The 576716-nt window shown below is 42.6% G+C and overlaps 4 protein-coding genes, 1 long non-coding RNA gene and 3 other non-coding genes across 12 annotated transcripts; 6 read left to right on the top strand and 2 right to left on the bottom strand.

The window, feature by feature from the left end:
* Positions 1–5783: 5783 nt before the first annotated feature.
* SMURF1 (SMAD specific E3 ubiquitin protein ligase 1) lies at positions 5784–109397 on the top strand. Of its 3 annotated transcripts, none has more exons than XM_036014454.1 (18): positions 5784–6141; positions 79113–79151; positions 80242–80350; positions 81962–82095; positions 82243–82308; positions 83568–83643; positions 84987–85228; positions 85966–86050; positions 87556–87702; positions 88776–88974; positions 90728–90831; positions 97145–97259; positions 98509–98687; positions 99763–99900; positions 100700–100820; positions 101087–101288; positions 104746–104821; positions 106278–109397. In XM_036014454.1, exons 1-18 carry the CDS (start codon positions 6087–6089, stop codon positions 106375–106377), a joined length of 2187 nt encoding a protein of 728 aa, XP_035870347.1. In that variant the 5' UTR covers positions 5784–6086; the 3' UTR covers positions 106378–109397. The 3 variants fall into 3 exon arrangements, with proteins under 3 accessions (XP_035870347.1, XP_035870346.1, XP_035870348.1); XM_036014453.1 differs by having other exon boundaries at positions 104737–104821; XM_036014455.1 differs by lacking the exon at positions 82243–82308 and having other exon boundaries at positions 104737–104821.
* Positions 109398–115561: 6164 nt separating this feature from the next.
* Positions 115562–118579, top strand: LOC118497924. The gene is made up of 2 exons (XR_004900439.1): positions 115562–116232; positions 117431–118579. It is a non-coding gene; the product is annotated as an uncharacterized LOC118497924 (long non-coding RNA).
* Positions 118580–119827: 1248 nt separating this feature from the next.
* LOC114510533 lies at positions 119828–119932 on the top strand. Its single transcript, XR_003685693.1, has one exon. It is a non-coding gene; the product is annotated as a U6 spliceosomal RNA (small nuclear RNA).
* Positions 119933–175426: 55494 nt separating this feature from the next.
* Positions 175427–179659, top strand: LOC114510369 (endogenous retrovirus group V member 2 Env polyprotein-like). The gene is made up of 2 exons (XM_036014176.1): positions 175427–175900; positions 177305–179659. The coding sequence occupies exon 2, from the start codon at positions 177602–177604 to the stop codon at positions 179057–179059; it is 1458 nt and encodes a 485-aa protein (XP_035870069.1). The 5' UTR covers positions 175427–175900; positions 177305–177601; the 3' UTR covers positions 179060–179659.
* A 49250-nt stretch (positions 179660–228909) lies between these two features.
* Positions 228910–230745, top strand: LOC114510370 (serine/threonine-protein kinase MARK2-like). Its single transcript, XM_028528987.1, has one exon. The coding sequence runs from the start codon at positions 228910–228912 to the stop codon at positions 230743–230745; it is 1836 nt and encodes a 611-aa protein (XP_028384788.1).
* A 15687-nt stretch (positions 230746–246432) lies between these two features.
* LOC114510476 lies at positions 246433–246595 on the bottom strand. The gene has a single exon (XR_003685655.1). It is a non-coding gene; the product is annotated as a U1 spliceosomal RNA (small nuclear RNA).
* Positions 246596–320872: 74277 nt separating this feature from the next.
* LOC114510479 lies at positions 320873–321010 on the bottom strand. Its single transcript, XR_003685657.1, has one exon. It is a non-coding gene; the product is annotated as a small nucleolar RNA SNORA7 (small nucleolar RNA).
* A 5719-nt stretch (positions 321011–326729) lies between these two features.
* On the top strand, positions 326730–570904 carry ADAMTS19 (ADAM metallopeptidase with thrombospondin type 1 motif 19). 3 transcript variants are annotated; one of them, XM_036014922.1, is made up of 23 exons: positions 326730–326886; positions 327461–328116; positions 392066–392231; positions 397086–397258; positions 398871–398954; positions 399622–399779; positions 411281–411324; positions 452022–452127; positions 467804–467944; positions 469389–469539; positions 484734–484819; positions 489963–490111; positions 491485–491580; positions 499179–499306; positions 503346–503466; positions 509465–509545; positions 521367–521524; positions 526811–526964; positions 540797–540932; positions 545149–545353; positions 547782–547934; positions 567215–567392; positions 569621–570904. In XM_036014922.1, the coding sequence occupies exons 1-23, from the start codon at positions 326793–326795 to the stop codon at positions 569770–569772; spliced, it is 3570 nt and encodes a 1189-aa protein (XP_035870815.1). In that variant the 5' UTR covers positions 326730–326792; the 3' UTR covers positions 569773–570904. The 3 variants fall into 3 exon arrangements, with proteins under 3 accessions (XP_035870815.1, XP_035870816.1, XP_028384559.1); XM_036014923.1 differs by having other exon boundaries at positions 326731–326886; positions 489981–490111; XM_028528758.2 differs by having other exon boundaries at positions 326734–326886; positions 484718–484819; positions 489981–490111; positions 491408–491580.
* The last annotated feature ends 5812 nt before the right edge of the window (positions 570905–576716 follow it).

The raw sequence follows: 576716 nt of genomic DNA, 5'->3' as shown, positions 1-576716 counted from the left end.
GACATGAACTAAGGGGAGGGACTGCTGGTGGGAGGTGGGGTACAGGGCTGAGTGGAATAAAGGGTAGAAAAAAATGGGACAACTGTAATAGTATAATCAATACAATATACTTTAAAAAAAGAAAAAAACTAGCAATGATTCTATGACCCCCTGAAATTCTTCTAGCATATCCCATTTGTGCTTCAGTTATCTAGATTTGTTTTTAACATTCTGGACAAAATATCTTTGCTTTGGATTTTGTACATCACTGTTCTTTTCCTTTAGGAAGGACAATAGTTAGGTAACTGTATGCTTTCCACTGTGGTTCTGGAACACAAGCCTGCATGAGAATTGCCTGGAAAGCGTGTTCAGCACAGGTGCAGGGGTACCTCCTGAGTTGCGGGTGCACTAAGGCTGGATGGTAACTGAGAATCTGCATTTCTAAGCAGGTGACAAAGCTGCTCTGTGATCACACTTTTAAGAGCCATTGGCCTGGCATATAATAGAGTTTCCTCCAATGCTGTCCCAAAACCACCAAAAATATTTAGCCAATAAACAATAATTGGCGTCTTACTTGGAGTTTCCTTTGATTTGTTGAATTCCCTGATTATTGTTACTTATATATTATAGATGAGACATATGGATTTGGAGAATTTTAATGTCATTTTTTCTGAACCAGTAAAAATAGTGAAAAATCCTGGAGCAGTAGACCAGAAGCCTGAGTATCTCCTTTGTTTATTTATTTTTCATTTATTGATTTTAGAAAAGAGGACGGAAGAGAGAAAGAGAGACATCAATTTGTTGTTCCACTTATTTATACATTCATTAGTTGATGTTTATGCCCTGACCGGGGATCAAACTTGCAAACCTTGGTGTATTGGGATGACACTCTAACCAACTGGGCTACCCAGACAGGGCTTTCCTTTGTTTATTTACAATAACATGGTCATGCATGTCTTAATTTTTTAAATTTGGCTTATGATATTAATTGTGTCTTAATTATTTTATTAGAATAATAAGTATAATTGTTTAAAACACTGCCCATCTAAGTGGAAAGTGTTCTCTAAACAAAATTACATTTTTAATAAATATTAGTTCAATAATTTTCTCATTTTCTCTGATGACCTTAGCTGTTTCTGAACTGTGGGATTCAACTAGGATCTTTAAAGGAAGACTTTTTAAAAGGAAAGAAGGAAGGAAGGGAGGGAGGCTATTTTTCCAGAGTTGTCCCTAATTACCTGGCTGCATATATTTGAGGAAATAATCTATACCTCAAATAATTCCACAGCCATAAAATACAGGAACTACCCACCTATCAGGATGGTGAAGAGGAGTAACAGACAACACTGAACACTGGCAAGGATGATGAGAAACATTGCTGTGGGAAAGTAGAACGCTATAGCCACTCTAGAAAGGAGTTTGGCAGTTTCTTATAAAACTAAACATGTAATTTCCAACGTGACTCAGCAATTGCACCCTTGGGCATTTATCCCAGAGAAAGGGAAAACTTATATTCACACAAAAACCTACACATGAACATTCGTAGTAGTTTATTTTTAATAGCCCCAAAACTGCAGACGGCCCATGTATCCGTCAAAGGGTCAATAGTTGAGTAAGCTGTGGTACATCCGCACTATGGAATACTGGTCAGTAATAAAAAGGAACTAACGATTGATACAGGTAACAACTTATATGACTCTCCAGGGAATTATGCCACTTCCCCAAAGATTACATTCTATATGATTCCATATATATGCAACATTTTTGAACTGACAACATTTTAGAAATGGAGAACAGATTAGTGGTTGCCAGGTATTGGGGGTGGGGCAAAAGATACGGTTATAAAGATGAGGGATTCAAGTGGCGTTAGGACTGTCCTGAACCTGCGCAGGTGTTAAAACTTAAACACACACACATCAGTACCACCAAAAGTGGGAAAGTCTGAATTTCATTGGATTGTGTCAGTGGCAGTATCCTGGCTGTGATATTATACTATGGTGTTACAGATTGTTACCCCTGGGGGCAACTGGGCAAAGTGTACAGGGGTCGCTCAGTATTATTTCTTAAAACTGCATGTGAACCTACAAGTACCTCAATACAATTTTCAATTAATAGAACTCAAACCCAAGTAATAAGCCCTGCCAATGATAATACTATAGTAAGACTTGCATATTGGTGATATTAAGTTTAGATGGTAATGTAGAGGGAGATCCTAAAGGCTCTGGGCACAAAAGAATAAATAAACATGCTAGTGAATCACAATTTTGTACATCCAATTGTCTAAAAACCTGGTTGTGCAGGTGAAAAGGCAAAGAAGCCAGATCCTAGACCTAGAAAAACACCTTAAGCCCTGGCTGGCATAGCTCAGAGGATTGAGCGCGGGCTGGGAACCAAAGTGTCCCAGGTTCGATTCCCAGCCAGGGTGCATTCCTGGGTTGCAGGCCATAACCCCCAGCAACCGCACATTGATGTTTCTCTCTCTCTCTCTCTCTCCCTTCCCTCTCTAAAAATAAATAAATAAAATATTAAAAAAAAAAAGAAAAACACCTTAAAAGCATAGATCCTAGAGCTGATCACAGAGGTACCAGCTCAGGTACAGCAATGTGCTCCCAGAGGCATTAGTTACACCCATCCACTCCCACCAGGGACCATCTGCACAACATCCCAGATTCCCCTAGAGCCGTAGCACTAGCGGGTTTCAGAGCAAACACTGGCACACGCATTTTATGTGCACTAACAAGAACTACCATTTACAGAGTGCCTGACATCACGGACAGTTGCTAAGTCTACATCTGGGGCTTAATTTATACCCATGATTTCAGTTAAATGAAGAATTTAAATTAAATCCATGATTTATTTTTAACTCTGGGTGAGAGGCATCATCATCTCCATTTTACAAATGAACAAAGTGAGGCAGGGAGAATTTAATTAACTTGCTCTAGTGCCCTGGTCGTGTACGCAGTGGAGCCAGGGTAGAGTGTGTGTCCAAGGGGGTCAGAGCTGCTCTATTTCCAGCATGCCCACTGCCGACGAAGGGGGCTACTTTGGTGCTGCCTCCTAAACAGACAGATGTGGGGCATACCCAATGTGATTTTCTCGATCATTTCCTTTAGATTAGGAATTCTTAATCTAGGAGCTATGAGACCTTACAAGAGCCAACGTATGGTTTTAGGAGATCATGTACGGAAATCAGATACAAAATATCTGGTATGTAGTTGCACATACAAGTTTTTCTTAGGAAAGTGTCCATTGTTTCCGTCAGATGCTCCAAAACAGGTTTGGGAGTCAACAAACAGGTAAAGAACTCTACAGTCAGATCCAAAGAGAGATCTTTTTTCACTGGCTCAGGGAAGTGATACATCTGGGGAAAATAAAATCGACTGGCAAATCCTACAGAGAAAGTAGGGTCAAAACTGCCCTTTGTAAAGTCATTGCAAAGATGCTTGCAGAGACTCACTGAATTTCATCTCTGTCTCAGCAGAATTGTTTGATATTTCCCAACTATTCGTTCCACATATCTTTAAAAGGTAGTATTTTTGAAAAATCTGATATATGATGAAAGGATATCAGGGTACACCTTAAGTTCAGTGTAAGGGCTGGCCCACAGCTTTAGCACACCATTGTACTGGTTGATTCTCATTGAGTATCTTTTATCACCTTCATCAAAGTTTAACGGAATTAAGGGTTATGGAGGGAAGATGCAGCGCTACATGACTACAATTCCACCAAAACACGTTCATTTTCTTGCCTTTGTAGTGTTTACAGTGCACTTCCCCACTCTTGGCCCAACAAACTTGAACTCTGCCTTTAAGTCTTAGACCAGGTCTTCTGTGATTCTTCTGAGATCTCCCCGTCTCTCTGTTCCCAGGCAGAACTGTCCTGTAATCCATATTCTAGCCCTCTGTACACATCTCCATCAATGTGTCATTGTCAGTTGTTCATGTCTGTTTCAACGAGTCAACTGAGCCTCTGAAATGCTACAGCTGTGACTTATTTGTGTTCCTTCCCGCTAGTCACATAGGAGGTGGCCCATGTTTGTTGATGAATAAAACATAAACCCCCAAATAGAAAGGTCCTACTGGCCCAGGCTGTGTTGAAAGATACCGTTAGATGTACTTAAGACACCTAGTTAAATGACAACAGCAATTACTTAATGAGTAAACTGAAAGGCCTTTCAGTAACTTCCACAAATGACTTCCTGATTCAGGTGTTCAGGAAACAGTCAAGCAAAGGAAGGTCCAGATGTCTAGGCAGGTAAGAAAACAGGCTAATAAACAAAAGGTTTTTAGGTCAGGAAAACAGCAGGGTATCAGAAGAGGGGCCAGAGAGAGAGAGTCTGGTTTAGAGAGAAGAGACTTCTTGACTATGGGAACAAAGAAGAGGGGGAAATACTACCCGGACTGAAAGGAGATGAGGGTTTCTTAGGGGGCCTCAGAAACTCCAAAAGGACTTTTTCAGACCCTGGGATTCACACTTAGAGAATCAGAGCTGGATTTTGGATGTACTGCTCTGTTGCTTACACATAACTTATAGTTTTTAGTATTTCATTAGAATCATTGAAAGTCTGAGTTGCAAGGGGCCAGAGAAATGACACAGGCTGGTCCTTTGTTTGATGGATTGAAGCTCAGAGAAGCCTTGAATCCAGTGTAGGAAAGATTGCTTCCACAGGGCTCGGCTGAGGCAGGCAGGCATGCCAAGGTGCTCTAGGCAGAGGGCTCCATTTCTTCTGGACTGTGACCTCAGAGAAGGCCCACTGCTGCAGGGGGTGGCAGCAATGGCTCAGAACCTGGTTTCCTTCGGATGCAAGCCAAATAAAAGCATTCAAAGAATTAGGTAGCTGGTCAAAAACAAGTTTGATAATCACACTCAGCTCTTTCCTCTTTTTAGCATATTATTTCTTTTCTCCTAACAGGTAAAGAGAGGAGTGGTTTGATGGAGAATGCATCACGAGCTTTTAGTTCTACCCTACAACTCCAGCAGGAAGGGAACTATGAGTAGAAGGCAAGGAAACACTGGCTGTAAACTGCTTTTATATTTGGTTAAATTTTACGCTACTGGATAATAACAGACATCTACCTTTCCACATGATGCTTCTCTACAATCTTGCTCACCTTAGTATGTGGCACTTCCTGTGTGATTCTGGCAACTTTGTTAAGGCTCAATAGAGAGCTCTAGCTGCAGAGAACGCACCTAAATGAAAGACTTTTATCTCTTAGAGAAGTCAGTCCCTTCAAATTGCATTATCTCACTGCTCTCTACTAAAAAAATAAAAAAGAAGTATAGCCTATTTATGCAAGGTGCTTGGTGTAGTAACTAACAGGCCACGGGTTCATGTAACCTGCTCTTCAATAACTATCAGGAGCCCAGAGCCTTGAATCAAAGACCAGGAAAATCAACTCGGTTGTCGGAACCTCAACGTCCGCATCAGTAAATAAGTCCCCTGGGAGAATGTGGCGAAGATCCGGGGCGATCGTGCGCCGGCCGCTGCGTCCCGCCCACCTCGGTCACTGCTGGTGTTGGCGGTCCGCTGCATTGGCCTCGGAGCGCGGAGTTGCGGGGAGTGCTCTGGCCCGGAGCCGATCCCCCTCTTCCCGAACCGGGAGGAAGCGGGAACCCAGCCCACAACTGACACACCCCACGCGCTCGAGCCTGAGAGGGCAACGCTGCCGCGCGGCGCGGCGCGCCCCGCCCCGACGTGCTCCGCGGGGGCGCGCGCGCACGAAGGCGGGGAGTCGCACAGCCCGGGCGCGCGCGGGGCCGGGCCGGCACGGCAGCGAGGGCGCGCGCGACTCCGGGAGGAGGCGGCGACGGCGGCGGAAGCAGCGAGGGCGGCGGGCGTCCGGATCTGAGGTGGTGAAGGCAGCGGCAGCGGCGGCTCCGGACTGGGCTGTGAGCGAGCGAGGGTCGGTGGCGCGGGGTCGAGCGCTGAGCCCTCGGTTCGAGCATCAGCCCGCCTCCCGGACGCCTGGGCCGCGGAGTTTGTGTCCCGGCTCGACCCCGGTGCCCAGCCCGGAGCCGTAACCTTGAGGCGGCGGCGGCGGGGCCGGGCCGGGTCGGGCCGGGGGGCGGCGGCGCTGGATCCTCGGCTGCCCGATCGTTGGCGGGAGATGTCGAACCCCGGGACGCGCAGGAACGGCTCTAGCATCAAGATCCGTCTGACAGGTATGGCCGGTGGGAGGCCCAGACCGCTCCCCTAGCGCCCACTCGCGCCCCGTGCGGGCCCCTCGGCAGCCCCGGAATTTCCCGCAGGGCGCCCTGCTGAAGTGGCCCTCCCCCACGCCGGCCGGCGTCCCAAGACCGCGTCCCCCCTGGACTAGCGCCCCTCGCTTCTCTCTCCGGCCCCGCCCCCTCGCGTCTCCCCGGCCCCGCCCCCTGCTCGCCGTCCGCCCTCCGGTTTCCATCCTCATTCCCCCACCTGCCCCTTCTCTTCTCCCCTTCTGGCGCCCCGTTTCAGCCCCTCCGTCCTTTCTGCTCGTTCTCTTCCTTTTCCTCCCCGGTGTCCCGTCGCTTTTTCCCTCCTGACCCCGCCTCCCCTTCCCCCTCCGCCCCTCGCTTCCCTCTCCCCTCGCTTCCCTCTCCCCTCACCTACCCCTCGCTGTTCGCGCCCACCCGGCCCCTCCCCGCCCTTCTCCCACCTTCCAGTTCTCTGCTTCCCGGCCTCTCCCGACCCGCCGGGCCGCTCCTCCTCCTGCCCGCCCCCGCCCCGCCCCGCCCCGCCCCGCCCCGCCCCGCACCGCACCGCCTACCCCGGTTCACTTTCGGGCTGCTCGGGGTCGGCCCCCTCTGCCCCTCGCTCTTCCCTTCGGGCCCCGCCCCTTTCTTCCCCCCTAGTTTCGCCCCCTCACTTTCTCTCCTAAACTCCGCCCCTCATTTTCTACTTAGCCCCGCCCCCGCTTATCAACCCTACCCGCCTCGGTGCTTGGTGGGCCTGGCGGCCTCCACCCTTTCCTTCAGCCTCGAATTCCTCGGTCCTGCCCTGGAGCTTCTCCCCGGCCCGTCCTCCTCGCCTCCCCTCGGTCGAGACCTCTTCGGTCTAGTCCACTTCCTCTCTCTTAGGCCTGGCTGCCGTCTGCCCTTGACTGTGCTGCTTCCATTCTTTTCTGCATTGTCTGCATTGCACTTTACCATCGCGCCGCCCCCACCAACCCTTGAGCCGGGATTAGGCGTTGACCCCCGCCCCACACACAGGCACGGGAGGCAGCAGCACAGCTGCACGACTGCAGGCTCCTTGATTCACTCGTATGTAGTCTTCAATGAAATGCCTGTGTCTCCTAGGTGGCTCTGTAGTGCCACCTTCGAGGGTGAGCGTGAAGCTCTGCTCTGGGCCTGCGACGTGGTGGGTGGTGTGGAGGTGTGCGGATGCGAACGGTGTCTGCTGGGGTGCCCTCGCCAGCGGGCTCCAGGGGTCCTGGGCTAGTCTGTGTCCTCTGTACCGCTTCTCCCTCGTCACCCCTGAGGGGCTGCTGCCCGCCTCCCCTTTTAACTTCATAGCTGAGGCCGGATTGTAGTGTTGCAAATACCGTTCTGTTGGGGGACTTTCCAAACTCAAATATTGCCAGCTCTGAAAAGAAAATAAAAAGTTTAGGCTAATCCCTGTAAGGGGTTTTCCCCTGGATTTTTCTGTTCAGTGGCCCATCTGATGAGGACTCCAAAGTCAGAGTCCCTTTCAGAGAGACCGTGAGCATTTTGGACACTTTGTGGCAGATGCATAGCCTTAAATCATTGATAAATCTGTGAAAACAGCAATGGGTGATTGTTTCAAACTAAAATATCCTTTGAAAGTCCCAGTTGTTGCATGATCCATTTCTTTTTGTTTCAAGAAGAATGTTGTGAATTTTTTAGGTATGAAGAGATCCGGTTATGATCAGATAATATAACCAGATCAGATGATGATTTGGACCCAAATCCAGACTCTGGTTTTGTAAAGTAGCAGGCATATTCCAGGGGCCTTTGCTCCTGGAGAAACATGATCCTGTAATGCGCGGCTGGACGGAAACACTTTTTATTCTGTAGATTCAGTATATACATTGTTATTTTTATGGTTACATAAATGTCACTTTTTGACTTTGTAATGCTTGTAAAACTTTACTGACAAGTTTAATTTGGTTTTCATTTACAAAGTAATCTATAATTGACATCAGAATGGTTTCAGTTTTTCTGTTAAAAGCAAAAGTAACTGATTTTGTGAGTTTTGGTAGAAATGCCATTAATGTTTTAGAAGTAATAGGTTTTAATTGCAATGTTTGTGTCAGGTGTATAAGTATTGATCGTAATAGGCAGGTCTGGGTGTGGGTCTTTTCCTTGTGGAAGAGAGGGCTTGGTTCGTCTTCCCAAATTGCTTTTGATTCAGGAATTTAGAGGTTATAGATGTAGAAACATTTCAAAAATGCTTCAAGAGTTTTAATATCATTTAGTATTGAAGGATCAGGTGGTGACTTTTTTCCAGAAAACCTTTCCCCTTTTCCCCTGTTGGTGTTACTAATGATACAACAGAGGGCGGCTGTCCCTGGAACAGGGGTGAGGGTTTGGGAGGGTTGCGGACACCTGAGACGCCAGCTGTCTGTCGGATGTTAGCTCAGGTGAGAACGTTGGAACTGGGCGTCCTGTTGAAGGCAGGCTGGGTTTTGGCCCCATGATTGTTGGGGAAGTTTGAAATATCTTCACTTCTGGCAGGTTGGCTCGCCATCCTTCAAAAGTGTGTACTTTGTTACAGGTTTCAAAGTTTATTTCCACATGTGATACTAGAAAAAATGATTTTTAGAAATGAGAGCTGTTCTAACCAGTGAATACCACACAGAGCGTAATTCACTGCAAAATATGAAGACATGGGCGTTATAAAAGCATTTAGAACTTTGGGGTCCACAACTATTGTTGTGTTTGGTGGTGAGTAGAACATTGGATTTAGAATTAAGAGACTTGATTTTGTCAGATCTACCGTAAATTACACAATGTGGAACAAATTATGTAACCTTTCTGGGCCTCAGTTTCCTCATAGATAAAATGAGATTTCAACTCCATGTAAAACATTCTTTGATTCTCCTTCTTACAGGACTTATTCATTTGGCTTATTCCAAATTACCATTGTGTGCTTATGTTTTCTGTTAGGTCTCAGTGGTGATATTTAGAAATTTGTGTTCGGTTTATGACAAGCATTACTTTTGTGTATTGATTACATTTATGATTTCTTTATTTTTTTTTCCTGTGGAATGCTTTTTGTTTTTGAGAACTATTGGGTAGTTGAACTGCTTTGGAAATTTGGCCTAACCAGTAGAAGAATGAGTATTTTATTTTATTTATTTCTTTAGAGTGGGGGAAGGGAGGGAGAAAGTTAGAGAAACGTCTATGTGTGAGAGATACATGGATGGGTTGGTTGCCTCTTGCCTGCCCCTGACTGGGGACCTGGCCCACAACCCAGGCCTGTGCCCTGGCTGGGAGTGGGACCGGCAACCCTTTGGTTCGCAGGCTGGCACTCACTCCACTGAGCCCTACCAGCCAGGGCAAGTGTTTGAGTATTTATATTTAAAAGAGTATAATCGTAATGAATGTCTTTGTGGTAATTTAGCAGGATAAAAGTTTTTAAAGGTATCAGTAGGTTTGGAGCAAGATATTTTCAAAATAGAGCAATCTTTGTTAAAGAGCATTATCTTACAGACATTTTAGAGTTTGCTGGCAGATCAAACACTTGGGAAACATTTTTATTTTTAATTCAAACAGGATTTGCAAAAACTTTGTTCTTACGTGGTACACAGATGAATCCCAGATACGTTATTTAGGCCACTTTGGGTAAAAGAATGGAATTTTGAGCTTTAAGGGTTCCACAGTGCTCTTCAAACAAATTAAATTTTATTATAATATTAACCAGTTAGTTCGAAATACCAAATGTCTGAACGTTTTTTTTAATGCCTTGAAGTCCTCTGACCTTCTTGTGTTTTGTTTATCTTTTGGATCGTGACTGCACGTTGTGAAGAGAGTAAAAATCCAACTCCAAGTAGAGGGAGGAGGGAGACCTTCCTTGATAGCATATGGGAATAGAGGCTATTTTTAACGTTGTAACACATGTGATGTGAGGCTGGCTTGCGTTTTGGCATCCAGATGATGCAACTTGGAAAGAAATAGTTGTTAATAACTTTAATCAATAACAGTTAGGTGACCTGATTGATTCAAAATAGTTATGTCTCTCTTAAGAAAGATAAAGCTGTTAAGAGTGTGGTCTTTGTCAGTTTGTGCCAGCAAAAAACTCCCCTTCTTCCAGGCAGGCAAAACTTTTCACAATTTGCAACTTGGGTAAGATGTAATTTCTAACCAGCAGTGTTTAGCCTTGCATTGCACCTGAGATTGTATATTTTTCTCAGGGTCAGCCTCAAGTTTATGAGGGACACTCAAGGCACTTTTCTGAGCTGAATTCTTTAAGGATGTGGTGTGGGTTCAATCAAATTCTATTGCAAAACTTAAACTGCAATTATACTTTAAAATGAGTCACATTCTGCCAAATGCAGCACAATTATTGGTTTTATTTGTGATTTGATCACATTCGTATTGTCTTAGAAAAACCTTTTTTTAATTCATTTTTTTCTTTTTAGTTTTCTTGGCCCAACTAGCAGACTTGAGAAGTGAAATATTTCATGTACTTTATTTCTCTCTGCACTGATATGGTAGTTGTGACCCACCAGAGCAGAACTCGTGACTTCAGGTTTATTTGTGAGAGACCAGAACTTCTCTTTTGCACCCATGACAGCGGTGTCTGGACTTGGGGCTCTTCCCTCTCTTCTGCACATTTTCATTCTCTCTGTTTGACCACGCTGTCAGGCTCTAGTGTGGGACATTGTGTGAACCAGGGAGGTGCTGGGGGGCTGAGTCACTGGCGAAGGAGTGTTTCATCACAAATTTAAGAAAGGAAGAAAGGCTGACCCATGGTATTTCAACATCAGCTTGATGAGCCAGTCACCTGGACTGGCTGTTGTGTAACACGTCTGCGGGCACTGGGTAAAAGTTAAACAGCTGAATCGTGCATTTGAGCGAGTGTCAGACTGAGAGGGACGTTCAAAAAGCCTTCTGAAATGGATACAATAATTTCATATTTTCTAGTTGAGAAATCCTAACTTTTAGGATTCTTATTTGGATCAAGTTTTTGTAATTTCAAAACCATTTTAACAAATAGAGAATTAAAAATATGTGGATTGTTTTGGTCACTGAACAAATGAAATTACTAGTTGACTTGTGCATTTTATTGAGAGAAAGCCCTGAACTTAAAGTGGCCTGCTGTCCACGGCACTCTGACTCTAGCTGGCTGGTCCCTAAGGCCAGTGTAGTCAGAGGAGAGCTGCAGAGGTATGTTAGAAAAAAACAAAAGCTCCTACCCGTGTGGATCAGGCAAATCTTTTTAAAGTGTTGGAATTACTGTTGTGTCTACAGATGCAATTTAACTGAATTTAGATATTTAAGCTAAGTGGAACATTGTTTCCATATTTCTGGATTAAAGGAGGAAAATCCTTTTATTGTTTTAAAACAAGGCTTAAATAATGGACAATCAGTACGCTGGAGTTGCACCCCAGTCTGCAATTCCAGCTGTGTTCACCTCCATTGCAGCTGAAAGGAATTCTAATTGGCTGAGAAGTGTCGGCAACATCATGTATCACTGAGTACGAATCTATTGTGCTGGCTGCTGGATGATGCATTTCAGATGTTTGAAGCTCCTGAGTCCAACTTGGAGATCGCTTTCAGGAGCCTGGAAGAGAATGTTGTGAAGCTGAGGGTTGTAGTTGGCAGCCTGCTTTCTTCTTCGTATGTTGGGCATCTGCTAAATTCTCTAAAGGCTGCAGTGCTTTCTTGTGGCGTAAACACTGGATTGGGAATCTGAAGGTCTATATACTTCGAACTCATAAAAGTACCACAATGAAGAGAGGGGGTGAGTGGAATTATAATCTTTTCATGGCTCAGTTTTTCTGTCATGCAAGATATCTGCCTTTTTATATTGTACAAGGGCTTGATATTAATTAGTTTTGATGAGTTATGAATTATTTATAGAGTGATACAATGTGAATACAGAGTCCTAGATTCCTGTTACTTCCTATTCTTAAACCATCATGCAAATGCTAAAGGTAATGATGTACATTGACACTGAAGAAAAGCCATGGAACCTGTTGACAAACATGGAAAAATGATACTCCAGAACAAGTTGTTACATTCTCTGTGCATTCAGAAAGTCCCTTAGAGGGATTGTGTTACAAGCCAAAGCCAGCATCATCTTCGAGTATGAGATCTCGGAAGCCTTTCCATTCAAATCAGGAACAATACAGGGGAGTAAACGATTACAGTCCTTATTAACTAGAGGAAGACATCAGAAAGCAGGAAGCAACATTGCTGTTATTTGCAGGAGATACAGTTTTATTTCTTGAATCCAAAAGAATCAGCTGAAAAACAATTATAAGCAAAAGAGAGAGAGAAAAACCTTTCATCAAGTGTTTGGATAGAAAATTTCTCCATGGAAAAATAAAATGGATAAAAATCGATATGCAAAAGCAAACTAGGAAAAACAACTTGCAATCTGTATGAAAATGAAAGTCTAGCTTCCTTAATATTCATAAAGAGCTTTCAAAGTCAGTAAAAGGCCCTGGCCTGTGTGGCTCAGTGGATTGAGTGCAGGCCTGCAAAGCAAAGGGTCGCTGGTTCAATTCTCAGTCAGGGCGCATGCCTCGGTTGTGGATCAGGTCCCCAGTAGGGTGGGGTGTGAGAGGCAACCACACACTGATGTTTCTTTCCCTCTCTTTCTCTTCCTCTCTCTCAAAAAATAAATAAAATCTTAAAAAAAAAGAAGAAACAAAATCATAAAAGACCAGTAATCTATTTGGCAAAGAATATGGACAATTCACAGAAAAGAATGAAAATAGATTTCAAATATATGAAAAGACTGAGCCCTATTCATACTGAACAAAGTACAAATTAAAACTAAAGGTGAAACAGTTCTCATTTAGCTGATTGGCAGAGACCAAAGAGTTCGAAAATATGTCATTATGGCAAAGCTGTAGAAAAGCAGAAACTTTCTTACATGGGTGTTTGAGATGTAAATTGATACAATAGAATATGGACATCAGATGACAAATGTCCGTACCTTGTGATTTAACTGTCCTGCCTCTAGGAGTTTTTCTTACAGATATATTCACGCGTATGTGCAGTTTTATGTGCAGTATTATTGCGGCGTTGTTTGAAATTATAAAAGACTAAACACAACCTACATGTGCATAAATAGGGTACTAGTTAAATAAATTACGGGATATCCCCAGGGATGTGCAGTTGTTAAAAGAATAAAATAGTGCTTTATATTCTGATATGGAACATTCTCCAAGATATGTTATTGAGTGGAGGAAAACATGATTCAGAAGAGTAGATATTGTATATGCTGTTTGAATAATAAAACAAAACAAAAATGAAAGTGGATTTATAGGTGCATTTGTACCACTGCAAGGATACTCTTGAAAATATTGATTGTGATTTCCTTCGGAGCCTGGGCATCCAGGTGAGAGAGTCTTTTCCCCGTGTTCCTTTTGTACTGTTTAACCTCTCTTTTTCCCCTTCTTGAACATATATTTCTTTTCAACAATTAAAAATGTTAACAAAGAAGGACTCTACAGCTCTTAAGAGTTTTTAGAACAACTAGTGGATTTGTAGCCACTAGTAATTGTTTTCAACAGCAGGTGCTCTGAAAATTCAAAATAATTGTGCCAATGTACTTCTCAGATCTAAAATACTTTCTAAGGGCACCCAGTACCCATGTGCTTATGCATATTTCCTTACCAGGAAGATTGCTGGGTTCTAGAGAATAAAATACTTTGCATACTCTGTAGGTCTGAACAAACTTATTTTCTTAGAGCATATGTTCATTCTAATACTGAAATTCCCCTACCCCAACTCCAAAAAAAAAAAAATTGTTCCAGCATGGTATTAAAGTAAGCCTAAATGATTCTTTTCAGATTCAGAAATCTGGTCTTCCTTGGATCTGCTCTCTATGGTGAGGCCTTTGAAAAACTGGGGTCTTAATTCTGAATAATAGTGCTGATTTGTATCTTTTATTTGGAATGTCATTTGGCGTTATCTCTTGCTTTTTCTATAAAAGAAAAAGTAACTAGGTAATTTATTGCCTTTTTTTCCGTACTAGATCATGGGATAAATTTTACTGGATTGTATTTCTACATGTTATTACCTACAAATTATAGATTTGAGAATTGCTTGTTGCCTGTTTATACAGGTCAGTATTATTAACACCTGAAATCTTATATTGTTTCATAGTTCCCAAAGAGTTCTCCTATACAGTTCATCATTTGAGCCAAAATCTCAAGCCAAGATCTAAAAAGTTTTGGGTTTTTTTCCCATGTGTTTTTATTTCTAGGTTAAAAAAAAAGTATGTTAGCATGCAGTTTTCTTATTTAAGAACACATTTTACAGGAGAGAAAAGGATAGTTTCTCTTGTCCTAAATGGGTAACCATTTCATGTTCGGATTTTTAAAAAAATGCTCAGAAGTACACTTAACCCAGCTCTAATAAATTCATATGCTTTACAAGAAATTGACAGTCACGGGCAGGAGAAGGCTCATGCTTACTCAAGGGACTTTGGTAGGCTTTAGTGAGGCTAGTTCACACTCATTAAATTAGGTGAGCTTTTCTGAGACAAGGTCGCTTCTCCCCTCCATAATCACACAGGGTTGGAAAGGTGACATTGCTGTCCTCCCCTAAACATGCCTAGTAGGCACCTTAAACTTCACATGTCCAAGACAGTCTTCTTGATTCCACTCCCCAGAAATCTCCCTCGTCTTCCGCATTTCATCAGGTCTACCCAGTTGCTCAACTAAAATCAAGACTCATTGTCATTCATATCTAATTTGTTCTCAAGTCCTGTCATTTCTGCCACCACAGTTTATCAGGGCTGTGTCTTCTCTTCTTGTCCACTACCCCCATTCTAGTTCAGCTGTAATCATCTCTTGCTTGGACAGATGCTTCTTGCCCTTTTTTCTTTAAATGCTACTTGCAACCCAAACCATTTCGCTACAGTATTATTTATTTCTTATTTCAGAGATGTAAAAGGATTGATTATAAAAGTCCTCCTTTTGGTGGACCCTACAGCAGGGATAGAAGGTGACTTGCTAACGTTGCTCTTGCCCCTGGCTGGTGCGGCTCCTCTGCCCTGCTTCTGTGCCCGCATGGCCTGGAGCTCCGTGACCGGGGCGGTGCTGAGGGTGGCCAGTTGTCCTGTCAGGGCAGCACAGAGCACCTCATGATCTGACGATTTAGGGGTGGCCAGTGACAAGTGTACTTGCGTACAGTGGTGGAGAGAGGTCAGAGGACCACATTAAAAAAATACTATTTGAAAGAGTTGAGAATGGGAAGTAGATTGTAGTCTTTATAAGTCCGGAGGACATGTTCCATTCTCCTGTAAGGAACAGCACATCTGTTGCCTCAGGATAACTCATGATTTTATTGTCTCCCATAACCATCCCCCACGATGCTCTTAGTAAGTGATGTCATCAGCCAGTCATTTGCTCAGACAAGGAACTTGGGTTCCTCCTTGGTTCTCTTCTCTCTTGCTCTCTAGCGGTTGTCAGCTCTTACCTCATATCCTGAATCTTTTTACTTCTCTCGTCTCCACCACTGTCACCCTGGTCCTAGGCAGCGTCACCTCTCACTTGGGTGCCTGCAACAGTTGTCTCCTGAACGGTTTTCTGCTTCTGTGTATTGAAATATCCATCCATACAGATAAGAGCGGTACACAGTTTGCCGGTGACATTTTATAAACTGAATGTACCTGTGTAACTGTAACTTACGTCAGTGGCTCTCACCTGGGAGCAATTTCGACTCCCAAGGGATATTTGGCAACACGTGGAGACATTTTTCATCATTACAACTTTGTGGGTGCTACTGGCACCTAGTGGGTAGAAACCAGGGGTGCTGCTAAACATCCTGCAGCCATAGAACAGACCCCACAACAGAGAGTTGTCCAGTCCAAGATGTCAGTAGTGCTGGAAAAGCCCATCTGTATCAAGAAATGGAATGTTACTAGTTCCCAAAATACCCTACAAGCTCCCTTCCCAGTTTCTACTCCCCACCCCCACAGGTAGTCACTGTGCTGACTTATGACAGCCTGTTTTTGAATTTCATGTTAGTGGAGTCATACAGTATGCATTCTTTTGTGAACTGGCTTCCTTTGCTCAACATTATATTCATGAGATTGACCCATATCATTGTGTTTGGTTGTATATCATTCATCCATTTTACAAAATAGTATTCTATTACATGAATACACCATAATTTATCCCTTTACTGGGTCATGGGCAATTGGGTAATTTCTGGTTCGAGCTATTATGACCATTATTGCTGTAAACATTCACGTGTGTCTTTTGGTGAGGCTGTGTATGCATTTCCGTTGGGTGTGTACCTAGGAATGGAAGTGCTGGGGCCTCCTAGGTGTTCAACTTTAACAAAGCCGTCAAACGCTTTACCAAAGAGGCTGTGCCTATGTACAACTTTCACTTTTCTCCAAGCCATACCTTAAATGGCAGCCTTAGACATCTTTTATTTTTAACTTAAAAAAATTTTAAAATTGATTTTAGAGAGTGTGGAAGGGGGGGGGAGAGAGAGAGAGAGAGAGAAATATCAGTTTGTTGTTCTACTTGTTGATGCATTCATTGGTTGATTCTTGTATGTGCCCTGACCTGGGATTGAACCTGCAACCTTGGTGTATTGGGATGACACTCTAACCAACTGAGCTACTTGGATGGTGCAACTTTTTTTTTCTTTTTTAAGTAGGGTATAGCTTTGGTGTAAACAGTAAATACCTAAGGTTTTTTCTCTCCCAAGACACCATTTCACACCCATGCAGGTGATACTGATTGCCCTGTTGACAAGAATGACCTGCCCTGGCGTGTGTCTGGCGTGTGGCAGAGTCACCCAGCAGGCTTGTTGAAATTCAGCTTGCCAGCAACCCCCCACCTCCCAGCCACTAGCATGTATGTTTATATATTTACGAATCTAGTCTGCATGTGGATGTAATGTATGGTTAAAAAAGAATTTTAGTCAAAACTCAAATAACTTGTTTTGGTGAATAGTTTCTAATCTATTACTTGTGTAATAGTTTATCTATATACTAGGTTTTTTCCTGAGATCTCCTGTGTAGATTCAGACTGGTTTTCTTTTCAAATAACTAGTACTGGACTAAAATGATATGAACAGAGAGTTATATAGACTACTGTATTATAAACCTAAATTCAATATATCTGGTCCAAAAAGAATTAGATACATATTTTTCACACAATCACCATGTGAGTTTTACCTATTTAATCTTTTATTATTGTAATTAGTTATTAGTTATGCTTTTAGTTTTAAAAATTTATTTTAAAACTTGAGGAATAATGGACATATAATATATATTAGTTTCAGATGTACAACATAATTCGGTATTTGTAACCACTGTGAAATGATCACCACAATAAGTGTAGTTAACACCAATCACCTTACAGTTACAGGACATTTGTTTTTCTTGTGATGAGAACTTTTAAGATGTAGTTCAGCAACTTTCAAATACGCAATATGTTTTTAACTTTCAATTTTGAAGTAATCGTAGATTCACAGGAAGTTGCGAAGACATGTGCAGGGAGGCCCTTTCGTTGCCCTTCACTTAGCCTCCCTCACGCTGACATCCTGCGTGACTACAGGTTCACATCCAGACCAGGGACTTGACTGTCCACATCCGTGAAATTCACAGTGCTTACCCAGATTTCACGAGTTGCACATGCTCTCACGTGTATATGTCTGTGTGGTGAGTGCTGTGTGGTTTTATCACATATGTAGATTTGTGTAACCACCACAATCAACAACTGTACTGCTACCACAAAGCTCCTTTGTGCTCTCCCTTTATAGCCACACCCACCCCTCCCCCATCCTTGGGACCCCTGGCAATGACTAATCTGTTGGCATCTCAAAATCTTTTCAAAGCATAAGTCAGATCACTTCATTCCCTTTTTCAAGTCCTCCAGTGGCTTCCTACTCAGCATCAAACCAAATTGCCTCTGTAATCCTGTCCCCTTTGCCTCTGGCCTCTTGTGTGTTGCCCTCTCCCTTGTCCCAATGGAGGGTTCCCCTCCTGAAGGCAGCATTGTTTTAGGAGGCCACTCTTTTTTTGGCTGCATTGGGAGTTAGGTCTGGGGACTGGGTAATCACAGGCTGTCACCAGACTTGGGGTCTCTTTGACACCCCAAAACCTAGTCTCCTTGGCTTCTGGGCAATCCAGGGGCTTGAACCAAAGCCCAAGAAGTTCCTAAGTCTAGAATTTGGCCCATGTTCACAGCCTTTGGTTGGCAGTTGCATCTTGAATGACCTTTCCCATGCTTAGGATAAGAATACCTAACCAAGAGTATTTGACCTCCAGATGCCTGGGGGTCAGGAGTCTTTTGCCTACCCTACCCCACAGTCTTACCCCTGCCCAGGCTACCTACCACCTCCCTTCCTCTTGTATAATCAGCCAGTTCTCTCTCTGCACATCTCTTTCAATTGCAGTTTGTAGCCGAAAGCGGCCTCTTTCAGCAAAGGCGTATTTTCTCCCCCTTTCTCCCCTTACAAGTCCTCACTAAATACTGTGAGAAGTAGCCAGAACCTTTCCTTACCTTGAATCTTCCCTAAAAGTCCCTTTAGTGTTCCTTGTAGTCTTGGTGGAAACACCAGGCCTCAATCGGATGGCCTCTTTCTTCATCACTGCGTGACCAGCTGGGTCAGTAGGGCGGTCATTGAATACTGCCCTACCCTGTTCTTCAGAAGATTTCACGTTCCCTTCCATGTTGTGTTTACAGCACCACATTTCCCAGTACAGACTTTTTTATTAGTTTTTTTAAAACAGGACGCTTTTGGGTGTAATTACCAGAATACCTAGCTTAAATTGGCTCAATAAAAAGAATTGTATTCAATAAATTAACTGAAAACCCAAAAGTAGTTTCAGTGGCGTGGCCAAGAACTGGATGTCCCTTCATCTTGCAGAGCTGTGACCGCAGAGCTGTTCTGGCTCTTTCCCTTGTGTTCAAAAGGTCGCCAGCAAGCAGCTCCCATGGCTGTTTGCATCCAGCTTTAACCAGCTCATTCCTGCAGTAGAAGTCCTGGAGTTGGAGCTTCTGACTGACCTAACTTGGGTCACTCGTGCATCTCTGAACCAGCCACTGTGACTAGGGTGATGGGATGTGCTAGGTGGACAGTTAGGGTCCATCTCAGGATCTAGCATGGTGTCAGGCCCACCCAACACATGGGATTGGGGCCTTTGTGGGGGCAGGAAACATGGGTGCTAGGAAGGCAACTACCAAGTAGGTAGACAATACTGTTTGATTTTTTTAAAGTATAATGATAGCTCTGTGTGTGCTGAGTGTTAGGATGGTAAAGCTGCCATTTAACGAACTGAAAAGGAAGTATGCCTTCTTTACAGTAGTGTGAAGCAAAAGATGTATTTTTTGTAAGAGTGCCAAACATTTTTGCCAAAAGTTAGGAATGGTAGTTTTATATGTAAACTCACCCCAACAAATTGCACTGTCAATCTGTATTATAGAATGCCTGGGCTGTTGTAGAGTATTGTTTTATTTGGGGTTATTTCAATACTGAGATTTAAATAAGAATTCAGATTGTAGGAATGCATTGTTATATCATTTCTCTAGAGACAATAGGGTATTTTAAGAAAGAAAACTGCATGTTACATGTTTGTGAGTTGAATTCAGGTTGTACAGAAGAAAAGTTTGGATTTAAGCAAGAGTATAATTGTTTATTAGATAGATGATTACCAACTCTTCCCCTTAATAAAGATTTTAAATTATATCTGTTCTTGATATTTGGAGCTCTGTATTTCCACTCCTATATGTATAAAAATGTGCTTAGAGAATGCTTGGCTGAGCTTCAAACCCATGCTTCAAGAAACGATTGGCTGTCTCAGACCCCAAAGCTCTTCCTTCCCTGGAGTCCGCGAGGTGGGGTGGTAAGCACTGGGCTGGAGCCAGACTGGGCCTTTAGACAAGTGGCCTCATCCCTCAGTCTTCTTGACTATAAAATCGGGAATAGAGTCACTTCAGAGTGACTTCAGAGTCACTTCAGAGTGTTATGGGTATTAAATGAAATAACCCACATGTAGTGTTGGGCACCATCAGTGTCTACTCCTTGTTAGCTGATGTTAACATTGTTGTATTTCAGGGACTCTAAGTCGACTTCAATCGAAAGCCACACCATTGTTTTATGTACCGCTAAAAAGAAACACCAGTAATTACGGTATAACGTATGATTCAAATGAAGATTTCAGAGATGTTAAAATTTTTTTATAAAGTGTCTTAGAATCAGTGATGTATGGTATTATGGCTGTCTGTGACTTGAAAGTCCTGAAAATGGTTTGCATACCCACAAATTAATGCCATCTGTCTTCAGTTTACACATAACACGATGTAAAGTTTCTTTTCATTTTTGTTTTTTTCCTAAACTCACATTGGATTTAGTCTCATGTGTTGCAATATTGACAATGTAATAATTAATGATTCATCATATATTGGGTTGGACAAAAAGTTTGTTTGTTCTCTACAATGGCTCTAATAGTTGTCTTTAACTTCATTCAAAACAATTTTGTTAGACTGTATTGTGACAGCTGTCATATCAGTATGCATTTTTAAAAAAATATCAAAATTGGTGAATTTATGTGTAGCCATTTTAATATTGAAGATGGAAGAAGATAGGCAACATTTTCAGTGTATTATGCTTTATTATTTCAAGAAAGGTAGAAACACAACTGAAACACACAAAAAAGATTCGTGCAGTGTATGGAGAAGGTGCTGTGACTGATCAAACATTTCAGAAATGGTTTGAGGAGTTTCTTGGTACTATTGGCATTTCAGCCAAATAACCCTTTGCTGTGGGGCTGTCTTACACACTGGAAGATGTTTAGCAGCACCCTTGGCCTCTACCCACTAGAAGCCAATAGTGCGGGATAGCTGACATACTCAGAATATCCAAATCAATAAAGTAATTGGTGAAAATGAAAAAAACATGTCTTTTATTTTACAGAAAACAGCTAAACGGAGTTTTTGGCCGCCTGATAGGTTTAATAATGGGTTATACAGGACCCCCATGGGCTCGGCAACTTCCGTTATTTGTTTTACTGCAGTGATGGATGGGAAAGATTGAGGTACATTTTTGGAAATGATTAATATTGGTTGAATAAACTCATTTGGAAGCTAAAGACAGGTTAAATGATAGTGCCTGTAACCTTTCAGAAGAGCCTAAGTTGTTGGCAGAAAGCCTGATAAAGAAAACGCTTTCATACACCCAAACACATTGAGTTTAGAAAGCATAATGCTGATATTTGAAAGCAATGCATGGTAGTTGATTTTCCACTAAAATATAAATGTGGACAGTATATTGTGCTTGAGACATAGTCATAGGCTATTTATGTACCAACTTGGTGTAGTAAACCTATGTAATATGCTTAGCATAAGTTTAGAAATAAAACCTATAAGGATATCACATAACCTTGATAAAATGCTATTTCTCTTGGAGCCTGGTATTTAGAATGTTGTGAATGGGTTGGTATGAGCCTGGGTTTTCTTTTTTTAGTCCTGTTTTTTTATGTAAAAATTGAAATGAATCATGGAACTCTTTTTAGAGACTTGGCTTGTTTACTTATTGCATAATTTATGGCTTACTTTGTAAGCTGAATGTCAGTGGGATTCTGCTGTTGTTTGAGACAGCCGCACGAATGGAGCATATATGCAGCTGGGTGATCTCGCCAGGAGCCCCAAAGTCTGTCCCCAGCACATCTGGCACACGAAGTATTTCGCTGTTATTTGAGGGTGTTGATTATGATTTTGGAAAAGACCATTTCTCAGTGCATTCCATATTTTAATGCATTTGGAAACAGCGGTATTGTGTTTCTTTTTGAAAACCTAGGAGGGTTTGTTTGCTGAGATTTGTATAGGGTTCAGCTTAATGCAAAAAATACACTTTTAAGAAAGGAGTTTTACTTTAGAAAATGGTTGCTAAATTGAAATAAAAGGAAAATAATTTCCAAAAGGAGTCAGTTTCTCAACTTAAGTACTTTTCTCATTACTTGCTTAGTAGTGATGTTTCTATTTAGAATAGACAGAAGCCAGTTCAGGGTCTCTCAGCGGGGTTTACAAAAGGATGTGATTATGTCACTGTTACACCAGGTGTTTAATTTCAGTCAGGATGAGTCAAGGATTTGGTGTTTCTTTTATTAGAATAGATAGAATTGTATTTAAAAAACCCAATTCATTCATTTGAAATATGTATATCACAGTCTAAAAATTATTTTAGAGTTTAAAAATAGATAATGCATGCATGTGATGTGAAAGGATACCCATTAAAAATAAGTGGTCCCCCCCGCCTCCGGGTCCCTTGTCAGCCAGCCTGCTTCCAGAGACTTTCTGGTGCTTTTCCCCCTTCTCTTGCACAGGTGATAGCATGGTGTATGCCCTGTTGTGCACTTGACATTTTCACACAATCAGGGGTTGCTCCATTTTTGTATCTGCAGAGCTACCTTTGTGGCAGAAACATCACTGCTCAGTGACAGTGTCCCATTTCCCAGCTGCCCTCGAGTTAGGTGGGACTATGTGCCTGGTTCTGGCTAGTGAACTGTGAGAGGAAGTGATTCGTCCCATTCTGGGGCGGAAGCAGTAAGAGCTTGCAGCTCTGCTGCGGGACCCCCTGAACTGGGTGGCAGAGGATGGCGCCCCTCCCAGCCGAATCCCTGAACAATTAAGTGGACCAGAGGGTCCCCCCCCCCGCCCCCGACCCAACTTAGGTGGGATATGTCTCGAGAGCAAGGAATAAACCTCTGGTACTTCATTTGTTTTCCCGTCATATCAGCCTCTCCTGATTGACGTAGCCTATTTCTTATTAACATGTGAAATGCATGATGCTTCAAATGAGTTCAGTTCAGATAATCTGATAGCTTGTTAAATAAAAAGGCGCCCAATTAGAGAATAATGATTTTTAAATAAACAAATACCAGAGAAATACATTTTACTCCAGTGTTACTCTATAAATGAGCATATCTATCTAGTTTCTTTTAAAGAAATATATAACTATTGAAAAATATAAAGAAGAAATAAGCATATTATTATTTTAACTGGGCTTGATTCTTTATAGTTCATACTTTTTGCATCTGAATTTGCTATTAGTTTTCTAGTCAGATTATTTCCAAAGGAGGATAAGTGCAGAAGCCATGTACAGTAGCTCCACCCAGTATTGACTGAAGAGCAGGCATAAAGATGAGAGGAGTATTGCAGAAACACAGCTGTCTCTCCTGGGAAATTAACAGTGCAAGGGGAGGGAAGCATTCATTAAGAAAAGTGCTGGACCGAAAAGGGTACTCCTTGTGGCCGGAGAGGTCTCCGGGGAGGCCTAATTTGAAGTGGCTCTGGAAGATCAGGTGGGGAGAGTGATCATGGGGTAACGATATAAAGACAGAGTGGAACGAGAGCGTGGCCTTTTTGAAAGTCAGACAGAAGTAAGAGATGCCACACAGGCGGAGGGACTACAGGGTACAGGCTTCCATGGGAGGCTGGGGTCTGTGTGGGTAGCTGTGCTGAGATGTCAGTTAGACTCTGTCAGGAAGGGGGATGATGATACATCCTCATCTTCCAGGCCTGCTGTGGAGAAGGTTTCTTTTGTACTCGGAGGGCAGCAGCAGAGGAGCCAGCGGATGGAGCACGGCAGTGGCTCAGTGCCTGGGCTCAGGAGGCCTGGGTTCCAGTCCTGGCTTTGCCAGTTTCTAGCCGTGGCAAGTGCTGGGAAGGGTATTCAGGCTGAGTGCTTAGAGAAGTTAGTTGCGGTGTCTACTGCTGCTGCTACTTGGAAAGGAGCTCGGTAACAGTGAAAACCCTCTAATAAGGGAATAAATTAGGCCCCTTCACAAAATGGTAAGTGTTGTGTTGCTGTGCTTATGCAAATAATGAATGGTAGCCTTTCTAGGGTGCTTTACAAGGAATCCTTTATTGGGGCCAAGTTTAGACTAAACGGTCTACAAAGTTTCTTTTAACAAACATTTATTGAATAACTACTAAGTGTGGGTTGTCTGGAAAGTAGCATATATCACGAAATTGGTAAAGACCAGAGGAACGAAATATTTAAATATTTATGGTTTACTCTGTCTCTGCATTGTTACAAAGTTAACATCAGATTCCCTACTTGACCCTTGAAAAACCATTCCAACTGGAGGAAATAAGTGTCTATAAAGCAAGTTAAGTGTTTTGAGTACTAAATGAGGTTGGACATCCCAAGAAAAAGCATCAGGGCAGGGGAAGTACTGACTTTAGTGTCTTGCTGGTTGATTGCAATGTGCTGTCTTCAGACCTTCTTAGAAGTTCTAGTTGGAGCCCAGCTGCGGCTCCTCCAGTCTTGTTGGTTCGTTGGTGTTTGTGCAGTGATTTTTTTTGTTTGTTTAGTTTTGACACTGGGCCCATTTACAATCCGGGACTGTGTGAAATCTTTTTGTGGGCAAAGTAGGTCAGCCATAAAGCACACAGGAGGCAATTGCCCGGGGTGGGGAGGCACGTCCTGAAGGAAGGTCCTGTGCCACTTCTCTTCCTGTGGCTCTGCCCTGGAGCACTTGAGAAGGCTGTGCAGCCTTCACACCCAGCGTTTGGAGTCTTTGCAGAAACATTTTAGAATGACAGTCTGCTAACTGCTAGCTTTAAAGCTTCAGTGTTGGGACATGATTCTTCGGAGTGTCCCTTCTGTCCTTCAGCCTTTGTGAATGGGAACTAGGTCAGGTATGCACACTCCACAATGCGGGTAAACACTGTGGTAGGACTGTGAATTTCAGAGCACAACCGACCTGGGTTTCAGTTCCAGTTCGGCTGCCCGGGAGCTTGGTGACTTCAGGCAGTAATAATAAAGATATTTGTCAATTCCTGGAGCTTTTACTACTTGTCAAGCAGGGACTATATGAAGGGAGATCCAAAGAAACCCAGAATTATCTTCTGGAGGGCACGCCTCTTGTACAGGCTTCCCCTGCTGGGTGGGTGTTCTAGGAACCCACCTGTATCAGTGCACCAGCTGGTGTTGCTGTGAGAGGCTGTGTTTGGCTTCAGTGACTTTTTCTTAAGATTCTTTCAATGTATTTGCCCATTTCATCATGGGTGATTTATAGCACAACTGCCCACACCATGCTGAGTGTTCAGCAGTTTTTGACCAAAACATGTGATCCCCACGCCCTACCCTGCCTATTCACCCCATTTCACTTTCCCACATGAAAAGGGTCCTCAAAGAGAAATGTTTTGCTGATGTGGAAGAGGGGAAACAAAAAACGGCAGAAGCACTAAAAGACATCAAAACTGACCAGTTCAAAAACTGTTTTGAGCAGTAGAAAAAACGTCTTTATAGGTGTAATGCATCAAATGGAGAGTACCCTGAAGGTGACTGAAGTGCAATCATGTAAGAATAAATACACAATTTTTAATAAATAAATTCTAGTTTTGGGGGGATCCTCCCTAGGACAAAGCACTTTTTATGAGTTATCATATTTCCTTTTGTCAATCAATTTAGGAGGCCAGGACTATTCTTGTTCCCATTTTGGGGACAGTGGAGTCCGTGGACCCAGTTCCACCACATACCAGTGGCCTTGGGCAGATTGCGTGTTTCATCTTTAAGCCTCAGACAGTACCTGTGTAATAAGGTTGTTGCAAGGAGTAAATGAAGTAACTTAGCAACCCAGCTGTTGGCCAACATCTGGGAAGGCACTAGCTTGCTTGAGGCTTCACAGAGTACTTTGTAAGTGGAATAAAGTTTAACTGATTTGTGATGTTACTTTGCTTCTTATTTTAAGTTGGTGTAAATATTGTTCCTGAATCTTCTTTTTTTTTGTCTCCAGATTAAGGTCTTCATTAAACATCATTCAGTTAGAAGCTCTTATGTCTAATCAGCCATCCCAGAAAGCAGTCACTTCAAAGACTGTTTATGAGCCCTGGCTGGTGTGGCTCAGTGGATTGAGTGTGCGCTTCGAACCAAAGAGTCGCCAGTTTGATTCTCAGTCAGGGCACATGCTTGGGTTTCAGGCCAGATCCCCAGTGGAGGCCATGTGAGAGGCAACCAAACACTGATGTTTCTATCCCTCTCTTTCTCCCTCCTTTCCTCTCTCTCTAAAAGTAAATAAATAAAATATATTTTTTAAAAAGACTGTTTATGGAGGAGGGGAAATAGCACTGGCATGGGACATGGATGAATAAAAACATAAAAAGGAAAGAGTATTTGTTCTCTCCAAATGTCCACACTTCTTACCAACCTATTTACTTGTGTTGCTGTTCTCCACTTGATCTACACCCGTCCTGATTATTTTTTAAAGATCAGAATAAACTGTGCCCTATTATTATTTATTACATGTATATTACTGGAATGTTACTCAGTAATTACGATTCCACTTAAAAAATTAAATAATTTTGATGACTTCCACAAGCTTAAAAATTTTTTGTTGTTTTTGTTTGGTTTGGTCTAGAGGCCTCAACACCACCCCTTCTCTGTGGAAGAACTTGACATTGTATTTAGTGTCATGAAGCTGGTTGTCGCTTTCGAAATGGAGCATTTCGTGGTGTTCCTTATACAGCCTCTGAACTCATGAATCAAATTCTGAGGAGAATTTGCTGGCACAGACAATTGTTGGGGCCTGGGGACATCCTGAGCAGAACCCAAATGCAGCGCCCGTGGTTGTTCAAAAGACACAGAGAAACAATGTGAAATTATATTAAAAAAGTATGATTGATGTCTCTCTTCTCATTGGTGTTGGGACAAGGGCACTAACACTTCAAAAATGCTAAAACCAGGCCATTCTATAGTAGTTGCCATTGTGTCCTAACAGCAGCAAACAGCTACCACTGTGGGTGACACTGTGAAGGGAGCCTGCACAGGGCACTGGTAGTGGAGACTGCGCCCTCCTGCTCCCGGATTCTCACGGGAGCGAGTACTACGGGGCGTTCACTTGAACAATAGTTTTCCCCTGAAGTCTGAGGGAGTTGGCCTTGGGTGTGGCGTTTCCCTGCACCACTTGTGTAGTTTGCAGCCTGCTATGATTTTATCTCTCAGAAATGTTCTAGGAGGTTTTAGGGAAAATGTAAAACTGCCAAACTGCCTATCAAACTGAGTTTGAAAAAGACCTCTTAGGAAAGGACAAACTAAGTATTCTAAGTGGTCTACGATCCAAAGCATTTCCTGGGCTGAGTGTTTATCAAGGGCGGCCTTACTTCCAAACTGAGCTCGGAAAGAATCTGGGCCTGCTTCCCAGCTGACTGGGGGTGGGGAGAAGAGGAGGAAGCGAGTTTGGGAGAAGGGAGAAAAATCTCACTCTCTTTTTATCTTTTACACATCTATCTGATGAAATCTGTCTATAGATATGGCTTGCAAAACAACCGTTTTTGCAGAATGAAGTGGTACAGGCTGTTAAATATTCTTAAAATTTATATATAATACTTTAATTATATTTTGGGAATGAAACATTGAGTCAGATTAACTTTTCAATAGACCAGTCTTATTCTTCAGTGCAGAGAAAAGAACATTATCTCCCTGTGAATTGTCATTAATTTGACATCACAACAGAATTTCAGATTGGTGACTGATCTCAGAGTTCAAAGTCTGAATTGACACATCTGGGAAGAGTGAGGTGTTGAGGAGGTAGTAGTGGCAAGTAAGTAGATGGTTTTTCATTCCTGTATGACTCTGTTAGTGAACTCTTTTTAGACAGAATGTTGATTTCAGTTCCTCGACACCGGATTGGACCACTGCAAACACCCTGGTACAGAGAACAGCTTCTTGCTCTGTTAGTAATCTTAGAAAGAGAACTTAAGTCCCTTATTTCACTGTTTCTTTCCCTAAAAGCTTTTGTAGCCAGCCCAGACTGATGTGGCTCAGTAGACTGAGTGCCAGCTGATGAACTGGAGGTTCCCTGGTTCAATTCCCAGTCAGAGCATATGCCTGGGTTGCAGGCCCAGTCCCCAGTTGAGGGTGTGCGAGGGGCAAGATGTATCTTGCACCTTGATGTTTCTCTCTCTCTCTCTGTCTCTCTCTCTCTCCCCCCCTTTCCCCTCTCTCTAAAAGTAGATAAATAAAATATTTTTTAAAAAGTTTTCATAGTCACCACTCCTTTGAGAATTAAGATGGTGGTGGTACCAGAAGAAAATTTCTTTGGCCTCGAATAGTGCCAGCCTCACCTCCCTCAGTGATGACACATTTATATATATATATTTCAAAGTTGTTCTCCCTGCCCGACACACACATGCTGCACTGCTCTGAGTGTGGGTTCCTTAGCAGAGGAGGCTGGCATTGATGGTGAAATACTTCAGTCTAAATTTATATCCTTGTCTGAGGTTGCATAGCCCACTTCCTTAAATTAAGGCACAGACTGCAAACACTGCAGTTGCATGGGGCTTCCCAGGTTTGTTACTTTTCTGCTCTAGAAATAAAGACGACAGGGCGGGAAGGACTGGCACTGACTCCCAGCTGCTTCCGAAGGGTCTGCCCTTATAGCCAGAATCTCCAGTAGCTTCTGTAATGAATTTGAAGACCAGGGGAGGAAATCTGGTGGGGATCTGACAGAAACAGCGAACCATCATCAGTCCGAGGGAGTGTGGGTTGTGTTGTAAGTTGAAGGTAGTCATGGATAAAGATAAAACTTCTTTTCGTCTGACACTTCTAAATGCACATGGAGGCTAGTGAGCCAGGAGTTAAACAGGTGCATTTAATGTTTAAGGACAGAAGTATGGTTGGAAGACCTGAGTCGAGAAAGAGTTGAAACGGGCTGTTGGACTATAATCATGTGTGCCTTATATAATCTCCCTCTCTCTCCTTGAGTCATTACAAAGGCTTCTTAAGGATTCTGCAATCTGGAACAATCGATCGGCACCTGTTGGTGCGGAAAGGCCCAGGTGGGCATGTGCAGTGCAGTGAGCAGGGTTGGGGGCTTGAGGGCCACCCACTGGTTAGCGTTTGTCCTTGGCCCTGCCTGTCATCATGTTCCTCGCCTTTCAGTTTCTGTTATATAAGCAGCGTGCTGCTTATCCAAGCTTCTGTTTGGGAGATGCGTAGTTACATTCTTGAAAAAGTATTCCGATATCCCTTATAGTTAGAGAAACACGTGCCGACTCCCATTCCCCGTGTTACCCGCCAGCACAGGACGGATCAGCAGCCTTCCCAGGAGCATCTTCTCATTCTGCAACTACTTCATTTAAATATTCACTCTTTTTAAAGGTTAATTTGTTTTTGTGGGGAAAGGCAGTACATGGTACAGCATGTAAACCGTACAAGATGACTTATTTTGGAAAAGAATTCCCTTCACACCTACCTGTCCTTTGGCCTCAAGTTCTCTTTCCCAGAGACAGTGCACTGGTAACAATTTCTTGTATATGTTTGTGAACGTATGTTAGGTGAAAGTGCTTTTATATTCTCCCTCTAACCCCCCTTTTTAAAGGGGGAGCATATTATATATAGTTCTATTTCTTGTTTTTTTTCACTCAATAATATATCTTGGAGAGCTTCCATGTATATGGAGCTGCCTCGTTCTTTGTTTTTAATTGAGATAAAAATTCATCATGTGTAATTGAGTGGCTTCTAGTACATTTCTAGTGATGTACAGTCATCCCCACCCTATAACTCCAGAGCATTTTCATCGCTCCAAAAAGAAGCCCAATATCCAGCAAGAGGTCATTCTCCATTCCCCTAACTCCATCCCTGGCAACCAGTAATCTGCTTTCTGTGTCTATGAATTTGCCTATTCTGGGCATTTCATAAAAATGCAATCATGTAATACAGCATGTGGCCTTTCACGTCTGACTTCTTTTACTTGGCATAAGTCTTTTCAAGGTCCATTCATGCTGCAGCATGTATCAATAAGTCTCTCCTTTTTGTGGTGGAATAATGTTTCGCTGTGTGAATAGGCCACATTGTGTTTATCCATTCATCAGCTGGTGGACATTTGGGTTGTCACTTTTTGGCTGTTACGAATGATGCTGCTGTGACGTTCATGTGCAGGTTTTTGTATGAACTTATGTCTTCAGTGCTCTTGGGTGGCGTATACCTAGGAGTAGAAATGCTGGGTCATGTTGATTTCTCTGTTTAAGTTTCAAAGAACTTCTGAACCATTTACACAGCGGCTGCTTCATTTTACCATCGTACTAGCAATGTGTGAGGGTTTCAGCTTCTCCACATCCCAATCAACACCTTGTTATCCTTCCTCCTCTGCCTTTTTTTTTTTAATGTTACTATTATAGCCATCCTAGTGGGTATGAGGTGGTATCATCCCTATTGTGGTTTTGATTTGCATTTCCCTAGTGACTAATGACACTGAAGATCTTTTCATGTGCTTACTAGCCAGTTGTATATGTTCTTTAGAACAGACATTTAGAGAAATGTGTGTTAATTGGGTTGTTTTACTGTTGCTGAGTTGTAAGAGTTCTTTGTATATTCTGGATACTAGACCTTTATCAGATGTATGGTTTCCAATTCTGCAGGTTGTCCTTCCACTTTCTCGATAGTGTCCTTTCATACACAGAAGGTTTTAATTTCGGGAAGTCTTTTATCTATTTTTAAACTTTGTTGTTCTTACTTTTGGTGTCATATTTAAGAAACTATTGTCTAATCCAAACAATGAGGAATTTGTCCCTGTGTTTCCTCCTAAGAGTTTTACTGGTTCAGCTCTTATATGTATGTCTTTGACCTGTTTTAAATTAAATTTCGTATGTGTTGTGAGGTAGGGGTCCAAATGTATCCTTTCCAAGTGGATATCCAGTTCTCCCAAACTGTGTGTTTGAAAGACTGCTCTTTGAAAAACGCTTTCCTCCATTGAATGGACTTGGCACCTTGTTGGAAATCGGTTGACTGCAAGTGTATTGCTTCATTTCTGGACGCTCAGTAGTGTTGTTGCCCTGTGATGGCTGTCCTTACGCCAGACCCACACTGTTCTGATAACTATTGCTTTGCAGTCATAGGAAGTGTGAGTCTTTGTTCTTTTTCAAGATTGTTTTATTATTTAGGTCCCTTGCAACTCCCTATGAATTTTAAGATGAACTTGTCCATTTCTGTAAAAAGAAGCAGTTGGGTCTTGATAGAAATTGCTTCGTATCTGTAGATTGATTTGAAAATTATTTCTGTCTTATCATGAACATGAGATGGATTGCCATCTTCACAGTTCATGACCATGGAATATCAATTTACGTCTTTTAAAATTTTTCTTATAACAATTATTGCAGTTTTCAGTATATGTCTTGTTCTTCTTTGGTTAAATTTATTGCCAAGTATTTTATTCTTTTTGATGCTGATGTAAGTGGAATTATCTTTATGTTTTGGGTTGTTCATTGTATGTGTGTAGAAGTACAACCAATTTTAGTGTGTTGGTCTTATATTCTATAATTTTGTGGCACTAATTTATTAGCTCTGACGTTTTTTATGTGGCTTCTTTAGGGTTTTCTGTATATAAGATTATGCCATTTTTGAGCAGAGATAGTTTTACTTCTTCCTTTCCAATCAGGATGACTTTTACTTGGCAAGAAGAGACATCCTAGTCCTACTCCAGTTATCCGGGAAATGAATCTTTTGTCGCTAAGTATGATGTGATAGCTGTGAGTTTTTCATAGAGGCCCTTTATCTGGTTGAGGGAGTTCCCTTCTGTTCCTACTTTGTGTGTGTGTTTTAATCATGAAAGGGTATTAGAATTTGTCATATGCTTTTTTCCTGCATCCATCCAGATGTTATGACATTTTTTCCATTATTCTATTACATGGTATATTATATTGATTGATACTTGATTGTTGAACCACCTCTGCATATCTGGGACGAAGCCCACTTGGTCGTGGTGTGTAATCCGTTTGAGGCACTGCTGTATTCGACTTGCTGGTGTTTCACTGAGGACTGCTTGCCCCTGCAGTCAGGAGGAACACTGGTCTGTGATGTCTTTGACTCTGTTATCAGGCTGATACGGGCCTCACAGAATGAGTTAGGAAAGGTTTCTTCCTCTTCTGTTTTTGGGAGCATTTATGAAGGGTGGTGTTAATTTTAATGTTTATAGAACTCAACGGTAAAGCCGTCTCTGGTCCTGAGGTTTTTGGTTTAGAAATTTTTAATTACTCAATCTCTTTACTTGTTATAAGTCTATTCAGATTTCCGTTTCTTAAATCCATTTTGGTGGTTTATGTGTTTTTAAGAATTTGTCCATTTCACCTAGGATCTGATTTATTGGCATACAATTGCTCATAGTATTTTCTTATAATTCTTTTTATTTCTATAAGATTGGTAGGAATGGCCTCCTTTTTGTTCCTTATTTTAGTGCTTTTGAAATCTTTTTTGGGGTCAGTCAAGCTAAAGATTTATCAGTTTTGTTGATCTTTTCAAATAACCAACTTTTGGTTTTGTTGATTCTGTTTTATTCTCTATATCACTTACATTTGCTCTAAACCTTATTATCTTCTTCTGCCTATCTTGGATTTAACTTGTTCTTGTTCATCTAGTTTCTTCTTCAGATGAAAGGTTAGGTTATTAATTTAAATCTTTTTCAGTGTATACATTAACAACTATAAATTCCCTCTTTGCATTGCTTTTGTTGCATTTCATACATTTTGATGCATTGTTTTTATTTTCATTCATCTCTAAATATTTTCTAATTTACCTTGTAATTTTTTCTTTACCCATTGGGTTTTTTTTTAAGCATGTTGTTTAATTTCAACAGATTTGTGAAATCCAGATTTCCTTTTGCTGTTGATTTCCGGTTCCATTCCACTATGGTCAGAGAAGATACTTTGAGTGATTTCGGTTTTTTAAAATTCAATTGAGACTTGTTTTATGGCCTGATACTGGGTCGGGCAAAAGTAGGTTTACAGTTATGAATACATAATATAGTTTATTCTTGTATTATTATTTATTAGTAATTGTATTATTTTCCATAAAACAACTGTAAACCTACTTTGTCCCACCCTGTATATGATCTGTTCTTCAATATTCCACTTGCACTTGAGAAAAATGTGTTTTTTGCTGTCATTGAATGGAATGTTCTGAATATATGTTAGGTTAAGTTGGTATAGTGTTAACTTTTGTTTCCTTGTTGATAATTCTGTCCAGTCATTCTATCCATTATTGAAAGGAGGCACTGATCAGCTGTTATTGTAGAATTTTCCATTTTTTTCCTCAATTCCATTAGTTTTTGCTTCATATTGTTGGATGTGTATACATATCCATAATTGTTATGTCTTCTTGATGAATTGACTCTTTTTATCATTCTATAAGGTTTTCCTTTGTCCCATGTAATTTTCTGTCTTGAAATGTCTTTTGTTTGATGTCAGCGTAGCCAGTACAGCTGTCCTTGGTTACTGTTAGTGTGTCATATCTGTTCTGACCCTTTCACTTTCAATTTATTTGTGTATTTATTTGGATCTAAAATGAGCGTCTTATAGACATCATGTGGTTGCATCATGTGTTGTTATCCATTCTGTCCATCTCTGCCTTTAATTGAAAAGTTTAACATATTTACATTTGCATACTTGCTGATGAAGACATCTGCCAGTTGCCGTTTGGTTTCCGTGTGACCGTGTCCTTGATTTGTTACTCTACCCCTCCATCACTGCCTTGTTTGTGTTAAATCAGCTGACCCTCTCTGATGGGCACGTGGGGTGGCACCAGTCCCCATTTGTACCTATGATGCTGCAGCGAATACTTTTTAACATGTGTTATTATACACATCTGCAAGCATATCTGTGGGTAAGTGTGTGTAACTGGAAATCCAGCTGCTGCTGGAGTGATGCTGACAGAAATAGGAAAACAGGAAGGAAGCCCCTTTTCTCTCTTCTCCTCTCCTCTTTCAGCCTCTCGAGGACTTCCCATTTGCAGAAGCAAACAGGGAGCCACTCAGCATGGGGTCTGGGACATGTAGAGTGCCAGCCTCAGCCTCACAGATTAGAGCAGAGCGGAGTTGGAGAAGAGAAAACGTGGGCAAATAAATGCATATAAGAAATCATTATTTCGCCCTGGCTGGTGTGGCTCAGTGGATTTAGCACCAGCCTGCAAACCACAGGGTCTCCTCTTTGATTCCCAGTCAGGACACATGCCTGGGTTGTGGGCCAGGTCTCCATCAGGGGATGTGTGAGAGGCAACCACACACTGATGTTTCTCTCCCTCTCTTTCTCCCTCCCTTCCTCTCTAAAAATAAATAAAGTCTTGAAAAAAATCATTATATTCACTTATCCTCTTATTTTCAAATGTACAGACTGATTTTCAGCTTCTTAAAATTTACTTATTAATACTATATTAGAAGAAATCTGTGTCTTCTAAATTACAGGTCACATCAGAAATTTGTTGATCTTGTAGATTTTGATTCCCATCAAAGGTTCTTACTAACTTTCTCCCTGGATTTAAGGCATGCAGAGTACATTAGGCTAGCAGCTGTGTCTTTAGTGACTGAATTGGAAACTGGCTTTGGAAAGCACGGCCTGTCTGCTAGACAGCGCTTCCGTGTCCTTTCAGCCCTTGGGCGCGTGAGAGTGCCATCAGTTCCTGCATTTGTTTATTGGACAAACAGTGTATTCTGTGTCTTTCAGGTCTTAGCCCTAGTTCCTGTTATCCTGCCATGATCAGAAATAGCATACCCAAAAGGAGTTGACTTACTGCATATTTTGGCCTCCCAAGAACAGTACAAATGTCTCTTGGAACTGAAAAAAAAAATTATCTGGTAGGCATTTTCAAGAGTGGCCATCTTTTCTGCTTCTTCCTGGAACAAATCTGTTTTAACTCTGTTGTCCTGTCATAATTAATAACAGTACACTTTTCTTTTTCTAAAAAGTGCCCTGGTTTGGTTAATATGGCCACTTGATAGAAAACTTACCTATCTAATTGTTCAAGCCATTTTCTCTGGTATAGTTCTGTTCTTGGAAATTCTGAAACTTAACCTCTTGGCTGTTCAGCAGTGTCATAGGTCACCATTCGAGGAAGTCATACAGAGAGAGGCCGAAGCCTGGAGCTGGGCTTGACAGAGGGGCTGGAGACTGAAGGCATGTGCACATATACAGACGTGCATAGCACACGCAGGGTCCTCAACATACCTTTCACAGGACGTGTATATTCATATATCCAAACACATGCGCACCTCCAAAGATTTTGTCTAGCATAGGTATTATTTTCTGTATTAAATGAATGATTCTTTTCAAGATGAGAGATCCTGTCACTCTTTTGAAAATCAGAAGTCTTGAGTGCAGAGGGGTGACAGGGAGTGCCTGGTGTGGAGCCGTCACCGAGACCCCGCACAACGACAATGGCCGAGTGTTCTCCAGGCTGTGAGCAGGGTGTGAGCTCCGTTGTGGTTGGATCAGGTCTGTTCCGTCTGAGCCTTTCACATTCTTTCAAGGGATTTGCTTAAACTTCCAAGTGAGTTTGGAGATGCCTGTTATGAATGATTTTTTTAAGACGAATGACTTGTTTTTAAGATTTTATTTATTTATTTTTTAGAGAGGGAAGGGAGGGAGAAAGAGAGAGAGAGAGAGAGAGAGAGAAACATCAGTGTGCAGTTGCTGGGGGTCATGGCCTGCAACCCAGGCATGTACCCTGACTGGGAATTGAACCTGTGACACTTTGGTTCGCAGCCCGCGCTCAGTCCACTGAACTACGCCAGCCAGGGCTGAGATGAATGACTTTTGAAAGTGTTCTCACACAGGCAAATTAGGTTAACAACCACACTCTTCATCCTTTTCATGCTTTGGGGATATTTGTCACATATTTTTTGGGTCAGGTATGGATGAATGCAAACAAGCCTCCGGTTGAAGTGAACAGTAAAATGTCTCACTGCACTAGTGTTGTTATGCAGAAGAACAAGTGAGATTTTGCTACAGGTAACAGCCTCTTTTCTCTGGGAATCCTGTTTGATGTGGGGAAGCTGAGTCCAGCTTAATATTTCCTGCCTCCTAAAACCGTACACTATTTGGCATAAAGCAGCCCTGCATATAGGACCTGAAGATCATTTCCAGTGAGTGGAGACTGTTGGAGATCATTCCCCATCTACCTGCCTCTGTGCCTGAGAATAGTTGTTTTCCTGTTGTTAGTTGTGTTAGGAGCACGGGATTTCTAGGAACAGCTCATGAGCTGGGATCGTAAGGAGTCAGCTGAGCCCAATCAGAGGATCGCTGTGTAGGTTTTACAGTTTTGAAAGTGAGGCTTTAGTTTTCTGAAAAGAACATGTTTTTTGAGTTGTTCCCCATCTTGAAGGTTCCTAATGGTGGCCGAGGAGTGAATGTGTCAGTGGTAAGGGCAGGTTTCATTTCTACCCCTCTTCCTGCAGATGGCACGGGAGAGCTCCTCTGTGTTTGATCTGCAGGTAATGTGGACTGTGAGTTTCTTTGGTTAAATCTCACCTCTTTTGGTGACACAGGAATGTGTCTTTACCAAACCCTTGTCAGAGAATCTACAGTATAATATTTCCATTTGGTTAATAATTATAATACATTTGGATTCCTCCCTACCATTTCCACATTTACTTATCTAATATGGAAAAAAATATAAAAGGACTATTTCATCTTCACTGCAGGGATAGAGGTAACTCAAAAGTGCAAAGAGCCTCTTAGCTTTGATTTAATTCATAAATCACTTGAAGAAAACCGTCTGAAGGAAGAAAAGAGATCACAGCCTTCTGGTCAAGGTGGCAGCAGAGGTAAACACGGCTTGCCTCCTTGCACACCACATAAAATTACAACAAAAATATAGAGTAACCATCACTCAGAACTGTTAGAAATCGAGTTGAATAGAACTCTGACAATTATAGAATTAAAGAAGTCACATCCATCCAGACTGGTAGGAGGGGTAGAGATACAAAATGGGCTGGTCCCACACCCACGAGTGGTGGATAAAAATTTGGGAGGGATATCTCAGGAGCCCTGGAGGGATATCACAGGAATCCCAGTCCTACACCAGGACCCTCAGCCCAGGGTTCCAGTGCAGGGAAGACAAGTCCCTATAACTCCCGGCTGCATAAACCAGAGCAGATGGAGTCAGTGGAAGAAACCTCTGGAGTCCCATGCAGTTCCTCTTAAAGAACCAACACACGGACTTGCTCAGACTCACTCCCTCTGAGCTCTGGCACCAGGGTAGCAGTCTGAAAGGCACCATGGCATACAGGGAGGAACTGAAGTGTCAGCAATCAAGGTGGGAGATAGGAGACGGCTTTCTCCCAGACAGAAAGGCAGGCAGAGGTCACTGTCCCTTTCCTGCACCCTCCCCCCACAGAGCTGGCAGGTGGGTGGCATAGCTGAGACTCTATGACCCTGGCTAACACTGTTTGCTGTACTGTTTGCTGTACCCTGGAGAACCCCTGAGGCCCTATGCCACCCAAGCTGTTAACAGTGGCTTTTCCATATGAATGGCTGGTCTTGGCTCATGCCTCACAATTTCCTAAATTCTCTCAAACAAGCAACAGCTTGCCTCAGTGAGGCCCCAGGCACTGTACCTCTTGCTAAGTGGCCTGAGGTCTTGAACTAGCAGCAGGCAGCCTAGGTTCACAGCTTGGCTTTGCTTGGGAACCTCCAAACCCAGCACTAGTAGCAGCCATCTCAGACTGGCTTACAGGTCAGGCACGGCTGTAAGCCAATCTGCCCCAGGCAGAACACAGGTATGGGATGACCTTGACCTGTACCACCCAGAAAACCCCAGAGCCTGTGCACCCAGTGGACAGCTACAGACCATGTTGGAGCACCACCACCCTGCCCCCGCACAGCTGATCCTCCACAGAGGACAGAGGTTGGTGGTCAGTGGCCACAGCCAGTCCTTGAAGCTGACTGGCCTGGGTTAATTCCTCCCACTGACATGCCAACAGCATTCGAGGCTCAACTACAAGAGGAGGGAGTGCTCAGCCCACACAAAGGGTGCACCTTAAATACGCAGCTTGGGTGATTGGGGGGGCTGTGCCACTGGATCCTACAGGACGCCTACTACTTTAGGCCATGCCACCAAGACAGGGAGTTACAGCAGCTCTACCTAATGCAGAGGAGCAAACACAGGGAGGCTACCAAAGTAAAGAGACAAAGAAACATGGCAAATGAAAGAACTGATCAAAACTCCAGAAAAAGAACTAAACAAAATGGAGATAAGCAATCTATGAGATCCAGAATTCAAAACACTGTTATAAGGACACTCATGGAACTTAGTAAGGACCTCAACAGCATAAAAAAGATCTAGCCAGAAGCAAAGGATACACTAATTGAAATAAAGAACAGTTTACAGGGAAACAACAATAGAGTGAATGAAGCCAAGGATCAAATCTGTGATTGGAACACTAGGAAGCAAAAAAACCACCAGTCAGAACAAGAAGAAAAAAGAATCCAAGAAACTGAGTATAGTGTAAGCAGCTCTGGGACAACTTTAAGTGTTCCAACATTCACATCATCATAGGGGTGCCAGAGGAGGAAGAGAAAGAGCAAGAAATTAGAACTCTATTTGAAAAAATAATGAAAGAAAACTTCCCTAATTTAGTGAAGGAATCAGACATGCAAGTCCAGGAAGCACAGAGAGTCCCAAACAAGATGGATGCAATGAGCCCTCTGCAAGATACATCATAATTAAAATGCCAAAGGTTAAAGATGAAAAAGATAATCTAAAAGCAGCAAGACAAAAGCAGTTAGTTAACTACAGGGGAGCTCCTGTAAGACTGTCGACTGATTTCTCAAAAGAAACTGTGCCGGCTAGAAGGCATTGGCAAGAAACATTCAAAATCATGAAAAGCAGGAACTACAGCCAAGATTGCTCCACCCAGCAAAGCTATCATTTAGAATTGAAGGGCAGAGAGAGTGCTGCCCAGACAAGAAAAACCTAAAGGAGTTCATCATCACCAAACCATTACCTTATGAAATGTTAAATGGACTTACTTAAGAAGATGAAAGCTATGAACAATAAAATAAAATGGCAATACATACATACTTACCACCAACTGAATTTAAAAAACAAACTAAGCAAACAAGAACAGAGACCAAATCATGGATATGGAGAGTGCTTTCATGGTTGCCCAATGGGAGGTGGGTATAGGGTCATGGATGAAGAGGTGAGGGGATTAAGAAGCACAAATAGGTAGTCACAAAATAGCTCTGGGGATGTAAAGTACAGTACTGGAAATGGAGCAGCCAAAGAACTTACACACATGACCCATGGACATGAACAATGGTATGCATATAGCCTGAGGGAGTGGGGCATGCTGGGTGAAGGGGGGCAAGGGGAGAAAATTGGGACCACTGTAATAGCATAATCAATAAAATACAATAAGTAAATAAAGGAAAAAATAAAAATTAAAAGAGATCACAGAAGGATACTTTCAGAAGGATTCTGAAGTGAGAGCTGGCCACCCGTCAAGAGTTGCCACAAGTTATTAGCCTCACTGCTCACTCTAGTGGCAGCCAGTTTAGGCTTCTTCCTTTGTGGTTCATGTGACCTTGTGTTCCTAGTATTTACCAAATATTTTGAATAGTTTTAAAAAGTTTCCTTCATTTCCCACAGTGCATGCACATTCAGGCCATAAAAGGACCTATTGAGATAAATGTTAAAATTCCACAAATGATAGTGTCTTTTAATGATAGGCTTTTAGATTACAGGAGTTTAGAGTAGTTTAATGATAAGCTAATATTTTAAAATCTTTGATATTTTCCAGTTCACTCCCTTGGGATTGTACATTTTGATAGTGGTCAACTCCTCGATATCCATTCTAACTTCAATAGACATTAATTGAGCAACTACTTCTTGCAGTAACTTTTTCTCTACAGTGGAGAATTCTAAATAAAAGAAGGGATGTTATCAGATGTAGACATGGTTTTCTGGATTCTTATGTTGGGAAGGGAGTGACGGGGAAGAATATTAGCAGTTTGCAATACATGTTCTGCTGGAGGTAAACAGAATCATATGAATATAGAGGGGCAGGCAGATTCATTCCTTTTGGGTAGGTTTGAGGAAGGTTTATGGAAGATGTGGCTTTTGAACTTGGCATCACCATATTGAATGGAAATAGGCATATGGCTAATGGGTTGGGAGGACATTTTATTTGTATATTTTTAAAGATTTTATTTATTTTAGAGAAAATTTATTATTTTTTAAAAAAAGATTGTATTTATTTAGTTTTAGAGAGGGAAGGGAAGGAGATAGAGAGAGAGAGAGAGAGAAACATCAATGTGTGGTTACTGGGGGTCATGGCCTGCAACCCAGGAATGTACCCTGACTGGGAATTGAACCTGCGACACTTCAGTTCGCAGCCCGAGCTCAATCCACTGAGCTACGCCAGCCGGGGCTAATTTATTACTTTTTAAAGATTTTATTATTTGTTTACATTTATTTACTTATTTTTAAAGATTTTATTTATTTATTTTTTTGGAGAAAAAAGTTAATGTAGGAAAGAAACCCCAATAGGTTGCTTCCTGTAAGTGCTTCAACCAGAGACTGACCCTGCAACCTGGGCACGGACCCTGACTGGGAATTGGCACTGGTGACCTTTCACTGTGTGGGACGGCTTGGAGTGGAATGGCACTTGGCATTTGCTGGGGAAGGGGGCTTCTGATTTGTTCTGTATCCTGGGACCATAGTCCTAGTGGGAGGAGCTATAGTAGAAGATGAGGTGTTCATTGGAGTCTGTCTGTGTAGTAGGTATTCTCTTACCACTTGGGCACCAACTATGATACACAAAAACAAAAATTTAATAATATGAACAGAAATAAAAAATCTGTCACTATAAGACAAAAACCAAGCAGCAAATGTGGTGGTTAAGAACACAGATTTGAAGTTGATTGCGTGGATTTAAATCCTGAATAGCTGTGTAACCTTAGGGTAAATTACTCAATCTCACAGATGCCCCAGTTTCCTCACATACAGCATGGAGATAAGATACTGAGCTACAGGCTGACTGTGAGGATCAGTGCATAAGGCAGTTACAGTAGTGCTTGCTGTACAGGAAAGTGGTGTGTATATATAAACATCAGTAATTAGTAGTAGTATTTGGGTGTAATATGCAATTCCATTTTCTTTCTCTGAGAAAGATTAGTCTTCAGTAGATTGTATAGACTGTGTAATGTTGCAGGAATGAAATTGTAGCAACTGAGGCCTGACTGTTCATGAAAAACATCGTAGCAGAATTTTCTTTGGAATAAAAATACCTTTATTTTTGAGAGCCTTTGTGCTTTGCAGTGCTGCTGTCTGGTTTTACTGCTGCTTCCTAGGACATAGCAGAATGCAAAGGTTGGTTGGTTGTGTAGCTTATATGTGTGTGTGTGCGCGCACACACCTGTGCATGTATCAGAGGTTTTCAGTGAGTCAGTTTTGAAATTAATGGATATTATGGAAGAGAATAGTATCTTGTACATCAGTAAAGTGTTTGGAGTATAAGAAACAGAAACTGACTTTGGCTAATTGCAGCATAAGAGAATTTATTGGAAGATAGTTTTAGAATGCATTTTTTTCCAATTGAATTGTTGGGTTCAGACATTTCCACTGCAAATTTCTTTTCATATATAACAAGAAGTTCCAATAATTAACTTTATTAGTATACAAATTTCCTCTTTGAACTTGTATGTGTCACAGTGTGTTTTTACCATTAATGGGACAAATGATTACCATCATCAAAACCAGAAAATGTCATTAAAATTTTAAACCCTGTGTTGCTGCGTTTTCAGGATTACATCAAAGCTTTGATAACATAGTTTGTGTTTTAAATGGAAGATTTAAATCTGTGGAGTTTTTTAAGATTTGTGTTTGTCACATTTTGGCAGAGTTTCTCGTTTGTAAAGTCTGGTTATATAACAAGACTTTGGTTTCCATATGTATGTTTAAAATACTCTGAGTCATGAGCTTGAATGAGTAACAGACATCATACCTATCTTCTATTTCTGCTCTGTCATGCCTTAACGTGAAGGCAGTGCATTTGGTTTAGTCCCTGCACTAGCAAACACATTGAACTGGCAAAATAGCTTTTCAGTTCTCTTCCATTGTGTTTTTTACTACTTTCTAGAAATGACTTTTTTGGACTGAAAACTTGTGTTTGGCCTGACAGGAAGTTAGGAAAAGGGCCTGCATGCGTATACATATGTATATGCCTATGTATATAGTGCTGCTGAGTGATGTATATGTTGGTGTTTGGAAATGAAAAACTCCACATCTCCATTTCCTCCTCCTTTTTATGAAGCGTCAATTCAAATCCCAAATCCCACTGATTTGTTAAGATGGGCCGTTAGATGGACACTAAGGGAAATGCTGTGGATTAAGTGATCACAAACCTCCAGGTTGGCACAGTGGTTAGAAGACAGCTGGCAGCTGTAGCTCTGACTTGCGTGGCCATCCGCCACAAATTCCACTAGTAAGTGGCACAGCTGCACCATGGACAGGCCGGAAGCAGTCTCTGCCCCACGACTGAGTTTCTGTCAGGCCTTTCTCTCCCTTTCCTTGGATTTCTTGAGCCAGTGAATCTTGGCAAATACAGCACCCCATCATTATAGCATGCCTTCATACAGTATCGATATAACTATTGAGAAAATCAATTCTCTTTCAGAATTCTTTAGAGACAGACGTATAGGATGTCAGTAATGTGTACAAAGAACAGAAAAATATCGAGATGACTCCATTAAAATGTTAGAGATTTTAGAATAAGATATGAACAATTTAAGTTAGTTTATGGATCATATTTTGTCTATGCTTGTGCAGAACATAGATGTAAATGGGATCAAAATCAGAGTCCCGAATCCTAGTATGTGCCTATGGAAGGATAGGTCACTTACAATGCCTTGCCTTTTTAAATTTCAAATGCATCCATAGTATCATATCTTTTACCCCTCCCTGCAGTAATATCATATTAAAATAATCTTTGACCTTGCCTGGGCATGAATATGCCAAATAAGAATAACTATGGTATATTATTGATGCCTTTGTATGTATCAATTGTCTGCCTTCAGTGTAAGATTAAACTGTCTTGACCTTCAGATGTGGAATTCTCATTGGTTTACAAAAATTGATTGCATATCCTACTACAAATTAAATATATGTATTGTGTTTCAGTTTGAAATTTAATTGTGCATGTCTCCTGTAGTGTATTATTTGCATGTCTGAACCTCCCTGCCAAATATGAGCCAGGGACACTGTATCTAAGTTTTTGAATTAGTGGAAGCTATGTGTTACATTCTTAAGACTACGCCCTCCCCCTACCCCCTCCCAGATTTCTTCAGGACACAACAATAGCATTGCTTCTTATCAAGAGTAGCATTCATTGGTAACTTTCAGAAAATTGAATTGAGTTCTAAAATGAAAACAGATGGCTAAAACATTTATTGTGTGGTTAAAAATCGGTTATCTCTTCCTGTAATTAATTATTAAAGTAAATAACTGGAGTAATTACTATGTAAAGAGTTCTTTTTCTTGCCAGGTTTATCTCTGCTTATCGTTTCTTAGATTTGGGTTTAAATTTTGGTGAGAATTATCGTGTATCTCTTTTTGACTCTAAGTGTTCTTGTTGCTTCACTTGGGTATGTCTAAATTTCATCTTCACATCATGAAATCCCCCTATTTCAGTCTCAGTTTGATGGTTCATAGAGAGATTTTTAGTATCACCTTATAAACTGTGACTAGATATATATTTCTATACTGTGGGGCCCAGGACATGCAACTGCATTCTTAAATTGAAGTGCTGGTTGCTCTCTTTCTCTTTTTTCTGGATAAAATGCAACATCTTTCCAGCACCATACTCATAGATTTCTTGCCATCTGGCCTATAACTAACCTCAGTGTACTTACGGGAATGTTTGAGTATATATTAATAATGATCCTGGACTAATTGTTTAAAATAGAAAGCAGAATCCCCTTTAGTCGCAAGCATAATCTGCCTCAGACCCTCTAAACACAGGAAGCGATTGCCCGTGCTTCTGTCCCAGCCGGTGAGGTCACTGCAGCACCACGTGCTCTTTCCTTTTGGGGCCCTTCAGCGCCCAGGCCTGAATTGCTCTGGGCTTTGTAGAAACAGGGACTGCTGGTCAAACTGTAGAGATTGACTTGAATCAGTTTTTAAATGTATCTTATCCTGTGTATTTAGAGAGAGTACTACCTGTTGGCATTATTGTAAAGTTAAAAATCTTTTAGAAGAGTCATACCTCTGTGCCGTTCACCCCACCTTTGTGATGATTTTCTGGTTCAGTATTTTTCCAAATAATTTTTAAGCTGATTGTTTATGGGAAAAATAATTGGACCAGTGCATCCCACATCTCCACCCCTCCTACCAGTCTCCATGTGGCTTCTTTAACTCCCTAGTTGTAGGACGTGCATTCACCTAGATTTCAGGCGGTTCCGAATGATGGTTGTTCTATAGTTTAGTTGTAATTCTGATGTGGTTGTAGGAGGAGGTGAGAACCGTGTTTACCTGCACTGCTGTCTTGACTGGGAGGCCTTGAATTTCTTTATCTTATCAAAGAATAAGGAAATTATGTATTATATTTTAAATTGTAGGATCAGTTTAACTCCTTAATATCAGGGAAAGAGAGCAGATTATTTTCTTTATTCTTTTAGTAAATTTAGTTTTATTGTATAATTGATAAAACTTTCACTGATTAGGAATGCCTTTGTTTTTTGTTTTATGTACATTTTAAATAAAAGCACATTGTGATGATAACAATTAAAATTTTACTGGTAGTTAATTCAGGTTTTGTTTGTTTGAAGTGATCTTTATTTCATCTTGATTCTTGAAAGCAATTTTTGCTTGGTAGAGAATTCTATATTAGCAGTTACTTTCTTAAAGATACTCCCCAGTCTCCAAGACTTTCATTGTTGCTTTTGAGAAGTCTGCCATCAGTACTTGGGGAGTAATCTTCCCTTTTTCTATGGCTACTTATAGAAGATTTTTTTTTCTTTCATTTTCCACAGTTTCATCGTGATATAGTCAGACATGTGTTTCTCTTTATTTATTCTGCTTAGGCTTTTTGAATTTATGAATTGATGTTTGTCGTCACTTCCTGAAGATTCTCAGCCAGGATCTTTTGCATCGTTTCCTTTTCCCACTCTCTCTCTCTCTTTCAAGGACTACAGCTCACCTCAAATTGGAGTGTCTCACTGTAACAGTCTATTGTGTTCTTTTTCTAATTTCTTAAGGTATATATATAGTTCTTTTCATTCACAGCTTTTCTAATAAAATTTTTTCTTATGTAACATTTTGTGGATAACTATGTTGGACTCTGATTATTTAATATGTTTTAAGAGATGTGAATTAGTTGACTTGTATATTTTATCAAAATAAGCTAGATAATTGAGAATTTTCTTCAGAATTCCTTTGCCATCTTTTTCTATCACTTTTATTCTATTAATTTTATTTAGTTTAATTGGAGACATAACCTATTAAACAGCTTGAGTTGAAAATTTTAAGCCGGTGGTTAGGACCCTCTTGGACACGGAGGCACACACAGACACATTAAATACCCTGTCACAGCTTTCCTCGGTGACTTTGGTGTATTACTGATTCCTGACAAATTGTAGAAGTGTAGTTTAAATTACAGTTAGTGGTTATTGATTTTTAGTCTTAGTGTGGTTCCCTTCTGGTGGGTTGCAGCCCAGTGTTACAGAACTGGGTATCAACTGCCAGAGAGTGATTCAAGTTTAGTTTTCAGATATGTCTCCACTGTGCCCTTTACATTAGAAAAATAGAGAAAAAAATTATACATTTTCCTGTAAGTACTGCTTTAGCTGAATTTCACAAATTTTGATGTGTTAATTTTAAATTGTTCTTTCAGTTCAAAATATTATTTAATTTCCCTTAAGAACTTCCCTTTTACCCATGGATTATGTAAAAATGTGGTGTGTACTCTCCATGTGTTTGGAGATTTTCCTGTATCTTTTCGTATTACTTTCTAATTAAATTCTGTTATGATCCAAGAGCATATATTGTACAATTTCAGTTAAGTTTGTTAAAATGTGATTAGTGAATGTTCCACACATACTGAAAGCAGGTGCACATGGCAGTGGTCGTGCGGAGTGTTCCGTGAATGTCGGTGCGACACGGGTGGTTGGTGGCACTGGGTCCTTCTGTCCTGTTGCTGACTTTCTGCCTGCTGGCTCTGCGGGTTGCTGAGAGGGGCGTTGAAGACTCCAGCTGCAGTTTTGGGTTTTCCTACTTCTCTTTTCAGTTCTGTCAGTTTTTTGCTCCATGTGTTTTAAAGCTCTTTTCTTAGGTGTCTTCTTGGAAAATTAACTTCTATCAGTTATATCATGTCCTTTGTCCCCTGTAATTTTCTTTGTTCTGAGGTCTATTTTGTCTTATATTAATACAATCACTCCAGCTTTCTTAGGGGTATTGTTTGTTTGTCATTTTATCCATGCGAGTTGCAGTTTTTCTGGTTCTCTCTGTTCTTAGTAACTTGGTATTATATCCAGGACGTTTTCAGTGTTACGTCATGGGACTCTGTGGCTCTGTGGTTTAAGCCCTGTGCTTAATGTTGATGTACAGGGTGGGGCAAAACTAGGTTTACAGTTGTTCATATGGAAAATAATACAATAATTAATCAATAATAATACAAGAATAAGCTGTTTCCCATGCTCACAGCTGTAACCCTACTTTTGCTGCACCCTGGGTCTGTTGTAGCAGGCCCTGACTTACTGGGGTTCAGGGCACATGCTATACCCATCCTCCTGTCAGTCGTGGTTCCCATGTCAGTTCTGTGTTTATAATGTGTGCTGTGTCATTTGTATCTGACCTGTGTGCCACTAGTGACCATCTGGAACTTGGTTGGTAGTTTACCCTGAGTTCAGGTGTGCTGATCTCTGTACCTGAAAGTTAATGCATAGTAGTCCAGGACAAGGGCTTGAGCTTTCCTTGCCCACTCAGCTGACACAAAGCTGGGGCTGCTGTCTGAGCTGCCGCTCAGTAGCGTGCTGCCTTTTGAGAGCTAGCCCACCCGTGCGAGAGTTCACCAGGACCCATCTTTGGCAGTGAACAGATTCCAGCCCACATCCTGCAAACCCTAAAAGGACCCCTCCCTGCAAATGACTGCAGAGCAAAGCTGCTGGACTTCCAGGTTCTTGCTGGGCACAAGCGCTGATTGGGTCTGGGCCCAGTGCCCCTCACTGAGCCCAGTGAGGGTATTTGGTGCTCTTAGGAAGGTAACTTTTGTATTTCCTTCAGCTTTTGTCATTTTCAGCAGACTGGCTTACCTCTCATCTGCCATTATCAGGAGTTGGAAGTAATGGTAATTTTTAATGTTTTTCAGTTTATGAATTAGAGGTTGTTATGGGTTGCATTGTGTCCCTCCAAGATTCCTACATTGAAGTCCTGATACCCAGTACCTTAGAACACAGTCCATTGGGAAATAGGGCCATTGCAGATGGACTCAGTTATGATGAAGTCATGTGGAGTAGAACGGGCCTCCACTCCAATCTGACTGATATCCTTACCAAATGGGGATGTTCGGTCATAGCACACACGAAGTGGGAATGTGATGGGAACACACGGGTAGAGATGGGGTGTTGTGTCAGTCAGCTAAGGCACCCCAGGGACTGCCAGCATGCCAGCGGACGCTGGGAGAGACGCTTCTCTTTGCAGCCCTGAGGAAGAACCAACCTTGCTGTCACCTGGATCTCAGACTTCTGGTTTCCAGAACTGCAAGACGATAAGTTTTCTGTTGTTGAAGCCACCCACATCTGACACTCTATTATGGCAGTCCTAGTAAGCTGATAAAGAGGTGTTTGTTTCTCCAAGTTGAGATCTTTAGGAAAACCTGCTCTTTCAGGTCCTGAATATACCTTTGAGTGCCTGGCCCATTGACTGTATGTAGTGGAAGTGCAGTGGTAGGTAGGCAGTTGGTCATTATTTGTAGCTCTTTTTGCTCTGACGAAACATTTATGTTCCTGAAAAACCTTGCATCCTGCAAGTTGTGCACTAAAAAAATAGCATCTTATGAAAAAAATAAGATTGTAACGTCTCTCCAAATATGTGCAACTTGATAACTATTAGCAAAACCAATAATTGTATGTCAGGTTACTTGGACCTCCTAGGTAGACATCTCAGTGTGGATGAATGTTCCTACGCTAAACACACAAAAAATACAAAACCATTAAAGTGGAAATTCTGGCAGTGCTTGAATTGGTACGTGGAGGGTAGGCGTTGAGACAACGCAAATGGAAGTGAAGTTCTGACACTACGGGGCTGGAGCTGATGGCAGGGGCCGGTGCAGCAGTCAGGCCGATGAGCCCTCTCCTGCCGCCAGGCTGTAGGCGCTCTATGAGGCAGTGAGACTCAGGCGCAGGCTCTCCTGCACAGCTTTCCTAAAGCACAGTTTCTGCCACCTTGGCAGGTGAGGACTTTTTCTTTTCTTGCCTAAGATTTCAAATACTTCCATTTCCTCCACTTCTTCACTTTGGAAACTTACAAATGGATCAACAACACTGGCAGGCTCTTGTGATGCCTTTTGCACTGAACAGTGTGATGGCAGCTCACCCGGGTTAGAGAAATCGCAGCAGGAGCACTGCTGTGTGGATCGACTCACATTCTCTTTTAGGCTCTTGCAGGTCCCCTGTTAGTCCGTCTCCTGCATAGTGGCTCATGTTAGAGTTAAGGGACTTAAAAGACATTGATTTAGTCAGAGTTGTGTTTTAAAAAGTACTTGTGGAGTTATTTAAAAATTAAGTTGCTAATATTGTCCTGAACGTGTTCAGTTTTAACATTTTCAATAAAAAGGAAATATTCTCTTTATCATATTTAAAACTATTTGTGGTTTTTCTTTATTTCCTTTTATACAAAAGGGATTATTTATGAATTTTTAGTTTGATCCTGTTTGAATTTCTAGTGTTTTTAGTTTGCTGTCCTGGAATATTTCAGGTTACTTTTGGGTAACAGTTATTACATCTTATTTTATTTTTTAAATTATATTTTATTGATTATGCTATTAACGTTTGTCCCAATTTTTTCTACTTTGCCCACCTCCACCCACCACCCCCCACTCCCTCAGAAATTACCCACACCATTGTTCGTGTCTGTGGATCGTGCGTGTAAGTTCTTTGGCTACTTCATTTCCTATACTGTCCTTTATATCCCCAGGTCTGTTCTGTGACTACCTATTTGTGCTTCTTAATTCCCTTACCTCTTCACCCATTGCCCCACGCCTCCCCCCCCATCTGGCAACCATCAAAACACTTTCTGTATCCATGACTCTGTCACTGTTCTTCTTGTTTGCTTAGTTTGTTTTTTAAATTCAGTTGGTGATAGGTATGTATTTATTGCCATTTTATTTTATTGTTCATAGTTTTGATCTTAAATTCATTTAACATTTCATATGGTAATGGTTTGGTGATGATGAACTCCTTTAGGTTTTTTTTGTCTGGGCAGCACTCTCTCTGCCCTTCAATTCTAAATGATAGCTTTGCTGGGTGGAGTAATCTTGGCTGTAGTTCCTGCTTTTCATGATTTTGAATGTTTCTTGCCAATGCCTTCTAGCCGGCACAGTTTCTTTTGAGAAATCAGTCGACAGTCTTACAGGAGCTCCCCTGTAGTTAACTAACTGCTTTTGTCTTGCTGCTTTTAGATTATCTTTTTCATCTTTAACCTTTGGCATTTTAATTATGATGTATCTTGCAGAGGGCTCATTGCATCCATCTTGTTTGGGACTCTCTGTGCTTCCTGGACTTGCATGTCTGATTCCTTCACTAAATTAGGGAAGTTTTCTTTCATTATTTTTTCAAATAGAGTTCTAATTTCTTGCTCTTTCTCTTCCTCCTCTGGCACCCCTATGATGATGTGAATGTTGGAACACTTAAAGTTGTCCCAGAGCTGCTTACACTATACTCAGTTTCTTGGATTCTTTTTTCTTCTTGTTCTGACTGGTGGTTTTTTTGCTTCCTAGTGTTCCAATCACAGATTTGATCCTTGGCTTCATTCACTCTATTGTTGTTTCCCTGTAAACTGTTCTTTATTTCAATTAGTGTATCCTTTGCTTCTGGCTAGATCTTTTTTATGCTGTTGAGGTCCTTACTAAGTTCCATGAGTGTCCTTATAACAGTGTTTTGAATTCTGGATCTCATAGATTGCTTATCTCCATTTTGTTTAGTTCTTTTTCTGGAGTTTTGATCAGTTCTTTCATTTGCCATGTTTCTTTGTCTCTTTACTTTGGTAGCCTCCCTGTGTTTGCTCCTCTGCATTAGGTAGAGCTGCTGTAACTCCCTGTCTTGGTGGCATGGCCTAAAGTAGTAGGCGTCCTGTAGGATCCAGTGGCACAGCCCCCCCAATCACCCAAGCTGCGTATTTAAGGTGCACCCTTTGTGTGGGCTGAGCACTCCCTCCTCTTGTAGTTGAGCCTCGAATGCTGTTGGCATGTCAGTGGGAGGAATTAACCCAGGCCAGTCAGCTTCAAGGACTGGCTGTGGCCACTGACCACCAACCTCTGTCCTCTGTGGAGGATCAGCTGTGCGGGGGCAGGGTGGTGGTGCTCCAACATGGTCTGTAGCTGTCCACTGGGTGCACAGGCTCTGGGGTTTTCTGGGTGGTACAGGTCAAGGTCATCCCATACCTGTGTTCTGCCTGGGGCAGATTGGCTTACAGCCGTGCCTGACCTGTAAGCCAGTCTGAGATGGCTGCTACTAGTGCTGGGTTTGGAGGTTCCCAAGCAAAGCCAAGCTGTGAACCTAGGCTGCCTGCTGCTAGTTCAAGACCTCAGGCCACTTAGCAAGAGGTACAGTGCCTGGGGCCTCACTGAGGCAAGCTGTTGCTTGTTTGAGAGAATTTAGGAAATTGTGAGGCATGAGCCAAGACCAGCCATTCATATGGAAAAGCCACTGTTAACAGCTTGGGTGGCATAGGGCCTCAGGGGTTCTCCAGGGTACAGCAAACAGTACAGCAAACAGTGTTAGCCAGGGTCATAGAGTCTCAGCTATGCCACCCACCTGCCAGCTCTGTGGGGGGAGGGTGCAGGAAAGGGACAGTGACCTCTGCCTGCCTTTCTGTCTGGGAGAAAGCCGTCTCCTATCTCCCACCTTGATTGCTGACACTTCAGTTCCTCCCTGTATGCCATGGTGCCTTTCAGACTGCTACCCTGGTGCCAGAGCTCAGAGGGAGTGAGTCTGAGCAAGTCCGTGTGTTGGTTCTTTAAGAGGAACTGCATGGGACTCCAGAGGTTTCTTCCACTGACTCCATCTGCTCTGGTTTATGTAGCCGGGAGTTATAGGGACTTGTCTTCCCTGCACTGGAACCCTGGGCTGAGGGTCCTGGTGTAGGACTGGGATTCCTGTGATATCCCTCCAGGGCTCCTGAGATATCCCTCCCAAATTTTTATCCACCACATGTGGGTGTCCGACTAGCCCATTTTGTGTCTGCACCCCTTCTTCCAGTCTGGATGGATATGGTGTCTTTAATTCTGTAGTTGTCACACTTACATTCCAATCGATTTGTGATGGTTCTGAGTGATGGTGGTTCTCTAGTTGTCATTTTGATGTGGTTGTGTGAGGGGGTGAGCTATGTTTATCTATGCCTCCATCTTGACCATAAGTCCCAAAAATTTAGGTGATACAGATGTCTTCTGTGGTCCTTTCAGCCTCTAGTGTGGCTGAGGCCTTGGCATTGAGAGGTTGTCAGTCCTCCCCTCCTCTCCATGCTGGGCCTCCCATCCTAACAGCTGTTAGATTTCAATTTTGTAATAGTTCATATATGGTTCCAAATAACTTCTATCTTTTAGGTATTTTTAATCTTGTGCATAAAGTTTAATGAGCTATTAGTGAAACTTACAATTGGACTTTTGTTTTCTGTCATTTTTGAAAATCAAATTAATGAATTACAGCACAGAAAATATGTTTATCAGAACTTTAATATTTGGACTGCAAAGCTTTTAGTTCAGCAAATTATTTGTAATCAGTTCATAATTAAAAATTGGTTTATCTCAGTTTAACTTGGAGATATATACTTGGCTCTTTTTAAAAATTGAGGTATACGTACAGAAGGGTGTATATGTAGGACAATACACTTTGGAGTAGATTAATTTTTCTAAATAAAGAAAATGTCTTAAAGAGTAACTATGTGAAGAGAGATGAAATCATAAGCTACATTTAGGTTCACTTAACATGATTTTTGCATGAGAATTTTAGGAATGAAACTGCAAAAAATCAGGATTTAGGTAGCATTTCTCTAGGATCCTGGCAATTTAATTAACTTAATGTCAGTATAGGGTTGTTATGTTGCACTTTACTGAATTCTGGCCAGTAAATACCAGGTGAATTTTTGTTTACCAGGACATGACACCATAAATCTTTGTGGTACTAAGATTGTCTATATCCTCAGCTACTGCCTAGGGCTAGAGCTCAGACTAGTTGGAGAGGGGCTTTGAAACGAGAGAAAAGGAAACCTGACAGTCTTCATGAGTCCAGGCTGAGGCAGCTTTGAATTTGATTCATTAATTTGTAATTCATTTTTTGGAATGTTTTCTAGTCTAAAAATTTCAGAGATCACCAAAGATTTTTATAATTCTGGAAGTAGGAAGGAGCAGAGAGTTTTCAGTGCAGAGCTCTCATTTGCTCTTCTTTTTTGAGCTGCCGTGTGTAAGATCATGGGAACACCACATTTGCTGCATCTTTTCTTCATTCTGCTCTTGTCCCTTCTCCTCTGTCTGATGGGTACTGTGCGGTGGGCTATGGGAATGTAAAGGTTCGGGTGAGTCTGTGCGTAGTACCTGAGGGATGGATAGTACCAGACCCGCCTGTGAGCAGAAAGACGGCTCTGCACTGGATTCTTGTTATTCAGAGCAGCTGTGTTCTATAAAGTCCTCACAAACACTGAATCAGTGAATTCTGAACCATTGCTTCCAGTGAATACAGGGTTTGGTTCCTGTGAGCCTCTGGCCGCATTTTCGTCTGCTGATCAATACATAAGCTTGTTTCATGTGTGCTTCTGTTTAAAGACATCCCATTTAATAGATATTGTTGGTTCATTAACATCTAACTCACAGCCAACATACTGTAAGTCATGTCTGAACAAACCATATCTAACACATGTATTTTTTTTGTAAGGCACATCAAAGCGTTCTTGAGTTTAGGAAGAGTAGATTGCACTTCAACTCTATACTTTGGGGCTGTTTCAATAGCAATAGCACCAGCAAAGAACCAAAATTGAAAAAGGTGGCTCTAAGGAGACCTCAGAAAGCACATGTGTTTGTAATATGAGATTTGAAACAATGAGGCAGAATGTCACCTTGTTGGACCATAGCCGAAAATGTGCACAGTGGGTGATTTGTTTCTTGATACTCTTCACGTGTTTGTAAATGACCAGGGAAAAGTGCCACCAAGTATTGATTTTGGGGTTACAAGTAAATTTTAACAAGTAGGCAAACTCATCAATATGGAGTCCACGAATAATGAGGATCAGCTGTACCTGAATGACTAGGATTGGAGACCTGAACCCACCACTAAATAGTCATGTTATCTTAAGCAAATTACTTATCCTCTCTATATCTGTACCCATATTTGTAAAATGAGGGTACATATTACATACAGAAGTCTGTGAATTTAAATGAGTAAAGTGGCTGTCACATTGCCAGACATTCTTGATGAGTGATAGTGGTATTAGTAGTCATTATCCAGATAAGTTAATCACAACGACTGCCTTTCCTGAGCACCTATTTTGATGCTCATGATAGCCCTGGAAGCTAAGGAGCACTGCCTCTGTGGTACAGATGAGAAAAGGGAGGCCCAGAGAGAGTGAGTCAATTGCTCCATTACCTGTCTAGTAGCTGAGCTGGAGTTTGGACCCAGGACTCTGTAATTTCAAAATCTTTTGGCCTGGTGTAGTGAAGAAAGATTGTATATGGTCTCTGGTCCCCAACAATCCAGCTGAGATCTAGACCTCCAGGGGAAGACATAAGGTGGTTAGGCAAAGAGAAATATGTTGTGAAGGACAGAGGTTGTACTTGCTGCCTGGAGTGGGAGAAATCAGGTCAGAGGTCGAGCCCAGAGTGATCCAAGTGACAAGCCTTGAAATGCAAAGTCATAAATATTTATAATTTAGGTTTCAGTAGAAGCCAGGGTGGCTAGAAAGAATAGAGGCCATAGTCAGGGTTTAGCTGGAGCAGGACCTTGGCCAGGAACACTTGTATTTGAGCGAGGGGATGGATTTGAGACTCTTTGGGATCAGACCAACTTCTGCTGGACGTCTTCCCAGCTCCCCAAAACTGGACTGGTAAAGAATGGCACTTACAGTTGCTTTCCTGTATGTATTTCGGACCCTCATAAATCCTTACAACTACAGGAAAGTTAGCATTTTGTGAAAACTCTTTGTTTCTCAGGTACTCCAAATGGCTTAACTTAGGAGTATTATTTGTTTCAGTCTTCTTCTGAAGGTGGGTCCTTTGGGTGGCGTTGGAGAAGGGCTTTGCACGCTCACACAGCTAGAGTTTGTCAGTGGGGTGAACTGGGAGCCATCCCAGGTCTCGAGAGCATTTGGTCACAAAGGCCTTTGTGGCCAGAGGCACTTTCCCCTCTCCCCTCCCAGTGATGGCATCGGGATGTTTCTGAGTCAGGGGTGAGCAGTGTTGTGAAGGCCCTAACCCTCGGGTAGGCACATGGAAGTTTTCTATCATTTTCTGCTTGTAGTCTGCAAATATTTTTCAGTAGACAACAACATAGCAATTTGATCGGAATGCTGCACGTGTTTCTTTCTGTGGAATGACTAGTTTTCACATCTGGTTCAAGTTTGGTGAGGATGCATTGCATGGATTTCACTAAATCGTGTTTGTATTAACATCCATATAAATAAATGATACAGTGGTCGAAAGCCAGGATGGTGTTGGGGGGATATGTTTTTCGTACTTCATGAGTCCCTAAGAAGTTTGTCCGCTGAGGCTATTGTGTGTATATAGTCTCGGAGCAGGGAGGAATTTATATTTCATTTTGTAAGTGGTGCTGAGCTCAGAGGTTTATGTGGAGGGGAGTTACAAAATGAAGAGTTTCATTCATTGGTCCAACAAGTAATTATTTCATAAGTAAAATGAATTAGAAAGGAGATTCCCGAGCCCATTGTAGGAACTCAGACATGACACAGAGCCCCTGATGTTGAGCAATGTCAGCGGGTCTGGCGACGCTGCACGACGTGCCCGGAGGGGGTGCTGAGTGTGGTCTGAGTGTGGTCAGCAGGAGTGATCTGCTTGGCACTGCCGTTTGGTTTCCTCGTGGACACATTTTGTTTGTCGAATTAAACTATAAACTCTTTGGGATAGGCACTACATTTTCTGCTCCTTTTGTAGTAGATGCCCATTATTTTCTTTTTTCTGTTTAAAGAATATATTTAACACGTTTTATTCCAAACAGCATGACATTTTAAACAATGACCTGTAATTCACTAAGAAGAAAGGGTTTGTATTATGAAAAGCAAACGCCACTCATATTAGTCTTCAAATCACTGTTGCACTTTATTTTTTGCTTCAGATGTAAGTATTAAACCATAAACTTTACCCATGAAAATGTGCAGTTCAGTGTTGTTAGTCTACTCACAGAGTTGTATAACTATCACCATCTGATTTCAGGGTATTTTCATCACTCTCAGAATAAACCCCACATCTGTTGGCAGTCACTCCTATTCCCTGCATCCCCAGTCTAAACTAACCTAACCTCCTGTCCCCAGTCTATTTTCTGTCTCAGTAGATGTCTTATGGATTTGTTTGGGCCACTACAGCAAAATGCCACAGACTGAGTGCATTCTAAACAACAGACACTTAACTTCTCATGGTGGCGAGGGCTGGGAGTCAAAGGTCTAGGTGCTGGCTCAGTTAAGTGTCTGGTGAGGGCTTGCTTCTCCATTCTTAGATGGTGCTCTTCTCACTGTGTCCTCACACTGCTGAAGGAGCCAGCAAGCTTTCTGGGGTCCCTTTTTAACAAGGCACTAGTAATTCATCAAGGTTCCAGCCATGACCAGATCACCTCCCAAAGGCCTCACTTCTATGTACCATCACACTAGGTGTTAGGGTTTAACATACGAATTTTGAGGGGTACAAACATTCAGTCCATAGCCACAGACTCGTCTGTTCTGGAGATTTCCTGTAAATAGAATCACACGCAGCCTGTACTCTTTGTGTTTGGCTTCTTTCATTTAGCATGTTACGTTCTGGGTGCATTCCTGCTGTAGCCTGTATCATTGGTGTGCAGGGTTTTCTTTTCAGCTCTCTTGAGTACACCTGCGAGTGGAATTGCTGGTTCATATGGCAATTCTATGCTTAACATTTGAGGGCCTGCTAACCTGTTTTCCAAAGTGACTGCACCATTTTACACATTCCCCACGTCCTTGCCAACACTTACATTTGTCCGTCTTTTTCATTTTAGCTATCCCAGTGGGTGAGAAGTGGTATCTCCTTGTAGTTCTTATTTGCGTCTCTCTGATAGCTAATGATGTTGAGCATTACTTAGAGACATGTTGGCCATTTCTGTATCTTCTTTGGAGAAATATCTGTTGAGATTCCTTGTCCATTTTTTAACTAGGTTATTTGTCTTCCTAGTGTTAGTTTGCAAGTGTTCTTTATAAAGTCTGGATACAAGTCCTTTATCAGATTTTGCAGGTATTTGATTTACAGATATCTTGTCCCATTCTGTAGTTTATCTTTTTCACTTCCTTTTTTTAGAAGATTTTATTTATTTAATTTTAGAGAGAGAGGAAGGGAGGGAAAGAAACATCAGTACACGAGATAAACATTAATTGGTTGCCTCTTACACACCCCCAACCAGGGACCTGGCCTATGACCCAGGCATGTGGCCCGACTGGGAATTGAACCTGTGACATTCCAGTTTGTTTCAAGACAACATCCAACCCACCAGGCCACACCATTCAGAGCTGTCTTTTCACTTTCTTGATAGTATCTTTTGAAACAGAAAAGCTTGTAATTTTGGTGAAGTCCAATTTATCTATTTTTTTTCTTTTGTTACTTATACTTTTGATGCTGCATCTAAGAAACCGCTGCCCACGTCCCAGACTGTTCTGTCAGTCTGGCAGCTCAATAACCTGTTGTTTTTACTCCAGGTGGGAGTGTGGGCAATGTGTGCTGCCAGTTTTTCCTAAGAGAAAGAAGCGAAAAGCCACAAGATTTCAGGAAGCAGAGCAGGGAGCGGAATAATAGAATAGAAGCCTTTCCGGCCTCTGTGAAAATTGTTTTGTTTGTGAATTAACTGTTGAAAATTCATCCTCAGGACAGTCTCCAAAGCTTTATATTTTTATGGTGTTCCTGACTTTAGTGCTGTCCTTTCCCCATTTGCTTCTATCTCCCCTAATATCTTTTTTCCAAGCTTTTTAAAAAAGATTTTATTTATTTTTAGAGAGGGGGAGGGAGGGAGAAAGAGACAGAGGGAAACATCAGTGTGCAGTTGCCTCTTATGTGGCCCCCCCCCCCCCCTGTGGACCTGGCCCACAACCCAGGCATGTGCCCTGACTGGGAATCGAGCAGGTGACACTTTGGTTTGCAGGGTGGCACTGAATCCACTGAACCACACTAGCCAGGACCTCCCCTATCATCTTTGTGTACCAGCTTGGGAAAGGCCCTTGGTTTACAGCCCTTTGAAATCACGGCGCATTAATAATCAGAGTGAAGAGTGGAGGGTGGCAGTCGCCGCAGTGCCCGTGCTGAGAGTGGTAGGAAGAGCCCTTGATGTCGGTACAGGCGTTGATGTTGTCACTGGTTGTTAGCTTTAAAGATTTCATTTTTCCTTATGTACTGTGTTTATGTACTCATTTTTTGCAGAAAGTTTAGAGTGCAGCCTAACAAAAAGAAGAATACATATTATCATTCACACAGCATGACCAAAAAGGAGTGATACTGTATGTGACCTGTTTTTGTTCAGTATTTTTATTTGAAGCCTTTATCTTAGAAGTTTTAGATTTACAGTGCTGTGTGAGGACGGCTCTGAGTCCCACATCACCCACCTGCACACAAACATACCCCGTCCCCCGTCTCCCCAGTTACAGTGATCCCACACCGTTGTGGCCCATTCGTGACCGTTCATGCACTGGTGTGAACATGTCGTGTTAACTGTGTACACTGTCATGAAGGTGTCCTTCGTTTTTCCTGAGGGCTTTTTCTGTTCCAGGTCCCATTTGAGATAGGACGTCACATTTACTTGTCATGGCTCCTTAGGCTGTTCTTGGCTGCAACAGTTTCTTAGACTCTTTGCATTTTCAATTACTTGGACAGTTTTGAGGAGTACTCTTTGGGTATTGTAGAATGTCCATCACTTGGAATTGTATGGTGTTTATCTCGTGGTTAGGTTGGGATTAGGCATTTGGGGGAGGATGATCACAGGTAAATGGCATTTTTATTACATCGTATCAAAGTACATGCTGTCAACATGATTTCTGATGACTGTTGACCTTGGTCACCTGGCTGAGGCACATTTGTCAGGTTTCTCCACTGTGAGGCCCCCTTCCTCCCCCTTTCCACACTCCACTCCCCAGGAGAAAGTCACTGTGCACAGCCCGCACTGAAGGAGCGGGGTTTGTACTGCCCTTCCTTAGCAGGGTGCACCTACATGGTTTATTTGGAGTTTTCAGCACATTAGATTTGCCTCTTTTCCCCTGTGATTAATTTACGCAGTCATTTGTTAATGTCAGCAGGGACTCGAGGATATTAATGTTGCACTTGGGGCTGTAATCCAGTACCACTTACTCTGTCACGCAGAGTGTTCCCACTTTGGCCACATTAAGCGCCAGTTGGCTCCTGTGCCCCTTTGTCGTTTCCCCAGTAGTGCGGTGGGGTTTTTTGTCTTAGTACTTCCTTACTTCCTGTGACTGTTTTGTGCTCATCTTGTGTATTGCCTGTCTCAGTTCTAGAATCTTCCATTTCTCCATGAAGCCCTTTTTTCTTTTAATGGATGATGATAGAGAAATATAACCTTTTCCAATTAAATGTATCAATTTTCCATATTATTATATATTCTTGTACAGCACTATGACTATTTTTACTTTAAAAAAAGATTTATTGAAACATAATTTACCTATAATTAAATGTACTCATGGCTCTGGCTGGGTAGCTCAGTTGGTTAGAGCATCATCTGGATACACCAAAGTTGTGGGTTCTATCCCCAGTCAGGGCACATACAAGAATCAATCAGTGAATGCACAGATAAGTGAAACAATAAATTGATGTTTTGCTCTCTCCTTCCTTCTGTCCTTTTCTATGTCTCTCTAAAGTCAACAAATGTAAGGAAAAATTTTAAATAAAAATAAAGTGCACTCATTTTAAGTGTATAGTTCAGTGAGTTGTAACAAATGTATGATACTCATGTTCCTACCACCCCAGTTAAGATGTAAAACATTTCCATCACTCCAAAAAGCTGCTGGTGGCCTTTTGCAGTCAGTCTCCCCACATAGCTCCTGGACTCTGTCAGGCAGTGATTGGCTTTTATAATGATGAATTTCGCCTGAAGTTTCGTATACATGCTATCACATAGTAAGTGCTCTTAAGTGTTTCTTATATTTCTGAGGTTTACCCATGTTTTTGCATGTATCAATAGCTCATTCTTTTTTTTATTACTGTCATGTATTCATTGTGGGAATACACCACCATTTTTTTGGTTCATTTACTTGTTGATGTTCATTTTTGGCTATTGTGAAGAAATCTGTCAATTTTCATGAACACATCTTTTTTTGTGTGAATACATGTTTTCTTTGAATGAAAACCTAGAATTACTAGGCCATAGGCTAGATGTCTCCTAAATAATTCTCCAAAGTGGCTATCCCATTTTATACTTTGACCAGCGATGTGTGAGAGTTGTAGTTCCTTCACATCTTCACCCACACTCTGTATTGTCCGTCTTTTTCAGTCGAGCTACTCTGGTGGGTGTGCAGTGATACCTTTTGTGGCTTTCATTGCATTTCACTGGTGATTAGTGGTGTTAAGCATGTTTTCATTTGCTTACTGGCCATTTGATGTCTTCAAATGGGCACAAAGACATGTCAGAGTCTGTGTCCATTTAAAATGTTTAGTAATTTAATTTATATAATTAAAATATAATTTTATAGTATAGTTCTGTAATCAATATATAATTTTATAGTATGATTTAAATCTTTATATATTCTGCATGAGTCATATGTCAAGTATATATATAATGTATAGGATTTTTCTCCTGTGGGAATTTTCTCTTGCCATTTCATTTTCTTAATGAAGCTTATGTGTGTTTGTGCACTGTTTCAAGTCAGTTTTTGTGTATGTTGTAAGGTGAGAGTTAAGGTCTCCCCCCCCCAATATATCTCATTATTTAAACTAGATATTTTATTTTACAGTCTTAAAAAAACTGTTTTTTTTCTCATTGAATTATTCTGGGGCCTTTGATGAAAATCAGTTGATCTCATACTTTGGATCTGTATTTGTATTTCTATTCTGTTCTGTTGATTTTTATGATTTAAAAATATTTGAGTGCATAACTCACTGAATTCTTGCAGTCTGACAGCACCAATCAAGAATCAGAGCCTCGCCAGTTCCCCAGACCTTCCGCATGCTCTCCTCCAGTCGTGACCTTGTCCTGCGGAAGGGCAGTCGTGCCCGAACTGAACAGCATCATTCGAGTTGTTTTTGTGCTTTACATCAATGCCGTAATGCAACATACGGTGTGTCTTTCATCGAATACCATGTTTGTGAGATTCATTCATAATACTGTGTGTAGTTGTAGTTTGTTTTTCTCATTGCTGTATAATATTCCATTCTGTGAGCACCACAGCTTCATTATTGTGCTGTTGACAGGCATCTCAGTGGTTCTTGGTCTTTGGCTGTTCCTAACAGTGTCGCTGTAACCACTCAGCTGTGTGGTTAACACGCATATGTGTGCGTTTCTGTTGATTACATACCTAAGGGTGGACTTTCTGGGTTATGTTTGATTTTCTTTTTAATTTAAACAATTTTGTGAATCCAGTGTTGGGCACGTTGGTTTGAAATTTTTAATGTTTTACAAACTTTCATTTTGACAGTTGTCTTAATACAGGACATAATTCAGTGAGCTCTGTGGTGTTCGTGTCAGGTTCTTGTCTCCCATCTCAACTCCACTGGGTCACCTCGGGCAAGCTTTTCAACTTCCTGAGCTTCTGCTTTTCTCAACTAAATTGAGCGTAGTGATTTTACTCTGACTTACACCATGATTAGCTAAGTAATTACAAAAGAGTTTATGATAAGATCATGCAAAATAATACCTTTAAATATTTCGGTTCTATAGAACCTAGCACTATAATTTGATAAATAGGAAAGAAATATAAGGGACTTTTCTAGAACAGTGACTTTCAGCCTTTTTCATCTCATGGCACACATAAACTAATTACTAAAATTCTGTGCCATACCAAAAAATACATTTTTGTCCATCTGCCCCCCAAAATAGATACAATTTTGATTCGTTCACACTGAACAGCTATTGTTGTGTTGGCTGTTGTCATTCATTTATTTGACAATCTAAGGGAAAAGAGGTCAGTGTTCCTGACTAAATAGTCAGGTATTGCATGTTTTAAAAAGTATTGCAGCACACCAGTTGAAAATTGTGTATTATGAAATTGTGTAATATGGGGTTTTAATAATCATGCATGTGTATATTTACAGTGTGTTACTGTTACCATAGGTAGTTAGCTACTTATTACTAAAGGAAGGGAGCAAAGGGAATTGAACATTGTTGAACATAATCAACCAAGGAGCAGAAGCCTGCTTGCTTCACCAGGAAGTTACAGATTTTACAGATTCATTCACCACCCAAGGGAACTGCCACCAGGAGACTTAATCCTGGGAGCAGACAGGGAATCTTCCCAGGAGCACTGACTACCCTCTGGTACCAGATTATTGGACTGGGGGAAGGGGGAGGAAGGAGAGGTACAGTACGCACATGCACAGAAGAAGTCAAAATGGCTACAAGGGGAGGTGCTTAACCAGAGAGGCCTGTCAGTCTAACCTGGGGAAGGGATCAATTGGCTAGTGGATAGAGCCATCGGAAACCCACTAAAGCTTGGGAAGTTGATTGGTTATTAGGAAGACCACCTGGTCCATCCCAAGGCCAAGATAATATAACCCAATTTAATAAAGGAGTGTGCTAGTGCTTGCTCACACCCTCCCCCTCTGCCACCTCCTATCCCTGCACCCTCCTGCCAGGAACCTGTGCTTGCCCCATTCATTCACACATTCTCCCCATAACCATGTGGCCCTAGAAGCCACCGGGACTCCAAATGCAGGCTCCAGGCGGGGCCTGGCTAGAGCAGTCACAGTCAGGAATAGCACTAAGCTACCTGGATGAGGACTGAGACAGCCTAGCTGCTGCCTGGGCTCCAAAGGACTGAGCTTTACTGTGACACAAACTCCTGACAATGGCCTTTGTTTTGACCTTGCTGAAGACACAGTTGGACTTTTTCCATGGCAGGACGGATGGAGATGGGACACAGGGACAACCTTTCAATTCTACCCAAATAAATCTTGCCACACCACCATCTCCCATGCATTGATCCATGAAATGCTTTCCTTGGGATCCCATGAAAGAGCCTCAGTTCCACTGGCTACATTACCTTGCTAGATTTTGTCCTCTCCTTTGGGCTTTCTGTTGTGTTTTTGTAATGCATCAAATTAATAAAGCCTCGTTTGTCAGCTCAGTACCTGAAAGAAAATGTTGACAGAACTTTCTCTTATTATTTAGTATTACTTTTGTTGTAGAACAGACTCTGGGGCGGGTGAATGATATACTGTTACTGAATGGACCCCCTGTAGTAGGTTTGCCTTGCCTGTCATCAGGGAAAGGCTTCTCTCAATGCCAGCGATTGGTGAAAAGGAAAGGAATTGTTTATTCAAAGCGATATACAGACTTGGAGTAATGACTTAATGTCTTCATTAAAATACTAAAGTCCTTTAGAATACCCACAAATGCACACAGTCCTTCCTTATCCCTCTGCCCAGTCCGGGGTACTGTATCTCAGGAAAAGAAGTAGAAGTCCATGGCTCAGTCAGCCTCTCAGTTCTGGCACCATCAACTGTGTCATCGCCACGATCTCCAGTTAATCCAAAACCATGTGGCACCTTCTCATGGCCCACCAGCAAGAGTCCTTTCATCCCTTTTTTTCCAGGCGAGGTCATTCCTGCTTCCTAAGCCATGTGGCAAAAGGGAGCACCCCAAAGCTGTATGGTCCCAACCTGGCATGGCTGCCATGCCTGGATTTAAATCCCAGTACCAATTTTCCTCTGCAGCCCCATTTCCAACTCCTCCCACAATCAGTTATACCCGCTCGCATTCTTGCATTCTTCCAGCTTTTCTGGGCTGCCAGAGTAAGTTCAGGCAGGTGTAGCCCCATGGTGTGGAGCCAGTCATCTCCAAGCTCTCACACAGGTGCTGTAACCAGGGGGAGTTGCCTCCCAGTTACATCTTGGGTAGAAGTCATTCCCATCCCCCTCGATCAAAGCATGGCCACAGCTGTTTAACATATCCATGGAACCAGTTAAAGGTTATAGATATGTTAATGACCATGCCAGAGGTTAGCTGCAAAGCTGTTGCTATGCAAAACAGCTCTCAATGGCCCTGTTCCATGTGTCCCATCCCCCAGCTGAGACTGGTGGGGGTGAGGACATCATATATATTTTTTTTTCTAATATTTCCTGGACACCCTGAGTTCTGCACCCTGTTACACTTTTGGTCCTTGTCTCTTTGCTTTAGGTCTGGGCTGATTATCAGGTTGTAGACTCATTTGCTTCCTTCCCAGAGCCACCCGCCTCCCCATCTCCCCCTGGCCTTTCCCTTCTGCCCTCAGCAGTTGTCTCCTCATGGAAATGGCCTCCTCAGAGGAGCACAGCTTCATGTTCGGTGAATGGGCCTTCAGGAGTCAGGTAGGGAGGGTGTTTGGTCGGTCCTCCTCCCTGTAAACCCCAGATTATCTCCCCTAACGGAGTTCATTGAGTTTCCTTTTAGGGCAACAGTCAAATGCAGTTTGCTTAATGACAGGCTTCTGGTTAAAATTCATGTCTTTCCTGACAAAGTTGAGTTTTATCTTCTACCATATAACCTTAGGAAAATAGTCAAAGTTTGAAAAGTCAATTTAAAGCAAATGCTTAAAAATTTTTTTTTTCTAAAGGTGATCTTAGTTTGTTTTCCTTAAAAGTCAAACCCTCGGGCATAGGAAATATCTTAGGACAAGCAACTTTTTTTTTGCTGTTCTGGAATCCTCAGAGCTTGGAGTAGGATTTGGCCCATGGTGGGCAATCAGAAATGTTTAAATGGATAAATGGGTTCACTGCTAAGAAGCAGTGGCTTTTACTGACTCTGACTTTGGTTGGTCAAGTTCTATGATCTTTTAAAGCCTCGGCTTTTTCATCAGGAAAATGAACATATAGTAGTAACTATTTCATGGGATTGTGATATTGAATAAATGTAATTATTCATGTCAGATACTTAGCTTAGTGCCTAATTGATCACCTTGTACAAATATTTGGTAAATTTTAGAAGCTGTTATTAGTTATACTAAAGGGAAATAGGTTGTATTTTTAAAGTTTCCCGTCCTTCCAAACTGTGCACTGTGTTCTACCTATGGCTTTCATCAAATGTTTGGTCAGAGATCCTGGTCAGATGGTCGCCTGGGGGACAGCCTGCTTTCCAGGGTGCTTTTAGAAGCTCCAGTTGCAAACTGCTCCTTGGCCCCTGATTGTGAAATCACCACGTGCTCTTCAGGAGAAGAGACACTAGATAGACATCTGGGTTTGAAGGTCGGAGTTTATAAGCATTGTCTTTGTGTAAGCCATTTGAATAGGGCACTTGAACAGAAAAATAAACATGTTTGGGGAGAAAACATTGATAATTAACTGAGCTAGGAATGGGTTACTGTCGCAGGTGGGCACAGGTAACCAGGTTCTTAGTGATTGAGGACAAAGAATTGAACTGAACACCCAGAGTTTATAGCAGGGAACATGGGAGCAGGCCAACTCCAAGCAGAGATTGAACTCATGGGCTGGAGGGACTCTATTTTTATAGGGCAGATCCTTCCTGGCTAGTTTTGGTGGGCTTGAGTGCACATGTACAAATAATTGTATTACTTTAAAGCTACTGCACAAGTGTCTCCCGTGATTTTCCCTGATTGACCACCAGGGAAGAGGGTCCCACAATGCTACCGAATTGATCCCCATTTCTCCTGGGGTCCCCCTGTACTAGGTTCACCTTTCCGTTCACCAGAGAATTATAGCTCTCCATTTTAGAGATTGGTGAAAAGGAAAGGAGTTATTTATTCAAGTTATACAGACTTAAGGGTAATGACTTAATGTCTTCATCAAAATCCCGAAGTCCCTTAAAGCACCCACAAACACACACAGTCCTTCCTTCCCCCCTTTGCCCAGTTTGGGGTACCGTATCTCAGGAAAAGAAATAGAAGTCCGTGGCTCAGGCAGTTCCTGGTTCTTCCCAGGATTCCGTGTCAGCTGGGAGGCCTCCCTTGGTTCCCAGCACCATCAGTTGCGTTGCCGGGATCTCCAGCTGAAGCCGCCTGGTGGTTCTCTCATGGCTTCGGGGGGTGGGGGGCGGGTCCCCGCACTCTGGCCAAAAGTGCGTAGTTCTCCTTACATGGCTGCAGCTGCGTGGTCCTCTCCTCAATGGCTGCCAAGTCTGGGTTTAAATATCCTTCCAGCTTTACTGGGCTGCCATCTTGAGTCTGTGCAGGGGTGGCCCCATGTCATGGAGCCAATCATCTCCAAGCTCACACACAGGTGCTGTAACTAGGGGGAGTTGCTTCCAGTTACGTTTTGGGGGGAAGTTCCTTCCATCCCCCAGGCTCAGAGCATGGTCACAGCTATTTAACATATCTATGCAGCCAGTTAAAGGTTATAGATGTGCCAAATGACCACTCCCAAGGTTAGCTGCAAAGCTGTTGCTATGCAAAACAGCTCTCAATGGCCTTGCTCCATGTGTCCCTTCCCCCAACTCACACCTGTGGTGGAGGGTAAGGACATCCTATACATCTTTCTAATATTTCCTGGACACCTTGAGTTCTGGACCCTATTACAAATTCTTCTTTTGGGGACTCCCTGGCTACACCCTCCTACAAATCCCCTCTTTCAGATATACAACTTTATAATCATAAAGGGACAATGGGCAAAGGTCTCATCTTCTTGTAGCTACTTCCGGCTGGACATGGATGTCATCCTACTTACCCTCGGGTCAGGGGTTCCCTGAAAGAGTCGGGGGGTGCAGCATAGAGGGTGTCCCTGTGAGGGGAAGGACCTTACAGAATCCAGGTCATTGGGCTGACGCCAGGAACTTGCAGGCTCGATGTCCAAAGGCTGGCATTACTGGACAATTGGCAACCTCATCATATTCCAAAGGTGACACATTTGGCAAGAGAGTTGGAAGGCACAATTCAATCATGACCACTAAATAACAAAGGCAGGGACTTAGGTTAAAAAAAATGGCTTCTCTGGAGGAAGGTGTACAAGGCATGCTACACCTATCCAAAGCCCTTGTGGCCCACTATACTTAGCTCAGGCTGAGGGGAATATTTTAGGATTTCCCTCCTTTCAGATTTCTGGGCCCTTTCTATCCAAGCCATTAGGACAGAAAAGGGAAAATTAGTTCAAGGTGAAGCCCACACACTGCCCCAACCTTTCACCAGCCCAACCACTTGGTTTAGCCAAACCGTTGAGTCTCAAGGGGTGATGATGAAGATGGGCTCCTTAAGTGAGGTTTATATTGCAACCAACCACTCAGGTAATGAGGTCATAGGCATATGCCCTATGAAAACAGAAGGAAGAACACACATGTCAATTCACATAACAATCCCCAAGCCAGTCTCTGTGCCTGTGAGACTGTCTTTTGGGAAGACATCCAGTTGCAAGGCCTTTGCTGCAGTGACATCTAATAGTGGCAATTTGACAGGTCCTTCGTGCCTGTATATTGAACGTCTTTGGTGATATTACAAACCCAGTTTCAAATTCTAAATGAAAACAAACTTTCAAGTCAGTTAGCCGCACCATTCTGATATCCAATATTGAGCATTGTGATCTTTCTTGAACCATGATTTTTGTCCCTAAGGTCACCCTCATTGTCATTGAAGGGACTACATTGAATCCAGCTTTTAATTTTGCCTGTTTGTTTGCATAAACACACCAAGAGCAGCCTGGATCATCTATGATTTTTAAGTCTGCTTTGCTGGAACTCACATAGGGAATCTTTAGATTGACTTTTCAGTCCGCCCCTTGGGGCACAGAAGCAGAGCCACACATCTGTCATCTGGCTTTGCCTGTACCAGTTGTTTCACTCAAAGCCTTGAGGCTTCCATTGTGCCTACAGGTTCCTTTTTAGCCATCTTTCAGGAAAGCAATCTTCGTTCCTTCCCTGGAAAGACTGCCATGAACCGCACAACCAACCAAAATACCAGGCTTTTCTCATGGGCTTTTGCTAGCTTCACAAGTCAATCCCAGTTCTTCAGGGCTTTCTGGTAATGATCAGAATCCATACATGCCTCCTTCAGGTGTGACATCCCAGTCAAAGTCTTGGTTAACAAAACCACTATTAATGAATGGTCTTACTGGATTTATGCAAAGAAACCTTATGTCATCACTCATTCCTTCAGAATGCCAAATTCTGGAGGGATCAGGTAGGGGGAAAAATACAAAGCGTGAAGGAAAATCCTTTTCCTTCTGATATCCACCAAGATGCATCTCCATGCCTTATACTTTCCATTACTAATACCACATAACTTCTTTCCAAAACTTTCACATTTCCATTTAAGTATGTCCTGTGGGGCTGAGTTTCTCCTCAGCTGGTGGCTTTAGGTTGTCCAGAGCACAAGGTGGTGGAGAGGTCACTCCCTCTAAGGTAGGGGCAGAGACTTCAGAACTCTGGGGTTCCCTTAATCTCCCCTGAGAGACAGGTGAGGAACTAAGGAGGGTATCTTCTAATTGATCAACACTTGGGCCTGTAGGTTCTGTCTGGGTAGGGCTGGAGCAAAACGAGGGATCTTGGTACAGAGCCATAAATGCCTGCACAGAAAGAATTGCAGACCATTTGCCTTCCCTCCGGCAGAATAGATCTAGCTGTAGGATAGTATTATAATTTGTGCTCCCATTCTCGGGCCATATCTCTCCATCCCCTAATTTATATTGGGGCCAGACAGTGTTACAAAAGGAAACTAAACTCTTCCTTTCTTAAAATTTTTGGGTCAAATTTATCCCAGTTGCTAAGAATGTAACCCAAGGGTGATTTAGAAGGGATGGCAAGTGTGGTTCCCATCTCGACTGCAGTGATCCTAAAGAGAAAAAAAACAACAACAACACAAAGATACTCCTTTGCAGTCTAGAGGTGTCCCTCTTTGCTTGCCTCAGGAGGTTTCCTAGTGGGCCACAGGGCGTCCCCTGGGATCCCACCGAACTACCAGACGTCTCTGGTGAAAGAAATCCTGGTGAGTGTCGGCCGGCAGAAATCTAAAAGACTTGAGAGGATCACCACGGTCTACTTCTGTTTCTTTCTCTTTGTTTAATTCAGAGGTTTTAAGTTCCCTGGACACCATTTGCAGGATTCATGGTCCTATACTGAGTGTCCAGGCTGCAAAGAACTGTTGGGAAGGAACCATCCAGCATTCTTGAGCAATTAATTGCCTATAATCCTGACAATCCCAGACTCTACCCTTGTGGCCCGAGTACATTTCCATTTCTGTATTCTCCATCTATGGGGATCCTCATTTTCCTGTGAGCTTTCAGATCTGGGGCAAAGGAAGTGTCTTACTAGAAAAATAGTTTCTGGCCCTGTAAACCATAAAGAGGAGCACCAAGATGATCTTATTATAAAATGACTCTTCCAAATCACAAAGAAGACCCTCAAGTATTCTACCTAATTTTCCAGAGCTTTAAGAAATTGTACCTGAGTCTGGAATTTCCCAGAAAGGGCCTCAAGAGATGCCTAAACCACCACCCTTCATATTGGAGGTGGATCTCATAGAGGGACAATGGACTGAGAGGGGAAATTAAAATACCCTTATAAGGGGCAAGTAAACCACCTTAGAATTCCAAATTCAATTAATTAGGTAAGAGTGGCTCCACACGGCCATTCTAGTAACAAATGACCAGCAGGCACCTGTTGTGCGGTTCTGAGTGATGTTGCTGCTTACAATGATAGTATACACGTGCCAAAGATGGGAGTGGCTCATTCCTGCAACTGTACTTAGTGATGGGACTATCAATGACCCCAAGGTAGATATCTTGGTGCAAAGACAGCAGGAACCCTTCGTACACAAAAGGCAAGTGGGGTACGAGTGAAGGTATAAAGGCCTAAAGTCAGTTGGGGAGGACAAGCATAAAAGACTATCTGTGAGCCTGATCAGGAGACTGCAAAAGGAAGTCATAGTGCAGGCGAGGTGGTGACTGATATTCCGTATGGCAGGTCCGACTCTGCCTATTGAGGGAGCGGCCGTGGGGTGGGGCAGTGTCTTGTGGTTTTCACAGTGTGCCTGACCGTTGTGCGGACATTTTCTTGTACCTGGCGGGGACTAAGGCTAACCCTGTTCCCCACCCAAATTATCCTGTCACAGGTGTCTTCAAGCGGCGGGTGCCCTTATGGCTTTTAACTGCCCGACCTGTGCCCGCAATTTAGCGGCTGACCTTCCATCAGGGAACACCAGACTCACTGAAACAGAATGGGTGGCAACGGAAAAGGGCATACCGGGTGTCAGAGCAGCAAGGGGGCTTACTGCTCCGGTGTCTTCTCCAGGCTGGCTCGCCAAAATTACTTTTGGAATGCCACTTTAAACACTTAGATAAAACTTTCTCTGAAGGAAACGTGACTTTTCTGTGTCCTCAGGCGGGGAAAGGCGCTTCCTCCCACCTGCAGCACCAGCCAGCCTCCTGGTGCGCTTGTCCCTCTCACATGATGGCAGAGCGTCCCACTCGGTTTATTTAAGACAGAGACATGTTCTGGAGATAAAAGTTACTCAGAGACAGACTTGAAATGAGACACATTTCTTATCTTCCAGGGCAGAGGTATCTGGCCTCTACTACTTGGGAAGAAGTCAAATGACAGGAAGTCACTTTCTGTGAGGCCTTCTTTCTTCACCCTGGGAGAAAGAAATCGACCCTGCAGGTTCTGCAGGGCACACTCAGGGTGTCAAGAAAAGCAACATCTAAGATTAAAATATAAAAATTGGCCCTGGCCAGGTGGTTCAGTTGGTTGGAGTATCATTCCTGTACACTGAAAGGTTACCAGTTCAATCCCCGGTTGGGGTGCATATGAGAGGCAACCGATTGGTGTTTCTCTATCACATCGAAGTTTCTCTCTCTGTGTTTCTTCCTCTTTCTAAAGTCAATAAACATATTTTTTAATTACATATGTCCCTTAGTTATTCATTTTCTTGAAATGTAGTAGCCTAATCAGTCCTCAGAAACCATCCTCTAGATGTACAAACGACTGTTCATTAACAAGGGCTTTGTTCACAGAAGTCTCCAAACACCTGCTGGGCTTGACTTGCTTTTCTGACACAGACCATAGTTCACCCTCACTACACTGTCCAGTTTGGTTGAAGTCGCAGCAGGACATTTGTTTTCTTAGTGTCAGCCGAATGTCACTGACCCCACCACGAGGGGCAGCATAACTCCTTTGAAGAACAAGACCGGGAGGCGACTGAGTGCACGAAGCTGCAGGCCCCTGGCCCCCGGAGCGTGGGACCGCAGTCAGGCACGCCGTGTGGCAGGGGCTCTAGAAAACGATCTTGTTCCTTCATTCGAGCACTTCTTTATTTCTGCACATTCCTCCTGCACATTTCGTTCCTGTGCTCCATGCTGGGAACATAATCATTTGGAAGAACGGTCTCTGTCTTCTTGTTGCTTATGTTCTAGTGAGAAGTTAGTTAAGAAGGAAAAAAAGGTTCATACCCAGTTCATTTATTCAGAAAGTATTTTAAAAATAACCTCTGTGAGCACCATTCCCCCCCACCCGCCGGGATACAGCCAGGAACACAGAAGACACAGTCCTTGTGCTGGTGGACATTTTTGTAGGGGAGAGGCGACATGAAGCAGCATATAAATATTTCAAACCCTGATAACAGCTGTGACGCCGCTGTGACAGTGTAACGTGAGACGGGGGAGAAGGGGCGAGCAGCAGGGCTACTGAGTCTGGGTTGTAATAATTTCACCAACGAAGTGGGGGAAAGTGACGCCTGCCCTGTGTGTCCACTCGCCTCTTCAGGTCAGACTAGGTAAGGAAACGTGTGCAAAACCCTGACATTCTAAAGTCACAAGGATGGCGTTAGTGTTTGTGACTGGTGGGGACCCGGGGGGACAAGCAGGGGAGCAGGAGCCTCCTCTAGTCCTGGGAGCCAGCCCCTGCCTCCTGGGGGCCCTGCCTCATCCTCCAGAGTTTGGGCATATGAGCTGATCTCTGTCATACTGAGTTCAAAGGAAGTCAAACAGTTTTTTTGTTTATTTTTTAATTAATTCAATACATTTATAGAAAATGAAGCTGTAAGACTTATTTTAAGCAGTGACGTCTTTGGAAAACCTTTGTAAGGGTTGTCAGTTTACCAGAGTCCCTGCCCCCTGAGCCAGTGGGGGCAGCTGCCGGTTGCTAAAATGTGTTTTGCTAACATAGACAATTTTCCCTGCAGAGGAGAAACCGTTTTCTCACGTAATGGTGTTGGGAGAGTGAGCCGTGTGTGCCTTGTGTACAAACTTACTGAGGAGGGTTGGGAACAGTTACTGCGTTAAGCAAATATTGGAGGCGAGTCTATTCTGAATGGACGTAAAGATCTCGTGTCTGTTGCTGTCACTGAGATGGGATTCACTCTTCCCTCTTATGGCAACGCTGAGGGTTTCCTGCACTGGCCTGAGCACTGCCAGATTGGTGACCCGGTCCAGGGCCCAGAGGCCCATGTGCTAGCGAGACCACCGACCAGCACACCTGCCTCTGCCTTTAACAGGTTTCTCTTTTTACCCCTTTTGTAATGTAAAGAATTTTCGCCCAAGTAGATAGAAAGTTGTGTCTCAGATGTACAAGTTAGAGGAGGCGGGCTGCCAGCACCCTGCAGTCCGTGCGTTTGTATGTGGGCAGCCACCCGGGTATTCTGTTGTACTTTCTAATAAATGGACATTTTACTTAGATGTTTTAAATGATTGAGACAGCTTAATTTTCTTTGTTTTCATCACTGTTACTGTCTTGGGCGTGGTGTCTGGTTCATGAAGCCAAGTCTGAGGGGTGGAGGTGGGGCTGCCCCTTCAGGGCTGGGGGAGCAGAGCTGTCGTGCAGTGGGTCCTTCATCCTCAGCTGCAGGGCTCTGCAGGTCAGGAGTCAGGAGGGAACAGATCGCTCCTAGTGAAGAGTGGCAAGTCCTGGGCCAGTCAGAACCTTTCTGTGAATGTGACTATCGACATAAAATTGCACACCCTTGATTTTGCCAAGTCATTGTGGAAACTATGAATTTTTAAACTTCATTTTGTTAAAGAAATATTTTAACATGAAAAGAATAGAAAAGACTTAACACCAAAGCAAAAATGTTTAAAATTAATTAGTTCAGTTTCATGAAAAACCCACTACATTGTCCTTATTTTTTTAATTCTGGCACTAGTGGAAATGTTAGCCCAGAGCGGGGTTCGGGAAATATTGGCCTGCGTGAGGCTGCACTGAGGAAGCCTCACCTGGACCACGATGGAGAGAGACTAAAAAAGAAACAGGCTGTTAAGTGGATTGAGTAGGGAGAGGAATCGCCTAGAGGTTGGAGTGGTTGGGGCCCAGAGGAGGGGCTAATGAACTGAACTATACTTAGAAGAATGGAATGAGATAAAAGTGACACTAGAGAATGGGACAGTTTAAAACCAAGGAGAAACTTACATTTGTAGTAAATTACAATACAGAGCCATTGAAGTTTTTGAGCCTCAGAGCGTGAAATTGTCACGGCCAAAGATGGATCTGGTGGTTGACTGTTTGGTACAAGTTAGCGAGGGAGGGCACTGTTTCTCTTAGATTAGCCGTGAATGGGTGAGGCCAAGAATAGAATGGGCACAAAAGTTGGGGAAAGCACAAGGTCAAGAGCCTTTTAGAAGAAAGAAAAGATAGGACTTGGTGATACATATAAATACTAGAGGAGAGAGGAATAAAAATTACAGCCACAAATGGTTTTAGGGGGATCCATGCTTTTGTCAGGAACCTGGCAAGGAAGCCTGCCTTGCTAATGGAAGGCACAAGTTAGCAAAACACTGCCCTTCCTTGTATGTGGAGATGCTAAATGCACATTATATAATATGCTCTTACTTGATCCCCAACATTAGGAAACTCTGGCACGTGATTAGGAAATTATGGGATGTGAGAGGAATGACTCCAGAGTAGAGGGGCACTTCTGAGTGGAGTTGAAGCAGCCATGCAGTGGTCCACCCTGGAAACAGCTTCATTTTCTGTAAATGTCTCTTTTGTTCATTGTCGTATCCCCAGGACCTGATTCATAATTGGTGTATAACATATTTGTTTAAAAATGAGTGGTAGATTCAGTAGTGTGGGTGTTTATGCTGTGTAATACACTATCTTTTATTGCTGCATCTGTTAGAGTGGACAAAGAGAACTCTATCTCAATGTCACAAAACTGTCTAGCAGGAGAAATCATATGCCATTAATTAAACTAGAATCAATATGACCCTAAATGATCTTGACACAAAGTTTAGGCAAAATTCTCTTTGTGCTGACACTATTGAGGCTTTCTCTACCTTGTGATATAACCAAATTCCACTGGAATGAGCCTTAAATGAAAACATTGCCGGTCCCGTAAATATGAACAGAGATGAATCTTTTTGAGACATGATGAGAATTCTTGCCATCAGAAGCAGGCTGGTGGCAGTGCCTTCAAAAAACTGGGGCCTGGAGCTGGTGCGTAGTTGAGTCTGGAGAGTCTGGAATTTAGTGATGGGAAACCACTGTGGAATTTTTAAAAGGAACGAGGCACGGGGCTTACATTTTAAAAAGTACTTGCAATAGCTAATGTTGGGAGCTTGAATACGGGTGGAGATGGCAGAAAGCCAGCACATGTGAGAGGCTGAGAAGTATGAGCATGACACCGATTTCAGCTGTGTAGTCGGGGGTGCTGCTGATGCTTCTGAAGTGAAGGATCCTGGGGCAGGACCGGATTTTGAGGCTGAGTGGCAAGGTTTCAACTCAGTTTTGGACAGTTCGAGGTTGATAGGAGGGCCTCTAGGCATCCGAAGCTGTGGGAAAGGGAGGGAAGGGGAAGGGAACGACACTGCAGGTCTGTTTGAGGAGAGCTGAAAGAGATGGCCGAGTTACAATTAATGTGAGGAAAAGCTTTTCTTTATTCAAATGTAGGGACATTGCTGTTCACAATAGTAACACAGAACAAAACATTCCAGAGTAAGCCAGTTAGAGATGTGGAAAACTTTTATGAAATACTTCAAAACCTCACTCAAGGGCATTAATGAAAAATTTAATAAATGGATAAATGTACTACATTCAAGAACGGGAATGTACAATATTATAAAGAGGTAAATGCCCCTCAAATTTATGAAGTTTTTTTTGTTAACTTGCTCAGAGGTTCTAAAGTTCAGTGGGGAAAATGAGCAAGAGTGACTAGCCAGGGAAATGCTAGACAGAGAGTAGGGGTGAGGTTTTTGGGACGTGTGTTTCGTACTTACACGTTTCCCAGTTGTCATTTTTTGCAAGTCTGTTGTTAACTTTTCTAATTAGAGAAGCAAAATAAAACAGTATCAGAAGCTGTAACAAATTATGGTCTATCTACAAAAAAGACTGAAGAATGTGTGTATGTGTATGTGTATGTAGGTGTGTATGTGCACATATAGTGTGTTTACGTTGGAAAAGAAGTGTATAGACACTGCGATGAATAGGAAATGTTACTCTTGACTCTACAGAACTGAAAAGGATTATCACGGAATACTATACATAAACAACTGTATGCCAGCAAATTGATAACTTAGGTGAAATCAGCAGGTTTCTAGAAAGGCACAGATTACCAAAACTGATTCAAGAAGAAATGGGAAATCTTACAGACCTATAAAATAGTACAGAAATTCAATTAGTAATTGAAAAACACTCCCCACCCCCCTAAAAAAGACCAGGCCTAGATGACTTACTGGTAAATTCTGTAAAACATTAAACAAGACTGAATATCATTTCTTCACAAACTTTTCCCCCCGCCCTGACAGATAGATAGCTAGATAGCTAGATAAATAAAACCAGAAGGAATACTTACCAGCTCATTTTATGAAATCTGTATCATCCTGATACACAAAACCCCTACAGATGAATATCTCTTATACAGACAAACATATTCCTCAACAAAATATTAGCAAACTGAGTACAGCAGCATGTGAAGAGTTATGCACCATTACCAAGCGGAATTTATTGCAGACTACAGAGTTGGTTTAACATGTGAAAATAAATTAACAACTACATCAGTAAATAAAAGCCAAACATCAAATTATCATTTCAATAGATGCAGGAAAAAAGCATTTGACAAAAGCTAACACCCCTTTATGATAGAAACACTCAACAAACCAGAAACAGCCAAAAAAAGCTTCTACATCTGATAAGCAGCATCTGTGAAAAACCCACAGCTAACATCACGCTCAGTGGTTGAAAGACTAAAACACTTTGCCCCCACAACTGGGAGCAAGACGAGAACACCCACCCCTCTCTCTTCAGCATGGTTACTGGAGGTGCCGAGCAGTCAGGCGAGAAAGAGTATCCCAGATAGAGATACTTCTGTCTGTAAGCTGATGTGATCTTATATATAGAAAATTCAAAAGAACACAAAGAAAGTATTAGAGCCAATAAATAAGTTCAACAAAGTTGCAAGATACAAGTTGAATATACAAAAATCAGTTGTATTTTTGTGCACTAGAAGCAAACAATCTAAAAGTGAAATTTAGAAAAACAGTTTCATTTGCAGTAACATCAAAACGAATAAAATACTAAGGAATAAGTTTAATAAAGGAAGTATAATAAATGGGAAGACATTGCATGTTCATAGATTTGAAAATTTAGTATTGTTAAGGTGGCAATACTCCCCAAATTCACCTACAAATTCAGTAAAATTCTTATAAAAATCCAGCAACTTGAGCCTAAAATTCATGTGATAATTTAACAGATCCAGAATAGCCAAAACGGTCCTGAAAAAGAACAAAGTTAGAGGACTCATGCTTCCTACTTCAAAAACTTACTACAAAACTATGGTAACTGCTATGGTCTGAATGTTTGTGTGTTCCCCACCCCCCAGTTTGTATGTTGAAATCCTAGCCCCCAGAGGTGATGGTATTAGTAGGTAGGTGAGACTTTGGGGTGTACTTAAGTCCTGAGGGCAGAACCCTGATGCTCTATGAGAGAGACTTTGGGGCGATCCCTAGCCCGCCTGCTGTGTGAGTGCACAGCGAGCAGCCTGCAGTCTGGAAGAGACCCCCACCCGGCCATGCACCCTGATCTTGGACTCTCACCCTCCCCCACTAGGAGATAAATATGTGTTATTTGTAAGCCGCCCAGTCTACAGTATTTTGTTACAGCAGCCTGAACAGACTAGGACAGTAATCAGGACATTGTGGTCATGGCACAGGGAGAGACAGGGAGATAAGTAGGATAGACTCGAGAGTCAAACTCTCACATTTACAGTGAATTGTTTTTCAGCAAGCATGTCAGGTCAATGGGGAAAGAATAGCCTTTTCAACAAATGGTACTGGTACAATTGCATATCTGTTTACGTGCAAAGGAATGAATTTGGACCCCCTCTCACCTTACACACAAAAATGAACTCAAAATAGATCATAGACCTAAATAAATGTTTAAGAGTAATGTAACAGTAATTTAAGAGTAGTTTGAGTAGATGAAAGTATAAAAAAGCTAAAAGCATAAAATTCTAAGAAGAAAATATAGGACTAAATCTTTAAGACTTTTGATAAGGCAAAACCCTTTTTAGACATGACACCAAAGCACAAACAACTAAAGAAAATAGATAAATTGGACTTCAAAAAGAAAGTGAACAGACAGCTCACAGAATGGGAGGATATTTGTAAATCTAATAAGTATATTTTGTCTTTACAAAGGCAAATCAATTAAAATAGGCAAATCAATTAAAATAGGCAAAAACATCTAAATAGAAATTTTTTCAGAAACAGTATAAGCTCATGAAAAGATGCTCAGAGTCTTTGGAGAAATGCAAGTTAAAACCACAGACATAAAACCAGAGACAGATGTTATAATAACAAGTGTTGGTTGAGGATTTGGGGAAATCAGAACCCTCTGCGCTGCAGGTGGAGGCGCACATGGTGCAGAGGCTGCGGGACTCTGAGGGCCCCTCAGTGCTGAGGGGCTATCTTAGCATTGCTCCCCTGCTCTGCGCCTGGGTTTGCAAGTTTTGTAAGAGAGCAAACTGTCTGCACAACAGCTTGTACAACAGCATTGTGCACGGCATCCAAAGACAGCAACAACCCCAGTGCCCGCCCATTGGTAAATCGATAAAGAAAATGTGGTATATTCATACAGTGGAATGTTACTCAGTTATGAAAAGGCAGGAATTCATACTGTAACATGGATGAACTTTAAAAACATGCTAAGTGAAAGAAGGCAGTCACAAAATACCATATACTCTCTGGTTCCATTTGTTATATGTGAAAGGTTCAGAACAGGCAAGTCCACAGAGACCTGAAGTACAGTAGATCAGGGACTGCCTTGGACGGGCGGGATTGGAGGGGAAATGATTTTGGCTGCTAATGGGCATGGGATGATTTCTTTGGGGGGTGATGAAAAAGTTCTAAAATTGACTGTGGTGATGGTTGTTCAACCCTGTGAGTATACTAAAAACCATTGAATTATATGTATTAAGTAGATGAATTTTGTGTTATATGAATTATATCTTGATAAAGCTATTATTATATAAAAGTGTACTAAGTGAAAAAGTTGCAGAACAATATGTATTATGTGAATATATTTTCTAAATAACATATTTAAAAGTCATAACAAAACATGTTATTCTTTAAAAGTTAGCAAAATTTGTGAAGCAGTGTAAAAGAGATATTGGAGTATATTCCCTTGACTTAGTAGCTTTAATCATGTAACGGATTTGCTGACAGAATTTCTTAACAGGAATTGATACCACCCCATGAATAAGAGAATAATAATAGCATTTATTGCATCCTTTCTGTATGCCAACATTTTGCTAAATTCTCAGCATATGTGCTGTCATTTGTTTTTCACACCTGATAATGGCCCAACATACCAAAGCTTATTTTCATTTGTAAAATTGTATCATTTATTGGAATATGAAAAGTGCTAATTTCTTTTTTTGTTGTTGACAAAAGCTAAAAGGCCCTGGCTGGTGTGGCTACGTGGATTGAGTGCTGGCCTGTGAACTAAAGGGTCACCAGTTGAATTCCCAGTTAGGGCACATGCCTGGGTTGTGGGCCAGGTTCCCAGTAGGGGGCACATGAGAGGCAACCATACATTAATGTTTCTCTCCCTCTCTTTTCCTGTCCCTTCCCCTCTCTAAAAATAAATAAATATTTCAAAGAAAAACTGTAGCTAAAAAGGTAAATACTGTAGGACTTAATTTGAATTTGCATTTAAGCATTTATAAGAGCATATTAATAAATCTATCTGTACGTCTTTAAGTAAGATTTTAAGTTTGAACTAAAACATTTTGATTGCTATAGTTGATTCTTGGCTGGAGGAGAAAACACTTTTTAGTTACTTGATAATTTTTTGTTTAATGTAGTACTAAATTTAAAGGACAATCATTAACAAAGGTAATTTTTAGAATTTTTTTCCGTTGTAAATGTAGACTATTGTCTCGCTCAGCTTGGCAGCTATAACAAAATACCATAGACTAGATGGCTTAAACAATAAACATTCATTTATGTCTCACAGTTCTGGAGGCCGGAAAGCCTAAGATCAAGGAGCCAGCAGAGCTGGTTCTCGGTGAGGGGCCTCTCCCTGGCCTGCAGACGCCCTCCTTGCGGCGTCCCCTCACAGGGAGGGCTGAGTGAGAGCGAGCTCTGTGGTCTGGTCTTTTAAAGACCCACTCTCAGGACCTCATCGAAACCTACGCGCCTCCCAAAGCCCCCTACCTCCAAGTCCCATCACCCTGGATAGGGCTTCAACATGTGAACTGGGGGGAGGGGGACACAGTTTAGTCCATAGCAGCTAACTGTGGTGAAAATTTTGTCCATAAATGCTAACCCTGGCATTTTTGTTTGTTTTTAGTATTATGTGCCAAGAACCTTGCAAAGAAAGACTTCTTCAGTAAGTAAACACCTATTTTTGCTCTTACAATATTACTATTTTCACATGTTTCTGAACTTTAAGCTTGTCAAAAACAATAGGGTATGTTCTCCTAGACTCCTGCCTGTCACACTTTGTTCCCGGTGGACTACAGTTCCAGGCGAGAATGTGTAGCCCACACGGGAGAAACTGTCTCGCTCATCCCTGCTTCGGCCACGCTCTGTTTTCTCTGTCTGCCCATTAATACATGGCCATGTGCTGGATCCTGTTCTCAGCTCAAATACAGATGGGGCACTTCTATAAAATAGCTGGGCGTAATAAAATTGTTGGCCAAATTTTATGAATTAAATTGCATTTTTAAATAAGCCTGGTAATTAAAGGAATTGTAAAAAAAATAGAGGAATCATCCCTAAACTCAAGACTTTTCTTGAGAGAGGAATCATCCCTAAACTCAAGACTTGCACCTACTCTCAAGTGGGTGCAGCAGCTTGGAATTCTTCACCCTCGTCCCGATCCTCGCAGAGCACTGCCGAGTTCTTACTCGCACGTTAAAGATGAAGGGACCAAGGCTCCCAGGCTTCACTCAGGTAGCCAGGAGCTCTGCAGCCATGGCTCCCATCCAGGTCTGTCTCTGAAACCCTGTTTTGCCCTCTCTCTGACCTTATAAACCATCCGATTCATTTAAGAACTTAATTTAATACTTGCTTCCAGAGATAAAATAGACAAAGTCCATAAACAAGATTTCTAAGTAAGACTTTTTTAGAGAGTATAAACACAGTTAATTGTAGACACCTTGTCCTCCATTTAATCAGCCACACTTAGTGATGATCAGAAATGGGAATGGAATGTACGCCTATTTACATGGTTTTCTTTAAGCCCAGTTTTCTTTTCCAGCCTCTAAGACTCTGAGAGCGATGTCACACTGGGTTGCTTTTCTTAGAAAGCTAAATAGATCGAAATGTCCTTAAATTAGAAGGAAGAAATCTACCAGGATTATCTTCTTTACCAGCGTGGAGGGCGGTGAAGCCCCGTCCGCCTGCAAGACTGTACTCTGGCATCTCGTGGGCAGGTCTGTGGTGTCATGTGGGCATGGCTGTCCCCTCTTCTCCAGGACTCCCTGACCCCTTCGCGAAGGTTGTGGTGGACGGATCCGGGCAGTGCCACTCGACAGACACTGTGAAGAACACGCTGGACCCCAAGTGGAACCAGCACTACGATCTGTGAGTGGCACATTCTGTGAGCCATCAGGGGTGGCAGGGAAGCCGGTATCTGACTTTTAAGATAAGCATTTCCTTTTTTTAAAAAAGGATTTCCAAGTAAATACTACCTGCTTTTTAGAATTCATGTACTTGGAAGTTCTTGGGTTTGACACTTACAGATGGTTATGGTTTGCCTCTGTAATTGTGATCTTCTGCAACTTTCTGGTCTGCTGGCCATTCTGACAGGAAAAAGGGGCCATGGCTGGGTCTTCTGTATGCTGCCTTTTTTCTTTGTTTCAGTGAAGCTCTAAATCTGGGTTTGGATTTTTCACTTTAAAAATACATTATTATACCTATTTATTATGCAAATACATATCACACATATTTGTGTTGCTTTTTAAATTCTGTTTCCTAGTACAAATGTATTTTCTGTAAGAGACAATATACTTTGGTATGATTGAGTATATATAAATCTGTTACCATCAGGCAGTTTTCTTATATTTGTTCATAAAACTGATCATACTTTGAAAATCTCTATTTTATGTGCACCTGTGTTTTCATGTCCCTGCTAGGAAACTTTTGTCAAAGTAATACTGCACAATTATTGTTTTTTTTTTAAGATTTTATTTATTTATTTTTAGAGAGGGGAGGGAGGGAGAGGGAGAGAGAGAGAGAGAGAAACATCAATGTGTGGTTGCTGGGGGTTATGGCCTGCAACCCAGGAATGTACCCTGGCTGGGAATCGAACCTGGGACACTTTGGTTCCCAGCCCGCGCTAAATCTGGTTTTTTATTAACCAGATGGTACCGCATTTGGGTGGGATTTTTAGCAGTTGGATTCCAAAACTCACTTGCCAGTTACACTGCAGCACCGCGAGGGGCCTGGAGAGTGCCTGGCAGGTCTCGTCCAGAAGCTGCCCTCTGTGGTTGGCCCGCACTGAGAGGATGGGGGGCGGGGGTGGAGTTAATGTCTGAGCTCGTGCCCACTGGGGTTCTGTGGACGGATCTGGGGGTTCCTAGGCAGGCCTCTGTTGTGGACCCGTGTTCAGTGGTAAGCCTGCCCCGGCCCGGTGGCTCAGTTGGTTGGAGCGCCATCCCAGACACTGAAAGGGTTCAGTTGCTGGTTGGGGCACATAACTTGGTTGCAGATTCCACCCCTGGCTGGGGAGCATAGAGGGGTGGGAGGCAGCCAACTGATGTTTCTCTCTCTCCCCTCTCTTTCCAACCCTCTCTCCCCTCTTCCTCACTTTCTCTCTCTGCCTTCCTGTCTCTCTAAAATCAATACAATTCTCCTCAGGTGAGGTTTTAAAAAAAACTAGTAAGCCTAACATTGCTGGGAATTTATGAATCATGTCATCGCCCTTTGGATCTAATAAAATATAACAGATCTCTGTTACAAGATTATTACTTTATGTGGTTATCTGTGTTTGCTTCTTATGTAACTGGTTTTAGTTCTTTTCCCAGCCCGTTGAAGTCAGCAGATACACATTTATTGAGTGCCTGCTACACACGATATATAGAACCAGCGTTATTTTGAAAGGGTTCCTCTGTAGGAACGAGTCAATAGGTAAAATCTCAGTGGGCTGTCATAATTCAGAAGCACAATTAAAAGTGTGTTGCATGTTGTTTTTAGATATGTTGGGAAAAGCGATTCCATAACCATCAGCGTGTGGAACCACAAGAAGATCCACAAGAAGCAGGGGGCTGGCTTCCTGGGCTGTGTGCGGCTGCTGTCCAACGCCATCAGCAGACTCAAAGACACTGGGTGTAAGAACCAAACGCTTTCCTGCCTCTTAATGCAATTGAAGAAGGCTTATCAGGAGTCATTTTTTTCTTTTAATACTGAATGCAGAATTCTGCCCTCCTCCCTGGTTAACGTTCCCCTGGGTTAAGTTTTGAATTGTTTGTTTGCAGACCAGCGTTTGGATCTATGCAAACTAAACCCCTCAGATACTGACGCAGTTCGCGGCCAAATAGTGGGTAAGAGCTTTCTCATCTGTACAAAGAGATGCTTTGACAGAACCTAACACTCAGCTCCCATCACTGAGAAATCTTACACAAGCACTGACACGGTGACGTACTTTGAAGGACAAACCTCATGTGGGGGTCACCTCTTCAGCACTGAGAAGTTTGCTCTTGTGTGGTTTTTATTATTTTATCTAATTCTCTTCAACCTGTCACTCAGAGTTGAGTTAAAATGACTTAGGAACAACAGCATTTAGAGTTATAATTTTAAATGTCATTTTAATCATCACAGAATGGATAATTAACTTGTTGTCCATTGTATTATCCAGAGGTAGATGATAAGAATGGTGGCCATTTATGCAAGAACTGAGAAATGATTTCTTCAGGAAAACTCATCAGATATGTAAAAAGCAAAAGTGATTTCTGAAGACTTCTGTGTAATATGATTTTACAGAATTAGAGGACTGAATGATTTAGAATGGACAAATTAAATGTGCTAATGCTCCAGAGGGTTGCCTGGTGCTAACTTCTCAGAAGTGATTTATCTGTTGAGTAGCCCATCGTATCATCCACCCAGGTTTTAGTGCCATTTTAGGGCAACTCTGAAATGTTGTGTGCTGATTGTGTGCATTGCGAGGAGTCAAGGAGAATGCAGTGTCTCAGCAGCACACCAGAGTGACCCCGAGTCTCTGAGGTATTGTCTCATGCAGACTCGACCCAAGATAAATGAAGAGTGAGTGTGCACCCTAAAAATGATCATAATGAAAAACTTCTCACTGAGTGCTTCTCTGTTTGTGATTTCTTCTTTTCTTTGTGGAGGGAAAAATGAATAACTGGAAACAATTTTATAAATGTCTTTGTTGTTCATAGTAGTGGCCAAGAATAAAATGCTTGGAGTCCTCTAGACTTTGCAATAATGAAAGGGCTCGCTCTGTCCTTATTAAATGTAATGCAAAGTCTCCATAAAGAATAAGGTGACTCAGAGGAAGTGAATATTGTGTTCTGTCATATTATGGAGAGTGTGAAAAACATAGCACCTCATTCTGCTCCTCACGTACTGGGCATGTTCCAGGCAGTGTGTGGTGATTCGTAGCCACTGGAATAACATGCTTCCTGCTTGAGAGCTTAGGAATATGTGTGTGTATGTTTATGCACATGCCTCACTTTTAAAAAACAGTATTGTGCATCAGTTACGCATTCGCAATGGCTCACTGTAATGACAGCTGCATAAAATGCTCCTGGATTTTAATGCAAGGCATTCTTTTCTGTTTTAGTCAGTTTACAGACACGAGACAGAATAGGCACTGGCGGGTCTGTGGTAGACTGCAGAGGACTGTTAGAAAATGAAGGGTACGTATCCCCGTGGTGGCGCCCGCCCTGCTTTCAGTGCCGCGGGCTCCCGCGCTCCGTGCTTGCCCTTCCCGCCTCTTCCCGTGCTCAGTGCTTGAGATGCAGGAAAGGGCTTTGGGATGCAGGAAAGGGCTTTGGGATGAAACTCGCATCAGTTCCTTTGTTTGTAAAGGAAGCTGTGAAGATGGGTGGGGTTGTGCCCAGAAGACTGAGGATCCAATTTAAAGAGGTTCCCACTGGCCAAAGATGGACCAGTTTGAGCATCAGTAAGAATTATAACTAATGGATTGGTGCACATCAAATCTGTTAAAGATGAGTGTTGCGTGTCCATCGTGACACAGGGAGAGAAAAAAACCCTGAAACACTTAAAAAAACCTCTGAAAACTCTCATTGGTCACTGTCACAATTTTGTGATCCCCAATGAATGAACAAAGCTGGGTGATAATTATGGGTAATCGGACATTTCCTCTTGGAAATCCGGGGGACAGGAGAATGAGTTGCCTAATCTCAAGGGTATGCAACCAGCACCAACTGGAAGTTGGCCCTCAGTAGAGGGTAGAAGACAGCCCAGTGTCTTCTCGAATACGTGCTGGAAAAATAAGCAGCTCACGAAGAAGGAAGGGAACCCATGAGTTGATCATTAAAACTGTAAGCAGCAAAGCCACTGAATGCCAGGTGTGGGCCTCACTTGGATCCCGACTGAGGCAAATGACCAGGGACATTGAACACTGGCTAGTGTTCGATGATCTTTAAAAGATTGATGTGCATTTCTGAGGCATGATGATGGAAAAAGTCTTTATCTTCTAGAGGAATATGCTGGACTACTTCAGGGCTCGAGGGGAAACTGTTGGGGCTGGTTTCAGAAGCATTGCTTGTAAGGGAGAACAGCCTATTAGCGTAAATTGTCTTCACAGTTGCTCAGGGGGTGAAGAAGATTATATTTAAAGTCATTGCAATATTTTATGTAACCAGGAGTTTTATTAAAGAGGAAAATAAAAAGTAACATAGAGTATTTGACTTTGACTTTAAATAAGGAAAAATCAAATCTCATTTCACGAGCTCCTTAGAGTCCAAGGATGGTTTTTTTGCAGTCAGTGAGCTCTCTTTGTGGGTGAAATCCTGCAGGTGCTTCGAGGGCACTTTACCTGTGCCTCCCTTTGGTCACTGGTTCCCGTGAAAAAGTCTATGTAGATAGGGCGGGATGGATTTAAGAAGCTAAGCACTTGGGACACTGTAAATTACTGAAGAAAAGCAGAATAAATGGTTGGGAGAGCACTGTGCTGAAAGTCCAGGTCCTGTCCTCAGCTGGTGTGCTCACGTGTGCTGTGCTCTGCCCCTTTCAGAACCGTGTGTGAAGACTCGGGGCCCGGACGGCCACTCAGCTGCTTCATGGAAGAGCCTGCCCCCTACACAGACAGTACCGGTGCTGCTGCAGGGGGCGGGAACTGCAGGTTTGGGGAGTCCCCAAGTCAAGATCAAAGACTTCAGGCACAGCGACTTCGAAACCCTGAGATCCGCGGGTCCCTCCAGACGCCGCAGAACCGACCACACGGCCACCAGTCACCAGAACTGCCCGAGGGTTATGGTGAGAGAACTGGCCCTCTCTCCCGAGCATTCTGTACACCGTTTCAGAGAGCTTTAAGTTTTCAGACACTTTGTAGTGACCCCTGCAGGCCCTAACGGGTGTCTGCAGAGCTGTGTGTGCGATGGTTGTGTCGGTGTAAAGATGAGTGATGGGAAAAAAGATGATCAAAGTGGAAAAAGACAAATCTTGCTCGTCACGACTTTGTCAGCAATTGCACCAGTCTCCCAGTTTAGCAATTGTGCAGACATTTTAGGTGCGTGCATATCCAGGAAGATCAGGACAGTGAGTGGGCTGGATGAGGGGGTTTCTGGTGCTCTGTGGTTTGAATGTGGAGAGGACAGGATGGGGGAAGACTGGAAAGAAGAGCTCATTGGACAACCATAGAGGGAGAACCTAATGAAGGAGGAATGTGGTGTGGATGTGGCAGATCATACCAGAAGGGTGAGCATGTGCAGGTAATAGAGGTCAAGGGGAAGTCGGTGCCGAGGTGGTGGATGCACCAACCGCGGCCGTCCAGGGCTCTGGCTAACTGGAGCACTGCTGCCTGCATGTGAACTGGAGGAAGGAAGACAGGCCCAAGCGTGCTTGGGGTTTGCGACCCCACTGCCCTTCCCATCCCTTTTCTGGGTGATTTTAAACAATGTTGAAAGGAAGCTTAGACTCTGTGCTCCGAGGACTGAGGGAAAACTCTCCTTGAGATTGAATGTAACTAACTCAACCCCCACTTTCCTGTACAGAACAAAGAACAACAGTGCAGGGGCAAGTTTACTTTTTGCACACACAGACTGGAGTTAGCACGTGGCACGACCCCCGGATACCAAGGTAGGTTTCTCAAATGTGCACCTAGGCCAGTTTTCCAGCAGTTGCCTGCATCCCCGACTGGACCCCGTAGGGTGGAAGATGTAAGCCTGGATGGGAGGCAGCACAGAGAGCATGCCTGCCTGCCGTAGGGTCTGGCCTCGGGCTCTCCGGATGAGTCCCAGCTCTGCTGCCGCCTCCAGGCCCTCCTCCTGGTTGGGCGGCAGCTGCTGGAACACAAGTCCTTTAGAAAGCAGTCTTGAATCTGGAAACCAGACCACGCAACCCAAAAAGGCCTCCCCTCTTCAAGATGTGTTCTCAGTTTTTAAACTACAAATATTACTGGATGAAATGATATGGCATCTGGGATTTCCTTTGCTGGGGTTGGGGCAGTGAACAGAGGGGCATGTCTGAAACAGGTTGACGAGGACGTGATAATTGTTAAAGCTCATTATTCACTATGGTTTCTTTACCTTTTTATATGCTTAACTTTTCCGTAATAAAGCATTAGAAAGGAAATACAGAGCCTCTGTCACCCTTTCTTGTCTTCTACTGTCCTGTCCCTATTGTCTCAGCCCCTTGGGGCCCACTTCTGGGGGAGATGAAGCTCTTCTGTACAATTCCTTCTTCGAGGCCGTACATCTGAGCCCAGGCCGGAGAGCTCACCTCCACCCCAGGACCGAGTGCTGTTTCTTTTTTCTTTGCTTTGCTCTTCTTTAAAATTTTAAAAAAAAATTTAGAATAGCATTACTACCTAATACAATTTTTTAGTAGTGCTCATTTTCTTTTTATTCATAATTTGTTCATTAGAGAAAAAGCCTCCTGCCTTTGATTTTCCAGCCTGTGTTGAAGTTAAGATTCGGCATCTATAACTAGACTAGAACTATTATGTGCAGATGGATTAGGTTCTCTTCAGTTCCCACAGTCGAAAACGCCAGGCTTCTGTACTAATTAGACAAGCGTCTTGGTCACTAGTGCTATGCTCCCAGACGACTGTGGATCACATTGAAATAATTAATCAGGAGGCTGAAATTAGAAACAGTTACTTAACAAAGCCAACTAAAGAATGGGAATGCCTCTCCCCAGCGCAGCAGTTTAGAACCGTGAGACACCGAAGGTGGGCTCCTACTCCCCCGTCAGCTTTAGAGACCCTGCGCCGTCTGGGGCTTTTCACTCACCGAGCATGCCGCCTTTCTGGCCTGGGGAGCTCTGCAGCAGCGTTGTGCGCTCCCTCCGGGCCTGGCCCTCTGCAGTGTGAGAAGTGCTGTTCCCCGTGGAGACCACATTCCCTCTCGTGGTTACAGGGTCTGAGAGCTTTGTGTTCATCTGGTGGATTTTGCTGCCACTTGCAGCACAGACGCCTGGTTTCGGTGTGAGTTTGGTGTAAGTAGCATCGTGACTGTCCCTCTTAGCAGAACTGGGACGTGGCCCCATTGATAGGGACTCCCGTGGTTCCTTTTGCTGAAGTTTTTGGTCGTGCACCTCTGTACTCAGAGGAACAAACCTCCCTGTATCTTCCATTTTGGCAGAGACCTTAACAGTGTGAATTGTGATGAACTTGGACCACTGCCGCCAGGCTGGGAAGTCAGAAGTACAGTTTCTGGGAGGATTTATTTTGTAGACCACAATAACCGAACAACCCAGTTTACAGACCCAAGGTTACACCATATCATGAAGTAAGACTTTTTACACAATCTTTGTTGACTTCTTAAATTTATCATTTAATGTTTTCTACTAATATTTTTCTTAATTTATCCACTCTGTTGTTTGTTAGTGGGGAGTAAGCACGAGCCAATCATGGTGACTGTTCGGTGGCGGCTGCATGTTTACACCCCTGAGGTGGCTGCAGCAGCACTTGAGCCCTGTCTTGCTGCTGTTGCTGCTGTCTTTGTGCCCGCAGCCAGAGTGAAAGTCCCCGAGAGGCAGGGCCAGGCAGGCTCATCAGCGAAGCTTCCACTTGAAGCCCTGTGGTGAAATGCATGGCTCTCGAGTGAGGCGAGGAGAGTGAGGTTCCCTTAGTGCCCACTCGTCCCCGCCTAGAGAGGCTGCCGCGGTCAGTCCCTCTGCCCGTGCCTGTCGCTCCTGGCGCCTGGGACTTGGGCATCGTCTTGGCTCCCACGCTATGCTCCAGGTTTCTTGTGTTCTCAGAGCATAAGCGTCCCCATGGCTCTTCTCATTGACAGCTGACATTAGCAGCAAAATTCGGACAAGACAAATGCCATTTTGTCCATTGGCTGGTACTAGTCCTTTTCTTTTACTGAGATTTTTCTTTTAACGAGTGGGTTTAGCAATCTGTTGGTTCTGAAAATGAGGATGGGTTACCCTCAGATTTCACTGAGTCGTTGGCTCTTGTACATGGGCCCCTGTCCACTGCAGTCTGTTTTTAAAACGGTTCACGCCAACTCCATTTAATGCTGTCCATTGAGGCACGACCCCCAGCACGTTGGTCAGTCTCAGATGCAGACCAGATGGTGATGGACACCGGCTGCTGTCCCAGTGAGAGCAGCGACAGTGCGTGAGCTCAACTACTGCTTGGAAGTGGGGTAGCTCCTGTGCAGTACCCTAGACCTGTGTTTGGGCTGGTGGTGTTCACCAGCAGCTTTTACATGTCTGTGCATCAGAGAGAAAAATGCCTGCTCCTAGTTCTGTGCAACAAGCTCTCTTCTTGCCCCCCTTGGTGTGGGGGGCGTTGCTGGCAGCCCCTTGGCCACTGCTTTTGGAGTGACTTTGATGCTCTGTCCTTCTCAAGTCACCAGTGCCAACTCAAGGAGCCCAGCCAGCCTCTGCCGTTGCCCAGCGAGGGCTCCATGGAGGATGAGGAGCTTCCTGCTCAGAGATATGAGAGAGATCTGGTTCAGAAGCTGAAGGTCCTCAGGCACGAGCTGTCACTGCAGCAGCCTCAAGCTGGCCACTGCCGCATCGAAGTCTCCAGAGAGGAGATATTTGAGGTACGGGATGTAGTGCAACACACAGGCAGAGACTGAGTTCGTGTTCAATGAAGAGGTGGCGCGGCCCAAAGACTCTCCCCGGAGAGCCCTTGGTTTCTCAGGTGCTCAAAGCGGCCACTCTGTAAGCAGTTTCTGCATTTCAGCGAGTCTTTCGCTCTGTTTGCTGTTTCAGGTGTTGGGTTTATTGCTCTGTGAAATGCAGAGTTTTTTTAGGACCAGTGCCCGTGTAGCGAGGGAACTGTGTTTCCCCCGTGGTAAAAAATGTAAAAACTCAGATGGTGTCCGAGGTAGAAACCTGGAGATGTACACAGCAAATGCAACTAAGTCCTTTCTGTAAACTCCCTTATCCACGTCACGCTGATCGTCTGTCCCGGCAGTCTGCCGGTCCCTAGAGCCAGCTGTTCTTTCTGCCGCGGCCTCGCACAAAAGCTGATCGAGTGGCACTGCCTGCTCCAGCTCAGTGGCCAAGCCTCCCCCTCGTTGTCTCTGCCAGAAACAGGGAGATCAGATGGTTCCTGGCAGTGCTCTGCCCCTCATGCGGCCCCTGTGGGATCGGGTCCCTGATCAGGCAGGACCCTCTCACAGACAGGGCTTGTGTCTCAAGGACACGATGGTGAGGTAGAAGCCCCACTGTGTGGCTCACAGCCTCCCTTGGGGACTGTGAGCCACTGTGTGGGGCCGTAGCCGTCTGGCTCTGTGGAATCCCTGGCAGGTGTGACCCGTCCCTGGAGAAGGGGACCAGATGAGAACTGAGCACAGGCTCTCCCTGGCTCACAGTCCCCAAGGGAGGCTGGGGTGCCCAGCTCCTCCCTGCGCAGAGGCCGTGCATGGGCCCCATGTGCAGCCAAGGTTGGACGAGTGGCTCCCCCGACATGCCAGGTGGCCCGTTGAGCCGTCTTAGATGGTCCCCAGGGTTAGAAGAGAGCTGAATTATTGACATTTTGCTGCCAGATCATTTCTACTCCACCTCCTCGTTCCCTCTCAAGAGGGCAGAGTTGGAATTACATTAAATGTAGAGCAGGAAAAGATTCTGAAGTGCCCTATCAGTTGGAAACATCCACAAACACTTAGCTGGTTCTACTCAGAATGCTGCCTCTGAGGGAACACTGGGCCGACCACGTGTTTTCTGCATGTTGAGTACGCTGCTTTACGTCTCACACAGACCCTTTCTTGCTTTTGGGCTCAGTGGGAGTCGTGCGATTTTTCACTTCAGACGTAAAAACAGGCTCAGGAGCCTTTTAGCCGTCACTCCCTAGGGCTGTCTTCGTTTGGGCTGAAATGCACACAGTGCTCACAGGACACACTGAAGCTGCTTTGTGTGGGGGAAACCCGCTCTAGCAGGAGGCCGGGCCTGAAGTCATGGGTGCGTGTGTGCCAGCAGCACGCTCACACCACTTCCCACAGGCGCCGTGTGGCCTGGTGCACCTGTGTTTTGTTGTGGGTTGCTAGCCAGAAACCTGGGGGGAAGTTGATGAGTGTGGGGTGGGGCAAAGGTAGGTCTGCAGTTGTGAGGAAGCAGAACACAGCGTTTGTTCTCCCATTTTCATTTCTTAATTACTGTGTTTTCTGTATGACCCCCTGTAAACCTACTTTTGCCCCATGTAGTATAAACATTCTGAAAAGAAACCAGATAGACCTTGGCTTTGAATGAATGTTTATTTTGAATCAGGCTCCATTATCAGTACCCTTTCTTTTTTATTACATTAAGAATGAGAAAGGCTCTTCTCTCTAAAACTGTCACTTTGACATATAGGAGTCTTATCGCCAGATAATGAAGATGCGACCGAAAGACTTGAAAAAGCGACTAATGGTGAAGTTCCGAGGGGAAGAAGGTTTGGATTATGGTGGAGTGGCGAGGTGAGACGCTGATTTGTTCACCCGTTCCCTGCGTGGACTTCCGTGTAGCTGAGAGAAAGTGTGTACAGAGAGAAGGTGGTTACCACCTCCTTTCTGTGCTCGTCTTGGAACAGCCAGCGCTTCAGATGCCACCTTCAGCGGGCTCCCTAGACCAAGCGTGCCTGAGTGCGCCGGCATCCTGCCCTAACCCATCAGAATGCCCATGGCCCTCGCCGTTCGCCGCCTTATTATAAAATGAGGGTTGTGCTTCCACGCGCAACCCCTTCTTCCTCCGGAATGATGGACTCGGAACCACGAAGGGCCCACTCCTGCTGGTAACAGGGCGGGCGCCCCATCTCTCCCGCTCCGGGGCTCCTGGGCCTGGGAGAAGGCAGGAGTGTTGCATTTGTGTCAAAGGAATTTTTTTTTTTTAATGAAACTTTGGTCAAAATAATTTATGGAAATAACTTTTTAAAATGGGCTATATAATAATGAAAAGCTTCTATTTCCTGTTTTACCTCTTGGCACCTTTAAGATAATGCTTTTTTGCTCTCAACTGTTTATTTTAATAGCTATTTTTGTATCACCAAATTGATCAAATTCAGATATCTATTGATTTCATGACTTATGGTCACAGACACAGGTGAACTGGATGGACTGATTGTGGTAAGGATCTAATTTAACACTCCCACTTTCCTGGTTAGTAATATCAATATTTTTAGACCTTCTGTCGTTATCTTTATAACTTTGCATAATGTGTTTTTGCTATTATTTTTTGGTTCATCAACCGGAGGCATTATCTCTTGACCTCTTATTTTTCCTAAGAAAAGGATAGTAATACTCCTGACTTCCCCTTCAGCATACCTTCCACCATTTCTGTCTCGCATTCTGTCACCTGTGATATTACTTGTAAAATGTCAAGGTTCAGATTTATATTCTGGTCCTGGCTGGTGTGGCTCAGTGGACTGAGTGTCGGCCCGTGAACCAAAGGATCACCAGTTTGATTCCTAGTCAGGGCACATGCCTGGGTTGCAGGCCAGGTCCCCAGTAGGGGGTATGAGAGAGGTGACCACACATTGTATTTCTCTCTCTCCTTTTCCCTCTCTAAAAATAAATAAGTCTTAAAAAAAAGGATTTATATTCTGTTTTGTATCCAAAACTAAGTATCTCATGTTTGTCTACCTTTTATTTTTAAGAATTAAAAATCAATACACACTTCTGCACTGCTGGCCTTTCTGTACATCAATGGCTACAACCTCAGGGAGGTTTCAGTTCTCTTGTCACTCCTATTCTCTCTCTTTTTTCTTATAAATCCTCACCCAAGAATGTGTTCACTGACTTTAGAGAGTGAAGAAGGGAGAGAGACAGAGATGTTAATTGGCTGCCTCTTGTATGTGCCCCAACCTGGGATCGAACCCACAACCTTTTGGTGTACAGGATGGCACTCCAGCCAACTGAGCTGCCTGGCCTGGTCTCTTCTGCTCTTCTCTTTGTCAGTTCTCCAGCCTCACTTCCCCCAGCAGCACTCTGAGCTGCTGACTCTGCGTTTTTAACTGAGGAGTCTCTCAGCACCAGCAGACATCCTGTCAGCCCAGCTCTGCACCCGCCTCGGCAGGTTCCTGTTCCAGGGCTGCCGTCTGGCACAGTGCACCCCAGGCCCTTCGCTTCTACTCTCGGTTTGCATCTACCTCCTGTCTTCAAAACACCCCTTTCTCTTGGCCCAGTCTCATCCACATACGAATGTGCTGCAATGACTCCCTTCTTAAAAGAAGCAAACATACCCTCTATACCTTCCCTGGACACCATGTCCCCTTCCTGTCTGAGCTTTAAGGAGGCAATAAAGATGATAAAGCAAAGGCAGTTCAAAATTCCAGGACAAACAAAAATGTGTCCAAGAATGTGCAACTCGCCGTCACAGCCCTGTGTCACTGTTCTGTGTGCAACAAAACCCCTCAGCGGAGCTGTGTGCATCCCTGTTCCTGCCTCCACACCCTCAGTTTCCCCTGACCCTGTTCCACACAGAGCTTTCTGCCCTTTGCAGCTCTTTGGGTCAAGGTGCCCACGAGCACATCTCCCCAGACCCACTGGTGTCTCCCCTGTCTCTGCCTCACCTGGTCTGTCAGTGGCGCTCACTCGCTGCTTCTCCAAACAGTTTTGCACTTGGCCCCTCAAACATCACATCCTGATTTTCCCTGTTTCGCCCCCAGGCCTGTTTCCTGTGGCTGCCTTCCTTTCCTTCCCTCCCTTCCCTTGCCCCTCCGCTTGCCTCCCAGCTCAGTCCTGAGCGAGGGCCCCCTGTGCCCTGGGGTGCACCTGCTGAGTCCCGCAGTGTTCAGTGCTGTCTGTGTGCCAGTGATACGCCAGTGTATCTCTCCCCTCAGCCCCACCCCTTTTTACCCAACTGCCTCTTGTCTCTCCTTAAATATTTTTAAAGCATCTTAGACTTAACAGTCCAAAATTTCTAACTTCCCCTCTCATACCAGCTCCTCGCCAGTCTTTTCTCACCTACCTGAACGGCCCCACTTGGTTCCTCTGGTTCGGATTGTGGAGTCACCCTTAACTGTCCTGGGACTTAGCTCACCTCCCAGTGCCTGTCCCAGCCTTGTGGTCCCTCTGAAGAATCCTGCCCTCCCTGCCCCTGCACCTCTCCCCCCCGCCTCCCCCTCTGCCTCGCTCTTGGCTGCTGCTGTAGTCTCTTCGCTTACCTTCCTGCTGGCTCACTCTTCTCAACAGGCCACTTCCCAGCAGCAGCCAGAGTGATCTTTCTAAACATGCAGCCAAGTCATTCCCCTGAACCTGAGCCCCAAAGGCCTCCCATCCCACCGACTGCCCCACAGTGTCCGTGTCTGGTGGGCCAGGAGCCTCGCCACTCCGCTCCCTCCTGCTGTTCCCCGGGCCTCTGGGCTGTTGCCCTCAGTGTTCCCTCTGCCTGGAGCTCATCCCCAGGATGTCACGTCGTTTGTTCCTCCGTTTGCTCGGTTGCCCTCAGAGAGGCCTTCCCTGAAAGACGCGATAAACCCCCGGCGTGTGGTCCCGGGTGAGCTTCCTCCTCGTGTCTTGTCTCCAGCAGACACACGCCTGTGGCCGGGAGCTTGGTCTTGTTCCTGAAAGAGCACCTGACGCCCGGCGAGTACTCGGCTCCATAAATGTCTGCCCAGTGAACGAAGCTGACTGCTCTGTGATTCCATCCCCCCCCCCCCCCCCCATTTCCTTTCTTCAGTCTTTCTGAAATGCCTGCGACCCAGATTTTCGGTTCCCTGGATTGATCCTTTACGTCTGCCATTTTTTGGCTTTTCCATCCTTGTTTCCTCTCTACACACCCCGCCCACCCCCACTTCTGGGAGATTTCCTCAACTTCTCTTCCAGTGCTTCAGCATTTTTTTCTTGTTTTTTAAATCACCGTAGCTTACTTATTCATCTAATTTTATTGTGATAAACTATAAAACAAAAGAATGAAGTGATGTATCTATCGTGTGACTGAATCTTCTTGAAGGAGAATTCCCCTATAGTCTGTATGCCCTATAGTCATTATATTTATTCATTAACGTTTACGTTTGGAGTCTGCCGGGTACTAGGAAGACAGCTGTGAGCACAGTAACATGTCCTCTGCTCCCTGTCCCCTCTACACCCCCTGTGGAAGCGGTTGTCAGTCTGATGTGATTCAGGCAACAAAGAATCATACAAGCCCATATGAACTCCTGAGCCTGGTAGATGCAGCCAAGGAGGCCGCACGTTGTACATGGGCATGTCACAGTGACCCTGCCTCAGGGGTCAGGGTGCCCGAGCCGCGGACGTCACGGTTCAGGAAAGACAGGCCAACCCTTGGCCCTGCAGCAGCAACCCGAGCAAAATTATCTTCTGATGAGCAGTATAACAAGGTCTCATTCGGTTTCTGGGTAGAGATGAGATTTTTTTCTGCAGCCGGAAGAAAAGAATTGAGAAGAGAAGTCATGATGTGCCTTCTGGTGCCAGAACAGAACCACTCCTCTAACTCCTTCCCCTTTGCTGGCTCCCCTGTATCCCACCCTCCTGCTGCTCGGTCGTTCTGAGTGGTCCGGGATGAGGGTGTGGAAAAATGCCCGCATTTTCCTAACCCAGCCCACGTGGGTGCTGCCGTCTAAGGGAAGTATTTTTCCTTCCAAGACTGCCCCGAGTTTCTTCCTTGGTCTTCTCAGTCTCGATTCTGGAAGCCACCCTTCTCTTGGCAGACGTGACTCCCATTTGCCCGCGGTCGCACGTTCTGTTTCCTGGCACGGCTTGGGCGCTCAGTCCCCCTCCAGGTGCAGACCTTCACACTTGGTCATCCACGTTTGCCCTGACCACGCAGATCGGACCACTCCCACGCCCACGCGGTTTCCTTCACAGTCTCAGGATGTCTTAAGAGTTCAGTGTCTCAGACCATTTCAGTCTGCCTTTATTTCTTTGCATGGCTGGTATTTTATAGCCCTGAGCACACATGTGAATAGCTTGGTTTAGTTTGGAAGGAGTTCTGTTCTTCTGCATTTTCCATAGTTACTGAGTCGTGTACATGCCAATGGGCTGGGTGGCTTGCTCGAGTACCTTGGTGCCCCGGCAGTAGGAGCTATGGCCCCGGCTCTGCCTCCTCTGGTTGGACCTTGCGCTGCCGTGTCAGCCCTCGGGTTCCTCCTCAGGCCCAGTGGGAGCACGCCTGTCAGGACAGGAGGGAGAGGCCAAAGTTGCATGCACGCGCGCATCCTTTGCTCCCCGAGAGCCAGTCTGCACCCGTTTCCCAGAGTTTGGTTCTGAACCATTTCTGTTCTCTCTCCTGCCAGTGTAGCTCTTTCTTCCCTTCTCACCTCTAGAACATTCCTAGTATGCCTCTTTCCCTGGTCCATGGTTTTGTGAGAATGCTTGTGTGTATTTTAGTCACTTCCTGTCTAGACAGCTGCAGGTCCCTGTCTTCTCAAATCCAAACCCCCAAACTTGGGGGTGAATCAAAGGACTGTCACTGGGAGATTCTGCCTTTCTAGTCAAGAGACTTTATAATAGTTGGAGTCTCATCTGCTGGGCAGCGCCTTTTTCGTTCTTTGGAGTTTGATATATTAATTTGGTTCTGGCCCAATGGTTTTTTGTGAAATCTCTCTGTTTTCTTAGATTATTCGCATTTGTGCTTGTCCTTTGCTATCTTTCTCAAGTCTCCGTCTTTTCTATTGGAAAGAGTAAAGAAATCCAGAATAAAATTTGGGGCTGCTACCTTAATGAGATGCATCCCTTTGAAAAGAGCGTGAACGGAAAGAGTAAAAGGCTGCAGACTGAGCAGCCGCCCGTGTCTCGGTGGGTGAGGTTTCCACACCCAGGCTCCTTGCAGCCTGGCCACCGTGGTCAGAACGTGTGGCTTCTATTTAGAGTGCTTTTTAAATTTGTTTTTGATTTGGGCTTTTTTTTTAATCAATGTGTGGTTGCTGGGGGTTATAGCCTGCAACCCAGGCATGTACCCTGGCTGGGAATCGAACCTGTGATACTTTGGTTCACAGCCCATGCTCAATCCACTGAGCTATGCCAGCCAGGGCTAATTTGGGCTTTTTTTAAAATACAGAAATGATTCAAACATAAAGGAATTCAGAAAATAATTTTATTCTTATACACCCCATCCAGATTTTAAATTCTTACAATTAATATGTAAGTTTTAAACTGGGTTTTAATTATAAACATGGTAAGTGTTAATGGCAAAAAAAAAGAGTTTAGTAGGACAAAAACTTAAGGGGAAAGACACTCTTAAACAATCTCTGCCTCTCTAGACTGTGAAATATTTTCTCCTTATTTAAACATTATTATGTTACAATCGATCAGAAATTTGAAAACTAGAAAGCAAAAGAAAAAAGTGAAAATGCCTCAGTGCTAATTCTCAAGTTAGCTACTGTCAACATGTTAGTGTAAGTCCTTCCCATTTTTTGTGTGCTCTGCGTGTGTGTTTTTTGTGTGTGTGCCTGTATGCACACTTTCTAAGTAAAAGTAGGGTCATACTGCTTTGTATTGCACTTTCCTTGGTTATAACCACACCATTAATATCATCACCTGAGCTTCTGATCTTTTTGAAGTAGCTGAGAAAACCCCAACAAGTATAACTCTTGCCAACCACAGTTCTTTCTGAGTTCAGAGCTGTTGGCATTTTGGCCAGAAAAACCATTTCTGATACCCTCAGAATGAGTTTCCTCTTCTCTAGGCTTATATTCCCAAGCTGTACAAACTGTGTTCTCGCAGCCCGGGGTTTGTACCAGTGCTGGCCTCTACTGGCCCAGTCCTTTTGTTATGATATAAAACTAGAAATTCGAGCACATATAAAATGTTTTGTTTGTGGTTGTATTGTTCCTAGGGAGTGGCTTTATTTACTGTGCCACGAGATGCTGAACCCGTACTATGGACTCTTCCAGTACTCCACGGACAACATCTACACGCTACAGATCAACCCGGACTCGTCCATCAACCCTGTAAGTGTGAGTGAGTGAAGAGGTTGGGACTTCTTTCTAATGGGATTTCGGTTTCAGCCTCAGCTTTGGGTTTATTCACTGTGGACCGACTTGGGGTTTGCGGTACACAGAACACCGATTGGTAGAGCGAGCGCTGGGTTGAGATGACTTCCACCCATGTTCCTAGTGACGGGGGCCCCTGGGCTGCTGATGTGCTCAGCACTTCCCTGCCCTGCGAGGGGACTCTGAGGCGATGCTCGGTGGTCATTCTGAGAAGTGGCTCATGGTATCAAAGTCTGTCCTCCTCCCGGTCAAAGCTGAAATATTGCCATAGTGGCCTCTTTGGCTACAAAGTGGCCACTTGTAGCTGCTTGTCTTAGAGAAGAGTAAGTGGGTACAGGGGGGCGACCAAGCCAAGGCTGGCTCTCCTTCAGGGCCGTGTCCTGCGGTCACTGCGCCGTGCACGTTGCAGCCCAGCTCCCCCTCTGCAAGCCTTCAGGTGTGACTGATTATCTGGTTATGGTTCCAACCCGAAAGTAGAAATATGAGAGGCTCCCTCTTTAGTTAAAAACCAGACAGCTCTGGCTGTGGCCGGTGTGGCTCAGTTGATTGGGCTTCTTCCCACAAAGTAAAAGGTCACGGTTCGACTCCCAGTCAGGGCACATACCTGGGTTGCGGGTTGGGTCTGTACGAGAGGCAACTGATCGATGTTTCTCTCCCTCCCTTTCCCTTTCTCCCTCCCTTTCCCTTTCTCTACAAATAAAATCTTTTTTTAAAACAGAGAACTCTGGTTTTTAAGTGGTTCTTTTACTTGGATTGTTCATGCTTATTTTCCTCTCTGTTCTTTTTTCCCCTCCTTGACTTCCTTCTTTCCTGCAGGACTGTGGGGGGGGGGGTCGGGGAGGGGGGCAGAGGAAGAAGGGGAGTTGCCCTTTTCAGTTTATTTCTTCTTCATGTAAGGGAGTGGGGAGTGCCACCCTGCATGTGGGCACCAGCCCACTCAGGGGGCGGGGCTCAGTTTGATCTCTGCTGCTGCCATGTTAGAACTCTTAATAATTTTTGAATAAGGGATTCTGCATTTTGATTTTGCATTGGGTCCCCCAAATTATGTAGCAATTCTGAGGAAAAGGTGTTTGAACTAAGAACAAATAAAATGTTGTTCCTTAGACTTACTGAGTTGGACACTTCTTCCAAGAAGCCTGAGAGATCTTGCAGCTACCGCCTGGACCCTTTCTTTAAATGAATCTGTGTTCTCTGGTGCCCCCTACAGGACCATCTGTCTTACTTCCACTTTGTGGGGCGCATCATGGGCCTGGCTGTGTTCCACGGACACTACATAAATGGCGGTTTCACAGTTCCCTTCTACAAGCAGCTACTGGGGAAACCCATCCAGCTCTCCGACTTGGAATCGGTGGACCCTGAACTACACAAGAGCTTAGTGTGGATTCTGTAAGTACTGACTTGCCATTCAGTGACGGAGCACTCGTCCCAGCAGACACAGAAGACGTTTGTGCTCTGAGTGTGAGTGTGTGTGTGTGCATTTGAGGGGTGGATGTGAAATTGGAGAAGAGAAGTAAAGAAACTAGTGTTTTGTGATCGGAAATACAAAAGTAGGTTTAACGAAAAATACTTAACTTAATTGACTTGTTTTCCTCGTGATGTTTGTCCAGTTTCTTTTCGTGGACCAGTTCCTTTGTTATTTCTATGAATTATTAACATTTGTGTTAATCCTGAGGCCTGGCGGTTGGTTGGTTTTTGACACTGAAGTGTCACCAGTTAATCTCTAGAGGGAATGTGTCAAAAGCAAAACGAGCGTCGCAGTTAGTACCTTGTTTCAAGTGTTTTGATATGAGAAAGTATTTAAGCAAAATCAACATTCAGTCGCCTTATTTTAGAATCGTCCTGAACACTCAAAAGCAGGAGGCCCCGCTCCATGGAGAACTGGTGCCCCCGGGCCGGTCTCACGGGAGGGAGGGCGAGCTGATGAGTGGACAGGAGTCAGGCCTCTCGACTGCGCCCTGCGTGCGTCCCGGCTTGAAATGGGTCGTCGGCGGGGGCCTAGGGACTTCATCCTGTAGGGAGTCTTTCACTCCGTTTTAAGAAATACGGCAAATTAAGGAGCCAGTTTTCACTTCCAAGGGCTCCTTTGAACTCCTGACTTGACAAGGCTGCCTTAGAAGGGGACGGCGTTTCCTGGGTGTGTTTCCTGCAGGTGGACGTGCCTTTTCATGTCTCCCTTCTTTCTGCTTGTGGACTATTTTCAAAGCAGCCAGGTGCCTTGTAAAGTCATAGGTGGGTAGAGGTACTGTCCCCCCCCCCCCCCCGCCCCATGAAAGGGAAAACAGAGTCGGGGACACACGTGGAACTGGAGCTCTGTGCCCGCCTGAGGCGCGCCTCTCTGGGCCTGGCAGTCAGTAAACGCTGTTTCTCTCTGTCTTTCTACCGGATTGTTCCATCTGATGTTCCATTCACTGCTGGGCGGTGGCAAAGGTCTGACATCCGTCTTCTGTCCTAACTTCAACAGAGAGAACGATATCACCCCTGTCCTCGACCACACTTTCTGTGTGGAGCACAATGCTTTTGGGAGGATTCTTCAGCATGAACTGAAACCCAATGGTCGAAATGTTCCCGTCACAGAGGAGAACAAGAAAGAATATGTCCGGTAATGTTCTGGGGAGCCTTGGTGGTCACTGGTGGGGACACCCAGGTGCCTAGGGCTATTGTGAGTCACAGCTGGGTTCACGTTTGCTTGTGGGGACCCCTTTGCTGTGTGCGGTTTACCTGTCCCCACCAGCACTTGTGACCAGAGTCCCCTTACAGAAGAGACTTCCTGACACCGTCAGGTCAGCGGTAGGAGCTCTGTGTGGGGGGGCCCTGATGGGACCAGGGCTGACCTGGTGAAGGGAGAATAAGGACCGTGGAGCCCCAGTGGGGGGCAGACTTTCAGGTGACCCCCCTGGTTCTGTGTGTGACGGTACCAGAGCACAGGAGAGAGGAGGCAGCCTAGACTTTTCCTTGAGACCAAGGAAAAGGAGACCAAGGATGGTCTTGGAGACCATCTCCAAGATGTCTGCTCCCTTGTAGTCTGTTCTCCCACCTCAGACATGGCCAGTAGGGGGCTGGTTTCTTACAGTGGAGATTTGGAAACACGGGTACCTCTGAGCTTGGGCTCCCGGGGTCCTGTGTTTTGTTTTCAACCACATGGTACTTTCACATCTTGGCAGTTGCTGGGACAGGTCGCGTTAGATTCTGCTGCCATTTCTAGCCATGCATCAGAGTCCATAAGGCCCTGTGTGGTTTATTTTAGCCTGTACGTTAGGTCAGGCACTGCCATCTGGTGCGTTTCGAGGAGGCTGGGTGGGCAAGGAATTAGACTCAGCAGATGTCAGAACCTACTAATGGAGAAAAAGCTTTTTCACAAACCACTGGTATTGCTTCCAACGTGTGAATTTTTCTTCCAGGTTATATGTCAACTGGAGGTTTATGAGAGGAATTGAAGCCCAGTTCTTGGCTCTTCAGAAGGGGTTTAACGAACTCATTCCTCAGCACTTACTGAAGCCTTTTGACCAGAAGGAACTAGAGGTATGTGCTCAACTGGCTGAGCCCAGCGATGGCCAAGGGCCCCAGCGGGACGTGCGTTTTTGGTGTGCAGCCTGGCTGCACGGAGAGGCCTGCGCTGCTTCCCAGCAGGCCCGGGCGCTCGGCGGGTCTCCCAGGTGGACGTGGGCTGTGAGGGCGAGTTGGGGTGTGTGAGCCCTTGAGGATGAGGCCAGGTGTCTGCTGGACCCAGGTGGCGCCCTGATGCTGGTTCCTCCAGTCAGAAGTAACTCGCCTTCAACCCCTCCCAGCTGATAATAGGCGGCCTGGATAAAATAGACGTGAGCGACTGGAAGTCCAACACGAGGCTGAAGCACTGTGCTGCCGACAGCAGTGTCGTCAGGTGGTTCTGGCAGGCCGTGGAGGCCTTCGACGAGGAGCGGAGGGCCAGACTCCTGCAGTTCGTCACGGGGTCCACTCGCGTCCCACTCCAGGGCTTCAAGGCGTTGCAAGGTGACTGACGCGGCGGCGGGGCTTTTGGCGCCGCAAGTCGGCACTGGATACAAGGTGGGGGTGGCTTCCTGAGACGGCTGGGAGCAGCCGGACGGAGGTGCTGTGATCACCAGTGCTCGGTGCTGTGGCGGTGTTCACGTGACGGTGGGGGGCACTTCCTCCCAGGGGCCGAGGCTTCCCTCTGTAGCTCTGCAGCTCTGCTGGCCTCTTGGTTGCCATGGTCTCTGCCAGCTCTCAGCCCTCAAGGCTCTGCTCCCCTTTACCCACGCAGAAATGAAAGTATCTGTAAATATGTAGGAGGGGCTGCTCCTCCTCTCCAGCCCCCTTTCCCAGGATCTCAGCAAGCCAGTGACGCAGCAGGCGGGATGCCACCTGGGACCCAGGCCTTTGCAGCAGCAGTGGCGGTGGTGGCACGTGCTGGCCAGCTTGGTGCCCACTCAGGGCTGAGTGTGGCATGACCTGGGTGAGATGGGGCCCAGAGAGCCCAGCACCTCTCCTTCCTCTGCGGAATTGGTTGACAGAGGGAAGGGACAAAGAACAATAGGTTTAGGGAAAGAAATACAGTTTTTAAAGTGTACTGTGGACTCATCTGGAGGTCCAGGAGAGAGGGGCTGGGCCTGAGTATCGGCAGACCACGTGGGTCCTTGGCTCCTGGCGGCCTCCCTTGTGCTCAGCATCCTGGCCTGTACAGATGGGCTGCCTGGCAGGCTCACGTCTGGCTGGTGTCCGTGTACCCGCTTGTCCCCGCCGAGCCGACTGGCCCGCGCTCACTCGTCTGGAGTGGAGGAGGACAGTCTGTAGATGCCCCAGAGACTGTGCCTTGAGAGAGGTCGCAGGGCTCACAGCCACGAGCGGTGGGGAGGCCCCCGCAGGCTTCTTCCTGGCCCTGCAGTTTGCGGCATTTCAGATCTTTGTTGCTCGATAACCCTGGCAGAAGGAGTAAGGTGAAGAATATTAATATGTTAAAATTTAGTGAAGTGAACTTGGCATAATAATAGTGATAGCAGGTATATTTCATGTATAAAACATGGGGAGCCAGCCTGTGGCCCACGGGCCGCATGCACCTGGAATGGCTTAGAATGCACCCCAACACAAAGTCGTAAACTTAAAATACGATGACATTGTTTTGTGGTCACTGTATGTTGCAGTGTATTTAATGTGTGGCCCAGAGATGCTGAAAGGCTGGGCAACCCCTTAGACTTCCCCTCATTTTGAGGGTGTCTGAGTGAGAGGAGTTGCCTCTGCTCCGTTGGATGCTGTCCGCAGGCATCGGTGTCTCTTACTTTCCCATCGCGCCTCTGCCTGGAGAGTTTTTGTGCCTGTGGACCTGCTTCTGTTCCACCCTGGCCTCTTCTGCCTGCAAGACATTTCTGGTTTTTTTTTAATATATTTTATTGATTATGCTATTACAGTTGTCCCATTTCCCCCCTTCATTCCCCTCCACCCTGTGCACCCTCTCCCACCCACTTCCCCCCTAGTTCATGTCCATGTGTCATAAGTTCTTTAGCTTCTACATTTCTCATACTATTCTTATCCTCCCCCTGTTTATTTTCTACCTACCATCTATGCTACTTATTCTCCGTACCTTTTCCTCCTCTCTCCTCCTCCCACTCCCCTGTTGCTAACCCTCCATGTGATCTTCATTTCTGTGGTTCTGTTCCTGTTCTGGTTGTTTGCTTCGTTTCTTTTGGTTTTGCTTTAGGTGTGGTTGTTAATAATTGAGTTTGCCGTCCTTTTACTATACATGTTTTTTCTTTATCTTCTTTTCTTAGATAAGTCCCTTTAACATTTCATAAAATAAGGGCTTGGTGATGATGAACTCCTTGAACTTGACCTTATCTGAGAAGCACTTTATCTGCCCTTCCATTATAAATGAAAGCTTTGCTGGATAGAGTAATCTGGGATATAGGTCCTTGTCTTTCATGACTTGGAATACTTCTTTCCAGCCTCTTCTTGCCTGTAAGGTCTCTTTTGAGAAATCAGCTAACAGTCTGATGGCAACTCTTTTGTAGGTTACTGTCCCCTTATTTCTTGCTGCTTCTAGGATTCTCTCCTTCATTTTTTACCTTGGCTAATGTAATTATGATGTGCCTTGGTGTGTTTCTTCTTGGGTCCAACTTCTTTGGGACTCTCTGAGCTTCCTAGACTTCCTGGAAGTCCATTTCCTTTGCCAGAGTGGGGAAGTTCTCCTTTATTATTTGTTCAAATAACTTTCCCACTTGTTGCTCTTCCTCTTCTCCTTCTGGTACTCCTATAATCTGGATGTTGGAACGTTTAAAGATGTCCTGGAGGTTCCTAAGCTTCTCCTTGTTTGTTTTGAATTCTTATTTCTCCATTCTTTCCTGTTTGGTTGTTTCTTTCTTCCTTCTGGTCCACTCTATTGTTTTGAGTCCCAGTTTCCTTCCCATCACTATTGGTTCCCTGTGCATTTTCCTTCATTTCTTTTATGGTAACCTGCATTTTTTCATCTAATTTGCGACCAAAATCAACCAATTCTGTGAGCTTCCTGATCACCAGTGTTTTGAATTGTGCATCTGATAGGTTAACTATCTCTTGGTGGCTCAAAAGGATGAGTTCTGGGGCACTGATTTGTTCTCCTGTTTGAGATATCTCTCTCTCTCTCTCTCTTTTTTTTTTTTTTTTTTTTTTTGGGTCTGGTCGCTTCTGTTACGGTGAGGGGCGGAGCCTTAGGTGTTCACCAGGGCAGGGCACCCCAGTCGCTATGTTGTGATGTTGTATGTAGGGGCGGGGTCAAGAGGGAACAATGGCAGTAACTCCGTTCTCCGTGGGACCTCAGTCCCTTCCCTGGGATCCTGGGTTGCTCGCTCTGCCCTGCTCCACAATTGCCACCTCACCGGGTCTGCCAGCTGCCACTTGCGTACTCAGGGTCCACCCGCTGCGATCTTGCACTCCCCAGATGCCTTATGTACTCGCGGTTGCCTTATGTGCCCAACCCTCCCTTTTCTCCACTTCGCGACCCGAGCCCGGCTGCTCGTCTCCGCCCCTCCTACCGGTCTGGATGAATGGGTCTATTTCAACTTCTTGGCTGTCGGACTTCCGTTCAGATAAATTTTCTGTCAGTTCTGGGTGTTATTCTGCCTCTAAATTGTTGTTGTTCCAATCTTGGCTGTGTGTGGAGGTACGGTGTGTCCACCTATGCCTCCATCTTGCCTGGAAGTGCCGACATTTCTGTTTTTAAAAAAATCCCTGGTTATGGAGGGTTTCACCCTTCAAATGCCTACAATAGGGGAGGGCCATAGGTGGTCTCACCAGCCTTTGCTTCCCCCGCCCGTGACTGTCCAGATGTCTGGGGTTCCTCTTGAGGTGGCCAGGCAGGTGGCCAGGCGGTTGCTGCGGGACCTCCAGGACCCTGGGGCAGGGCTGAGGGTGGTCGGTGTGGGCCAGGCTCTGCCTCTGAAGCGCAGTAACTAGAATGCTGTCTTGTAAGGTTCTACAGGCGCTGCAGGGCCCCGGCTGTTCACCATCCACCTCATCGACGCGAACACGGACAACCTCCCAAAGGCCCACACCTGGTAAGGACGCCATGGGGCGTGCCCGTCCGTACGACTCTCTCACCTGCTTCTGACTGTAGCGCTGCGTCCCAGGTACAGCTGGCGGCCATGGCACCAGGGTCCACAGGGACAAGCATTTGGCAGCGTGTCATACCTGAAGGTTGTCAACAGTCTCTCCCGTGAAACCGGGTTCATCCCCGGCCGTGTGTGCACACGTCGGGAAAACTGTAGCCTCTGAGTGGGTCTTACTGGTCTTCCCTTTGTCTGACCTTCCTGGGCCCTGAGGTCCCTCTGGGCTTTGCCCACAGCAGATGGGCCTTGGCTGTTGACAAATGCATCCTCCCTAAGTTTCAAGCTAAATAATATTTGTGGTGGGTTGTTTCCTTTGTGGTTTAAAAATCAAAAGAACAGTTGCCTCTGGGTCCCGAGAACCAGCCCCACGTGTTGTCACCGCCTCGTTCCGTGTGGGAGGCCCCTGACCGGGCGCCGACTGGGCTTCCACACGTGGAGTCGGCTGTTGGCCCGGGACTGGGAAGACGCCAAGTGCCGCCCCGCGCAGGCGAGGTGGCCGGGTGCCGGGTGTGCGCACTACACTGCCCTCCGCTGCCCTCCACTCCCTCGGCATGGTAGTACACGCAGTGAAGTGGGGATGAGAAGCTCTTGAAAAAAGGCTGCGACACCGTTTTGCCCGACCTTGTTTTGACAAAAGCCATCCTTGCTTGCATACCCTTGAGAAATTTAGTAGGCCACTCTGTGTCCCCTGGGTCGTGATGGTTTTGTGTTTTTCAACTTGTTGAAATAATCACTCTTAGAGGTGTCTTTTTCTTTTCACAAGCATTGGGAATGGATTTCCCCATGGGAGCATCGAGTTGGAAGTTTAAGATTCATTTCACCTATCAGAGGCTTGACCTTTTTTATAGACTTGCAGGGAATTTTCCAGACTGCCCTGTTCTGGTCTCAGGTCAAGTCACACAGGAACAGACAGGTGCTCAGTGAAGTGTCCATGGTGACTGACTGCCCGCCGGTCTGGGTTGTGCTCATTTGCAAAGTCAGTGTTCCTGGTGCTCAGCCGTTTTTCCCAAAGACCAAAAGGGAGCAAAACAAATTAGAGCTTTGTCCTAACATCCCCAGTAAACAGTAATTTGGTTCTCAAGATCTCAAGATTTATTTTGCTGTGTGTTGATTTAAAAATCTTTGCATTAGAAGCAGAAAAGTACAGGGGTGGTGGGTGTCTACTCACCTCTCCCTACCTCTCACACCTCAGAAATAGAGTTGAGAGGATCCCCCTACCCTTCACCCCTCCCCCTGCGGGCACACTAGCACGGATGCACATGGGCACACACGCACACCGGCATGCACGTGCACACGGCTGGCTGGTGGCCAAGAATGCTCTGCTCCTGCCTGCCCTTGTCCTTGAAGCAGGTCCCAGGGCCGGACTGCCCCCAGCAGTGACTCTCACTCTTTGCTCCCATTCCAGCTTTAACCGGATCGACATTCCGCCCTATGAGTCTTACGAGAAGCTCTACGAGAAGCTGTTGGTAGCGGTGGAGGAGACCTGTGGGTTTGCTGTGGAGTGAAGAGCAACCAAAGGCAACAGATTCTAGCTCACGACCACCAGACCAAATGCCTGTCGCCTTCCGCGCACCTCCTGCGAAGCGGGCCAAGGCACTGGATTCTCTCTAACCTGAGGGAAAGGGTCGTCGCCCCCCTTTGTGTTTGGGGGAGTGAAGGGGGCGGGGGGTCTTTGGTTGGTGGCACCCACCCATACTTTTCCTCCGTTGCCACAGCACTCCCACGCCCTTCCATCACCCATCCAGTCAGACACCGCCAGGTTTAGAAGGGCCCGGCCACACAGGGTGTCCTGCCGCGGCTGTGCCACGCGGCTCCCAGCGGGCCTGCTGCCCTGCGGTCTCCACGGGGCCGGGACCTGGGCCGCCCACAGAGGGTTTGCAGCTGGTCGCCATGCCAGGTGTCCTGTCTCAACACAGACCTTGGGCCTCTGCTCCAGTTCCGCTCAGTTCTGGTTTCACACCCCAGCAGCCCGCCCTGGTCGCAGATTAGCCGCTCCTGAAAAGGAGCCGTATGGTGCGCCCATACTGGAAGCTGCTGCAGCGGGGAGTGGGTCCTTTTCAAAAGTGAGGGAATTGGGGCAGCTCTAGCTGGAGGCCCTGGGTACTTCTTTTTAGGGTATCCCGGTTGAAAATTTTGTTCCGCATAAAGAAGAATGACCTTTCTCTTTTAAGAGTCCCTTTTACCACTTTATCTCTCCAGTTAGAAGTATTTTTCCAGTGGAAACACCACACAGTGGAGCTCCCGATCTGTGGCCACTGCTGCACCTGTTTGCGGAGAGGGCAGCTGGCTCGCTCGTATTCTAACAAACTATTAATGCGGAAATTTGCTAAGAGCTAAACTAATAAAACAAAATTCTGTTATTGCAGCTGCTGGCTTGGTGCAAACTAGCTTAAAAGGGAGATGGGGAACAGGTAGCCTGGATGACCGAAATCCACCCTGAGTCACTGGTTTAGGAGAAGCAGGGTGTGGTGTGAGCCTGATAGCGGGAGGAGGACCGTCCCGCCCCACCTTTCGGGGTTCCCAGTGTCAGGTGACAATGCCGACAGCTGCTGCTCCGTCTGCTTGCCCCAGTGTCTCCCTCTGGTGAGCCAGGCCACGGCGAGCTGAGGCCCTCCGTCTCGCACGCCAGCGCCCAGTGCACACGCACGTTCCAGCACTGTTCTAACGAGTGGCTTGGTACTCCAGACAAGGGACCTTCAGGGAGAAACGGTGGCAGCCACAGATGTTCCTGTCCAGTTCTTTGTTTTTGTTTAGGGGCAAGTGCAGGGTCACTTATTAGCGAGACATACCACTGTTGAAATACCGCTGATGATGCTTCTGAGGTCGGTGCTGCTGGTCCCCGCTGTGGGTCTGAGCTGGGTCTGGAAGGAGCTTTTGGCCATCTGCGTCAGTGCCCTTGTTACTGCCAATGCCTGCAGACAGGCTGGGTGCAAGGCACACTTACCTTCTGCACCCCGCTGTTTCCTTGCCTTGCCCCCGAAGCTGTCCATAGTCTGACGTGGGGGGCACACAGACCCTCTCTCTGGAACCCCCTACGTGGAGGTGGGTCCTATTTGGCGGATTCCACAGTTGCCAGAGAGCTGAGCCTCCGGGTTACCTGCCGGGTTTTAGGCAGAAGGGATGTGATTTGATGCAGAAGGCAAACTTAGTCCATTCACACATCAAGCCAAACCGTGGGCTTTGTCTTTCCAGAGGTGTGCTATGTTGCAGTGGGGCGCATCCTGTGTCGTTTGCTGTGACACTTTCCGAGGGTGTTCTAGAAACTGGCCCCAAAGATCTGTCCAGCCCCCCCTCGGAGTCTCCTCCTCTGAGAGAGACATGAATAACACAGACCTCCTGCCAGCAGGTCTGCTCTCACGTGCCCCAGGGAGGGTCTGATGGTGGAAGAGTCTCAGAAGTAGGAATGTTGCAGGTGACTCCTTTAGAAGGACCTTCCTGCTAGTAGGAGGAGCCGAGATGGCCCCTCAGCCTCCACACCTGCCAGCCCTGTGTTGCTCCCGCATCAGATGTCCCCTCAGCAAGACGCACAGGGTCACGTCCTGGCTCCTCCAGGAGCTGCCTAGGACACGAGGCGCCTGTCCTTCTGTGAGGCCCGGGCCTCTGTTTTTTTACTTACACTTGCACATGGGCAGCTCAGCTGCTGTGTTACCAAGGAGCCTCAAAGAGGAGAACCTTCCAGCGCTCCCGTTTACTCTTGCCAAACAGGCCTCTGTCAGCGGCACTGTACATCTGGAACCTTAAATATTGCCGGTTGTTTGGGCCTTTTGAACTACCCCAAAGAATAGTGTAGCAAGTAGTTGGTAACTGCTTCCCCTGACCCCTCTGGGTCTGCGGGAACCCCATCGACTCGAGCTCCCCTCTGTGTTACCCTTCTCTCTCAGTAATCCCAGCCGGCCACCCTGTCCCCGCCCCGCTCTGCCCGGATGCTTCAGGCCCCACCCTTCAGGCTCGCCCCCACTGGCGGTCAGCAGCCGACCCTCAGGGATGACCACCGGTCTGCCAGCGCTGTAGGTAGGAGGAGCGGAGGGGCTGTGTGCGGGGCCAGTAACTGCCTGCCCGCCGGAACTGTGGCCCCTGAGCCCGCTCGGCCTCGCGGTCCAAATCCAGGTTGGCGGTCTCAAACCCGTGCCATCAGGAGGGGCCTGGTGCAGAGGGAAGGTCCGCCCACCCCGTCTGCAGCCAGGCACACACAGTGTGGATTTTTTAGATTTGTTTATTTTTGTTTCTCAACCACTTTATAATGTGTTTTTTAATTTATTTTGTAATGTCTTGTTTTTAAGTATTGCTGCTATCCTTGTTATTCTTCCCACTGTTTTTATTGCCGATTTATTTTGTGAAAGTTGTACACTAATGTTCTGTTTGATGTCAAAATCGAAAGTATTTAAAGAAATACTAGTTCTATTTAATGTGGCTGTGGAGCCGGCTGGAAATACAGAACCAGCGGCGATCGTGCGGCAGGCTGGGCCCAGAGGCCAGGTTCACTTTGTTACATATGCAATAAACTCACAACTTTACGTTTTCGGCATCTGTGGTTTTGCTGTGGAAATGAGATTCCAATTTCTCGACGGTGCCACGAGAAAGGAAATCAGTGGTGGGAGACACTGGCCAGGGCCTTGTAAGGAGACGGACGAACACAGGGACAGAACTGCAGGGGAAACTGAGGCAAGCAGGCCTCCCACGAACACTTCCCGGCCAGCAAACATGGGCCCGAGGGCGTTCCCGACCTGTCGGCTTCTCCTTCACACACCGGCCACAGCGCTTGGTTTGGGTTTTTACTTTTCTTTTTAGTGTATTTTATCACGATGAGTTATACACGCTGTCTGTCAGTTAAACCTGAAGTCAGTGCTCGTTATGTCCGGAGGCATTGGGTACACTTCACGGTGTCGCGTAGCCGTCACCACAGTCTGTTCCCTGTGTGTCTTCTGGAACTGCAACCTTGCCTATTAACCAGTGACTCCTGTCCCTCGCCTCCGCCCCCACCCCCCAGAACTCCCTGCCCAGGCTTTGGTGGCCTCTGTCCTGCTTTCTGGCCATGCCTTTGCCTGCTCTTCACATGGATCCTTCTGTGTCATTTCATGTGGCACAGTATTTCCAAGGTCCACTGTGTGGATCGTGTTCACCCCTTTGATGGCTGAGTAGCACTGCAGGAGCACGCCACGCCTTGTTCGTCCATCCATTTAGTGAACGCTCGGTGTGACAGTTAGTTGTATGTGACAGCTTGACTGGCCGAGGTACCCAGGAAAGATATGAAAGACTAGGATCTTAAGTCTCTGATTTCTGTCAGCAGTGACTTGTAGTTTTCAGTGTATTAAGTCCTTTGCCTCCTTGGCTAAGTGTATTCCTGAGAACTGTCTTTTTGGTGCTATTTTAAACAGCTGTTGTAATTTCCCTTTTGGATTGTTCGTTGTGAGTGTATAGAAATATGCTGTGGTTTGTCCAGTTTGTAGCCTTCAGCTCTGCTGATGTTGTTTACTGATTGTGAAGGAGTTGGTGTATTCTCTGGGGTTTTCTACCTGTCGACAGGTCGTGTTGTCCACAGACAGATCATTTTATTGCTTCCTCTCCGAACCGGGGGGTGCCTTCCGTTCTCTCTTGCCCGGCTGCCTGGCTTGGCCTTGAGCGCTGTGCTGAACAGAAGTAGCGAGGCGGGCATCTTCGTCTTGTTCCGGATCTTGAAGAAGCAGCTTTCAGTCTCTCACCATTGCAGTAGTTGCTGTGGGATTTTTCATATATGGCTGTTACTATATTTCTTCTGTTCCCAGCTTGTTGGGTGTTTCCTTTGGGAAAAAGCGTGAATTTTGTTGGATGGTTTTGTTGCCTCCATCGAGATGGTTGTGTGGTTTTTCCCTTCTTTGGTTGCATTACACCGACTGATTCTCTTTGTGCTGAGTGATCCTTGCATTCTGGGAACAAATGCTGCTTTGTCACAATATATAATCCTTTTCCTGGGCTGTTGGATTCAATTTGCTAATATTTTGTTGGAGATTTTGCATCAGTATTTGTGAGTGATATTAACCTGTAGTTTCCTTGCAGTGTCTTTGGCCTCACAGAATGAATTAGGAATCTTCCTTCTGCTTCACATTTTCGTAAGAGTTTGAGAAGGACGAGTGTTAATTCTTCTTTAAATGATTAGTGGGATTCACTTTGTTGGCAGGTTTCTGGTTCCTGGTTCAATCTCCGTACTAGTTACAGGTCTATTCAGATTTTCTGTTTCTTCATGATTCAGTCTTGGTAAGTTGGGTGTTTTAGAAGCTTGTCCTTTTGTTGGCATACAATTGTATCTGATTGTATAGTACAGTTGGCCCTCGAACAGCATAGGTCTGAGCTGCATGGGTCCACTTACTGAATGAAAACCCCGGATTTTATTTGATAAGTGTATTGGAAATTTTTTCGAGGTTCCCTGACTGCTGTGAAGCGGTTGTGTCGGTTAATCTCACAGGCCGCCCTGGAGCCGTCATATCACTGCTCGCTGTCGGTGCGTGGGTCAGCGTGCCTGCAGGTGAGTCTGAGTGGCTCTTCTCATATCACTTCTTCATCTCTGATGACTGATGCTGATAGTGCCTGCAGCACCTGCGGTGTTTCATAGGACAGTACTGACGTCATTACTGATCGTTCCTCTTGTGAGTGGACAGTCAGTTCACAGTACCAGTAAGTGCAGTGTAGTGCTGTAAATGAGTTTCCCTTCATAATTATCTTAACAACATTTTCTTTTATCTAGCTTAGTTGTTTCTTTTTAGGATGGTATTTATTTACTTTTAGAGAAAGGGGAAGGGAGGGAGAAAGACAGGGAGAGAAACACTGATGCGTGAGAACTACATAGATTGGTTGCCTCTCATACGCCCCCAACTGGGAACCTGGCCCACAACTCAGGCATGTGCCCCGACTGGGAATTGAACTGGTGATCTTTTGGTTTGCAGGCTGGCACTCACTCCACTGAGCCACACCAGCTAGGGCCTAGCTTATTTTTTTTATAAGAATACAATATATATAATACATATGCAAAGTATGTGTTAATTGGCCATTTGTGTTGTTGGTAAAACTTCCAGTCAAAAGTAGGCTATTAGTAGTTAAGTTTTTCAGGAGTCAAAAGTTATACATAGATTTTCAACTACATGGGACTTGGCACCCCTCACCTCTGCGTTGTTCGGGGTCAACTGTGCGCTCATAATCCTTTTTATTTCTGCAACACTTACAACACTGTCCCCTCTTTTCTGATTTTATCTTTTATTCTTTTTAGCTAAAGATCTGTCATTAAGTTGATGTTTTTAAAGAACCAACTCTTGGCCTCAATGGTTTCTCTATTATTTTTCTATTCTTTATTTATTTCTGCTATGATATTATTACTCTCCACTGCTAGCTCAGGGATTTAGTGTTTTCTTTTTTTTCTAGTTACTTAAGGTATAAAGTCGGTTTTCACTTTGAGACCTACCTTCTTTTTTTAATGTAAGCACTTACACTGTCATTTCCTTCTCGGTGCTGCTTTTGGTTTTGGTATGCTGCAGTTGCACTGCCATTTATCTCAAGAGATTTTCTAATTTCCTTTGTGTTGCTTAATTTCCAGTTAATATTTGTGAGTTGTCTTTTCATGACTGATGTCCAGTTTCCTTCCATCGTGATAAGAAAAATACTTTGTATGGTTTCAGTCTTTTAAAATTTGTCAAGACTTGTTTTACAGCTCAGCATGCCCCATCGGGAAGCTGGTCCTGTGCCCCCAAGGAGGACGCGGGTGACGCTGTGGCTGGAGGAGTGTTCCGTGTGCATGTGTGCGTGCGTGTGTGTGTGTGTGTGTGTGTGTGTTAGATCCCGTTGCTCTGCACGGCGCAAGTCCTCTCTTCCGTCCCATTCTGCCCCAGTGGTTCTGCCCCGCTGCCGGTGGGGTGCTGGGGTCTCCCCCTGGGGCCGTGAACCTGTTTTGCCTTTCAGTTTTCCAGTGGTTGCTGGGGGTCTCTTTGAATTGATTTTCATTGGATTGTGAGTTTCTTCAATTTGTATGTCCATTTTTTTTGTTTAGCATTCCTTGCAAGGCAGGCCTGTTGGTAATGAGCTCCCTCAGCTTTTCTGTATTGTTTCTCCCTCCTTTTCAAAGGACAGTTTTGCTAGATATAGAATTCCATATTCTTTCATTGATCTGAGTAGACCAGCCACTGCTTTCTGGCCTCCAAGGTGTCTGATGAAGAGGTTGCTGGTAATCTTCCTGAGGATTCCTCGTATGTGACAAGTCTGTCTTGCTGCTTTTCAAGAATCTCTCTGTTTTCCTTTTGACTGTCGGATTATAATGTGTCTTGGTGTGTCCATGGGCCTCTTCTACTTGCAGTTGGTTGAACTTTCTGGATTTGTAGTTTCGTGTCTTTTACAAAATTTGAGAAGTTTTCATTCATTATTTCTTCAGATACTCTTTCTGCCCATCTCTCTCCCGCCTCGCTTCCCCTCCTGGGAGTCCCACAATGCACATGTTTGCTGAGTGGGGTCCCCGGGGTCCCTGTGGTTCTGTTCACCCCTTCAGTCCTCTTCTCAGTGTTTCAGCTGCCTTTAAGTTCACTGTTTCTTTCTTCTGCCTGCTCACGCATGCTCTGGAACTCCTTTAAGGAGTTTCTGTGTTGGTTGTTGTACGAGGTGTTCTCTTCCTGTCCCTGCCGTGTCCTCCCTCAGTCCTCCGAGCAGCTCACCCAGCAAGCCTGCTGTCTGCACTTCCTCAGCGACCAGTTCTTGTGACTTTTTGTTGAAAAGTGAATACCCGAGTCTTATAATGTAGCTCTGGAAATCAGATTCTCCCCAGACGTTTTGTTTGTTCAATTGTTAAAAGTGTCTCTGCTCAACCCAAGGCAGAAGCCTGCGGCCTTCTCGGGTCTTCCCTGCACCTGTCTGTGTCCCTGGGCGCCAGAGTGGCTTCCCGCACCCGCCCCTGATGGGGGACTGCATGAACACACATACAACCTCCCGTTTCTCGAAGCTCGAGGCTCCGGCCCAGTTGCAGTTGGTGCTGTGCTCCAGGGCTGATGAGGTGCATCAGGTGCTGGCCAGACTGCGCTTTCCCAGGGCTGAACCAGGGAAGGAGCACCCCCACCCCCGAGTCCTTCAGTTGTTGGCAGGATTCGTTTTCTCGTGGGTTTGTGACCGAAGGTCCTGGCCTCCCAGGAGTTTTGGGCTGGAAGCCACCTTCTGTCCACAGAAGCTGTCTATGCAGTTGCTTTTGACTATCCCAATTCCTAAATGTTTGGTTCCCCAGAGGGGGAGAGCATAGGACAAGCTGAGGCTGTTCTTTCAGCCCTCTGTGGGCCTCTCCCGCTGGTGTGGTGGGCAGGGGTGGGGGGAGCAGCAGAGGCTGCCCAGCTGTGTCTGCACCTCCCGGGTCCAGAGCAGTGATCGGAATGCAGAACCTGATAGCTGGAGGACGGGGTCCTTCCTTTCTACCCTGGCTCCAGCAGGTCATGCCAGGGACACAGGCGCGGCAGCAGCCACAGGCCAGGCTGGGGCACGGGCAGCTGCTCTGCTCCGAAAGTGGGAATGGACCGAATCAGCCCATTCACCAGCCACGTTTCCCCTGAGAAGTTGCAAGCATTCGCACAGGCTCTGAAGTTCCAAAATAATTACATCGGGTTCTGCAACTCTGATTTCTGTTTAAGCAGAGACAGATTCTTGCTGCTTCCCATCCCTCGGTGGCCTTGCTGTCACTTTGGTCACCTCTGTCTCCATCCGGTCACAGCATGTCCTGGGCTCGGCTCGGTGCAGGGACACAGAGTTCCAGGTCGGGCTCCTTGGGGCTTTTCCACTACCAAAGCCACCGTCTTTCACATTTTCGAACAGGTCATACGCCTGCCCACATCCCCTCAGCTGACCTGCCTGCCATCTCGATGACTGTGTAAATGCCTGGTCTGTTGGAATGTTCTGGTTTGTTCCGTTGTCCTCTCCTCCACCGACGCGAACACGTGCTCCCTCAGGCAGCCGTGTCAGCGGCTCACTGGTCGCCCGCGTTCGCCCCGGTGGCCAGAGGCAGACGCGTGTGCACACTCAGGTGTCTCCTTGTCGGTGCCTGGGGGGTCTGGGCGGCCTCGCTGGGGTTGAGTCCTGGCTTGGTAATGTGAGCTCTCACATGCTGCCTCACCTGTGCCTCAGTTTCCTCGTTTGTAAAATGGGGGCAAGAGCACCTCTCTCCCCGGGCACTGTAGCACTTACACGTGTGCTTGTGTGAAGTGCTCAGAGCAGCGTGGACACGGGAGGGCCTTCGTCATGGCCATCCTGTCCTGGCTGTCCTGTCCTGGTGGCGCATCTGAGGGAAACAGTGCCCCTTCCCACGGGAGGGTCCAACCTTCTGCCCCTCACGCCCCTCGGGGCTCCTCTGCATAGAGTGGGGCCGCAGCAGCCTCCCCAGGGAAAAGCAGGAAACCCAGCCTGCCCGGCAGGGTGCTGGGCAGGTGCTTCTGGAACCAGAGTCTCCAAGGTCGTCATCTGGGGCTCTGTGCAGAGACGTGCCCCAGTCGTCCAATCATGACCTCCCTGCAGACGGGGCAGGATTAGGAGGTATTAAAACAGTCCTGAGTTCGAACCCAGCTCCAGTCTACAGCCCTGTGACCTTCGCAGGGAGGATTCCTTGACTCTTGAGTTTCCATTTCCTTATCTAAGAGAAGGTCATGGATGATTCTCAAAAACACTGGCAACAGAATCTGATGAGATGGTCTCGTGTTTTGAGGCCTGGTGGGCCGAGGGGGCCTGCTGGGCCCTGGGGGTGCATGGTCCTTGGTCTGGGTGGGGGTGAGTGAGGGGCCAGGCGAAGGGCCCACCCTCAGAGCCTCGGCCTGAGAGGAGAGCCCTCCTGAGGGATGTCTGCCCTCCCTCCCGGCTCCCTCACAGGGTTGGGGACCCTACTCCCAGCTTCCGACCGTCTCACACCCTAGACAGAGGGGCAGCATCTGCATCCCCATGTTGTCCATTAGTCTCCCCCGACCCAGTTCTTTGATAAAAGCTTTTCAGTTTTCTGTGCAGGACCACGTGAGCTCCCCAGCCACCGTGCCCCCTGCTCTTGTGAGCTGCCACCCCTGAGCCCTCCCTTCGGGGGAGCACCGACCCGGAGCCCCCACCATAGCCAGTGGGCCCGAGGTGCCCTTTGAGCAAGGGGCCGTCTGCATGGAGGGTGGGCCAGACTCAGGCCCACCATGTACCCACACTTCCCCCTGTCTGGGCTCCCTTGTCCCTCTGTGGCCCCCTCCAGCCCACTCCTCACGAAGCCACCATGTGGAGCTGGTGAAGATGTGAGGCCACCACAGGGCGCCCAAGGCCCGCAGCGGCACCACGGAGAAGACACAGGCAGTGGGAACTGGGACCTGCAGGGACAGCTTCTCTGGGAAGTGCAGAGCCCTCAGAAGGTGAGCTGGAGGGGTTTTCTAAAGAAACTGACAGGTGTGGCTGAGTTAGGTTTGGTATTTTGTGCATACAGTGCACACTTCTTGGCCCAAATTGTTGGAAAAATAAGGATGTGCGCTATACATGGGTAGTGCTCATTCTGTGTCTCCTCCTTGTCTGTGAGGAGAGACCGATCTGCGTCTTTTTCTCTGCCCTGCCCAGGAACTTTTCCAACCAGCTCCTCCTCTGTGGTCCTTGCACCGGGTGTTTCTGGACATAGCGGGTGGCCTGCCTTTGGCCTAGAGTTTCTGATAGCAGATGTGCATCCAGAGACTGAATTTCTACTCCAGAACTCTCTTCTTGCCCCCTCCTCCCTCTCCCCTCCCCTTCTGCCCCCACTTTCTCCTCTTTGCCCTCCGCCCTCCCTCTTGCCTCTTCCCCCCCTCCCCCACGCTCTTCCTTCTCCCCCTCCTTGAGATTTCTGTCCTTCGTTCTTTATTGTGATTCCACTGGAGCTTGGACATTCTTTGGCCTGACAGTGAAACCTGATGCACCTTTCCGACTCTGCTCAGTGGTGGTGGCCGGGGTGGCGGTTGTGTCGTCATCCAGGGGCATGCTGGAAACCTCGCATGAGGCTGTTCTACCAGCAGTCATTTCTAATGTAGGGCAGCTGTCCCCAACTTTTTTGGCACCAGGGACCAGTTTTGTGGAAAGCAATTTTTCCAGGACTGGGGACCCAGGGGGTTGGTTCTGGGATGATACAAGCACATTGCATTCAAGCCCACTTCCTGCTGTGCGGCCCATTTCCTGACAGGCTGGGACCAGTACCAGTCGGTGGCCCAGATGTTGGGGACCCCTGACTTAGGGGAAGGACACACATGTATATGTCAGCTGCTTGGAGACAGGAAAAAGGAATGTGAATCATTGTTTCCGCCAGTATCCTTCATCTCCCTTCTGTCCCTGGCCGTATGAGTCCTAATATTGGCTGCCTGCTTTCTTGACCTGTTTCTGGCCCATATTGCCAACACTGAGGGCAGCCGCGGTGGGCCTGTGGGGTGGCTCATCTGGAGTCTGTCCCCACCTCTGAATCGGGTGGTCTGGCTGGGGACCCTGGTTTCAAAGGAGAACACTAATTCTGTGCCCCAGCATACTGTTCGTTGTCTTAGTACAGTGTTCGTGCGCATGCTTCCTTCTTGATTTGTCTTTCCCATTTTTTTTAAGCGTCTTGCTCGAACCGGGATCACAGTGACTGCGAGGGAGGCTGTTCTGCTGCAGCTGGTGGCTGGAAAAGGCCACCCAGAACTCAGGGACACACGGGATCTGATTAAGGTGAGCGCTCCAGCGTCGGTCTGCTTTCCGCAGTGCAGGACGTCCGACGGACTGGTGGGCTGGCGTGCTGTCCAGCGTCTGGTGACTGGACTGTACCCAGACAAGCTCTTGTCCCGACTAGGATTAAAGTGTTAAGTCAAAATTGGGTCTTTCTTGGCACTTCTTAAAACTTAACCAGTTAGAACATTTGGGTTACAAATGTCAAAAGCTTCAGGTGCTGCTGTTTTTATTTTTGTTAATGTGCTTTTATTTATTAAAAAGGTTACAGCAGAGGTGCCTGTTTTGTCTATACTGTATGCATCACTCTGTCCAAAGTGCGTGCTTGTGACGTTTTCTTAAATCATGCGCCGTACGGAGGGAGATGGATCGAAGATGGTTTGACTTCTGCAGTATGTAAGGTGCACGCGAGTGTGGGTGCAGTGCTTTTCACTCTGCAGGATGATGGAAAAAGGGTTATGACATGAGAGTTTAAAAACAGCCCGGCCGGGTGGGGCTGGTCGGTTGAAAACAAGGCTCTGGTTCTTGTTGCTTCTCCCCTCCCAAGGCGGCCCCCTGGCGCACCGAGTGCGTCGAGGTGCTCTAGCCTGAGCAAATGACATTGAGTAATAACATCTCTTTCTTGATTATGCTAATTTCCATATTCTGGTTGCCATCACCAATTCTGTTAAAGTTCTCTTTTTCAGCTGACACTTTTACCTAGAAAGACTCATCGGGTCACTGCTTGTTTTCATTTTACACCAATGGGGTGATTTGCGACGCCACATAATTGCTGCAGGGTTGTTTCAAAACCTTTGAAGTATTATCGTAGCCCTCTATTGCTGTAGCACCTCTACAGCCGTCTTGACTATCTTCTAATATGCGCAAGATTTAGCAACAAGATAAAGGCTGGATAAAATGTACTTTCAAAACATATTTTTGTTTGATGCTTTCTCTACCCACCTTCCAATTATTGTTAATGCAAAAGACATTAGTGATGATTTGGTAGTATTAATTTTGTAGTCATGGCTACCTTGCACTAAATTTATTTTCATTAAACACTTATTAGGGGATTTTAGAGCAGCTTTTAAAATATTGTGTGAAATATGGAACGTTGCTGTCTTTTGCGTTAATGAGATAAAATGTATGACGGGAATGAAACCATCTTGTCCTGCACGTCACGGCTCTGAGTAGTGTTCCAGGATTCTAAGATTTGCTGGAAGGTGTGACATGTTTGACGTTTCTAATCTTTTAACTCGGAATTTTCGAAGAAGGGAAGTCCTTTGCGGTGGGGTAAATGGCTTCATTGAACCGCCTTCTTCGCCACGTAAGAGCCGTAGAAACGCGCATCCTGTTGTCCGTGGTAAGGGGCAGCAGCCTAGCATTCTCCTTGTGGATTTGGTTGCATGTCTTTCGCCAGCAAACTGGTGTGTCGAAGGAGAATCAGAGGTGGCTCCACATTTTAAAGTAGCTTTTAATTAATTTAACCTAGTGCTTCTCAAACTTGAATATGCGTGCTCATCACCTGGGGATCTTGTTAAAAGGCTGACTCTGTTCCGTGGGTCTGGGGTGGGCCTGGCGTTTTGTGTCTCTGAACCGAGGCCAGTTCCCACGAGTTCTTCCCAGAAGAGACCACACTGTGAGTAACGAGGACTTAACTAGCAACTGCTGTTCCCCTTCACCGCACCCGGGCCCTTCATTTCTCATGAACTAGCACCGCAGCGAATGAAGCCTTTTTTTTTTTTCACAGCCGGAACCCGACTCTGTAACCGTGAATTAATTTCCTATGGCTCTCATACAAACGAGCACAAACTTAGTGGCTTAAAACAAGGCAACTTTATTGCCTTACAGTTCTGCAGGCGGGAAGTCTGGCGTGGGTGCTCTGGGCTGAAATCCGTCTTTCCCACTGGACTGCAGGCTCCCTGAAAGCAGGACTGGGCATTTTCTCTGGTCATGCTGGGAATGTGCTTGAGAACCTACTAAGTGCTAAAATTGTGCTGTGTGTTGAGGATACAGAGATGCCCCTGGGAAACACACAGTCGGGTGGACATTCAGATACATCGGAACCTCTCGGCGAATGTCAGATCAGACCGTCACTTCCCCCAGCGGGCTCCAGAGTCTTCAGCTGTAAAAAATGAGACACCATCTTGTGTTATTTAGGAAAGAATATCATAATCTTTATAAAGTATTTAGCAGCGTGTCCACTCTCAACACTTCCCAAAACCTAATCCCACAGGGCAGGTTTCTGACAGTTCACTTTAGTCGTGTTTATCAAGGATTTTGTCTCCCTTTTAAAAAATTTTACCCAAACTAGTGCTCGCTTCGGCAGCACATGGACCGAAACTGGAACGATCCAGAGAAGATTAGCGCGGCCCCTGCACGAGGATGACATTCATTCGGGAAGCATTCCATATTTTTGTGACCAAACAACAATAAAATAATTTTAAAAAATGAAAAATATTTTTTACCTAAACTAAAGCAGTTAAAAAAATATGAACTAGTTGCATTCCTTTCAACCATATAAATAGAAAAATAACCATGTTCCCCTATGCAGATGACGTGGCTTACCATACAGGGTGAGAGTGCCCCCTAGAGGCTGAATAATACTCCCTAGTGTGAAAAATAATCCCCCGCCCCTGCTAGAACAAATGAAGCAATTCAACTGAACGTTGCGTTTGCGCAGCTTTGCGCGGGTGCTGGAATGCTAATTTGTGTGGATGAGCCTGCAGTCAGACACACTGTACAGTTCACACCAAGGTTCTTTGGTCACAGGGCCCAGTAGGTCACACACATGTTATTCAAGTTTAAGAGGCTAATTTATCTGAGCCGAGTGCTGCAGTTTGCAATCTTCCTATCAGAGCAGAACACAAAAAGAAAAGCTAACACCTCTGGGGTACTTTGGGGTAAACGGATACCACTTGTCCAGGAGAAACAATATGCGCAAATGCTCTGGCCAATCAGAGGGCGAGAAGGATCCATGCTGGCACACAGGGCAGGTAGTGTCAGAACCTGCACCCGGAACTCTGCGGCGCCCCCTTTGGGCACCCTGTGGGAATAATGCTTTCAACATGGCTTCATCCAGGGCGGCTCAGATCTGGTGTTTTCTTGTTTATCTTCCGTATACTCGTAAGTCTTCATTTACAGTAAAGTAAGGAAAATTCCTGTGTGGAGCAAGCAATAGAAAAGATGAGCACTCATTGCTTCTTGCTTACAAAAATGTAAATGTAGCCCTGGCTGGGCAGCTTGGTCGGTTGGGCGTAGTCCTGTACACCAAAAGGTTGGGGTTTGATCCCAGTCAGGACACATACCTAGGTTGCAAGTTTGATCCGTCAGCTCGCTTCGATGTTCTTCTCTCTCTCTCCCTTCCTCTCTCTAAAATCAATTAAACAACAACAACAATATCCTCTGGTGAGGGTTAAAAAAAAAGTAAACTAATAATGCTCCTAGACCTAGTGTGGTGATCACTCTGTAAGCTGTGTAAACATTTAGTCACTGTTGTACACCTTGAAACTAATATCACATTGTGTGTCAACTATAATTGAAAAATAAATGTAAAAAGTCACCAATGCAATATGTTGCGCTTTGATGCAAAATGCCGTGCAGGCTGTCCCAGCGTGGGGGCGGGTGTTCGTGCTGCAGCCGGGAGGCTGGGCTGTTCTGGTCTGGGCGCACACAGGCTGAGTGTTAAGAGGATTGTGTACCTGAGACGCAGTGTCAGGTGTTTCTATAAAGCATTAAAACTCTAAAGGCAGAGATCTTCATTCTTAGCTGTTTTTAAAATGTGTTTTTTGTGTGTGTGTGTTACAGTGTCAAATTAGCAACAAGAGAAATATTGCGACCTTCCCAAAATGTAAATTTATACATTAGGAAATTATTTTTGCATTAGCATGCTTCCAATTTTCAGCTGACAAGACCCATATGCTATTTGACATAAATTCGTGAGAGGATTTTCAACTCCTCACATGGGTTCTTTATTCAGGCATGGGCTGGCCCGTTCCTATTCCGCTCCTCCTCTGCACCCGCAAGCTGCGGAGCCCGGATGGGGAAGTCGCAGGGTGGGGGAGGAAGCGAGAGCCGCGGCCGTGCAGCCCCACTGCTCTGCTGGGAGTTCTGCTCTCGGACCTGCCCGCTGGTATCGGATTGTCTCCCTCCCTTTATTGTGGACACCCAGCCCGAAATCTGGAACTGGGCTGCCTAGGGCTAGTTTTTCTTTCTCCTGGCTGGGTTCTGTCTCCTGCCGTTCTTCTTTCTGCAGAGTCATTATTTCAGCATCGATTTTATGTGTGTATTTTTTACATGTTAGATGGATTCTGAGGATACGAAGGTATAATAGGGAATGGCCCTGCTGGAAGGACCTGCTTGAGGGAAATCCGACGCGTCACCCCCAGAGCAAAGTGCCCCGATTCCTGCTGGGAGTGAGCAGTGTCACGTGTGGTAAAGACTTAGTTTTTCACTCAGAGCAGAAACAAAATTCTTCATTTTAGGTGTTCAGAAATATGTTACAACTTTTAAAAAATGGAGTTAGAGACTGTATCGGTATAGGAAATGTGAGGAAACACCATACATTTAATCGGATCAGCACTTTTGGCAAAGCCAAAACTCAACAATGCATTTTTCTCCCTCCAGCGAATTCTAGTGTAGTTCTGTGAGTTCAGATTACTGAAAACAAAGAAACGTCCTCTTTCAACAAAACTTAGGAGTAATTTTTCTGAGCAAATTCTTTAAATTTTACAAAAGAATTAGTGCGTATACATTATTTCAGCTAAATATTAGAACGGAAGTGAATTTTCACTGTACTGGATTGGACTGACTTTTCAGGTCATTTGAAAAGGCAGATGGGTGGATTCTTTCTGCTCTTTAAAAATAAATTGCTGCTGAGTTCACTGCATTCTCATGCTGGCTAGTGTTACTGTCAACTTTAAGGACAGTCATCTATAACACCAGTTGTTTTATGTGAACTTTTTTATTTTGAATGAATTTTAGATTTACAGAAACACTGCGAAGATATAGTACTGTTTCCCCTATTAACTTCTTACACGACCACCAGACTTTTGTTGGAATAAGAAACCAGCCCTGCCAACTAATGCCCGACCTGACTCGCGAGGCCCCAGCTTCCGGCGGCCGTGCGGTCCCTGCGCCTGGTTCCAGTGCAGGTCGCCGCGGCTCTTCTCCTCGGCGCCTCCCTCCCCTGCTCTGGCAGCAGCGGTCTCTCAGTCTTTCCTTCTCATCGTCGTCAGTGACCATGGAAGTTTGGAGCACTGGTCGGGCGTTTTGGAGAACGTGCCGTGAGTTCCTCTTATGCTGGGATTTTGAGAAGTGGGGACACGCTACGGAAGTAAAGGGCACACAACCCAGAACGTTGGGGTCCGTGACGTCGGGGACATCCCTGATGGCGTCGACTTCCAGCACTGGTCCAGGCGTCTTTCCGGCTTTGCTCTGTCAAGCGACTGCTCTTCTCCAGTGCGTACGCAGTTCTTCGGAAACCTGTCCCTAAACCCAGCCCACACTCACTGTCCAGTAGGTGGTTGGTGGAGTTGTTAAAGGCCCGCCAGGGTCACCACCCCCGGGTGTATGTTCTCCGTCTAATCCTTTTCACTCGGGCTTGTGAATCTGCTGGGACGGTGACGGGTGGCGGGACAGCCACTGCTGTGTGTGGGCGGTGGGTATGACTCTGTGAGGCTCGGGGAGAGGCTCCCAGTGGAACTGAAAACGTGACCCCAGTGTCGTGAGAGGGCCCCGTGGCTCTGGCCCAAGAGTGGCCTCTTGGAACTGAGAGATTTTAGTTAATTTGTTTTACAGCCATAGAGAATGAATTCAAGAAATTATAGGAAGTAAACACAGATAATTAAGATAAGCAAACTTACATCCTTTGCTATCCACATTGTCTTTTATGCCTTATCTATAGATGAATTCTAAATGTAGGAAAACAGTAAATAAATCATTATGGTCATAAATATATTCTGCACAGTTTAAATGTGTGCCAGGAACCCACCCGAGTCGAACAAATTTTCCGTCTTTCTCCTGCTCCAGTGCCCAGAAACCATGGCACACTTCAGTTTGCTGTAGATTTAGTTTTTGATAAATAGCATTTTATTTTAAAAATCCTTCATTTATTTCTAGTAAAAAGAAGACAGGCCCGAGTCCCCTTGAACACTTATTTCTGCTTACTGAATGGAATCACTGCGTCCTTTATTTGGAGGCGGACTTTGTAGAGTCGGTTGATTTCTATGCCAGTTTGGGCAGTTCGAGGTCTCGGCCTGATGCACACGCACCAGCCTGGGGTGCAGCGCGGTCTAAGGCCTCTCTGGGGTGCTTATTAACTCTTTAAGAAGTCCTCTTTGTTCCTGAGTTTTTTGTTGACAATGGTCAGTTCCATCTGTTGGTCGTATTTTCTTTGCTGCTGGTTACCTTACATGGCCAATTGTCAGTGCTTGCTTTCTCACGTTGAAGAGTAAGGAGCTGTGTTGGTTATACCGAGGACTCCGTATGGGCCTCTGATGCTGTGTGTGCACTCACTCTCCGCCGAATGAGAAGGCTGTCGGAATCTCTTGCTCCTTTTATTTCTCTGAGTCTTCTTGACCATGTGGTCAGAGGCAGAGCGCTGCCTTGTAAGGTCGGAGGTCCCCCGAGTCCTGGAAGAGGCCTTCTTCTGGGGTGGTCACACCGCACAAGTATTGTCGCTGTCTCCGGGCAGCTCTTCACGCTGTTTTTAGAAGAGGTTAAGTGTGCTTTATGACGGGAAGAGGGAGGTAAGCACTGTGTGGAGGCTGTGTACAGGGTGTGTGTGTGGGGGGGGGGCATGAGCACGCACACGCGTAGGTGTATTTGCCAGTGTGTGTACTCTGCAGAGAGACATTAGATAGAAACTACTGTGTTCGCTCCCTTCTCTTCTGTGCTCTGTGCCCACCTGCACTGAGCCTGGTCCATCTGGGGTTGTACTGGGGAGGGGCTGGCCTTCTCCTGCAGCCGGACTCCCTCCTGGTCTTCTCGTGAGCAGATTTCCATGCCCACTCCTATGTCCTCAGTTCACGCCACCGATAGGCTCTCCAGCTTTAAGTGCAAGCTGGATAATGACACCATTTTACTCTAGGTTGATTAATGTCAGTGAGTTAAGTTCCTGCAGCATCTCTTTGGCATTATAGACAGTGAGTGAAAATGCCCGTATTCAAGGATCGGCTATACTCTCAGACTGCCAGAAAACGTAGTCTCTCCTTCCCAAATGACCAGCTACAAATCTCTTTGCTCTTGCAGGTATCTTCACGTCTCAGTTCCTTGTGTCCTGCGTTCCAGGAAAGAGGAAGGGGACAGGTGCAGGCGCACACCTTTGGAGGGGGGCTCAGGCGCTCCCTCTCTATCCTCGCTCTCCTCCGCTGGCCTGAGGCTCCCCGGTCCTTCTCCCGCTCCACCCGCCGGCAGCAGAGGCCTGCACAGCACACCTCAGGGGAGTGGTGGCAGGGGCAGATTCCAGGTTCCACACTTGGCTCTGGGCCTGTCTGATGGATCGCTTCCGGAGAGTTGTTGAACGTGTGCACCTCAGCCAGGACCCAGTCAAGAAGAGCACTGCTGTCCACTTCACAGAGCCATCTGAGAATGACTGTATTTTTCACGGCCACCGTGCTTCCAAAACTGTCTTCTGACTTCAAAGTAACCTCTGTCATAAAAACCATAAGCAGACGCAGAGAAATGCCAGCAGGCAGAGGGAAGTTGCATCTAGTCCAGTGTCCCATCAGCACATCTTGGAAGCTCTTCGTCATCCTCACTGGGGAGCGGTGCCCGACCTGCATGCAGGATGCTGGGCCCAGGGGCCGGCCAGGGAGGGGAGCAGCAACAGTAAAGTTCAGAGTCCCGCCCCTTGGGAGGGCTCATCCTCAGTGTCGATTTCACTGCGGTTTCCTTTTTTCACGATCCTCTGACTAAACGAGAACTTGATGAATCATTGCATAATTAAACACCCATGAAACAGCAGGGATGCACACTCCGGGCTCTAACAGGCGAGACGTGTTTCTGCTTTACTTGGTCGGTGGGGGAAGGCACCTCTGGGGGGAAGTGTTTTTTTCACACTACACACACAGGCAGAAATAAAGGACTCCACCACAAACATCACACACATTTTTAAACCTTAATAGACCATTAACCGAAGAAGAGGCGCACCCTTCAGAGGTTCTTTCCTGTCTTTCCAGGACGGGGACGAACTGAACGGACCATTTCCAGCCGGGTCTGGGCTCTGTCTGGCGGCCACGCTGAGGGATTCTCATGGGAGGACTTGGTGGTCGTCCTTGCTGTTCGTCTCAGAGAATCAGCTGAAGAGCCAAAGACTTGGGTTCCCTCGATATCTCATTGGGAATGTCAACACATACATGCACATCTAAATCTTTTGCAGTTTTAAGTTTTTCAACAGTTATTACTTTAGGGGAAAAGTCTGTAATCCTGTTACTGCTTATGAAATAGGTGAGGGTTTTTTTGTTTTTGTTTTTTCCCCCCCTTAAGCATTGTTTCAGGCACAGACCGGTGCCCGGTGACAGTTCCCATCCCTTTTCCTTCCAAGTGCGTCTCCTTCGTGACTTCCAGACCGAGGTTCTGTGTGGGGCTCAGGCGTCAGGAGCCATAGAAGTGAGCCCTGGGTTATGTATGATTCGCAATGGGCTCCGAAGTTGAAGTCCCTTCCCTCTAGATATTTATAGGCCTTAACTTGACCTTACCTAGAATTTTCCTGTCTGTCACCATGGCCTTCAGAGCACTTGCCTTGTTGCTTTGATGTTTCCGTGTCCTGAGATGTCTGCTATGGCCGTCTGCAAACTTAAGTAAGGCCAGCCCTGGCAGTGCGGCTCGTGGATTGGGCGCCGTCCCGGGAGCGGAAGGGTCACCACTTTGATTCCGGGTGGGGGCACACACCTGGGTTGCACGTTCGGTCCCCAGGTGGGGCGCATATGAGAGGGAGCCGACTGATGTTTCTCTTGCCCATGGATGTTTCTTTCCCTCCCTTTCTCTCCCCCCACCCTCTGAAAAACAAACAAGCAAGCAAATCTTTAAAAATAAAAATAAGACCATATCTGACACAGATCGTGAAGGAACCCTGCTCTTCACGCTGCCCCTCCTGGAGATTAGATGTGGCTGCCGGTCTTTTATTTTTTTAACTTAGGAAAAATTTCCATTTTTGTGCCACTACGTGTAAAACGTCTTCCCAGGTGACGTTGCAAGAGCTGCCGCAGGCAGGAACGTGCTGCTGATTTCTGAAAACCGACTGCCTCCGCTGCTTGCCCACATCGTAGCCGCACCCCCTCGCCCGGAGCCCCCGCAAAAGAGTCTACTTACCTAATTCACGAAATCACTCATTTTCCTGGTGGATTACATTGACCAAAACCATTAAAATTCTTCTTCCTTGGTTAATGAAAAGACAGGGCCAGAAACTGGCAAGATGAGGGTGGCAGTAGAAAACCTAGCAAAAGTATTTTAAGAAGAAAGTGCTCTCCTTCAAAAACTGCAAAGCCAGGAACCTCTGATTGTCTGTGGAGCCCCCTGCTGAGGCCGGGTGCAGCCCTGCTCCAGCGGCACCGGGGTGGGGGTGGGGGTTGGGGGGGCTGTGGCTGTGCCTGTGTTTACTGAAGCATTCAGTTCAGTGACTGGGGTTCCATTTACATAGAGTCCAAGTGCATGCATAATTTAATTTCTAATGGCTGTATTTTCAATCTGCCTTCCACTAAGTAACTGTGGTTAAACATAACACTTGTCTGTGGACCTTTTTAAGTCTAACTTTATGTGTAAGTATTAAAATTTTTTAAAGGTATATTTTATTTTCACGAGAGAGACAGAGACAGAAAGAGAGAAACATCGATGTGAGAGAGGAACACGGATTGGTTGCCTCTTACAGGCACCCCAGCTGAGGATCAAATCCGCAACCTGGTATGTGCCCTGACTAGGGATCAAACCGGTGACCTTTGGGTGTACAGGGTGATGCTCCAACCCACTGAGCACATGGGCCAAGGCTTTATGTGCAAATCTCTTGAAATGCGAATAGACTCTGAGCACACATTTGAGCAGAGCATCTTTACAATACGACGGGCGATCAAAGCACTTAGCATAAGCTGTGCAGACCACGACCTCAGGCCGAAAGTCTCATGTATTCCTTGGAGTTTTGTAGCATTTGAGTACGGCATGTTTGGTGTCTTATGATACTTAGGCAAGGTGCTGAAATTAGTTTTTACAATAAAACAACTAATATTTTGTCTAAGCCACAGAAGATTAGCATCAGCCTTTACAGGCAATAAGGGAACATTTGATAATTGAGGGACGGCTTGGGTTGGGGTCGTATAACCGAGCACTCTTTGTCACTTACTGTCCTTTGTTTGCAAAGCACTGAGCTGCTGGCAAGAGTTACAGAGACAATTTAACATCCTTGAGTTTACGCTGACCACGGCTTAGTGGAAGAAAAAAGAACTAACCAGGAGGTAAAGAGAAGGACTCTGCAGAGGCCCTGGTTTCCATGGAAACGGCGAGGGAGGCCCTGTCACTTCCGCCAGCGGTCTTCCCCAAAGCTGCAGGGAGTCCTCGCTCCAGCCAGACCCGTGCTCCTCGCTTGGTAGCCGTCTGGCGGTCCGTGAGGCAGACACAGGAGAGGACCTTTCTCTGGTCTTCTGTCCCCCACCCCACTCCCGGTCTCGTTTCCATCCCATTTCCTGCTCTGTACACTTAGTTCTAAAGAACTGATTTTGTGCCCTGGCTAGTGCAGCTCAGTGTTTTGGAGTGTCATCCAGTAAAACAAAATGTTACAGGTTCAGTTCCCAGTCAGGGCACATGCCTGGGTTGCGGGTTCGGTTCCCGATCAGGGCCCACGTGAGAGGCAAGCAATCGATGTCTCCCTCCCTCCCTCTAAAAAACAAAACAAAACAAAAGCCCTTAATTTGTACATCTGGAATTACTTGCTAAACTGGGGACAGGATGCAGCGGATTAGATGGATAGGTCATAAACTGTACTTTGTGGGTAAGACAACGAACACCTTTGCCAGTCGGCCAAGAGGGTGTCACATGTTTTTAAAGGAAGACTTGACATGAACGTGAAGATTATTAACATTCCTGATTTTGACATGAGCACTTAGGTTTCGAACTTGAGTTGACAAGTGAACCTCACGTCCACTTACTGAGAAGTTAAAGGGCCAGAGCAGTGACGAGCAGGGGGGTGTTCCTGCGACCGAGGTCTCAGAGTGACGTCGGTTTGCTCATCCCTCGGGAAGGCACACTCGCAGTTTGCTGGCCACCCCAACACTTCTGCTCTGTTACATGTCAGTGTCTTTTACTCCCCCGATTCCTGTCCTGCGAGGCCTCGTGGTCACACGTGGGGGTGTAAAAAAAGGCAAAATGAAAGCTCAGTAAACAGGCATGAAGACCAGGGAGGCGGTCGGGGTCAGGACAGCGGGAAGAGCCCTTCTTTCCAGCTGTTTGTGGAGATGCCAGCCTTCTGGCTGCTTCGTGCTCTGGGAGTCCTACCTAACATGTATCCTTTTGTTCTCCCACATGTTTCCATTGCTAAGTTTCAGGAATTTTAGTAAAAAGACTATATCGTCTTTTTACATGTTGTGCAAGTTCTTAGAAAAAATATTGTTGTCTCCTGTATGCACTTCCACCGGGGATTGAACCCACAACCTAGGGATGTGCCCAGACCAGGGGGGTTGGGGGTGAACTGCAGCCTTTTGGTGTTCGGGACAACACTCCAAGCAACTGAGCCACCTGGCCAGGCAGAACATTGTTTTCAAACCGCTGGTGCCCGAGCCCCCTTGAAGCCCCGAGCACGAGCACACCGGGCTGCGTGGAGCTGGGGATGCTGCGCCCGACTCACATTTCCTCCGCGCACTGTCCGCGGGTCGGGGCCCTCTGGCCCGAAGATCACGGTAGGAGTGTTCCACAAAATCGCTGCATTTAGTCACGACAGCAGCTTCTCAGAGATGATGGGCCTCTTCTTTGGTAACTGAAGCCGAGTTGGGACGGGCAGATTATCATTCCCAGGGGGCATTCACTGACACACACGTCTGTTCCTGACCGCTCTGGGCCGGCGAGCCGTCTCCGACTGGAGCGCAGGGGTAGCTGTGTCTGAGCCACTTCAGCGTCCACTCTGCTGCCGGGGGGGATAGGGGTGCGGGGCGGGTGCAGAGGGTAAAGGGGGCCAAATATACTGTGGCGGAAAGAGACTCGACTTCGGGTGGTGAGCAGACAGTGCAGTACGCAGATGATGTGCTATAGAACTGCCCACCTGAAACCTGTGTAACGTCGTTAACCGATGTCACCCTGATAGATGTAGTTAAAAAGAAAATTCCTGAGTGCTGGCATTAAGGTATTAAAGGTATTAAACTTCTATACCTATTGACCATTCTAAGTTTGCCAGAATTAACTAACGTGTCATGAGCTAAATCTTAATCATTAATCAGAATACGTACAAGTTACATGATTAGAAGTTACGTGATCACATTGTCCAGTCCAAGGCTACTCCTCTACTGTAAACTTACACTGAGTAACAATACCTCATAACTTTCTGGTTTCTCCAGCAAAGGAATAAATGGTGGTAAAGTTTTAGCTGAACTGTTTTACCTGAAAAAACGTTCAGAAGAAAATAAGTTTTGATGTCCTGTAGTTTTTGGATTGGACTGTTGTTCGGACTGCTTTATGCGATGTAGGGCGTGAAGAGACGAGTGGACTTTCACTCGGCTGGAATTCCGAAGGAGCGGCCACTCCAGAGGGACATTGTTCTGCACCTAACCTGGGTCGGAGGCACCTGTGGGTGCGGCCTTCTTAACACAGGGTGTTCTGCACTGTAACATGTTTCATTAACATGTTGGTGCGAGGAAAAAACACACGTACCCGATCGCCTGGGTGTGAGGGTCTCACACATGCGAGTGTGGCACTTTTGATCTCTTTTACTCTGGTAAATTCTCCCCCCCACCCAAGGCACGTATTAACTTATAACATGTTAGATAGTGACTAACAACATGTTTTTTCTTCATTTCTTTCTCTCCAGGGTGAAATATAAGCTCCACGCAGACAGAGATCTCTTTTTCCTTTTCTTTTTGTTTTAATTGATGAATCAAGTCCCAAGCATCTACAGCAGTGCCTGGAACATTCCAGGTGTTCAACAAATAAGTATTTGTTGGACGAATAAATAAGGGTAATAATGGTGTTTTCCCCATTAATTAAAAGGCATCATTGTTTTATCTGTGCCATAATTTTTATTTAAAATTATTTTAGACATAGATATTTGAAATACACTATGAGAATAGAGTTAAATATTTATTTAAATGTATACTTTGCTATTCTAGTATAAATATTTAAAAATATCCTGTGATTTTTTATGAGATAATCTTAGCTGCTTTTATTTCATACTCATCTTTTTAAGAAAAAAAGATTGATGACAAAGAATCGACAATTAATAGATTTTGTTTTTTACTCAACAGTTGCTATTTTTATTCGTACCAGTGAAGTGCTTTCTTTCTACTATAAAGCCCCCAGAGGGTCCCTCTCAGAGATAACCGATTGTGTTTCTCTGGAAATAAAAGGCTACACTTGCCAGGATCAAGAAGTTCATTGACCAAAGGGCATGCTGCTTTAGAGAAAATGAGAAATTTATTATAATATTCATGTAAAAATACACAAAACAAACTGTCTAGGCTCCCTCTTTCTTGTTTTCGTTGTTTTTGAGGCCCTGCTCTTCAGCCTGCGTGACCTTGGACACCTTTCACCTTCCTTAAAGAGGGTGGGGGCCGAAAGGTGAAAGCCAGGGTGTGATTATATGTATAATCTCTCTCTCTCTCTCTCTCTCACACACACACACACACACACACACACACCTGTGTGTCTGTTTTTATGCCAGTACCATGCTGTTTTGATTATTGTAACTTTGTAGTAGAGTTTGATAACCAGGGAGCATGATACCTCCCTCTTTGTTCTTTCTCAGGATTGCTTTGAGTTTTGGGAGTCTTTTGTGGTTCCGTAGAGATGTCAGGGTTGGTGGCTATAACCCTGCTGTCACTTTGGATGAAGCTCTCAGTAGAGTCCTTCGGGCGGCAGGAGGACCGCCAGGGTGTGACGCGGTCAGCCCTGGCTCTGCCGGTCTCTCACGGGTGAACTCCGGCCGGAGGGAAGGGCAGCTTTCACGCTGCACAGCAACAGCCGCAGACGTGCAACATGTGAGGGAGCAGCAGGGCAAGGGTTTTTTCAAGACCAGAAGAAGGCCTGCCTCCCAGGCAGAGGCTCTGGAGCCAGAGCTGGCAGAGCCGACTGCCGACCAGCGACCTCAGTCCCAAGCAGCCTGTTCCTGGACGATCTGCCCACTCACCGCGGGAAGGTTCAGCTGTCCCTGTGATGCTAAGTGCCGAGGGGCCTGGGGACACAGGAGGGGGTCCCGGGACTCACAGAGCTTCTGCGTTCTCGTCCTTTATTGGAACGAGTCACAGGTGGTTTCGCTCGCCGACAGGACCTGGCCTGTCCCCAATGCTGGTTTACAAGTTAATCACGGGATGGGGTCCTCGCAGCACCTGACGGCTCCACCCACCTCCCCCAGGCCAGTCTGTCCTTGGCCAGCCTCTGCCACCTTCTAGCTCCTGTGTTTGCGTGTCCAGCGCTCTCCAATTCGGGCCAGTTTCTCATGCATGCTCTCCCATGTGCGGGGCTTTGGGTCTCAGCGGTGGAGGCCGAGGGCCAACCCAGTCGCAGCCAGGAGTCCCCTCACAGTTTACAGTTTGTCCTGGCGGTCATCTCCACTCTGACATTATTTGGTCCAGTTCCGAGTGGGCAACGGGCTGTGGCAGAACCTCTAGCTCAGAAACCCTTTCTTGCATTCATACGCCCACCAACACTGGCAGTCTCTGTTCTCGTCTCCCTTTGTTTCTCGAGGTTCACAGCGCTTCGCCACCCTGTGGGGTTCCAGTGGGATAATTCATCGGAGACGCTACGGTGTTCTCAAATACGTCGTGATCTTCTCCCCATGTTCTCATTTGTGAAAGTTCAGTTGTCACTCGTGGGTTTGCCTTCTGTAGATTGATTTTATGGCTAGCCAAAAGGCTTTCTTTTGGAAGGAGGGTGTCCACAGTGGGAGTTTTTTTAGAGAATGTGCCGTGATGGGACTCTGCTGCCGTCTGTCCCCACGCGGCAGAACGGAGGCTGCGACAGGTGCTGTGACCCCATCGGACTCTCGGAGACGCCGCTGGGGAGAGCCGGGGTGCGCTGTCCGCCCAGGTCAGCTCTGCCGTCCGCTCTGCCCCTCTCCCCACTGTGGTAATCACTTGGGACGCTTGTTAAAAATAACAGCCCCCCCTGCCCCCCACACCAGAAATGACAGAATCAGAAAGTGCAGGAGAGCGCTTTCCAGACAAACAAAACCAATAGGATGTGCACAGGGGGTGGGGGGTGTGTGCAGACGTGGCCGCTTATTCTGAGAAGCTGGCCAGTGCGACCCCAGCAGCTGAGCAGCCAGTCCCGCAGCCGGCCAGCTGCTAGCCAGAGGCCCAGGAAGGCGGCGGTGTGGTTCAGCCCCAGTCGGGGCCGAGAACCCCAGCAGAGGGAGGCATGCGTCTTGGTCTTAGGGCCGGAGAAGGGGAGATAGGATGTCCCGGCTTGGCCTGCGAGGCAAGAAAGGGGGCCAGTTCCTCCCTCCTCTACCCTTCCTTCTCGACAGGCCCCGGAGGAACCGGACCGGGTGACGCGCAGCCCCGGCGGGGAGGGCGATCTGCTGTACAGGGTCCACTGACTCAAACGCTGATCACAATCGGAAACATCCCCACAGAGACTTCCTTCCAGAAACACTGCTCACGGTGGGCGCCTTGTGGCTCGCTCACGTTGATGTGCAAACTTAACTGTCAAAAGTCTGTCGCTTGTCAGCTTGGCACCCATGTGCGTCTCCTTAAACCAGACTTAATCTCCAGAGCAAGACGTAAAAAGTACTTCTGCCTGTGATGAGACAGCTAGGCTGTGCACAAGCGGATGTGAGCTAACTCCTTCCCGAGGAGGAGAGTCTCTGCGTGGCCCTGAGTGGTGTGTGATTCGCTCTCCTCCGTGGCATCCCTTGCTCCATGCTCTCCTTGTACCCTTAGACACCGGGCCATTAGCACCTTAGGTCTAATCAAATCAGGTTGCCAGTTCCGGAAGCCCAAGGCCCACTCAGAAAACTCAGCTTTAACATCCTGTTCTTCTAAAACCACTCTTGGTACCAAAATGTGTATCGATCAGGGTTCTCCAGGGAGACAACCGATGGGAGACATACAGATCGGTATCGATATGATCTCTCTGCATATGTCACCTCTCCTCTCTCATCCTGTACCATTTATGTGATATATGCCAATGTCGTACATCTCGTATCCTCTCTCATCGTATATCGTATATATGACATTACCAATATATTCCAATATACATACCGATATAGGATATGTATTTCACATAGAACATATACCTTACATATATGCTCTGATATCTCTCATGTGTCATATCTCTCATTCATATATATGTAGGAGACGGCAAAAGTCAGTTTACAGTTGTGAGTACCTAAAACAGGATTTATTCTTGTGTCATTAGTCATTAACTCTTATTTATTTGTAATACAACTGTACACCAGCTTTTCCCTACCACATCTATATCTCATGTATGTGATAGGATCTCCTCACAGGATTATGGAGGCTGTGGAGCCTCGGGGCCTGCAAACTGGAGACCCAGGCCAGCCAGAGACTTAACTGAGGTGGGGCTCCACCGCCTGAGAACTAGGGGGCGCCGGGTGTGCACTGCAGCCCCGAAGCAGGACCAGAGGAGATGAGAGGCAGCCCGCAGCTCAGTCGGCGAGGCCGGAGTGAAGGGAGGTGACCGCTCCTGCCTGGCCTCCTGTCCTGTTCCGGTCTTCGGTGGGTCAGTGACGTCCAGCCACCCTGGGAGGGCGGGCGACCGAGTCCTCTGATCCTGATGCCAGGCTCACCTGGAAACGACCTCACAGACACACCTCCACACAGGTTTCATCTGGCACCCCAGGGCCCACCTAAATGGACACAAGATTGACCTTCACACCTGGAGAAGAGCCTCCTCACCAGATGAGTTTCAGGTGCGTACAGAATCGGAGGTCACTCCTTTCCATTCTCAGTAGACACCGAATTGACAGCATATTGTATAAAAGTTCAGTGAAATGTTTTCCCAAACATGCACATTCTGGAAAGGAAAGAAAATGAATGTAATCCTAAATTCTTGAGAGAAGAAGTAAATGTTTAGACATTTGGTCTTGCAGGATTCATTTGGCTGTTGCAGAAAAGGGTGCCTGAGCAGGCACAGCAGGACAGTGGAGCCCACCATCAGAGGGTGCCGCAGACAGGTGCGGTTGTAGTTATGCGCAGGGTATTTTACCTCGTTGCCACTTTAGGGTTTGCTACAATGTGACTTTTTGGAAATCTCACCAGCAGGTGGCAGCATTGTCCAACAAATGGAACCCCGGGTCTCCCACGGGGCAGCGGGATGGATCTCGGCTGAAAGCGCAGGCACAGCTGTCAGGGCGTCGGATTGCGATCGAGAAAACTTGGCCCCAGTTCTATGACTCGTTGGTTTTGCAGAAACGACTTAATCTCACAGTATTTAAATGGCATTGTAAGTAGCATTGAGGTAGTGGCAATAATTATTTTCCGGTGTTTTTACCGGTGGGAACGGGGATCGGAAAACCCGACGGACAGGGCAGCGTGCTCTGCGAGCTCCAACATCACTTCTTGTTTCCGCTTTCGTTCCCTGTCCGGGTGTCTGCTTTAACATGCAGACTTCTCACTAGTAACACTAGTGGGCATTGTGTCAGGCCTGAAGTGTTAAATGGCTTCTAATTTTTCTCATGTTCAACTATTTCTCAGCCATGTTCAGTGATACTTCCTTCCCACCCTGGGGAAGATGCCCAGCCCCCACCTCTGCAGGACCCCCGGGGCGGGCGGGGGTGGGGGGGAGGCGCTCCAGAGTCTGGGTGCTTTTTCATACACAGCTTTTGCTGGCCTGATCTTTGCGCACCCGTGCATGAAAAGAGGACAAGTCCAAGAGAACCCGAATAACTTCAAGGATTCTTACAAAAGGAAACAGCCTCTATGTGCACTGGCCTGTTTAAAGCATGCGGTGCACAGGCAGCCGGCGGTTTCCCTTGGCTGAGCGTTCACTGCGTGCGTGCAGAGCAGGGTGCTAACCACTGCAAAGCTCCAGATACGGAACTCAGAGGCCCTTAAAAACAAAGAGCTTCCATTCTTTGTCTTTTCATTTTTTTGGACAGATATTTATGGTTCATGTTTAGGAAACTGGACACTTTACATGTGTAGTTCTCCAAGTTGCAATGTCTGTGGTGAATGGTGGCTGCCTATGATCAGAGCGGACAGATACACCTGGGCAGGACCTAGGCGAGACGCAGGAGCCGTGAGAGGCAATGAGCAGCTGGGCGAGTCCCCTAGAGGAGAGGTTCCAGGAGGAAGAGGTGCCCGTGAAGGCAGGCGCTTGGTGAGGTGGCGGTAGGTTGTAACGGTGAAGACCGAGAAAGCTTGCAGGCAGGACAATGTGCAATAAAGTCACGACTCTGCCGCCCACACACTGAGCGACCCGTGGCAAATTATTGTCATTCTTTTGATTCTTGGTTTCCTCATAGGGAACATGGAGATGACCATAGTATCTATTTTATGTTTATTTGTGAGAACCCTACGTGAAAATTAGTGCACAGGAAGCTCTGAGTGGGGAAAGCAAACAGAATTTTGTGAGACATGTAAGATGTACAGAAGAGAAGCTGATCCAAGGCACTGAATGCTGAAGTTCAGATTCATTACAGCAGCAACTGGGAAGTGCAGACTCGCGTACAGACAGAGGTTCCGTGAACAGGTACTCCGGCGTGCTGCAGCAGTGCGCGCAGCCGGTTTCCGCGCAGAGGGTGAATGCAGGCAGAGGGGAAAGGTCACCTCAGGAGGACGGGTGGGCGGTAACAGGAGCTTCGAAAAGCGGATGGCGTTTGGAAAGACTTGCTGATGAATTGGACGTGAAATCAAAGGGGAGAAAGGATTAAACAGCTATTCCAATAACATGAGCCTGGGGAACTGGGCGTGGGGGGGGTGGCTGTATCTTTGGTAAAAGTAAAAGGTATTTAAAAAATGTGTGTAAGAAAAGCAAATATATTTATTCTTATGGGAAAGAACAGTAAGAAGACACAAAACACCAGCCAGGAAGGGTGTAAGGTCAAAGCTGGACATCTCAGTTGGGAGTAATCTGCTGGCTTTCGAAGTTCACTGAAACCTGCTGCTCGAGGGTGGTTGGAGGCAGTGCACAGGAAGGAAAAGGAAAAATCACACAAATATATTTCAAAAAAGGATGGCCTTGGAGGAGAGAGAACTTTGGAGGAAGCGATAAACCCCCCAGCTCCACAGCCAGTCCGACTCTGCCTACATGACCTTGGGAGGGGGGCCGTCTCTGCCTGCGCAGCACTCCCCCCAACCCTGGGGGCCCCCCTGCTCTCCTCAACCACTGGCATGAGCTGAACTGAATTAAAATTCCTGAGAGTAATACATTATGATTAATTTAGTATTCAGCCCCGGGCCTGCATAGCCATGTCCAGTAGCAGGTACTTCATTCTATTAAATTCCTGTGTTCTTGGGGGGATCAAAGATGGTAGTGAGGTAGGTGGATGTTACACTCACCCCCACCCAGGACCACACTGGGATTACCATTAAATGTAGATAAATCGGCCTGAACAACCAATGGAAGTCTAGCTGAAGAGAAGTCTCATAACCAAAGATTTGCAGAAGAAGTCACGTGGAGGCTGGCAGAGACGCAAACAGGGCTGGCCCCGCTCCCGTGGGTGGCAGCTGAGACTCCAGAGGGATTTCTCAGCTGCAGAGGTTTCCTCTGACAAGCATGGGGGTCTCCACACTTAGCCGGGCTCCCCAGCCTGGGGACCAGAGCTGGGGAGAGGTGCCCACATAACATCTGCCTGTACAAAGCAGTGGGGGTTCTGTCCACCAAGGAGAGACTGGAGTCCGCTGGAAACACAGGAGCCCTGCTAAATGGCCAACACTCAAAATCTCTTTTGTGGCCATCACCCTGGCTCTGGGGGAGGGAGGGCAGCGTGGACGAGAGTCCTGTGAGGAGAGACCAGGGTCTGTGGCTCTGGGGAGAGAGCTGCAGGGATGGCTGCCAGGATCCCTGTGCTGAGTCCCTGTCCCACATCACAGACGCCGTCTTTCTTGGGTGGAGCACTCCCCTCCTTATGGCATCAGCCTGGGGGAAAGCAATAGCCTCACCCTCTGGACTCCCTGTCACCCCACCCTGCAGAGTTCACCCCCTGGTGAGGAGTCAGCAGCCTGGGCTGTGGTGTAGAGGTCTGGGCAGACTCAGGGTGTCAGTGACTGAGTCGTTTGGCTTTGGAGCGAGGCCACTCCATTCACCTCCCCCCAGCCTGACCAGTACCTCCCTCTCATTGGAGAGCCACTAGCCCCATCCTCCCAACCCTTGGCTGCCCCTGCGAGGTTGGGCTCCTTGCAGAATTTGGGACAGACTGAGCTGTGTGCAGGGCTTTAGTATGTGAGCCATTTTTCCCTCACGTGCCCAACCAGCGGTGAGCCTTCACTGCAAAACGCCAAATCTTGGCCTATTCGGCCCTGATAAACTCTGCTGGCCTCACCCTGATGGCTCCCTGAGACCCCGACCTACCGCAAAGGGGTGCAAGCACCCAGTGGGTGGCAGCTAGACTTAGCATACCCTGGGGCATTTGCTGAGTGGCCTCAGATCATCACTGGCACGAGTTTGAGCCTGTATCAGTCTGGTGAACATGACTCACCCCCACCTGGTGACTCACTGAGAACCCACCTCATGCTACTTGAATACCGCCAGAGGCTCCTTCAGTGACTGAGCTCACAGGCAGCGGCAGGCAGAGGCAGGCAGAGGCAGCATTCACGGTGCCTTGGGACTTCTGCTGACCTTCTCCCAGGCCAGGTGCTGGTAAAAGTCATCTTCAGTGCACAGTTTCATCCTCCCTGCGCACACCCAGGCCCAGCAGAGGCAGCTACAGACTGTGGATCACTCTGTAGCTCCAAACAGGTTGCCCACAGCCAGTCACAGGCAGCATCTGACATTGGCCTGCACCATAGTTCCTGCCAAGGGGGCCCCACAACCAACACACCAAGTGGCCAACTTCAGACAACATCAGAGCAGGGTCATCTACGGTAGCTTCACAAGTGGCGTATCCAAAGGGAGATTGCAGCAGGCGCCAGATCCTGCTGAGATCAATTCTGCTTCGTGTGGCCAGTATCTGCGTAGCAGCTCAGACATTGTGGTGAGGGTCGATTCTCGGTCAGCCCCCTAACGATTCATCCCATGCATAAATGGGCCAATAGAAATCAAGACTCAGTGACAATGAGGAACACTCCTGGAGCATCCAGCTCAAGTGGTCAAGAAGACTTCCCCACTGGGCTCCACGGGACACCTACCGTGTACGGCCACCCTGCCAAGGCTGGAAGTGACAGGAGCTCTACCTAATATGCAGAAACAGACACAAAAAGGCATCCCAAATGGGGAGACAGAGAAACATGCCCTAAATGAGAAAACAAGATAAACCTCTGGAAAAAAGAGCTAAATGAAATGGACGCAAGCAATTTACCAGATACAAAGATCAAAAAAAAAAATAATTATATGGATGCTTAAGGAACATAGAAGTTCAAGAAACTTTATAAGAACTGCAACAGTATGAAAAAGAACATACAAACCGTGAAAAAGAACCAGTAAGAAATGAAGAATATCATGTCTGAAATGAAGAACACCCCAGAAGGAATAAACAGGAGGTTGACAGAAGCGGAGGATCAAATCAGCGAGTTGGAAGACAAGGTGGCAGGACACACCCAGTCAGAGCAGCGAAAAGAAAATCAAATTTTAAAAAATAAGGGTGGTTCAAGGGATCTTTGGGACAACATGAGATGCAACAACATCTACACCACAGAGTCAGTAGAAGGAGAAGAGAGAGAGCAAGGGATTGAGAACCTGTTTCAAGAAATTATGGCTGAAAAATTCCCTGACCTGGTGAAGGAAAAAGGCACACAAGCCCAGGAAATACGGAGTCCCAAACATGATGGACCCAAAGAGGCCCACACCAAGACACGTCATAATTAAAACTGCAAAACTTAAAGTCAAAGAGAGAATATTAAAAGCAGCAAGAGGAAGGCAGACAGTTACCTACAGGAGCTCCCATAAGTCTGTCAGCTGATTTCTCAACAGAAACATTTTCAGTCGGAAGAGATTGGCATGACATATTCAAGGTGATAAAAAGCAAAGCCCTACAGCCAAGAATACTTTACCCATCAGGGCTGTCCTTTAAAATTGAAGAAGAAATAAAGGACTTCCCAGACAAGAAAAAGCTGAAGAAGTTCATTGTCACCAAACCAGTATTATAAGAAATGTCAAAGGCTCTTCTTGAAGAAAAAGGAGGAGGAGAAGGGGGAAGGGGAGAGAAACAAATGTTAGACTTGAATTCATAAAGCTCCTAGAAGAAAACATAGGCAGTAAAACCTCACACAATTTTCTGTAGCAATATTTTTTCTGACATATCTCCCTGGGCAAGGAAAACAAAAGAAAAAACAAACAATTAGGAGTACATCAAACTAAAGAGTTTTTGGAAAACAAAGGAAACCATCAACAAAATCAAAAGACAACTCAGCCCAGGCCAGGTGGCTCAGTTGTTGGAGTGTCACCCATACATCAAAAGGTTGTGGTTTTAATTCTGGGTCAGGGAACACGGCTAGGTTGGGGGTTTCATACCTGGTTGGGGTGCGTGCAGGAGGCAACTGATTGGTGTTTCTCTCTCACATTGCCTTCCTTTCTTTCACTTTATTTCTCTCCTTTTTCCCTTTCTTTTCTTTCCCTCTTTTTTCTCTTTTTCCCTCCCTCCCTCCCTCCCTCCCTCCCTCCCTCCCTCCCTCCCTTCCTTCTTCCCTTCCTTCTTTGTCTTTCTTCATCTGTCTCTCCCTTTCTTTCTCTAAAAAATCAATGAATATATACTCAGGTGAGGATTAAAAAAGACAACCCACTGAATGGAAAAATATATTTGTCAATGATACATCTTATAGGGGGTTAATATCCAAAATTTATAAAGAACTTATACAACTCAACACCCCCCCAAAAAAAATCCAACTGAAAAAATGGGCAAAGGACCTGAATAGACATTTCTTTAAAGAGGACATACAGATGGCCACTAGACATATGAAAAGATGTTCAATGTCACTAATTATTAGGGAAATGCAAATTAAAACCACAATGAGATATCACCTCACACCTGTCAGAGTGGTTCTCATCAGTAAATCAGAACACAGCAAGGGCTCGTGAGGATGTGGAGTAAAAGGGAACTCTTGTGCACTTGGTGGGAAGGCAGATTTTTGCAGCCACTGTGGAAAGCAGTGTGGAGATACCTCAAGAAATCAAACATGGATCTGCCTTTTCACCCAGCAATCCCACTTCTGGGTATATATCCAAAGAAACCTGCAACACCAATTCAAAAGAATACATGCACTGCTCTGTTCATGGCTGTGTTTGCAATAGCCGGGGTCTGGGAGCAACGCAAATGCCCATCAGTAGATGAGTGGATAAAAAAGTTCTTGTACATTCCTAGATAACCACAAACTCATTTTTATAGGTTTCCAAGATTTTTCCTATAAATCAAGACAAGGCAGTAGATACAGGCATGGAAAAAGACAGAAGGTTATCTAGGAGTATTATAGAAAATACTACTGTTATTTTATCATTTCACTTATATGTAGAATCTAATGAGCAAAATAAACGAACAAACAAAATAGAAACAGACTCATAGAGACAGAGAACAAACTGACAGCTGTCAGAGTGGAGGATGGTTGGGAAGCTGAGTGAAAAATGTATGGTGATTAAGGGAAAAAACCCCAATAACTCACAGACACAGACAACAGCATGGTGATCACCAGAGGGAAAGGGAGGTAGACAAGGGCAGAGGTGGGGGGGGGGGATAAATGGTGATGGAAGGAGGCTTGACTTGGGGCGGTGAACACACAGTGTAATATACAGATGACATGTCATAGAATTGTACACTGGAAACCGATATAATTTTACTCACCAATGTCACAGCAATAAATTCAATAAAAAATAAATTAAAATTATGACATAGTTTTTCCAGGTTTTTCAAGTAAAGAGCATGGAAGGTCTTTCTGGAGCAAGTGGACCACCCTTTAAACAGGTAAAGAGGTGGAACAGTAAAATCTCCTCCAGACACGGGGAAGACTCCCCGAGGCTGTGACCCCACGGCTGTGTTAGGCAACTATCCTCAGTGTTGGAATAATATGCCGATACTGGAATGATGTGCAATATATACCTTTTTTTGCCTGATTTCCTTCACTTAACATTATGCTTTTCAGAGTCATCTATGTTGTTGCATGTTTCAGTTTTGTCCTTTGTCTTGACTAAAGTTCTTAATGCCTTTTTCCAGGATCCACTCCAAAATACCACATTACATTCCGTCGGGATAGCCCAAGGGAGTCTAAAGAGGCTCAGCTCTTTCCCAAACATTTCTTGTCTCAGATGACTTCGGCGTTTTTAGGAGTCCTAGTTGGGTGTTTTACACAACCTCATTTTAGTTTGTCTTGCGGTTTTCTCCTGGTTGGAGCAGGTTTGAGGTGCTTAATCATGTTGTCAAAATTCTATTTCTAATTTGATGAGATTTCACAGTTTGGGGTAGAGGTTGGATATTGTCAAATACTTTTTTGCACATCGGTTGAGATGATATGTTTTTTGTCTTTTCAGTTTGCAAATGTAAAAATTACATTTGTTGACTTCTGAGTGTTAAATCAGCCTGATGTTCCTAAGAACACTCCATCCGCCTGGTCATGAGTGCTCCCCTGTTTTTATATGGCTTAATTTGCTGAAAAGTTTAGAATTTTCACGCTTATATTCACGAGGGATGTTGGTCTGTCATTTTCCTGAAATGTCTTTGTCTGGTTTGGATCAAGGCTTCAGAGAATATGCTGGAAAGTGCTCCCTATTCTTCAATTTTTAAAAAGAGTTTATACAGAATTGGTGTTAATTCTTCCTTAAATGTTTAGAAGAATTTACTATTAAAGCAACCTAGGTGTGAAATTTTCAAAGTAAGGTGGTTTTTAATTGCAAATTAAATTTCTTTAATATATATAAGGCTATTTAGGTTATCTATTTTATCATTAGTGAGCTCTGTGTGTATATTTCAAGGAGTTTGTCTATTTCATCTAAGTTTTGAATTTACTTTCATGAAATTTTTTTTTTATTTTAATCATTGTTCAAGTACAGTTTTCTCCCCCCTACTCCCATTCCAGCCCACCCACCCAACCCTCCCCCCTTCCCCCCATTATCCCCCACCCCTAGTTTTTGTCCATGTGTCCTCCAAATTTGTTCCTGTAATCCCTACCCATTCCCCCCTGAAATTCCCTCTTCTCTCCCCTCTGGCCACTGTCAGGCTATCCCCTATTTCAGTGTCTTTGGTTATATTTTGCTAGTTTTTTTTGTTTTGTTTTGTTGTTTAGATTCCTGTTAAAGGTGATATCATGTGGTATTTGTCTTTCACTGCCTGGCTTGTTTCACTTAGCATAATGCTTTCCAGTTCCATCCATGCTGTTGCAAAGGGTATGAGCTCCTTCTTTCTTTCTGCTGCATAGAATTCCATTGTGTAAATGTACCATAGTTTTTTGATCCATTCATTTACTGATGGGCATCTAGGTTGCTTCTAGCACCTAGCTATTGTAAATTGTGCTGCTATGAACATTGGGGTGCAAAGGTTCTTTTGTATTGGTGTTTTAGTGTTCTTAGGATAGAGTCCCAGCAATGGAATTGCTGGGTCAAAAGGCAGATCCATTTTTAGTTTTCTGAGGAAGTTCCAAACTGCTTTCCATAGTGGTTGTACCAGTCTGCAGTCCCACCAACAGTGCACTAGGGACCCCCTTTCTCCACATCCTCTCCAACACTTGTTGTTTGTTGCTTTGTTTATGATGGCCATTCTGACTGGTGTGAAGTGGTATCTCATTGTGGTTTTAATCTGCATCTCTCTGATGGCTAGCGATATTGAGCATCGCTTCATGTGTCTTTGGATTTTCTGTATGTCCTCCATGGAGAAGTGTCTGTTCAAGTCCTTTGCCCATTTTTTAATTGGGTTACTTGTCTTCTTAGAGTGGAGGTGTGTAAGTTCTTTATATATTTTGGAGATTAAACCCTTGCCTGAGGTATCATTGGCAAATATGTTTTCCCATACAGTTGGTTCTCTTTTTATTTTGATACTGTTTTCCTTAGCTGTGCAAAAGCTTTTAATTTTGATGAGGTCCCATTTGTTTATTCTTTCCTTTATGTCCCTTGCTCTAGGAGACAAATCAGTAAAAAAGTTTCTGCGTGAAATATCTGAGATTTTCCTACCTACGTTCTCTTCTAGGACTTTAATGGTGTCACGCTTTCTATTTAAGTCTTTTATCCACCTTGAATCTATTTTTGTATAAGGTGTAAGTTGGTGCTCGAGTTTCATTTTTTTGCACATAGCTGTCCAGTTCTCCCAACACCATTTGTTGAAGGGGCTATTTTTTTCCCATTTTATGTTGCTGCTTCCTTTGTCAAATATTAATTGACTGTAGAGGCTTGGGTTTATTTCTGGGCTCTCTGTTCTGTTCCATTGGTCTATATGCCTGTTTTTATGCCAGTACCAGGCTGTTTTGATTACAGTGGCCTTGTAGTATAATTTAGTGTCAGGTATTGTGATCCCTCCTACTTTACTCTTCTTTCTCAAAATTGCAGCAGCTATTTGGGGTCGTTTATGGTTCCATATAAATTGTTGAAGTGTTTGTTCTATGTCTGTGAAATATGCCATTGGTACTCTAATAGGTATTGCATTGAATGTGTAAATTGCTTTTGGTAGTATGGACATTTTAATGATATTAATTCTTCCAATCCATGAACACGGTATATGTTTCCATTTGTTTGTGTCTTCCTTGATTTCTCTCCTCAGTGTTATGTAGTTTTCTGAATACAGGTCTTTTACCTCTTTGGTTAGGTTTATTCCTAGGTATTTTATTTTTCTTTTTGCTATTTCAAATGGGATTTTTTTCTTGATTTCTGCTTCTGCTGTTTCATTGTTGGTGTACAGAAATGCCTTTGATTTCTGGATATTGACTTTGTATCCCGCTGTTTTACCAAATTCATTTATTAGGTCAAGCAGTTTATTGGTGGAGTCTATAGGATATTCTATGTACACTATCATGTCATCTGCAAACAGTGACAGTTTTGTTTCCTCCTTTCCGATTTGGATTCCTTTTATTTCTTTTTCTTGTCTGATTGCTGTGGCTAGAACTTCCAGTACTATATTGAATAGAAGTGGTAAAAGTGGACATCCTTGTCTTGTTCCTGTTCTTAGTGGAAAAGATTTTAATTTTTGCCCATTGAGTATAATGTTGGCTGTAGGTTTCTCATATATGACCTTTATTATGTTGAGGAATGCTCCCTCTATTCCCACTTTACTGAGTGTTTTTATCATAAATGGGTGCTGTACCTTATCAAATGCTTTTTCTGCATCTATTGATATGATCATGTGGTTTTTGTCTTTGCTTTTGTTTATGTGATGTATTACATTTACTGATTTGCGAATATTGTACCATCCTTGCATACCTGGAATGAATCCCACTTGGTCATGGTGTATGATCTTCTTAATGTACTGTTGGATGCGGTTTGCCAGTATCTTGTTGAGGATTTTAGCGTCAATGTTCATCAGCGATATTGGCCTGTAGTTTTCTTTCTTTGTTGTGTCTTTATCTGGTTTTGCAATTAAGATGATGTTGGCCTCATAAAAAGAGTTTGGGAGTCTTCCATCTTTTTGGATTTTTTGAAATAGTCTGTGAAGGATAGGTGTTAGTTCTTCCTTAAATGCTTTGTAGAATTCTCCTGTGAAACCATCTGGTCCAGGGCTTTTGTGTGTTGGGAGTTTTTTGATTACTGCTTCAATTTCTTTTGCTGTTATTGATTTGTTCAGGCTTTCTGCTTCCATTTTATTGAGTTTTGGAAGGTTATATTTTTCTAGAAATTTGTCCATTTCATCTAGGTTTTCAAATTTCTTGGCATACAGCTCTTTGTAGTAATTTGTTACAATCCTTTGTATTTCTGTGGTATCTGTTGTAATCTCTCCTCTTTCATTTCTGATTGTGTTTATTTGGGTTTTCTCTCTTTTTTTCTTGATGAGTCTGCTTAAAGGCTTGTCGATTTTGTTTATCTTTTCAAAGAACCAACTGTTGGATTCATTGATCTTTAGAATTGTGCTTTTAGTCTCTATGTCATTTAATTCTGCTCTGATCTTGGTCATTTCCTTCCTTCTGCTTGCTCTGGGCTGTCTTTGTTGTTGTTCCTCAAATTCTTGTAGACGTAGGGTTAGGTTGTTTGTTTGAAATGTTTCTAACTTTTTTAGGTGGGCCTGTATCGCTATCAACTTCCCTCTCAGGACTGCCTTGGCTGTGTCCCATAAGTTTTGGATTGTTGTGAGTTCGTTTTCATTTGTTTCCAAAAGCCATTTGATTTCTTCCCTAATATCATTCTTGACCTATTCATTGTTTAATAGCATGCTGTTTAATCTCCATGAATTTGAGTGTTTTGGGTTTTTTTCCTTGGGGTTGGTTTCTAGCTTCAGTCCCTTGTGATCCAAGAAATTGCTTGGTATGATTTCAATTTTTTTGAAATTGTTGAGGCTTGTTTTGTGTCCTATCATGTGGTCAATCTTTGAAAATATTCCATGTACATTTGAAAAGAATGTGTATTTAGCTTCTTTGGGATGGAGGGTTCTGTAAATATCAGTAAAGCCCAGTTCGTCTAGGGTATTGTTCAATGCCACAATATCTTTGTTGATATTTTGTTTGGAAGATCTGTCCATTTTTGATAGAGGGGTGTTAAAATCCCCCACAATAATTGTGTTGCTGTCCATATCTTTCTTGAAGTCCTCTAAGATTTTCTTTATGTATTTGGGTGCATATATATTTACAATATTTTCTTTATGTATGTTGGGTGCATATATAGTTACAATATTTATGTCTTCTTGGTGAATTCTTCCCTTGAGTATTATGAAATGACCTTCTGGGTCTCTCTTTATGGAGCTTCTTTGGAAGTCTATTTTGTCAGATATGAGTATTGTTACCCCGGCTTTTTTTTCCTGTCCATTTGCTTGGAAAATTTGTTTCCAGCCCTTCACTTTGAACCTGTGCAGATCTTTTATCCTGAGGTGGGTCTCTTGTAGACAGCATATGTGTGGGTCATGTTTTCTTATCCAATCAGCTATTCTATGTCTTTTGATTGGAGCGTTTAATCCATTTACGTTTAAGGTTATTATTGATAGGTACTTATTCATTGCCTTTTATATACGTGTGATCCTCTCTCACTCTCTCTTTTCCTTTCTTTCCTTAAAGCAGTCCCTTCAGCATCTCTTGCAGAGCTGGTTTAGTGGAGGTGTATTCTTTTAGACTTCTTTTGTCTGAGAAGCTTCTTATTTGGCCTTCTATCTTAATTGAGAGCCTTGCTGGGTAAAGTAGTCGTGGTTGCAGGCCTCTGGTTCTCATTACTTGGATTATTTCTTGCCATTCTCTTCTGGCTTGGAGTGTTTCCATTGAGAAGTCAGCTGTTAGCCTTATTGGGGCCCCCTAGTATGTTACTTCCTTTTTCTCCCTTGCTGCTTTTAAGATTCTCTCTTTGTCTTGAAATTTTGCCATTTTAATTATGATGTGTCTTGAGGTGGGCCTCTTTGGGTTCCTCTTAATTGGGACTCTCTGTGTTTCCTGTATTTGTGTGACTTTTTGTCTCATCAAATTAGGGAAGTTTTCCGTCATCACTTGTTCAACTAGGTTTTCTATCCCTTGTTCTTCTTCTTCTCCTTCTGGTATCCCTATTATACGGATATTGTTACGTTTCATATTGTCTTGCATTTCTCTTAATCCCTCTTCATTTTTTCTGAGCCTCTTTTCCTTTTCTTGCTCTTTCTGGGTGTTTTCTTCTATTTTGTCCTCTAGTTCGCTGATCCGATCTTCTGCTTCATCGATCCTGCTTTTCATTCCTTCTATTGTGTTCTTCAGTTCAGAAATTGTATTCTTCATTTCCTCTTGGCCCTTGTTGAGAGTTTCTATTTCCTTTTTTATGCTGATGTAGTTTTCATTGAGTTCATTGTAGCTTCCCTGTAGTTTCTCGTAGCTCATTGTGAGCTCATTGAGCTTCCTGACAATCACTGCTTTGAATTCAATATCTGATAGTTGAATTGCCTCTGTTTCATTTAGCATTCTTTTTGAGGCTTCCTCCTTTCCTTTCATTTGGGGATTATTTCTTTGTCTTCCCATTGTTTGTGAGACTCTTCTTGTTCGCCTCAGCTTCTTATATTGATCTGTTCTGGCTCCCTGGGTTTATGTTGTGAACTTCTTTAGTAGAATAGCAGTGAGTTTCAGTGGTGCTGTTTCCTTGACCCCCCAAGCTCGCTGGTCTTGGGCTGTCGTTTAAGTTGGCTTTGTGTTTGCCTTTGGGTTTTGATTGTTGTTGAGTCTTTCTTTGGTGGTTCCTTCCCGCCAGCTGGTTAAATGTGGGTCACTCTGTCCACCACCTTCTGTATTTTGTTGTGCTGGTGAGGGCAGGTTGTGTTGAAGCTGGTTCTTCTGTGTGTACAAGGTTTAAAGAAATCTTGTTCAGTTGTTTGTATTGGGTACTGTCTCTACTGTTTAGTTGTATTCCCAGATAAGTCCTGGATTGAGGTTTGTGTGGTTACTACTCCCTCCTTCACCTTCTTCTGCTGTTATCTGTTAGTGGTTCCTTTGTTGTTGGGTTTCCTCTTCCAGTGGGTATCCTGGTGTTCACCTCCTCCACCTATTCTTTTTTGTCATCAGTTGGAAGGGGAAGACAAAATGGTTTAAGACAGCAACAGAGAATTCTATGCTATTTACAGTAGTAGCAAGTAGGGAAGATATAGGAGATCCTTTCACTATGTATAGTGTTAACCGTGGTCTTCCACCCAGCTAGCTGATTTTTAGAAAGGATGGAAAGAAGATAAGACTCTTGTTGGGGGAGGAAGGATTGTGAGTTGGATCTATAAAGCAGAGAGGTTGTGGGCAGTCAGATTCTGGGGTAAGGTGAGAGTAAAGGATAGTAAATAGGTGTAGTGTGTGAGAGAATAGAGTTAACCACTACAGTAATAGAGTTCAGGAAACTTTGAAATGGGCTAAGATCTGGGGAGGGGGGTGTTGTGAAGTAATTACAATTGCATGGAACAGCAGTTATTTACAATAATATTATGGCAACATTCATATGGCAGAGTCTATGAGATCTAGGTAACAAGAATAGGGAGTACAGAACATCGAGTAGTATGCTGATGGGACACAGGTGAGTTAATGGACAGTAGATTAGTAATACAGTATAGAAAGAGATATCAGGGGAAAGCTGTCAGGTCATACAATAAATCCAGCCTAGCAAAGCAGGCTATACAAAAATAAGAGGGATATAAAAATACTGTTAAAAAAAAGATGTAGGAACACTGGAAAAATAATAATACAAATATGCAATAACTCACAGGTTCTCTGTAATAGTAGAGTGACATTTATCTCACCATCCCTGCTGTTGTGATGCTCCTTCTTTGGGTTCAACTTTGGTCTTTTCACCGATCCAGGATTTTGTCTCACTTGTAGGTATTTAGGAAAAAATTTTAAAAAGTAAAAAATAGAAAAGGCAGATGAAGGAAGGAAGAAGAGATAAAATTGGAGGACAGGAAGGAGGAAGGAATAAAACAAGAAATCAGGTAAGAGAGGAAAAAGAAATCAAAAGAGAATAAAAACAATAAAACTTAAAAAATTAAAAATTGTTAAAAAAAATAGAATCAAATTAAAAAGTCTCTTGATTTCAAAGTGGCCAAACCGGTTTTTCTGCTCTTGCTGTTTGAGGCAGGCTGAAGGATGACTTGTTTGGCTTTTCTTCCTTGGCCCGTGGGGTTCGCACTGGCTCCTCAGCTTTGGGCCCTGGGTGTGGGAATCAGGTCTTTCCCCAGGGATACTGCTGTGGGCTGGTGTGCGGGGATGCTCTCCTTGCAGGCGCGCTCCTGCGCCGGTGCTCCCGTGAGCGGGCGCGGCCCGTCTGCTGCGGGTGCGGCCCGTCCGCTGCAGGTGCGACCGCGCCTGCGCCCGCGCCTGCGCCCGTGCCTGCTTGCTCACAGCTGGGGAGCAGACAGGCTAGAGCCACTGATCACTTTAGGAGGATTCCCCAAACAGTGTCTGTGTCTATTCACTCCTTCCTCTTGAGAAATTCCTCCCGTTCGAGCCCGCCGCTCCCCACAGTGGCCTGGCTTCTCTCACCGCCAAAGCTCCAGCCAGACCGGTGACCGTGGGAGTCCGGGTCCGCTGCATGACTCGGCTCTGGTGTCCACCGCCTCCAAAGCTGCTCACCACCCCGGTGTGTTTGCCAGCACCTGGACTCCTCCCAGAGCCGCTCAGACCTTGCTTGGCTGGGGAGGGAGCAGTTGACCTGGCTCTCTCCCAAGAACCCTATGGTAAACCCAGCAGCGGCCCCCAGGCCTGGGGCTGCAGCCCCGGGACCACACGCTTGCCCTGGGACCCTACCTTGTTGCAGCACTCCCCTTAGGATCCCTTCTTTGTTCTTTCAGTTCTGCCACAATCCTTGGTCCTCTGTTTTCAAAAATGCTGAAATATGTTGGTTGCTTGCCTTTCTACTCCATAGATCGGTCAGGATTTTCTCCCCTGAGCAGAGGAAAGCCAAATCTGCTCCTTCCTACTCCGATGCCATCTTAGATCTCCACTTTCATGAAATTTTTTAGACTATTTCCTTATCATTAACTATTTGCAGAATATGTTGATATTATAGCTCTCATTTCTGATCTTAGTAAATGTCTTTTTTTTTTCTTGCTCAATCTGGCCAAGTGTCTATCAATTTTATTGAACTTTTCAAAGAACCAGCTTTTTTTTTTGGCTTAGGTGACATTTTTTATTCTTAATTTTCTATTTTATTAATTGTACCCCCCCACACACATTTATTCTTTTCTTTAGTCTTCCTCAGTTAGGTTTAATTGGCTCTTCTTATTCTAGTCTTTAGCTGGAAAACTGTCTGATTTTCTAATGGAGGCTCTTACTGCTGCAAAGTTTCCTTTAAGTAGGGCTTTAGCGACCATCACACATGTTGGCATGTTGTCATTTTATGTTCATTCAGAGAAAAGCACTTCCTAAATTTTTTTCATTTCTTCGCTAAACTATTGATTGTTTGGAAATGTTACATACCATACATACATGGCTTACCATAAAATTCTCACATTTTAAGTACAATTCAATGATTATTTTGTAAGTTTATACAGGTACACAACCATCACCACACTCTAGTTTGACAAGATTTCTATCACCTGTAACGCTTCCTGGTGTTCATGTGCAGTAAATACTGGTTCTCGCTCCTGGCTCCGAGCAACCACCAGTCTACGCTCTACCTCTATAGAGTTGCTTTTTCTGGGTATTTCATATTAAATGAAAATATAATGGGTTATTTAGAAGTATGTGGTTTAATTTCTAATATTCACGAGTCCCTGGATTTCCTTCTGTTGTTGATTTGTAATCATGTGCTTGGTATTGTTTTAATTCTTTTAAACTTGTGAAGGCATGTCTTGTGGCCTAGGCCATGGTTTATCCTGGAGAATGTTCCGTCAGGCCTTGAAAAGGATGCATGCACTGCTGTGTGGAGGATGAGGTGCCAGCGGTTGACGGTGTCGCCCAAGTCCCTACGTCTCTGCCGAGTCTCTGTCCGGTGGCGCTTCTCATCGTGAGAGCGCAGTGCTGAAACTGCGGCTTGCTGAAGTCTCTCTCCCTCCGGTTGTCATTTTTTTCCTTAATGTATTTTGGGGTTATATTTTTAGGTACATTTATGTTTATGTATTTTACATTTTCCTATTGAATGGATCAATATATCATTTTTGTGAGTTGAAAGTGTTCTGTTTTGTGCTGATATAGTCTTTCCAGCCCTCTTATGGCTGCTGTTTACCTAATACGGCTCTCTCAATGCTGTTGCTTTCAGCCTCTTTGTGTTGTTAAAACTAAAGTTTGTACCTTACGGATTCAGTATGGTAGTGCCATTTCACACACTCATAAATTTGCCAATCTCTATTTTTAGATCTTTAGATTGGGGTGTTTAATACATTTACATTTAGTGTAATTCTTGATATGATTGGATTTAAATCAGCCATTTTGCTATTAACTCTTCCTTCTTCCTCCTTTACTGCCTTTTTTTAGCTTTAACTAGATCTTTGTGAGGATATTACTTTAATTCCTTTTAAAATGTTTTTTTAATGGTTCCTTAGATATTGCAACATACGTCTTACTTTAAAATAATCTGTTTCAGGCTAACACTAATTTAATTCCAGTACAAATAAATTTTGCTCTGATAGGATTCTCTTTTCCTTTGTGCTATTATTGTCATATAGTACATCCTTAAATATTACATAATAGAAGTTATAAATAGTTTTATGTACTTTGCATCAGTCAAGAGAAGAAAAGAGAACAATATATTCAGACTTTCTTTTATATTTAAGTAATTCCCTGCATTGGTGCTTTTTATTTCTTTGTGTGGATTTAATTTTTGGTCTGATGTCATATCCTTTTTACCTGAAGGATTTCCTTTATTATTCTTGTAAGACAGGTTTGCTAGCAATGAATTGTCTCAGTCTTTGATTATTTGGAAATATCTTTATGTCTCCATTTTTGAAGAACAGTTTTAATAACAAGTCTTCATTGCCTTCTTTTCATATCATCTAGGCCTTAGTGTTGCTAGGAGGATCTGGTCTCCTTCTTATAAGTAGTCCTCAGTATTCTTCTCCTCTCGTAACAATTTCACAGAACGCCAGCATCCGAAGGTCACTCTGTTATCAGAATGGATCAAAAGAAACAAAACCACTCTGTAGTCGTTTAGTCGTGTTTGAACACAAGATAAAAAGAAAAAACTGCCCAAACCACAAGCATGCTCAGATACACTTCTCTCAGGATTAACAGGGTCAGTGTGAGTGACTGCTGCGTCACCAGCCGTCAGTTAGCCTGGCTCCATTCTTTGCATCTTACAGATAAAAATTTTAAAGGTAAAATCATACAATTGCCCCACTTGGTGACATCCAGCAATCCTTAGTGAAGCCCTCCTTTCCCGAGCCTGCTTCCAAACCACATAACACGAGGCAGACCCTGTCACCCCCTCTCACTGAGGCACACGGCGTGGTCCCTCATGGTGCGTGGTCCCCCCACGGGAACACGTTATCAACTCAACTTGCCCGACTTCCAGGATCCCCTGGTCTCTTTGGATGCAGGACACTGACAGCTGAATTAGACAGAGTCAAAGTTAGGGTGTGCAAAGCCATAGTCCGTTCAATGTAACCAAACTAAGTTATGGGTCATTATATTGATATCAAAGAGGTCTTCATGCAATGCAAATCATCAAATTCAGTTAATATAGGTAAACAGCAAAAAATAAATCTGTAATAAGAATCTAAATTGAAAGTCTGTAGGCACTGAAAATTAGCATAAAAATGAAAAAACAGATCTCCTGGGATCCTCGGGCTCTGGGTTGGAGGCCAGGAAGCTTTTCCTGTCAAGGGCCAAGGAATCCGTGTTTTCGACGTTGCAGACAGACCAGCTCTCTGCTGCACCGATGCAGCTTTGCAGCTGTCCTGCGAAAGCAGCCGCAGACAACACACAGACAGAGGGACATGACTGTGTTTTCAGAAAACTTGATTTAGAAACATTAAGATTGGAATTTTCATAGGGCACAAAATATTCTTTTGATTATTTTTAATAATTAAAAGGTGTAGAAACCATTCTTAGCTTAGGGGATGTACAAAAAGTGGGTGCTAGATCGGGGGCGGCCCACAAATTGCACCGCTTACACCTTCTCTAGATGATTGTGTGGCACCGCGTCTTGGCTGTGACGTCACCTTCTCCGTGGGGCCTTCCCGGTGACCTTCCGGTAGCAGCGCTCCCTCTTCGCTCTCTCTGTGCTCTGTCCTTCTGTTGGACCTGCACTGATTAAGTGAATGATCTTGTATTCCTTTGTTTGTTGTTTGGTTAGAATGCACCTCTGAAAGTCAGGGGCTTTGTTTACCACTTCAGCCCTGGGCCTACAGAAGGGTCTGCTGTGCTTTACGTGGTCGTTGGTAAGGCCTCTGCAGGGAATGAGCCCGCCCGGGTCTGTGGGGAGAACTGCACAGCAGCCGAAGACGGGGGCCACCTGGGTGAAGGGCTGGTCTTATCTCACTGTCTCCATTCACACACAGCCGACCCTTGACCTCCCAGTCATGACATGGCTTAGGAAACATCTTCGGGAAGTCAAGGACAAGTACACAAAAGCTTAAAGACCGAGCTTTTATTCAATAGTCTGAAATGCTGGAAGAGATTGTTCAAATTAGGGAATGCAGCCTACAAATCCAGTTTAGATTAAAATTCATCCCGCTCCCCTGAACACCTAGCTGGCGAAAGTTTATAGGGAGTATTATATCAGCTGCAGAGAGAAACTACAATTTTATTGCCTCTGAGTTGTTGAACCAGTAATTTCCTGGTCCTGCATTTCATTAAAAAAAGTTTTAAACAGGGCAGAAAGATTATGTGAGTGCTTGCCTCAAGGAGGAGTACTGGGGCTTTAACAGAGAGGAGAACTTACTTTTCCTTTGAGTGGTTGAAGTGCCGTTCAGCGGGAGGCTCTGGAGTTTCTGTGCGGGAGAGTCTCAGGGCGCTGATCCGTTCTGCAGGCGGGGAGGCAGGAGGCTTCCCTGGGATGTGTGCTTGAGGGAGAGCAGCTACAGCCTCGAGCTGCCCAGGGCGGTGTGACGGATGGCGCTGGCCGAAAGGCCCTGCGAGCTGCATTTGGGTCAGATATAACCATGTGTATGTTGTTTTCAGTTTCAGAAGATTAAAAAATCTTTTAAAAGAGTTAGATGTGTCAGATAGCCAGGGAAAGTGTTTTCCAATGACCCATGACCCGTATTTGTCGAACAAGCAGGAGTACGGTGTGTCAGTTTCTCGAGTGTTTTCCCGTTTGCTTGCAGGTCTAATAAACAAGCTTTGTTCTGAAGTTTTACTGCAGTGAAGTCAGTCAGTAGAAGACATTCCAAGCTCAAGCACTCCTGGAAATGGGGTGCCTGGGAAATGGGGGGCACTGAACCCTGAGGCTTGTCCCCCACTTCCTGTTTGAGAGGAACTACCACTGACTTTCTGACTCAGAACAAATAGAGCCAGGCTGGCAAATCAGACCCATCCAAAGAGCAGCCTGTTAGTGCCAACTCAGGGAGCCCTGCCCACTGCAGAACAGAGAGGACGGGGGAGAGGGTGGCAGTCTGAGGAGCAGCCACCACCTCAAAGAAGAAGCACAGTAACATCCAGGGCTGGTCAAAAGCCACCAAATATCAAAGAGCATTCAAAACATGGGCCAGGGCTCACCAAACTTCCGGTTCCTTAGGAGGAGATAGATTGTATATGAGTTCAATGAGTTCAATCCAAGTTTTATTATTTGTTTAACCCACAACCGTGGATATGTTTTTATTGATTTTAGAGAGGGGAAGGGAGAGAGAGGGGGAGAGAAGGGGGGGGGAGAGAGAGAGAGAGAGAGAGAGAGGGGGAGAGAGAGAGAGAGAGAGAGAGAGAGAGAGAGAGAGAGGGATCAGTCGGCTGCCTTTTGTACTCGCACACCAACCAGGGATCAGACCTGCAACCTTTTGGTGTACGGGGGATGCTCCCGCCAACTGAGCCTCCTGACCAGGGCTCAATCCGATTCTTAAATGTCAATCAATAGTAATTCAAGACATTTTTGGAGGTTGTGTAGGTCTAACAGTGTTGCACGGAATCTTCTGGCTTCCAGCTTGATGGGACCTCTGAAACGGATGACTGATGGCTGTTTGCTTTCACCTGGTTGGGGAGCGCCTGGGCAGTACGAAGTTTACAGTACCTGGCAGTACCTCTCCCATTCTGCTCATAGACAGTCATTGCAGAGAAAGAACAGGGAAGACGTGGCGTGGAGTGTGGACTTGCATATGTTCGTATTTCCGGAGTTTGAGTCGAGACTCTGAATATCTAGTGAATAGATAAAGGCCTAGGCACAGATAAAGGCAAATTCACTTCTTGTTCTTGGCAATGAGTCTATGAGCAGGGTAGGAAGACACTTTCAGACACTACGAACTTCATGTTGCAGCATACCTCTGCGTCCAGGTGAAAAAAAAATGAATATTCAAAAAAAGTCGAGTGGGAGATCACTGCCGTTAAAACAGTGCCACTGAAACCACACTTCCAGAACTAGACAGGCTAACAGACTTCTTCAAACTTACAAAGGGAATAATCTCATTCACAGTGCGGTTTCTATGAGAATTAATTCCAAGTACTAAACTATTTATATTCCAGGGAACATGTAAAATTTAGCCCTTTCAGTACACCAGAGCTTGCCTGCCTGTGGTCGCCTCTCCCAGAGAACAAGACTTGGATGCGAGGAACATTTTCACCATCCCTGAAGCTTAGCGCGGCTACGGAGCCAAGGTCCTTGTACAGGAAAGGCAGGAAACGCGAGCTGCATGCTACCTGGCACCTGCCAGACACAGGACTGCGCTGAATGTGAAAAGACTCTGAGGTTATTTTCTTTTCTCTCAACCTTCTGGTGAGAGACTTCCCTGTTCCTTTTAGGGGATATTTGATCAATAAGGGCCCCACAGGGCAGCTGAGTAAGTCTCATAGGCAGTTCACCCTCCTCTTCTTCTATTTCTGACGCATGATCTGCTGCCCTAACTGCCAGTTTCTGGGGGCTGGGAGGGGTTTCCAGTTTTCGGGATTTGTCTACTGTCCCTCGTCACGTGTGGGTCCTGGATTGCACATTTCCCCAATTCTAACTGGTGTGTAGTGGCTCTGTTTAATGTACACGTGGATGTGAAGATAAATTTCCACTCACTTTATGGGCACATCTCGCTTCTCGGGAAGTCAAGACCATATCTGAAAATTTTCAGCAGCACTTTAAAAGTTTTTTAATGTTTCTTCCTAATATTAAAGTGTTAAGTAAGCAATCATCTTTTAGCAAAAAAAAAAAAAGTGCTTATATTGTACCATTTGCTATGTAAAAATTATTGAAAGAATGGAAATACATGTCATTCTCGCTCCATTGCAGCCTGCAGGCTCCGTCAGCACCCTGATGGGCCCACCAGCTAAGAGGATGGAGGAGTGGACGCTCCAGGCTCGGACTGTGCCTGTGGTTCTAACGTGGTTTGAGATGCTCTTCTGGGTTGTGGTAGATTTTCAAAGGCTACCCTTCTACAGTCCTGGCACGAAGTGGAGGGAGGGAGATCTTGTGATCACAACCTGCTTTATCCCAGTCCTCTGTGCGTGCTGTCGCTTTAACAAGCAAGAAACATCCACTTTCAGGCTTCTGAGCATTACCTAATCTTTCCCTGTCTACACAAGAGGCCGTGCTCTTAGAGGAACGGTACCATTTTCAAAAGAACTCAGTTCCTTTCTCCCTCATATCCAACCCAAAGCTGCCTTCTCTATGAAACCATGTTTTCTAATCCCTCATTGGGGATTTTAAAAAACTAATTTGTTTTCCGGTTACTATTGACATATAATATATTGGTTTCAGGTGTACGGCAACAGAGCTTGGACATTTATATTCCTTATGAAGTGATCAACTTGAAAAATCTGGCGTCCATCTGACAGCACGCAGTTATTACAGCATTACTGACCATATCCTCTGTGCTCTGCTGCATCTCCCTGCCTAACTGCAACTGCCCGTCTGTACAGCTTAATCCCTTTCACCCTTTCCACCATGCCCCTCCATATGGCGACCATCAATTTGCTTCTGCATTGTCCAGTTATTTTGTTAATTAGACTTTGCTTGGAAGTAAAATTATATGGTATCTGTCTTTCTCTGTCTTACTTATCTCACTTAACACAATAACCTCCAGGCCCATCCATGTTGTCACCAACCGCAAGATTTCACTCTTTTTTAAGGCTGAGTAATATTCCACTGTATAGTATACTACATCTTCTTTATTCTCTTGTCTCTTATTGGACACTTGGGTGGCTTCCATGTCTCGCCTGCCATAAATAATGCTGCCATCAATGCACACAGGGGTGCATATATCTTTTCCCGTTAGGGTTTGGGATTTTTTAAAGTTTTAGTCTCAGGGAAGATTTTGCTCAGTGTCTGTTTGCATTCTGGGTTCAAGAACACTTACCTGAAAAAACCTGTTTATTTCAAGTGCCCTCCCATAACTTCCTCCTGCACATTCAAATTAGACACCTTCTCCACTGAGGGCTATGGGAAGAATGATTCTGTTACAGCTGTTCCTTCGAATACCCCAAGAACTCTCCTGTGAAGTACAGTCAGCCTTTTGTGTCCCCCCTTTCTTTAATGACAATTGAACACACACACAACATAAGTGCTTTAAAACTTGCCCAAAAATGCAAGCAGAAAAATTTGCCTGAGTGAAGTACACAGTAGGCAGACTCATGGACAACCCCCTACCCCCAAAACTCATATCCTAATCCTCAGAACCTACCTGTACATATATCACCTTATTTGGCAAAGTGGACTTTGCACACGTGCTGAAATTAAGGACCTGGAGACAGGAAGAGGACCCTCGGCTCCCCAGGGGGACCCGATGTAATCCTGAGAGCCCTCCTGGGTAAAGAGGGAGGTGGGAGATGGCGTGTCTGAGCCAGAGAGAGACTTGGAGATGCTGCTGACTTCGTGGATGCAGGGAGGAGCCACGGATGAAGGGATGCAGGTGGCCCCTGGAACCTGGAAAGACAAGAAACTGCTTCTCCCCTAGAACCTTCAGAAAGGAATAAGGCTTTGTCAACACCTTGATTTTTAGCCTGATGAGACTCGTGTCAGACTTCTGATCTCCAGAACTATAAAATAACAGGTTTGTACTATTTTAAGCCACTAAGTTTTTGGTAATTTTTTTTACAGCAACAGTAGAAAACTAATAAGAAGGGGGAAGGGATTTTAGAATTCTTATTCCATCCTTAAAATTCACCTTACGGCTCCCCCTCTGGGTTGGAGATTGGGGGTGAGCAAGGAGTCTGGGTAGCAGATGGCTCAGCAGACTGTTGGACTTTACGACTGGCAGGTGAGCTACTTACAACTGGGACCACATTGTATTCGTACTCGCTCCTCTCTTAAAGAGCCATCAATCGTTTGGACCAATTTCCTGGTTAGCTGAGAATTTACCTGTGTTGTTGAAGCATCCACATTCAAATCCTCTGAGTTCATGTTCAATTCTAGTTATTTTATTTCAAACACTGAAGGATTTATCTGCTGAAATAGAACTTAATGTGCATTGTTAGCATTTGAAAATTTTGCCTGACTTTACATCCTTTTCCCCTTTGTGAGCATGGCTTCTGCAATCCCACTTGATTTCCCTTTGGGGCTGTCAATCACGTAGTGCCTCAATCAGGTAGCCCTGTTTCCCCGGCCAGAGGGGTGGGAGCCTGAGCCCTGGACCACACCAGGGAGGATTCACGTGCTCAGAGAAGACCAGTCATTCTGGGAGTTGTTAAGAATATTGGGGAAGAAACTGGACAACATGCCAGAGATCAGACAACATGCCAGAAAGGAAAAATAAGATTTTAAGTATGTGGAGGGGAGAGTTATGAACTGGAGGGGTCAGAGAAAGTGTCAGGCCACTCTGAGGTTTGAGGAGCAGGTGGGATTTACGTGAATAAAGACAAATCAGGAGGAATGTGAAGTGGGTAAGAGGGGCGGGGCTTGGGGGGGGGCGGGCCGTAGTGGGTCGGAAGCTGCGGGAATCCTCGAAGCGCAACTGACCCTGGACTGACCCTGGACTGGCCCAGGCAGCGGGAGGCCAAGCGAGCAGCGCAGTGCAACGGGCGAGCCGCTTGCTTAGAACTGAGAGCGAGTTCTCCAGTGAGGAGTCTAATCTCTTCAGACCAGCCAATCCTGCAAGTCTATCAGCGAATCCCTTTATTTGCTGGTCAGTTGACAGATAAAAACCAGTGACGTTTTCTCTACTTGGTATTAGATGTGGGTTTTGACTTGTTAAGTAATCATTTCATCTTTCACAGACATTCTCTATTCCAGGTAATATTTCAGCAAGCACATGAGGGAAGGGAGGCAGGGAGGAGATGGAATAAAGAACTATAGTGGTAGGAAAAAACCTCATAAACCGTGCAAGAGCAAGCCTGCTTTGGATTTTAAGGGCCTGTGTTCCAGGAAAAGCACTTGAAGAAAAATGAGATTAAAACCAGTGAGATTATTACAAATAGAAACCAAACTGGGAATTAGAATTTCCAAGAGACTGACAAGCTAATGACAATGGATAAAAAGTCCCTACTGAAAAATCAGCAGAAGCCAAGTTCAGCCAGGAACATCACAGCAACAGCGTTTTTACTCACGGGAGTCTTACTGGTAAGTTTCAAGGCTTGACTGATGGAAATGGGATAAGTGTTTGCCATAAATTACCCGTTTGCCATAAATTAGTCGTCACGAAGCAGCCTGTGTGGTCAGCCCCTCTGCTTTGTTGCCGCGGTGCTGAAGCCTTTGCAGCACTCGCCATGGCCTCCTGTGAAACCCCAGAACTCTGCTGAAGCCTCCGCCGGCGAGAGTGTAACCCGAGGTTACAGAGCGTGCTTATGGCGGCCCTGCAAAGAAAGTTGTATTCCAGAACTTTCGTTAAGTATGCTTCAGGAATTTTACATAGAATTAGCCATTTATTATAGTGCTCATATATGGTATTTATTTCTTTTCAATAGTTTATTTTTTATTGTATTTTTCCATTGCCATTTTCACCCCTTATATTCTCTTCTACCTCTGCCCAGCCCCTTTCCCACTGTTGATTATTCCCACAGTCAGCCCCCGGGGTCCATGAGTTCTTTCTCTCTTTGCTCAGTCCCTCCCTCCAGTTCCCCCCAGATCCATCAGCCTGCTCTCCGTCTGGAGGTCTGTTTCGTTTTGCTTGTTAGTTCAGTGTGTTCATTAGATTCCACATGTGAATGAAATCATGTGGTACTTGTCTTTCTCTGACTGGCCCATCACTTAGCATAATGTTCTCCAGATCAATTCACACTGTTGCAAAGGGTAAAGTCTTTTCTACAGCCAAATAGTATTCCATTGTGTAAGTGGATCACAGCTGTTTTATTCACGCAGCTACTGATGGGCACTTGGGCTGCTTCCAAATCTTGGCTATCTTAAGTAATGCTGCTGTGAACATGGGGTGCTTATATTCATACATGGCATTTAAAAAACAAGGCAATATTTAAGATAACTTCTTAGTCTGTTGGAAGACTATAAGATTTTTAAAAAAGATTTTATTTATTTATTTTTAAACAAAGGGGAAGGGAGGAAGAGAGGGAGAGAAACATCAATGTGTGGTTGCCTCTCACATGCCCCCTACTGAGGACAACCTGACCCGCAACCCAGACATGTGCCCTGACTGGGAACCAAACTGGCGACCCTTTGGTTCTCAGGCTGGCACTCAGTACACTGAGCCACACTAGCCCGGGCTGAGTATGGTTTTAAAAAATCTCTATGAATTAATTATAGTATTTAGAAAAAATCTCCATTGGAATTAATATTTGCAATAGGATAAAATTTTCAATTTTAATACTGCCCATTTCTTAGAAAATATGTGATTTTCTAGACTGTGTTATATACATAAGCTTTTGTGATTTCTGCAAATTCCAGCAGTGTCTTAGTTTTCTGATTTTATAATTGTAGGAAAGGCCTTCACTACAAATTTGGCATATTTTTTCAGTATTCTCAGTGAAAATTGGAAAAAAATAACTGGGAAAAGACACCAGAAAAAAAGAGGCGAAATCGCTGACATCGCTTAATGCCTTCGCTGACTTTGACAATTGTTGGTCACAGACAGGATGGGTAGCCCGTGTGTGGGGGGTACAGGTGGGTATGACCAGTGGGAGGATGTCACAGTTTTCCTGTTGACAGCACAGAAGGAAGGGGAAGAAATATTTTTCTGAGCACACATGTCTCAGGCACTGCCAGGTGGATATTTTTATCTCCATATATGCTCAGGGAAGTTGATGTCACAGTTAGCGAGGAGCTGAGCCAGTCCTGAAACGTGACCCATGTAACTACAAAGGCTACACACAGGACATCGTACAGATTTGATTCCTGGGGCAATGGAATGATGAGGGAGACATTGTGTCTAGGAGAAGTTTGGTAGTGGCTTTGCGCCGTAGTCTGGTGTGACTCTAGGGGATGCACGGCTTTCTTAGTATGACGGGGATGATATTACCAGGAATTGCAGAAGCTGGCTAGTGGCACTTTCTATCTGAGGTAAGGTGGACAGGATTGCCCCCAGATATCTTCAGATGGCTGATAGGTTCTAGTGCACATGTGGTGAGATATGTAAATTACTAATTTGGGTGTGACTTGGCTTGTCTGGCCAAACAATAATTAATGATAATAATGGTAAAATGTTGCTGATTAGAAGGCTGATGTCAGCCACTGCGATGGAAAATCACAATTCTTCACCCAGTTTTCAGATCAGAGCTAGTTCACTGACCCAGAGCCCACTGAATGGGGATTCTTCTGGAAGGACCTTCCAAAGCCACAAGCACATACAACAAACATCGCTCTGACCCATTCACAAAGGAATGCGCAGCTACTCACCAGGTGAGCTATGCACTGGAGTCAGCAGGGTGTCTAGACTCTTTGAAGAGGCTGGCATGTGACTTCTAAGCTGATGCTGCTCCTAGGCGAGCCCATGCCCCACCACAGTCCTCCAGGTAGAGAAGAAGGTAGAGAGGTGTTACACAGAGTTTGGGCACGAAAGTTACTCTCGTAGCGGTTCTAGTGCGTGCCTGGAGTAGGGAACAGGGGTGCACACACTGACTCTGTCACTGGCGGAACACACTGAACCCAGTTAGCTGTGCTGGTCCGTGAAGTCATAGCCAACCAGGGCCATGTAAGGAGGGCCAAGTGGAAAACATTCCGTCCTTTCAGAAAGTGAAGTCTGAAGTATAATCACATTTTGGCAGGAACTTCAAGATATTATTCTAATCTTCAAAGACTGAAAGGACATAGGAGTAGTGGTTGCCAATATATCTCCTGTTAATTTATCTGTTTGCTACTCACTCCCCCCGCCCATGGAAGAATTCTGGTAGGTGATGGTGGGGGCCTTAAACTGACCCAGTAGCAGTGCTAGTCCCAGCTGCTATGCCAGGCCTGATATTTTCACTGAAGCAGAACACCGCACCTCTGGCATTTGGAACGTACTGTGTACTGTGTTCTCAATTCTGGTAAGGAGGATTAACATCAGTTTATATTTACATGGGAAGGGAGGCAAGAGACATTTCCACTTTTGATTTGGGCTGTGTTAATTCTCCCTGACTTATGTCATGACGAAGTTTGCAGGGGCCTCCGTCATCTCGATATTCTGTAGAGCATCCTGCTGGTAAGCTGTCACCTCCACGGCATTGCACTAATCAGAGGAGGTAGCAGGAGGCTGCGGGGAGGATGCCGGAAGTCCCGGGAAGGCACGTGCATTCCAGAGGGTGGGCAATAAACTGCACAGAGATTCTGGGGCGAGCCGTGCCGGTGAAGGCCATAGCCCGGCGGATCGTCCCTACTGCGTACCACGGACAGATTGTCAGGATGTACCGCATGTGGCAGTAACGCTCGGTCCCCCTTGTTGAGTGACTTAGAAGATTGTCATGTGTGACTGGGGCCCAGGGAAAGGAGAAGAACCTACAACAGGTTTTGTGTCCTAGAATATCTGATGGTGCCAGAGATTTCCATGACAGAAAAGGATGCTTTTCGTGCCAGTGGCCATTCCCAATAGAGAGATGTAGCACAGGCTTCTAGAATTGTAGAATGGGGTCTCTTTTGCAGCAGAGAACTAATCACCACTTCAAAAATAGCTTCTGGAATATTACTGGGCTTTAGCAAAGGCTAAATGCCTGTGAGACACCAAATGTAATGGCAACTTCTTACCATGATCTGTGGTTTATAACCACTGTTACTAATTACTCTGGGATATCTGGCATATCCTAGAATTATTCCAAGTAAACTGGGATGTGGAGCCATTCTATTTCTGCATGAGACCCATGGTCAGCTAACAGAGAGGGAAACAGTGAGTCCAGCTCCCAGACCACAGACTGACCTGTGCGTTGGTGCAGCCGTCAGGGAACTCAGGTGACAGGAGTGAGAAGATGTGCTGGATGGTCACTCTGCGTGAACGAGGAAGCGGCATGAGGTGTGGACACCTGGCAAGTGACCAGTGGCTTGGCTGGTTTGCCAGGGGCCTTGAAGGAGTAACACCGGAAGTTCAGCATCCAGGATATCTGGGAAATTAGATGGTGGATGGTCTTGGGTTGTGGATGGAAATGGTAACCACATGCAGATTTTTGTGCCCCGTGTTCATGTCCAACAGAGGGCCTCCACTACCAAGAAGTCATCACCAGAGGGAGAGATAAGCGACTTGTTCCGTGAGACCAGCCAGCCTCAAACCTGGCTGTGCCAGTGTCGGTGTGGTGCCCCCCTGGTGCTGAGTGCCTGTGATGGCCAATCGTAGGGACTCCTTCTTGCCAAAGTTCACCTAGGAACTGGCAGAGTAACAGTCACAGAGACACTCTGCTCCTTGTTTATATCACTGGCTTTCAAGGACTTCACCTAGCCACTTAGCAGCGGGCTGACTGTTTGCCCTTCCATCATCGAGGGGGCAGCAATTCATCCGTATGAGAGCATGTATTTTTCTTGCCTGCATACCATGCCTCTGTAAGCTCAGCTTTCCCAAGGTTTACAGTGCCTGATCTACTGTCGTGGGTATTATACACAGCATAGTTGCAGACAAAGAAACGTACCAAGAGATGTCCTAATTGGTCGGGGACCACTGAATCTTATCTTCCTGCATATCTCATGACCGAGAAGTAGGCAGGTGGAATGGTCTATCATAGGCTCGGGGAAGAAACCAGCCTGAGGACAAACCCTGCCGGTTGGGGTTGCTGTCCTATATGCTGTGAGCCAACTGCCACTATGTGATGGTGCTTTTCCATTGACTAGAGCACATTGCTTTGGGAACTAAAAGGGTAGCAGCAAGATTGGCTCCTTTCACTATCCCTTGGGGTGGCCCACTTATAGAATTGCCATCCTGTGCTTGCAGCCACAGACATTTCTGGACTCTGGACTCCTTCTGTCAGAGGACACGGATGAGGGTTCTACTGAACTTGAGGGTGTGAGTGAGTACCGCATGGGCACTTTCTGCTCTTCATGCCAGTGGGCTGTCAGGTCCAGAAAGGAGTCAGCGTAACGTCAGCCAGGATGACCGGCTCCGGGTGCCTGTGGAGCCATGGCTGATGCTACCCAATGAGTGCAGAGAAGTGGGCGTCTGAAAGCTGAGCTTTGCTGGGACATCTCCTGGCCTGCCAGCCCAGGGATAGTGGGGATCCAGCAACTGCAGCCTCCGTGCCTTGACAAAAGCACAGCTGCGCCATTGGCTGATGCTAGTATACCCATTACCACCCTTCGATGTGTGTTTGGTGACTTGTTGTTTCCCTTTAGAATGCAAACTCCACAATGCCAGAGATTTCCTGTTTTGTTCATTTATGTATCCTAAGTGGCTAGGACATAGAGGGGCGAGGTAGATATATGTATGTTAATTTCTTTCTCTGCAGTTTTGTTCTATCTTTTCATTTGGGCCATGTTTCTTTGTCTCCTGTTTCTGGCAGCCTCCCTGTGTGTGTTTCTGTGTATTAGGTAGAGCTGCTTTGACTCCATGTCTTGGTAGGGTGGCCTAATATAGTAGGTGTCCTGTAGGGTCCAGTGGTACAACCTCCTCTATCACCCAGGCTGGATACTCGAGGTGCACCTTTTGTGTGGGCTGAGTACTCCCTCCTCTTGTAGTTGAGCCTTGGTTGCTGTTGCCACATCAATGGCAGGGATTTACCCCCAGGCCAATCAGCTGCCAGGACTGGCCATGACCACTGACCACCACCCTTTGAACACTGGAGGATCAGCTGTGCAGGCCCCCCTGCCCCCCACAGAGCAGGACTTCAGAGGGGCTCTGGTGGCCGCTGAATTCACCGCTTGAGTGTGTTGCTTGTGGAGATGGTTGGTGGTGGTGCTTTGATGTGGTCTGATGTTGTTTCAATAAATATTTTTGAATATAAGAACAAATAATGTGACTGGTAAAAATTGAGAGGAGCAGAAGAATTGGAAGGCAGAATGAGTGTATAAAACCATAAGTGTATAAAATTCCTTATATTTCACATATGAGAATTAATATATCATCTCAAATTCTGATAAATCAAAACCTACAATGCAAGCATGTTATGTAAAGTTTAATAGTAAGCATCAGAATGAGTAAAATAGACAATGTTATCAGTGGTTGATTGTGGGGAATATAACTAGGGTAGGAAAGACTATTTTTGTTTATTCTAAATTAATTTCCTTTTATAAAAATAAATAAATCAGTTAATAAATCAAACCATTCTATAAATTTATATTCACATCAATTTTTCTAAATGATGGGCTTTCACTGCTATGTTCAGATACTACCTAAAGCTTCTCTTTGGAATAAAGGCTTAGCTGTGATATTGCTGTACCACAGTTTATAGTGAAATCAGCAGTCCATGTTTGCACGTTTGTGGAAATATTGCTCTGTACTGATTCAAGGAAAGCACTGTAGCCATTTCCTGACATTTGTAATTTTCTGCTTTATGTGGTAAACGATTGCTTTCCATGGTTAGTGCATTTTTTTTCCAAATGCACATACATCTCACTCAAGTACTTTATAGTATGTGCCATTTACACCTTGTAATGTGTGACCTCACACAGGTTCGACACCCCCACCAGCTTTGATCTCGTAGGGTCTGAGGCCTGGCCAGGCCCAGCCCTGCCCTTCCAGCCCCACACTGGCCCTGTGCCCACTGCAGAGCTCGCCTTCGGGCCCCGCCCACCTGCGCTCGGGCACCTGCTCCCGGGCGGGCGTGGTGCCTGCACCAAGCCCATTTCCAATAACTTGTGTGGATCTACACAACTTTTCTTGTTTTACTCCCATGCTTGATTTCAGAATGTTTTCTGGTGAATATTTAAGAGAACATGGGAGAGCATTTTTAAAACAATTCTTACTTGGCTGAATAATATTTTCATTCTCTCTTCTCTCATGAGTGGTCACTTGCATGTGCACAGAATTACAGGCTTTGGACTGTGCAAGGCCACCTTGTCCTCAGTGTTTGGTTGACAAGCCGAAAGCCTTCGAGGTTCCTCTCCTCACCCGAGCCCCTCGCAGACTTCGGGGTCTTCATCATTCACTAAGTGAAATTGCATACTTTCCTTCCACTCATTTGGCCAGGCTCTTGGGTACCAGCTACACTTTTGAGGCCACTGTCCATCAGTTCTGATGCAATTGCCTGCGTGTCTCCCGCTTACATGAGAGAAAGCCTTTTATTTCCATTTCACATTTTGTGGTTTTGCCATCTTCACACATTCCTTCTGTGATTCAGGTGTGAACCCGGGGACCCAGTGGCATGTCCTGGAGGGTGTGCAGGAAGCCGATCTCTGGCAGGAGACCAGAGGCCCGTGCACACCAGGAGCACAGATGAGAAAGGGGAGGGGGCCCCAGGACGGAGCCTCCCAGGTTCCAGGTGCCCCTCTGGGGGCTGCAGCTGCCCTTTCTGCGACTTTTGGGTGACTCCACATGTGGACTGAGCCACTTTGAGGTGTGTTTCTGTCACAACTCCGAACTGAGTTCCAACATTAGTGAGAGTATTTTGCTGAAATTGAAGAGGAGTTACTGATTTGGGCTGTGTTTTCCAGAGAGAGCAGAATTTGGTTAAAATTCCCTGGGCTCTTTGATTTGCAGCCACGGCTGGGGGTCTCTTCCTTGCCCACGAAGTGGCTGGCGTCTCGGAGAAGAGGTGAGGGATTTAAGGAGCCTTGCTTAGCTTTAATTCATAACTCTGAGGGTTTTAAATCTTCGAGTAGTATATTGAGGAAGCAAAAATCAGCATTCTCAGTGTCTTTCAATATAACATAGGTTATTTGGAGATAATTTAGTTGTATTTTTGCCCAAAGACTGAAAGCTAGGATTAATATTTTTCTAGATGTTTTCTAAGGAAAGAAGTGGAAGGTCTCACTAATACAAGTTCATGTACACACTTGGAAGAAAATGTTGCCATCATAAACATATGAAGTTCTGTTTCCACCACATCAAAACTAAGCAGATTTGCAGAAGAATGTCTAAATCATTAAACATATGAACTTTGATGTTAAATGCTGTTTTTATAATTCTATAAGCCTTTGGTAGTTTATAGAAACTAATATATCTTTAGTATGTACATAATATAAAAATATCATCAAAATTATATACATTATGGGATGGATACTTTATTCAATGAATTACTTGGTTTACCAAAAGCAATGCCAGAAAAAAACTTGACATTCAGGGCCCTTTAGAACATTTAATTTTCTAAAATTTTTCAATTTTTCAACAATGTTTGCTATCTAAAGGGCATAAAACTACGTATAGACTATTACTGCTAGAGCTGAATTTTGGTAATCATGTTGAATGTATTTGTAATAACTAAAAAAACTGTAACCATAACAAGTTTAGAGCAAATAAAAATTTCAAATATTTCCAGACTGATGTCACCACTAGCAGAGATGCCACCCGAACTCACAAGTTTCTTTGTTTTCTGGTTGACACACCCCAAGGGGATTCAGGGAGACCACATGTGTTATAGAGGGGTCAACCTGTTACAAAACAGGGGTGCATGGAAGAAAGATTATTTTATCGACATTGTAAACCTTTTTCACTATGTGTGTTTTTGAATCCAAGATAAACATTTCAACTTCCATTTTTCATCTTGGAGTGTCGGTGGCACAACATCCATCATTTGCTGCCACCGTTCTCCTGCCACATCCATTCGTGAGGGGCGGAGCCTGGAGTGTGCAGTGGGGAGAGCGGGAGGGGTGCGTGGAGAGGACCACGCCCACACTGCATGTTCTCCGCCTGCGGAGCGTGTTTGTGAAAATGTGTGTGTGTGGGTGGGGGTGGTGCCTGGTTCCTGGGGCCAAGTGAACACCAAATGCTTTAGCCATTGTGGGAGTAGGGAAAATCCTTAAATCAGAGCGTTGGATTTCACTAGAATGTCCTTGGCATTTTTCAGGAGAAAACAAAATTTATTTTTAGAACATTGAACCCTGACCAACTTGGTAAGGACATGAATTCTATTTCCCTCTCACAACGTTTTTACACATTTTACTGTGTTACTAGGTTCATCCAGATATAAAATTTTGAATTAATATCTCTCCTGGGAATAGAATTTGTTTTTTCACCATGAGGTGAAAAAGAAATCTTTAGCTTTAGCAACGCTTTTCCCACTGATATCTGTGTTGTCTCATGTTGGCATGATGGCCATCTTCTGGTGACGATTTCCATGGTGCAACTTGCCCCTTTCACATTTCACCCTCAGGCTTCGATGCATTTTCTGACAAGTCTATTAACATTGATTTTGGAAAAATTAAGTCTCATCATTTTATGCTTATTTTGTAATTTTTGTCCTGAATAGTAGCGGTTTCTCTTCCTTTCCTTTCTTGACTTTTTAGAAAAATTAAATATTTTTTCTCAATTTTTAAAAATGATGCTAACTTAAAAGTTATCAAATCGCCTGGCTGGCGTAGCTCAGTGGATTGAGCGCGGGCTGTGAACCAAAGTGTCGCAGGTTCGATTCCCAGCGAGGGTACATGCCTGGGTTGCAGGCCATAACCTCCAGCAACCGCACATTGATGTTTCTCTCTCTCTCTATCTCCCTCCCTTCCCTCTCTAAAAATAAATAAAAAAATAAAATCTTAAAAAATTTTAATTAAAAAAAGTTATCAAATCTACTTCTATAATATAAATTGTTCCATCTTAAGCTGTATAAAAATCTAAACTTAATTTTTAAAGTTCCCGTGCAGACAATACAATGGCATTAGAAGGTGCTGACCTCATTCATTCCCTTACCTGTTAAGAGCTTATGGCTGCCATGCATTTTGACTTGTTTTAGTAACTCAACAAGATAGTCTCCTTCTTTTTTTATTTTTCAAAGTTTATTTAGATATTTATAATTTTTCTGAGGTATAATTTGTATACAGATATTTATATCAAATTTTTCTCCTAGTCTGTGTCTTATCATTTTATTTTCTTATAGTGACTTCAAAAGAGCAAAATTACTTTGTCTCTTGTGGTCTCTGTTTTTGTTTCCTGTCTACGAAACATGGTCTTCTGCTTTCTTTTGGGAATTTTATAATTATAACTTTTATGTTAAGTCTATAATACATTTAAAGTTAATTTTCATGTATGGTAGGGTAAAGGTCAAATTTTATTACTTTTCAACATACAAATAATCAGTTGATCCAGTACCATTTGCTGGGAATATTTTCCTTAATACATTGAATTATCTTGAAAATACAATAGGAAAATCAGTTGCCCATATATATGTGAATGAAATTCTGAGCTTGCTATTCTCCTCAGTTGATGTGTAGGACTATTTTTATGCAGTCTTGATATTGCTACAGTATTATTGTAAATTTTGAAATAAGATAATGAAATTCCCACAATTTAATTCTTCCTTTATAAATGTGTATAGGCTATTTAGATCTTTTGCATTTTTATATAAATTCAAGAATCAGCTTTTGATATGAATAAGTGTGATATATTGGCATATTTTCTTAAGTTTACACAGCAAATTGAAGAGAAATTATGTCTTAATAATCATGAATGTTCAGAACTGTGAGCATGATATACCTCTCTCATTACTTAGATCATCTTTAATATCTTAACAAGATTTTTATTTTTTTAAGATTTTATTTATTTTTAGAGAGAGGGGAAGGAAGGGAGAAAGAGGAGAGAAGCATCAAATGTGTGGTTGCCTCTTGTGCACCTCCTACTGGGGACCTGGCCCGCAACCCAGGCATGTGCCCTGACTGGGAATCAAACCAGTGACCCTTTGCTTCGCAGGCTAGCACTCAATCCAGTGAGCCACACCAGCCAGGGCCTGGTAGCATTTCTTTATATCCCTTGAGGTTTTCTACAAAGATAGTCATAATCAGTGGACAAAAATGGTTTTATCTGTTTTTCCACAAACTATGTTTTTTATTTTTCTTGCCATATTACACTGGCCTAGGGCATTGAATAAAAGTAATAACGGGGGACATCCTTACCATATTCACAATATTAGAAGGCATTCAATATTTTTCCATTAAATATCATGTTAACTGTAGGATATTCTTTATCAGATTAAGCAAGTCTTCTCTGTTCTTAATTTGCTGAGTTTTTATAGTGAATGGACATTGAATTTTGGCAAGTCTTTCTCTGAGTCGTTTGAGTTGAACATATGGGTTTTCTTTAGTTTGCTGATATGATGAATTCTGTTGGCTGAATTTTGAATGTTAAACCAGCCTTACAGTCCCAGGAAAAATCCCACTTGATTATGAGGCACTATCATTGCTGCATTAAATTTACTAATATTGTGTTAAGGATTTGTTACATGTATATTCATGAAAGGCATTAAATTGTATTCTTACATTTTCTATTGGTTTTATTTTCATAAAATGATTTTTAAAGTGTTTCAAATTTTTTGAAGAGTTTGTGTGAAATCAGTGTTACTCTCTCATGGTTTGGAATTCATCAGCGATACAACCTGGCCCTTCAGTCTCCAGTAGACTCTTGTTTTTTTCTTATGTTGATGTTGCTTTTTGCCCTCCCACAGTGCATTGCTCCTATGTTTGCCTTAGATAATTAATTACCTTTTAGAGCATTTAAACATAAGAAGGAATGTATTTCATATTTATCTTCCTTTTACCCATTCCCAGAGATCAAGTTTCTTTCTGCTATCATGTTCATTTTTCTTGAACTTTTAACTTCTCCTGTGGAGCAGTGATGGTACTGGGTGCTCTGTTTTTTTCTTTTTTTGAAAAGTCCATTTCTCTGGGCTTTGAGAAGATATTTTCGCTGAGTATGGATTGCTGAGTTAAGTTTGTGTTATCCACTTGCCTAGCCTCTGATGCGAGACCTGCTGTCATTCTGAGCTCTGTTCCTCTCCCTCGGTTCTCGGCCGTCTCCCATCTCCAACGATTCGGTTCGTGACCAAGTCGTTCAAGGAGAAAAAGTCTCACTTGTCAAACAAAACTTCAGTTCTCGACCCAGCGGCCTTTTCACACTGTCACCTTTGTGCTCAGACACGCATCTCTCAGGCAGCAAGCCGAGGAGATTCGGATTTCGAACGTCGCTTCTCGGACAGCGCTTCCAGGACAAGTTAAGTTTGAGAACTGAGAGTTCACTCTACTTGTTCTTTTCCTTTTGGCTGCCTGCAAGGTTTTCTTTTTATACTAAATTCCAGCAGATTAAATATGATTTTTAAAAATTTTGAGGGCTCTTAGTTTTCTAGAGCTCTGGTTGATGGCTTTTTAAAATAAAATGTCCCAGTCTTTGCTCTTGATTGTTTCTTCTCTTTGCCCTCTGGGGTCTTCAACTGCATGTGTGTTAGACCATTTGATTCTTTCCCACAATTCTTAATCCTGTCGTTCTGTATCTCCCCCTAAACCCTCTCCCCCGACACACTCACTTTTCTCTTAGTTTTTCAGTTAATCTTCAAGTTCACTTGTATCAATTCATCTGGGTAATTTGTATCAGTTCATCTTCAAGTTCACTTATTTTTCCTCAGGTGTGTCCAATCTACTGATGGGCCTGATGAAGTTATTCTTTATCTCTGTTATCGTATATTTTATTTTTATCCATTGAAATGTTTTCTATTTCTCTGCCAAAATCCCCCAACTGTTTATATATGTCGTTCATCTTTTACTCCAGAGCTTTAGTATATGAATTATATTTTCCACTTTGAATAGTTGACCACATCTAGTCTGATCCAGTTGATTGCTATACCTTTTTACAGCGCTCTGGAGTGTTCAGTTACTTTTGATATGATGCTTATTCTTCTTAGAGTTTTATTTTTGAACCATCTTTGAGAACTTGGAAAGAAAGGTCCTTTCCAGAGAGAATTTTTATTTGTTCTTTTCAATGCCCAGATATACTAACAGTTCTCAATCATTCTGAATGAAACTTTTGCCTGAGTTTTCTCTCAATGAGAATCATTTCCGTTTGGTCTTCCAAAGAAATTTTGCACTCCATGGATGGCGGCTAGCTGGGGGTTGGCGGCGGCGATGGTGAGGGGGTGGAGGGATTGGGCAAAAAGGAAAAAGGACTCAGGGACACGGACAACTGTGTGTTGATTGCTGGGGGGATGGGAACGTAAGGCAACTAAAAGGTAATGAAAAAAATACAATAAAGATTAAATTAAAAAACAAAAAAAAGAAGAAAAAAAGAGATTTTGTTTACAAATTATCAACAGTGATATTTCCCTTTTTCAGCCTTGTACCCAGGCTTAAAGAATCCGTTTTCTCTGTAATTCTTAAGGCGGTAAAAGGATTTGCGGGTAACGCCCATGGGGTGGGAGAGCCCATGGGCCCAGATTCAAGGGAGGAGCCTGGGATTATCACCCTTCCAAAGGCGAACACCTACCCGCGGGCGGACTGCAGGCAGCGGCTCTCTGCCAGCATCCCGCAGGCGGGCTCTCTGCTCTGTTCTCGGACCTGAGAATTTCTCACTCTCATGCTAACTCCTGATGTTTCATGGAAGCTATTTTCTATATTTTATCAAGAACAGTTACTGGTTTTGGTGAAGGGTAGATTCAGGCAACTAGCCCATTATATTGTTCAGAAATGTAATTCTTCCTAGTTCCCAAGTTTTATGGTGATAAGTTTTTATTTTGACACCAATATTTATGTTAGAGTTTGCAAGGTTAAGCCCAGAGGCTGACTTTGTCTTGGGAAAACTGCTTGCCATTTTAGGAAAGTCTACCAACATTCGAATCTACTATCAAGTAGCTTTATTAAAGAAGTTAGAAGAAAACAGAATAAAAACATCAAGTTGCAAAAGAAAAAGAAAACATAGGAAAAGAATAGTTTTAAAACTGGTGAAAATTATGAGTTTTGTACCACTTTGGAATAAATTACCTCATGAGACTTTAAAATACATATAATACCAATTAAATCTTAAGTTACTTTTTCTTTAAGGTTCTTTTTGAATTATTTAGATGCAAGTTTGTAGTATTTAAAATTGAGTTTTTGTCTTTCATTAAAATGAGAAAGACCTTAAAAATAAAAAGGAATGAGCCCTGGCTGGTGTGGCTTAGTTGGGTGGAGGATTGTCCATGCAGCAAAAGGTCACAGGTTCGATTCCTGATCAGGGCACGTACAGGAGGCAACTGATCTCTCTCTCTCTCGCTCTCTCACTCTTTCTCTCTCTCCCTCTCCCTTCTTTCCTCCCTTTCTCTCTGTCTTTCCCCCTTCCTCTCTCTCTAAAACAACAAATGTAATCGAAAACTCAGTCCACTGGGCCACACCAGCCAGGGCTCAAAAAGTTTTACAAAGAATTTTAAAAACCGAAAGTTGAAACAAAATTATAATTTTTATAGAAAATGTGATTGTATTCTTGTAAAACTCACACTAATAAATTGAGAAAACTAAGAAGGGGAAGGGACTAGCCAAGGAACAGGCATGAATGACCCAGGGACATGGACAACAGGGTGGGGACTGACTGTGGGAGTGGGGGTGGGCTGTGCAGAGGAGGGCAAAAGGGGAAAATTGGGACAACTGTAATATAACAACAGTCCAATATTTAGTTAAAAAAAGAATTTGAAGTTATCAGCTTGGTCACAAAATCAATAGCTTCCTTATACATTTACTATAACTAGTTAAAAAATATGTTAGATAAACCTCCTATCCACACCAGCAAGAAAATAGTAAAATCCTGAGATACCACTTTAACATAAGTTCATAGTATTTATGTAACTGGAAGCTATAAATGAAATAGTTCAGGACCCGCATCTTGTGGTGACTTTCTCATACTTTGTTCACCAATATCCGGGGAAATTTGGATGGTTTTCAGAACTCGAAGGGTAGATTTTCCTGCATACCAATTGCCAAAGAATTCCAGCAGTTGTTTGCTCTTGAATGGCAAGACCCAGAATCACACGGGCAGCCCAGCAGCATTGCCGGGTGGTTTTGCCACAGGGATTGGCAAGTTCCCCCACCTCCTCATAGATGCAGAGAACAGGCTGGTGGTTGCCAGAGGGCTGGGGGCCAGGGGACTGGGTGAAAAAGGTGAAGGGATTAAGAACTACAAATTGGTGGTTACAGAGTAGTCACGGGGAGGGAAAGTGCAGCGCAGGGAATACAGGCAGTAACATTGTAATGACTATGGATGGCACCAGGTGGGTGCTGGAAACATTAGGGGGAGCACGTGGTGAAGTGTCGGACTGTCTGACCACCGTGCTGTGCATCTGAAACTGATACAAAACAATATTGAGTATAAACTACAATAAAGATACATTCTTAGAATAACAAAAGAGTTCTCCCATTTTATTTGGGGGAATGCTGGCGAAGGATCTTGGGGAGCTTGTCTTAGGCGAAGGACCTCTACTTCAGTATGTGAATGACTTACTGATGGCAAGCTCCACTTATGACAAATGCCTGCAACATAATATTAAGACTTTGAATCATTTGGCTGAATGTCTCTCAGAAAAAGTCCCAGATGTGTAAACAGCAAGTTACTTACCTGGGTTTTGCCCTTGTCTCAAGGTCAAAGGGATCTACTGCCTGGCAGAAGTGGCCAGTTACAGACCTGAACCCACCCAAAACTTGAAGATGACTGTGGGGGTTTGGGGGGATGGCAGGATCCAGTCAAATTTGGATTCCAAATTATGGACCCATAACAAAACTCCTCTATTGGGCTTTAAAAGGACAGGATCTGGAATCTCTTGCTTGGACTAAAGAATGCCAAACAGCTTTTGACAATAAAGGACAAGTTAAGGACAAGTTTAAGGACAATTTCAGCCCTTAAAGCTGGGGCTGAAATTACAAAAGCCCTTCAACCCGTATGTTCTTTCTTCAACCTGCGTGTCCACGAGAAACAAAGTCAGTCTTGGCATGCTGACAAGAACTTTGGGCAACATTCCACAGCCAGTCAGTCCCGCACTCCTCCGGGCAACCAGGCCACACGGCAAAAGGTGGCCGCCTTGCCTTCAAGTCGTGGCAGCTGCTTGCTTAGAAGTTTGCCCTGGGGCAGCTCACCAGCACAGACATCCTCACCGAGTCCTCTCCTATTGGAAGAAAAGGGAGATTATTGGCTTACGTCAGGGAGCATGGGGAAGTACAAAGCTACAGATAACATCAGCTTTAAACCCAGCTGCCCTGCTCCTGAATGAGGCTTCACAAACTCCAGAGCACATCATCCAGCTGGGGTTCTAGCCGCCGGACCTGACTGAGCAGAGTTAGCTGAACTGGAGTTGACGCTCTTCACGGATGGTCATAGCTTCATGCGCCCAGGTAAGCTTCGCACTGGGTACGCTGCGGTGCCTTTACAAAAAACTCTAGAGGCAAAAACCTTACCCCCAGGGAGTTCAGCACAGAAGGCGGAGATTGTGGCTTCACAAGAGCCTTTCTTCTGGCCAAAGGAACACAGGTAAACACATGGGTGGGTGCAGTTGTATGGAGAAAGGCACGCGGGTCATGATTATAATAATAATAATAATAATAATAATACAGGGATAAACTTGGATCCTCATACTCACCACTGTGAGCCTGCTTTTGCCCATCCCTGTGCATAGAGACAGATTCCCAGTAAACCTTTTCAGTGGTACATGCCCATGGAGCCCTTCTGCTGCTGTGAGATGCAGGTCACAGACCCTCACAGGTGGCCACCGGCCAAGGCCCTGGCCCTTGGTGGGGTGAGACCCATGCTGTCGAAGGAAACCAGCTGGCTGCCCCGGCCACAGAGAAGCAGCAAGAGAAGGTGACTAGCCACGGTAGGATCTGTCCTCCTCAAACCAACTTATCTCAGTGCCAGGTGATGTGATTAAAGAGCCAGGGAATGGGGGTTTACTTTTGATCAGGCCAGACATGTAATGCACAAGGAATCTTCCTGATTCCAGAGACACTGCCGAGTGCTTGATCCACTACCTGCGTGACAGCACCCGTTAGGTGGCGCCCCCTTGTGGTGGATCCAAAGGTACAGTGTGCATAATGGGGCCTGATTTACAAAAGGCTGTCCAGTAACTACCTCAGGGTTGTGTGACCTGTGCTCACCTGTTGCTAAGGCTCTGCAGATGGGGATGCCGCGCAAAGGGAATGCACCCGCAGTGAACCGGCAGAGAGACTTGACTCAGATGGCTCGAGCCTCTGCACGTTTCAGGTACTGGGTAGTGTTTGCAGACACCTTTTCAGGCTGGGTGGAATCCTACCCCAGCTGAACAGAACAGGCCTCTCAAGTAGTGAAGGCCCTCCTCCAAGAAATCACGCCTCCATTTGGATGGCTAAACACCTGTCAGAGTGGCAAGGGGTCCGTGGTTGTTCCCAGTGTCCCTCAGCAGGTACCTAAAACATCGCACACCAACCGGAAATGACTTTCTTCTTGGAGGCCACAGTCAACAGGGGAAACTAAGAAAAACGAATCCCACTCTGAAAAAGCAGCATGGCCAAAACAGGTCAGGAAACTCTTTTGTCTTGGGATAAATCACGGCAGGTGCTCTGTGGTGGATGAGTGCTCCCCGCTCCCCACGCAGGCTCAGATTAAGCCCCCGTGAAATTCTGTGTGGTCGGCCATGCCGGGCCTCTGCCCAGCAGGTGACTCACTGACGCTTTGTGCTCACTGAGGTCTAGCCACAGGTGCCTATTCATATGTTAAGACCTCGGGCCCCCACAAACGTCTGTCCACGTGTTTGCCTCCAGCAGGTCTGCTGTCTCGCTGATGTGACCCTGCTGCCCCTGTGCCTGAGAGATCGAGTCCTCCTGACGACCCAGAGAGAGCAGGGACCTGAACAGCAGCTGGCTGCCAGGTGGTCCGGGCTGTCGAGGTTCTGCTGAGCACCCGCTCATCTGTCAAGCCAGCTGGAGTGCAGCGTGGACACCTCCCCCTGGGAGCAAAAGCAGCGGCGCCAGAAGTCAGCCCATCTCAGGAAGAAAATAAACGGTGGGCTTGAGGAGCCCTTGAAGACCTAAAGCGACCGTTCCATCAGCGAGATAAGTAGAATGAGGACCTGCTATGCCTGGTGCGTCCTGTTCCTCTTCTGGGCATTCGCCCTCGCGTGGGAGGGCAACTCCTTGCTCAGGATCTCTCAGTCCGTAGCCTCCTCCGCTCACTTGTCCCACTGCTGGATCTGCCACCCCAAACCTTCCGCCGCGCTGGGTCCTTCCGACCCTCTCGTCGTGCCCGTTGTAAACTTCTCTCAGATACCGACTTTCCAAGTCATGTACGATGCGAAATTTCCCAAGGTTGTTTACCGGGTGAGGCTTGTTAATCATGAACTTCCTGTTCCTTGTTTCTTCCTCACCCCACCTGAGAGATTCACGGCCGTGGTTTCGGGTGAGAACTGCACGAAGCCGGAATCCTGGGGGTGCGCTAGCCTGCCCGCGGCCGGTGGAAGAGCTGCTGCTGCGTGTCAGTATCAGACCTGTTTCACCGACCCGGTCTCTCTCCCTCTGATTCGACAACGATGTGCAAACCTGTCCTCTGCCTATGCTCCCACCAGACTGTGCAGAGCCTGGAGGGACCGAGATGCCTCCCATCCGAAGGATGCCCCCACCCCCTTACAGAGTTGCCGCATGACTCCAACAGGGACCCTGCCTCGCACAGACCCCTGGTTAGAGGACATCTTGAGCCACCTTCCCCAAGGGGATAGCCTTAATTTTCAGAATATGACTGGAGTCTTATGTGCTCCCACGGGTTACATTTTCGTCTGTGGGTCCAACGATGAGGCGTGGGCCTACAGATGTCTTGACAGTTGGCGTGTAGGTGGAACCTGCCTGTTAGGCTACTTGGTGACCCCATTCTCTGTCCATAACGTTTCAGAAGCTGCCCTGACACTCTTCACTGGGGTTGCTCGTGGTGGCCTTGCTGGAGATGGTTATTTCTCTGGCGACACCCTTCTACCGTGGTGGGGTGCAGCAGCTCATCCACAGGTGCTTAGGAACCTATCAGAAACCTTAGCTATTATTGCAAATGAAGCAGCTGCCTCGCTCCCTGGGCTGCACGCATCCTCAGATGCTCTTGCAAAAGTCGTGCTTGGCAACCGCACAGCTTTAGATTATGTGCTTGCTGAGCAAGGTGGAGTCTGTGTTGTTGCTGGCACTGCTTGCTGCATGTATATCAATTCCTCTTCTGCGGTGGAGACTCACAGTGCTGCAATTAGACAGCAGGCTCCTTGGCTCCAACCAGCCTCAGAACGTCAGAGCAGAATGAGTTTAGGGGGAATGAAAAACCGGTTCAAAGACCTTTTTGAACAGAAGCTGAATGGGGTACGTTCGATTCTGGGTGGCATCAAGTTAGGTCTTGCTATCCTTCTCATAGTTATATTATTTATAATACTTCTATACTGTGTAATTAAGTGCTGTGTTAACAAGGCTAAACCTGCTAAGACAGACAGGGAAATACCTATGATCACTCTAAGACCCCCATGTTTAGGAGGCGCACTGAAAGATGTTTCATAGATCAGGTCAAATGGTTCCATTCCACAGTCGCACCATGCCGACCCTGATCAGCAGAAAGTAGCCAGATGAGCGACAACGTCCTTTCATCCCTGATTGCACAGGACTGTGGAATGGACCAGTTGGCGGTGGGAAATTGTAATAAAATAAATAATCAGTCTCTGTGATGCCATCCTGTTCAAGTCTGACCTGTCAGTGAGCAGCTTCTTCTTACTCCTGCGTGGGGATATGCCAATCATTAGAGGAGTCTAACCTGTAGCCTAGGAATGACCAAAATAATCTCCCTGCTTGAGAGTACCTCCCCAAGGAGGAAAGGAAGGTATGTACAAAAATAATGATTGTTTATTAAAAGATTTATAGGCACCTCATGACTGGGACCCAGCAGCTGGAGTTCGTTAGCCAAAAGGAAAGACGTGTCCCTGCCCGCCTTGGGCCCTTGCTGATGTCCAGATGTGTGCGTTCGTCACTCGCCTCCTGACCTCAGACCCCCTCCTTTTCCTCTGGCATACAAGAAGCCTAAATTCTGTGCTTTCTCATGATGGTTCTGTGGACTCTAGTCTGCCATCTTCTCTGCTTGCTGGCTTTCCAAATAAAGTTGCTTTTCTTGCCCCAACTTCTCGGCTCTCAACTTACTGGCTGTCATGTGGCAAGGGGAACAAGCTTTCACTCAATTACAGATCGAGGCTTAAATAAATAGAATCAGTTCATGGCTCTAAAACAATACTTTGGAATTCTAAAAATTGCAACTGTAAATTATTTAAATTCAATATTGTGACAGTACAAAGAGGAAAGTGATTTTTGTAACATAAACTGATTAGAAAACTCCAGAGACATAAGCACTCAAATAAAATGCAGAAAACTTAAAGGAGTAATGAAAGCTCACCAGCCTTTCAAGATTTATAATATTTCATAAAGTTTCACTATAGAAGACAATTTTATTGTACTGTAGGAGAATATTGATAGATCAATGTACGAAAGAGAAGTTAAATTATAAAATAAACCAACACAGATGTGAGCATTCAGTAGTGCATGATGATGGTGGGAAACCTGGGTAGTTATCTGGGAAAAAAGAAAGCCAGAGTTCTACCTCAGTCGTTTCACTAAATGCACACCATGCATGTGCCCCATCTCTGGGGAGATCACAATTTTTTTTTAGGTTCTACAAATAAGTGAGACCATGCATTTGTCTTTCACCTCTGGCTTATTTCACTCAGCATAATGCTCTCCAGGTCCATTTATGCTGCTGTAAAAGTAAGAGTTCCTTCCTTTTTACTACTGCATAGTATTCCATTGTATAAATGTACCACAGCTTTTTTAGCCACTCATCTACTGATGGGCACTTAGGCTATTTCCAGATCTTGGCTATTGTGAATAATGCTTGCTATGAACATAGGGATGCACTTTTTTTTAATTGGTGTTTCAGGATTCTTAATATATATTACCAAAAGTGGGACTGCTGGGTCATAAGGCAGTTCCAGTTTTAGTTTTTTGAGGACATTCAGTGCTGCTCTCCATGGCAGCTGCCCCAGGCTGCATCCCCACCAGCCCGTGCACTAGGGTTCCCTTATCTCCACGTCCTCCCACCACTTGTCGCTTGTTGACTTATTGATGGTAATCAATAAGTAAATCAGATCACAAATTTAAAAGTTAAGAAGACAAAACAAAACTGTTCCTTGGAAAATATGGGCTTTAAAAAAATAATACTGGTGTGGGTAGGCTCGAGACATAAAATGCATACTCCATAAAGGAAAAAAAATTACATTTAACCACACGAAAATGTAAATGTTCTCAATGAAAAAAATATTAGTCAAAATAAAACTGGGAAAGATACTAACACCCTCCAAGGCAAAGGCTGGTTTACTCACGGAGGAGTTTGTTTATTGCAGTCACGTCTTCCCCACATTTCAATGTTTCCAGATGGGGGTGTGGGGGAGCTCTTAGCATGGCCTCGGGCAGGAGGGAGACGGCTGGGAGAGGGGAGTGGGCTGTCAGACCCGTTCAGCAGCATTCTCAGGGTCGGAGGTCGGGAGCAGGCTGGTCTGCTTCATGGCAACGTCAGCCTATGAGCCCAGCGCTGACGGCTTTCAGTTCCTGGCAGAACTGTTCTCTGAAAATGCTTCGGCATCAGTGCTCTCGATCGCACTGAGGACAGTGTTACAGGGAAACCTGGGGCGTGGAGGGCTGGCCCGTGTGGTCAGGTGGTTCTGAGGACTCAGACATCGAGTGGGAGGCATTTGCTTTATTTCCCGTCTCTGGGCACAGCAGTGAAACATCGCAACACTATCTGCCTATTTAAGTGCAAAAAGGGTCATTTTAATGTGTTCAAATTAAAAATTATAGGCTATAAGACGGCATTGTTTCTTAATTTAATGGGCAGAGATTTTATTTTCTCTCTATAATTAATGATGTCTTTGGTGATGAAATAGAGAAAATAATGGGCTTTGACAAATCAATAAAAGAAACAATTCACACTCAAAGAAATACAAATGGCTCTTAAAATATGAATAAATGTTAATGTTTATGATTTTAAAGATAAAAATTAAAGCTGAGATGCCGTGTCACCTATCAGACTCACCAAAGACCCAACACAGGGGACGAGGGCACACACAGACAGATGCCCTCATGAAGTCCGGTGGCCGACTCGCCCTTTTCAACGGACCAGTTGGTGTCCTCACAGGACCATTTGATGAAGTCTGCCACAACTAGGAGCACAGATTTTGACCAGCAGTTTAGTATTTGCAAACATATCCTATAGATGCGTACGGAGATACAGAGGCACAGAGAGGACTTTAGAAGGAGATCCCTGCATTCCTTTCAATTGTAAAGAACAAAAACTATTTGTTTTCATGACTGACTGCATAAATGATGGGACAGTTAGTCAATGTAATATTATTTAGTCCCTTCAAGGGAGGCAGATGTTTATATGCTAACCGAGAAATATCTCCAAAATATATTTTTTTGGCCGAAAGAGCCCAGGCTCAGGATAGCGCCTCTGTGTATAGAGCATATGCCTTCATTTGTGGAGAAAACTAACAAATGAAATAAACACGCATGTAAACACGCATTTTAGAGTATTATACCAGTCACAGTTACTTATGTTTTTCAATTTTTATTTTTTTTTCAAGTACAGCTTATATTCAAGTAACGTTATTTTTCAGTTGAAAAGAAAGATTGACCAAGAGGTAATGTGATGTTTTACACTTTTAGGTGAGTCACCTCGGGCAGCTTCTGGTCACTCACACCTGGTGAGTGAGCCGACTTCTGTGCATCTGGAACCTGCCCAACGTCTTTTGTTTTCTTGGTGTGGACGTCCCTGGAAGACGGGCCTGCCCTTGGTCCCCCTTGTCTGTTTAGCCCCAGGCAACTGCTGTGTGCACGCTCTTCCAGCTGCACGGGTCCCTCACGGACATTTCTGCAGAGAGATGCAGGTCTGGGCTTTTTTTTTTAAACTCTTGTTTGGTCTCGCTCTCTGCATGAGCTGCTGCTTTTGTAGTCCTTTGGAAACATGTCAAGGGGCCCTGTCCACTGAGATGGGTATTTGTACTCTTCGTCCTGCCCGCGCTCCCAAATGAGCTGCTGTTGGGACGACTGAGAAGGCCACATCATCCCAGTGGCTGGAATGTGTCCTTTCTCTCTGGTGGCTGTCGGGACAAGCACTGTTATTTTTGCTCGTGCCTGGGTTGAGTGATTTGTGAGTGAACTATTTAATTTTTGGAACACCTGGCATTTTTGACCTCTCATCCATCAACCCTTTGGAATCACTTTGTTCGGTAGACTGAAACACTGCTCCATTCCACAGCAGTCTTCTTGTCATAGGAAACACGCCCCAGCTTTACCCATGGGGGGTCCCGATGGGCGAGCAGACGGCTCCGGAGGTGGGCTGCCAAGAGTGGCTTGGAGGCCTGTATCCCTGGTTATGTGCTTTGCTTGCATTAAATTCTTACAAAATAAATTTTCTTTTTCTTAAACATTTCCCTTTTGTCATGACGATAAACTAACCAAAAAAAAACCCAAACAAACAAACCCCAAACCCATCTTAGAATTATCTTACATTCCTTAGAAAGAAATACAGTTGGGTTAAAATAAACCCAAATAAATCAATTTGACTATTGTCATGACGATGTCCTCAATGTAGGTGGCTTTGTGGGACAGTAGTTGTCCTGCTTTCATTTCTGTTATTAGCACTTCAACATTTCCATTTACAGTGAATAAAAACACTTCATTTCATCACTCCAGAGTGAATTACTCCTTCCTTCACTGTGCTGAAGGCAAGACAGTTGAAGGTGGATGACTTTTGTAACCTTCTCACAGTGAAACTGGGACATGAATCAGAGATCATCGGCACTTAAGGACAGTCAGAAATCTTGGTTGTCTGGTACGTCATTAATGGGACAGGCCTTTTGTGTCTACATGTGTTCTATTTAACTAGAAACTGTCTGTGATTTATCTGGACACATATTTATTGTTTTTTTCTTCATAACATGGGCAGGCTTGTGTCTGGCCTTGAGGCTTAGCCCAGAAAGAGGACACAACACACAGCAAAAGCTCACTCTGAGGAGATGCTGGGGTGGAAACAGGTATCTTTTTAAAGGGAGCTGGAGATCTGCCTGGCTTTCCTATTGGGCGTTTCCTGAGATGTGGTCCCTTGTGTCCAGAAATAGGTGCCAAGTGGATCATCTTGTCCTAGGCGAAACTCTTGGGACAGCATTCCAGAAACAAGCTTCAGAGTTTATTATGCCTAAGAGTTTCCTAAAACAAGAAGTGGCTCTGGTATCTGGCCATGCAGACAAGGTGATTTTTTTTCTTTCTGGTGTATGACCTACAATTGTCCCTTATGTGAGACATGTTACAGTGTTAACACCGTGTTCGCCTCTCCTTTTGTCCTCCTTAATGTCAGGAAACCTCTTCTGTGCCAGAACACACATGACAAGACACATCTCTAAGGTCTGAGCCGGCAGAACACCAGAACCCATTCCTGCCCCCAATCCTACTTTTCTGGAGGATATTCTCTAATTGCCCTAAGAATCTCAAGAACATACACTTGTTCATTCAACATATGTCTGTCCCTGCTGTAGGCTGGGTGCTCTCTGTGCATCGAGAACACAGTAGTAAGTGAGACAAAGACACTGCTTTCAGGAAGCGTATGTTCTAGAATTTGAATCTTTCACAAGCTCAGGAATGAAGATCCTTTCCTATTGGAGGTTTCTTAGATTACCCTTTATTATCTAAAAATAACTTCTCAAAAAGGCATTCTTACTTATTTTCTTCCATGTTTTATTCTATGATCTGTTAACATTTACTTTTGGAAAGAAAATCAAAGTCCAAACAAGTTTTATTTATTCTTTTCTTAAGGAGGGATGAACTGTTGGTTCATGACCTCTGTAGGAAGGGTTCCTGACCTACGGCTCTTACTACGATGCAGACTGTGATTCCCCACACAGAGCGTGGGGCCCGGGGTTGCTCCGTATTTCCAGCAGCTTCCAGGCAATGCTGAGGCTGCTGGCACTTGGGCCCCCCGAACAACAAGGCTCCACACAACACCAGTGTGGACTAAAGGTACCTCAGTTCCCCCCATGACGCCATCAATACAATTCTCTAAACGTTATTGTCAACTGTATTCTTCACAGTAAAAATGGTCAAACATGACTCTCCCAGGCAGGCAGTGGTTATTTATAATATGCCCACCAACACAGCAGAGGCTATACAAATCTTTATGGTAAAGGTTATGGTCATTCAGCCCTGGCTGGTGTGGCTCAGTTGGCTAAGCATCGTCCCACAAACCAAAGTGTCACGAGTTCGATTCCCAGTCAGAGCACATGCCTAAGTGGGTTTGGTCCCTGGTCAGAGGGGTGTATGAAGGGCAGCCGATCGATGTTTCTCTCTCACATTGATGTTTCTCTCCGCCTCTTTCTCCCTCCCTCCCTCCTTCTCTCTAAAAAAGATTATAGTCACTCAGAGTGTCATTCAACACTTGAATGGTGTAACAACTAGGAGATTATATAACACCATGGTTAAGAGTTTGGGATTTAGAATCAGAAAATCCCTATTAACCATGCAATATTCAGGAAGTTACTTAATCTCTCTAAACCTGTTTCTTTGTCTGTAGAGTGGAGATGACTAATATTTCTTGCCTTGTAGGATTATTATAAAGATTAAATGAGATAATGCATATAAAAAGCTCATATAATTATGGCATTTCCTGCAGACTCCATAAAGGCTAGCTTTTCCGATATTAGAGTGTGGGAAGTATACAGAGGATAAGAAATAAAGAAGGCTTTCACTCTGTCGTTAGAGGAGACACAATCTGATGTATGTATTAACTAATCCACTGCAGGAAGATCGGTGAAGAAGAGCAAAAAGTGCAATTGGAGCCAGAAGAGGGAGTAATTAGTTTGACCTCTGGCACACGACAGCTGACCCTTACAAAAAACCACACCATGCATCCATCAATCAGCGGCTAGTGTTTTACACGTTAACTTATTTAATCCTCACAATAATCATCTCCCCTTGACAGAGGAGGCAGCGGCAGTGTTTGGGAAAGGTCTGTTTGGCCCTAACTAGGCAGCGGTGGAGGCAGGTGTCAGAGTCCGTCTGACTCCTGCATCCGCCCATCGACCACCGCGCTGCTCTGCTCCGAAAAGGCATAAAGTTGAAGGTGCTGTCTGAGCTGGGTGTTGGCGGCCAGATGGTCCCCAGAGGGTCTCCAGGTGACCCCCAGACATCCCCAGATGAAGGTGGGGAAAGGAGAAGGCTGAGAGACGGCTCGGCTCTCAGAGGTACTGAGAATGGCTCGGGCAAAAGCAGAGACTGGAAGACAGGAGCAGGAAGGTAAAGATGAGGGTGTCCGGATTTACTGGGGCACACATTACTAGGAGAATTGAATTGATGGGCCAGTTAACTTGTGTTCTCTGAGATTTTACTAATGTGCCATTAATCTCCAGGGAATCGAGACTGTTGGAGGACTTTGCGGGTTCCCAGGGATGCTGTTCTTTAGCAAACACCGCCTCAGTGGAAAAGACCAAAAAGCCCAGCAGTTGACATGCTCCCTGGGGACATGCCCGACCTGCTCTTCTCTGTGCTGGGTTTGGGTGCAATGTTCCTTCTCGGTTCCGACGGATAGTTGATTCACCCATTATGCTTTCATCTCCTAATGCTGCTGTGAGAAGGAGAAGTAATATTTGCCAGACTTTAGCAGCTGTTTCCTGTGCTTCACCATCGGGAGTATTTTGTTCATTCAGCAGCTAGAGGTTTGACAGTATAGTGTGATGAAGAAGGGCCACACGCTCAACCTGACACACTCGGGGCCTGCACGGTGGCCTCCAGACTCAGAGGCCACAGGATGGTCTGAAACGAAACCTTTCTGACTAAAATTGCATCATGGTGGGTAGTCATGTCATAGGTTGGCATCTTCCTCGACAGAGGTCAGTATTTACCTTGACTGAGCCTGTCTGTTGTCTGTCTGCATCTATAATGACAGACAGACCTTGGAATGACAGAGTTATCCCCGGTCCCCAGACCCCTCAGGGCACAGCTTCCTGAACCAGGGCAGGAGACCGCAGAACCCCCGCTGTTTTCTTGTTCCCTGGAAATACCGTCTCTGAGTGCTGTGAATGTTAACTCCCTGCACCTGCCAATGTAAGGGAAGTGTGTGTCCATCCGTTTTGCTTGTTATCTGATCTCAGAGATTACCCCGCTTTGCTTTCTCCCTGAGCTGTTACCAGTGAATTTCATGTAACCCTCCTTGCACGTCCTCCTTTGACTGCAACATCTAAAACAAAGTGCAAAAATGCCATTCTCCAAAAAACATCCCAAACTTTCTGTTTTTCAGGTGACTAAAAAAACAGGTGAAGACACTGACTTATTTGATATGAAACAAAAAGTTCACTTAAGAAATTCTTCAGCGAGCATTTAAAAATGTAAAAATAAAATCTTTCTGAATTTCCCTGAAATTCAATTTACTGGCACCTGTGCACTTAAAACCAAACCAAACTCTGCCATCGTCCGGAGCGTTTTTGCAATGTGTTGAGATTTTGCTTCCCAGCGATTGTTGTCAGTTTGGCTGAAATGAACTCACAGAAATTCTCTGCGGGTTTGGGCATTTCTCATGCGGACGACAGGCTTTGTCTGGTCCGTCTGCTTCATTGTCTTGGAACTTCAGAGACCACGTACAAGAAGCACAGCTGGCCAGCCGCTTCCCGGTCACCCCACTCTAACCACCCCCCCTTCCCCTCTCTCTCTTTTACTCTCTCAGTGGGCGCACAGACACGATTCAAGAGATGTTACCATTTCCAGCTCCGTCGCTCACTCTCTGAACAACACTGGAGGGTCCTGTTATATTCTCTGGGCTTACTGCAACGCAGCGACAACTCCACCAAGGTGCTTGAGGGTAACGTATGAGAAGTACTTAACATTTCTCAGGGGAACACTTTTTTGTGGTTTTAGGTATTATTTTATTTCCAAAACTCATGATCATTTTTTTACCTTTATAGATGATATATCATAAGAAAACCAGCAGATAAATACCCTAGGTTACTCTAGTTTTAGATAGCAAAGTCGGGCCCCTGAGAATTTGTCACTGAAACATTTTCTCCTAAAAGACTTGACCCTGAAGAAGGGTTTTGTCCCACCCAGGCTGTCTACACGATTGCGTCTGTTGAGCTATGCAGAGGGAAGGAAGCGGTGTATCTCGGAACTTGATTAAGCAGAACTAATGGGTAGAATTTTGCCCACCCCTCCCCTGCCACCCTGTTCTCCATTTTGGCCATTTGCTGCTTTAGAAGAAAATGGCAGGTGTTAAGAGATAGAATCTAAAACACCATCCGCATTTTTACGTAGCATCGTGGTGGGCTGAATAAATGACCCAGATGTGTCTACATCCTCGTCTCCAGGCTCTGGCTGTACTTTATACGGCAAAGGAGACTTTACAGGGGTTAGTTGGGGCTCTTGAGATGAGATGGTCCTGGGTCGTGCAGGTGTTTGCAGTATTCACAGGGTCTTTGTAAGGGGGAGAAGGGGAGTTGGGGTGAGGAGGCATGATGACTGAAGCTGAGGTCAGAGTGACGTGGGACCACACCCTCCTCTTCTTGGTGACATGTAATTAGCCCGGGATAGGCATACCAGGGTATCCTGTCTTTCACTGGCTCTTTCTAATCCTTGGTCCATTCATAAGGACTCTCTTTCTTTTATTATTGTCGGTCCAGGCCTGTTTAAATCTTCTTGTTGTGCTTATGTCTTCTAGGTTATGATGGTTTCATATAAAAATGGTGATGCCCCAAGGATTCTAGCCCATGTCTTATCATCCAGGGGATCTAGAGCTCAGGCCTTAGAACAGGCAGGAAGAGCTTTTCCAGCCCAAACTAGGCAGAGCCTGTGCCTCCTCTCAGCCTGAAGCAACCCACCCTCCTCCCCTATGGTTACCGGGCTCTCTCGGGATTCACGAGGCAGCACAGTCAGCACAGAGAGCAGGGCCTCCAGCTGCAGCCCTCCCTGCCTTTGTTTCTGCCAGGGCATCCCAGACACGACCTTCATGGACCACCTGTTCTCTAGACTGCTCCCCACCCCCTGGTTTCCTGTGACTGGGGAGACGCCCCCCAAATCCCTATCTGGAGAGGAAAGACATGGACAGGCCATGCAGGCATCACCCCACCAGCGTCAGAAGCAGACCGCTCTACCCCCCGCCCCTTGCCCACCTGTAATAAGAACCTGCCCCTAGAGCCCCTCGGCACGTCTTGTTCTCTGAGGTCGTCCCTTCTCCCTTCTCAAGTGTGCGCTGTTGCTTTGACAAGTGCACTGGGCTTCCTTAAACCTTCCTGCCACACGCTTGAATTCCTTCTTGTTCCCTGACAAGAACCTGGGTCAGGACAGGGCCTCTGGGTGCCACCTGGCACCCAACCAATGGTGTTGGGCAGCTTCTACAAGCTAGAAAAGTCGAGGGGTAAGGAAGGGGATGAAGTGGGGCAAGCATGTGGGTTCAGCGGAAGTCTTGCCTTAGCTAATACCACAGGGAGCTCTGATGTACAGATGACACCATGGGGCTTTTCTCTCTGAGGTGGGAGGCCAGCTTATGCGTCCCTTGGTCAGGCAGGTCCCAGCTGGGAGCCATGCCTGTGGGAGCGCTCAGGGGGCCTGGGTGCAGCTGCAGGGGAAGGTGCAGCTGTGAGCTGTGGGCTGCCACACTCACAGCAGCTGGAGGACGGGCATCAGCTCCACACGTCCAGGTGCACCACCAAACGCATCTACTAATTATTCTACATTTCAGAATAATTTCTAGAGTAATTTCTTTAAAAAAAATAAGGACAATAACAAACAACAAAATTTCCGCCTTCCAAGCAGTATTAAAGAAGGTGCCTGTTTTTTTCTTTTTTCTTTTTTTTCTTTTTAAACCATCAGCCATCAAGGTCCTCTCTGTTTTGCAGAGTCTCCTTTGGCTTCTTCAAGTTTCTTTAAGATTCCTCTCCTCCACATTCATGTTCTCTGCTCGCGGCACTTCATTTTCACTGGAAGGATATTCTCCGAGTCCTAAAGGCATTTTCTTAGTAACTTGGGTTGAACTGTAAAGCACAAAAGTGGCAGCTTCGTCATTTGGTCTCCCGAATGTGAGCTAGAGCCTGTGTCTTGGGGGAAACCCACTGACCTGAGGGTGGTCCTGCTGACTTGCCTCGCACGCCTCTCTGTGGTGCCCAAAACGACTGCCTGTTTCTGATCATAGAATCTGTAGGGACCAAACTGCTCAATTAAGCTTCTTTGCTGACACTAAAAATATGAGATCAATCTAAGAACAGCAAATATGTTGTATCCTTTGTATGAACGTATACAGGGCAGATGCGATGTTTTGCTGGGGATGGTGGAATTGCTGAAGCGTCATCTTCTCTAAATACTTGAAGTTCATTCAAGCCTTTCACCTCCCAGTCCCGCCAACATATAGAGCTGACCCGTCTTTGAATCTGTTTTGAGTGTTCTCTTCCTCCATTCAGTTGGCCTTTAGGAACGTCCAACCCCAGAGATTATTGGTAGGAGACAAGGAGTCATTGGTACCACAGAGACGGATGCCTTGGGGGTGGGTGGAAGGAAATCACTTATGTCCTCAGGACATTACAGGCCTCATCTCAAAGGTACCGAATGTGTTGTACAACAAATAGCGGCTGTGGCCACCTAAGATAATAAACTTTGCAGATACGACAGCTCACAGTTGGTGGCTTCGAGGCACAGGCACTTGGTGTTTCAGGATCAAATTCTATCGGATACTATCTGAAGGCATAGCTGTGCTTCTAAGTCCAGAGGTCTGTGCAGAGGGCCTCTCGTAGCACGCCGGAGACTCCACATGGCATTTTTCATCTGTCCTTCAGGTGCCCAGCACCATGGGAAGTGCTGGTCCCATGGCCCGGGAGCTGCCCGTTTGAATGCCATCACCTCCCATTCATTGCTCTGCGCCTCTCTCAAAAGTTGCAGTGAAAATGGATTAGAGGGTGTTCTCCGGGAGCACAGGCTGGCTCCAAAAGCTGGAGCACTCTGCCAGGCTCCGTGCCTCTTCCCTAGTGATGGGTGGTATGATGTGCTCTCGACTTCGAAGGGGATGCCACAACACAACCAAGACCTTGAAGTTATTGAGAGTGCAACTGTCTGTTTGACCCTGAATGTTGTGACAATTATCTCCATCAGAGGTGACTATTTTGGAGACCTCCGCTTGAAATATCCTACAACAATAGCTCTCACTCCGCGGGACAAAGAGCCCATGTGAGGGTCTGGCGAGCCCTTAAGTGTGTCTGTGCTGATTAGGCATTCAGAAAATGACCACCCAGCGGAGGTTGGAGTCCAGTGGCCTGACACTATGAGGTGGACCTGGCCATGACTTTATTACCTGGCCTCAAAATGTCCTTGAAACATAGGGGGGTTATGATAGCATTGGGAGCATGTTAGTATCAATAATAAATCAGATCATCCTGCACACAGAAGCTTTGCTATGATCTAGACACTTTTCTGGTGTTCAGATGCACTGGCTCTTTGTGTGTGTGTGTGTGTGTGTGTAAAGATGTTATTTATTTATTTTCAGAAGGAGGGGAAGAGAGGGAGAAAGATATCAGTTGCACCTCACACGCCCCCAATCAGGGACCCAGCCCACAAACCAGACATGTGCCCTGACCTGGAATTGAACTGGTGATCTACTGGTTCTCAGGCCAGTGTTCAATCCACTGAGCCACACTGTCCACGGCTACACTGGCTCTTAAAACTTGCTCAGGAGTGGAAACTGAGCAAGCAGGGCATTACAGCTCCTTCTGTTGGGAGACCGATATCAGCCTGTAGCAAGAGACAGCCTGCGAGGTCTCCCATCTGTCTTGCCCTTGTGTTCACTATCCGTCACCGTGAACCTCCACGGGCCAGTGTCCCTTGGTTAGCACTCTGGCCTTGCTGCCAGCAACAGCAATCACGTCCAGCTTGAATCTTATGGTTAAGTGCGGCTACATGGCCTCTTCTGCTCCAGGATCCCATCATCCTAATTGTCACTAGAGACTCTGGCTGTGTCACGCCATCCCCACTGTCCATCCTGTCCCGCAGAGGACAGCCATTGCTGAGCTTGTCAGTGATGTGGTGACCTCCTCACTGGCTCGTTGTGTGCTAGTGCAAGGCGTGTTCTACTAGTCCTCCTGGTGAGCAAAGTCATCCAGTATGTTCTTCAGCCTTTCACAATGGATCCATGGAAGCACGCTACATCTGTAAGTATTTTTTTCTCCTTTGCCAACAATGCCAAAGCAGTTCTAGCTCCTTCACCTCATTAGGCCTCCCTTTAGCGCTTGTCGCAACTGCATTGTTTCTAAGTCATGGGAGGAGGTCCCCAAATGCTCCGTTACTCAGCTGTGCATTCTACCCGGCTTAGTGCCCTGAGGTCCCATGCCCTGGCATGTTTTCCGAGTTCCTGCTGGAACCCATTTGCAAGGTCCTGTGGATCCTTATGTGAATAATCCCTTTATCTTTTGGTAGGGTCTGCACTTTCTCAGTTGGGCTGAGGTTTTGTTGGTATATTAACCAGGAGGAGGGGTAGGATTGGATTTTGAGGAGGACAGGTATTTTCTTGCAAGACTTGTAGCTTGTCTGAGCTTGTGCATAAATTCTAGAGTGTGTGTGTGTGTGTGTGTGTGGCTGCCATCCCTCAGCTTGTTGTGTTTGTCAGTCTATCCATTCCCCTGAGTCAAAATTCTTGAGAGATAATATCTGCCTGGCCCAGCTCCACCTATAGAACCCTCTAGGTCAAGTTCAATCAGGAAGGCATAACCTGGACATGTGGACACACCGCTGAGCAGAAAATGTCTGTGAAAGCTCAGCTGTAAAGAACTGGGTGTTCTGGCTCACCCGGCACCTGAAACTGTCTGTGGCAATGAAGACTGCGACCGCTCCACAAGGCAGGTACCCAGAGAAGCTTCTTTAATCTTAACGGTTGTGCTGAGGGCAAAGGGACAAGGGAGGGGATGTTTGATATTTCTGTTCTTTTTCCAAGATATAGGCACTTGGGGACTGTGTAGGCTCTGGAGTTTGTTCTGAGTTCTAAATCATGCCTGTTATTTCCACTCTGTGTATGAACATTAACAAAGTGAAAAGCCAGCGGAAACGACTTTGAAGTAACTTCCAACTAGGTTTTATAATGCCCGAGTGATCTTAAAACAAAGCTGATTTTAAAAATATGTTCAAAGTCATCAGTTATAAACTAGAGGTCCATCAGTTTTTCATAGTTCCCTAAGTCTTTTTCTACTGACCCATCATTTTAGGTTCAGACCCACTTTGGCAGTTTCTCGGTACACCTGGCACCAGGAGGTAACTTTTAAAGTGGTAAAGGGTCTGTGAACAGGAAGCTGGGTATTATAAGTCCCTGAGCAAGGCTTTGCCTCGGAAGATCTGAGAAGAAACAACAGGCAGGCGCTGTAGTGAAGGGGAGAAGAGCTTTCCTAGTAAGTAAACGACAGGAAAGCGTTTGGTCCATGCGGACGCCGTGTGGGTGGGAGCGGAGCACCAGAAGTGAACTTGACAGATGAGATGTAGCTTGTTGATACAGCTCTCCTGCTGTTTTTCTTCCTGCTCTTTCTAAGGTGGCTAGAATAGGTGGAATGCAACAGAAATTTTACAAAATTAAAAAGCAAATTTTTTCACTTATTTTTAAACTATAATTGGATGGTGGATGTTGTCTGGTTGTTTGTTCTCAAACTTCATGTCAAATGACAGTCCCGATAGCTCCTCAGTGTGACTTGCTAGAGCTCATTCTGGATTTTAAAAAATGCATTTAAAATCTAGTTTCTTTGGTTTAATTTTTTATTTTCTTCTCTAGCAAATTAAAGGGTCCTTGTGCTTGTAAAGTAAAGATCCTTAGACCAACTGTCATTTTGCAGAGTACAGATTCTTATCCATTACAGAGATGACTCAACATCCATAGAAATTCCTTGATTTCTTATATGCAGTCTACTGCAAGAAGGGTTAGTTGACACCACAAGACTTTCTATGTGATATATGTATATTTACATATACATACGTAAATTTTGAAACTATATGCAACATATGTTGTAGATATAGACATACAGACATCTCCTAGGGGAGGAAAGTCTCGACTTTGGAGGCAGGAGAGAACCAGAATCCAGATTCTGGCTGAAGGGAAACCACACTGCTAGCTCTCTGTTCAGGAGAATTTTTCTGATTCTCTGAAGGTGAGGGCACGTTGCCATCGGAAAGCCCCCCGTGTTTGATAGAGTCCCTCAGAGGGTCCCTCAGAGGGACGCCTGATAGAGTCCCTCAGAGGGGGGCCAGTCTGTGGCTTAAAGGGGTAGAAATGAATGGTTTTATGTTTATTACCTAATATGCCAGTGGGTTTCAAAAGTTTTGATCCCAGGACATTTTACGACTCTTAAAAATTAGTGAAGACCCCACATAACTTGCCTCAGAGGTTTCAGAGGACACAGGGGCACGAGCGAGTATTTCATTGGGTGTCAGAACGATGGCGGCAATAGACAAGCGAATGAGAGTAGAGAAGGCACAAAACACCTCAGTTATTATTTTAAAATAGTTCAACCTTCTGAACCTCCAGGGGTCCCAAACCACACTTTGAAAACCACTGCTCAACACACTGTCTGAAGAAAGAAGTTTGAACAAAGGGAAACTGACTTGAATGAATTTAACAATATGATTTGTTATCTTCTTTGGGAAAATACAATGTTTTATTTATAGAAAACGTTACATTAACTGTATAAGAATTGTGTGTGTGTGTGTGTGTGTGTGTGTGTGTGTGTGTAGTTAAGGAAAAGGCAACATAGCCTGTTTGGGGAAGGCCAAGAAAGCGTGTCTTCAGCCTCTCACGGAGGTGGGGAGTCTTGAGCAGACCGGACTCAGGGCTTCCTGAGTGCAGGGTACCACTTTCCAGCTGAAGTGTCCTGCTGACACATGCGAGGTATTATTCTATATTCAGGAATTCACTTTGGGGGAATGCATGAACTACTGGACGGGTGGTGGTGGGGGGCAGAGGTCCCTCCAAAGGGAAGGCCCTGGAGCCCCTTGAAGAACAGTGGGGATTTGCACAGGGGGGATTGAGAGCGGAAGCCCCCTCTGCCAGAGTGAAGGGCAGACCCTCAGGAGGGTGAAAACTAGGAAAGGGGACAGTATTGTGACGTTTTGTTCTTGGACTCCTGAGAGTCCCACTTAGCATACAGTCTAAAAGGCATCTCCTACTCACACGCATACATAATGCTTTGTAGGTGTTCCCAGTTTCTCAGCACAGTGGAGGTTTCCGCATTGGAGAATGTAGTTCAGTTGTGGTGAGAGCTGTGGCACTGTCTTCACAGTTCCCTCTGTCGCAGGCATTGTGTCAAGGAGGGCCAGCCCTGGCGTCCCTGTCAGCGCTGCCCGTGAAGGGCACCGAGCCGGTGGCAGTGGGGCTGCACAGGACTGATGTGGAGGTCACCGGAGAATATGTGTGAGACAACACCCTCCCTTCTCAAGTGCGGAGGAAGAGGGGGAAAGGGAGGAGGAGGACCCTGACCCGGAGAAGGGAGCAGGCAGAGAGCACGCTGCTGCTTACAATTTCTCGTATTGTGATTCTCCTCCAAGAATGACTTAGACATATGGTGGCAGCTGCAAATCCTTGCCATCTTTTGGCCTTGAATTTGACCCACAGTCTTGAACAATGTGGAAATCTAGCACATTGGCTTTGAAGGGTTTCTCTTACACCTGTGTTTGAATTGATTGTCCTTCTCCACCATCTGCTGAATGCTTTAATTTCTTAGTTCTTAAGTTCATTTCTTAAACAGGTCTTACAGACCTATTTAAATGGCATGTGACTGTGCCCAGCTCTGTGCTAACATGAGAAATAGCAGCGCTGCTGATCAAACTGTTTTAAAAACCTCTTCTCTAATCTGTGAACTGTTTCTGTTTATTCTTCTTTCCTAGGAACTGCCCTCTATCTCTGGTTAAGGGCAATGTGGTAGAAATCAAACATTACATTAAAAAATAGTGTATTTCTATTCCTTTTAATATCAGGAAATTTTTCCTTATACTTAATATTAATTCATTTTATATCAATTAAATATATGAAGGATGTATATCTTCTTTAATGGATAAAACACATATTAAATGTAATAAATCCATTATGTATTCCATATACTTACATGTCCTTTTTAATTAAAAGGCAGTGTCACTAGGTAGCACTCACCGCCAGGAAATGCTACAGAGACCACGTTCAGTGCAGCCCTTCAGGCCCGTGTCTCTGAAAATGCCGCTGCGAGCCCAGCCAGCCTTTGGAGCAGGTACGACAGCCACATCTGTCTAGTGCATTTCATCGTGCCCATTCATCTTTTATGCAGGGTGCTTAAAAATTGCTAAAAATAAAGCATTCTTTACGTGTAACTGAAGTACAGTTCATTTATTTTGATATTTCAAGGGCATAAAATCAAACAGTTCTCCTGCCTAGAGCATTCTGATTTTAATTAAAAACACGGTTTCGTGTTGCTGTTAGAACTCAGTTTCACAGCCTCACTATGCAGGTGCCATTTTTTCCCTTCTGCTACAATGTGGCATGTGAACGGTTGACAACGTTTCTTTTCCCCCTCCTTCTTTCTAGTGTTTTGTACCAGGCGTTAATCATAAAACAATGGGCCCTTAACATTGCAAAATACTTCAATGAGTCAAGACCACTCAAAACTTTAAATCCTTTTTGAATTGAAGTAGAATATAAATGAAAAGTGGCCACATAGGTGGTGGCAGTTCTGTGAAGCATGATGAAAGCAATATTGTATGATAGTATTGTATTTATCAGCTGTTATTAACGTTCTTTATCAGTTCACGGAGCTTGGGGATGGCCTTCAGCGCTCTCCACCTTTTCGCCGCACTGTCTACAAAGCGTTTGCTGTAAGAGTTTAATTAAGGGAGCAGGAAACCAGTTGAAAACTGCTATAGTCTCCTTCAGAAGGGGAAATATCATTATTTATAAAGTCACAGATATGGCAAAGATGAAAAGCTCTTCACAGAATCCTCTGAAGCAGTTGAAATAACCTCTCCTCCTACGAAGACTGAAATAGCACAGAATGTTTAAAGTTCTGTCACTGTTCTGCAAGAAAAAGTTAAGGGGAAGTAGAGAGGGAAAGAGAAACATGGGCAGAGCAACCGGAAATCTTATTCATACCATGTTACTAGTCCACCAGACGATGCTCCTGCCATTGGGAACAAACCCTGCATTTGCTTGTCTTCCTGTAGTGTTAAAACATGTGGGGGTGATTTGCCCACAAGAAGTACCCTATTTTTAGGACTATAAGACGCACGGGACCATAAGATGCACCTAGGTTTTAGACGAGGAAAATAGGAAAAAATTTTTGAAGCAAAAAATGTGCTAAAATATTTAATAACCTGTGACCCGACTCCACTGACAACTCCCCCCTCTCCCCCCAACAGTGAGGCAAATAAGCTATATTCGGACTATAAGATGCACCTGCCTTTCCTCCCGAATTTGGGAGGAAAAGTGCGCCTTATAGTCCGAAAATACAGTACTTTCCCATAACCTTCCATCCTGTTATACGGCGTCATATTCCCTTTGGAGAGGGTGCATGTAGGTACTCTTTCTCCTTTCTCACATCCTTCAACAAGCAACGCACGCACACTTACTGGTTGCTAAGCGCTAAGCTCTCTTTCCTTGACTCTCAAATGGAACCCGGATTGCGTTGATAATCTTGGGACTTCACTCTCCCCTGAAGCCACTCTTAGCCGTGTGAATCTCTAGCCCCGCTCAGTGGAGGCGGGCCATCGACTTCCCTAGCCCTGGAATCTGGGTTTCCTTTGGGCTCGCTTGGGGCAGTAACACCAGAGGGAAAAGAGTGTGCGACAGTTCCAGGCGCAGCCTCAAGGGGCGCTCACTTGTGGCCTCTGACTCAAGCCACTTTGCCTTTGCCGTGAGAACGTGCCTGGCCTCGCTGCCGGGAGAGCTGAACAGCAGAACCCGTCAACGCCCGCCCCCTCCCCCCCACTCCCCGTCACCCGAGGGGCCAGCCTAGACTGGCCAACAGCACCAGGCTCCGGCTCCGTTTGTGTGGGTGGGCCCATCTTTCTGCGGATTTCTGACGTTCTCGCGTTTTGTTGCATAAAGGTCACGTCTGCATCAACTTTGGGGGATTTTATATTTACTTCGTAGCCTATTACTGGGTTAATTTTTATCTGTGTCTGACATACGCTTTAAATAACAGTATATTTCCCAGTGGATGCAGAGCTATCTATCAGATAAATCTTATTAAGTATTTTATTTGCATCATCTTTATCCTTGCTTAATTTGAATCTGTTTGATCTGTAGACTTCTTAGAGACTTGTATTTTCTTTATATGATTTATATAACATTTTCTCAGTAAAACTTCTCAATTTCTTTCAGGACCAGGGGTGTCCGACTTGAGACCCGCAGGCTGCATGCAGCCCTGGTGGCTGTGAATGTGGCCCAACACAAAATCATAAATTTACTTAAAAACATTATGAGATTTTTTTTGTGTGTGATTACATGTTGCAGTATATTTAATGTGTGGCCCAAGACAACTTTTTCTTCTTCCGGTGTGGCCCACAGACGTCAAAAGGCCAGACACCCCTGTGAGTAGATCTGTTTTAGCTTTATATACTGACAGCCCTGCTTTACCATGGCTTGACTTACCATGTTTTGACTTTCTGGTGGTGCAACGTGCCATATGTTCATCAGAAACCACACTTCAAGTTTGAATGTTGGGTTTCCCTGGGCTAGTGAGACGTGGTACCATGCTCTGCAGTGAGGCTGGATGGCGGCAGCCAGTGCAGCTCCAGGACGCAGGGAAACAAGAATACTTGGCAATCCGTGTGGCCATCCATTTTTTTGTTTGTTTTTTTTTTTGAAGAAACCGTGTTCTGAGAATGTTTAAGGTAGCCTATGCTATGCTTCGATCCTTGGTAGGTTAGGTGCATTAGTGCATTTTTGACTTAATGATATTTTCAATTTACAATGGTTTTATCAGGATGTAACCTCATTGGAAGTTGAAGGGCATCTGTATTTCAAATCTTTGTTAAGTGCATGAAGCTTTGTGACTGATAATTTTCCTGATAGGTTAAATAATGGTTTTAAATGATCATGATTTTCAGTTTGCAGTCTGTTTTTATGGTATTACTATTGTTTGACTTTTTTAGTTAAGTGCATGCTAGAGGTTTATCTGTCTCCTTTTAATCAAGCTTATGTTTCATGAAAAATACCGGAGTATTTGAAATAAAAAATTGAAAAATATATATTTCATCCCTTATTTTAAAAAGGAAATTGTTGATACTTTTTGAAAAGATTAATGCAGAGAGACAAATTTTCTCTGAATCTGACTGAGAAAGAGAAAATATAAAATATTACAAAATGAAAAGAAAGAGCTCTTCAGATAGCAGAAGTTATCAATTATAAAAGAACACTATGAACAACCATACAGGATTAATTGAAATCCCTAGTTACACATTTTTTGGGGAAAAATATGAAATGCCAAAATTGGCACAAGAAGGAGGCGCAAATAGACCAATGGTTCTAAAACCTTGGACGGGTGATGAGAAGTCTTTCCAAGGCAAACATATCACAGTTAAGTTTTGCAGATATTAAATTTATGGAAAGCAATTTAAGCATTTTTCTGGTTACAGATATCTGAATATTGCTGTGATACAAGCATATATTAGAAACCTGAACTCAGTGACAAGAGATGGGATCATAGTCTCTTTCATAAATAATAAACATCCTATACAAAACTGTCATGAAAATACAGAATTTCCCGTGATCTATCTCTCACTTTTTACATAGAAAGAATTAATAGGATGGCATTTATAGCAGAACCCGGGCTGACTGACCTTTGAGGTTAACAAAAATTAGCATTAATTTCCTCCCTCTCTTCTGCTCAAAAGTGCTATCGAATCGATCACCGTAGAAAACCTCCCCGGTTCCGTCACACCTCCTCCCAGCCCGGCCTGGCCTCTGCTCCTTTGCTCTGCTCGGTTTCACCGGCACACTAACTCCTTGGGCACGTCGCCATAATCATTGTTTCTAGTTCCCTTCTCTCAACTTCTTTCTCCTTTTCGCATCCGCTATCCCCCGAATTGCTCTTTCCAAGATCACCGCGGTTAATTTTCCACCTTCATCCTTCTGACTTCTCGGAGTTTACCATAACAGATTATTTTTTCTTTAAAGCACTTTTCATTAAGCTCCTGGGACACTCCACTGATTTTCCTTCTATCAGCTGCTGCTTCTCAGTCTCATTTGTCGATTCTTTTTCTTCTTCCTGAATGTGAGCTTCAGAGGACCTTCAGACTTCTTGGAATTCTGTATTTACTCTTGTCTGGACACTCCCACGGTAAGCTCATCCATTTGCAAGCTGGAATTCCCAAACTCATATCTCTGTCCCCAGACTTTCTTTGAACCTAATGAACATCTCTACTTAGGTGTTACATAAGCATTTTACACTTAATGTGTTCCAGACCGAACTCCTCACCCCCTCTCTCACCACCTCCTAGGCAAACGAGGTCTGCCAGCGGTTTTTCCCAGGAAGCCCAACGGCACCATGACCCTTCCTGCTAATTAGACCAAGAAGCTGGGGAGACATTGTGGGCAGGACCACTAACTAGCCCTCGTTTTTAATTCCTTCTCTTTAGCGATAGTCTCTTCCCCAACCATGGTTTGGCTGTATGTATTCGCGGGCTAGAGGCTAGGTTTCAAACTTTCTGTAGGTACATGTTTATGGCTAGGTTTTTCTCCATGAGATCTGAAGTGAAGCCTGCCATTTCTTCTGCTGAATTCATGTCCTTTTTTTTTTTTTTAAAGAAGATTTTATTCGCCCTGGCTGGCATAGCTCAGTGGATTGAGCGTGCGCTGGGAACTAAAGTGTCCCAGGTTCGATTCCCAGCCAGGGTACATTCCTGCGTTGCAGGCCATAACCCCCAGCAACCGCACATTGATGTTTCTCTCTCTCTCTCTCTCTCTCTCTCTCTCTCTCTCTCTCCCTCTCTCTCTCTCTCTCTCCCTTCCCTCTCTAAAAATAAATAAATAAAATCTTTTAAAAAAAAGATTTTATTCATTTAATTTTTAAAAATATTTTCTCTATATTTATTTATTTTTAGAGAAAGAGGAAGGGAGGGAAAAAGAGAGGAAGAAAAACATCTCAATCAGTTGCCTCTCATACACACCCTGATCGGGGGACTGAACCCGGAACCCAGGCGTGTGGCCTGATCAGGGATCGAACCCACAACCTTTCACTCTGCAGGATGATGCTCAACCCACTGAGCCACACTGGTCAGGGATTTGTGTTCCTAAAATTATTGTCATTTGATCTCCATATTTTTTTTCTCCCTTCCCATAAGGCAAAATGTGGCTTCAGTTCTTGTGAGCTGCTAAATAGACGAGATGTTTAGGGTAGCAAGGCCCCCTCTGTGCTGGGTCTGGGGTGACCCTGTTGAACAGTGTCCCCAGCACACTCTGGATTATTTGTTTTATTTGTACCACTCTGTGTGTGTGTGTGTGTGATGGTGACAAAATTGTTTGGCTGATACATCGTTCTCAACTTATCTTGTTTTGAATCCTTTCTAGCTTTGCCTATGAAATATATTTAGAATAGTTCTTCTAAACCAGGATCAATTTTTTTCCTCCAGGGCATTTGGAAATGTTTGGAAACATTTTTGGTTGTCACCAATAAGGTGAGGGTTTGCTGCTGGTGTCTAATTAGTTCAGATAAGGGATGCTGCTGGACACCAGCAACGCACAGAACAATCCTCACAGAATAAACTTATTGGACCCCAAATCTCAGCAGGGCCAAGGCTGAGAAATGCTGCCCTAGAATCAGATCACTTCGCATCGCCTCCTGTACCACTCCTGTTGCCAGCTTCTCTCACTTGAATTGTTGCTGTGGAGAGTCCCTATTTCCACTCTCGCCTCCTTGTAATCTACCCTTTGCACTGCATCCAGAGTGGTCTTATAAAAATATATCATCTCATGTGTCTACGTGAAATCTTCCACGGGTCTCTCATCTCATTCAGCTGAAGCCCTCAGATGAGCCTACAAGGCTCAGCCTCTCCAGTCCGGACTCTCGCCTATTTTTGACCCTGTCCCAGTCATGCTGGCTCCCTTGTCCTTCCTCAGACACACCAGGCTCGTTCTTGTGCCCGGATTTCGCCCCTGCTTTTCTCTCTGTCTGGACCATGGAAGTCCACGTGGCTTGCTTATCTCCATCAGGTCAATGAAAACTCTTCATTCTACTCCCTTCCCACAATACTCTTACCCGCCATGACTTGCTTTGTTTCCTCAATGACGGGAGACTCCCCAAAACCTGGAGTTTATTTATAAAAAATTGTGTATTTATTCTTACGTGGTCCAACTTCACTCACCTTAAGAGTACTCTCCATTTGATGCAATGTACCTATTGAGACATTTTTTCCACTGCTCAAAACAGTTTTTGAACTCATCAATTTTGATGCCTTTTAACACTTCTGTCATTTTTTGTTTCACCTCTTCCATCCACATTGGCAAAATGTTTCCCTTTGAGGACTTTTTTCATTGGGAGAAACAAGAAAAAGTCGCTTGGGGTGAGATTGGGTGAGTAGGGAGTGTGGGGCATGGGGGTTATTCAGGGTTTGGGTCAAAAACTGCTGCACACAGTGCGGTGTGGGCAGGTGCGCTCGTAAATCACCCATCGTGAAATGGGCGAACGCAGTGAAAGAGCCTTAAAAAAATTCACTGAAGCTGATCGCAGCCTCTCACAGCAACACCGCTGATGCGCTGATACACATGGGCTCCTAGAGCACTCACCTAGCGGGGAAGCCTGTGCTGCAAGGGCCTGCCCACCGGGAGAGAATTCTTGCCCTTATATAGCATTTACCATCATTTACATAATCTATTCTTTGTTGTTTCTTTACTATCCCCACCACTAAAATATAATCAGCATAAGGACAGTGATCTTTGCAATTTTTCATCATTGATACATTCCCAGGGTCTAGAATGATACCAGGTACATAGTAGACACTCAATAAACAAATATTTGTTGAATAAATGAATGAATGAATGAGTAAAATTATCTTGGCTTTTACTATCATACATTAAATAATGTGGCATTTATTCAAGAATGTTTACCTGATCTACTCTTATCTTTAGATGTAGGTTATTTGCATTTTCTTGCTTAGATTTTACTCTGACAAAAGTTTTTATTTTGGTTCAATAATAGCTTTTTCAGAGATGTTTTACATGTTAAGTGTTTTAGGATAGACTTTCCTTCTAATTTTCTTATGGGCTCAGATTGACTTTATGATGTGGCTCTTCAGGCCCCTGAGGCAGTTAGATTTGAGGTTTTCCTCGCACAATGTGCCACATGTCCCCTTCCCTCTGGGACCACCCGGGTCTGGCTGCCACGTTTCTGTGCTTTGAGACCAGGGCCATTGGCAGTGTCACTGGTTTTGATGCATTTACTGTTTAAGCACTTCAGTAGGCAAGCAAGGTCACTTAAGAAGATGAGCTCTTAAACAGTGAGCCATTTATGCTTTTCTTCCATTTGCCCTCCCACTCAGGGCCCCTGCTATGCCCCGATTTTATGTGAAAAGGAAACAAGAAGGACACGACAGGCTGTATCATCTCTCGGTGTTTGCACGCGACACTCTGGTGCTGTCCACAATCATTTCACACACACACGGCTTGAGAGGCACAGCCAGACCAGTGAGACACAACTGATACAGCTTCCGTCTCTTCTCTCAACTCTGCACTTGCCCATGGAAATCAGTTCACCTGAATGCCTGTGACAATCTAAGGTGGCCTATGTTGCTCATTGTCTTAAAAATGCTTAATGGAGAAAGATTCTGTTGTACCGGTCTGTACCCGAAGCACACAAGGCCCCTTATAGTATTTTCAGTGAAAACAACACAAGTGTATTTTTTGTAGATATGCCTTCAGAAATTAACCAGAAAAAGACAATAAAAATAGAAATATTAGGTGCTCGTTCAGTTTCAGGGCAAAATATCAATGAAATCCAATTAAATTTCTTGAAATATCAGGCAGTACTCAAACCAAATTTTATGTTTGGTGCACATGCTTCAAGCAAGATTTAATTTAGAAAGGTAAACGAGAATCTACAAGTATAATTTGAAAAGCATTTGGCTTAGATTACTGGGGGGCATGATAATGTGGCAGCTTTTATTGTGGAGCGCATGCATTTGGATCTTATAAAGTCATTTTATAGTTTTGATGTAACAAGAAAGTAAAGACTTTTTTTTAGATGACATGATTAAAAGGACTCTGATCTGTTTTTCATCAGGGCATGGCGGCGGGCTTTTTGTTTCTGACATTATAAGAAACATGATACTCTTCTGTTGTTTAATAAAAAGAGCCATTCTTCTCGAGTTACTTAGGTTTGAGGTGAAATTCAAAATCCATAGGCCTTAAATGAGATAGAAATTCATATCAAGATGTGTGTGTGCATAATTATAATGGATATAGAAGATCATCTTTCTTTGGTCCCTACATATTTCGTCTGTTTGAGGAGCAAGGTTACCTGGGAACGGCAAGGGTACAGCCCTAGCTCGGCAAGGGGAGGAGATATTTCCTAGAGAGATGGTACAAGGGTTTTTTTTTTTTTTATGTGATCACACTCCACAGGTTCATAAGAAGTACATTTATTGAGTGATGCTATAAGTTATTTTATGTATTTATTTCAGTCCCCCCCACCCAGTCTTTAAGATATGTCTCTTATAATTTTTTTAGTGGATAACTGCTGCAACTTATTCCTAATTTCTTAACAGTTGGATGTGCTATTAATAATGAAGCAACACCCGTTTCTCCTTCCCGAACCACATCATCCACCCAAACGCAGAGTCCGTCTTGTAGTTGACCACTATTAACTGAAGATTATGACAAAATCATTCTTGCTGTTTTTTTCTTATAAAATTTCTCTAGCAGATTCTCCTCCATAGAGATGAATTACTTTCAGTAATTAATAGAAATGATAATCTTTGCTTTACTACTGAAGTGCTCTATGACATAAGGGGAGGCCCATCATCCCATTTGTAATTTTATATTATTATTATTTTCCATCACCATTTATCCCCCATCCCCTCTTCCGCTTCCACCCATCCTCTCCCCCATCAGCCACTGCACTGTGGTCCCTGTCCACGAGTTGTTTCTTTGTTCTTTCCTTGCTCAATGCCTCCCCCCTCAGCCTCACCCTACCCTCAAGGGCTGTCATCTGCTCTCTATGATCCTGTCCCCATTTTCCTTGTCAGTTCAGTTTGTTTATTAGATTCCACATAGAGTGAGGTCACAGGGAACTTGTCCTTCTCTGACCAGCACGGTTCGATCGGTTATTGTCGACTGACAGGGAAAAGGCAGGTGAGCTGTAATGGCAGAGAGGTTTTCGGAAACTACTTCATCCAAAAGTGAGCAACCTTCAAACTCTAGGGAGGGCTACAGCAGTATGAATCTTGGTGCCATCTGTTGTTAAAATAATACAGATAACATTTTAAAAATATAGCAATGGGGTCTTACTGTTGTTTTTCTTGAACGTGATCTTTCTCTTACTCAGGGGCATCCATTGCTTTAGGAGCATTTGTGGTTCGGCTGCAGTTAGCAAACACAAGCGCATGTTTTGATTTCCCTTTGAATAGTATTTACATTTGAAAAAACAATCCTTGAATAAGTACAGTGTTTAACAATAAGTCAGAGTATAGTGTAAACAAATGCTATTTCATATGGGGAGTTCACCTTAGGGAAGAACAGTAGGAGAGGGGCTAGGAGAAAGTAGAGAGACAGATGATAACTGCATGAGAGAAACCCTGGAGAAGCTGAGGAAGACCATGGGCATTCAGCTGGTGCTGCTCTTCACTATCAAGTTCAACACGGCATGGGTGTCGGAGAGCGAGGGCAGGGGCCAGTGTCTACAAGCGTGGGCTTGAGATAGAGCCCTGGTGTCCACAGCCTACACAGTGTGTCCGGGCCCAGGGCTATTCGTGTGTTTTCTGAGACTCGGCAGTGCTAAGACAACCAATGGAGCAATGAAGAGACAATCTGGAGATGCCAATTTTACGGACTACAAACTTCATCATGAGTGCTGGTAGGACAGTTCAAAAGATGAGATGGATGACCTCTGTGTTGGTAGGTCTCAGTCATGGAGCCCAAGGATTGTATGGGCCATGTACACCGTTGGAGGCCAGCACAGAGCAGGGGATTGACACGGGCACTGGGTGGAGCGCTGGGGATCAGCAAGATCACACAGTACGCCTACCAGGGTTTCTTTCCCAACTGCCTTGCCATATATAAGCTTTCCAATACCTGACCTTGGGTGGGAGGAGGGTAAAGTTTGCCCTTTGAGAACAGGGAGAATCAAAAGGCAAAGTTGTGCATCTCTAATAGTAGATATTTAATTAGAAATACAATTGGCCATAAAAACGCCGTCTTTGTGGAACAGGGGCTCTCTTTAAGGCCCCATGGATTACTCCTTATTAACGCTGTATTCACGGGTGACCCGTTGATTCTGCTTGTGTCACGAATTCATTTACAAGTGATCACACCAGCTTCTTCGTGGTCAGCAAACTAACAATGAGTGTCGGGGACATGGAGTTTCCTTGTTGCAATCAAGGCTGACCTGGAAGCAGTTTTGGAGACCAGCCTGGCTGCGAAGGGAAGGTGTGGGCAGCAGCAGGAGCCACGCACGTGCACACAGATGGTGTCTCAGCCCTTCTACTCCAGTGGTTCCTCTGCAGCTGCTGCCTCTGGACTTGCTTCAAATGCTTTCTGTTCTTAGGGAGATAAAATTTAGTAATACCAACCTTCAAATCACTTGTTTTAGCCACCTGGGACTCAATAGTTCAATATTTAACTTGATTATTTAATGTAGTATATTCTTACTAAAAGTATATTTAGTATGATTTTCAAACTCTGTTTTCCTAACATGAAATAATACAATAATATTCTTAAAGACTCTCCATGTAAATAGTCACATAAGTATTGCATGCAAACATGCTTGCTCACACACATATACAATCAATAATTAGATAAATTATGTGTGCAACAAATGTTTTATAAGTCTCCATTAACTCATAAACTATATTTATTGCACTTACATAATAGTTGTACATTTAACTCATATACATGTATTTGTGCACATACAAGAGTGAATAACTGCAGATTACATGGATATCACTACTGAATAATTCTATAATTGTTGATGTTTTCTTTTTGATCAAAATAGACATCGTGAGTACAATTTTTCCCAGCTGTGCTTTCTGTCTATATGACGAAGGTAAGGAAAAGATTCTGCCTTTGAGATGAACTGCCGTGCCCCTCAGTCAGAGTCCTGCAGAAGGTGCCCGAGGCAGGGATGAAGGCGTGGAAAGTCAGTCTCTCTGGGGGGTGTGCTGCTGGGAGACTGGAGACCTGAAATGGAAACAGAGGAAGCATTTAAAGACTTGCTATTAAACAGGCTACCACCTGGGCAGCTCAAACTGAATCCCTCTTGGGGTGCTGAGAGATAGTGGGGGTGCCCCACATTCCAACCAAGGGTCAGGGATGCTGGGTGGTGGTCCAGCTACCATCAGCCATGGGAGGACAGCTGCTTCTAGAATGAGGAAAGGAAGCCTTAGCTCCCCAGTATGTATGACCTGCCTCTAGCCTGGGCCGAGTGGGTAGCCTTTGATGGCCAGGGATTTTCCTTAGGCAAGAATTACTAATCAAAAATATTAAAGTGGCCTAGACAGTCCATATGGCAGGAAGTGGTGTTTTAAGTCAGTCTGGTAAAATCTGTGAACGTGCCAGGCGGGAGGAACAGCAGGAACCAAGGACGCCGAGGGGGAGAGAGCCGGTGCTTTGCAATGACTAAAGGAAAATCAGTGTGGTGGGCTCTGGCAAGCTCCCGAGCACACGCTATAAAACGAGGATGGAAAGATTACCGGGGCAGTTTATTTAAGACTCTGCCGACCATGTTTAAGATTTGGATCATAGCCTACGTGCAACAGGGAAGGAAAAAAGTTGCCAGCCGGGAAGGTCATTAAATTTTAACATCGCCCTTGCTGCTCTGTGCATGAGGCGGGGAGGCGAGAGCACACAGGACAGGACAGATGACTAAGGAGACTCTGCACCACCTGGGACGCAGGCGATGTAACTGGAATTCAAGTGGAGATCAGGGGAAGTGGGCGATTTTATACACACTTTGGAAGTAAAATTAAATGTCTTATGATAGTGACAGTACAGAGGGCATGATTTTCCGACTGCATTAGTGGCTCACTGGGGGCACCATTTATGTAGATTTTACTTTGGGGTAAAAATGTAGAGATCAGGCTTGGAAAACGTAAATCTGAACTGACTCTGGGACATGTAAGAGGAAATGTGAAGTTACTAAGCTGCATAAATGCTCTTGAGTTGAGAATGTAATTATAGAAATTAGGGACTACTTTTCTGTAAGTCGTCGAGGGCATCAGAAACTTCTCGTCACGCCCTGGTACAGAGGCTCCAACCACAGAAAAGGAGTCAAAGTAACTGAAACAGAAAACCAAAAGTAAATAGGAAATTTTGCACTTATGTCTAAGGTCCTTATGTAGTAGGTAGAAAGCTCACTGGATTGGAATATTTTCCTAAAACTTAGTGCCTTAAAATTTGGCTTGGTGTTGTAGCGACAATAATTATCACATGCTCTTCACAATCCTTGATTTAACACATTTTATCTGAGGGGAATCATTGTTGCTTCATAATCCATGGGAAGTAGTAAAAGACCATGGTTTGGAATTGTTCTGTAATTGAGTAGAATCTCCTCCTTCCAGCATTATCCGAAGTAATGTAGGAAAGTTTCCCTTCAACTATGTGTACATTGCCCTGTTCTTGCCCTTCAAGTACTAGGCTGATTTAGGGAGCCCCTGGGCTCTTGGAGTGGGTGGGAGAAATTAGAGTCTAGGGCAACAATCAGTTAGATCTGGGGAAATGCTGCTGAGCAAATCCTATGAGCCCATAAATCTGAAAAACAGCCTCGGGTCTGAAACGTAGCGTGAGGAGCAAACATGGATATAAAAGGCTCACATGCAGACAGTACTGTGGTGGTGACCCGAGGGAAAGGGGGGTGGGGGAGGTAGAAGAGGCTAAAGTGGGTCAAATATACGGCGATGGAAGGAGATTTGACTCTGGGTGGTGAACACGCAATGCAGCCCCCAGATGACTGCAGTGGACACACAGTCTCCTTAACCAATGTTGCCCCAATACATTTGCTCAAATTAAACCCAAACTGGACCAGGGCAAGTGTTGCAGAGATAACACGTGGACACGTGGACAGAGCTGGCTTCTCAGAAACCGGCTGGGGCACGTGGGGCTTGTGTGAGCTGGAGGAAGGCTGGTGGCTTTCAGCAGCAACGGCTGAGCTGCTGGACGCCCGAGCTGACGTTCTGGGCTCCAGTGCATTGCGACCTCTTATTAATACGATGTTTTGTGACCTTCTCATCTTTTCCTTCCTAAGACTCTATTGGAACCCGCGACCCCCTGAGGGTTCATTTCTAAGTGGCGTGACCTCAGAGGAAATGTGCATTTCTTGCAGTCTTGAAGATACAGACCTGTATTTTGGGCTTCCGTTAGCAGGGGAGCTAGAGCAGGTTCATGCTGTGGGTCGCGTGGGAAACTTCATTAAAAACCCCGTTGGGGGAGCACTCTCTTGCAACACAGCAGCTGCTCAGAAATCTTTTCTCCATGTCTCCACGAGTCTGATCTCTGCTGTCACTGTCTCTCATCCTCTACTGGCATGCTCTAAGGACTGGTAGTCAAGAAATGAGCCCAAGACACAGAAAAACACATAGTCACTGTGGAGGGAAATGACAGGGAAACTTACACAATGACGTAGGTCATTTTTGACCCCATTTGTTTTCCATTATTTTGACATATATTTACATATTACAAATGCTTACCTCATTTTGACCAATATTTATGATGGCTCCCCCACCCAGATGCGGTGCTGTTACGAAGATCAGAAAACCAGAGTTCCCATCTTATTTCCTAACATTCCGTGTATCACTCTACATTTTTGAGACATTGCTTTCTAATTCAGCAACTTAGGAATATACTTGTTCAATATGAATAAACACTTTGTGAAAGTGTGATATCCCACTAGTTTTTAAAAAGTAATATTATATAAAATTATGTAAGTCAGTGTTAGGGAAGTACATTTAGTTTATATATAGCCCTCAATATAAAATCTGGTGCAGATGTGACCTATAACAAATATCTATGGAATGAATGGGGACCCTAAAATAAAAAGTAACAAGGTAATCATTTTATGCCCTTATAAAAAATGTTATTAACTCAATGCAGTTAATAATACTTGCTTTGCTTAATTTCTAAGATAAAGAAAAGCTTCACACTTGAAGCTCAAGATAACAAGCTAAATAATACATATATATATATATATATATACACATATTATCCATGGAAAAGCTCAAATAAGCAAATAGATGCAAAATAAACCCACAAATAAGTGATTTAATTGTTTTTAAAAGTTTCACTGTCATTATAGACTTTTAAGAAAAGCCACTGCAATAGTCTTCTTGCTTCTCTTCTTACTTCTGTCTCAGGACAGCTAATTGCAAAGATCCTGGCCACACACAGAACCCTAGTCCCAGAAGTCCTTCAGACGGTGCAGCTGCGCCTGGGACTGTGGGCCTCTGTGGCGTTCCCCTTTCTGTTGGCTGGATCGCATGGTCTCCCAAGCGGCCTGCTGAGCTCAGAATCCAAACATGAGAGTTTACTTATGATACTTCAGGAACAGTGATGTAGCTGAATGCAGATTAAAAATAAAGAGGCCCTAAAACAGAAAAAAAACCCCACAAAACTTCAAAGCACATTCTGTAGATGAGATGGCAGCCCGGTAACTGTGTCATCGGTGGGGAATGACTCCCAGTCACACTGGAAAGTGGACGCCACCACGAGCCATTTTTGGTTTTATCTCCTCCTCTGTGGGTTTTGGCTCCTGCGTATCTGTCAAGTGGTCAGTCTAATCTTTGAGAGTCCATTTTCTTCCTCCTTTAGGAAAGCTTCCTGTGATCTGAAGCCAAGGAGGGAGGAAAGGACTTGGGGCTGCTATGGCACTGACTGTACAGTGCAGACCTGGACCTGCAGGGCAGGCTGCAGACTGATTTAGTCTCATGGGGGTGGAAAGGGGCAGGGAGGTTGGGGTGGGGCTGAGAGAGGAATTTAAAAAGAAAAAGGTATTTCAGTGAGGATGTTTTCAGCTGAGGAAGCAACAATGCCTTTGAACTCCTAGAAAGTCATCACAGAATGCCCATGCCCACCGTAGGTGAAGTAACAATCAGTTCAACCATTTTTGGTTTTATCAGTTATCACACCACTGGCACTCCGCTCCTGACGAATTCTGAGCCAAGTCTCAGGAAACTGTTTTCTGCATCAGCCTGTGAGCAGAGTTAGAGGAGACAGTCACAGATTTAAAGGAGATTTACGACCCAGCAGGAGCAGAATGGAGGGACTACAAACCTACCCAGTGGTCCACATCAAGCCTGCAGGTGTGAATTCAGATGCACAGCTAGGTGCACAGCTAGGTACACAGCTAGAATTTTGTATCCCAGGCTGGCCTTTGATGTCTTTGATTTAATCAGTGAGTGATAATGCCAACTCAAACAGCAGTTAAGCACTTGCTAAAACAAACACTGGTTTCCATAATACTGATTAGAGGCTTATGCAAAAGCTCATCGCCTGTGTTAATATTAGTTTGAAAAATGCAAAGCCAAAACCAAAAGGGGAATGAGTACCAGCAGCAAGGCAGATGGTGGCATACTGATAAAATAATATTTATTTTTTAATCATAAACTTTGGTGTTTGTAAATTTTTGAATTAAAGATTGAAAATAAACTGTTTTCCTTAGAGTGATTTGTTTACTCCTGAACCCTTGAATTTGAAAAGAGTTTGCAAATAAGGACAAGGTTCAGTAAGACTCTGGTTTCCGTAATTGCAGGAATGCCCAGGAGGCCAAAGCTGTGATGCTTATGCTAGCTCCTGCGGCACCGAGAGCACCCAATACCACGTGTTAGTACGCATGCTTTAAGTTTCAAATAACAAATCAGACTCCACTAGTGGAACCAACAGACATCTTCATATTGCCTCTTGTAAGTAAAATATCCAGAGGTAGAGCTGGTTTCAGATGAGTCTCGTTAGGAACTTGCAAAATGCAGCATTGTTTCTGGCCAACACCCTCTGGGGGTCCAAGATGGCTCCCAGCAACTCCCTGTGCCATCTGGTTAACAAAGACGTCAGTGACAGCCTTCCTAGCACACACAGCAGATCCCTGACATTCTTTCCACTTGAAGCGCCTTAGATCACACGCTCAGCCTGTGTCCAGTCACTGTCATATGGGATTTCTGATTGGCTTCTACGAGGTTTGGAACTGGACTGGAGTCAGCCTCCCCAGAAATCTCCAAGGAGATTTTCAAGGAGGGAGGAGAGGTGAAGGAGGAAAAGAACATTGGAAAAGTAGCAAAAGAGTACTTGCTACAAGAGTCTCAACTTTGTCAATAATTATCAACATTCAGGGTTTTTATTTTTAAACAATGCTGCCATTACATTTGAAAAAGACTGCTTTATCAATTAGAAGATGGAAGAATGCTATACTAAGTTGTATAAATTATTATTCTGTTTCTTTTAGCTTCTGAGTTCATTGGATGTTAATAAGCTCCATCAGTTACTCTTCTGAATACGCACAGACATTAGCTTGTGTTCATATTTTATACTGAGCTTAAACTGGTCATCATCATCTTCAAAACTATGCATGAATTACCTGTCTGTTTTAGGATTTTCTCTCATCAGAAGTAAAGAGCTTTTTTAAATCCAAGTTTTATATGTAAATGATATATTATACATTATTTAAAATCCATAAGCAAAATTATTGAATTTTATACCCAGCAGAATGTAACAAGTGCTGGCGAGGATGCGGAGAAAGAGGAACCCTTTTGCACTGCTGGTGGGAATGCACTGGTGCAGCCACTGTGGGAAACAGTATGGAGGTTGCTCAAAAAATTAGAAATGGAACTGCCTTTGGACCCAACAATCCCACTTCTGAGAATATGTCCCTAGAATCCCAAAACACTTAACTGGAAAGAACATAAGCATCCCTATATTCATTGTAATGTTATTTACAATCACCAAGATTTGGAAGCAATCCAAGTGTCCCTCAGTAGATGAGCAGATAAAACAACTATGGGACATTTATACAATGGAATACTACTCAGCCATAAAAAAGAAGAAAAATTTTACCCTTTATGACAGCATGGGTGGACCTGGAGAACATTATGCTAATTGAAATAAGCCAGTCAGAGAAAGATAAATACCACATGGTTTAAATTATATGTGGAATCTAATGAACAGACTAAACTAACAAGGAAAATTGCGATAGACTCATGGGTGGAGAGCAGGATGACAGCCAAGGCAGGGGAGAGGTAAGGGGTTGGAGAGATTGAGCTAAAAGGAAAAAGGGTTTGTGGACATGGACACCAGTGTGGTGATTGTGGCGGGGGGGTGGTGAGGGTGTGTAAGGGGTTTAAATGGTAATGAAAAAATTACAACAGCAGCAAAAGAACCATTTACTTTCATGATTCTTACATAATTAAAGGAAAACAAAATCTCCCAATAGTCGTTGTTACTAATTTAACTTTGGTTTTTAAGGGTCTCTCTGGATTAGATCCCAAAGGGATTCTGGATAATACAAATCAACATATATGGGCTCTACAGACAATCAAATACTGTGAAAAATTTGGGAATGCTGAATTATAGGATACTTGAGTACCAGACTCTTCATAAAGTAGTTTTTACTGTTATCACCATTTTACAAATCAGGAAATAAAGCCCATAAATATAAGACAACAGTTCTTAAGATAGAACAGAGTACTGAAGAACTCAAGCTCAGAGAGTATGACCCTAGGGACAGAATCCATCCCTCCTTCCTCCCTCCTCTCTCCTCTCCTCTCCTCTCCTCTCCTCTCCTCTCCTCTCCTCTCCTCTCCTCTCCTCTCCTCTCCTCTCCTCTCCTCTCCTCTCCTCTCCTCTCCTCTCCTCTCCCCTCCCCTCCCCTCCCCTCCCCTCCTCCCTCCCTCCCTTCTTTCCTTCCCTCCCTCCTTCCTTCCTTCCTTCCTTCCTTCCTTCCTTCCTTCCTTCCTTCCTTCCTTCCTTCCTTCCTCATTTCCTCCTCCCCTCCCTCCCTTCCTCTCTGTCTCCTTCCCTCCTTCTTTTTTCTTTTTTGCTCAACTTTTTATTGTGAAATATTTCATAGATACCAAAAATTGAAAACAATGTATAATAAATGCCTGCTTACTCACCACCTGCTAACATTTTACAGTATTTGCATCTTCTATATGTCTGTATATCCATGCATTTGAAAATTTTGTAAACATTTGTGATTTTGGACAATGTGATATTTCACCCTCATATATTTCAGCAGGCATTTCCAGAAAGAGTGGCATTCTTACATGCCCACAATGCCTTTCCCCACCTAAGAAAATGATTCCCTAATATTATCTTATATCTGGTTCATACTCCAATTTCCACATTTTTCCTCTAAACAGAATTTACATCAGGTTTGTTTGATCCAGGAACCCATTCCAGTCAGTGCCCTGTGTGTGGCTAGTGGGCAGCTGCGCTCTCAGCCACTATGCAGAACAGTCTTGAGGGATTCTCAGACGGTTAGTTGAAGAATTCACAGAGCTGCACTTCTAGCCTGTCTCTGCAAGTGCAGGGCTCTGCCCGAATAAACCCGTCTGGGTATCGATCGCAATTCAACCACTTACTACTGGATTCGTGGCCTTGGGTGAGTTGTTTGATTTCCCAAAGCCACTTTTTAAAAAATTTCATCTAGAAGTTGTGAGAATTAAAGGTGATATTATCGGCTCTGTGCTTAGCATAAAGGTTCAGTAGGTGCGGATGCAGATTGCAAAGGCTTGACCCGAAATAGAAAGTATACAAGTACATGGGAGGATTTTAGCCAGCAATTGGTAATTTTAATCATCATAGATCAGCCACAAAGATGGTACAACCCACAGTCACAACAAATACAGGAAAAAATGAGGAGGCAAACACATCTTTCAATTCACAACACTGGCCCAGACAGAGTCACGAAGGGCTGCCCCAGGGGGTTTATGTCTTGAATATACTCCACGAATTCTGATGATGGCAGATTTCATCTTTGGAGTCAAGTCTCACCACCTGGAGAGTCAAGAAAGCAGCCCACTCCCTGAATGTGACTGAGTACAGGATCTTGACCGGCAGTTTATTAAAGGAATGACATTTTTTCCCGTCCAGTGGCAATCGAAAGGTGAATTTTTTTTACATGTAAAAAAATCACAGCAAATGGATCACAACAGCCCAAGAAAGAGATGATGAGTTACATGGGCCCAGAAAACAAGGTTTAACCTTTTTCTCTTGTATTGTTGAATATTTGTAATAGTGGTGTTCACTTGGTCTTTTCAGCCTGTGGTAACGTGTTGTGCAATAAACTGTGAGCATCAGATCATATGTGAGCGTCATGTAGCTGTTTTGCATACATTTAAAACATATATATATTGATGGTTCAATTTGCCAGTGAAAATATGGCTGGCTAGCTGGCTGGCAGGCAGCGAATAAAGAGTTTCTTATAAAAATCCCATTGCAGAAGCAGAGTCTTTGGCAACTGTCAAATAAGCTTACCTATTTTGTAACTCATTGTAACTGATGTTTCAAGATACTTTGGCTCAGGGAGTCCATTCAGGGAGTGGACTTACTTTCTTGACTTGCCAGGTGGTGAAACTTTGATGAAATCTTTCATAATTGGATCCAAAAGTTAGTTCCTATATAGTCATAAACAAAAGATATCCATTTTAAAGCATGACTAATGCAATCTTCATAATCATACTGGCTCCATTCAAAGAAAGGGACCACCTGGTGGTACCAGCTTCTAAAATTCTCCCACCCAAAACAACATCAAAGCACCTGTTGGAAATGCGTGGTTGGTGCGTATAAAGCCTGGAAATAGCAGACTGGTCTGGCTCACGGGGCCGTCATCACGGTGCTGTGGCTGCTCGTTTCTCAGAGACGCTTGCTACCTGTCAGGCTGTCCCACCTGGCCTCCTCAGGGGCACTGGCCAGACCATTGGCCAGGGTCCAAAGTCTCCTACTAGCTTCTTGCCAAGTCAGGGAAGGATTTCACAATCAGGGCAGTGTAAGACCCCTTCTCCTACTTTGGGAAAAAACAATAAATACAACTATTGTGGTGATGTGGAGGGGTGCTACCAGCTACAGGAGGGTTTGATTGGAGGCAGGTCCTCTATTGGCTGATGTATAACTCTGCCTTGAGGTGTGGTCTTCCAGAACTTTATTACACAGAAACCATCATGTTTTTACTTATTTCTTCTGGAAAGGGCTAATCCATCCTAGCAAGTGGTATAGTTTGGTTTTCAGGGTGTCTCTTTTGCTTTAGTTTTTTATCAGTTAGATGAATGGTGGTCAAAATGTTTAGTCAGGAAAGAGGGGAGAGAAACATCAATGTGTGGTTGCCTCTCGCATGCCCCTCCACCAGGGACCTGGCCCCGCAACCCAGGCATGTGCCCTGACTGGGAATCACAGGCCAGTGCTCAGTCTACTGAGCCACACTAGCCAGGGCTCGTATATATATTTTTAAAGCTTTGAAAAGACAGTCACTGTGGCCTTTACATTAACTCTTCCTATCTGGACTTTATTTATTCCTTAAATGTATTGCTTGTGTAAAAACCTATGGTAAATCAACAAACAAGTACTGTCAAGATTGTGGAGAAAAGGAATCCCTAGTATACCGTTGGCTGGGAATGCAGACTGGTGCAGCCACTGTGGAAATCAGTATGGAATTTCCTAAAAAAAGCTAAAGTTGGAACTGCCTTTTGATCCAGCAATCCCACTGCTGGGACTAGACCCTAAGAATCCTGAATCACCAATTCGGAAGAACCTATGCACCCCAATGTTCACAGCAACGTTTTTTACAATAGCCAAGTGCTGGAAACAGCCTAAGTGCCCATCTGTAAATAAGTGGATCAAAAAACTGTGGTACATTTGCACAATGGAATACCATGCAGCAGAGAGAAAGAAGGAGCTCATACCCTTTGCAACAGTGTGGGTGGAATTAAAGAGTATTATGCTGAGTGAAATAAGGCAGGCGGTGAGGGACAAATACCATATGATCTCACCTGTAAGTGGAACCTAATCAACAAAACAAACAAGTGAGCAAAATACAACCAGAGACATGGGAAGAAAGAACAAACTGAGAGTGACCAGAGGGGAGGGGGGAGGGGGATAACGGGGAAAAGGAGGGGAAGGGGCAAATGAAAGAACACGAATAGAGGACTCATGGGCACAGACAACGGGGCGGGAGGATTGACTGTGGAGTGGGATGGGGGCAATGGGGCAGGGGAGAGCAATGGGGAAAAGTTCGGGACAGCTGTAACTCACACACAATTTTTAAAAAGCTGTGGTAGATTACTTTTCAAAGTTTTTCAAGCATATCAGGATAGTAATCTAAAATTTTACCATAATCTAAAAAATGAGTGTGTTAGTGCTCTACAGCATTAGAATGCAATACTGTTACTTAAGTGATGGGTGAGATTTTATCCTTTATATTGTATTAGTAAGGCATTTTATTTCCTGTGTATTCTTGCAACTCATGATCTGAGTTGTTGAGATTTTGCCAAAGCTGGGTGAATCTGTTGTTTGTTCCAAAACTGGTATTGAGATATCTGGCTTAGATTAAATTCTGCTTTATGCCATAATGGTTCTGATATTACTTTATATACCTCTTTTTGGCTATTAGATACAGCATGTATTAAAATGCTATACAATACCCTGGCTGGTGTAGCTCAGGGGATTGAGTGTGGGCTGTGAACCAAAGGGTTGCTGGTTCGATTCCCAGTCAGGGCACATGCCTGGGTTGTGGGCCAGGTCCCCGGGGGGGCCACATGACAGGCAACCACACATTGATGTTTCTCTTCCTCTCTTTCTCCCTTCCTTCCCCTCTCTCTAAAAATAAATAAATAAATACATAAAGTCTTTTTAAAAATGCTGTACAGAAGTAGAGAAAAAGGACATGGAATGATTTTGTCAGTTTTACTACATCAACTAACATTTACTGCCATAAGAAGCGTAGGGTCCTGGAAATAAACTAGTTCAAAGCATCATATGATAAGAAAGTCCAATCAGGGAGGGGACTGAACTCTCTCATCATAAAACAGAGAACAGGGATAAAGTCCAGTGTAAACTGCTTCAGAAAATTTAGGGAAAGATACTCAAGCAATTCAGAAAAATAAATTTGTTTTTTAAGGAGAAGAAGATAAAGAGGACATTTTCAAAATACAAAAATAATAAAACTGACTTTCTTATTCACATTTTAAAATGGATTCATGTAAAATCTTACAAAATGGCGTGCTGATTTTGTCCTCTGGATCTGTCCTCTGGAGACTCAAGCCGAAGGAAGTCAGCCTGGCTTGAGAGCTGTGTTATTGTTATTTTTTTTTTGAGTATCAGATACATTTGGACAACATTGTGCTTACTTTCAGCATTTCCTTCTCAGTACCTGTGGGTAGTTGTCTCCTCTTCCTCTTAGTATTGCCTCTCGGTGTACGTCTTTGCAGTTCTGTCAAAATACACACCCAATGCAAACAACTCTAATTCATTCACTGTGCGTATAAAAAAAAAACACATTATATCCACCTGTTCAGGCTTTTACACTTTCACCATATAGCCATGTGTCTATAAACACCACTGCTTTTGTTCTGTATATTTAAATTTTTGTTTTCTAAAATAAAAAATTGTACTTCAGATTTTCTTTGCAACCAGTTTTTTTCCACTTGTTGCTTTGGTTTTTTTTTTTTTAGATTTATCTATGTCAACAAGTATGTTCTTCTCATTTATTTCAACTCTATATAACTGTAAGTATAAGCTGTCAAATGTTGGCAGATTCATATTGTCCAGTTTCATGCATTGTATGGTTATCCCACGGCGCAGATATACGTGAAGGACAGTTTCTGGGTTAGACACCTTGATGTAGAACTGCTAGGTCAGTGGCATTTTCAACATAGTTAGGTCAGCGACATGGTTCTTGAGGTTGAAACACTAATTAGCCTCTCATGAGCAGTCAAGCCTTTCTATTTTTTTATATTGAGTTCTTTAATTTTTGCAAAGTTTAGGGGAGAAAAAGAATACCTCTAAAAAAAGCCCTTAAAGATCCAAGATTTCTAGTGAGTTTGAGAATCTTTGCAAAAATGTTGACCATTCAGATTTATTTTAATTTGTTTTTCATTACCATTCAGTATTAAATTCTACTTGAGAATGTGTTCTGTTTAGTTTTTTCCTCTATTGGACAGAAGTTCATTGCAATACCATGAGATATAACCATTTTATTGGTTTGCATATTCCTTTTATAAGGAATGTCTCACTGGACTGCATGTTTTTGTAGGGCAGACCATACCAATCTTATTCTGCATTTTTATTCTCACATCCATCGTAGTAACTGTAACATAGAAAGTTCTCAATAAACATTAGCTGGATCAATAAACACAGACAGTCTTATGTTTCTAACAGCCACTTATTGAATAACCAAACCTCTAAGCATGGAGGATACCAAATGCATGTAACACAGTTCCTATCTGTCCAGTCACTCTTATAGACCTTGAGGAAGAAAATGATTTTCAGTATACTCACTGCAACACCCTCCTGCTCAAAATTTCTTTTAGCTTTAGTGGTCTTGGATTTTGACTGACAGTCACACTCATAAAACACCGTCTTCACACTGCACAAAGCTTACTCTGCTCTAAGGAAAACTATGGAACAGGAAGGACAACACAGCTGAGATGACTCACCGGCATGGTGTCTGAGGTCTCGTACTCGGGGGTGGGGTCAGAGACACAAGCTCAGTGGAAACAGATGATCTCTGTTCAGGAAAGCCATCAGTTCTGGGCTGCTGCAGCTTTTGTATTATGCTGGTCACAAGCCATCCATCCTCGAGTGAGCGCGGCCACTGTCTGCCTCCGATGGCAACTGAATCTTATCAATACTGATTATTCATTACTTGAAAAGCTTAGTTTGGCACATTATCCTCACTTCGATTCTGACTTATCTTGAATTAAGGTATATGTTGAATAAATACCGTATTTGCCGTGTATAATGCACACCCACATTTTTGTGTGCATTATACACGGGATTATTATACCCTTAGTATGCCCATGATGTGTAATCATTATACTCATGTATCATGTGCATCCTTATTTTTGAAACTAGAAGAAAGATCACAGGTTCAACTGATAACCTTTACTTCCAGTTTCTTCCCCACCCTTGTTAATATTTTTGATACTTTTCCTCCAACCTTTTCTTACAGTTTTTATACCAGCAACTTCTACAATATTTGTCGCACAAAAATAAACATACCGAAACATCAAAACACCAACACCCAGAACCTCTATTATTCGATGAACAATTGGTACAAAAGCTAACAAATGAAAACAACCACCCCTATTAACTTTGATTACACCCCTTCACCACTTTCCAATATTTCTCTACCATTATATTTTTACCACATTTAGCAATCATTATTGGTAGCCTTTTCAAGGTTTTGTCAGAGGCATTCACCTACCTGCGCAACTTTTTCAGAGCTGGATTTCTGTTGTGATTCAGTCCCATGATTCTATACACCGGTCCCCCAAACCCCAATTTCCTCCCGTGCGTTGGGGCTGGTATTGAGTGAAGCATCAATAAGTGTCTGCTTCTGGGTCTTCGGGCACGGGCACCACTCAGCACACCATGGTGGACTTCTACTTTCCCACTCAGCATGTAGGGGGATTGTAAGTAGCCTCTCCAACCTAACCGCAGTAAGAGACTAAACAAACTGGAAAATCGTCAGCTCTCCTGAGAACTGTTAGAAACAGTGGGGTCAAACAGCAAACCAGTGCCCTGAGAAGTGGAGAGACAGACAGGCAGACGCAGAGAATTGTCACTTGCCAGGGTAGGAATTCACGTGCCTTGGTGGAAACCAAGACCGGGATAGGAACTGTACCCGATGGATTGCTGGAGGCTCAGAGCAGGCAACGGGAGTTTAAAGCTCCCAGAGAACTCCCGCGCTTTTGTGCCTTTACCTGCTGGAGCTCTCTCTCTACCAGTGTCTCCCCGTGAACATCAGAGAAAAGTCCCCTCCTGCCTATAGTGGGGGGAGGGCAAAAGGACCCCTTTTGTGACATGCCAGAGCTTTCTGTTCTTAACAAGGCCTGACCTCAGGAGAAACTGTTTTTCTAGAATTTAACCTGTTAGGGTTTTTTTCACAGCCTAACCAACCAGGGGGCAGGAAATCTCCAACTCCAGCCCCTGCAGTCCCGGCTGGTGCAGACTCACTGGAGGTCTGAGATCCAGCCCTGGGGCTACGAATCCTGCCCTTCCCCCATTCCCTCCCCACATCACTAAAAGTCTGTTCGCTGGAGCTTCTTTAACTCAGGATAGCATTCCTGGCTTCTAACTAATAATTATAAGGCAGATTAATAGGCACAAACACAGTTTGAAGAGACAGCAAACATCCCAAGACTCAGAAGTGGCAGGGATGTTGGAATTAACAGACTACAAATTTAGAAGAACTATGATTAATATGCTAAGGGCTCTAATGGAAAAGTAAAAAACAAGCAAGGGTACATGGGAATGTAAGCAGAGAAACTGAAATTCTAAGAAAGAATTAAGTATATTCTGCCTCCCCAAAAAGATTAAGTGCCTCCAGGAGATTATCAGTAAAGCATATCCTAATTCTAGTTGCTGCTCTGAGTGTGGCCATACAGCTTTCAAAATCCCCTTTTTGCATGTCTTTGGGCAGATCTCAGTCAGGGCAACCATCACCATTTTGCCTGTATAATCGCTTGACCCATTTTGTGTAGTATCCCGTACACACTGACACCTAATAAAGTTTGTTTTCTAAAGTATACAGAGCAGGTGATAAGGACATGCTGCCCTTCATAAGTAAGGCAACATCCTGATTTATGGCAACATAATACATCCGCTAGCAATTTCCAGGAACAGTATGTGGCAGCTCAGTGCAAAGCTGGGGAAAACAACCAACTATATGACCCGCCCCTGCAAAAACAAAACAAAAAAACCCCACGCAATCTGATGGGGACTCCAGACTGTTGTTACTTGGGTGGGCCTTCAGCTAGGATCATCATCATCAAGAAATGCTGAGTGACATCTTTTCTCCAAACCACTCAAAGAGACTTCTTGGGTAAATGTTACAGTCAGCGCCATACAAATAATCTTCCAGCAGAAAACGACTTCAGAGATTTCTTCCAGTCATGGCCATGCATTGGCCTGACATCCAAAAGAAGCAACTGAGAAAACTATTTTTCTGATCTGAAATGTTCTCCTCCTTTAAGACATCACCACCAGTTTAAGTGATCACCTCCCTTCTGATTTCCTAGTTTTGTTTTGTTCATTTCATTCATTATGTGCCTTAATCCAGGCTCAGCACCCCTGGGGATCTCTGATTCCAGCCCCCACCCTCCCACAGGACAGATACCCCTTCCTGAGAGTTTCTTTCTGTACAGATTCAGATTAAAGGAAGGAGATGGGAGAGCATTAGTAACTAAACAACAGGGCTGTGCTTAGAGTAAAACCACACGAAATGAAGATATCGCCAAGCCATTTTTGTTCCTCAGAGGATGCACACACATTCAGAGGAATTGAACTGTGAGGTAAATGCAGCCCCAGCCACAGGCCACTGGGACCCGATGGGACAAAATAATTTCCAAGGTGTGGAAGAGAGCTTGTCGTCATGTCATCCTCCACCCCTTGTCCCCACTTCTACACCCCAGAAACCTCGGCACAGTTCCTTCCTTGGCTGCTGCCCGTATTCAGACTTTGTGTTCGTTCATCCAGTCGGTTCTCATGCCCTCACCATCCCCACTTTTTATTGTTAATTTTAATGACCTTACTCCCAGCCAGGAAAAATGGTAAGGACTTGATTTCCTATAAGCAGTACAATTTATCCTTTCTAAAATACTTTTTCCCATTCCCACGTCATTGGGTGTTATAGTAAATTTACATGATGATAATGAAGTTTTGGAGTGTCACCACCAGTAGACCTAGACTTCTAATGGCACAGAAAAAAAAATGCTAGCATGTATGTGAATTGTGTACAATTGACTGGTCTATGAAAGAGAAGGATGGGTTATAAAACTGGCTTTCAGTTTTTGTTCTTATTTCTCTTAATGATCTTTCAAATGTTCTTTTTTTAAATATATTTTATTGATCATGCTATTACAGTTGTCCCATTTTCCCCCCTTCACTCCCCTCCACCCTGTACACCCTCTCCCACCGATATTCCCCCATTTAGTCATATCCATGTGTCATACTTATAAGTTCTTTAGCTTCTCATTTCCCATACTATTCTTACCCTCCCCCTATCTATTTTCAACCTACAATCTATGCTACTTATTCTCTGTACCTTTTCCCCCTCTCTCCTCCTCCCACTCCCCTGTTGCTAACCCTCCATGTGATCTCCATTTCTGTGGTTCTGTTCCTGTTCTAGTTGTTTGCTTAGTTTCTTTTGGTTTTGCTTTAGGTGTGGTTGTTAATAATTGTGAGTTTGCTGTCCTTTTACTATATATGTTTTTTTCTTTATCTTCTTTTCTTAGATAAGTCCCTTTAACATTTCATAAAATAAGGGCTTGGTGATGATGCACTCCTTTAATTTGACCTTATCTGAGAAGCACTTTATCTGCCCTTCCATTCTAAATGAGAGCTTTGCTGGATAGAGTAATCTGGGATATAGGTCCTTGTTTTTCATGACTTGGAATATTTCTTTCCAGCCCCTTCTTGCCTGTAAGGTCTCTTTGGAGAAATCAGCTGACAGTCTGATGGGAACTCCTTTGTAGGTTACTGTCCCCTTATCTCTTACTGCTTCTAGGATTCTCTCCTTCATTTTTTACCTTGGCTAATGTAATTACGATGTGCCTTGGTGTGTTTCTTCTTGGGTCCAACTTCTTTGGGGCTCTCTGAGCTTCCTGGATTTCCTGGAAGTCTATTTCCTTTGCCAGAATTGGGAAGTTCTCCTTTATTATTTGTTCAAATATGTTTTCAATCTGTTGCTTTTCCTCTTCCCCTTCTGGTACCCCTATAATTTGGATGTTGGAACGTTTAAAGATGTCCTGGAGGTTCCTAAGCCTCTCCTCATTTTTTTGAATTCTTATTTCTTCATTCTTTCCTCCTTGGTTGTTTTTTTTTCTTCCTTCTGGTCCACTCTATTGTCTTGAGTCCCAGTTTCCTTCCCTTCACTATTGGTTTTCCATGCATCTTCCTTCATCTCTTTTTATGGTAACCTGCATTTTTTCATGTAATTTGCGCCCAAAGTCAACCAATTCTGTGAGCTTCCTGGTCACCAGTGTTTTGAACTGTGCATCTGCTAGATTGGATATCTCTTGGTTGTTCAAAAGGATGAGTCCTGGGGCATTGATCTGTTCCTCTGTTGGACACATCTCTCTCTCTCTCTTTTTGGGGGGGGGGGTTGGGTCGCTCCTGTTACAGTAAGGGGTGGAGCCTTAGGTGTTCACTGGGGCTGGGCACCCCAGTCACTAGATTGTGACGTTGTATGTGGGGGTGGGGATGGGAGGGAACAATGGTGGTAGCTCTGCTCTCCTGGGACCTCAGTACCCCCCCTGGGATCCTGGGTTGTGCGCTCTGCCCTGGTCTACAATCGCTGCCTCACTGGGTCCACCAGCTGCCGCTTGCGTACTCAGGGTCCACCCGCTGTGATCTTGCACGCCCCAGATGCCTTATGCGCTCCCGGTTGCTTATGCGCCCAGTTCTCCCGGATCTCCGCGTGCCTGCCCGGCTCCTCGCCTCCGCCCCTCCTATCGGTCTGGATGGATGGGTCTACTTCAACTTCTTGGTTGTCCGACTTCCATTCAGATAAATTCTCTATCAGTTCTGGGTGTTATTCTGCCTCTAAATTGTTGTTGTTATAATCTTGGTTGTGTGTGGAGATATGGTGCCACCATCTATGCCTCCATCTTGCCGGAAGTCCAAATGTTCTCTTTTAAAAAGGACTCTTGGTTTTGTTTACATGGTGAATCACATTTATTGATTTGTGAAGGCTGTGCCAACCTTGCATTTCTGGAATAAATCCCACTTGATCATGGTGTATGATCTTTTTGATGCATTGCTTCATTTGGTTTGCTAATATTTTGTTGAAGATTTTAGCATCTAGCCCTGGCTGGCATAGCTCAGTGGATTGAGCATGGGCTGAGGGCCAAAGTGTCGCAGGTTCGATTCCCAGTCAGGGCACATGCCTGGGTTGCAGGCCATGGCCCCCAGAAACTGCACATTGATGTTTCTCTCTCTCTCTCTTTCTCCCTCCCTTCCCTCTCTAAAAATAAATAAATAAAATCTTTAAAAAAATTTCAAGTAACATTTAAAAAAAAAGATTTTAGCATCTATGTTTCAGGGATATTGGCCTTTTCTTTTTTCTTTTCTTTTTGTAGTGTCTTTATCTGGTTGTGGAATTAGGATAATGCTAGCTTCATAAAATGAGCTGGGGAGCATTCTCTCCTCTTGAATTTTTTTGAAATAGTTTGAGAAGGAGCAGTATTAGTTTTTCTTGGAAAGTTTGGTAAAATTAATCTGTGAAGCTCTCTGGTCCAGGGTTTTTGTTTGTTGGGAGTTTTTTAAAAATCTTTTTAAATTACTACTACAATTTCACAAGGTATAACCTATATATTGAGATTCTCTGATTCTTCCCGATTTAGTTTTGGAAGATTGTACATTTCTAGGAATTTATCCATTTTATCGGGGTTGTCCAATTTGCTGGCCTATAGTTGTTCATATTTTCTTACAATCCTTTGTATTTCTTTGGTGTCAGTTGTTATTTCTCCTCTTTCATTTCTGATTTTATTTGCTTGGGTCCTTCCTCTTTTTTTCTTCATGAATCTGGCTATGGTTTGTCAATCTTGTTTATCTTTTCGAAGAATCAGCTCTTGGATTCATTGATCTTCTGTATTGTTTTTTTTTAGACTCTTTTGTTTATTTCTGCTCTGATCCTTATTATTTCCTTACTTCTGCTCACTTTGGGCTTTGTTTGTTGCTCTTTTTCAAGTTCCTTTTTTTATAAAGTAAGATAGTTTATTTGAGTTTTTTCTTATTTCTGAAGATAGGCCTGTGATGCTATGAATTTCCCTCCTAAGATCGCTTTCCTCGTGTTCCACAGATTTTAGGTTCTTATGTTCACATTTTAATTTGTTTCAAGGTATCTTTTGATTTCTTCCTTGATCTCATTGTTGACCCAATTCGTTGTTTAATAACACATTAGTTAGCTTCCATGTCTTTGGGTATTTTTTAGTTTTCTTCTTGTGATTGAAGTCTAGTTTCATGGTATTGTGCTCAGAGATGATGCTTGATATGATTTCAGCCTTCTTAAATTTATTGAGACTTGTTTTGTGTCCCAGCATGTGGTCTATCCTAGCAAATGTTCCATGTGCTCTTGAAAAGAATGTGTATTCTACTGCTTTGGGTTGAAATGCTCTGTAGGTATCAATTAAATCCATTTGATCTAGTGTGTCGTTTAAGGCCGCTATCTCCTGGTTGATTTTCTGTCTGGAAGATCTGTCCATTCAACTCAAAGGGATATTAAAATCCCCTGCTACTGCTGTATTTCTGTTGATCTCTTCTTTTATGTCCATCAAGATTTGCTTTATATATTTAGGTGCTCCTATGTTGAATACATAAATGTTTACTAGTTTATCTCCCCTTGTTGGATTGTTCCCTTTATCATCATGTACTGTCCTTCTTTGTCTCTTACTATAGCCTTGATTTTAAAGTCTAATTTTGCAGATATAACTATTGCCAGCCCAGACGTTTTTCCTTCCCATTTGCATGAAATACCTTTTTCCATCCCTTTACTTTTAGTCTGTGTGTATCTTTCATTCTGAGGTGGGTCTCTTGGTCTCTCTCTCTATATATAGTCACTAAGAGATATTGTTACTAACCGAATATTGTGAACTAATCCCCGAGTTGCAAGGTTAATAGGTACTGATCCATGAATTTATGATTTTCATTTTTAAAGGCTCTCCAACTTGCACATGATTCACTGGATTGAACATCCAAGTCCAAAGGGGACCTCAAAGCAGAGGTCTCCAGACCTTGGCTTTCGTCTCGACAGTTTTAAATGACATGTTGTACCTTTGAGTCTGCGTTTCCTTTGCTGAAATCAGATCATTATGCTAAGAAAATGTTCTATTCTGTTGATATTATTTCTTAAGAAACTTTTAATCCCATTTTTATAAATAGATATAGTTAACTCATAGACTGGCAGCTTTTGTTGAAATTCTTTCTCTCTTCTCCTCCCTGAGCTTATTCTAATGTCCAGCTGTAACTCATAACCATGTGTCTAGAATTGATGAAGTGACCCTATTTGGTCCCAATCAGCTCAGCAACAGAGACTGTCATCCTTAGGGACTGAGTGTCACAGATTTAGGGTAAAAGTTAAATAACTGAAGTGTTGTAGAGGGAAAACCTCACAGGCTGATCCCTCCAAAGACACCCTGCATGCAAAGTTGAGACTTTAGGAGAGCAATATTGAGGGAAAGTAATGACTAGACTAATAACTTACACATGTGATTAAAACATTCGATGTTCTGAAGCGGGGAGCTTTCCTCAAGGATGAGTCTGAATATAACGTGTCAGAGGCTCCCCCTGAGTGTCCTGTCTGCTCTCTCTGTGCTGCCATAAAAGGGCAGACTTGGACCCAACATGTCACCTCACCTCTGTAGCTCTGCAGAAGTCCTTTCGCCCAGAGGCTTCCAAGTGTTGTCACACATGTGAATTAACCAGCCTCGTCATCACTTCTCTCCCCAGAGATGGTCCCTTTCGGTAGCACAGACATTTACCTACACGGCTACTCAGGGTCCCCTGAGAGGTCCTTGTGGAATGTGCAAACGGATGTTCCAAGTGTCAAAGTACCTTGTAGCCTCACTGCAGATCCCAACTCCTTGCCTCCTTTGGCAAGTACCTCTGGAGGGATGAATCAGCTTCTTTGATCTCTACAGCAAGACCCCTACCAGATGGCTTTTCCTCAGGCTCACCAAATGCCCACACACCTGGAAACCCACTTTCGGCCTTTCTCCTTCCTGTCTTATCTGCCCCAGAAGCTGAGTGAGGACAGACATGAATGTTTAAAGATACTTTATGACTCATTTTGATTAAACAAAGAGTTGGCCATATTTTCTTTTGTTCCCCTAAACTCTCCTATTAATCCAGGGACCAAATGTTTATTAACCACTTACTTCATTGTCACTCACTGTGCTGGACACAGGGACCACCGCGGTCATGCCTCTCCCTTCATGGGAGGGACAGACAGTGACAGGAATCAGGTGCCCTGCAGTCAGGGCTGTGAAGATCACAAACATTTTGGGCTGGGGGGGGGTGGTGTTAGGAGCAGTGGGTTAGGGAAGCCCTCTCCAAGCAGGTGGTATTTGAACTGGGATCTGGAGTGTGAGAATAAGCCAGATTTTTCATTTTTATTTTATTTTTTACATCTTATAGATTGTCATTTCTAATAAAGTAAATATCAATCTTTAATATTCCACATTGTAAAAAAAAGGTCTTTGGGGACCCTTTTATTTTTTTTCTAGAGTAAACCTGTCATGAGACCAAAAAGTGAGAAAACCACTGTAGTTTATCCCCAGCCACCATTGGTCTACTTCCTGCTCTGACCTCACAAGGACCCACTGTGACGGGTCACCGGCCCGCTGCTCCTATACAAGCTCCTGGCTGGCGGAGGTCTTTGTCCGTTAGAGCCCAGGAAGCTGTTGGAGGTGACCTGTTGGACGTGGACAAACTTTCTCCCTCTCTCATTTTTTGTTTTTTTAATTTCTTTTGTTTTTTTTTTTCCATTTTCAGTTTTCTTTTCCTCTTTTCTTTTCTCTTTCTTCTTTTTATTTTGTTTGGCTTTTCTTTCTTCTTCTCGTTTTTTTCCCTTTGAGTTTTCTCATTTTGTTTTATTTTTTAAATTTTTGTTTCTATATTTTGTTTCTATATTATTTTTATATTTCATATATTATTTTTATATTATATATTATTTGTATATTTTTATATATCATTTATATCTTATATATTATTTGTACATTTTATATATTTTTATATATTATATATTTATATTTTATTTTATAACTTGTTCATACAAATTTTTTATTAAAGTTTTTAATTTGTATTTTCTATTTTCATTTTTATTTTGTTATTTTTCTTCTTTTGATCTTTTTGTTATTTTAATTTTCTTTATATTTTATTTTTCTCAAATTTTTGTTTATTTTTTTATTTAATTTAATTTTATATATTATTTGGTTTTTATTTTGAAGTCACCATGTCTGACGACTTTGCAGCCACCTGTGGCAATAAGAAACACGACATTGGTGATTATATACCCCTTAAATCAATTGGCCAAGGATCTTTTGCAGAAGTTAAACTGGCCCAGCACAGCCTCACTGGGACCAAGGTGGCCCTCAAAAGCCTTAGCCAGTGGGGCTTGACTAGAGAGTCTGAGGAAATGAAATCTCTTAAGACCATACACCATCCGAATATCATTGCACTGTTTGAAGTGATCACCACCCGGGACAAACATATACTTATCATGGAATATGCGAGCAGAGGCGACCTGTTCGATCACCTGGAGGAGTGCGGCCGCAAAACTGAGCACGAAGCCAGGCCCATGTTCAGGCAAATGATTTCAGCCCTTCACTACTGTCATCGAAAAAACATCGTTCATCGTGATCTGAAGCCAGAAAACATCCTGCTAGACGAGGACCTCAATGTAAAGGTGGCCGACTTCGGTTTCAGCAGAGACTTTACTAATTATGAACTGACAACCGTCTGTGGCACCTACGCCTACATGGCGCCGGAGATTTTAGAGCGTCAGGTGTACGATGGCCCCAAGGCGGATGTCTGGAGTCTGGGGGTCATCCTTTACCGCATGCTGACGGGGGATGAGCTGTTTGTGGGGGACACTGCTGGGGAAGTGAAAAAAGAAATACAGAGTAAAAAGCTGTGTCTGCCAGATTTTACATCAGTGGAAGTTCAAGACCTCTTACAAAAAATGTTGAGTGTTGACCCCAGCCAGAGACCCACACTAGATGACATCATGAAAGACACATGGGTGAACATGGGTGAGGACGAGGAAATGAGGCCCTACAGTGAGCCGCCCTGGGGGGACATTGACCCCCAGGTGGCCAAAATAATGAAGGGCATGGGCTTTAAGGAGCAAGAAATCCGGGAGTCACTGACACAGAGTAAATACGACAGGGTCATGGGAACGTACCTGATCCTCAGGAGGAAAACAACCAAGATGCAGGGCCGCACCATAAAGGTAAGGCCCTGCCCCTCCTCTGACCCGAGCACCAGCACTTCCTGCAGTGAAGAGGCTGAGACTCCCATTCCCTCAACCAGCCCTGCATCCAGCTTGGACTCAAGCTCTAGCCCTTCTCCTGGCGGCAAGGGGGCCAGGAAGAAAGGTCTCCCACCCAGAGTGGAGGCGAGGATGTCTCCCTGCCCCGCACCGAGCCTGCAGCCCAGCTCCTCCTGGTCCACCCGCACCCCAGAAGAGACGGTGCCCGCCCCCCCACCCAGCCCGCAGTCCAGCTCCTCCTTGTCCACCCGCACCCCAGAAGAGACGGTGCCCGCCCCCCCACCCAGCCCGCAGTCCAGCTCCTCCTCGTCCACCCGCACCCCAGAAGAGACGGTGCCCGCTCCCCCACCCAGCCCGCAGTCCAGCTCCTCCTGGTCCACCCGCACCCCAGAAGAGACGGTGCCCGCTCCCCCACCCAGCCCGCAGTCCAGCTCCTCCTCGTCCACCTGCACCCCAGAAGAGATGGTGCCTGTCCCCCCACCCAGCCTGCAGTCCAGCTCCTTGGCTTACTCACCCGCCCTGGAAGCAAGGACCACCACTCCTTTACACAGCCCACAGTCTGGAACCACCACTCCAAGCCCAGCCCTCCAGCGTGGCCCTGGGGGCTCCCCCACCACCCACAGCAGCAGCAACAGCAGCTCCTGCCAACACATTTCAGAGCTGGGTGGTGGGACCCCAAGCTTTCCCTCTCGTAACCGCCATGGCCAAAAGCAGGTGGCTCAGAGGATTCTCAGGTTCTTTTTAAAATGTATCTGCTGTAGCCCGTCCACTAAGAAAAGAAGAGTTATACCGAAGTAATGCATAAAAATTGTGGACTGCCTACAGCAGATACATTTTAAGAAGAACCTGAGGACCCTGGGCTCAACCAGGGGCCTGGCCATGCATGCGCTCTGAGAGGGAATCCAACCAGAGACCCTGTGGCCGGTCACTGGTGCGGGAGACGAGCCAGAGGCGGCACACAGACATCTGCAGGTGAGAGCTCAGCTGGACACACACTCTGGGTGTGCAGGAGGACTGGGTCCGGCGGAAGGTGAACGTGTGCAAACCGCCAGAGTGTTCCTGCACGGGATTCACAGCATCTCTGTGGCCTTCAGGAGGACGGCCTGGAGCCCCCTGGGGGTCAGGAAGAGAGGCTGCTCTCCTTGCAGGTCCACCCCTCCACCCCCACCTAATGAAACCTCAGACTGGACTGTTTTTCCTGGGACCCTTCTCCCCTCCCCTTCTCTCCTTTACTCCCATGTTTGTGGGGGTTCTTATTAAAGAACTTGTTTTTTCCAAATGTTGTAATCAACTTGATGCTCCAGAAAGATGTATTGGACACTCTGTTTTTATCCTCTCTGTACAGAATTGGGGTGGGGCATCCTGTAGTCAGAGAAGCATGTAGGGATGCAGTACTTGGGCTTTATTAAGGGGACTCCCAACAGTAACAGAAGTGGTTTTGCAGGTAAAAGGCCAGCACCCAGCACACTGGGCCTGTCCAGACACCAGGGCACAGCAGGGGTGAGGCAGGCAGAGTCTCTATTGTCACACAGCCCATAGCCTGGCTGCTCTGTGACATCAGCAGGAACCCCCTCTCCTGACCTCTTGGCTTTGCTGCTTCCCTCTGGGCTGCTGCCAGTCTCAGGGGGCCTGTCCCTCCACACAAGTCAGACATGTAAAGCTCTGGAGGAAGAGCGCTCCAGGCAGAGGGAACAGCCAAGCCCCTGGCAGCCTGAGCTGAGTGAGCTGGAGTGAGAGCAGCAGGAGATGGGGCTGCAGACCAAGGGCAGAGCTCCTGGGCCACGGGAAGGTGTGTAGGTTTGACTCTGAGAACAATGATCAACCCAGGAAGGGTTTTAAGCAAGGAAGTAATATGATCCAATTTAACTTTTAAAACTAGTAAATTATAGAGAATATTCTTCCTCTGCAAATGTTTTTATCTATACCTACGTGTTACAGATTCACCAGGCAGGGCAGGTGTTCTTATAACCACTGAAGAAATACAAGTTAGAAACTTCATGTGTGTTTTCACTTTAATCCTTTTCACCCCAGTTCCCTGAACAGGTAGACATGCAAGTCAATACATTGTTTTAAGTGGGAAAGACCCACCTGTCTCTGCGCAGTTGATTCATTGGTTCTTACATCACCGAGTAGCTGATCTGCTCGCCCTTTGCGCTGAGGAACCTGCCGGGTTCCTTTCATTCACCTGTCCTCCTGCCCTGTGATCTGAGCAGCACATCACTTGGTGTCGTCATTAAGTGGTCCCTTCCCCTCCTTGCCCTGATCTTCCCTTCCTGAGTTCTTGGGGGCTGGGAACTGTCTTACTTTGTATTCCAGTCATTACCCCAGAGCCAGGTCCAGAGTAGGTGCTCAGAAAAGGATGGACAGGTGAACCTTCCACCTGCTGACTCTACAGTGGATTGTCCCAAGTCAGGACATGCTGGAGTGGAAAAGGGATGTGATGACAAGGATCATGCGGGGCCGAGAGTGTGACGTTGGATGGGAGGGACTGGGATGTACAGTGTCAGTCACCTGGGTGATCCCTGTGAAGCATCGTGAACAGAACGGTGAGCGCTGCAGCTCTGGAGTCTTCAGAGGCGCTCGTACTCACTCATTCGCCCGCGCTGGCTTAGACCAAAGGTCCCCAAAGCCTGGGAGGCGCAATAGCATAGGAAGTGCTTGTGAGCAGCGAGGGCGCCGAGACTGATACAGATTCACGTTACCATCGTGTAATTCCCTTCCAATTCTACTCCAGCATTTTTAATTATTACAAAAAGAAACTCTCAGTTTGGTGCTGTGTTATCTTTAACCCCCTCAGACTCCTGGCATTCTTTCTTTTAAAACAAAAATAAGGAAACCTCAGGATCAGAAGCTTTGAATAAGCATTAGTATTCAGCTGGAATTTAATATTATGTTAATTATATTTATTTTATGCTTTCCTTTCCTTGATAATTATGATTATTTTTGAGGTGGAATTGGGATATAAATTTTCATTCTCAATTAATCTTTTGAAATAAAAAGATAAGATTTAAAATATACATGATGAAGGTCATACACAGATTTGGCAAAAGAAGCAGGAAGTTGTATAAATGAGTGAAGTTTGGGAAACTAGATCAGATGATTCTCAGCCTGTTTTTGAGTTTACTTGAGGGTCCACATTTTTGAAAATATTAATATGAAATTAATTTATAGTAATGTATAAAAATGAATATGTCATGTATATATTTATTTATTTTTACAATAGCTTTGTCATAATAAAGGAATAGGCATGCTCATTGTTGTTGGAACATGACCCTGGAAAACACATAAAGGCATAAAGATACTTAAAAAGTGAAAAACACAGAATAACACCATTCAGGGAAAAACATATATGTGAGTTGTTTCTTTCTTATTGAGTATTTTTAGAAATATTCTTAATCTCAAATATGTTAACACATGTAATTCTGAATTCACATGAAACAAATATAAGGGATATGTTTTTTTTTATTAAAAATAATAATTGTATTACTTTAAGTATCAAACTTTCCCTTGAGTACTTAAAAGTTTTGTTACCGAACAACCCGGGGGGGTGGTACAAGAAGGGGTGAGGCAATGTACTATTATCCGAAAGGAACCCCCAGGTTCGTTATGTCCACCACCAGAGGAAAGAGGTCTCTCAATGCCAGAGATCCATGAAAAGGAAAGGAAATGTTTATTTAATGCTACACAGACTTAAAGTAGTGACTTAATGTCTTCACCAAAATCCCAAAGTTCCTGAAAATGCCCACAAACACACACAGTCCTTCCTTCCTTCTCCCTTTGCCCAGTCTGGGGTGCTGTATCTCAGGAAAAGAAATAGAAGTCCGTGGCTCAGGCAGCCCCCAGTTCTTCTCAGTAATCCCTCTTGGCTGGTAGGTCTCCCTTGGTTCCCGGCACCATCAGCAGCGTTGCTGGGACCTCTGCTAAAGCCGGGTGGTGGTTCTCCCTTCTAAAGCTGCGGGGTCCCCACTTGGGCAAAGCCGCATGGTTCTCCCCTCCTCAATGGCTGCAAGAACAGTGGTTGCCACTCTGCCAAAGATGAGTGGCAGTTCTCTGCTAAAGCTGCATGGTGATTCTCTCTTGCAGGGCTGCGGGAGTCCTCACTCTGCTGAAGACCAAGTGGTTCTCCCTCTAATGGCCGCCGCATCTCTCTGCTCTCACATAGGTGCTGTAACTTGGGGGACCTGCCCCCCAGTTATGTCTTGGTGGGGAAGTTACTTCCATTCCCCTGGCTCAGAGCATGGCCACAGCTATTTAACATATCTATGTAACCAGTTAAAGGTTATAGATATGTTAAATGACCATGCCAGAAGTTAGCTACAAAGCTGTTGTTATGCAAAACAGCTCTCTCAGTGGCGCTGCTCTGTGTGTCCCTTCCCCAAACCCACACCTGTGGGTGGGGGGGGGGGGGTGAGGACATCCTAATATTTCCTGGACACCCTGAGTTCTGGACCCCATTCCAAATCCCTATTTGGGGCCCCCCTCTTGGCTGCACCCTGTTACAGTTTACTTTACTAAAAATTTATACACATGAAATATTTAGCCCCATACATATCCAGTAATTTAAGACACATCTGTAGGAGGGTGCAGCCAGAGGGTCCCCAAAAGAAGGATTGTAATGGAGTTCAGAACTCAAGGTGTCCAGGAAATATTAGAAAAATATATAGGATGTCCTCGCCCCCACCCCCCAGGTGTGGGTTGGGGGAAGGGACAAATGAAGCAGGGCCATTGAGAGCTGTTTTGCATAGCAACAGCCTTGCAGCTACCCTCTGGTGTGGTCATTTAACATATCTATAACCTTTAACTGGTTGCATAGATATGTTAAATAGCTGTTGCCAGTGCTCTGAGCCAGGGGAATGGAAGTAACTCCCACACCAAGATGTAACTGGGGGGCAGATCCCCTGAGTTACAATGACTGCGTGGGAGCTCAGAGAAGATTGGCTCCATGACATGGGGCCACACCTGCACAGACTCCTGATGGCAGTCCAGTAAAGCTGGAAGGATATGAGTTCTGGCATGTGAGGCCGAGTGTGGGGGGAGTCGGAAATGGGGCTGCAGAGGAAGATTGGCACGGGGATTTAAACCCAGACATGGCAGCCATTGGAGGGAGAACCATGCAGCTGTGGCAGTGCAGGGAGGATCGCAGTCACTGAGGAGAGAACCATGCGGCTTTAGCAGAATGGGGATTCCTGCAGCCGCACAGACACCATCCGTGATGCAGCCGCCTGTGGCTCCTTTACAGCCTGGCTCCGAGCCCCAGCTGGCTCTGCAGCCAAGGCCGCGAGAAGTGGCCACCAGTAAGTGAATCGGGAGTACTGGGTCACTGCCCTGCCGCTGCAGCCACTACCAGGCCTCGGTGTGCTGTGCCCATGCTCACCGCTCAGGCTCTCGGAGCCTCAGGCCAACCTCGCAGCCACCTGCTCTGGACCAGGGGCCAGGACACGATAAACTCCGAGCTAGCCCTCTGGGCACTGCTGCTGCCGTCACTCTCCCAAAAAGGGGGATCCCCCCCCCACCCGCAGCCATGAGAAGAAGAGTCTGTATAACTTGAATAAATAACTCATTTCTTTTTCACCAATCTCTAGCATGGAGAGCTATAATTCTCTGGCTTAGGGAAAGGTGAACCTAGTACAGGGGGACCCCAGAAGAAATGGGGATCAATTCGGTAGCATTGTGGGACCCTCTTCCCTGGTGGTCAATCAGGGAGGATCATGGGAGACCACATGCACAGTAGCTTTAAAGTAATACAATTACTTGTACATGCACAGTAATGTCACAGGTGTGCACAGGTAACCAGGTTCTTAGTGATCGAGGACAAAGAATTGAACCAAACACACAAAGTTTATAGCAAAGAGAAAGAGGGAAGATTTATTAAGTGATAGTACACTCCACAGGACATGGGAGTGGGCCAGCTCTGAGCAGAGAAAAAGGCACATGGGCTGGGGGATTCTATTCTTATAGGGCAGAAGCCCCCTTGCTAATCTTTGGCGGGCTTTTCCTGCGCAGGTACAAGGAGTTGGATTTCAAAGCTACTGCGCATGTGTGGTTTCCCATCATTTTCCTGATTGGCTACTGGAGAAGGGAGTCCCACAATGTTATTTCATTATAATGATATTCTAATGAATCAGGGGTAGCGCGCAGGTGCATTCTATGATTCAGAGTTATCCCAGAAAATAGGAACAACCCATCTTAGGGGGTCTTTGTCATGTATAGATGTTTTCTACCTCAGCCCTGCGGGGGCCTCTGGAGCTTCCTTCCTGACTATCTCCTGCCTCAGTAAGGCCCACCAAAACTAGCCAGAAAGGATCCTCCCTATAAGAATAAAGTCCCTCCAGCCCATGAGGTCAATCTCTGCTTGGAGTTGGCCTGCTCCCATGTTCTCTTCTATGAACTCTGTGTGCTCGGTTCAATTCTCTGTCCTGATCATTAAGAACCTGGTTACCTGTGCCCACCTGTGACACATCTTTACTAAATAAAATTTCATACAATTTCAATCAGTTATAATGTGATGACTAAATCCCTGCTTTTCCTTCTTGCCAGAGATTCACACTTGCCAGCTCCTTGCACACTTTCTGCTGTGGAAGAACAAAAACACGGCTGACTGAGTGTGCTCTAATTTTCAGTGAGAGGAAACCGCTTTGGCTCTGTTGCCCGATGGTGCCAACAGATGTAGGGATACAATTATTTATAAAAATGGCACAGGTGTTGAAAATATCTCCTCACTTTTCCCAAAGCAGGACGTCAGCACGGTATAACGTCATTACCTTAATGACGAAGAGGCAAGATGGTTGGAAGACAACAACGGCGGCGGCAGCAGCAGCAGCAGCAGCAGCAGCAGCAGCAGCGGGAACACCGGCTCCACACCCAGACCGAAATCCACTGCTCCCCGCCGGCTGCGCGCCCCTCCTGCGGCCTGAGGAGCCCCCCAGTCGGGAGGCCGACTGCACCCGCACTGAGTTCTGACTCACAGGGCGGGAGAGGTGGGGGCACACGATCTCACCAGAGCGCTCTGTCGGGGAAGGTAATGAGGCCAAGGGGGGAGCCCACTCTCTTGAAACAAGCTGCGGTCCATTCCCCCAGCTCCACTGACCCGAATACCAACCACTGAAAAGACTTGTCTCCCCCAAGTCTAGGGTTCCGTGAGGTCGGCTGTATTCTCTGTGCCTCAGCCAGTGCTCAGTTCTTAGAAGACTCTTTAATGTTGAATGAATGAGCCACTAGCTCCACAGCTACTATTTCTAAATACCACAGATGTGTTTGGTGCTGTGATTTACTACACCAATCCAGTAGTGTGTTATCTGTCTCGTCTCACTGAGGACCAGGGCTCAGGAATGTTAAGTAACCTGCCAGGCTCACACAGTGATGGGACTAGGATTCAACTCGAGATCTAATGTCTCAGGCCAATGCCTGAGTATTTTCTCCTACAGAGTGGAAACCAATTCTATGACTTCAAAAGGGCTTCCTATATGAAAAAGGGAAACTTCAATAGTGCAGATTCAGGTTCTTTTATTTAGAATAAACATCTGTATTTTTTATTACAGTTTACACTCCATATTGCATTGTGTTGGTTTCAGGTGCATGGCATGGTGGTCAGACAGTCCGACACTTCACCACGTGCCCCCCTGGTGTTTCCAGCGCCCGCCTAGCTCCATCCATAGTCATTATAATGTTATTGACTGTATTCTTTAAGCTCCACTTTACATTTCCATGAATATTTTGTAACTACTGATCTGTATTCGTAGGCCCTTCACCTTTTTCACCCAGTCCTGTTACAGGGTGCAGCCAAGAGGGGGGACCCCAAATGGACATTTGAAATGGGGTCCAGAACTCAAGGTGTTTAGGAGATTTTAGGATGTCCTCAACCCCCCTCCCCCAGGTGTGGGTTGGGGGAAGGGACAAATGGAGCAGGGCCATTGAGAGCTGTTTTGCATAGCAACAGCCTTGCAGCTACCCTCTGGTGTGGTCATTTAGCATATCTATAACCTTCAACTGGTTACATAGATATGTTAAATAGCTGTGGCCAGTGCTCTGAGCCAGGGCAATAGAAGTAACTCCCCCACCAAGATGTAACTGGGGGGCAGGTCCCCCGAGTTACAGTGCCTGCGTGGGAGCTCAGAGAAGATTGGCTCCATGACATGGGGCCACACCTGCCCAGACTCATGATGGCAGCCCAGTAAAGCTGGAAGGATATGAATTCTGGCATGTGAGGCCGAGTGTGGGAGGAGTTGGAAATGGGGCTGCAGAGGAAGATTGGTATGGGAATTTAAAGCCAGATGTGGCAGCCATTGGAGGGAGAACCACGCAGCTTTGGCAGAGTGGAGAGAGAATCACCATGCGGATTTAGCAGAGAATCGCCACTTGGCTTTGGCAGAGTGGTGACACCCCCCACCCCGCCACTGACACGCAACTTTGTGGAGAGAACTATGCAGTTTTGGCTGAGTGGGGACTCCCGTGGCCCTGAGAGAGGACCACGTGGCTGAAGCAGAGATCCCAGTGACACAGCTGATGGTGTCGGGAACCAAGGGAGGTCCACGAGCCGAGACGGATTACTAAGAAGAACCGGGGGTTGCCTGAGCCACTGACTTCTATTTCTTTTCCTGAGATATGGTACCCCAGACTGGGCAAAGGGGGAAGGAAGGACTGTGTGTGTTTGTGGGTGTTTTAAGGGACTTTCGGATTTTGATCAGGACATTAGGTCACTACTTTAAGTTTGTGTAGCATTAAATAAACATTTCCTTTCCTTTTCATGAATCTCTGGCATTGAAAGATGTCTTTCCTCTGGTGGCGGACATAACAGACCTGGGGGTTTCTTTTGGTAACAGTATATCGGCCCAGGCCCCCCCTTGTTTGTTCTATAACAGTCCCTCCACCCCACTCTCTTCTGGCAACCACCGGTCTGTCCCTGTGTGAGTCTGTTTGAATTTTGTTTGTTCAGTTATCTTGTTCTTTAGATTCCATGCATAAGTGGAATCCTGTAGTACTTGTCTTTCTCTGTCTGACTTATTTCACTTAGCATAACACACTCTAGGCCCATCCATGTTGTCACAACGGCAAGATTTCATTCTTTTTTTATGGCCAAGTAATATCTCACTGTGTAAATGTGCCACTGCTTTCTTTATCCACTCATCTATGGATGGGCACTTGGGCTGCTTCCACATCTCAGCTATTGTCAATAACGCTGCAATGAACAATTAACGATAGGTGCATACGTTCTTTTGGATTAGTGTTTTGGGTTTCTTTGGATACATACCCCGAAGTGGAATTGCTGAGTCATGAGGCAGTTCCATTTGTAACTTTTTAAGGAATCTCCATACTGCTGTCCACAGTGGCGTCACCAATCCTCATTCCCACCAGCAGTGCACGAGGGTTCCCTTTTCTCCATACCCTCGCCAACATGTTTGCTGATTTATTGATGACGGCCATTCTGACATGTGAGGTGGTATCTCATTGTGGTTTTAATTTGTATCATTTCTCTGATGATTAGTTGAGCATCTTTTCATGTCTGTTGGCCATGTGTATGTCCTCTTTGGAGAAATGTTTCTTCAGGACCTCAGTTTGGGGTTTTTTGGGGTTCATATGCCAGAATTCTTAAAACACTATTTTCACATTTCTTCCATTTGCATTTTACTGAGAGCTGAGAAATATGGAACTGGCCTAGATGTCCCCAGCCCTCTGAGCGGCCCTGGATGGCAGCTCTAGTGTCAGGGAGAGGAAAGGTTCCTCAGCCAGAAGACCAGAGTGTCCTTGCCAGGCCACTGCTGAATGTAGGGGTCCCTGTGCGTGGGGACTGGGCGGGCTGAGCTGGGCAGGCGCCCAGGCCCAGGCAGTGAGTCCCACGCTGGTAGGTGAGCGGCAGCGTGAGTCTGAGGAGCCCGGGAACTGGATTCCTGGGCGGCCTCCCATGCTCGTGTCCTCTCTGTCATCCCCGTGCTTTGGGTAGAGCCGCACCTGCACCTGTGGACACACGTCCCTCCCCGGGCTGAGAAGAGAAGGCCCTGCACCCTGCTTGACCCAGAGCACAGCGAGGGGCAGGCCGGGACCAGGGAGTCCAGGGCGCAGAATGAGCACATAGTGCAGCCGCTCCCCATCCCTTTGCTTCTCTACTCGGAGGAGCTGATTTGTGGAAGGAGGCACCTTCTCTGCAAGAAAAGCCTTCAAGGATCAGGGGAAGCTGGGAACCTGAGGACCTCTGGGTGGGGCTTCCATCTGGGGCTACGGGAGGCTGAGGGATCTGAAGAAGGCTGCCTGCACCCTCCGGCCTGGAAGAGAAGTGGGAGGGAGGATAAGGATGGGGTGTCCTTGAGGCAGGGGGAGACCATGGTGCCTGGTAAGCTGCCTTCCTGAGCCCCCAGGTGCACAGCCCTCAGTCTCATGGGTCCCATTGTCACCACCTGTTGTGTCACTTCCCTATGTGCACCGGGATGAGCCACCCAGGCTGTCCCACCCATCTGCCGCCTCCCTCTGTGTGAGATGTCACTCCTCCCCACCCCCTCTGCTCCCAGGGTCAGGGCCAGGGCCTCCCAGTCCAAAAACAGAAAAAAATAGGACTCCTGGTGATATTGCTGAGCGCTGCAGCTGGCTGGCAAGGAGACCAGATTTCAAAACCTAGTGCTCTGACCACGGATTTTGGAGGACTTCTCCACTATCCTTTTAAAACTCTAAGAATGCCCATGTGAGAATAAAGAGATGTGGTAATCTGGGAAAATCAGGTGGCCTAACCTCGGAGAGGGATGACTGAAAGTAGGCCACTGCTTTAATAGTCTGGGGGGCAAACTGTATTATTCTCTGCTCTTTTAGAGTAAGAAGAAATGAGGGGTTGTGCTCGGCAGCGAGGCAGACAGGAGCAGCCAGCACAGTTCACCTAGCGGAAAGCCCTGGGTGCCGAGCAACAGGTACAACTGGGAAAACAAGGACCTCACCCCCAGGGCGACCTTTCCTCCCCAGCAACCAGTGGGCGACCAGTGGGTCATGTGGTCTGGGCCTCCTGACCTTTCCTCCCTGAAGACAACATCTAGGCCTCTGTGGGGTTTCAGCTGCTGGCCCAGAAACACAGCACAACCAGACAGCTGACATTGGGACCAGCTGCACTGACCAATGACCTTCTGCCCTGGCGCTGACCAATCAGTGAGGACCACAACCCTGAAAGGATACCCTTGGAAAGCTGGTGAATATTTTGTTGAGATCCTCTCCTGGGGCCTCGCCTAAAATCCTTGCCTTTAAAAGGACTGTAGGAAGGAGGGCCCAGCGTGCGTCTCTCTGTGGAGCCTGCAGACTCTGTTCCCCGCCCCCTGCCCCAGGCAGGTTGTCCTTGCCTCTCTCTCCTGTGCTCTGAGGGCCCTTCCTTCGCCTCTGTAACTTGTTTCCTGAGCCCATTTTTTCCACAGCTCACTTCTTCTCCCTCTGTGACTGTCTAAATAAACTTTTTTATGTAGGCAGAAAGAGCATTTGGCTATTTGACAATTAGTAAATGTAATTTTATCCAGATCAGCAAAACTATATTAAGTCTCTTATGTTCCAGCTGCTAGGGCATTAAAATGAGATGAGCCATGGTTCCTGTGCTGGAGCAGCTCACAGTATTTGGATGTTTTTAGAAAAATCAACAATTAGTGTTTATTGTGATAAATCTTTTAAGAAGTGATAACGAAGGGTGAATGGGGTGAGGAGGCAGGGACCCACACTGACAAGGGGAAGGGAAATGAATGACCACTTACTGACCTTCTGTGCTTATGCTAACTTCATAAATGCGCACTGAATACATTTTTTGAGTGAAAAATAATTGTAACACGGAGAGGCCATCTGGACTTAATTAATAAACCCAGAGGTAGAACTTGCGACTGACTCCAGACCCAAGGTCGGTATATCTTTCATCAGGTATGAATTCATACGTTTAAAAAAATCACATTCTAAAATCCTGTCTAGTTGCCCAACTCTATACCTGTCTTCCCCTTTAAAAAAGTGGACATTCTACTTTATACATAAATGTTTTTAATATAATTAATCTCTTGGTTCAGATCAAACGGAGCTTATCTGATTGGGTTTTGGTCATGCCAGCAAACTCAACAAACAGGCGTCACACGACTGCTCTGGATTGCCCGTCGGGTACAGAGAGGACGCTGTGCTTTCCAGAGACGAGACTTCGCTCACATAGAGGAGGGAAAGAATGATAGTCATAAAATAAAGTAATCCTGAGGTTTTATGCAGTTTATCTTAAAAAATCTTGTTGAAAGAATCTTTTTTAAAAAGTGAAGAAAACGCTGTGTTCATCAGAGGGCCCATGTTGTGATGCCGATTGCACCAACACTGCGTTCATTCTGCATGCATGACCCTCACCGGACTTTCTAAGTGCCATGGAAAAGTTCTGAAGCAGGAGGAAAGGTCCTCTCCTAATTACAAGCAGGTTGATCAGAGGAATTTATTAAGGGGGATTAACCATCCATTCAGAGGCCAATTCTTACTCCATGGCGTCAGAAGGAGCTCCAAGGAGTAGACCAGCAGAGGGCAGGGAAGGGAAACGTAGCTGGCTCCCACTTTTCGGAAGACACAGGAGGGCTAGGTAATCTGCAAACAGGAAAAAGTAACGTTGGATATCACACTTCCCAGCTCATCTATGAGGTTTAAATTAAAATGTTGTTTTGGAGCAAAACCTTTCAAACAGCAAACACTTTAAATGCTTCCCAAATCATTGACTTAATGGGTGCATTCTTCTCATTCTGGAATTCTCAGAAGACATTTTCTCTCACGGTATCTATTGTGCTGCTGTATTCAAGAAACTGTACTAACTTGGAAAAGGGTGCTTACTAATTATTTTATATTTGACATTTTAGAGTAGGTGTTTTAAGCTATTATAAAATATATTGCTTTTGTTAAAATACCTTATTTTTGGAAATTAAAATAGTTTTTTTTACAATAAGACAGCTACATATAACTAACAAAAACAATAAATAGTTCTCAAAAACATTGATTTTAAGCGTTGTTACGGTGTATTCGTTACAAGGATGTCTGTTTCATAGAAGAAATAATAACTCCAGTTACTTTGGAATCAAAATAAGGATAGATTTTAGAGCTGCTATGGTTATTTATCTCCCTATTATACAAGGAAAATCATCAATAATGTTTGAGTAAATTAACAGTCAACTCAATTTAAGACCAAGGGAAAAATTCTCTTAAGTTCTTTGCGATGTTTACAAAAGATCTCAGATCTTCCTTTGAAGAGAGGTAATACATACATTTTAGACTTCTGACAGGTGATAGAGAATGTGTTTCAAATTAGTTTTTCACTTGAGAAGAATTGCTCCCCTTGAAGAAATTCTTATACTGAACGTCATAAATAGTGGTCACTGCCGACACCTGCCCCGTTTTCAGGCAGAAACTTACCTTCATAGTGGTATTGTCTTGAGATCAAACCTTTCTAAACTTGCCTGTGGCTGAAAGAAATAAACATCACTTTAAAATCATCAAAGAAAATGATATACTTTAGAAAATAGACTACCGTTTCCCCCTTAATATGACAGATGGTTTTTATTCTTTTAAAAAATACATGGAAGTAAGTGGAAAAAAATCTTAACGCTCCAAGTATGTATTGTATAAATATTACACATCTTCTGTCCTACCCTCAGACCACTTGCCAGGGTTGTGTTTTCCCCTACAAGCCCCCAGGCCTGCCAATAGGAGCATGCTACAAAATCTTTAGCAACTCTATTTTCATCTGACATGTCTTATAAGTCTTTTCGTAGCTGGAGCATTTATTTTCATGACTACTAAGTTTAAGATGGTGTAGAGATGGTATGATCTAACCAACGAGTCCCGCTTCTGGGCCGCTTCTTTCAGAGGAGTGCTGCAAGTCACCTTTGTGAGTCATCAGGCTACTGGTATGGGAAATTCCTAGAAATAAAATTTCTTGGGGGCTGAAAAAAGAACAAGCCCCTTTGCTTATAACATTTGTAGCAAATTTTTTTCTCGGTTGGTCTTTTGTCTTTTGCAATTTATTTCTGGTGGGTTTTTCTACAGGTGTCAGTAATGAAATTTCAACTTAAAAAAGATTTTATTTATTTATATTTAGAGTGAGGGAAAAGGAGGGGAAAAAACAGGGAAACATCAATATGTGGTTGCCTCTCGAATACCCGCTACTGGGGACCTGGCCTGCAACCCAGGCATGTGCCCTGACTGGGAATCGAACTGGTGACACTTTGATTCGCAGGCTGATGCTCAATCCACTGAGCCACACCAAGCAGGGCAAAATTTCAACTTTTATATGATAAAATGCACCATGTGTATGGCTTCTAGTTCTCTATCATGCTTGTGAAGATTCTACTTTGTTTTTAGATGAAAAAGTCATTACCTCCTTTGTTATTGTTTTAATAATTACATAGTTCATTGTTTTTGTAAGTGAATATTAGGAAAGGTAAGAGTTTAGAACCCTGAAAAATAAGCATTGACAAGATCTGGGACTGAGCTGAGCTTTGAGTACAGACATGCTTGAGTTCAGCTTTCTTGAACTAGCCCAGTAAAGTTCTTAGAAAGAAGTGTCATTGATTTAAATTGCTTTAACTAAGGTTTCTGGTGAGGCTGTTATTGGTTTAATTGCCTTCAACATTGACTTAATGCCTATGAGAAATCAGTAACCACATTCCTAAATATATGAAATCTATCAAAAACTTTATTCACAAATGGAGCTTCTGTCTTTTATCCTTTTCATGAGATAAAACAGTCAACATAATGACAAATCTTTATTGAGTGCTTACCGAGCTCCAGGTACTGTGGTGAGCAATGAAAAGAGAGAAACAGCAAAACAGGCAGAACACCTGCCTTCCTGGGATTGTTCATCAGTTCATTTAAAAGTATTGTCTTTCTTTTGATATTTCCCCCTTAAAAACACTGTCTGCATTTTCCAATGGAAGACTGAGTTACCACTTCCAAAGTGATATAAATAGCAGTAAAATATTAGCAACCTTTTCACCCTTTATGGGTATGTGTGAGTGTCTTCGAGTGTCGCCTTTGATACTGCCCACACCTGCCTGGTCAGAACTGGCTTCCTGTTTTACAGATGTTGTACTTGGAAAGACAATACTCCACTGAAGGATAGAAAACTAATCCAAGATGAGATGGAAATTAAGTCTAAGCCCGTACAATGAAATCTTGCATGTTGTCAACAATAGACCACACTTCTTTGTTTGTGAGTTGTATGATTTTAATGTTAATTCTGGAGGTTTTGTTCGTTGTTTTTTTCTTTTTTATTTGTTTACTTTTTAAGGTTGATTTTTAAAAATTAGTTTGCTTCATTTACAACTCAGTTTTGTTTAGCTGGACATCCTTGGGCAAAATGCTTAATCTTTCTATGCTGATCTTTTATAAAACAGGAATAACAGTTGTAACTTCACAGGCTTGTTGGCAAGATTATACCATTTTAGGATATTAAGTGACCTCACATGTGATCTACAACCTAGATGCTAGGCAAAGGTTTTGCATATTTTAAAGCTTTCTGATGGTTAGAAAAGTACAAGGCATTGAGTATGTTTATAAATATATGTGAATATTTCTGGGAATGGTTGTGTATTTTATTTATCATTTGTGCAATGCCTATCTTTGTTATGTTGTAGTAAAGTTTACATAAAAGTTTGAAATGTAGTTTTATAACACTAATTTTCAATAAATTGTTTATTATTGAAAATTTTTAATAGTTTTAATGATGTTCTCTGAAGTGTATGGTTGGAATAATGGCTTACTTTCCTTTAGGAAAATGAAATGTAAGGAAATATTCTCTATTTGAACTAAACATTTTTTACTTTTATTCAAGTAACATATAATTTTAAAGTTTCAGTACTTCCATATACATACTGTTCAATGCTTCACTTTTTCTTTGGTCAGTTTTTTCACTTCCCAAAACCTTAGTTTATTTTCTGTAAAAGGAAAGTAACACTTACTAGATAGCTGCCCATAAAACTTATATAAAATATCTATTTATGTATATGTAACACAATGCCTTGTACTTATGGGCCAATAAATGGAAGTGCCCATTCTCTGTGCAATGAGAAGTCATCTATACTAAATCTAAAAATGGAAAAATGATGGAGAAAAAGTCATAAACATTAACTGTCTGTTCTGCACAGAGCCAACTGGCTAGGTTTCAATATTTAAATTCCTTATATTTGTAAAGTAAAATTATCTAAGCCACCGCTTCTGAAACTTTTTCCTCTGGTGTACTGTTTATGAAAGATAAAAATTCCTGACAAAAGGGGGAATATATTAAAATGATCAAGTTTTGATTTAAAAAATCCTACTAATGTTATATTTAAGTCCATAGTAAGAAAGGGATGCAATAAAGGCTGGTAATTAAACCACAGGCTTTGGAGCAGAGTATATAAGAATTTAAATCTAGGAAATATTATATATTTGCGACCTTAATTATTTAATTTCTCTGAGCCATCAAGTAAAACTGACATGAGAATGATAAATCAGGTTTATCTTGACAATGTTTTCATAAACCTGTTTCAGGCGAGAGCACAAGCGCAGATCCCCACTGCCACAGACTCTGCACTGAGTTCCCCGCATTTGGGGAAACTGCCGGGGTCGGCACATGCCGAGTGCCACGGATGAGCCTCGCTCTGGGACAACCACCTTTGCAGTCATGGTGTCTCCCGTGCCAGGTAGGTAATCATAAAAGCTTTAATATCTTTTTTTTAGAAGAGGGAAAAGGAGAGAGAAAGAGAGGGAGAGAAATAACGATGCGTGAGAGAAATATCCATTGGTTGATTTTCACGCCACCAACCAGGAACCAGGCAGGCCCGCAACCCAGCCATGTGCCCTGACCCGGGACCTCATGGGCGACCCTTCGGTTGGCAGGCTGCGCTCCGCCTACTGAACTGCACCAGCCAGGGCCAATTTTAGTATCTTCATCTAAAGATTTTTCTTCAGATGCATTGGTAATAAGATTTGAAGTAGAGATAAATGATTCAGCAACTGGCATATTTAAACATCTTTATTGTTTTTGTAGATTAGTTTGCGACCTACAGGGCTTATTTCACTGATGGAACACACTGAGTAACCAACATTTATTTATTTCTGTCTTGTGTGAAGTTGCAAGCCCACATTCCAGTCTGTGGGAGGTAGGAAAGTGATACACAGTCGTCCTCAGTAGTTGTCAGCTTCAGAACTCGTCGAACCATGTACTTGGCACATTTTGAGGAGAAAAAAAGTGTCAGCACTCGGCGCTTCTCACTAGAGCTTCTGTGAGCCACAGCCGCCCACAGGAGGCAAAGCTTCATGGTTTGGTGCTGGTCGGTTTGGGCACCCCTCGGGGTTCCGGGGTCCACTGCACAAGACAGTACTTGAAGTTCTATTTCAACCATCTCGTGCTCACATCATATTCTGTCTTTTGAATTTTATCTATCAACGTGTATTCACATGTTAACCATACAACAGGGAAAAGCTGCTCCTGAAATCTCCTTTGAAAGCATTTAGATACTTTTGTGGCCTAATGTCATTACTGGATAAATCTTAGCAAAAAAATAAATGTGTGAAAACTTTTGAGAAGATCATATAAACTTTTCTCCTTTACTCTTTTTAGGTGACAAATTAAATTAGATATCCTTAGATACCTTGAATAAACATAACTAGGACATGATGTGGTTTTAAAAATAATCTTCAGAAATCTATTTGATAATGTTATGTCGGATTTATACACAGCTTAAGGAATAGCACGAGCTATCTACTTCTTTTATTGAACAGTCCTTGTTCAGCTTTCACAGCCATGTTATAGGACCTTTATAACATGAAGTCATTAGTTCTTTCTCCTTTGCATTTCTTCTCAGTAGTGTGTAGATAATAAAGGTTATTTTTTCATCAGTAATTTGATAGAACTTGTCCTTTCAAATATCTGGGCTTTGTGACTTTGGGGCCTGGAGTAGAAGGATGTGAAAAAAATTTTGCTTTTGATTCAGAATGTAGCTCCTCTGTTTGTTTTTTACCAGTTTTCCTTCCCATGATACTTAGCTTAAAAATTGCCTAATTATATTTCTGAGTCTATGCTTCCTCCTACCGCGAATGCAGTGGACAGTGACTGATCCCAGACATAAGTAACTATCTCTCACCTGGGCAGTTGCAGCAGCCGTTTAATAAGTTTCCTTTTTCCACCTGTTCCTCCCTCCAAGTTATTTCCCAGCCAACAGCATGCATGATCTTTTCAAAATATAAAGCATTATTTCTTTTCCCTAAGGTTGAGCTCTCTACTTAGCCTTCTAAGGATCCAAGGATGATCCTTAATTGGAATTTACTGATCTGCAAACCAAAGTCTTGAAGATTTGCCCCTGTGACAGTTGTTCACAGGACCCGATAAGGTTCTGTTCAAAGGGTTCAAAGGGTGTTTTTATCTTGACATGAAGTCCAGAAAACCAAGTTTCCAGGTTTTAGTTCATGCAAAGGTTGATTTGTTTGATGTTGAGGAAAAGTCTGTATATTTCGATAAGACTGTGTGTTACATGTGAATTTCTGGCACTATTTGACCACACCTTCTTGCAGCAAAGTTCAGCAAAAATCATAAGTGGTATTACTGGATTTATGAGTTGACCTTTTCTAACTTACAGAAAGCCAATTAACTGCCAAATGGTCTGATCTCTTTGTAACTATAGCTATGGACATTCCAATGGGTCTGTACAGTTCTTTTTTAAAAAGTGTATTTTATTGATTATGCTATTACAGTTGTCTCAATTTTTCTCCCCTTTATTCTCCTCCTCCCTGCACTGCCACCCCCACCCTCCAGCATTTCCACCCCTTCTCTTAGTTCATGTCCATGGGTTGTACATAGATGTTCTTTGGCATCTCCATTTCCTACACTATTCTTAACCTCCCCCTGTCTATTTTCTACCTACCATTTATGCTTTTTATTTCCTATACCTTCTCCCTCATTCTCCCCCCTCCCTCTCCCCACTGATAATCCTCCATGTGATCTCCATTTCTGTGATTCTGTCCCTGTTCTAGTTGTTTGCTTAGGTTGCTTTTTTTTTTTTTTTTTAGGTTTGGTTTTTGATAGTTGTGTTTGTTGTCATTTTATTGTTCATAGTTTTGATCCTCTTCTTTTTCTTAGAGAAGTCCCTTTAACATTTCATATAATAAGGGCTTGGTGATGACGAACTCCTTTAACTTGGCCTTATCTGGGAAGCACTTTATCTGCTCTCCCATTCTAAATGATAGCTTTGCTGGACTGAGTAATCTTGGATGTAGGTCCTTGTCTTTCATGACTTTGAATGCTTCTTTCCAGCCCCTTCTTGCCTGTAAGATTTCTTTTGAGAAATCAGCTGATGGTATAATGGGAACTCCTTTATAGTTAACTCTCTTTTCCTCTGACTGCTTTTAAGATTCCCTCCTTCTCTTTAATCTTGAATAATGTAATTATGATATGTCTTGGTGTGTTCCCCCTTGGGTCCAATTTTTTGGGGACTCTCTGAGCTTCCTGGACTCCCTGGAAGTCTATTTCCTTTGCCATATTAGGGAAATTCTTCTTCATTATTTTTTCAGATAAGTTTTCATTTTCTTGCTCTTGTTCTCCTTCTGGCATTCCTACGATTCGGATGTTGGAATATTTGAAGTTATCCTGGAGTTTTCTAAACCTCTCCTCATTTTTTGGAATTCTTATTTCTTCATTCTGTTCTGGTTGAATGTTTCTTTCTTTCCTCTGGTCCACATCGTTGATTTGAGTTCCAGTTTCCTTCCCTTCACTGTTGGTTGCCTGTACATTTTCCTTTATTTCACTTTGCATAGCCTTCACTTCTTCCTCTGTTTTGCAACCATACTTATCCATTTCTGTGAGCATCCTGATTACCAGTGTTTTGAACTGTGCATCTGATAGGTTGACTGTCTCTTCATCACTTAGTTGTATTTTTTTCTGGAGCTTTGAGCTGTTTTCTCATTTGGGCCTCTTTTTTTTTTTTTGGTCTTGGCTCACTGGTCTGGATGAATGCTTCTTCTTTAGCTCCTTGGTTGTCGGACTTCCATACAGTTAAATTTTCTGGCACTTCTGATTGTTTTTTGTTTTTAAATTTGTTGTTGTCCTTCTTTTGGTTGTGTGAGAAAGCAAAGCATTTTTGCCTATTCTTCCATCTTGTCCAGAACTCTGGGTCTGTACAGTTTTAACTGTTTTTGGAAAGTTTGGCTCGGTTTCATATGCGTATTCCTTCCATTTGCCTGAAGGTCGAGGATTGTATAGACCTGGAATCAGCAAACATTTTCTGTAAAGAAAAGAGTCAGATAATAAATAATTTAGGTTTGTGGGCCCTGTGGTCTCTCTTATGATGACTCAAATCTGCTGCTGTAGCATAAATGTCACCATAAACAATATGAAATGAATTTGTTCTAATAAAACTTTATTTACAAAAATGGTTGGCAGACTAGATTTGTCCCTTCGGTCATTGTTTTGTCAACCCCTGGCATAGAAAGCAGAATATTTGAGTAAGTGGTAGTACTTTGTAGAATTGATTAATGACAGTAAGTCTAAAGAGGGTTAGAATTTCCTAAGCACAAGCCATAAATTTGAGTAGCATTTTTGCTATTGCCAGAGATGTAGCTCTTCAAGAGGGAAGGGCTTGACCCATCCTAAAAATAAGCAGACAACAACCAAAGAACATTCATATTCCATTGCAAGTGGGCACTAGCACAGAGTTCATTTGAAGGTATTGATGTGGGTCCTCCAGGTTTGACGACTATTCCTTCCCCACCTTGACCACTTTGCTGGAATTGTGCTGTTGGCAGGTGAGGCCGGCACAAAAGGCAGAATCCACGACTGCTTTTGTTTAAAGCTGACTGTCAGTGCTGCTTTAGAACAATGGCCAATTTGTTCCGCTGCGGTGTGAGTATCTCAGGTAGGATCTCAGCCAGGTTCCGGATGACTTCCTCAGCCACAGTTGGATTTCTGTCCTGCGGCTGCTGGGGACTCTTTTAATGTAGTTTTTAACCAGGTCACTTACGATATTTTTATCTGATGTTGAGGCGGAACTGTGCATTTTATAATGCTTTCTTTGAACTCTCTGAAGACTTGGTTCGGGGGTATGTCGCAATTCCATTTGCAAGGATGGCCTGGATAGTGTAACGTTGAGCCAGGATATTCCCCTTAGTCTTGAGATCAGCCAGTTTTTAATGACTAGAAAGTACCTTTGTAATAGGAGCTGTCTTTCACAGCAGTAGCTTGTCTAGAGGCTCTTTGGCTTGTCCACCATTTGACCTGGCAGGCTCACTATTTCCTAGGCATCTCAATGTCACGGACACCGAGACACACATCTAGTTTGTTTATAAATCGACTTTCTTTCTCTGGCCCATTGGAAACTTCTGGTGAAGGCAATCAGTTTTGTCCTTTGAACTGATTTGCTCCTCATTATGGGATTATATTCTGAGGATTAAGGGAGATCTGTAATAGCCAGACCAGAATTCCTCATTTCTGCCATTAGTTGTATAATCCATCCATGAGCTGCGTCAAGTCTAGATTTTCCCAAGGTGTTTCTAGTAAGTGCACAAGGGGCACGGACAGTTCTGAGACAGATGCTAAGCAGCAGTTTGTTTCTCCTTCTTTTGATAAGAGAAGGAGAGAGGTGATGTTTATGTGCTATTGAGATAAATAGTAACTTATAAAGGAGAACATGACAATATTCATGAAATGTGAGTCAGCTGGTAGTGAAATAAGTATTTTTCAGTAAGATACAAAGGTTATTCAGTCAGAAGATCACTAGATTCATGAAAGACCTCAAAATTATGCTACCAGAAGCCTTCATGTGTTTTCTAACAGCTTCTATAACCTCAAGGAAGGATGGGTTAGCCTTTGTTAATGGGTTAGAGAAAGACTGTAGCCAGATCTAAGCCTGACCATGTAGTTTATGGATGCACAGAGAGAAAGGTCTGTGAGGCAGGCAAACCTGGAGCAGGGAGTTGTTGGAGCTAACCTCAGTTTGCGAAATGCAGCTCCATGTTGGGGACATAAAGAGAGAACGTTATTTCAGAGAAGGTGGGAACCCAATATCTGAAAACTAGATTCTCCAGAATTGTCCTCTAGGTATCTGCCTTGGAAATCTCTCAATGACTTATAGTAAATTATAGGTGAGAGACTTGTGTCCCTGAGTCATCTCATGCCTCAGGTAAGGTGACAAATCATAGGGTTTTATTTTTCCTGACACTTTGTGGTTCTTTTTTGGAAGGTAAGTTTTAGAGCTATTTTTCCCCTATTGATTGATCAATTGATTGATTTTTCAATTACAGATGACATACAATATTATAATGGAGCTTTATTTCTATCTTTAGAATTTTGCAGTAGATAATCCACATATTGCATGAGGGTAGAATATTAGGAAATTTGAGATCCTTGAGACCCTGTTTAGAAACCTGCGAAAAGACAAAGCTTTATTAAACCTCTGGGGCATGACAAGTCTATACTTGTTGATGCTTCCAAGTAAAGGTGAACAGCTGTTGACTACCTAAATGGAGATGATTTCTAAAGAAAGCAGAACCTCTTTCAGGTAGACTTAGAGAACAAATAACACAGGGACTACTGCAAGGGATGAGTCCCTGTCTATGAGTACTTCAAGAAAAGTCTTATTCCTAGTTTTGGTCTTTTGCATGTGGTTTTCCAATTTTCCCAGCACCATTTATTGAAAAGGCTTTCTTTTCTCTATTCTATGTTTTTGGCTATTTCTGAGCTCTTAATCCTGTTTGATTGTTCTGTGTGTCTGTTTTGCTACCAATATGATGCTGTTTTGATTATTGTTGCTTTATAGTATAATTTGAAGTCAGGGAATGTGATACCTTTGGCTCTTCCCCCCCCCTCAGGATTGCTTTGGCTATTCAGGTTTTTTTTTTTTTTTGGTGGTTCTATACAAGTCTGATGATTTTTTGGTTCTATTTATTTAAAAAATGTCATTGGCATTTCGATGAAATTTGCATCAAATCTGTGTATTGCTTTGTAATACAGATGTTTTAACTATGTTGATTCTTCCAATTCATGAATACAAAATATCTTTTCATTTCATTGTGTCTTTTTTCATTGAATTTATTGGGGGTGATATTGTTTCACAAAACCAAACAGATTTCAAATGTACAAGTAAGAGAATATCATCTACACACTGTGTCATGTGCCCATCGCCCCAAGTGAAGTCTCTTTGTATCTCCATCCCCCGGCCCCTTACATCACCCCCTCTGGCCCCCCCCTTTCCCTCTGGCTATCACCACACTGTTGTCTGTGTCCATGGGTTATGTATATATATTTTTTAGCTAATCCATTCACTTTTTTTCATCCAGTCACCCCTCACTTCTGACAGTTGTCAGCCTGTTCCATATATCCATGCCTCTGTTTCTATTTTATTCATCAGTTGATTTTGTTCTCTAGATTCCAACATATAAGTGAGATCATTAAGGTATTTGTCTTTCTCGGTCTGGCTTATTTCCCTCAGCATAATAATCTCCAGGTCCATCCATGCTGCTGTGAAAGGTATGATTATGTCGTGACTTTTTTTTTACCCTCATCAGCTGATGGGCACTTAGACTATTTCCAGATCTTGGCTGTTATAAATAATGCTGCAAGAAACATAGGGGTGCATATATTTCCTTGAATTAGTGTTTCAGGATTCTTAGGATACATTCTCAGAAGTGGGATCATTGGGTCAAAAAGCAGATCCATTTTTAATTTTTAAAGGAAACTCCATACTGTTTTCCACAGTGGCTGCACCAGTCTGCATTCCCACCAACAGTGCACTAGGGTTCCCTTTTCTCCACATCCTCACTAGCACCTGTTTTTTGTTGATTTATTGATGATGGCCATTTTGCCAGTTGTAAGGTGGTATCTCATTGTGGTTTTAATTTGCCTTTTTCTGATGATTAGTGATGTTGAGCATCTTTTCTTATGTCTATTGGCCATCTGTATGTCCTCTTGGAAGAAGGGTCTCGTCTGATCCTTTGCCCATTTTTTAAATTGTATTATTTACCTTGCTGGTGTTGAGTTGTATAAGTTCTTTATATATTTTGGAAATTAACCCCTTAACAGATGTATCATTGGAAAATATGTTCTTCCATAGAGTGAGTTGTCTTTTCATTTTGTTGATGTTCATTTTCTTTTGCTGTGCAGATGCTTTTTAGTCTGATGTAGTTTCATTTGTTTATTTTTTCCTTTGTTTTCCTGGCCCTAGGACATATATCAGCAAAAATATTGCTACAAGAGATATCTGAGATTTTACCACCTATGTTTTCTTCTAGGATTTTTATGGTTTCATGACTTACATTTAAGTCTTTTATCCATTTTGAGTTTATTCTTGTGTGTGGTGTAAGTTGGTGGTCTAATTTCATTTTTTTGCATGTACCTGTCAAATTTTTTGAACATCATTTATTGAAGAGACTGCCTTTACTCCATTGCATGCTCCTCATTACATTGTCAAATGTTAATTGACCATATAGGTGTGGGTTGATTTCTGGGCTCTATGTTCTATTCCATTGATCTGTGTGCCTGTTCTTATGCCAGTACCAGGCTGTTGTGATTACAGTGGCCTTGTAGTGTAGTTTCATATCAGGTATTATGGTACCTCCAACTCTGTCCTTCTTTCTCAAGATTGCCGTGACTATTCAGGGTCTTTTTGGTTCCATACAAATTTTTAGAATATTTTCTCTAGAATATTTAAAATGTGCCATTGGAATTTTAATAGAAATTGCATTGATTCTATAGATTGGTTTGTGTACTATGGACATTTTAATGATGTTAATTCTTCCAATCCCTTAACACAGTATATGCTTCCACTTATTTTTATCTTTTTCAATTTTCTTCAATGTCCTGTAATTTTCTGAGTACAGGTCTTGTATTTCCTTGGTTAAATGCTTTGTAGTTTTCAGTGTATGGGCCCTTGACATATGAACAATCTGAAAACATTTATTCAAAAAAAGTATATGCACCCCTTTGTTCATTGCAGCATCATTCACAGTAGCCAAGACATGGAAATGACCAAGGTGTTTTTTGATAGATGATCAGATAAAGAAGACAGAGTCATATAAGCTATGGAACTCAGCCATAAGGAAAGATGACATATTGCCATTTGCAACCACATGGGTAGACCTTGAGAATATCATGCTAAGCAAAACAAGTCAGACAGAAAAATGTAAGAACCATATGATTTCACTCATATGTGGGATATAAAACTGAAAGCAACAAATGAATAAACAAGAAAACAAACAAACAAAAACTCATAGACACAGGCAACAGTCTTGCGATTACCAGAGGGAAGGGAGATGGAGGGGTAAGAAAGAGTAAAAAGGACCACATATGTGAGATGATGTGACCTGGGTGGTGGGCACACAGTGTAATACACAGTTCATGTCTCATGGACCTGTACCCTCAAAACAGGCATATTCTTATTAAGCAATGTCACCCCACTCCATTTAATAAAAAAGACTTCTTCGGTATCAGGTGTTATCGTGCAAGCATGGGCAAGTGCTTGGATGCATCCATACAAACTCGGTGGGGTTATCTTCAACAGTTCTGCCAATATGGGTAGAATTTTTGACTTAGACAGAATCTGGTATTTTGTTGAGATCCCAGACAAATAATAATAAATTTAACAAATCCTAGATGTCACAGAATGACTAAGGTTCTGTTGAAGTTACTGTCCTACAATAAAGTTAATCATGCCATTATCTAGTTTAAAAGTACTTTCCACTCTTTGCATTGTTTCCAGCATAACAAGGGTCATTTACACTGTGGTTCCAACCACTTCAGTCACTGCGCCCCAGGCACCCTACACGAAGGGTCACAATGCAAACTTAACCATCCACCTGACAAGCTCTACTTTGTTGAATATGTACTCTCTTTGTAAGGTGAGTTGAGGAAAGAAATTTTCCAGATTCTCTTGGCAATTATTCCCATTAATAACTCTGTGAAGAGTTTTCTACATATGTATATTTTAAATGTATCATGTTATGCATAGTTCACTGAAGATTATACTATATGGTCAAAATCAATGATTATACAATGTAGTTGAAGATACTGTGTACAATTAGGTACTCTTGGAACTTTTCTGCTTAAAACTAAATAAATATTTCAACCTTAAGTCATTTATCTGCCTTTTCTACCCCTTTGAATCATTATCGTAGTTTTCTCTATAGTCTTTCCAAGTTCCCCTCACGCAGAAAATAAAGTACTGTATAAAATTGTTTATAGTATTTGTCAAGCATTCGTGGTAAGACCTAGTGTAACAAAGTGATGACGCAGTGTCCCTCCCGCGAATGCCTGAGTGTGGACTGTGTTTGCATTTTAACAGTGGCAGGCCATGACCGATTCATGGCCACTGATGAGTCATTTTCTTGATTAATTATGTTAGGCCTGTTTGCGTTCTGAACAACAAAACGAAGTGATGGATAGCCGGGTTCTATAGTTTCAGACAAGAACAGATGTTAGGAGTTTGTATTCAGCCTATTAAAAGAGGTAACCAAATAATTAGTCATCCACGCTGTCTTTTGAGAGCCGTCTGGCAACAAGCATGGCCTTATAAAAGCTGAACTTTCAGTCCCACTGACAAACGTGGCTGTTTTTCTTCAGCCACATTCACCCTGGAAAATGCGTGACAGCAATTGTCTTTTATAACTGGTATAATTAAATTTCAATCAGGTTTTCTATCAAATTAAATTTTTACTTATACAACAAAGGCTCTCCTTGCAGAGACCTTCATTTTACAGTGAAAATGCGATCCAGATCATAACATTGTCCTGGTCATTTCCTGTTTGAGTGCTGGTACGTCCTTTGCAACTGACACCCCGTGTCTGTGCTGACTGCACACAAATCCTGAGCCATTGTTCAGACTGAGAGTCATGTGACTCAAGTCCGAGCAGCCTGCCTGTCCCGTAGCTCCAGGCTACCATTCCGTTGGAGCCACAAATTCAGGTACCTGATTTTGTCTTAATGTCCTTTTCTTAGAGAGAATGATTTGAGTTTTAACATCTCTTGTGAGAATGAATCATGGAGTTGCAAGATGATCTATATTAAAGAACCAGCTAGACCACAAACATACTTCATGGTGTTTAGCAAATTATTTAATGATTCGAGAGTAAATTGCTTTCCTGATCAGAGACAAGAAAATAAGAAAACCTATCCATCTCACAGAAGGGTTGTGTTTTTAAATTATAGCATGCAGGTAAGAAGTTTTTCTTTGTTTTTGCTTAAAATCTTACATAATTACAAAATGGCCTTGTGATTTCACTGCCTCCTCAGGGATCGCCCTCTACTGGTCATCCTTTTCCAGAAACCAGTTGGCAGTTACAGAGCCAGCCTCATTTCAAGCAGGCTGGGTGTTTCAGATATTAAGAACACACACAGTATGTATTTATCAGATTGCAACGAAACAGTCCTGAGTTGTCATCCCCATATGTACAACAGATTAAGCTTTTAACATGTTTGCTATTATAATGTTCACATAATTTACAGTTAACCTCAATACTTGAGCAGATAGAGTTTTATGTGAAGTTATAGCTGTCAAGCTTCTATTACAAATGATGGCACTTAAAGGATGTTCGTACTCACTCTCCCTAACCCTTGGTTATTTGGTCTAAAATCAGATTTTCTGCTCTATGATCTATATGCCCACTCAATATCTTTTCTCTACTTCTCGATTATTTTAAGAATCTCTGTATCATTGGGAGCAGCAATGTGTCCCTCCCCAGTGTAGTCTTTTCTTGCCTCCCTTGTTTACGGGGAAGGCGAATGCTATGAGCAGACTCTGTTGAGTGGGCTTTGGGGAAGTTCTTTAAGAGCTCTGGAACTGACAAGGAATCTTTCGTTTTTCTCTTTTCCTTCGTTGTCCTGTCTGGAGTGCGGTAATCGTAAGGAAGTCTCACAGTGGTGAGCCACCTGTGGTGAATCTGAGGGTGGAAGCTGCACAGTGAGGATGCTGGTGCAGAAGGTTTCAGAACCTGGGCCCCAGTGGCTTTATGGAGCCACTCCCCAGCCCACGGTACGTGGGGGAAAAAGACTCTGAAATGAAGTGTGAGCCACTGTTGCACTTGAGGCCTCTGCTCCAGGCAACTCACTAGAACTCCTAGCATACGTTATCCTCTGTAAAATAGGCTTATTTTCTCTTTCTCTTCTCCAAATCAGAAAACAAACAAGAACAATAGCAGTAATCAAAACAATAGGCCACTGTACGTATGTATGTACGTATGTACGTGTGTATGTATCTGCTAGCCCACACGTAAGCACATGGAGGCATGATAGAAACCTATTACGTTGTTGGACAATGTGTACATTTTCACTGACTCCTACTCAAGCATTCACGTGTCTTGATTACAACAGCTGCTATAAAGTGATTCTCTTTCAAAACTGAAATGGATTCACTTGAAATGCAAAAAAAATGACTAAAAAAAAATCCCTCTTCTTGAGACCGATGCCAGGAAATGCCAGAACAACAAGCAAAGCACAACCGAGATGGGTCCAGCGCCGGGCCGTCCTGGGCGCTCCAGAAGGTCAGCACCGCCCTGAGTGTACATGTGAGCGCTGGTGATGAGGCATTATCTTTGGCAATTTTCTCTGGCTTTCTTTTTCTGACAGGCCTGTCTTAATTAAACCCAAACTGGAATGAAATATATAAGAGTAGCTGCCATTTCAACCCACCTTTTAAAAAAAAAGAAGTCAGCCCAAATCACGCATCAGCTCATATGTATTTATCTTTTCAAGGAAAACAATGCCATTGAAAATTAATCATTTCTTTTAAGAAAATCTTGTGCTTCTCAGACTTATAGTTAAATTATTGTTCTACTTCAAGGAGTAGGAAAGTTTTAGGTGTGAAAGTACGCAGAACCATAAACCTTTGGAAAGAAATAGGGTATGGAATGGGTGAAGTGACTTCCCAACATGCCTATATGCCTGTGAAAATATGTATATATAAGCATGTTTGGAAGGAAAGGTAGCAAAATGGTCAGAAGACAGAGAGTAGTTATTTGCCATTGTCAAAATATAAACTTACGTCATATTCAAATTTCCTTGTACTTTCCATTATAATGAACATGAAGCTCTTTTGTAATTAGAAAATAAAATTATTGAAAAAATATATTGATTAAAAATGGTACTATCTACCATTTTTGGATTTATAATCCTCACATTAGAATAGCTGCATCCTCATTTTTATTCTCAGAATATCTAGTCACTTTCCTATATCACAGTTTTTCACATACGCTGGAGAAATATCCATGGCCCTGGCCTGGTAGCTCAGTTGGTTGGAACATTGTCCTGCAACTGAAACGTCGCTGGTTTGATTCTTGGTCAAGGCACACACCTAGGTTGTGGGTTCAATCCCTGGTTGGGGAGTGTGTGAGAGACAACTCATCGATGTTTCTCCCATCAATGTTTCCCTCCCTCTCTTTCTTCCTCTCTCTTGAAATCAATAAAAAAAATATCCTTGGATGAGGATTTAAAATAAAAAAGTATATCAACCAATGCTTTAGTATTCTTTTCTTCAAGAGGTAATGCCTATTTTCTCTACCTGTGAGTGTGTGCTAGACTTAGTGACTCACCTCTAAAATACAGAGTGAGCCAGAAATGACAGGTCACTTCCATGTTCAGGTTGCTCAGGTGAAAAATAGTGCCTCTCTGAGGCTCTTGAACCACTCCCCGCGGGGGAGACAAGCTGCCACGGCATCAGCAGCCCTACGGAGGGACAAGGAACCCAGGCCCTCAGTCCAGCAGCCCCTGGGCCCTGAGGCCTGGCAGCAGCCGGGCGCTGACCTTGGAAGCGTGTCCTTCAGCTCCACACAGAAGACTGCAGCCCTAGAGGACATCGTGATGGCAGCCTGATGAAGGACCCTGATCCTGACCCTCAGACACTGTGACATAAATGCTGTCTTAAAAGCTTCTAAATCCTGAGGGAATTTGTTACTCAAGAGATAACTAAGACATACATAACATGAGGATTATCCAAGAGCTTTTTTGGAATTGTCAATTAAAATGAAGTTCTCCAACCTCTCCCTCCACCCCAAACTAAAAAGGTTATCCAACATATGAGTAAATATCAGACAGCTTAGCCAAACAAAGCAACTACAAAATGAAGGAAGGAATCCAACATTAATCCATACTGGCCACCAGAAGTAGAATTCATAAATCAGCCACAATGTTTATTACTGGGTTTTTTTTTTGTCCCCCTCAGATCAATGGGTGGACACGAAGGGACACAGGGAATGGACATAGTTCTGAGAAAGCCTGTCAGACTGTCACCATGCGGGGAGGAGCCGCGGATGTCATCACAGACCAGAGGGACTGAGCGGCACCGAGTGAATTATTCTTTTCATTTCTCTCCCTCCTCTAGTTTGGAAATTAGAAGATCTAATTTCTATTCTTCAGTTGGCTAGGTGGCATCAGTTATTTCTACACACAAACTTCACGTCAAAGTGTACAGCTAACAATCTCTCTACCCCCTTCCCGACTTTAATAATTCTTGAAGTTAAGGTCCCTATGAAATGATCAAGGACCTTGTTAAAATGAGGGTGCTGGTGGGTCGGTCTAGGCTGGGCCTGCATGTCTGCGTGCTGTTCGAGCCCCCGGCCAGCGTGGCTCCTCTGCTTCGTGAAACACGAGTGAAGTTGTGAGGCCCGAGACCCACAGAACTCTTCCTTCTTTCTAATCTATATCCCCCACCCATTACTACTGTATGTTAAATCTATCTAATTTTTCTCTTTTTAAACCACTGTGGGTATTACTCTCATTGCTTTATGTTACTCCTTGCATCTCACACCTGTCCTTTGGAGTCATTTTTTCCCCTATTAAATATGATGATCTAGTAGCAACAGACTTTCAGTTTATCTGTGTCAGAAAATACCTTTATTTGGCCTTTATTTGAACTTTGGTATGCATCTTAAAAAATAAGAGGATTTTCCTACACAGCCAACATATTATCTCATTTAAAATAAGTTTCTAAATATGCTATACTTTCATTTCATATTCAAAGCTTTCTAATTGTCCCCAAATGTCTGAAACAAGAGAAATCCAATACCATGGATTTAATTTGCTTCTTATGTCTTTTACGTAAGAACACTGGAAATCGGGCCTCCGAGTTCAGACACTCCCAGCTCCCATTAATACTCCCGCAGGTGTACACTTAGTAGGAAGCCTTTATTTGCAAGTACTTACAGAAATGGGGAGATTTAACTAGAAGTGATACCAACCCCACATGGCCAAAACAGAGCCCTTTTGATATCTAAGTCAATTTTTGCCTGCAAAGTCAGGAAGGGGCAGCTCTAAAAATAAACTGAACAAATGGGAAGCTTATCTTGATGGGAAATTAGAGGCTTTGAGGAGGAGCATGGGGGAAACTGCCCTCAAAACAGAAAACCAGGAAGGCCACTCTCGGGCAGAGGAGACCCGGGGATTGTACACATTCCTTGGACTAGGAAAGAATTAAAGAATCTACCTAAAAATTGCCCTGACTTCCTGCAGAACTGGTTTCTGGGAGCAAAATAACCGAATTGTTAAGCAGGGCCTGCAGGCAGCCCCTGCAGAGGAGTCTGTTGTAGAAAGCCAGCCACCCGCAGAGCTGCTGTGGAAGCCCCAAGTGGGATTTAGGACCACACACAGGGCTGCTCCAGGGACCCTGGGAAGGGGTTTCTCCTTCTTACCAACCGTTTAGGAGCAATTGACTTTATCAGCAAAGGGGAAGCCACGAAGGTCCTTCTAATTATTAGGGCTTCTCTATCTGTTCTTGACCCTGTCCTACTAGGTTGCCTTCTCCCTCCGAGCAAAGTTTCCACCCAGATGGCAAGGATATCTAATCAGCCAATGTCCATGTTTATCAGAACCACTTCCCTTCCAACCAGAAAATGTTATGGGGCAATATGACCTGATAGGATGAGATTTTTTTAAGCTTTTTTAAAACTGTTGTTCAAGTACAGTTGTCTCCATTTTCCCCACTACTCCCCCCCCACGCCAGCCATCCCCACTACCTGATAGGATGAGATTTTCATGACATCAGTGATGTCCACATATCCTGTTTCCAGAGGGGTGAAACATATTTAGAACTAAATGAATCAGATACTGAACCAACTGGGAAAATAATGATGTTAAAGGAAACTACACAAGAGGAAACTAATCTTGCAAGTCACTGAACATTAATCTTTTCATTATTAACTTCCATGGAAGCCTCAGGGGTAGTTCATCAGGGACTGTCCCCTCTCTCCTAGGCTTCCGAAAGGACCAGGGCTCTTGGGGACATGAAAGGCAGGGTAACCAGTCACTAGTCCAACTATTAGAGTCCAGAGTTGTAGGAGGAGTTTTCCAACCAGGGTGATGGAGGTATTAGGCTTGTGGGTTGAGCTCCAAGGGCCTGTCACCTGCCACTGCACCGGGTCATCTCAAACCCTCTGACAGGTCTCGTTTCTCTCCTGGGCGGTCTACTGCAGCTGTGAGGACTATGATCGCTAGGTAACCAACCTCTGTGTGTGCATTCTCAGACAAGTCAGTCATTTAATTACAGTCGAGTTGCAATTCCCTATGGGGCTCCTGTGCATCATGAGATATGTCCCGTGACCCCTCCACAGGGGTTGTAACGGTGCAGCCAAGGGGGGCCCAAATAGGGATTTGTAATGGGGCCTAGAACTCAGGGTGTTCAGGAAATGTTAGAAAAAAAATGTGATATCCTCACCCCCACCAATCTGAGCTGGGGGATGGGACACATGGAGCAGGGCCATTGAGAGCTGTTTTGCATAGCAACAGCTTTGCAGCTAACCTCTGGCATGGTCATTTAACATATCTATAACCTTTAACTGGTTTCATGGATATGTTAAACAGCTGTGGACATACTTTGAGCCAGAGGGATGGGAGTGATTTCCATTCAGGATGTAACTGGGAGGCAACTCCCCCTGGTCACAGCACCTGCATGAGAGCTTGGAGATGACTGGCTCCACACCATGGGGCCACGCCTGCCTGAACTTACTATAGCAGCCCAGAAAAGCTGGAAGGATACAAGAATGCTGGCAGGCGTAACTGATTGTGGGACGAGTTGGAAATGGGGCTGCAGAGGAAGATTGGTGCGGGGATTTAAACCTAGGCGTGGCAGCCATACCAGGTTGGGACGACTATGAGGCTTTGGCAGAGAAGGGGACTATACAGCTTTGGGTTCCTCCCTTTTGCCACATGGCTTAGGAAGCAGGAGAGACTTTGCCTGGAAGAAAAGGGGTGAAAGGACTTTTACTGGTGGGCCATGAGAAAGTCCCACATGGCTTTGGATTAACTGGAGATCTTGGCAGTGACACAGCTGATGGTGCCGGGAGCCCGAATCACGGACTTCTACTTCTCCTGAGATACGGTACCCCAGATTGGGGCAGAGAGAGAAGGAAGGACTGTGTGCATCTGTGGGTATTCTAAACGACTTTAATATTTTAATGAAGACATTAAATCATTACTCCAAGTCTGTATAATTTTTAAATAAATAGTTCCTCTCCTTTTCACCAATCTCTGGCATTGAGCGATATCTTTCCCTGGTGGCAGGCAAAATGAACCTAGTATGGGGGGGAACCCCTGGAGCAAAAGTGGGGGTCCTTTTGGTATATCATTCCCCCTCCCTACTGGATCCGTTCTACAACAGGGTTGCCTAAGGATACCTGAGATGTGAGCTGGAGGAGGAAGTGCCCTTATCCTCAGGGCCGAAGGAGGTCAAACTCTTGTTTATCCAGCAAAAGGTTTTGTTCAGACCCTCAGAAAGCCATCCCAATGGAAAAACCAAAGTTAAAAACCAGCCACCCACTGTTTCCTGGCCTTTAGTTATCTCAACCCTTGACCTCTAGCTCCACCTCGAGGATTTCAAAAAACAGCTCAAAAAAAAGTCAGCCTGTCCCCTTAAAATAAGGAGGTGTGGAATTCCAAGAAAACTCATCCAAGTCTCCCCAAAGTGAGGAGTTGGTGGGTCACAGTGGACCCCTGCTAGTACCTAGCTGGGGATGGGTCTCTAGGTGGTCCTTGGTGGGCGTCTCTGGAACTCTGCCCCACCTGAACGATCTGGAATCAGGGCGTAGCAGATGCTGACAGGGAATTGGCTCCAGGTGTTGGACCGGTGGAGTCAGACACGACCTTGGTTAAGCAGCCTCCGTACTTGAGTTCTGGCTGGGAAAGAATTCAGAGCTGTGATTCAAACTGTAAGAGAAAGTTTATGTAGAAAGTAACAGCAGTAGAAGAAGTGAGTGGTGGGGGGAATGGGCTCAGGAAACAAGTTACAGAGGCGAAGGAAGGGCCCTTGGAGCTTCAGAGAGAGACAGGTAAAGGCAGTGCCCCTGGGGGGAGAGAAGAGGGACAGGAAAGGCCTGGGCACGCTCCAGGGAGGGAGTCTGCACCCAGTAACTCTTAACAGAAGTGTACAGTGTAGAATTATGCCGGGGGTTGGAGAAGAACAAAGGGAATCATTTATTGTTAATTTATAAACTTTCCAAAGTTTATATTTGGAAAGTTTCTATGCACCAATATTATTCAAATTAAAAAAAATATGCATACAATTCTTTGGATTAAATTCTGCAACCTACTTTTGAAAGAACTGCGTATAAGACAAAGTCTTGTATGATTTAGCACTTTTGCAATGTCGTGATGGTGCCCATGCACCCAGAAAAACCCAGCAATCGCTGTCCAAGCCGTCTAGGATAGCACAAGTAAACAAGCATAAATGTTTAATGAGGTCTCCTCTACACCTAGAATAGGTTCTGTGCACTCCTGGGCCCTGAAAACTTGTTCTTGCACCTGAAACTGTCCTTCCTAAAAGGCATTGTGGCAGATAGGAGAATGTGAGACTTTTGCTACACCCAGTTTTTATTCTGTTGTGTGCACGCATCCTGTGGCTCAACAGAGAAGCTCAGAATCCACCTCTGGTTGTGGAGACGAGAATGGAACTCTGGCTCCTCAAACAAGAGGGTTATGCAAAGGAATCTAGCCTTTTCTCCTCAATGTGTTTGCTTCATTAGGTTTCGGAAGAAACTGCCCTAAATGAAAACAGAGACTTGAAACGCCTCAGAGTTCATCAGAAAGGCTTCTTTGGCACAGAATCCTTCATCAATTTCAGCAGGGACAGAAAACAATGGAAACGTGATCTGAATGGGTGGCTGAAAGTTGAGTAGTAACTTAAACTCCATTGAAGCTGCTCATCAGATATAAGGCGCGGCTTGTTCCCTGAACTGTAAGTATTGAGACGTTGTGGACATTTTTACTACAGTGCAACATCTCTGCCCACAGGAATGGTGGTGATACAATGTGAGTTATGTGGTTAATGCAGCTCACCTTCAGTGGGCAGATGAATTGTGGCATGAATTTATAGAAATGATTTTTTAAAAGACCTAGTGACCTATTGTATTCACAGATCTGCAAATCTTTATTTAGAGCTGTAGGGGGACCTATTCCATTGGAAAATTTATTGTTGTTAACAGTATTTTTCAGAGAAGAAACCACTTTAAGCTGTGAGTCTCTGCACAGAGAACAGTTTTTTTTTAGGTACTTTTAACCTTGTGCTGTCTACCCCCAATCTTAGTAAATTATTTTTTAATTTTCTTAATTTTGTACATCTATCATTTACTTGTAGTTTATACACCTGTATTTATAGCCTTTGACAACTATTGAAACAGAAGCTCTATGCCTGTTTAACTTCTCAAAAGAGATAGAGCAGATAGCTTAAATATTAAGTGTAGAAATATTTTTAAATGAAAAACAACAGGTCAAAAAACAATCCATGGTCCCCCCAAAAGAAATAAGTAAAATCCTATGAAATTCTTAAGGCATTTAACCTATAAATCTTTGAACATTATTTGATATTTTGGCTTTTTTAGTGATTGGTATATTAATTATTTAGTAGCTGGAGGATTATTATTCCAAGAAATATTTGTGATTTTTGTAAGAAAAAAATCTTTCCCTATGGTTTTTGAAGAGCTTCACTTCTCTGAAACAAAAAGAGTGAGAGAAAGAAAGCAAAGAACAGAGCAGGAACGAGAAGGAATGAAGTAAAAGACCCAGTGCTACCTGGTTTCTTTTTCTTTTTTTTTTAAGATTCTATTTATTTTTAAAGAGGGGAAGGGAGGGAGAAAGAGGAAGAGAAACATTAATGTGTGGTTGACTCTTGAGCACCACCTAGTGGAAACCTGGCCCACAACCCAGGCATATGCCCTGACTGGGAATTGAACTGGCAACACTTTGGTTCACAGGCAGGCACTCAGTCCACTGAGCTACACCAGCCAGGGCACTACATGGTTTCTTTGAGATGAGGTGGGATTATGGTAATGTTTTCAGATAAAAATTATGTATAGGTAATTTTATGAAATAAGATGAAGACCAAAAAGATAGTAATGACCATGGGCAGTACACTCTGAAACAGCTGTTTTCAGATTGCTTTTTAAAAACAGGAACGATTTAAAATCCATTATATTTTAGTGCCTTCCTATTCTCTGAGAATAATCACACAGCTCTATTTTCCAATATGACATTTAAAATATGTATCATTAAAATTCTGATTAATCTAAAAATGAGAATAAAGGTAAAGAGCTGTAATTATTGATGTGTCTTTAGAATGTTTGGAAGAAGTCCTCGCTGGTGTGGCTCAATTGCTTGGGCATCGTCCGTCCACAGAGTGAAAGGTCGCGGTTCAATTCCCGACCCGAGCACATGGGTTTCGGATTTGGTTCCCGGTCGGGGTGTGGGAGAGGCAATCCATCGATGCTTCTCTCTCACATTGATGTTTATCTCCCTCTCTCCCTTCCTCTCTTCCTCTCTCTCTAAAAATAAAATAAATGAAACCTTAAAAATATTTGGAAAAAACATAACATTTCAGTCAATGATCATTTAAAGCATATAGGTGTGTATCTATATATGCATATATATGTATATTTATGTTCAGTATAAAAATACATACGTATATAGTTCTAAATTTATTTATACTATATGGAAGAAAAGTAATTAGAGCTTGTATTCAGGACTGTTTATGTAGGGAACTGAAGTGAGCTCTCCTTTATCTAGAATTTGTTCTTTTTTCTTAAAGGCCAAACGATCACCCCTTTCCTTTGTCCATGTTTTTAACAAGTGGAGTAATAACAATCATCTTAAACGTAACCTGTAAGTAAACATTGAATCGATGTCTTTTTAAAGCTGACACCTGTTCAGGATGAATGTGCCCCCTGAGAGGGCTGAAGGATCACAATCACGGAGCAGAGTCCTGTGTGCGTGTGAAGAGGCCTCTGCACTAACTTGTTCTTTCTGTGCTTTTGAATCGTCTCAAGGTGCTCTGCAGAGTCTGTGCCCCACAAGGAAGGCCACGTGCTTTCTCTTAGTAGCTCCAACCTGCGGCCAAGACCTGAGACCAAACAAGCATCTCAACTTTTATATGGTCCTTATATGTATGTCCAGGACACTCCGGAGTGTCCTTTGAGTGAACTCACTTTTCAACCAGCAGTTTTATGACTTCTTAAGCGTGGTTGTAGCTCAAGATTTTATCACGCCTTCTTATGTTCTTTTTTTATTTTCATCTCTTAAAAACATTTATGTTAAATTTTTAGAACCTATCCATCCCTTCCCCAGTCACTCCTGGGGTCAGAGGTGTCCCTCCCAGGCTGTGGTCATCCCTCTGCCACCACAGTCAGGGTGTCCCATTTTAGTGGTGGCTACGACTTCCCCTCTACCCCAGTATCCCATCCCCGCACCCAGACCTTTGGTCGGAGGGGAAAGGGCACTTTTGTGAAGCACACGGAGACCCATCGTGCCCCATGCTGGCACCGGCAGCGTCTCTGTGAGCAGTGCACATAGCCAGGTGGTCCTCACCATCTCGGATCCCATCAGCACTGCAGGAGAACCGGGGAGCCAAACTGGAATGTAATGTTCTGAGATCCCTGTGTGGCCAGGCTGCCATCCGGAGAGTGTACTACTGGGCCGGTCTGAGGTCACCGTGAAGGGAAGGAAGGAGCATCACATCCAGAAATGGTCCTGGCAGGATCCTGAATTTTCCAAATCAGCATATCGCCCTCTGTTCTGTGTGGCCTGATTATTGCCCCGGAAGCATCCGGCAGGAAGATGCTCCCTTTCTGGGCACAGCCACGTTAAGGGACTGAACAGCTTTTTGAAGGCATGAGGGATAGTAGGAGGTGAAGGAGGCAGAGTCAGAAATCTTCTTGAGTGGGTTTTTGAAGAGGCTGTTCCAGCCAGAAGCGTGTGTGGGTGGTGGTGAGTGTGGGAAGTCCACAGAATAATTTCCCATCATTGGGCAACCTTTGCAATAAAACACATCATTTGCAGACTGAAAATGACCAAGAAAGCCACAAAAGGTGACAGAGGTCAATTCCAAGGGTCCAATGAAGTGTCTGGAGTTGGCGGATTAGACTGGAACAGCAACACTAACCCCAAATGATGTCAGCCCTGGTGAGACACCATGGAAGACCTGCAAGCAGCCAGGGTTCTGACCCCCCCACCTCCGTTTCTGCCCATGATGCTTGTGAATGTACCTCCTCTCTCAGGGTACTGGCGCCCCTCCGTATCAGCATCAGTCGGAGGAAAGGCAATGTCCACTTACTCATCTTTTCTCCATATTGTTGTACCACATTAGACATAATTTGCTGTTTGAACCAAAGAATAAATTTCTAACGTTGGAATTTTAAGTAGGGCCAAAAAGTCTATATATTTGGAGTGATGCACATTAGAACAACCTGTAACCATTCCCACAGGCGGCCAGTCACCATGGAGGATGTCGCTGTCTTTGCTGCTCCATCAGATGAGTGAGCAAACACAGTCGCGTGTTTGTCTAATAATAACAGATGCAGGAGCATCTGTAGGATTCCTCGAATTCTACAAGGCAGCTTTCCCATTATGACTCATCTCTCTTCTCAAACACCCTCGAGGAAGGTGCTATTGCTTTTATAAACGAGAGTGTGTGACTTCCCCAGTACTCTGCAGTCTCGAAGCTATAGAACTGACAGAATCTGGGGGCTTTGATCCTGAAAATCTGGTGCGCGTCCAGGGCTCTCATTAAAGCTTTCCTCCTCCAGAAGGAAAGTATGACTAAGGTCTTTTGTTTTGCGTGTGTAGAGATCTCCCTCTGTAACTTGTCAATGTCCACAAGAAGCTTGAGGATTTTTGATACTTAATTACAAGATTGGGTCAACTAATAGAATGCCGTGGATTCTCCAGTTCTCATTAGATACTTTTGATGTTGGGCGTTATTGTCCGTACCAGAGGATGCAGAAGGTTGATCTGGCCCCGGCTGTCATTCCCTGTCCCCTGCCCCCCAATTACCTGGATGATGTATTGGCAGAGTGAGCAGTGCTCCTAAAGAATTCTTTCATCTGAGAGTGAAGATGAAAACAAACCAGTAAGTTCTCCCTTCGTTGTTCACTCGGGTTTTTGTTTTATCTTCCGAAGGTTTGATGTTCAATAATGAATAAATTAGGATAAAATATGAATGCACCCTCTGTGAGGACCCAGCGGGAAACAGTGTGAGGGAGCCAGACCTCAATCAGCAAATGAAAGGGGTTCATTTTGGCATCCGGACCAAGCCTATGAAGTCTGCTTCTCGGGAAGAAAGCTCCAGATGAAAAAGGCAGTGTGTGTGCACGGTGTGTGTGTGTCCAAAGCAGATCATCAGTAGGCTGAGCCAGTTTCAATTTTGTGGAAATGCCACACACTTTATAGAAAATAACTTATTTCCTTCTGTATTTTATTCTTTAATGATATTTGTTAAGTAATTCATTATTTCTCCATTCTTAGTTAAATTGGTAGAAATGTCCATAATGTTTTACCTCTTGGAGCCTGCACAGCTTTTGAGCCTCACACATGTCCATACAATGCCAATGCTGCCGGCTTTGGCTGCCGCTCGCCTGCACAGAGATGGCTGGGGTCGTTCCTGAGAAAGACAGTTGCATGGAGACTGGCTTCATGTGGAGTTACATGAACAGCGTCCTAGGCTGGATGTTCATTAATACTTGTTTTCCCTTATTGTTCACTTCAGATGGGCCTCTCTCTTCCTAGTCTCCTGCACATGCCATACTTCTTTGCAAGGTTGCCGACACGCTGACATTCTGAGGACAGGGCCCTCAGTGACTCAGCCTGGTGTTGAGCCCAGGCTCTGGGCTGAGAGCTCGCCCATCCACGCTGGCATGGGGTGCAGGGCTGTTGCCATGCTCCTCACATCTGCCCCACCAAGGAGCTGTCAGAGAAAGGGGGCAGCTCCCCACTCCGCCTGCCACTGGCCTGTAGATGGAGGCTGGTGTCCCCCTACAGCACCCCCTTCATGGAGGGCACGCCTACCCGCCAGGGACAGAAGCTCTGCAGAGGCCTCAGCTCGGAGCCATGCCGGAGGGAGGAAGTCCACCCAAGGAAACATTGGCAAGTGGGCAGGATGGTTTTCTGGCCTCCCCTCGTGGGCACTCTCCCCCGGTGGACCGTGTCCGCCTTTCTGCCTCACTTAAGACTGGAGAATGGCCAAGCCGGTGGGGAGGCACCCATTGTTTTGGACACCCATCACCTGCTACTTCTTTTGAGCTCATTTCAACGCCGAACTCCCTTTCTCAGCACACAGCCCAGGTTAATTTCTGGGTGAAAACATCTGAAAGTCGAGCCGGCAACATTAGAGAGAGGTTTGGGGTGGCAAAGGCCCTTCCCAAGTGACCTGTCGTGGGCAGCTTCTCACGCCACATTGATACACAACGTGCCGTGAGGACAGTGTCGTTTTTTTGAAGCACCTCACAGTTCTGTTCCCAGAGGTCTCGCTCCGGTCATTGAGCACACACAGTAGGATTCTTATTCTCACTTATTTTGCGTGATGTGATTGACCCGGCCCGTGTAAGACTGACTGATTTATAGGCAGAACCAACACGGACTGTGTGGAAAAACGAAGTGAGTCCGTTCCTTAGTGCGTGGACATTGCAACTGCAGCAGCTTTCCTTCCGCTCTGTGACCGGACGTGTGCTCTGCTTTGACATCAAGAAACAGAAAGATATAAATAAGGACTTAACTTCTGCCACAGTGTGATTGGATGGTTTTAAGGAAAGAAATTGAGATTTTTCTCTATTCCTTTGAGAAAAATTTTAGACTTAAAGTGTTTTAATAATTAAGATTTCTTGAAAGGACAGGAAGAATAACAAGAATAACAAGGTCTACAGTTATGTATTGTGCGTCCAGCAAGATCAAAATACATTAAATTAAAAGCAATTTCCTTTTGCATCTTATCTAACTCTAATTAACATTCAATATGTTTAGTTAAATTTTTTCTTTTGACCTCTTCTTACTTCCTTTTTTCCTCACAATTATTAAAGCTGAGATTTTTATCTCTTAATTAGTAGCACAAACTTACGTTAGTGTTGCCTTGGGCAAGCATGCATAGTTAAGCACTACATTGCTGGCATATAATTAACTGACTTTCCACAGGTGACAGGGAGGAAGGGAGTTGAAAGAGTGAGAGAGAGGCAGAAAGTTGTTAGAGGAAAAGTATCCATTGTAGGGAAATATATTTTTGTATTAATAAATAATAAGTTGCAGTTCTTTGTAATCTCACTAGGTGGCACGTGCCTGACTTAACAGAAGTAAAACTGGAGATGAACCAGAAAGTTATATTTAAAAAACAGTCGTATCTGGAAGTTATTTGTATCTATTTATTTTCTTACCTATTTGCACAGTTCATAACTCAGATCTCAAATTTGTATTGGGGAGCAAATGATGCTACTATGGACACAAGTGCTCTTAGCAGTGGGGGCACAGCTACCTCTCCACATTTATACATTTTTGTGTGATTAGTCAAAGTAGAAAGTGTTTTCCTGCTGTTTATGTTAGTATTTAAATGTACAATCTTATTAATGATGGAGGTCAAAAATTTCTACAACTAGTAATATGTTGTCAAGTCTTTTATAGAATCGTTAAAAACACAAAAATATAAAGTGATAGAAAGTAAATATAAGCATCTTGTTGAAATGTTTCTAATTATTCTAAACTTTAGGTAAGTATTGTTTTGTAAAGAATGACTGCCATCTGAATTCCACAGAAGGTTCTTAAATATAATGAACAAGACCCCACTCCCCAACCATGTACTGAATTCAAGTTTCTAAAATTCTACAAATATGTATGAGTATATTACCCACGTGTTTTTGTGGCCCATAGCATATTCTCCCATATTTGTTTAAAAAATGATGAATTACCAAACACCACAACCCCTCTCTTCTTCTATGGAAAATACACCTAAATATAGCAAAAGAATAAATATGGATAAAAATGGCTTTCATAAGCTGTTCATGGTATATGTGTTGATGTACGAAACGTCCAAATGTGTCGAGAATTTTTATGAGTTTATTTGAGCCAAACTGACAATTGTTGGGAAGCAAAATCTCAACAGATTGAGAAAATGTTCTGGGAAATGGCAGTTTTACCGCCGATTTTATCCCTGAGCTTCAAAGGGGAAGACGTAAGGGGTTTCATGAAATCCACTAGTGGTGGGTCAGGGGGGCGGGAGAAAGCCATGTGGGCCTGTCCCTGAGGCTGTGGACAAAAGTCAGGTAGAGAGACGCGCAGTGCACCTCTTTACATTGGTGGGTGTAAGGTCGTTGACAGGTAACCTTTGTGGCAGGTGGAGGTGGTGTTTGGGGGGCCAAGTGAACAATGAGGTCTCTTGAGCTGGCAGGAAATTGTGCCCTGGGGGGCCTGGGAAGAGGGGATCACTCAGACATTCCACAAGTATGTTATCACAGATGTGAAAAGACAATAGAAAGATTCACTAAGGTAAAGACTGACCTTTGTCAAGGAAGGCACCGCCCTGGGACAGGACTGCCCACGTGACTCGCGTTTAGTCAGGAAGTTTTCACTGCAGACCACCCATCCTCTGCAGTCACTCGAGGTCTCTGAGTGTGTAAGACCCCGTGGAGGCCTCCCCTGAGTTTGTCAGTTTTGGCGTGCGGCCCCTTTCCACCACATGTGTGTGGTAGTAGAGCAGAGGACGATGGAAAAACTGGAGCAACGCTGATTAGAGTGTTGTTGGTGTTCGTCCGCCCCGAGAAGACAAAGTGCAGCTGGTGAATGAATGTGTGGAGCATCCATTTTCACTTTTCAGGTTCTGAAAATAATGACAGAGAAATAGCTTGAAACCAGGTTCCAAACTGTTCATGTAAATTATCTCCTGGAGTGGGCCATTTATACAGACAACAAGCCGAACATGCATTTGAGAGGACTCCTTAAATAGAAGGTTGAGTCACTTCCTTTAATAATGAAAAATATGGACAACTAGTTACAAAAAAAAGCAACTTTCCATTCTTAGAAAAACAACTTTAATTTATTGAGTATTTCATGGCAAGTACATTAAATACATTATTTAAATCATAACAATAGCTCATTAAAAGAAGTATCATTATAACATATAAATGAGGAAGATGAAGCACATGTAAGTGAAAACTTGCCTAAAGTTCTCATCTTGGGATGGAAAAATTTGGATCAATGTTAATGGACATTCACATCAGGTCGTCTTTGAGGAACACTTCTAATTAACAGATTTCCTGGATGGTCAATTAGAAATGCCACCAATTTCCATAAAAATGCACTATTCACTATTTGTCAATCACAGTCTACAAATGAAGAAATAAATTTTACTTGTTCTTTTATGTGATAATTCTTTGCCTTGGCATTGACATGTGCTTTATAATACAAATTTTAAATGGATTAAAGATCAGATATTGGAATGGGGAGATTGCAAATGATATCTGAGTACTGTAAGGACAATTTAAAGTATTTTTGGAGGCACTTCTGACTCTAGTGGAATAGATTAGATCATTTGGACCTCAGCTGTTAGAGAACAATAGAAAACCTAGGGTTGGTCACGTGTTCTGAGTACACTGGCCAGTGGAAAAGGGTTAAAGTTCACCAGACCTCCATTTGGGAGAGGATGGAGCCCCGCTGAGGTCAGCCTGGGATTTGGGGCTGCTTTCTTCTCTAAGCATCTGCCACGCAGGCCATGAGAGCCAAGACACAGATAGGGAAGAGGGAATTGGAGTCCAGGAACCTCCAAATGCAACAGGGCGGGTCTGGCCAGATCGCTGGGCACAGGGGAGGAAACCCCGAGGGGGCGCACGAGTTCCCAGGTCCCTGAGAAGAGAGGGGTCAGGGAGTGCCAATGGCGGCAGGATTGAAATTGCAACCAAAACGGCATGACAGACTCCCAGGCTCCTGAGAAAGGATAAGCAACCAACATGGCTCATGACGCAGCTTGCACAGAGCGTTCGTGGGCTGAAATCACCACACACAGGTATAGTTGAGGTGAGCAAGGCAACGCCCCACCCTGGGAAGAGAAACTGCGCCTGCGCACAGCTACAATCCCTCCTACTGGCTTCCAGATCATGGAGGCAGGAGAAGGGACAGAGACTGCACCAGCTGACTTCTATGAGGGACATCAGCCTGAAATGGCTGGCAAGCTGGTTGCTCCCCCAATGTGTACGATTTGGGGGCAGAAGATTTAAATGGAGGGCATGGAGCCTTGGCCCTTTTTGCCTTCCCTTTGCTCGCCCAGTCAGTGGGGGTTGGAGCCTTCGTGGGACCTGGCAGATGCCTTGTTCCTGCTCACCGGGTGGGGAGCAGGCTCATGCAGGATGCATGCCTCTCTGAGGGCAGCCCTCGGGATGCTCCCAGCTTTGTGCTGCACAGCACGGGTCCTGGACCCCTCCCATCCTCTCACACTGAGAGCAGTGCACAGGCGTGCAGGCAAGGCATTTGATGAGAGTGGGGTGGGGCGGGGGGCTGAGCAGCCTTGGACACCGGCCCCATGGACAGAGCCCCTGTGTGACTGGCTGCAGCGATCCGGCAGTGTGTTCAGGCCCCGGAAGAGGTAGGTAGGAAGCTGTGGAGATGCTGACCCCACAAGTGCACACTTGAGAGCCAGAGCTGGAGAGTCGGAGGCCTGTTTGCGTAACAGCCTCGGGCTCCAGGAGGACAGGTGGGAATGGAGCATGGTGTCTGGACACTGAATGGGATGCTGGGGGTGGCTGGCTTCTTTCTATGTTTTGTAGAAGAGATTGGCTTGGAGCCAGGGTGTCTCCACTCCCCCACATTGGACAACCTGTTAAGAAAGACCTTTTTCCTTCCCCGTCAATTTCTGTGTTATGCTTGTGTTCAGCAGCAGGCAACAATCTTATTTTGCTCAGTAACACAAACAGGTGGGATTGGAGGACCACTCTCCCTTTAGCTTGGGGCTGCACAGCACCCCACTCTGGGTTGAGAGTTATGTCTTTGTAGAAAGGCACTTCCAGACACTGGAGCTCAGGTTCAGCTACTCTCAATCCCTCAAATTGAACTGGGTTCAAACGGAACCCAGATCTCTCATGTGCCCACACAGCTGACAGAAGCAAAATGAAAAGACTTTGGAACAAGATGACATGTGTGGAACAAGATAGCATGTTTGGTCTCAAATTAGTTCCCGAAACAGCTTTCCAAACAGATATCTAAACTATTGAAACAAACGTAAGGAGACGAGTGAGGAGACAAGACAGCGGGAGGGAAAACCAGCAGCAGCGACAGAACGCAGTGCCCTGGACTGAGTGTCTGTGTCCTCCCCAGTTCATGTGTTGGGATATCACCGCCCCCCCCGCCCGCCCCAGGTCTTAGCAGGTGAGACCTTTGGGATGTGATTGGATCCTGAGAGGGGAGCCCTCGTGAATGAAATTAATGCTTTTATGAACGAGATTCCAAAGCACTTCCTAGCCTCTTCCATCACACGAAAATACAACGAGAAATCTGTAATCTGGGAGAGGGCCCTCAGCCACCATGCTGGCACTCTGACCTTGGACTTCCAGCCCCTTCAGAGCTGTGAGAAGTAAATGTCTGTTGTTTATAAGCCACGCAGCCTGTGGCATTTGTCACAGCAGCCTGAACAGACTGAGACATATAGAAACAAATCTTGGGGGGGGGCTCCACATATTAGAAGCCAATTTTAAAATAATTATACTATGTATACAGTGATCCTATTCAGAATTGGAATTTTCGGAAGAAAATTGCAAACTATAAAAATAAATACATAGAAATTCTAGAAGGGAAACAAAGTTAGTGTAATGAGGAAGTCAGTGAATGGTGTAAGAACAAACAAGCAGCTGAGAAAGAATTTGTTTAGTGGAAGAGCTAAGAGAAGATATCTTGAATAATGCACAAAGAGACAAAGATAAGGAGAAAATAAAGCACTAGAGACATAAGGAGGGTAGTATAAGAATGCTCAGCATAGCTGTAGTTGGAGTCCTAGAGGAGAGTGGAGGAAAATGGAGCAGAAACAATCAGAAGCGATAATGACCATGATCTTTGTAAAACTGATGAAAGATGGTAAAACCACTTTCCAAAGAGTGTGAACAGCAAGCAAGGTAAATACAAAGAAAATCCACAGCTAGTCGCAGCAGTCACTGCTGAAACTAAAGACAAAGACAAGATGTAAGAGCAGTCAGAAGGTTTAGAAGACTTTAAGGGTTACAGAAAGTGTGTGGCAGTTAAATTAAAACCCAACTTTGCTGTGGCAACCAAGGAGAACAGGGGGCAGCTGAGTGATATTTGTAAAAGGCTGATAGAAAACAACTGCCAACCAGAATTCCACACACAGCAGAAATTCCCCTAGAAAATTAAAGTGAAAAAATGTTATTTTCAGGCAAATAAATGCTAAATGAATTATCACCTGTAGAGCTTACTATTGGGAAGGAAAACGCCTCTTCCAAAGGAACATACAGGATCTCAGGTGGGAGACCAGAGAGGCCAGGTGATTGGAAAAGAGACAAAAATGGTAACAGTGAGAGTAAATCTAAATAAAGTTGTATAGTATCAAAATGATAATGTATTGAAGGTTTATACTTTATATATTTACTTATATATTAGTTATAATACAATAAATATTTACTTATATATTTGTGTACATTGGCTAAGAAGAAAGTCCATAAGCTGGGAGGTGGGTGTATTAAGTGTTCTAAGGAACTACTGAGAGAGAGAGAGAGAGACTCTGTTACAGAAATGTTGAAAGCTGATGAACAACCCCTCCCCTCTTCTCTCCTTTCCCTATCACTGTGTTAAACAAGGTCGTCTGAAGCCATTTGGTGGCAGGAAGCACACCTCTGCCATGGCCAGAGCAGGTGTCAGAGGCATAAGAAAAGGGGACTTATGAAAACACATACTTTTGTTTGAAATTCTGAGGTGAGTTATTTTTTTTTAAAGTACAAAAGCTGATGGTGAACACGAAAATACTCAGCTTCCTCAGGCTGTACACCCACTTTCTCCTAGTCTCCAGAATCACAATGAAAAAAACAAACAAACCTTTAGAACAGTGATTTTCAGCCCTTTCATCTCATGGCACACATTAACTAATCACTAAAATTCTGCGGCACACCACAAAATATACTTTTTGCTGACCTCACAAAAAATAGGCATAATTTTGATTCATTCACACTGGACAGCTATTGTGCTGGCTGTTGTCATTTTTTAAAATAAGACAATCTAGAGGAAAAAGGTCAGTGCCCCTGACTAGGTAGTCAGGTACTGCATGTTTTACAAACTCTTGCGGCACGCCAGTTGAAATTCGCAGCTTTAGGGCATCAGGGCAAAGCCTCCTTGGAATTTGGTATAAATATGATGACGCACCCACCCAAACGAACCCACATCGTACCTTATGGTAACAAGGGTCTCGGGTATGTTTACACATAAGGAAAAAGGTGGCCTCCGCCAGGCCAGCGAACCACGCAAGCCCTCATGTCCAAGGATGTAAGTGGACACAGTAATCAATTGTTCAAGTACATGCGTCAAGAATGCCTCTCTGCTAAGAAGTATCAACTTCAAAAGAACTTCTATTTTAGAAACACATGCCACAGGTCACTAACAGAAATGCTTTTTATGACAGCTCACTCTGTCTTTCATCGAAGCAGCCAGCCACATATGGTGTTATGACGGATGTTTATTTTGGGGCACTAGCCCGAAAATCTTGAATTCAAAGATCATTACGGCATGATGATTCATCAGCACGATGGCACAGAGATGAGGATGAGTTCTTGCTGTTTTCTTCTTCACTCTGGAGCGTGCTTAACAGAATAGATGTTCACCATGAAATTACGTTTGGTTGTGTTTTTTTAATTTGGAAAATATCTTAAATTATTAAAATGCATGGCAGTGTTCTCAATCTGTTTGAAAGAAAGAAGTCATATAATCGCATGACGGTATCAGCGAAGTGACAGGTTTGGGCTGTGGTAGAACCTGAACTCAGCTTCCGGCCAGTGCTCTGTCTGGGGTCCCACACCCCCTCCCTAATGCCCCTCCCTAGCAGCTAGGTCTGGGCTCCAGGGGCCCCTCACACCTGAGTTCATGCTGACTCTGCTGCCCTGCTGAGCGATCCCCTAGATGGTACCAGTTCTGATCACCCCCAAGGACTGCCCACCCACCTCCCCCATGGCAGGGAGACACAGAGAACACCACTGGTTCTAACTCTCCACCCGCCTGGGAAACATGGCTATTGTTATGTGCCCTCAGATTCCACTCTAGGTATATGGGAAGCTAGGGCGTTTTCTCCAGAACTCCTTTGCCTGGGAGCCCTTTGCCTTTCTTAGATAGCTTTCTGTCTTAGTTGTAGCTAAAGCTCCTAAAGGCCCAAACTAAAACAATGTTTAGCAACTGTGTCCACACTTTAAAACCCAGTGCTGCAGTCCTTATTGAAGCTGTGTAGCAGTGAACGAATCCCCGCTCTCCTAGTGCGATCCAGAGTGAACACATCAAAGGACTAGGTGGGACAAAGCGACAAGGAGTTGGCAGGGGTGCCTTGGAATGTATGGAGCTTCTGCTCCTGGCCCCCTTGGAAAGGGGGGCACACGTTTCCCCCTTCCCCAGAACCCAGAGATAGGGGCTTCAAGGAGACCCTCCGGACAACAATCCACTGAAATCTGAGGAGTTTTTGCATCTTTTAAAATACTGATCCCATGCAACCGACTCCCCACCATCACGGTGTGACCCCCGAGTAACACTGTTGAAATAGAGATGGCCCCAAGAGAAGAAAATCACGTGATGGTTGACCTTGCCAATAGCAATTAGAGTGTGATGTGATAAATACTCTAATAAAGGTGCCAAGGTTTTTTAAAGTTTATTTTTCAATTACTGTTGACATACCACATCATACTAGTTTCAGGTATACAACACGGTGATTAAACGTTTATGCACCTCTCAGCGTGATCACCCTGGCGAGTCTATCACCCGCCTGCACCCCCAGAGTTATCACAGCAGTGTCGGCGCTGCCCCTCTGCCGTGCTCCTCCTCTCCTTGACTGCTGCAGACGTGGAGTGGCATGTGGAGATGCAAAGGTGACACGTGACGTGGCATTTGGCAATTCATAGCTCTCAATCCCTTCACCTTTTGGCCCATTCCCCAACCCCCCTCCCATCTGGTGACCATGAATTTGTTCTGTGTATCTGTGACTTTGTTCATTTATTTTGTTTTATAGATTCCACATATAAATGAAATCAATATAGTATGTGTGTTTCTCTGACTTATTTCACTTAGCACAATACTCTCTAGGTCCATCCATGTCATTGCAAATGGCAAAATTTCATTTTTTTAATGGCTGAGTTATATACCATTGTATGTATGTATCACCTCTTCTTTATCCATTCGTCTATTGATGGACACTTAGTTTGCTTCCACATCTCAGCTATTACAAATAATGCTGTGATGAGCACAGGGGTACATGTATCTTTTTGAATTAGTGCTTTGCATTTCTTTGGATAAATACCCAGACATGAAATTGCTGGGTGTTAAAGTAGTTCTATTTTTAGTTGTTTGAGGAGCCTCCACCCTGCTTTCCACAGTGGCTGCACCAATTCGCAATCCCACCAACAGTGCACAAGAGTTCTCTTTTCTCCACATCCTCACAAACACTTGTTGTTTGTTGATTTATTGATGATGGCCATTCTGACAGGTGCGAGGTGAGGTATGTCTCCTTGTGGCTTGGGTTTGCATTTCCCTGATGATCCTTGACCTTGAGCATCTTTTCATATGTCTGTTGGCTATCTGTATGTCCTCTTTGGAGAAATTTCTATTTATGCCCTCTGCCCACCATGAAGGTGCCAAGTTTTAAGAGAGTTAAAGGAAGAGGAATGGTCAGCCCTGACTAGGGGTGTCTATGAAAACTGATGAGAAGAATGCAGGTTTGGGAGGAATGATAGAAGGTGAACAGGAGTTATCTGGTGAATGAAAAATCCACGCAGAAGCAATAGGTGTGCTGTTTCTGAGGGCAGGCAGGCTGCCCGTGCTCTGGGTAGTGGTGGGCGGCTGGGCGTTGCTGAAGGGTGGGGAGAGCGACCACAGATGGATGGGGAAAGCAGGCAGGGGAGACTCCGCTAGCTTCTGCCATCATCCCAGGGTCCCAGAATATTCCAAACTGAGGCTGTGTGAGGAGAGACTTTTTTCTGTATGATTTCAAGATGAAATGATCACTAAATTCAATGATGAGAATGTTTGACAATCAATAATAAACTGTACATTGGAAGTTACATACTATGAGATTCTGACAACCAGTTCATATACAAGTGAATGCACAGTCTGCTCTGCACCTGATGTGACACCTGAGAGAAACACTAAGTTCTGTCGTTTACTTTTTCCTGGATGCCGCGCTTTCCGCCGAAAGAGCTGGTGGGGCTGCTGCACATACAGGCTTGAGGAATACCTTCTGTTTTTTCATTCACAGGTATTTTCACCTAGGTGTGGGGAAAATATAGGAATATTTGACTTCTTCTAGAGCTGATTGTGTTTATTATCTTACAATGCTAAAAAAAGGTAGGTTTTTAATTCTCCTGATAATTTAATTCACTAGATGCTAGGTCACAGCTTTCATCTGTGAGATTTAAAAAAATCTATGACATGCTTACAGATTTTCCTGCTTCACAGAAGAGGAACATGAAGATCAAATATGTGATCTTTCCCAATGTTTTTCCTTACAATTACAGAAAAATAATCAAACTTTTCTAAACTTACTGAGAAGTGCGTTCAATTTTTTTTAAGAGTTTCAAGTCCGTATCCCTTCACTTTGTTGAAATAATCTTTGCCTCTAATTTTAAGTGTTAGAGTTGATTTTGTTGGAATGTGTCCCTGACATGACTCTAAAACAACCACTTCCACAAACATTCTTTTCAAGTTGTCACATGGAAAGAAGATCCCTCAGCTGTTTTGTTTTTAGTCAGATGCCTCCCCTCTCAGCGCGAGCTCTGGCCTGGGGCTTGGGGCGGGGTGCCCGGGACAGCTCCGAGGACCTGAGTGCTGCTGAGGGGTGACTTCAGAGATGTCACCGGCTCACCACAGCAGGGCAGGCTGGCAGCTGCAAGACAGGGACTCCAGTGGTATGTCCTGGATGACTCATGTCCTTTGTGGCCGTGGAAGAGACTTATTCAGTGACTTCTTGGTATGTCATCTAGCTCCTACTCCCATTACTAATAGGAGAATTCATAAGACACGTCTAAGAAACGGTGGCATCTTGTCCTGGAAAACATCTATTGCCCTGGCTGGTGTGGCTCAGTGGGCGGAGTGCTGGCCTGTGAACCAAAAGGTCACTGATTTGATTTCTCCTGGTCAGGGCACACGCCTGGGATGTGGGCCAGGTCCGTGGTTGGGGGTGTGCGAGAGGCAACTGATCGATGTGTCCCTCCCTCTCTATTTCTCTCCCTTCCCCCCCTCTCTAAAATAACAAATAAAATCTTTAAAAAAAGCATCTTGTTCATATAACCCTGTTGACATTTTGAAACTTGGAGAATCCAAGGCTTGTCACTGTCTCTCAGGCGTCTTGTTATTGAGCCACAGAGAATGTCCTTCACTGATGTACAGGCTGGTGGGAATATGCTCACTGAGTGTGGGAGGATGCCCGGGCCAGAGCAGAATGGAGGTTCATGTGGGACTACGGTGAGGGTGAGGGTGAATGTGAGGGTGAGGGTGAACGTTAGGGTAAGGGTGAGAGGGAAGGTGAGGGTGAGAGGGAAGGTGAAGGTTAGGGTTAGGGTGAGGGTTAAGACTGTTCCTCTTACCCTTCTTGCCCCCTACTCTTCCCCTTGATGAATATAATTTGTGTTCTTCTCGCTGGACACCCAAGTTAGCAGGTAAATTCATGGTCCATAATGCATAAACTTTTCTGTCACAGGTCTATAGCATAAAAATACATAAGAACAGTTCATTATAGTCATATTTTAGTAGTTTAAGATTCACAGAACCCACAGTCAGTGACATAAAATATATCGTAGTGATTAAATGCATTCTTTGGGACAAAATACTCTGGCACAAAACATTTACTCAGAGCAGGCATACCACTGAAAGTAAGTCAGAAGACAAACCAAAAGCAAAAAAAGAGATATATTCCATTGAAACCCTAAAATCTTTAAATGTATTCTTGCTGTAACTTTAAAAACTGCTAGTATGTATTTAATATGAACACATAGAACAGGTAGTTTGAGCACGCATTAAATTCACTCATAACATTTTAGTGATGGCCAAGGCTGCTTTCAAATACTGCTTTATTAACATCGTATTTTCCGGCTGATAAGGAGTTCTCTCATTCACTTTCATCAGAGCAAATTTGGTTGAACAATTTTTCAAAGTGATGTTGGTAGTTAATGGAGGTTAGCGCTTCTCACTTCAACTCATGTTCCTATCAGTTAAGGCAAAACACACAGGCCAGAGTTATTTCTAGAAAGCCGAGTCTAAAATCAGGCACAATGCGTATTACTTACCATTTAGCCTAAACAAGGCTGGTCACCCACTGAGCATAATGGGCACAAAAATTAGTTCACATTCAAGTCTGAAAAGTCCCATTTTGCTGATTCACTCTCCGCCTCCAGTATTATAGCTCTCTGAAATAGTTACTTAATCTTTGGTCTCCTGAATAATCAGAATTAAACCAAAGGAAGTGTTTTCACTAGAATCTTAACCGCAGAGGTTCTCCCCAAGACTCAGATGTCATAGTCCCTTGTTTCCTGGGCTTGCTTCCCTTGGGCTAAAGGTTTGGATTTCATTAGCATATTATTAAATGTCAGCTCTATACCAGGCATTGGTTTACTCACTTTCACACATGTAATCTCATTTAACTTTTAAATGAAAAAAAGAGGGGAAAAAACCCCTCTCAGTGGCATCAATAAGAGGGAAACGTATTGGGATATTTGAATCCACTGAGACTCTGGTTTGGGTCACACAAAATGCAAGGGTGTCTTCGCAGACTGGGCGTTCCTGGGCGGACTTCGGCTTGACTCTTTGCCTAGGCACTGTCGCCGAGCTTCCTGAAACGAAGTGGATTTGTTTCACATCTGTTCCGCGTCCTCAGTGCTTTACATTATCTCCATATAATAGGCATTTGTTTTGCCTCCTCGCAGAACCGTAGCGCTGAAGTCCGCCCCGTGTTGCCTCCCGTTGATCCTGCCTGCTTCCGCGATTTCTCCGGGAACGGGGAAAGCCATGCCTGTTAGGAACAGTCTGTTTCCACTTTGATCTTTATCAGCACACTTCTGCTGCGTTTCACCCACTTCCACACTCTCTCCACTGGAATTTGGAGACATCGCCCCAGCTGTGTGCATCTGTAAGCTGCTCTGGCTCCTTACATCAAGGGTTTGAGGGAGAAGCTAGCGCAGAAGAGTTGAAAAACCTGCCGCACTGATATTTCTCCGCGGCGGTGCTGCGAGCGAGCGCAAGTCCCAACAAAACCTCCACTGCCAGACCCCTCCTCCCCAAGGTCCCGAGGACTTTGCTTTCTTACCCCCTGCCCCTTCTGATTCCTGCGCTCTTCTTCTCTGTTAAACGTTCCAGTAGCAGAGCTAACTCTAACAATGCACACCTTAGCTAAACAAAAGCCCCCTTGACCCACTTCCCCTTCTATTGGAGTTCCATTTTTTCCTCTCCCCTTGGTAGCCACACTCGATGGAAAACCCATTAACGCGTCCTGCCTCTATTTCCTCACTGCCCGCCGAGCTTCCGTTCATTCCACTTCGGCTCAGCCTCCAGCCAGCAACAAAACTGTCCTTATCAGTGAACTCCGCTTTCCAAGTCGCACTGGATAGTTTTTACTCACGTTATTCAGATTCTTGGCGGCATTTGACACAGTTATTCTATCCATTTTTTCCAAACGTTCTTCTCTACTCATTTCCCCGAGCTTCTCCACCTCTGCAGCTGCTCCCTCCAGGCATGCCTTCCAGGTCTGGCTGCACTGTAAAATCCGGGAGGGGCGGGGGCCGGGTCCTAGACTCTCTCTCACCACTTGACATCCCCCCTGTGGTTATTTTGTCCATTCTTCTGGCTTTAAATGTCATCTATACAGTTAAGGCAGCCCAGTAAAGCTAGAAAATATGGGAGTGCTGGCAGCTGTGGCCAATTGTGGGAGGAGTCGGAAATGGTGCAGCAGAGGAAGATGGGCGTTGGGATTTAAGCCCATGCACGGCAACCATGCGGTGTCTTTTTGGGACCTGGCGGCTTGGGCAGCAAGAACCACGGACTTCTGTTTCTTTTCCTGAGGCACTGTACCCCAGACTGGGCAGAGGGGGAAGGAAGGACTGTACATTTGTGGGTGTTCTAAAAGACTTTGGGATCTCAATGAAGACATTAGGTTATTACTCTTAAGTTTGTATAACTCTTTAAATAAATAATCCCTTTCCTTTTCACTAATCTTTGGCATTGAGAGATGTCTTTCCCTGGCAGTGGGCAAGGTGAACCTAGTGCGGGGTGGGGGACCCTGGAGCACAACAGTGGGTCCATTAATGGTAGATCATTCTCTCCTTCCCATGGGGTCTGTTCTGTAACAACATGATAATAGCTACAATCCAGAACTCACCTGTTGGAGACACAAGGAACACACACATGAGATATTTATGTGTCAGGATGGACAATACTCTTTACAAAGATACACGAAACAGCTGGTAAGACTTCCAGAGGGAGGAAAGGTAAATAGCAGCTGGCCCAGCCTAGGGCACTAGATCCAGAAGACCCTTTCCTTCCCAAAAGTGTTATGTTAGTAATTCCAAGGAACTTTGGTATAGTCCTACCACAGATTGTCAATAGCCTTCAACATAATCAACTATTTCCCCCAACAGTTGCAATTCAGAGGAATTTTTCTAGAGAAATAGTTGAAATTAGGCATATAATTTAACTTACAAGAATGTGTTTTAAATTGTTATTCATAATAAAATATAAGTTGCATATATCCACTATTAAATAAAGTATATTAATTTTGATAGAAAAACTAAACAGCATATTGAAGAAAAGTATATATACCAATTAGGTAAAATAAGACTATAAAAACAAAAGATTGAGATATAAATGATATAGAATAAGATATTAATAGCAGTAATCACTGCATAGTTAATTTTGGGGTAATATTTGTGTAGTTCTGTATTTAATTTTTAAATAATAATTACATGCTGTGTTAGCGATAAGAGAATTTAAATACATAGAAGTACCTATCTACTCTCCAAAGGGCTTCCTTCACCAGAAAAACAGCAGCTGCGGTTCCTCCCGCCCGGACGCAGCTGCTGGCGGCCACTGTGCTCACACTAGCCCTCGCTGCCTGCACAGGAACGGAAACCGTAGCTCCTAGGTGCAGCGTCTGTCTGAAATGCTTGTGATTATTTACCTTGTTAATTCCCAGAAAATAGAAGTTAAGCCCCATATCTTTGCTCTCCCTCGCCTCTGTAGGCAAACGTGTGATGCGTAGTCATTTTTATTTTTAATTTAATTTTGTTTTGTCTTCTTATTGAATATTTTTATTGTGAAATGTCAGATAAAATTGAGTAAAATTATTCACATCTGTTTAAAGGAAAATAATGAAGTTAAAATATATGCATTCATTTCTCACATTAAGAAATAGTTCCTTTGAACCCCAGTGGGCGGCACTCCTGGGAACCCCGTGACTGATGTTCGCCCCAATCGGAACTGCCGGTCACACCCACAGCAACAGCTCGTCTGTGGGACTGTGTCCGCCGCACTCCCACGGGTGTAGGATGAAGACTGCCGGTTGTTCCAAACCCTTGCACACCTGGTGTTGATAGATTTTAACTTAATTTTAATTATTATTAAATTGCTGAATGTGAAATTGAACTTTATTATGGATTTAAAGTTCTTTTCACTGATATGCACGAGGTTGAGTTTCTTTACGTAGGTTTACGACTTTTCATTTTTTCTTTTGTGAAATACCTGTTGATGTTTCAGCCTCTTCTATTTATTTGATCATTGATTTCATTCATCTATAGATATCATTTATGTATTCTGAATAAAAATCCTGTGTTATAGGCATTATTCTGGCAATGTGTGGCTTATATTTTTACGCTATGATCCAGCAAACTCAGTTTTGGAGATATATCCAAAAGAACGGAAATCAGCATCTTGAAGAGATAGTGGCATTCCTATGTTTATTACAGCACTGTTCACAAAGCTAAGATGTGGAAGCGACCTAAATGTCCTTCGACAGATGAATGGATAAAGGAAATGCACTACATACATGCCATGGAATACCGTGTAGCCTTTAGAGAGCAGGAAGTGCTGTAATATACAAGAACAAGGATGACCCAAGGACACTATGCTACGTGAAATACGCCAGTCACAGAAAAACAGATGCTGCGTGATTCCACTTATATGAGGGTGCCTAAAACGGATTGATAGAATCAAAGACTGAAATGGTGGTAACCAAGGGCTGGGGGCAGGTAACAAGGGGGATTATAGGCCCAAGGGGATATGTTTCAGTTCAGCAGGATAAGTAAGCCCTGATAATCTGTTGCACACCATGTATCTATGGCCAACAGTAAGGTACTGTACATTTAAAAATTTGGGCGAGTAGATCTCATGTTAACTATTCCAGTCACAGTAAAATAAAGTAGTGATGTTTTACATTTGTCATATTTCATTTACATTTGATTTTCCAATGAAAGATCCACTGGACCCCAGTGCCAGTGATGATGATGGTAACAACAGCAAACATTTGAGTGGGAGCTAGATATGAAGCTCAGTGCTAGGTTTCTCGAATGTGTTTTTCCGCTGATAATAGCTTATGCTACTGCTGCTGGTATTATTCCAAGAGGACACCAAGGGTTAGAGTTAGGAAGTGCTCCTTCCGGGGGCAGGAAGGTAAGACGTGGCAGAGCTGGGACTCAACCCCAGGTCTGCACGATCCCCATGGGAGTCGGGGCAAGGTCAGATCAGATCTGCAAAGGCCTCTTCCTTTCCATGGCAAGCTCTTTGCTTTCTCTTGTTTGTCTCTAAACCCACTGGTTTGTTTTCCACAACGTCATTGAAAACATTAGGTTGATAGTGGTCCAAAAAGGCTGAAAGCCACCCCCATCAGTGAGAGGAGAATTAACGTCTTGTTAACAAATGAAATTCTAGCTAAACTTAGACACCAAATTTGCGCTTTTAAATTTACAGTAGTTTCATTTGATAAGCAGGTGAAGTGTAACTACAGGGAAAAATAATTATTTCTTATCCTCTTCGCTTAAAGGAGTGGATAGTTTGCCATTTACTATTCTTGTATGAAGAAGATGCCCTGGGGTACCAGGGGAGGCTCACCAGGACTTGGTTGATTAGTTTCTTATCTTCTGAGGCTGACGTTTTGATCCTCTGAGGCCTATAAAGTGATTTAGCTGCACAAGTTGTAGAGAGATTCAGTTGTCCTGAGGAAGTGTACTGGTGTTTGTTGGTAACTTCTAATGCATTTTCAAAACCAAGAAATGATAGAATTTTAGAGCTGGTCTATTTGATCTAGGGCAGAATCTAGTTCTATTTCCTTGATTTCACAATAGAAAATTGTAAAAATGCATTCCAAGGCAATTAAATGACCAGCTCAAGGTTTCACATCCAGCCAGACCAGATGGGAGAGAACCAGTATAGTTCTCTTCTCACTGTGAATTCACACATGAATATTGACTTGTTTGTATAAGGTGCAAATAGTGCTTTTCTGTGTAAGCATCTGTTAGTCCTGGGAAATGATTCTTTAGTGACTAGCACAACATTTCACAGCCAGCTCGACTCTATGAAACCATGATAATTAGAGACTTCTCCAACTAGGCTACTACAATTTAACCATTACACACTTGTGGGGCAGGAATTATACCATGGATTTCAATCTGTGTGCATTCATACCTTATTAGTACTTACATATAGAAATCATTTTGTTGTTATGGAATTAGTCCTAAGAAATAATTCTAAAATAAAAAAATTGGCCTATGTATATACATTTGAAAGCAAAATTTAAAAAAAAAAGGAAAACAGTGCTTCAAGTTGTATAACTGAAGAATCAGAGTTGAGGTGAGAAGAGCATGAAAAATAACACGAAGGTCTGGCCGTCAGTGTGTGTGGTCAGCAAGAAGACTCAGGCACTCAGACTGGACTATGCAACATGCCATAGAGATATGTAATGAGGCCAACACGTTTCCTGAAAACTTGTCTGGCAAAACGTTGCCCTGTTTACAGTATTTCTCTGCATGCTAAGGTATTGCTCTGGCACATTCAGTGTGGACAAAGAGCCTGTTGTTAATGCACAAAGTTCCCCCTCCCCTTTTCATGTCATCTGATACTTCATGGCCACGAGTGATCTGAAGCTGTCTGGGTGCTCAGGCACAAAAATGGAAGGAGGCAGTTAGGACGTTTGCACTCCGACTCTTAGGTGGGAAAACCATAAGCTCTGGTTGTTTTTTTGAAGCTGTGTATGGATGAGGATCTGTGGTGTGCTCATTTTTCCTTGGCCCCGTTCCCACATCCTAAGCCAGATCTTGCCGCTAGGGATAGGCATGTGCTTCTTTGACTCCTGAGACCTGCACTTGGGTGGGAGCTCATTTGTGGATCACGGATACAGAGTCTTTGTTTTTGTCCTCTGGCCATGGGAGCTGTGGAGAAGCATGTTCATCCTGGAGCTGCTTGGATTAAAATAAGAGGCCAGCACTTAAAGGTACTCATGTGGCACAAACTCAGAACTCCTGGACCGACTGTCTGCAGAGATAGTCACAGACATTTCTCCGGGCCCTGTTCAGGCACGCCTGCCTTCCACCGGAGGGTCAGGTGTCTGTTTTGCCCTTTGAACTTAAGCCAGCCTTGTGATTTACTTTGATCAATAGAATGTGGCAGAAGGGATGTTCTTGACTTTTGAGCTCAGACCTGTAGAGACCTTGTAGATTCCTTTTGGTCTCTGTGGGAAACCGGCTGAGCATTCCTAAACTAAGCTCCTAAATCCATACCACAAAATTATATATATATGATTTTTATTTTTTTTAAAGATTTTATTAATTTACTTTTTCCAGAGAGGGGGAGGGAGGGAGAATGAGAAAAAGAGATCCATCAATGTGTGGTTGCCTCTCATGTACCCCCTATTGGAGACCTGGCCTGAAACTCAGTATGTGCCCTGACTGGGAATCAAACCCATGACTCTTTGGTTCATAGGCCAGTGCTCAATCCACTGAGTCACACCAGCCAGGACATGTGTATGATTTTTAAAAAATTATTCCTAATCTGCTCATTCATGTTGCTCTCTGGCTGGTCTGAGCTGTAACCTGCAGTGCTCTGCCGTTCGCCCCCCTTTCATGGCTAATCAGTCGCTGTGTTTTTACAGCTCTCCCTGGAATGTGTCCCTCGGGCCTGTCTCTTCCTTTTTTCTGATTTAATCTGAGGCTGTCAGTATCTATCACCCAAGCTCAACCTATGATCTCCTACATTGCTTCCTTGTCTTTATTCCTTATTTCAATTAAACGGATTTTTCCAAAATGCAGATAAGATCATGGAACTTCCTACCTCAAGTCATTAAATGGCTCCATTAACTACATCATAGCTTTCTACTTGGTGCACTGGGCTCAGGGGCATGTGTGCACAGCAGGGAGTCTGTCTCACTGCGTGCTCTCCCTGAGAAAACAGTGTGTGTATAACAAATACACACACCCCTACCTATAGGCGTGTGTGCATGGATATGTATATACATAAGTTTAGTACATCTTACTGATATAAAGAATGCACAGCATACAATTTACAAATAATAAAAATGGGCAATACTCTTTCTCGTGAATCCAGTATAGCCAGTTGATTCTAATAGACTACTTTTGTTGATTTTTGCTGGACTGTTGGACCTGGAGCCGAACTACTGTTGCAGTTGTTAACCACCATCGTTCTGACATGAATGTTGATATTTTCATTTACGTTAATGACTCAGATGAACACAAACAATGATGACATACGGTGGAACTTCACTCATTAGGGACAGAACTTTGTTGCTGAATCGGATAATAGTTTTCTAGTACTGGAAGTATAATACATTTTGCTTATGCTCTGTATGATACACCAGCTACAGCTTTGACATATTTTAAGTGTAATCTGCATTATTTATATATTCTTTGTCACTTTCTTGAGCCCAGATGATCAACAAAACAGTAAATAAAAACTTGATTTGTAGTGTTAGCTTGTTTTTTTCTGTTGCAAATACTCCCATATGGCCAATTTCAAGCCACCAACATAATGCCACTCTATTTATTACCTTTGTTTTTTAAAATAATTTATTTGATTGTAAATTTATGTAAGGTGGTACTTAATAATAGCTATACTTATCACCCAGCTTGCAAAGGTCCCCAGATTTAAACAATTGGCAAAGTTCCCCAGATTTGAACGATTGGATTATTAGCGGGCTCCAGCACTCAGCTTGGTGTACTCAAGACCTTGATCTGCTCGCTGTGGAGGAAGCACGTGGGGCTGGGGCCTCAGTCCCAGCTGAGTTCTTGGCCCTGCCCCTCACGTGGAGACCTCCCACCAGTCTCCCACTCCCTCAATGGAGTTTCAGTGGAGCTACTATCCCTCGTCCATGCAAACAGATGGCTTCCTCCTTTATGCCTACCCCAGCCTTTCCCCACCCCAGATATATATATCTGTCACATATACTGTGACTATTTCTCATTCCCTTACTATGCTAACAGTCCTAAGAGTCTGCAGCAAAGAATTGTGGCCCATACTAGCTGTCCAATTTATATGGAAGGTGAGTGGGCTGTAAGCGGTGATGGAAAACAGAACGTTGGAAATTGCCACCAGAATGCAGGGCTCTCCACCATCCTGGACAAACTCACTGGCACTGACATCAGCCAGCAGGAAGAACCAAGGCGCCTTGTTGTCCTCGGGTCGGTGGGATAGTGCTGAAGAAGGACAGAGAGCACGCTGTGGGCACACTCCTCAGGAAAGGGGCAGCCCGCTCCTGAGAAGACCAGAAGGACTTCAAAAGTTCTCTTCCTGAGAATCTGGCAAGATACTACATCATAAACTTTGTTGGAAATTTTAAAGAAACCAAAGTAGGCAGAACAAAATCCTTAGCCTTATGCATAGAAGCTTCTGGTTAGTATTTCCTTAACACACACAGCACCTGAAGGTCCATTAGTGTTATCACCACTTTTGAAAAAGAAATGGAAACACCTGTAGGAAATGGGGCATCTGTGACACTCCAAACGTGGCTCGTGATGTGCTTGGAGTGTAAAAGGAAAACTGTAAAGGCTGAATTCTGTCTAGCTTGCCACCTTCCGACTTTCCGCAGAGCTCATTACCTCTCTCACTTCCCATGCTGTAGGTGGGAAAACACGAAACCCAGGAAGGCAGATGACAGAGGTCTGGAACGAAGCTGGTTCCTTGTCACCTTGGCTGTGTTCCTTCCAAACACACCCCAGTGGGCCGCACCAGGGTAGCCAAAGCTGGTCGCTCACCGAGGTTCTGCATATCCATGGGGAGTCCTTGCCAACAGAGCAGAGGGCTGCCCTTAAAGTTGAATTTAATAACCTGAATGCTGCCCACATGGAAGCCATGGGTTGCCACAGATTCGTAATAATAAAAACAGATACATTGGTTGACTACCTGCTGTACTCAATGCTGATTTTCACTAATTTTGGAGCTCTTGTAAAGCTAATTGATTGCAGCAAATAAAATGTACCAACAGCTTGAATGTTTTCACATCTGAAAATGTTATAATAGAAAATCTTATATCTAACATCTACAGTTCTAGGAATAACCCAAAAGCTCAATGAGGTGAGTTTTCTTACCCAGTATCACAGATGTTGGACGTGGCAGAATTGAAATCAAATGCAGGCCTGATGTCAAATGTATGTTCTTTGCCCTATGTTATTAAGAAAGGTGTGCTTCATGCACTGGACATCAAAGTTCAAGTTTGCACTGTTAATCATATTAGTCGTAAGTCCACAACGCCATCTGTAAGTACGGAAGGTCACAATCAGAATGTAAGTGCGTTCAGCACGGGCTGAGATAGAAACATCTGAAATATTTGAGTGTCAATATTCATGCCTACAAATTTGCAGGCACTGACTGAAATGAAGAAAATTCTAGGTCTTATGTCCTGCGATGCATACTCTGTGTAGCGTTACTCACTGACTGAGGACCAGGAAATGCACTAAGGGCTGCTAGCATCCCAATGAGCAAGACAAGCAGAATTCCTGCCATGAAAGAACCAACATTTCAGCTGAAGAAGGCAGATCATAACCACATAAGTGAAAAGGAAACACATAAATGACTATGATCATTACAGACTGAAACTTGTTACAAAGGAAATACCCAGTGTGATGGGCAGAGAATGATTGGAAGGTGACTATAAAAGCCAAACAATTTGGTACTGCTATTTTCCTCAATAGCCGTCTGGGCTTTCGTTTATACAGTACGTCTGAAGTTTTCTAGGAAGGAAAAAAATCACTGGTAGATGCCTGCATCCATCTTCCTGCACAGTCTGAAAGATCTGAGAAAGAATTCTTCCGTCCCCAATTACGCACTGATTGATGTTGCAGGTGCTGGGAGAAAAGGAAGCTAAACTTCACGTAAAACCTTAGTGTCTGTCAGCAACTTTTTATTCTTTATAGGTCATAAACAAATGATTTTTTGTTTCTTTTTTGGAAAAGGAGTCTCCCATGCCTGCCATGGAGACAGGACTGCTGCTGAGGGCCCCCTGGCAGCGTCAGGAAGAGCAGGTGGTGGAGGAGGAAGAGCCCCACACCTGGGCCAGTCCTGGACCCACAGCCGCTCTGCTATGTCCTTAGCAGATTGAACTGCTTTAAAAAAAATTTCTAAGATCAGCTTGTTGTGTCATTTGCCAAATGATTACTGAGGTTCATTCCAGCTCTGACAAGTTCTGACTCTGTGTTCAGATTCGAGTTATATGTATAAATATGTACATGACCTATGTCTGCAGAGACAGGGAGTGAATGTGGAACTGGAGAACAGAACTATCTTTTAAATTCCGGATATTGGTTCAGAAATCTTAAAGACATTGCTCTAAAGTCATTTGGTATAAATATTGCCTTACTAATGAGCAACTTTCTAGCCTTTTTTGGAGAGGAAACTGCAGCCAGGGACGTGAAGGGCTCAGCCCTTGTCCTGGTGTTGGTGGCTGCAGCTCCGACATCAGCTCCAGACCCGACCAGTCCTCCAGCTGCCACCGCGGCTGTCCCTCACAATGACCCTGCTCACGTCCCTTTGCATACGAATATTTTCATCTGACCCAGCCATGTTCTGTTTCTGACCTCATTGCTTTTTGTCTTTACTGTTCATTGTAAATTAATCACTTATTGAAATTTTGGAGATAGAATTCCGCCAATATCATAGCGAGCTGTTCTTATTCCAGACCACTGGGCCATATCTGCAAGTCACTGCCCGTAACAATGGGGAGGGGAATGTGTTGTGACTTAATTTCCCCTTTGTTCTTTCTTGCCCCTTTTGAGCACTGCTCTTAATGATAAAACCAGATCGTCGTACTGTCGTCGAAGCGCTGCCTGCTCTGCTGTCTGCACAGAGTTTCAGATTCCACACCACAGCGAACTTGAGACGTGCAGAAAAGAGTCAAGTTTCACAGTGGTTTTTTGTGTGAAAATGTTCTTTACACCATGCCCATCGAATAGAGAAGCAAAGGAGGAGTTATGATCATGAATACTCTTTTAAAATTCTCTAAATAATCTGGCTACACCCCCCCCCCGCCAATGAAAGCCTATGTCCAGAAAGAAACTTATACACTAATGTTGATAGCAGCATTCTTTATAATAGTCAAAGAGTGGACACAGCCTAGATGCCCATGAAAGGCTGTATGTTTAATTGGATAAACAAATGTGGTGTATCTAGACAATGAAGTATTATTTGGCACTAAAAAGGAATGAAGCACTGACATGTTACAACATGTATGAATCTTGACAACATTATGCTAAGTGAAAAAACCAGTCATAAAACGTTGCCTATTGTGTGGTCGTTTATAGAAAAAGTCCGGAATGTGCAAACCTCTGCGGACAGAAAGCAGATGCGTGGTTACCTGAGACTGGGAGGAAAAAGTGGGAATGACTGCTCTTGGGCACAGGGCTGCTTTTAGGGACAATGAATATCTAAAATTAAGTTGTGGTAATATTTGAATAATTCCATGAATATATTAAAACCACTAAATTTTATACTTTCAATGGGTAAATTTTATGGTATATTAATTTTATCTTGATAAAGTCATTTAAAAAATTTATCTTTCTACATTAGCATCTCTCTACTGGACTTCCAAGAAGTTGAGCTTACTGTTCCCATGCACCAATTTATTTATTTTCAATTTTTTAATTGAATCTTTATTGTAGTTTTTTTACATTGCCTTTTAGTCCCCTTATACCGCCCTACCCCCAGCAATCACCACGCTGTTGTCCACGTCCCTGAGTCCTTTTTCCTTTGGCTCAATGCCTCCACCTCCTCACCTCCCCTGCCCCCACCCACCTTAGCTGTCATCCTGCCCTCCATGCATGAGTCTGTCCCCATTTTCCTTGTTAGTTCAGTTTGTTCGTTAGATTCCACATATGAGTGAAATCATATGGTGTTTGTCTTTCTCTGACTGGCTTATTTCACTCAGCATAATATTCTCCAGGTCCATCCATACTTTTGCAAAGGGTAAAATTGTCTCTTTTTTTATGACCCAGTGGTATTCCATTGTGTAGATGTCCCATAGTGGTTTTATCCACCCATCTACTGTTGGGCACTTGGGCTGCTTCCATATCTCGGCAATTGTAAATAATGCTGCAGTGAACACAGGGGTGCTTATGTTTTTTCAGATTGGTGTTTTGGGTTCCTTCAGATATATTCCCCGAGGTGGGATCTCTGGGTGAAAAGACAGGTCCATTTTTAATTTTTTGAAGTATCTCCACACTGCTGTCTACAGTGGCCTCACCAGTCTCGCACACCAATTTAATTCTTAGAAACTGAGAAGCTAAAAGCGCTTTTATAGATACGAATCAAAGTTTCATAGAGCTTGAAGGAAATTTTGAATTTGTAGTGCAGCAGTCAAATCTCATGCTTGAGCCAGATTACTTAGGTCTAAACCCTGGCTCTGTTAGTTGCAAAATGTGTGAACTAGACAATATGTACTTATTTTCTTTGATTTGTGGATTTCTAGCTTCTAAAAGGGAATAATAGTACCTAGCTTATAGGTAAATTAATTACAATTTCGGGCCATTTTAGCTAATGTTATATAGTTCAAATTGTTGAATAATTGATAGTTATAAGATATAGCCGAAATCCCTCATTTTACAAAGGTAGTGCTACCGGTGTGATGTTTAGGCAAGTTGTGTAAATTTGCACAAAATCTCCTAGTAAAATAAAACAAGCTATTGTGGAGCTCAGTACTTTCGACTGCTGTATAAGATATCACTTCTTTGTTTTCATTGATTAAATAAAATTTGGATATCCTTTTTTCCTCTCAAAAAACTACTTTTTAATCGTTGAATAAAATATTGTTTACATCAAAATAAGTTAAACAACTTTGTCTCCCTAGGTTTACCAGCCGCTCGTGAAAGGGGCAGTGGGGGGCAGTTGGAGCATCTGCGCTGCACTCACGCAACGGTCGTTCGAACAGACGGAAAGTGAAAATAAATTATGTATTTAATTCAGCTGAAATTCTACAGATCACCCCAGAAAACGTTCATGAGCTTTGAAGACACATGTGAGGTGACCTTCAGTTTTAAGGAAATTTATTCAATTAACCATTTCCATCCAGTTAAATCGAATGGGAACAATTCAAAAGAATTGTAATCTGTAGTTGAAATTCTAGATTTTTCTAAATAGAATATGATTTAGAAATGTGACACATGTAAATATAAAGTGATTCGGTTTTTAAATGAAATACTTTCTGCTGTTTCCTGTTTCATGCTTTTGATTCCTAGGTAAGCTTTAAACTGATTCGGGAAAGTAGTTACAAAATTGTTTTTACTTGATTTGCTGACCTGGGAGACAGGAAGCAAAAAACAGAGGGCTGAGAGACAGAGAGAAAGATGACAAAAACATAGTAATTTCCCTCTTGTTGTTGGCTGTTTTGATCTTCCTACAACCCTATTTTTCTCTCACAGAGCAGATATACCACAATGGCCTCTGAACTGGAATGCAAAGCATTTTAGCCTAAAAGCAATTTATCTAACTAGACTTTACAATTACAACGTCACTTTGAAATGTAAACCAAAAGGCTTTTCAAACATCACTTTTCCTACACGGAAATAAAAGGGATGAGAGCAGACTACAAACTTTGACATTTGACTGCATTTATAACCCTGACGCACTGGCTAAACATTTTGTTAATGGTGAGCTCCAGTTTAAATAAATGACAAAGGTATGTCCCAGACTTGGGTTTTTCTTAACTTAAACTCTATTTACATTTAATTCGTTACATTTCTCTCTTTCACATCATGTTCCAAAAAGAAAATATTTAATTAACTCCCAAATTAATAATTCCAATGAGCAGAGCTCTAAACTTTGCAGCTCAAATATAGAAGGAGTAAAAGTTCAATTAAATCAGTAGCTGAGGTCTGTATTTTATTTGTTCCTCTTCCTTCCTTATTTGGTGCTCAGAGAATTTAAAAAAACATTCAACCAGCTCTTCTTTTTTTTGAATGAGACCTTAACTAAAGCAATCATTTCCACCTATTAGTTCAGTTCCACTTGTATTATTAAACTGCATCCTATGAGAGGGCGACATTAGAACCATTGTACACAGACTGTTCAAAGACTTTTTGAAACACACTCACCGCTGTCTGAAAACCCTTCTCAGGAGAACATGCACACACGGAACGAACACTGGGATTAAGCAGTTACAGGAGGTATCTGAAGGGCACTATGAGAATATCTGGGAAGGAGAAGCAATTATTAGTTCAGAAAATTTTTTAAATAAATTTTCAATTTTTGTATTATTTTTAAAGATTTTATTTATTTACTTTTAGAGAGGGGTAAGGGAGGGAGAAAGAGAGGGAGAGAGACATCAACGTGTGGTCATTTATTGTACACCCCCCACTGGGGATCTGGTCTGTGCAACCCAGGCATGTGCCCTGACTGGGAAGTGAACCAGCAACCCTTTGGTTCACAGGCCGGTGCTCAATCCATTGAGCCACACCAGCCAGGGAGCTATGAATTTTTTAAAGATGATTTATTTATTTATTTTTAGAGCAAGGGGAAGGGAGGGAAAAAGAGAGGGAGAGAAACATGATGTGAGAAACATCATTGGTTGCCTCTCCATGTGCCTGACTGGGACTTGAACCTGCAACCCAGGCAAGTGTTCTGAGCAGAAATTGAACAGGTGACCACTCACTTTGCGGAGGACACCCAATGCACTGAGCCACAGGTCAGGGGCTTTTTAAAAATTAAAAAATATATGTTTATTGATTTTTAAGGGAGGGAGGGAGATAGAGAAGATAGAGATGAGAGAGAGAGAGAGGCAGAGAGAGAAGAGAGAAACACTGATGTGAGAATCAGCAATTCGTTGCCTCCCATTCATGCTCAGTCAGGAATTGAACCTGCAGCCTAGGTGTGTGTCTTGGCCAGGAACCCAATCTGCAGTTTTTTGGTGCATGGGAGATCCTCCAACCTGTGCAGCCACCTGGCCAGGGCACTTTGGGAAATCCTGTCAGTCTTTTTTTTAGGGAATGCCTGGTATGCTGGCTTTTAAAGAAGGGTGGTCAGGGCTGGACAAGAACTATGGGGGATAAGAAAGTGCAGAAAGAGCTGTGAGAATAACTTAAAGCAGGGAGCATCCTGAGGACAAAAAGTGGATTTGGTCCGGAGCTCTTCATTCTCCTACCATCCGGTTTTTCCTCTCCTTTTCCACATCCTCCTGCAGTGAGTGGTGAGGCAGCCATACGGCATTCTGCACCCCTCCCCCAGTATCTGTGCTCATGGTTCACAGAAAGAGGTTGTGTGGGGGCCGCACGAATCTGAAGCTCTTGGCATTGTGCAGGTTTTTTGGGGTGACAATGAGAATATGTTCAGTTGCTCTGTTTCTCCTCAATGTTCTCCGAGTTCTTTGGCCAAAGTTGGGGCCTGGGACTGGTTTTGCCTCCAGCAAACAGCTCGAAGACAAGGCTCGGGCAGTGAGTGACACAGCTTGTTTTCACAGCCCGGTTGTCTTACAGAACCTGTTCTGCAGGCTTCCCCATCTCAGTTTTATGAATAAGTGCATTGGAAAAACATAAATCAATTCTGTAACATTTGTTTTTTTAAATTCTGCCAAGAATAATGGGATCTTTCTCCCTTCTAGGGGAGAAATAGAGCAAAGAAGATATTCATCACACAGTTTGAATGAAAGATGATTGGTAGGTTAATTAATTTCCTTTCACAAAGAAATTTGGACTTTGTTGTTAGACTATTCTATTTGGAACGAGATTTGCACAAGTCACTGAACCATTGATTTGACTATAAAAGTTATTTTAAAATAACTTTTCATTTTTATGTTGTTGATTCAATATTGTTAGGACAAGAAATAAACTATATACTTCATCACTTGTACTGTGAAGTTTGTATAAAAAGAATACATCAAAGGTACACATGCAGCATTAAGAAAATAGACCCTGCAAACTCCCTTTCTCCCTGTGAAAATTTTCAACACGTTCCTTTTAGTCAGATCACCCTACAAGCATCAACTTTAAGTGTTAATAGATGTATAGATCATGTTAAATTTGGGATAAGTGCATATGTTTATTGTATGTTCACATACACCTCTGCATCAGTGAGTTTTTCCACCTGGGCTCTATGTATAAGGGAACACTTAGCCTGACCGGTTTGGCTCAGTTGGTTGGTTGGGTATCAAGCTGCAAAGTGAAAGGTCGCCAGTTCAATTCCTGGTCAGGGCACATGCCTGGATTGTGAGTTTGGTCCCTGGTAGGAGAGGCAACTGACTGATGTTTCTCTCTTATATCGATGTTTTTCTCCCTCTCCTTCTCCTTTCCTTTTCTTCTCTCGAAGAAAAATAAACTCTTTTTTTTTAAAAGAAAACACTTAGAATTCATTGCTTTGTTGTTAATTTTCCCATTTCTGCTGTGTCAGGAGGTCTCACAGGACCTTCATGAGAGGGAGGCACTCGGTAAGTGTTGGTCGCTAGCAGCGCTGTAACATGAGACACCTCACAGTAACGGATGGACTTTCAAGAAGTCCTCACAAGCCTATTTCACTGTCTTACATGCAAGTACCACGTGGGCTGACAACATTACCATTGCATTATCTTGGACAAGAATGTTTCGTGCTCACTTTTTAATCTCTTCTGTAAATGATCTAGAGTTCTTCCATGAAGTTTCCCAACACTGGCTAGTAAAGTCCATTCCATCTTCCCACCTACAGCGCAACATCGGTCATTGTGATATTTAGACAAAATACTGCACATTTTCGAATATATACTTCAGCTTCGACAACTATCCTCCAAAAGTCTACCAAGTTTTATCTCTAGCCCCACCAACTTCACAACCATCCCAGCTGGTTTGGATGGAAATCGCCATTTGCATAGACTATTCCTGGTTTTAGCACTGAAAGCTCCAATTTTCAAGAAACCTCTCAATCCTGTGCAAACCAGTATACTTGGTCCCCATAGGTATTCTGTCACTTCTCTAAATACTTAAAAGGAGGTATGCCTTAAAGATAAGGAATCTTTTCTTTTTAAAGCAATATCATCAGCACACCTAAAAGTCCTCACCTTCATCAAATACACCATCAGTGTTTCCTTTTTCTAATTGTCATATATTTTTAAACAACTTGTTTTTCAGATTAGGGTCCAACTGCGGTGCACAAGTTGTGATTGGCTGATATGTTTCTGAAACTATTTTAGTTGTATTATTTTGTTTTGTTTTTGGTCTATGGAGCCTCCCCCTCCCACCCCCTTCCCTCCTTCCTTCCCATCCTCGTTATTGAAAAAAGAGTTGTTTGTCTTGGACGTTACTCTCAGGCTGCATTTCGCTGATTGTGTTCTCACGGTGCAGTTTAAGGAGTCCCACTGACCCTTATTTATCTTGTAAATTTCTAATTAAATGTAGAGTCTTGGCCACGTTCAAGTTGTGGTTGGTAGGAAGAGGACAGGACTGCACATGGTGTGTGCTTCCATTGTCCATCCGCAGGGACATCCATGTCTGTCTGACTGCAGGCACCAGCTAATATTGCTGGGACTCACAGGGGGTCTTAGGTATTTAGTTCTGGCAGTTCAACAGAAAGATATTTCACGTGTACTTGAAAACGACCTAGACCCTGCATAATTACCGTTCATTCCATCTACTATTCCCCATTTCTAACTGGAATCCAAAGATGGAAATTGTCTCATTTTGTTTCCATGTAGTTCTAACTCAGGTGTACGAAAGTAATCCTTTTTCTTAAGTGTATTATCACTTTAAAATGGAATTCTTAAGGCTAAAAACACCCGCTCACATACAAAGTTACACTAGTGTAGAGAGAGCTGAAAAAAGGCATTTCAGAACAAGGCCTTGCATTTGTGCCCCTTTGAATAACACCTCATAAACAGTCCTTCAGGGGACTTGTTTATTTATTTATAGGAATATTTTATTTACTAGTGATGTTAATCACTTTGGTATATTGTAAGCATTACAAATATTTTTCCTGGTGTTTATTGTTTTATTTCTTTAAGGTGATTTGGGCTTTTAGAAGTTTTCAATTTGGATATTGCTATCAATATTATTCTATTTTTCAATTTTTTATTTTTTTATTTTTTCCATCACCAATTATTTCCCCTATATCTTCTTCCACCTCCACTCACCCTCCTCTGCACACCCCCCTGCAATCACCACACAGTTGTCCGTGTCCTTGAGTTCTTTCTTTTTTTTCTTTTTCCCTCAGTCCCTCCAACTCCCACACCCCACCCCCCCCACAAGCCGTCCGCCTGCTCTCTATCTATGGGTCTGTCTCCACTTTGCTCATTAGTGCAGTTTGTTCATTAGCTCCCACATGTGAGTGAAATCATATGGTACTTGGGGACTGGTAATTGTTTAGAGATTGAGGTTTTCTAAATCATGCTTAGTTTCTGTAAGCAAGTTTAATAAATTTAAACAGTGTATTAGTGTATGGAGTAGCACATGGACGAAAATTTTAGTTCCTCTATCCCTCAAGAAATGCTAAAGTACCTGATTCATTAACTTAATGAGGTTACATTAATCATTTGGAGCAAACACCGGCACTAAAGGCAAAGGGCCAAAGGAGGAAATCGCTGATGGCAAGCGGGTTTAATCGTGAGCGCTGCTCACATCTGTGGGTAGTGAGACCTGAAATACGATTCCGCGAATATTTCTCACACTGCATTCATCTGGATGTAGGGAGAAAGGAAACTCTGATTAATTAATAATATCAACCACAGGTTTAAGAGAAGGGAGTGGTGGTACACTTGCCATTTATTTGCTGATCCTTTCCAAAACCAGGTCTTTACCAAGCTTTATCTTAATCATTTAAGTCGGTTTCCAAAAATTACCACCATATGCTAGTGCAGTGAGGAATGTAAGCAAGTATGGCAGTAGCTTTATCATCCTGTATGAATTAACCTTAAAGTACAGCATAAATGCCAGGTGGTACAGCTTGATGCCTTCTAAAATTTTTGATGAGAATTATGTGATACATTGTAGTAATGCTTCGTGGCCATCATAAGTTGAGAGAATTCTTACCTAGGAAATATTCAGGTCATTATATGGGTACATCTTGAAAAAATTAAGTCCACTTCATTATAGTGAACGCATAAAACAAGCCAACAGGAATCTTAATTACTGGGCTATATCTCATGCGAATGTCGAGAAAGCTCCCAAACGAGGTATCATTAAAACTACCAGAGTCAGAATAATCAGACCTCAGAAAAGGTGGGGACTGGCTAGTTTCTCAATATCTGAAGTAAGCCTACGAGCTGTTTCCTCGGGATTGGAAGCCTACCAGTCTCCGTCCTGCTGACATGTATCAGGTGTGCTTTCTGCGTCTTCACGTGTACATCTTCATCGTGGGCTCATGTTCTTCTACCAAGCCAATAATGGCGCTCCTTCCTGTGGAGTCCTTTTAGCCTTGGGCTCACACCTGGATTCTGTTTACCCCTCGGATACCTGCTGGTCTCTTTCTTCTCTCTCTCACTTTCTGTTCCCACTACCAAGCAAATAACCTCTGGCTATTTATTTACAGTTCAGTTTACAAAGAAAGGAAGTTCATAATTCTTGTGCAGCTTTTTCCAGGCTATGGACTGACTGCTCTCGAGTTACAGGTTGGCCATCATGAAATTGTGTTCAGCTGGAGGGACAGCACCCTTACTGTCATGTCGACTAATCCAACAGCAAATTCTGAGGCTCCGTAGGATGTACATTTACCTTTCAGAATACTGAATTCTATTGCGAAATGCGAACAGGTCTATAGTTTTATAAAACACAGATGAAAATTTTACATGTTTAAAGTCTAAATAAATATAGGCAAAGAGCTTGTTAGACATAGGCAGAGCTTATAGAATGTGTTTAATAAATATAAGTGCTTAGTAGTATAATCATATTTTAAAATATATTTTATTGATTGTGTTATTACAGTTGTCCCATTTTCCCCTTCACTCCCCTCCGCCCTGTGCACCCTCTCCCACCCACATTCCCCCCCTTTAGTTCATGTCCATGTGTCATACATATTAAGTCTTTGGCTTCTACATTTCCTATACTATTCTTAACCTCCCTATTTTCTACCTATCATCTATGCTACTTATTCCCTGCACATTTTCCCCCTTTCTCCCCCTTCTGCTCCCCTGTTGATAACCCTCCACGTGAGCTCCATTTCTGTGGTTCTGTTCCTGTTCTAGTTGTTTACTTAGTTTGCTTTTGTTTTTGTTTTAGGTGTGGTTGTTCATAACTGTGAGTTTGTTGTCATTTTACTGTTCATATTTCTTATCTTCTTTTTCTTAAATCTCTTTAACATTTCATATAATAAGGGCTTGGTAATGATGAACTCCTTTAACTTGATCTTATCTGAGAAGCACTTTATCTGCCCTTCCATTCTAAATGTAAGCTTTGCTGGATAGAGCAATCTTGGATGTAGATCCTTGCCTTTCATGACTTGGAATATTTCTTTCCAGCCCCTTCTTGCCTGCAAGGTCTCTTTTGAGAAATCAGCTGACAGTCTTATGGGAACTTCTTTGCAGGTAACTGTCCCTTTTTCTCTTGCTGCTTCTCAGATTCTCTCCTTCTCTTTAATTTTGAGTAATGTAATTATTATGTGCCTTGGTGTGTTCCCCCTTGGGTCCAACTTCTTTGGGGACCCTCTGAGTTTCCTGGACTTCCTGAAAGTCTATTTCCTTTGCCAGATTGGGGAAGTTCTCCTGTAGTATTTGTTCAAATTAGTTTTCAATTTCTTGCTCTTCCTCTTCTCCTTTTTGTAGTCCTATAATTCGGATGTTGGAATATTTAAAGATGTCCTGGAGGTTCCTAAGCCTCTTCTCCTTTTTTTTTTTTTTTGAATTCTTATTTTTTCATTCTGTTGTGGTTGAATGTTTCTTTCTTCCTTTTGGTCCACACCATAGATTAGAGTCCCAGTTTCCTTCCCATCACTATTGTTTCCCTGTACATTTTCCTTTACTTCACCTAGTATATCCTTCATTTTTTCATCTAATTTACAACCATATTCAACCAATTCTGTGAGCATCCTGATTACCAGTGTTTTGAACTGTGTATCTGATAGGTTGGCTATCTCTTCATTGCTTAGTTATTTTTCTGGAGCTTTGATCTGTTCTTTCATTTGGGCTATTTTGTTTTTGTCTTGATGCCCTGTTATGTAGCGAGGGGTAGAGCCTTAGGTGTTCACCAGGGCAGGGCAACCCAGTCACTGTGTTGTGATGCTATATGTGGGGCAGGGTTCCAAGAAGGAACAATGGCACTTGTTCCGCTCTCTGCCAGCTTCCAGTCACTTCCCCCGCTTCCCACAAGCAAATTGGGCCCTTCTGGTGCTGATTCCTGTGTGGGTGGGCTTGTGTACATTCTAGGACCCTGTGGGTCTCTCCAACGGACTCTCCTGTGACATTGGGAGTTTCTCCTGCTGCTGCCTCAACCCCCACAGGTGTTTTCAGTCAGAGATTTGAGGCTTTATTTCCCTGCTGGGACCTTGGGTTGTGGGTCAGTCTTGCCCCCCAGTTGTCACTCCTGGTTTATCTGCGCACAAGTGTGGGATCGCCCAGTCCACCACCTGCCATCTGGCCTCCAGGTGGACCAAACTGTGTGAGTATTTCTTCTTTAACTCCTTGGTTGTTGGACTTTCATGCAGTTGGAATTTCTGTCAGTTCTGGTTCCTTTTTGTTTTTAAATTGTTATTGTCCTTCTTTTGATTATTTGAGGAGGCACTGTGTGTTTATCTCCATCTCCACCTTGGCTGGAAGTCCAGTAGTACTGTAATCTTAAACATCAAAAGGAGTGGACAATGCTCCCTTATAAGAATATATCATATTTTCTTTATCTACTCATCTGCCAATGGACATTTGTGTTGTTTCCAAATCTCGGTGATTGTAAATAATGGTGCAGTAAATATGGGAAGGCAGATCTTAGTCTGGGATCTTGATTTCAATTCCTTTGGATAAGTACCCAGAAGTGGGACCGTGGGGTCATGAGGTAGTTCTGTTTTTCATTTTTGAGGAGCCTCCATCCTGTTGTCCACAGTGGCTGCCCCAGTCTGCATTCCCACCCACAGCACACGAGAGCCGAGTTCTCCACACCCTTGCCAGCCCTTGTCTATTTGCGACAACATAGATGACTCAAAGGACATTGTGCTAAGTGGAATAAGTTGGTCACAGAAGGACCAATACTGCATGACTCCACTTACATGAGGTACCTAAAACCATCAGACTCACAGAAGCAGAGAACAGAACGATAGGGCAGTGGGGCATGGGGAGGTCTTCACTGGGCACAGAGCTCCCGCCCCACAGGATGAATGCAAACTAGATATCTGCATACTACATAGTGTCTATAGTTAGCGATACCATACTCTACGGTTCAAATTGGTTAGGAGGCTAAATCTCAGGCTGTGTTGTTATAAAACAATGACAACAAAAGAAGTATGAGGACACTTTTAAGGGTGATGAATGTGGCCATTACCTTGATTGTGGTGATGGCTTCATGGGCATCTGTCCAAACTCATCACATTGTATGCATTAAGTATGTGCAGCTTGGGTATCAATTATACCTCAGTAAAGACAGAATAACAAAGAAAACAATGAACAAATCAAAAGATACCTAACATTCATGAGCTGTACAAAGCACGTGGTTTTCATGAACACTTCATTTGGTCACCGAGGGCTGCCACACCATCCACCCAAGAACTACAGGTAAAACCCAAGTCTGTTCAGGAAGCTAACTGATACACTACTGCTCTGACCAGGTGCCCTTGTCCCCATGGCTCTGCAATAAAAAAGTTTGTGTCATTGGTCTGGTCTTTCTGTTCTGTGACCTCTGGGATAACCTTCTTGGTACTGTACTTGGAGGCACCTTGGATCAAGGTAATTTCTCTTGTAACATTGGGCTTGCCTGTGACTCATACATAAAGTGTCTTCACTTTAGGTTTATTGCTTAGTGTTAACTAAATGGAGTATCATACTCAGAAGAAATAAAGTAAGAGTCTACTGGAAACCAGAGGGAGAGCATCGGAAAGAAAGGCATTTAATGCTCATCTCTTCATATTCTTTTCCGTATGAACCAGGGAAAAAAACCTTACAACTAGTGGTGTGTAAGCTGTCTGTTCCATCACTAAGTATGATACGGCCTCTCATCAGGATCTCATTCTCTTACTCATTTAAATCGAATCCATCAGCATTTGCACTATCCAAACATTTATACCTCAACAATGTGATTACTCAAATTCGACTGGTGAACCCAACTGTTTTTACCACCCCATTGTTCATAGAACTGTTTTTCCTCGGGTCTCATAGCTTAAAAAAAAAAAACCACATGGATTATCAGCATCTCTCCTTTTTCTAGTATATACTTGCAGTTATCCTTAAAGTTGGAACTGATATTGTAATGACTGCCTGTGGTTTCTATATGTTCCGTATTAGTTTTCTATGGATGCTGTAACAGATGACCGCCAAGTTGGTGGTGTATAACAACATATTTATCGTAGAGTTAGGTCAGCTAGAAGTCCTACACAGGCCTTGCTGGGCCACATCACAGTCTCTGCAGGGTCGTGTTCTTTTCTGGATGAGGCATGGGCTCTGGGGCAGGTCCGAGCTTGGGCTGCGGAATCCAGTCGGCCTTCATGGCGCTGGAGGCGTCGGGTGGGAAAGAGGCTGTCTAGAGTTTATGGAAAGCTCCACTGGCAGAATCTCAATGAAGACCTGTGTGGCTGTGGAGTATAGTCATGCCATCTGCAATGGGCACTACACATCTTTTGAGAAATAACTGCTGCATGTTAGTGGGTCTTTTTGGAGATAGAGGCCCTGATGATGGGACATTGAGAAGTACTCTGGGGTAAGCTAGCGCATACCCAAACACGAGGTGTCACTATAGAACTGTGAAGCCGCTGGGATGCCGAGGGTACCCATAGCAGCACCAAACTTAAAACCCAGACTGATATTCGACTAGATTAACACCAACCCCCACAAGAAAGGTGCAGAAGTGAAAAAGGTATGCTCATCTTCAAACATAAGGTAAGTTTGCTTCCGAATCTTACATGTCTGGCCTCCAACAAAAATTACAAGGCTTTTGAAAAGTCAAGAGTAAGTACAGTCTGAAGATGGAAAGTAATTATCAGAACCAGCTTCAGATACGAGCTAGATGCTGGGACTGATGCGGAATTTAAAATAAGTAGGAATAGCAGGTCAAAGGCTCTAATAGAAAACTCAGATGACATGCAAGCATAGATGGGTAACTTCAGCACGGGGCAGGACACTATAGGAAAGAATCAAATCAAATGGACATACTAGAAATCAAAAACACAGTAACAGAAATGACGATGCTTTCTTTTTACTTCATTTCTAGAGCTCTGAAAACAAAATGCACTTGTGATTCAGCTCCTTGTCTTATACTTCTGCCAGCACCAGGACTCAGACTGACTTGACCTCTCAAGTGCTTTAAACTCCCTTGTATCTCTTTTGGATTGCTCGAGTAATGAAATGAATAAAAACAAGCACACGCAATAGACAGTTATTTGTGAGTGTAAATGTTTCTTTAAATGGATTGTATTAGATTTAATAAAAACAATTGAATTAACTTCCACATTAAAGCCTCTCCTTTTCAAAGGATTAATTTAGGTGCAAAGATGAGAAAGACCTTTGGGTCTGAAAGAATGCTACTTATTCTAGCAATTTCTGCGCATCAGACAAGCATGCAACCTTTCAGGCAGCAACCATTTTTTATTTCAACTTAGACTAAACTTCCCAGGGAGTTCCACTAAATTGAATTGTTCTATGGAAACACAACACTGTGTATGATGTAAAACAGCCCCCGAAATTCACTAAATTGCTTTTTCATTAAGCTGTATTTTTAAAAGTAGAAATGATCAGTTTAACATTTCTCCTTAGCATAACACACCTAAAGCAAGATCAAGAAAATCTTGACTGACAATACAATTAGTGTTCTGTTGCCTCGTGCTATTAAAAAATAATCATCCAAATTCTCCCCACATGTACTGCTGTTAATAGTACTGTGTACTGCTTGTGGAGTGCTGACAGTGAGCAGACACAGCCTCCAGCCCAGGGGCTTACGGGGACGTAGCAGCCAAGGAAATCTGAATAACTACGCCGGTAGGTGTGAGGCTTTGGAGCTCATGTCCATCTGTACCTCTCTCTTCCTCTTCATTTCTCTTGAGAAACCCTGTACATAAAATAAATATATTACTGGAATACTTTTGCAGGTTTCTTGTAGTTTACATTAAACAAGTCACGTGTTAATTCATAACATATAAATATATATCATTTAAGTGGAGGATGTTTCATGTATTAATAATCACTTGAGAATACTGTAAGTCCATGAAAGCTTTTCACAGAGGATTTGAGATTAAATCCATAAATATCTGTAATCTAATAAAATATATTTTTTAAAATTTCAGTTCTAGCTCATTTGCTTTTTATTAAAGTCCAAGGTACCATTACGTGGTTTGGTATTCCATAAAGGAAAACCTGGTCAAACGAAGTACTATGTTATCATCAGTATTTCCAGGTGGTTGTTTATAATCAAGGAGCAATGTCAGTAAACCCACGGAAAGCCCATCCCTGGGGTTTATACTTTGCCAAGGCCCGTTCCTCTGGCGTGGAGATTCCCAGGTCACTTAAAGCTGTCTAAGGTCCTGAATGACCCAAGGGTAGATTTCTTCGTGAGGTCCTGCTTTGCCCTTAACATCTTCTAGGATGTGAACAGCACTAGCAAGATCATTTAACCGTCTGCGTGCCTGCAAAGCAGCATCAGGGATTCGAGATTCTAGAGCCAGATCATAACCAACAAGGGTGTTCATTCCTTTACGCAGTTCCCAGGCATCATTATCTGGCTGATTGAAGTATGTTGCCCGGCGAGCATGAGATTCCTCATCTGTCTCAGGTGGCCTGTGGGAGTAGCCGTGAGCTGACGGACAGTGGCGGCAGGACCCTGGGGCGAGACGCGGTGCAGAAGGCCTCAAGACTGGCCCCGCTACAGAACAGTGGCAGCGAAGCTGGTTGTCTAATAAAAATATTTTAATTACTGAAATTCTCTTTTCTCATTTTCAGAGAAGGAAAGCTATTTTAGTTTGATAACAAACAAAGCGAAAAAGAAAAAAAGAAGGAAGACCTGTTAACTACACACTATTTATTCACAACTCTTTGATGTCATTGTTTTTTCCAATAGTTTTTCTATATTGTAGTTAAATCTTTATAAGTGAATTTTGTTCTAAAGCAAGATTTCCTTACGAAATTTAAAAAAAGCTTTTGAAGTAATCTCAAATATAAATATATTTTATATATATACATTAAGTCTTTTATTTAGGCATATAAATAGAGCATAGCATTTCATATTGAATATTTGGAAATCACGAGTTTCATGTGATGTGAATTAACTGTTTAGACCAACAGAAATACATTGTTTCCTTCACAGACGAGAACGACACCATTTTCATTAAGCATTTTAAAACAAAAATCAAGATCTCGCACATCTATGGGTGCTTTGGAGATGAAAAACCAGTGTATAACCCATCTTGAAGTTTTATAAGAGTTTATTTATCCTGAGATAACATTTGAAAGACTTTTCAGAAACAGGAAGACATATGTTTCTGGTTCTAATTTAAATAGTCATATGATATGTGACCTTAATGTAGCAAGAGGTATTCTGGCCAGGGTAGTTTCTCCTATGGATCAAGTGTATTTTTGTTAAATTGTAAAAATTTAAAACAAATGTCTCCCAAGCTGAAAAAAAAACCTCAAGGGCATCATCAGTCATAGGTTTAAAACACATGCCCAAATAATTAACAGCTAAATCATAGTAGAAAAAAAATAAGAGCTTTTCCTGAACAATTTGTGGCAGTATTTAAAGTCTTCTCTTAGAATGCAATTGTTCTAGAATGACCGATTTTCTCTGTATGCTTTCCCTCAATAAACATTAATGACTCAATTATGTAAAAGTAGAAATAAAGCAAAACAGAGGAGCATCGAGCACTTTGAATGTGATGCTTTTCCCTTAAATGTTCTTTAGTCGGTCCTTAAAAAGTTGCAGAGAATTAAAGGACACACACACACACAAAAACATTCCGAGGAGTTTTTCTCTGTGCGGCTCTGGTACACCTAGCATTCATTCACATTCCTACGACATACATAGTTCGACAGTTCGCTGCGTGCTCTGCCGCCCCTTTGTGCATATTCATACAAGAACACACAAACACTGTCGATCGGAGAGACTACTATGCATGTTGTGTTATGACTGACTTAAAACATTTTTACAGTGCGGACTATAGTGTGTTCCTTTTCACAGATCAGTAGAAGGTCGGTGCTTTTGAAAAGTAATTGAGACTATGCCATAGGAAGGTGTGCTGTGAATTATTCAATCACTTGCCCAGCCACAGGCACTGAGGCTTTCCTGCACCTGAGTCTCACTTCAGCCAGTGGTGACAGACGTCCCTGGGTGGCAGCCCTGGGTTCCTCGGCTGCTCTCTCCCTGAGATACAGGGTCCCGGCAGAAGTAACGCCTGCTCGAGTGTGGTCGGTAGGGAAATAGTACGGGTGTAACAATTTCTAGTTTGAATTTGAACATTCCACCTAAAATGTCATAGGGTGTGCTGGAGTGTGATGTTGTTTGTTTCAGAATTACATGCTTGTGATTTTGTAATAAAATATTTTGTAGTGAAAAGGGGTGTTATTTGTGCTGGACCCTGTAGATTTCTTTGAGGGGGTGTTGATGGTCAACCGAATGTGCTGCTTTCATTTTGCCCAAGATGCCGAATTTCACTTCCAAAGAGGGCTTAGCACACACGCGCAGAGGTGAGGCTAAGGCTGTTTCTGCCGCTCACACTTCACTTGCTCGCTCTTATCACTCTTTTTATTTGGGGGTGTGTGTGCAAAAAAAGTCCTAACAGGATCTTTTTATAATAATCTGCATTACTCTCCCTAGTGGCGAAGGTGAGCAACTCTTTCATGTGACTGTTTCGCATTTGAATTTCCTCTTCTCTCAATGACTGACTCTGTTACCCATTTTCCTTTCTGACGGCTGGTCTTCTCTTAAAAGTAATTTATAAGGACTCTTTTTATGTTAGAGACATTAACCCTTTGTCTATGTGTTTTTGACTTTTTAAAATATATTTTGTACTATACACTATTTTAAAAAGACAAAGTCAAATATCTTTTCCTTTATGACTTTTAGCATTTCTATATTATTTCAAAAGGCTTACTTAACCAAAGTGTATTCAAATGTTCCCCTGTAATGTTCGCTATTTTTCCAAATAATTCCCTATTTTCGCCTATATTATTTTCCAAATAATTCCCTACTTTTGCTGCTGCCGTATTAGAGAACCCGCAGAGTTAGAGGCCTGGTCAGCTCTGACGGGCCTCACTCACTAGTGATGGGAATGCGGAGGCAAAGGCTGGCTGATGTCCTCAGAGAGGGCCGGTTTGCACAGGCCAGGACTGAGCCCCTCTTTCACGGGGGGCGGGGGGGGTGGTGGTGTGGAGCAGCATTCACATGGGACACAAATGTCTTCCACTCTAGGAAGTCCTTGACTTCCACTTCCAGAAGCTCATGCACATCATTCTCAGGCAGGCGTCTTTCTCCCCAGGCCTTTAGTGACACGCCTTCCTAGATTCTTACCACCTTGGCGAACTGTCGACCACCTTGCCTGATCGCCAGAGAAACTTCACGCCAGGCCTTTATTCAGTGGCGGACAATTCAGCTGCTGTCCTTCAGGACAGCTCCGGAGGGCGGGCTGTCATCTTGCAGCTGTCTGCTTGCGGTCGGTGCCAGCAAATCACACAGAGAAACCTGTGGCCCAGGGCTTAATTTATTCCCTTGGAGTTGTCAGCTGCTCTTAGAAAACTTCCCATGAAAAACAGGTAAGGTCTGTGGGAGCAACTTCAGTGAAAGTAGAATCAGCATGCACATATTTTGGGAGAAGTTGTACGAAAAATGGGGTTTGGGACCTGTGTAGGTGTTACCCTGCTGATGCGAGTTCCAGTCTATGAGATGGTCTCCAGGCAAGTGCGGCTGGTTCCCTTTCTCCCTCCCACTCTCCCTTGCTCCTTCCTTCCTTCCTACCTTGTTCCTCTCCCCCACCTGTGAGCAAATGTTTACTAAACAACGGTTGCGTAGTAGGTATCAGTCCAGAACCTGGGAAGAGAGGTGGACAGGCAGAGCATGCCTCTCTTCCTGGCGGTAGCATTCCAGGATAGTCCTGATTCAAGACGGGCGGCTTGGTTTCCGCGGTTGGCTCCTGCTCCGCTGTCAGTGTTCCGTCTCAGTCATGGCCTAGGAGAATGCCAAGAGCTTTTGTAAAGAAGGGACTAGTAATTTGTAGAAGAGGGCCTGGCAATGCTCCAGAATTTTTAGGGTCTCCATTTTGATTTTCTATCCATATTTGCCACTGCCCCGTACAGGGGTGGGGTAACACACGCTTGCCCGATGCCGCTCTCAGTTCCGCGTTCTGTGGGGAAGAGAGGCAGAGCTGTCCGCACCCCAACGAGACCGGACAGATAAACTCTGCACCACACTCAGTGTGTGTCATCACACGTTGGTGGTCGACTAGTAAGTACATCAGAAAGGTCAACTCACTAGAGGTGTGTGTTTCTCCTAAACTCAAAGAACCCACAAAGTGTTTGTCTTATTGGTGGAGGTGCAAGGTACAGCAAAGCATTTCTTTAGTTTGTAAGGGGGATTCTGATTGCCTCATATCACTGGACTCTCAGAAACTTCACTGAGGTGGTGGGCCTTTAGTCTCCCACTCTTTAATATATGTGCTTTTCCTCAGCACTGGCTACATCATGCTCTCTGTGTTCTATCACTGTTGTTACCAATTTAATGGACAAGCATTATGTCCTTGTGGGAAAAGAAACTTTAATGTCCCTGTGGACTAACTTATGGAAACATTAGAGAGTAGATATCACGCAGGAGGAAGCTGTACTTTGATCTTTTCCAGGTAAAAACAAATTGTTTCCGTTGATTTCCATTTACAGGGATAAAGGGAAAGCTTTGACCAAATCAACAGCCGCTTATTTATTGTCAGAGGCTACATTTATTTGTCTAAGTAAAAAAACACATCTAGAATAGCAGCTTAAATAGATCAAACATACAATACTCATTTATTATTTTCCAGGGCCTGTTATCTGCACGAGTGATTTAAGTAAGAATATATATAAAAGTCACCACTTTGCACCTCCTAAGTCTCTCATAGAGGCATTAATTCCTACAGTTTCACAGTAATTCAGAATTACTTTGATATACAATTTTGGTTCGGAGGGGGAGTTCCAGTGCTTTCCATTCAGTGTCTGTGGTGATAGCTGTTACCCTGCACGTCTGGAAATCCGTGTGGGAGATCAGCCAGTTCCATACAGAAATACTGATCGGTTGCTTCTCACACGCCTCCAACTGGGGATCTGGCCCACAACCTAGGCATGTGCCCTGACCAGGAATCGAATCAATGACCTTTCGGTTTGCAGGATGATGCCTGACCCACTGAGCCACACCAGACAAGGTTCCCTTTATTGTTAAGTGAAATTCCACTACAAAGATACAGAAAACATTGTCATCCACTCACCAGTTGGTGGACATATGGGTTTTTCCAGGTTGGGACTATTACTAATTAAGCTGATGTGAAAGTTCCAGTAGTATTTTGTAGACACATGTCCACAAAATGTATTCATTTCTCTTGGTAAAAATATCTAGGAAATGGGTTATTGGTTGTATTAAAAAATGTAAGAAGCTGTCATTTTTCTTTCTCAAAGTGGCTGTGTTTTGTGTTCACATCAGAAATGCATGAGAATTCCAGTTGTTCCATGTCCTAGCAAACATTTAGTGCAGTAGATATTTGAAATTTCCTCACCCTAATGGGTTTGTAGCATTATCTACCTGTGGTTTTAATTTGCACTTAATGTTTATTTCTCTAGTTACTAATAACATTGGATATCCATATGTAAAAATGCAAACCTTTACCTTATCTCACCTCATCTACCCAAATTAAGCCAAAATGGATCAGAGACCTACGTGGAAGAGGAAAAACTTTTAAAGCTTCTAGAAGAAAATTTAAGAGAAAAGCATTTGATCTTGTGTTATGCCAGAATTTCTTAAATAGCAAATAAAAAGGACAAACTGTATAGAATAAGTGTAAACATTAGACTTTAAATTAATAAGTTAGAAAAATTAAAAAGTTTGCCTTTCATAGGACATTGTTTAATAAATAACAATGCAAGCCACAGACTAGAAAAAACTTAAAGTTGACAAAATATACATCTGCTAAAGCATTCTCTATCTCTCTCTCCTGGTTTTTATATATTTTCATAAGAAATTTGCTGTCATTATTATCTTTGTTTCTTCACATAATGCATCTTTTTTACTCTGGCTGCTTTTTAGATTTTTAAAAAAATTTCTCTTTGGTTTTTAGCAATTTAAGATATATGTTGGCAAAGTTTCAAGGTATGCCCTGATTGCATATACATTTGTAGTTTTCATCAAATTTGGACAATTTTCAGCCATTTTTTTCAAATAGTTTTTCTTCTTGCATTTCCCCTCTCCTCCAAGCCTCTGTTTGCTCACGTGTTGGATGCTCATTATCCCTCAGTTCACAGCGTTCAAGTCATTCCTCATTTTTTTTTCCTTTCTGTACTTCACTTGGCATAGTTTCTGCTGCTTTGTCTTCAAGTTCACTAACCTATTTTTTCCTGAAGCGTCTAATCTGCTTTCAATTCTACCCGGTGTGTTTTCACTTGAAATATTGTATTTTTTTATCTCTAGAATTTCCAGTTGGGTCCGTCCTTCCTTCCTTCCTTCCTTCCTTCCTTCCTTCCTTCCTTCCTTCCCCCCTCTTTCCCTCCCTCCCTCCATTCCTTCCTTCCTTCCTTTTCTCCTTCATTCCTTCTTTCTTCGTAATCCTCACCTGAATCCTCAGGTGAAGATTTTTTATTGATTTTTAGAGAGGAGGAAGGCAGGGGGGAGAGAGAGAGAGAGAAACACTGATGTTAGAGAAAAACATTGATTGGTTGCCTCCCTTAAGTGCCCAGACTGAGTTTCAAACCCACAACCTAGGTATGTGCACTCACTGGGGATCAAACCTGCAAGCTTTTGGCGTATGCGACAATGGCTCCAACCAGTTGGGCCCTTTATAAGTCCCTCCTCATCAGGTCCATCCTTCCTCTATTTTCTTGTACAGCAGTCTTTCTGCAACAGGTGTTTTAATGGTTTTTGTTGGCTTAGTCTGTTACCTCTGTCATGTCTAGATCTATTTTTATTACTTGAATTTTTCTTTTCGTTAAGGTAATATTGTTCTGCTTTTGCATGCCTGAAATTTTTTATGGGATGCCAGATAATGAGAATTTTACATCTTTGCTGTTTATTATTATTACTACTCCTTTTAAATGCAATGGACTTTGTTCTGCTAGGCAATTATGATACTTGGAATCAAATGGATCATTTTCTGGCTTACTTTTAAGCCTTGTTGAAATGGGTTCAAATCAATTTTAATTATAAGGCTAATTTAGCCCCTCCAAGGAGATAGTTTTCTAGAAGCACTATCAAATGGTCCTTTCATTATGGGGTCCTTCCATGAGCTGGGGAAACTCATGGCACTCACAGCATTGGTTGGCCTGATGCTTTCTGCCTTTCCCTCAGACTGGGGTTAGTTTTTCACATGCATGCACAGATCCAGACACAGACAATTGACTTCAGAGTTCACTGAGCAAGCATTCACAGTTCTCTCCTTCTCTCTCTCTCTCTCTCTCTCTCTCTCTCTCTCTCTCTCTATATATATATATATATATATATATATATATATGTATATATATCTCGGAATTTTAAGAGTGTGTCCACAAATTCTTTGATTATTCCTCCCATCGAATGGTGGAATTTTATTGTCTCCCTGTGAGTGTGAGTTGGACTGAGTGACCCATGTCTGACAAATAGATTATGGCAGCAGTGATGGCATGCCGCTTCTGTGGTTAGGTTATAAAAATGTTGTGCCTTTCCCTTGCGTGGAGTCTCTTGCTCCCTCTTGGGTAGCTGCTCCAAGGGAAGCTGGAACCTTCTGGCCCAGTCCAGTTGTCAGTGGTTGCAGCCTGTGGATCTGACCAACAGCTTGAGTGAAGCCTTATGAGAAACCTGGAGGCAGGATTACTCGGATACACCCTTCCAGAATTCTGACCTCTGAGAGAGACTGTGTGAGATAAAAACCGTTTATTGCTTTAAGATGCTGGCTTTTGAGGTAATTTGTTATGTTGCAATAGCTAACTAATTTGCATTTTGATACCTCAAAGTAGGTGTTGCTGTAACAACTTCAGTTGTGAGAGTGGTTTGGAGCAGGTTATTGAGCACTGAGGGCAGTACTAGTAAGAGCCCGAAGGACCTTGAAAAGCTTCTTTTAAATTGTACTTTGGATAATTTCGTACAACACTGACAGATATTTCCTGAGTCCTTCATCCAATTTTCACCAATGATAATGTCTTATATAACTGTAGTCCATATCAACAGCAGGATATTGACATCGGTACAATATTATTAAGCGAACTATAGACCTCACTTGGATTTCACTGATTGCGTGTGTGTGTGTGTCGCCCTATAGAGTGTTATGCATAGATTTGTGTAACCACATTATGATTAAGAGAGAACTGTTTCATCATCACAATGAAACTCCTTACATTTCTTGATAGATACCAGTAGATACTCCTCCAAAACCTGGCCACTGGCAGGCACTGATATGTTGTCTATCACTATATTTCTATCATTTCAAGAATGAGATGTAAATGGAATCATGCAGCATGTAATCTTTTGAGATTGATCTTTTTCATTCAGCGCAATATCTCTGTGATCCATTCAACAGTTCATTTAATGTATGAGTTCCATTTGATTCACAACTTTGTCACTATGTGGAATTTTCAGTATTTTGTATTTCAGCCATTCTAATAGGTATGCATTGGTATTCAATCATCATTTTAGTTTGCATTTATCCACAAATGATGCTTACTATCTTTTCATGTGCTTATTGTTTCTGAATATACTTGCTTTTTCAGTCTTTGCTCATTTTTAACTAATTAGATTTCTTGTTCTCTTAGTAATAAGTTCAAAGATTTTTAAAAAATATTCTCAATATAAGTCTTTTCTCAGCTATATTTTAAAATACTTCCTCAAGTCTATGGACCATTTTTTCATTCTCTTAACAGGGTATTTTTCAGAGAAAAAGCTTCTTAATATTGATTATTTTATTTTATGGATTTTATTTTTATGGATGAATAATAATATTTTATTTTATGCATTAATAATAATTATTATGACTTTACAGATCCTGACTTTGGTGTCATGTCTAAAAATTATTTCTTTAGCCTTAAGTCACAAAGACTGAGATTTTGTTCTATATTTTCTTCTAGAAGTTTTATGTTTTGTAGTTTTGTTTTATATTTAGATCTATGATCCATTTTGAGTTAATTTTTGCATGAAATTCAAGTTGAAGTTCTTTTTTTTCTCCTTGATATCCAGTTGTTCCAACCTCATTTATTGAAAAGACCATCTTTTCTCTTTTTTTTTTTGAGTTTCTTTTTTTATTATATTTTAATCATTATTCAAATACAGTTTTCTCCTTTTTAATCCCAATCCTTTCCCCCCTCCCACCCTCCCCACTTCCCTCCCATTACCACCCTCCCCTTAGTTTATGACCATGTGCCCTTTAAGTTTGTTCCTGTGAGCCCTTCCCACTGACCCCTTAAATTCCCTCTTCTCTCCCCTCCCATCACCATGAGCCTGTCCTCTATTTCAGTGTCTTTGGTTATATTTTGCTTGCTTCTTTGTTTTGTTATTTAGGTTCCTGTTAAAGGTGAGATCATATGGTATTTGTCTTTCACTGCCCGGCTTGTTTCGCTAAGCATAATGTTTTCCAGCTCCATCCACGCTGTTGCAAAGGGTAGGAGCTCCTTCTTTCTTTCTGCTGCATAGAATTCCATTGTGTAAATGTACCATAGTTTTTTGATCCATTCATTTACTGATGGGCATCTTGGTTGCTTCCAGCATCTAGCTATTGTAAATTGTGCTGCTATGAACATTGGGATGCATAGGTTCTTTTGGATTGGTGTTTTAGTATTCTTAGGATAGAGTCCCAGCAGTGGAATTGCTGGGTCAAAAGGCAGATCCATTTTTATTTTCCTGAGGAAGTTTCATACTGCTTTCCATAGTGGTTGTACCAGTCTGCAGCCCCACCAACAATGCACTAGGGTCCCCTTTTCTCCACAACCTCTCCAACACTTGTTGTTTGTTGAAAAAGACCATCTTTTCTCCATTGAATTGCTTTTGCACCTTTGCAAAAATTAGTTATGTGCTTGTGTGAAAATATTTCTGGACTCTATTCTGTTCCACTGATCTATGGAATATGGAATAGCAGTCTCTTGGTTACTATAGCTATAGCATGAACCTTAACATTAGGGAGTGTTGAGTCTTTGAACTTTATTGTTGTTTCTCAACTTTAAATTCTATTTAGTTCCCTCTGTGTGTGTACATACATATTTTAAAGATTTTATTTATTTATTTTTAGAGAGGGGAAGAGAGGGAGAAAGAGAGAGAGAGAGAATCAATGTGTGGTTGCCTCTCACATGGGCCCCACTGGGGACCTGGCCTGCAACCCAGGCATGTACTCTGATTGGAAATCGAACCTGCGATGCTTTGGTTCACAGCCCACACTCAATCCACTGAGCTATGCCAGCCAGGTCTTGTGTATATATTTTAAAATAGTTTGTCTATATCCATAAAATAATCTTGCTGGGATAGTAATAGAAATTGATATGAACAAAAAGATAATTTGGGGAGGATTGTCACCTTTACATGTTTATTCTTCCAACCTGTGAACCCATTATGTCTTTCCATTTATTTAGGAGTTTAGTTTTTATCACTGTCTTGTGGTCTTCAGCAAACAGATCCTACACATGTTTGATTAGACTTGCAATAGTTCATTGTTTCGGAACTTGTGTAAATGGTATTAAATATTTACTTTCCAATTGCTCATTGCTAATACATAGAAGTATGACTGAGTTTTGGTGTTGAACTTGTATCCTATAATCTTGAGATCTAAGAATTTTTATCGTTCTAAGAAATCTTTTTGCACTTATTTTGAGTATTTTCTACATAGACAATCATATCATTGGCAAATACGGGCATTTCTTTTTTTTCTCAATTTGTATTACTTGTATTTGTTTTTCTTGCTTTATTACACTGGTTAGGAATTTTAACACTATGTTGACTAGGAGTGGTGAGAGTAGACATCTATGCCCTGATCTTAGTTTTTAGAGGCATAACTTTCAGTCTTTCACTCTTAGCTATAGGTTTTTTTTTAAAGAAATGGATTATCTAGTTTAATTTCCCTTCTACTCCCTTTACAGTTTGCTAAAAGGTTTAAACATGCATGTATGTTGAATTTTGTTAAGTGCATTTTCTGCATCTATCTGTATACTCATGTGGTTTTCTTCCTTAGTCTGTTATTATGGTGAGGTACACTGACTGATTTTAGAATATTAAACTAGCCCTGCATTCCTTAAATAAATCTCACTGGTCATATTACATTATTCTTTTTATATATTGCTGGATTCAGTTTGCTAATATTTTGTTGGTTTTGCATCTACATTCATGAGGCATATTGGGCTTTCTTTTCCCTTTGTGTACTGGCTTTGTCTGGTTTTAGGATGGGAATGCTGCCAGCCTCATAAAATTAGTTGCAAACTATGGTCTTGTATTTTCTGGAAAAGATTATGTAGAATTGGTGTTACTTTAAAAACAAATGTTCAGTAGAATAAACCATTGAAACCATCTGAAACTAGAGACTTCTTTTTGAAAGATTTTTTAAACTACAAATTTAATTTTTTACTACCTTAAGAAAGTTTTTGGTCAAAGCCACATGGCGTTGGTAGGGCTAGAGGTGCTGGCTTATAGAAAAGTGAGGGAAACATTACTGGAAATTAAGGAAGGAGAATCCTTGTTATGTAGGGCATTAAGTTACAAACACTGTTGTCTGCAGTAGAAAATGGGCCTCGGAAACTGGTTTATCAAACTATTGACATTTCCAAATTTTTTTTTGTAGGTGCCACCTGGTTTCTCCCTGCTTCTAGAACATGTGAAAGGAGAAAAGATAAATTAAAGGAAGACTGTTAATAAAAAGCAGCCAGGACCAGATGGCTTTAAAATTGTTCAGCCTCTTTTTTCTGGAAAATAGTGCTAAAATTAAGAACAATTGCATCACAACAAGGATGAAATACAGGGCACTTTCAGGAAAGAATGGTCTAATGAGGAACCCAAAGTTTTGACTGTAGCATCCCTTGTTAAGAGCTCATAAAGATGACATGTGGTCATTCAGAGGATCTTCCCATTAGAATGAAGGCTCTCTAAAGTGTTTAAGTGTGTGTCTCCCAGATCCCTTCAATCAAACAGCAGGGCTTCTAAGAGGTATAAAAGCTCTGTTTCTCAGCTGTCTCATCATAAACTCAAGGTAGAGAAGGGTTTGTCTTCCAGAAATTTGAGGGTGTGGCCTTTGTCTAGTGGAGCAAATTCCATAAAGATTCACAGAAAACTCACAAAGTTTGGAAAACAGAATTACAGATGCAAAACCACTTCTGGACAGAAAGGGGCAGATAGATACTCTTAGATGGTGATATTCTTGATTTTGAGCTGATGTTTCAATAGGATGAATCTTTTGAGGGCCTTGGGAGGGGATGAATGTATTTTGCACATGGAGGAAATGCAAATAATTTGTGGCCAAAGGGCATAAATTCCCTCCAATGGTTTTAAAAATAGGTACATAATTTTTTTTTTTACTATTTCTCCCTTTGGGTGGGGACTGGATCTAGTGATTTGCTTCTAATGAATAGAATATGGTAGAAATGATGGTATGTTACTTTCAAGATTAGGTTAAAAGAAGACCACAGTTTATAGTTTGGGTGCTCTCACTTGGATTACTTGTTCTGAGGGAATACAAGTCATGAAAAGTCCTATAGAGAGGTCTGTGTGGCAAGTTTCCTGTCAACAGCAACGTGGCTTTGAAAACAGAACCTCTTGTTTAGTTACATCTTCAGAAACTATAGCCCTGGCTACAAGGGTGACTGCAATCTTTTTTTTAAAGGAGTAATTATTTTTTTGACATTGTTGCAGTGTCTTCCAATCACCAGCTACGGAGCAAGTGGGGAATGGAATGGGTACCTCTGCCAGGCTTGTTTTCCCTCCCGTCTCCAAACCTGGCAGAATAATAGCCATTCTCCAGATATGATCCTGGGAGGTTTAAAGGAGTAATATTTTAAAAAAAGATTTACTTATTTATTTTTAGAGGGAGGGAAGGATGGCAGAAAGAGAGGGAGAGAAACCTCAGTGTGAGAGAGAAACATTGATTGGTTGCCTCTCGTGCATGCCCCAAACGGGGATGAACCCACCACCCAGGCATGTGCCCCGACCCAGACTTGAACCGAGGACCCTGTGCTTTGCAGAGGGATGTCCACCCAACTGAGCCACACCAGCCAGGGATTTGACTGCTATCTTGTGAGAGACCCTGAGCCAGAAATCTCCAGCTTAGCTGCTCCTAGATTCCTGATCCTTAGAAATCATTTGTGATAATACATGTTTGTTGTTTTCAACTGCTAAGTTGGTTAGGTAGCCATAAATGAGTACTACACTCTCTACGGAGCTCACTTGTCTCTGGTACTTTGCCTGTAAATTCTAGTCATCTTGCCCTGTCTCCCCAGCTCTGCGAGTCTTCAGGGCTCTGTTCAGATTTCTCCTTCCGGGGCTGGAGCCAGGACACTGCCCCCAGCCAGTAAACTGGGGAAATTGGAGTGATCACCTCCCTATCTGCTTCCTTTCTCGAATAGCTCATAGTCCTAGGCTGCCTGTTGTCCAGTGTCTGAAAACCACTGTTTCTTGTTTGTTCTTACAGTTTTGTCCATTTTTCTAATTGCTTAAGGTGAGGATTAATGTGGTTCTTGTTACTCTATCGTGGCCAGGACTAGCTTAAGGCTTGAGGCCCACTTAGATGTGAGTGCTCCTGGGAGTTAGCATCCTCACTCAGCTCAGTGAAAGAGTTCTTTGTATTCCCTAAGAGTTTATGGTTTCCGGGAGGGGAAAAGATTTAAGATTAGCTTTAGGTATTGAGATGCTTCGAGCCAATAAGTGAGGAGAATGAAGAAGGGCTGGGGCATCAAAGCCAACTTTCTATGTAGAAAAACATGGGTTATAAAATGCAACATGTGAGCACTTTGTGTATTCGACAGCTGGGGTCCACTTACTCTGATGCTCGGTCACTTACCTCCGCCCCACAAAAGCAGTCCTTGGTTGATGCTAGCTAGCTACCATCTGGTGACATGCGTGTTGACCCATCTTAAGCAGCATATTTTTCCCACCTGTTCTTCTCTTTCCTTGAAGATTGGCAATGCACACACATGTCACAGTCCTGCCTTTTTCTCCTCTAGCTCACCATACACAATTTACTCCACTTCCAAATCAGGCTCGTCCTTGCTTTCACATCCTTACATATGTGAAATTTACTCAGAGCCACTTTAACTGATGCTCTTGTTTGCACATCTAAGTCTCTTCTAGTTGGGGCACAGAAATGTCCCACAAGCCATTTCCGTCTTTGGCCTGTTTGCTCTGTAAGCCAGCTAAGTCATGCTGGTAGTGAGGTTCAAAAACTGGAAGTGGAATAAAATACCATAAAGACATCAATTTCCATCATTTTCTAAAGCATCTCAGAGAATTTCCTGAGAATTTCCACACCTATTTGATGTAAATTGTTGAATTCGGTAGGGTGATGAAAAAAAGGTATATAAAAGCAATCATTCCTATCTTTCAAAAATTGATAGTTTAGTAGGAGAAATCAGGATACAAGTCATTACAACCCAAATGATTTATAAAAGCCTTTGAAAATATACCAGTAAATTATAATAGTATTTCAAATGCGAGAAAGAGAAGAGCTTGCTGGGAATTAGGCAAACCTCTCTGTGACCATCGAGATTAACATCTACTGTGAGATAGAGTAACAGCTGGCATGGATTATGCTTTGGTAGTGGGCAGAAAAAGGCAGAGATGGGAATTTACATAGGCAACCTGTACTTCTGAGGAATATATTAATTTAATCACATAACTCATTTGTTTTAAGGAAGCAAACATTTATTCTGATAAATGCCTATAATTTAATATGCATTCCTACAATTTTACTGATATTTTTGTTATTGTTAAAATTATATCAGAAACATTTAAGGCATATGCTTGTGGAGGTGTTTCATTGAAACTAGCTTTCTGGACTTCCGGCAACATGGAGGAATAGGTGGACGTACCGTACCTCCTCGTACAACCAAGATTAGAAAACCAATAATTTACAACAATAATTTACTATCAGAATAACACCCAGATCCGGCAGAGGATTTATCTGAATGGAAGTCAGGCAGCCAAGAAGTTGAAGTAGACGCGTTCATCCGTACTGGTAGGAGAAGACGAGCCAGCGGGCGCGGGGCTGGCTCCGGTCGGCACCGTGCGGAGGTCGGGGGAAGGTTTGGCACGAATCGGCGCAAAAGCCATCCGGCGCGCAAGAAGGCAGCGGTGATCCCTGAGTACGCAAGCTGCGGCTGGCAGACCCAGAGGGGCAGCGATTGTGGACCAGGGCAGAACTCGCGGCCCGGAAGCCCAGACAAGGGTCTGAGTCCAGGGGAACGGAACTACCGCCATTGTTTTCTCCCCCCCCACTCCCGCTTCCGCCCCGCCCCCACATATAACGTCACAATCTAGCGACCAGGGTGCCCAGCCCCGGTGAGCACCTAAGGCTCCGCCCCCCACCGTAACAAGAGCCACCAGACTGGAAAAAAAAAAAAAAGAGAGACAGGGGAAAAAAAAAAACCCATGTTTTCAACAGAGCAGATCAGTCCCCCAGGACTCATCCTTTTGAGCGACCAAGAATTAGCCAATCTATCAGATGCGCAGTTCAAAACACTGGTGATCAGAAAGCTCACAGAACTGGTGGATTTTGGACGACATCTAGATGAAAGAATGCAGATTACCATAAAACAGTTGCAGGAAGACAGGCGGAGGAGAGCCAATAGTGAAAGGAAGGAATATGAGTCTCAAAACAATACAGTGGACCAGAAGGAAGATAGAATCAACCAAGCAGGAAAGCATAATGAAATAAGAATTCAAAAAATTGAGGAAAAGATTAAGAGCATCCAAGACACCTTTAAACGTTCCAATATCCGAATTATAGGGGTACCAGAATCAGAAGGGGAAAAGCAACAGATTGAGCATGTATTTGAACAAATAATAAAGGAGAACTTCCCCAATCTGGCAAAGGGAACAGTCTTCCAAGAAATCCAAGAAGCTCAGAGAGCCCCAAAGACGTTGGACCCAAGAAGAAACACACCAAGGCACATCATAATTACATTAGCCAAGGTAAAAACGAAGGAGAGAATCCTAGAAGCAGCAAGAGGTAAGGGGACAGTCACCTACAAAGGAGTTCCCATCAGACTGTCAGCTGATTTCTCCAAAGAGACCTTACAGGCAAGAAGGGGCTGGAAAGAAATATTCCAAGTCATGAAAGACAAGGACCTACATCCCACATTGCTCTATCCAGCAAAGCTCTCATTTAGAATGGAAGGGCAGATAAAGTGCTTCTCAGATAAGGTCAAGTTAAAGGAGTTCATCACCACCAAGCCCTTATTTTATGAAATGCTAAAGGGACTTATCTAAGAAAAGAAGATAAAGAAAAGACATGTATAGTAAAGGACAGCAAACTCACAAATATCAACAACCACACCTAAAGCAAAACCAAAAGAAACGAAGTAAACAATTAGAACAGGAACAGAACCACAGAAATGGAGGGCACATGGAGGGTTAGCAGCAGGGGGGTGGGAGGAGGAGAGAGGGGGAAAAGGTATAGAGAATAAGTAGCATAGAATGTAGGTTGAAAATAGATAGGGGGAGGGCAAGAATAATACGGGAAATGTAGAAACTAAAGAACTCATAAGTATGACACATGGACATGAACTAAAGGGGGAAATGTGGGTGGGAGGGGGGTACAGGGTGGAGGGGAGAGAAGGGGGGAAATGGGACAACTGTAATAGCATAATCAATAAAATATATTAAAAAAAAAGAAACTAGCTTTCTGTCTTAATGACTTGCTGTACTTATTAAGCACAAACTGCATCTGATTTCTTGTCTGGTTTTAAGTCTGTATAATTGAGTCCCATAAAAAGGTGTAGCTTCCTAAGTAACTCAGATATTTCTTGAGTTAAGAAATATCCAGTTATTTCTGGATACCCACACCCACCCTCATAACTCATTTTAGAGCTTTTACAAGATAAGGTTTGGAGAAAAACACTCTTGACAAACTTACCTAGAGGGTCTTCATGTTTGTTTTTAAATGCTGGACCACTCAAGAATGTTTCTGGGACTCAGCTTAGCCAAACAATGGCTTTCCTTTGAAATAAGATCGCCTGCCTCTCTGAAAGGCATAGTAGCCACCTTTGACACAAGGAACAGAAGGTAAAATAACCAAGGAGGTGGGGAACCAACCTCAGTGCTGGCATTTTAAAGAAATTGATTTGCATTCACTCTTATTTCTAGGTGTCTGGCCTGGCCCAGAGGGTGCAAATGGCAGGTTAGATCAATCACCTTTGAGTCTGATCTGAAATGTTTGGTGTGGCCAAGAAAAAAATGTGTGTAGGTGCCCTGAAGAGCAGCAACAAAGGAGGCAAAAATAGGTAAGGTTGAATTTCCTCCAAAGACAGAAATAGCTATGACATATTTAACGCACAAAAAAGTAAGAGGCAAATTAATCTCACCTGGCTTGATATTTTTAGAATACAATATTTAATATTGGTCCCCTTAATCTCAGTCTTATTAGGAGTCTGTGTGTGTGTGTGTGAGAGAGAGAGAGACAGAGAGAGAGACAGAGAGAGATGGAGAGAGAGAGAGAGAGGGAGAGGAGAGGGAGAGAGAGAGAGAACCAGTGAATGGAAAACTGGAAGATAAGGTGGGATAAGGGGCTCTGAATTGTCAGGTCTGTCCTGGGACTCTTCCAAGCACACTCCGTGATGAATTCCATTATCTCCAGGCTTAGAAAATTCCTGGAGACAAAGATGGGAAGAAAAGTCAACGGTCTTTGGTAAACAGGGCGGCAGCGTTGAGCTCAGGTCTGCACTAAGCTTTGCTTGTGTGACGTGCGGTGGGGGAGACCTCGACCGGAGGAGGAGTCTGAGCAGTGGGTGGGGCTAGAAGAGGGAGGCACTTCTACCTGCTCACACCTCCGCTGGGGGTGGGTGAACGGGTGCGGTGTGAGGATGCAAATCAGGCTCCCAGAGCAGCCAATCAGGAGTCAGGTGAGGAAATTTGGGTCCCCACCCCATCCCAACCGGGCTTGTGAGCACGTGTGCGGTGTTCTGGGACCTTTGTCCCGCAAAGTCACACTTGGCGGGCAACCTGGGCTCCTTTTTCTCCCTCATACCCTACCTCGCGAGTCGAGTCTCCCCCTCATCCCCCGACAAGTTAGCTCCCGCGCAGCTGCGGGTGAGAGCCTGAAGCACTAGTCTCGAGGCGCGTGCGGACACGGCCACGCCAGGTTGCTGGGACATCGGCACCAAGCCCTGGCGGCTAGGCGCGGGTGCACGCGGTGAGCCTCGGTCCGGACACCACGGCTCTCCTGCCCGCGCGGGGCTGTCCTCCCTCCGTCTCCAGGCAGCCTTGCCCGCCTCGCGCTTGCGGGTTCTCGGCTTACTGTGGGTCGGTCCTGTGGGGCTCCGGAAACTCCTGCAACGTCCAGAACACAGAAAATAGACTCATCACCTAACTCGCCAGGGAGCCTGAGAGCTGCGGGGCTGTGGCGTTGCCTGCCCCCGCTCCTCCCCCCCCCCCCCCCCCGCCTGTGCTCGGGCAGCCTCTCCGAGTCACACAGCACCCCCCCCCCCCCCGCCCCCGGCAGACAAAGGGCCTGGGCAAACTCGCCGCCCGGCCTCCTTGCGCTCGGGGAGGCGGTGGATCGCGCAGAGAGGCGCGCGCGGGGCAGGGAGCTGCGGCCGCAGGAGCGCGAGATGGGGAAGAGCCGCGAGATGCGCCTGGCTCACCTCTGCTGCTGCTGCTGCCTCCTTTACCAGCTGGGGGTCTTGTCGAATGGGATCGTTTCAGGTAAGTGCTGCAGTGACTTGCGGCTTGCTCTCCAAGGTCCCCAGCGGAGACCGGGAACGCACGGGTCAGCAGGGCTGGTGCGGCCCATGCGCAGCGAGCAGGGTTCAGTGGGCAGCAAGGAAAGGAGCGAGCGGGCGCGCAGGAGGGGGTCACGCTCCTGAGCCAAGCGCCGTTCTCCAGGCCTTTTAAAAAACCATCCTGAAAGGGCTCGTTTTCCTCTATGAGAGTAGTGATGTTTGCAAAGGTACGTTACAGCACCTGGAGGAAAACTGGGAAGGCCATACACCGGTAGCGCTGCTCTGGCATGCACTTAAGAAAATTATTTAATTGTGCTGGAGTCTTGCACCTTTCCACAACCAAGCGCTGTCACCAGACGTGTCTGCCCCACTCCCTCTCCCCTCCCCCCGCCTTATAATCGTACTTTTATTTTGAAAACGCTGGGTTCTGTAATCCGATCGCAGGGCTTCAGGGGTTGCTGGAGTTTCAGGGGCTAGACGGGTGGTCTCCAACGCCTGTGAGCCTGGGCATGCTTGTGCACTTTCAGCCCGCACTTCTCTGTCTGCCCCGCCCGCAGGGCTGCAGTTCGCCCCGGACCGGGAGGAGTGGGAAGTCGTGTTTCCTGCGCTCTGGCGCCGGGAGCCGGTGGACCCGGCCCGCGGCAGCGGGGTCAGCGCGGACCCGGGCTGGGTACGCGGGTCCCGGACTCCAGCGGCCAGCAGCTCCCGCGAGGTGCGCTCCGTGGCCCCGGCGCCGCCAGAGGAGCCCGTGGAGGGCCTGTCCGAGCCCCGGCCCCCGCCGCTGCCCCCGCCGCCGCCGCCGCCGCCGCAGGAGGGCGAGGAGGACGAGGAGTTTGAGTCGCAGGAGCTGCCTCGGGGATCCGGCGGGACTGCCTCTGTGTCCCCGGGCGCCCCAGCCTCCTGGCAGCCGCCGCCGCCCCCACGGCCACCCCCGTCTCCGCCCCCGGCCCTGCACGCCGAGCCGGAAGGCGACGAGGTGCTGCTGCGGATCCCGGCCTTCTCCCGAGACCTCTACCTGCTGCTCCGGAGAGACGGCCGCTTCCTGGCGCCGCGCTTCGAGGTGGAGCAGCGGCCGAGCCCTGGCCAGGGCCCCACGCGGGCAGCCGCCACCCCGGGCCCTCCCGCGCCGCCCGACGCCGCCTGCTTCTACACCGGGGCGGTGCTGCGGCATCCCGGCTCCCTGGCCTCTTTCAGCACCTGTGGAGGTGGCCTGGTAAGTGCCCTCCTTCCCCACGTCCCACTTCCCCTGCCACTCCCCCTCCCCCACTGACCAGGCTGATGAGCTTGCATCTCACTCGCTTCCAAAGTGCTCGCCCTGAACTTCACCCCAGACCTCACCACCATCCCTCAGGAGTCCTCAACGCTTCCCTCCTAGCGAACGTCTCCAAGGCCGTCAGTGAACCTGAAGGCTCATTGGGTGGATTCGTAATTCGTAGACTTCTCCTTCCAGATGCTTATACGTTTCTTCTGAACACTATAGGAAACTCTTGCCCCTGGTTTTACTTCTTTCTGTTTTCCAAAATAAGCCCACCACGTGGTGTCTTTCAGGAGGTTGGAAGACAACCAATCTGCTCACTGATGAATCTCCTCTGTGTGTGCCCCTCACCCCAGTTCCTCATCAGCTATCTTATAGTTTTTTTTTATGTCCTACTTCCAATCTGTCAGAACAGTTCTCTAAATTACATTCTGACGACTGCCTGTAATTTAAACACATCCACAGCCACGTTGGACAGTTGCTCACGCATCCCCTGAAGGGCAGGAGCTGGGCAGGACCAAATGGAAAGGCTGGGAGCTGTTGACTAAGGGCTGACCTTAGAATCCAGTCTGTGTGCAGAGGGTTATGGTCCCGTGGTTTAACACGAGCTTTCCTAAGGTCTCCACTCGATCTGACATAGCTCCTTTTCTTCTCTCCACTGCATGGGAGAAGGAGCAGGCTGAGGGCTTCGGAAGAGGCCTGTTGGAACTGGAGAGCGAGAGCCATGTATTTGCTCTGCCTGAAAAATAGAGGTCATCATTTGCTTTCCCCCCTCTGCCTTGGTGCAGGGTTTGGGATAATTGTTACCTTCTGTAAGTCGGCCTTTACTTGTGGTAAGGGGGGCATAGCATAAAAGTCACTGTTTGAACCATTTTTAGGTGTCTACTTCACTTTTGCACTCCCACTGTTGTTCAGCCTCCATCACCATGGCCTTGACTGTTGGCTTAAGGCAAAACCCACAAAATACAGACCTGTGACCTGTGTCCTCATTTTGTTGTCCCTACCCTGCCCCTGGTGAAATCCATGAGGACTCGTCTGAAAAGCAACCTATTTGAAGGAAAACCTAATAGTAATTATTTTATCCATTTCAAAGTACTTCATCTTTCTGGATCTCATTTTCTGTATTTATAGGAGGAAATATCAGCACATTCAAAGCTACCCAAAGCCATGAAATGGGAAAAGATGGTTAAAAATTTAAACAAAATGAAACTGGAACTTTTTATCTATCTCCTCCTAAGGTCCCTTAGTCAAATGATGTAAATTACTTCATGGGGCTGTATTTTACCAGATGCTCATAGTGATGAATATTCAAATATGAAAACTTTTAGCTATGAGTAAAAGGAAAAATTGGCATGGAAAAATCACATGAAAAGCTTTGAAAATGTTTCTTGTGGAACCGATGTGTGAACACTTCGTGGGCAGGGGGTACATTTTGTGGGGATTTCATTGTCCACTAGTTTTTGGCCAGGGATTAAATAATTACATATAGAAAGTTCTTGGTGTGATGGAAGGAATAGGGGATAAAGCATTACACTGTGTTGAAATGTGGGCTTTCGGTCACATTTTCCAAATGAGCTATGCCTTCTCTCCATACTTACGGGAGCAAAGTGAGAATTATGAGTAGGTTTTTCATAGACTGAATAGGAGTCTGACACACCTCCCTGTTTATCATGTTGGACTTCACTCACTTTTCCTATTAGCCACATATGTATACGTTCCGAACTGGGAAGTCTTTGTTATTGAGGAAAACGGACATTGCCAGCAATACAGTATAGCAGTCAGACGCCGAGTAGAGAGTTAGGCAAGTAGCCAAGGAGGGTGGGTTTGTTAGTCCAGACTCCACCATGCCAGCCCTTCCCCTCTGAGAGTGGGTGAGGAAAGAGCGTGCTTTGCTGTCTGAGCCCTGACATTGGCTTGTTTCCCGATGATTGACATGTCCCCTGCCTCTCTGGGATTCAGTTTGCAAAAGGAAAGTGAGACAGTTGGGTGATTTCATTAAAAAATTAGATGATAGAATTAAAGTCCGACTGCATGTGAAATGTATTCTTGGTCCCGTGTTAGGGGCTCACAGGGCGGGAGGACATCACATACAAGTGGATGTGCCATAGACCATCACGAAAGCCACACACTGACGTGATAAATCAGCTGTTGTGCCTGAGGTGACGTTTTCCTTGGGGAGCTGGAAAAGGCTTCCCCAAGTTTAACTGGATTTTTAAACCTGGGAGGCTTTCTCTTGGCAGAAAAGGGGCTGAGGAGTGTTTTCAGATGGAGGGGGAGAACCTGAGTGGACATGTGGAGGTGCAGCGTGTACCAAGGGAATGAAAACAAATCTCCTGTGACTAGCCCAAAAGGTGCAATAAGGCAAAAGGACCAGAAATAGCAGGGTGATCAGACCTCAAAAGCTCCCTGTGCTAGAGCAGGGCTTCCTCTGGCTACATTTTTGCTTCTCTCCACTTCCAGAAGTCTGGGACCCTGGTATTCTACTGGGAGGAGTCCTGATGCCTTCATAAGAGGGCGAGTTATTTGTAAATGCTACTGCCTTTAATTTGCCACAGCGTTTCCTAATCAGTGAATGAAGCTTTCTGGTTGTCAGTGGCACAGAAAGAGCAGGTCATCGCCAAGTGTACCTTCCCTCCCCCTGCCAGCAGCGATGCCTGCTGGGGCCCGAACTGCTCAATGCCTTCTGGGTAGTTACATATCTGCAAGTATCCAAAGCTCCCTTTCAAAGGAGATAGATTGTCGCTATTCAGTATTGCACAGCGGTGAACATTTATGAAATTGGCCATTCATTCTCCAGACATCAATCTAACTTGTGCTGGGAAGGGGAAAATGCTAGAATTGGGAAGTTGGGTGCAGAGTCAGCTGCCGCCTTTTCAAAGTCCCCACTTAATCCTTCTGGGTCTCATTTTCCCTACTTATAAAATGCACGAATTGTATTATATATCTAGCAGGCGATGTATGAAGTGTTCCTACTACTTCTGTTTCTCTTTATTAGTCTCTAATATTGAATCATAATCTAATTTGAGCCATATATTCCATCAAAGAGGCACACAAATATAATGGTAAGCAATGAAATGTATTGATCAATGAAATGTATGTACACAAAGGCAAGGCTTTGTGTAGATACCCAGAATACAAAAAGATGTAGGAGAAGTCTTGGTTGATTTCAAGAAGCACTGAGCCTGGCCTGCCAGTCACAAGTGTCAACTAGGAAACAGAACAGGTGGAGATATGTACAAACATAGGGAGGCCCCAAGTGCTGTGAGGGTACTATCTTGTTCATTTCATTTCCACAACATTGTAAGACATCTAACTTTTAGTAGACAGTACCAATCATTTGCAGTGCCTTATGTGTTAAATAACAATCTCTAAAAAATTAAAATACAGAAAAGCAACACATTAAATTCTGTGGAAGAGTGCAACAATTATGGTTCCTCCAAGTTAACACGACACACACACACACACATACCCCCCGCTCTCTAGGCGCTGGGCCACGGCACGCCAATCAGGGCATACCCTGCTCGCCTGTGGTTCTCTTTACATGGACTGTCGAAATGACTACCAGTCATATTTAGATTATTTTTCCAGGATGATAAAGAGTGACTCCTAAAAACTTTACTTAAATTTAGAGTTTTACACAGTAGTCATTTTGATTCATTCTTCATATAGAATCTGTAGCTTTGTGTAAATACAATCTTTTTTTTTTTTTTTGCAATTTACTCCCTCACATAAATTAAAGTATTTGATGCCATGGCAAGTGTTGAACCCTTAAATACTCGGAGGACCTGTTTTGGACAAGGTAGTTTATCAAGTACCAGCATGAAAGGGGGGGACAGGGTAGTCAGGGCAGGGGTGGGGGAGGGTAGTGCACCCTAGGAGATCTGGGGGAAAAGTAGACTCAGCATCCAGATGGAAAAAGTAAGATTGCAGACGAATCTCACACATCTATCTTCCTTGTTCGCTTGAGCCAAATCTCAGGAGTGACAGAAGAGATACTCGAAACAAATCTAAAGCAGTATAGAGAAGAAGGCCGTCAGCGCATCAGGAACTTTGAATACCTCTGGGAAGACTGGAACAGTTTGGATGGGATTAATGGAAAACACACACAGACATTAGAAAACATCTGTGAATGGTGGGAGCCATGCCAGAGGAGCTGCTGCACACGCAGCGGGCAGAGAGGGCCCCAGAACAGCCACGCCTTGGCTTGCTCTGATCTCCACTCACGCCAACACGTGGAGGCCAAACCCGTGTCCCCGGGCAGGAGCAGAGAGCAGAGACCGAGCTTTCCTGGGCTGGTGGGTGACATCGGAGGATCCAGAGTCTTCCACCCTCCAAAGATGAGTTATTGCTCCCTGCACCCAGTGGAAGGTCCCACCTGACTTGTCAGACAATAGGAGGAGAGCCAAGAAACTTAACTGTCAGCAGACAGGTGAGCAGGGAAATCAGGCAGAGGTGCGCTGACACCCAAGAAGGCCTTTTAAGAAAATGAGCCGTGTGAAAGAGCCATCAAACTCTGGTCAGTTAATACATTAAGCAACAAAATTAGTAGAATAAATAGAATCCTTTAACAGAAAACTAAGAGTGGATATATATTCATGAAAAAATAAATTTAAAAAACAAGAACAGCTTCTAAAAAAGGAACAGCTTTATTTTGGAAAAAAGTGATTAGAGACAATGAAACTAAATTTTTTGATCATTATAATGAAAAACTTCACTGATGAACTGATCAGTAAGTTTGTGATCTTGAAGATCAAACTCAGAAATTATTCCAGAACATAATATAAGGACAAATAGATGAAAATTATGAAGGAAAAATTATGAGCCATAAATCATAGATCTAGATGGTCCAAATATCTCTAATAGTTTTCATTCTTAAAATAAGTTATAGGGTAGAATTTCTAAAATGTATGCAGCATACTCTTAATATTCCTTCCTAACTCAGCACACCAAAATGTGCATCACCAGCCGGCCCTTGGAGGTAAGGCCAGACCCTACCCACCGCTCCAAGTGCAGGCCAGGTAAGGGGAGCCTTACTTGGTGCGCACCAAACCAATTTCCAAAATAGACTTCTGTACTTAGAACAAAAATTAAAGGCAAGTGCAAGGCAACCAATGTGTGAAATCCTAGACTTGTAAATATTTTGCATCTTTTTTCATTTATTTTTTAATCAAACATATTGGGTTAACATTGGTTAATAGTGTTACGTGAATTTCGGACGTCCAACTTTATAATACATCTGTGCTCCAGTGTGTGCTCACCACCCAAGGACTAGTCTCTTGTCACTGTCTGTTCCACCCCTTCAGCCTCTTCTTTCTCCCTCCACCCCCCTTTCCTTCTTGTTACCACCAGTCTGCTGTCTGTGTCTGAGCCTGGTTTTTGTTTGCTTATGTATCGCTTTTTGTTTTCTGTCCCACATATGTGTGATATCATGTAGTTCTTGCCCTTTTCCATGGAGTCATTTCACTTAGCATAATGCTCACAATCCATCCGTGTTGTCACAGGTGGTAGTATTTCACCTTTTTAATGACTGAGTACTATTCCATCGTGTCTGTGTACCACACCTGTCTCTAATCATTTGCTGAAGGGCACTGAGGTTGTTTCCATGCCTTGGCTACTGTGCTAACGCCACAGTGAACATTAGGGTGCATATACCTTTATGAATAAGTGTTTTCAAATCTTTTGCAATTGTTTCATCCCAAATGAAATTCTATCTATCTATCTATCTATCTATCTATGTATCTATCATCTACTACCTCTCTATTTTTAGCAACTTATCTATCTCAAGGTTTTCCAGAATCTTCATGGAAGCACATCTTTTGCACTGATAGTTCATTGCCTGTCAATGTTGAGTGTTTGATTAAATTATGCAGTTACAGATGTCGTGCCTACTTGTGTTCGAATGAATACAGCTGACTGAGGCTTGGTAGACATGCAGGCCTCCTGGTGGAAATCATTGTGCGCATCAAGAAGCGGAAGCAGTCCACACACTGGGAGCATTGGCATGCAGTGCTCATGCTTTGTGGATGGTGGATGGAGTGTCGATTCAGTGATCTGGGTTGAATTGGCTGGTATAACCAGTGTTGTGTCAGGTAGCTGTTAAGAGGACATTTTTGTATCAGAAACAAATTTGTCAGAGAGGAAAGAGACATACCTTCTGACTGAAGGACTAATCACTATGCTGAGAGTGGCATAAACAGAGACCCAAACCTACACCCATTGTGGCAGAGTGGTAGCAGACCAAAGGTGAAGAGAAAATTGTGTAAGCTTAATGAAGGAAAGGTGACCTACAATGCGATGAGTGTCCGAATGCCATTATAGATTGGACCAGCAATGCTAGCAGCTAAAGAAACATGAGTTGGTAGCTCTAGGGTTCTGAGGAAACATGATTTTGAATTCTGGGCACATTCATACTACCATTTAAACCCAAAGGCAAATTAAAATTATTTTCAAAATCATAAAGACTCACACTTGTGAAGGGGGAATGGGACAACTGTAATAGCATAATCAATAAAATATATTATGAAAAAAAAAGACTCACGCTTTACCACAAAGAACCTCCAGTGAGTTATGCAGTGAAGACTTCCACCAGCACCCTCCCCAGATTGTCACTCAGCGTTCCTTCCTAGCGGTAGCCAGGGCTATTTGTTTCCAGTGTGCGGCGGAGAGGTAGCCGAGGCATAAACAAATATGTATGTATAAATTTATAGCTCTTAAACCCACATTACTTGCACACATGTGAGATTATTACACGAGTGCATAGAAAGGTTCCCTTTTTTCGTAGCTCTGCTTTATCTGCAGGTATGCACCATATTCTACATGACCATTTGGCATCGATGTGCATTTGATCGATTCCAGTATTTTCTTACTATAAACTGAAAAATAAATAGGACTCTGTAGATATGCCCTTTTGCCAACATAACAAATATTATGTAAGGGCACGTGCATCTGTGATCTGGGGAGATACTGCCTGATTGCACCCTGTGACGTGATGACAATTTGCTCTGCCAGGCCCTCAGGGTGTGAGAAGATGTCTTTCTCCTATGCCGCTACCACGATGGGCATTAGCACCACGTTTTGACCTTTGTGAAGTCACTAGGCAAAAACATGTCATTTCAATGTGCTTTTATTTATTTATCTTTGTATTATGATGAGACTGAGATCTTTTCATGTTTTTATTCTTATTTTCTTTTCTGTAAATGTTCATATGCCCTACTCATTTTTCTGTTAGGTTTTTGGTCTTTTTCATTTAAAATTTTAGAGCTCTCTTTTTTCAATTTTAATATTAACTTTTTCAATTTCGGTTGTGATTCAATATTATATTAATTTCAGGTGTCCAGTACAGTATTTGACATTTATATAACTTATGAAGTGTTCCCCCGCCCCGTAAGATGACTTCCTGCCTGGCAAGGGTATTACACATGGTTATTATAACATTATTGACTGTGTTTCCTGTGCTGTGCTTTACCCCCATGACTGCTTTGTAACAACCAATCTGTGCTTCTCTGTCCCTTTGTCTTTTTTACCCAACTGTCTGATCCCCTCCCCTCTGGCAATACTCAGTCTGTTCTCTTTATCTAGGAGTCTGTGTCTGTTTTGTTTGTTTGTTTATTATTTTGTTTTTTAGATTCCATATAAATGAAATCATATGGTATTGTCTTCCTCTGACTGACTTATTTCACTTGGCATAATACCCTCTAGTTCTATCCATGTTGTTGCAAATTATAAGATTTTTTCCCCACATTTAATTTTTTAAATTATATTTTATTGTTTGTTCTGTTACTGGTGTCCCTACTTTTTCCCCTTTGTCCACCTCTACCCAATCCCCCCAGGCAATCCCCACATCGTTGCCCATGTCCATGAGTCAAGCATACGTGTTCTTTTGCTGGTCCCTTCACCTTCTTTCATTCAGCCCCCTCTTCCCCTCTGCCCTGTGACAGATGTCGGTGTGTTCCATGTATCTGTGCCTCTGATTCTATTTTGTTCCCTAGTTTACTTTGTTCATTAGGTTGCACAGATAAGTGAGATCATATGGTATTTGTCTTCCACTGACTGGCTTATTTCACGTAGCATGATAATTTCCAGGTCCATCCACGCTGTCCCCAAAAGTACGAGTTCCTTCCTTTTTACTACTGCATAGTATTCCATTGTGTAAATGTACCACAGCTTTTTTATCCACTCATCTACTGGTGGACACTTAGGCTGTTTCCAGACCTTGGCTATTGTAAATAATGCTGCCATGAACATTGGGGTGCATAGGTTCTTTTGAAGTAGTCCTTTGGGATTCTTAGGATATCTTCCCAGAAGTGGATTCTCTGATTGATAAGGCATTTTCATTTTTAATATTTTGAGGAAACTCCATACTGCTTTCCACAGTGGCTACATCCACAGTATGTGAGGGTTCCCTTTTCTCCATATCTTGTGAAGAAAACAAACAACAGGCTTGTTTGTTGACTTATTGATGATGGCCATTCTTGACAGGTGCAAGATGATATCTCATTGTGGTTTTAATTTGCATCTCTCTGATGATTAGTGATGTTGAGCATCTTTTCATATATCTATGGGCCATCTGTATGTCCTTTTTGGAGAAGTGTCTGTTTAGGTCCTATGCCCATTTTTTAATGGGATTGTTTGTCTTCCTGGTGTTGAGTTGTATAAGTACTTTATGTATTTTGGAAATTAACTCCTTATTAGATGTATCATTGGCAAATATGTTCTTCCATTTGGTGGATTCCCTTTTCCTTTTGTTGATGGTTTCTTCCGCTGTACAGAAACTTTTTAGTCTGATGTAGTGCCATTTGTTTATTTTTTCCTTTGTTTCCCTGGCCCTGAGAGATATATCAGCAAAAATATTGCTACACATAATGTCTGAGATTTTACTGCCTATATTTTCTTCTAGGATTTTTGTGGTTTCATAATTTATATTTAAGCTTTTATACGTTTTGAGTTTATTATTGTAAGATTTCACTCTTTTTTATGGGTGAGTAACATTCCATTGTATATATGTACCACAGGTTTTTTTATTCACTCATATACTGATGGGCACTTGGGCTGCTTCCATAGGTTGGCTATTGTAAATAACACCACAGTGAAGATAGGGGTGCTTATGTTCTTTCAAATTAGTGTTTCATGTTTCTTAGGATATATTCCCAGAACTGGATTCTCTGGGTGATAAGGAAGCTTCATTTTTAATTGTTTGAGGAAATTCCATACTGCTTTCCACACTGACTATACTAATCTGCATCCCACCAATAGTGCAAAAGGGCTTCCCTTTCTCCACATCTTGCCAGCACTTGTTATTTGTTGATTTATTGGTGATAGCCATTCTGACAGGGTAAAAAGATGTTTCATTGTGGTTTTAATCTGCATTTCTCTGACGATGAGCATCTTTTCATGTCTATTGGCCATCTGTATGTCCTCTATGACGAAATGTCTATTCAGGTTCTCTACCCATTGTTAATTGGACTTTTTTTTAGGTGTTGAGTTGTACAAGTTCCTTATAAATTTTGGCTACTAACTCCTTATCAAATATGTCATTGATGAATATCTTCTCCCATTCAGTGGGTTGTCTTTTTGTTTAGTTGGTAGTTTCCTTCACTGTGCAAAATCTTTTTAGTTTAATGTAGTTTCGTTTATTTTTTGTTTCCTTTGCCTGAGGAGATATATCAGAAAACATTAAATGTTGCTAAGACAAATGTCAGAGACTTTACTGCCTATGTTTTCTTCTAGGAACTTAGTGATTTTGAACCTTACATTTAAGTTTTTAGTTTCTTTTTGAGTTTATTCTTGTATATGGTGTAAGAACATTGTCTAGTTTCATTATTTTCACATGTATTGGTCCAATCTTCCCAACATCATTTACTGAATAGACTGTCTTTACCCCATTGTGTATTCTTGCCTTCTTTGTCATGTATTAATTGACTATAAAGATGTGGGTTTATTTCTGGGCTTTCTGCTCTGTTCTGTTGATACATATGTCTATTTTTATGCCAGTCCCATGCTGTTTTGATTACTATAGGCTTGTGCTATAGTTTGATATCAGGCAGTGTGTCACCTCCAGCCTTGCCATTCTTTCTTAAGGTTGCAGTGATGATTTGGGATCTTTCATGGTTCAACATAAATTTTTGTGTTTTTTTCCTTTTCTGAGAAAAAAGCCATTAGTATTTTGATAAGGATTGCATTGAGTCTATAGATTGCTTTGAATTTTTTTGTATCTTCAGTTTCTTTCCTCGATGCCTTATACTTTTTTGAGTACAAGATTTACTTCCTTGGTTAAATTTATTCCAAGGTATTTTACCTTTTTGTGCAACTATGAGGTCTGTCCAGAAGGTATCCAGCCATGTACCATGAAAAATAAAGACAGTTACTGAAGAAGATACAAGAAACATCGTACACAGGACAGTGATGCCTCAGTCCCCTTCAAACTAGGCAACTGGGGACCTCACACAGTTCTCTCAGTCACCATCAGCTCACAAGTTGTATTTTCCTGAATCTCATCAATGGTCTGAAATCTCTTCCCTCTCAAAGGTGATCTTGGCTTTGGGAAAAGCCAGAAGTCTCAGGGCACCAAATCTAGGCTTTAGTGAGCTAAGTCATCTGGGTGATTCAATGTTTTGCCAGAAAACTCTGCAAGAGACATGATACATGAGTGGGCACTTTGTCATCATGAAGCAGCCAGTCACCAGTTGCCCATAGCTGTGGCCTTCTGAATCATCTGAATAGTTTCCATGGAGGAATGTTCAAGCTTAATGCAAAATTTGATGCAGATTCATTTCTCTACTTGATCAGTTATTTTTAATGTGGTGGCCACGCAGTACACATGCTCACTCACTATTGAGTGAGTGCCCACTACCGCCCCCACTGACTAGTACAGTGAAGTTGTCATTGTTCACACATGTGCATTCCAGTCCTCTGCCTTGGCTGCCAGGTTACACCAATGTGGCGCAAACCATTCTCGTTATATTAACAATGGCTGGACTTTTTCTGGACAGACCTCGGATAAAAGGAATTGTTTACTTAATTTCTCTCTCTATTAGTTTGTTATTTGTGTAAAAAATGCAATCTATTTCTGAAAATTTTGTATCCTGCTACTTTACTGATTCATTTATCAATTCTAGTAGTTTTTTGGTGGAATCTTTAGGGTTCTTTCTATATAGTATCAGATCATCCATAAGTAATAACAGTTTTACTTATTTCTTTCCAATTTGGAGGTCTTTAGTTTTTTCTTCTCGTCTGGTTGCTATGGCTGTGACTTCCATTAGCCTGTTGAAAGAGTGATGAAAATGGGCATCACTGTCTATTTTCTAATATCAAGGAAAACACTTAGCTTTTCCCCTTTGTGATGTTAGATGTGGGTTTGTCATACATGGCCTTTGTTGTGTTGATGTATGTTCCTCCTATCCCCACTTGGCTGAGAGTTGTTATCATAAATGGGTGCTGAATTTTGTCAAATGCTTTTTTTGCAACTAGTGGTATGATTATATTATTTTTATCTTTCATGTTGTTTATGTGGTATATTACGTTGATTAGCAGATATTGAACCAGCCTTGCATCCCAGGAATAAATACCACTTAATCATGGGATTAATGTATTGCTGAAATCAGTTTGCTAATATTTTGCTGGGGATTTTTTCATCTGTGTTCACTAGGGATATTGCCCTATAATTTTCATTTATTGTTTTTGTGAGGTTTTGGAGTCAGGATAATGCTGTTTTCATAAAATGAACTTCAGAATCTTCCTCTTGAATTTTTCAGAGTGGTTTTAGATGGATAGATGCTAATTCTTCTTAGAATTTTTGGTAAAATTCTCATGTGAAGCCATTCAGTCCAGCACCTTTTTTGTTGGGAATTATGAAACAATTTAAAAAATGTTTATTGATTTTAGAGTGGGGAAGAGTGAGAGAAACATTGACTTAGAGAGAAACATTAACTGGTTGCCTCCCATTTGCACCCCAACTGGCAATTGAGCAAGCAACCTAGGTATGTGCACCGACTGGGAATCGAACTTTTAGGGTACAGGACAATGCCTCATTCAAATGAGCCATACCAGCCCAGGCTTGTTGGGAATTTTTTGATTACTGATTTGATTTTGTTGGTTGTAATTGTTCTCTTCAGATTTTTTGTTTCTTCTTGATTCAGTCTTGGAAGATTATATGTTTTTAGTAGGGATTTATTCATTTTTTCCAGATTGTCCAATTTGTTGGCACATATGTCAGTGATATTTTCTTATAATCCTTTGTATTTCTGTGGTGTCAGTCATCACTTCTGTTTCATTTTTTATTTTATTTATTTTGGTCCTCTCTCTTTTTTTTTAAATGAATCTGGTTGAAGTTTTATCAATTTTGCTTATCTTTTCAAAATACCAGTGCTTAGTTCCATTGATGCTTCGAATTTTTTTTAATATCCATTTTATTTAATCTGCTCTGATCTTTATTATTTCCTTCCTTCTACTTACTTAGGTCTTTGTTTATTGTTCATGTTCAGGTTCCTTTGGGCATATGGGTTGATTGTTTATTTGAGATTTTCCTTGTTTTTGAGGTAGGCTGGTATTACTATGAATTTTCCTATTAGGACTGTTTTCACTGTGGCCCAGAGATTTTCTGTTTTTGTGTTTTTATTTTCATTTGTCTCACTGTAGCTTTTGATTTCTTCCTGGGTTTCATTGTATACATTCATAGTATACATTCATTGTTTAGGAACATGTTGTTTAGCCTTTATGTGTTTGTGTGTTTTTTAGTTTCTTCTTGTAATCGACTCCTAGTTTCATCTCATTTATGTCAAAGAAAATGCTTGATTTGATTGTAATTCTCTTAATTTTATTGAGATTTGTTTTGTGGCCTAACATGTGGTCTATCCTAGAAAATGTTTCATTTGCATTTGAAAGAATGTATATTCTGCTGTTCAGGGTGAAACCTTTTTGAAAAATATCATTACTGTATTTTGCCGTGTATAATGCACACTTTTTTGCTCAAATTTTTGAAGGAAAAATAAGGATGCACATTATACATGGATAGTATGAATTCAGCATCTATATAAATGTTTTTAATGCTTTTATTTATGCGTATGCATTAAAAGTGTAACTCTAGAAAGCAGTAATGCTATCCATATGCAAAATAATACTCTAGAATACAGTAATCAGTTTTGTGAACTTACGATGAACTGGCAGTGAAAGCGGCTGTGGCCAATGATTCAATGAAATGAAATGAAGAGTGACACATTGTTGTCCCCAGAGTAAGAGAGATGACGCTCGATCAGACAGGCGATGGCAACTTCATAGGGCAAACAGTGTGACATTTCTTTTCATACACTTCAGGCAGGAGAAATTGTTGGAAAATCCCTTGGAAAATGTCAAAACAGGTTTTGTACACTGCAAGCTTTAAGCTAGAAGTTAACTAAATATGTTAAAAAGCATGACAACAGAACTGCTGGGAGACACTTTGGACCTGCTCCCACAGAGAGTCATCGATTGTGGAGACAACAGGAAGAAGCGCTCCTTCAAATGCTGTGACAGAAGAAGACCATGCGAGGGGAGCCTCCACAGTGGCTGGAGGTGGGGCGGGAGGTGAAGACCTGGATTCTGGAGCAGCATCAAACAGGATCCCCGTTTCGACCAAAGTGATACAAGAAAAGGTTAAAGTACTGCATGAGAAGAAAAACTGATGATTTCTCAGGGACACCTAAATGATGCTTTAACTTCATGAAGAGAGAGGGTTTGAGGTGAGGACATGAACACAAGTTGCCCAAAAACTTCCAGCAGCCTATAAGAATCAAGTTTTGGAATTTCATCTTTATGTTATCAGTCTTCAAAAGACACAATTTTGACCTGTCCCAAATTGCCAGTGTGGATGAGGGCTCACTCACATTTGATAGACCATCCAACAGAACTGTGGACGTTAAAGGAGCAGAGACCACGGCTGTCCAAACTAGTGGTCATGAGAAAACACATTTCACTGTTCTAGCCTGTTGTGCAGGTGGGACAAAGCTACCACCTGTGGTCATCTTTAAAAGAAAAATATTTCCGAAAGAAAAGATTCCAAGCGGAGTTATTGTGCACATGCATGAAAAAGGATGGATGAATGAAGGAGGCATGGAAATCTGGTTTAACAAAGTTTGGTCACAAAGGCCTGGAGGATTACTTAAAAAACCAGCTTTGCTTGTTTTTGATCACTCAAAGCCCAAGTTACATGAAGTGCAAAAGCAATCACAGTGGACTTGAAAACCCCACTTGCTGTGATACCTGGTGGGCTAACCAACCAACTGCATCCTCTTCGCATGTCAGTAAACAAGTCCTTTAAGGCCCCAATGAAGAAGGAGTGGTCTTGGATGCAGTCAGCTGGTAATGATTTAACACCTCAAGCAGGATCAAGAAAGCATCCATCACCCAGGTTTGTGATGGGATCCTAAGATCATGGAACAGAGTCCAGGAGGAGCTGGCTGTGAAATCATTTGAAAAATGTGGCATCAGCAATGCTATGGATGATGAAATTTACCAGGATGAGGAAAGTGACTCTTCAGAAGACACCAGTAATGTAGAAATTGAAGAAGACGATACTTCTGCTATTGACAGTGATGAAGAGTTCTTGGCCTTCTGTGATGTGTAAACATTGTAAAATCATTACTGGTACATAAAATTTTTTGTGCCTTGTATCTGTTCTTGTGTTCTGTAATTATTTGTTACATAAAATTACTTGCACCATAGTACATTAAAAAATAAATGCTAAATTCCTTTATAATACAAAAAACCAAGTATCTAAATATAAATGAAAAATTAATTAAAAAATTAGAATGAAAGATTTTTTTCCTGAAAGTTTGGGCCAAAAATGTGGGTGCACATTATATATACATGGCAAAGTACGGGTAAATCCGTGTGGCTTAATGTCATTTAAGGCTGCTGTTTCCTTGTTGATTTTCTGCCTGGAACATCTACCCAGTGTATCAGTGGGTGTTAAAGTCCCCTACTATGACTGTGTTACTGTCGGTCTCTCACTTAGGTTCATCAAGATTTGTTTTATGTATTTAGGTGCCCCTATGTTGGGTGTGTATATGGTATGTTTACAAGGGTTATGTCCTCTTGTCTGACTGATCCCTTTATCATTACATAATGTCCTTCTTTGCTTCTTATTACAGGCTTGGTTTTAAAGTCTGTTTTGTCTGATATAAGTACTGTTACCCCAGCTTTTTAATTTTGTTTCCATTTGCATGAAATATCTTGTTCCTTTTACTTTCAGCCTGTGTGTGTCTTTCGATCTGAAGTGAGTCTCTTGTAGGCAACGTATACGAGTACATGGGTCTTATTTTTACTTAATCCATTCACCTACCCTATGTGTTTTGATTTGAACACTTAGTCCATATACTTTGAAAGTTATTATCGATAGGTACATAGGTATTGCCATTTTGTTATTGTTTATGTTCCTATTTCTTCCTCTTAAAGAAGTCCCTTTAACATTTCTTGTAATATTTGTTTGGTGGTGATGAACTCCTTTAGCTTTTTCTTGCCTGGGAAGCCCTTTATTTCTTCTTTTTAAGATGATAGCCTTTTTTTATTTTATATATTTTCAAATTTTTAAATGTATTTTTATTTTTCAATTTTTAAACATGTTTTTTATTTTTAAAATTTATGATTGTATTTTTCCATTACCATTTATTGCCCCATACCTTCTTCCACCTCTCCATTCTACCCTCCCCCCCACCCCCCAGAATCACCGCACTGTTGTCCATGACCATGGGTTCTCTTTCTTTCTGGCTTGGTACCTCCACTCCCCAACACCCCCTGCCCCCACCCCAAGCTGTCAATCTGCTCTTTATCTATGAGTCTGTCTCTATTTTGCTTGTTAGTTTAGTTTACTCATTAGATTCCATATACAAGTGCAATCATATGGTACTTGTCTTTCTATGACTCTCTTATTTCACGTAGCATAATGTTCTCCAGGTTTGTCGTTGCTGTCACACAGGGTAAAGTTTTCCTTTTTTTTCAGCCAAGTAGTATTCCACAGTGTAAATGTACCATGGCTATTTGATAGTCTTGCTGGATAGAGTGGTCTTGGTCATTGTTCCTTGCTTTCCATCACTTCGAATATTTCATGTCAATGCTTTCAGGCCTAAAAAGTTTTTGTTGAAAAATCAGCTGACAGTCCTATAGAAACTTCCTTGTAAGTAACTAATGGTTTTTCTCCTGCTGCTTTTAAGATTCTGTCTGTATCTTTAAACTTTGCCATTTAAATTATGATGTGTCTTGATGTGGGCCTCTTTAGGTTAATCCTGTTTGGGACGCCTTGTGCTTCTTGAACTTGGGTCTTTTTCTTCACCAGGTTAGGGAAAATTTCAATCACTATTTCTTCAAATAGGTTCTCAATTCCTTGCTCTTTCCTCTTGTACTGTTTCCCCATCAAGCAGATGTCATTACACTTGATGTTGTTCCAGAAGTCCCTTAAACTATATCTTCATTTTAAAAATTCTTTTTGCTCTTATTGGTTTTTTTCTGCTCTTTGTCTTCCAACTTTCTGATTCTATGCTCTACTTTATCTAATCTGTTCATATCTTCTTATGTATTGTTCATTTCATTTATTGTATTCTTTATTTCTGACTGGTTCTTTTTCATGGTCTCTATGTCCTTTTTTATGCTTGTTATCTCTTTGTTGAAGTTCTCATGTAGTTCCTTAAGCATCTTTGTAACCATTGTTTTGAACTTGGTATCTGGTAGATTGCTTGCCTCCATTCCATTCACTCTTATTCTGGAAATTTTCCTGTCCATTCTTTTGGGGTATGTTTCTTTGTCTCCCCAGTTTTGCCGCCTCTCTGAATTTGTTTCTGTGCATTAGGTAGGTTCGTGTATTAGGTAGCTCGGCTGTGTCTCCTAGTCTTAGTATGTGGAATGTGTCCTGTGGGGCCCACTGTCCCAGTCTCTCTGATCACCTGATCTGAGTGCCTTAGGTGTGTGCATTGTGGGTTGTGTGTGCCCTCCTGTGGCGATGAGACTTGATGGCTGTTGGCATGTCCCTGGATGGGGTTGCCCCTCAGGCTGTCTGGCTATGGGGATTGGACATGCTCATAGTATATGAGCTGCTGTGCAGGGGCTGACCCATGAAGGGGAATTTGCTCTGCAGGTTCTGGTGTCTGCTGCAACCTCCTGTTTGTGTGCTGTTGGTGGAGCTATTGGGAGGAGGTGCTCTGTTGTGGTTTGAGTCCAGCCTCCATGTGTGTTGCTTCTGGGGCCTCTTGGAAGGGACTCTGGTGCAGTTCAATGTCTCACACAGCCTGTGACTGGCCATGGGCTACCTGTCAGGAAGTACAAAGTGATCCACAGTTGGTAGCTTCTTGTGCTGGGACTGGGTATGCATTGAGAAGCTGGGCAGTGAACCAGGTCTGGGGTAGTTTAGAAAAAGGACCAAGGCACCGTGGGATCTGTCGGTCGCTCATAAGGCTCAACCACTGAGAAACCCTTGGGTAGCATGTGAGGCAGGTTCTCAGGGAGACATCAGGTATGGGTGAGTAGTGTCCACCAGGTAACACAGATTCAAACTGGGAACCAGTGTTGGGTCTGAGGTTACCCAGCAGAAGTCTCAGGGTACACTGAGGCCAGCCACCATGCCCCTGGGGCCTTCGGATCTTTGTGGTGAGGCGGGGTCTCAAGGAGTCATCAGGCTAGAGCAGATTAAGATTTGGCCAGTGTGGAAGGAGATGTTAACACAGGAATGGTGTCACCTGTTGGCAGTTCAGGAAGATGGCCTTTGCCCTGAAGCCATAGAACTTGGCTTCTCCCTCTGTGTTTCTGGAACCACCTGAGGTTGACTGGAATTCCTCTAGAGTGTTTTGGTTTTTAAAAAGATTTTATTGCTTTATTTCTTTAGAGAGAGGGTAAAGGAGGGAGAAAGAGAGAGAAACATTGATTGGTTGCCTTTCACTTTGCATGACGACACCCAACAAACTGAGCCTCATTCATCAGGGCTCCCCAAGAGTTTTTTGGGCACAGGGCAACACAGGCCCTGGCTGGTGGCCACTGACAAAGCCTCCAGCCTTGTGGGAGTTGGAGAGGGCAGGGTCTCGGGGAGTCATCAGGGTGGAGCTAGTGTGCTCACCAGGCTAATGCCCTGTGGGGGGAGTTTTAACCCAGGAAGATGGTACCCCGGGCTGTGCAGTAGGAAGACTCAACACTGGGGCATTGGACACTGTCCCTCCAGCCTTTGCCCCAAAGCCACAGAACACTCAGTCTCTCCCTGTGCGACTCTGGTACCCCAAGCTGCTGTCCATCTGCTGGTGCCTAGTGTGAGTGAGCATGAATGTTTGTGCATTGTCCTTTTAAGAGGTTGCCTGAATTTTCAGCAGCCTTTCATCTTACCTGGGTGGAGAGAATCCTCACTGTATTTCACTGCCCAATGTTATGTGGGCTCCTCTCCCTGGTGCCCCGGGCTGGGGAGCCTGGTGTGGGGTTCGGGGGGCACCTCTGCAGCTGAAATATCCCTCTAGATTCTCAACTGTCACACGTGGGTGGGGGTCCATCCTGTTTTGTGTCTCTAACTCTCCTACCAGTCTCGCTGTGTCTTCTTTATATCTTCAGTTGTAGGACTTCTGTTCAGCTAGTCTTTAGACAGGTATCTAGTTGATTGTTCTATAATTTAATTGTAATTTTGATGTCATGGGAGGAGGTGAGTGCAGCTTCCACCTCCTTGGCCATCTTGTACCCCTATGCCCCAGGAAATTCCTTAAGGGAGTCTTAAAATATTTTTATGCAACACTCAAACAGAGCACATTTTTACTGTGCTCACACACAGTTGAATGTTTTTGCTTAATTGCAATTACGGTTTTAGCCCAGATGGTCTTATGGCTTTGTGCTTGCAAAATAAAAAACAATCAGAGGCATTCCAGGTTCCTGATAGATGGGAAGTGCATTAAGGTAGGGTTGTAATCTGACATACTTTAAGGCTGTGGGAGGACCAGTGGCCCCTCTTGGATTATGACTTGGGGGCGTGCTTGAAAGGAAGTTTTCAGATTCCCCCAGCCCAGTGAGGAGCATAGCTGACCGCAGAGTGCATTTAGGGTGCAGCCATGGTGAGCACATCATCTGTCTCCATCTCATCTTTATTCTGATGCCAAGCCCTAGACTGAGAGAAGTGAGAAAATGGGAACTCAGCCACTTCCATGCTCCCAGATATTGGAACAGAATTATTGCATGGTGGTGTTGGGAAGGCCCTTGGGGACGAGATGTCTTAGGTCTTGCCTTTCCCAGCAAGAGGGACTGGATTTCATTTCATAATTAATGTGCATATAGCTGCAATAAATTATTAACTATTTAGGATTTAACTCAGATGATTAGGGAATGGGATTGATAACCCAAGGCCAATGCTGGCATTATTAAACAGCTTCTGTTTGCCTGTTGCTTTCTATTTAAAAAAACAATATCTAAATATATTTTTTCTCTTCAGAAACATGTAAAGATATGTTGCCCCAGATTTTTCCCAGCCCTCTTGCCTCTGCCTGGCTTCACCTCAGCTGCACGACACCTTCTGCAGAGAGCCCGCAGCATCAGATACTTGCCCCTGCTTTTTGACGCCATTTCTTAAAGTCTGGTGTGCAGACTCCTTATCAAAGTCATGGCAGTGGGCATGACATAGAGGAAGTTGGGGATTCTCCATTTAAAATTGGAATTGCAAATTGAGCCTCAAACCTCAAAAACATGTTTAAAGAGCTAACTGTGCAAGCTGGAATTTGAGGGTGGCCACTCTAGCGGCTCTGAAACCTCCAGAGCTCATTCACATCCCCAAACTTTACATTCAGCCATCTTGAATGAATTTTAATATTCTTTTTTAGTTCCAATTATAGTAAAGTTGGATACCTTCTGTCTTTTAAACTCCTCCCAGGAACCTACTGACATTTCATTGAGCTAGAAAGGATCTTATGGATTTCAAATGATTATTCAGCAGGCTATGCATGTGAACTAGTTGGGAGACAATGTAATGGGATCTTAATGCCAGTATGGATGTTTTTCTACTCTTCAAGGTGAAAAAGTTGAAGCTTGCTTCCTTTTCTAGATTCTGAAAGTAAATAGAGAAGATTATTTTAAACGGTCATCAACAGTTTTGTGGGTAATGTAGCAGGAGGCTTAAAGTATTATATTACCAGATGTTCCACCATAGTTACTCTAATAAAATGATATTTATCAGAAATAAAGGAAGAACTATGCCTTCAGATCGAAAGAGGCCTCCCATACCATCCAGTTCAGATGTGGATAAATGAAGGTGGAGGCTCATTGTAGAGGAATTTTAGAACATCAGTCAACTTTTTTTTTTAATCTTCAACCAAGGACATGTTTATTGATTTTTAGAGAGAACGGAAGGGAGGGAGGGAGAGTGGGAAGGAGCGAGAAACATTGATAGGAGAGAGAAACATTGGTTGGTTGCCTCCTGTATGTGCCCTGACCAGGGATCAAACCCACAACCTTTTGGTTTACTGGATGGCGCTCCAACCAACTGGGCCACACCAGCCAGAGCTGGAGCACCAGTAAAGTCTTTGTGAGGGGTTTTCTGCACTGATGGACAGTGTGCAGTATGGTCAGGTGAAGAGGACCCTGGACATGTATGAGAATTAAACAGTAAGCTTACTCAAATGGCAGAAAAAAATAGCAAGTTTTATCTACGCATCACATCCTAAGAATTTTTGTGTTGAGTCCCATAAAACTCATTAGCACAAACAGCCAAAAAAATAACACGCTAAGAGGAGAGACCAGGCAAATAATTATATTAGCTGATCTGATGAGTGCACATTGTCTCCATTATAATCTGGATATAAATGCATGTCATAGCAGCTAAGATGTCATGGCTATATCTCCATTATTAAAGTATATTACCAGCGAGGTTCCTAGGCAGTCACCTCCTGATAGAGGGACTGACGTCTAGTTAGCAGAGGGGCTTTGTGGTGTCTGATTCTAGTTGTGTGCTTGCAGATAAGTAAATGTAACTTCAAACTGTTGTTACAAAAGATAAGTTGGAGTCATTTTTTAAAAAATTTATTTATTTGTTTATTTTTAGAGAAGGGGGAGAGGGGGAAAGAGAGGGATAGAAACATCGATGTGAGAGAGAAACAACGATTGGTTGCCTCTGGTATAGGCCCCGACTGGGGACTGGACCCACAACCAGTCACGTGCCCTGACCAGGAATCAAACCGGTGACTCATCCCTTTGCAGGACGACACACTGGTCAGGGCAAGAAGTTGGAGTACTTTATTATGGAAATAACAGTGGTGTATAAATATAATGAACAAAGTATACTGTCTGAGTAGTTCATTGTGGAAATAGCTGTCTTTTTATAAATTTAATTATTTAGTTGTCCATTTTATCTCCTAGCATGCATAATTCCCGTGTCTCAATAAGTCTGTAATTAGAATTTTGTCAGTTTAGCCCTGACTGCTGTGTCTCAGTGGACTGAGTGCCAGCCTGTGGGCTGAAAGGTTGCCAGTTGACTTCCCAGTCAGGGCACATGCTTGGGTTGTGGGTCAGGCCCCCAGTCGGGGTGTGCAAGAGGCAACTGATCAATGTTTCTCTCCCTTTCTTTCTCCCTCCTTTCCCCCCTTCTAAAAATAAAATAAAATATTAATTAAATTTTTTTGTCAGTTCAAAATAGGTGGTTATAATTAGCAATCTTAAAAATATTGAATTGGCATCTTAAGATGAAAGTTCCTACTTCAAAAATTATTAAAGTAGAATCTAATTATTTCTCACTAGTGAGATAGATTCATGAACATATTGAGCTGGTTTTTAAATGTAACAAATTTAAAAAGATATTGTGAGTGCTTTGTTCCCCTGATATCTTTCTTTTGGTGTGATTTGTATACCATAAGATTCACCAAAATTACAATTCAGTTATTTTTGTTATTTCATTTTATTTTTAATTATATTCTGTTGATTATGCTATTATTACAGTTGTCCTGATTTTTCCCTCTTTCCCCCCTCCACCCAGCATCCCCCACTCCCCCAGGCAGTCCCCCCACCATTGTTCATGTCACGTGTATAAGTTCTTTGGCTGCTCCATTTCCTAACTGTACTTTACATCCCTGTGGCTGTTCGTAACCATGGCTGTTCTCGCACCTATCTGTACTTCTTTATCCCCGCACCTCTTTACCCATTCTCCCTCTCCCCGCTCCCATCTGTCAACCATCTGGTAACTAACTTCTTTTCTTTTCTCTGGCTGCTTTTAAGAGTCTCTCTATCTTTAAACTTTGGCATTTTAATTTGGTGTGCCTTGGAGTGGGCCTCTTTCCATCCATCATAATTGGGACTCTATGTGCTTCCTGGACTTGCCTATTTCCTTCACCAAGTTAGTGAACTTTTCTTTCGCTATTTTTTTAGATATAGTTCCAATTTCTTGCTCTTTTTCTTCTCCTTCTGGCACCCCTATGATGCAAATGTTGGACCTCTTGAAGTTGTCCCAGAGGCTGTTTATCTATAACATAGAATCATTTTTTGGGGGGGGGGATTCTTTTATTCTTCTTGTTCTGCATGGTTGTTTGCTTCCTTACATCCCAAGCCATTGATTTGATTCTTGGCTTCATCCGCTCTACTGTTGTTTCCCTGTAAATTGTTCTTTATTTCAATTAGTGTATCCTTTGTTTCTGACTGGATCTTTTTTATGCTGCTGAGGTCCTCACTGAGTTCCTTGAGCATCCTTATAACCGGTGTTTTGTACTCTGCATCTGACAGATTGTTTATCTCCATTTTGTTTAGCTCTTTTTCTGGAGTTTTGATCTGTTCTTTCATTTGGGCCATGTTTCTTAGTCTCCTCATTTTGGCAGTCTCCCTGTGTGTATTTCTATGTATTAGGTAGAGCTGCTTTGCCTCCACGTCTTGGTAGTATGGCCTAATGTAGTAGATGTCCTATAGGGTCCAGCGGCACAGCCTCCCCTATCATCCAAGCTGGGTACTCGAGATGCACCCTTTGTGTGGGCTGAGTACATTCTTTTCTGATAGGAGACTCGGTTGCTGTTGGCAGGTCAATGGGAGGGATTTACCGAGGCCAGTCAGCTTTGAGGACTGGCTATGACTACTGACCACCAACCTCCACAGTCCGTGGAGGATCAGCTGTGCAAGGACAGGGTGGTAATACTCCGACATGGTCTGTAGCTGTCCACTGGGTGCACTGGTCCTGAGGTTTTCCAGATGGGACAGGCCAAAGTTGGCCCCCACCTGTGTTTCACCCAGGGCACCGTGCCTGAGCTGTAAAGCAATCTGAGATGGTTGCTACTTGTGCTGGGCTTGGAGATTGCTAGGTGAAGCAAACTTTGAATCTAATCTGGCTGCTGGTAGAGCTCACTGAAGCCAGCTATTGCTCGTTTGATAGAATTTAGGAGCCAAGACCAGCCATTCTTGTGGAAAAGCAGCTTGAGTGGGCCCGGAAGTTGGGTGGGGCAGAGCCTTTGTGGATCTCCGAGGTGCGTGAAATTGTGTTAGCCAGGTTGATGGAGTTTCAGTTATGGCACCAGCTTGCCGGCTCTATAGAGGGAGGCTTTAGCAAAGGGACAATGGCTTCTGCTCGTCCTGATACCAGACACTTCAGTCTCTCTTTGCACGCTGCTGGTGCCCCCAAAGCTGCCACCCCAGTACTGGAGCTCAGAGGGAGTGAGTCTAAGCAGGTGATTCTGTGTGTGGATTCTTCAAGAGTAACTGCTCGGGACACTAGAAGCTTCTTTCACTGTCTCAATCCCTGCTGGTTTTTGCAACCAGAAGTTGTGGGCACTTAATCTTCCTAGTACTGGAACCCTGGGGGGGCGGGGGGCTGGTGTGGGTCTGGGACTCCTCACTCCCAAAATATCCCTCCCGAATTTTTATCCCCATGGGTGTGGAACCAGCCGCCCTGCTTCTGTACCCCTCCTACCAGTGCGGATGGATGTGGTTTCTTTAATTCTGTAGTTGTCAGACTTCCGTTCACCTTGGTTTCTGACATTCCTGAGTGATGGTTGTTCTATATTTTAGTTGTAATTTTGATGTGGTTGTGAGAAGAGGCGAGTCATGTCTACTTATGCTGCCATCTTGACTGGAAGCTCAGTTATTTTTAGTAGTTTTAGTGAATTTTGCAAACATCCCTGCAATCCAATTTTAAAAAATTTTTATCCTTCCAAAGGGATCCCTCATACCCATTTGCAGGGACTTATTCCTTCCTGCAGTTCCAAGCAACCATTAATTTTTCCATTTCTATAGATTTGCCTTTACATTTTATGTAAGTGAAATCATATAAAATTGGTCTTTTGTGTCTCACTTCTTAGACTAGGTGTAATGTTTTTGAGGTTCCTGTATGTGGTAGCATGGATCAGTAGTTTATTTTCTTGCTGAGTAATAAATTATCTTTTAGATAGGCAGCATTTTATTTACTCATTCATCAGTTGATGGGCATTTGGCTTTTTCCCCATATTTTTGTGATGATGAATAATGCTAACATGTACGTTTGTGTATACGTTGTGTAGATGGATATTTATTGTCATTTCTCTTAGGTAGATTCCTAGGAATGGAATTGCTAGGTCATATAATAAATTTGTTTAATATTTTTATGAAACTGCCTAATTCTTCCCTAAAGTACTATACTGTTTTAGATTCCTACCAGGAATATGTTAGAATTACAGTTTTTGACATCCTCAGCAACAACCTATTATTGTCTCTTTTTGATTGTAAGTATTCTTACCATTGGGCAGTGGTATCTCATTGTTTTAATTTTTATTTTTCTAATGACTAATTTTGTAGAGCATCTGTTCATGTGCCATTTCATCTTTGGCAGAATGACTACTCAAATCTTTTGAATATTTTATTTTATTTTTTTGCTCAGTACTAGTTTTTTTCTTAAATTATTTTGTTGTTCAGTTACAGTTGTCTGCATCTTCCCCACCACTCCCATTTTGACTATTTTAAATTAGGTTTTTTGTCTTTCTACATTGAGTTTTTAGAGTTCTTTATGTATCCTGGATGTAAATCTGTTGTCAGATATATGGTTTGCTAATGTTTTCTTCTAGTCTATGAGTTTCTACTAATTTTCTTTTTTTGAAAATATATTTTATTGATCATGCTATTACAGTTGTCCCAGTTTTTTCTCCCCTTTATTCCCCTCCTACCTGCACCCTCTCACAGCAGCATTCCCCCACCTTAGTTCATGTCCATGTGCATGTAAGTTCTTTGGCTTCTCCATTTCCCATACTATTCTTAACCTCCCCCTGTCTATTTTCTACCTACCATCTGTGCTACTTATTCCCTGTACCTTTTCCCCCATTTCCCCCCTTCTCCCTCTCCACTGATAACCCTCCATATGATCTTCATTTCTGTGATTCTGTTCCTCTTCTAGTTGTGTGCATAGTTTGTTTTTAGTTGTGTGCATAGTTTGTTTTTGTTTTTGTAGGGTAAGTTGTTGATAGTTGTGAGTTTGTTGTCATTTTAGTGTTCATAGTTTTGATCTTCTTTTTCTTAGATAAGTCCCTTTAACATTTCATATAATAAGGGCTGGGTGATGATGAACTCCTTTAACTTTTCCTTATCTGGGAAGCACTTTATTAGCCCTTCTATTCTAAATAATAGCTTTTCTGGGTAGAGCAATCTCAGTTGTAGATGTTTGCCTTTCATGACTTTGAATACTTCTTTCTAGCCCCTTCTTTCCTGAAAGGTTTCTTTTGAGAAATCAGCTGATAGTCTTATGGGAACTCCTTTATAGGTAACTGTCTCTTTTCCTCTGACTGCTTTTAAGATTCTGTCCTTCTCTTTAATCATGGGTACTGTAATTATGATGTGCCTTCCTGTGTGTTTCCTTGGGTCCAACTTCTTTGGGACTCTCTGAGCTTCCTAGACTTCCTAGAAGTCAATTTCCATTGCCAGATTGGGAAAGTTCTCCTTCGTTATTTTTTTCAAATAAGTTTTCAATTTCTTGCTCTTCCTCTTCTCCTTCTGGCACCCCTATGATTCAGATGTTGGAACATTTAAAGTTGTCCCAGTGGTTCCTAAGCCTCTCCTCATTTTTTTGAATTCTTGTTTCTTCATTCTGTTCTGGTTGAATGTTTCTTCCTTCAGCTCCAAATTGTTGATTTGAGACTCAGTTTCCTTCCCATCACTGTTGGTTCCCTGTATATTTTTCTTTATTTCACTTTTCATAGCCTTCACTTCTTCCTCTGTTTTGCAACCATACTCAGCCGTTTCTGTGAGTATCCTGATTACCAGTGTTTTGAACTGTATGTCTGATAGGTTGGCTATCTCTTTATTGCTCAGTTATTTTTCTGGAGCTTTCATCTGTTCTTTCATTTGGGCTGTATTTTTTTGTCTGTTACATAGTAAGGGACAGAGCCTTAGGTATTCGGTAGGCCAGGGCAACCCATATTGCTGTGTTGGGGCACTGTAAATGGGGGAGGGTCAGAGAGGGAACAGTGCCACTTGCTTGTCTCTTGGCTGGCTTTCAGTCACTTCCCCCGCTACCCACAAACAAATTGGGCCCTTCTGGTGCTGATTCCCCAGTGGGTGGGTTTGGGTACATAACAGAACCCCATGGGTCTCTCCAACAAATTCTGCTGTGAGACTGGGAGTTTTTCCCACTGCAGCAACCCCCATAGGTTTTTATAGTCAGAGATTTTGAGGCTTTATTTCCCTGCACTGGAACCCCGGGTTGCATGGTTTGTCTGGCTCCCCAGTTGATCCTCCCAGTTTATCTGCACACAAATGTGGGACTGCCTTGTCTGCCAGCTACCGCCTCTCTTGCCCCCGTCCTCTGGCCCCCACCTTGCTGTGAGTCTTCTCTGCCCCTCCTGCTGGTCTGGATGAATATTTCTTTTTTAACTCCTTGGTTGTTAGACTGCCATACCGTTCGATTTTTTGGCAGTTCTGGTTATTTTTTGTTCTCCAATTTGTTGTTCTTCTTTTGGTTGTGCAGGGAGACAGAGTGTATCTACCTATGCCTCCATCTTGGCCAGAAGTCATCATTTTTCTTAATAGTGTCTTTTAAAGCCAATTTAAAAAACTTAGAAAAATTCAGTTTATCAGATTTTTTCTTTTTATGGAATGTGTTTCTGGTGTTGTATATGAGAACTCTGAGTCTAATTCAAAGTCACATAGACTTTTTCTTATGTTTTCTTCCATAAATTGGTTTTTACATTTAGGTCTATGATTAATTTTGAGTTAGTGTGTGTATGGTGTGAGATGAGTCTAAATTAATCTTTTTTGCATGTATGTATCCAGTTTTCTCTCAGTACCACTTGTTGAAAAGACCATGCTTTCCTCATGAAATGCCATACATAGAACTTTTGTTAACAGTTAATTAACCATAAATGTAAGTTTACTTTTGAACTGTTAATAGTGTTCTTTCAATCCTCATGTCCATACCATAGTGTCTTGGGTTATGTAGCTTTATAATATATTTTAAATGCAGAAAACTTAAGTCCTTCAATTTTGTTTCCTTTTTAAAAATCATTTTAGCTATTCTGGATCCTTTTTGTTTCTATATAAACTTTAGGATCAAATTGTCAATATCTCCAGTCTGATGGGACTTTGAGAGGGACAGTGTTTAAAGATTAATTTTGGAAGAGTTTACATGTTAAACAATATACAAGCTTTTTTTTCCATCTGGAAATAATTATCACTAGGGCAATCTTAAGGGATATCTGTGAACACCCCGTTGGTTAATAAGGAACAACAGTAGCTACTGGTAACTCATGTTATAATGTTGACAATGAGTAAGACTTAAAATTCATAAAGAATTTATGAAAACAAGTAAAGCCATTCATTTAGTGGTATACAACAAGAAGGTATACAAAATAAGAAGGTATACAGTTAGTTAGTGTCTTTGTAGTTAGGAAATGAATTCAGGTACAAGTTCCGTACTGTTTGTGTATTCCACTGCTGTGAAAAAGACCATACTTATTAGGGTCAGGACTCAAATCAGATAAACAAATAAATACAAACAATATCCCAATCAACCTTTGCAGGAAGTAGGTTTCGTAGTAAACATTCAGAGTTATTCTGAAAATATAAACCTGAATCCACATTATTTTGTGTTTTCATTCAAACAGAACCAAGTATTCCTTTATTAAAAGCCAAAGCAATATACTCCCTGGTCATCTGAGTTTAGGCTGCAGGAATCACCACTGAGGAAACATTAGGGAAATGAAGGCACTTAATTCATCAGTGAGGTATTAGTTAATAATGATATAAAGAAGCCCAGCAAAGGATAGAAATAGTGTATCTGGTAAATTCTAATAGATAGTTTTTCATATTTTAGCAGGTCATATGTAGGGGTGTTATAACACAGCATCTTAGAATTGATGGAATTTGATCTGAAAGCCAACATGAACTTGGTGTCATTTTAGGGAGCGAGCATTCACGAGGCCTTCGTTGCAACTCTTGTCCTGGAAGGCATGGATCAGGAAGTGACGTGGAATGATACCGACTGGTTCTAATTAAAGCTTCTGTTTTGAATAATAATGTATGGAGGTGAACAGAGGAAAGATTTATAGTTTTGTTTTGTTGTTGTTTTGTTTTTTTAATGTGCTTAAAAGTCTACTGCTTAAGTGGCTCTGAGTCTGAACAAACCAGTTTCATCATCCTTTAAATCTTATAGTAAAATCTGGGCTTCCAGGGATAAAAGTGATGGCCCAAAAATTTTATCAGAAGAGATGCTGGGGATTAGTCAGAGAAAGTGAACGAGACACACAATATAAATATCACTTTTAAGTCGGGACACATCATACCTGGTACAATGGTACACTAAAAAATATATTTGATTACTGTTTCATTCCCACAATTATTTATTTTGCATTTCAGTTTCTATAGTTCCTTCTCCCTGTCAGGCCCCAAGAGTTGACATGTTCTTTGTGGACGGACACAGCCTCCCTGTGAAGGAGGGTGAGTCATGAGGTGGTCAGTGGGTGAAAGATAAAAGAGGAGAAGTGAATTCACTGATGTATATTTAGAGTGTGTTTTAAGCTTAAGAATATGGAAACCTCTATTTCTATTTGAAATGCTTTTGGAATACACACTAAAGCACCCTTGGGGACAGGCCTAACAGTGAACATTAATATGGTTGAAAAGGTCTCCAAAGCATTTGCCTATAGTTATCTCAGTTGTAGTATTTTAGTAAGTGTTCTAGTAAGTTGGCTGCTCTTGCCCTTGGCGTCTCCACAAGTGTACAGTGTCCAATTTGTTGGGTGCTTGGCCACATGGCATTACATGTTCCGAACCTATTAATAACTCACCATAGGCTTGTAAGAGAATAATATACCAGACTCTGTTAGAGCTGCATAATCGACTGTGTACTCAGTCCTTCTCTCGTCTCTCTCCATTCCCCATTCCTCCAGAAGGCACACGTGTAGCCCTCTGTCCAGTGCTGCCACATTCCCTTATTCCAGCAATTCTGAAATAAATTTTGATTAATTAATCTTGGAGTGCAAAAAATAATACAAGGGAAAGAGAAAACAGTGGATGGCCACCATAATAATATAATTATTATTATTATAAATAATATAGCAAATGGTTATAACCATGATACCAACATAGGTTTTAAAAGCACTTTACAGTTTAATAATAATAATAAAATTATTATAAACAAACAACATTATTAGAAGTAATTATTATGATGATCTATACTTATAATAAATATGTATTTTTTATAATTATTATAAGTAATAGTTATTATATTATCAATGATTAATAATGTGTACTTACAAACTTATTGTAAACAATTATTGCTATATAACATTATACATAATCTCTATATTATTAATAATAATTTATAACCTGCATTTACAAAATCTTTGGTTGTAGTGTGTCTACACATTTTTAGAAAGTGACCTGCTAAAACATTTGTTTAAATCTTAAAAAAACACATGTGTAAGTCTAGTTCTTATAAACTAAATTATGTTCTAAAGGGCTTTCTAGGCTGTATTTGTGTAAGGGATGCCTGTTGCAATTTTGTTTGTAAATAAATAATAACTCCTAATTGCATATCACTTTACTAGCACAAATAGTTTAGGAATGTCTCGTCTTTTACCTTTTAATAATTTAGGATATTTTTATACATTTGGGAACTATTATAAACTTTACATATATAAAATAAGAATAGGTTTCCCTGGCAGTTGTAGGTAGTAAATGACAAGAAACATACCTGCAAAACCTAGAAAAGGTGCCAGAACTTTCCACTAGTCACACCTGTGAGGGCAAGAAGCAAGTGACATCTCCACCTCTTTGTTTATCAGATCAGTGGAGAAAAATCAGTGAATAGAGATGTTGTTGCTTCTGTTCTGCATCACTTTTGAACAAATAATTGAGGGCCCAGAATATAATAGCTGCTATTTATTGAACGCTACTATATATGCTATACTCATACTACTGTAGGTATGGCTGATTTTTATAGCAGCCCACTAAGGTACATGCTCTCACTCAGTTTTATAGTTTAAGGATGCTGCAGCTTATGGAAACTGAATAAATCACCCCACATGAGGCAGCTGGTAAGGCCGGGGGAGGGGCAGAATTCAGAGCTCTGTGTGTGTGTGTGTTGAAAATATTTTGTTGCTTCAGTTGTATTTATCAGAGATGTGTAACACATTCAATCATTTTAATTCTTTGATCCAAGGTATGGGGTAGACATTTACACAGAGTAGATATAGGAGCTGAATTGGACAGGGTAGAATTACTGAATTTTAAAGAATTTGTAATTATAGTTGACATACAGTATTATGAGTTTCAGGTATACCACAACAGTGATTAGACACTTAATATACCTTATGAAGTGATTGCCCATCTGATACCACACACAGCCAATAAAATTACAGTATAATTGACTACATTCCCTGTGCTGCTCTTTACATCCATGACTGCTTTTATAACTGGTAATTTGTGCTTCTTAATCCCTTTTCACCCATCCTCTCAACTCCCTTCCTCTGTGCTGACCATCAATGTGTTCTCCATATCTATGAGTTTATTTGTTAGTTTTGTGTTTTAGCTTCTGCATACAAGTGAAATTGTGTGGTAAGGAATTACTGATTTTTAAGGTTATCTTCCCTTTCTCCATCTAGTTCCTGTCTTGCATTAGTATTCTTAAAGTTTTATAGCAAGAAATTATTACACATTAGAGGGGTTAAAAAATATGCCTGACAGAGCCCAGTGCTGTTAACACTTCTAGAAGCAAAGATTTTATTCATTTCACCTACCAGTTTCCCTGTTGAAAAATTCTGCTGTTGAAAAAGCTGGCATCTCAGGATTAATCTCAGTTTGTCTTTGGAAGACATGGAAGGCTCTTTTCATGATGGACGGCAAATGACGCTGGCCGCAACTGCTAACGGCAATGACGACTTACGAGTCAGTTAAGTGTTGGGCACTGCACCTGGTGTCTTTCAAACAGTCACATGATTCTTTTTACAATAACTCTGTGAGGAATATGTCAATTACACCCATTTTGTTGTCACGAACTCGAGTGCAGTCATCCCTTGGTATCCACAGAGGACTGGTTTCAGGACCCTCCGAAGATACCAAAATCTGTGAGTGCTCAAATCTCTTATGTAAAATGGCATAATATTTGCATATAACCTATGCACATCCTCTGCATACTGTAAATCACCTCTAGATTATTTATAATACCTAATACTATGTAAATGCTATATAAATAGTTATAATGTATTTTTAGGGAATAATGACAAGAAAACAAGTCTGTACTTATTCAGTACAGATGCAACCATCATAAGCCTAACTACACAGTAGAGTCAACAACAACTGAAACCCCCCCCACACATATTTTCAATCTGCACTTAGTTTAAATTGACTTTGATGCAGAACCTGTGGATGCAGAGGGCTAACTGTAATTTGCTGAAGGTTACCAAGGCAGTAAGCTGGAAATCAAATCAGGTGTGCCTAATTTAAAAGCTAATATTCTTCATAGAAGTAGTTTGAAGACTGGGTTCTGCAGAGCTGCACAGCTCTGGAGCATCATCTCAGGAATTGCCGTGTTTCAGGATTTGGGGTAAAGTGAACCGAAGGGGACTGTTTGGAGTAGAAGGCAAACTCCAGTCTCTTCATCCTAACCTGAATGCAATCAGCTCCACCGTTTTCTGTTTACTATATTATCATCTTCATACATTTAGTTTGAAAAAGTATTCAAGTGGAATAAGGTTTAAAAAACTCTTGAAACTTCTACTTTCAGCCAGGACGAAATAGGAGCTGGAAAGTCAGAGGAAACACATGACCCATTGGTTTTCAAGCATTGCACAAAGGGCCACACAGAGCGGTGATCCGTGAGAGGAAGAACAAGTGAGAGACTCTGTGCACATGTCCCAGCTTACAGCCTGAGAGGGGCTCCCAGCTGCACGACTCGGAGGGAGTGCACATCAAGGCCAGGATTCTCGTCAAACTGAGAGACAGGTTATGGATTTGAGAGAGGCCCACAAAGTGAGAATTTGCAGAGAAAAGATAGAAGAAGAGGGAGAGGCATAAAGAAAGCGCTCATCAGCTGCAGAGGGTTCCTCTGGAGGACTGGTCCAGGTACGGACCTCACCGACATTGGTAGAACGTTCCGCTCCCCTACCCCAGCATCCACATTATTTTCTCTAGGCACAGGGAATGTATTCAATATGATACCTTATTCTGGGCTATTAAAAGTGTCAGTAAACTTTTAAACTTCATAAGGGGAATCAAATAATACAAATGAAATTTTCTCATTGCAAGAAAATTAAATTAGAAATTCATAAGAGAAAGACATCTGGGGAAACTTCAAATATTTGAATATGAAAAAATTACATTTCTAGATTACTTATGGGTCAGGGAATAAGTCATGAAGGATATTAGAAAGTATTGGGAACTGAATGAAAATGAAATAACAACATATAATTTGTGGAATGCAACTAATGTGGTGCACAGAGGAAAATGTATAACATCAAATACATATGAAAGAATGAGGTAAAAAATCTTAAGCCAATGACCTAAGCTTCTGCTTGGAGAAATTAGAAAAAGAGAGCAAATTAGATACAAATTAAGCACAAGGAAAAAGAAATACAAGAGCCTGCAAATATATAAAAAGAGAATAGAACAATGATAGGGAAAATCACTCAAATCAAAAGTTGGTGCTTTGAATTACAACTAAAATATAGAGCAATCAATCTGAATAACCAACAGAAGACTAGGTGAAAGACTGGTAGGAAGGACAGAGATGTGAAAAGGGCTGGCCCAGCTCCCACAAGTGGTGGTGTAGATTCCAGAGGGATCACTCAGTTGTGAAGGCTCTCCAAGCTGGGTAGAGGAGCCCTCATAACATCTGGTTGTGAAAGCCAGCAGGGATTCTGTCCACCAGGGAGACAGGCATCTGCTAGGGACAAAGGGACCCTCTTAAAGGGCCAATGCACAAAATTTCATCTGTAGCCATCCATGCTAGGTGGAGGGAGGGCAGAATGGATTACAGCTCTGTGAGGAGAGACCAGGGTCTGTGGCTCTGGGGAGAGAGCTGCAGGGATGGCCACCATGATCACTATGCTGATTCCCTTTCCCATATCACAGATGCCATCTTTCTTGGGTGGAGCACTCACCTCCTTATGGCATCAGCCTGGGGGAAAGCAATAGCCTCACCCTCTGGGCTCCCTGTCGCCCCACCCTGCAGAGTTCACTCCCCGGTGAGGAGTCAGCAGCCTGGGCTACGGTGTAGGGATCTGGGCAGACTCAGGGTGTCAGTGACTGAGTCGTTTGGCTTTGGAGCAAGGCCACTCCATTCACCTCCCCCCAGCCTGACCAGCACCTCCCTCTTGTTGGAGAGCCACTAGCCCCATCCTTCCAACCCTTGGCTTCCCCTGCGAGGTTGGGCTCCTGGCAGAATTTGGGACAGACTGAGCTGTGTGCAGGGCTTTAGTATGTGATCCATTTTTCCCTCACGTGCCCAACCGGCAGTGAGCCTTCACTTCAAAAGGCCAAATCTTGGTCTGTTCGGCCCTGATAAACTCTGCTGGCCTCACCCCTGATGGCTCCCTGAGACCCCGACCTACCGCAAAGGGGTGCAAGCACCCAGTGGGTGGCAGCTAGACTTAGCATACCCTGGGGCATGTGCTGAGTGGCCTCAGACCATTGCTGGCACGAGTTTGAGCCTGTATCAGTCTGGTGAACACGACTCACCCCCACCTGGTGACTCACTGAGAACCCACCTCATGCTACTTGAATACCGCCAGAGGCTCCTTCAGTGACTGAGCCCACAGGCAGTTGGCAGGCAGAAGCAGGCAGAGGCAGCATTCACGGTGCCTTGGGACTTTTGCTGACCTTCTCCCAGGCCAGGTGCTGGTAAAAGTCATCTTCAGTGCACAGTTTCATCCTCCCTGCGCATACCCAGGCCCAGCAGAGGCAGCCACAGACTGTGGATCACTCTGTAGCTCCAAACAGGTTGCCCACAGCCAGTCACAGACAGCATCTGACATTGGCCTGCACCATAGTTCCTGCCAAGGGGGCTCCACAACCAACAAACCTGGTGATCAGCTTCAGACAACATCAGAATAGGATCCAATTAACTTCACAAGGAGCATATTCAAGGGGAGATCATGACAGGCACCAGACCATGTTGAGGCAAATTCCACTTCTTGTGGTCAATGCCTGCACAGACACTTTTTTGACACTGCAGTATTGGTCAGTGCTCACAGTCAGCCAGTCTGAGCGTCAATCCATGCACGAACAGGCCAATAAAAATGAAGACTCAGTTACAAACAGGAAGGTGCATGTAACACACATAAGGGACATTCAGGAGCACCCAGCTCAGGTAATCAAGGAACTCCATCACTGGGCCCCACAGGACACCTCTACATAAGGCCACCCTACCAAGACTGGAAGACATAGCAGTTCTACCTAATACATAGAAACAAACACAAAGGGGAGACCAAAAAAAAAAAAAAACAAAAACAAAAACCCCACACCCTAAATGAAAGAACAGGATAATATCTGGAAAAAGAGAAATGAAATAAAGGCAAGCAATTTATCAGATATAGAGGTCGAAAAATTGTTATAAGGATGCTGAAGGAACTTAGTGAGAATTTCAAGAAACTTCATGAGAACTTAAACAGCATAAAAAAGGACATATAAACCATGAAAAAAAACAGGTAAAAAATGAGAATGTCTGATATGAAGAATACCCTAGAAGAAATAAACATTAGGTTGGATGAAGCTGTGAATCAATCATTAATTTAGCAGACAAGGTAGAAGAAAACATTCAATCAGAAGAGCTGAAAAAAAAAGAGAATGAGAACATTTTAAGGGACCCTTTGGGACAACATGAAGTGAAACAACATCTGCATTGTATGGTTACCAGAAGGAAAAGAGAGGGAGCCAGGGATCAAGGACCTGTTTGAAGAAATATCATGGGAAAATTGCCTAACCTGATGAAGGAAAAAGACACATAAGTCCAGGAAGCACAGAGAGTCCCTAAACACGATGAACCAGAGGCCCATGCCAAGATGCATCATAATTAAATTTAAGTCAAAGAGAATCTTAAAATCGCAAGAGAAAGACAGTTACCTAGAAGGGAGCTCCCATAAACTGTCAGCTGATTTGTTAACAGAAACATTTGAGGTCAGAAGGGATGGCATGAAATATTTAAAGTGTCAAAAAGCAAGGACATAACAACCAAGACTGCTTTATCCAGCAAGGCTATCATTTAAATTGAAGGAGAAATAAGAAGCTTCCCAGCAAGAAAAAGCTAAAGGAATTCATTACCACCAAACAGTACTACGAAAAATATTAAAGGGTTCTTGAAGAAGAAAAGGAGAAGAGGAAGAGGGAGGAGGAAGAGGTTGTAAAAATAACAATAAATACGTAGCCTACTGATAATCACTGTAAATGTAAATGGCTTATGTGCTCCAATGAAAAGACACAGGATAGCTGAAGGATGATAAAACAAGACTCTACATTGCAACCTATAAGAGACCCACCTCAGAAAGATATACACAAACTAAAAGTAAATGGATGGAAAAAAAAAATCTCATGCAAATGGAAAGGGGAAAAAAACCCTAGTGTAGTAATAATTATATCAGAAAAATAGACTTTAAAACAAAGGCTTTAATATGAGACAAAGAAGAACTCTACATAATGATAATGGAGGCAATCCAAAAGAGGATATACCTTTGGAACATTATGCACCCAACATAGGAGCACCTTAAATGTATAAAGCAAATCTTGATGGACATAAAGGGAGAGATTGACGGTAATACAGTCATAGTCGGGGGATTTTAACATGCCATTGACATCAATGGGTGGATCTTCCAGACAGAAAATCAACAAGGAGACAGTGGCCTAAAATGGCACATTATTCAGATAGATTTAATTGAGATCTTCAGAGCATTTCATCCCCCAAAAGCAGAGTATACATTCTTTTCAAGTGTACATAGAACTTTTTCTGGCATAGACCACATGCTGGACACAAAAATGTTTTGGTAAGTTGAAAAAGATTGAAATAATATCAGGCATATTCTGTTACTACAACAATATGAAAATAGATATCAATCATAAGAAAATAAACCAAAAAACACACTAAGACATTGGGCTAAATAACATTTACTAAATGATGATGCATTAAAAATGAGATCAAGGAGGAAACTGAAAGATACCTTGAAACAACTGAAAATGAGAACACAGCAACCCCAAATTCATGGAACACAGTGAAAGCAGTTCAAAGAGGGAAATTCATAGCATTACAAGCCTCCCTCAAGAAGCAAGTAAAATCTCAAACAGATAATCCCTGTTACACCACAAGGATCTAGAAAAAGAACAACAAAACCCAAAGTGAGTAGAAGAAAGGAAATAATCAAGATCAGAGCAAAAATAACAAAATAGAGTCTTAAAAAATAAAACAAAATCAGTGAAACCAAGAGCTGGTTCTTTGAAAAGAATAAATGAGTGACAATCTTTACCAGACTCATCAAGAAAAAAAGAGAACTAAAGTAAATAAAATCAGAAATAGAAGAGGAGAAGTAATGACTGACACCAAAGAAATGCAAAGGATTATAAGAAAATATTACAAATAGCTACATGCCAAAAATGGAAAATGGAATGAAATGGATAAATTCCTAGAAAGATACAGTCTTTCAAAATTGAATCAGGAGGAATCAGAAAATCTGAACAGCCAGATTACAACTAATGAAATTGAAGCAGTAATCAAAAAACTTTTAACAAACAAAAGTCATGGACCAGATGCTTTACAAGTGAATTTTACCAAGATTCAAAGAAGAACTAATACCTATTTTTCTCATACTATTCCAATAAATTCAAGAGGAGGGAAGACTCCAAGGTCATTTTACCAGGCCAGCATATCTTAATTCCAAAACTAGATGAAGACTTACAGAGAAAAAAATTACAGCCTAATATCTCTGATAAACATAGATGCTAAAAATCATCAACAAAGTATTAGCAAACTGAATACAGCAATACATTGAAAAGATCATACACCATGATCAAATGGGCTTTATTCTGGGGATGCAAGGCTTGTATAATATCCACAAATCAATAAACATGATACATTACATAAAATGAATGATAAACACCACATGATCATATCAATAGATGCAGGGAAAAAAAAGCATTTGATAAATCCAGTACCTATTTATGATAAAAACTCTCAGCAAAGTGGGAATAGAGAGAATAAAACCTCAACATAATAAAGGCTGTATATGACATACCAACAGCCAACCTCGTAAGATCAGGAACAAGACAGGGATGCCTGCCTTCACCACTGTTATTCAACACAGTACTAGAAGTCTTAGACTCAGCAATCAGACAACAGGAAGAAGTAAAGGCATCACTGGAAAGAACTAAAATGGTCATTATTTGTAGATGCATGATACTGTATATCAAAAACCCTAAAAAGTCTACCAAAAACCCATAACTACTAGAACTGATAAACGAATTCAGTGAAGTAGCAGGTTACATAATAAAAATCCAGAAACCAGTTGCATTTTATACATCAATAATGAACTATCAGAAAGGGAATCTAAGAAAATAGTATCATTCACAATTGTGTGAAAAAGCATGGAAAACCTAGGAATGAATTTAATGAAGGATGGAAATTTTCAGTACTTGAAAAGTATAAGACCCTGACAAAGACAGTGAAGAAGATACAAGTAAGTGAAAGCATATCACTGTTCATGGTAAGAAGAATTACAGAATTGGAAAGTATTATGCTAAGTGAAATAAGCCAGGCAGTGAAAGACAAATACTGTATGATTCTCAGCTATAAGTAGAACCTAATCAACAAAACAAACAAGTGAGCAAAATAGAACCAGAAACATGGAAATAAAGAACAAACTGAACAGTGACCAGAGAGGAGGAGTGAGGGGGGATAATGGGGTAAGTAGGGGAAGGGTAGTCAGGAAACATGTATAAAGGACCCATGGAAAATACAACAGCGGGGAGGATTGAATGTGAGAGGTGGAGGGTGGGGAGGGTAATGGGGGAAAATGGGGACAACTGTAATTGAACAACAATAAAAAATAAAATGAAATACATTGTTTAATTCTACCCAAAGCAATCTATAGATTCAGCACAATTCTTCCAATATACCAATGGTGTATTTCACCAAAAACTGAAACAAATATTTCAAAAGTTTATATGAACCACATAAGACCCCAAATTGCCACAGTAAACTTGAAAAAGATGGAAAGCATTGGAGAAATCACGCTGCCCTGATATCAAACTGTATTACAAAGCCAAAATAATCAGAACAGCCTGGTACAGGAATAAAAACAGACTTATAGAACAATGATGCTAAGCAGAGATCCAAGAAATAAACCCACTCCCTTTATGGTCAATTAATATTTGACAAAGGAGGCAGAAGTATACAGTGGGGCAAAGATGGTCTATTCAGTAATGGTGTTTGGAAAATTGGAAGAAATACATGTAAAAATACGAAACTGAACCGCCTTCTTATACCACACACAAGATAAACTCAGAATGAATAAAAGACAAATGTTAGACTTGAAACCATAAAAATTTAGAAGAAAACATAGCAGTAAAATCTTGCATAATCTTGTAAAGCAATATTTTTTCTGACATATCCCCTCTGTCAAGGGAAATACAGAAAAAATGAACCACAGGACTGCATCTAATGAAAAAAATTTTGCACGGCAATGGAAAATAAATCATCAACAAAATGAAAAGATAACCCACTGAACAGGAGAATATTTTCTGATACATCTGATAAGGGGTTAATACCTAAAATTTATGAAGAACTTATGCAACTCAACACCAAAAAAAAATCCAATTGAAAAATGGGCAAAGACCTGAAAAGACATTTCTCCAAAGAGGACATATAGATCACCAATAGATACATGAAAAGATGCTCAACATCACAAATCATCAGAGGCATGCAAATTAAAACCATAATGAGAGGTCACCTCATGCCTGTCAGAATGGCCATCATTAAAATTCAGCAAACAACAAATGTTGACAAGGGTGTAGGGAAAAGGGAACCTTTGCACACTATTGGTGGGACTGCAGATTGGTGCAGCCACCATAGAAAACGGAATGGAGGGTCCTCAAAAAAATAAAAATGAAACTGCCTTATGAGCTACCGATTCCACATTTAGGAATTTATCTGAATAAATCTGAAATATTAATTCGAAAGAACATAAGCACTGCTATGTTTACTGCAGCATTATTTTCAATAGCCAAGATTTCGAAGCAGCCAAAGTGTCTATCAGGAGATGATTGGATAAAAAAGCAGTGGTACTTTTATACAATGGAATACTACTCAGCTGTGAAAAAGAAGGAAATCTTACCCTTTGCAACAGCATGGATGGACCTGGAGGACATCATGCTAAGTGAAATAAGCCAGTCAGAGGAAGACAAAGTACCATCTGATCTCAGTCATATGTGGGATGTAATGAACAAGCTGAACTAACAAGCAAAGTAGGGACAGACTCACAGAGAGAGCAGGCTGACGGCTATCATGGGGTTGTTGGGTTGGGGCTGGAGGGACAGAAAAACAAAGAGAAAAGTGTGGACATGAGCAACAGTGTGGTGATTGCCGGGGAAAGGGGGTGGAGGAGGTTAAGGGGGATAAAATTGTGATGGACGGAGACGTGACTTGGGGTGGTGAACACACAATACAGTGTATGAATTATGCACCTGAAACCTATATAATTTTGTTAACAAGTATCACCCTAGTAAGTTCAATTAAAAAAAAAAATTCCCATATTGCTAGGCCTATAGGAAGATGCCATTTTGGACCAAAACAAATAACAGTAATTGCTCAATATACCATATTTTGCCGTGTATAACACACACTTTTTGGCCCAGATTTTTGAGGGAAAAATAGGGATGCACATTATACATGGGTGGTACCTGAGATGCATTGTATCTGTTCTTTTGTTTTGTAATTTGTCGTTACATAAATTTCTTGTACCTTAGTATGTTCAAAAACAAATGCTTGAAATTCCTTTATAATACAAAAAATGTATCTAAATATAAATAAATAAATAAATAATTGAATTAAAAAATAAAATGAAAGATTTTTTCCTGACAGTTTGGTCCCAAAACATGGGTGTGCATTACACACAGCAAAATACAGTACAATCAATTACGCAGATCTTTGCACCTGTAAGTGTGTATATCTGCAGAAGAATCCCTGTAAATACCTCTGCTCGGGGTTCAGGACACGGGGTTTGCAGTGTTGAAATTTTGATACATTCTGCCAAATTACCTTCCAAAAATGCTAGGCCAGTTTACACTCTCCACAAATATACCCAAGTGCCCCTTTTCTTTGTATCCTTATTTAGAGTGAATATGAATCCTTTTTATCTTCAAAGATATTTTATGAATTTTAAATTTTCTTTTTATAAATTTCTTGTGTGGATCACATGCTCACAATCTTGCTCATTTTTTTATTAATCTGCTTGTCATCGAAAGCTGCCTCTGGATCTTCAATTCCAAAACTGCTTAGGCATACAGAAAAATACAGAGATTAATACAGCCAACACCCAGATTTCACAAATGTTAACATTTTACCATTTTTGCTTAAGATGTTTATTTTAAATTTTGCACGTGATGTTGAAGCTGTCGTGATACTCTCTCCAGCCAATTTCTTTTTCTGAGTCCTGCAGATGTCATCACTCTTCTCAAGTGTGTCTATGTATTTTCCATCCATGTTTTAGTAATTATGTTATTTACATGCACAAAGTAGATAGCATTATTTTGTGTTTTTAGTATTTGCATAAATAGAATCATACTGTACAAATTCTTCTAAAGCTTGTCTTTTAAAAATTCATGTTGTATTCTTGAGATATGTCCAAGTCAATACTTGGAGTTCTTGTTGGCCCTTTAACCTGCAATGTTAATTTGTTTGAATGCCATGCAGTTAATTTATCCATTCTTCTACCGATAGGTGTTCATCCCCCCCCCACACACACTTTTTTAGTTTTTGGGATTATTAGCAATACAATAACAATCTTTTTTTGGAAGTCACATGTGCAAGAGCTTCTTTTGGGTATGTATCAGTAAAGTTTTGGTTTGTGGAGATGGACATCATCATATTTATTAAATGTGGTCAATTGTTCATAACAGTGATTAAATGTTTTATCTCCTGCCAGCTGTGCACTTTCCCACATTCGTACCAACAAACTCCTGCTATTCTCATACTATTATTTTTCTTTTATTCTCTACTCACATCTTAGTACTTAATAGAAGAAATAAAGAACATGTATGGAAAGAATGAGCAAATACCATCAGACCTCCAGACATAACTGGCCCAGAGAATGTTGTGGCTCATGCATGTGGGAGCCATCATGACAGATCACGTGCTGGGCTGTTAAACTACCTAAACAAACTCAATGCAGCTGAAAACATAGCCGTGTGTTCTGTGGCAACAGTGGATTTCTTGGAAATCAACAACAAAAAGATATCTGAAGTCAGAGTAAATTTGCAAATGAAACAATATACTTGAAGTAATGCATGGATCAAAGAAGAAATCACAACAGAACTAGAAAATATTTGGAAGTGAATAAAAATGAGGACACAATATATCAAAGTGTGGGATGCAGCTAAAGCTACACTTAAGGGAAATTTTATAGCAGTAAATACTTTCATTAGGAAAGAAGATAGGTCCAACTTAAATTAGAATAAGAAGAGCAAATTAAATTCAAAATATATAGAACAAAGGAATATATGTAAGGTCAGAAATCAATAAAGTTAAAAAAACAGAGTGGGGAAAAATAAAATTTTTGGAAAGAACAACAAAAATGATATCTCTCTGTCTAGATTGATCAAAGAAAAAGAAAACAAATGATCAATATTAGGAGTTAAAGGAAGACATCAGTACAGTTTCTTTGGAATTAAAATAATAATAAGGAAATGAGAACCACTTATGCCAAGAAGGTTCACAATATGAGATGAAAGGGACCATTTCCTTGAAAGATACATGTTAACGAATTGGCTTAATACAACAATGCAGACATCTGTGGAGCCAAAAATATAATACATCATACTTGAATTTATAATTAAAATTTCTGCCACAAAATTCTAGGCCCAGATGGTTTCATTGGTGCATTTTTTTCAGATGTCTAGCGATGAAGTGCAACAGATTCATATGAAGCCATCATTATCTTGCTATCAAAAACAGATAATCCTGGCTGCTGTAGCTCAGTTGATTGAGTGTGGGCCTGCAAAGCAAGGGGTGACTGGTCCAATTCCCGGTGGGGGCACATGCCTGGGTTGTGGGACAGGTCCCCTCTGGGGGGTACATGGAAGGCAACCACATATTGATGTTTTTCTCCCCCCTCTCCTTTCCCTCTCTCTAAAAGTAAATAAATAAATAAATAAATGATTAATTAAAAAAACAGATAAAGATGTTGCAAGGGGGAAAAGCTACAGTCTAATCCCACATAAAGAACTAAAATTTTTAACAAATATTAGCAAAGCAATTTCAACAGTAGCTGAAAGGGTAATACACCATGACCAAAGAGTTAATCCCAAGAATACAGTAGTGCCTGACACTAAAGCTGTTCCCCAGTGCCATTCACTGCAGAGCATGTATACGTGGAAGGAAAAATGACATAATGGCAAGAAATACAGAAAAACAATTTGACAAGACTGAACATTCATTTTCTGATAAAAACTCAGCAAACTGAAGAGAATGTACCTAGTGTAACCTGTCAGTAGGTGTCTCCAATAACACCATAGTTAACATTATTCTCTTGTAAAAAATATTTTATTGATTTATTTTTGGAGAGAGGGGGAAGGAGGGAGAAAGAGAGGGGATGTGAGGGAGAAGCCTCGATCTGTTGCCTCTCAAATGCACCCATCTGGGGGAGCAGACCCGCCACCCAGGTGTGCACCCTGACCGGGAATCAGCCCTGTGAACTTTCGCTTTGCAGGATGATGCCCAACCAACTGAGCCACATTATTCTTCATTGGGGAAGACTGTATTTTTCCCATCCATCATTGGGAATAAGACAATAATGTCCATTCTGACCACTTATAATCACCATTGCACAGGGGATCCTAGACAGCACAATCAGCAAAAATGAACCATTAAATAATAAAAAATTAAAGGCATGTAGGTAGAACAGGAAGAGAGAAAAAATTGTCTTTATTTTCAGACATGATCATATACTTAAAAATACTAAGGAGTCTATAAAATAGGTATTAAAATGACAAGTGACACCAATTTAGAAAAAACTTTTTCAATGTTAACTTACTTAGTAGACAGATTAAAGTTTGAGGTAGCTAAAATAGTAACTTCTTTCTTAGATAACTGTATTAACTCTGTAGTGATTTCATTTTAATTATTTAAGTGTCAAGATTATTTTTTTCTTCAAAGGGCTAGCTGGGCACTGTCGAGAAGCAGAGAAAAATATCACTCAGCTTCAATAGCAAGATGATAATTTTTGAACATATGCTAATTTATTGTAAAAATAAGAGTGCATTTCAATGATAGAATGAAAACTTCAAGTTTTAAAGTTATATAAATTAATACATTTGTTTAAAAAGCCTAATAATTCAATAAAAGTATTTGTATTAATTTATGGGTTTGAGGCCTGTTTTAAAATTTAATACGAGTGTGTTTTATAACAAATATTTGTGTGTATAGTTTATAATCACATTAGGGTAGGCCTAGTTCACCATTTTGCGTAGTGTCTGATCCACTTGTAAATGGTCGGATTTCTATTTATAGATCATCATATATATGTATGGCCTATTAGCATATATATGCTAATTAATGTAACTGAATTAAAAAGTTTTGTGTTTTTCTTATATATGTAAGATAATAAATAGATTGATATTTTTTCTTGGCACGCGTACCGAATTCCAAACAGCCTAAAATTTTCTTGATGAATTTTCTCAGTCTGAAATAATTAATCACAGTTTGTTGAAGTAATTAATTTTGCTGTGTCCTGGGAATGGTCTGTGTCCTTTCTCATTAAGAGCCCAGTTTAGGAAAACATGTGAAGCAGTTTACTCTGGCCGGTGATGAATGAGTGAGAACTGTCATTCAGATGTATTCTTTTGGGTAGCTCTTCAATTAAACCTGAAGGGATTGAAACCCTTATATGGTTTAGGAGTCTACACGGTGGATAAGTTGAATAAATAAGTCACAGAGGAATAACCAGACCGGAAAGAAAACATGAGGCAATGATATTGCTCTGTGTTGTGCAGGTGGCATGATTTTCAGGCCTCTGGTTTTACTTTTCTGTAAAAGACCCTGTTAATAGTCATAGCGAAAGAAAGACACCACCAGGCTTTTAGGCAGAATTGAAAATCTAGAATAGAATTACCTAGAGACCCAGTGCCTTAGGACTTTGTCAGGTAGAGTACTGGAATGGTTTCATTTCTATAGAGATTTATAGCTGTATAAAGCGCTTCCGTGTATATCCTTTCATTTAATGGAAAGGAAAGTGCTGTTTGGATGGCAGGAAGGGCCTGCTTTAATTTCACTCTTAAAGCTGCCTTTGTCTTGGCTTCATGCAGACGCCCGCCCCCATTTTTATCTGCCGGGCATCCGCCCAGCTCCCTGGGCTGGAAAGTGAACCCCATTTGGTGGAGTGTTCCTTTACGTGAAAGAGTGGCATTTAAGGAATTAATCCAAAGTAGAAAAGATCATTTAAAATGTTACAAAGCCTCACTAGTGTGTGAAGGCTGGGCTTTCAATGTTGCAACGGAGCCTGTTTAGCTTTATTTCAGAGTTTTGGGTTATCACCCCAAGTCAGTAGATAGTCATTCTGACGTCATTTTCATTAAAGGCAACACTGGTCGGGTGCCTGATACGGAAAGTAAAGCGTGATTTATCAGTTTAAAACAGTTCGCGGCTCGTCTCATCTTCCGGCTCATGGTTAGAAGAAAAAGAAAAGCGATGTGGCAGAAGGTGGAGGAGACGGTGGCGGTTGGAAGGAAGGGTTGCTTAGAGATTCTGTCTTCCACTGTTCTCGTGTTCATGTCTGATTTGGGGCGTCAGTCCGGACAATCCCATTGGTAACCACGGCGACCTCACCTCGGCAGCATGGGGTGGGTGCTCAGTGCAGTCCCTAGAAGGGGCCTCTGCTGGACACGTCAGTTTTCGAACAAGACTGTGAGGCCCTTAAACCTTTTCTTTCTCAGTTCTGTGATCTCAAATCTTCCATTTTATCTTTCATGAGCATATGATCAGAACCAGTGGCTCTTAGTTTTCTGGGTGGATGAACAATTTAATTATAATTTCCTGAGACTGTTTTTTTGAAGTACTTTATAGGAAGCATATTTTGAATGATGTAAGTACCTCAGAAGTGTCTCTCTTTTGTAGTTGGGCCTTGGCACTGTTTTTAAGTACAGTACATAGTGTTTGTTTTCACATTGTAGTGGATGAGGACTTTCTACAGATTAAACTGGTCATTTCTCAGTAGCCGTGACCAACAAGGAGAAAAATAACTCCGCTGAGGCAACGTGACCTGCTCAGGTCCCCCAGATCCCCTGGGGGAGCAGACCCTGACTTTGGTCTTCCAGTGGTGCCCCTCTTTGCCTTTCCTTTATGCTTCAGGTTGCTTCTGGTTAGCTTGAATTGTAAGAAATTGTCAATATGTGGATGTTTGACCTGCCATAAAAAGCAATTTCATATGCTACAACCAGAAAAAGGCCAAACCCAACACAAAAAACTCTACTTCAAAAAAGTTCATTTTACATGCAGCTAAAAAAAGTAGTTATTGTTTAAAGTTCAATGCTAAGTTTGAGGGGAAAGAAACTTAGTCATTAATGTTTAAAATGAAGTGCCAGAGCAAACGGCTTACTTTTGGGGTATTCTTGGCTCCTTTAAATGAAAACCAGGGACTCAGGCACTGAAGTGTGTGGGTTCGAATCCAATCTTTCCTCTTCCTACACTGCTCGGTGTACGACGTCTGACACTTTACTTAACCAGTCAGCGCCTCTGTTTCTTCACCTTCTCAGGTTCAGCAGGTGACTTACACCAGCATTTGGCATCACTGTAAGGACTATAAATGTGTTTGTTAAATAAACTGGAGATGAGAAATAGAGTTAGAAATATGTTTTGGTCAATGCATTAAATAAGTTTCTAAATATTTCAAAATTCTACTATTAGATTGAAATTAATGAAATGAATGTAGAATATTAAATTAGGTTAACACAAGTAACAGTTTATCCATGTGCAGTTTGTTCATTCATTTCAATGTACAAATTGCTCAAATAGGTCTGAGAGGAAGTGTGTACAATTGATTACCCTTTGGATTCAAGAAACGTCTATTGGTTGAATTAAGTTTCCTCACCAACATTCTTTCCCAACATTCCTTTAAAAGTTTTAGTGCTAAAACACCATTCAGAAGCATCTCCAAAAGGACTCTGACACTGCCCCACTCAAGTACAGATAAGTGGCTTCTGGGGCCAAGTGATTCAAGTAACTATCAGATACATCCCCGCAAAGACGATGGTCGATTTGCTTGTTTTCCTGTGGCCTTCCATTTCCTATATGGTCTTCAAAACCTCCAGCAGAATGTGTAGGACACAGAAGTGAGGAGTGAATGTGTGTCAGGAGCCTAGGAACGTGCTAAGTGCTTCACAGGGTAAGAATAAAGTCATGATAGCGTGTGAAAGGCTAAGGCAGCGCACAACTCCTGTACTGACTCTACCAAATCAAATACAACTTCATGAAAATACTTAGTTTCAAGGTTGCAAAAGATAAATACTGGCCTAAAGGGAATGAAGTCCAGGTAGGTAACGAGACATGAGAACCCCTAATTCTTCAGATAAAAATCCGTGGGTTCTGGGGCAGAGGTGTCATTTCTTCCCAGATGACTGACAGAATTTGCAGAGTGAACACTGAACTCTTAGTACTTACTTTTTAAAAGCATATATTTTATACCCATCTCATTCTTTTAGATCAGCAAAGGCACACTAGTGTGCTGCAAGAATTTTTAAAACATGCGACACCTGTTTAGTCAGGGGCAGTGACCTCTTTTCCCGTAGATTGTCGAATAAGGAGATGACAACGATCAGCACAACAATAGCCGTCCTGTGTGACTGAATCAAAATTATACCTATTTTTGTCAGATCTACAAAAAATACATTTTGGTGTGCCACCGAATTTTAGTAACTAGTTTATGTGTGCCATGTGATGAAAAAGGTTGCAAATAGCTGTTGTAGACTGGTCCACACAGGGGTTGTTTTGGTTCTGAGAAACTATTTGCATTGATGGTCTCTTATTTGCCCTTTTCCTTATGACCATGTAGAAATATTGCCTTTTGGTGAAACTGCTGAGGCATTGCTTATTCAGGTTTTAGTCTAAGAGATTTCCAACCTACTTTTTTCCTCCCTTGAACACATGGATACTGATTTTACAGAGAGGGAAATGGAGAGAGAAAGAGAGGAAGGGAGACATTGAGATGAGAGAGAAACATCGATTGGTTGTCTCTTTCATGTGCTCCACCCGGGGATCCAACCTGCAACCCAGGCAGGTGCCCTGACCAGAATTGAACGGGTGACCTTTTGGTTACGAGACGACTCTCCAACCAAGGAGCCACACCGGCCAAGGCTCGGACTTTTTCAGCTTTGCCTAGTCAATAATTTAATTACTCTCTAAGATGAGAACATCAACATGATTCTAATTCAGTTCGCAAATGCTAAGAACCTGTAAGTAGTTGCTAGTTTGTTGGATGATGAAGTCAATATCAAACAATGTTTCTAATATCTTAGCTGCATCTAACAATATAAAACTTACAAGAATAAAGGAGAAGTCTTAGTTCAAATAAAACTTTGGATGGAATAGATTGCACCCTTATACTTTGTTACAACTAAGAAGACAGGAGTGAAAATGACTCCTGTGTTATTTCTATCACGAGAATCACACCCAAAGTACCTTTCTGTTCATGGTGGGTTGCTCTCAAATATTTTATTTTCCTTCCAGACCATAGAGATTTTATTCATTAATATTAAAGTTGCACAATGCATATGTTGTGTGGTGAATTTTGAGGTCAGACATTTTCCCCTCATTTTATTGAAATTTATTTTGCATTTATCAATAATGAAATAAGGAATTGAATGGTAGTTGTATCTACTGTTTCATTGGATAATAAAAATGAGTGCCTATAACTTAGAATTATTTATCAATTGCCAAGGACAAATGGTACATTCACCTGGGGCTACTAAATGAGTGTCCTCATCTTCCTTCACCATCAGCAGCTGGCCGTAGCTGACGGTGCCCTCCCCTGTGATGCACGAGTGTGTCTCTATCACTGGCCTGTCAGGACCTCCAACTCTCTGACTGTTCCCTTTAGGCAACTTTATTGATTATTCCTCTTCACTGTATCTTGTTAATACTGGTGTCACCTAGTGCTCCGTCATGGGCCTTCTCTTCTTCTCTGCCTACACTTATTTGGTGATTTTACCCAGTTTCATGGCCTAAATGCCAACTATAGGCCAGTGACTCCAAAATATCTAACTCTAGTTCAGACTTCTCTGTTGAACTCCAAGTTTGTATGTCTAGGTTCCTACTTGACATTTCAACATGAGGTTGAACAGATCCATCAAAGTCAAGTTCCAACTGAACAGATCCTCCCCCACCCATCCCACCCTCCCTGCATTATCCATCATCTTACTGATGGTCAGCTGTATAGTTCCATTTGACAAGGGCCAGACATCATTCTGTGGTTCTGAATTCCTCTCTTTCTTTCAAACTGCACATTGAAATATTGTTATGTTCTGCCCTGGCTGGCATAGCTCAGTGGATTGAGCACGGGCTGGGAACCAAAGTGTCCCAGGTTCGATTCCCAGTCAGGGTACATGCCTGGGTTGCAGGCCATGACCTCCAGCAACTGCACATTGATGTTTCTCTCTCTCTATCTCCCTCTCTTCCCTCTCTAAAAATAAATAAAATATTAAAAAAAAAGAAATATTGTTATGTTCTGTTTTCTGTGCCTTCAAAATTCATCCTGAATCTGAACAATTCCATTACCATGAATACTGCCCTGGCCCGAGCTATGAGTTACCTCTTATCTGAATTGTTTTAGTGGCTTTTCCCCCAGCTCTGGTCTGTCCTCAATACAGCTGCTGCCATGGACCCTTTCATGCAGGTCGGAGCATGGTCATCGCAGTATTTGTGACTGCCAGGCATATATGGTGAAAACGGAAACCCTAAATACAAAATACATGCACATCTTCAATGCAGTGGTTTACTTTGAGCCATAAAAGCAGGAACTTGGTTTTGGGGAGGTGTGGAGGTCCACTTCAACTGCATCAATGAATTGCTGTATTTTAAAAAGTAATCTACAGAAAATTAATGTTAACATTTGTTAAATACTGGGAGTAGATTACTAGGTACTCTATTATCCTGTATATTTCTTAAGGTTTGAAATATTTCCTAATACAGAATGATAAGGAATAATAAATGAAAATACTTTCTCTCTTGTTATCCTGCACCAGTCTGTACCAGGTTCTTAATGTGTTACTTTTTTTACAGTCTCTTATTTCAACTCATCCTATGTGATAAAGACACTTTTTTGTTGAACATTCATTTCCATACTTGAACATAAAAGAAAATCAAACCTTAGACTGACATTTATAAACTGGAGAACATCTAAGTGAAATGAAAACACCGAAGAAGGGTAGGGAACCCACTTCAAATCGGGAGCAGTTGCAGTCCCTGGGCACACACAGAGGGGCTGGGAGCGCGTCTGTCATCCGTCTGAGATGTGAGAAGGTGCCTAGGGTGCAGAGGTAGGGCTCTCGGTGTGAAGCAGTGGTGAAACCCTTAGGAACTCTTACAGAAGTGTTTGTGAGAGTTGTTGCCACTGTCCAGTGGAGGCCTGGATTGCTTCAGAGTGGAGATCACTCAATGGGTGATTGAAATGCATAAACAGGATATGAAATATTTACAAGGGCTGTTGATGAATGATTTCTTCTCTGGGTGGAATTTGCAACAAACTGACCCCAAATCTGTTGTTCGCATATACTCTTGCTTATAAATGTCTTTCTTAAAATGCGACGCATGGACGTGATATTGCTGTTGGATGTGGGATGTGCGGAGGGCATGGGGTTTCCTGGTTTACGCCAGATTATTTCTGCTCTTTATGTTTATGACCTCCCAGTGTAGCCTCCTGTAAATCAGCCTGAGATGACACTAGTGTTCTGGGCCTCTGAGTGCACCGATGGGACACGTGTGAATGAGGCTGAAGAAAGGTTTGGGGGGAAAAGGCCGTGTGTTTCTTGAGCTCTCCCAAGTCACACATTGGCATTTGGGGATCTTGTAGTTAAGAAACAGACCACATGAAAAAGCTTTGTTGGGACAAGATTTGTTGCTCCCTTGAAGGGGAGAAATGCCAGCATATCTTACCACATATTACTTAACGCCATTCAGAATGGGGGTAGGAGAGTATTTGAATTACCCACGGGTCCTAAATGGAAGACAGCAACACGTTCTGCTGACGTGGGTGCAAATGGGACAGAAGACTCAAAATCTACAATTACTAAACTCCTTAATTACTATCAAAGATACTTAAGATTGCTTTGAAATGACTGTTTTGTATGCTGGTGTATTTCCTGGATCTAGCACATCACTCACACATGATTGGCACTCAGGGAATATTGTTGAGTAAATTAACTGTCTTTATTTGACCTTTCATTGAATCCGGAAAATGAGTTCCAGCACATTTTCCGTGTCTCTCAGTACCAGGGCCATGGTCCTTGAGTCGTTTGCTCCACTAATCTTGTTTCCATGGAAAAGTGCATTTGCATCTCCTCTCTAGGGGTATGTAGGAGGTTGGCCACATCTCTGTTAATTGTGAAGTCACCCGAAAGGCCTGGCAGGGAGGAGTCCTTCCCCAAATTGCAGCTGTGCGGCTTTCTCGCTAGTCTGTCTCAGTTCCACTGCAGCGCGTTACTGGACTGGAACCGCATGGACAAGTGGGGCCCATGCTCACCCCACAGTGAACGGCTCTGAAACATCACCGAGCAGCTTGCCCTTTAACAAGAAGAGGTACAACTGAGTATGCTCCCGCTCATGAAGTGCTAGGGTGGGCAGCAAGCTGGAAGCCCCCTTTAAAAAATTATACGTATGTCAGGCAAAGTTAGTCAATAAGTTTGAATTCTTCTTGTGTCTGCAGAATGGAACAACAGTAGGTCACATTGTGATGACTTTTGAGAGCCCTGATTGGCCCAGTGGGGGCGATGTTCCTTTTTGCTCAGTGTTTGCCGTTGAACTTCGCAGAAGCACAAGTCTCACGTGTTTGATCATCTTGCATAAGACTCCTGAAGTTTTCACCTGAGCAGAATGGCTTAGACAGGGCAGTAGCTTCTGCAGAGGGCAGTAATTGAGAGCTTTTTCTTCAAAGCCACTTCTACAAAGAGTAAATTCTGAGTCTTAAAAAATCAGTGATATAAGCTCCTACTTTTCCTTTAACCTCACCAGCCCTTCCTCCTCAGTCACCAATTCCTTCTCCACTTATCAGTGTTGGAGTCCTCAGTTTGGTCTCAGTGTCTTTTCTGTTCTTTCTTTACACTCTCTGGGTGACATCACTCACTGCTTGGATTGAAAAATTACGTTGGCAGCTCCCTAATGGAAGTCTCTAGCTCAAAATCCTCCACTAAGCTCCATACCTTAATCGTCTACTTGGTTACTCCACTTGGATGTTTCACTGATACATCAGAAACTTTGATTCTTTGCCTCTAAAAGCTGTTTCATCCTCAGTGTCTGGCATTTGTATCACAATCACAGACATCTCTCTCCACTTCTTGAGTGCTTAAGCCCGAGACTCTGGAATCATCCTTAATTCTTATGTGATTGTCCCTCCATGCCCCAACATCTAAACCATTAACAAATGTGGGTGGTTGCCCTGTCATGTATATGGGAATCCAAAATTAACATCCAATGCACTTAACTTTTCCGTACATCCTCAGTTCAGCCACCATGTGTTGCTTCCTTGGTCTAGCCATTATGATCTTGCACTTGAACTACTATAACTAACTGGCCTCCCTGATTCTACTCTTATCTCCCTGTAATCTTTTCTCCAAAGAGAACAAGAATGACTTCCTTCAAAATGTGTATCAGATTGTGCCTTTCACTGACAGTTGAAATCAAAAAGTCTCATGATCTTCAGAGCTCTACGTGAGTTTTGCGCTGCCAGCCCCTGTATTCTTTTTTTGTTGCTGTAATTATTTGCATGTGATTCCAGCCCCTGCCTCAGTCTCCATGTCGCTTCTTTAACTGTGTCCTTACTCATTTGGAGGCTTTCCTCATGGACAGACTTCACACTGATGCCACCATTGCCAACACTTTAATGACTGCAGTTGCCTCCCAGCAAGTCTCGTGTCCCCCATTTCATCCTCTCTTAATTAAAGTGTAATCTAAGTGATCCAAGTACATTGTGTGACAAGTCAGTACTTAGTACAAAAACTATAATGGAAAAAGGGAACACTCCAGGCCCCTCCTCTCGGTCCTTGCTTTCTGCCTGCTGGGAGTTATTGCATTTCTTTTGGTGCTTACCTGGCCTCTATATTGCTAAGTACTGTAGTTATATTGTTTATTCTTTGTTGTTTATTTTTAAAATATGTTTAACTGTGACATAAACATATGGAACACAAACATACTTTATTATAAGTAAATTTGTGACTTCTTAAGGACGTTGGTTTGAATACCTGGTATTTTCCCCTGTCTTCTCTCCTAATGTATAAGGTTCACAGAGACAGAGATGAAGTCTGTTTTCATCTTTTTTAATATATTTTATTGATTATGCTATTACAGTTGTCTCATTTTCCCCCTTCAGTCCCCTCCACCTTATATACCCTCTCCCACCCACTTCCCCCCCTTTAGTTCATGACCATGTGTCATACTTATAAGTTCTTTAGCTTCGACATTTCTCATACTATTCTTACCCTTCTCCTGTCTATTTCCTACCTACCATCTATGCTACTTATTCTCTGTACCTTTTCTCCCTCTCTCCTCCTCCCATTCCACTGTTGCTAACTCTCCATTTGATCTCCATTTCTGTGGTTCTGTTCCTGTTCTAGTTGTTTGCTTAGTTTCTTTTGGTTTTGCTTTAGGTGTGGTTGTTAATAATTGTGAGTTTGCTGTTCTTTTACTATACATGTTTTTTCTTTATCTTCTTTTCTTAGATAAGTCCCTTTAACATTTCATAAAATAAGGGCTTGGTGATGATGAACTCCTTTAACTTGACCTTATCTGAGAAGCACTTTATCTGCTCTTCCATTCTAAATGAAAGCTTTGCTGGATAGAGTAATCTGGGATATAGGTCCTTGTCTTTCATGACTTGGAATACGTCTTTCCAGCCCCTTCTTGTCTGTAAGGTCTCTTTTGAGAAATCAGCTGACAGTCTGATGGAAACTCCTTTGTAGGTGACTGTCTCCTTATCTCTTGCTGCTTCTAAAATTCTCTCCTTCATTTTAACCTTGGCTAATGTAATTATGATGTGCCTTGGTGTATTTCTTCTTGGGTCCAACTTCTTTGGGACTCTCTGAGCTTCCTAGACTTCCTGGAAGTCTGTTTCCTTTGCCAGAATGGGGAAGTTCTCCTTTATTATTTGTTCAAATATGTTTTCAATCTGTTGCTCTACCTCTTCCCCTTTTGGTACCCCTATAATTCAGATGTTGGAATGTTTAAAGATGTCTTGGAGGTTCCTAAGCTTCTCCTCATTTTTTTGAATTCTTATTTCTCCATTCTTTGCTGTTTGGTTGCTTCTTTCTTCCTTCTGGTCCACTCCATTGATTTGAGTCCCAGTTTCCTTCCCATCACTGTTGGTTCCCTGTGCATTTTCCTTCATTTCTTTTATGGTAACCTGCATTTTTTCATCTAATTTGCAACCAAAATCAACCAATTCTGTGAGCTTCCGGATCACCAGTGTTTTGAACTGTGCATCTGATAGGTTAGCTATTTCTTGGTTGCTCAAAAGGATGAGTTCTGGGGCACTGATTTGTTCTTCTATTTGAGCCATCTCTCTCTCTTTCTTTCTCTTTTTTTTTTTTTTTTTGGTCTGGTCACTCCTGTTATGGTAAGGGGCGGAGCCTTAGGTGTTCACCAGGGCTGGGCACCCCAGTCACTAGATTGTGATGTTGCATGTGGGAGCGGGGTCAAGAGGGAACAATGGCAGTTGCTCCGATCTCTGTGGGACCTCAGTCCCTTACCTGGGATCCTGGGTTGCGCTCTCTGCCCTGCTGCACAATCGCTGCCTCACTGGGTCCGCCAGCTGCCGCCTGCGTACTCAGGGCCCACCCGCTGCGATCTTGCACTCCCCAGATGCCTCACGCGCACCCGGTTGCTTTATGCTCTCAATTCTCCCTGTTCTCTGTGCCGCGACCTGTGCCCAGTTGCTCGTCTCCGCTTCTCCTACCATTCTGGATGAACAAGTCTATTTCAACTTCTTGGCTGTCTGACTTCCATTCAGATAAATTTTCTGTCAGTTCTGGGTGTTATTCTGCCTCTAAATTGTTGTTGTTTCAATCTTGGTTGTGCGTGGAAGTACGGTGCATCCACCTATGCCTCCATCTTGCCAGAAGTCCCGTTTTCATCTTTGAATCCCGATTGCCTTGTGTACTGCCATCTGGAAGGCACTCAGTGGGAGATGTGCAGTGAATTTTAAGTAATCATCAAGAAGATATGATGGACCATAATAGCTTTTGAAGGCACTAAGTTGATAAACTTAGAAATAGATTTTAAATGGAATTTGCTCCCTATTTATCAACTGGCTTTTTGCATATTTAAAGAACCCATAGATATTCCAGGGGATTAATTTAAAAATCAGTATAAGTGACAAGAGTTTACAGTAATGTGAATGGATCCACAAAAGCATATGAAAATCATAGCTTTTCTTGGTATGAGCAAAAATTATCTCATTTCTCGGTTGATAGTCTAACTATCATAATAACCAAAAAATCAACCATTTTGGATAAGTAAATGTTAGGATGAAATGTTCATTTTCTATTTTTCTTTACCATTTCCTTTTCACTTCTTTAATACAGGACATCTCTTACTATCCTTCTTGTGATGCTGTTCATCTGTGATGTAGTTAAAAAGGAACATTTTGAAGTTATTTAAAATCCATGTCTCTGTCAGATGTTGGAGAAAACCTAGAGGGCAATGGTTTTCAAGCAAATGGGAGAGGAAGGGTATTTCATTTGTAGGAATGGGTCTGGTCCTGTGTAGTTAATCTGCAGATGAAAAAAGACTGTCGAAAGCCCATGAACACAGGGGACAATCACGCACAGCCCATCGTAAAATCTGTAACCAGTGTTCCAGAAAGACAGATGGTCTAACCGCCAAGGGACAGTTTCATTGGGATTGGCTTTGAATGTGAATCAAACAAGGCACATGGCTGTGGAATGCCCTGGGCTCCTTTCTAACGCCCGTTTCCCAGTTGCCGCTTGCTGTCAGCTGGACTAGCCTTGCTTTTTCTTCATCTCTGGGCCTCTGTTTCTCCCTCTGCCCAGGGTGTTCTCCCCCTGCTGTGGCCAGGCCACCTCCCAGACCCTACGTCTCTGCTCTGATGTCGCCTTACCTCAAAGGCCACCCACACACCACTCACTTCATAGTATACACATAAGCCTTTTCATTGCGTAAACAGGACTTGAGGGCTGTCTTAAACATGTGAGGTCCCCCCCGCCGGTTTTTCTTGTGGTGTTATTCACTCTTAGGTTGTAAAAAGTCTCCTGGTAAATCTAGTCACAAAAAGTCCCTGTTTGGTAATTACATGTTTGTTTTATAATCATCAGACGATCCCAATTCACATCAAGTTAACATTTCTCTGCCATGTGCCCTCTGCATCCTGGCTTCTGGGAGTTAACGACACACAGTGAAGAAGCAGGACTGAAGTCGGAGTTGTCGTTACTGCCTCACCTGGAGCTTTCCTTCCTCCCACTCAGGATGTATGCCCCTCTGGCTCCTGTGGGCTGAGCTCCAGGGAAGCGAGAAGCAGGACCTTGCTCAGCTGATGGTCGGTGCCACAGAGCGGTGCTGCTGAGCACTGTTTGAGGGCTGCTTAGAATGAACACACGTGTGCTTTCTCCTGTGAGCACATGTGGATTCCTGGGAAGCTCTTCTCCGTAGAAACACCTGTCGGTCTCTGGGGTCTCACACTTGTCCTTCAAAGATGCTTAATTTGTCTTCTTCGGGTGGTTACTTTCAGCAACTCCCGTGGCCCAGAGGTTGTATGTTAACCCTGTTTTACATCATGAAATAGAACACAGGCTTAGAGAAGTGTATAAACCATCAATGCAGAGCTTATTAACTGATGGTCACGGAGCAACTGTGTGTGACCTTGACCCAGCTGAGTAAACAGCACTTGCCTCCCTTCCTCAAGTGTAAGCCTGGCCCTGTTCACTGCTGCGCCCTGAGCTCTGGGCACAGAGTGGGTGCTCGCCATCATTCCATTGAATAGAGGGTCGAACAAATGAATAGCTGATAACAATTACAATACACTTAGAGGATAAACTGTTATTCAGAGATTAAAAACCAAGCTTATGAAGATTATTTAATACTATTAACAAGCAAAATAGCTATTAAGCTATTCTTAAATGGGAAAAGGAAGTAGATATAAAACTAAGCAGGTGTGTGTATAGGAGGGTGTACACATGCACTGATACACACCCCCACGTACTTATATATACTTATGTGTGTGTGTGTGTGTGTGTGTAAACAGACTAGAAAGGAATATATGCATATAATTATGCCACAGGATATGATTTGGGATGGTGATTTTGTTTCTTTAACTATATTATTAAATGTTCTGCTACTTAAAAGTTCAGGTTTTATGATCACATTTTAAGAAAGTAACTACAAAAGAGAAGTACAAGAAAGGAAGAAGGAAAGGAAAATAAACATCTGGAAACATTCTGCCCAATCTGCCCCAGGAGGGTTATCATGCACCCCCACCCCTACCCCATGGGAGGAGCCAGGGGCTGCAGCTTGGAAGCCTGAGCTCTGCTTGGCGGCTTGCTAGTACTGTCACATGAAACAGCTTCAGAGAAAGTTTAGAGCATCTTCTGCTTGTGGAAGTGGGGCCTGGCCTCACTGTTGACACCACGTTAGGACATCTACCATCTGTGGGGTGCTGTGCTTGATGTCAGGCCCCTTGTGTCGAGTGTTTAAGGCTGAGTGTGGTTCGGAAGAGCAGCCATGTAGCAGGCCTAGCCCTGCTCGAAGAGCTGCACGCAGGCAGCACCTCAGAAGCTCGCAGGCTTTGGTTTGAATTCCGTTTCACCATGGCCTGATTTGTGACCCTAGGACTTGCTTGCTCTCTTTGAAACTCATGAGTTGTTTTTGTTTTTCAACTCCAAGGCTGGTGAAGTTAGCATAGGTGTCTCAAGCTGGCCGTTGGGTTCAATGAAATCATGTATAGACAGTGTCTGGCAGAGAGGCATATTATTTTTATTGTTTTCATCTAAATGTTAATATTCTTGCACAAATTTGAAAAGGAAAGAGTCAAGGCTATATAATCACTGAAGCCTAGGTAACCAGAACACAGAGTTGTGAACTAGAGGTACAGATTTGGGAGGAGGTACCAGTGTGGGGAGAAGGGGTACCACTGTACAGAGACAAGAAGTGACAGACGAGAGTGGGTCTCGAAAAGAAGCCCTGAGAGCTGGGAGGGGGTTTGGGAAGCATCTCCAAAGGGGGGTTCTAAACCTAGGGGAGGCGATAAACGCAGAACAGTTGCTGCCCGAAGACCTGCCTTGGAGTGAGGAACATGACCTGTGTGAGGAAACAGAACCATTTGCTGGAGAAAAGGAAAACTTGGGCGACATGGAGGACAGCAACAGCCCAGGACCTCTCTCCTCAGGGAGGAGCCTGAAGGGAAGCAGTGTGGGCGGAGATTAGCCCGGAACAGTCTTTGTAGCACAGCCAGGCCAGCTAGGATGTGGGGGAACAGAAGTGGAGGGGAGGCAGCAAGCACATCCAGGGTGATGGATTGAAACTGAAGGTCTGTTTGGAAATTGGGAGCCTTTGCTTCCAGCCCTGATGTCACACAGATTTTCCGAGTGATTTTAGGTGAGTCATGCAACATTTCTAAGCCTTGGTTTTCTTGATTTTTAAAACTCCAGGGAGTTTTGGAGCTGGGTGATTCCCAAGTTTTCTTCTTTCATTGTAGTTTAGCAATTCTCTGCAGCCCTTTGTCAGGGAGAGACAATGGGATGATGGTCAGGATGTGGTTGCTTGAAAGCTATTTCTAAAGGTAGAGCTTGGGCACACAGGGAAAGCAGCAGCCGTGCTGTGGGGAAGAAGTCGAATTACAGCCTTCCCCCAGATGGAGCCCCAGATGGGGGACTGGATGCTTTTCAGGGCAGTTGAGTGGATATGTTTTCTTTATCTCCAGAAGGAGGAGCACGCTGAGTTAAAGGCAGCATTCCTGGAGCACCCGCTGAATAGCAGTCCTTGTGAATCGAAAGCAAGAGGGGAGCTCTGTGGCCACTGCCTTCCCGCAGAGAGCTCACCATCTAAGCAGACGCAGAAGCTGTAACCACAGTGGCTTGGCAAGGGCTACAGTAGAAAAGGTGCAGGGTGGAAGTCGATGGGTAAGGCAGGGTTGGCTTGACTTTGGAGAAATAACTCTCCACGCAGACAGTGCCTTTCTCTTTCAAGGAAGAAAGCAGCACATGCCATGCACCAGGATGTTCTTTAGAAACCTGTTAAAATCGAAAGCTTGTTCATGCAATCAGAATTGGTTTGTTAGGGGTATATAGGACGTTTGAGCGGTAAAGATAAAGCTGGAGTGGTAGATAGACTTTGTCATGACCGTGGTGTTGATCCCTGTGGGCGTGTGGGGGAAATGTAGAAAGGATCGAGTCCGGAGCAGTATGCCAGCACAAGACTGCAGGATAGGTGCAGTGCAGAAGGTGTGTGTTCACAGAGGTGTGTGTGTGTGCACAGAATGCACAAATGTATGAAAAGTGAGTCCCATTTACAGTAACGCTGAAAATGACATGTTTGAATAAAGCATAAAACAAACTTATAGTATAATTTATGTCTAGCCTATGTGATGTTTACATCTCAAAGTACATAGAACTGTATTTACTTAATGAGATAGACATTCTAACATTACCATACAAGAAAACACTTAATAACATAAAGCCAAACTTGTATAGATATTCAGATCATGTAGAGCATCAGACAAATATTTGTCTAAAGTGTTTTTACAAGCATATGCCGATGCCAGATTTCTCAGCAACTTCTCTCACTGTTGTTCAGAAATAAAATGCTTGTGCTGTGTCCAGAATCTCACTAGTCCTCTGATCTGTCCTATCGTCGGATGGTAGGTGAATCATCCTCAGAGTGTTAGGAGGCTGACTTGCCCTTTCTTATCAAGAACTCGGTTGTTTGGTGTTTCCGGTTATATGGGTTCACTTCACTTTTTGGCTACATTTCTCCAGTGCTCTTCTTGAACTGTTTCGGTGAATGCACATCCTCTTCGCCTGTGGTCCCAGTCCCCTTCTCCTAGGGAGCAGCCTCGCTGCAGTCTAACCCAAATCCTGTTAATTCCTTGAGACTCTTCTGGGATCCTGAAGTTATAATGATCTACCACTTTCCACACGTCCCTTTGCACTAATATTTCATTCTTGTGATGTGCTGCATATTTTTAAAAATTGGGTATTCTCAAAGGCTCTCAAAATACACAGTTTGAGCCTCAGATAAAATACCTTCAGCCAATCTGGTGAAAGTTTAGCTAGAAGACCAAGGTTTTGGAAAAGAAAGGCAATTTCAAGAAAGGAATGTGGGAGAATGAAGAGCGGAGAGGGTGGAGGGGCTGGGTGAAAGAAGGTGAAGGAATTAGCCAGAGAGCACATGTGCATACGTCATGGAAGCAGACAGCCGTGTGGGGACGGCCAGAGCGTGGGGAGAGCGCTGGGGCTGGGTAGAAGTGGGCAAGGAGGGGAGGGTCATCTGCAATAGTGTCAACAATAAAAATCAAGTTGAAAAAGAAAAAACTTGAGATAAGCACAGTAGTGCTTTATTCTGCGAGCAGGAAGTGAGGGCGGGAAAGGGAGGGACGTAACCTAGTAGGGACGGAAACAAGAATGCAGAGTGCTGTGTTGCTTTCTAATTTTGTAGTTTATTTTTAGTTTTGCTTACATTAGAACATTAGAATGTGTTTCTTTGTTTAATAGACCATGGCTCATTTAAATTCGAACAAATGAGACACTGATATTTGCTGAATTGAAGAAACGGTATATAAAAATGCATGCACGTCGGCCCCATGAAATGCCGTGCTGTGACGAGAAGCTGATGGCGGCATCAGTGCATCTGCATGAAGGTCCAGGTTCACAGCTGTTTCAAAAAAAGCACAAAGACATCTAAGTAGAGAAATAAAATACCAGAACTGGCAGGAAACGAGATGGCTGGTAACAGTTTCACGTAAGCGATGGTGCATTCGCACAATACCGAAATTGTTGCTGAATTGTCAAATCAAAGAACACCATTTGGCGACAAGAGAATGGATGCCACCCTATGTAGAAACATGTACGATAACAGAGTAAGTCAGGAGGTAACTGTGAGACTTGACTGCATTTCCAAATACGTGCATAAAACGTCGGACTGAAAGAAGATCTAAAACGGGCAACTGGAGGAAAAGCGCTCATACAGTCTGCATTTATTTTAGATAGTGAATCATGTCATAATAAGTCACACAATCTTTACTTTCCTTCTAAAACTGCGAGGACAGTATTTGCCCTCCAAACGAGTGCTGCCAGGTGGTGGATGGCGGAACACGGCGCCCTCACGCAGAGAGGCCCATGGGTTTGTGTTCTTCCGTGGCCTGGAGAGTCACAGGACAGGAAACATAATGCATGTTGCTGGTGGAAAAAGTAAGCCCTGTGTGGAGACTCAGAAAACCTCAAGATTCTCAGCGATTCTTTAATACAAGTCATTATCTAGGAAGAGACAGACTCAGCGAGAGCACGTCCCCATCCGCAGGAGAGCATTCCGGCCCGGACAGAAGCGCTCCTCTGGAGAGAGAGCACCCAGGACTTGTGCTGCGTGTGCCCCGGACTGACCTGGGCCTGGCACGCTGCGGTCAGACCGTGAATTTATACTCAGTGAGTGAGTCACTATTTGTAGTTACTCCAGCGTTTTTTTCCCTTGTTAAATGTGGCCTTCCCCTTTTGGAAATGTCTATAGATAACATCCTGACCCAACAGATAATTCTATGTTGTGAAGAGCTTTCCAGATCGTAACTAAAATAACCCATTTATTTCAGATAATATTTCATATGCTGATATGTGCACACAAAGGAATAAGCTTTGATTGTTGGGACTCTCTGTGTTCTACAGTCCACACTCAAATGTTTGGGTGCTTATATTTATTATGGTTATTCTTACTAATAAAGTAAAAGTTATGGCAAGCATTTATTGATTGGTTGCCTAGTATCAGATTCTGTGATAAAAGCATTACATAGGCTTTTTAAAAAGGAATCTTGACCAACCAACCCTATGAAGCTGTTGTGATAACAGTACTGAAAATTTGTCATAGTTGCAGGTCTAGTAAACTCAGTCTTCAACCCAGAATTTGTTCTTGGAGTCATTAAGTTTTATATGGTAATATGCAAGGAAATTTTTTAGGGCTTATTGTTATAAATCTAACTATACTTATAATGTATTGAAAGAATTGTCAGATTGCAAATTTATGACTTAGTTTCTGGAAGATGAGCATATTTATCTGAGATGTTCTAACTGAGCACCATAATAATTATTATTTTAACCATCAGCTACTCTGTCCATTATATTGGTGACCTTGAATACTGACTGAACTTCAGAAGCACACTACTGCATAAGAAAAGTAACATTCTTCTGTATTTTCACAATGAGATCAATGTTACAAAATGTGAGATCACTGATCCTCAATCCACATGCCAATGAACTGCATCTTTTATGATTATTATTTCAATTTGTACATATTTTTATTCTCTTTTTCTCCCATCAAATTAGGATGCAGAGAAAAAATGTGGGCTTCATAGAATTACTTTAAAATTCAAACTAGCTTTATATTTGAGAGAATGAGAACATGTATGGAAAATAAAAGAACTCATCAGAACTCATTTTAAAATTACATTAAAAAATCGCCCCAATATTTACATATCTTGAAAAAAATCTTTAGAGTGAATTTCTTTTTTGTTTGAGTTATCCCCATCCCCAGATGAGGTGTGTGAGAGAAAGAGGGAGGGAAAGGAGAGAGAGAGAGAAGGGGACAGACAGAGGAGGTTGACTGTGATTCCAGTACTTGAGATTTTTATTAGTGGTATAAAAAATTTAATAAAGTGAAACTGATGAGGATTTTTAGATTTATTATTAAGGTGTCTTGTAATGTCAGTTCTTACAGAATAAAATGAGGCAGTACATTGGCAATCACCTGTTATTTTTTTGTATGTGAGATGCAATATAATACTTAAAACAGAGCAAAAGAAAAAGCCTCTTTTATACCTCTAAGGAAGACACACATTTTGTTTAACAGAGATTTATATTTTCTTAATATTCAGCTCTGGAGAATTACTGTCTGAAGAAGTAATTATTTCATTACTATGCTAGGTACATTGTAGATTAAATTAAAATGAACTGCACATAATTTTCATATAATTAGTGCAACTCAGAATTATAAACTTTGACATTAACAGAGTGGATATGAATAATGCAAGTTCTAAGGGATTATTTCCTCAAAAAATATTTACTGAAGAGTTAACAGAATCATTGAATATGTATTTCTATATATTACAGTGAAGTAAAAAATTGAAAAGATTAAGGTATATGTTCTTCCACGTGGAATATTTTCATAGTTATAATGCAAATTTATATCCTAAAAAAGCAAGGACAGGAATGACTAGGTTCTTCAGTGGGATGAAAGGATATCTACTTGTCAGAAGTTCTTTTTCTTGATCATAACCATACTCTACAGTGTCTAGCCCTCTGCCCCCAGTTGGTGAACTTTAAAAACATGGCATTGTATGAAATGAAACTTGTTTCCATAAAATAAATAAAGTTATATTTTATTTTTGCCATAATCTGTCATTCACAGGTTTTCAAAATGCTTCGTAGAAGGCTTTAAGAATATTTTATACAATAACATTAGTGCCCTGCCTCCTCTGTTTGCTTTGATGGGTTCCAAGACTTGCTGTATTAAGTAATGATTGTCAAGAAGTTGGACTGTGTGGCGCATGCAATTAAAACTGCGTTGGTCTTGCATATGCGCTACGTGTAAGTGAGCCCACGGGTCTCCCAAAGTGAGCCTTTAACATTCCAGAATTTTGCCTCTGCATCTGCTGCTGGCATCCAGCCTCCCACCCACACCGGCTCAGACTCACTAAATGAAGTTTATGCTCGTGCAATAAAGTACAGAAAGACGAAGTAATAAAATGGGAAGACAGTTACTTTATTATGCGGTTGCTAAAATAGCTTCACTAGAAGAATGTATGTGCATATGTGAAAGAAAATAGCGTGTGAGCGGGAGCACCCAGCGAGTAATTTATTCACATGGTGTTTCTTATACGTCTTTTTATGTTATTTATTCCAGATGGGATTTATTCAACTCAATGAGGACTTCATATTTATTGAACCACTCAATGACACAATGGCCATAACGGGTCACCCGCATCGTGTGTATAGGCAGAAAAGGTCGATGGGGGAGAGAGTCACAGAGAAGCCAACTCCTCACAGTCAGTACTGTGGTGTCCTCTCAGGTAATGCCTTCGGAAAGATTTTAGTCAATGTGCAATGGGAGATGAATCCTTCAAAAATTTTATCCATCCATCCAACTAACCATCCCTCCACCCACCCATCCATTCATTTACTAGCTTTATCTTTTTGTTTTGGTCGATGACAGTTGAATATATCTACTTTCAATTTATCTTTTAGTTTTCAGGGAAGTGCCACGTTTTAATACCAAGAAATGTGAACTCAAAAGGATTTCTGGGACTAATATACCGCATGCCCCCCACACCTCTCCTGAGCCGTGCAGTTTCTCATGGGATTTGGGTCACCTCCCCAGAATAGAAACGACACTGAGAATTCCAGCTCTCCTGAAACCGATACTGTGAGCTCATAGCCTTCATTTAGTCCACCTCTCCTGGAACATCATAGCTACCTCTTTCCTTGGACCAGAAGCATCTGTTACTTTCTTTCTTCTTTAAGTTGACCCAAGTAAAACTCATCTTGGAGGTTCAAATGATCAGAGAAGTAGGAAGAAGAGTAAACATCTATTTCTTTGAATTTTATTCTCAGTATCAGCATGCCTTAAACCTGGTGGTTTCAGCGGCACATAAACATTGCCAATAATCAAATCCTCATCTCTGTTTGTCTGCCCGTTCTTCGTAGGAGTGAGATGGTGGGCATATTGTGCACCCCCTTACTTCCCTGGGCAGGGACTGTGGCATTGGCAAGAATGGTAGGGGAAGTGAATGATTTCTCTTACAGAAGTAGGACCTGAGAGTGATAGCCAATGTCTGGAAAAGAATGAATTTCCCTAGGACAAATGTGTAGACATCTAAACCAGACCTCTCACTGAATGTTCACTGATACGAGATTAGAAACTGAGGAAATATGAATTATTTGAAGAATTTTTGGTGCAAAAATTTTAAAGTTTGGCATGCAGATTTACAGTTAGGTGCTAGTGTAGTTAATGACAAGATGTTAGGTCTCAAGCTGGTCATGGTTTTGAGGCTGGTTTAAATAAATGGATTACGACAACACTCACTTTTGCAGAGGCCATAGGATGTTCATTTCATCACTGTCTAGAGTGTTTGGATTCAGGAAGAATTATAAGATGTTTCTGTTTAGACAGATTCATGCTAAATTAGCCCAGGATATGTATTTTCTTTTGTGAAAGGTTATGATTTCAGTCTACAGGGGAGTCACCTTCAAAACACACAATCAAATCACTTTAAAAAAGGCACATTACCCTTCTCTAGTTTAAGAATTATTGACACCGGAGAGAGAAAACAGCTGAATAAAGGTCATAGCATTGTGATCAAGTGAAAGAAAGGCTTTCATATCATGAAATGACAGTGGTGCCCACAACTGGAATTGAGTCCACTTAAGGAGACAGCCCTCCACGAGTTACACTGAAAGCCTGCACCGTGCGGCTGTCGAGTCACCATGGGTTCCAGCTGTTCTACATGCCGTGTACACCGACGACCCAGGCAGGCTTCTTGTGTCACTGTGCACAAAGGAAAGGTTTCTAAAAAAACTCTCAATTTCAATGGGTTTATAAAGTGTGAATACATGGTTCATATTTGGCAAACATTTCTCTTGAAGCTGTAGTCGTTTTTTTGTGAGGCATAACCGTTGTACATTAATTGACCTATTTGGGGCAAGCACTCACACACAGGGAGTGCTGAGCTGGCTTCAGTCAGATATTTGTCAAGCTGACCTATTTTCAGTAGTTTTTGAGGGGCCTATAATTTTAAAAATTATTTTAAATGAACAGTTTATGAAATAAAATATTCATTTACTTACACTGCTATGTCTAATTGTAGCTCTACTTAGTTCAGGCTGATGTAGTCACATACTAAATGCATGATTCAAATTTGAGTCATGTCGCAGTATTTGCCCTTGCACCGTGGGACCATAAAGTGTTCTTGTATTCAGCTTAGTCCTTGTGCTATTGCCCTTCAGCGTTTTAATGCCTTTAGGTATGTTATGTTTATACATATTTATTATATGAATATTTTTTTCAAAACAGGGACCTTCATACTTTAGGATGACTTTGTTGTGTTCTACTAGAAGGTAGTGTAGAGAAGGGGAAGGTGTATGAGGTTGAGGCTCAGAGGCCCTGGGTTCAAGTCCCACTCTAGCTGCAAACTCTTCAGTCCCTTAAACTTTTGAAGCTTAGCTTCATTATTTGCAACACAAGTACAACCTGTCACCTCAAAGGGATGTAGAGCTAAATGACATAACTCTTATTTGAAAGAGGTGGCCAGTGTATTGTTTTAGACAAGCTGGTAAATGAGTCATTGTGAGTAGTTTGACAAGAACTGTGATGGACTCAGTATACAAGATCCCAAGCTTCTGCTGTTGGGGGGCTGAGCCTCAAAGATCAGGTAAAACGTACCCACACCACAGGGGAGGAGGGAACAGAGAGTGACGGTGGAGACGTGGACTCTGGGGTCAGATGGCCTGTGCTCGCATCCGCGAGCTACCGCTTCCCAGCTTTACGAAAGCTGTGGAAAACTTAACTTTGTCTCTCAGAAGCTCCATTTACAATACACAGAATGGGGAGATGGATCCCCAAAGCTCAGGGTAGTTGTCAGAATTAAATGAGATTATGTGTGCCAATGAAAAACGTGTGTGAGGTTTTTAGCACATGTCATTGTTGGGGAAAGTGTTTTGGCAGAAGGAACAGTGGCATCCACTCGGGGAGCCGAAGCCAAAAGTCTGCCCCATGGTGAGGAGCCACAGCCCTGGAGAGGTGTCATTGGCTGATGGGGGGTGGGGTGCTTGTGTGCTGGGGGAAGGACTTTATCTGGAAGGCCAATGTGGTTTTGGAGACTTTAAGCAAGCAAGTGACATCATCATTGCATATATTCCTTGACAGTTTAGCATAAATTATGAGTATGTCGAGGACTCAGACCACTGCTGAAATTGTGTCCACATGCTGCTCAGGCCCATTGTGCAGGTTTTTGTCTGTATGTGGAGGATTCTTCGGAGATCATATGTTGAGCACTGGTGAACACACATTTTAAAATTTCTTCTCTGACTGGAAGTGTGCGACATCAATTCTGTCGTTTTCACACCTGCCTGTGGGTGGGAAGAGGTCTGAGGGTTTAGGAGATGAAGAATGAGCTGCGCATACCTGATGTAGACAATGAAGTCTTGAAAGGAAGCAACTTAACAAAAAGATGACTTCAATATGCAGGAGTTTCACGTGGGTAACTTGTATGATGGCGTCTACTGTGAGGCTGAGATTCTGAAGAACTGAGATTGTCCCAAGTTGCCTATTTACATATAACTCCCAAACATGGCTGCTGGGCAATGAAGGGGACAAACTTTCCCGTCTCTGTTACATGCCCCTCATTCTGTAACTATCTCTCTGATTTCATTTGCTCTCTCTTCTTCTTTTTCTTACATCTCTGTCTCCTCCGTGGGTGTGTGTTCTTCCACATGTCTGCCCCTAAATGGAGGCATTTCCTGGGACTTCCTCCTTTTCTTCTCACTCCACATGCTTTCTGGGGTGATAGAACCGAAATCCCACCTACTTTTTTGCGATTGGCTTCTTGTGTTCAGCCTTATCTTCAGCAGGCTCATCCACATTTTTACACTTTGCAGTAGTTGGCTTATTTTTATTGCTAGATAGCGTTTCATTGTATGAATAGGCCAAAATTTCATTATTCATTATACTGTTGATGGTTATTTGAACTATTAAGAATAGTGCTGCCCTGAACAATTTGCACGTGTGACTTGCATGCATTTCAGGTGAGTGTATATTTTAGATCTTTGATCGTTGGGTATGCGAATGTTCACCCTTAATGGATACTGCCAGTCAAATTTCCAAAATGTTTATCCTAATTTAAACTCCCAGCATGTATGTGTGTGGGACTTCCAGTTCTTGTCCTCACATTCTGGTTGACACTTAATATAATCATCTCTTTATTTTAGCCATTCTAGGGGTTTTAATTAATTTAATTTATTGTGATTTTAATTCATATGTCCCTGAAGATTAATGCGATCGAGCATCTTCTCGTATGCTTCTCGTTAGCCATTTGGATATCCTTGTTGTGAGAAAATCGCTGTTCAAGTCCTTTGCCAGTTTTCCAATTGGTTTATCTGTCATTGATTTAGAGTAGCTTTTATTTCTTTATTATGGAAAAACATTGTAAATATCTTCTCCCACTTGGTGGCATGTTTTTCATTATGATAATGGCATGTTTTAATAAGCAGAAATATTATATTTTATGTACTTAAATTTATAAATATGTTTATTTGTGGTTACTGCTTTTATTTGGCCCTGTTTGAAGAATCTTTATTACCCTAAGGCTATAACTTCTATACGATCCTGATGGAAGGCAGAACCAAATCCTTTGTAATCCACGCATAATGTTTTTGTAATTAAGGGCACCTGCCTAAAATTAGGATGTGTGGTGAAGTCACTCCAGGCACTTCTTGCAAGTAGACCTTTATTTTGTTACTGGTTTAAAAAAGAAAATCATGGTATTTTTTAATTTATTGAGTTATTTTATTTATAGAGATTTTTACTAATGTGACTGCCTATAAGCCATCATCAACTCTGGAAAATATGTGTTAGTATTATTCATTCTGCCGATGAGGAAACAAAGGCTGCCTTAGTAATGTTCGTTTCCCAAATGGCAGAGCTAATGAACAGTAATGGTCCCTCCCGTTGGCTTCCAAAGGCGTACTCTGACGCCAGGTGCCCTCTGAGGCTCTGCTTGCAAAGGGAACTTACTTGGGTTTGCTCCTCATTGTATCATCATTGCTTGTTGGTATTCAGTAAATATTTTTAACATTATTAAATAAACAGAAATTTTTTTTGTTTACTTTGCCGAGAGAGGCACATTTGAAAATTCATTTCTCTGTTGCAGATAAAGGAAGACCTAGATCTAAAAAAATAACAGAGAGTGGAAGAGGGAAACGGTATTCATACAAATTGCCTCAAGAATACAACATAGAGACGGTAGTGGTTGCAGACCCAGCAGTGGTTTCCCACCACGGAGCGGATGCGGCCAGGAGATTCATTCTAACCATCCTAAATATGGTAGGCAAACTTTAAAGTGCGCTTGGAATTTTTTCAAGAAAGCTCTAAGGAAGAAATGTGTGAGTATAATGAAGTTCTTTAAAAATTAACTCATTACTATTCCTTTCTTTACTGACATCAGGAAAAAAAATCTTTAGGTTTACCAAGTTGATCTGTTTCAAAAAAGATATCAAAATAATAATTCACATCATTTAGTAAAAAAAACCAAAAACTTTACTTTTCATTTCTATGTGGCAAAATTCCCTATTATTCTTTCCTTTCCTTTTTTGCTCTCTTCATTTTATTCTCACTGATAAAAAGGCTGTTGAAATTGGCAGAAATGTTATATTTGTTTATATGCATGACCCCACAGAGTACTCTGGATTATGAGGTAGAACAAAAATGGAGCTTGGTAATCCACCAAGCTCTTATATAGGTAGTAAAATTGGATATTCTATATAATACTAGTTGATAAATAAGACCTAATAGCTAGTAGCTAAATTTTTAGCCAGCTGAATCATGTGTAGCTAACTGCAGTTGACCATTCCTGAACTGCAGTAGTTAGCCCACACCTAGCCTGTCCTGGGTGCTCGCTACCCTGTGAGTCCTTTGGCTTAATTGCATTATCATTTGGGTAAACCTCCTTGAAGGCAGAATTAGAAGGTTGTGGTGAAGAGTGTTTCTTAGGAGAGAATAAACATAAATAAAAGCCAAAGGCAAATGTCCATTTATAATTCCAGCTACCATGGAAGGCAGGGTAAGCACCACTGATTAAGGATAAATTATGTTCTGTTTTTCTAAATTCCCATTTTTCCTCTTTTTGTTATTATTTGGCTGGTTTCCCCAGCGAACAGATTTTCCCTCATTTCAGTCATTTCTGTGTGTGTTCAGCAACCTCCTGGACGCCCCGCCAGCGGTCAGTGCAGGGCAGGCGAGCACAGTCTAGCCAGTCTGTCTTTCCGACAAGTGCTATCTCTGAGACCATGGGTGTGGTGTGTCAGTATTTTCTATGACAAATTAAACAAATGCCAAATTTTACAAAAACTCAGGGGACCACATACAAAAATTCACCTTGTTTTCCAGCATGGGCACACACACCACATTTTGAGAAAGCTTCTTGTAATGCTGATGGGAAGCTGTCAGCCGCTCATCTTTGTGGCAGTGTTGGAGAGGGGGGCTTTGGAAAGCTTATTTGTATTTGGCAGCTAGTTTGAGAGAGAAAAAGACCCTAAGGAATGAATGGGGAGATGGCATATGACAGGCCGAGTTTTCAGGACTGTTTCTCAGAAGGAAGGAGGATGCTGGCATTTTGTGAATTAAGAAAGATTCTAGGGTTTACTAAAATTCTTCTCATTGGTATCATGAAAAGCCCATCCTCGTCTTGATTCCTCATTGAAATGTTCAGACTACTAAGGTTGCAGTGAGTATCTCAGAATGTTGTGTCTAAATTTCTTTGTATCTAAAGTGAATTAGCTAAGTTATTGCTTATTAAGCTAATGTTTTATACAATTAAACAATTTAAACATATATGAGATTGCTCAATGAGGTAAAGACTTCTCTTGTGTCTGGGCTTTAAGAAAAATTACAATGTTTTTCAGTTTTATTTTAGGTTTTTATTTTTATTTGTTTTCAGGTTTTTAACCTTTTCCAGCACAAGAGCCTTGGTGTGCAGGTCAGCCTTCGTGTGATTAAGCTTGTTCTTCTCCATGAAATGCCGGTAAGAAAGTCTTGAGTTTTTGGTCCTCATTTAAGTGGATGGCAAGTTGTGTTCAGGTGCTTTTAAGTACAGGAATACTAGGGATGTGGTTTTTGTTGACTTAAAGTCCAGAAATATCCACTGAATCACTTAGGGTATGCATAAACTGGTCCTTAGTTTTGGTGAATATCTCAATTTTATTCCGAAAATTGATTGTTCTCCGTTTCCAAGGATCCTGACTGCAAACCTTAACTTTCTGAAAGTAATGTTAAAAAGTCATATTTAATGGCAGTTTTAGTTTCTTCTCTGAGCATGTGCTTGTAAAGCCTTATCTGTAGTTCATTTTAAATGAAGAATATTCTGTGACATTTTAGCATGCTGCTTAACTGGCACTTCATAAAATCTTGTTTTAAAATTATAGAAATAATGAATTACTTAAGTCCAGAAGTTCCACATTCTGAACATGCCGTTGAACTTCTCTCCTTTTTTCGAGTAACAGTATACGGATTGTGTAATTATTGTACCTCACCAAGTTTTATGATTTTTGGCTCAGGCAACATCAATGCCCGGATTCTAATTATTGTTACAGTGAGCAGTTTGCTTTAGTCATTGAAGACATCCCCTCAGTTTCTAGTGTTTTGTATAGCAGAGCATAATTTGCCTTGAAGTAAAATCTCTTCTTTTGCAGGCAGATCTCTATATTGGGCACCATGGGGAGAAAATGCTGGAGAGTTTTTGTAAGTGGCAACATGAAGAATTTGGCAAAAAGAATGACATACATTTAGAGATGTCAACCAGCTGGGGAGAGGACGCAGCGTCCGTGGATGCAGCCATACTTATAACAAGGTAAATGTACCCCAGCCAGTGAAGTGACAGTCCTCGTTTGATGGCCATCCTGTTAATCACCAAGTGCTTAGATTCTAGATTTTGTTCCAAAAACCTTTGGAGTAATGATGTCAGTCATTTCCCTCAATTAACAGTAACTGCCTTTTGAACTGCCATTTATTGGATGGCATACTGACAAAACGTTTCTAAGGTAAAGACATAGTCATTGAGGATGATCAGCTAAAATTTTGGTGAATTATGGTGGAACTTTGAAATTATGAACCTATACCGTGTGTTTGTCAGTCATTACCCTTTAAAGTAGTCCAATATATTAAACTCAGAAATTGGGCACTGAGCCCAAGCAGCTAGTGATGGTGGTGGTGGCAGCGGTGGCTGCAGTGGGTCTGGGCCCATGAGGTGATGACAGAGGTGGGGCGGCTTTTACCCGGGCCAGACTTCCAAGACAGGGAAGCTGAAGACATGACAGGAGTGTTTGACATAGACCTGGACCAGCCAGAGGACGCGGGCTCTGAGCATGAGCTGGAGGTAGGGAATTTATAGGAGTTCAGCCAAGATGGAGGCATAGGTAGAAATGCTTCACTTCCTCGCACAACCAAAAGAAGGATAACAACCAATTGAAAGACAATAAACAACCAGAACTGCCGTAAGATCAAACTGCATGGAACTCCCACAACCAACGAGTTAAAGAAACATTCTAGGCTGGTAGGAGGGGCAGAGATGGGCAGCCAAGTGGTGAGGACACATGATGAGGCGGTGGACCTTGTGGGTGTGGTGGGGCTGGCTGACTAGGAAACTAAAGACTCAAAACCTCTAGCTGTAAAATACTGTGGGGGTTGTGATGGTGGGAGAAACTCCCAGTCTCACAGGGGAGTTCTTTGGAAACTGGGGCTAGAGTGGGAAGTGATGAAAAGTGGGACAAGAGCTGAGCAAGCAGCACTGTTCCCTCTCTGACCCCTCCCCCACACACAGCGTCACAAAGAGGGTTTCCCACCCTGGCGAAAACCTAGGGCTCTGCCCCCTTACAATATAACAGGTGCACTGAGACAAAGGAATATGGCCCAAATGAAAGAACAGATCAAAACTCCAGAAAAAGAGCTAAGTGACAAGGAGATAGCCAACCTATCAGATTCAGACTTCAAAACACTGATGATCAGGATGCTTACAGAAATGGTTGACCTCAATCACAAAATGAAGGGAGAAATGAAGGCTACACAAAATGAAATAAAGGAAACTATATAGGGAACTAACAGGGAAGATAAGGAAACTGGGACTCAGATCAATAATTTGGAGCAAAAGGAAGAAATAAACATCCACCCAGAACAAAATGAAGAAAGAAGAATTCAAAAAAATGAGGAGAGACTTAGGAACCTCTGGGACAACTTTAAGCATTCCAACATCTGAATCATGGGGGTGCCAGAAAGATAAGAACGGGAGCAAGAAATAAAAAACGTATTTGAACAAATATTGAAAGAAAACTTCCCCAATCTGGCAAAGGAAATAGACTTCCAGGAAGTCCAGGAAGCTCAGAGAGTCCCAAAGAAATTGGACCCAAGGAGGATACACCAAGGCACATCATCATTAAGTTACCCAAGATGGAAGATAAGGAAAGAATCTTAAAGCAGCAAGAGAAAAAGAAACAGTTACCTACAAAGGAGTTCCTATAAGACTGTCAGCTGATTTCTGAAAAGAGAACTTACAGGTAAAAAGAGGCTGGAAAGAAATATTCCAAGTCATGAAAGGCAAGGACCTACATCCAAAATTGCTCTATCCAGCAAAGCTTTCATTTAGAATGGAAGGGCAGATAAAGTGCTTCCCAGATAAGGTCAAGTTAAAGGAGTTCATCATTACCGAGCCCTTATTATATGAAGTGTTAAAGGGACTTAATCTAAGAAATAGAAGAAGATAAAAAACTATGAACAGTAAAATGATAACAAACTCATAACTATCGACAACTGAACCTAAAAAGCAAACAACCAGGACAGGAACAGATTCACAGAAATGGAGATAATTTGGAGGATTATCATTGGGGAGGGAGAGGGGAAGGATGGGGAGGAAGTACAGGGAATAAGAAGCATAGTTTGTAGGCATAAAATAGATGAGGGAAAGTTAAGAATAGTATAGGAAATGGAGAAGTCGAAGAACTTATATGTATGACCCATGGACATGATCTAAGGGCGGGGGGAATGCTGAAGTTTGGGGGTTGCAGGGCAAAGGGGTGATAAACGGGAGAAAAACTGGGACAACTATAATAGCATAATCAATAAAATATACTAAAAATTAAAAAAATAAATTCATAAATTGACAAACTTTCTATTTCAACCTGAGGAAAAAGTTTCAATTAAGTTTTGAGCTAATTAATTTTGAGTTGCACTTGTAAATGTCTGTGGCACTCGCAAACATTTGTAATGCAGCATTACATGTGAATTGAAGAATGTGAAATAATGAGCAACAATATACTCTCCATAAGCGCTGTAAATTAATAATTATTGATAAATGGATCTTGCTTAGTAAAAATGAATGATAAATAATTGTTCAGTAACTACTTAATTTTCACATTAAGAGTGTTGACATTTCACATCACATAATACACAGTAACATTTAAACATGATTTTCTGCAATGAGTCAAATGCATGATAGCATCTGTTGCTGAATTACATAAAAGCTATTCTAGTAATAGATAATTCATAAAGATGAAAAAAATCTCTATATGAGAACACAACTGGACTTCCACAGTTTGTTGTACCTGATACTGGACTACTGCAATTAATAGGCATACAACTGGAAAATATTTATTTGGCAACTCTTTTCAATCATTGGGGAATGAGCATTGCAAGACTGCAACCCTGAATGAAGGAAAATGTATTAAGTGAGCCCCACAGTCAACCCAGCTTTTCATCTGGGGACAATTTTTTGACTGCAAGCTGAAATCTAGGTAGAGCGCAGGATCACTCAAAAAATTGTCCAGCGATCCTGCTCAGGACACCAGAGATGAGGGTGCTGTGTAGGGAAAAGTGCTCAAAAGTCCATGTGCAGATCATCTGAGAGCCCTCAGAAAGGCTAGCCTGAGTGCATTGTGTGCAGATATAAATTGCCCACAATTTATCAGAATGTTGCTGCTATGGAGCTTGGATTTTAAAAAGATATTAGCAGTTTAGCAGATTCAGGCTACAAGAGTGGACCAAACTTGTTAATACCTTATTGCTCGTGCTTGGCACTTAGCTGAGAAAATGGGAAGGCTGTGCTTTCATAATAGGGACCATGATCCAGAGAAATACCTGTCCTTGACCTGCCCTTGACCTGCTCTAACAAAGCCTGAAACCATACCCCAGTGAGACTTTAAGGAGAGAGTTTGGAGTCTTGAGTGCCACCATGTTACAAAGGCTTGGGGATCGTGTTTCTTCCCTGCCAAAGAATAAGCTCAAACCAGCCTAAGTTCAGAGGGATCAGCCACTCTGAAGTTAGTACTCTTCAGAGGAAGATAACAGAACCTGAGTCCCTATAATGCACCACCCACAATGTCTAAAATATAATAAAATTAGCCTAGCAAAGACACAAAGACATGGGCAAGGAAAAGTAGTTAATAGAAACATTTATTATAGATATTTGGGAAATACAAGAATAAAGATAAAACATTAGCCTGTAATTCTACCACCTAGGAGTCATTATAGGTAACATTTTAAATATCTTCAGCTTTGTTTACTGTGTATCTCTGTAACCAAATACATATGTTTGTAATTTTGGGTTCATACTCTATATGCAAGTTCTGTTTCACTCCACTGATGCTGTGCATTCATTTCATTTCTTACCCCCAATGCCATTTTTTCTTTAAAACCCTGAAAAAAGAATCTCCTGCCTCTAATATTTTTTCTGTGATAAAGCTTTCAAAGCTACACTTTTTAAAGTTGAATTATTGGGGTGATGTTGTTTAATAAGATTATGTAGGTTTCAAGTGTACAATTCTACGACACACAATCTGTGTATGGCATTATGTGCCCACTCCCCAGAGTCAGATCTGCTCTCACACCATGTATTTGACCCCCTTTGCCCTCTACTCCCCACTCACGCCCTTACCCTCTGGTATTTTTACATACTGTTGTCTGTGTGCATGAGTTTTTTGTTTGTATTTCTTATTTGTTCATGTGTTGCTTTCAGTTTTTTCTCTCACATATGAGTGAAATCATATAGTTCTTAACTTTTTCTCTCTGACTGAGTTTGCTTAGCGTGACATTCTCAAAAAAGGTGAAATAAAAGCCACACTTTTAACTAACCACTCTTCATCATTACCTCCCTAAGTGCTAGTCTTCACTGGCAAGGCAACATAGGCACTACTCTCTCAAAAAAGATAGCTGTGTGATGTATATGAAGAGAATATAAGGAATAATAAAATTAGCAACTGCCTGTTCACCCTTCTACATAGAAGAAAGAACATTGTCAATGGAGTTTAAGTTCCCATTTTATATACCATTTTATAATATTTTCCCTTAAAAATCTAGTCCAAATATTTTCTTGTTTTATTTTTATTTTTTAAAGATTTTATTTATTTTATTTTTAGAGAGAGGGAAAGGGAACCTACAGGGAAAAAAGAGAGGGAGAGAACATTGATGTGAGAGAGAAACATCAGGTTGCCTCCCATATGCGCCCGACCAGGTGCTGAACCTGCAACCCATGCATGTGCCCTGACCAGGAATCAAACACCGAACCCTTTGGTTTGCGGGCAGTGCCCAACTAACTGAGCCACACCGGTCAGGGCAGGATTTCCTTGTTTTTAAATAGTTCTTCAGGAAACACCGTAGCACAATTCTCAAGTAAGGCATGAACATATTGACATGGTACAAGTTGCTCAAAGGTAACCAGTGTTAAATTGTGTGTATTCTAAAGAATATTGTTTCATGTTATACACAGTTTTCTCTATTTGTTTTTTTTTTAAACTTTATGCTATGTTTTGTAAGTCCTTTCATGTCATTAATTGTGGAAGGCAGAGTAATGCCCACGTCCTAATCCCTAGAACCTGTGACCGTGTCCTCTTATATGGCAAAAGGGACTTTGTAGATGTGGTTAAGGAAGTCTCGATGGGGAGATTATGCCAAATTCTCTAGTTGGGTCCAATGTAATCACATGAATCTGAAAAGATGGGAAAGGGAACAGAAGGTCAGAGTCATGGAGACTGGAAGATGCTTTGCAGCTGGCTTTCAAGATGGCGGCAGGGCCACCAGCCAAAGGATGCCGGCGGCCTCTGCGGGGCCGTGTGTTCCACCTGAAAGCCTTGGGGGCAGTGCTGCCCTATGGACACCCTGATTTAACCTGGTCAGACCTACATTCAGCTTCAGACCTCTAGACCTGTAAGATGAAGCATTCCTGTTTTAAATGATCAAGTTTGTGGTAACTTGTTATAGCAGCATCGGGAAACTGATATAACCATATTGGTCTATATCATTTGTGGCCAACATTTTATTGCATATAAGTATCCTAATTTATGTAATTATTCTATGTCTATATATCTTTCTGATCTTTTACATTTAGAAAAAAACATATAAACATCTTTATCTACATATGGTTGTAAACATGTGCTAGTATTTATTGGGGGTGATTAAATAGTACCCGGTGTCATGTTTAGAAACATAGTCTTCTTCCTTATCATCAAATGCTCATAAAATGCAATCAAACTTCATGTTTAGCCATAGGCTGGGACAATATATTAAAGGAATGAACTGAAGGTAATAATATCTGGGATTTGTGAGACTATTCTAAATAATATTCTTCAGGAAAACATACAATGTGTATTTCCTAATCTCAATCTGCTGGATCAGGTCCATTAATAAAATAATTACTCACCCTCAGATTTTCAAAACTTGAACTACTGCCACATGGCTGAATGTTGTACTCTCTATGCCCACGTTGTACCATTCAAAGATAAAACAAAATAAGACACTATTATCATATTTCTAGTGTATCTTTTAGTTATGGATAGAAAACCCAAGCTTCATTCTCTAAACAGGACTTGTGTTCAGACCTGAACGGAAACGCCCTTTTGGTAGGTGAACTTTGTGTGGGAGGTAAAGTGTTGCCAAGCCCCTTCACACTTCACGGGAAAAAACCCGCACAGCTCCTCAGTCCTGCAGAGAAATGGTGACCTCAGTGCTTTGCGCCCTGATAACCAGGACTGAGAATAGGACTTAATGGATTGCTTCTGGGTTTTTTTTTTAAGTACTTAGAATAAAATTCTGTGGTTGAAAATAGAAAAAAAATATAACAAAGGCCACACACATATTAAATGCTAATAAATGCTAACTAGTCATTCTCCCTTGCCTCGCCTGTGGAGGGGAGGTCTCAGCGGTGGGTCTCTGTCCCCACCGCCATGTTCAGCCCCGTGACGGTGACAGCCCCGCACTGAGGGGGCTGTTTGCCACGTTTGCTCAGGGAAGTGGGACTCAGTAGTTTGATTAAAGACGAGTCCCTTCTTAGTTAGTGTAAGATCAAAGTCAGCAGATACTCGCTTTGCAGAGAACTTGTGAGAAATAAAAAAAACATTTTAATCTCCTTGGATTTCACCCATATTTGACAAACTAAACTCATAACCAGCCTAGTTTCTAGTGCGTGCTCATCTTAGACAGTTATTAAATTTTAGCTCAGCCATTAATTTTGGTTTCAGCTAAAATGAATAATGTTTGTATAAACCCAAATATATCTGCAGTAATATATTTGTCAAGTTGTTCTGTGGCTACAATGAAGTAAATAGTTTCGAGCTGACTCAGTGCTCGTGGGCTCATAGTAACACAAACACAAAACACATTACCCCAGCTGTCAACTCTATGATGTATTCTCAGTGTAATTTTCACATTTCTCTTTGAAATCAGGGAGAAGGCCTGAGTCAATGTCTCTTGAAAGCACTCTTTCATTTAAAATTTCACTTTATTAATGATATTTTTGCCTTTCCTATTTACTGAAATGCTTTTGGTTTATGTACAGTACTTCTGAAAGTTAGATTTAAACTAATGACATTGGCAAGTAAGATCAAAAATTTAATAAAATGTAGAAATGGCAGAAATATATTAATTTAGTACAAATCATAGAATAATATTTGAATGAGTCATTTATAGGTATAACCCAGGGCACTATAAAACTCTACAATGAGACTTATTCTCAGATGCATCTTCATTCTTGGAAATTAAAGGCCACATTTCATTTTTTTCAATATAAATCAGAACTTAAGCAGAATTTATTGGCCTTCTCAGCTGCCAAAGTCCAACAGCATCATTTCCATAAACTCACATAATGAAACTCTGCGATGCAGACTTCAGGCGCGCCGAGCCGTCGCGAGCCAAAAATGAGAGAATTTGAATCCATGTGATCACAGGTCTAGGCAAACAAGTCCCCCCAGCTCTCCCCCCCAGTAAATCTTTGAACATTGTGAAAATGAAGAATATGTTATCGTGACCCTCTGCAACGAAGGGGACGATTAAGCGCTACAGTCTGATCTGAAGTTTGGAAATGCCGCCGACAGCTTATCCATCGATTGTGCTGAGAGGCATTTCCAATGCTCCAGTGCTTCTGAATAAAGGACCTCGTGTTCTTTGAAATACTGTGCTTTATTCATTTGTTTGCTAAGTGAACAGAAATTGGCCGTGTGAGGAACTCTTAAGTGCCCTTGACAATAAACAGCACATTTGTCCTAGTTTTACCATGTTGTTTAGTTACAGATGAAGTCCCTTGTTTCACATTATGTAAATCAAATAGTCATGTTGCAGCCTCATGCATGATGATGTGATGTTCTGCACGTCTAGAAAGAGCACATAAAATCCCTTTCCCCCTGCATCTGCATACACTTTGCACACACTGATTCTTGGCCTTGTGGTGAAGATTTGATTTTAGGTTTCTTTAATTTTTTGCATTCCCATATTACTCAGTATCATTTGTTTTGGGTGTTTCTCCTTTTACTGGCAAAGTCAATTGCAAAATAGAACCATCAATTATTTCACACGATTCCCCAGGCTTCTTCCTCACTGATCTGGGGCCCTTATCACAGAAATGATTGTGTTCATCCTCTTCTCTGCGTTCAGAGTAGAAGTCTACTGTATTGATCTCTGTGGTCTTCCCCTTATCCAGTGCTTGGCATGCAAGAAGCACTTAATGAATCCTACCATGTCCAATTGTGTTGGCAGGTTGTGTGCCACACGACAGTAAAAGGAGCCATTTATTGTACATTGCCATGTATGTAAATGTACCCCTAGAAATAAGCAGTATGCAGCCTATGCTCTGCGCATGGTGTCCCTGTGGTGGATTTCATTTCAATATCTTCTAATGCAGAGAAAGACTAACTACTACTTGGTCATTTACTGGTAAACAAGAACGTCAACAAACCTTTTGCATTTTTCTTCATCTGTAGCTCTATTCAGACTCTGAATATGTTACACCACTGGGGAAGGTGGGTAGGGGTGGTATATTTTCTTGTATCATTTCATGTTGGTTTTGAACCACAGAATCCAACTTTGCCTAATTTGAGTGCCAGAAGAAGAGTGACCTTTGATTAAAAAAAAATTACTTTCACCCAAGGACAAGCTTATTGATTTGAGAGAGAGGGAGAGATACGTTGATGTGCAAGAGAAGCATCGATTGATTGCTTCTCACATGTGCCCCGGCCAGGATGGAGCCTGCACATGCTCCTGCCCTGGCACACGCGCTGACCAGGAATTGAACTACGACCCTTGTGTCTATGGTTGGTCAATGTTCCAACCAACTGAACCACACCAGCCAGGGCAGATTTTTTTTTTGATAAATAGAGAAATTCTGTGTAGTACTTAGAATCAACGGAAGCATTGAAGAACCAGGCATCAAGAAAGACAGTGAAGCCCTGGCTGGGTGGCTCAGTTGGTTGGAGTGTTGTCACGCACACGAGAAGGTCGCAGGCTCCATCCTGGTCAGGGCACAGGCCCAGGCTGCGGTTTTGGTCCCTGGTCGGGGTGTGTGCGGGAGGGAACAGGTCAGTGTTCCTCTAGCACATTGATTTTTCTCTCATCCTCTCTCTCCGTCTCTGTTTCTCTCTCAAATCAATAAACATATACTTGGGTGAGGATTTACAGAAAAAGAGACAGTGACGTTAGAGGGGGTTAGAAAAATAAAGACAGTGAGTTAGCACTCTCTAGAAATCTCAGCCACTGGGTTTGGATGATCCGGGGCCATCTCTTATTATAGCTCCATTTGAGAACCTCTGAAAAAAATATTATTAATTGCAGTCAAGGTGAATGTCTTATTGAGGCAGTTATATAGCCTTTTAAAGAGTCTGGTAAAACTAGATGCGTGATTTATAATAATAGAATAAGGCCTATATGGCTACTTTCTATGTATATTAAGATTCAAAGTTAAACAAGTTTTACTATTCTTAATTACTATATGGTTGGTCACAGATCGGTTTACTTCCTTTACCTATGTGATGATCTGGCTGAGTAGATAATCAGCAAGTGTTCCCATTTGTAGGCATACAGGAATTATAGAAAAAATGTAATAAAACTCTTTTATATGCAAAGTAAGTAAAAAAAAAGTAGTATTCTTCTGAGGTAATGTGGTAGCCATCCTGGCAAAAGTTTATTGGACTCAGAAATGTGGGTTCTTGGGTTTAGCTCCCACATGAAGAAAAACCTCTGAGGTTTTTTTTTTTTAATTATTTATTTATGTTTTTTAGAGAGGGAAGGGAGGGAGACAGAGAGAGAGAGAGAGAGAGAGAGAGAGAGACATCAGTGTGCAGTTGCTGGGGGTCATGCCCTGCAACCCAGGAATGTACCCTGACTGGGAACCAAACCTGCGACACTTTGGTTCACAGCCCACACTCAACGTCTGAGGTTTTATGAAGTGGGGAAGTGGAACTGAAGTGATAACACGCAGCCAGAACCTTTTGGTAGCTACTCACACCTTGAGTGAACGTGTGCTCTGGGGAGAACTGTACACACAAGCCTGGGTCATCAATAGGGAGCATTCTGTCTCAACCAGGACCCTGGGTTAGAAAAAGCGCACCTCAAGCAACACTCTTTCCAGCGATGCATGCAGCAAAAGCCGATAGTAAGCTGCCCTGAAGTGGCCCTCTGTCATCTTAGACCACACAAGGCCACCATGAATGAGTCTAACTGAATGAGTTCACAATGGAATTCTAAAACTCAAAATGACAACATCTTACATTGTAAAAGCCCAGAATCACAATAAAGAATAACTTTAAAAAAAAGCTGACAGATTTTGTTAGAGCCTGTTCTCACAATTAAAAACCCACAAAAAGTTCAAAATGTTAGAATAAGGTGGCTGACAAAAAAAAAAAAAAACAGTTGATTTGAAAGCTGAGGAAAACTAAACATCTCTCAAAGAAATTATACTTAAAATTTGAATTTCTGAGTTGAAAATCAGGTTAGGTACAGTGGAAGGGAGCACCAGTGGGTGGGATGAGGGGTCTGAGGGAACTCTCCCAGAGGCTACACCTAGCTGCTGAGAGATGGAGACGCAGCTCAGTGCCCCAGAGTTCCAGACGCTGAGACTAGAACGCGCCCGTGCTGGGAGGGGCTCCAGGAGAACGTGTGCGAGGGATTCGCTAAACAGAAAATAGTAAGGGTTTTCATGTGTTCAAGGATCTTCTAATTGAGAATCATACCAAGTACCAAAGAAGATAAAGAAAAGTAAAATCAGCATCTAGACACATCTGGGTGGGACTGCAGAACTACAAATACAAAAAGAAATGCTAAAATTAACCAGAAATCATGGTGTATGCCAATTGTAACTCAATAAAAAAGTTAACCAGAGAGCAAGTGCACGATGAGCAAGGTGACTGCAGATTTTTCATCTATGTTTATGAATGCTTGAAGTTTGCTTTTTGATAGCCGTCTCAAAAGTTCACAGTTTGCTATGGAATGCTCTCCACGATATAGTAGTCAAATAAAAAGCAAATTATAGAATGTTATTCATGGTTAGACCCTATGTAAAAATCCTAAATTAGACAGCTATGTAAAAATACTCAATCCTTCATGCCTTATTTAGAGTGATTTTCTGTCTTTTAAAAATTTTCCAATCTTATGATATAAAATGTTATGTTGTTTTAAACTGTATTCCTCACATTTAAATCTTTAATCTGGAAATTATTTGGAGGTTATGTGAAGTAGAGATTTTAGACCATTTTTCAAACAAGAAGCCATGTCCCAATATCAGATACTGTTTTTTTCATAGTAAATAAATGAAATCCTGTAAATTCAAAACAAGATAGATGTTTACTTTTGAAATATTGTCTGTGAAATAAGAGAACATGTTTCAGGATTATATCAGGTAAAAAGGTACCATGAAAAATTTAATTGCCATGTTTTCTTAGAACTAAAAATAATTTAACCTCATTTTCAGTTTTATTGAATTCCTATAGATAGAGATGGAAGTTTACCAGCCATACAACTATTAATTATTCATTCAGCTCTTTATTATTCATACAACTATTATTTGAGGAAAGGTTTTTTACTTCCATTTTATATTTTTCTTTCTAGAAAAGATTTCTGTGTGCACAAAGATGAACCATGTGATACTGTTGGTAAGTGTCTATTCACATTTTTACACTTTTGAGCAGTTCTGGGGACCATAACACAACTATAGGAGATTATCAGATAGTGCTGTTTTTAATGGAATATATATTTTTTAAATATTTTATTTATTTATTTTTAGAGAGGGAAGGGAGACAGAGAGAGAGAGAGAGAGAGAGAGAGAGAGAGAGAGAAACAGAGAGAGAAACATCAATGTGCAGTTGCTGGGGGCTGTGGCCTGCAACCCAGGCATGTGCCCTGACTGGGAATTGAACCTGTGATACTTTGGTTTGCAGCCTGTGCTCAATCCACTGAGCTACGCCAGCCAGGGTTAATGGAATATTTTTAAGATGTCAAAGTTATATATTTTCAATTTATGTGTTTAATCATTTGTCAATACTTCAGTTATTAATGACGCAGCTTAAAGATATGTGTACACTATATATTTTAAAAATTTTTAAACAATGCTTTAAGAATATAATGAGTTCTTATTTGGTATTTTCCCAGAGATGTACATAAGGGCTTAATAAAATTCTATTAAGCCCTTATGGGCTTAATAGAATCTACTGGGAGTCTGATTGACCTTTTCTAGGCTAACAGATTGTTTTTCATTTCTATATGCTTAAAGTTCTTTGCAGTCAAAGAAAGTCCATTCAATTTGCATGACTGATGCCAATCTCTATACACGAAGTGGTACATTTTCTATGTATTCGGCCTAGATATCTAAAACCCCTTAAATATGACCATATAGCCAATAGAATCCAAGGAACCACAGTTCTAGATATATGCTTATATAAGTTCATCTACATAAATTTACCTATCCAAAAATATACAACTATATGTAGGTATAAACTATGTAACTATGAATAGTTTTAAGTTATATAGCTATGTGTAACAAGACATGGGTAAGACAAATGTAAGAGTCATAACCTGTTTTAATGTCATGTGGGGTCATTTCTACAGGGTGATATCTTTACCATCTTTACCAACCTCTTTACCAAAGAGGTTCTTTGAAAGATTAACAATAAAAAGCGTATAAAAACAGAATAAAGGGTTATAGGTGTTTTAAAAAATCATTCTAACTAATTCCATTAAGTTCTCATCAGCCTCCTCCTATGATTAAAATCTGAAATAAGTGCAAAATAGTTAAAGCAAAAGAAAGCAGAAGAGGATGGACTGATAGGCATGTCTGGTTCCGAAGGGACTTCAGGCAGAAAGAGAACTGGACACCTAAGCAAAAGCCACCTTGACTCAGGGAGGGTATTCATCATGTTAACTCACGTACCTGCTTCCGGCAGCTTTCTCCTCCTCCTCTTGCCTGGATCTCCATAAACTAAATCTTAATGCAGTGTCCATCAACTCAACCGTGGAAACTTTGATCACCAATAAAGCTTGTCCCAAATCAATGACCTCCTCTCCACACAGCGGCTATGTTGCCCTAGAGCCTTCTGTAACACAGACCAATTTCTTGCTTCCCTTGAGCGACCGAGAGAAACAGCAGAATCTTCTATAACCACACCACTTCATACCATGGGCTCTTGTACTAAGGAAGCAACTACTAACGTGAAGCAAATCAAATTGTTTTTGATTATGACTATGCTTCACATCTTGCTAAATCTGCTCGTTGAAAATAGCATTCTTTTTGTGATATATGCATATATCATCCAGGAAGCTTATTTCTGGTTTAAAGCCCATTTGATTAACGCAGTACCTGGCTGAGTTTGGATGATCAGGAGAGCGGTGCAGTCAGTCCCAGCTCTGTTAGGCCTGCCCCCTGGGAGCCTGTGATGGCGCAGGAAGTGGGAGGTCCAGTGCCCTTCCTGAGATCTCTCTGGATTTTTGTGTTCTTAGATTCTTGTGTCACCTCTGGCATCACCGAATCCCAGTTTTCCTTCCTACGTCTAATGGCAGTTCTTTTCCCCAGCCCAAGTAGGAGACAAGGGTCTTCCTATTTAGTCTTGAGCAGAATAAAAATCTGAAGTATTTCCTTAGAAGAGAGAACATGAAAACTTACAACAACCTTGTTGGAAGAGTAGTCTCTTCATTCCAGTCCCCGTTTCCCCCTAGCCCCCAAATGTTCTTGGTACATTGACCACGCTGATGCCTAGAGACATACTTGGAGGAGGTTTGTTGACATTTGTGAGAATAGGCATGACGGCTGCCACCCATCACCCACGTATCTATGCTGTGCAGCAACAATGCGTGGAGGAAAAGGATGCTTCTCTGGCAATGGCTTATGATTAGTCCAGGCCCATCCACAGCATTATTTCAGGACCACAGCCCTAAGCCAGTTATAGCAAATGGCACTGCTATGACTGGGACGTGTGACCTGCCACCTGTGTTTGCCTCATTAAGCTGAAGAGAGGGACATTTTTTATGGTTGAAGCTTGTTTATATATGTCCCCACTGGATGTAAATGGAGAAGCTGTAATTGCAAAGGACGCCAGCCTTGGGATGAATCTGAACTCAAACACAGCAGAATGGAGAGAGGAAAGGGGCCTTACTCCTTGATTATGTTGTGGAATCACTGCGTTCTCTAACCTTGGGCCCAGTCTGATCTCTGAGCTTCAGAAGGTGTGAGCCAGTAGATATGTTCGGTATTTAAGCCAATTTGAGATTGTAACTTTTATTTCTGTAACTTGCAGCCTAAGGCATAGATCTTCTCTGACATTCATATATGCATTTATAAGAAAGGGAGAATGTAGGACAACATTGATAATTTCCACTATTATTAAGAGGGTGCTGGTAACTTGCTCTGTGGCCAGCTGAAAAATTAAACAAGGCATGTGTAGCTTATCGGTTATCTTAACAGCTCTTAATCTCTAGTAAAATGAACCAAAAGGGATTTAAGGCTTAAATCAATAAAATGTGTATTGACACACATTTAAATTTTTCTACTTTTAAATCTTTTTTATTTTTCAGTGACAGTTGACATACATTATTATATTAGTTTCAGGTGTACACCCCAATGATTAGATATATAATCTATGAATCGACCATCCTGATGAATCTCCCACCCATCTGACACCATACATGGTTATAGAATGTTATTGACTATACTTCCTATGCTGCACTCTGCATCCCCATGACTGTTCTGTACCAACCAATTGGTACTTCTTAATCCTTTCACCTTTTTCACCCATCCCCCACCCCCCTCCCATCTCGTAGCCATCAAAATGTTCTCTGTATAAGTCTGTTTCTGTTCAGCTTGTTTATTTTGTTTTTTTTATTCCATTGTTGATAGATATGTATTTATTGCCATTTTAGGGTTCATATTTTTCATCTTTACTTTCTTCATAAAGGAGACCCTTTAACCTTTTATATAATACCTTTTGGTTGTAATGAACATCTTCAACTTTTTCATGTCTGAGGAAGCTCTTTATCTGTCCTTCGATTATAAATCAGCTTTGCTAGGTAGAGTAATCTTGATTGTAGGTCCCTGATTTTCATCACTTTGAATATTTCTTGCCACTTTCTTCTGGCCTGAAAAGTTTCCATTGAGAAATCAACTGAGTCCTATGGGAACTCCCTTTTAGGTAGCTAACCACTTTTCTCTTGTTGCTTTTATGATTCTCTCTTTGTCTTTAACTTTTTGCATTTTAATTATGATGTGTCTTGGGGTGGGCCTCTTGGGTTCATCTTGCTTGGGACTCTGTATTTCTTGGACTTACATGTCTATTTCCTGCTCCAAGTTAGAGAAGTTTTCTGTCATTATTTTTTCAAATAGGTTTTTACATTTCTTGCTCTCTCTCCTTCTTCTGGCCTCTCCATGATGCGAATGTGGGACTTCTTGAAGTTGTCCCAGAGGCTTCTTAAACTATTCTCATTTTTTTTAAATTCTTTTTCCTTTTTGCTTTTCCAGTTGGGTGTTTTTTACCCCTTATATTCCAAATCACTGATCTGATTCTGAGTTTCATCTCCTCTACTGTTGATTTCCTATAAATTATTCTTCATTTCAGTTAGTGTACCCTTGATTTCTTTTTTACACTGCTGAAGTTTACACTAAATTCCCTGAGCATCCTTATAACCAGTGTTTTAAATTCTGCATCTAGTAGATTGCTTGTCTCCATTTTGTTTAGTTCTTTCTCTGAACTTTTGTTCTATTCTTTCATTTGGGCCATGTTTCTTTGTCTCCTCATTCTGCAGCCTCCCTGTCTTTGTTTCTGTGTATTAGGTAGAGCTCCTATGTGTCCCAGGCTTGGTATCATGGCCTGTTGTAGTAGGTGTCCTGTAGGGTCACCTCCCCAATCACTCAAGTTGGGCACTGGAAGTACACCTCCCATGTGGGCTGAGTACACCCTCCTCTTGTGGTTGAGCCTGGATTGCTGTTGGCATGCCACTGGGAGGGATTTATCCCCAAGCTAATTAGCTGAAAGGACTGGCTGCGACCACTGACCTCTGACTACCATAGAGGATCAGCTGTGCAGGGGCCCACCCCACAGAGCAGGACTTTCTTCTGCAGGACTCTGGTGCTGCTGAGTCTGCCCGTTGAGTGTGTTGCTCATGGAGGTAGTTGGGTGATGGTGCTTTGACTTGATCTAAAGCTGTCCATTGGGTACACTGGCCCTGGGGCCTTCAGGGAGGTGCAGGTCAAATTCAGCCACTTCTTTTGTTCTGCCCAGGGCCAAACAGTTTGAGCTACAAAATGATCTGCAGATGGCTGCTACTTGTGCTGGGCTTGGAGGTGTTCTGGTGAGGTCAAGCTGCAAACCAAAGCCAGCTACTGCTAGTGCCAGGCCTGAGGCCACTTGGCAAGAGGTACAGTGCATGCTGTGGCCAGGTGCTGCTTGTTTGACAGATTTTAGGATATTCTGAAACATGAGCCATGACAGGCCATTTGTATGAAAAAGTCACTGGAAACAGCTTGGGTAAGCCTGAAAGTTGGGTGGGGTGGAGCATCAGGGCATCACCAGGATGAGGAAACAGTGCGAGCCAGGGAGATGGTGAGTCAGATATGGTACTTGCCTGCCAGCTCTGGGAAATGGGCTCATCAAAGGAATAATGGCCTCTGCCAGCACTTCTGTCTGGGAGAAAGCTATCCCCCAGCTCTTGCCCTGATGCTGGACAATTCAGTTTCTCCCTGTATGTTTCTCCTTTCAAACTACTGCTTCCATGCTAAATCTCAGAGGGAATGAGCCTTAGTAAGTCTGTGTGCAGGCCCTTTGAGAGGAACTGCCTGGGACTCCAGAAGCCTTCATCTCACTCAGCCACAATCCCCATTGGTTTTTACAGCCAGAAGCTATGGGGTATTCCTCCTGGCTCTGGAGCCCTGGACTGGGGGCCTGGTGTGGGGCTGGGACCCCGCGCTCCTCAGGGGTGACCGCCACAGCCAAGATATCCCTCCCGATTTTACAAGGGCATGGGAGCAGCCCGTTCTGCATTGCCAGCCCTCCTACTACTCTCAATGCAGCTTCTCCTTTAATTTCCTAGTTGTAAGCCTTCTATTCAGCCAGACTTCAGGTGATCCTGCATGATGGTTGTCCTGTAGTTTAGTTGTAATTTTGATGTATTTTTGGGAGGAGACGAGTTACATGTTTATCTATGCTGCCATCTTGTCTGGAAGTCTACACACATTTCTAAATATCCTCATGTTATATATACAGGGTATATTTTTATCAGGTGCTTAAGTCAGTGTGTACCTTCTTTTCTTTTTTGTCTATTACTGTTGTGAAGTCAGCTCTTTTCATTTTGGATACTGTAATGAAAACAATGAGAGAGAGGAAAGAGAAAGGAAATATGTGGGTTTAGTATTGATTAGTTTGGATAATATGGGCCTGAATGATAACTTTAACATGACAATTTTCCTACTCTCCTGGTTATAGTGAAAGAGGAAGGACAGCAGTTAATAACTTTGAATGTATATTATTAAGTTGAGTATATTATTATTAATGGAGAGGAATGCCTATATTTTATTTATTTTTGAAAGGAGCAATTTTTATTGGATAAATTGGACAAATAACATTCTGTAAATTTAAGGTGTACGGCATGTTACTTTGATACATTTATATATTGTACTATGGGTATTGTAACTATATTGATCACATTATGTACTTATTAATGGCTATTTCAATACACTGTACATTAGATCTCTATGGCTTATTTAACGCTTATTATAAGTACGTACCCTTAAACACTTTCAATCAGGTAACTACCATTTTATTCTGTCTCTTTTTTTATACGTCAAATTTTCTCTTTTGGATTCCACATATAAGTGACATCATATAGTACTTGTCCTCTGACTTATATCACTTAGCATAACATGTTCGAGGTCCATCTGTGCTGTTGCAAATGGCAGGATAGGATATCCTCCTTTGTTACGGCTGAGTAACACTCCATTGTGTATATATATATACACACATCTTTTAAACATTTTTTAATTTTTCAATTACAGTTGACATACCATATTATATTAGTTTTAGGTGTAAAACATAGTGGTAGACATTTATATGATCAGTCTGGTTTCCATCCAGCACCAGACATTTTTATTTGAATATTATTGTCTATATTCCTTCTAGGAATGCCTGTATTTGAAAAGCAATGGTAAGATTTATGCTGTACACTATAATTTGAGCCACACTTCATGGACATTATCTTATTTAATTTCTTCAAACTCTGAACTTGTTTAATTATTTCTAGGTGATTTCTAGATGAAGGAAACTCTGAAACAGAGCAGAGCATGGATTTTGAATTCAGACATCTAGACTGAAATCAGAGCTCTACTGCTGCCTATATGAATGTGGGCATATTAGTTAGCACCTTGGAAGTTTGGATTCCTCCCCTGTATTTTTTAATGAAGCCCCAAATTTTATAATTAACATGTAAAATTTCCCCGAATTGCTTCTCTCACATCTACATTCTCTTGTGAACAAATGGGAAAAATACTAGTGTCGTACTTCTTGGTGTGGAGTTTGCATCTATATGTTGTTATGGACCTTTCTGTGATTGTATGAAAATGTCACATTCCACTGGGCACAAAACTAGAAGCTGTGTTACTGACTTCACAGAATGTTGTAAAACCCTTGACATTGTCTCCACTGCTGGAGAAGGCACAGAGAGCTGTGATGTGAGCAGGATTTGACTTGTCATTACTGGCTTTGAAGATGGAGGAAGGGGCCCCAAGTAACACTGGCTTTAGAACCTGTGCAAAGCAAGGAGATGGGTTCTTTTCCTAACGCCTTCTGAAGGGATGGACATCTATGTGACACCACAACTTTAGCCACTGAACTCTGGTTGAACTAACGTGGAGAGTTGGAAGGTAATAAATTCAGGGGTTGAAGCTCCAAAATTTGTGATAATTTGTCATAGCAACCATAGGAAAGCAGATACTTTGCGGTAACTAACATTACCCCCTCCAATCGCTCACAGAGGCGGAGGAAAGAAACACAGTACTCTCAGACCTTCAGCTTGTGAGGCCAAGAGTTCTGGCTCTGTGGTTTTAGGAACTGGAAAGAGTTTGGGGTTAGATTTAGAAATAGAAATGTGCAGCATGATATATAAGTGTATGTAGGCAGAAATAAACTGGGACTGTGTTAACAAACACAATTAATTATACTTGACTATTTCTAGCTGAGAGACTAGACACCCCCTGAAAAAGTCTGTCTATATCATCCATTTACAATGAGAGAAATCTAGGAAATCAGTTTTTAAATCTTTCTAAAAAAATATCAAGCATTGATGATTTTATAGATGATTTCTACTAAAAATTTTTAAAAACCCTGATCATTCCAATATTACACAAATAATTTTAGAGAACATGAAAGGGTAAATTAAAGCCATATAAATTTCTTACCAAATCTTAAAGAGGACAGGGTAAGAAATAAAAATAATAAGCTATTCTCACTCAGAAAAGAATTTGAAATTAAATATTAGCAGATTTTATCTTACTTTGTATTTTTTAAATAACCAGGTAGGATTATCTTGTTCGAGATTTATTTCAGATATGCAGGGGTAGTTTAACATTAGAAAATCATAATATGTATCCATGTAACCCAATTAAAGATAAAACTACATGATCATCACAGACAAGGAAGATGTCTTTCATAAAATTCAAACCACGTTCCTAATAAAAACTCTTAACAGAATAGGACAAAGTAGAAACTTTACTAAACAGGTTAAAGAGATTTACCAAAAAGATGCATTAGTATCTTTTACAAAAATACCAGAGCATTAAAAACATTCCTTTTAAATCAGAAACAAGAAGTGGATGCTATGATCACTATTTCTATTAAACAATGCATTGGAGATTCCAGGCCTTAAAATGAAGTAGATATTATGATTGTCTACATTTTAGGAAAACATAGAGCATATGGAATAGCTTATTAAAATAAACAAGAGTTAGGTGGTTAGGTAGCAACTTACATTTAATCACCAACTGCATTTTATATATTAGCAATTAACAGACATTTAATTCAAAAATTTTTATCAAATACATGGAAAAAATAAAATTCTTTAGAATATATATAACCATATAGATTAGACATGTGGGGAAAATTGTTGAGCTATCTTGCAATTCAATCAAGAAGATATAACTCAATGAAAAGGTGAACTGTACTCATGGCCTGAAAGACAGAAGATGGTACCAATGTCCATTTCCCTCAAATTCATCTGCTGATAAAATGCACTTCCATAAAAATGCTCATGGGACTTTGGGAAGAAAATCGATGGGCTGATGATACACAGAGGAGCATAGAGGCCTAGGAACTGCCAGGACACTGGTGAAGAAGATGCAGGAGGAGTCCGCTCTATCAGAAATCAAGGCACAGCATATATCAAACAGGACATTGCTGCTGTATGTTTTTGGGAAGCTGTAAATAAGGCAGAACACTGGGAGAGGAGGCACCTGCTCTGAATACAATGAATCATCCACATGGAGAAAAGTTTAAATGAATTCCCTGTGGTTTAAGTTTTTAAAAATTTAGAAAAGAAAACATAGAAAAATAATTTAATTTTTTCATTTTTATTATATTTTATTGATTGTGCTATTATAATTGTCCCAATTTTTCTCTCTGAGCCTCCTTCCACCCAGCGATCCCCCAACTCCCTCAGGCAGTCCCCACACCGTTGTCCATGTCCATGGGTCATGTGTATACAGGGCTCAGCACAAACAACACCCCCTTCTTTAAATTACAAATCCTTTATTACAATATCATAAGCATGTAATTCTGTCACATAACAATATCACACGTAAGCACACCATATGACATTTTAGGTGAAATGTTCAAATTAAAACTATAAATTATTACACCTGTACTATCACCTGAACAATCACACTCAAGCAGGCCTTACTTCTGCCAAACCCTGTATGTTCAAAAACAAAAGTAATAATTTAAAATTATTGAGGTAGACAGTTCTTAAAAAAGGATACAAAAATGTTAATCATAAAGGAAATTCTTGATGAATTCACCCATATTAATACTTAAAATTTCTGTGTATCAAAATATACTATTAAGACAGTGGAGAAAAAACAGGTTTCTGTCAGGGAGAAAATACCATATTTTGCTGTGTATAACATGCATCCATGTTTTTGGCCCAAACTTTCAGGTAAAAAGAATCTTTTGTTTTAATTTTTAATTCAATTTTTTATTTACTTATATTTAAAAACAAAACTGATCATTGTTTTCTAGAGTATTATTTTGCATACATATATCATTCTTCTTTTCTAGGGTTACACTTTCAACACATAAGCATAGGGAAAAGAATGAAAAACATTCATGTAGACACAGAATCAGTCAGTACTACACATATATAGTGAACATCTTTATTTTTCCCTCAGCAATTTGGGCAAAATCATGCATATTATGCATGGCCAAATATGGTACCTCCTTTCACAGATTTTAAGGTGTCTTTGCTGTCATTGATTTAAAGACATACTGCTATTCTATGTACCACTCAAGAGAAAAAGACCAGAGTGGTAAATTCTAATGAAAGAGATTGATTTTAAGACATAAGAGATATATAACATTTGCAATACAGATAACCAACAAAGTATTAAAACCCAGCATATAAAAACAACTTCTATAAATCAGTGAGTAAGACACAAACAAGCAAGTAGACATGCTAAATAGGGCAATGGGCTCTTACAGCAATTTTTAGAAGAGAATGCATCAAGTGAATTTTATAAAAAGGAAAAATGGAGGAAGGAGAATTCCAAGATGGAGGCATAGGTGGTCGCACTGCACCTCCTCACACAACCAAAACTAAGAACAACAAGAATTTACAAACAAAAACCAACCAGAACAGAGAGAAATGAACCGAATGGAAGTCTGAATACCATACATCCAGTCCGGTAAGGAGGGGCGGAATTGGAGGCCTACGGAGAGGGGTTGAGGGGTCCCGGCAGGAAAATCCGGTGGCTGGCAGACGCACGCACATGCAGACCACAGTTGGTGGACCCTAGAAGTGTAGGGGCAGCTGACGGACTGGTGGGAGACCCTGGGCCCGGGAAGCAATGAGCAGACCCAGTGAGACGCACAAGGCAGCTGGCTGTCCACAGCCACACATTAGCGCGCAGACAAACTAAGTGAAAACCGACAGCGACACAGACCGCGCGAGGGAAACCAAGCGTATCCAGGGACCCAATGCTGGGAAACAAGGCCTGAAGGCACTGATTGAAAACACCTGTGGGAGCTGAGGCCGGGAGATTCTCTCAGCCTCACAGGAGGCTCCTTGGAGAAACCCACAGAGTCCGAGAGAGTGCTCAAGCCCACTCGCCTGGGAGCCAGCACCAGAGGGGCCTAATTTGCTTGTGGGAAGTGGCAAGGGGGACTGGAGTCGTGGTGACAGTGGAGCGGGCGCCATTGTTCCCTCTCGGACCCCGCCCCCACATACAACGTCACAACCCAGCAACTGAGGTGCCCCGCCCTGGTGAACACCTAAGACTCCGCCCCTCATACGTAACAGGCACGACCAGACCAAAGGAAAAAAATTAAATTAAATTAAAAAGATGACTCAAACAGAGTTAAAAGCCCCAGAGCCAGTTTTTTTAAGCGACCGAGAAATAGCCAACCTATCAGATGCATAGTTCAAAGCACTGGTGATCAGGATGCTCACAGAATTGGTGGACTTTGGTCATAAATTAGATGAACAAATGCAGACTACAATAAGTGAAATGAAGAAAAATGTACACAGAACCAATAGTGATGGAAAGAAACTGGGTTTCGAATCAATGGAAGGGACCAGAAGGAGGAAAGGAACAACCAAACAGAAAAGAAGGAAGAAACAAGAACTCAAAAAAATGAGGAGAGGCTTAGGCACTTCCAGGACACCTTTAAACGTTCCAATATCCGAATTATAGGGGTACCAGAAGGAGAAGAGGAAGAGCAAGTGGAAAAGTTATTTGAACAAATAATAAAGGAGAACTTTCCCAATATGGCAAGGAAATAGACTTCTAAGAAGTCCAGGAAGCTCAGAGAGTCCCAAAGAGGCTGGACCCAAGGAGGAACACGCCAAGGCACATCATGATTACATTACCCAAGATAAAAATGAAGGAGAGAATTCTAGAAGGCAGCAAGAGATAAGGGGACAGTTACCTACAAAGGAGTTCCCATCAGAATGTCAGCTGATTTCTGAAAAGAGACCTTGCAGGCAAGAAGGGGCTGGAAAGAAGTATTCCAAGTCATGAAAGGCAAGGACCTACATTCAAAAATACTCTATTCAGCAAAACTTTCATTTAGAATGGAAGGGCAGATAAAGCACTTCTCAGATAAGGCCAAGTTAAAGGAGTTTATCATCACCAAGCCCTTATTATATGAAATGTTAAAGGGACTTATCTAAGAAAAAGAAGATAAAAAATATCAACAGTAAAAAAAGACATCAAACTCACAGTAACAACCATACCTAAAACAAAAGCAAACTAAGCAAATAAAGAGAACAGGAGCAGAACCACAGAAATGGAGATCACATGGAGGTTTAGCAACAGGGGAGTGGGAGGAAGAAAGGGGGGAAAAGGTACAGAGAATAAGTAGCATAGATGGTAGGTAGAAAATAGACAGGGGGAGGGCAAGAATAGTATAGGAAATGTAGAAGTGAAAGAACTTATGACACAGGGACATGAACTAAAGGGGGGAATGTAGGGGGGAGGGGAGTGAAGGGGGAAAATGGGACAACTGTAATAGCATAATCAATAAAATATATTTTTTAAAAAAGGAAAAATGTCAGCCTCACTAGTAATAAGGGAAATACATATTTAGATTCCATGGAGATTTCTGCCAATGAGACAGAATAAAGTAAAGGAAAAAGTCTGACATCGTCCAGCAGTAGGAAGAACTTGAATCTTTCACACTTCAGAAGGGAATGTAAATTTGGTATGACCACTTCAGAAAACTGCGGGCAGTATCTGTTACAACTGGCTTATGTCTATCCTGTGACCATTTCATTCTAAGTCATGTAGATCAGAGACTCGTATGTGCACTGAGGACATACAATAGAATATTAATTGTCATCAATCAAGAGTAAATTAATGGATCAATATTTGATGATTCAAGAAGCCAGAGTATCTGTGTGATGTGTAACTGGAAAATGTCACCTGGTGGGAGAGCTGTAGAGGTGGTAATATATAAAGCCTCGGGCTATGAAGAGTTTCAACAAGTTCACTTTTGGTGAGAGAAGGAGAACTCAGCGACTGAGCCCCTAGGAGTTCAGACAAGTCAGCATAACCAACCAAAGTCTAACGATCTTTTTTCCTTCTCCCAGCAGCAATAATTCTGGTCCTTAAAACCCTTCACATACCTTACCCTGATTGTAGGCTATTGCTCTTTTTAAAAATTTTATTTCATTTCTAAAGCCTACAAGATGTTATCATGGTTTTCTACAGTCAGTGCTTATTTAGATTTACCCACATATTTATAAAAATTGTATTAGTTTTTTATTCTTTTACACAATGCAGATCTTTGCTCTGACTGCACTCTTCTGCTACCCGTAGTGACGTTTGTTAGATTTTCTTTTAGTAGAAATCTGCTTATGGCAAATCTTTTAAGTTTTTGTTAGTCTGAAAATGTTTTAATTTCACACTTATTTGTGAAAGTATTGTAACCGTCAGCACATCGTAGGTCTCGTTCACCTGCCTTCTGGCATCAGCTGTTGCTCTGGAGAACCCAGCTGTCGGTCTGACCACCACGAGTGTTTAAAAAATAACATCCTAAACTGCTCTGTAGCTGCCTAAGTTGTCTATATGCTGTATGCCAGTGATTCTCAAACTTTTTGGTCCTTAGAGTCTTCAGATTTTTATTGAAGATCCCAAAGGTGCTTTTTTCTGTAAATAATATTTATCAGTTGTCACCGTATCAGAAATCAAAACAGAAATTCTAAAAATAATTTATGTCAAATGAACAATAATAAACCCATCAAATGTTAGCATAAAGAGTATGCTTTTTTGTAAAAAGGATATTATTCAAAACAAAATAGTGAGAAGACAGGACTTTGCTTTAGATGTTTGCGAATCTCTGTATGTCTCTCTGGCTTAGAGAAGACAGCTGGGATATTATATCTGCTTCTGCTTGGGAGGGGTTGCCTTTTGTTATTTTGGTTGAAGTGTATGAAGAAAATGTGGCCTCACGAAGATCTGTAATTAGAAAATGGGTGAGTTATTCGGGTTGTTATGGATACTCTTCTTTGAGAGCGCACTGAAACACGTGCCGGCATCTCAGTGGTGAGCAGATTTCCGTGTGGAATGTGGAAGCACATCAGTACGATTTTATACTTTGTTAATGTCTGTTGGTACATTTTACACTTTAAGCAGATGTGTTTAACTAGGAATGTATTATTAGCATCATTCTTTGGTCAATTAGAAAATAATAGTTCACTGAGTTAGACAAATTTTCTAAATGTTGACACATTTCACCAGACAATACTTGTATACATTTAAAAAATCTTTGTCAATATCACCATGAATCTCATTGGATTTGGAGGCTGTCAAACTCACAATAGCAGATAAAAGTTTTCCAATATTCTAATTTCATTTGAAAGCTCAGATTTTAGCATTGGGAAGAAAAATACCATCACTTGGTTTCCCGGGAGTAACAGGTTCTCTGTCCATTTTTCGGTAGACGTTTGCCAAATTCCCAAGTGTGAATAACCACACTTGTCTGCCATTCTGTCAACTACAAATGGCGCGCAGTGAAAAACCTAGTGACTTTAGCTCTTAACACCAACAATCTCAGGATACTCTTCCCAGAGACAGAGTTATCTTTCATTGTGCAGCAGAGAGCCTTTCTCCTCACCTCCTTTTTGTTACACGAAGTATTAAGAAATGGGTATGCTCAAGCATTCAGATTTAATGAAATTAATACATTTAATTTCAGTCATTTTAAGTGGGCCTGGCATGTGTCCCCCTGGGAATGAGTGGCAGTAAAAAATGAAGTCACCGACCGTGAAGGATGGCGCTGTGGCCCTGAGTGCTGCTGGGCAATATTACGTCCCGTTGCTGCTGCACCATCAGTGCAGATGTCGACAGTTTTGTCTCATTGGCCTCTCAAAAAGGTCTTAGGGACCCACTGAAAAGATATGATGGGAGCCCAGGGTTCTGCAGAGCAGTCTGTGATAAATTTTGCCATAATCAGGGAATGAGTGATATCAGTGGGGACAGTCATTGATCAAGTATGTGCATGTGTATGTATCTCATGATACCTTTTAAGGACCTTAAAGTATAGAAAATTGCAAATATTCAGAGTTTGCAGCTCTGAATATTGTTCTAGTCTTTGCTGATGTGAGAGGTTGGGTATCCTTTCCCACCAGATTTCCACTGTGAGGCGCTCTGCCCCTCCCTGCATTCTATGGCCAAGATTTAGAAGCTTCTGTATTGTTAATGATGTTTCTCCCCTGCCTCTCAGCAGGCTGGAATGGTAGTTTGTTCTCCTGTACACTTCTGAATAATTCTGATTTTATGTACTTCAGGATTTTCAGCAGGCATACAGACCACCTGGGAAGCAACTGCCAAAAAAAAAAAAGAGCATATTCAGAGACTGAAACACACTTAAATCACCTTTTATGTTGACACTGCACGTGAGAATCTCCAGACACTCTCCTTTCCAAACACCAGCATGTCCTGCAAACCACATTTCAGCAGAAGTCATCATTTTACTGGGCGAGAAGAAGAGGTCAAGCCAGTCTTTAAACGTAGCTTAATTTTCATTAAATACCAGTTGTACCCCCCCCAAACATTGTAGCACCTAAAGTGCTGAGAATTTCAGAGTAAAAATGCTTAACTCACTGCCATCATCTGTCTCTATTTTACTACTCTTTGGTTAGGACTCTATTTTTTTCTACTGGAAAGTTGTATTAGTTTCATATTCAGTATTTTTAAGTTCATAATCCTTTGGACTAGGTGTAGAATGCAGTTAATGTTTTTCTATATGAATCTTACTTCTTAAGTGAATTGGCAGTATAATTAAGTCTGCAAAGGAGTTCAAATACATGTACTGGATAGTTGCCATATTCTGAGTTCCACACCAAGCTCTGTGAAGAATTTGAGGATGACCGTGGGACACATACTTTAGCAGAAGAGATTAGCAAGCAGATTGGAAGCATGCATCAGCCATAAATGTGAGTGATTTTATGTAAACTAGTCTAAGGTTGGAAGGACCCAGAAGCTGTCGCACTTGTGTGAAGCGCTGTTGTCACAAAGTGCTGCACAGTGTTGAATGTGGGTGTTCTCAGAAATGCAAATGAAACATGGTCAATGCGGTAGACAGAATCGTACAGATGGCAGTCCTGAGATTTCTCTCCCCAGTTATTCAAACTCACCTAGGTACTGCTGTGAGGGGACTATGCAGATGGAATTACAGTCCTTTATTAATCTTAAAATACTGAGATCTAACCACCTATGCCCTTTAAAGCAGAGGCAAGGAATGGAATTGTGCCAATAACCTAAATGAACCTGAAAGCTGACATTTCCCCAGAGGTCAGCCTGGATGGCACCTTGACTGTGGCCTTGTGAGACCCTCAGTGAAGAACCCAGTGAAGCTGTCCCAGACTTCTAACCTACAGAACTGTGCAATAAAAGTGAGTGTTACTTGTAGCTGTTATACTTACAATAGTTGGTGATGCAGCAGTAGAAAATGAACACATTGACCAAAAGATGCATATCATTTATGCATTGCTTTGGGGGTTAAATGCTGGAGGAAATCAGGTCATGTTGGATGAAAGCACAGTTCAGAGCCCTCTGTGAAAAAGAAAAAAAATGTTCAATGAAAGTTAAGGGAGAGATTTCTGTTCCTCACACTGGAAGGGACCGCAGAACAGTGAGAGGATTTTGAGAGCATTTTCCAGGATTCATGATGGTCTTCTCGGTCTGTCCATCTTTGATGTTTCTTTCCCCTCACCCCATCAGTGATGGACAAGAGCTAAAGTGAAAGGGGTCTGCGCACTTGCCCTGGGGGCAGAAAGGAAAGAGACGGGGGGTGGGGGGCAATGGGGTGGCACCAGCTGGGAAAGCAGGCACACGCCAGCAAAGAGAGTAAGAAAAGCCTAGGGAGTCCTACTAGGGCCTGACTCCACCCCTGCGACAAAAAGGCCTGTGATGTTTGTCTTTTGAAAACAAGATCACGTAATCTACACCTTGTACTAGGCCACTCTGGAAGGCTGAAGGAGGCGTACTGAATAGCTATGTTCGGGCAGAGTAGCCACTGGTCACTCACTCAGTCGCGAACATGTCTGAGACGTACTTTTGCCTATGGAGCAGCACTGGAAATTCTACATTAAAGGTTCTTACTGCAGGAATAGTAAGCTATAAAATTATTTTTGTAATTTAGCTATTTCATTCCTGATTTCCTGGTAATAAGCATTAAACTTACTAGGAATCATGTATGAGTATTTTTACTGCACATCCTGGAAGCTTGGTTTCACTCCATTTCTCTCACCCTGGCTTTCCTTCAGTCCACACTGTGCTACATTACAGTGGCCTGGGTCCCAGAGAGATCAGATTTGAAAGGGAAATGCTCATCGTGTTCTGAACTCTGACCTCTGAGAGGCCTGGACACACACTTGGATGGTAATAGGAACTGTGCTTCTTTAGTTCTCCTTCTTCCTCAATTTCCGTTGATTTCACTTCAGATGATCTTCTTTTCACTGCTCTTGGTATTCTCTGTTTATTTTTCCCAGTTGTTCAGTTTTCTCTAATACCGGAGCCCCACTGTGTACCTGAAAGCTTATTAGGTACTAGAGAGAGAGTGGGGACTAAAATGAAACTATTTGCACATTCTTTTAAATCTCCTTTTTGCTGTCCTTTCATTGTTCCTGCCTAGGCGACTGAAAACATCTCCTGTGTGTCTGCCTTTTGCTGTGAGCCAGCATTCTCTCTGCACTTCCACTGTCATGGCTTCCAAGCATCAATGTATGAATGCACAGCTTTGAGGAATCAAGAAACCTTAGTCATTTTTAGAATTTGCATATCATTTATCACATTTTTAGTTATCTTGTTATGATCTAAAGGCCCTGTCTTGACACAGTAAATTTTTTTCAATATCTCTTCAAGATACATTTTCAATGTTCTTCAAGTGTATTGAAGGACATTGAGAGTTTGTAAATTATTTTTGCTTTCTCTTTAATCATTAGTGTGTCATAAAATTAGTATAACTTATATTATTTTAATGCAAATTTTTAGTAAGTCATTCCCATTATGGTGTAAGGAATATTATCAATTATTACATAGCAAAAAGTGCAGAAACCGAATAAACCCAAAGAGAAGACAGTGCTTTTCAGGATGTCACGATGGTTTGAGCCTTTGCCACCTCAGTCCGTGTGCCACGGAGCTGTGGCTTTACATCCGCCAGTCGTCCCAGTCCCCATTCTCATGTGGTCAGCAAATGGTAATGACTGGAGAATACTGAGATTATTGAGATGCTTCATTTGCGTTGTAGAAATAATCAGGTTCCACAGGCAATGTTCTTTTATTTACAGGATGCTAGTTTTTATTGTTTTCAGAGAAGAAACTATGAGTTTAGTCCTAGGTAAGCTGGAGGGAGCACACTCCGCCCTTCTCTTCCCCTGAATGCAGCTGTGAAGCAAGGGAGAGTGGAACAGCCCCTTGAGGATTTTCAAAAGCAAGCAGCCATGTGGAACTTGGGAAGAAGACAAGAGTTGGAAGTACCACCAGAGCAGCAGTGAGTTTCTCGTTTCTCCCTTGCTCCTGGACCCAGCACAGCCCACATCTGGAAGAGGTCAGTGGGGCAGCTGTAGAGAGAGTGCTAGTGCATCTCTCGAGTTTGGATCAAGGACCAGAAAGGGCCGCTAACTCTCAGAAAAAGTAGGGTAATCAGCCCCTTTAAAAAATTGTCTGCCTTCTCCCCTGACCCACCCGCTGAGAAACCTGGCACACCAGCAGCAGGGCAGCCACGCGGCAGCAAGGGCAGTCAGGAGGGTGAGCGGAGCCTTCCTCTCCTATGAGCAGGGCACAGCACTCCAAGAGGGCGGGGTGAACCCCACTGCTTCTTGTCTCTGTCCTCCTGCCGGTCAGACCTAGAAGATGATACAGTAATGACAGGTGTGCAGCAGAGCGAGGTCACTAAAGTGCAGTCTTTCTGGAAGCAGGACGGCGCATCCAGCACCAGGATGTGAGAAGTAGCTGGGCGACGCTGGAGGCCGAGGGGCCAGGGAAAGTAACCCCACGAAGTTGCGTGTCAACTCCGGGGCTCCTCTCCAAGGTCTGCATGTGTGAGTAGGACCCCAAACTTTGAGAAATGAGCTACCGAGCCATCTCAGACCCACACTGGGTACTAGTTAACAAACACATAGTGCAGAATTGAAAGGCAATGGAAAGGCTTTGAAAACTGACGGAAAGTTTGACAATGAAACCAAAGCCCACAGAAGGCTTGGAAGTTTGGAGCTTACTTCCTGAACCCAGCTAGGTGATTTCATGCTAAAAATTAAGGAGTGTCAGCATTCTTCATACGATTTAAATAACAGTGAAAGTTTCATAATATCAATTCAGAATCCCTGGCTATGATCCAAGCCTGTACCACCTATAAAGAAAAGTGGAACAATCGCAATCCCTGTGGGAAAGATGCTCAGCAGATACCAACTCTGAGATGGCACAGATTTTGGAATTACCTGACAAAGACAAAAATATCTATGATAAAGGTGTTCTGACTAGTAACTACTAACATTCTCGAAATGAATGGAAAGGTAGAAAGTCTCAGTGAATAAATAGAACATATAAAAAGAAACCAAATGGAAATAAGAATTAAGAAAAGAATAACAATAAAAAGCTCTCTGGAGGTATGGAATAGAATGGAAATGACAGACGAGAGTCAATGAACTTCAGCTAGATCAGAAGAAATTACCCAGTTTGAGCACCGAAGAGGAAAGGAGACCGGGGAAAATATGAAGAGTGTCAGGGATTTGTGGGAAATACCACAAGTGGTCACTGTGAACAAAGAAAGTTACCAAGAACAAGAGAAATATTACACAATAATAAAAAAGTTAATTCACTAAGAAGATACAATGATCATAAGAGTTTCAGCACCTAACAATAGTGCTTTTCTCATGAAACAAATGCTGAGAGAAGTAAAAGGAAGGAGGGGCAAATGCAGAAGCAGACAGAAGGCGAGAAGTATGACCTGAGGAAATGCACTGTCAGAAATGTAACCCAACACTGAAAGTCAAAGACAGAAAAAAAGAAGACACAAAAAACACAATGTGTTACTTTTAGGCGACAGTGATACTAATGAGAGCCGATTTCTCACGAGAAATGTGGAAGCCAGAAGCGGCTCATCATTTTTAAAATACCAAACCAAAAGGACTGTCACTGTAGGTGACATCATAAAGGAGAGCTAAGAGAATTCATAACTGAAAGACCTACTCTAAAAGAATTGCCAAAGTAATTCGTCCTGCCAGGAGGGAAATTATACTTAATAGAAACAGGAAACATTAAGAATGAAGAAAGAGCAAAAGAAATGGCAAAATCTGGGTAAATGTAATATATAGACTTTTTCTCATCTTGAGACTTTAAATGTGTTAGCTGGAAGCAACAACTATAACATTTTCTGATGAAATTGATCGTGCATGCCGTGTAGTACAGGAGAGAACTACAACATAGGTGGAGGAGGTGGAAGGATCTCCATGGGATTAAACTTTATCCATTTCACTTGAGTTACATATTGATTCTAAGTAGACTTTGAAAGCTAAATAGGTATAATGTAAAACCTATAGGGGTAAGCAACCACTAAACAAGTATATAGGAAAGTGTAGTTAAAAATATAAAAAATTCAAATGTTTGTGTTCAAAAGAGCAAAAAAGGGAAAGGGAAACAGAAGAAAGGAAAATGGGGTACAGACAACCTCAATAGCAATAAAGAAGTAGCAGAATGGTAGACCTAAATCCCAACATACCAGTACCTACATGAAATATCAATGGCCTAAAGTACACAATGAAAAGAAAGAGAGAGATGGCTAGAATGGATTTAAAAAAAAAAAAAAAACAGACACAAAACCCTTAGTGCACTGTTGGTGGAACTGCAGACTGGTGCGGCCACTCTGGAAAACAGTATGGAATTTCCTCAAAAAACTAAAATGGAACTCCCTTTTGACCCAGCGATTATACTCTAGGAATCCTGAAACACTAATTCCAAAGAACCTATGCACCCCAATGTTCATAGCAGTGTTATTTACAATAGCCAAGTGCTGGAAACAGCCTAAGTGCCCATCAGTAGTGAGTAGATAAAAAAACTGTGGTGCATTTACACAATGGAATTCTATGCAGCAGAAAGAAAGAAGGAGCTCCTGCCCTTTGAGACAGCATGGATGGAACTGGAGAGCGTTATGCTGAGTGAAATAAGTCAAGCAGTGAAAGACAAATTCCATATGATCTCACCTTTAAGTGGAACCTAATCAACAAAGCACACAAGTGAGCAAAATAGAACTGGAGATGTGGAAATAAAGAACAAACTGACATAACCAGAGAGGAGAGGGGAGGGAAATAATGGGGCAAAGAGGGGGAAGGGTCATCAAGGAACATGTGTAAAAGACCCACGGACAAAGACGATGAAGTCAGGGGAGGATTCAATGTGGGAGGTAGGGATGGGAAGGGAAGGGGAACATAATGGGGGAAATGGGGACAACTGTAATTGCACAACAATGAAAAAAGAAAGGAAAAGAACAGACACTAGCCTTTGCTTCTGCAAGAAACTCCCTTCAAATGTAAAGCGTAGGTTAAAAGTAAAGACATAAAAAATACATGCCATGAAAAATCTAATAAAAATAAAAAGCACTCAAATGGCTATATTAATATCAGCCAATTTAGATTTCAGAGCAAAGGAAATTGCCAAGAACTAAGAGGGGCATTATATAATAATAAAAGGGTAAATTCACAAAGAAGATACAATGATCTTCAGTTTTTCAGCACCTAACAACAGTGTTTTAAAATTAATGAAAGAAAACCTGACAGAATTAAAAGGGAAAATGGACAAATGCACAATTGTATTTGGAAGACGTCAACACTTCTCTTTTAGTAATTGATAGAAGCAGTAAAAAAATCAGCAAGTGTATAAGAATAGTTTCCCCCAACATTATTAACTAACACGTATACACTGGTGTACTCAAAATAGCAAAATATACAAGTTTTTCAAACAACATGGAAAATTTTCCAAGAAAGAACATGTTATAGGTGTAAAACAAACTTACAAATTCAGAATTGAAATCATACAATTATGTTCTTGAACATAATGAAATTAGACTAGAAAGTGGCTATAGAAAGATAAGAAAATATTCTTTCAAATATTTGCAACATAAAATATTTGTAAATAATTGATGAGCCAAAGAGGAAATTTCGAGGAAAATTAGAAAATGATTTTAATAAAAGAGAAAGAAGAAAGAAAGAAAGAGAGAGAGAGAGAGAGAGAGAAAGAAAAGGCAACATATAAATTATGGGCTGCAGATAAAGCAATGCTTAGAGGAAAATGTGTAGGACTAAATGTTCTTATTAAAAAGAGGAAAAAGTCTGAAGTCAATAATCTAAGTTTTTACCTAAAAAATATTGAAAAGGTGGAGAAAGTAAAAAACAACAAACACGCCCACATCAAACAGAAGGAAGGGAATGATGAAGAGAAGAAATAGACTGAAATGGAAACAGAAAACAAGAATGCAAATCAATGGAAGGAAACCTGGTTTCTTGAAAATGTCAGTAAAATTTTAAATGTAACTCATTTTATGAAGTCAGCATTACCTTAATATTTAAACCAAACCAAGAAGTCCAAAGGGAGGAAATAAACTACAGACAAATATTTCTCATGAACATATGAGGTCTGTCTAGAAAAAGTCCACCATTGTTAATATAATGAGAATGGTCTGTGAGGCATCAGTGTAACCTGGCTGCCAAGGAGAGTGGACTGGAATGCACATGTGTGAACAATGATGACCTCACTGTACTAATCATTGGGGGCGGTAGATGCCCTTGAGTGAGCGTGTATACTGTGTGACTGTTTCATTCAAAATGACTGAGTGGGTAGAGCAATGAATCTGCATCAAACCTTGTGTTAAACTTGAACATTTCTCCTCAGAAACTATTCACATGATTCAGAAGACTGCAGCTATGGGCAACTGGTGACTGGCAGCTTCATCATGACAGTGCGCCTGCTCATGTATCACGTCTCATACAGAGATTTTTGGTAAAACAACCAAATCACCCAGGTGACTCAGCTCCCCTATGTAGGGGACTCAGTCCCCTACAGTCCAGATTGGCACCCTGTGACTTCTGGCTTTTCCCAAAACTAAAGTTACCTTTGAAAGGAAGGAGATTTCAGGCCATCAGTGAAATCCAGAAAAATACAACAGGGCAGCTGATGGTGACTGGGAGAACTGTGTGAGGTCCCAAGATGCCTACTTTGAAGGGGACTGAGGTGTCAGTGTCCTATGTACAATGTTTCCTGTATCATGTATCTTCAATAAATGTCTCTATTTTTCATATTACATGGCTGGATACCTTCTGGACAGACCTTGTAGACACAGTTATTAGCAAATTGAACCAAGATCTAAGAACGTGCAACAGAAGCAAGTAGGATTCATGTCAATATCTGGAAGTCAGTCTGTGGGATCAAACATATTTAAAGTCTAAATAAGAGACACACAATCATGTCCACTGAAGTGAAAAAAGAACCTACAACAAAATTCAGCATCCATTCACAATGGATGAAAAGAACACTCTCAGAAACACAGGAGTAGAAGGGAACTGCCTTAATCTGACAAAGTGTCCCTGAAACACAGACGATCAGCATCACATGCAGTGGTGCGGAAGTGAACGTTTCCCCACTCAGACTGTGCGGGGCTGGGGCGTCCACTCCATTGTTCTCACAGGAGGCCCAGACGTGCAGTTTGGGAAGAAAAAGAAATGAAAGGCATAAGTAACTTGCAAAAACATGACTGTTCATATAGAAAATGACCAGGAGCGTATGAAAAAAACAACAAACAAAAATGCACTGTATGTTTATGTACTAGAACTGAACAGTGGAAACCAAGATTTTAAATACACACATGCATGTATGTGTGCACGTGTACATGCACACACATGGCCATGTACATATATACATATGATTACATATATACATCTGTAACCTAATTTAACATGTGGATGTGTGAAATTTATCATAGCTCCAAAAGGAAATATCTGGGTATAAATTTAGCATAGCCCTAATGCAAATGCCTCTAAAGTTGATCCACAGACAATGCAATTCCAATGAAAATTTTCAGCACTTTTTTTTGTGGATAATAGGATGATTCTAAAATTTGCATGAAAAGGCAAATAATGATAGCCAAAACAACTTTGAAAAGAAAAATAGTTCTGTAGGAATCACACTACTTGATTGTAAAGACTTACTCCGAAGCTTTAGTAGCCAGGGTGTGGTGTTGGTGAAGGGATAGTTATGAGTTGATGGTTCAAAATAGTTTCCAGAAACAGATCTACACAAATACATCCAATTGTTTTTCTGCAAAGGTACAAACTCTTAGAGTGAAGAAAGAGTGATCTTCCTCTGTGGTTCATTTGTAATTGCCCCAAACTGGAGATGTTCCAAACGTTCTTCAGCAGCTGAGTTTGTAGGCAACCTGTGGGCGAGCCAGATGATGAAATGCCATTTAGACATGAGGAGGAATGGCCTGTGCACCCACCTAACAGTATGGAGGAATCTCAAAGCCCGGTGCTGAGTGAAGGAGGCCAGTTTCTGAAGGTTGCATGCTGGATGGTTGCATTTTATGACCCTCTCCGAGAGTCAAACCTATAATGGTGATTAGGTCAGGGGCTGTTACTGGGGAGGGCTGGGAAAGGTGTAGCTATTATTACACAGAGGGGCGGACAAGGCAGTCTGGGCGCTGATGGGCCTCTCCTGGCTGCTGATGGGGCAGGCGTTTACACAAACCAGTACATAGATTCAGATTCATAGAATTGCACAACAAAAAGTAAATGCTACTTTGTCTGAATTTAAAGATTAAAATGAAAACACGAAAGAAGAGAAATTACATGGTCATTAGATTTGCTTTTAGCATGACAATGGAGGATCCCACAAAGGTTTCTACGGGTCTGTCCTGCACAAGAGTGTCTAATCCGACAGCACGTAAGGGGAGGAGGGACTGAGATTCTGCCCAGAACTCACCCACCACACTCTTTTTCTAATCCTTCCATTGACTTGGGAAACTTTTCTTTCTTCTTCTTTTGAAAAAAAAATCATCTGTTTCCCCAGTGTTGTGCTTCTTTTTATTTTTATTTAATTTTAATTTTATTTAATTTATTGGATGATGTTGGTTAATAAGATTATTAAATTTTCAGTGTACAATTGTATGATATATCAGCTGTGGATTGCACTGTGTGTTTACCACCCAAAGTCAAGTTTCCTTCCCTCACCTTGTATTTGACCCACTTTGCCCGCTTACACCTCCCCCACCTCCCTCCCCCTCGGGTAACCACCGTACTGTTGTCTGTAACTAGGAGTGCTTTGCTTGTTTGTTTTGTTTGTTCGTGTGTCGCTCTGTCCCTCTTTTAAATTCACACTTAATGCACTCTTCTGTCTGAGACTCTGCTAAGAACCGATAATTTTTACAGATTTTAGTGTGTGTTCAAACTATCGTTTTAGAATTCCCCGATGGAAGGCAATTTCTTTGTTGTTCCTTTCTCTCTTCATCCTTGTTTATCTTCTACCTGTTCTTCAGAGCCCTGACCCATTCCACTTTCGGACTTCCTGGAGTGTCGCCGCACCGTGCATGAACTTGGTGGACTAGACAGTGCACTGTTCTTATAACGCACCTTCCGTCACTCCCTCCCTCTCTAATTTCTTTGCGGTCCAGGCCCTTGCTCGGTGCTCTGTGCCCGCAGCACACAGCACCGTGATGGAACGCCCCAGATGCTCAGTCTGTGTACTTCGTGAATGTGGTGAATTCCTGACCAGGAAACAACATCTTCCTATGGTTTATAATAAAAGCAAATCAAACTTATCTTGTTTAATTCTTGGATGCTGGTGTGTATCTTATTAGGCACTGGAAAGGACATAAATCAGACACTTTATATTTCTATTTTGGCAAGACATGTTGCAGAGCTAGGACTGGGATACATAATTCTGAAGGAATTACTATGAAAAATTGTTGTTTTCTTCTCGAGATATTTCTCTTTTCAAGACCTTTTGTTGTTAAAGATTGATTTTAATTATAGAATTTTCCTTACATTAGAAAATGTTTTAATGGTGCTGTTAAACACCATATGAATATTGAAACATGCTGTGTATAAAAAAACATGCTAAAAACCATCTTAATTTAGGAAACTCCCTGAGGTCTTCCTTACGGTTTTTAGAGTTGCTGTTACAAGCATCTGGGAGTCTAGCTTCATGTTCGCCACACACACCACTTTGTCGGTGAACAATAACACTTTTAGATACATTGTCTCCTTTAGCCCTTCAAGAGTTCTCTGTCATAAGGGATTGTTAATACATTTCATGAAGAAGAAAGTTAAATGTAATACTCAATGGCAACCGTGTTTCAGATATGCCAACATGTGCCTGAAATAGGGATCTAAATGAATTAGCATTCCTAGGACAAATTATCCCCAATTTTACCATTGGCAAAACTGAGGCTCAGAAAACAGAACTAACTTTTTTATGGTCACAAAGTTAATAATCAAAGTTGGACTCAGATTCTAGAATGTGTGATACCAGAGCATCCATCCTTAAAATTTTCTTTGCATTTTGCCTTTTTTACACCTAATGTAGAACACAGGTCATCAGGATTTTAGGAAGTATCAAATTATTTTGGAGAAAAGTTTTAACCAACTTACTATTAACTACCTATACAGACCTAAAAAACTGAGATCATGAAAATGTACGTAGAGTTGAAATCACTGGTCCTTAAGTAAACATATTTTATTTAATAAATTATGTGAAACAATATTTTAAATATTAGTAATTGAGATTTAAGGACATCCAGATATTTGTCATTGTATCTGCATTATAATTATAATTACATTCTTTAGATTTCTTCAGTTCACTTATTTCTCTAGGTCTTTACTTGACTAAAAACACTGATAATACTGAGTTAGAAAGCAAGTTATAAATAACAAAATGATTAAAAACTGACATGTGATAAAAGAATGTTGTGTAAAACTATTTTGAAAATTTAGTTGGTTTGTAGTTATAAATGCATGCTGTCAATGTTTTTACTAGTATACTAAAAAACAATTTATATAGCTTTTTATTAGCATGATAGTTTTAGTTTTAATTGTCCCTGCTTAAAGCCTTCAGGGTATGATTACATAGTAGCATTATAAAAATTCGTTAGCCAAAATTCCTGATTTATATGCAATCAGAACACTTACAAATGTTTCCAGCTGTATCCTAAAACTTCATGAAAACCTTTAATTGTGATTCATCTTACCTATTTTTAAGAAAGATTTTGTTTATTTTTAGAGAAAGGGATGGAGAAAAAGAGGGAGAGAAACATCAATGTGTGGTTGCCTCTCATGCGCTCACTACTGGGGACTTGGCCCACAACCCAGGCATGTGTCCAGACTGGGAATTGAACCAGTGAGCCTTTGGTTTACAGGCCAGAGCGCAATCCACTGAGCCACACCAGCCAGGACTCATGTTGCCTGTTTTTTTAAAGTTATGACAGTTTTTAAATCTCCAGGGGAGATAAAATAATTAAACTTTCTTTTTCTCTTGTGAGATAAGTCATGTAGAAAGCCTAAATAAGCTGATTTACCTTTTTTACCTTAACAGAGCAATGAGAATACCAGTTTTCAGCCAGGTTTGTGATAGACGGCACAGTAAGTTCTCATTGCTGATTTCCAAGAAGCGGTCTAATCTACCACATGTGGCCTTTTCAATGTGAGACAAGAATTATATTTTTCAAAGTTGCCCTGAAATCTAAATGAAGAATTTCAAATGGTGTGTTGTGTTAATCAGGTCTTAATGATATATCAAAACCACAACCTTTGAGCCTGGCTTAATTTAAACTCCCTAAGGGCTTGAGAGTTCAACTTCTAAAACTGTTCGATAACCTGCCCTTAGATTTTCTGAAGGGAGATAAGATGTGAATGTAAAGTAGAATATATCTAGAATACAATAGCCGAGTACAAAATGAACCTGCAGACGTAAATTTTCTTAATTAGTCTTCCTTCCATACAAAAGCAACCCTCGTCATTATCTGAATGTGGGGAGGACTTAGTGGTCTCTTAGAAAGCTCACCTTAAAGGAAGTGTAAGAATGACGGCAATGACCAGGCTGGTTTTGGAGTTCATCCTCTGTCCCAGCATCCGCTCCGCCCCTCAGAGGGGTGTATTTTAGGAACTGGCCACCTCTGCTTAGCCTGCATGTCACTCTCCCTCTGGGCTCCCCTCTTCCCCTGTTTTTCCTAAACATTTACTTGAACTGTCTTTCACCTCCTTTCTGCATGATATTACATTCCATTCAAAAGCTTGTCAAGGACTTAGAAGTGGTATATGATGTATATATGCTGTTTAGTCAGTAGTTCATTGATCTTAGATATTTTATTATCCCTCAGGATAATAGCGAATGGTTTTTCTATTTTCCTTCAGAAACCCATTAAAAATCATACACACACACTTTTTAAATGTGTGTATTCCCATCTGTAGTTGATTTTGTCTCAATATACATACAAAGGTCAAAAGCTATACTATATATTAGGCAAAGAAAATGTTCTGTCTAGCTTTCTACCCTGTATTAAATCTTTCTTTCACAAATCCTTACTTCACTTGATTCCAAGAAAATTAAAACTTATACTTGTTACTTAATGTTACTTTTTTTCTCCTGGTTTAAATGACTTTGTTTATATACCTTGTTTTTATTTTTGTTTCAGCTTCTATTCGTTTTCCCCAAAGAGTCCCCCTAACCTCTCATTTGAGCCTCTCCTAGGAGCAATCACTGTTCTTCCACTGCCTTCGGGGACCTTTGGTCTTTGCATCTTGGGGATGAACTCCTTACTCTGCACCCTGCTGAACTTGGCTGCCAGGAATGTGGTTGGTGGGTTCAAGTCAAGAATGTTGTGTGGGTCAAGGCCCTGTGACCTTCCTACTCACCTCTCTTCACCACACTCTTCATCTTCCCACCCATCCTAAACGCCACCCCTTTAGATCCCACCGCTACTCAAGTCACCGCCGAATTCAGTGGTGTCCTCCCCACATCTCCTCTGTTAAAGTGCCCGCCCCCGCTTCCCCCGGCCTTCAGGTCAGTGAGAGTCAGAGGGGGCTCAGAAATGGTAGCTCAGTCCTCTTGCTCCCTAGTCGTGGTCATATTGCCATGAATCTCCACTTGAGGCATCTTATATTGGCCTGAGGGTTTCCAACCCCAAGGTTTGCCATAATCCTTATCCCTTTCTGCGTGCTATCCGAGAACGGCCTGTAGGTGACAGGAAGACTCACGCAGGTGGACATGACAGAAGAGAAATGCTCATTACTCCACTTCCAAGTGCATTCTGACTGTGCCGTGCGAGCCACAGTCCTGCACGTGGTGAGTGAACAGGTCACTTTCTCAGTACTTTCCGGCCCTTGTGGTGCTTATATTCTGATAGAGTTGGTCAATATCCATAATGAATAATTAAATTAATTGTTATACTAAAAAATAAAAATGGCAAAGAAAAATATATCTAAGTAAAAGTTAATTTGGGGTCTCCAGGTTGGGGAGAAGGGCATTTATAATTTTAAATTTGATGATCAAGAAATGCCTCATTAAAAAAAATGATATTTTAAAAAGATTTGAAGAAAGTCTGGTAAGAGGCATCTAAGGAGAGGATGTTCCAGACACAGTGAAAAGCCAGTGGAGAGATCTTGAGATGAGAACATGCTTGTTACATCTGAGAAATGATTTTTAAAAAAAAAAAGCCAGTGAATCTTTTTTAAAATTTTATTTTAATCATTGTTCAAGTACAGTTTTCTGCCTTTTACTCCCATCCCAGCCCACCCACCCATCCCTTCCCACTTCCCTCCCATTTCCATCCCCCCTAGTTTTTGTCCATGTGTCCTTTATATTTGTTCCCATAAACCCTTCCCGTTCTCCCCTGAAATTCCCTCTTCTCTCCTCTCTAAAAAAGCCAGTGAATCTGGAATAGAATAAATAAAGGGGATAATTATAGGAAATTTCAGATTTTCTACGTTATTGTGAAAGCTTTGGTAAACTGTAAAGTTTATGGACATACAGCTTTTCTATTACTTTAATGTTTTTAGGACTTGTAGAGGTATTTTCTCACTCATTTTGATGTTGGTAGTTTATCACTCTCTTAATTTTGATCTGTTTACTAGGGAATAACCAACTTTCACCATTTTTTTTTTACAGTTGCTTTATTGTTCATTGATTTTCCTCTTTATTTTTTCTTTCTTCTGTTTTCTTAAGATTTGATACACTCTTCCCAGCTCCTGGAAGAAAGTTTAACCATTGATTTTGGCCTTTTTCATTTTTCTAACACATGCTATAAATTTCTTTAACTAATGTTTCAGTCCACACATGTGTGATGCATTTTTTTTATTGTGGTTACGTTTAAAATATTTTCCAATTTCCATATAATTTCTTCTTTCACTTCTGGACGTGTCCGTCATCCCCTGCCTTGGCAGTGTGGGTTTCTCCAGTTACCTTTTTAGTTCCTCGTTATTTCCATTGTGGCCAGTGGACATGCTTCGGATGATTGACACTTTTGAAATTTGTTGAATTTTCTCCCACTTACTAGTGTATGCTCAATTTTTATGAATGTACCATGGACACTTAAAAAGGAAAGAGTATGGAGATCCCTCAGAAATGTTCCAGCCATTCGGCTTCTGGGCACTTGTCGAAAGAGCACTATTTTGAAAAGAGAGGTGTAGGGTCATGTTCATTGCAGCATTATTCACAGCAGCCAGGACATGTAAGCAACCCAAGTGTCCACAGATGGGTGAGCGGGTAAAGAAGACATCACACACACACACACACACACACACACACACACACACGGTGGAATACTACTCAGCTGTAAAAAAGGAGACCCTGCCATTTGTGACACATTGGACAGACCTTGAGGATTTCCTGCAAAGTGAAATAAGTACAACAGACAGTGATTTCACTCATTTTTGGAATCCAAGAAAACAGAACAAGGGACAAGCGAAAGAACAACAAACTCTTAGATGCAGAGAACAGATTGGTGGTTCCCATGGGGTGAGGGGCTTGGGGGAAGGGCTAAATGGGTGAAGGGATCAGTTGTGTGGTGATAGATGGTAACCAGACTTTTGGTGGTGATCACTTTGTAGTATATACATATGTCCAATTATAAGGTACACCCAAAATGTGTATAATGTTGTATGTTAATTTTACCTTAAAGAGAACACGAATGTCCATTAAGATATACTTGCTAATTTGTTGTTCAGATCTTTAGGTCCTTAGTGAATTTTGTATGGTTCTTCTATCAGCTATTAAAAGAGACATGTTCAAGTCTTCTGGTTTAATTATGGATTTGTCTATTTCTCCTCTTAATTCTATTTTATTTTTGCTTTATATATTTTGAGGCTAAGTTATTGTGTAAGTACACAAGTAGAATTGTGATGTCTTCTTGTTGGAGTCATCTTTCATCACAAAAAATATCATTCATCTCTCCTTATGCTTATGGCTTAAATTCAATTTGTTTAATTTTATATATTTGTAATATATTGTCATCCTTACTCTGTTTTGATTAATGTTTGAATATTATATCTCTTTCTATTCATTTACTTTTAATTTATGTCCTTATATTTAAAGTTTATCTCCTCTAAGCAGAATAGAGTTGGGGTTTATGTTTGTATCCAGTCTTATAATCTTAGTTTTGACTTAGCATAGTCTTTTTTATTTAATGAAATCTTGGGTATGAAATGCTATGTGTTTCCTATTTGATGTTATTTTGTGTTTTTCTCCTTTCTTGAATTTTTAAAAAAGATTTTATTTATTTATTTTTAGAGAGAGGAAGGGAGGGAGAAAGAGGAAGAGAAACATCAATGTTTGGTTGCCTCTCATGCACCCCCCACTGGGGACCTGGCCTGAAACCCAGGCACATGCCCTGACTGGGAATCAAACCAGTGACCATTTGTTTCTTAGGTTGGCACTCAATTCACTGAACCACACCAGCCAGGGCCTGTCTTTCATTTTTAAATAGATAAATATACTATTTTTATGCCATTTTCTTTCTATATAAAGACAGAATGTTGTTGGTTTATGTTATTTTTCTGTTCTTTTGCACTTATACTACATATTAGGGCATGTGTCCTTTTACCACTCTCCTGATACTGCTAGAGCTTTTGAAGACTTGAACTCTGTTTGTCCCCCTACTGTACACACATGGTCACAGGTGTTTTAGTTGCCTGTATTTAAAATTTTAAAGATATTAAACTTAGTGGTTTGTGTGTTTAATATTCATTTATAGTTACCATTTACTTACCCTTTCTGGTGCTGTCTCCTTCATTTCCATGTTTTAGTCTGGAATTTGTCCTTCCAATTTACAAAAAGATGCATCTGGACTGTGATGGCCCAGTGAATGTGGATTTCAAGTTGCCTATTTTTATGTTAAAATGTCTTTATTTCATTGTAATTTTCTCTCATTTTTTTAAAAGATTTTATTTATTTATTTTTAGTGAGGGGGAAGGGAGGGAGAAAGAGAGGGAGAGAAAGATGGATTGGTTACCTACTGACCAGGGACCAAACCTGCAACCCAGGCACGTGCCCTGACCGGATATCGAACCCATGACCATTTGCTTTGTGGGGTGACACACCACTGACTGAGCTACACCAGTTAGGGACCTTCTCTAGTCATGACGTCAGTGGCTTACCTCTCACTGTGAACCCCTTTCTTCACTTGGTAATTTTTATTTGTGCGCTCAACTTCAGTGGGAATATTCCATTTGCTGAGATGATAAAGTGTTTAATGATAGTGATATTTCATTTGTTTTTCAAGGATTTCCTTGAAAAGGATTTTCAAGGATTTCATGAATGTCACGTACAGCTCCATCACACAGTGGGGAAACCCTTGTCCATTCATTTCTTTGGGCAGCTCCGTGTTTCTCACGAAAGGAGGCTCAGGCCACCGGTCTGCATGACCAGCAGGGCAGTGTCTGTGAGGTACTCTGTTATTTGACTGCAGACATTCCCTGTGTATTTTATTAAACTAATATTTCTTTTTGTGAGAAGTCACTCTCTCCATATTCATAAAAACTATACTGTTAAGAATATTACAGATTACTTAAACATTTAAGTGAATTGGGAAACCTATTTTTAAACTACATTTATAACTGTACTCATATTAAGCTCATAATTGTATAGTCATATTTTTGTATTACTAGATAATCATCTTTTGATGAAACAGAGACAGGTAATTAACGAACTAGTAAAGCGAGTTATTTTAAAATACACAGGATCCAGCACAAATAACACCCCTTCTTTATCACAAAATCTTTTATTGCAAATCATGAGCATGTACTTCTGTAACACAACATCACACTCGAGCATACCCTATGATGTTTTAGGTGAAGTGTTCAAATTAAAACTGTAAATTATCACACCTATATTATTACCCCACCAACCACACTCCAACAGGCCTCAATTCTACGGGACCCTGTATTTAAAGCACAGTTTGAATGTTATCATGTAAATGGTTTTCATATTGTCTGGGCATCATCATTAATAATTCTATATATTTTTTCTAATTATTGGATAAAATAATTTTGATTCTTTAAAGTTACCTTTTTTTAAAGGCCCTGCTCACATTTTATATTAATCTTGCTTTCAGGAAATCATCTGTGTAACCCTTTAGCACACTCCCCATTGAGGATATGCTAAGTACCGTGCTGATGCAGAGACGCCCCTCTGCGGACGGCATCCACTCCCACCTGCGGCTCCGTGCCCGTTCCCACTCAGTCCTTCGTTCAGGAAGCACCTCGCCCCCAGGCCCCACTGCCTTTCCCAGGCTAAGCTCTGCGCGTTTAGTGATGTAAGCAAGCTTTTCTAAAAGCCTGTCTTGCTTTGTTTTGTTTTATTTTTTATATCAGATGCCTCTTTTTATTTTCCCATAATATCCTATGTACATCCCTGCGTCCCAATCATATTTCAGAATGAGCGTTTGCGCAGCTGGTGCTCCTGAAGGCACGCTCAGCTTGTAGCAAATATCTTTGCGCCTTCGGTACTTGTCACATTACGTTACTTGTTCCATGAGGGCCTCAAGTAACGGTAGAACTCACGGGTAGGTAGCTCTTACCGCACAGTCACGGCACCAATAACTCACCCAGGACCGTACCAGGCTTTTGTGTCAGGAGAGGATTTTGAACTCAGGCATGTAGCTAGGGGTTAAAAGAGACAGTTCTGCAGTTGGATGACTTACTTTTGTCTGGCTGCATCCATCTGATCACGTAGCAACCCCAGTTCCCAATCAGGCCGTTACTGAGCCATGCATCCGGTGTGGTTCTAGGGTCTTCGATCTTCTTGATAAGGCGAGTCACTGGATTGTGTGCTGGTGTTCACGTGAGAGGTTCTGTCGACTCCTGGTGCATGGCTCAATTTTTAGGTGAGAAATTAGAGGCTATTTTGAATTGCTCGCCGTGCTTCTGGTTTGGGGGTCCCTTCTCCACTCTTACTTCTGGCTTCCCATTAGGGGGCCTGGGAGGGCTCCACTGGCCTTAAAGGCTTGAGCCCCATCTCACTCTGACACGCCCGCTCCACGGTGCAGGGGATAGCGGCACGTGTGGCCACGAACAGGTCTGTTTGGCCCCAAGATGCCCACTTTCCTTTCTTCCCCGCCTTGCGTCGTCCCGGCACTAGGTTGGACAGACCCCCACCCCACCCACCCAGGGGGCATGGGAAGGCAGGCAGGAGGGGTGTGAGCCCCCTACCTGTTTGCTTCCACTCAAAGCCCCTGAGTTTCCTCTTCCCTCACGTGGGGCACTGACCAGGAGCTAGCCTTGCCTGCTCCCACCCCTGGCTCCATATCCGCCCCCGAGGTTCTGGCAGTATCTTTCCTCTGTTCACGTACTACCTCTGCACAGTTGCGCTGTTTTCTGCTCAGTGTTCCATTCTCAGAAAGAGTGCTTTGAAAACAGTCTCTATTACATGTCTTTAAATAACAGCTGTATTAAATCCTCTCTCCTTCTAACCTCTGCCCTTCATTAGAACAGGAAACATGTGGGTTTTAGGAAGGAGCTGAAAACCATGGGCTTTTAAACAGAATAATCCGAGTCATTTAAATTAGCCACGGCTGCAGTCATTCTCCTTAACTTCTGAGTGCAAATCTTGGCACTCCAAGTGTGAGAACAATGAAATTAGAATGTATCAGACTCTTAGTTAAAGATTCAAACTTAAGAGTCACATAAAAGAAGAATAGGAGTAGAGCGTCCTTTTTGGCTGTTAAATTACACCCTTGTCTCTAAGAAATTTTATTAATTACTATTCAAATTTCATAGACATAGTATCATATTTATGTCTTTCCCTTTGTCATTAAAAAACTATTATAAACATTTACATGAATTTGGGAAATGGGAAGGCAGGAGGAAAAATGAACCATAATCTCTTCCCATAAGGTAACTGCAATTAGCAAATTTGCATATTTATGTAATAGTTTTATTGTATTAAAACACGGTGGTATAGATTTATAATACTTCGTTGTAACCATACCGCTATGTCAATATGTACACATCACTTTTGGATTACATTTTCTATGATTTTATTTAAATTTATATTTTATAATAAAATAAATTTTTTATATACTATGAACTATAATATTTATCCCCATAAGACTTTACCTGACCACACGGTAGTCGCTGATTGCCCAGAACCTGGCAAGGAACCCAGGCCCTGAGATCCCTGTTCTTTCTCTTCCCCTTTTCAAAGGCCGGCGCCAGGCAGACACCAAAGCTGAGTATCTGTGGCATCCCTCTTGCTTCCTACTGCTGCTCCTGAGCCAAAATCCCTCCTGTCCTCATGTAGAAACTCTTCGCATGAGCAGAAGCTCTTGACCTTGACAATCTCATCTCTCACTGTCACTGCAATTGACCAATCTCCTTGATTCTTGCCCACGTGTCCCTCGGATGCTGCCGCCTTTTCCACCTTCCTGAGTTCACGGTGACCCTGTGCAATTTCGTGTCCGCGTACTCAGTCCACCAACACCACTGCATCGCTCTCTGCCCTCAGTCTTGATGACCTCTACTTCTACCCTTCTTTACTCTCCTGGCAATACCTAATTGTGTCCTGAAACTTCACCTCTGAAATCTTCAGCCTCTGAATCCCACACTCTTATCACAATCTCCAGTACATTTGTGGACTCCAAATTGTCAGGCTCCATTTGACCTTACCTCTTTACGATCTAGCATAGAGCCTGTTCCTTCTTTCCTTCTCAGTTTTATTACCAACCCTTATGTCCTTTGATCCTTCCTTACAGCTGCTCCACAAAATCTCAGCCCAAGTTTAACCCAAATGTTCCTCTTCTCTCTTTGAGCCATGAGGTTTGGATACTTGCAACTGGCTTTATCAGTGCTGCCCTGGGCTCCTGTTCTTCGTCTCCTGCTGAAGCATTGTTTTCTGATCAATTTACATTAAGTTGTCCGCTAGTACTTAATCAGCGGTCTTCCCAGTTCTCTCAGTTGCTAGTCTAAACTTTTGTTTCTTTTCCCAAAAAATACTATTCAGCTCCCATCCACCTTTGACACGTGCATGAGATAACATTCCCTCTTTTTCCCTGAGATGTACTGGAACAGTGGGACAGTGTTACCACCTACCATTCCCTTGACGCTGTTGCTGGAAGTGCCGACTCTGACTAACGTGTAGCTGGTGGATACATAGCACGTTTGTGTAAGAATCCTAGGAACTATTTCAAAAGATACAGACCCTGGCCTTCAGGCATCCCAGCTCTGGGAAATTTGCTGACCTTTATCCATGGAGCCCGGATGACCAGAAGCTGGGACAACTAAGCCAGGAAGACACACACCAGACCATTGTATCGGAATGAACCATGTTCATCTGCACAGAGAGTGCTTTTCAATCCTCTGCCTTGATCTCTTTGTTCTGATCCACTTTCCCTCCTGACAAACACCTCTGCCTCCACTGAGATGGGGAGACAGGCTTTGAGACATGAGTCCCCAGCATCCCAGGAAGATGGGCTTTGTGCTGATTCCCTCATAGCCTAGGTGATGGGCTTTCTAACATACAATGTGAGACCCACAAAAAAGCTGGAATTATCTTCTGGAGGGAGGCCCCTTATAGTACAGGCATCCCCCGTGAGGTGAGTATTCTAGGAACCCATCTGTATCAGTGCACCACCAGCTGGATTGTTGTGAGAGGCTGCATTCAGCTTCAGTGAATTTGTTTTGATGACTCTCAACATGTTTGCCCATTTCAAGACGGCTGATGTATGAGCGCACTTGCCCACACTACTTTTGACCAAAAATGGCATGATCCCTGTGTCCTACCCTCTCTATTCACCTGATCTCACCCTGAGCAACTTTTTGTTTGTTTGTTTGTTTTCCTGGATGAAAAAAGTCCTCAAAGGGAAACGTTGTGCCAGTGTGGAGCAGGTGAAACGAAAACAGCAGAAACACTAAAAGGCATCAAATTTGACAAGTTCAACAACTGTTTTGAGCAGCAGAAAAGACACGTTGATAGGTGTATTGTATCACATGTAGAGTACTTTGAAGGGGACTGAAGTTTAAATGTGTGAGAATTCAATACACTTTTTTTTTACAGATAAATCTGGGGTGTTTGGGTCTCCCCTCATATATGTGTATTTCATCTCTTAGCTGTTTCTGTAGTTGTATTTTTAAAATAATGTTTATACTATATTTTGCTGAAGGAATATATCTCATTTCCCTGGTAGACCAGTGAGTATGAGGCCTTGACCTTCAGTACAAAGGTTTAAGTGAGTGGTAGAGTTGCAGATATACCTCCCACTCATCTCCATTCTCAACAGTCCCACAGCACCTCCCCTCAGACCTGGTGGGCCTCTCTGGGGTTCCACCTCACTCCTAACATCCTCCTCTCCTGGCATTGGGCTCCGCTAGATAATTCATCTTCCTCCATGGGTCTTCTATCTTTTCCAAATATGGGCAAGGCAATTCTTCTTTTTTTTTTTTTTTTTTAAATATATTTTATTGATTATGCTATTACAGTTGTCCCATTTCCCCCTTCACTTCCCTCCCCCCTGTACCCCCTCTCCCACCCACATTCCCCCCCTTTAGGCCATGTCCATGTGTCATACTTATGCGTTCTTTAGCTTCTACTTTTCCCGTACTATTCTTGCCCTCCCCCTATCTATTTTCAACCTACATTCTATGCTACTTATTCTCTATACCTTTTCCCCCTCTCTCCTCCTCCCACCCCTACTGCTAGCCCCCCATGTGCCCTCCATTTCTGTGGTTCTGTTCCTATTCTAGTTGTTTGCTTAGTTTCTTTTGGTTTTGCTTTAGGTGTGGTTGTTAATAATTGTGAGTTTGTTGTCCTTTTACTATACATGTCTTTTCTTTATCTTCTTTTCTTAGATAAGCCCCTTTAGCATTTCATAAAGTAAGGGATTGGTGATGATGAACTCCTTTAATTTGACCTTATCTGAAAAGCACTTTATCTTCTCTTCCATTCTAAATGAGAGCTTTGCTGGATAGAGTAATCTGGGATGTAGGTCCTTGTCTTTCATGACTTGGAATATTTCTTTCCAGCCCCTTCTTGCCTGTAAGGTCTCTTTTGAAAAATCAGCTGACAGTCTGATGGGAACTCCTTTGTAGGTGACTGTCCCCTTATCTCTTGCTGCTTCTAGGATTCTCTCCTTCGTTTTTACCTTGGCTAAAGTAGTTATGATGTGCCTTGGTGTGTTTCTTTTGGGTCCAACTTCTTTGGGGCTCTCTGCGCTCCTTGGATTTCTTGGAATACTGTTCCCTTTGCCAGTTTAGGGAAGTTCTCCTTTATTATTTGTTCAAATAACTTTTCCACTTGTTGGTCCTCCCCTTCTGGTACCCCTATAATTCGGATATTGGAACGTTTAAAGGTGTCCTCGATGGTCTTAAGCTTTTCTTCGATTTTTTGAATTCTTATTTCATCATGCTTTCCTGCTTGGTTGATTCTATCTTCCTTCTGGTCCACTGTGTTGTTTTGAGACTCAGATTCCTTCCTTTCACTATTGGCTCTCCTCCGTATATCTTCCTTCATCCCTTTTATGGTAATCTGCATTTTTTCATGTAATTTGCATCCAAAATCAACCAGTTCCGTGAGCTTCCTGATCACCAGTGTTTTGAACTGTGCATCTGATAGATTGGCTATTTCTTGGTCACTCAAAAGGATGAGTCCTGGGGGACTGATCTGTTCTGCTGGAAACATATCTTCTGTCTTTCCCTGTCTCTCCTATTATTTTATTTATTTATTTATTTATTTTTTCTCCGGTCTGGTCACTCTTGTTATGGTAGGGGGCGGAGCCTTAGGTGTTCACCGGGCTGGGTGCCCCAGTCGCTAGATTGTGACGTTATATGTGGGGGCAGGGGCGGGAGCGGGGACAGGAGGGAGCAATGGCGACCGTTCCGTACTCCTGGAGCCAGACACTTCCCTGGGCTTCTGGGCCGTGAGCTCTGCCCTGGTCCACAATCGCTGCCCCACTGATTCCCCCAGCCGCTGCTTGCGTACTCAGGGATCACCGCTGCACTGCTGCGCTCCCGCGCCCCGGATTGCTGTCGCGCCGATTTTATGCCAAATTTCCCCCCGACCTCTGCGCGCCTGCGACCCGCGCCAGCCCCGCGCCCGCTCGCTCGGCTCGTCGTCCCCTACCAGTCTGGATGTACGGGTCTACTTCAACTTCTAGGCTGTCCGACTTCCATTTAGATAATTCCTCTGACAGTTCTGATATTATGACTGCAAATCATTGTTGTAAATTATTGTTGTTCTGTTCTTGGTTGTGCGAAGAGGTACGGTGCGTCCACCTATTCCTCCATCTTGCCCAAGGCAATTCTTCTTTGATTTCAATTTAATTATTTCATGCCATTATTGTTTAAGTTTCTGGAGAAAGGAGGAAACTTAAAAGCAGTGAGCTGGTCATCTTTAACCAGGGGCGACTCTGCACCAAATCGTTATCAGAAACAAAAGCTCATCAGCTAGTCGATGGATTCAAGGTTGGGGTCCAACCCCAGTTCTGTCCTATCTAGTAGTCACATGATCTCTGGGAAGTCATTTTGCTTGTTCATGCCTTAATATTTTCATAAAATAAGATTAAATGTATTTTATAAGGGTAAGAGAATTAGAGACTATACAATGAATTCAATAAATACTAGACATTATTTTAATAACTTTTATCATTTGAAAATACATTAAAACTTACACTTAAAAGATTTCAATCCCTTGTGTTAAATGATATTTATTCAGGGGTAGATTCGAGTTAGTAAAATAGTATATAAATCTTTGAAAAGTTATCAATGTTTTCAGATCTTATCATCTTTACTGATGATTTAAATCAAAGGATCAAATATCTTGCTCGAAGTTTTACCTTAAATAATATTTCAGTATATACTCTGCTGTCAGACCATCTTATTAGCCAAGAAATTTTCAGAAGAAATATGTTCAATTTTCCAAATATCTCAGCAAGTTATTAATTAAAATGGTATTTCACCAAATTAAATTTCAAAATTTATTTACTCAATATAAATGTAAGTACAAGAATGTCCTATATGTAGTTTATTTTATTTTAGGGTATTTCTTTGATAGTAGCTTCTTCATAAGAATTAAAAATATTTAACATAATCATTGCTTTTTATTTATATTTCTAAGTTGCTACTCATCATTTATCTTAAAAGGCAATAAAAAGTGGTAATTATAAAATGTATCCTTACAGTACACCTTTTGAGAATTAGATAATTGATAAAATAATTTCATCTAAAATGTGAAATTGAAAGGAATATTAACAGTTTATTAAGTGACTTGTATGTATGCATTTACCCCTAAACTTCCATTTATAAAGGCTAGATATCAGCCTTAGCTGGTGTAGCTCAGTGGATTGAGCATTGGCCCACGAACCAAAGGTTTACTGGCTCAATTCCCAGTCAGGGCACATGCCTGCATTGGGGGCCAGGTCCCTGGTTGAGGGTGTGTGAGAGGCAACCACACATTGATGTTTTTCTCCCTCTCTTTCTCCTTCCCTTTACCTCTCTCTAAAAATAAATAAGTAAAATCTTTAAGACAACGGCTAGATAACATATTTTGACACCGACGTATTTTTGTTTCTTCTGTTAGTACCTAGCGTAAGTGTTTGCACTTTAATTCTGATACACAACAATCAATGTTTGTGTTTTCTAGGCATAGCTTACTTGAGCGGAATGTGCAGTGAAAAGCGGAAATGCATCATTGCCGAAGACAACGGCCTGAACCTGGCATTCACGATTGCTCATGAAATGGGTCACAAGTAAGTAATGGTGCTAGCTATGCTGGCAAACTGGCACATGGCTACAATTTGAGTGAGTTGTCTGAACATGCATTTTTTTCCTTTGAGCTCAAGTTTTTTAAAAATTAGGGAAACCAGAAGAGGAGGAGAAGACCATCTAAATTTAACATGTCTTCTGATATAAGCATTCCTGCTAGTGTGAACAGCATTTTATTACACTATCGAAATACTCAGTGGGACAGTCATTACATGGCACAGGACTGACTTTACTGCACATCTTCAAGTGAAATAAACTTTACAGTACTTGTGACACTACAAAGCCATGTATTACTTAAGCCTCTAAGGAATTAAACGTTTGCTCCGGCTGATGTGGCTCAGTGGATTGAGTGCTGGCCTGTGAACCAAAGCATCACTGTTTCGATTCCCAATCAGGGTATGTGCCTGGGTTGCAGGCCAGGTCCCCAGTGGAGGGCCTGTGAAAGGTAATCACACATTGATGTCTCTCTCTCTCTCTCTCTCTCTCTTTCCCTTCCCCTCTCTAAAAATAAATAAAATCTTTAAAAAAAGAAAACACATAGTACAAGTTTAAATACTTTTAGCCTATAATAGTGCCAATGCTTGTTATTACCCAACTCAAAGTAAAGGACTTAATTTGCATGGTCTAGGACTAATGTGTTTCAAAGAGAATTAAACTGGATACACATTTAACAAGTGAGGAACATTATCTATGTCCCAGGCACAATCTAAACACTTGACATCAATTAGTTCATTCAAAACTTACAGAAAGCAAGGATCTCATTTGACAGATGATATTAATAATAGCAATAAATAATTAGTGATAGCAATACTTATATAGCACTTACTCTGTGGCAGGCACATTTCTATATGCTTTACATACCTTTACAAGACTCTGGCGAGGTAGTACTATTAGAGTGCCCATCTTAACTTCCCTGTACTGAAAACTGCAGTACAGGGAAGTTAATTTACCTTCTCAGAGTTATAAAAATAGTAAATGTTGAGGGAGGATCTGACCTTAATTCTTCTAATGCAAGTCATGCTGTTCTGAATGTCTTCATTATCTGCTTGCTACCTTTGGGTCCTACATAACTCATCATCAAAATGGGGATAATACCTGTGTTACCAGATTGTCTTTGGATTCAAATGACAAAAGATCTACGCAAATATTCAGAGGCAGCCTATGAGAGCAGAAATTGCGTGAGTCAGCGAGTCAGATGAATGTTGACTGCAGGTTTCCCTGCCCTGTAGCGGGATCAGTCGTACAAACGAGAATATTTTGACTGGACTCGGATTTAGAGAGGTTCTTCTCAGGCAGGGGATCATAATAGAGGCTTCTTTGGTCAAAGACATACTTAGTTCGGCCAGCGGTGTCTAAAAAATGGAGTGAGTTACCAACATTAAAAAGTATAAATTTGACATAAAAATTCAAATTTGCAGACCTGGCAGCACTAGACACACAGTCCCACATGGCGACCACTCCTCCGAGCTGAGCAGCAATCCGCCCCCGCGGGCTGGGCCCCGCCCCAGACACCCGCTCCCGTTATTCGTGTCCTGTGCCTGGACTCGAGACAAGGAGCGGAGTTAAGTCTGATCTCTGTAAGCAAGCTTAGAGGACAACTTAATACAGCATATAAGAGTGTTTGAGTAAAAAAACAACTTTTTATTCAGGTAAATGAAGTACAGGAAAATAATCAAGTCATAATGACACAACTCAGTGAATTATAAAAATTGAATATACCCATGTGTCCATAACCTAGTCCAAGAAATAAGACAGTCCCAGCAGTGATTGATTTTCGATGTCCCTACATAAATATGTAGATATACTCTCATTTTCTCCCATGCAGGCTTTGAGTCTTTAACTGAGTGCTCTAGAAACAAAAAGAAAATAAGTACACTTTAAAGTCATCATCCTGCAGGGGTAGTATGCAATACAATAACCTTGTTCGGTGTTGCACCCCATAAATGGTGGGATTTAGAACCTTAATTCCATTTTTATAATTTAAAGATATATTAGTTTCATCATACCAGGAAAAACCATGTGCATCCTTAGAATGAAAAATGTTGAGAAAAAGGTATGAAGGCAAGAAAAATGTTACCACTAAAAAATGTTAATGCAGTAAATGCAAATTAATCATAAATATAATTTTTATACATTAAGTACAAATTTCTGAATAATTATAATTTCCACTATTTAGCTAGTCATTAACAGCTTGATGTATAAGCAGTCTGTACATTTTTAAGCAATAGATGTTAAGTAATTTTCTCAAGTCCCCTAAATAATAGAAGGTTCACTTTAAAAAGTTGTTTTACTTTTTAAAAATGGATATGTGAAGTTACTTTATTCACTTGTATTCTTAAATGTAGAAAAAACACTAATTGAACACTAATTGAAACACTAAAGGAATGAACCACAATCCATGTTACTTTATTAACATGTAAAGTCTGGATCAAGAGCCTACTCATACAACTAGTGAAAAAAAATGACTGAATGATATGATTTAAGGGAAGGCCACTTTAACTTTACGCAGTAGAAACATTGCTTTATGACTAGGAACTCAGGTTGGAATGGCTAAAATGATAGTGAAATATTATTTTATCTGTCTTTTATAGAATGGTACCCAAAGTCAACAGAGATATACCAAAAGTACGTGCAATGCCTGATGGATGAAGACCAGGACATGTGATGCATTGTACATTGAGCTCCTTAGTTGCTAAAAGTTCTTAGTAGTAGCAGTCAGTATTCGTCTTGAAAGTAGAGACTAGTGTTGTTGTTTTTTTTGATGCTAGAGATTGGTAGACACAAGCATTGAGAATCGTGGTATATTTACAAAGAGCAAACAAAGAGGATGGAGTTAATTTGGGTAAATTCAATGTCAGACATAAAGCACAATGAAAAAAAAAAGGAGTTGAAAACCCCAAATCCAAGCTGCTAGACCACCAGGGAGGGTCAAGCGTAAAGAAGGTCAAATGCATGGTGATGGCAGAAGATTTCATTTTGGGTGGTTGACACACGATGCCACGTATGTGTCATATATCATAGAAATGAACCCAAAACCTGTATAATCCTATTAACCAATGTCACCCAGATAAATTTAATTTAAAAAGAATTTTAAAAATAGAAAGAAAGAAAGAAAGACATATGTAGGAAGAAGAAAATTTTAAAATGAACATAAATACATAGCCTTTCAAGTAGGGAAAGTTTTCATAGATGTTAGATAATTATATGTATGAAACCTGTGTATACACATACCAACATAGCTCCTTTTTTAGAAAGTTGCCAGTGTTGAACATTTAAAAACAATATCTATCTATCTGTATATCTATCTATCTATCTATCTATCATCTATCTGTTTTGAAGAGAAAAAAGATTACTAAATGCTTATGGCATTAATCAGAAAATGGGAAAAAATACAGAGCTCTTTTAATTAGAATATAATTAAGAGTCAGCTATTTAAGTAAAACTATTAAATTTTTTTCTTTCTTTTTTTATTTTCTTTTTTGTTTATAGCTTCTTTCCATATAATTATGCAGAATGATTTTATTTACACTTGTCAATTCAAGAATATCTTTATAATCATACATGTAGTGTTTCTAAATTGAATTGGAACAAGCACATTTGTTAGTTGGCTTGAATTTGATTTCTAGAAATTCCCAGAGCAAGAGCACATATAGCTGGAAAAATCGATGTGGTAAAAATTGATGTGGGCTACCCAATAATTAAAAGTGACCCTTAAGGATGAGAATTTGAGTAATTGAAGAGAGCAAAAAAATTCTTTTACTATTACAAAGGACTCTTAAATAATGTCAGCAAAAATGTATTAAATTTTTCTCTTCAGAAATTATCAGTTTAAAAAATCTTAATGTAGTTATATTACAAATGTGACTTAGAGTCTTAGCAAGACAGGAGAAATAAATGATTTATACCACTTATGTATCCCTTTTAAAATTATCTTTCTTTTTAAACAATAGGTCAGGGGAGTGATTATTTTTCTTGTAACCAAAAATTTTGAGAATGGAATATTTTAATTGATAGAGTGTTTTTATACTATGAAACATGAATGAGAACCTTCATCAATTCACTGTGATGAAAACTATAACATCATTTTTATAAGTAAAAATAATTTATTGTTCATGAATTTGGCTTATTGAATGCATACATAACACATTCACCACATTTTATATGTTTTATGTGATCTTTGTGAGCAGCAATTTGTTGGAGAAAGATTTTCCTTTGATTTCAAGTCATAATTTAGTATTAATGTATTAATTGTGGTTGGATTATAGTGTTTGAGGACAATGTCCCTGAGATCACCCTGAGGTCCATGATTTGCTAAAAGGACTCATAAATCTCAGCAGAGCTGTTTCACTCATAATATTGGTTCATTATAGTGAAAAGATGTAGATTAAAATCAACAAAGGAAAAAGGCACAGAGCTGGAAGATGCCCGGCACAAGCTTCTACCTGTCCTTTCAAGTGGTTGTGCACATAGTGCTTTGTTCTCTCAACAACGTGTGAAAACATGCACAGTGTGTTGCCAACCAGAGAAGCTGACCCAAGCATTGATATCCAGGGTTTTTACTAGAGTTTAGTCACATGGGCATGGCTGACCACCCACAAGGCAGACCTTCAGTCTCCATCCCCTTCAGAGACCAGGCTGGCCCAAGTTCCTCCCATCCCTAATCACATGGTTAGTATTAACTGACCAGGTAAGCAAAGATGCTCTTACCAGGCAGGATATTCCACAGGCTTAATTGTTACCTTCCAGGGGCCAAGCAAGGACCTGACCTTTCTTTGAATTGTGCAAGTTTTGGACCACTCAAACTTGTGGAGTTAACTCTGTACTGCACAATTATGCAATATTTTTGAAGTCTTCAAAATATATTTGTTAGGTTGCTAAAGGCTATCTAGCAAGAATAATGATACCTTTTATCAGCAGGCAGTGCACTAAATATTGTGTATTCATATCCAACCCAATCACATGGTAATCTTGAGCTAAGTTGTTATCATCATCTTTTTACAGGTGATGAAACTGAAGCTGACAGAGATTCTTTTTTCAGGAGATCTTTTGTTTGATATTAAGGATGCACTTTATGATAAAATGTATTGTTAATATTTTCTCTTTGTTAATTCAATCTTGTTTTTAAATGTTTTTGACTTACAGGTATTTTTTAGTAGTCAAATTTTATATTTTCTTTCACTATTTCTTCTATAGCATTTTGCAATTAGAAGAGCTTCCTCATTCTAAAATTAGGGAAACACATTTTTGTCCAGTTGTTTTATATTTTCTTTTCTCTCTCATTTGTGCTCTCTCTTCTTTCTCTCTAGCCATTTAATATCTAGAATCTACATTAGTGTATATAATAAAGTTCTCACCATTAAATTTTATTTTCTCAGTAACTGCTCAGTAAATGATCTTATTATTCAAAATGTGATCCCTGATTAGATAAGGAGTTTTACCAAAATATAGATAGCATATTTACTAAAATCTATGTGAAATATCATTCTTAATGGTGAAATATTAGAAATTTCCTCTACAAAATTAAGAAATAAACAAGGATCTCACTACACCTGCTTCTACTGTGTACTGGCAGTCCAAAGAACTACAGCATGACAGAAAAAACAAAAGGTGTAGGATGAAAATGGAATGCAAAGCTATTTTAATATGCAAATGATGTGATATGATGGACTACATAAAAACATGATAGAATGTACAAAAGTATGGAGTTAATTTGATGTGTTTAGTACTATTATTAGATATAAGACAAATATACAAAAATCCAATGTCAATAGAAAATACAAAATATCATTTAAAAATACTATTTAATGTAGCAATAGAAAACACAAAGTACTTAGGAATTAATCCAGCAAAATACAAGAAAGTTTATGCCCCTACTGAAATGCATTAAATTAAGCCTTTTTCAATAAAAATATACCATGTTTATAAATACATGCAGTATCTTATAGATGCCAATTCTGCTATAAATGATTTAGATGTTTGTGGAAATTTCAATAAATGTACCATCACAGCTTCTCTTATGGAAGTTGGCAAAGTATTTCCATAATTTATATATAGATGCCAGTTGTTAAAAATAGCAAAAATATTCTTGGAGCAGGAAGAGATGAAGCTGGAAGCGAAGACAGAGGAAGGTGTGGGGGGAGTGATGTGGGAATCTTACTTTAACAGAGATCCAGATCTGTTATGAAACCATAGTGGCTGAGGCATTTTGACACATTTGTGGGCACAGACCGACCAGAAGGGTAAAATACGGAGTCATAAACAGGCCTGTGCCCACGTGGAGACCGGACGTCTGCCTGCCGTGTCATTGCATGCCCACAGAGAAAGTTGACTACTCAGGAAAATGTGGTGATGTGTTTGGTTTCTCACAAGTATAACAATGAAATACATAGCTATGTCTTCACATAATTTCTAAAAATCAATTCTGGATAAAATAGAACTTGACAGGTCACAGATAACACTTTTCAGCGAAAGTGTGTGAGTCCGTCTTTAGGACTTCGGGACTGAAATGATGTCTGAAGCAGCACACTTCCAAGTGCCTTTTTTTGGATGGCAGAGGAATGGGGTGTGACAGACACATCTGACACAGATCTCAGATCTGGTCTCGTTCCAGTTCCTTCTCTCTGTGATGTTTCCTCTAGTGCTTAAGTTGCATTAGACTATGTAACACACATACAGACACATCTCTCATGTGCATAGATACATAACATAATTGTTTTTATGAAAATATTTCATAATTTTCAAGTGAAAATAAAACTAGGAAGGAGTGGCAAGATGAGCATTATTTGTGTAATTAGAAAACTGAAGACATCTAAAAAATACCTATCATGACAATAAAAGTTTTTATTGGCCTGTTACAAAACTATATGAAAAATTTTGCATTCTAATACATAAGCAACAACTGTTTCTAAACTATGAAGAGAGAATGTATATCAAAGATAGCAAAAAATTAAATAAAAGAAAAATTTTAAAGATAAAATATGTAGGAATATACTTACAAAGGAATGTACAAAACTTATAAAAAGAAGAATTTATAACTACATAGAGAGTCATAAAAGTGGTTTAAATAAATAGAAAGACATTTCCTGGTTTGGAATAAGAACAGTCAATATTATAAAATGACAGTTATCTATATATAAATGTAATGTGATCTGCCCAAAAATACCAGTAGAATTTTTATTTCTTTTTTATTAGACATACTGATTATAGAGTCCATATGGAAAAATCAACATAAGAAATTCCTTGTTTAAAAAAAAAGAAACCCTGAGGAGGAGAGTGAAGAAACTATGAAGGGGAGAGTGAATGCTATCAGATATTATTACATTTCACAGTAGATAAAGCAGTTTGTTCTGGTGCTTGAATATGCAGACAGGGCAATGGAAGAATTCCATTCATAACCAGGAGATGCTGCGGGAACATAGTGTACACCAGGAGCTGCAGCTCCAATCAGTGGAAGGAAAGGGATTACTCAGTAACAAAGTAATAGAAATCCGATTCTGTACCTTAGACATTACATCAGAACACACCAAAACGATTTGTGCATTGAGATTTTGTTTCATTTGTTGTTTTTTTCTTCTTTTCTAGTCTTTTAATAGGGAACGTCTATTATTCTATATATGAAGTCTATAAATATGTAAGAAGTCGCATAAAATGAACACCTCAAAATTAAATATCAATCAGAAAACTACAACAGTGAGAGTATTTGCAACATATAAGACAAAGTAATCTCTAATATGTACTGATTTTTACTGATATTTTCACACACACACACACACATACACACACCCTATTGGATAGCAATCTCTCTGAAAGTAAGATTTCTGTCTAATACATTTCCCCACAATGTGAAGTTGAGTGCATTGTACATGATAGGCACTCAGACATTTGTTGTATGAATGAATAAGCATTTATTGTGCAAAATACTTATCTGTTGGACAGTCATCTTGAGACACAGAGTAGAAGGCAATTGAGTTCTAGAGGCAGAGAAGAGGAATTAGTTGGGTTAAAGATGCAATTGCCTTGACTGAGTAAAAGAAAATGACTATATAAACATAACTATGGTAAAACAGTTTTCCTTTTTGGCACATGATATTTTGAATTTCTGTATAAAATAGATTATGTGGAAATAAAATAGTTAAATTATATGTCAGTTACGATAAGTCTACTTTGAAGTCTGGCTACAGTCATATCTGATTATTTCATGCAAGTCCTGAAGTCATGGACTTGGACGGGCCAAATCCAGCAGTTTAGCAATATGACCATTTAATTTAAAATTCTGCTACTTCAATAAGAAGCCAGCAGGTGCCCCAGGAGGCACCCTGTATAACATAAATTTGGCTCGTCTCAGCTTGCTGGAGGAGTCCTTCTTAGAAGAGAATAAAATGTTTGCCTTTTATTCATCATCGATGTGTATGAGTAGATCTACTAGAAGAACAAGAAGACATATTCTAGAGGGAGAGTGGAGAAACAGTAAGAAACAAGCAAGAAATGAAGAAAAAGGCAAATAAATCCTCTCCTAGACTGCTGGGGTGGGAAAGTGTGAAGGAATAATGGGTTGCTGTAAGTAGATGAGAATAAATATGCACTGACCTCTAGAACTCCTTAAAATGTTCAAACCCAGTTACTCTGTTACAAATGCTCCTTTGCCCACTAAAATTGGTGATGGCTACGTGTAAATTTCCTGTGCCCACATCGAACGCTTCAGAATTCCCTAGAGCAGAAGTCATGAGTATCTTCTTCTAACTCATGTGCCTTGGTTAAGGTTAGAAACTACTCAGTGGGCAGATGGAGAGAAAGCATGTCAGGGACGTGCAGCTTTGGACCTGAATCCTCGTTGTGCCAGCTGCTCATTGAATGAACTTTAGGCAAGTCAACCTGCTGAACTCATTTGCTTCATCCCTGAAATTTGGATAAGTTTTCCCTTCAAGGTTCCTTAGTAGGTCAGTGATGCCCTAATCTCATGGTGCAGTGGTTGACTCAAGGCAGAGTGAATGGGTAGTAGTCAGTCATAGCATAATGTTTTATGAACGCTTTATTGTGAAAGGAGATTTTCAGCCTCCATGGCCGTACATCTCTCAGTTTGTCCAAGCAGTGATTTCACATTCTCCTGAACCTCATTGGATTGGCAGAAGTGTGCTTATTTCTTATAGACCACTAACATAACATCGCTTTTGTATTGTTTTTTATGCGGACAATGGTACCAATTAGAGTAATAAGAAGTTTGCCGAAGTTAATCATGATAATGGGACTTCAGCCCACGCACATGTGGCTGCACTCCCACGCCAGTCTGTCCAAATGTGGGTTTGGACATTGTAGTGAGGAAGGTAGGAGAGGGAAAAATTCCCCCAGCTAATGAAGAGCCTTACCAGAACTATCCTTCTGTTTGCACTTCTCTGACACGTCTTGGCAAAAGCGTGTTCCGAGTGAGGCAAGCAGCCCTGCTTGAGCGGAGCTGCAGAAGACTTTTCAGGCTGCGGTTTCTCTAAGTCAGTGAGAGACCACGGTGGTTTCAACTGTCCATTAAATTTACAGAGTGTTTGGTTGCATCAATGATTCTCTATCAGTTGATATGTCTGCGGGCATTTATTTAATAAGGTATTACACTAAACAATTCAAGGAATTAAAAAGAAAATAGGACAATTCTTGTTCTCTGAACGCTTAAATTCTAGGTGGTGGTGGTTTATGTGCGAGCACATCACTTAAAGTTCACAGAACTAGGAGGTAATTCCGATATATCCAACATCCCATACATTTGAAGGGTCAAGGAGTTAAGGATTGTGAGACATACATGCTAGAATTTTTGAAGAGTCCTTTATACAGGAAGAAGGTCTTACAACTGAATTGTATTTGTAAATACAGATAAACTGAGGATCTGTAAATACAGATAAAGGGTTCTGAGAGGAAAGGCCCGTATAAAAGGGTAGGCTGGAATGAACTATTACCTGAAAATCAGATTGGAATCAGAGTACAGATCATTTGAAAAACAAGATAACAAGTTCATTGGTTCTCTGAATTTTAAGTAAGAATTATCTAAAAAATGTGTTCAAATGCAGTTTCTTAGGCCTTATTGCTGAATGTTCTCTTGCCATCGGCTGGAATAGGGCTGAGAAATCTGCTTGTTTTCACTAACCAGCATCATCATGATCTCCAATTCTGAGGCACATAAGTTCCTATTTTCAGTATTGCTTGTAGGAAAATTAAAAGATTTTTGCCTAGGAAACTAGGTTTTTTTCTTTTTTGTATTAATGTATTTATAAGATGATGCAGACACTGGCCCTCAGTGTCCGCATCATTATGGATGAAATGAGACATTCACACAGACTACTGAGTTCAGTGGAGGAAAAGGGACAGCATGGCTTTTCTCTCAGGGGGAGCAAAAGCCTTGGCCCTTGCCATGACCGGCCTTTATTGGGTTTCTCAGCACATTACATGCCAGTCCTCATTTACTATGTACAAGTTCACTTTAGGTGGTTACCTTTTACAGAAAACAAAGGAGCCAGTGCCGCTAATCACATCACAGAAGAGGAACATTTGCAAATGAAAAGGAAAAAGTGGTTGAGCCAGTTACATTCATCCTTGGAAGGTTTAACATGGATTTTAGGAAGTTGCTTTGCAGTAAATGTTCTCAATTCAGGGTGAGGGAGTTTTTTAGCAAGAGCAAGACTCAAAGCAGCCTAGGCACATTGCAGGCTTAATTCCCCACAGGAGAACCTATCCATGGGCATAGGTCCTGTGCATCTCCGAGTGGGAGCTGGGCCCACGTCACGCAGAACAGTCTCCTACAATAAGAAACTAAAGTCATTAAGCCAAGGCAAAGAGTTAAGGGGCAGGAGGTCAGCGGGCAGACTTACGACAACTCGGAAGTGGGGAGGACCTGCGCTGGTCTGGGCAGACTTCGGGAGACATGGGGGCGGGGGAGGGGAGACGTGTGGAAGTGACAGGATCTAGGAGTTTATTCGCTGCAGGAGGACAAGGAGAGTTCCTACCCCAGAGGGTACTGAACTTCTCGAGGGTGGAAACTGGATCCTACTCACTTTTAGGACAGTGCCCAGCATAAAGTGGGTTCCCAACGAGTGTTCGTTCATTGAATTGCTAGATAAACCCGTCACGTAAAGCACAGCAAAGTCAAAGAGAATCTTTTTGTATCTCTACTCTTTTTTTAACCTCCAGTTTTTTACCTCTTTGCTGACTTGCTTCTCATTGCCTTTTGATTTGCATCATCACAGAGGTACACATTTCATTGTTTCATGCAAATTAAAATAATTGAAATGATTTTAAATAAAAAACTATTGAAAATATCTTGTATGTCTTAATGCTAGGCTTTGTTCCATGAGCACACAGCAGCAGAGTTACATCGGGTCAGATGTGGGCACCGAATTTTCTGAAATTAAGTGACATTTTGGGAAATATAATCCACTTCCAGTTAAATATTATTATGGTTTGTTTCTGTTTTAATTGATTTTTTCATATAATATGTGGCTTTTAGTGGGAAATTATGTATCATGATAAAATGTCTAATGTGTTCAGCACCAAAAAAAAATGGTCTTTTAAAATACTGCTGTTAACAAATTCTGAATTTTTAAAAATTATCCCCAAAATGTGAGTGAATTCATAAATGTTCTCTTCTGTAACTCTTTGAACATCAAAAGGGACTATCTCCAAAATCCAAATGCTTCTCCAGCTTTCCGCAGGATATCACAAAACTTCCTGGCAGGCACTTTTAAACAAGTTGAGAAGTTTTATAAGATAAAAATATTTTTTCAGTTGACTTGACAACCATGTACGATGTTAGTGGAGAGTTTATTTGCCCAAGGCTCTTTGTCAAAATGAATTTAAACTGAGATTATTAAAATGTAGCTCAGTGGCACAGCGAGCGGAGAGGCGCTGCTGATGTCTTACTCCGAGGACGCTTCCCACTCCCGTGGCTTCGGCGTGGGACTACATGCGCGTTTCTGCTAACGGAGAGGAGGCCTTTGCAATTATTCAGAAAACAATAAATCACTTGCATCCATCAAGAGTTTGCAACCAGAGAGAGAAACACTGTGGGTTCAGTGGTTTGGAGGCCTCCCGGCTTGACCGTCGGAGTGCGTGGGTCTCAGTCAAGGCTGCGCCGGGAGCCCCAGTGCCTCCCTCATCTGTAAGCTAAAGTCATGATAATGGGAAGACTGTGGGAATCTTGTGGGGAGTAAGTGATGTCACCTCTGCGAATGATTAACACGGTGCCTGGAACAGATCAAGGCTCACAATTAATCGTTCTATTTCAAATCTGTAGAATCAGGCCCAAGCAAGGTCCCCCGATGATAGTCGCAGACGCGTGGTGGAGAGCCTTGCCCCAACAGAAGGATCTTTTCTGTCGCGAGTGAAATAGCTCTAGGAAAATTTAGCTAAAGGTAAACAATGCTTGAGTCACCAGGTCTCTCTCCGTGGCTGTAGCTAATTTCTTACAGGAGAATCATGATCCCAAAAAGAAAATGCTCATCTGGATGAGAAATTGTAATCTTCCCAATTTAGAAAATCACATTACACTGCTTCGGGAAAGTGTCCAAATTGCTAAATCTTGGAAGCGGTCCCTCTTCTCCTCTCGAACGGACTCATTATTTAAGAAGTTTTATTATTTCGGAAAGAGACCGAGTGCCTTTCAAGAGTCAGAGTCTGTGTGTGTGGTTTGAAAGGGGGCACGCCGCAGAGGGAGGAGCTGAGCAGGTTCCACAGGGCAAGTGCCTGGTGCGGGAGTGGCTCCCAGCGACCGTGCTGCTGGGGAGACCCCGCAGAAGGCAAAGCAGCCGCTGGCAGGGCCCGCCTCACAGCTGAGCACTCAGAAAAGCAGGAAGGCCCCTCCCTCCACCCGGGAGACTGTGCCCTATTTACAATTTCTGATTCCAATTTAACGTCTGGACAAAGTAAATTCTTGCCATTATGATATCCTCGGTTTTCCTTAAGTGCACAACTTTCACCAAAGTCAGCAAATACACTAGATTGCCTTTAATGATATTACCGCTTTATTTTTTGACAAATTAAAACAAGAGTAGAGAATTCTCTGATTTACGGCACCCATAGAGAGACCATCTATGAGCTCCTACCTATTCCAGCCCCGTGCCAGGCATTTCACACCATGCGGGTGCAGACTGCAGCCAGTGAGGAAAGCATTTCAACAGACGAGGAAACCGAGGCACATTCATTTCTTTATTATTTAAGTTGACTCTGTTCACCATTCAAATCTCTTTCTAACTCCAGGGTTTTCCATTCTGCCCTTAGAAACTGAACTGGTCCATACCTTCTGATGCCATCTCTCATTTTTCCTCTTTATCTTCAACATATGAAAACACCTACCTTCTTATTCTTTCTGTCAGTCATTCTGTTAATGTGTGTGCATATAGGCCCCATTTAAAGGCATTCATTAGACTAGGAAAGATAAGCATGATTCATCTTATAGCTAAATTTTTCTAACACTAAAAGTGAAAAATATTCAGTAAAGTATTTATAGTTTTACTTAGACCATAATTTTCATAGTTTTCAAAGCTAGTGGACACAGCAAAGTTGTTACTACTCTTATGCATTAATAAATCCCCTCTATATAATTTTCTCCTTTCAAACATATTAAATATAATCATTTTGATTTAAAATTTTAATTTATCTTAATGAAAACGTAGTTCGATAGTCTTGAGAAGTTTTATTTTTATTTGAGGAAATGCAGTCAACTTGTGGTTTTCCTTAGCAACTTCTGTAATCATTCTTTGATCAGTGTTTTAGAGTATGCTACATTCTTCTGTTACTCACGGCTCTTTGTTATGAGGGACTATTTTGTTCATTGTGCGGGTCACTGCGCGGTGAGAGAAGGGAGCACCTGACTCTCCTGCGGTCCTCTCCAACTTCGCATGTAGGAGGCCAAACGTCCCTCTTTCTGCTCCTTCGTTACTAACCCTCGCTCACAGTTATTTTAATGGCCTGATTATGGGAGTTCATAGGAGGTTATACGAATTTCTTTCTGAAATAGAAGTGACTATACCTAGTGACTTGGTTTGGCATTTAAGCGTGGTTTATAGAGTATGATCCCAATATGTCAGGACCTCAGAGAGATGAGTAAGTCCCTGTCCTCAAGAAATGGCAGAAAAAAGGCAAAAATAAAAATATATAATATTAATACATTGTAGAAAACACCCTAACAATGCTGTTCGCAGGCTCCCATGGTGGGAAAAAGAGGCAGTCCACATAAAGGTGGTGGGGGTTAATGAACCTCCTCAGGGTGGTTTCTGTGAGGATTCCATAGCATTTCTCTTGGCGAAGATGTTGAAGGAAGGGCGCTTTGGACAGAGCAGGGGCTGGGATGGAATTCACAGATGTCCAGTGTGTAATGGTTAGTCACGTGACTCTAGAGCCAGCCACCTCGGCTCCAGCGCTGCCACTTTCCACTTTCACACTGCATGGTCTTGGGAGGGTCACTTCTCACCAGCCCAGTGGGTGCTAGGGTCGTTCCTATATCACAGAACTGTTTAACTCCAACTTTCAAGTTCCTATGTATGATACGTGACACATAGAAAATGCTAAGTAACTAGTGATTACAAGAGAATGAGAAACAATGTGACAGTTGGGAAACTGGAAACGCTTCAGTATTGCTGGAAAAAAAGTGCTGTCTTAGGAGAAGGTGAAGACGCCGTGCACCGTGCCAAGGAGCTAGAAGGTGCCCTGCAGGTGACCGGAAAGCAGAGGGGCGGCTGTCCAGTCGAGTCTTCAGCAGACCTCCCCAGGCAGGGGACGGGGGGCAGGGACAATGCTGGTCAAGACTGGAGGCGCAGAACCTAGTTAGAAGGCCACAGGAGTTGTCAAAACAAAATATTCTATGGTTCTCTTCAACAGTAACCGAAGGAGTTGAGAAGAGGTGACAGTTGAGGGAAATACTGGTGAAGTAGAGTTGGCAGGACCTGCTCCTAACCCTTAGTATGTAAAAGAGCCCGGGGGATCCTTTGAGAAAGGAAGGACTAATGGAGGGCCTGAAGATCCTCGAACTGGCAGAATGGGTGGCTGGTGAAGGCGTGAAGAGGAGAGTGAGAGGACATGGGCAAGCAGAGGTTGGAAGAGAAAACAGTAAGCACGGTCTGGAGACACTCAATTTGACACTCTTTCAGTGCATCTGAAGTCCAGTCTTTAGAATGGCATTCCAACTGAACAGATTCAGGATGCGATAGAAAAATAAAGGTGGTCGTGAGTGGGAAGGCTTCCCGGGGACAGTTTATGTCATCTGATGAGTGGAAGACGATGGTCCAATGCACCACATGGGGAAAAAATAATTTAATGTGGTTTTGTATTTGACCTAATGTATGAGTAAAGAATCTACAGTCAAGAGCAAGAATCTTATGTGGTCAAATAGAAACTTACTATTTCTGTGTGGTTCACATACTACTGGGTGAAAACTCTATCTGTAGATCATTTTGATATAGGTGAACTAAACACATTTACTAGATTGGGAAAATGTTTTTCATAAATAAAAATATTCACCTTTCATCTTGATAAAAATTTTAAAATAAAGCAATCTGAAATCGCATTTTATTTTGACCTTTAAAACTGATTCCTTGTTCATTAAATATTCAGCTGTTATTTAATTGCAGTTATAAAAAGCTAAAAAACACTTTCTGATGTAACTGACACTTTAACTCTGTTTTGAATCAGCATGGGCATCAGTCACGACAATGACCACCCATCGTGTGCAGACGGTCTTCATATCATGTCTGGTGAATGGATTAAAGGACAAAATCTCGGTGATGTTTCCTGGTCCCAATGTAGCAAGGAAGATTTGGAGAGATTTCTAAGGTACTGAGTTCACCTCCTGTTGCTGGGTCGTGAGTGTCTGCACCCCCACTTCCTCAGCCAACCCTCACGGGTGGTGTGGCTAAGCGGAAGGACGCCCAGTGGGGCATCAAGGCTCTGGGTTCCATTTTGGGCTTTTCCGCCAACTCACGGTGTGAACTGGGCCATAGTAACCCATCTGCTTCTGAGTTTCCACATCTGCACATTTAAAACTTGGGCAAGATGATTTGTGATGTTGAAAAATATTAAGGGTTTAAAAAATCTATCCCAGTCTCTAACTGCCTCTTTAGAATTTCACAGAGCAACCATTCTTGTTGCTCATCACTCAGCACGTCTTTTGTCATTATGAAGAACCTCTTTGACAAAAGCTCCACCTTTTCATTGTGACACTTCTAAGTTCTGGCTCTTTTTTCCTTACTGTGTAGTTTTCATCATTGCAAATAATCCTCCATTCTCTTCCTTTCCACCTTCAACAGCAATAACACTTAGCTTCTGCCTGGTTGGAAAGAAGCAATGCAAAACATTATTGTTTTACTTTTCATTTTAAAGCCTGTGTTCCTTAGTTATTCCTTTGGCCATAGAAGGAGCGGCTGGTGGGAGGAGTGAGTGAGAAGGAGAGAGTTGCTTGAAGTGCCCAAAAGTCTAAGTAAGAGACGTACACCCACCAAGCTTGCTACTTTCATGGCATAGCTACACCTCATTCATTTTTACATACCATCTAAGTTGGAAAGCCCATTTTTCTGCTAAATGAATATTAAAATGTACTAAAACAAAACATTTATTATGTTACCACAGCGCTTTCTGAAAAACGTTTGCAATCTATTCTCTGGCCGCTCTCCATGGGGACAGCGTGGCCAGCAGCACCGGCCGGTCCTGCGAGGGCAGCGCCTCCCTGGGGCAGCAGCCCTCCGTGGGCCTGATGAGTTTCTGGGGAGCGTGTGTGACGTGGTCGGGCTGCCTTCACACGAATCAGAACTGTGATAAAATTAAATGTCACCTCATAAGTGGTAATTGTGCTACAATGTCGAGTACATATCTTACAGCGAATAAACACTAGAGAATGCTTTCCATAGATACTTTAAATCCCTGAATGCAGTTGATTTTTTACCTTCATATATTTAATTTCTGAGTCTTGAGTTTTTTTCATCTTAAACATGTGTAAAATAGTAAGTCCCCTCACAGTTATGTAGATTAGCTGAGTTAATCCATATGAAAAACCTTTATAAACCAAAAAGTTCTATTATCTTGAAGATTACTATTATTACTATTAGGATTATCTTAAAGAATTATAAATAAATGATTTTCATATATAGAATAATTCCTATAACATTAAATAAAAATGCTTATAAATAACACATTTTTCATGTTATGAAATATTTCCTGTTGCATGCTAGTGATAGCTTTTTACACTAAATTCAAAATTTTGCATGTGTCTGCATATTGCCAGGTCAAAGGCCAGTAACTGCCTGCTGCAGACAAACCCCCAGAGTGTCAACTCCGTCATGGTCCCCTCCAAGTTGCCGGGGATGACATACACCGCTGACGAGCAATGTCAGATTCTCTTCGGGCCACTGGCTTCCTTTTGTCAAGAGATGCAGGTAAGGTTATGCCCAGGTGGGATTTGTGAAGTGCATGTTCCTGTCCATTGTTTAGAAGTATTAATCAGAGGAGAGGAAGAGGACTTTATTTTAAAGTTTGTGGCTCAAAATCACCCCAATCTTGGAAAGAAGGATTTTCTAGGAAAAGTTTTTGCATTTTCCCCCTAGCTCTTGGAGGTGACATATATAAGTTGTGGGCATTTAATTAATAAGGAATGACCCAAGAATTTCTACTTTGACTTGGCACCAAAGTCAGGGAAATATTTGTGTTATGCCATTCCAATGCTTCTATTTTAAATCTCTTACTTCCTTACATGGTAGGTAACTGGGTAAAAATGTAATACATCAGCCCTGGCTGGTGTAGCTTAGTGGATTCAGCATGGGCCTGCGAACCAAAGGGTCACTAGTTCAATTCCCAGTCAGGGCACATACCTGGGTTGCAGGCCAGGTCCCCAGTGCAGGGTGCGCAAGAGGCAACCACACATTGATGTTTCTCTTCCTCTCTCTTTCCCTTCCCCTCTATCTAAAAATAAATGAATTAAATCTTAAAAAATGTAATATATCAATATATAAACATGTAATTGTGAAGAAAGAGTTGTCTTTTAACCCTGAGAATAAAAAGTCAAAAGTATATTCTGTAGGAGTAAAAATTAGAGCATACATAATTAAATAGCCCAACCATATGATGGTCTGTATATGAGAACTCGAAGTCACTGATTGCTCAGAGAGGCCCATTGCACCAGCCTAGAAATCCGAAGTCTGGAGGATTGAGCAAAACACCCTTTTTAAGCGTGTAAGAATTTTAGCTCTATTTGCCCTTCCTTCTTCCTTTCTCTCTTCCTGCTGCCAACCCCCAAGCTGCCCATCTCTTCCCAGTACACACACACACACACACACACACACACACACACTTTCTATTTCAGGAATGAACTGGTAGTCACACTTAGAGTGAATTGGTAACTGTATTTCTTCTAAGTTTCTATGATTGCTTCAAAGGACTTTGGCTTTGCTGAAGATAATGTTCTCATGAGTGCTGTTACCTTTCTTAGCCTCTGGCCCCGTGGCTGGCCCAGGGTAGGCCCTCAGAGAACACTGAAGTGTCATGCATGAAAGCCCATGTAGGATGTAATACCCATTTGGCAAGGGTGGCGCTCAAGAAAAACTGGTGCAGGTGAGCGACCGCAATCTGGCACCCATGGGTTCCCACATGGCGGAGTTCTGGACCCGTGCAGCAGCAGCCAGGTGGGCTCTGTGTGATCCGTCTCTGAGACCTCTCTGTCCCCTTCTACCAGTCTGCTTGTTCACCCTGCTCTCTGCTCAGGGCCTTGAGGTAATCAGGAAGTGAATGCCACGTTCTTTCATAAATCTTCATGGTAAAAACAGTGTCTTGAGGTGCACAGGGTTGGCATTGGCAGTAGACACGTCCACATGCCGACATTCTCATTGTTTTGGACAAAGAGTGTGTGGTTCCCGCCGGACTCCGCAGCAGACTGCTTCGGTTGGTGCAGTGTGCGGAGTCGCTAGGGCTAAGGGAACATTCACGTTTATACAGTACTCCCAGGGTCAGCAAATGGCCAACAACAAAAATGGTTTTGATGCATTTGAGATTATTTTTTGTTAAACATTTTTAAAAGTTTTTAGAAATTATTTTTCATGATATACTGGGGTTAGTAAAACTTTACTAGTGCCATTCTACAATATTTTGAATTCTATGCCACAGTGTATAAATCATTTGTATTAATGGTCTATTTTGATTCTTACAACAATTATAGGCCACAGTTATTCAATTCTATTTTACAGACCAACAAGTTGAGGCCTGTAGAAGTTCAATGACACGTTAAGTTCTTTTCCCTGTTAAGAGGGATGTCAGATGCAAGTCTGAACAGCAGAGTACGTTGCAAGCACTGCGTCTACTGCCTCTCATGGTACTTAACCTCCTTTCCGTGTTGTCTTTTGATAGAAAACCCTTACATCATTTCCTGTGTTTACACTGAATTCATTTTACCTGTGATAGCATCTATACCATCAGGATGAAATTATACCTTAATTGATTTATTTTCCTAGGCTTTTTGCTTTATTTATATAATTAGTTCTCGTGGACCTACCACCACAGATTTTTTTTCATCTCTGAAAATATAACTGTTTTTATGTGATTTTAAATTTAAGTTTCTCCATATTCTAAAATGATGCCTTGTTTTAAACTAAGTATTTTGCAAATAAAATTAAGTTTTAGGTTAGGCATCCAGAAATGTTTTCCTTTTTCCCCCCATCAAATTATATGTATGCGAATGGCTTATTTATAAGATCAGTCCTTCTTTCCTAGTTCTATCTGTGTGTAATCTTTATCAGAGACATTTTTAAAAATGATGCCAGGAAGTAGATGCTGTGGGCAGCCAAGGAAAAGCAAAGCCTCAGGGTTGGTTGGAGGTGTCTGGCTGAAGAGGCGCGAGGCCTGGGCTCTCACAGAGCTTTTGCCTCTTCTTAGGTGTTCACCTCAGTCACCACAGTTTTTCCCTCTAAGCCACACTCTCTAGAAAATGGGAAGTGGGACTGCATTAGCTTGTCTAGTCTCTTAGAACTGCGAGGTTGGACTTCCGTGATTCCAAAATCTTATTCTGTACTACTCTCGAAAATTGCCATTCTGATCCCAAATTACTGTGGTGTTTGGCACAGGAACTAGGTGGATGGAGAGATAGAAGGATAGAGCCCCTGGAGAGGTGACTTACAGATCCGGTCTCTGACTTGACAAATGTTGATTGAGTTCCAACCCCTTTCCAGACACTGCTCTATGCCCTGAGACAGAAGGAAACAAAGACCGCCTTCACGGATCCTGTATTCTAGCTGGGGAGACAGACAGTAAGCAGATACATGTAATATGTCAGTTGGTGATAAGTGTCTTGGAGAAGTAGAAACTCAGGTAAGAGGATAGGGAATACAATCTGGGCGAGAGGGTAGGAATGGTGCTATATAAATAGGCTGATCTGAAAGGCTTCCTGTAGGAGGTGACGTTTATTTAGAGATTTAAAGGCGTGTGATAGCAAGCCATGCATTTATCTTGGGAGGAATGTATCAAGAAGAACTAGAAAGCAAAATACCCTGGAATGGAGTTTTGGCCATGTTTTAGTTTTAAGATGCCTATTAGACATCTAAGTAGATGTAAGTAGGTCCAAGATAGACATCTTCAGGAGGCGTAACTTCAAAACATCAGGGGAAATAGTTGGTAAGTGTAGATGATTGGATAGCTCTGCTTGTTAAGGCACATACATTTATTATTTTTTACTCTCAAGAGGATGGACATGGAATTATCACATCTACCAATCTGCCATGTAGACTTTACAGAAAACAAATCTCCTAGAAGGAGGTGTCCGTCCTTTTTACCACTGTGCCCCTAGCCCCTGAAAGAGTGCTCAACAAATGTTTGTTACGTGAATAAACGAATGGGCTGAGTGATGGAATAGGGAGCCAACATTTTCACTCACCTCAGTCGTTGATTCTCAGGCACGGGCATGTCCTGCTCCACTGTGCTCCCTTCATCGTGCTTTGCAGGCTTGTGGCAATCCTGTGTAGCACGAGTCCATCAGCGCCACTTTTCCGATAGGCTCAGAAGGCGTTTAGCATTTTTTCGTACTGAAGCATTCTTAATTAAGGTATTTACAATACATCATGGTTCAGACAGCATGCCATTTACATAAGTGGACCCGCTATATGGCGATACTTGCTTTACTGCAGCGGTCTGGAGCTGAATCCGCAATGTTTCAAGGTGTGCCTTTACATGACATGTCAAGACAACATGCAGATAACCTTCTAAAATATGAATTTAACCAAATTAATTTATTAATTGAATGTAGTAATTCATAACTCAATAAGACATTAATTTATGACTGTGCAAACACCAAGCATAAGGGCAGATAACTTATGTTTCACAGCTTATGCATGAGTCAATCAGTCGTCCTTATCACCCTTCCCTCCCCCATCAATTACAAATAACTTCCAAGCTGCATGGAATGCGGATTCTTAGCAACTTTTCAACAATGTGCGTCTTGGGTAGAATGCTAGAGACAATAGTCTGTAGTATTTGTGTTAGATGTTGCTCTTCCACACTTGTAAACATTTATGTACAAGCACTAGTGACTCCGTCATTCCTTACATGTTGATCTAAGGGTAACTTTACCCTAAGATGTAGGTGTAAAGATGCTTGCGAAACACCTTGACTCCAGCCATAATAGCTCACTCTTCTGCATTAACATGGGAACTTCTTGGATGTCCTCATTTCTGAGTCCCAGTGCCTCTAGGTCATCTGGCGCTTTGTGGCTGAGCCAGCTCTGACTGCACCAGGTTATTTATTGCAAGAACTGCCTGTAACAGCCTAGCTGAGAACACAGAAGTATGGGTGCTTCCCTGGGATTGCTAGGAAGTCGCCATACAAGAGTTACATTTTTTGAGTAATGAGGACATGTGTTAAAATACGGAAGACCTTCTGGAGACGTAAGGCTCTGCCTTTGCTGTTGGACTAGATATTTTGTGACTTGTATATATATCACGGTGTGTAGAAAACTTCCTAGTGTTCTTGAACCATATGGTGACTGTAAAAAGTTACATAGAAGGTTCCAGTCTTACATTTCTCTTGTATCAACTTGTTACATCAAAATATGCAGGACCTCTACAACCTCTCATTGAACAGGCTGGCAGTGAATTAAGGTATGCCGTGAAGACTTCTGGAAGACTGAGTTGTGGTGATCTGGTATTGTGGCATTCCAGAGGCAGCAAGAATTTGGACTTTAGAAGGTTGAACATGAAATTGCATTGATGAGTAGCAGTTCTTAGGCAACCAAAACAACATCATTAATCTGTTCTTGAGATTGGTGAAGTTGTAAACTTATGAAGTCCTTCCTTCTTTCCTATATGATCTATGAAATTATGGTGGGTAAAAACTGCCAGGAATTGATTCTGCCTGTTTGGCTATCTAATCAAAGCTTCGTCTTAGCCTTTGAGTCTCAATGCTAGTTGGTGAACTCATAGGTTTGATGACAGTTTGTTTGACTGGGTAATCTAGCTGTTTAACTTCTTTCCTCAGAACTAATTTTCCCATGACTGCTTATTGACACGGGCTTTTATTTGTAATGTCTCTATCTTTGTAAATGGCCTGTGTTCATTTTTGCCCATTTTTTGATTTTCTGTTTTTCTTGCTGGTTTGCAGTTCTTTCTATATTCTAGGTGCGAATTCCTAGAATTTGCAGGTCTTTCTATAGTCGGGGTGTGTTATTCACATGTTAACTTTGTACACAGTGTTCTTTGTCTTTTAATTTGAGGTGGTAAATCCATCAAATTTTCTTATTAAGGTTGTTCTGTTTTTGTTTTGTTCCCCATCTTATACAAATTTTTCCTCCTCTGGAATTAAATTTTCATATGGTGCATTCATTTTCTTTCCACTTAAATATTTTTTAGCACTAGAGACATTCTGGATTTTAAAAAGATAACTTTTTATTATCTATACCTATTTTAATTTCATTGCAATAAGATGGAGTCACCAATATGATGCCAATTTTTTTAAATTTGTTGAAGTTTCATGTTTAACGTAACACATGATAGATTTTAGTAATTGTTCTCTGTGTACTTGAAAGAATGTGTGTGTGTTCTTTAAAGTTCATTATCTGTCATGAGATCTTAGACAAAGCATATTAATATTATTATTCAAAATATCAACTTTTTGCTTATTTTGGTTTGATTGACCTATCAGTACCTGACAAATGTGTTAAAATACCAACTCTATCTTTATTTTTGTTACGTTTCATTTTTAAATTACTTTTATTTTTCAGTTACAGTTGACACACATTGTAATATTAGTTTCAGGTGTACAGCCCAGTGATTGGACATTATATAACTTACTAAGTGATTATCCTGATAAATCTCACACCCACTTGACACCATACATAGTCATGAGAATATTATTGTCATTATTACCCGTGCTGTGCTTTACATCCCCATGACTATTCTGTAACAACTAATTTGTACATCTTCCCAACCTCTCTCTCTCTCGTATCTGGCAACTGTCAAGTATTATTTGTCTTTACAAGCCTGTTTCTGTTCTGCTTGTTTATTTGTGGGGTTTTTTGTAGATTCAGTTGTTGATAGATATGTATTTATTGTCATTTAATTGTTCATATTTCTAAAATTTTTTTCTTCCCCTTCTTAAAGAAGACCTTTTAACATTTCTTGTAATACTGGTTTTGTGATGATGAACTTCAGCTTTTTCTTGTCTGGAAAGCTCTTTATCCCTTCTTTAATTCTAAATGATAGCTTTGCTGGGTAGAGTAATCTTGGTTGTAGGTCCTTGCTTTTTGTCACCTTGAATATTTCTTGCTAGTCCCTCTCTAGCCTGCGAAGTTTCTGTTGAGAAATCAACTGACAGTTTATGGAAGCTCCCTTGTAGGTAACTAACTGTTTTTATCTTGTTGCTTTTAAATTTCCCTCTTTATCTTTAACCTTTTGCATTTTAATGATGGTGTATCTTAGTGTGGGCCTCTTTGAGATCATCTTATTCGGGACTCTCTGTGCTTCCTGGACTTTTATGTCTATTTCCTTCTCCAAGTTAAAGAAGTTTTCTGTCCTTGTTTTTTTCAAATAAGTGTACAATTTCTTGCTCTCTCTCTTTTCCTTCCAGCACCCCCATGATGCAGATATTGGTATGCTTGAAGTTGTCCCAGAGACTCCTTATACGATCCTCATCTTTTTTGGATTCTGTTTTCTTTTTTGCTGTTCTGATTGGGTGTTTTTTCCTTCCTTATATTCCAAGTTGCTGATTTGATTCTCTACTTCATCTACTCTACTTCTGATTCCCTGTAAATTATTCTTCATTTCAGTCACTGTATCCTTCATTTCTGACTGGTCCTTTATGCTGTTGAGGTTGTCACTAATTTCATTGAGCATCCTTATAACCAGTGTTTTGAATTCTGCATCTAGTAGATTGTTAGTCTCCATTTTGTTTAGTTCTCTTTCTAGAGTTTTGTTCTATTCCTTCATTTGGATGTGTTTCTTTGTCTCCTCATTTTGGCAGCCTCCCTATATTTGTTTCAACATGTTAGTAGAGTTGCTACATCTCCCAGGCTTGATAGGGTGGCCTAATGTAGGAGGTGTCCTGTAGGGCCCAATGGCACCCCTATCACCCAAGTTGGGTACTTAAGTTGCACCTATCACGTGAGCTGTATACACCCTCCTCATATAGGGGGCTTGATTGCTGCTGACACAGAGCAGTCAGCTGCAGGGACTGATTGTGACCATTGACCATAGACCTCTGACCACCGTAGTGGATCAGCTGGACAAGGACCCACCCTACAGAGCTGGACTTACTTCATTGGAGCTCTGGTACCCACTAAGTTTACCCCTTGAATGTGTCACTTGTGGAGGAGGTTGGGTGGTGCTTTGACATGGTCTGAAGCTGTCCATTGGGTGCACTGGCTCTGGGGTTTCCTGGCAGGAGCAGGCCAAGGTCCGCAGCCACCTGTTCTGCCTGGGTCATCCAGCATGACCTACAAAGTGATCTAGATGGCTGCTACTTGTGCTGAACTTGGAGGTGCCCAGGTGAGGCCAAGCTGCAAACCCAGGCAGGCTGCTGCTAGTGCCGAGCCTGAGACCACTTAATGAGAGTACAGAGCACTCTGAAGCTAACTGCTGCTTGTTTGAGAGATGCTTTTAGGGAAACCTAAAAAATGAACCTAGACAGGTCATTCTTATGGAAAATCCACTGGAGACAAATTGAGTGGGGCTGAAAGGTGGGTGTAGCAGAGCTTCAGATGAATCACCAGGGTAGGCAAACACTGTGATGGAGTCTCAGATAAAGCACCTCCCTGCCTGCTGGCTCTGTGAGAAGGGCTCATCAAAGAAACAGCAGCCTCTGTTTCTTCCAACACTTCTGTCTGGAAGAAAGCTGACGCCCCAGCTCTTGTCGTGATGCTGGACAATTCAGTTCCTCCCAGTATGCCCCTGGTGCTTTTCAAGCTGCTGTCCACTGTTGGAGCTTAGAGGCAGTGAGTTGGAGTAAGTCCATGTATGGGCCCTTTAAGAGGAACTTTCTGGGGTTCCAGCAGCCCTCAGCCTCCCTCTGTCTCATTCCCTCTTGGTTTCTACAGCCAGAAGTTGTGCTGACTTCTCTTCTTGGCACTATAACCCTAAAATGGGACCCCTTACTTCTCAGGGGGGACTTCTGCAGCCTACATATCCCTCCCAATTTTTATCTGCCCCATGTATGTGTGGGGCCAGCCTGTTCTGCATCACCACCCCTCCTACCAGCCTCAGTGTGGCTTTTCCTTTAATTCCCTAGTTGTAGGACTTCCATCCAGCCAGATTTCAAGTGGTTCTAAATAACGGTTGTCCTATAGTTTAGCTGTAATTTTGATGTGGTTGTGAGAGGAGACAAGTGCCTCATTGACTACACTACCATCTTGCCCAGAAGTATCCCAACTCTGCTGATTTCTTAATTTCTTCCTATAATTGTCAGTTTTACAGGTGTATGTGCATTTAGGTTTTTTTCTTTTGCTTGATTGATCTGTTTTTCCTTTTCCATTTTTTAATGATTTGTGCCTTAAAATATTTTGTCTGGAATTAAAAACACTCTCCTAGCTAATATTTTCCATACCTATGTTTTCAAAGTTTCTAGGTATTAATATTAATATAAATATAAATATTGGTATAGATAAATACATATATGTCTACTAGTGAAAAGCTATTGCTAGATTTTATATTTTTCTGTTTAAACAAAATTATGGTTCTTACTATTTTCATCAGCAAATTTAACATTTTTACATTTATTGAAATTAGTGTTTTTTAGGATTTTTATTGTCAACCTATTTTATGTTTGTGTTTTATTTATATGCTCTATTTTTTACTTTTCTACTTTTGGTTGGAGAAACAAAATTTCCTCTGCATTCAAAATTCATATATTCTTTATATGTTTTCTGTATGTAAAGTAATTGGTTGTTTTTTCTTACTCAATAGCATTCACCTGGCAGATAAACTATTTTGTTTATCAATTCACGTCTAAGTAGACATCTGGGATTCAGTGGTTATGAGTAAGATTACTTTGAACATTAGTGTGTGATTATTTGTGTAGATTGGTTCTGCAATATTAATACATCAGCACATTATATATTAAATGATTATTTTCTTATAAACTGTGGGCTAGGAACCAGCTGCCTGTTTATGTAAGTGAAGTTTTACTGGAAAATGTCACCCTCATTTGTCCACATGTTCTCTTTGTCTGCCTTCAGGTGACAATGACAGCGCTGAGCAGTTGCAACAGAATCCATGTGGCCCATAAGCCTAAAATACATGCTCTGTGGCACTGTACAGAAAACTTGCTGATCTCTGTTGCAAATACTCTGGATGCTCTTTTCTTCCTCCAAAGAGTGGGGGTGGGTTTTTTGGTTTTCTGTTTTCAGAGCCAACTAAGTTTGCTAAACTCTACTGGAACCTTTGTCTTGCCTGCAGTGTAAAACTGCTTGTGTTTTGGATGAGTTAACTCTTCCCTAATCTCAGCTATTTGCAATGTATCTGATGCCTGTATGGGTTGGGTGCCAGCTAAAGCCTGAGGCTTCTCTAACTCTTTTTGGGGGGGATTGTCCTTTCAGTTTTTGTCAGCTTTTAACATTCCAGTTTCTGTCTTCACTGCTGTTTTAGCCTTCCAAAGTTGTGCCATGACCAGCCACTGTTAGGTCAAAGCTGCAAAAATGGTGAGCTCAGCTTGTGCCAATCTTTCAGCTCCCTAAAAAACTTGCCTACTGCCCTGGCTTGGATGGCTCAGTGGATTGAGTGCAGGCCTGTGAACTAAAGGGTCTCAGGTTTGATTCCCAGTCAGGGAACATACCTGGGTTGCAGGCCAGGTCCCCAGTGGGGGGTATGTGAGAGGCAACCGCACACTGATGTTTCTCTCACTGTCTTTCTCCCTCCCTTCCCCTCTCTCTAAAAATAAATAAATATTTTTTAAAAACCTTGCCTACCATTTTTCACTCTCCAGAACCACCAGGAAGTCACTTTCTGTACCCTGCCCTCAGTTTATGGTTGTTACATACAGAAGGGTTGGTCCTCTGGGAATTTACTCCCTCGTTCTGGAAGGGAAAACTTTTATCTGTAATCCTCACCTGAGGATATGTTTATTGACTTAGGGGAGAGAGAAGAGAAGAGAGGAGAGAGAAGGAGAGAAGAGGAGGACTGGGGCAGGGGAGGGGAGGGGAGAGAACATTGATGTGAGAGAGAAACATCAGTCAGTTCCCTCTCACACACACCCTGACCAAGGATCAAACCCACGACCTAGATATGTGCCCCAACCAGGAATTGAACCTGCACACTTTTGTTGTACAGGACGATGCTCCAACCAGCTAAGCTACTTGGCCAGGGCAGAATCTTTTTATCTTATATGCTTTATACTAAGGAATTTTGGGTCATTTTTCTTTCAAATAATTTAAATGGTTTCTTCCCAGTTTTCATTCTTGTCCTTTCCTTGGGGCTTCCTTAACTAAGTAGTGACAGTTCTCCTCTCTCTAAATTTCCCCTTACTCCTCAACTTCCTTTAACACTTTCTGATGTGTTCTACTGAGGAGTCCCTCACAGCTTGTTAGCTCCTTTGTTTGCTAGGCGTAGACTACACTTTTCTCCCCATGTCTACTAACTTCTGCCACTCGCCATCTCAAAGTATGTGGAGTTGTGAGGTAAAGGGGAAGACATAGACTTATTTATCTCTTAGTAGCCAAACCTTCTCCGTGGGGTAAAGTTTGGAGATGTAAATGAGATGTAAATGGATTTCTGTTTTCATCACATTAAAAAGAAGGGTTATAAGAATGGCTAAAATCCAATTATTGTTGCTTTATGTAGTCAGTGTTTATTTAGATGTATCCTCATTGATATCAGGCTCTTTGGTCTCCATTGCTTTGCGGTCCTTTCCTCTCAGATCGTGTTTCTTCTCACAGTACATCATTTTGAAGCCCTTTTGGACAGATCTGTTGGGGACAGGCCCTCAGGTTTTGTTTCCATGAGTCTCTATTTAAACTTTAGCCTTGAATAAAATTTTAGCTAAGTTTAGGAGTTTATAATGACACTTATTGTTTCTCTTGACATTTTGAATGTTATGTATTCACTTCCTTATGTTGATGCCAAGACACCATCTTTGTCATTTTCCTAATCTTAAAAGAAAACTTTCAACATTTCACTGTTTTTCATGATGTTTGCTGTAGGTTTTTATAAATGTCCATTAATTACAAAAACATTCCCTTCAGTGTCTAGCTTGCTGAGATTTTTCTTTTTTAATGAATGTTTTAGTGGCTGTTGAATTGCATCACATGTTTTGTACCCAGAGATATAAGAATTATAGATTTTGAAGTTAGTGATGTGCTTGATCACATTAATCAAATCTCTAATATCACAGTATTCAAGGAAAAAGCCAACTTATTGCTGGATTCAGTCTGTTAAAACTTGTTTAGTATATTTATGAGACCCACTGCCTAGCTACCACTTTGTTTAGCATATTTAAATCTAAGTGAGGACTGAAGTAGATAACTATTTTTACTTTCTTTTACAGTCCCTGTCTGGCCTGAGTATCATAAAGTGTGTTTAGAAGTGTTCCTCTTTTTCTGTTCTCTAGAGAGTTTATGAAAATTGAGAATAAATTTCTTGAAAGATAGTTTTTGGACCAGGTCCAGGAAGATTTTTAACAATTAGTTTTAACTATCATGTGGTTACAAAACAGTTGAGCTTCTCTATTGCTTCTTGGAACCATGTTAGAAAGTTTTAGTAAGTTTTTAAAAACATCATTCCATTCTATATAAGTTGTCAAGTTTATTATCATTAAGTTTATAACCTTCCTATTTCTGCTTAAACTTTACATTACCTGTAATTATGCCTTCATGTTTTATTTCCAATAGTGTTTATTTTGCCTTCTCTTTTTTCTTACTAATTCTCAATTTTATTAGCATTCACAGGGAACTAGATTTCAGCTTTTTGTTGTTTCTTTTTATTCTTTTTTTCCTATTTTTAAAATACCTCTCTCTCTCTTCCTCTTTTCCATTCCTAATGATACTAAGCCGTTTTGTGATGGAAAAGACTGGTTTTGAAAATATCATCCCATACTGAATTATATTTGCAATCAAATGTTTAAGTTATTGAAATTGTGTTTTGGAGGAAAATATATAGAACAAAGAGTTACACGTTCAAGATTTAATTGTTACCTCCACATACATGCACTTAAGTTTTTTATGTTAACATAAATTTCAGAGCATCTTAATGGAACTATTTGCTATAAAGAAATACATGGGTAGAGATTTCTTTGAAGATAAATTTTGTGGTATTTATCCAAGAACTTAAATCTTCCATTTAAATTATTTGATTTTTAAAAAGATAGTATTTTCATGTAAACATTTAAAAGCCTACTTGAGATAAACATCTAATTCCATATTATGTGTTTAATCATCTTCTTTTATTACAGAAAAAGAAAAAAAGGATATTGTACTACTTTTATTCGTTTGCTTGGAAATGCTGAGTTGTGCATTTCTGTTCTGGATTCCTAGGAACACAAGGCATTTTAAGTTTGAAAGTTCTTTTCTTAATTGACATATTAAATGGTTTCAGCAATTAAGTTGAAAAAATTCAGCTCCGACTCCTGTAACATATGGAATATTTGGTTCTAACAAAATACCCAACCCTGCTCCTCATTCTCTTAAGAAAGGGCTTGGGATCACACAGCTCTAGCAGCTCACGCCCGCGAGGTTCCATGGAAGGTAAACACGGCCCAAACCATTTCTTCAGCGTTTTCGTGCTTTCTTGTAGACAGTCTGGTTTGAACTTCTGGATCTGAGTTATTTTTAAGAGTGTGGCTGCTGCTTACTCACCACAGACCCCTAGACCTGCAGCAGGAAAGGGGGAAGAGACTGCCTCTCCGGGGCTTATCCTGCAGGACTGTGCTTACCTTGAATCGCGGCCAAGAGAGCTTTTATGCTCTCAGCGCCTGGCCTGGAAGTCAGTGAAAGCACCTGCTGTTTGAACAGCAGACAATGGTGGGGGGCCGAGTGCGGACCACCAACAGTGCGCGCCAGGCAAGTGGGATCCCAATGCTGCGGCGCCAAAGGCTGGCTTTTTACTTCACTGGGCATCAATCGACTAATGAACTTGATGAAAATAACTCGCGTTTTCACACAAGCAACCTTCATTGAGCATAAGTTAAGCAACGTTCTTCCTTGGCAGAAAACTCGGCATTTGACCCCATGATGATAAAACATCCTTACCAGAACGATCTTAGCAGGAAAAATAAGTAAATAAATAAATACTTTCAGGAATTAAAATTCTCAGGTTAGAGATCTGTTAATTCAAATAGAAATATGTCCACAAAAGTAAATTAAACAGTTAACCTCTCTGTTTGTTTTTAAGAGTCTAAAATATTGTATAGGAGCAATTGGATTCAGGGATTTTTTTAAAAAATAAGTTCTTGGATGATGTCTTCATAAATGATATATGCAAACGAAAGTTACACAATAAGCTCATACCACCCTAAATATAATAAGATATACTTGTATGAAATATTTTGAAGCAGAAGTGACTGGTCATAATAGGTAATACAATGTAAATAAAATATACCCCACTCTCACAGAGAGGGTTGGATTTTTAAGAGCCTACAAACATTTCAGAAACCTAAATATTTAAATAGGAGGAATAGGAAAATAATATTTTGGGAGTTATGACAAATTCATTGTTAGCATTGCAACAGACCCGTTTAAAATGTTAGCTTAAAGCCCTGGCTGGCGTAGCTCAGTGGATTGAGCATGGGCTACGAACCAGGCATTGCAGGTTCGATTCCCAGTCAGGGCACATGCCTAGATTGCAGGCCATGGCCCCCAGCAACTACACATTGATGTTTCTCTCTCTCTCTTTCTCTCTCTCTTCCCTCTCTAAAAATAAATAAAATAAAAAAATAAATATAAAGTTTTAAAAAATGTTAGCTTAAATATATCTTTTCCCATGTATTTCATAGATTTGAGTCATGTTAATTTGAACTTTGCTGTGGTTTTTAGTCTGTTTTGAACACCACCACCCAAGTAAACCTCCTAAAATAATGGCTTTATCTTACCAACCTGCTGGTCATCTACTAAATGGCTTCTTTCTCGCTCCAAATATGGAGACCCTTGTCCTTCCTGGCATTCGATACGGGGTTCTTCCGCCTTTGAAACCCTGGTCATGACTCCCTCCCTCCTTCACAACCTGGCCTTCCACACGGCCACTTACTTCTTCTGCCTCCGTGGGCCTGTCTGCTTCCACCCTCTCCCCCAAATATCTGGACAGGTTGCAACACAATATATTCACTATAGATTTCTTTCATCCCCTTTAAATGTTCCTCATGGGTTTCCTGTGTCTATGAAATTTGCAAATAATATGCTTTTGTCTAAAAAACATCAACCATCGTAGAGAAAGAGAAAGCCCTAAAGAATGTGCCAGCTGTGGCTGCTGATATCCATGCCCCTGGAAGGCCATAACTCTACCTGTGCCTCAGGTTTCTGAGCATCTTCCCTCCCCTATTTCCTTCGGGGTCTCCTCTGTCATTGTTTCCATGTCTCTGCTGCTTTATCCCAGCATTTTTTTTTATTCCTTTCAAGTTTTCCTCAGAAAAAGACCCTTGTATCCTGGAGGTCTAGAACTCATCCCTTCTGAGGTTAAATGACCCACCGAGGGGCTCTGTGTTGGGTCGTGGGCAGAGGCTGTACAATGAGACACGAGTCGCTGTGGCCTTTGGGTGTAAAACAGAGCTCAGTGGGGACAGGCTCTAGGCCAGGAGACAATGAACACCCACTCCAACTCCTCCGAACTGCTTTGTGGAATGATTTTTGCACCATCCACAAAAATAAGTAACAATTTTTAGTCCACACTTTTTTCTGCTGTAGCCACTTAACATTGCACAGTCACCTGTGTTTCACTAAAAGAAATTTTAAAATATTTGAACATATTAAACAGATTTCTTGTTTTGTGTATCAATCTTCTCAGCACTATAAATAAGCCATATACTATTTCAAGTTCAATATTAAAAGTCCCTAATACCTTTTTTTTCAGATAATTTCTGTTCTATTGAAATGACTTTCTCAAACATAATTGATTTAGCCTCAAAAATGGGATACATTCCCCTTATTAGTTATGATGCCCTTGTTTTCAGCATGTGATTTGCACAGGCTTGTGGTGCAAGGTGGAAGGCGAGAAGGAATGCAGAACCAAACTGGACCCCCCGATGGACGGGACCGACTGTGACACTGGAAAGGTAGGTCGCTCGTGGGGCCGGAAGTGAGCAGGACATCGAATGCAACTTAAGAAACTTGCACTGCTTCCTGCCAGCCACACCTGTGTCCTTCTCAACACTAGCGGAACACTTTCAGTATGTATAAAATTTTTGGCATTTCATCTCTAATATTTTTAACTCTTATATTTTTTAAATCCATGGTTGTTTTGTTAATATTGGTGCAATTATTTTTATTATTGTTGATTGTGAGAATGTTGAAAGTCAGATAGTTATATGTATTACCTTGCCAAAAAAAAAGGATTCATACTTATTTTACTATTTAAATCAAACATGAGTAAAATAATCACAAATAATAGAATACATAAGAAAACTTCTCAGAACTGGTGAAGACTTTCAGGTGTAAAATATTGTCTCAGGAGAGCTGCTGAGTATAATTTTTCCTTGTCATTTCAAGCATCAAAAATAAAATATTCTAAGTGACATTTTGGAGATTAGTAAATATTTGGCTGTATAAGTTGTTTAACATGTTGTATAAGGCTATAGGAATTTATTAGTATGTATTTCCAAATCAAAATAATTGCTGTTGAAAATTTAAATTTCTCTTGAAGAAAACAAAGGAGTTGGATTCTATATAAACATATAGTTGTAGTAAATTTAATCAAAAGATAACAAACAGTTCAATAGTTTCCATAGTTTTAACATTTTTATTCTGTGGAGGGAAAGTGGAGTGGCTATCCCTTTATTCTAGATGAAAGATCAGAAACCTTGCCTCTGAAGAACATGGATTCTTGTTACATTTAAAAAGAAACAGCAGCATAAAGATTACTTGGGGTGAACACTTAGTGAAAAAAAAGTGACACTTTAAAAACATATTCATTTGAAAAATTGACAGAGTATAAATCTAGCAATTCTACTTCCAGAATTTTGTCCTAAGGAAATACTTACGCATGTGCACCAAGACAGGCACGCAGGTGTGCGCGCGCGCACACACACACACACACACGCGCGGGGTGGTTTGTAAATGCAGTTTGCGATGCTGAGAAGTGGGGAACAACAGAAATATTCCTCAGCAGGAGAGCGGCGGCAGTGCAGGGGTTGAAAGGGTGGAGCAGCCTGCAAGGCCAGCTGGTGGGAACACGGGTGGGTCAGAAACCCAGGTGCTTCGGTGCTTCAGGATACCACTTGAGAGTTAAGAAAAAACAATGTGTATCCAGATGTGAATACATGTTACAAAGTGTATATATTTAAATGTCTATAAAATGGCTTGGAAATAGAAACTCCAAACTGTTGTTAGTAGTTAGCTCCTGGGAGGGAACTGGAATTGATGGGTGGGAGTAAAGCAACTGGAGGTGAGGGTGGGTGTGGCTTTTCTCCAGGCATTTCTGGACTGTTTGTTCTAAGTCTGTAGTCATTTATTGCTTCTATGATTTCTTTAATTAAAAACAGAAAAAATGTATAAACTTTTAAGTCCAAAATATCTTCTAAAAGGCTAGAAATGTTGTACCACTACACACACTGGTAAGAAAACAGCTCCTTGGAAGGGAGCTTCCGGGAGATACCGTCAGTTGCTCACTGCGGTGCCAAAGGCTTTTCTCGGAGCTTACACAGAGTCAGAATTTGGATTTGTTTTATTTTTAAATCCTACACAAATGTAAGATAATGTGTGTGCATTGGGCAAGCCTGATGGGGTCGTGCTGAGCAATATATTGCTTGAATCACCTAACTGCACGTTGTCCCTGAAACACAAAAGCACTCCCCAACAAAGGTCACAAACATTTTGCCACATTTCTTCAAATATCACACAACCCATTCTCCTTAGTAATTCTTGAGCAGTATAAAAGCTCTTTCTTTTTATGATCTGGTGCCTAAATAACTTTCTGCTATTATTTTTCTTCTGATATTTATGAGAATAATTTGCATCCTCCAGGTCTCTAAACTCATCCAAAGTAAAATGTTTTATTTCCCTGTAATTGTGCTAATGATTGTCTTTTAGTGGTGTGGCTGTACTGCTCTGTATATTGAAATAACTAGTAAACCTCTCAGCTCCTCGGGCCACGTGGGCTTCCTCACATGTCCGTCCGCTGCATCTGTTCTAGGACTCATCACGAAAATAGCTCCCCATGCTCTGCAGCGGAGAGCCACAGTGCTAAAGTGTTTGAATGCTTGCAACCTCACACTGAACGCTGCTAGCTCCCTACATTGCTAACCAAGAAACAAAGCTGGGGATTTCGTTCTGAGTACATTCTGGTGATTAATCTAGCTGTATAACTAGCTTGCCTATGGACATACAGTTAAGTTGAGAAAGTGCCTACAGAATTCTGTGATTCAAAATGGTTGTGAATATAGGGACTTATCTACTACTTACACACAGCACTTTCTAAATTAAAAGCAGTTTGTTTTCTTCTGTTCTCTTAAGTAATACTATCACCTGTGTTTACATTTATATTGAACAGGGGTTAAAGAGCTGATCAATAATTTGGTAAAAACCAAGAAGTGTAGGTTTTTAACTTACAGTGTTTGGTAGGGATTGGGAGAGGGGAAAGGAAAATTTTATACCAATCTACCAGAATTTTAGACTGTTTTGAAGGATTCTGTGTAATATATTTTAGTTATTTTTTTTCCTAAATTGAGATTCTTGAAATTACCATTGTTGATCTTTATTTTAAAAAGTGAAGGCTGGAATGTCCTCACAGTAACACACTTGCATACGTACGGAGTCTGCTGCCTTCTTTCTCACTCTCTTCTCTTTTCCAACGGTGTGTGTATAAGGAAGTTTGATTAGAAAATAATGTTTCCTTTGGCATCTTCATGGACCTCTTCCCACTGGGTGTTTTCATGAGCTTCCTAGACATGTCTGCACAGAAATTTGAGAGGCTAGAAATACAATCAATTTTTTAGGTCATGTATCTCCCAGAAATAGTCCGTATTCACACATAGCCTCTTAACATTTCCATAAATCAAACTCAGTTAGAAGATATGACACATTTTGACTGGTTTAGACCAGGCATAATATCTTTTTTTTTGAGGCTAAAAACTCCAAATGGAACAAGAGATACTGGTAGAAAATGTATGGAAAACATCATCAGGAGCATGTTACATTCAAAGTCATCAGACTATGCCGTATAATCATTGAATGACAACATTTAACACTTGCCTCCATATCGAAGCCCAGGGCCAGATGGCAGACACAAAATCGGCTTCTCACAGTTGCCTCCAGAGAGAGGCTTCTCTGCAAGGTGATGAACTCTAAGTAGTAGATGACCTTTTCTTTAGCCTTCACTGATGGGTTATGCAAGTTTGGCTGGCAGATCTGCTTCCATTTCTCTCCACCTGCCGGGCTTGGTCTAGTTGCACTGGTGTGCAGCCTAGGCTTCGGTCTTTCCCAGAGCATCTGTGGTCGGCTGCCACCTCCAGCCCGGCCTTTGGCGCCAGCCTGCTGCTCAGCGGGCAAGGAGCTGTGGCATCACTCTGGGAAAATAAACACCTTTCGAGTGGCCAAACAATTTGACCAGTCGAAGTTTGGCAGCTTTCACCTTGGATTCTCCGTCCGTGAATGACATAATACTATGTAATCCTAAAAACTGTAAGTTGTTTGCATGTTTTCAGAGGGTCTGTTTTTGCCCTCTCTTGAAATTTTCAGGCTAAATCTTTCTACAAAATCTCAATGGTTTCATGACAGACACAGCATATCACTATATCTGACTTGTTGAGGTTTGTTTTTTTAAGCCCAGATTTAAAATTCCTTGACTCTAAAAGAAGTCGAATTTAAAATTTGTCATGGTTAGAGAAAATCTGCAGGAACTAATTACTTTATTGCATAGAAAAGCGTTGTCTGGGCTCAAACAAATCTATGGGGCGTGGTTTCTAAGTCTTCTCTTCTAAAAATAGCGTGTAAGAACATATTCTCAAAAGAAATTTTAAAGAAACATGGATCAATGAAGATCAGAATGAATAAAACTTTGGTTACATGTCTAGAAACTCATTACTAACAGTCATGTAATAATACATCTCATTTATTTTTGTTGTGGTTCACCTTTATTGAATCTTTCACATGGGCTGCGCGTTGCACTTAGTGCTTCTTTCAACCCCTGCAAAGAGTCTATTGGATCAATTTGATTATCATTCTCATTTTGAAATGGGAAGGTTGAGGATCAGAGTGTTTCTCCCAAATTCCTCATAAATCATGTTGCCCTTCGGTGCAGAAAATCGTCTAGGACTGGGGACAGTTGGCTTGCCCATCCCCTATCATGGCACAATCATTGAGATAATTTCTCCTCATCTTTATTTACTGTTCTCAACATGATTTTGCTCAATCAATTTTCACCTTGAACATGTTTGCTGCAGCCCTAAGGAGAAGTTATAATGAGCTGTGTACCAGGTTGGTGAGCCAGTTCTCAGAAGCCACGTCTTTTCCTGCTTTGATTTATAACTCATGAGGAAAGTCGATGATAAAAAAGGAGGCACACTCTGTCTCCTACTCTCATTGCTCCCTTTCTTAGTGAGGGGGCATGAAGTAAGCTACAGAGAAATGGAAACGACGGAATTTCAAAGAGCCTAATTGCCCACGTTTTCCAAATAAACAGCGTTCAGAAGAAATCTGGCTTGAATTTGATGGGACCTCTTTCAGAAAAAAAAAGAGAGAAAAAAGGCATAAAGGAAAGTGTTAAAATTAAATAATACTTATTTTTTTATTTATAAGGAGAGTAGCCTGAATCCCTGACATTTCAAATCAAAGTTGCTGAATTTGCTAAAATTCTGCTTCCCTCTAGTTATAGGGACATCCATGTCTCCATTCTTAATCTGTATGTCTCTGCTTTTTTTGGTTTGTCACCTTTCCATTGCTATGTGTTTAGAGTATGTTACTCTCCTGTCCTGGCCTGCGCAGCCCCCTATTCCCTCCCCCACCTCCATCCCTGTCACGAGACCTGAATTCTCAGGGCTGGCTGTGGTCCATGGTCATGACGAGACCACTTGATCCTACAGGAGACCTGGGGGAACTGGCCATTGTGTTCCTGCGACAATAAGCAAGAGCCACCTGATCAGTGGTCTCTTTCAGATACTTGCGTTTGGGGTAGGGATCCAGGAAACCCGATTTAATCGCAATTCCCATGACTCTGTAGGCCAGTGAATGATTTTCCGTTGTGCCCTGATTTGTTCACCTAAGACATGACTTTTGGAATAGTGGTGTAAGGCTGGCGAGTGTACCAGCAGGACCTCCGCACCTGGACACGTGGCGGGAGAGTGGAGCGTGTGGAGCCCCTGCAGCCGCACCTGCAGCGCCGGGACCAGCAGCCGAGAGCGCAAGTGTCCCGGGTAAACGCAAGCTCCTGGGTCGGGGGAGGGGGTGGTTTTTCCTTCTGTTTTGAAATGCAAAGATTTCACTGATAAACCATGTCAGGAAGCAAAACATGCCCCTCAGACCCTTACTCCACTTTGGGAAACTGATGAGTCCCTCACATTATTTATTTTATATGTTGTAAAAGCTCCCTTAAAAAAAAAACCTCATTTATATGTGGAATCTAAGAGCAAAATAAATAAACAAAATAGAAACAGATACAGAGGCCAGGCCGGTGGTTGCCAGAGAGGAGGGGAGCTGAGGGGCTGGGCGATGAAGGTGAGGGATTAAAAAGTGCAAACTGGTAATCACGAAACGGTCATGGGGCCGTGAAGTGCGGCAGAGGGAATACAGTCAGTCATGCTGCAATAACCGGGTGCGGGGCTGTGGGCACTGCCAACAGCAGGGGGACCACTCTGAAAAGCCCATGATTACCCAGCCACTATGCCATCCATCTGCAACCAATACAGAATATTGTCAAATGTCAACTGTCATTGAAAACAAAATTTAAAAAAAAAGAAAAAGAATAAGACCAATCCTTCTAAGACAAACACGTGAACCCTACACAGAGCGGACTCTTGGTTAAAGCCAATAGAATGTGTTGAGAGAGCAGGAGACGTGTGTTTGAAAGAGTAAGTCAGCATTTACAGGAACTGTGAGAGGAGCAGGAAGAAGACCGGACTTCAGAAAGGGGAGGCACGGGAACAAAATCGGTGCGAAAAGAAGCTAAGAAAGACGAGGAATAAAAGCGTGCTCAGCACGTATACGGGCAGGGAGCATGACGAGATCCTCCTGCTTGACCCTGTCACCCGAGAGCGGTCCCGGGCAGGTGTGACATAGTCATTTCAGCCTCACGCTCCAAGTCTGGCATGGGCTCGGTGGCCCAACTCCTTCTCATGCAATTTTAAAGAGTCTATGTGAAAACATTAGAAGCATCTTAATAATCCTTAGACACAAGTTCCTTCCTGGGAACCCTAGGCTTTCTGTTTCACCCCAGCCCCTGCCAGTTACTCTTTTTAATTTTCACGGCAAGTTGGCTTTTATTTCATATGTATTCCAGAAGTTCAATTGCTGAAAGGTTGGGAAAAATGCGTAGTTTTAAAAAAAATAAACATGGGTTTCTTACTATTACTGGTCATTTAATGAGCCCACATTTTCAAAAGTATATTAATATAAAAAAAGTATACGTCATTACTCTAATGCCTTTTAGTTTAAAAAATGAGTAGTTAACCTAAAAAAAAGATAAAATTGATTATTTGTACTATCTTTTCTAGGCTAGGTTCTGAAGCAAGGGATTGTAATGGTCCCAGAAAACAATACAGAGTATGTGAGAATCCACCTTGTCCTGCAGGTTTGCCTGGATTCAGAGACTGGCAATGTCAGGCCTCTGGTGTTAGAGCTTCGTCCTCAAAGCATGTGCTTCAGTGGCAAGCCGTCACGGATGAAGGTAGGAGTGACCAGACCCCACATATAGGTGTGCAAGGTGTGCTACTAGAACAGGAGGTGCATTCTAGGGATTCAAAGCTCCAGTTTTTCTGCTTTTCACCGAATGTGAAGCAACCACAAGCACTTGCTAAAATGCGCATTGAAAATATGGAGCTCTTCCCGCACACCTGTTAGAGCACTAACATCAGAAAGAGCAGCAATCCTCAAGGCCAGTGAGGGCAAGAGGCCCTGGGTCCATCACACTTTGTGGGTAGGAGTGTAAAGCAGTACGTACAGCTGCTGTGAAAAATAGTGCAGCAGTGTCTTAACTAACCGAATAGATGCTTGTGATGCAGTTTAGAAAGTGCAGTCCTGTGTGTTTACCCCAGAAGAATGAAAATGTACCATCGTAAAAGATCTTGTACACGTAGGTTTGAAGCAGATTTATTTTCAATGGCCCCAAACCGGAAACAACCAGAAAGGTTCTGAGTAGTCGAACAGTTCGACAAACTGAGGTGCATTCAGACTGTGGGATAGTAAGCCGCAGTAAAAGGAACAAACTGCTGATGTGTGCAGTGACATTGTTTTATTTCAGAGCATTATGCTGATTGAAAAGAAACTGTCCCTCAGGGTCACTACTGTATGGTTACATTTATGTATCAGACCGAGATGGACACCCAGATGGCGGTTGCCAGGAGGTAGGGATGGTGGCGAGGAGGGGATGGTTGTTACTGTGAAGGGGTAGCAGAAGCAAGAACGTCATGCTGATGAAAAGCAGTTCAATATATTGATTGTAATGGCGGGTGTAAAACCTACAAAACAAAATTTAAAGAAAAAGAATAAGACCAATCCTTCTAGGAACAAACATGTGAACCCTACACAGAGCGGACTCTTGATTAAAGCCAATAGAATGTGTTGAGAGAGCAGGGAGACACATGTTCGAAAGAGTAAGTCAGCATTTAAAGGAACCTGTGACAAATGGCATAGAACTGTACACACAGGGGTACCAACGTCTGCTTCCTGGGTGTGCTGTTGTACTAGTGTTACCAGCATGTGACTCTGGGGAGAAACTGGGTGAAAGGCCTCACAGTACTGTTTTTGCAACTTCTTGTAAGTCTTTAATCATGATAAAAATTTTTAAGAAAATTATATGTTACACCCTGGCTGGTGTGACTCAGTGGATTGAGTGCTGGCCTGGGAACCAGGGGGTCACTGGTTCGATTCCCAGTCAGGGCACATGCCTGGGCTTCAGGCCAGGTCCCCAGCAGGGGCCGTGTGAAAGGCAACCACACATTGATGTTCCCTCTCTCCTTCCCTTCCCCTCTCTCTAAAAAGAAATAAAATCTTTAAAAAAAAATAAAAAATTATATGTTGCCTTGTTACTTACAAATGATAATTCAGCCCATGGTCAGTGGGCTGTGGGTTCGAGTTGCGGTCACCAAAAACGGTGGTGAATTCTCTGTCTTAACTGACCATCAGCCACTGGTATCTCCTTTTGTTACTTCTCCCCTTGGTCAGTTTGGGCTGTTCTTCCCATCATTTCAATAGTATGCTGCTAGTAGCCTAAATTCTGCCCCTAATCAATCTCAGGGCACCCATCTAACAAAGCCCATCCTGCAGGGTGGGTATCTAAGCGTACGAGCACTAACCTAACCGCCAAACAGTAGGGCACATCACTCCACCAGACTGGGCGGGAGGGGGAGCAGCGGTCAGGTCATTAACTGCCTCCTCCTCTTCTTGCAGGCAAACCTGCACGTGTAACTATCGCTGCAGACACTCCCTCTGCTTCCGACTCCGCAGCACAGCCTCACCCCTCCTTCCCGGGGCCAGTGGCTCCTGCTGTGTCCCACACGTCGTCCCCACCTTCCCTTTCAGCTGGCTAACTGACAACCTGTTTTCGCTTATGTATTCAATCTTTCTCTCTGGTTTTGCACATTGGATTTTTAAACACACGTAGGATTCCTCATAGAAAAACTACAGACCTTCCTTCCATCTCATTGCCCCCTCCAGCTGGTGCACTTGGCAGTTTCCCCCTCACGGACACACTTCTTAGAAGAGCTGTCTGGTTTCCAGCCCTCCATTTCCTGACTTTCCCATCTGGACTTCACCGGCACAAATCACACCAGTGCCGTCAAGGACTTGCATGGACACTAACCCTAATAAATGGTTTCCAGTCCTTTATATACTTGACCTCTCAAATGCATTCAAATGGCTGGCTACCCCTGGGTTCTTGAAACACATGTGTGCCTTTACTCCCATGACACAGCCCTCTGTCTCGACTGCATCTCTGGTGAGCTCTCGAGAGCCCAGATGTGGTTCTGTTTTCACTCTACATTTTCTTCCTAGGGGATCACATCTCATCCCATGCCTTCAAACATGCAAATCACGCGAGAAGTTGTATCTTCAGCAACATTTTTCCTTTGAGCTCCACACTTCTATAGCTTCCTCTTTGACATTTCTACTTGGGTATTTGCAAGTTTAGGACTAAATTCATGATTTTAACCCTTCCAGTCTGTGTCCATTCTGATCCTCTTCAGTGTCTCCTATCTCAGTGAAGGTTATATCAGCTTTCTAGGCGCACAAGCCAGAGATGTGTCATTCTTAACATGTCCGTCTTCCTCCCCTGCTCATCCAGCCCATCACCGGGTCTTTTCTGTTTTACTTCCTGAGCCTCTCCCCGCTCCATCTCCCCTTTCACCATCCTGCGCTTCAGTGTCCAGAGCCTCGTGCTTGGGCTACTCGAGCAACTCCTCTGCTGCCTCAACTCAGTCTTCATAGGACAGCCTAGAGGTCCTCACACGAAATGCAATTCTGATCATTTGACTCTCCTATGTAAAGTGTTTCATAGGCTTCCCATAACTCTTCAGGTAAAGACCAAACTATACAACATGACAGGCACAGCCAGACCTGCCTAACTGACCCCCTTCTGTGGTCTCCCGCCTCACCTAAAACCCGGCTCCTTTCCCTCAGCACTCCAGCACTGGTCTTGTTTTACTGCCTCACACGGATCGTGTTCTCCTCCCCAACATGGTCTCCAAACATACTGTTTCTTTGGTCCAGAGGAAATAAGAGCACAATCTTCTACTTACACAATCCTCTTTTTCTTATTCCCCACCTGAGAACATGTTTGTTGATTTTACAGAGATGGGGGGAGAGAGTGCAACATTGATGTGAGAGAGAAACATTGATCAGTTGCCTCCCATATGTGCCCTGACCAGGGATTGAACCTGAAACCTAAGTATGTGCCCTGACCGGGAATTGAACCTACGTTTTGATGTACCAGACGATGCTCCAATCAACTGAGCCACCTGGCCAGGGCCACAATCCTCTTAATAACTGGTTATTCTGTCTTCCAGACACCTAGACCAAAAACCTTGAAGTCATCAAATTTCCTTTCTTTCTCTTTTACTTTACATTCAAAATATCGGTAAGGTCACATTAACCCAATCCTTAAAATACATCCAGAGTCTCATCATTCCCAGAATCTCCAGAACTGCCACCCCGGTGCAAGCCACAGTTTCACCCAGGTGACGGCAGTAGCCTTCTAACTGCTCTTGACACCAGTGTCCTTACTCTGCCTTCATGCTTAGCATGGCGGCTAGAGTGATACATTTAAGACATCAGTTATATCATGTTAGTCTTCCTTTCAGAACCCTCTGATGCCTTCACAGCTCACTAAGAGTGCAAGTCTGAAGTTCTTCTACTGGCCTGTGAGGACTTCTCCTCTCCCTGGCTTCCTGTTATTCCCCAGCGTCACCTCTGCTGCCCCTTCGTCACACCCTGCCACCCAGACCGGCTCCCTTGCTCTTCCGAGAATGAGTCAGCTACCTTCCTGGAAGCACTTGTTTTCTGTGCTGAAACACTGTCCCCACATCTCAGTATGGTCCATTCTCTCACCTCCATCAGGCCTGTTCTTAAACAGTAACTCAGCGGCTTTCCTTTCCCTTCTTCATTCTCTTGTTTATTACAGAGCTTATTATAGAGCTTATATAGAGCCATAAAACTTCTGTGTCTTAGTTGTTTATTACATGCCCCCCGAATGCGAGTCCTGAGAGTAGGGCTTGTTGTCACACTCTGTGTATGCTGCATCTTCGGACAGCGCACAGCACCTGGACAGAGTAATCACCAAATAAATATTAGGCGAATGAATGATGTGTCTAATGGGAATTTTCTAATGGTGTGTCTTGGCCCCTCTAGCTTTCTCCCTAAACATTCCCCTTAGGACAATCTTCCTTATTCGCTAGGTTTTGTTTATCATCTGTAGGCTGAAGGGACACAGATATTTCTCTCCAACCCAGACCGCCCTGCCCTGCTCACCCCACTGTGGCATGGTGTCTCCACTCAAAACCCCATTCATCTCCAGCTCCAGGTGCACCAAGCTGAACGTGACCCCTGCTTCCTTCCTTTCTCCCTCAATCTACCTCCTCTTACAGGGCCCTCTCCCAGAGAACAAAGCCATGAGCAACCTCCTCATTACCAAGCTGAGTTGCAAAATGCTCCCCCACCCCATCTCCATCCACCTGTACTCAGCCAGCCAACCCCATTTGTCCAAACCTCTCTACTGCCAGGGTCTTTGATCTGAGCGGCGGGGCCATCTCTGCCCCGGATTCCTTTGCTTCCTCACCAGCCCTTCGACTGTGGTCTCAGCCTCTGCCAGTCCCCGCCCCTCACGTGAGCCAGGCTGGCCTTTGGAAAGGCCAGGTTTGGGAGGTACTTTGCCAAGTAATACTCTTCTGTGAGACCTGTTGCCCCCAGGACCCATTTCAGACTCTGTCAGCTGGTGTCTGAGGCCGGCCCTGTGCCCCCACCCCCTCGACCTGTCATCCCCGCCAGCCTCCACATAGGCAGGCAATTGCTTCCCCACCCGCCATGCATCATGCCCTCTTCTTTCCGGGCCTGGAAACATGCCAGTTTCTTGGTGTAATTCCTTTGTTTTGGTCTCTCTCTTCCCACTTATTTACCTTGAAAACTTCTACCGATGTTTTTTGGACTGAGCTCATGTCAAGTTTCCTAGAAAAAAGAATCACTCTGATCCTCCAAACTGGGCATGTGCCTCTTCCAGTTACGCCCCAAGCACCCTGCTGCAGCAGACTTTAACACGTCTGCTGTCTCCATTGTCTGTGCCCACTGTCCAGTCTGGCCGCTGCAAAGCCTCGGATGAACAGTCGTTGCATACATGTGAAATATATAAGCCATATCTTTTCATTGTAAAAATGTAATCAGGATGACTATTCAGATCATTGTCTGATCGCTTGAGGGTCAATTCTGCCTCTGCTTCTAACCAACTGCAATTTGATAACGAATTCGTGGGAAGCCTGCCTCCTCACTCCTGTGTGAAATAAGAGATGGGGAATGGGCTCCCTTCAGAGTACAAAAACCAGAATTGGGTGGGAGTCACTTTGAAATATTAAGTATATTGAAAGTCACAATTATGTAAGTTCCTAACTCTTATAAAGTGACACATATGACCACAATAATCCATAATAGATATTTATGCAATTAGCAGGTTGGCATTTTTGATCATGAATTTGTTGCAAGGGAGACATCAATCAAACACAGCAGTCTGTAGGATGGATAAAATACACAATAGTCTTTATATATTAGAGCACTATGGAAGAAGCTGAAATATATAATTCTTTTTAAAAGCCCAAGTCTTTATAGCATATGACACCTTGAAGTGTAAGTGGCTATTTCTGTTAGTCTTATGGACTACATGATCTTTGGCTGGGAGAATGAAGGGGAGGGTACCAGTGCAGGGGTGAACATTTATTTTTAGAGAAAAAAAGGTGCATGGCTTTACATTAAGGTATTTTGCATACTCTGTGCTGAAACTTGGCTGAAATCCATGTTTCATGCATATCTTGGAAAGGGTTCGTCTCATGAGGCAAGACAGAGCCTGCCCTTCTGGGGCTGGCATGTTAAATAGGTCACTGCAGCATCACAGCCTCGAGGGTGCGCTCCAGGAAGGAAGCAGGTACCAAATATTTATGTCACCTGCAGAGCTAAAGTCAGCACAGCCAATGGGCAATGTGTTGTAAAAGCAGACATACAACGATTTTTATGTGAAGTCTCGCTTGGAATATGAGTGCAATTTTCTAGATTAACTCCTATCAACATTCGTCATATATCTGGTGTGCTCCTCTCTTCCATACAAACTCCAGAGAGAGAGAATATCTCTCACTTTAAAGCGTCACAATGACAGCAACTGTTGTTAGGTCAAGGATATGACAGTGAGCACTCACTGAGTACACGTAACCTACTTTGAGGCGTGCAAGCGAACTGAAATGCTTTATTGTGGCTGCTTCCGGCATCTTACAGGAAGATTTCAGAACCACGCACATGAAGAAGGCTTTGTTCCAATTCATCAAAACGGGTCAAAGCAGAGTGTCAGAAGCCACACGCGAGAACTGTTCGAGAGGTTCGATTCTGAAAGGCTCATTTGACCACCTGTCTTCTCTGTGCAAAGTGATACCCTGTCCCATGCTTCTAGCTGTTGCTGGGTGTTTCCAGAACCCCATCGGCACATGTGGAACTTCGCTGAAGACGTACGTGAAGATCAGTGTCAGACACTGCGAAGTGCTTTCCATTCTATGTACATGAGCATAATAAACAGTAGAGGGCCCGGGTTGTGTGAAGCCCGCGGAGGGGTAATGTAGCACAGAGGTTGCTCTGAAGTTTCAGATTTGGATGATCCTACTACTGGTGTTACCAAGTACAGCAGCTCCTCTGTGCCACACTTAGAAACAGGAACAGAGAGAACGGCACTTTAAAAATACCTTGGCACTTTTTGACCGAGCTTAATAGGCAAGTGTTTTAACTTCAGCCATCCTATCTTATCGATTAGCGAAGCACTGAAGACCACCAGCCATTTGAGAATTCTTTACCTAGAACTTAGCTCTCAACCCTGTCATCCTGTTCACGACATGCTTTCTGACCGAGCAGTAAGGGGCTTGGGTCCTGGCCAGGACTTTAGCCATTGTGCAGACCAATGGGTGTGCTCTCGGGATTGTATTACATTTCTAAACATTCTGGTTGTGCAAAATCTTGGGAGAATTGCTCATCTTAGACGTTCTTTTTTCTCCCTTTAGCAACTTTTCAATTAGAAATTGCCGAATGCATAGGATTGAAAATTAGTATATTGGGATTTAGAAGTGAGACATCAAGAACACCTGAAACTATACAAAATATTATTGGATGTGAACTGTAACTGAAAGAGAATTCTTTTAAAAGTTGAAAACAAAAGAAAGGTTTTATGAATAAAGTAAATCTTAAGATGTGAGCAGTAATGAGGGTGCGCATAACATTTTTCAGGAAAAATGATTGGCTCGTGTGTGGTAGAATTTTAATGCCAGAAAATAATAAGTACATCCTTTGAAAACAGTGGGATGGGAGATTTCTTAAGCAGGACATCGACACTCATTGAACCCCCATGTTTCCCTGGGCACCACCTCACATACTCCTCATAGTAACTCTCTAGTGTCATCTGCTTTAGTGTTACATTATCCAGTTAACATTGACTTGTGTTTTTTACTCAACAACTATTCTGAAAAAATAATGCTTAAGATGAAAATATTTATGGCGTCCCTTTTGCTCGTTTCTTTTTATCCACTCCGGATTCAGAAAAGCCATGTGCCTTGTTTTGCTCTCCTGTTGGGAAAGAAGAGCCTATTCTTCTGTCAGAGAAAGTGATGGATGGAACTTCTTGTGGATATCAGGGATTAGATTTCTGTGCCAATGGCAGGTGTCAGGTAAGACGTTCTAAAAGGCAGAATGCATACGCTGAGGGAGGGCTGTGGGGCCCCGGAGCAGCTGCACAGCGCGGGGGAGAGCTCTGCACAGCGAGTCCAGAGGCGTGGGTGCCATCCTAACTCAACTGTGAACTTAACCAAGCCAGATCTGCTCTGTATAATGTCGAGTTTGGTCTGGATAATCTGTCCCATCCATTGCTGGTGGAAAGAATCTGAGGTTCTTATTCTGTTGCGTACATATTACAGGTCTAAAACTGTAATACTTTGGGCATTTTATGTCCAAACATTACAGACCCACAGTTCAAGACTCCAGTTCTCCATGTTTTCCTCACAGTAGAAAACTATCAGATCAGTCCTACTACTCACTTAATAGGAAAGCATTTTCAGTTTCCTTATACTTAATGCATTTGCCTCTCTCTGCTTTTTTAGAATATATTTTATTTTTAATTTATCAGGATGATATTGGTTGATAGGATTATATCAGTTTCAAGTATCTATTTGTATGATAAATCATCTGTATATTGCATTGTACGCCCACCAGCCAAATTTTCTCGGGTCACCATGTATTTGACCCCCTTCACCCTTACCATCCCCACCTCCCTTCCCTCTGGTATTGTTACATACTGTTATCTGTTTATGAGTTTTTGTTTGTTTTTCTTGTTTGCTCCTTTGTTGCTTTCCGTTTTATGTCACACACGCGTGAAATCGTATGGTTCTTGACCATTTCTGTCTGGCTTATTTCACTTAGCATGACGTTCCCAAGATCCACCTATGTAATCGTCATCTGCTGCGTGCATCTGTGTGCTCTTCATTTATTGTTAGGAAGGTAGAGATCCTGTTAAAGCGAGGATGGGAAGTATGGTGCAAAGTGCAAAGGCTAGAACCTGGAGGTTGCTGATTATAGCTCTGCCACTACCTCAGGTTGGCTTCCCTGGAAGGTCGATAATGCAGGAAGGTTAATGCTGACTGTTCACATGATCAATATCTTTGAGGCGAGTGGGAGGAGGCAGGATTGGGCACAGGGAGAAACTGGGCTGCAGCTCGGGCACAAGACCTCAGCTGATCCTTGGGGAACATCGAAACCTGTGTGGCTCCTCAGAATTGTTTCCATTTGAGGTGAGGACAAAAGCTCCTTTACCCACAGCGTCTGTGAGCGTTTGGACGCCAGCTGTCCCTGGAAGGGGGTGTGACCTGGGGGAAGGTAGTTTTCTTCAGACTAGGCAGCTTCTGGAAAGGGTGGATGGCTGAGAACCATCAGCTGATAAACTTTCCCGGCATGGGAGGGAGAGAATAGCTACGAAAGAGCCCCCAGGCGGAGTCCACGACAGCTGCTAGGACGCTGTGTTCTTGGGAAAATCACTTAAGATAGGTGTGCATCCATGAGCTAGTCTGTCAAACGAAATTGTTGGGCCAATGGTCATTGATTTTTTGTGTGTGTATCGAATATAAACATTTGAGAATTTTATGAAAAGTTTGCTTCCCCCCCCAAAAAATGCACACCTGACCATGCACACACACACCATGCAAGTACACACTCACACCAACATTTGAAAACAATTGCAGGCTGAAGACAGATCAGTCTCTGGTCTGTGAGCTCCTGGGTAAAAACTTGGAACCACCATGAAACTTAAATGCTTTGCCAGCTCTAAGATTCCGTAATTTTCCAGCATGCTGTAAAGTTGAAAGCACAAAATTGTGTACTGACATTGGCATAAGAAATGATTTTATAATTACATATTAATTTCCTTTATTCTTTAACAGAATATGTCAGTAACATGAAATGTAATTTTTCATTTGTCTGTAAAAACAAATCATTGCAGGCATTTGCCTCTACACATTTTGTTTTCAGAACTGCATGTTATGCAATTAAAGCTTTTAACTTAATTTTGTTATATATAAAACTGTCACATTAGTGAATGTCTTAAATGAATTATTTTTGAAAAAAATTTTTGGTAGCCTACATTGCTATGCTTTTCACTCAGCAGTGTGTGTAAGGCAGACCTGTTACAGAGGTCTAGCTAGACATTCAGGTTACAGCAACAACAAAACATTATGCATAAGTCAGTGCTGTGTGAATCTGATGATGATCATTAAATTAAGGTTCTAGGAAATGGATTTTGACTTCTAACAGCATTGAAATACCTCAAGATCCTGGCTTTTTAACCCAAATGCTTCATTCAGTCTTTCAGTATAATTAAAAACATACTTCTTTTTTCCTGACCACCTTCAGTACATTGGGTTTGGCTTGGATGTTTTGCTTTATCACAAAACGCATAGCACTGAAGCTGAATGCAGAATTCTAACCTTGGTGAGTGGATTAAGGTTAGTGGGTGTGGTGAGTGGGCCATTGAAAACAACAACGACTCCATCCTGGCAGAGGGGAGAGAAAGCTCTACCCTGTGTGATCCCTGCTGTCCGCCACCTCCCACACGCCCGTGGTACCCTAGGTCCCTGCCACCAGTCCCACAGCATCGCTTTGTCAAAGGCGTTCATCCTTACCTCTTGGACTGATGTGAGCGAGTTTTGTTAAGTGTGGATACCTGAGGCTACCAATTACAAAATACAAAATTCTTGATTCTTATTTTAAAAAATACATGATTACTGAGCCACAGCATGATGTCTAGCCCTGACTTTTATTTTAGGTTTACAGACTTGTAATATCCTGGTTACAAGGGCTAGGAAAAAAAGGAGAAACTACTAGGTACTAATTGACCCAATTTTTAACTACTGTGTGTTGGGTTTGTTGTACCCACCAAGAACCAAGCTGGATGCTGGGGGTAGAGCAGGAAACATGCTTTCGCCTGTCCAGTCACTCGAGACCACACATTTTTCTCATTTGCACACGAAAGAGGTTTCTTCCTGACCCCAGGACTCCCAGGTCTTTTCACAACCCCAGCAGAGTGAACTTTTCCCAGTTTGTTGTATGTGAGAGTTTCCGGTGCAGGCCACCCCTTTCATCCAGGGACATTCCCTTTAGTTCCCCTGAATAAGCTTTGATTTGCTGATCAAGACTCCTCCGCTCACGCATGGCTCTGTCTGCCCCTCGACACTGGCACACCCCGGACAGGGGGAGAGATGCTCTAGTATCCCAGGTTCATGGGACTTTTGCTCTCAGGATATTTATCCGACAGCTGCACTTGATCATCTGCCTGCCTCCCTCATCACATCACCACCAACACCAACCACAGCCCCAAACCCTGTTTTTGTCTCTGTTTTATTCATAGTTTAGAAACCCCTCTAAAGTGATTGTAACTTATACAGGGGTATATCATCGGTCTCTCTTGAAACCCCATACTTAGGGATAATTGTGCAATTCTATTTATTTCTGGCATGAGAATGCACAGCTTTGCAAATTAAGGCTATATTTTCTGCACGTCACTGGGAGGACAGTGTTATCCACCAGGAAAGAGGCAGTGATGGAATCTCGGGAGATTCATATTAACACAGTCCCCTGGGGAGCATATAATAGTGAATTCCCCCGCCGTTTATATTTTCTTACAGCAACCCTGGGGTGTGAGTAGCTGTTTCATCCATGTGCTGGATGCCAAAGAGACAGGGCTAGAAGTCCATTCATGAACTGGAGTGAAAATAAACATTCACATTCTGTTCTCACAAAGTTAATATTTAATAGTCGGCATTTGCTTTTCTACCATCTTAGAAGTGAAGCCATCCATATAATGAGGTATATCTGTTCTAGGCGGAATGAATGAATTAGATAGATTGTGTTATATTTAATAGAAGTGCCATTGCCTTTGGGATTTATGTAAATTGCCTTTCCCTCAATGATGTTTTACGAAATTGTTTTAGGATATCCTTTCATTTTAATATAAGAAAAAATATTCTCATCACTAGTCTACTTTTTGATCACTTTAGAGATGTCATGTGATAGGAGCTTGCTGTGTCGGTTGGCACCGGGAAATGGGATACTGTACTAGGTGGTCAACTAGTCTGTAGAGACCGGGTTTGTCCTGAGTCCGAAGCGGAAAGAAAGAAGCGAAGCTCACTCACGGTGCGCTGCGCCGCCGCGCTCTCGTTACAGAAGGTCGGCTGCGATGGCGTGCTGGGGTCTCTGGCGAGGGAAGACCACTGCGGCGTGTGCAACGGCAACGGGAAGTCGTGCAGAGTCGTTAAAGGAGAGTTTAATCACACCAGAGGCACAGGTAACCGTAGTTCCATTTTCTCAGACGTAAGGATGTGAGCGGTCTCTGGGGACAGCGCGCACGTTGATCACAGTTCTGAGGCTATTGAAGACTCTGTAACGGGTTGTGGATGATTTTTTTCACAATGACACACTACACATGTGACATGAGCCAGAAGTCCTAACAAGCCCATTTCCCAATAATGAAAATACGAAGTCATCTGTTGTGCATTTAATAAATTGGAGCAGCAGGGGAATAATCTCATTTGCATTGGCAAGTGCTGCGGGGTTCCGGCAGGCCGCGTTCTGCAGCACAGAGTGATGCTGTCCCCCGAGAGTAATGCTGCCCAGCAGCCGGGAACAACTGCTCAGAGTACTGGTCTTCAGGCTTTCAGCTTTCCATTTTCTTTATTCTCTTAATGCTTTTACTACATGTGAAGGGAATCCAGTTTTGGAAACAGACTCTGCAGCGTGGAGCGTGGCGGGGACAGTAAGGAGCGGGGCCAGAGGCGTGGGATGAGGTTGCAGATGGACTCATGGTGGGAAGTCAACCTCTGTCCTTATTGCCTCACCTCTCAGTGCTCTACCCCGGGGCTATGAGGATGACTCGAGCATGAGTGATCCATGTAGTGTGAGTTTTAAAGTGATCTACCCCCAAAAGTAGTATCTGTGCTGAAATATAATCACCACCCACAAATCTGCTTTATGAAGAGAAAATGCTGTATACTCAGCCCCTCAAGCATCCTGGGAGGGAGCAGGCATTTCTGTGTTTATGTCAGGGTCTCACTGGACATCTACCTATTGAACAATCTTAGTATTTGTGATTATATCGTCATCATCTTTAGTTTGTGTATATTATATACATCAGCTTTTTATTATTTTGCATTTCTTTCTTAGTCAAATACAAAAAAAAACCCTGAGACTAAAACATGTATTAGTTTGAAACAAGAAACAAGCCATTTGTATTTGAGTCATCAGGAAAACCACGTTTATTCTAGATAAAAGAATCCTTCAGGAAGAGCATTTAGACGCAGCCCTCTGAAGTTGAAAACAGGCATTTGCTAGGCCCCAGCAGAATGAAAGCTAAGTGAGCCTGAAGACTTTGGAGCCTAAAAATAACCAAGGCCCAGGGTAAGCTGCAGGTCCCCACCTTAGCCCCCAACACTGCGAGACAGGGTGAGGGGTCCCACATGCCGCACCCTGCCAGACCTCTTCTAGAAAAGTCACGAGGAGCTGCAGCAGGCTCCCAGACGTCAGCTCCGGAGCGCGACTATAGTAAGCTTTCAGCCTGGTCGTGCCGGCAGAAGTATTTATAGTGCAGAAGTGCAGACTTAAATCTAAGTCTGAAAGCTTAGATTTAAAGAGACTAGAATTGGTGAAGGGTATTCCTGCACACTTCATGTGCATGGGCACCGCTCGCTGGGGAGTACCGAGGCACGGTCAGCACTGATTCCTCTCGTTGTAGCAACGCTGGGTTTTCCCTCCAGGTGCAGAGAAGTGCCCGTTAACAAGCCGGTGATGTTTACCGTTCTGACTGCAGGGAAGGGAGTCGGTTTCCCCCAGATTCCTACTTTAAAGGTTGTTTCTGCTGCACTTTAATGTCTGTTTTGGTTCATTTGTCTGTTTGATATAGGTAAGTTATATGAATGACATCTGTTACTTGGAAAATGTCTGAGATGCCTAAAGTACTGGAATTATCAGACTAATAATATCACTTTCTTCTGGAACTCTGCTAGTTTCACATTGCTCCCAGGGAAGAGAAGAGAAATTCTTAGCTTGGGCGGTCAAAACAGCCCTGCGCGATGCTGTCCCTGCCTGCCCCTCCAGCATCTCTCTCACCAAGGCCCCTTTCCTTCTCTAAGCTGCAGCTACCAGATTTCTTCCAGATGCTCCAGCCACCCGAGTTCCCTCTAGCACGTTGCATTTACAAATACAGTTCTGTCAGCTTCCTCTGAACCTTGCCCGTGAATTCCTGGCGGTCGCTAAGATCCCAGTCCCTGCGTCACTCATGCAGTGCTGTGCTCCTGCACGGCCTCCCCCCACCAGCACTGACAACAAACTGCTTCAGTGACGTTTCCCATCTTTGTACCTGTACGGTAGCTCCGATCACATTTGTAGCTGTACACTCAAATTGGTCTTCCCCACTAGGTTTTAATACTAGTGAAAAGAAAATGCCATGGCTATCTGTGTTCCATCCACATTCTTCATGATAAACATAATGTGTGATTCATGACTATGCATTAATTAAATTCGTAGTGAAACATTACCTTATTAAGAACTTTAAAAATAAAACCCAAAAATCTTCATGAGTCCTTAATTATATCATGGACTTCATCGACTTGTGACTTTAGGAATGTTGTATTCATTTCTCTTGAGACGATTTTATCCGTATGGTTTATGGACTTCCTAGAATTTCTTGAAGGAGCGGAGCCTCCTTTGGTCCAGTTGGCCGCGCCGCCCGCTGTGCTCTGTGACTCACACGTGTGCAGACGCATGTGGGTGTTTGCGGTCCCTCTGCTCTATTTAGGGTTTGCCGAGGCGTTTTTGTTGGAGCTAGCAAATAAACTTAAGAAGAGGTTGGTTTTTTTTTCTTGTACATTTGTCATGTCTTTCGTTGTAACTTGCCTAGCCAGGAGATAATTTTTTTAAGGGATTTTTTAAGGTGAATTGGGTGGAAAAGGCCAGTTGTGGAACTGTAGCGTTACCAGCTTACGCTAAGGAGAAGATGGGCATAAAACGTTCTCTTCTTAGTATTAGAGACAATGGCGCAGATTCCGCTTTTCGCTTGTGTTTTGCCTGTGGCGGGAGGAGAGTCAGAGAGTCACATGCTTCATTTTATAACCAGCAGCAGTGGGTCACAGCTGGGCGCTGGGCGCACAGTGTGGCATCTAACAGATACAAGTTCAAAGCCTGGGTCAGCTGCTTACTGACAGTGCAGTCTTGGAAAAGGGGTATCCCACAGCCCCCCCCACATTTATTTTCTCATCTGTTATGTGAGGAATATAATATCTACCCCTGGGTGTTATCATTCTGATTAAATGTAAGAATTTATGTAAGTCCTCTATACTAGTGATTAGCACAGGAGGTTGCTCAAAATGCGGCATTTTCGTTGTTACTGCCATGAACGTGATGGTTGCTGCTGGCACTTCACGATGGCCGTTTAGCATCAGGGCCCTGGTCGTGCGGCAGGATGGCATGCTCCTGCGCACAGAGCGGCTGTCAGACCTGAGGATGCAGTTTACGGCTTTGGCATGACAAGGCTTCATTCCAACCTCTAAACTCAGTGGCAGCTACCTTTGTATTCTTTTTTTTTTTTTAAGTACATTCTCCATTGTGCTAAAATGCTTATTTACAGAAAAGTATCTAGGCCTCCAGTCACTGGCTATCATTCTTCAACTATGTTTGCTCAATATTTCCCCCCTTCTCTTCTTTAAAGCCAGGTTAACCCGGCTATTCTCCAAGTCATTCCCATTGGGTAGTAGAAAGGTGCTCCAGATATAACTATAGCCCTAAATGTAACTGTTGTCTGAGTGCGCAACATACCTCTGAGTTCGCTGCCAAATGCAAGCAGAACTTCCAGTCACTACCCCTACTCTTCCCTGTCTAGTCTTTTGTAACACCCTGAAATTGAACATCTCCAAATAGCCATCTGGATTCATTCACTCAGAGACTAGCAGTCATCTCTTCATTGGGACCCTCTCTTTTTGGTGTCTCCACTGCTTCTGGAAAGCTGACTAACAAATTTCTTGAGATATTCAGATCCACAGGGTCCCATTCCACCAAAATAGCCAGATCTCCTTCTTCTCGGGATCACTCTTTCTCTAATTCTTTCCTGATTGGTGTTTAATCTCTGTTAAAATCCACGACTGTTACCAGGGTGGAGTTCTCGACTTCCCTCTCAGTTATCTCCACTCACTTTCATGGCAGAAGCGCTGCCTCCCGAAGGTTCTTCCACGGCCTGACGTTTCTGTGGAGCACCAGATGCCTCCAAGCTGTGGCTGGGTATCTGTGCTTGTGTGTTGCCCTGTTTTCGTTAAATATAGATTCCAGGGCCGAGTTCATCAGATCCTCACTCCAACTTGACCTCCGCGCTCCTGTAGGCTCTGGATCCCCTCTCACATTGGGAATGACCAAGTTCAGGGTTTGTTTCCCCACTTTCAGCCAGTTCTCAGGTTCCCATTTTCTCCCTGCACGGTACCTTCCCGGATTTTCACATTAGCCTCCCAACACAGCTACCCACAGCTGCATCACTGGCTGTGTGCATCCTGCAGTCAGAGGAAGCCTCTCCAGCTGGTGTCTGATGACCAAGCTTCTTGCTACACAAAGTTCTGTAGCTGCAAACCGATCAATTCAGTGTCCCGGGCATACATTAAAACTCTCTTTAGTGGAGCCATCTTCTTACATCCAATTCTGTCCAAATTACGTTATCCATGTGCTGCTAAGGGTACCACTCACTCCCTTCCTTTCCTTTCCATTCATTGAGTTCATCCTCCTTCTGTGTCTGTCCACAGCCCATCCACTCCTCAAAGGCAGGCCATCTGGACACTTCTCTCTGCAGCTTCCCTTGACTATAAAAATGGTTCTCTCCTCTGACTCATAGTGATTCTGGCTGATGCCAGTGTTTCTCAAACATGAGTAATGTATAGGACCATTTACAAGGGAAAAAGGGAAAATAAATCCCACTTCTGTGAATTAAAAATAGCAGCGAACCTTTGAGTGGTGATGTGACCATGAAAAGGGGAGCAGTTTAAACAACATGGTTTATATTCTTTAGCAGAGAGTCAGCCATATCATTTTGTGTGTGATCTTTTAAACATCATTTTTCAAGTTTTAGGTAACTCATCTATGTCAGGTATTTCTGCCTTGTTTTTTCAATTCTGCTACCAGCTCATTGAGTGCGAAGACCTTCTTACCTTACTTCTGTGTACAAATAGGCAGGAAGCATGTGTTTCTCTTTCCATTGCTGCCTGCTGGTTCGTGGAGCAAAATGACAGTGCTTGTATAGGTTGGTATTACTAAAAATGGGCACGCTGAAGAAAGTGCTGGCGAAGGGAAATTACGATTCTAAAAGCATAATTCCAGCCGCCACCACCAGGTGGAGTATATGCCACCTTTCGACAAATACTTGAAACAATTCCAGGAATTTGAATAATTAATCAACGGCAGACAATTCAGAGATTAACTATTGTGCTGTTTTAAAAGTAGCTTTGAAATTAGACCTCTATCAGATATATGGAAGTATACATATATACTAAGAAGAATGTGCACCATTATTTCCATATAATTTTAAAGCATAACTATTCAGCCAGAAGAGTAGGCATCTATATATTCTGCAATGAATGAACTCTTGATTTTTACTTTTTCTGCACGTTCTTTCTTTTATCGAGTGTTATCTTACCATCTTGTTTCACTTCAAGCTTTATATTCCTAAAACTCTGCTGGAAAGCCTTTCCTGAGAAACAATGAATTGTGTCCTGCTTCTAAAGCTTGGAGGCCTCTCCAGGTGACACTGGATTGCGTGGTATGGCCTTATGCTTACTTGTCTAGACACTCAGTTTCAAACCCTTTGTGTATCTGCTCAGGGAGTGCGTGGCCTTGGCCTTGAGCTCAGCTGCTTCAGAAGCTGGTCCCACCAGCCGCCTCTCCTGCTTCCCCACACATTGTGACTGAAAGGAGTTCCTTGAGCAGAGTCAGAGATTACTCGCTCTGTTCTAAGACCCATGCATTTCTAACCAGGCTGTCCCATTCTGCTTTTTCTCTTCTCCAGTTCCTAAGATGTCCGTGGGCTTTTAACATAAAATGCAATTGTCTGTTTGCCTTTGATCGTGCTGTGGACTTAACATTTTTCCAAGAAACTTCACTTGAAATTATGACAGTTTTTGTACCTAAGGTTTTTTTTCTTTCCATAGGTATTAAAATATCATACCAAAAACCAAAATCCTAAGAAAGGGCAAGTCGACTAAGAAAAAGGCATCTCCTAAGAACTCGAGATTTACTCCCTGACTTCCTGGCTCTTGCAGGTTACGTGGAAGTGCTGGTGATACCCACTGGGGCCCGAAGGATCAAAGTCGTGGAGGAGAAGCCGGCACACAGCTACCTCGGTAAGCTGCCCTGCAGACACAGGGCTGACCCCAGTGCGAGCCCCCTCCCCGTGCCAAGCATCTGATGACCGCAGGGACGCCAGTCTGTTTCTAGTTACGTGTGTGGATTTCCCAGGAAGCACCTCTTGTCATATCAAGTAGAAATTTCTTTCCAGGGACTTCCCAGGAGCAGAAGCAATCTGGTTGTCTGTGTGTGGAGGGGGGTAGGAATTGCTTCCACGTGTTAGTCCATGTTAAAAAAAAACACTCTTTGGAGAATGTGGATATGTTTTATTTCATATGTATTCATTTATATAAAGTATATATTTTATAAATATATTTATTTCCTATATGTACATATAGGTATATTTATTGCATGTGTAAATGCATATATATATATATATGTGTGTGTGTGTGGGCATATATGATTATTTTAGAACTAGGAAATCTTATGGGACTCTTTAAAAAATTTCTACAAACTAAAAGGACTTAATCTTTTCATGAAAAATAAAGCTCCCTCTTGCCTCATCTAGGTAGATGTTATTTTAAAATTTTAATTATTGCTTGTGGAAAGAATTGTATCAGCTATTTTAATTAGGCTGATTAATGGTTTTTAAGTATATGAAAGAAAATACTAAATTGTCAAAACACATATTGTTTTGTACATGCAAATTTGAAAAAAAGTCATATGAAGTGATCTTTTGTAGCCATGTCATCGCAGGTGGACGGACCTACTGTGATTGAGTCTGACAAAACACAGTGTTCTTCCAAAATGTAAACACTGTATTTATAATATCTTTAAAGAAAGCCTTCATGATTTTTTTCTTAACAAAATAATGTCCCCATTATTCTTTCTCACATAAGAAATAATATCCCAGTAGGGCAACACTTCATACATAATTTAAAAAATCCAATGTTACATGAGAGTTTATACTCTACAATACCAAAAGTGATCTCCACCTGGATTGAATTATTTTTCTTATTATTAGGGTTTGCTTTCTAGGAGTGGGAAGATTTGAGGAAAGGGGATAGTAAAATAAATCCTTTGTCATATTACCCATCCATTAGTTTGTTATTACTAATATTTAAAGTTCATCAGTTTTTATGTTCTATGGTTTTAAAATGCATTTTAAGTGCAAATAAATTATCCCAAATGTCAAAATTCAGATTAAAGCTCTAATACCCAATGTTTGGAGACACTGTGCAAACTCTAGGCAATTTCAAAATATTCATTCAGTAGCAGACATCGGGCTATTACTCTGGGGGATGTGTTTTTCCCCTAAGCTGGAAAGGAATACAGATGTCTCAGTGGAAGTATCTCAAATTCTACAAAGCTCTACATCACGCTATGATTTTAAGAACCTGAAAAAACACAAGCCGGTTTTACAAACGGGAAATCTCCACACCGTCTCTAATCCCTTAATCCCTGGGCCCTTCAGCCAACCCAGTGCTGTTTCTGTCTCCTCTCTGCAGTAACTGTCTGGGTCAAGGTCAGCAAATGCCCTCCATCCATAGTGACAGCCCCATTGTCACGTGATATTCAACCTATAAAATGCATTAAAAACTGTTGACCTTTCCTCAGTTCATTAACTACTTTCCTCTTTTGGCTTCTGAGGCCTGAGGCCCCCACCCCAGTGGGAGCCCCTTCCTGGTCTCTGTGTGGGATTCCCAGCCCGTCCACGGCTCCAGATGTTTTCATGCTGTGGGCTCCAGCCAGGGTCCTGCTCTCCTCCCTGTGGTTCTGGCTCCCTAGGGAACTGCATCTACTCCATGGCTTTGTGTGTTTATTTGATGCAAATCATCAAATTTCTCCTATGTACCTCAGAAACAGTAAGTTTAAATCAAAATTTCTATTTCCATTCCATGCCCAAACCTTTCTCCTTTGGTTTTCTCTGCTGTAGTAAATGTCACCCTATTCCTGGTTTATGACTTCTGTAACAAGTACCACAAACTTGTAGGTTTCAGAAAGCAAGTGTATTCTCTCCCCGTTTTGGAGGCCATCATCAGCTTCAGTGGGCCAAAATTCAAGGTGGCTGCAAAGCCTTTCTCTCTCCAGAGACCTAGGACCATCCATTCCTTGTGTTTCTAGCGCCTGGTGGCTACCAGCATTCTTTTGCTCGTGACCCATCATTCCCACATCTGCCTCCCTAGTGTCGCTGCTTTGTCATCTCTGCTGTGTCCAGACCCCTCCGTACTCTTACAAGACTACATGTGAATGGCATTTCGGGCCCACGTGGGTAAGTCAGGATAATCTCCCCATCTGAAGATCCATAACCTAATCAGTTCTGCAAAGTTGGTTTGCTTGCTTGTTTGTTTGCCAGATGAGGTAGCATTCCAGGTTACGAGGGTTCGGGCGTGGATGTGTTTTCTCCCCTCACTAACATTTTTTTGAGAATTGTGGTAACTACACATACAATTCACCATCTGAGCTGTGGGAAGTATTCAGCTCACGGGCAGTAAGTCCACTCACTTTGTTGTGTGACCACTGCCACCATCCATCTCCAGAAGCTGGTCTGTCTGGGAAAACCATTCAGTGATTGCTTCCCATCTCCCTCCCCCATCTGCTAGCCACCAGTATGCTTTCTGTCTCTGAATTTCACCGCTCCACACACCTCGCATATGCAGGGTTGTGCAGTAGCTGCCTTTTTGTAACTGACTCACATCACTCAGAGGAGTGTCCTCAGAGTGGATCTATACTGTGCAATGTGTCAGAGCTCCCTTCATTTTTAAGGCTGAATAATCCTCCACTGTTTGTATATATCACATTTTGCTTATCCATCCCTTCATCCATGGACACTTGGGTCACTTCCCCTTTTTAGCTGCTGGGAATAATGCTGCCGTGCACATGGGTGAACAAGCGTTTCTTCAAGACCCTGCTTTTCATTCTTTTGAGCATGTGCCCAGAAGGAGAATTGCTGAGATGTATGGCAATTCTATTTTTCATTGATTGGAGAAACTGCTGCACACCATTTTCTGTTCTGCCAGCAGGGTGCATGGGGCCCGCTTCCCTGTGTCCTCACCACCCCTGCTGTTTCCGGCTCAGTGCGGCAGTGGCCAGTCTCCATGGGTGCAAAGGGGTACCTCTACGTGGTTCTGATGTGCCTTTCTCTAATAGTGACAGATGCTGAGCATCTCTTTGTATGTCTTCATGGGTCATTTGCATATATTCTTTGGAAATATGTCTAGTTTAGTCCTTTTCCCATTTTAGAAGAAGCTTGCTTATTGTGATGGTTGTCGTTGCTGTTGATGAGTTTCAGAAGTTCTCTATGGGACAGGTTCTGGATCCCTTATCAAATATATTATTTACAGATATTTTCTCCCATTCTGTGGGGTTTTATTCAGTTAATAATGTCTTTTGGTGCACAGAAGTTTGTGCACATGCAATTATTTTTAATATTCAGGAAGTTCAATTCACGTACTTTCACTGCCTGTGGCCTTGGTGCCATATGCAAGCGCTGACCAATTGAGTGTCATGAAGCTTTTGCCTGCCGTTTTCTTCTAAGAGTTTTATAGTTTTAGGCCTTACATTCAGATCTTTGATCCATTTGGAGTTAATGTTTGTGTGTGGTGTTAGCTGAAGGTTCTGCTTCACCTTCCCGTGTGCAGTTACCCAGTTCTCGCAGCCGTGCTGGTTGGAAGGCGGCACTTTCTCCACTGAGGGAGCTTGGCGCCCTCCTCAGAAATCACTGGGTGGGGTTTTCTGCCTGGAATCTACATTCTGTTTCACTGCTGTCTGTCTGCTTTTATGCCCTGAGCACACTGTTTTGATTAAGGTAGCTCTCTAGTAAGTTTTAAAATCAGGAAGTGAGAGTCTCCAGCTTTGTTCCTCTTTTTCAAGATTGTTTTGGCTATTAGTGTCACTTGAGATTCCGTATGAAGTTTAGGATAGTTTTCTTTTTACTTCTGAGAAAAAGGGGGGCATGGAGAATTTGATAAGGATTGCATTGAATGTGTAGTTTCCTTTGGATAATATTAACATCTTAATGATATTAAGTCTTACAGTCCATGAACCTGGAATGTGTTTCCATTTATGTCTTCTTCAATTTCTTTCAACGGTGTTTTGCAGTTTTCATTGTACAGTCTGCACCTCCTTAGTTGAGCCATTCCCAAGTGCATTCTTCCTTTTTGATGCTATTGTAAATAGAATCATTTTCTTAATTTCACTTTCTGATTGTTCATTTCTAATGTATAGAAATGCAGCTGCTTTTTGTGTGTTGACTTTATACCCTGCTACTTTGCTGAATTCATTGATTAATTGTAACAGTTTAGGAGAGTTGTAAATCGTTAGGGTTTTCTACATATAAGATCATATCATCTGTGAACACAAACCATTTCCCTTCTTTCTTTCTGATTTGGATGCTTTTTGTGCTCCTAAATTTGGTTTTCTAGTATTTTGATGAGGATTTTTACATCAGTGTGCATAAGAGAAATTATTCTGTTGGTTTTTTGTGTGTTTTGTTTTTATCTGACTTTAGTCTCAGGAAAATGCTGGCCTCCTAGAGAGTAAGGAGGTCTTTCCACCACTTCAGTACTTTTGAAAATTTGAGGATTGGTGCTAGTTCTTCTTTATTTTATTTTTGTTTCAGATTTTATTTATTTTTACAGAGACAGGAAGGGAGGGAGAAACAAAGAGAGAGAAACATCACTGTATGAGAGAAACATCCACTGACTGCCTCTAGCACACCCCCCAGCTGGGGACCTGGCCCACAACCCAGGCAGGTGCCCTGACTGGGAATAGAACCGAAGAACTTTTGATTCGCAGGCCAGCACTCAGTCCCCTGAGCCACACCAACCAAGTTTATGTTAGTTCTTTAAATGTTTGGTAGAATTTACCAAAGAAGATATAAAGTCCAGGGCTTTTCTTGGTTGGGATATTTTTGATTACTGATTCAGTTTGCTTACTACTTATTAGGTATATTTAGGGTTTCTGTTCCTTTGTAGTTCAGTCTTGGTAGGTTTTGTGTTTATAGGAATTTGTTCATTTCATATCCAATTTATTAGCATAAAATTGTTCATAGGAGTTTTGTATAGTCCTCTTTATTTCTGTAGCACCAGTTTTAATAGTCCCACATTCATTTCTGATTTTTTTAATTGTCTCTTTTTTTTTCTTAATCCATCTAGCTTAAAGGTTTGCCAATGCTGTTGATCCCAACTTCTGGTTTTGTTGATTTCTCAATATTCTTCTCTTCTTTATTTCATTTACCCCTGCCGTGATCTTTGTTATTTTCTTCCTCCCAGCAGCTTCTGTAAGCTCCCTAAGTGACGTTGTCAGGTGGAGCTCGTTCTTCTCTGTCGCTGCATCTGTAGCTCTGACCTCCCTCCGTCGCGCTGCTTTCCCCACCCCCTGTCATTTCGGGATGCCGTGTTTTCATTTCCATTTGCCTCAAGATATTTCTAATTTCTCCGTGATTTCTTCTTTGATCCATTGGTTGTTTAAGTATGTTGTTTCATTTTCTGAGAACTTGTGAATTTTTCAGTTTTCACTCTGATACCGATGTCTAACGTCCCCCCGGGGTGGTCAGAGAAGACACGTGAGTGGTATCTGCCCTTTAGGACATGGGTGTGTTGGGGGTGTTACTGATCCCACCACAGCCGCTCATTTCTCTCCAGGAGCCCCCTTGACCTCTCCCCGCCACTCTGGTACATCAGCACATCCTGCTGGTCCTCACACCTGTCACTTTCCACAGACACTGTGGCCCCTAACCAGGCCACTCCCTATGGTGTCGTCCTGCTTTGTTCCCTTTACAGCACTTACCACTGCATGATAAGTCCTTTTGTTCACATGCATGCTCTTATACCATCTGTCTCCATTGTCAGTTCTCGAAGGCAGGGGCCCCTTTGCTCAGAGCTGTATCTGCAGTAACTAAAACAGAGTGTGGTCCATGGAAAGTAATGAAGATTTTTGAGGGAATTTTATTTAAGGAAAGATGGTTCACATTTGTATAGTGATTACTATGAGCCAGCACATTAAGTATATCCATTAAATAAATTCTCACAATAATTCTATGAAGTGTGTGCCACTAATTTCCTAACTTTTAAAATCAGAGAACAAAGGAACAGAGTTTAAGTTTCTTTTCCAAGGTCACACATTGAAAAATCTGTGACCCAGGATTCAGACCCAAGCAGTGTGGCCGTAGCACCTGGTTCCTGCGGCCTCACTTCTACGTTTTCTTTTTTAATTGTTGCCTTCCATGCAACACCTGTGATGTTAAAGTACATGTCATGTATGACCAAGCGTTCCTTGAACTTCCCTCCAAATCCCCCTTTCCCCCTTCTCTTAACTACTGTGGTCAATTGTATAGAACTAAGTCAGCAGAATACAAATCAGGAAATAACTGTGTCTCCTGTTGCCACCTCCACGTCTGCCAGATCCCATCTGTCTTCTTTCCCTGATGCAGATCTCGGAATATGAATCTCCAGTCACGTTCTGTCATTAAAAGACCATTTACCACCCTGGCTGGTATGGCTCAGTTGATTGGAACACAGTCCTATAAACCAAAAGGTTGTAGGTTCAATTCCATGTCCAGGGCACATACCTGGGTTTCAGGCCAGGTCCCCAGGTGGGGGCATGTAAGAGGAAACCAATTGATGTTTCTCTCCCTCTCTTTCTACCTCCCTTCCTCTCTCTAAAAAATAAATAAAGTCTTTAAAAAAAAAAAGAAAAGACCATTCACTTCAGAAATGGAATCACTTGTCCATGTTCAGTGTTGGCCTCACTGTCACTTTTCCTTGCGCTTAGTTTGAGGCTCAAGCCTAAGTCACCAGGGTCTTTTGCCTGTGTCAGGAAGTAGTATCAGTGGCCCTCAATCCCTGAATGCTAGTCTGGAGATTGAATCAAGGTTGAAAATACTAGTACATTACCATGGTTATTTGAGAACCCACCACGTTTCCTTATTTGCCTAAGTGAGAAACATACGGTTATCCTGATGGATCAGAGGGAGTGTGCAGGAATGGACACAGAGACCAGGTCCTAACCAGTCAAGGTCATAGGAATGAGAGAACCCCAGCGGCTTCCAGGGCCACTGGAGAAGCTGAACTGATGAAACTTGTTAGAAAGTGTGTGTGAGTGTTGAAGGATGACTTCAGGATGACTTCTAGGTTTCTGGCTCAAACAACTGGGCAGATGATGATGGCATTCACTGACAGAGGACAAATGGATGAGGGGAAAATTGGTGGAGGGGAAGAAGAAATGACACGGTGTTAAAATCCTAGACTTTAAGCCCACGATAGGTATTTTCTGCCATTCTTTAGGCAGAGAAGACATACCACAAACCACATTTCCAAAAGGCCCCTTTGGGCACTGGAAGGAAGTCATTGAAAATCTTCATCTGGAGACTTCCGGTAAGATGGAGGCATAGGTGAATACACCGTACCTCCACGCACAACCAAGATTGAAACAACAATAATTTAGAGGCAGAATAACGCCCAGAACTGACAGAGAATTTATCTGAATGGAAGTTGGACAGCCAAGAAGTTGAAGTAGACCCGTTCATCCAGACCAGTAGGAGGGACAGAGAGGAGCAGGAGGGCGTGGGTCGCAGCACACGGAGAACAGGGAGAACTGGGCGCATAAGGCAACTGGGAGCACGTAAGGCATCTGGGGCGCGCAAGATCGCAACAGGTGGACCCTGAGTATGCAAACAGCAGCTGGCAGACCCAGTGAGGTGGTGATTGTGGACCGGGGCAGAGCACGCAACCCAGGATCCCAGGGAAGGGACTGAGGTCCCAGGAGAATGGAGCTACTGCCATTGTTCCCCCCTGCCCCCACATACAACATCACAATCTAGTGACTGGGGTGCCCAGCCCCGGTGAACACCTAAGGCTCCACCCCTCACCATAACAGGAGCAACCAGACCAAAAAAAAAAAAGAGAGAGAGAGAGAGATGTCTCAAACAGAAGAACACATCAATGCCCCAGGACTCATCCTTTTGAGCGACCAAGAGATAGACAATCTATTAGATGCACAGTTCAAAACACTGGTGATCAGGAAGCTCACAGAATTGGTTGATTTTAGGCACAAATTAGATGAAAAAATGCAGGTTGCCATAAAAGATGAAGGAAGATGCACGGAGAACCAATGGTGATGGGAAGGAAACTGGGACTCAAAACAATAGAGTGGACCAGAAGGAAGAAAAAAAAAACAACCAAACAGGAAACAATGGAGAAATAAGAATTCAAAAAAATGAGGAGAAGCTTAGGAACCTCCAGGACATCTTTAAACGTTCCAACATCTGAATTATAGGGGTACCAGAAGGGGAAGAGGAAAAGCAACAGATTGAACACATATTTGAACAAATAATAAAGGAGAACTTCCCCATTCTGGCAAAGGAAATAGACTTCCAGGAAATCCAGGAAGCTCAGAGAGCCCCAAAGAAGTTGGACCCAAGAAGAAACACACCAAGGCACATCATAATTACATTAGCCAAGGTAAAAATGAAGGAGAGAATCCTAGAAGCAGCAAGAGATAAGGGGACAGTCACCTACAAAGGAGTTCCCATCAGACTGTCAGCTGATTTCTCAAAAGGGACCTTACAGGCAAGAAGGGGCTGAAAAGACGTATTCCAAGTCATGAAAGACAAGGACCTATATCCCAGATTACTCTATCCAGCAAAGCTTTCATTTAGAATGGAAGGGCAGATAAAGTGCTTCTCAGATAAGGTCAAGTTAAAGGAGTTCATCTTCACCAAGCCCTTATTTTATGAAATGTTCAAGGGACTTACCTAAGAAAAGAAGATAAAGAAAAAACATGTATAGTAAAAGGACAGCAAACTCACAATTACTAACAACCACACCTAGAGCAAAACCAAAAGAAACTAAGCAAACAACTAGAACAGGAACAGAACCACAGAAATGGAGATCACACGGAGGGTTAGCAACAGGGGAGTAGGAGGAGAGAGGGGGGAAAGGTACAGAGAATAAGTAGCATAGATGGTAGGTTGAAAATAGACAGGGGGAGGGTAAGAATAGTATGGGAAATGTAGAAGCTAAAGAACATAAGTATGACACATGGACATGACTAAAGGGGGGGAAGTGGGTGGGAGAGGGTGTACAGGGTGGAGGGGAGTGAAGGGGGAAAATGGCACAACTGTAATAGCATAATCAATAAAATATATTTTAAAAAATTAAAAAAACAGAAAATGTTCATCTGAAAGAGCATTAGGAAAAAGGAAAATTGCTCTTATCCAGAGAAACTGATCATCCTTTAACAAATTAGTTTTTCTACATCAAGCTGTGTATTATCTCACAGAAGACAATTAATTTCCTCCTAGTACAATTATTCTTTTTTATTACTCTCTGAATTGCATTTCGATATGCAATTATCTGCTTTTCTGAAGATGGTGGCTTTATTATTTTAATTGTTAAATAATTTATCCCAAAGCCTAAAATGGAGAATAGAGCAGGTCAGATAGACCTGTTGGCAGCAGTGAGAGCGGTGCCAGGTGTTGGGCCGGCAGGGTCAGACCCGACCTGGGTTCAGCAGCCTCGGTCCTTGAGTTCTGGCTGGGAAAGAATTCAGAGTCATGACAAGAACTGTAAGAGAACATGTAGTTAGAGAGTCACAGAGGTAGAAGGTGTGAGCAGTAGAAGACACGGGCTCAGGAAACAAGTTACAGAGGTGAAAGAAGGGCCCTTGGAGAAAGGTACAGGTGGCCATGGGGGGAGGGGACGGGTGAGAAGGAGAGATGCACAGGTGAAGGAGAGCCCTGGATCCTCACTCCTGAGGGCTTGTAAGGGGGGAGAGATTAGGGGAGGTTCCAGCGGAGGATCTCAATAGAATTTCTTCAGCTTCCCAGGTGTGTCCTCTCAGGGTCATGGTCTCCACTGACTGGTTGGTGCCAGGGCAGGGGCTCATTGTCAGCCATGGTGTCACTTGTCTGCTTTTGCTGCTTTCCTGGGCCTGGAGCTGAAGCACAACCGAGACCAGGATGCATTTGATGCGGGTCTGGACCTCACTGTCCTGGGGGCTCACTGCTGAAGGGCTGTTCTCTGGCCTCCTTGTTCCTTCCCTCTCTAAGGGGATCTAACCCACATGACTAGCAACATGCCAGGGGAGGAGAGGTCAGGGGAGGGTCTGAACCGCATGACCAGTGATATGAAAGGTCAGGAGGTCTAAACCCTAATCCCTGTTTTCCCAGCTTTGCCTGTTGCTAGGCACCCGAAGCTTTGGGCCCTTGTGACCTTCTGTACCTGGCCCACCATCCTTGCTCTGATCATGTCTGTCTACCTGCCTACCACAGGCCACATGTTATATCCCAGCAAAATCATTATAGCTTATGATTTTTTAAAGATCTGAAAAAGGTCATATGGGCTAACCTGCCTTGTCCACAGTTTAGCATACACCTCCCTATGGAAGAACTTATTGAAAACAATGAAAACTGTTGAGCAAAACACAAAAGGAGGATAATTTTTCAAATTAACATGCCAAAATGAAAGTATTGGGAAGCCAGAGTATTAGGCCGCCTGAATTCCCACTTGTCCTGAATCCTGGTGACACTGTGGACAGAAAACAGCCCAAGACGTTTGCAAAGTAGAGAGTGTAATAGGAGGTAAAGCGGGACCCCAGGCGACTGGGAGCCCAGAGTGAAGGGGAGAGGAAGTGCATCTGCACCTAAAAGGTGAAAGAAGTGAGGTGCTGACTTTGGTACTGGGCAGAGGTAGAAATCAACTCCCCTGAAAATTTCCAACCGCAAGCTGGTCTTCACATACATCCGCAGCGCCGTTACCCTAACTGTGAAGTCCAAAACCCAAAGATGGTTTTTCAATGAGGTTACCAAGGTGGTTGGCACAGGCAAATGCAGCTTCTTCTGAAGTAATGCACCTTCAAACCAGGCCTCAAAGGAATTCTATGAGGCTCAACAAATGTAATTTTATAGTAAAAAAAATGGTAGTAAAAATAAGGGCAAGAAGAACACAACATATTTGTCTCATTCATAGAAAATATAAAACTATATGATCAATATGTTTAAATATATGAGATATTTAAAAATAAGAATAGATATAAATTGACTAAACACACATTTAGAGAACCAAATGTATTTTTTTAAAATTTTATTTTAAAAACAATAGAAAACAAAGTAGGGGAAAAATAACAAATGTACAGCCAAAAAAAAAAAAAGCAAAAAAATGTACAGCAAAAAAAAAAAAACCCCACAGAAAAAAAGAAAGCACAAAATAAGATAGTATACATGCCAGCAATTTAAAAGCCTAAATCTGTAACTAAAAAACAGAATTTATATGACTGGACTTTAAAATAATTTAGGTGTATGGCATTTTTAAAGACGTTTCTCCAGGCATTTTTATTAGAGATTTTTAAAAAAATATTCCTTTATAATTGTGCTCTGAATATATGTTGAAATACAAGAAGAAAATGGAATTATACTGGCCAAAATAATTACTCAAAATATTTTATAGACTTTAAGAGAAATAAAATGAAATACTTTACCTTTTAGGAAAAATCATTATTTTTAATCAAGTTAGCATTACCTGAAGTATGACCATTTATAGAGGGTAACAGCTATTTGCAAAGTGGTGAGAGTTTTCTGTCAACATACTTCAAGTCTAAAATTTAGGGTAAAATTAATATTTATACTTCATAAATCTAAAAATATATATGTTTAGGATTTTACCTGAAACATATACATTATGTGCAGTACCTTATAAACGCCTGTGGCGTTTGCCATGATTTCACACTCCCCCTGCAAGAACGCGCCCCACGTCTCAGGATAGGGAGTTGACCCAGTCGTCTGGAAGTGAGTGAAATACTTCCGATGAAGCCATGCGAAGTGGGTGTTGATTAATGCTGCCTACTGACGAATTCTCACCTTTTTGAACCCCTTCACAGCACTGCGAGACGCTGGGAAGCAGTCTATCAACAGCGACTGGAAGATTGAACATTCCGGAGCCTTCAGCTTAGCGGGAACTACTGTTCATTACGTCAGACGAGGCCTCTGGGAGAAGATCTCCGCCAGAGGTCCCACTACATCACCTTTACACCTCCTGGTATGAGGGAGGGTCGATGATGACATTGTGTAATCAGTCCCTGTGGCAAAGGACATTCCTGCCGTGCCTTCTGTAGTCTTTTTTCCAAATTTGAAATGTCAGGTAGACTTAAAATCATTTAAGAGGCGGGCTTTTAGGGATTTTTTAAAATGTGTTTTCAATCGTGATATATAAAAACGGAAATTATTACAAGAGGAACCAAATTTTATAAGGGACCCACAGACTTAAAGTAGAGGTGAATTACAAGCAACAAAAAAACCTCTTTTTCCTGAAAGCATGCATTTGCTAACCAGAGCGGAACTCTGCAGAGAGAGTGCTGTGGTGTGGTGAATCATCGCATTTTATACATCCAGGAAATGGGCCTTGTCTGAATCTGTATAAAATGCCTTCGAAAAAATGATACTGCTTCTGGGGAAAAGATTTGGTGAATATATCCAACAGTGCTTTCAGTTTCCCTGTTCTGTTTTCGTACTAGGTTAATTGATTCCTGTACAGAATTACAAAGTTTGGAATGTTTGTAATGGTTTGTAATGGTTTCTCTACCATGTAATCAAAGATGAGGTGTGAGGCAGGACAGAGTTTGGAGTGAAAGAAGCAGGACCCTGGGGCCCTGCGCCCAAGTCAGTGGCAAGTTCAAATGCCCTCTGTGACCTTCATCACGGCAGGCAGTGAGAACGGCTTGGGAGCCAGAGGCCTGACTGCAGAGCTGGCATGTTTTCCGTCCTGGTGACAAAGTCTAAAATTCAGGCATGTCAACACCTCTTTAAGTCCACATGTAGAAACAACTTTAAAACACGATCGACTGACTCTTTATTTGGAGTGTGGTGTGCCACGTTATTTAACATCGCCACACAATTTAAGCTGAATTTGCCTTCAATTGGAGACATCTGTGTTGCTAGACGAGGCATCAGAGATTCAAATCACGTATTGGCCCATTTGCTTTTCCTACTTTAATGTGCCGGCAACGCGCCCGGGGTTCTTGTTCAAGTGCACGCTCTCATTTGCTTGGTCTGCAGAGGAACCTGAGAGCCGCACTTCTCACCAGCTCCCAGGTGATGCCCCACAGCTCCTCCATGGGCCACATTTAATGTAACAATGTTTTCTCTAATTTCAATCAAGAGGTTTTATGGACAGGGATTAAGGGAGTAAGGAGAGTTGCATGCGGACCACTGTTCCAAATCTTGATGATGATGATGATGATGATGATACCGTTCACTGAGCACTGAGTCAGACACTGTCCGAAGTGCTTTACGTTCATTACAGCATTCAATCCTCACAGTAACACTGTCACATGGGTTATCGTTATTGTGTTGTACTGAACAGCTAATGCTAGAGAGGTTCAGTAACATGCAGAGTCTCCCAATAAGTCATTCGGCTGAGAATAAATCATGTGTTAATCACTCTACTACGATGCTCTCCTGATGTGAAGCCTAGACCTGAGCTTTTCACAACAGCCTTGGAACAGTGGTGTGTGTGTTCTTGGAATAATTACTCGTTCATCTCCCCACCATTTCTTTGAACCCTATTATTTCACTTGAATGGGGAACTTCGCTCTGTGCTGGGCGCCATCTGGAGAGGAGGAAGAAAGTGACTAACCAACATTGTATGCCCAATATCTGGCTCTTTCCATGGCTGGATCACTTATTTTTTAAATTTACTTTTCTGTTACAGTTGGCATGCAATATCATATCAGTTTCAGGGGTACAACATAGTGATTAGATGTTTATATACCTTAGGAAGTGCTCACCCCAGGGCCACCTAAAATGACCACATCCCCAGCAACCAACATTTTTAATGACTGAGTGGCAGGAAATGCCATCAGGTGGCCCACATTTTTTATGGGACGAGACCAAAGCTCTTGCACTGAGCCTTTAATTCCAAATCTTAAAACAGTCGATGTGAGGCCTCAGTGCTGGGCAGAGGGGCTTCCCTTGCTGCAGAATTCTTAATCTGACTGGTAGTTACCGAGGTTTTTCCTGGAAGCCTGACACATAATTAAAGTTAGTGAACTATGTCTAAAAGAAGGCATCTATGTGACCTGGATTTATTCAGTAATCCAAGGGAAACTGCACTTCTAAGATGTTTTTCCTTAATGACTATTGCAGACTGAGAGCCTGAACTGCACTTTGAAAGGCAGCGCCTCTGCCATGCCTCAGTCTCTGCCCCTCCAGCATAAGGCTGTCACACTTTCCTTCTTGCAAAAGCGCGTGGCCAACTTCAGACGGTTTCAGGAGGGGCTGGTGGTGGTGTAGCCAGGGTGGCTATTTTAAAGGGCATTATTTATTCAAGGACAATCTGAAGTCCTATCAATGAAAAGGTCAGAAAGATCAACAGGTTTTTATTTAGTTAGATAAGTTGGCAAGTAGCTGTTCGTTATGTTTGCTTCATCAATTGAAACGCTATGTAATAACCAGCATCATCGAAAAGAAGAGAGGACCCAAATAAATAAAATCAGAAGTGAGAGAGAATAACAACTGACACCATGGAAGTATAGAGGATTGTGGGAAAATATTACAAACAACCATATGCCAACAACTTGGACAACCTGGAAGACCTGGGTAAGTTCCTAGAAACATACAATCTTCCAAAATGGAGTCAAGAAGAAATAGAATCTGAATAGACCGATAACAGCTAGTGAAATTGAAGCAGCAATCAAAAAGCTCCCAGCAAACCAAAGTCCTGGACAGGATGGTTTCACAGGTGAATTTTACAAACATTCAAAAAGAACTAACACCTATTCTTCTCAAACTATTCCAAAAAATTCAAGAGTAGGGAAGACTCCCAAGCTCATTTTATGAGGCCAGCAAGATCCTAATTCCAAAACCAGATAAAAACACTACAAAGAAAGAAAATTATAGGCCAATAACCCTGACAAAGATAGATGCTAAAATCCTCAACAAAATATTAGCAAACCAGATCCAGCAATACGTTAAAAAGAATATACACCATAATCGAGTGGGATTTATTCTGGGAATGCAAGGTTGGTACAATACCCACAAATCAATAAATATGATTCACCACATAAACAAAATGAAGGAGAAAAACCACATGATTATATCAGTAGATACAGAAAAAAACACTTGATAAAATCTAGTACCCATTTATGATAAAACCCCTCAGCAAAGTGGGAATAGGGGGTTCATGCCTTCACTAATAATGGCCACACATGACGAACCACAGCCAACATCATGCTCATGGGCAAAAACTACAAGCATGTCTAAGATCAGGAATAAGACCAGGATGTTTGCTTTTACCACTCTTATTCAACACAGAACTGGAAGTCCTATCCACAGCAATCACACAAGAAGAAGAAAAAAGATGCATCCAAATTGGAAAGGGAGAAACAAAACTGTCATTACCTGCAGAGGATGTGATACTGTATGTAGAGAACCCTGGGGAGTCCACCAAAAAACTACTAAAACTGATAAATGAATTCAGTAAAGTAGCAGGATACAAAATAAATATTGAGAAACCAGTTGCATTTTTATACACCAGTAATGAGCTATTGGAAAGGGAAACTAAGAAAACAATCCCATTGGCAATTGCTTCCAAAAGAATAAAATACCTAGGAATAAATTTAACCAAGGATGTAAAAGACCTATACTTGAAAAATTGTAAGACACTGAAGAAAGAAACTGAAGAAGATACAAATAAGTGGAAGCACACACTGTGCTCACGGATAGGAATAATTAGCACCACTAAAATGCCCATACTACCCAAAGCAATCTACAAATTCAATGCAATTCCCATCAAGATACCAATGCACATTTCAGAGTTAGAGCAAATATTCTAAAAATTCATATAGAACAAGAGACTCCAAACAGCGACAGCAACCTTGAGAAAGAACAAAGTTGGAGGGATCACACTGCCTGATATTAAACTATACTACAAGGCCATAGTAATCAAAACAGCATGGGACTGGCATAAAAATAGGCAGATAGATCAATGGAACAGAATAGAGAGCCTGGAAATAAGCCCATGCCTTTATGGTCAATTAATACTTGACAAAGGAGGCACAAACACAATGGGGTGAAGATAGTCTATTTAATACATGGTGTTGGGAAAATTGGACAGTTACGTGCAAAAATTATGAAATTAGACTATCTTCTTATACTGTACATGAGAATAAACTCAAAATGGATTAAAGATTTAAGTGTTAGACTTGTAACTGTAAAAATCCTAGAAGAAAACATAAGTAGTAAATTCTCAGACAATGTCATAGCAATATTTGTTTTGATATATGTCCTCAGGCAAGAGAAACAAGCAAGAAATAAACAAATAAGACTATGTCAAACTAAAAAGTGTTTGCTTAGCAAAGGAAACCATCAACAGAATGAAAAGACAAGCCAGTGAGTGGGAGGATATACGAGTGTTAATAATGGCCAAGCTTTGTCCAGACAGACGTCCATGTTTTTGTGCATCACGATGTATAGACGGCTTCTAAACACCTTCGGATTCACAGAAGTGATGGATCCCATGGAGTGGTCCAACATAGTTTGTGCAAATGTATTTATAAAGAAACATATGTTTACTCTTCCTTTTTCTTAAGATGAGTATATTTCAGGTATGTTTCTTCATTTAAAGTATGTATGATTGCCCATGACCAGTTTTGAGCCCAGAACAGGATACCAGGGAGAACAAATCAGACAGCATCCCTGCCTGTGTCCAGTGTAGCCCCAAACCCAGGCATTCTCATGTTTTCATACATCCTTTAGAGTTTATTACACCGTTCACATGTGTGCACATGACTGTGCCATTACTAAGTTAACATTTTGACAAAATGCACAATTAACTGTAAGTATACATAGAATGCAATTCTTGTCCTCTAGTTGGCTTTGAAGTTCTCCACCCTTATGGAGTAAAAGGAATTCCAAAGTCTTCTGTCCTCTTCCCTGTCGATACAGGGACTTTGTAGTCATATTTCTATTTTATATGAATCGAAAGGCTACATTCGATATTGACATGTGGGTTACAGCTTGATGTTAGAGAGGATACATACTCAGGTCCACCAACTTGAAAGCAAACAATCTGGTATCTCTGACCTCATTCAAGTGGTCTTGTCTTCACAATGCTTCTAGTTCAGAGGTGAGTGTGGAACTGGTACCTTTTCAGAAGTATGACATTTACAACACTGAAGCCATAATTTCACATTTCTACTGTTTATTAAAGAAGTGTGCATACCATTCAATAAGTATTTTAGGCTACGAGCATCCAGTTAATGCTTCACATTGAGTGTAGTCTCCTCTGACCCACCTGCCTTCATCACTTTCGTGTATTACATTTTAGGTGCTGTTGTTTCAAGACCAGACTTACGGCCTTCACTACGAATACACCATCCCCTCAGACCCCCCGGCTGAGAACCAGAGCGCTAAAGCCCCTGAACCGCTCTTCCTGTGGACACACACAGGCTGGGAAGATTGCGACGCCACATGCGGAGGAGGTAAAGAATGGTCTCATCTGTATCTTTCCAAAACAGTACTTGTTTTCTGATCAACTATTGATTATAAGACAGATCTGCAACCTCTTATCTGCAATTCCAAACTCCATAAAGAATTGGAAACTGAAAGTTTTTGTGGCACATTTAGTGGCTAAATACCTCAACTATTCAATATTTTGTGGCAAAATTTGATGTGACTTGAAAAAAGGCCATTGAGGTGTGTTACATATGTCACTTACTATGATTACTCATCGCTTTGCTCTGTCTAAACACCGATGTGTTTGCTCACAGAGGCTGTCCTGACCACCATACTCAGTGTGATGTCACACACATGCACTTTCTCTGTTTTACTTTTTATCTGTATAAAATATTAAAAGTTCTAAATTCCAAAGTGCATCTGCCCCAAGACCTGGAATGCATGTGAAGGCGCTAGGAAAGAGGGGTTGAGTTTGCCTCTGTCCTGTCTGTGTACTTAAGTTAAATATGTATAGTTCAGATGAAGAAAATAATTTCCCCAGTTCCTTTCTTTTCATTTGTTTTAGAGTATGTCAGTGTTTTCAATAAATACAGAAGTATCCTGAAATTTGAATCAAAGATTTTTAAAATTTTTCCTTTCATATTAGAAGTTGCGTAGGTAAAAGTACAAACTCCTTCAGCATGAAATGTGAGTCCAGGAAATCAGGAAGTCCTACCAATGAGACAGGTGGCTGCCACGGTTGAACGGGTGGCCAGTTACAGAACCAGTGAGTGCCAAGGCCAGGTCAAGATCCCAAGTCACTAGACTCCCGACTTGCACTTGTAACATGTGTATCAGCAGTGGTATTCCCGGTGTTTCTGTTCTCATTTTCATTTAGCAAATTTCCGGCTGCTATGTAGTAACAGAGGCCCTCTGAAACTTAAAGGAAACATTGTATTTAATTAAACAAAAGTATATGTTATCTGTACAATATTAACTGCTTAGCACAAAGAGGCAGAACATCGATTTTGTCTTCTAGGCAAAGAGATGGCTACTACACATAACGTAAATTCGCACAGCAGGAGTTGCTGAGAGCGCAGAAGGAGACTGGCACCTGAAGGGGAATGTTGGGGAGAAAGGGAAACAGAAAACATACACATAAATAATTAACATAGAATCAAGTTGTGATAAGTACTCTGGGTAAAAATTCCAGAGAGGGAAATGAGTAGGGCCAATGAAGACAGGAGGGGACAGGTGCAGAATATGGTAGTCAGAAAAGGCCTTAAGGAGCTCACACTGACTTAAATATCTGGCATGGATGGGTGCCACCTATGGGGGCATCTGGGGCAAAGAGCTCCAAGTGAAAGCCCAAGGCAGCAGTAGAGGGGGCACGTGGGAGGGGTGGGAGGAACACTAGCGCAGCCCCCTAAAGGGGGCTCTAACTGATGTGAGATGCCGTTGGAGAGTCTGAATACAGGAGTGATTTATTCTGGCTTATGTTTTAAACAATTATTTCTGTTTCTGAGCTGACAGTAGATAGAATGAGGGAAAAGGGTAAAAGCAGAGAGGTCAGTCAGGAGGTGATTGCAATAATCCAAGAAAGAGATGACCGTAGTTTGACCACGGAGGTGGCCATGGAGGCAGGGGAAGTGGTCGCGTTCTGTGTGTATTTTGAAAGTAGAGCTAATAGAATATGTTGACGGATCAGATGTGGAGCATGAGAGAAAGATGTCAAGGACGACTGTGATGGTTTTGGCCAAGTGACTGGCAGGATGAAGTTGCCACTGGCAAAGCCTGTGGCATAGCACAATCAAGAGAGTTTGATTTTCAAAACAGATTTGAGATGCCTATTGGAATTCTAAGTATGATGTCAAGTAAGCAGTTGGATATATAAGTGTGGTATTCAGGAGAGAAGATTGGGCTAGAGATACACAACATGAGGTTTGTCTGGAAAAAGTCCATATTGTTAATATAACAATAATGGTCTGTGTGAGACATCGATGTAGCCTGGCAGCCAAGGAGAGTGGACTGGAATGCACACGTGTGAACAGTGACACCTTCACTGTACTAGTCAGTGGGGGCAGTAGACATGGTTGAGCAAGCATGTGTACTATGTGGCCACCACATTCAAAATGACTGAGCAAGTAGAGCAACAAATCTGCATCAAATCTTGCATTAAGCTTGAACATTCCTCCATGGAAACTATTTGGGTGATGCAGAAGGCCGCAGCTATGGGCAGCTAGTGATTGGCAGCTTCATAATGATGGCACAGCCACTTATGCAGAGTTTTTTGGCAAAACATCAAATTACCCAGGTGACTCAGCCCCCGTACAGCCCAGGCTTGGCACCCTGCAACTTCTGGCTTTTCCCAAAACTAAAATCATCTTTGAAAGGGAAAAGATTTCAGACCATCAATGAGATTCAGGAAAATATGACAGGGCAGCTGATAGAGATTGGGGGAACTATGTGAGGCGCCAAGGTGCCTACTCTGAAGGGGACAGAGACTTCATTGTAGCATGTACAATGTTTCTCATCTCTTGTATCTTCAGTAAATGTCTCTATTTTTCATATTACATGGCTAGATACCTTCTGGACAGACCTTGTATATGGATGACATTTTTAAATGCTATGGCTAAGGGAAGTCACCTAACGAGTGAGTGAAGAGAGAGAAGCTGTTGGAGTATTGAGCCTTGAGACGCTGCATCATCTCAAGTTCAGAGAGATGAGGAGGAACAGCAGAGCAGATGAAAGCAAGTAGCCAACTACATAGGAGAAAAGCCAGGCAGGTGAGAACACTTTCCTGTGAGGCAAGTGAGAAAATGTTATAAGAAGGACACAATGATAGACTATATATATCAAAGCTGCTAATAAGTCAAAAATAATGTGGCTTTAGGTGGTAAACACACAATGCAATGTGCAAATGATGTATTACAGAATTATATACTTGAAACCTATACAATTTTATTAACCAATGGCACCCCAATAAATTTAATTTTAAAAAATGAAAAAAGTGGGCTGAGAATTTACTCGTGTCTAAATATATTTATTATATTTTCAAGTACATTATATGTAATATATCTGAAACTAACAGATCAATGATGACACTACTGAAATTAATTTTCACGAAGTATTTGATTCAAAAGCCGCAGTGGAGTGGATTCAAGAGAAATAGCCTGCAGTGAATTGGAGGAAAGACTCAGGGCAACTCAGGAAACATCACTGAAAGAAGAAACTAGACGAATGTGGCAGCAGTTGGAGGGGAATGCGAGTTGACGAGTTTGTTGCTGTTTTTAACAGGGGGAATAACACAGGGTTGTTTGCCAGTGTGTGTCTTCCGGAACAGAACAGGAAACTAGTGATGTGAATGAAGGAGCAAAAAATGCTGGAGTGGTATCCCTGAGTGGGCAAGATGGGACTCAGTGGAGCAGGTGGCGTGAGGTAGAAATATGGACAGCCCTTCACCAGTAATGGGAAAAAAGATAGTACGGTGTATGTGAATTTATGGTGGAACTGTCCCCTGGTTGTGTCAGTTTTACCAAAAAAAGCCTCCTGCTGAGAGGGGAGGTGGAAAAGAAACGTTGGAACTTTGGAAAGAGGTCACTTAAGAGAATGAGAGAATGAGTGGACAGGTACATGGACTTTAATCACAGGGTCTCACTGGTGGTCCACATCAAGTTAATGGTCGTGAGCTCAGTTTGACACTCGTCATTATAATGCGTGCTGCCTTCAGCTGTGTACGGCCTGCGGCAGCACCTGTGCAATAGGTTTGGGAATTGCCAGGTGGATATAATTAAAAGAAAGGAGACTATGGTTGACCTGAGGTGGTTTGTAAGGAGTTGAAGATAGTTGGCCATGGAATTGAGTTGCATAAGGAAAAAAAGAAAGGCGTGAGGGGCATGAAAGACAGTGAGAAGGTGGTAGTATTGGTGGGTCATAGGACCTAGTGGGGCTACAGAACTTTTAGAGCCAAGGTGTTAAAGGGACGGGGCTGGAAATCCAGGAGGTAATGGCGGGAGACAGAGTGGAGATCACGGACGAGCGCTAGTGACTGGTGAAGAGGAGACCAGGGGAGTTTCTGGCCCAAAGTGAAAGGTAAGTTCTCAAGGAAGAGGAGAAGGCCCCTTGGGAACTGAGGGGCCTCAGTGTTGGAAGAGTCATTCAGATCGATATCGTGATTACAAAACTTGTGCTGGAGGCAGTGTTAGAAAATAGAGCACTAATGCAGTGACTGAAATCTCAAAGAAAGGGAGTGGCCCAGAGGTTGAAGTCTGACATCACCAAGAAGGGGCCTGGGTGGCAGAGTCTGGAGACAGAGGAGGAAGAAAGGGGCGATGGGTCAGTAGCAGCGGCGAGGCACAGGGACACCCACGCTGCCTCTGCATCAGAGGTACCGAGAACAAGCAAGAAAATGGCTCCCCGCTGGGGCCGTGGGGAAAGAAAGGGAGGGTCCTCAAGGGAGAGAAAGAAACATTGTGGGGAACACCCAGAGGTGCAGAGTGTGGGGGAGCAGCTGTTGTTAGGACACTCAGGGCCCTGGGTGCTCATCTGGCTCCTGAGCACCTGCCCTCCGGAGCAAAGGCCTTGTTTGGGGCGCAGGAGGAGGTGATGTCACAGAACACACTTGGCCCCCTAGGACACAGTCATTGCAACAAAGGGATTTCAAATCGGTCTTGCAACTTAGAAATGTCGATTGGTCCCACTTGCCACAACACAATTGCCTTTGGCCACGTGTCTCCCAGGGCCCTGATTTGCCAAGTGACTTGGGACCCTCCATCCTCCTGCCCCTCCTGCGGACCCTCCCATGTCCACCCGCAGGCCTGCTCCCCACCCCCCTTCGCTGCTGCCAGGGCCCATGCCATTCATGGGGCTCTGCTTCATGTCCTCTAACCAAATAAAAAACAAAAACAAATAGAAACAAGCATATTTGAAATGAAAATCTACACACGTCGAATCTTCTGTGCTCTGTAACTCGGGTACAAGCTGTGGGCAGGGGAGTGGTGAAAGGTGGTGGTTTGTGTCAGAGCCCTGACGGACAGTCCTTGAGTCTGTTTACATTGGAAACGCCAGGCTGGGAAATGTTTGCCCGGTGCACTTTGTTATCCTCGATTTTTTTTCTTTCTTTTGTGATTGTGTCTAATGAAAGCTGCATGGGAAGTAAACCTTCAACACGTGTCAGTCTCCAGTTCAAGCAAATTATTAGGGTTAAATTTTTTCTAAAAAGAACATTAATTACAACGTGGAATCTATTTTGCCAATTTCCAAACCTTAAGAAATAGAAGTTTACAATAAGTTCTTTTTGCTTCAGAGTCAGAAGTGCTTTTCCATATTTTTAAGCATAACTTCTAAGTTACGAACATGAGAAAATTGAAAGGGAGACAGATTAAGGGACTTCCCAGTTGGGGAGGAGCCAGGATTAGAACCAGGATTCTTGAGTTCAAGGCTCCTTTCCCCTTCATCACATACTTTCTTCAAGAGCAGCTCAGAAGCTAAACGTCATTTCCACAAAATAGGGCATGTTCCTTAGAGATTATATAGATTTCCTTTGGATTCAAAGAGATGTTTCATTTTATTCTGTTAAAGTCAGACAGAAAGGGACAAGAACCGAATGACTTCATTTGTGTGGAGTGTCCTCACAGAGGGACAGAAAGCATCAGGTGAACAAACAAACAAACAAACACTCCTAGACACAGAGAACGGTGTGGCCGTTACTGGAGGGAAAGAGGGGGAGACTCAAAGAGGGTCAAGGGGGTCACAGACAAGGTGAAGAAAGCATATTTGACTTTGGGGTGCGGGTGGTGGACAGGCAAGGCAATGTACAGAAGCCATATTGCAGAACTGTGCACTTGAACCTTCGACAATCTTATTATCCAATGTCACCCTAGTAAACCTAATTAAAAATAAAATAAAAATTTAAAAAGAACTTAGGTACATTCTCATTTTTTATTTCACATGGCTCCTTTTGTAAAACAGTCCTAGTTACACACAGCCTCGATATGGTTTGTGCTCGGCCAGACCTCTCTCCCGTCCGTCCCACTGTGCTCAGACAACGGCTTTCAAGTATCCCTGACTCTGTTTAATAGGGCACATATTCACTTCAGCGCCAAAATATTTCTGGGCTTTTGGAAATTATTTTCCTTTGCAGTTCATAAATAAAGTGGATGGACAGGATTGCAGGAATCTCATCATTTCTGACTTCACACTGTCGATTTTATAGCCAGAAAAAGCTTTGTAATCTTTCAGCATATTCATGAATTAAATGAGAGTAAGTTCAAAGCACAGAACATTGGAAACAGACTCATGCAAAATTTATCTTCAACAGAAAAGAGGAAAAAATAGCACTATTCTACTTCACAGAAAAATATTAAGCAAGAACAAAGTATCACAAGGCAGTATAAAATTTCATTGTTTGACATAAGTTATTTTCTGAATTCTATTGTAAGGCATTAGGTTGCCAGCAGTAAGTGGGAAAAAAAAGAAATTTTAAAACAGATACCTTTGTGTCATGTAGCTAAATTTTTATTCTACATTATCAGCAAATTTTACATCAGCATCTTCAACTATGTTTTGAAATGTGATCTCATAAAGTTAATTTATTGTGCTTGTTATTATCAGTTATAATGAGATATGAAAAGCCTAAGATAAAATGACCCCTTCTTTCAGGGGGAATGTTATTGTAGATATATCTAGTGGGTGCTGGTGGTCTCAGGGGCGTGTTTCCAACAGCTGAGCACACATGCACGTTTCATAATCATCTTTTCAAATCCACACAGTAATTCTGGGAAAATTTGAATGGATATATTATTTTGTATTTTAGTATTGGCCATTGAAATCAGTCCTTTTCAAACAGCTTAAAATGTACTTGTGAAATAAATGTTTAGTATACTTTAGTATTCTAAAATATCTTTAAAATCTTGGAAGGAATGTTTTAAATGTATTTTGGCACTGCAGAAGTGTGGGTCACGGGTAAAGTTCTCCCTGAAATAGAAGACCTGTTTAAGTGATCTGGTCCCTCCAAGGCACTCAAGGTGTATCATTCCCTGATACACGAGCGTCGGGTGTGGAGTCTGCATTTCACACGCTTCGTACAGTAACTGTACCGTGCCAGGGTGTTTTGTGAGCCAGTGGATAAATTAATGAAATAAAACCTAGAAGGAGGACCCCAACATTCAACAACCTCCTTTGAAATGAATGAAGAGTTGAATAGGCTTTTAGGAAATCTAAATAGATACAATTTAAAGGGCAAAAGCATAAGCCAACATTCCACATTCTTCACATTGGTCCAAATCCTACTAGCTTACGACTCGCGTGCTATTAGCCTTGTACTGCGATATCCCAGATGCAGCTTTCCTAGTCCCTGGCCAGATTCTAAGGAGGCATCCAAGCTTTGGGTCCAAGTTCAGGAGGCATCTCAGAATGCAAATGCCTGTACATTCTCAAGGACGTAGTTTGTTTTTCTGTTTTAGAGGCACTGCGCCTGTCCCAAAATAAATGTTATTAGTCAAAAAAAGACACCAAAATATATTTTCTCCTGGCATTATTTTATTTCAATAAAATTAATGCAATTTTGTTTCCTGCTCTCTTTACTTAAATTAGTAGGACCATTTTTATGTTAACATAAACTCTTTATAAACTTGAATTTTAATACCTAAATGATAACCCCTTAACTGGATTTGGTATAGATAACTGTTCCCTGTAATTTGACATTTCGTTTACAGGTGATTTTCACCTTTTTAGGATGAACCTCTTTGTACAGAAAGCACTTTGGGCTTGAATGATATGCTTACCTGCCACTCACCAATGCCTGTTCCAACACAGACAGTGCACTCGCTGTTGCTGACTGGCCCACAGATGAGTTCCTTCTGCTTTCAGAGGACTCACTGCCCATGTATCAGAGGTCAGATAAAAGCACAATCGCTACACAGAGTGAGAGGCCAAGATGCAGAAAGCCTTCCAAGAGTACACACAGGTGCAAAGGCACTGGGATTGGGTGAGAATATTTCTTAGTAGGACGCAAAATAGGAGCATCAAGTTAGGAGCAATGATTTGACAGCAAAGTCGAAAGAAGCAAGTTCATGAAGGCCCTTTAGCGCCATGCTAGCATTCAGGTTACATGAACTTGAAGGTGATGAGATCTCATTTAAATATTTGTGCATGGAAATGACAAAATCAGTTTGGATTACATATCGGGTGTTGTACACTATACAAAATAAAAACTTTTTCATTAAAAAACAAAATAGTCGTTTTACTATTAAGCCCGAACTGTGAGAAAAAATATTTTATAGTAATGTAAAAAAAAAAAATGGCTGAACCAAAGCATCGCAGTTTCGATTCCCAGTCAGGATACATGCATGGGTTGTGGGCCACATCCCCAGTAGGGGCCATGTGAGAGGCAACCACATATTGATGTCTCTCTCTTTCTCCCTCCCTTCCCGTCTCTAAAAATAAATAAATAAAATCTTTAAAAATATAAAAATAAAATAAATTAAATCTTTAGAAAAATGGCTGAGAAGTAAATGACATGATGTAATTTTGGCAGTTGTTCAAATTTAAACTGTATGCTTAGAAAATGACCAGTAATTTATGTATCGCTAAGATGCGCTCAGAGAAAAGGGCTTTATCCTCATTGAAGTGTGCTTGCTTCTGGTTTATTTGCTGCCTGTTGTTAGTTCAGAAATAGCTAGATAAATAAATAAATAAATATTTAAAATAAATTTAGGCCCTGGCTGGTGTAGCTCAGTGGATTCAGTGCAGGCTGCAAACCAAAGGGTCGCCAGTTTGATTCCCAGTCAGGGCGCATGCCTGTGTTGTGAGCCAGGTCCCCAGTGTGGGGTGTGAGAGAAGTAACCACACCTTGATGTTTCTCTCCCTCTCTTTCTCCCTCCCTTCTCCTCTCTTTAAAAATAAATAAATAAAATCTAAAAAAAAAATTTAGGAGGCCAAATAAATATATATACATATATATGCATATATATAGTCTCCATCTCATAGAGTTCCACAATTTTATTTTATTTTTCATTTAATCTTTATTGTATTTTTCCATTACCACTTATGGAAATGTTGCCCTCCCCCCAGCAATCACCACACTGTTGTCCGCATCCATGAGTCCTTTTCCCTTTTCCAGCAACACGTAGAGAGCTTCCATTATGGGCATCGAACTCATCATGAACTCACTCCTGAGGACATGGTTTTGTGTTTATGATGCAATTTCTAGAAAGATGATGTACCCGGATAGAATATTGTTTTATTTAAAAACCCCACTTCTGAAGTTAAATACAGAGCACAGGAAAAAGAACCAGCTTACCTCTGAGCCTGGGAAAGAGGGAACACAATGTAGAATCTGTCTGGTCTTTGTCAAATGGCCTCAGAAAACTAAGAGTGGCTACATAAAAATTACCTTACATGTTCTGATTTTGCCCAAACTTGGTAATGAGCCAAATGCAGAATGCTTATTTTATTTCATTCATAACTGTGTTTAAAACATCAAAACCGATTTCCCCAACACTGGCTTAACAGGAATGACCCGGAGGTGAAGGGCTCGCCCTAGAGCAAGCAATACACTGTCGACAGCCGGCAGCCACTCTCGGTTCAGGCAGAAGGCCAGTTACTTCGCTTTCTGTGCGTCCCTAGGTTCCTTCCGCAGGCTGGATGCGTTATAAATACTGCTATTAAATGCTAGAATGGAAATTTCCTGTGTTGGCTGGGACAGAAAAATATATAAAAGAAAAAAATCAAACAATAACATTTCCATATGGCTTTATGATCTTAGCTGTATTTTCGTAGGCATGAAGTGTCTATAGCTCAGCAATACATTTTTTTCCCGATTCTATTGTTTTTGTTCAATAAAAATTTTTTAAAATTAGAACTAAGGTTCTCCTATCTGCCAAAAAATGTGTGCTGTGAGCTTCCTTGCTGCATTATGGAAATGTCCCAGTTCATACTCACATGCTTTCAAGCTTTCTCAGAGCCCCACTTAGGCGCTCCCTGAAATGTTGCTGATAGCTTTAACCCTTGTGATGTACCCGCACTGATACTTGGAAGATTCTTTCCACCAGCTCAGTATGTTAGCTCTGAGCTAGCATGACTAAGGTTAGATACAGTATTTTCTGAGGAAAGTAAGAAAATGCAGTATAGTCACCCTGACTTATTTATTCCGTGAGTACAGGCATGTTCAGCAAAAGCCTTCTGGACAATGGGGGCTGGTTATCTTTTTATGTTGTCATTGGCAAGAAGCCATTATTCAAATGGGTTTCCGCAATGACGGCTCTTCTGCAAAGGAGCATCTTAGAACTACGAAGGCTTTAAATTAGACTTGAAAACTAACATTAATATTTCATAAATATAATGTTTTTAATCCTGCTTTTAGGTCGGCATCATTGGAATGTAGAAATAATGCTTCTCTAGGTCAGCACTAGACAAAGTTGGCATGCTGTCTATGTGATGTGTGCATCCAGCCACAGAGGAACACCGGGGCGTTGCAGATTTGGAAGAACCTGACCAGAAATGGCTCCCAAATTCTTACATTTAGATAACTCCTACCTTGTGGGGCCAGTTTTCTCTAGGAAAAAAAAAAAATGAGCATGATAAGCCATTTTGCTTCTGTAGCAGTTTATTTGAAGATTTTGTGAAGTTGGTCGGTATGGAACACGTGTGATTAAGTCTAGTGTGCCGCCCACGCCAGAAGATAACTGACAACCTAAATGGTCTCTGTTCCCTGGTGTGCACTAACCACAGACACATTGCTAGCTGACCCACGTGTGTGTGCATGCAGGTGTAGTCATGTTTCCGTACTACAGATTGTCACAGGGCTGTGCTCAGTGCTGTTGAGAGGGAAATCAAGGGAAGATCCGGCACCTACTCTACTGATCTTGCCTTGTACTTGGCCACTCTGTCATCTCTTCCCAATCCCCCACTTCAGTCTGAGTAAAAGATACTCAAAAATTATTAAAACTTCTCTCTCTCTTCACTCCCTTGTTTTCCCTTCCCTGATGCCAGCCTTCCCTCCCTGTTAATTGAATGACAGAGTGGCCCATGTGCCCCAGCCCAGGCTATCCTGTTTGGCACAACCAGCACAAACACTCCAAGCCCCCTAATTATTCATGCGAGGCCATCACAAGACCCTAACTATTGGGCCTATAAAGAGTGATTCAGGAAACTCGTGATTTTTTTCTTAATCCTTTGTGATCTATCTGACTTTAAAATTGTTGGCTAATTTCATTATTTTATGATGTCAAGAATAAGTGAGATTACTAAATCCTATATAGATATTTAGACTTTTGTAGAGAAACAGAATGAGCACATCTTTTTTTTTAATATATTTTATTGATTATGCTATTACAGTTGTCCCATTTCCCCCCTTCTCTCCCCTCCACCCTGTACCCCCCTCCCACCCACATTTCCCCCTTTAGTACATGTCCATGTGTCATACTTATGAGTTCTTTAGTTTCTACATTTCCCGTACTATTCTTGCCCTCCCCCTATCTATTTTCAACCTACATTCTATGCTGCTTATTCTCTATACCTTTTCCCTCTCTCTCCTCCTCCCACCCCCCTGCTGCTAACCCTCCATGTGCCCTCCATTTCTGTGGTTCTGTTCCTGTTCTAATTGTTTACTTCGTTTCTTTTGGTTTTGCTTTAGGTGTGGTTGTTGATATTTGTGAGTTTGCTGTCCTTTTACTATACGTGTCTTTTCTTTATCTTCTTTTCTTAGATAAGTCCCTTTAGCATTTCATAAAATAAGGGCTTGGTGACGATGAACTCCTTTAACTTGACCTTATCTGAGAAGCACTTTATCTGCCCTTCCATTCTAAATGAGAGCTTTGCTGGATAGAGCAATCTGGGATGTAGGTCCTTGTCTTTCATGACTTGGAATATTTCTTTCCAGCCCCTTCTTGCCTGTAAGGTCTCTTTGGAGAAATCAGCTGACAGTCTGATGGGAATTCCTTTGTAGGTGACTGTCCCCTTACCTCTTGCTGCTTCTAGGATTCTCTCCTTCGTTTTTACCTTGGCTAATGTAATTATGATGTGCCTTGGTGTGTTTCTTCTTGGGTCCAACTTCTTTGGGGCTCTCTGAGCTTCTTGGATTTCTTGGAAGACTGTTCCCTTTGCCAGATTGGGGAAGTTCTCCTTTATTATTTGTTCAAATACGTGCTCAATCTGTTGCTTTTCCCCTTCCGATTCTGGTACCCCTATAATTCGGATATTGGAACGTTTAAAGGTGTCTTGGATGCTCTTAATCTTTTCCTCAATTTTTTTAATTCTTATTTCATCATGCTTTCCTGCTTGGTTGATTCTATCTTCCTTCTGGTCCACTGTATTGTTTTGAGACTCATATTCCTTCCTTTCACTATTGGCTCTCCTCCGCGTGTCTTCCTGCATCTGTTTTATGGTAATCTGCATTCTTTCATCTAAATTTTGTCCAAAATCCACCAGTTCTGTGAGCTTTCTGATCACCAGTGTTTTGAACTGTGCATCTGATAGATTGGCTAATTCTTGGTCGCTCAAAAGGATGAGTCCTGGGGGACTGATCTGCTCTGTTGAAAACATATTTTTTTTTTCCCCTGTCTCTCCTTTTGTTTTGTTTTTTTTCCCGGTCTGGTTGCTCTTGTTATGGTGGGGGGCGGAGCCTTAGGTGCTCACCGGGGCTGGGCACCCCGGTCGCTAGATTGTGACGTTATATGTGGGGGCGGGGCGGGGCGGGAGCGGGAGCAGGGCAGGAGAAAACAATGGCGGTAGTTCCGTTCCCCTGGACTCAGACCCTTGTCTGGGCTTCCGGGCTGCAAGTTCTGCCCTGGTCCACAATCGCTGCCCCTCTGGGTCTGCCAGCCACAGCTTGCATACTCAGGGATCACCGCTGCCTTCTTACGTGCCCGATGGCTTTTGCGCCGATTTCGCGCCAAACCTTCCCCCGACCTCCGCACGCTGCCGACCCGAGCCAGCCCCGCGCCCTCCAGCTCGTCTTCTCCTACCAGTACGGATGAACGCATCTACTTCAACTTCTTGGCTGCCCGACTTCCATTCAGATAAATCCTCTGCTGGATCTGGGTGTTATTCTGATAGTAAATTATTGTTGTAAATTATTGGTTTTCTAATCTTAGTTGTACGAGGAGATACGGTGCGTCCACCTATTCCTCCATCTTGCCGGAAGTCTGTGTGAATGAGCACATCTTTGGTAGACTTTTTAGATATAAGGTGAAGTAAAGGCATCCTCCAGTAGGCAAGCTTCCAGCAGCGGCAGCGCACAAATCAGTTTCAGCTCCTGGTGTCGGCCCCCCCCCCCCCACCAGAGAGTCCGAAAGCCAGTTTCTGAAGTCTGCTGAACAAGGGCAAGGGCCCCAGGGCCATTCTTAGAGAGCATGACAATCATTAGGGAGTGAGGGTGTCTAGAATTCTTGGGGTCTTTATCAGAGGCAATTAGAATAAAGGTCTGAGCTACACTCTAAGTAAGCTTGCTTTCCGTAACCTAGCGCAGAGCACCGATGATGGACAATACACGAAAAGGGTAAGTATATACTTATATGCGTGTTTATGTGCTTTCATAAAGGCATATAGGCGTTATACAAATACATCTTTCCACCACTCAATGCTGATGGTGGCACACCCATGACAAATCTTCAATAAATATCTTGTCAACTTACGGCACCACAATCCCTTCATCCTACAAAACTTGCCATTTAATTTTTAACAAGGAAAAAATGACCATTCATCTTCTTTAAGCCTAGAAATGCATTTTGTTATATAAATAATCTCATCTTCATTGGTCTAACCTACAATTTTTAAAAAATATCTCTGAAAATCACAAGAAGCCTGTGAACACCTCCCAGATCCATTCGGATAAAGGTCTTTAATAACATTTCCTTATCTGTTTATTTGCTCTTTTCAGGAGAAAGAAAGACAACAGTGTCTTGCACAAAAATCATGAACAAAAATATCAGCATTGTGGACAACAAGAAGTGCAGACACTTAACGAAGCCGGAGCCACAGATTCGCAAGTGCAATGAGCAGCCGTGCCAAACCAGGTAACCCGGTCCTGCCACTCGCGCAGGCTCTGTGTGTCCGTTAAACTGCTGGTCTTTAAAACATGGAATATTACCGGAATCACATATTCTTAAAAACAGTGCAAAGGATCTGCACCAAAATGTAAGGCTTCCGGTAAGCAAGGTCTACATAAGACAGCCGACTTGATGGTGTGAGTACTGGAGCCTCAAGGCTAGAATTCACCTTGACTTTAACTGAGCTCTCTGCAGAGTTTTCACTGTGTGAAAACAACTGCTAACTGCAGTGAGGAAAAGTCATTACAGTTATTGGGTCAGCTATTGGTCACCACTTCAAAAATCTGGTTATCAGGTTGAATACAGCTATCCATTCCTGAATTCCTCGTCATGGTGTGTTAGAACCTGCCTGGGGTGATGTAAACCAAAGCAGGACTGGCCGGGACCTAGTCCCCTGCTCGCTCATGGCACTGGTCCCCAGCAGGATCCTCACTTCCTCTCCCAGAGTTCCCCAGGCCAACCACCTGACTCTGATCTCCAATCACCAGATTCCCACCCTGGGTCTTAGCTACTGGATCATTGGTTGCTTTGGTCCCTGGTGACTTCCCCGAGGAGTGTTAGGCAAGAAAGCAGGCAAGAAACTCACCAGCATTCGGAAGAGGTGTAGAAAGAAGCGATGCCTTAGTAACTGGCAGAGATGAGTGAGTGGACTTTAGTGGAACCTGGGAGCGGGCAGCAGCCAGGCTATTGGGAGCAGTCTCCTGAAAGTCCATGCACTTTCATAGAAAACGATGTGGGATCTGAGTAGGACTAAGCCCCAGCATCCAAAGTCCCCAAAACTTTTAGGGACAGACTGACAAAAAGAGTGTGAGGCTGCACTGATTCCTCTAGAATGTGAAGACAGTGACCTTTATCCTGACACTGAGAGAGCCGTTGAGGCTCAGCGAGTTAGCATGTAGTTGTGAGATTTTAGGGAATCAAGCAGACAGTTGGTCTCTCTCACTAATTTCTGCAGTGGAGTCAGTGAATTTACACATCCTACCACATGGATGGGCAAAGAATTTGTAGCTTTGTGACAAGTATAATCTTCATGCCCCTCCACCACGGTGAGGAAGTGTGTGCTGGGTAAGGGTGGAGAACCAGAGTTGCCTAGACTCTGTCCATGCTTCTAACCTTCAATAATCCCTTTGGGAATTAGTGTCAGGTGGCCACCAGCCGATTCTCCTTCCGGTTTCCTTCTCCCCACCCCCACCTCGCCCCTTTCTGAGGCAGCACTGCTTCCCGATTCCCTCCATTTCTGCCCATTGCAAAACTCAGTTACTGCGCCCTGCAGATCTGGCTCACACCATGTTCATGAGACCATAAAAGAATTCCGAGACTCCTTCCTTCCCCCAGAGCCGAAATTCCCAGGCTTGCTTTGCTGTAGATGCTGTGTGTTTAAGATGTCAGAAGCTTATTGTCAGCCTTTCCTTTCTCTCGCATGCATCCTCTGACAACCCCACACTTCCTCCAGGGGAAAATATATTTCTAGAGGACAGGACAAAAGAGTGTAATGTCAGAGAATGTGCAAGACAAAAGCACATTACGGTACTTTCAATGATGTTGTACACCTGCCATGAACATGCTTTTCAGCCAAACTGAAAAATTGAGTAGGTGAACCACAAGTAGGTCCATAAGTAGATGAACCAATTAAGCTTTTTAATAAGGCAAAGTAGCAATCAATAGCAAAGGCGACATGAAGAATTATTATTAATTACAGTCCTCCCATCCAAGTACTAACCAGGCTGATGTTGCTTAACTTCGACAAGACTGGATGCGACTGGGGTGGTGTGGCTGCAGACGTGTCCCCCACAGTCCTCTCTGGGTCGTTTGCGTTCAGTGCTGGACAGATTTCGAAGTGAAGTGCTGGGCCTTCATCCTGTCAGTTAAACAACCTGGATCCTCTCTTGCTATTATTATTCCTAAGAATTGTCTTTCTCTTTATTTCTTTTCAGTAGATGTATCATTTCTATTTAAATGCTACTTTAAAAATACCATATTTTAAAATGCTATTTATCTTGCATTAAGTAATTTATTAAAATATTTCAAAACACCATTTGTGTTATATACCAAGTAACTTCCCCATATGGATGAAGGGGCGCTGGCCTTTTCTGCTCTCTCAGGGACCTTGGACAAGCTGGTTGGGGGACAAGAGTGTACTTGTCACTTTCTAACTCGACCAGTGAAGGACCAGAGGGCACAGCGCACACCATCTGTGGTTCATTCACTGACCTCGGCTATCTTGGGGGAAAATGACTCGATAATGACTGGGTAAAATGAGCAGTTTTAAAAGTCCGTTTCTGGGTCAGGGATTTTTGCAGCCAGAGATTGGAAGTCTCTTCGTCGGAAGCAGTGTTTTTCTTGTCTTGGGAATGAAGGCAGTATGATTTGCCCCACCGAGAAGTGATGTTGGCGAGGTTAGCCAAACTATGGGAAAGGAAGAAGAATGGACCTGGGTAACTCGGGGTCCTCACAGGAAAGCGTCCCAAGGCTCCCCAACATCGCACCACCTTTATTTCTCTCGCCTCTTCTGCGGCCCCACCCTAGTAAGAGACATGCTGAGTTCCACTCGCGTCTATTGACAGTGTCACCGAATGGTCTGGTGGAACCCTATGTGCCAAATGTAAAATATATTGATGTCCTCATAAATAGCTTTGTAAGAAAGAATCTTAAAGATAAGGAAGTGGGATAATTCCAAATTAGATGGATTCTAAAATGAGATGTTTTCTCTCATTACAATACATTTTATGTACTCTCCTTCTGAGCAGTTTTCACAAGGAATGGAAAAGCAACTTTTTATCATTGTACTAAGGATCCCTAAAATGAATTTTGTTTTAAAAAATGAGATTCCATAAAACTGAAAATACCTCTTTTTTCAAGTGTCCTGGATTCCACAATGGGGGAGGAAAAGGGACATAGAAGGATTTTGATTGTTGTGCTTATAGACTGTGTATCCTTGTGCGGAAAGGTGAGGCAGAGACTGATGGTACTGGATAATCAATACTTTCTTCAGGAAAAATCTACTAGGAGCCTCCAAAGCAAAATGGTAGGCCGGCATCACTCTTAACAGGACAGCAGACAAGAGCCTCGCTAGAGGCGATACGGGGTCCAAATGTTACCAAGGGTTGGTTTTGTTTTGTTTGGGGGGTCCTTTGTTTGTTTGTTTGTTTGTTTCAGAAACAGAAGCAAAGAATCATTTAGAATTAAAACACTGTACATCTGAGAAAACTAGGCTGTAAGAGGGTATAACATCTCTCTGTCTCATTGTTAAGAACATATGGGCTTAAGTAAACTTGGAAGAGTTGAGGCTGTTTCTGTAACACGGGAAGAAACATAAATTCCATTTCAAGAAATGTTTGGTACAAAGTTATTGTATGAAAGGCATCATGGAGCCAAAGGAGAATAAGGCCCCATGGAGAGATGACTTGCTCATCAACAAAAGGAGGTTCCATTCTGTAGGGCTTTGAGCCCCTGTCCTTCCCCAGATAGTAACTCGTGAGCATCGTGTGAGTGCCACAAGCCAGGTGACAGAGGGCCAAGGGGACACAATCCCTTTGGGTTGAATGGGGGAAGCCCTTCTAGGAGGCGGGGCCTTGGAGTCGGCAGCCAAGGATCTCAGCAGCAGATGTTCCAGAAACAAATGCCCTCAGGTGGAGACAGAAAGCATTTGGGGAGCAGGCTGAGCATAGGGCTGACTCTCTAAACAAGTGGGCAGTGAAGCTACAGAGATGGAGGCATGAGTATAAACTGTCTATGAGTGCACTGCAATGGAGATGGAATATACTACATCCTGAGCAGCTGCTGCATGGCGGCCCAGTGACCACTTTTACCAATGAGAATGCAGAAACTGAGCCACTGTTAAGCACTGTTGTAAGACCATACACAGCAAGTAAGGAACCTGGAATTCAGCTCCGGCTTCTGCCAGCCCTGCTCTGTGCGCAAACACGGCTGTGCAGGTGGTTTAGTGGGGGACTCAGACCCCCCAGAAGGGCGTCCCAATAATGGGAAGTGTAGAGAGGGTTTTATCGACAGGAATGGGGCAAAAACCAGGTTTCGTGAATCACCTTCCTGGCATAGACCTTGGTTCCACACTGAGATAAATGTAGAGAGCTGTTTAGATTCAGAGTTGTTAGGGGAGATCCCAGTTCCTTAGAAATGGTAATGCTCTTTTCATTCATTCCCATGAGTCTTGCTTTGCTCCTAGATGGATGATGACAGAATGGACCCCGTGTTCTCGGACCTGTGGAAAAGGGATGCAGAGCAGACAAGTGGCGTGTACCCAACAGCTGAGCAACGGGACCCTGACCAGGGCCCGGGAGAGGGACTGTGCTGGGCCCAAGCCCGCGGCTGTGCAGCGCTGCGAGGGCCAGGACTGCATGACCGTGTGGGAGGCAGGAGTATGGTCTGAGGTGCGCACACCCCGCTTCCTCTCCTGTCATTTTTCTTTCCTGACCCGAGGCTTCTTCAAGGTCGCATCTGCATCATGATCGTAATCTCTGTGCATGACACTTGATGTTTTTCAATGTCGATTGTGCTGACAAGTAAAAAAGTACACTCATTATAAGTAATTTCAAAAATAGGAAAAAAACACAAAGCTATATTTACTCTTTATTCCATAAATACTGTAACATGATCAGGAGCATATTTTAAATACATTTTAGAATCCTGCTTTTTCATTTATGTGCCATAAGCATACTTGTTTAGTAGGCACATGTGAAAATGTACCTTTGACTCATTATACAACCCTGAGCATTTAAAAGGGAAAGTAGGAGAAAGGAATTAACATTTAACAATCATTTTGTGATCCAGGATTGTGGTTTCAGTTCACATTTAATATATCGTTTACATTTAATCACCAGTGCAAGAAATTCAGTTTTGTCTTTATGTGATACAGCTCAGAGGCCTTAGTTTACTCAAGTCCTGACTAAGTAGGAGAGCTGGGATTCAAACCTGGTGCCCCACTTACCTGCTGGCTGGTAGTGTGTGGCATGCAGGTGTGTTTCATGCCAAACGGTTGCTTTATTTTCTGTTATCATGGTGCATATTGTTACATAATAATAAATACCAGTCCTCATATTTCCTGGCTGCTCGGAAGCACAGTAGGTGAGCATGTGCACACAGGCACACACACATTTACGTGCTCACACAAGCGTGCAAAAGCAAATGCACCCACATATCCAGAGCAAAATCATTCACGTGCTTCATTTCAGAATATTAGATAAGATACGAACATGACAAACAGGAAATGCTAGGTTGCAGTTAGTAACCATTGTTCAGATAGGAGGATAAAGTAACTCAGATAATAATGTGTGTGACTATTTTTTAGTGAACCCAATTCCCCTAAAGCACGAGCAAATAGCATGACTTTCTGTTGTCTTATTTCCTGAGCTATCCCTTGCTGTTTAGTGGATTCTTCTTTGCTGTTTAGCGGATTCTTCTTCCTGTGTGATGCGTATTTTTGAGGATGAATGTGATATCTGATTTTACATCAAAGTGAATCAATTCAGTCTGGAGAGACAATTCACAGAAGTATCAGAGAAACGAAAATACCTCACCTCCTGCCTAACCATAATGTTTTGCAAACTAGTCAGGAGTAAATAGTCAGAAATATTCTCCTCTGCAGATTTTTGGCACCAGCCGCAAAAAATGACACATCTCAATGCAATATGCCAATCAAAAAACATCACTTTTATTTTGAGTTCATTTAAAAATTGATTGTATGGATCAGGGTTAATATCAACTGCAAAGAATAAAAATACAAATATTAAAATGCCAAATCACGTGCACGTGTCTACTTTAAAGCTCACCATATTCAAACACAACCCACAAATGAGGAGACGACTACTTACTTGTGCAGAATTCAGTGTGTTGGAAATATCACTAGTTCCACACTCAAGTGTCCAGGAACACAAGTGTCGGAACCCTATACTGTGGTTATTCCTGTGCTGTGTCATCGCCAGCACTCTCCTGCCCCCCTTTCTCTAGACCTTTCTGAGGCACAAATGTAAGTTGGATCTTCACGCCTGCCATAGCTCTCATTCTGCTCTATACCCCTATGGTCCCTCCAATGCCATTTTGGTCCCTGTGTCCAGAAGGTCGGTGACATGCACCTTTGTAAACTTGGGAAACTTTGTACATACTCCATAACAGAAAGCCCCACTGCAAGAGAGGGGGCAGGTTGCACCTGAAATATCAGCAGAGTACATGTGCATTCCGGTCATCACCAATGTCACCAATGTCAATCAAGCACCAGCCATTTATAATGCAAATTAAACTACCTGTGAACCAAATTATATTTCAATCCATGCAACCATTTAGAATGATGATTTCTAGGAACACATAATTATGTAAAGATATTCTTTATTTTGGCTAAGATTTTCTCTGAGCTGTAGGAACAGTTTGTGAGAAATGACAATCTGTAGAGAATTTTTGTTTTTCACAACATGTCTTAAGGCTAAAACAGAGTAAGTCTTAGCAAAATAAAAGAATGAATTTTCTTACATGAGTCTGTGTAAAAATTTGAGGTCAGTCAAAGGCAGTATTTACATTTTGATCATTGCACACTGTCTTTCACCAGTGACCCCGCGTAATATTCTCCCTGTGATTATCGTCCTGCGTTCTGAAAACCCTTCCACCCCCAGCGCCCTGCCCTGAGCTACATCTGGGCTCTGACAGGGAGCACAGCCTGTTCTCCTTGTTCCTTGTGCTTCTGCCTGGCCTTTCTGTGGATTATAGGCTTATGAGAAATGAGTAGAGCCAACACTTCATATAATTTCATCATTTGTCTGTGTCTCCTAATTGCTGACTTTCCCCATACTGTCTGATGTTATCTTCCAGTGCTCGGTCAAGTGCGGCAAAGGCGTCCGTCACCGGACCGTGAGGTGCACCAACCCCAGAAAGAAGTGCGTCCTCTCTACCAGACCCAGGGAGGCGGAGGACTGTGAGGATTACTCGAAATGCTATGTGTGGCGAATGGGTGACTGGTCCAAGGTGAGCACCATTCTGTCCACTCTCGGCATCAGGTTTCAGTAATGTCCGCACGGCCCTGGGTGCATGCTGCACCCACACGGGCAGGAGTTTAAGGGGGATGAAAAGTGGAGGTAAAGATCATGGGTGGTGGAGTATTATGTCCCTGGATTCAAATCCTGCCTGTCTATCCATAATCGTGAGCTCTTGAAAACCGTTTTAAAGATTAAGATGTATAAATATTTAAAGAATGAACATTTAAAGGTTAAAGATTAAACCGTTTAAAGATTAAAGATAAAATGTATAAAGCAATTAACACCATTTTGTCACAAAGAAAGCTCTCAAAAATACTCTTCTTGTTTTGTCACTAGTTTTTGTGACAGTTCTTTGTAAGGATTTTTTGCATAAAACTTATCAAACATTATCAGGTAAGTTGACTGTACTTGAACAACAATAAAAAAAATAAAAAAAAAAAAGAAAAATATATACTTCAAAACAGAATGGGCAGAACCAATCAGAGGAATTCCTATCATAATAGGTAAAAGACATTCTTCTTCCCACCAATATTTGGGGTGGGGGGGGAGGTGAAGAAGTAGGAAGGAATGGAATTCTTGAAGTCTTGCAGTCAAACCAAGTGGACACCATTCATTTTGAAGTTGAATAGTAAGTGTAATGCCATGGCTGTAATGATGTTTATTTAAAATTTATGAATGAAGTAGATAGTCTCATATATAAGTAAACTGTATTCACTCTGCAATGTATTAACAAATACCCATGGCTTAAGATAAAATTCTGATCCTGTTTAGGTGAAAACAGCTCACAACTACCAGTTTTCAAAACATGCAAATATTAATCAAATGACCCCAGTGCCTGGCCACAGTTAGCTGTAACATAATATACTTAATGTCATGAGATCATACTTCTATTTACTGCAGAAATAAAAATAAAGTGGCGGCACCAGGGCGTGGTGGGGAGTGTGGTAGCTCTGCATAAATAGCACCAAGCGGCATTCTGAATGAAACGTCTTCATTGCATTATATGCTGTGCTTCACCAGCTTGCCCAGCATTGCCCCCACCCCCAAATCCATGACATCTAAAATCCACTTTCTTGTGATTAGTCATGCCTTTCTTCCCTAATGGAAATCTCCTTATTGCCATAGCATGAGTTCTCAGTAAACTTGCTCTCTTCCTTCCACTCAGAACATTCAGCATTCACATTGGGACTCTCAAAGGAGGCATTTGTAAACAAAGTGAATCGATCCCTGGCTACAGAATTGGGAAATATTCAGCCCAATCCATGAAGCTTTTAACTGATGAACCATGTAAGGAAATATCAGACTTCAGAGTAAACAACTTCCAGGTGAAAGAAAACTCCAAATTAACCACAGATTTTTTTTCTTACGTTCAAGGCTTATGTTTCTGCAGCTCTAAGAAAGAGAGAGATACAATAGGATGATACAGAAAGACAATGATTTGGAAGTCAAGAGACTTCCGTTGTGTAGAGGAACAAATTGGTTCGGCCACTGAATACCTTTGTGTCTTTGTTTCCATGTGAGTGAAATGAGGAAAACAGACATGATTAGTATTGCTTTCACACTGCATGTATGTGTTAACTCTTCATTCAGCACTGAAGGCACAAAACAGGATGAGAAAATGAAGCGCTAGTTGGAGAGGTCTGGGGGGCATCACCTATTGCTCACTTTCAGTTGTAAGAACTCTGCGTTGGTTTATTTTGGCTAGTGGAATTCTGGACATTTTCCTTAAGTGATTCAGCACTAAGGAAAAGTTTAAAAACCACTAGAATATATGAGCTACACTTTTCCAATTTTATTAGTAGAATATTCTGAGTGATAAATGTTGTTAACCCCGTTAACTACAAAAAAAACCAAATGTGCAATTGCAAAAATCAGGAGATCCAGGTGTTATTGTAATTTATGACACAGAACTAACTGTAAGCTCCTCCACTGCAGCAAATGGAAATAGAGCTAGCAAGTCTTATTTTCATGACAGATGCTAAGGATTGAAATGTGCCTCTTACGCAAAATGAAATGAACTGGAGAGATAATAGAAAACATTAGTTTTGGTTTTTCATGCTAAACCTGAAAAAATATCTTTTAAATCTCACTGCAGTTACATGCACCTGATTTTTAAATACGCTTGGGTGGAAGCACTGAGCTGATCTCGTTGCATTGTTCTATCGCTGCCCATCTAGAATGTGGTGGTTGTAAGGAAAGCAGTGGACAGACACAGTCAGTGTTCATCGTTCTGCCATGATGCTCTACCTTGGTTTGTTGGACTGTTTGTTTCTTTGTTGGCTGTTTTAGAAGATACGGTATATTGCACGTTTTTGCTGTCTATGAATCTAAGTCTGCTCTTTCCCTTAACGCTGTGTCCTCCTTCGTTGGTAACGGCAGCCTCAGCAGAACAGATGCCAGCCTCGACACAACGAGAGCCAGTGGCTCCCACTGGACTTTACCTACTTCACTCCTCCTGCCTTTACTCCTGAGACATTGCTCTCATGTCCCCAAATAATTATAGAGAACAAGAATAATGCCGTGATATCTCCATTGCAGTGACTGAAATATTAACAGACAGAGGCGGCATCGGTCTGCAGTCTCGCCAGCTGGGACCCGGGACCAGAATGGCACCGATGTGTATGCAGTTGTGGTGGACTCCTGGGCTGCTCCAAGGCCGATCAATCTGCTAGTTTCACTCAAATTCTAACATGTTTAAACTGCTGGCAAACCTAAGTGCACTTACAATTAAGCCCTGCATTCTTTAATTTGGAATATTCAATGCACTATCTGTAAAGTCCAGCTCTAAAACCCTCCTTCTCCCTCAGGGGTATTACTAGGGAACCAGTTACAAGACAGACAGACTCCCAGGGTCCCCAGTGTCTAAGCCTCGCTGACCACCATTGGGCCACAGTGATGCTGGCTGCACAGAGGCTTCCTAAGAACACGGATTCTGCCTCACACAGTGTTCACTGCATCCATGTCAGCCTGTGTGCTTTCCAGCATTTATGATTTGGTGGCTTTGTGTAAACAGTGGGAAAATTGCTCTCTGCTTCAGAGGAAAAAATATAGACCCAGGCATACTCAAGGAGAAAAATCTCCTGTCATAAAATCATGACCTCTGATTTCTAAGTAAATGGGATGCAGCCTTTGTTCAATGCGCATGCTTATCTCATTGAGACTGGATGGCTGGCAAAGATAGGACAGGACGTCATTGCTTTGCTCTGGCTAGGGTTAACCATGGACACAATCAGATGCCCCGTTGGGACTGTGTCTCTGATACAAATATGGCTTTAAGGTCTTTCCTGGGAAAGAGGAGTGTAACTTGTATGTTCTCTGCTGGTATGAATCTGTAGTTACTCAGGTAAGTTATCCTACGTATGGAACACTGGCTTTGAAAATAGTCTCGGACTTCCGGCCAAGATGGAGGCATAGGTAGACACACTGTGCCTCCTCGCACAACCAAGATAGGGACAACAACAATTTAGAAATAGAATAACAACCAGAACTGACAGAAGATTGAACTATATGGAAGTCAGACAACCAAGGAGTTAAAATAGACACGTTCACCCAGACTGGTAGGAGGGGCGGAGTTGGGCAGCCAGGTACAGGTCACGGTGCAGAGAGCAGAGAGCATTGGGACCAGGCATGTAAGGCATCCGGGGCATGCAAGACAGCAGTGGGTGGACCCTGGGCGAGCAAGCAGCAGCTGACAGACCCAGTGAGGCTGCGATTGTGAAGCAAGGCACTGCACGCAACCCAGGATCACAGCACTGGGAAATAGAGCCTTGGAGCACTGATTGAAAATACCTGTGGGGGGGGGGCGGGTGGTGAGGTGCATGGAGAGACTCCCAGCTTCACAGGAGAGGTCCTTGGAAAGTCCCATGGGGTGCACAAGCCCACCCACATGGGAATTGGCACCAGAGGGACCCAGTTTGCTTGGGGGAAATGGCAGAAGGGATTGAGGTCCCATGGAGAGTGGAGCAAGCACCATTGTTCCCTCTCGGACCCCGCCCCCACATATAGTGTCACAACCCAGCAACTGGGGTGCCCCACCCTGGTGAACTCCTAAGGTTCCATCCCTTATACGTAACAGGTATGACCAGACCAAAGGGGAAAAAAAAAGATGGCTCAAATAGAAGAACAAATGAAAGCCTCACAATCAGCACTTTTAAGTGACTGAGAGATAGCCAACCTATCAGATGCACAGTTCAAAGCACTGGTGATCAGGATGCTCACAGAACTGGTTGATTTCGGTCGCAAATTAGATGAAAAAGTGAAGGCTACAATAAATGAAATGAAAAATGCAGAGGGAACCAGTAGTGATGGAATGAAGGCTGGGTCTCACATCAATGGAGTGGACCAGAAGGAAGAAAAAAAAACATACAATCAGAAAAGAATGAAGAAATAAGAATTCATAAGAATGAGGAGAGGCTTAGGAACCTCTAGGACACCTTTAAATGTTCCAACATCCAAATTATAGGGGTACCAGAAGGAGAAGAGGAAGAGCAATAAGTGGAAAACTTATTTGAACAAATAATAAAGGAGAACTTCCCCAATCTGGCAAAAGTAATAGACTTCCAGGAAGTCCAGGAAGCTCAGAGAGTCCCCAAGAAGGAACACACCAAGGCACATCACAATTACATTAGCCAAGGTAAAAATGAAGGAGAGAATCCTAGAAGCAGCGAGATAAGGCGACAGTAACCTACAAAGGAGTTCCCATCAGACTGTCAGCTGATTTCTCAAAAGAGACCTTGCAGGCAAGAAGGGGCTGGAAAGAAGTATTCCAAGTTACGAAAGGCAAGGACCTACATCCCAGATTGCTCTATCCAGCAAAGCTTTCATTTAGAGTGGAAGGACAGATAAAGTGCTTCTCAGATAAGGTGAAGTTAAAGGAGTTCATCATCACCAAGCCCTTATTATATGAAATGTTAAAGGGACTTATCTAAGAAAAAGAAGATAAAAACATGTATAGTAAAATAACAGCAAACTCACAATTATGAACAACCACACCTAAAACAAAAAGAAAATGAAACTAAGGAAACAACTAGAACAGGAACAGAACCACAGAAATGGAGATCACATGGAGGGTTAGCAACAGGGGAGTGGGAGGAGGAGAGGGGGGAAAGGTACAAAGAATAAGTAGCATAGATGGTAGGTAGAAAATAGACAGGGGGAGGGTAAGAATAGTATGGGAAATGTAGAAGCTAAAGAATTTATGACACATGAGCATGAGCTAAAGGGGGGGGAATGTGGGTTGGAGAGGGTGTGCAGGGTGGAGGGGAATGAAGGGAGGGAAATGGACAACTGTAATAGCATAATCAATAAATATATTTTTTAAAGAAAATAACATAGTTTCTCATGTTTAATGAAATGCCGTCTTTTCTGCCTGACCTTGGCTTTTCTGACTATACTTGAACTTCTACAACTTCTTGTTTTCATTATTGAAAGCCAGGAGAGGAGCAAATAAAAGAGTATTGTTCTGTTTGCCTGCTAACCAACTCAGTCCTTCATGAAGCTTTTTAGGGTTAACTTTTCTATGCAGTACTGTGAAGTGGCTTATACTTTCTCAGGTGGATTATACTGACAACACACCTTGGAATTGTGCCTAACTATGGTTTATTCTTAGAATCGATTCATACACTACAATTTGAATTTAATTTAGTCCTTTAAAATTCTGGGAAATGAATCGTTTTGGCTACATATCAAATTATGACATGATTAGTAGATTTTTGGAGATTATGAGTCTTTTTGAAATGATATAATTCCAAATGCTGCTGAAAGAAAAATCATTTTGGATGACTTAATTATACAGATAGTATGGTATATCTTTGTTTAGAAGTAGTATATGTAAAGCTTACAATAGAAAATGGTCACTTTTAATTTTTGCTGCAAAGGGAAACCACCATTATACTCAGTATATTCAGTTGAATAGAAGAAGAATTCCAAAACTCAGTTAATTCTTCCTAATGAATGAGGGAAATAGAACAGACTGAGTGCATATTGCTTCACTATAAAAATTGCATTTAATCTAATAAGAATTCCGCTTATTCTGAGGCAATTCTCTGAGCTAAGATTTTCTAGTTCTATGTAGTTATACATGTCAGGTGGTGTTTACAGTAATTTTTTGCATTTTTTTCTGAAAACAGTGCTGTGGCTGACACTCAAAATAAAACATATTGATTGTTTAATAATTTATTTTTGTAGCTACGAAAGACCTGCATCTATCTGGATTATTTCTAGTAAAAATAGTAATTTTCTTACCATACACACCGCAGGTGTTATGGACACCCACCTAGAATATTACATTGCCCTAGGGCTCTGTATTAACTATGGGGAAACATTGTGCCTCTTCCTTATTAGTACGTATCCTGTAATTTTTAAAAAAGAAGCTCAAAAATAGAATTTTAAATTAAGTGAATTATGCCAGACCTTTCTTTAAGCAGGCCGTGCATCTACGACTTTAAGTGTTCTCACATTGTTTTAATTATTAAGTTAAAACAATTCAACAGGAAGGTGCAAAATCAAAGAAACAGCAATTCCATGCGAGATTTCTTACTGACATGCTTAAAATAAGTCTACAAAGACAAACGGAAGATTTATTACCCTGCCGTGCCTTTATTCAGATTGGCCGACAGTCAGAACCAGTGGCCCGGTCTGCACCTTTTCACATATCCCTAAAAAAATAATTCTTTCATCTCTTCATCTTTGTTACAGTAGATTCATAGAGAGACAGATCATGCGAACTTGAAGCTCTGAATAAGTTAATGAGCTGTAACAAGCTGCTCCCAAATCTTATTTTCCATGCAGAAGCTTGTCACTCCTTAAAATTCACAGTGACAGTAGTAACTCTGACATCACAGTTGGTAGGAAATTGTGGATAATCAAAGGGGACATTTCTTTCCACTGAAGGAAAAGTCAGGGAATCACTGAAGAAAATTTAAAGAAACATCATAATCAATGCAATCAAGAGCATCTTTAAACAAAGTGACAGGATAGCGCCACGTTTCCAGTGCTGTGCCTCTGCAGCCTCACACTTCTGCGGTGAGTCAAAAGGCCCGAGAAGAACCAGACCCAAAGGTCCCAAAGGAGGGGTTTCTTGTTGCTCTGTGACAGGCTAGGATCTTAGGACTACAGATTCTTACCCGTAATGACTGACGCCGTGCTAGCAGATACCCCTCCAATTAAAATCCCCTTGCAGGAGGTCCCAGAATGCAACTGAGGATATGCCTAACTTGCTGGTTTTAATACAAGTAAAACTAAACATGTTTTCACAGGTTAGTAGAGGGGAGCTCAGTCAGTTGTTAGAAAGACTTCCCATTCAAAGTTAAAGAAATAATTAGCAGCAACAGCAGCCACATTACATACCCCACGTAGAATGTAAAAATAGGAAGATGTAAGTACTGGCTGAAACTGGAGAATCTGAGGATGAATAAAATGGGAACTGCCACATGCAGAAAATATACTGTCAAGTAGATACAATAGTAAAATTTGTCATTGCTGAAGAAGACCTGAATGTCAACATTTTTGTGAGACTAAATTCATAATAATTTAGGAATTCTTGAGACTTGCATTCCCCCAGTCAAGTTCCATGGAACACATCCCCGGGCGTGCGGCCTCCAGGCGTGAGAAAAGCTGCTGCCAGGGGTGATGAGCGGACGCTCTCTGCCACGGGGCTTTGGGTCCCTCGGACGGCCTCCCAGTACTTGGTCAGTCTCAGAAAGAGAGTGAAGTATTTCTCACTTCCTTTTACCAAAGGTCACTTTTAAAGAGCATGTAGCTAGTCCATAATTTAGTGTAATACATTGAAGTTATCTGTAATCTAGACAATGATTCCTGAGGTGAGGTATCATTCCCATGCAGAATTATTTTCTTTTTTAAAAAATGTTATTTTTCAGTTACAGAATTACATTCTGATTACGTCGACAAGTCTATTGATATCTGGAAAAATAACGGCTTATCATTTTTATAATTGTAAATAATCTCAGAAGACAGGAACATTTGAGCAGCAACCCCATAAACAAATATGAATCTATCACACTGAAATTCTATCATTTTTGGGTCCGCCAGTGAATTATATAAATCAAAGATTGTGGGGAGGTTTCAAACATTTGTCTGTTGAAGAAACCTATCCCAAGATATCCTAAGTAAGAGATTGCTTGCATTATAGGAACATTTATTTGAAAACTCACTTGTCTATAAGCTGTTCACATGAAATAAATCACTCAATGATAAATAGGATTCTTTTCCTCAAAGACCTGTGGTTGTTCTGTTCAGATAAACCCAGTGAGCACTTACACAACTGGCTCCTCACCACTCTGTGTGGAGAATACTGCTCCCCTAAACCATGCCCCCAAACCCCTAAACTCTGGCTATCCGATGGTTTTGCCTCGGTCTCTGCACTGCCAGAGAGTGGGGTACTTTTTGCATTGCTATCTTTTTTTACTTTTAGGACCTCTTGAGAGTCTTATTGTTGTCCCAGATATATATAAAAAAATGAATTTTTGTAATGTTTGAATTACTCTACATAGTAAAATGCATGGGCTGGTATGATTGAACACAGAAGAAATATATTGAGTTAAACTGAATGTGGCACACATACTACATGTATGTAACTTCTATCTGGAGAAAATTTATAATTTAGAGAGGTCTCAGCAGTGTCTACCTTTACATATGTGTATATGTGGGTATGTATAGGAAGTTCCTATAATGTAAAAGAACTCTAGTGATTTTTCAGGGATTTGGGACTTGAAGAGCTAAGATAGCTCAGCGTATGGAATCCAACAGTATTGGCTTTGAATTCTGGATCTTCTGTTCAAATAAGTTAATGAAGCCAAATGAAATAATTCATGAAGAGTTCTCAGTTTCATGTCAGATACATAGTAACCAAATAAGTGCTGGCTATTTGCATTGTCTTGTTAGCAGCGATGGGGAGAAACAGTCGGCTGTGGGAAGTCGTTGTGAGGACAGAGCGCACGGAACTGGGCTGCTTCTCCGTGCAGGAGGCGGGAAAGAGGCAGGTGTTGAAAAGGACCCCCAGGTTAGCCTTCTGGTATGAACAACTTGTGTGGACACTGGTTCTGTGATATGACATAGGAAGCCCTAGAAAAGAATCAAGTTGAAGAACAAAGACTATGAATTCTGTTTTGGACTCTGTTCACGTGCCCAGAAAAGAATTAAATATCGGTGTCTGACAGAGGAAGGGCATGGGATGGAAATACACATTTTGGAGCCATCACCATTTAGATGGTGTTTAAATTTTTCATATGATAACATGCATGTAAGTGGGTCTTCAGGAAAGAATAAATAACACAGGATTTTCCAGGAACACAATTTGAGATATTATAAAATAAACTAAAATAAGAGTACGGTGCCTGTTATTAAAACTCTTAGTTTGTAACTTTGTAAAAACTCCAGTGGTTTTAATTTTCTTCCCAGTCTGCTCAAAACCTTTCCATGACATGAACCAAATATTAAAAGCAGGAGATTAAATGGATTCCTTTCTGTTCTTTACTTCTGCAGTAACTCCCTCCCTACCCTTTCCTGCCCAATGCATATGTCCTCTCAAAAATTCTGTTTTTGAGCTAGTTTGCATTGGGTGTTGTTTGGTGTTTGTTTCAGGTGCACAGCATAGTGATTAGAGGGTTAGCCAGTCACATACTTTACGAAGTGCCCCCCCCCCCCCCATTAGCTGATGCATAAGTGTTTAAAGTGTAAGTGTGCCTGAGGAGGGAGGGTGGCTGGAGAAGACAGGATGCAGCCAGGACAGACTCCACCGACAGACACTCCGGGGAAGAGCCAGTGCGGGCCAGACGACAGAGGGAGGGGAACTCGTGGAAACGAGAGAGGAAGCACTTTCAAGAAAGTTTGATGAGGTGGAGCTGAGTCAGAGGGAGTTAGAGAAACCTACGTCTTTATTCTCAACTCAAATGTCAGCCTCCCTAGGACTGTGCTAGTAGAATATTTAAAAGAAAATTTCAAACTTGGTTTCCTCAAACCATTTCCCTCTCCCAGTTTCCTTTTCTGGAAATATGTCAATATCACCTTCCCATTTCCCTGGCCTGGAAGCTCCTCGGTCTTTCTTTTATACGCAGTGGGTTTTGTCTCAGTTGCTGGGTTTTTTTAAAATTTTTCTATTACAGCTGACATTCAATATTACATTAGCTTCAGGTGTGCGACAGAGTGGTTAGACATTTACATAACTTACTAAGTGATCCCCTCAGTAAGTCGTGTGCCCACCTGCACCAGACACAGTTGCTACAATAACACTGACTGTGTCCCCCATGCTGTACTTTGCATCCCCAAGGCCATTTCAGGGCCGCCAGTTCATACTTCTTAATCCCTTCGCCCTTTTCACCCCACCATCAAAATGTCCTCTGTGAGTTTGTTTCTGTTTTGTTTGTTCATTTATTTTGTTCTTTAGATTCCACATGGAAATGAAGTCATAGGGAATCTGTCTTTCTCTGTCTGACTTATTTCACTGAGCTTAATACCCACTAGGTCCATCCACGTTTTCGCAGATGATAAGATTTCACTCTGTTTATGGCCACCTGACATATATATTTATGTTTGCATATAAATCCCATCTTTATCCAATTGTCATTTGCTCTTTATTCCCAGTGTAATACCACCATCCTTATCTGTTCACCAGGACCACAGTAACGATTCCGAATGTGCTCCCCCTGAACCCCAGGCTACCTACCCCCTTTCGTGTCTGTCATGCCCAGGGATGACTTCCTCTCTCTGGTCTGCAGCCCAGCACTTCCAGAGAATTCTCGGTGGCTGTGCTGTCATCTGCGGGACACTCACTCCGGCATTCAAGGCTTCCCCTGTGTGGGTCCTGACCTACCTATGGAAAGTGGTCTCGGGGCTCTCATCGACAGAGCATGGCCGCCAAGCTCAGGCCTGAGCAGTGTATACACTTCTACCACCACCATGGCTCTGTTTACGCAGCTCTCTCTGGCTGGAATGTGTTTCTCCCAGCTGCCCACACCCTCTGAGGACCACCTCAGGTGCCTGGGTCTTCAAAGGGCTCCAGCAATAAATGGCAGGATGTGTTTGCACTTTTTGACTCTGTTACTTTTTCTCAATTACTGTGTTTTTCTGACTATAGGACGCACCTCCCCCACAATTTGGAAGGAATAATGGTTGTTAATGCTGCTGTTGAGTTCTGTTTACATTTACATTGGTGAAATATTATGTTATTTATGTTATTAAATATTGTACCACATTTTTTGCTTCAAATTTTTTTTTCCAGTTTTCCTCCTGTAAAACCTAGGTGCGTCTTATGGTCCGAAAAATAAGGTAACTATTTCTTGCCTTATGTCAATAAGGCAATTTATTGCTGTTTCCTGAAGCGTGTGTTCACCCCTTCACCCTTGTCACACGTGGGAGTGACCCGACGTCGCACTACCCGGAGGGGCCCGGAGGGATAATCAGTGAATACGTGACTGCTTGACTTTTTTGCCAAGTAAACAAAAAATATGTGACGCCTCTAAGCACTGTATTTCTTTTCTTATGGCCCATTTTATTCTTGCAGACCTAATTCTGTAACAACTACAACTGTATGACAACTATATTTCCCCACAAAAGAATTTGTAACTAGCTTATTTTTCTCCAGGAAAATTCAACTAACCGATACAATTTTGTGGAAACACATGACTCCCCTGATATCTTCCTGTATGAAAATTCAAACTACTTAAAAGTGTGATTTCAAAAAAAAAGAAAAGTAAATCCACCCTTATTTGAAGAACATGCTATTTAAGTCAAAAAAGGTGCTTAACAGGGAGCATTAGGGAAGCTGGCCGGCTTCGCCTTCTCGTGAGTCCACTTGGCAGGAGCACCTGCCAGCAGGTCAGACAGAAATGATCTGACCTAGAAGGAAAGCAGTGGACGGAAGCAAAGCACACAGAGGAATCTTCTCTGTGAACTGGCAAGTACAGTATTTATTTCGGGCTGGAATAAGTTAAAGGTAGCTATATAATGCTCTCTGTGCTATTTTAAATCAAGACTTTATCTGTGAAAACAGAACAAAAACACACACTTTTCCCACCTGGTCACACAAGGATCTGCTCCATTTCTGACCCGGCATTGTTGGACTGGACCTGCGAACTGTGTCATTTGAAAAGGAGATTTAATCACTGTCAGTCCCGACAGTTCTCCCCGGTGACGAGATGTCTCCCTGGAAGGATAGTGATAAAATGGGAATGTCTTAATGATCTGTCTTTCACCTCTGCGACACCCTGCGAGTGACAGCCTGAACACTGGCGGAACTGCATCGGTGCCCAAGACTTTGTTTATTAGTTGCTTCTTAATGCAAAACATCTTGTTTTTTCTCTTATCATTGTGGTGATCAACACGTACTTTGCTATACAAATTTTTTTTTTGTTATTTTGACAGTCCTTTCATAACATAGTCAGCTCTCTGCTAATCATTCATTGTTCAGATTACTTTCTGCTTGATTTTGCCATACACATTTTCTTGATTTGCTATAACTATATGCAAATGTTTTCATTAAAGAAACAAAAATAGTTTGAAGTGTAGAACCAAATGAATTAATTAAACACATATGCAAAAAAAATTCTCAAATGTCGGATCTCGAGGAATAGGTTCAATCCCAAATACCCATGTGTTAAATAAGGCAGATGAATTGCTTTGAAAAGATACTGAAACACTAACCAAAATAAATAGCAAATCTTAAAAAACAAACCGAACTTTTGTTCCTTAGTGTGTTTGTTTCACACTCACTTTATTAAAAAGTTGAAAGATGGAACTGCCAAACATATACACAAATGAATAGGAATGCTGCACTAATAATTTCCACGAGAAGTCATCATTTCGTCCCCTTATGAGATCCATCCTCCACTGCGAATGCTACTTTACTCTTGTGAAAACCACTTTGGAATAATCCATTTATTCCCAGAGACAAATTATTCAAGTTGGTGCTGTGAACCTCGGTGTAGATCGACACTTATCACTGCAGATTATAGCGGGTTCTGTAACATTGTGTGTTATGTTGGTAGAAAAAAATAATCTGAACTCTTTTTGCCAGTGACAATTTTCTCTTAATTTAGGAATTCCTATTTCTCACAGAGGCCAGCTGGAAGTGAGTACAGCATTACAGAGCCTTCCTTAGCTGTTGGCCTGGAGAATACACATTCTCTCCAAAATATATATCTTTGGCACCGCCTAGAAGGAAGGAATCTCGGGTAATCTCTGTGCTGGCCAAGTGTGAGAATTATTATTTTTAACCCTAAGCACACTGAAATTTGTTGTTTTTTAATGGACTTCAGAAGTTTAGTTATGCATACTAACCAAGAAAACTCCAAATAAATACCTTTTAGTAGTTTGTATTTTTACTGTTGGGTTTTTGCCTCTTTGGTTTGTAATGTTCAAGAGGACACTTTACAAGACTTACAGCTTGAAGAGTTTTGCAGTTTAACATTAGAGTTTAATATACATAGATAAATAGTGCCATAAGGTTACTGGCAAAGTGGTTGATTATTTAACCTAAGCCTATGAATTTATTATACCATCACCTCCCACCTGGTTCCCCAAACTAAGTTATCTCTTTATTCAGAGGAACAAATAATGCCTAGCACCAAAACAATGTCCATGCACCCTGGCTAGTGTCACTCAGGTGGGCTTTGACCCATAAACAGAAAGGTCATGGGTTTGATTCCCTCTCAGGGCACATGCCTGGGTTGCAGGTTCAGTAGGATCAGGGTGTGGACAAGAGGCAACTGATGAATGTTTCTGTCTCACATCGCTGTTTTTCTCCCTCTTCTTCTCTCCCCTCTCCTCTCTCTAAAATCAATAAGCATGTCTTCCAGTGAGGATTTAAAAGAAACATCTATGTGACTATCCTGAAGTCCTGAGTGGAAAGGCAGAAATTCGTTTAACCATGGTATTTTGCCATGGAATCCCACTACCGAAGACCAGGTGCACAAGTCTCTCTTAGCTCCATGTTCAAAATCACGTGTGTGGAACACACCCACCCACTCTCAGACCTCAGGGGCACAGAAGCGACGCAGGAATCAGGGGTCCTGGAAAGAATGAGCTCTCCCTCTAAATAGGAGAGTACTCAGAGATATTTCTGGATTTTTCATTGTAAAGGATTTTTGAGTGAAATTAAGTCAACTGGAAGTATATAGGTTACTTCTTGGATAAGAAACCAGCAATGTTCTTCAGTGATTTTGACAGAGGCAAGATACTAGGTAGATCATGAGCCATTATGGAAATTCCTTCATGATCCATGAATTTTCAGTGACAGAAAAATAATTCTGTAACTTGCAAGAGTAGATTCAAGTGGTTCTGTGGCAAACCTGGAGAACCTCCTAGAATCATGGTGCCTGTCCTCCCTCATTTTGGCACTTCGCAGATTTGCAGATGACTGTTTATTGATGCCTGTATGGCCCTTTTTCTTGGAATTATCCATGGTTTACTCATGCCCATGTATTGCAGAGCACATTTGCTATCACTCTTTCTTATGTAGTGGATTTATGTCAGTGGGCATCGTGGCAGACATAGGGACAATAAGGAGCAATACATGTGCATTATTTTTAAGTGATACAGAGTTTTGACATTCATATATATCATAAAAAGAATACTTCTATATAAAATAATAAACATTTGGTAACAAAATACATTCATTTTTGTATGTAGTATTTGATTCATCAAAAACTTACATCATTGTCCTAATTAAAGCCTTATTATCCTTAATGCATCAGATGAGACTTGAAAACTTCAATAATTTCAGCAGGCCACGTTGATTTGCCAGCCCACACGCACTGCCCTCGAATGTACTGAAATGGTAACTTCAATAAAACGTCTCAGGATAAATGGCCTTTCCTTGGCCTCCATCTACAAGGTGTTTACCTGTTTCCAGAGGTATCACACCAAGATCTTAGCAGCACTGTCTATTGATGCCATAAATAATGCTATGTCAAGAACAAAACTTCCATGGTCGGTTTCTTTCTCAGAATCACTTTGGGCTATGCCTCACCACCTCTCCATCCTTTGGGATGGAAAGAAGGATCCCCCACCTTGGCTTGTCCTCAGCGGGGCGTCATAGCCCTTCAGAGTCCATCTCACTCCTTTGTGTCGATGACAACGCCACAGTTAAGAATTTGTTAGTGTGGTTTTTACCTGCATTTTAATTTTCCCTCATTTGTTTGCATTTAGGCCAATCCATGCATTTGCCGAGTCATGCTGGCATCTTACTGTCTTTACCAGTCCTGGCAGTCCTGGCCATTCAGTAAAACTTTCCAAGGGTTCACGTCTATGTCCATCCCCAGACCATCCTTGGCCGTTTTTAGGAAACTACAAACATCTGAGCTAAAGGTCTGCTGGACTGTTCCGCCAACTTGGGCCTTACTTACATGTCCCCACGTATTTCCCTTTCCATTTATTTAGATGAAGTTTTCTCAGATGAAACAAAGTCAGTCAGCTCTTCTTCCCTGGCAGGAGAAAAGACAGGAGGAAAATGAAGTTTTAGATATTGACTATGATTGTAAGGTTTATACATTTTGAAAGAGGAGAAAGCCCCTAATTTTCATTGATTTGCTATTGCTTATATTCATGGTTCTCATTCACTAGACTCTTTCTGTACTCTTTTAATAGTCCAAACTGTTTGACTTACTGAGAAAGTTTCCCTTATCCTGTCTAGCGTTTGACATGAAAGCTACAATGAGGACATAATTTAACATAGTTCTAGAAATTGTCAGTAAACCCCCCAGTCAAGGAAGGATTTATTCAAAGAGAAATCCTTAGCAATATTATCTAAAAATATTAGTCATGTGTTCCCATCGTGTTTGCTTATAGATGTAACCGAAGTCAACAGAACAAAACTTCGTTTTCAAAGACGTCAAGGCTCATTTTTTTGGTGGTAAGAGGGGGACCAGCATCAGCTTTCCTTGTGCCACATTACATCGGTCCAAATGCTGTTTTTAACTCCAAAATCCTATGGGCAATTTTCTCAGCTGTTCTAAGTCTGCACTAAAGACCACTGTTTCCTTTTCACTCTAGTAAAGCTGGGACATCAAGATTGAGCTTGCTGTTCACAATTAAAGGCTTCTAGTTCATGAACTTGATTAATGGGGTGCCTTGTCTCAAAGGCCCTTCAAGGCCACAGTGAACTGTTTGGGGGACAGAATATCTGTCGCATGATGCAGTTCTCTCTTTTAAAGTACTGTTGTCAGGAAATTTTCCTTGCAAGAGAAAGGTCATTGGCAAGTTACCTGGGACACCCTGTGTTTGTTTACCAGTTGCTGGCAAATTGAGTTGATATTTTAGCAGTTTGGCCTTTAGCAAGAGTCTATATTGCTATTTTATATCATTGTGTTATGTAATAAAGTATATTGAATAAAGTACCAGCTCTCTAATATTAATAATTTCTGCTATTTTTATTTTTTGCATAGGATCCTGAACATAATGGGTGATCAATAAATATTTGGCAAACAAATAAATGATTGGATATTCTGAGACACTCAAGCAAATTATGTTTTGAGACTTAGTTTAATAGCATTTTTGTCATACTATTGTTGGGCAGTACAATGAATAATTAGGTAATGAAATTAGGGTCTTTACTGTTACATAGCTTCGTTTCTTAAAAATTGCCAGACTGCAGCCCTGGCTGGTGTGGCTCAGTGGATTGAGTGCTAGCCTGTGAACCAAAGGGTTGCCAGTTCAATCCCAGTCAGCGTACATGCCTGAGTTGCAGGCCAGGTCCCCAGTAGAAGGCTCGCAAGAGGCAACCACTCATTGATGTTTCTCTCCTTCTCTCCTTCCCTTCCCCTTTCTCTAAAAATAAACAAATAAACTCTTTTTTAAAAAATTGCCAGACTACAGTAACTTTTAATAAGATATTTGGAATTTGTACTTTCATAATAATTTAGACCTGAAATTATAGCTATGATCTACTCCAAAGCCTTGCTTCCCCAAAAGAAAAAAATAAGTCGCAGGTAAATTAGTTGCTAGAGACAATATTAGAGCCCAGGTCTCCTCACTTCAAGGCCAGAATTATTTTGGCTTTTCCTTTTAATGTCAGTCTTTAATCATAATGATGTAATTTGAGAAAAACATTCAATTATTTAGTAGTATCTTCTATAATAAAGAACTCATTTAGAAGATACCTTGGGACTTCAGTTTTTCCACTTCAAATATCTGCCCATTTTTCACACATTTGTAATAAAATTTTTACTAAAAATATATTTTATAAAGAAAATAATTAGTAGTAACAGCTTGGTATTTTAGTAAAGTATTGTAATGAGAGTTAGATTCTAAGGCTACTAAGCTATTTAATTCCATACTTTATAATAAAGCTTATTTTATGTCTTTCAAAGGCAAAAATGAGTCTGTTTTAGTTAAACAAATTCTAGAACTTGTATTATTATCTGGATCCTATTATTTATTTCCAGGTTATTCCCAAGTAGAAGTTTGCAAGTTTTAACTTGCAAAAGAAATGCAACATTTTCTTCCCTAAAGTCTTTCAGATTTTTATGAAAGACATTATTTGTCCATTATCTGCTAAAATTACATATTCTGAGTCATCATTTGTCTATAGTGACTTCACTGAATTTTTTATAATTCTGAAAAATGATACGTTACTTGATTTGCTCGTATCCTTTGCAGTTGATATAAATTAATCAAAAGTACGTACCAGGGGTAGTCTGCAGCTCACTCCTGGCCTCAGAGACATGATGGAGAACCTTCCCCTGGTGAGAGTGAGCTCATCTGTTAGAGGGTTCCTGGGGGGTTTTTTGGTTTCTGAAATAGCATAATCACTTCCAAGATCTACATACATTTTAGGAGTAGATCCTAGAATGATATTTTTCCATATTAATTTAACCCCTTAAAAGTTTTTACTTTAACTGTTTTGAATTTTCTCAGAAATATTTGTCTAAGAACCATAATGTCTTCATTTATATAAGTGTATCCATTATATAGGGTGGTATTAAGATGCTTTCAAGGCAGAGATACCACGTCAAACAGTTACTCCTCCTACAATAGTTTTAAGTTATAATAAAGTTTAAACTGAACCAAAACATTCACACCCTGCAGAGGTTAACAAGAAAAAATCAGATTTAAAGGGACACAACATTCCAGTTGCTCTTTAATCTGCTATCTCCAGAAAGCTACAAATTCATTAGATACAAAGACAGTATTATGCAGAAATATTTGCCAACTAAAATTTTGAAAGATCAGTTATCTGTAGACTCATGTAATGGCATGCACATAAAATCCCATTGTTCTTCATAAGCTACTTTCTTCCCTGACACATAAGTTTTTATTACTGAAGGTGGCATCACAATGAGCCTAATTTCAAGAGATTTACTGTTTACTAGAGGAGTCAAGCTAGATGCTTTAAAAGATATTACTCATAAACAGGAAATGATATAAATTGGCTATGTTAAATACAGAACACATACTGTTGACCAGAAGTTTCCAAACTCAGGCTGCAGAGCAGACTCACCTAACTCAGAAATTCTGGGCCTTAAATGCTACAACTGAAACACTTCTCCAGCTGACGCTAAGGGATAGTCTTAGGTATGTGGAAGTATAGTTTTAAACCATAAATATGCACAAGTAATTGGGGTAGTTGCAGAACACCTCAGGGAGGCAGTGACTTGAGACTGTGACTTGAAAAGCAGCCAGGCGTTTGGAAAGGAGTGACACGATGCACACAACTGTAGATGAGGGAAAAGAAATTGCATAGGCATGATTAGTCTATAACCGAGCAGATTGTTCCTAAAGTGGAGGGTGGAAACTAGGGTTGAGGGGATAGATAAGTACCAGCCTGGAGATTCTGGGATACTCTGCTGGACTTTATCTTACAGGCAGTGAACTCAAAAACCAAAGATTTTTGTACAAGGAGATTATACGAGAGTATATATTTTTTTAACTTAACATTATAAAGAGGTGAAAATTTATTTTAAAAATTAGCAAATCAAGTTTTTGTTACAAACTAGATATTAGAACTGTAAAAACTGCTGCCCAAGTGCATGTCTGGTATTAGTCACTCGATTCCCTCCAAGAAATGCTCTCCAGCGTTCTTTATCCATCTTTACTCGCCTAGGTCTTATGTTGCCCACAGCTCCGCCCATGGCCAGCCAGAGGGCATAAGCGTACTGTACCCACATGTGACCATCAGTGTTTCTAACCCACATTTTGCATCAACTCCTGATGTTGTGGCTAATGTTCAGTTTCAAGACATACAAGGGAAAAGGTGACTCACAGCCTAAAAAGAAACAGCAGAAAGGACTTTTAACAAGCCTTCTCTGTCTCTCCTAGTGCTCAATCACCTGTGGCAAAGGAATGCAGTCTCGGGTTATCCAGTGCATGCATAAGATCACAGGAAGACATGGAAACGAATGTTTTTCTTCAGAAAAACCTGCAGCATACAGGCCATGCCACCTTCAGCCCTGCAACGAGAAGATTAATGTAAACACCATCACATCCCCCAGGCTGGGTAAGCAGACCCCAACAGGGGATGGCTTTGAAAAATATGGAGACAGTCATGGTTTCTTCTGTTTTGTACATCATTTTCAGCTTAGTTATCAGTGTAGACTAATTAGTTTGGTCCTGACTAAATTGGCTCTCTTGAACTATGGTTTAATCCAAATGGCCAGGTGGGTAAAAAATCCTAAAGACCGAATTCTTTTGATTCCGGAAGCCATCAACTGGGAGCCAGACCCCGGAAGTGTGAATGTCCCCACCCGAGGTCCCCATAGCAAGGGCGGAAGGCTGCCGCCATATTTGGGGTCCTGACCAGTCTCATGGCAGAACCATCAGTCAAGGTGGCGTCTAGTAGAAAGGTAGGTTGTGGTGTACGCCTCAGATCTCTCCATCATGAGTAGCCTTCCTTTTGATCCTGGGTACAAATCATCCTTTGGAGAGACTTAGAGTTATCAATTGACTCTCAAGATGAACGGGGGCAAGATCTCTACCACCAAATAAGAGGTACCATTTTTTTTCACAGTTAAGGACATATTATTAAATACAAAGAACTACTAGCAACCTACTGATTTACATAGATTTTATGACGTAAAATACGTTCATGTGTATTCTCAATTCCAGCTATTTAATCTAATCCATTGTAAAGAAGTACAGTATATATATTTTAAGTCAATGCAGTCTGTACTTGCATAACAAATATTCATGAATGAATTAGCCTTATGTTTGTGGCGACTGGTGGCTTTTACCAGCAGCGCTGCCTGGCCCTCGTGGGGTCAGCCTGTGCCGAACACTTCCAGTTTCCATCTGCTCACATGGCCTCCAAGAGAACAATGTGGTCATTAATTGTCACAGATATTCTTCCAGGCATAAGATTCAATCAAATGAAAAAGTTTGGTTCTTCGTGGAAATACAAAAATTCTCTTTTTTGAGCCAAATAATTAGCATTTCTAAGAAGTCGTCAAAGACTAGTTGCAACAAAAAATTAAGCAACCCTAGAGCCAATGCAGTTAAACCATGTACTCAAAAACAACACAAGCCCTTTCTCCAGCAATTACTTGGAGGTCTTCTTGAAATGTGTGGCAGAAAAGAATGATTTAAAAGAAGAGTTTAATTAAAATTGCATTTCTTTTATGTTTATTATTTCTTAAAGGTGTGCCCTAAAACACAAAAGCACAGTGATTGCAAAAACCTGAGGTTTTTAAGTATAAAATAATGAATCATATTACAAGAGTGGCAAAAGGAAGAATTATAGCAGAATGGACTGTTATTATACATGCCAGAACACACTAGTTCTTCAGAAAACTAGAGGACAAATCTATATGACCGATTTTTTATATCAAGTTCTCATTTCAAACACTTTAATGCAATAAATTTCAGTCCTGTGATAAATAGCTTTGATTTTAAAGATGCATGAAACTATTATCCCCTGCTGTCCCAGTTAAGACATGTCCGAACAAATGAAATAGAAACAGACTCGTAGATGCAGAGGATAGACAGACAGACAGTTGTCAGAGGGGAGGAGGCCACAGGGTCCGGGTAGTAAAGGCGAGGGGACTGGGCATTACATGTCGGCAGTCCCAGAACAGTCACAGAGATGTGCGCTGCAACACAGGGGCCATAGTCAGTGCCGTCGGGACGACGCTGTGCGGGCCCGTGGGGCGCGCGCAGCCGTGGGGGACCGCTCTGCAAAGCACCTGGCTGTCTGACCCCTTGGCTGCACACCTGAAACCAGCGCAGGATGATGTTAAATGTAAATTGTCATTGAAATATTAAACTATGAGGAAAGAAAAGTAAAATGTGTGGGCATGCTGTTGTTTCGCTATTTCTTTGTAAATTCATCCATAACAATACTTACTTAATTTTCATTCCCAAAAAGGCATATGTATTTGAGCACATGTATTTGTCTATTTAACCTTCTTAACTAAAAATCCTAAAGAAACTTAAATGAAAGCCATAAAATTAAACCTTAAAAGCCATTTACAGGACAACTCTTTGAATTGGGGGTAGCTGTTTTTAAATAAGTGAGAACATTACGCACTTGCTCTGTGCCTTCATTTTAGGCTGTAAGTGTCCGTGCGTGCACACACACGTGTATCTCTGTCTTTTAAGTTCCAGGGGTGATGAAGTATAAAGGAGTCAAAGCAAGCGCACAGAATCCCCACTTATATCAATGCCGTCTGCTCCTATGCAGGGCAAGTGGGGAATCTGCGGGTATTGAGTTCCCTGTGTTCTGCTTCGCAGCTGCTCTGACCTTCAAGTGCCTGGGAGACCAGTGGCCCGTGTACTGCCGAGTGATCCGCGAGAAGAACCTGTGTCAGGACATGCGGTGGTACCAGCGCTGCTGTGAGACGTGCAGGGACTTCTACGCCCAGAAGCTGCAGCAGAAGAGCTGACCTCCAGCGGGCGGGCTGGCTCACAGCTCTTTGCGATCACATTATTTATAAACACACACACTAGCATGTTTTTCAGACCAAACATTATCAGATTACATATAATTTAATCAAACTAATTTATTTTGGGGCCTGCCAAACATCCAGTATGGTGTTTGTTTTGGTAATACAAACATTGGGATTTATACTATAGGGCTTCATTATTAATTTTATATGAGTAAGTTGGATCCAGTTACCAGTATAAAAAGAAAAAGGTAAAAAAAAAAACACAACTAAGATCATTAGGGCTTAAAGACAGTTTTTTTTTTAAGTTAGGGCTGTCTCTGAGGTGCTACTGCCCCCCCCCCCCCATACCATTGAGTTACGCAGAGTGTGCACTAATTTAGTGTCATAGTTCAGCTGTCTGTGGAGAGAAACCATTGTTGTGTTTCGGCGTCCTGGTGCAAAAGCAGCCCATTTTCTGGACTCTGAAGGGAATGTGTAAACATAACACACCTTGTAGTGTGGAGCAGGTTTTTAGAGAATGTATTATGAATTTGGTTCAGATTTAGAGACATCTATTGGAAAAATTCTACTGTAATTATAACCTTATTTTAATAATGGAAAAGAAGAAGTCAGATTAGAGACTTTGATCATGTTCATGAACATGTACTTGAACACAAATATTGTAATAATGAAACACTGTAACTAATGATTTACACTGAATCACCATTGCACTGTTGATATAGTGTAGAGAAACCGTTATAGAAATGGTACCAGCCTACAAAAATGTGTATTACTTTAACATGTTGTCATTAGATTTTAGCTTTTTTTAATATTTTGAACCAAGAAAGCATTGATCCACCCATTTCCTTGTATCTTTTTAGCAGATTTTAAAAGAATATGTACTTAACCTCACAAATCATAATGAGAAAATTTACTAAATATTTTTCAGCCTTTTCCCTAGAAAAAAGGAAGAAACAAAAAGCTGATAATACTGTGGTAGTTTCATTGTGTTTTTTCTTTTTAAAAATTAAAAAGTTTTACAATTCTGTGAAACGTTAAAAAACCAGCTTAAATTTTTTTCTTGTGAGAAAATATTGTACATGATTCACATGATTTCTTAGATTTTTTCAATAAAATATGTGAAATTTCCTGTTGGGAGGCAACTCTTCATCGGTCTCTCATATTTCCCCCAGTCTTGGCACTGCCTGCTCTTGTTCTGGAATATCTTCTAAGGGATGTTTGTGTAGTGAACAGCCTTGGAAGATAAAGTTAGTGTCTCTCTTTGGAGCAAAGGGCAGACATGCTTATTTCTCATGAGAAAAGTTCCACATTCCCTAAACTGGGGTCCCTCACCTGTGGCACAGCCGCTGCGTGTGTGAGTATCATCTAGCTTCCTTCACAGTGGCTTCCACTGGCATTACTACCATGAAAGCCCTCACTCCACAGGTCATGGAACAAGAAAGGGGAAGGGGGATTTTTGCCGGTTTATGGTTTTTTAATTAAATTTATTGGGATAACATTGGTTAATAACACTATATAAATTGCAGGTATACAACTTTATAATATGACATCTGTATACTCTGTTGTATGTTCATCGCCCAAAGTCTTTGGAGTATGTCTATTTCAAACATACCTTCCAGAATCAGGGGAATTACTATGGGCTGGGTCCAGAGGCTCCTGGGCCCACTGAGGCAGATTTAAGCCAAAGCTTGATTATATGACCTGCCCTCCATAAGCTCCCGCTCTGACGGTGGGGCTGCGGGGGAAGCTGGAGCCACCAGCACATAGTTCAGGGTCATTCGCACTGTAATCACCACAAAGTCAGGTTATTTTTCTTTCCCCAGTGTAGAATTCCATCGGGGACGACTAGAAGGTAGATGAACAATACAAATTTTGGAGAGTGTAGCAAAGTCCTTCCTCAAAGTAATCTAGCCTCCCCTCCATTCAGGGAGCTTTGGGTCTATAAACCTGCCTTTGTTTGGAATGGATCAAGGAATGCAATTCCCTACTGTGGTGAGGCTTCTGTTCACTAAGACTAGAAATGTAATGCTTTATACAAATATAAGACTTCAGTAGAATGCGTCTCTCCTTCAGTCCTAGGACCCCATGAACAATTAGCCAGAACCAGACATCTTTGCAGGTCAAACCTCTCCCTCGACCCCTTTGCCTCTACTGCCCTTTTGGAGAACCATGCACTCCTGGTCTCTGGCAGCAAAATGGAGCAGCGTGGTTCCTGCCCTTGTGGTGGTCCATATTCTCATAAAATTCACAAAGCTCCAGGGCAGCATTTCCCAATGGCATTTCTGACATTCAGAGAATAGCCGCTTGAGAGCTCTGTAAGGATTCCAAGGCTGCCTTCCCCAGTGACTTTTCAAAGGCTTGGCTCAGGAAAAGCCCCCTAGATACACCCAGGGGGCAGGTGGAACAGGTAAGCGAACACATCTACCCTATCAAAGCCAATCTCCTTAAACATTTACATGCCTTCCTCTACAGCACATTATGGCAAGGAAGTGTCGGCATCTCAGCTTCATCCTGGTGGGCCACCGTGGGTCTGGGTTTCAGATGAGTTGTTAGAATGACTCCCAGCCATGTGAACTAACACTTTCTAAAATCTCCACTTCATGAACCTACATCGAAAACATTTAACTAATTCGACATTGTATTCCTTTCCTTCCATCCTAACTTAACCCTCTTAAAAAACATCTCTGAACTTTGGGTGTCTGCAAATGTGAGTGAGTGAAGCCTTGCAATTCCTCTGACATGCATGGAACCACCTCACAAGCCACACTGTTTGCCTGGCCCCCTTGGATCTTCCAGGACTGGATCCAATGTAGACTTAGAAGACATGACAGATCGTGGAACATGAGCAGTAGAGCAAAAAAGGTTTGATTCCAAAGTTGTCCTGTGAGCTTTCTGGGTCCCAGCTTAGACCCTGGGTGGTGACTTTAAAACCTCAGGCTTATTATTCTCTTTCTGTAAGTTCTCCAGCCTATTTGGAAGCAATGGATCAACCACACAGTCATTATTCTTTTTGTTTCTATGAAAAAGCCCTAATGCAGCAGGTACTTGCTGACCCAGAGCCTTGCTTTCAATAGGCACCTCCCTACAGATGACTACAGGTGAATTTAGATAACCCTGTGGGCACCACGTGCCGCAGCTGACCGGGTCCCACTTACTCCTGGAAACAGGGTCACTAACACCATTGAGTGTAGTCAGATCAGAGAACGAATTCCAGATTTCACTTCTGGAATTCTCTTCCTGGGAAACACCCGTTTTTTGTAGCAGTACTTGTCACGCCTCAGTCAGCAGAGCAGAGTTGGAGTGTTACAGGTCAACAGATTTGAATTCACATCATCAGGAGGAGCTGGGGGATCGGAGGGGTCATCAACTGATCTGAGCAGCCAGGCACCGCCAGGTAAGTCTAACCGTGAAAAGACCATTGCTAACGGTGTCTATTGGAGGCTGTTGCGTCTGCATAACGCCCACCATTGTAGGACCTCAGTCAAACATGTGGCAGGGCATCTGAGTCGCTGTTGATCAACAGGAGCATCAGCTGGAAAGAAAAAATGGGCATGAAGCTCAAGAGAGCAAAGGCCACTTGGAACCTGCCAAGCCACCGTGCCTCTGTCTCTCACTGCATTCCATTGCAAGAAGACTTTCAGATGAAGGGATGCTGCTTCTGTTTTTTCCTTTGGATCTCATGCAAGCTCCTCTTTGGGCCAGTCCTAACCCAGAATCATGCAAAGAAGGGGGTTCTGGGAAATGTTATTAGCTTTTTAGCTATAGATGACTAATAGAAGTATTTTTTAGGTTTGTTTTATATCAGAGACAATTGAAATGAAAAGCTATATTCTTACTCTATCTATTAAACCTCATAGCAACCTTGTAAAGTACCAACAATATCTTCACATTTATAGCCGAGTGACCTGAGGCTCAGAGAGTGTCAGTGACTTGCCCAAGAACACATTTCAGTTGGATGTAATAAAGCCACTAGGACTCCAGATTCTGTGCACTCAATTACCCTGATTGCCTCCATTGTTCACTAGTTTCAAAAATGTTTTTAATAGGTGCATAGGATTTATAACCTCATCACAGGCTTTGTTTGTAATCAAAACCATCCAACTAATTTTGAAACTTTCTGAGATAATTTGATGAATTCCAACTGCTCATCTGGACATTATATAGGATTTTCAGCTGAAAATAGTTTCAGGCATTTCAGTAGGTTATTGGTACAATTTAGAAAGAGAAAAAGAAGAGACAGAAAGCAAAGAAGAAAGAAGAAAAAGAAAGAAAGAAAGAAGACATAAGAAAGAAAGAAGACAGAAAGAAAGAAAGAAAGAAAAAAGAAGAAAGAAAGAAAGAAAAGAACGAACGAAGAAAGAATACAAACAATAAGAAAGAAGCAATCACGAACGACAGACCAAATCCATCATGACCGATCCTATGACGCAGACTTCCTTTCCTTCTTACTTGCATATTCTTCCTGCCACTCTTCTTTCTCCCTACCCCACTCCGATGAGGAATGAGACAAAGAAAAAATGTTATTAATATGTTACGACATTTTGCCTAGCGAACCATATTTAATTCTATTTTCACAGTTTCTCATGGTTTCAAAAACCAAGAATTGCTGTGTCCCAATCTAAGGAGACATGAGCCTTTCAAAAAATTTTTCTGTAAAGAAAGAAAGCAAATGATTACCTACATAGTAAGGACTAAGAAGTGGCAGATATCCACATTTCCACCAGATTGTCCCTGCAATATATGTTCTTTATTTATATTTATTGATAGTCTTCTTCACTCTAGAATGAAGGTATTAATGTAATAGAAACCACAAGTCAATATTTGTCCAATTACTTTCAGGTAAAACTTTGAAAAGCTAAAAAGAAAACAATGAAATGGGTGTTACGTGATCAAATAGATGCAGGAAATGCTAGAGGTAATGAAGCAGAACTTTTTAGAGTCTTCAATGTGTTTGCACATTAAAAAAAATACCAGAAGAGGCTGTAGAGTATGTCATGAACATTCTGGGCAATGGATTCCTTTTTCACTGAGCAGAGACCATTGGAAAACAGGACAATAAGCCATTTTTTTTTAAAGAAATGTAATTGGGTTATCCGTTTCCAAACAGAGCAGAGCCCTTCCTGGGGCTCTGGAGGGGACAATCGTCAGGGTGTGCTGAGCAATGAGCATCAGGGGGGTCTTCAGAGACGTTGCCTGTGGGCCAGGAAGCATCCCATCTGGGCCGTCCTTTGTAACTCGGCCCAGTATGGAGACCCATAAAGGAAAGTATGAAATACATGATCAAACACAAGATAGTAAGGTGAGAGTATAAAGAAATCTCCCTAAGATTTCAAAGGAGGGAGAAAACATTCCTACTGAAGAAAGTATGCCAAGGTTTTGTGGAAGAAAGTCTAGGTTTTAGTGACGACCCCTAGAAGATGGTTAATGGGGGTCAATAGCCAGGGCATGAAGGAGTGTTTCCAGGCATAAGCGAGGATACAGATTTAGGGGTGAGTGTGGGGTATGGCCAGTAGCGGGGGGAGGAAGGAGACAGGCAGCTTGATTTCTCCTTTTTATTTTTATTTTTCATTGTTATTGTTGACACTATTATAGATGGCCCCGTTTCACTCCCCTTGTCCGTTATGTAGGCTCCCCACAGGGGTAGCAGTGAGAACCAGAGCTGATGGTCTTGGGGGTGGGTAGGCAGGATGGTGGGGGGATGTGGAGGGTCTGAGACTGAGCTTGACTTGTATACAACCCTCTGGTCATCTGGAGCGTGGCGGGCAGATCGGAGGGAAGGACGCCGAAGGAAAACTGAAGGCTCCTTTCACCTACCTCATACTTTGGCTAAGAAAAAAGCCTGGCCTGATCAATATATTTGGATCTGAGCTCTGTGTCTCCCCTTGCCAATAATATAGAGAGCCAAAGAGAAGTTAGGTTCTTCTTGAAGATGTTTGTTATTCCCCAAAGAATCTTTCAGGAAAAGCAAACAGCCTGAGAAATATTTGTTCATTAGATGAATCCTGGCAGCAGCCAGAAAAATCCAGAAAGTACCAAGCACACGCACATTCCCACAATACACTTGATTCTTGGCACACTTGTGATTTAACTGTTTGGTTATCAACTGCCATTATGAATTGCTATCTCCAGTAAATGTACTGATACAACTACCCCAATGTATTCATGTATTTCAACTTCTGTAAGACAGTGATGGAGCTTGGGTCCAGAACATTCTTACAGAAAGTGTTGACTGTTTAATCCAGTTTTACTACTATAAGTGGGACAGATTTTTTTAACACCCTCATGCTTATTGTTATAAAAAAGGTATGTACTCTCTGGTGTCTCACTCGGTTCAAGAACATCCGGGCTGCTGATTCTCGTAAGCTCTATGGCTCTCGTCTACGATGTGCTGCTGATGCGTTCCACATGTAACCTCGTCACCCCTGGAAGGGAAGCCTTCCTGCTGAGTCAGGTGGGTTTACAGGGGTGCAAATGTAACAGACAACTCCTGTCTTTTAGAAACTGCTGACGTGTCTGTCCGTCACCTTCTCACACGGGGCAGGTTTCCTCTCTCTCTAGCCGGGAGTGAGTCCTTTCCCACTGAGAAGTAGCGGGTTGCCTGAGGCAGAACAGCTTCCAATGGGAGTGCATCTCCATGAAAGTCATCACTCCTTGACTCCATACACCATCCGTGGCCTCACCGGCACCTTGGCTCCCTGAACCACAGGTGGGTCCACTCAGGACAGCAGGTCGCCCAAACCCAGCAGCCACGGGCCTCTGTGGTTCCAAACGTGCTGAGTGAACACCAACCACAGCACAGGAGTTCTTGCAGCTGGGAAGAGAGGGAATGGGTCAAGGCGGTAGGTGGGGACAAGACTCCAGTAGCAAAGTGGGAAGAAAAATTCTTGCCCTTTCTCTACTCCAAACAAAGCAGATGCACTAAGCACGGTTAGGTTTCCTGT

The sequence above is a fragment of the Phyllostomus discolor genome, chromosome 13, assembly GCF_004126475.2.
Source record: "Phyllostomus discolor isolate MPI-MPIP mPhyDis1 chromosome 13, mPhyDis1.pri.v3, whole genome shotgun sequence".
Classification (NCBI taxonomy): domain Eukaryota; kingdom Metazoa; phylum Chordata; class Mammalia; order Chiroptera; family Phyllostomidae; genus Phyllostomus; species Phyllostomus discolor.
Note: the sequence above shows the minus strand (reverse complement) of the source record. Positions and strands in the feature narration are given on the sequence as shown.

What these genes read in the sequence shown, in the direction of transcription:
- SMURF1 (XM_036014453.1), top strand. Translation starts at nt 6,087, where the DNA reads ATGTCGAACCCCGGGACGCGCAGGAACGGCTCTAGCATCAAGATCCGT. An exon ending in CAGACTCAAAGACACTGGGT is followed by an intron (nt 82,096 to 82,242) that starts GTAAGAACCAAA and finishes GTTTGTTTGCAG; the next exon opens with ACCAGCGTTTGGATCTATGC. An exon ending in GATTATGGTGGAGTGGCGAG is followed by an intron (nt 90,832 to 97,144) that starts GTGAGACGCTGA and finishes TATTGTTCCTAG; the next exon opens with GGAGTGGCTTTATTTACTGT.
- LOC114510370 (XM_028528987.1), top strand. Translation starts at nt 228,910, where the DNA reads ATGTCTGACGACTTTGCAGCCACCTGTGGCAATAAGAAACACGACATT.
- ADAMTS19 (XM_028528758.2), top strand. Translation starts at nt 326,793, where the DNA reads ATGGGGAAGAGCCGCGAGATGCGCCTGGCTCACCTCTGCTGCTGCTGC. An exon ending in CGAGAGCGCAAGTGTCCCGG is followed by an intron (nt 490,112 to 491,407) that starts GTAAACGCAAGC and finishes TATCTTTTCTAG; the next exon opens with GCTAGGTTCTGAAGCAAGGG. An exon ending in GCCGGCACACAGCTACCTCG is followed by an intron (nt 509,546 to 521,366) that starts GTAAGCTGCCCT and finishes ACCCCTTCACAG; the next exon opens with CACTGCGAGACGCTGGGAAG.
- LOC114510369 (XM_036014176.1), top strand. Translation starts at nt 177,602, where the DNA reads ATGAGGACCTGCTATGCCTGGTGCGTCCTGTTCCTCTTCTGGGCATTC.